Source organism: Papio anubis, chromosome 5 (genome assembly GCF_008728515.1).
Source record: "Papio anubis isolate 15944 chromosome 5, Panubis1.0, whole genome shotgun sequence".
NCBI lineage: Eukaryota > Metazoa > Chordata > Mammalia > Primates > Cercopithecidae > Papio > Papio anubis.
This window is the reverse complement of record NC_044980.1, coordinates 56,865,687-57,393,874: the sequence shown is the minus strand read 5'-3', so window position 1 is coordinate 57,393,874 and position 528,188 is coordinate 56,865,687. Positions and strand designations below refer to the sequence as shown.

General features: G+C 39.5%; 4 protein-coding genes and 2 pseudogenes across 12 annotated transcripts; 1 reads left to right on the top strand and 5 right to left on the bottom strand.

Annotated features, from left to right (window-relative positions):
• Window positions 1-66,977: 66,977 nt before the first annotated feature.
• IPO11 (importin 11) lies at window positions 66,978-295,052 on the bottom strand. 5 transcript variants are annotated; one of them, XM_021939382.2, is made up of 30 exons: window positions 294,870-295,052; window positions 267,144-267,287; window positions 263,814-263,914; window positions 256,349-256,421; window positions 254,083-254,286; window positions 238,980-239,112; window positions 235,942-236,000; window positions 231,815-231,863; window positions 229,537-229,607; window positions 223,359-223,551; window positions 222,490-222,642; window positions 221,190-221,233; window positions 219,091-219,181; window positions 217,626-217,673; window positions 216,781-216,886; window positions 213,134-213,260; window positions 203,904-203,937; window positions 203,708-203,748; window positions 202,264-202,380; window positions 196,001-196,114; window positions 178,938-179,053; window positions 174,374-174,450; window positions 169,178-169,257; window positions 168,660-168,740; window positions 158,846-158,941; window positions 157,969-158,082; window positions 146,288-146,409; window positions 111,633-111,728; window positions 100,800-100,884; window positions 66,978-69,766 (listed from the first exon to the last, which is right to left on the bottom strand). In XM_021939382.2, exons 2-30 carry the CDS (start codon window positions 267,279-267,281, stop codon window positions 69,602-69,604), a joined length of 2,928 nt encoding a protein of 975 aa, XP_021795074.1. In that variant the 5' UTR covers window positions 267,282-267,287; window positions 294,870-295,052; the 3' UTR covers window positions 66,978-69,601. The 5 variants fall into 5 exon arrangements, with proteins under 5 accessions (XP_021795074.1, XP_021795075.1, XP_021795076.1 ...); XM_021939383.2 differs by lacking the exon at window positions 158,846-158,941 and having other exon boundaries at window positions 69,209-69,766; window positions 294,870-295,047; XM_021939384.2 differs by lacking the exons at window positions 157,969-158,082; window positions 158,846-158,941 and having other exon boundaries at window positions 69,209-69,766; window positions 294,870-295,047.
• Window positions 125,028-133,351, bottom strand: LRRC70 (leucine rich repeat containing 70). Its single transcript, XM_003899716.5, has 2 exons — window positions 127,538-133,351; window positions 125,028-127,073 (listed from the first exon to the last, which is right to left on the bottom strand). Exon 2 carries the CDS (start codon window positions 127,033-127,035, stop codon window positions 125,167-125,169), a length of 1,869 nt encoding a protein of 622 aa, XP_003899765.2. The 5' UTR covers window positions 127,036-127,073; window positions 127,538-133,351; the 3' UTR covers window positions 125,028-125,166.
• On the bottom strand, window positions 263,627-263,725 carry LOC116275104 (annotated as a pseudogene).
• An 8,463-nt stretch (window positions 295,053-303,515) lies between the features above and the next one.
• DIMT1 (DIMT1 rRNA methyltransferase and ribosome maturation factor) lies at window positions 303,516-318,993 on the top strand. 2 transcript variants are annotated; one of them, XM_003899715.2, is made up of 12 exons: window positions 303,516-303,777; window positions 304,119-304,192; window positions 305,341-305,427; window positions 308,628-308,689; window positions 308,769-308,862; window positions 308,948-308,997; window positions 312,928-313,051; window positions 313,495-313,587; window positions 314,561-314,625; window positions 315,319-315,382; window positions 316,541-316,647; window positions 318,461-318,993. In XM_003899715.2, exons 1-12 carry the CDS (start codon window positions 303,699-303,701, stop codon window positions 318,501-318,503), a joined length of 942 nt encoding a protein of 313 aa, XP_003899764.1. In that variant the 5' UTR covers window positions 303,516-303,698; the 3' UTR covers window positions 318,504-318,993. The 2 variants fall into 2 exon arrangements, with proteins under 2 accessions (XP_003899764.1, XP_021795073.1); XM_021939381.2 differs by having other exon boundaries at window positions 303,537-303,777; window positions 308,948-309,079.
• KIF2A (kinesin family member 2A) lies at window positions 316,498-401,938 on the bottom strand. Of its 4 annotated transcripts, none has more exons than XM_031666188.1 (21): window positions 401,564-401,933; window positions 359,906-360,000; window positions 358,986-359,105; window positions 356,780-356,834; window positions 354,206-354,271; window positions 353,479-353,579; window positions 351,665-351,760; window positions 349,173-349,227; window positions 348,620-348,782; window positions 345,589-345,679; window positions 345,392-345,455; window positions 344,379-344,470; window positions 343,605-343,747; window positions 343,030-343,234; window positions 341,569-341,679; window positions 340,453-340,520; window positions 334,760-334,873; window positions 333,475-333,625; window positions 329,348-329,449; window positions 325,902-326,037; window positions 316,498-322,045 (listed from the first exon to the last, which is right to left on the bottom strand). In XM_031666188.1, exons 1-21 carry the CDS (start codon window positions 401,625-401,627, stop codon window positions 321,960-321,962), a joined length of 2,178 nt encoding a protein of 725 aa, XP_031522048.1. In that variant the 5' UTR covers window positions 401,628-401,933; the 3' UTR covers window positions 316,498-321,959. The 4 variants fall into 4 exon arrangements, with proteins under 4 accessions (XP_031522048.1, XP_031522047.1, XP_031522049.1 ...); XM_031666187.1 differs by having other exon boundaries at window positions 354,149-354,271; window positions 401,564-401,894; XM_031666189.1 differs by lacking the exon at window positions 334,760-334,873 and having other exon boundaries at window positions 320,345-322,045; window positions 354,149-354,271; window positions 401,564-401,938.
• LOC110743468 lies at window positions 369,690-375,404 on the bottom strand (annotated as a pseudogene).
• Window positions 401,939-528,188: the final 126,250 nt, after the last annotated feature.

Genomic DNA, 528,188 nt, shown 5'->3' with positions numbered 1-528,188 from the left:
AAGTGAACACAAAGGATCCTGGCCTTCACATACAACCAAAAGTGTCTTTAACGATAACAATAGAAAATATCTGAGTTGACAAAGACAAATGATAGGTCTCACCTCAATCCTGAGCTCACAGCCTCAACCAGATAATGACAGAGAATCCTGAAATTCGCAAGATGAAGCTCCCGGTTCTTAATTCTCCAAAATCCTGCTCCTTAGGGGCCGCTGATTCTTATATTATCCTATTTTCCACCTCAGTTTTCAGTGTAAAGTCAAATGACAGCTAACCCTATTGCATTTTAAGGTCAGAATGATGTCACCTTTCAACAGCCTTTGGGATTTTGATGAAGACTTCAGGCAGAAGACAAGTGCCGCTTAGCATTTTAGACCAACTTTGCTCACAAATGGCAAAGAGGATTCAATCTGCTTGCTAACACCCAGTGAAGTGACTGCTTATAGATCATTGCTGGGAAGGATTCTGAGTCTGCAAACTGACTCAATAGGAAAGAATACCATGACCAGCCATCAAGGGCCTGTGGCGCCCAGGGCCTTACATGTGTTTGCAAATCCCATTCAATATGAAGCCATCTTAAAGTCAACATCACCTGCTCAAGTGTATTTTGGGCAGGCGTGCAGAGCTCCAGATACCTGTCTGTAGATGACCTCTTGTGATTTTAGACAGCATATCTTTGCTTTACATCCTCCTGCAGAAAACAGTCTGTTGACAGTAATCCCTCTCAGGGGTGCTTGAAGATGAATGGGCTGCTTTGAAAGCACATAGGGCTCTTGGAAGAAAAAGCACACCATAAATCCCAGGCAATAGTAGTTATTGTCCGGATTACCTATCTAAAGAAACAAGTCTCTTAGGTCATTTGATTTCTTTGACTGGATTTCAGTTTCTATGAGGTATATAAATAAACTGCTATCACAGGAGGCTAAGGCAAATTGACCAGTAAGAGTACTTTATAGGCTTAATCTATAATTGAAGAGTTTGACATCCTGTATTTACATCACCTGGTCAAATCTCTGGCATGCAGAGAGCACAGTACTGGTAGATATGATCTCCTCAAGCACAGACCAGAGATGACCTCTTAATTTCATGTTGTGAGGGTGGTGGGTCCAGAGCTCCACTGCACACCTCACTGGACCATCGTTCCTGTGGTCCTGTGTTCTTAGTCATCTGAGCCAGCCCTGCACCCAAGGAGCACAGCCAGGGGCTCACAAAAAGAAATCCCACAGCTCAGCATGAGCCTCAAAGCAGCAGATATGGGGACCTCTGTAACTGACACCCTGCACTAGAAGCAAATATCTGCAATTGCCTAGAACATATATGAGCGTGTGTGTGTGTGTGTGTGTGTGTGTGTGTGTGTATCAAGAACACCCTTTGCAGAGAATAGGAACAAAACTGTCTTGGAAAAAACGCCATGTCATTAACACAGAGGTAAGAATGGAAAGCAGGCCAGGTGCAGTGGCTCACACCTGTAATCCCAACACTTTGGGAGGCTGAGGCATTTGAGGCCAGCCTGGGCACCACAGCGAAACTCCATCTCTACAAACAATATAAAAAAATACATGATGGTGTGCACCTGTAGTCCCAGTTACTCGGAAGACTGAGATGGGAGGACGCTTAAGCCTGGGAGGCAGAGGTTGCAGTGAGCCAAGATCATGCCGCTATATTCCATCCAGCCTGAGAGATAGAGCCAGACCTCGTCTCAAAAAAAAAAAAAAAAAAAAAAGAATGGAAAGCAAACATATGCAATGCAACCTCAACTAGCAAGATGAAACCCCAGGTTCTTGTCTTAACTCTGCTGGCTGGCTGGACAGCCCAGGATGGCTCACTTTCACTCTCCATCTCCACACTGGTATGGGAAGAAATTGGGCTGTGAGATAGATCACTCAGGTTCTTCTAGTTCTAACTCTCTGTGACTCCTTGATTCTAGTCTGCACTACCAGGCAAGGTTATATGTAAAAAGTCAAGTAGAGGTTCCTCTTCAAAGACTTTCCTCCCCATTTAATTAGGAATAAATAATAACTTCTCTTAGAAGCAAAATTTATTCAAAAACCTGTGCTAACATTCTTAAATATCTGCTAACTGTAATTAAAAAAATCAATGTACTTTATGTTCTTAACTCCCACAATTTAGCCTAAATATTTGGCTTGGCACGCTTATACTGGTCCAAGCAAGCATTAGGTCGTAGCCTGTTCCTCTTCCTTATTTAAAGGTGTTTTTACCTTTCTCAGCACTCCACAAGTTACTTCCCCGTTCCTTTGTTCTCCTCTAGCTTTGCCTCTTTTAAAAAGTTCTAAGTTGCAAGCCAATTGGGACAAATACAGAATGTGGGGTCCCGTTCCAGCCAATGGAAGCCAGACACAGGAGTAGGGTGGATGCGTCAGGTTATATATGACCCTGTCTCCTTTGTTCAGGGTACTCTCCTGGCAAAACTGCTGCCAAGTGTACCCTTTCTGCAGAAAATAAAAATGGCCTTGCTGAATAAATTTAAGTTCAAGTACTATTTCTTTACAGCACCGAGGAACAAACATTTCAAACACTTACATGTCCACTGGCATGACCTCTGAAATGACCTTGAATTTCGGCCTTCTAAAATCAGTAGATCACCTTTTTACTTCAGAGAGTATTTAGTCATAGTAGCTGGGCATTTCTAGGTGTCAGGGCCACCTGGCAAAAATTCCAATGCTTTCTCTTTCAGGGGCAGGGGTCTGCTGTGTCCTGTCTCCCAGCACTGGACTCAGAAAGGCAGGAGTGCAAGACCCATCCAGATGCTGTCCAGGATGAGGGTGAACAAAGGGGTCAACCTTTGTACCTTCCAATGACCACAAACCAAAGGGACTCACAGTACCACAAATTTTACTAACATAAATAGGAAACTTGGCACTGAGCACACCAGAGCCACTTGGAGGTGAGAGGGCCACTCTGCATACACTGTTAGTCAAATGAAGTTAAACAGCAGGAGCTCCCCGGCACTCCCCACCATGACCTGTCCACTCAAAAGTCCTGGAGTTTCATGGAGGAGGGCGGCCTTTAGAATGGGCAGAGGCTCTCTCACCCTCTGCTGGGGGAAGAGTGGGGCAGGCAAACCCGGCATAATCGATTATTAGAGAGGTCAGGAGAGATTTCTTTCTAAGGCCAAGATCTCCTGTGGCCACTTCAGGAGTCAGGACCCAGGGGCAGGAAAACGGCAGTGGTTTGACTTACATACATTAGGCTCCTGCTAACTGGCAGTTTAAATAAAGTGAAATAGGACTTTAGCTTTTGCTTAGCACTTCTGCCTGAGTTTCTAATAAAAGCCCTGAGTCATCTGGTCTACTTCAAACTTCAGAGAAGAGTTAGTGGCTTTTACAGTTTTTTCCAGTTTGAGGAACACTCCTGAACTTTGTTTTTAATCAAGAACTGAAACCCTTTCTAATCACTTCAGCATTTAGATACTTTAAATCTTGCTTTAAGTAGTTTCACATTTGATTTTTTTCAGTTATGTTTACTGAGTTATGATAAAGGATACAACTCAGGAATAGTTGAATGGAAGAGATGTGTAGGGCACGGAAGAGGGGGTGGGCCACGGAGCCCCCATGCCCTCCCAGGGCCCCCTGCCAGCACCTCCATGTGTTCACCAACCCAGAAGTTGCAATTGTGAAAAAATATTTCCCCGTGATTTTCCAGTGAGCTTTCACCTAATAACGCAACAGATGTAGTGTTTCATGATTCAAAACCCACTTTCCAAGGAGCTATCTCACCAGATACTGATGGAGCAGGCCCACTACCATCGCTAAAATGCAGACTCTGCCTCTGGGAGTGTTGATGGCCACACCCAGCTGACTTGCGTTTATTTTGCCCTAAAGATACATTTTTAGGACTTCAAGTGTTTTCCTGTCTCCTGAGGAAATCCTGGGATGGTTTTGCCAAAAAGTCCCACACACCAGCATTTGTTTATACCTATTTCCGGGAGTTATAGCCGGAAAAGGAAGAGATATGATCATGATCAATTTCCCTTTTTCAAAAAAATTTCTTTTTTTTTGAGGCAGGGTCTTGCTCTGTCACCCAGACTGGAGTGCAGTGGTGCAATCACGGCTCACTGCAGCCTCAAGTGATCCTCCCGCCTCAACCTCCCAAATAGTTGGGAATACCAGAACACACCACCATGCTCAGCTAATTATTTTTCGTAAAGATAGGGTCTCACTATGTTGCTCAGGCTGCTGTCAAACTCCTGGGCTTATGCAATCCTCCTGTCTCAACCTCCCAAAGTGCTGGGATTACAGGTGCTGGAATTACAGCTTCCCACAAGTGCTATGATTACCATGCCCAGCCTGTTTCCCTTTAACATACTCAGATAAATCTGATGCAAACTCATTAAAATGGCATGGACTTGACTGGCCAAACATATAACTATGATTGTTTTCTTAAGAAGGATTTTTAAAAAGCACAAGTCAACAGAACTTCTTGAAACTTCTGTATTGTAGATTGGTTAGGCCAGCTCCCAACCAGACTACCAAGCATCAATACCCCTCTTCAATCTTCTATCTTTCAACCCTCATCTCTTCAAATAGTGGTGGTCCCTCCTGACTACCGAGCCCTTTAAACAGGCATTCCTATATTTCATCAAAACCTAAAAAAGAAGTGCAATAATCTGTCGTTGGCTTGAAGTAATCTGTCTTGGTGTGAACATGTCACTTACATTCTTAACTCCCCCAAGTATATTTTATATTTTAAGCTTATTTCTTATATTGAATGAAAGGAAGGCTTTTCTGTTGTTAATAAAATGTTAGGCATTGGAAGCAGATGGAGTATTTGGAGGGGACAGGAGAAGGGGCAAAAAGCTTCCCCGGGTCCAGGCATGGTGGCTCACACTTGAAATCCCAGCACTTTGGGAAGCCAAGGTGAGAGGATCACTTGAGCCCAGGAGTTTGAGACCAACCTGGGCAACATAGCAAGATGTCTCTACAAAAATTAAAAATTAAAAAATTAGTTGGGCAAGGTGGCAGGCACGTGTAATCCCAGCTACTCAGGAGGCTGAGGCAGGAGGATCACTTGAGCCCAGGAGTTTGAGGTTAGAGTGAGCTATGATCGCACCACTGCATTCCAGCCCTCAGCCTGGGTGACAGAGCAGGACCCTGTCTCTAAAAGAAAAAAAAAAAAAAAAAAAAGAAAGCTTCCCAGGAACCCATGAAGTGTTACTTGTCCAAGATAATACCTTAGTGTATACATTCTGACCCAAAGTTTTAAATGAAACTTAAAAAGTGCAATGTGAAGTTATGTCAGTTAAGATTACTGACTTTAGTTTTCCGTTTTTCAAATGTTGCCTTTGTCTGAATGATTCTGCAGGAAGTCTTGTTGCATAGATGCATATACATAAGTATGTAGATTACATATGTGTCTCTGCATATGTATATACATATGTGCATACATATGTGCATGAAGATTCAGCATTTTACAACATATAAAACTTAAGCTAAATTATTATTGGAAGTAATAATTACTTACAGGTGAGGAACCTGAGAGGTAAGGAAAGTATAGTGGTATGTCCAAGACTTGAGAATAAGTCCCTGTGAAATCAAAGGCAGGTCACCAATTCACAGCCCCCCAAGGCTTGTTTGCCTCCACCCACTCCTGGTGCCTACCCTTTAAGTTTCGTGTTTCAGAGTCTCACCAACATCCTTTAGTCTTTTTCCCATGGGTCACAATTGGGGTATGTTACTATTGTATTTGACAATTATTATTACGTTAGAAAATTATTAGTTTACTGAACGAGCTAGTCTTCAGCAGTCCCTAAGGAAGCACCAAGGAATACATCCAGAACTTTGAGTACATGCTCAAGTCTCTTTTCTACCCTATCTTTCTTTAATCCAGGCCCATTGTGATGTTTTTTTTTAATGTCAACTTAGTTGGGCTATAGTGTCCAGTTATCCAAATACTAATGTAGGTACCGCTAGATATTCTGCAGACATAATTGAATTTTCAGATGAACTGAATTTGAATAAGGGAAATTATCTTAAATAATCTGGATGGGCCTAATCAATCAGATAAAATACCTCCAAAGCACAGCTAAGACTTCCCTGAAGAGAGAAGAAATGCTTCCTGTGTATAGTAGTCTCAACCTGTGCCTGTGAGTTCCAGCCTGCCTGTGATCTGTCAATGTTGAGGATCTGTCCTATGAATTTCAGATTTGTTTAGTGAGTCCCAGTTTCATAGGCCAATTCCTTATAATAAATTGATGGATGGGGCCAGGCACAGTGGCTCATGTCTGTATTCCTAGCACTTTGGGAGCTGAGGTGGACAGATCACCTGAGGTCAGGAGTTTGAGACCAGCCTGGCCAACATGGTGAAACCCTATCTCTACTAAAAATACAAAAATTAGCCAGGCATGATGGTGGGTGCCTGTAATCCCAGCTACTTGGGAGGCTGAGGCAGGAGAATCACTTGAACCCAGGAGATGAAGGTTGCAGTGAGCCAAGATCATGCCACTGCATTCCAGCCTGGGCAAGAGAGCAAGGCTATCTCAAAAAAATAGATAGATACATAGACAGTCATAAGATATGGATATGGATATAGATATAGATATATGGATACATAAATGTACAAACATATATAGGTATAGATCTCCTACTGGTTCTGCTTTTCTGGTTGAACTCTGACTAATAGAGATTTTGGTACCAAGAGTGGGGTTCAAACAGACATGTTTGAACTAATATACCTAGTTTTCCCTAAATGTCACAACTGCTCAACTTGAAACAATTAAGTGAGAATAAAAGTCAAAGAGATCAAAGTAGCTCACCACAGATTTGCAATGTGAAAAATTTCAGAATAATAGCCTGAAACCCTTCCCCTCCTTCAAGGGGTAGAGTCAATTTCTCCACCCTTGAATTCACCTTAACTTGTTTTTGTTATAGGACTTTAGCAAATGTGGGGGAAAAAAAAAAAAAAAAAAAACAAGTATATGGGAACTTGCAGTCCTGCTGCTCCCAAGAACCCCTTGACTGTCATTATGTGAAGATGCCTGGGCCAGCCTGCAGGGTAACAAGACACACTTGGCCAGTTGTTTCTATTGTCTGAACTCACAGTCTAACAACAACAGAACCATCAGCTGATGCAGGCATGAGCTCAAATGACATCAGCTGAGCCCGCCAGGACCAGAAGGACCACCCAACCAACCCACAGAATCCTGAGCCAAATAAGTGGTTGTTGTTTTGACCTACTAAGTTGTGGGGTGGTCTATTAGATAGCAAATGCTCGCTAATACATGAGCAAACTGTGTACTCACCTGTCACATTTGAGATGGGGTCTGGGGAATTTTATAAAGTTCACCATCTCCCTCAGATTTCAACTTTATCCACACTTTTATTAACATTCCATGTGATTGCTGTTTTACAATTCTTTATGCATGGCTGGCATTTCTGTGTATCTTATAAGCAGAGGCACTGATTGTCCTTGTTCCAGAGTATCTTCTCAAATATTTTTGTTTAGAGAACAGCCTTGGAAGATAGAGACAGCGTTGTTCTCCAGAGAATAGGACAGGCATGCTTTGCCCACTGTAAAAGATTCTGGTTTCATAAGGTCAGAGGTTGTCTCCTATAACACAACCCACCACCTATGCAGGTGTCACTTGGTACTGTTTGCATCACTGAGGTACAAGAAATAGCTGATATTCTGGCCCCTGCTAATGCTGTGAATAGTAAAGCCCTTTGTCTCTCACCCAAGAGTCTCCAGTCTTGTGCCAGCTTCCATGAAACACTGACAGGCTAATTTGTTAGCTTGCAAGGGGGTAAAATCTCAGACCTTCCACAGTTCTTGACACCAATTAACCAAAACTGCTGTATATAAAACTAACAGCCAAACTCATGTAGGGGATATTGCTTAGTGTTTGTAAAGGCCAATTTCTCTGCAAATTACCCTGGAAAAGCACATTTTGTGCCTGTACCCAGAAACTCCAAGGCAGTGACAGCTGTACACAACCTTCGTTTTTCTTTAAAAGACACAGGATAAAGGCGTGCAGCCAAATCCATTTTTTAAAATCATTAAAGGAAAAGGAAATGGCAAGCTAGATAGAGATATGCTAACGACACACAGAGGGTTTAACAGCAAAAGAAAAATATTGTTGATCTCCCCACTTTCTGCTTTTTCCCCCCAGCATTCAGCAAAAATGAAGCAGACCTGAGTAGTCTTATGCACAGACTCCATCACAGGGGCACATAGATTGAAAAAATCAGTGAAGTCATAAAACTTTCTAAGCCATTATTATAATAGCTTAGGAAAACCAACCCTGGTCGTTGTTCCATGGACTGCACACACAGAACTTTTCAGGCATATCCTAGCATTTCAACACAGTTCAAAACTCTATCCTCAGGGCAGGAGAGACTTACACATTTGTTCCTAACCCTAGCATATTCAATTCAGCTATTTCTGCCAGGAAGCTGTGTCTGCACATTTAAATCCTTCTCAGGGCTGTCAAGCCATTGTTCTTAAACTAGAACACCGGGAGGAGAGAGATGATGTGGCAAAGATGCCAAACCTCTCTTACGACGACAGTGAAACACCTGCTCCGACGTCCCACAGATGAGCAGTTATTGAAGAGGAGCACCTGAGCCAAGACCTAGTGGGGCTTCCAGGAAATGTCCTTGTCTTCTTTGAGTAAATGTTTCAGGGTATCTTCTTCCCACGAGGCTCAGATTCTGCAGGATGAAGCTCCTCTCCATGCTACATCAGCCATAAGATACTAGTTGCTCCAGGTACACATAGAACAGTGGTTTTCAACCCTCATTGCTCAATAGAAACACCTAAGAAGTTTTTGTTGTTGTTGTTGTTGTTGTTTTTAATATTAACTTTGGCCAGACACGGCGGCTCACACCTGGAATCCCAGCACTTTGGAAGGCCGAGGCGGGTGGATCACCTGCGGTCAGGAGTTTGAAATCAGCCTGGCCAACATGGTAAAACCCTGTCTCTACTAAAAATACAAAAATTAGCTGGACGTAGTGGCGGCATGTAGTCCCAGCTACTCAGGATGCTGAGGCAGAAGAATCACTTGAACCTGGAGGTGGAGGTTGCCGAGAGCCAAGATTGCACCCCTGCACTCCAGCCTGGGCAACAGAGACCCTGTCTCAAGGAAAAAAAAATTATATATGTATATAAATTTCCAGTGGCCCCATGCTAGGCCAATTAAATTAGAATCTCAGGAGAAGGAAGATAGAGTGCTGACTCTATTATTTAAAAAATAAAAACTACTCAGATGATTGCAATGTGCAGTCAGGTGTGAAAACCTTGTTAGGCCAAAACATTCAAGTATGGCTCTCAGCATGTAAGTATCAAATCAAATGGCCTTCTCCTCTAATCTCTTCCATTCTAAGCGTGGGGATTAGGATGAGTTTCAGCACTTTATTATTTTTTTTTTCACTTGAAGATCAGAGCTCTTATTCATTGATGTGTTAATCTAGTAAATACGTGTTGTCACCTGGTAAATATCAGGCACTACCCTCAAGGAGTCACAGTTCAGAAGACACAACAGAAAAACGAACCAGCCATGTTAGTGCCCTGGAGGGGGAAGTGCAGAATGCTATAAGAGCACAGTGAAGGGGCACCCTTCATTTGCTGAGCTCACATCTTTCTTCTCCTGCCTGCCTCAGTCCTCAGCCTCCTCCTCCTCATTCCCATACCTCCAATCAGTATGCACTTGTGACTGTGAAGTCCAGGTTCTAATGGAGACTTCATTATTCACAATCATTTACCAAAACCAGATGGTACTTTTAATAAATCTTATGAGCATCTGAATAGTTTATTCCTCTCTGATTTAAAACAGAGATTTCTAGAAAGAACAGGGAAAAAAAACCAAAAAACCTTACATTCCTAAACCCCAAAGCTATGTGGAAATTCAGAAGTGACACATTCTGAGTGGGTTTCAAGCTAGGGATTAGGCTGATGAAGTGGGCGCCTGGCATAGTCTCCATGGAGGAAGTGCTGTAACAGAACCTCCTATGGGAACATACCTGACCAGAGCACAGCTGCCAAGGAGCGCAGGCACAATCAGAGAGGGGAAGACAAGACCGTGCTCAGGCCTTGACACTACAAAACATGGAGGACTATTCGTCTGACTGTGGCTCTAGGGAGACCAGGAGTAACTGTCTCAGCTGCATTATCAGAAAGTATAGCTTTCCTTTTTCTTCATGTGTTTTCAAGCATCCTTCACAAAAAGAGCAATATAGACAGACCTCTTTTCCAGGAATGCTGAACTCTGACGTGCACTTTTTTTGATTTTTCTGGAATCAGCACTGCTCCTGTGTGCCCTTGATTCCTGTATTGTGACTAAGAAAGGAAAACTGGATTTGAATATCAGCTCCATGATTTGATAGATGGATGATGTTAGGAAAGCCAATTAACCTCCCCATATACTTAATTCCCTGGTCTGTAAAGGAAGACAATGATCACAGGAGTGTTGCAGAGACTGACTGAAATGATTTAAAGCTTTTAGTTCAGTGCCTGGCACATAGTAGGTATTCAAACAGAAGAACTATCAGGATCCTCACAATCCAAGCCTACATGGAGAATGTAGCAGCTTTGAATTTCTGACTTCTTGTAGCACAGTCCTGTTTCTCTTTATTTAATAAATAATAAAAAGAAAAAATTCTACATTTAGTAAACAGTATCTCCCAAGTCAGTCCTAAGCAGACATGATATCAGGAAGCTCAGACACCAAAACCCAGCTCTCTTACACTTTGCCAAATTGTCAAATGCTATGTGCCGTTGCTGCATGTCTGTTTGGTCTCTTCAACATTAACACTTTCAGGCCAACTTTTCAGAAAACTCTGTTAGACAAATGGAGAAAATAGGACTTCCTCTCAAGCTTGACAATACTCTTTTCTTTCAAATTCCTTTGCCAGCGTCAGGCCCACTTATATAAACTGAGGGAGATGTGCAAGGTTGGGGGGCGGGAGGTGGTGAGATGTTAATGATTCTTCTCTTTTTTGAGATGAAGTCTCACTGTCACCCAGGCTGGAGTGCAGTGGCGCCATCTTGGCTCACTGCAACCTCTTCCTCCTGGGTTCAAGCAATCCTCCTGCCCCAGCCTCCCTAGTAGCTGTGACTACAGGCACCCACCATCATGCCCAGCTAATTTTTGTATTTTTAGTAGAGACAAGGTTTCACCACGCTGGCCAGGCTGGTCTCAAACTCCTAACCTCAGGTGATCCACTGGCCTCGGCCTCCCAAAGTGCTGGGATTACAGGTGTGAGCCACCACGCCCAGCTGAGGCTAATGATTCTTTAAAAAGCACCTGAGATTAAGGAGTGGAGGCATCCTGAATGGGGACACATCAGACACTGGAGTCTTCTGGGCTCAGGGACAAGCTGAGAAGAGCTGGCCTCAAACTGTGAGACTTTAAAATGTCACATGCTTAAATCACAGGTCAGCATCCATTTCTTCAAATCTTCTGAATGGCTCTTCTTGGTGCAGAAGTATAAACTCAGAGGATTTACTGACAGCAGCTCTGACAGGGATTTCCATTGTTGCCAGACATCAAGCCATCCTGTCCTCAGCTCCCAAAATAATGGAGCTATTTTAACCTGTTTCTCAGGCCTGGTGTGGTAGCAATATTGGTTAGAAAGCACCTTCTCTTCATCTTTAGTTTTAACCTTTTCTTCTTTTGGCACTGACTAGGGAATAGATTCATTTAGACATTAGTTTTCTTCCTGACTTATCTCAGTGAGTTGGCCACGTCTCAAGCACTGAGCTAACACTACATTTTCTTGTAAAAACAGGAGGCTACTTCAGAAACGTATATGTCATTTCAAAATAACATGTAGGCGCTCGATGTCTGCCATATTCTTGATTCCCCAAGAGTGAAAACAAACGGGAAAATATTATAGAGATATATTGAAGAGCCAAGAGAAAGAATAAAAAGTCCCCATGTCTACCATAAGCAAGATCATTATAACTGGTCAATGAACGGTAAGAAATCAAGGCTACAAGTCATAAAAACAGATATTTCCCATCATAAATGTGTTATTTTAATTTAAAACATAGAAATGCATATCTATTCACCAAGGCTTTTCCACTGGGCATGGGTCCATTCATTCAAACTCCCTGTTACCTGGAGACTCAACAAGCTCCCCATTGTTGGAGGCTGCTGGCTCTTTACCTAAATACATTCTCTCCCTCTCTATAATAAAAGGATGATAGCTCAGCACATTCCTGTCCCAATACTGTATACTTCCAGGTCCTCCTCACAGTAGGTATGGTCATGTGACTGAGTTTTTGTCAATAGAATGCTTGCAAAAGTGATGTGTACCACTTCTAGACTGACGCCTTAAGGCAAGAGTTCTGGCTCCTCCATATTCTCTTTACCCTTTGATTCCAGAATCCATGAAAACATGTTTTTGATGATGTAGATATCAACAAGACCCTATGGGTCTGAAGATCAAAATGATTAAAAAAAAAAAAAAAAAAAAGCCCTGTATTCCTGAATGATTACAGGAAACAGACTTCCCTCTGACCCAGAATACTCACCCTGGACTCCTAAGTAGAAAAACAAACAAGTAAATAGAATTCAGTCTTCTTTAAGCCATCAAATTATTGTTAGGCTTCTTTATACAGTAGCCTCAGTCTTACTCTCATAATCCATGCCCAGTTTCAATTTGTCAATATGTACCAAAAACTTAAAGAGATGTAGGAAATAATCTGAGGACAGGATCCTATATTTTTATAACTTTCTCTTTGTTTATTACAGGTGTCTCACCTACATCATATTTGACATTTTTTAATGGTCCTATTTTTATCAAGCCTTTACAAGGCATTCCGTTTAGTTTTCAAATGAATAATTTTTCATTCTTAGACTCTCATGTCATCATTTTAAAGTAACATTAAAGTAAATGACATAATTACTAAACAATACAGCTGCTGTAAATCTCCTGGGAACATACTAGCCCTTGGTGTATCAGCCATGGCTTCATTACAAACCATCCTCAAAACTCAGTGATTTAAAAGACCTATCTACCCCATGTCTTCAACTCACAATTCTGCATTCGGGGATCTAGACTGGGCTGCACTGAGCTCCTTCATGTGTCAGCTGCAAGTCAGCTGGGCGCTGTGCTTCCAGGGTTGGCTGAATGTTGGCTGAGGTGAAGATGGCAACTGGGCTATCATCCAGCAGGCTACTTGGGTTTGTTCAGTGAGTTACAGTGTGCAAGGCCCCTTGAGGCCTAGATTCGGATCCGGTACCATGTCACTTTCATCACAGTCCATAAGCAAGTCACCGGCTAGCCAAGATTCAAGGAAGGGGATTCATTGTGAACATTTTTTATAAATAGTCTTCTACACCTGATCAACAGACAACTCAAGGGGTGAGAACAGAAGTTGAAACCATCCCCAGTAAAATTGTATAAAATCAATTAAGGAGGAAAAAAATAAAATTCAACTAGGTTTGAAGCACAACAGCAGTAATCATCAAGCCAGCCTGCCCTTTGGCCCACTTCCACAGAGCTGGTTGCTGCTTACTACCCCAGGATAACATAGCCTTGCCACAGACTCTTTCTTTTCTGTTCTATAGATAAAATCTAAGACATTGTGAAACAATAAGATTTCTGTTTAAATTTCTCCTTTAGGTTCTGCATGCTGATAAAATGATCAATACCTGCTGGTGTGAAGGGCTCAGCAAGAAGCTGACTCATGAAAGAATGCACTTTCCATATTCTAATGACTTCATCCCCCTTACCCTGACCAAACAATAACCCCAATTTTCTAACCCCTTGCCCTCCATGATCCCCTAAAAGATCCTTGCCCAGAACCCCTCAATGAAATGAATTTGAGTCTCGAGAATTCCTCCTGTTTCCTCATTCAGTTGTCTTGCAATTATTAAACTCCTTCTTTGCTGCAAACCCTGCTATCTCAGTGTATTGGTCTGTTGCTGCACAGTGGGCATATAAACTTGGCAGTCCTGTAACAAAGTGAATGAGGATGCCTAGGGACTAACCTACTAGCTGAGAGTGTGCCAGCAGGTCCCAAGCATATCAGTTAGTATGATTTCCAGAAGTAGAAATCAGTTGTTCTAGGAAACATGTGAAATAGAAGCCATTAAAGAGAACTCCTGCTATTTTTAAAACTTGAGGCACTTTTAGAGCAAGATGAATTACTTTTACCTTCAAAGTTAAAATCTTTTTTCTTGAGGCAGGGTCTCACTCTGTCACTCAGGCTGGGCTGCAGTGGCACAATCATGGCTCCCTGCAGCCTCAAATTCCTTGGCTCAAGGAATCTTCCTGTCTCAGCATCCTGAGTAGCTGGGACTACAGGCATGCACCACCATGTCTAGTTTTGTTTTGTTTTTAAACAGAGATGGGGTCTCATGATGTTTCCCAGGCTGGTCTCCAACTCCTGGCCTCAAGTGATCCTCCCACCTCAACCTCCAGAAGTATTGTGATTACAGGCATGAGCCACCATACCAGGTTGTTGCAACCATGTTGAGGTAAGAATAATGTGGCAGAGACAGTGGGTTGGTACTCACTAAAGGCTCCCATACCTCCTTTCTTCTTGTTGGGACCGTGTGACCAATTCAGGCTGATGGACTATGCTACTTCTGGGCTGAAGCAGCTAAAAACCAGTGTGTCTCCCCCTTCCCTCTTTTCCCTTTTAGCAGTGACCTTGAAATCTCCATGTATCAGATAGTGTAGCTCCAAGATTAAGGAGGGCCACCCAACCTAGATCAACTTTACATGAGTGAGTAATAAAACTGCTATGTTGAGCCACTGAGATTTCAGGATGTACCTTATACCCTGGCATATGCAAATCTACGCTGACTTATTCAAACAGTAATGCTGTTGAAAATGCATAAGGTCTCTAGGGAGAGCAGAATGATCTATGAAGTGCGTCCACACTCAAGAATCAGAATTTAATAATTCTCTAGTTCACGTAGTTCTTAAAAGACATTCCAAGGAACACAGAATTGCTATAGTGTCAGGTTAGTTATATCCCCAAAGAGGAACTAGTTTTTAAAACAGACAAAAAACTGGGCGCAGTGGCTCACGCCTGTAATCCCAGCACTTTGGGAGGCTGAGGCGGATGGATCACAATGTCAGGAGATTGAGACCATCCTGGCTAACACGGTGAAACACTGTCTCTACTAAAAGTACAAAAAAAACTAACCCAGCGTGGTGGTGGGCACCTGTAGTCCCAGCTACTCAGGAAGCTGAGGCTGGAGAATGGTGTGAACCCAGGAGGCGGAGCCGGCAGTGAACCGAGATTGCACCACTGCACTCCAGCCTGGGAGACAGAGTGAGAATCCGTCTCGAAAAGAAAGAAAGAAAAAGAAGAAGAAGAAAAAGTTATTTGACAACATCCACATATTCCAAGCCCCAGGAAAATAATGACTTGAAAAATTATTCTGTCTATGCCCAAAGTCACTCCTGACTCCAGAGCCTTTTGGGCAAGGGATCAGGTCCTATGGTAGTCGGAAGGGGCATATTATATCTGTTTTAATTTTATTCTGAATAAATCTCACTACTCAGAACCACTGGGCATAAACTCAACTTAGAGACCATCTACGATTTTCCTAAATGGCAGAATGGGAAGGGGGACTCGTTTCAGATCAATAGACTGAGAATAACAAAAACTCAAGATGCATCACAGATGCTCTGAATAGGAGCCTGACCTCACTCTAAGCCCATCCCCTGAAAAGTGCACAGCTCTCATAACCAGAGCTCCTTGATTGTTATGGGAAACCCAACAGACCAATGGCTTGTGTGGTTAAACCCTAGACATGAAAGTTCTAGGCATGGTGTTCTGAGGACAGTTAGGTAAGAACCAGTCTGGCCTCAGATGCAATCCTTGCATCCCTCACAAGGCTGAGGATTGCACCGTACACCTTAATTGAAGATTTCATTTGGGTGTGAGTGGGATCTACTCCCTGGATGCCCTTTTGTCTCTTTAGGGGTGGGGAGGATACACAACAACTTCATGACCATGATTATTAAAACTTGGAAAAGTGGAAGATAAATAGGTCTATGTCTTAACAGTTTAGCAATTACAATATGTATTCTGAAATTAAACATGCATTTAGAAACATTTAGAAGTCTTCCGGGGTTTGAGCTTCTCCCTCCAACACTGCATCACTTGGAATGACATCTCTCTAATTCTATAACATTCAGCCAGCCTGGTAAATGTGGTGAATATTGTGAAAGGATCCACTATGATACACTTGGACTAACAGAGCTCTGCAATTACAGAAAGAGAAATAGTTGACGAGGCTTGGGTTGGCACAGAAGAGAACTAAGCAAAGACAATAGTAACTAAAGAGATAATAACTAAAGAGAAAAGAGCAAATAATCCAATTCTCACACATTCAACAAGTACATTCTTTTCTGATGAGGCATCACGATTGACTCCAGGGCCCTGGTCACCTAACATCATAGGCTGACCACCTAGTGACTTGCATTCTCCTTCCATCACAAGAAATGCCAATGTTCCTTCTCCCAGGAATATTAATTGAAATCTCGAACAACTGGTCCAGCACAGAGGGTGGCCAGTAAAGCACAGAGATCGATAAGGTACAGGCATGGACTAGTCCAATCAGCTGCCTTCTCTCACACACCTGGGCACTACACTGGCACCCCTTGTACTGCCTCATGCAGTTTAAGCACACTCACTTTTTAAAAGATATGTTTCACTTCACTAAAAAAAGAACATCAGAAAGAAAAAAAAAATAGAAAACATTAAAACCATCTTGCAATTTGAGAGGGAAATAATGTCTGGTAAGTTTTTGAACGTTCTGCATGCCCCCTGGCATATTCAGCTTTGGGGGGACCCAGCTTGGTGACCGAGGCAGTAGGGATCTGGAGAGCCTGGAAGATCCTGGCAACCTGGGAGACAGTGTCAGATCCAATGTCCAAATTCTTTCAGACCCTCCCAGTCCAGTCTCAATGCCACTTCTGGGAAGACGTTATCCAGAAGAAAGCTCCCATAGCACCCCATCTGTAACCTTCTTATGGCATTATTCACATTCTGCTGTTTATTCATGTCTTCTTTCTCCTATCAGACTTCGAACTCCAGAAAGGCAGGGCCCACATGGTTAATCCTTGCATCCCTCACAAGGCTGAGGATTGTACCATACACCTTAAGGAATAAGCTAGCACAGGTGATAGGGCAAGTCCAACCAGGGGAAAAGGAAAGAAGGGGAAGCTCAGTCGTTAGGGATGTTGGGGGTGGGGGAAGGGAAAGAGTGGGAAGAGTCAAGTTCTGGGGTCAGGAATAGATGTGGACAGAGTTGGTTATGCTCGGAGCACTAGGGGATAGGGTTATGACCCTGTCCCTGGAGGAGATGCTCCTGGTTTTCCCTTTGGTGTAATCTGATGACATTTTCCCTCCTGATCTCCCCTTTTATATCCCTCTTTTCCACTTCCCTTTTCCACTGTAGCGTACCATGATTAGTATCTTACAGGATATACAATTAAATCAATCAGTTAATACAGAATACCTATTATGCAAAGCACTATTACGTAAATTAAAGCTATGGTGCTTAAAGGTTTTACTAATTGAGTATAAAATGAAACAGGGAAATTTTCCAGTTTGGGAAATTCTAATTCTACATTACACTCAGAGATGATCTGTCATTACTTTAACAACACTTTCTTGGTACAAGCACACTTGTTTGTGAGTAAAAGCTGTTAGATGCTCAGTGTTAGTAAGAGGAGGGTAAAAATAATACACTCATACACTGCTGGTGGCACTATTGATGAAAAAATATTCAGGCAATATATCTTTTTGGCTATGAAAATATTCATACATCTGACCATGTAATTCCAGTTCTGAGTCTATGTAAAACAGCATATATTACAGCACCACATTCAACAACCCAAAACAGAGGCAATTCAAATGTCAGCAATAAGAAAATGACTTAATAGCTTTATGGTTAGTTTGATTATAATGAATGATGCACTCACTAAAAATGAATGTTTATGGGATATTTGTGGACATATAAAATGTTTATAAATAAAACCAGATGAGAAAAGCAGACTTCAAAGTTTTGTAAGTACTGTGAAAACAACTATGTAGGGGGCGGAGCAAGATGGCTGAATAGGAACAGCTCCAGTCTCCAGCTCCCAGTGCCAGCAGAACAGAGGAGGGGTGATTTCTGCATTTTCAACTGAGGTACCAGGTTCATCTCACTAGGGAGTGCCCGACAATCGGTGCTGGTGAGCTGCTGCAGCCTGACCAGCGAGAGCTGAAGCAGGGCGAGGCATCACCTCACCTGGGAAGCGCAAGGGGAAAGGGAATCCCTTTTCCTAGTAAGGGGAATTGAGACATACAACACCTGGAAAATCGGGTAACTCCCACCCCAATACTGTGCTTTACCAAGTGTCTTAGCAAACGGCACACCAGGAGATTATATCCCACACCTGGCCCAGAGGGTCCAACGCCCACAGAGCCTCCCTCATTGCTAGCACAGCAGTCTGTGATGGAACCACAAGACAGCAGCGAGGCTGGGGGAGGGGCAAACGCTATTGCTGAGGCTTAGGTAGGTAAACAAAGCCACTGGGAAGCTCAAACTGGGTGGAGCCCACAGCAGCTCAAGGAGGCCTGCCTGTCTCTGTAGACTCCACCTCTGGGGACAGGGCACAGCTTAACAAACAAACAAAAAAAAGCAGCAGAAACCTCTGCAAATGCAAACGACCCTATCTGACAGCTTTGAAGAGAGCAGTGGATCTCCCAACACGGAAGTTGACAACTGAGAAAAGACAGACTGCCTGCTCAAGTAGGTCCCTGACCCCTCAGTAGCCTAACTGGGAGACATCCTCCACTAGGGGCAGACCGACATCCCACACCTCACACAGTGGGGTACACCCCTGAGACGAAGTTTCCAAAGCAAGAATCAGACAGGTATACTCGCTGTTCAGCAATATTCCATCTTCTGCAGCCTCTGCTGCTGATACCCAGTCAAACAGGATCTGAAGTGGACCTCAAGCAATCTCCAACAGACCTACAGCTGAGAGTCCTGACTGTTAGAAGGAAAACTAACAAACAGGAAGGACACCCACACCAACACCCCATCAGTATGTCACCATCATCAAAGATCAGAGGCAGATAAAACCACAAAGATGGAGAAAAAGCAGTGCAGAAGCTGGAAATTCAAAAAATAAGAGTGCATCTCCCCCTCCAAAGGAATGCAGCTCATCGCCAGCACTGGATCAAAGCTGGACGGAGAATGACTTTGACAAGATGAGAGAAGAAGGCTTCAGTTCATCAAACTTCTCAGAGCTAAAGGAGGAATTACATACCCAGCACAAAGAAACTAAAAATCTTGAAAAAAGAATGGAAGAATGCATAACTAGAATAATCAATGCAGAAAAGGCCATAAACGAACTGACAGAGATAAAAACCATGACATGAGAAATATGTGACAAATGCACAAGCTTCAGTAACCAACTCGATCAACTGGAAGAAAGAGTATCAGCAATTAAGGATCAAATGAATGAAATGAAGTGAGAAGAGAAGTCTAAAGAAAAAAGAGGAAAAAGAAATGAACAAAGCCTTCAAGAAATATGAGATTATGAAAAGACCAAATTCCATGTCTGATTGGGGTGCCTGAAAGTGAGGGGGAAAATGGAACTAAGTTGGAGAACACTCTGCAGGATATCATCCAGGAGAACTTCCCCAATCTAGTAAGGCAGGCCAACTTTCAAATTCAGGAAATACAGAGAACACCACAAAGATACTCCTCGAGAAGAGCAACTCCAAGACACATAATTGTCAGATTCAATTACAAAGTTGGAAATCAAGGAAAACTGTTAAGGGCAGCCAGAGAGAAAGGTCGGGCTACCCACAAAGGAAAGCCTCCATCAGACTAACAGCAGATCTCTCAGCAGAAACTCTACAAGCCAGAAGAGAGTGGGGCCAATATTCAAGATTCTTAAAGAAAAGAATTTTAAACCCAGAATTTCATATCCAGGCAAACTAAGTTTCATATGAAGGAGAAATAAACTTTACAGATAAGCAAATGCTTAGAGATTTTGTCACCACTACAGGGCCTGCCTTTGCTAAGACCTGAAGGAAGCACTAAACATGGAAAGGAACAACCGGGTACCTCACTTACTGCCAAACATGTCAAATGTAAAGACCATCAATGCTAGGGAAGAAACTGCATCAACTAGTGAGCAAAATAACCAGCTAATATCATAATGACAGGATCAAGTTCACACATAACAATATTAACCTTAAATGTAAAGGGACTAATTTAAATGGTCCAATTAAAAGATACAAACTGGCAAACTGATAAAGAGTCAAGACTCAACAGTTTGCTGTACTCAGGAGACCCATCTCACAGGCAGAGAGACACACATAGGCTCAAAATAAAGGGATGCAGGAAGATCTACCAAGCAAATGGAGAACAAAAAAAGCAGGGTTGCAACTCTAGTCTCTGATAAAACAGACTTTAAAACCATCAAAGATCAAAAGAGACAAAGAAGGCCATTAAGCATAATGGTCAAGGGATCAATTCAACAGGAAGAGCTAACTATCCTTAAATATATATGCACCCAATACAGGAGCACCTAGATTCATAAAGCCTTAAAATCCTTAGAGACTTACAAAGAGATCTTAGACTCCCATACAATAATAACAGGAGACTTCAACACCCCACTGTCAACATTAGACAGATCAACGACAGAAAGCTAACAAGGATATACAGGAATTGAAGCCATCTCTGCACCAAGGACCTAATAGACATCTACAGAACTCCACTTCAAATCAACAGAATATACATTCTTCTCAGCATCATGTCACACCTATTCCAAAATTGACCACATAATTGGAAATAAAGCACTCCTCAGCAAAGGTACAAGAACAGAAATTATAACAAACTGTCTCTCAGACCACAGTACAATTAAACTAGAACTCAGGACTAAGAAACTCAATCAAAATCAGCCAACTACATGGAAACTGAACAATCTGCTCCTTGAATGACTACTGGGTACATAAATCTAAATGAAGGCAGAAATAAAGATGTTCTTTTGAAACCACAATGAGAACAAAGATACAACATACTGTGAATCTCTGGGACATACTTAAAGCAGTGTGTAGAGCTTTTAAATTTATAGCAATCTTCAAATGCCCACAAGAGAAAGCAGAAAAGATCTAAAATTGACATTCTAACATCACAATTAAAAAGAACTAGAGAAGCAAGAGCAAACACATCTCGCTAAAAGCTAGCAGAAAGCAAGAAATAACTAAGATCAGAGCAGATCTGAAGGAGATAGAGACACAAAACACTCTCCAAAATCAAATAAATCCAGGAGCTGGTTTTTGAAAAGATCAACAAAATTGATAGACTGCCAGCAAGACTAATAAAGAAGAAAAGAGAGAAGAATCAAATAGATGCAATAAAAATGATAAAGGGATATCACCACCTAATCTCCACAGAAATACAAACCACCATCAGAGAATACTATAAAAACCTCTATACAAATAAACTAGTTAGGAAAATCTAGAAGAAATGGATAAATTCCTGGACACTTACACTCTTCCAAGATCAAACCAGGAAGAAGTTGAACTTGAATAGACCAATAGCAGGCTCTGAAATTCAGGCAATAATTAATAGCCTACCAACCAAAAAAAAGTCCAGGACTAGATGGATTCACAGCTGAATTCCTACCAGAGGTACAAGGAGGAGCTGGTAACATTCCTTCTGGAAACTATTCCAATCAATAGAAAAAGAGGGAATCCTCCCTACCATTTTACGAGGCCAACATCATCCTGATACCAAAGCCTGGCAGAGACAACAAAAAAGAGAATTTTAGACCACATCCCTGATGAACATCAATGCAAAAATCCTCAATAAAATACTGGCAAACCAAATCCAGCAGCATATCAAAAGCTATGCACCATGATCGCTGGTTTATCCCTTGGGATGCAAGGCTGGCTCAACATAATGCTAAATCAATAAACGAATCCAGCATATAAACAGAACCAAAGACAAACCACATGATTATTATCTCAATAGATGCAGAAAAGGTCTTTGACAACATTCAACAGCCCTTCATGCTAAAAAACTCAAAAATTCGCATTGATGAAACGTATCTCAAAATAATGAGAGCTATTTATGACAAACCCACAGCCAATATCATACTGAATGGACAAAAACTGGAAGCATTCCCTTTGAAAACTGGCATGAAGATAGGATGCTCTCTCACCAATTCTATTCAAATATAGTGTTGGAAGTTCTGGCTAGCAACTGTAAGCAGGAGAAAGAAATAAAGGGTATTCAATTAGAAAGAGGAAGTCAAATTCTTCTGTTTGCAGATGATGCATTGTATGTCTAGAAAACCCCAATCATCTCAGTCCAAACATCCTTAAGCTGATAAGCAACTTCAGCAAAGTCTCAGGATACAAAATCAATGTGCAAAAATCACAAGCATTCTTATACACCAATAACAGACAAACAGAGAGCCAAATCATGAGTGAACTCCCATTCACAATAGCTTCGAAGAGACTAAAATACCTAGGAATCCAACTTACAAGGGACATGAAGGACCTCTTCAAGGAGAACTAAAAATCACTGCTCAACAAAATAAAAAAGGATACAAACAAATGGAAGAAGATTCCATGCTCATGGATAGGAAGAATCCATATCGTGAAAATGGCCATACTGCCCAAGGTTATCTATAGATTCAATGCCATCCCCAAAGCTACCAATGAGTTTCTTCACAGAATTGGAAAAAACTGCTTTAATGTTCATATGGAACCAAAAAGGAGCCCACATTGCCAAGACAATCCTAAGTCAAAAGAACAAAGCTGGAGGCATCACGCTACCTGACTTCAAACTATACTATAAGGCTACAGTAACCAAAACAGCATGGTACTGGTACCAAAACAGAGATATAGACCAATGGAACAGAACAGAGTCCTCAGAAATAATACCACACATCTACAGCCATCTGATCTTTGACAAACCTGACAAAAACAAGAAATGGGGAAAAGATTCCCTATTTAATAAATGGTGCTGGGAAAACTGGCTAGCCATAAGTAGAAAGCTGAAACTGGATCCTTTCCTTACTCCTTATATGAAAATTAATTCAAGATGGATTAGAGACTTAAATGTTAGACCTAATACCATAAAAACCCTAGAAGAAAACCTAGGTAATACCATTCAGGACATAGGCATGGGCAAGGACTTCATGTCTAAAACACCAAAAGCAACGGTAACAAAAGCCAAAATTGACAAATGGGATCTAGTTAAACTAAAGAGCTTCTCCACAGAAAAAGAAACTACCATCAGAGTGAACAGGCAACATACAGAATGGGAGAAAATTTTTGCAATGTGCTCATCTGACAAAGGGCTAATATCCAGAACCTACAAAGAACTCAAACAAATTTACAAGAAAAAAGCATACAACCCCATCAAAAAGCAGGCAAGGGATATGAACAGACATTTCTCAAAAGAAGACATGCATACAGCCAACAGACACATGAAAAAATGCTCATCATCACTGGCCTTCAGAGAAATGCAAATCAAAACCACAATGAGATACCATCTCATACCAGTTAGAATGGTAATCATTAAAAAAATCAGAAACAACAGGTGCTGGAGAGGTCGAAAAAAATAGGAACACTTTTACACTGTTATGGATTGAAAACTAGTTCAACCATTGTGGAAAACAGTATACATTCCTCAAGGATCTAGAACTAGAAGTACCATATGACCCAGCCATCCTATTACTGGGTATATACCCAAAGGATTATAAATCATGCTGCTATAAAGACACATGCACACGTATGTTCACTGCAGCACTATTCACAATAGCAAACACTTGGAATCAACCCAAACGTCCATCAATGACAGACTGATTAAGACAATGTACACATATACACCATGGAATAATTACAGCCAAAAAGGATGAGTTTGTGTCCTTTGTAGGACATGGATGAAGCTGGAACCATCATTCTCAGCAAACTATCACAAGAACAGAAACCAAACACAGCATGTTCTCACTCATAGGTGGGAACTGAACAATGAGATCACTTGACTCGGAAGGGGAACATCACACACTGGGGCCTATTATGGGGAGGGGGGAGGAGGATTAAGGCTCTGAGTTTTACCTGATGTAAATGACGAAGTTGATGGGTGCTGACGAAGTTGATGGGTGCAGCACACCCTAACATGGCACAAGTATACATATAACAAACCTGCATGTTGGTGCACATGTACCCTAGAACTTAAAGTATAATAATAATAATAATAATAATAAAAGAAAACAACTATGTAAAAATCTATATGCATATGGAGAAGAACAAAAGGATAACACTCAGAAAACTTGACATGTTAAAGTAGTGGATTATTGAAACTTAATATTATTAAAAATAGAAGCACTATTTGGCAACATTCCACAGAAATAGAAGAAGAGAAGTGAGAACGTAAATAAAAGACTAAAGGAGGGAAAGACTTTAGCCCAGGACAAAGTTCACCAGCAATATTTTCAGAGCTACAATTCACGTTTGACATGGAGTATTTTCAATGAGGATAATGATTAGATCATTTGTAATCTGAAAGCATGCTAATAAATGTAATCTATTCAGAAAGAGACTTACTCATGAATTATTTCCTCTTACCAAATTACATGCATGTTTGGCTATATTAGATATTTATGGAGGCGGAAAAAGTAATTTCAACTTAACACAAGAAAACTGTGTTTGGAGTCAGGAATCGTGGCTGTGGCCCTGCCATAAACCAGCTGTGTGCAGCTGAGCAAGTGACTCAGGCCTCCTGGGTCTCAGTTTCTCCAAGTACAAAATAAAGGCACTGAACTGCAACTCTGAGGGTCCCCTCAGCTTAATATTTCATGACATTGGTCAGTTTCACCCAGGAACTTGATGCAATGCCTGGGGACAGCACGGTATTCTGTTTAGCAATGGCCGGACACTATTAAGAGAATTAGACAGAGAACCTGTCTTTGGCGTCCTGACCTTATTGAGATAGAGGTTATCACTACCCATAGTTATTTGTTTATCAAATTACACTTATAGGCTGGGTGCGGTGGCTCACGCCAGTAATCCCAGCACTTTGGGAGGCCGAAGCAGGCAGATCACCTGAGGTCAGGAGATCAAGACCAGCCTGGCCAACATGGTGAAACCCCGTCTCTACTAAAAATACAAAAATAAAATTAGCCGGACGTGGTGGTGGGCACCTAATCCCAGCTACTTGGGAGGCCAAGGCAGAAGAATTCCTTGAACCTGGGAGGCAGAGGTTGCAGTGAGCCAAGATCACGCCAGTGAATTCCAGCCTGGATGACAGAGCGGGACTCCATCTCAAAAACAAACAAACAAACAAAAACAAATTACACTTATATAGAGCTTATACCCTATTTAGTGCTACTGATGAGTTTCACTCATTTAATCCTTAGGACATAGGAAAAATTATACCCTTACTTTACAGATGAAGAAACTGAGGCACTGAGGCTAATAATTTACCTACGGTCACTCAAGGGGTAACGATGGAGCCAGGACTTAATTCCAAGCAGTGCAGCTCCAAACTTCATGCTCTTAACCATGACGGGATTGGTCAGGATGCATCTTCCTAGTTTGGAAACAGGCCCCACTTTCAAACTCTCCAGTCAGGAGATTAAAATTTCACAGGTGGAGATGAAGGCTTAAACGTAAAATTGCCAAGAGCATCCTGCCTCAGGGATGGCTCAGAATACTCCAGTCATTACTGGAAGCCCTTGGTGTCAGATGAGCCCTCTGTGGATTAATGAGATTTACCACTGCCTTCTGTAAATCTAGCGTTGCCTGTGGAGTTTGGAATAAGAGGAAAGTGCACATAAAAATGTGCCCCCCAGGGTAGGCCATCTCAGGACACATGCTCAGACCATTCAATTCTTCCCAGCATTTCACAGCCAGCTCTGGCCCCGCAGGACCTCAAAGATTCTTCTACTATTCCTAGCCCTTTGGGATTAGTCCCTTCTGTAAACCCAGAGGGAGGGATTCAGTAAATGTTTGCAATCAATATGGACCATGGAACAACAGATTTTACTCAGATGCAATTTGATAAAGGTTCTGTGTATGATCATTTTGCTCAATCTAGACAACAGAATCTCTTTTACTAAAGTAATCTTTCCTTTTCTGATTACAAGAGTAATACACGTTCTTGACAGATTTCTTAAATGATACAGAAAATTATACAAGGAAGAAAATATCCATTGCTATGGACTGAATTGTGTCCCATCAAAATTCATATGTCGAATCCCTCACCGCCAATGTGACTGTATTTGGAGATGGGGCCTTTACAGAGCTAATTAAGGTTAAATTAAGTCATAAGAATGGGACCCTAATCCAATAGGACCGGTGTCCCTACAAGCAGAAAGCCCAGACATCTCTCTCTCCATGCGTACACAGAGGAAAGCCCATGTGAGGACACAGCGAGAAGGCAGCTGTCTACAAGCCAGGAAGAAGGGCTTCACCAGAAACCAAACCTGATGGTACCTTGATCTTGTACTTGTAGCCTCTAGAACTGCAAGAAAATAAATTAATAGATTTCCATTGTTTAAGTCACTCAGTCTGTGATATTTCCTTATGGCAGTCTGAGTAGACTAATGCATCTACAATCTAACCATTCACTGTCAACCTTTTGGTAAACATCTTCTAATCTTTTTTCTGTGCTTCTCTGCATTTTTCCTTTTTTTTTTTTGAAACAGAGTCTTGCTCTGTCACCCAGGCTGGAATGCAGTGGCATGATTTCGGCTCACTGCAACCTCTGCCTCCCAGGTTCAAGCCATTCTCCTGCCTCAGCCTCCCAAGTAGCTGGGACTACAGAGTAGCTGGGATTACAGGTGCCTGCCACCACACCCGGCTAAGTTTTGTATTTTCAGTAGAGACGGGGTTTCACCATGTTGGCCAGGCTGGTCTTGAACTCCTGACCCTGTGATCCACCTGCCTCAGCCTCCCAAAGTGTTGGGATTACAGGCGTGAGCCAGCACGCCTGGCCATCTGCATATTTTTTAAAACAAAATTAGGGCCAGTGGCTCACATCTGTAATCCCAACACCATAGGAGGTAGAGGTGGACAGATCCCGAGTTCAGGAGTTTGACACCAGCCTGGGCAACACAGCAAAACCCTGTCTCTACAAAAAATACAAAAATTAGCCAGGTGTGGTGGTCCATGCCTGTCGTCCCAGCTACTTGGGGGGCTGAGGCAGAAGGATCGCTTGAGTCCAAGAGGCAGAAGTTACAGTGAGCTGAGTTTGCACCACTGCACTCCAGACTGGGTGACAAAGTAAAACACTCAAAAAAAAATTTTTTTTAAATTAAGTTCATATTATTTTATATCCTTTTTTTTTTACTTAACAATATAGTATCAACTTTAATAGCTACATGGAATTATATATAAATAGTGTGATGATATAAATAAACTTTACATGAAAATTTACATATTGGCCGGGCACGGTGGCTCAAGCCTGTAATCCCAGCACTTTGGGAGGCCGAGACGGGCGGATCACGAGGTCAGGAGATCGAGACCATCCTGGCTAACACGGTGAAACCCCGTCTCTACTACAAAATACAAAAAAACTAGCCGGGCGAGGTGGCGGGCGCCTGTAATCCCAGCCACTCGGGGCTGAGGCAGGAGAAGGGCGTGAACCCGTGAGGCGGAGCTTGCAGTGAGCTGAGATCTGGCCACTGCACTCCAGCCTGAGCGACAGAGCGAGACTCCGTCTCAAAAAAAAAAAAAAAAAAAAAAAAAAAAAAAAAGAAAATTTACATATTAATAAATAAATGTAGAAAAAAACTGGTAGTAAATACTTCTGTTTTCTGAGCATGGGCGTTACATAATTCCTATCCATGGGGAAAATTTACAGTGTCATTCTATTTGCAGAGACCACCAAAGTCAAATCTCACACTCCTAAACCCTCCCAATCCTCCTAGTTAACTAAAGAGCACGAACTCAGAATAGACACATCCGGCCGGGCGCGGTGGCTCAAGCCTGTAATCCCAGCACTTTGGGAGGCCGAGATGGGCGGATCACGAGGTCAGGAGATCGAGACCATGCTGGCTAACACGGTGAAACCCCGTCTCTACTAAAAAATACAAAAAATTAGCCGGGCGAGTGGCGGGCGCCTGTGGTCCCAGCTACTCGGGAGGCTGAGGCGGGAGAATGGCGTGAACCCGGGAGGCGGAGCTTGCAGTGAGCTGAGATCCGGCCACTGTACTCCAGCCTGGGCGACAGAGCGAGACTCCGTCTCCAAAAAAAAAAAAAAAAGAATAGACACATCCTTTGTGAGTCTTTGGAACTGAAAGCACAGGAACAGGACTAAACCAGGCAGACAGGGAAACAGGTACAGCAATATGGTCGGGGGAGAAATGTTCAGGACTCTACAATGCCACTAACATAACACCAACACCCACCCTCAACCTTTAATAAAGGCTGCAATGAATACAGCTGCCTCACCAGAGTGGTTTGAGGATGCGCCAGACAAAGAGGATGAGTGATGTGTGTGGGATGACTTTCAGCCTGGGGGATGGTGAAACCTAGGGTTGATTAAGAGTCAGAACTCAGCGACTCTCTCGCAAGATGGCTGAATAGGAACAGCTCCAGCCTCCAGCTCCCAGCGTGAGCCATACAGAAGTTGGGTGATTTCTGCATTTTCAACTGAGGTACCAGGTTCATCTCACTGCGGCATGTCGTGTCAGACAGTTGGTGCTGGTCCGTGGGTGCAGCCCGACCAGCCAGAACTGAAGCAGGGCGAGGCATCACCTCACCTGGGAAGCCCAAGGGGGAAGGGAATTCCTCTTCCTAGCCAAAGGAAATTGAGACATACAACATCTGGAAAATTGGGTAACTCCCACCCTAATACTGTACTTTACCTAGGGTCTTAGCAAAAGGCACATCAGGAGATTATATCCCTCACCTGGCCCAGAGGGTCCCACATCCACAGAGGCTCCCTCACTGCTAGCACAGCAGTCTGAGATCTAACTGTAAGGCAGCAGCGAGGCTAGGGGAGGGGTGCTCACCATTGCTGAGGCTTCAGTAGGTAAACAAAGCCCCCAGGAAGCTCGAATTGGGTGGAACTCACTACAGTTCAAGGAGGCTGGCCTGCCTCTGTAGACTCCTCCTCTGGGGACAGGGCATAGCTAAACAGAAAGCAGCAGAAACCTTGACAGAGGTAAATGCCCCTGTCTGACAGCTTTGAAGAGAGCAGTGGATATCCCAGCACAGAGGCTGAGATCTGAGAACAGACAGACTGCCTGCTTAAGTGGGTCCCTGACCCCTGAGTAGCCTAATTGGGAGACATCCCCCATTAGGTGCAGACCAACACCTCACACCTCACATGGCTGGGTACACCCCTGAGACGAAGCTTCCAGAGTGAGAATCAGACAGCAACACTCACTGTTCAGCAATATTCTATCTTCTGCAGCCTCTGCTGCTGATACCCAGGCAAACAGGGTTTGGAGTGGACCTCAAGCAATCTCCAACAGACCTACAGCTGAGGGTCCTGACTGTTAGAAGGAAAACTAACAAACAGAAAGGGCACCCACACCAAAACCCCATCAGTACGTCACCAGCATCAAAGACCAAAGGCAGATAAAACCACAAAGATGGGGAAAAAGCAGTGCAGAAAAGCTGGAAATTCAAAAAATCAGAGCACATCTCCCTCTCCAAAGGAACGCAGCTCATTGCCAGCAACGGAACAAAGCTGGACGGAGAATGACTTTGACAAGTTGAGAGAAGAAGCCTTCAGTCTATCAAACTTCTCAGAGCTAAAGGAGGAACTACATAACCAGTGCAAAGAAACTAAAAACCTTGAAAAAAGATTTGACAAATGGCTAACTAGAATAACCAATGTAGAGATGTCCTTAAAAGAACTGATAGAGATGAAAACCATAACACGAAAACTACGTGACAAATACACAAGCTTCAGTAACTGACTCGATCAACTGGAAGAAAGAGTATCAGCGATTGAAGATGAAATGAATGAAATGAAGCAAGAAGAGAACTGCAGAGAAAAAAAAGTAAAAAGAAATTAACGAAGCCACCAAGAAATATGGGATTATGTGAAAAGACCAAATCTATGTCTGATTAGAGTGCCTGAAAGTGACGGGGAAAATGGAACTAAGTTGGAAAACACTGCAGGATATCATCCAGGAGAACTTCCCCAACCTTGTAAGGCAGGCCAACATTCAAATTCAGGAAATACAGAGAATGCCACAAAGATACTCCTCAAGAAGAGCAACTCCAAGACACATAATTGTCAGATCCACCAAAGTTGAAATGAAGGAAAAAATGTTAAGGGCAGCCAGAGAGAAAGGTCGGGTTACCCACAAAGGGAAGCCCATCAGACTCACAGCAGATCTCTCAGCAGAAACTCTACCAGCCAGAAGAGAGTGGGGGTCGATATTCAACATTCATAAAGAAAAGAATTTTCAACCCAGAATTACATATCCAGCCAAACTAAGTTTCATAAGTGAAGGACAAATAAAATCCTTTACAGACAAGCAAATGCTTAGAGATTTTGTCACCACAAGGCTTGCCCTACAAGAGATCCTGAAGGAAGCACTAAACATGGAAAGGAACAACAGGAACCAGCCATTGCAAAAACATGTCAAAATATAAAGTCCATCGATGCTAGGAAGAAACTGCATCAACTAGCGAGCAAAATAACCAGATAATATAATAATAACAGGATCAAGTTCACACATAACAATATTAACCTTAAATGTAAATGGACTAAATGGTCCAATTAAAAGACACAGACTGGCAAATTAGATAAAGAGTCAAGACCCATCAGTTTGCTGTATTCAGGAGACCCATCTCACAGGCAGAGACACACATAGGCTCAAAATAAAGGGATGCAGGAAGATCTACCAAGCAAATGTAAAACAAAAAAAAGCAGGGGTTGCAATCCTAGTCTCTGATAAAACAGACTTTAAACCATCAAAAATCAAGAGAGACAAAGAAGGCCATTACATAATGGTAAAGGGATCAATTCATCAGGAAGAGCTAACTATCCTAAATATATATGCACCCAATACAAGAGCACCCAGATTCATAAAGCCTTAAAATCCTTAGAGACTTACAAAGAGACTTAGACTCCCATACAATAATAATGGGAGACTTCAACACCCCACTGTCAACATTAGACAGATCAACGAGACAGAAAGTTAACAAGGATATCCAGGAATTCAACTCAACTCTGCACCAAGTAGACCTAATAGACATCTACAGAACTCTCCACCCCAAATCAACAGAATATACATTCTTCTCAGCACCACATCACACTTATTCCAAAATTGACCACATAATTGGAAGTAAAGTACTCCTCAGCAAATGTACAAGAACAGAAATTATAACAAACTATCTCTCAGACCACAGTGCAATCAAACTAGAACTCAGGACTAAGAAACTCAATCAAAACTGCTCAACTACATGGAAACTGAACAACCTGCTCCTGAATGACTACTGGGTATATAATGACATGAAGGGAGAAATAAAGATGTTCTTTGAAACCAATGAGAACAAAGATACAACACACCAAAATCTCTGGGACACATTTAAAGCAGTGTGTAGAGGGAAATTTATAGCACTAAATGCCCACAAGAGAAAGCAGGAAAGATCTAAAATTGACACCCTAACATCACAATTAAAAGAACTAGAGAAGCAAGAGCAAATACATTCAAAAGATACCAGAAAGCAAGAAATAACTAAGATCAGAGCAGAACTGAAGGAGATAGAGACACAAAAAACCCTCCAAAAAAATCAGTGAATTCAGGAGCTGGTTTTTTGAAAAGATCAACAAAATTGATAGACCGCTAGTAAGACTAACAAAGAAGAAAAGAGAGAAGAATCAAATAGACGCAATAAAAAATGATAAATGGGATATCACCACCAACCCCACAGAAATACAAACTACCATCAGAAAATACTATAAACACCTCTATGCAAATAAACTCGAAAACCTAGAAAAAATGGATAATTTCCTGGACACTTACACTCTCCCAAGACTAAAAGAGGAAGAAGTTGAATCCCTGAATAGACAAATAGCAGACTCTGAAATTGAGGCAATAATTAATAGCATACCAACCAAAAAAAAGTCCAGGACCAGACAGATTCACAGTCGAATTCTACCAGAGGTACAAGGAGGAGCTGGTACCATTCCTTCCGAAACTATTCCAATCAATAGAAAAAGAGGGAATCCTCCCTAACTCATTTTACGAGGCCAACATCATCCTGATACCAAAGCCTGGCAGAGACATAACAAAAAAAGAGAATTTTAGAACAATATCCCTGATGTACATCGATGCAAAAATCCTCAATAAAATACTGGCAAACCAAATCCAGCAGCATATCAAAAAGCTTATCCACCATGATCAAGTGGGTATCATCCCTGGGATGCAAGGCTGGTTCAACACACGCAAATCAATAAACGTAATCCAGCATATAAACAGAACCAAAGACAAAAACCACATGATATCTCAATAGATGCAGAAAAGGTCTTTGACAAAATTCAACAGCCCTTCATGCTAAAAACTCTCAAAAAATTCGGTATTGATGAAACGTATCTCAAAATAATGAGAGCTATTTATGACAAACCCACAGCCAATATCATACTGAATGGACAAAAACTGGAAGCATTCCCTTTGAAAACTGGCACAAGACAGGGATGCCCTCTCTCACCACTCCTATTCAACATAGTGTTGGAAGTTCTGGCTAGGGCAATCAGGAAAGAGAGAAATAAAGGGTATTCAATTAGGAAAAGAGGAAGTCAAATTTTCCCTGTTTGCAGATGACGTGATTGTATGTCTAGAAAACCCCATCGTCTCAGCGCAAAATCTCTTTAAGCTGATAAGCAACTTCAGCAAAGTCTCAGGATACAAAATCAATGTGCAAAAATCACAAGCATTCTTATACACCAATAACAGACAAACAGAGAGCCAAATCACGAATGAATTCCATTCACAATAGCTTCAAAGAGAATAAAATACCTAGGAATCCAACTTACAAGGGATGTAAAGAACCTCTTCAAGGAGAACTACAAACCACTGCTCAGTGAAATGAAAGAGTACACAAACAAATGGAAAAACATACCATGCTCAGGGATAGGAAGAATCAATATCATGAAAATGGCCATACTGCCCAAGGTTATTTATAGAGTCAATGCCATCCCCATTAAGCTACCAATGAGTTTCTTCACAGAATTGGAAAAAACTGCTTTAAAGTTCATATGGAACCAAAAAAGACCCCGCATTGCCAAGACAATCCTAAGTCAAAAGAACAAAGCTGGAGGCATCACGCTACCTGACTTCAAACTATACTACAAGGCTACAGTAACCAAAACAGCATGGTACTGGTACCAAAACAGAGATCAATGGAACAGAACAGCGCCATCAGAAATAATACCACACATCTACAGCCATCTGATCTTTGACAAACCTGACAAAAACAAGAAATGGGAAAAGATTCCCTATTTAATAAATGGTGCTGGGAAAACTGGCTAGCCATAAGTAGAAAGCTGAAACTGGATCCTTTCCTTACTCCTTATACGAAAATTAATTCAAGATGGATTAGAGACTTAAATGTTAGACCTAAAACCATAAAAACCCTAGAAGAAAACCTAGGTAATACCATTCAGGACATAGGCATGGACAAGGACTTCATGTCTAAAACACCAAAAGCAATGGCAACAAAAGCCAAAATTGACAAATGGGATCTAGTTAAACTAAAGAGCTTCTGCACAGCAAAAGAAACTACCATCAGAATGAACAGACAACCTACAGAATGGGAGAAAATTTTTGCAATCTACTCATCTGATAAAGGGCTAATATCCAGAACCTGTAAAGAACTCAATCAAATTTACAAGAAAAAAACAAACAACCCCATCGAAAAGTGGGCAAACAATATGAACAGACATTTCTCAAAAGAAGACATTCCTACAGCCAACAGACTAATGAAAAAATGCTCATCATCACTGGCCTTCAGAGAAATGCAAATCAAAACCACAATGAGATACCATCTCACACCAGTTAGAATGGTAATCATTAAAAAATCAGAAAACAACAGGTGCTGGAGAGGATGTGGAGAAATAGGAACACTTTTACACTGTTGGTGGGATTGTAAACTAGTTCAACTATTGTGGAAAACAGTGCGGTGATTCCTCAAGGATCTAGAACTAGAAGTACCATATGACCCAGCCATTCCATTACTGGGTATATACCCAAAGGATTATAAATCATGCTGCTATAAAGACACATGCAGACTTATGTTTATTGTGGAACTATTCACAATAGCAAAGACTTGGAATCAACCCAAATGTCCATCAGTGACAGACTGGATTAAGAAAATGTGGCACATATACACCATGGAATACTATGCAGCCATAAAAAGGATGAGTTTGTGTCCTTTGCAGGGACATGGATGAAGCTGGAAACCATCATTCTCAGCAAACTATCGCAAGAACAGAAAACCAAATACTGCATGTTCTCACTCATAGGTGGGAATTGAACAATAAGATCACTTGGACACAGGAAGGGGGACATCATACACTGGGTCCTATTGTGGGGAGGGGGGATGGGGGAGGGATAGCATTAGGAGATATACCTAATGTAAATGACGAGTTAATGGGTGTGGCACACCAACATGGCACATGTATACATATGTAACAAACCTGCACGTTATGCACATGTACCCTAGAACCTAAAGTATTAAAAAAAAAAAAAAAAAAAAAAAAAAAAGAGCCAGAACTCAGCATTGTAAATGCCCAAAAGTCCTTGGTCCCTGGAAATTCATAAAAATCTTAGAGTATTACTTCTCCCACAGAGACCAGGCACAGTGGCTCACGTCTTTGAAAAGTAATCCCAGCACTTTGGGTGGATCACCTGAGGTTGGGAGTTCGAGACAAGCCTGGGCAACATGGTGAAACCTTGTCTCTACTAAAAATACAAAAATTAGCTGGGCCTGGTGTGACGCACATCTGTAATCCCAGCTACTTACGACACTGGGGCAGGAGAATTGCTTGAACTCGGGAGGTGGAGGTTGCAGTGAGCCGAGATTGTACCACGGTACTCTAGCCTGGGCAACATAGCAAAACTCCATCTCAACAACAACAACAATTTCCCATAGAATATCAGATAGAGAGCTTGAGCCAATTTCACTTAAATATCAATGGATAGGAAGCTCAGATAGCATGTAGGTTATATTGATGTTCCATAGTTTATTGAACTCCCAATTATTGTACATTTTTATGTCCTTTCTTGTCATTTTGAAATAATTTATCTTATTATATCTATCAAATTGTTCTAATTGTGGAAGTTCTCGGATGGCGAATCCCACTATTTATAGTGTCTGCAGGTCCTTAGGCCCTCGTGGAGGGTTGTTTCATTCTGTAGTCTGTATTTTCATTTTTTTATTATTTGAGGCAGGGTCTCATTCCGGTTGCCCAGGCTGGAGTGCAGTGGTACGATTTCAGCTCACTGCAGTCTTGACCTCCTAAGCTCAGGTGATTCTCCTATCTCAGCCTCGAGTAACTGGGACTACAGGAACACCACCATGCATAGCTAATTTTTGTATTTTTTAGCAGAGATGGGGTTTTGCCATGTTGCCCATGCTGGTCTCGAACTCCTGGACTCAAGCAATCCTCCTGCCTCAGCCTCCCAAAGTGCTGGGATTACAAGCATGAGCCACCATGCCAGGCATATAATTTTAAACTGTGACACAATATTCAGTGGACTTTGTGGGAATTCAGGGCCACCTGATTTGATGCTATATACCTCCATAGACTGTTACTTGTCTGAGACAAATTTTTATATGTGAGCAAATCTATGTTTATGAATTCTTAGAGGAGACATTTACCCCATTCAGATCCTATGGCAAGCCTGGTCTTCTATACCAGTGCTACCCAATACAGGTTGAGCACCCCTAATCCTAAAATCTGAAATCTGAAATGATCCAAAATTCAGAAGGTTTTGAGCACCAACATGATGTCACAAATAGAAAATTTCACACATAAATACTTAACACAAACTTTATTTCATGCACAAAATTATTTAAAATATTATATAAAATTAGGCCAGGCATGGTGGTTCACGCCTTTAATCTCAGCACTTGGGGAGGCCGATGTGGATCACTTGAGGTCAGGGAGTTCGAGACCAGCCTGGCCAACATGATGAAACCATGTCTCTACTGAAAATACAAAAATTAACCAGGTGTGGTGGTGGACGCCTATAATCCCAGCTACTTGGGAGGCTGAGGCAGGAGAATTGCTTGAACCCCTGGAAGGTGGAAGTTGCAGTAAGCTGAGATTGCACCACTGCACTCCAGTCTGGGTGACAGAGCAAGACTCTGTCCCCACCCACCCCCCCAAAAAAAAAGAAAAAAAATGAATTTTGTGTTTAGGCTATAATCTCATCCCTAACATATCTCATTAAATATTTGCAAATGTTCCAAAATTCAAAAAAATCTGAAATCTAAAACACTTCTGGTCCCAAACATTTTGGATAAAGGATACTGAACCTGTAGAAATATAATGTAAGCTAAAAATGAGAGCCACATATATAATTTTAAATTTTCTTTTCTTTTCTTTTTTTGAGATGGAGTTTCATTCTTGTTTCCCAGGCTAGAACACAATGCCTCAGTCTCAGCTCACTGCAACCTCCACCTCCTGGGTTCAAGCGATTCTCCTGCCTGAGCCTCCCAAGTAGCTGGGATTACAGGTATGCACCACCACGCCTGGCTAATTTTTTGTATTTAGTAGAGACAGGATTTCACCATATTGGTCAGGCTAGTCTCCAACTCCTGACCTCAGGTAATCCACCCACCTCGGGTTCCCAAAGTGCTGGGATTATAGGCATGAGCCACCACGCCCGGCCAGTTTTAAATTTTCTTGTGGCTACATTTAAAAGATGAAAAGAAATTAGGAAAATTCATTTTAATAACATTTTATTCTAATATATCGAATATATTATTTTGACACGTAATCAATATAAAAATTATTAAGGAGATAATTTACTTTTTTCATATTAAGTTTTTGAAATTCAGTATGTATTTTAAACTTGGAGCACATCTAAATCTGGACTAGCTATATTTCATGGGCATAATAGCCACATGTGGCTACTGGCGATCCTATGGACAGGTCTAGATTTTGCTGGTGAGTGGCTTTTAGGGTGGATGTGTGCTTAATCTACCATTTAACTGTTGATGTATCCCTTTAAGAGTTCTAAATTTATGATGTTTCAGTTTCAACACTACCTTGCATGAGCCCAAGGCATTATCTCCCATTCCTGTGTGAGAATTAAGTCACAATCCCCTCGATTAATGACACTGACAGCTCCTTCTTTATAACTCCCATCCTACCCTAGAGGAAAGGCAGTGTTACTTCCTGTGCTGTAACTATTTTTCTGGTCCCTGGCAACTTCCTTTTTTTTTTTTTTTTTGGAAGGCCTGGCTATGTATTTAAAAGACTATATATTGTAGGATAAATAGCATCTCTATGTATTTGTGATGGGAAAGATTTTCACGTTATCCAGTTCACTACATTGCAAAAACTGAAAGTCCTAAACATGAACATTTAAAGGATTCAGTCCAAGTGGTCATATTAGGAAACTTTCAGAACTTTACATGATTACTATATTAAACATAACAATAATCACTAACCAAAATGTTAGGAAAAATATGAAATCTACCGAGGGCCATACAGAGAGGATATCATACACATTAAAGCAGAAAATAAATGATTCAGACTATACAAACACAGTAGACAATAAATAACTATAAAATTTTGAGTTTTATAAGAATTCATTTTAAAAGACAATGAAAGGCCGGGCATGGTGGCTCACGCCTGTAATCCCAGCACTTTGGGAAGCCAAGGCAGGCGGGTCATTTGAGACCAGCCTGGCAACATGATGAAACCCCATCTCTACTAAAAATACAAAAATTAACTGGGTGTGAGAGGTGCAGCAAAGCACCATGGCACACATATACCTATGTAACATACCTGCACGTTCTGTACACATATCCTAGAACTTAAAGTAAAAATTTAAAAAAAAAAAAAATTAGCTGGGTGTGGCAGTGCATGCCTGTAATCTCAGCTTACTCGGGAGGCCAAGGCATGGGAATCACTTGAACCTAGGAGGTGGAGGTTGCAGTGAGCCAAGATTGAGACTCTGCACTCCAGCCAGGGCAATAGAATGAGACTCTGTCTCAAAAAAAAAAAGAAAAAAGAAAAAGAAAAGACAATGAGAATTTACAAAATATTTTTGGAGCAGTTTTCTAATTATAAAGGAATAAAATAACCATCTTTATCTTAATAAACTACACAGTCTCACTGAAAAAGAGGTTTTCATGAAAAGTATAAATTGCTAAAAAATGTAAAACTACTGAAAAATCTAAATAACTTTATAACTATGGAAGAAAAAGATTTTCGTTATCCAAGAATTACCTTTAAAAAGATTCCAGGCTCCAGTTAGCAATCTATGTTCCTCTGTATTTTCAAGTCATGAACAATTTTTTTTCAACATGTAAATTATTGCCATGGCACTCCAGGTAGCTGTGGATGACAAGTCCTCGTCTCATCATGGCCTGTTCCTGAGTTTGCCCATTGAAACGGGAGTTTCCTGATCCTCCTCGCAGAACGTGCAACACGGGTGTGGCTTGTTTGTTTGGCCGCTGTGCACTCTCAAACCGCTTATGGGAAGGGGAGCACGCAGACAGGCAGGTACATGAGCCGGGGCGAGCACCCCTGGACTCTGGCCCCACAACCACATCCAGGTGTGGGTGCCTGCGGCTCCCAAAGCCCGAGTGGGTGTGTGTTACAGTGCACTCTCTTAGCTTTGCCATCTGCAGACGACTTAAGTATTAAACAGCTCAGTGGACCCTCTGACTTTTTGCAAGGGCAGAGGGCCAGTGTGATTTCCATATCCCTAGTTCTTGTCCGGCATCCAGGAAAAATCAGGTCACACATACACTTGAAGGATAGTGAATGCAGGGGTTTTATTAAGTTGTGAAGGTGGCTCTCAGCAGAATGCATGGGCAGCTAGATCAGGGATGGAGTGGGAAGATGATCTTCCCCTGGAGTTTGGCCGTCCAGCAGCCGATCTCCTCTCCGACCGTCCCCAGCCAAACTCCTCTTGACGTTCAGACACTCCTTCTCTTCTCTCATCTCCCCTTCTGTTCCTCTGTTCATCTGCTTGTGGAGCCTGGCGCCTGGGGTTTCTATGGGTACAGGATGGGGTGGCATGGTGGGCCAAAAGGCAGCCTTTGAGCATGAAAACAGGAATGCCTGTTCCCATTTAGGCCCGCAGGTTTCCAGGTCTGAGGGTGGGGCCTTTGCCAGGGAACTGCCCTTTTCAACCCAGTATTTCCCTGTCTCCTGTCCATATCACCATTAGAATGCAAGGTCCGTGGGGGAAGCAAGTCACATCCGTCACTGGGTCTCCACCTCACAGTACCAGCTTGAGATAAATTTGTCTAAAAACCTATTAGAAATGCTAAAAATATTTAATTATATTAATTAGGTGACCAGCTATGAAATAATTATGTAAATCTCTCTTAAAAATCAGTATTTAGGAAATTGAAAAGAAACTGGAATTAAAATTCCCATTCGCTTTAACAACTACAAAGAAAATTAATAAAAAATTCAGAAATTATAAGAACAGAACTAAAAATGTGTTTGAAGGGCACAAAATATTTGAAAGTAGAAGACTATATCTTGTAAAGGGATCAATGTCCTACAAATTAATCCACATGTTTAATTTCAAGTAAAATATAATACAGAAGAGATAAATTACAAAGCCTTATTACCTTAAAGAATATGATAATGGTATAAGATTGCATAAACTGATAAATGGAAAATAAGATATGTATGTATAAAATGATGGCAATGGAAGCAATAGCAAATAACTTACATAGCACTGAGATGTTGTTCTACATGTTTTATATATCTTATCCTTAAAACAATACTGAAAAGTAAAGTACTATTATTACCTTATCCCCATTTTTACAGATAGAAAAACAGACCAAGCAAGTGGAATGAAGGAAGGGCCAGGGAGCTCATGGTCAGTATATAGACTTTCATATGATCTCTGTTTCTAGACAATATACCCATGTATTCTATCCAGCCTAATATCCTCAAGTCAGCAGCTTCTTTGAGAGTAACCTCCCATCTCCTAGGAAAGGGTGGTCACCTGGGGTGAAGGAGGTCATCAGGAAGTCTGTCTTATTCATACAGAGACTTTCCACCAAACCTGCTGTCAGTCTCTATACCTTTCTCAAGGACATAGTGCTACAATTTCTAAACCTCAGAGAGCTTGTAGAGCATATTGGCTGCCTCCTCTGCAGGCACCTTGGGTTTCAACTTTCTTCCTTCTGATGGATATCTTAAAATGTACCTTAATATTCCATCTTTTAAATTTTTATGCAAGTCTCATCCACTGCTATACCCTCTAGGATTAAGGTGGTAGATTTTGACTGATTCCTTCTGATTTTGTTTTTTTACTGAGTTTTGAGAGATAACCCAGAAAAACATGTATTTTCAATATATCACGTTCAACCAGAAGTCCTCATATTAATTTACCCTAGGAAAATTATCAGAGAAAGCCAGGCATGGTGGTTCATGCCTGTCATCCCAGCACTTTGGAAGGGCAAAGCAGGCAGATTGCTTGAACCCAGAAGTGTGGGACCAGCCTGGGCAGCATAGTGAGACCTGGTCTCTACTAAAAATATAAAAATTTTCCAGGCATGGTGGCACCTGTGATCCCAGCTACCAAGGAGATTGAGGTGGAAGGATCACCTCAGCCCAGGGAAGTCGAGGCTGCAGTGAGCCGAGATCACACCACTACACTCCAGCCTTAGGCAACAGAGCTGGCTCTGTCTAAAAAACAAAAAGAGAGAGAGAGAGAATTATCGGAGAACACCACAAAGATTTGTGTTGAAGAATGTTTATTGCTTCATAATTTATAACAGCAAATAATAAGACTGGTCCAAATGACTAACAATTAAAATTAATTTCCTTTTGGTACATCTGTGGTAGACAGGGAGCTGGGCCGCTCAGATCTCCTTCCACAGAGTCTTCTGTGGGAGCACAGTTGACTGGAAGCCTCCAGCTGCCACTCTGGACCCACCACATTGCTCATGTCAAGGCCATGCTTCCCTCTGCTGCCAGGAGCCACCAGGGCTAGGTCATTCTTGTCTACCACCAGAACTGCCCAAAGGCAGTTGCTACCTTGGCCCACATGTTGTCTCCCCTCCAGCCTGGGCAAGGCCTTCTCAGAACACTCTTCCTGCCCAGTCCTTCCTTCTAAGTTTCCTCTCACAGGAGCCCAAATTGCTTCACCACAGCTGCCTATTCCTGCTCCCTCCACCTTTCTCCTTCCAAGGATTTTTCCCAATGTTTCTTGCACAGTTAATCCTCTCTTGGCATCTGCTTCTTGGAGGACCTGAACCAACTGAACATCTACCCACCAAACATTGAGACAGTTCAAATATTATATTCACCAGAAAGATTTAAGGATAGAAAGATGGTCAGGATATAATGCTACCAAAAATACTAGTATTCTTAAAGTATATTCAGTATCATCCTAGTTAGGCTTTAAAAAATGCAGTAATACATATATGCGTGTGTATGTGTAAAATCCTTCACATATGCATCACAATATTAAGGGTGGCTATTTCTGGGTGATTGGATTATGAATGTTTGTTGATTATAAATACTTCTTTATTTTTCTTTTCTTTTTCCAGTCTCTCAATAATGAACATTACCTTTATAATCAGAAACAAAGGTAAATTTTTGTGCATGCATGCAGATGCACACACACACACACACACAGTCCCCAGGGATTCTTAAGTTACCCTGAGCTGTGGACACTGTCTGAATGAACACACTGGTGGGCCTCATCTTTGGAGGTCAGTGCACAGTCAGCAGGCATAACTAAGCAGCAGGAAATACAGATGATAATGTCAATGCTTCAGAAATGTGCTTGGCTGATTCCAGATGTTCTCAAATTCCAAACCACATTTAGGAATCTTGATGGAGCATCAGAAGGGAACAAAACAGATGGAGTGCTGATCCTACTGAGCATTGCTTGTTTTCATTTCATTATGCTTTAAAAGAAATTTCTACCAAGTCAATGTTTACCCAAAAGACTTTATTCTTCATTTTATCACATATCTGGTAAGCAAGAATAATGTCTTCCCCTTGTCCTTGAAGGACAGGCGACTTTCCTCCCAAGTTTTTTTTTTTTTTTTGAGACGGAGTCTTGCTCTGTCACCCAGGCTGGAGTGCAGTGGCCGGATCTCAGCTCACTGCAAGCTCCTCCTCTCGGGTTCACGCCATTCTCCTGCCTCAGCCTCCCGAGTAGCTGGGACTACAGGCACCCGCCACTTTGCCCGGCTAGTTTTTTGTATTTTTAGTAGAGACGGGGTTTCACCTATGTTAACCAGGATGGTCTCGATCTCCTGACCTCGTGATCCGCCCGTCTCGGCCTCCCAAAGTGCTGGGATTACAGGCTTGAGCCACCGCGCCCGGCCTCCTCCCAAGTTTTTAAAAGGGATGAGTCAGGGAAAACTAAGCTGGCAGGGAACACACACATGGTCCTTCCACCTAGCCACCCTGAAACCGGCTCTCTGTCCCTCCACCATGAAGCTGCCTCTGTGTTTGCTGCTTTTGAAGAACTCTTGTGATCAAAATGGCAGAACCATATAACACTACCAAAAACACAATAGTAAGAACATGTACTGGCTAACTACTATGTGCCAGGAAATGTCCTTAACACTTTCTGTATATTAAACATCTCATTTAATCTTCATGAGAATCCTACAACAGAAATACTAGCACCATCTCCTTTTTACAGAGGAGGACACCGAGGTATAGAGAGAGACAGTAAGTTTGCCAGAACCACATAGCTAGTGTGTGGTGAGGCTGGATTCTGAACACAGGAAGTCACAAAGGAGAAACCAGATTAAGAATAAAAAGCAAGGCCAGGTTTAGTAGCTCACACCTATAATCCTAGCACTTTGGGAGGCGGAAGTGGGAGGATCACTTGAGGACAGGAGTTTGAGACCAGCCTGGCCAACATGGTGAAACCCCATCTATACTAAAAATACAAAAAATTAGCTGGGTATGGCGGTGGGTGCCTGTAATCTCAGCTACTCTGGATGCTGAGGCAGGAGAATCGCTTGAACCTGGGATGCAGAGGTTACGGTGAACCAAGATCATGCCACTGCACTCTAGCCTGAGCAACAGAGCCAGACTCAGTCTCAAAATAAATAAATAAATAAGTAAAATAAAAAATAAAAAAGAACAAAAAGCAAATCTGGAAGCTCAGGTACACAGCTGGCTGCCCTTGATGGAAATGAAAATTGGACTATGCCAGAGAAGCAGCAGGGAAGCAAGACTGCACTGGAAAACAGACCAGTGTAAACAGACAAGGGCATCAGAACTTAAACATAGGAGACAGCTAAGCAAGTGCACTAAGTAAGGACTGGAAGACAAACAAGTGAAGTGATGCGATGTGCATGAAGCAAATGGGGAAGTGGGTGCAGTCAAACGTGTCCAAGAAGCCATTCCACAGGGAAAAGGGCCATAGAGAGGAGGCGAGCATGTGAAGACCGGATACAAAGGACACGAAAAAAAAAACAAAAAAAGCAGCGACAGGGTGATGGAACTGACAGCCAGGAGGAAGCACAGAAATGAAATGCAGGGGGTCAGATATTCCCACTCTGGGAAAGCAAAAAAGCAAAGAGGGAAACAACCGGTTGGAGGGGGAATTGCATCATTTCCTTTTCACTGTTATTTTAACCTCATGTCTTCCTGAGCCACTCTGCCAAACAGATTGGGAGGGATGAACCCCTCCCTCAGGGCTTACCATTCTGTAGAGTGAAATGGCAACGCACTGGCTGCCACTGTCCCACAGAACATGGGGTTAGGTCGGATGGTTGGTTTTCTGTATGTCCTCTGTGTTCTTAGGGATTCCTGCCAAGAATGAGGTGTAATTTCAGGTGAGTAGCTACCATTTAAAAGGGGCTTCTTAGCTGGGTCCAGTGACTCACACCTCTAATTTCAACACTTTGGGAGGCCAAGGCAGGAGGCTCACTTGAGTCCAGGAGGCTGAGACCATCCTGGGCAGTATAGTGAGAACTTCATCTCTACAACTAAAAAAAAAAAAAATTAGCTGGGTGTGGTGGTGCATGCCTGTCATTCCAGTTACCCAGGAGGCCAAGGCAGGAAGATTGCTTTGGCCCAGGAGTTTGAGACTGCAGTGAGCTATCATGGTCACAGGCATGTGACCCAGGCCCACAGTCTTTTGGCCACAGTGATTGGTCCAGAGTCAGGTCTGTGGCCCAATAAGAATCAAGGAGATGCAATAAGACCTTTATTGGTGCCACTGCACTCCAGCCTGGTAGACGTAGTGAGACCCTGTTTCTAGTGGTGGAGAGTGGGAAGAGAGACAGAGAGAGAGAAAAGAAAAAAAAAGGATTCTTCTTTCACAGGACTATTGTGGCTATGAAATAAGATCATATATGTAAAGGATATGTGTATGGGGCTTAACCATTGGTATGTGCTCAAAGAAAGGTGCCATGGGAGAAGGATGTCCCTTTTCTACTCAAAATATTCAATGGCTCCCACCATCAGCAGGACACAAGTGCAGACACCCTGGCCTGGCACTGAAAGCTCTTCCATTGACTAGCCCCAACTTACATTTCTACAACCTTAATCACAGAATTCATCCACTAAACCTACATTTTACCAGCTTTCATCCTACTCAGAAATGTCAAAATACTTATGTAAGAGGATTTAAGCATTAAAGGACATGGGTCCCATTCATCACAGAGCTCAGCCAGGGATCACAGAAGTTTATCTACCAAGTAACTCTTTCAGGTCCGGGAGGGAGAGGGAAGGGAACGTCCTAAGTTGTGTCCTGAAATAAGGATCAAGTTTGGATAAGATGACAGTGCTGGGTCCCTGGAAAGCAGCTTTCGTATGAGGCAGCGGCAGAATAGGAGGGAGACACTGGTGAAGTCAATGTTGAATGAACAACAAACAGGAGCAAAGGTCATATCATTTCATTTAGAAAAATGGAGCTGGAATATTGATGGCCATAAGTAGGCAGGGTTAAAAGAGGGCAAACAGTGAACTGAGATTGTGCCACTGCCCTCCAGCCTGGATGACAAAATGAAACCCTGTCTCCAAAAAAAAAAAAAAAAAACAAAGAAAGAAAAAGAAAAAGAAAAAAATAAATAATAAGCCAACAGCTGTGTGCACAGGGCCCACATGGCAAAGCCGGAGGAATCCTAGATCAAGTAACAAGAAAACTGCTGAGATGTTGTTCTCCAGGATAACTAAGTTACTTGACCTATATTCCAGACACACAGATCTCATTTTTACTTCTCTTTTGGTTCACTGCAAAGGGGCTGCTTTATTTATTATTGTTGTATCTGCCATGCAGCAGCCACATGTCCTTCTCCTGGCAGTGCACTCCTCTCTGCTCACAAGCTTATGATGCTATTGCTAATTCCAGAGGCAAGCAAGTGACCCAGGCCCACAGTCTTTGGGCCACAGTGATTGGTCCAGAGTCAAATCTGTAGCCCAATAAGGATCGATGAGACGTAGTAAGACTTTTGTTGGGGCAGCAGGTGATAAGGCATTTGCTTTTTTTGCTGGAACTTCCATAAGTCAGATGACACATACCTGGAGCTGCCCAGGAAGCCAACACCATAGAAGACACGGCCAAGAAACAGACAAACTGGGTCCTGCGACACTGTTTGAGCCCTTGGATCAGACTGCACCTGAAGCCAAAATAGCCCAACTATATCAATTAAGTGAGCCAATCAATTCCTGCTTTTCTTAAACCAGTATAAATTGGATTCCAACCTCACAATGGAAAGAGTCACAACTAACAGACAGGTGGAAGCTGAAACTGAAATAAACTATCTCTGCCAGAGAGGCGGGGTGACCCATGCCCTGGGAGACACACTCTACTTCACTGCACTTGCCCAACACACCCTAACACAAAGACCAGGACCCATCAGAGGGCAAGATGGTGCTGACTCCCAAACACCCAATCAGCTCTTAGCCCAGACTTGCTGGGAAAATACCCATCTTCTCCTGGAAGCAGAGACACCTCAGGTAGCCAGGAGGAAAAGCCAGCTGTAGGAGACCCTATGTACGGTTTCTGTCTCATAATCGTCTCCATGGCCAGCTCTTCTTGCCCACTTTCCCCAGCTGAAACTGTCTTTGCCACTAGAGTTGGTCCTACTGCAGTCCCCTGACCACACTGAGTGTCCCTCTGATTCCACACGTGGCTCTTCCCTGCCTAGACTTCATCTCCTTTTCATCACCAACCTTGCCCTTATTCCTAGGCCTGGTTCAAAGCTTTTCCATTTTTCCATTTTCTCTGGATGCAACAACCCACTTTTGAACCCAGTTTCCATATCCATAAAGTGGGATAATAATGTCTTAGGAAGCAGCTATTAAAACATAATAAGTTTGGGACCAGCTTGGGCAACATACTGAAACCCTCGTCTCTACAAAAATATACAAAAATTAGCCAGGCATGGTGGCATGCGCCCGTAGTCCCCTCAGGAGTTGGAGGTGGGAGGATCACTTGAACCCAGGAGGGCAAGGCTGCAGTGAGCTGAGATCATCCCACTGTACTCCAGCCTGGGTGACAAAGTGAGACCCTGTCTCTAAATAAACATAATGATAATATTGTAATAGCCAACATTGATGGAGCACAGTAATATACATCAGGCACTATTCTGAGTGCTTTCTATGTGTTAACTCATTTAGTCTTCATGTACCCCTATCAAGGCATTGTTGTTATATACATTTAGACAATGGAGCACAGGATGGTTAAGTAATTGCCCAATGTCATGCAGCTAGAAGGTGACAGAGCCATATTTGAAACCCAAGCTCTTTGGTGCCAGAGCTTTCATTCTAAACTGCTGCATTCCAACTGCCTTAGTGGTGTTAGGATGAAGTAAGAGATAAGGATGCAGGAATGTCAGAATTCTGCCCAAACCACTTCCATCCCAAACTGTAAATCCACTCACAGAAGTATACTTACACGTGACCATGGAAGGACACTTTTAAAATTACTATTACTTGTCATTAGGTATGAGGTCTAAGAAGGACCCTCCCTTCCCCTAAATCCAAATCTAGGCCTTGTCACCATCCAGCTGCCAAAGCCTGAGGCAATGGTAACTGTGCCCCATGGCACTCACAAGCAAATCTGGAACTAGGGCTGGGTTAGCGTAATCTCTCACCCAAACCAGGAACTAAACTAGGATCACCTACGTTCTGATGTGCTCTGACAAATTCCTGGTTTATGACACAAGGCTTGGTTTGTGTGTTTCCCTGGTACAGATATTAAAAATTTCCTAAGTTGGTTTGGAGCATAAATTAGTTGGTCACCCTAGGCTTGCCTATATCCGAACTAAGGGAGTGAGAACATCACAGACACCTTTCCTTTCCTACCACGATGACCTCTCTGATTCACGTGACTACTCCTGTGTACCTTCCTGAAACCAGTGATGTCATCTCAACTCTCCTGGGGCACCCCCTTGAGGGTTAACTCTGGAAGTTCTAAAATGGACAAGTGTAGATGGTCATTTCATGGCCAGACTACATAACAGATAAAACCAGACAAAAACAAACTACATTAGGCAGATCAGGCTGCTACATCAAAGTACCTACACTGGGTGGCTTCAACAATACACATGTATTTCTCACAGTTCTGGAGCCTGGGAAGTCAGGCACCAGCAGATTCAGTAAGTGCCGTCTTCCTGGCCTGCAGATGGCTGGCTGCCGTCTCACTGTGTCCTCACACAGCTGGGGAGAGAGAGGGGGGAGCTCTGCTATGTCCCCTTCCTCTTCTTATAAAGACACGAATCCCACCACAGGGGCCCACCTTCATGACCTCATCTGAACCTAATCGCTTCCCAAAGGCCCCACCTGTAAATTCATCATATTGGGGGTTACGACGTCAACATATGAATTGTGGGGAGATACAAACATTCAGTTCATAACACAAACAAATAACCTGCCCCACTCCCATTACCCATTTCAACCAGTATTTAGCTCTATTCCCACTCAGGTCTCTGCTTAAATATCACTTTGAGAGAGAGCTTTCTAAGACCACCCTTCTCAAACAGCATCCCCAGCGTCACCTTCTCAATCCCTATACACAGCTCAGATGTTCTTCCTAGCAACACCACGTGTGTGTGTGTGTGTCTACATTTTTAACTGATTGTCTCCCCTGGTGAAAATGTGAGCTCTATAGGAGTAATCCCAAACAGAAACCCTCTATGTGAAATTTCAAGCAGGAAGCTGCCACTCGTTCCCCTTTCCAGCCCTTCCTCCCTGGGCTTTGTCAAGATAAATGTGTTCATGCATGTGTAGACCATATAAACCAACATTCTCAAATCATCTATGCACAGACAGGAAGCTTGTTTTATTTTTACAACTGTGTGCTGTTTCCTTTAATAGGGGAGTCTCTATTCCCACTCAGTCAGAAAATGAAATTTGTCCCAATCCAGTAAATTCAAACCACAGTGGCATTTTAAAAAATTGGTTCTATTTGAAACTGTAGTCCCTCTTGGGTAAATATTCAAATTTGGGTACGTTGGTTAGGCTTGACTGTGCAGTTTAAGTGCTCCCTCTGGTTAAACTCCACGTTACTGCCCACCTCCTCTGATCTGACCCAAATCTCCAGAAAGCCTCACCCTTGCCTATCACTGTGCAACAGCCTCTTGGGGAAGGTGAGAGTTCACTTCCCACGACTGGCTAGTTCTGCTCTTGCTTCACACAATCTCAGCTGAGAGGCAGCTGCCAGCCTTGCTTCCAGAATCCTCTGAGCCTCACAGGAGACTTCTCTTCAGGTCCTGACCTTGGAGAGGGCCGGAGGGGGTTGGGAATGGGTCAAATTCCCCTCCCAGCACCTGACCTCTGCTCTCTGCAGGAAGCCAGAAGAGGCTGTGGCAGGAAGGGGGCTGGTGGGCCAGCCGGGCCACAGCTGGGACAGCCTCCCTGGTCTGCTCCATGGTTCCATCCCCTCCCGGCCAGGATGCACTGTGCCTCACCTTGTGATCGGGAGTTTTTTTCCTTGGCTGAGAGGCTGGTCATGAAGGTAGAAGAACTCTCCATACTCTGTCTCAAGTACTGCCACAAGAAATAGGCTTTCTCTTCCACCGATTCCCCACACATAAGTGCTCCAAAAAGTGCAAAGCCCCACACCCTTATGAGGTGGTGTTGGAGCCCAGCTCCAATCATTCTAGATGTCCTCATGCCTTGCTGGATAACACTTTTATCCTGGGGCATTTGCCTTCTGCAGAGAACGGCTCAGGAGGGAGCTCTGGAATCCTGATTTATCCTTCCCTGCATAGCTCAGGAGCCAAGAGCATGGCGCTGGAGTTGGAAGCCTGGCTTCAAAACTCTGCTCTGCCATGTGCATGCTGTATGACCTTGGGCAAATCACTTAACCTCTGGCACCTCAATTTCTTCTCTGTAGAGGGAGGTGATACCAGGAAAAGTGAGTAAGTTAATACACGTAACGCATTTCAGAGCTGTTCCTGATACATGGGAAGTGCTGGCCCATAGCTGCTGAACGAGGCTAGTCTCTGGAGGTCAGGGCTGCTATTGTGTCTGCAGTGGGTTCAAATGATTCAACCAATAAGTTCTTCACCTTCTATTACATCTTCTTTGCAGGCTATACCTGCAAATACAAAAGGGATGACATCTATGGCCACCTTAGCAGGACAGAGGGCTTGGCGATCTCAGAAGACCCCATCTGACTTACGTTGCTTTTCAGAAACTTGGCTTTACAATTTTTACTTTCTCCATTCTGGTTTCTCTGGCTTAAAGAACAGAACTTCCTGCCCTGAGACCCCTTCAAAGAGCATTGCTCTGCCTTGACAAGGGCAGCCGCTGCTCAACAGGGTTTTCTTTATATGTGAGCATCTGCTTCCAACAACCATAGGCAAAGAGTTATCTACATAAATCACACAGATCTGGCAACTACAAAGCAGCAGCAGGATTGCCCTAACTGGACTCTTTATCTGTTTGAAGGAAGTACAGTTTTGATACAGTACCCTTTTGGGTTTTGCCTAAACAGCAAAAGAGATCCTGGAGCATCTTGGTGAGCAGAGGCAGGCTAAGCAGCGGGAGTTGGGCCATCTTCCAGAGCCTGGCCCTGATTACCACGGGTATGCATGTGGACCACGCACTATGGACATGTTCATTGCCAAGGATGGCCCTCAGCAGCTGGGAGAAGCAGCACCTCTTCCTTTGCCAGGAGTTTTTGGCTTGCAGACCAATGAAGCCAGTATAGGCTCTGGCAGACCTTCTTTGTTTTCAGACAACCCACAAGCAAGCACATCCCTGAAGAGAGGGACTTTTATATGAGTAGGGCCCAGGGGCTTCATGGGACCGGGCAGTGCATGCATGGAAGGCTGGGTGTAGGACAAGGACAGAGCCTGAAAAGGCTGTGTGGCAGAGGGAAGAAGGAGGGGTGGTGGCCTGGCAGGTATGAGGAGGCAGGGAAGGGAGATGGCAGAATGATGGCAAGGGGGTGTGGTGACATGGTGAGGAGCATGGTGACTGGTGCTCCAACACCACCAGCTGACCAGGTATATGATCCAGGGGTGATCACCTGGCCTTCTAAGCCTATTTTCATATCCGGAAAATCGAGACAGTAAGCTACCTATGATCTAGTTTGGACATTGTTCCCTCTAAATCTCATGGTGAACTGCAATCCCCAATGTCAGAAGTGGTGCCTGGCAGAGGTGATTGGATCATGGGGTGAATTTCTCGTGGATGGTTTAGCACCATCCCCATGGTGCGTCCTCACAATGGTGAGTTATCGCGAGATCTGGCTGTTTAAAAATATGTGGCATCTCCCCACCTTGCTCTGTCTTGCTCCTGCTTCCACCATGTGACATGCCTGCTCTTGCTTTGTCTTCCACCATAAGTAAAAGCTCCCTGAGAAGCCAAGCAGATGCCAGTGCCATGCTTGTACAGCCTGCAGAACCATGAGCCAAATAAACCTCTTCTTATAAATTCTCCAGTCTCAGATATTCCGTTATAGCAATGCAAGAACAGACTAATACAACCTATTTCACAGAGATATTGTGACAAACAAATTAATATTACCACTATAATTGTTTTTGTCATTGTTATTTGCTGGGTTGTGATCCAAGGTACAGAACGGAGAAGAAAGGGCCCTATGTATTCTTTGAGAAATGGGACCACCTAATGAGTGGCTTTCAAACTTAAGAGTCTGACTTTTATATAGTTTTTTATGAAAGTAGTAGGAAGCCAAATGTTAGTCTATAATGAGGAGTGCCACTTCAGAGGAAAGCAGACCCTGTACTCCACCAATGCAGTTTCTCTAAACATGGCTCTAAGGTAGACGTAGACTCCAAGAGAAGTTACTTGAATGGTTAATGCTTACTACCATCAGGCCATGACCATCCAGTTGAGTTGGCCCAAAGCTCGTTCTCTCCTGGGCTTTCTTGCACTGACTGTCCCTATCACTGGGAAAGTCTGATGTTGTAGTTTGACAGGTCAGAATCATGTTGGAAATTATATAGGGCCGTGATGTATAATTTGATATGATTTAATGGCATTAGACAATAGTGTTTTTAGACTCAACCTGTGAGAATCAGAAGATAGGCGAATAAGAGGAGGGGAGGAACAAAGAGGAGGAAAGAGAAAAGTAAGAGAAATATTTTTTTAAAAACCTGCATCACCGGTCACAGGCCTAGTTCAGTAGGTCATGCCTATAATCCCTGCACTTTGGGAGGCCAAGGTGGGAGGACCACTTGAGGCCAAGAGTTTGAGAACAGCTTGGACAATGCAGTGAGACCCTGTCTCTAAAAAAAAAAAAGTTTAAAAATTAGCTGGCATGGTGGTGGTGTATGCCTGCAGTCCCAGCTACCCGGGAGGATCACTTGAGCCCAGGAGTTCGTTACAGTGAGTTATGATCACACCACTGCACTCCAGCTTGGGTGACAGAACAAGAGCCTGTCTCTAAGCACGCACACGCACACACACACACAAACCTGACTCACAGGAGTGTTTGACTGCACTGGCTTTAAGCCACAAGTAGCCAGTAGCTGAGAATAAAATTCAATCAAGTTTTCAATTGGCCCCTGGAATCTCTGGCAAAATCAGGGATCTCTGTTTTCTACCACATGGAGGTTTACCTAAATATCATTTTAAGTGGTTTATTCTGGGAGAAGGCAACCCTAATGAAACAGGAGGTATTATATACATATTTTAGGACTGTGAAAGAAGTGTAGAAAAAAATATCTTTTTATTTTTTTCTAACAGGAAATTGTAATTGTGTGTTCACTGAAGTGGAGAATCCAGAATAGTACAGCAGTTTCTGCTTGCAGACTGTTGTGCTGAACCCCTATGACTCCAATGGAGGATGACACCAGGTTCAAGAGAACAAAGAAGAGACCTAGAGCCAGCAAATGAGACAGGTTTTACTGGGGACTTACATACAAGTGAGAGTCCAGTGGTTGCTGGCTGGACAGAAGAACCACAACCACTTACAAAAAGCATGCAGTTTCTATAGCACTTAACACCCTCTCCCTAAGCACCTCCACCTGGCAACCTTCTTTCAACCTAAAACAAAGGCCGCGAGCCCCTGCATGGCCTGCATGTTACGGGACAGGGCCAGGGCTCAGATGTTCCTCATTGACATGGAATGAATCTCCAGGTTGGCTACTCTGGGTTCCTCAGCTTGGAACTCAAGACCACATTCAGGTGCGTCTGCCATACAAAGTCATTCTCAGGGTATGCTTAAGTTATTGCTATCAGGTATGTTTACCGTGTACAGACCTGCATGGCCAAACCCTAAAGAAGACGCTCCTCTGTGGGCACAACCTTTGATACTCTGGGCCAGTAAGTCAGGCCTGGTGAGACCTCAGGAGGCTATTTCTAGAGGTCTGAACACTGGTAAAGTACGGTCCTCACAGTGCAAAGGTTCTCTGCCATGTGCATGAGTTTGGTGAGACAGAACACTCTCACACGTCAGGCAAAGCAGCTGTATTACTCACCGATAGGTGGCAAGGATATCAGAAGCCTAGGATCCATGCCAAGCTGGTGCCCCAAGATTCGGAGAGCTGTGTGGGGCAGGTGGAGTCTCGTCCGTGTCCACCGCACACTGCGCCACAGCTGAGGGACCCTGAAAGTGCTCTGCTTTGGGTTTTCCACCCCTGGTACCACTTAGCTCACTGGGCAGAAGTGCGGAAGAACATTCTGTTTTGGGAGGCTCAAGGACACAGCCGGGTTCTTTGCCGCTTCCTCCTTATCAGGATGTTGCATCCTCCATATATTCCAAGTACTGAAGCCGGAGGAAGCAGAGTCGGGTCAGCCAAGGCCATCCGGGGCCCTGTTCTCCTCCATATCAGCCCTTGCAGTTAGTATGCAGGGCTGCCAAGCCCTCAATGGCTACAACGACAAGTTTTCTCTAGGCCTCCTCTTGGCTAGCTCTAAGTCTCTGCTTTTTATGGTGGAAGTAATGAGGGTATGGGGCTCATCTCCACATTGCAGCTAAAAGGCAGCCCAACGCACCTGCACCACACCCTTGCTGCCTAAGAAACAAGAGCCACAAGTGCCTCACAGCTGTCCATGGCAACTGTCCAGGAACACCACACTGCCTTCCTCATCTGCTGCCCTTCTGGCCTTGTGGGCACTCAGCCCTGTCTTCTCAATTTTAGCTCCTGTCCCTAGCCCTTACCCTCTGTTGGAGCTCCAGGGTGAGAGGCTGAATCCGAGCCCTCTGTCCAGACTCAGCCTGGAGCTCTCATCTCTGCATCTTCTGGCCTGGGCGTTCTGGAGAGAAATCAGTCTAGTTTTGGTTCGTGGAATGTATCTGTGCTCTGGATCTCGGCCCCCTGGAAGCACGGCTGAGCTGCCTCAATGAAAGCTGCTCAACTCGCTCCTTATGCTGCTGTCTGTGGAGGAAGGGATGCAGGTACTCCTAGAACAGAGAGAGCTTTGTCTTCTGATCATTGTAATCAGCAGTTAACAAGGTCTCTTCTTAAAAACAGCTGAAAGCTTTTAATGCCAAAGTTCCACAGGTTTGTCTAATTGCTTCTGCATTAAGCACACGGGATGAGTCTTCTGAAAGAAGAGTCTATGATATGATAAAGCCAGAACTGGAATCATAACAGTTAAGAACTAGCAAGAACGTGTCTCTGCTGTTCTTTGATGTTTATTCCTTTATGTATCTTTTTAAAATATAGTACTCAGTAATACACACTTATGTAGCACAGCTGTTTTCCTTAGAGAAAAAAGTATTAATTTAAAATTTTGCAATTCTGATTTGAATCTCATACATTAAAGTACATTTCTAAGCATTTATTTGGATGGTTAGCCACACTCTGTGCATTAGAAATAACCGGAAAGCATATTAAAAATACACACGTTGAAAGCCCACGTCCATAAATTCTGGGCCCAGGCATCTGTTCTGTTAGCATATGTGATGTTGGAAAACTACTAGTCCAGTGTGTCTCACACTCTAAAACGCCTGGGAATCACCTGGGGATCTTGTCTAAAAATCCAGATTCTGAGTCAGTCTGAGGTGAGTGCCTGACATTCGGCAATCCCAATCCTAATGAGCTCCCAAGGCGAGGCAGCTGCTGCTGGTGCACACATCCCACCAACAGCAAGGCCTGGACAACACACCCAGATGCAGCCACTCACCAGCTGGCAGCCGGGCCCACTCTGGAGGTCAGGGAAAATAATCAGACTCTTTAGGACTGGACTTCCAATACTAATATACGAAATTATTAACAATGGACTTTACGTACATAATCTCAGTTCATCCACACATATACACTCCATAAGACAATTACCATTTTTTATGGTTGAGGAAGCCAAGACTCAGAAAGTCATACAGCTAGAAAGCATATTGGTTGTCTATTGCAGCTTTAACAAAGGACCACAAACTTAGTGGCTTAAAATGAGACAACTTTATGACCTTATGTTTTTGCAGACAAGAAATTCTAAAATCAAGGCATTGGCAAGGCTGTGTCTCTTCTGGGAGCTCTAGGAGAGAATCTGCTTTCTTACCTTTCCAGCTTCTAGAGGCCACCTGCATTTCTTGGTTCGTGGTCCCTTTATCCATCTTCAATGCCAGCAACACCACATTCTCTCTGACACTTTTTCCTTCATCATGTCTCTCTCTAACCACAGCTGGGACAGGTTCTTTGCTGTTAAGGATTAAGTAATTAGATTGGGCCCACCTGGATAATACAAGCTACTCTTCTCTCTAGAGTCTGTACCTGAATCAAATCTGCTAAGTCCTTTTTGCCATGTAAATGAACACATTCACAGTTGATGAGGATTAAGGAATAGACATCTTTGGGGGAACATTATTCTGCTTTCCACAGTGGGAAAAAACAGGATTTAGAGCCTGAAAGCAAATTCAAATCTGTGATTCCAAAGGCCATGCTCCTAGCATACAACTCAAAACAGTACCTAAATTGGATGTTGTTGTAGTCTAGAGGCCAAATGATGAATGGTGTTAAAGTTTAGTGCTGCTGTATGCAGCCTGAATGCCATTATCATTTTAAATTGAACAGAATGATGCTGAAGTGGATTTTGTTTATTGCAATGTGTTTTGCATTCTCCTTAGGCTCCGCAAAATCCAGTTCTCCTGTGCAACTGCAACGCCTTGTTATAATGCATGAACATCTAATCGTGGTTCTTGGTCATTATTTAATATAACTAAAAAATAAAATGGAAACCAAGGCATATCTTCAAGATTTCACAATAAATTGTTTATACTTTTGAGCAACTGCACTGAAGCAAGATTAGTAACTGAATCTTGAACATTCGACTCTCTTGCAGGAAGCTTGATAATGATTGAGTTGCTGCCTCATCGAATCCCTCAAAGTCCTGCCACCACAGCAGCCAGGTGTTCCCAAGAGATTTAGCCCCTAAACTGAGGTAAAACTCACCTCACTTCCTAGGGGATTCAGAGCTAGGTTTTATTTAGATCAGCAATTCCAACCTACAGCAGTGGGGCTCCCAGTTACCAGACATATTACCACCAGGAAAATGTGAACAGAGAAATATTTAGTTGGGTTCTTTTAAACCCATCTGTTATGGGTTGAATTGTGTCTCTATCTCCCCACCCCTTAAAAAAAAAAAAAAAGACAAAAAAAGATAGTTGAAGTTCTATTTCCTACTTCCTCAGAATATGATCGCATTTGGAAATCAGGTCCTTGCAGATGTAGTTAGTTCAGATGAGGTCATACTGGAGTAGGGTGGGCCCTGAATCAAGTATGACTGGTGTCCTTATAAGAGGAGAGAAGGACCAGGCGTGGTGACTCACGCCTGTAATCCCAGTACTTTGGGAGGCCAAGGCAGGTGGATCACTCAAGATTAGGAGTTCAAGACCAGCCTGGGCAACATGGTGAAACCCTGTCTCTACTAAAAATACAAAAATTAGCTGGGCGTGGTGGTACATTCCTGTAATCCCAGCTACTTGGGAGGCTGAGGCAGGAGAATCTCTTGAACCCAGGAGGCAGAGGTTGCAGTGAGCCCGGATCACTCCACGGCACTCCAGCCTGGGTGACAGACCAAGACTCTGTCTCAAAAGAAAAAAAAAAAGAAAGAAAGAAAAAGAAAAAAAAGAGGAGAGAAGAACAGAGCGGGAAGATGACCATGTAACAACAGAGGCAGAGACTGGAATGATGCATATAGAAGCCAAGGAACACCAAAGAGTACTGGCAAACACCAGAAGGTAGAAGAGGCAAGGAAGGATTCTCTCTTACGAGTTTCAGAAGGAACCAAGCCTGATGATACCTCAACTTTGGACTTAGCCTGCAGAATTACGAGATCATTAATATCTGTTGTTCTAAGCCACGCCGTTTGTGGTGCTTTGTTACGGCAGCCTTAGCAAACCAATACAACATCCTTCCAGCTGTTGTTACAATCTACATTTCTCATCTTACAGAATGGATATATTCCTGGAGAGGTAAATGAATACAGGTCAAATAATGATCAGAATGTGGCTTAAACACTGGGGATACAGTCTCAGGGAATGAATGGTTTTTGACTATAAGATGTTATTTACACCACATCACAGAAACTTTGCCATATACTATTCAGTATAAAGTTGAGTTCAGCAAAATAGACACGTCCTAGCCCCTAAAGAGCTCTGGTTTCAGGAAGCAGTTCTAAAATGAGTGTACAGAGCATAGGCCCAGGAGACAGCTTAGCACTGGCAGCAGCAGTCCAATGCTACCTCGAGGAATCTCGCACACTTACAGCACCTGCTCTGAGCCAGGCACTGTGCTAGACTATTATGCCTCCCACTTGTACAACAAAAACCTTTTTCCTTTGGGCAGTGACCTCCTGCAGAGGCTAGGAGGAGAGGGATGGTTAACATCAAGTAGAAATCTCTTCCACCATCACACCCTGAACCTTGTTATCACCCAAACCATTCCATCTTCTGAAGCAGTAATCTTAGTTATCTCCATTTCCCACTACCATTGCCTACCAGTCCTTCCAGGATGTTCAGCTACTACTCCTACTACCAATGTTCTAACCTCATTAGGATGTTTGAACCCTCTATTCTCCCCAGTGTTGCTTTCTCCAACCTGTACTTCCTTTGTATCCAGCTTAGAATCCATTGTCCATTATTGTGCCCCATCATGTCTTCTGGCTTTTGGTAGCATTATCTGCCAAACATAACCTCTGTGGCTGTGCTGAGCCATGATGCTGCCGGGCAAGGCCACAAACCAGAGATTTGTCTCACTAACTTCATCAATTCCTACTGAGATTACTTGTTAAATTCATTTATTTCCATTCTGACCATTACCACCTGGATTTATAATAGCTTCTAAACTGACCAGCCTGTGGTCATTCCCCATCTCCTCCCACACCACCATCCCCACCTGTTGCAGTCAAGAGTCTGGCTTTAAATTGCAAATCCATTTTTGTTGCCTTTGCATACTTCCTCTTCTTTCTGTGGTTCTTAGAGTCCTTTCTGTATGTTGTTCCCTCTGACTAGAAGACTCAGTGTCTTAGCCCCATACCCAGTCACCTCCTCATCCTTCACATCTCCCCACCCCATCATCACCTCCACAGAGCTGCCTACCCTTCTCTAACTCCCTAAGGTCAGATCTGCCTAGCAGGCGCTCCTAGTGCTCCAGGTCACCATTCCACTTTTACACTTATTTGCAGGCTTATTTGATGGATGTCTCCTGTGGTGGACAGAAAGCGCAAAACAAAATAGTCTTCTCTGCTTTTGTTTATCATTGTATCCTCAGCACTCAGCATAATGCCTGTTATATGTAAGCACTCAATAACATTTATTCAATGAAAGTTGAATGAATGACTTAATTTTCACAACTACCCCTGGAAAGAAAGCTATTATCCTCATTTCACAAATGAGAAGATTGAAGCAACTCAAGAAAATTAAGTTACTTAAGTTGTAGATAATTAAAGACTCGCCCCAGTATCTTAGTCTTTTCAGGCTACTATATAACAAAATACCATAAACTGGATGATTTTTATAAAAAAACAACAGAAATTTATGTCTCACAGTTCTGGAGGCTGGGAAGTCCAAGGTCAAGGCACCTGCAGGTTCAGTGTCTGGTGAGGGCTCACACATCCTCACAGATGGCCCCTTCTTGTTGTGTTCTCACATGGTGGGAGGGGTGGGGGGTCTCCCTAAGGCCTCTTTTAGAATGACACTAATCCCATTCATGAGGGCTCCACCCCCATGACCTAACCACCTCCCACCCTCATCACCTTGGAAGTAAGGATTTCAATATATGAGTTTTCAGGGGGATACAAACATTCTGACCACAGCACCCAGGTTGCTGATTATAAAGCTCACATTATTTCCTCTGTACTATTTCTCATAATATGATACTCAAATGTCACAAAATATGCTGTGCTCAACAAAAGGTGTGGTCAGAGGAAGCATCCCACTGGTGTCAAATGCAGGTGAGAGGAAGATGAGTCCTATGTGATGCTGGACTCTTAAAGCACCTCTTAGGAGGCCGGGCACGGTGGCTCACGCCTGTAATCCCAGCACTTTGGGAGGCCAAGGCGGGCAGATCACAAGGTCAGGAGATCGAGACCATCCTGGCTAACACAGTGAAACCCCATCTCTACTAAAAATATGAAAAAAAAAAAAAAAGAAAAAAAAAATTAGCCGGGCGTGGTGGTGGCAGGTGCCTGTAGTCCCAGCTACTCAGGAGGCTGAGACAGGCGAATGGCATGAACTCGGGAGGCGGAGGCTGCAGTGAGCCGAGATCGTGCCACTGCACTCCAGCCTGAGCAACATAGCGAGACTTCATCTCAAAAATAAAAAAACACCTCTTAGGGCACCTCTCTCAAGAAGACCTTTACCACCCCAAACACAGTTGGCCTATATCAAAAGCCCTGGAATATTAATATGTTCTTAATATTGATAACTCTTTACCTAGCAATTGTTTCCAGTAGTTTTAAGAAAAATTTAAGAGCGGTACACAAGAATTGATGCACAAGTATGGTCGTTGTGGTATTATTGTCAAACAGATAATAGTTAAATAATGACACACCCTTATAACACATTTTTATGCAGATGCTACAAACATATTTCTAAAGAATATTTAACTGACATGGGAAAATGGTTAAATATTACATTCAGGTAAGAAAAAGACAACAGGCTAATAAAAGGACACTAGTAATGGTTCCAATTTTAAAGTACGTGTTTCTAGCTATACATAGTCAAGAAAAATAAAATACGGCAAAATGTTAACTGGTTATCTCTTAGTAAGATTGCAGGCAATTTACATTTCCTTCAACACACCTCACTGTATTTTCAACTGTTTACCATCAGCATGTGTTGCTTTTATAATGAGAAAAAAATGTTATTAAAAAGCAACTGACCATGTAATTTGCTCAGAAAGTTTTTCTTGCTTATGTTTTTCGACTGCTCTTTGTAAATTATTTCCGAAACAGAAAGTCTTTGGAGGAATTTTCCCTCTACCGATGCTCAGGTTAGGTTATTTATATAATGGAAGGCCACATGGAGAGGTTGGACTTCCTGTTTGAGTTTGAACATATAAAAAGCTTGGAAGTTGTCACTCCTGTTTTTACAAGAAAAAGCTGGACAAACTGCAAACCAATGACTCGGACTCATGGGAGAACTGATTTATAGGGCAAACTGTCTCCAGGGTTTGCAAACTGTCTCCAGCAAATCCAGAGACAAAGCTGAGATCAACTTACCTGGAGCAGAAGTGCTGGATCTCTAAACTGGTAGGCTCACTTCCGGGAACACAGTCTTGGGGAAAGCCTCTTGGTTTTGTGAACATGACCTCTAGGAATCCCACCAGTTTCTCATTGTGAAGATCAGAGAAAGATGCCAGCATAGTTCTTGCAGGAGGGGAAGAGCAATTCTTATGAAATATGTCCAGAGCTTTCTTCATAATGAAATAAAAATGATAAAAGAAAATAAACTCCTCGGGGGAAACACTTAACCAGGCTTTAGGCTTGTCCTAGAGCCATGGGGGAAAAGTACTCCTCTCACTCTAGCCATTTCTCCTCTTCCTGTCTCACCTGAGAGGGACAGGAAAGCTTTCCAAAAAGAAGCATAAGTGAAGGTCCCAGGCCAGAGACTCAGGCCCACTAAGAGACTTAAGATTTAATCGCTAAGATTGAGAACACTTCTCTCCCTCGTGCCTTACCACCACACCAACAGAGCTAAACAAAGCCCAACTCCTAGCCAAATGAACACGAATCCTCATACTAGATGCCTATTTATCTCAGTGCCTATTACCCAATACATGTCCAACTTTCAACAAAAATTACAAGGCATGCTAAAAAGCAAATAAGAACATAGATCAAGGGCTGGGCACGGTGGATCATGCCTGTAATCCCAGCACTTTGGGAGGCCAAGGTGGGAGGATCACGAGGTCAGGAGTTTGAGACCAGTCTGGCCAACACGGTGAAACCCCGTCTCTACTAAAAATACAAAAATTAGCCAGGCGTGGTGGCGGGCACCTGTAATCCCAGCTGCTCGGGAGGCTGACGCAGGAGAAACTCTTGAACCCGGGAGGCAGAGGTTACAGTGAGCTGAGATCCGGCCACTGCACTCCAGCCTGGGCAACAGGGCGAGACTCCGTCTCAAAAAAAAAAAAAAGAAAAAAGAAAAAAGAACACAGATCAAGCAAGCAACAGGGAATTCAAAAATCATTGTTAAGGGCTCAAATAGGAAAAGTAGGCAACATGCAAGAAACAGATGGGTAATGTAAGCAGAGAGATGGAAATTCTGGTAAAGAATCTAATGCTAGAAACCAAAAAACAGTGTAATAAGAAACAAAATAAAACAAACAAACAAACAAACTACACCTAGGCATATCAGATTTATACTGTAGAACTGCAGTCCCCAACGTTTTTGGCACGAGGGACCAGTTTCGTGGAAGACAGTACTTCCATGGTGGCGGGGAGATGGTTTTGGGATGAAACTGTTCCACCTCAGATAATCGGTTAGATTCTCATAAGGAGCATACAGCCTAGATCCCTCACATGCACACTTCACAATAGGGTTCAAGCTCCTGTGAAAATCAAACGCTGCTGCTGATCTGACAGGAGGCGGAACTCAGGCAGTAATGATCGCTGTTTACCTCCTGCTATGTGGCCTGGTTCCTAATGGGCCACTGACTGGTACAGGTCTGCAGCCTGGGGGTTGGGGGACCCCTGCTGTAGGAAACCAAAAATTAAGAGAGATAAAGAAGGCAGAGGCAGATTTTTAATCTTTTTTTTTTTAGCCTATAGAAGAACATGGATAAGAATTATGGTGGACGTCTCATCAGAAACCATGCAAGCAAGAAATGTGTGAAGTGAAATAAAGGTCCGAAAGAAGAAAAATCTGGAATCTTATATCTACTAAAAGTACCCTTCAAAAGTTAAGGAAAAGGACTTTCTCAGACAAAGACAGGGAATTCATTGCCATCAGACCTGCCATGCAAAAAATATTAGAAGGAAAATGATATAGGTCAGACTTGGATCTCTATAAAGGATGACTGTCAGAGAAGAAATAAAGGCAAAACCAAATCTTTCATTTTGAAAATTCTTACTTGAACTGAAGGATAACTGCTTAACAACAGGAATAATGTACTGGATGATTATAACCCGTGAATAAGTGAAATGAGAGACAGCAGCTTCATAGGGGTTGGGAGAGATGAATTGGGACTACCCTGTTATAAGGTATCTGCACTACACATGAAGTGTTATTTGAAGACAGATGTAGATTAAAATGTGTATTGTAAATTTAGGGAACCATTAATATTTATTAAAAGGAAGTATAATTTAAAGTATCTTGAAGTAGGCTGGGTGCAGTGGCCTGTAATCCCAGCACTTTGAGAGGCTGAGGCAGGCGGAACTCCCAAACTAGCCAAATGAACTAGCCAGCATGGTCAACATGGTGAAACCCCATCTCTACTAAAAATACAAAAAATTAGCCAGACCTGTTGGTGCACACCTGTAGTCCCATCTACTCAGGAAGCTGAGGCAGGAGAATCCCTTGAATCTGGGTGGCGGAGGTTGCAGTGAGCTGAGATCGCACCACTGACCTCCAGCCTGGGAGACAGAGTAAGACTCTGTCTCAGTAATAATAATAATAATATTAATAATAAATAAAGCGGCCGGCCACAGTGGCTCACGCCTGTAATCCCAGCACTTTGGGAGGCCAAGGCTGGCAGATCACCCGAGGTCAGGAGTTCGAGACCAGCCTGGCCAACACTGCAAAACCCTGTCTCTATTAAAAATACAAAATTAGCCAGGCTTGATGGTGCATGCCTGTAATCCCAGCTACTTCCGGGGCTGAGGCAGGAGAATCGCTTGAACCCAGGAGGTGGAGGCTGCAGTGAGCTGAGATTGTGGCATTGCACTCCAGCCTAGGTGACAGAGCAAAAACTCCATCTTGGAAAATAAAATAATAAAATAAATAAAGTATATTGAAGGAGACACCAAGGACCCAGGGCTGTTGGCCTTATCTTTCTGGTCCATTTCCTCATCTATGAAATGACTAGTTAAGAATAGATCATCTCCCTGATTCCATTCCTGCTCTGCAATATTATTATTAGAGAAAAAAAAAAGGTTAACTAAAAGTCTACTTTGTTCCTTTAGTCCAAATGGTAACTGTAACAAAGAACCTTTTGAAAGAAGAGCTTTCTAAAATAGCCAAGTCCCTAATTTATTATTTCAGTAAATTTGGGTTTCCATACTTCCAAATTGTGAGTGGCCGTTAGTTGGTTAAAACGATGAACTTCCTCACCTGGCTCAGCATTCCTCCATGCATTGTGCTTTAAGTAAAGAACAGACAAGGCTGAAAGGAAAAGGCCATTTCATGGTATTGATTTCACTGCCAGAGATAGTCCAGGCCATGTGCCTTTCAATTCAAAAAAGAAATAATCAAACTGCCTCCCTTACCTAAATAGAGCACTTCTTTAATTTGTGATTACCTCCAGATCTGTCAGTAGACTTTCCTCCCCTGGCTGTCAATACATTTCTGAGCTCAGTGAGCACTTTTATGAGCTACAACTTTCCGTCAATCAAAAAGTTTTGTTCTTCTAGACTCCTGCTCAAATTGCAGTGTTCATTGCAAAAAGGAGAAAAAGTCACTTTGGGGCTGCCCTAGAAAGCACTGTGGAAATGACCTGCCCCTTTTGAAATGAGATGCTGATCTCACTTCAGGTTAAAGCAATTGAGAGAAACTGAAAGCTCACTTGCAGGTCTGCTCAGTCTCATATCCAGATTTTCTGCTGTAACCCTTACAATAAAAATCCCCAGGCTGGGAGTGGTGGCTCACGCCTGTAATCCCAGCACTTTGGGAGGCCGAGGCAGGCGGATCATGAGGTCAGGAGATCAAGATCATCCTGGCTAACACAGTGAAACCCCGTCTCTACTAAAAAAAAAACAAAAAAAATTAGCTGGGCATGGTGGTGGGCGCCTGTAGTCCCAGCTACCTGGAAGGCTGAGGCAGGAGAATGGTGTGAACCCGGGAGGTGGAGCTTGCAGTGAGCCGAGATCGCACCACTTCACTCTAGCCTGGGCGACAAAGCAAGGCTCCATCTGAAAAAAAAAAAAAAAAAAAAATCCCCAACAAGCAGAATTCTAGCCAAAAGACCTACTTCCCACTTTTAAGCCACCTGCCTAGTTGCAGACAGATAGAAATGCTTTAAGCCTCCCTAGACTCTTCCCTGTTCTAGCAGTTGCTTGCATACTATTTTTGAACTACTGGCAAATTAAAGTGGCATGAAAATCAATGTTTTACATTGAAGGGAAAAGGGCAGGATCACCAGATACCAATATATTCCTTCCTGGATTAGACAGTTCTTCAAAGTACACTTAATAAATTCCAACAGGCCCAGATGAGTTGGATACAGGCATTTGCTGGAACAAAGAGCAAAACCTTCTTGCTTGTTAAACATCGTTGGCCAATCAGGGACTTTCCACTTGTTATGGCAAGAAAGAATTCAAGAGAAAATGTAGTCAACAACTCTCAGTTTTGAATTTTATCCCAGAGCTTCAGACCATAAGGAGTCCCTCAGGCCAGGAGTCCAATTGCCCAGAAGTAAAAACAGACTCTCAGATCAATAGCTGGAACCCTTTCCAGGACATTGAGGTATTCACCCCCAAGAGCTCTAAAGCTCCACTTCAACAAACAGCATGAAGCTGTGTAAAAAGTTTCAGCTCTACAATCAGATGAATTGGTTTTTACCACTTCACGGGACACCAAGTTCTGTACAGTTAAGGTATGTTTGGGACAGAATGTAGTTTATTAAGTGGTAAAAAGGTGACTTTAAACTGCTTTTCCAGCAGATGTCACAGTCCTACCAAGATACCAAGACCAAAGCTTCTTCACATTTAAGGAAATTATTTTTTTCTCCTCATTTTGCCAGCTGATATGTACTGCTTCTTATCCTTAACCACACTCAAAGGCAATGCTCTCAAGTCTAGCATGTTTCTAAGCTCAGCCCAAATTCGAGTCTCACTAAAAAGATAAAGTATTGCTGCATATCTGCCTCTTTGCCAAGTTTCCAAATCCAAAAAGGATATTTTGGTAATGGAAAAGGCAGTGTTTACCTTCCATTTTAGTGGTGTGTGAGTTAAAATAATATTGGAAGTCACAAAGAACTACATAACCTAAAAACGAGAGAAATAGAACTCTTAAGAGAGATGACTTTTTTTTTTCTTTTTTGACATGGCATTTCGCTCTCTTCGCCCAGGCTGGAGTGCAATGGCGCGATCTTCGCTCACTGCTACCTCTGCCTCCAGGGTTCAAGCGATTCTCCTGCCTCAGCCTCCCGAGGAGCTGGGATTACAGGTGCAAGCCACCGCATCCGGCCGAGAGATGACTCTTGACTAAACGGTTTGCAGTAACATAAAGGAGTTTCAGAGACTTAAGGCTGATGAAACTTGAACCAAGTTTAATATACTTCTTCTCCAGTTCAGCCATGCTACTTTTCTAGGTTAAAAGAAAGTTGCAGAACTTTTGTAAATGAACAGGCAAGCTGGTGGTGATAAGAGCTCTGATTCAGGTTAAAACAAACAATCAACCAACAAAATAACCACTGGACATTTCTAGAGCTGTTAAGAACTCTTTAAAAATTTATCTGGCCAGGCGCAGTGGCTCACGCCTGTTTTAATCCCAGCACTCTGGGAGGCTGAGGAAGGTGGATCACGAGATCAGGAGTTCAAGATCAGCCTGGCCAATATGGTGAAACCTTGTCTCCACTAAAAATACAAAAAATAAGCAGGGCATGGTGGTGGGTGCCTGTAGTCCCAGCTAATCGGGAGGCTGAGGCAGGAGAATCACTTGAACCCCAGGAGGCGGAGGTTGCAGTGAGCGATCACACCACTGCACTGCAGCCTGGGCAACAGTGCGAGATTCCGTCTCAAAAAAAAATTATCCGTATAATAGAGAGGCCTGGTGCTTAGTATCATCAGTAGAACCACCGAACTTTATGTGCCTCCTGATGTGATGTCACAGAAACTGTACATTACCAGATTAGTGTTGTTGCCAAAAATGCTTACCTGAATAAAATTGTGAGGAAACAATTAGAAAATTCCACAATAAGGAACATTCTACAGGGCAATTACCTTGGATTCTTCTAAAAAGCCAAAGACATGAAAAGACAATTCTAGATTGAAAAATTAAGCAGCCAAATGCAATGTATAAATATTAAATGGAGCTGGGTCTGGTGGCTGAGGCCTGTAATCCCAGCACTTTGGGAGGCCAAGGCGGGCCACTTGAGCCCAGGAGTTCGAGACCAGTCTGGGCAATATGGTGAAACTCCGTCTCTACAAAAAAATACAAAAATTAGCCCCACGTGGTGGCAAGTGCCTGTAGTCCCAGCTGCCTGGGAGACTGAGGTGGGAGGATCACCTGAGCCAGGGAGGTGGAGGCTGCAGCAAGCCGAGATCAAGTCACTGCATTCCAGCCTGGGTGACAGGGTGATACCCTGTCTAAAATAAGTGAGAGGATTCTGGATGAAAAAACACATGGTTTTTGTATGTCTTTTATTACATGCCACATAAAGGACATCTGTGTGGCAGTAGGGAAAATTGGAATATGAACTATTTATTAGATGTTATTGCATTACTGAGAATTTTCTTAGGTGTATAATGGCATTAGTGGATATGTAGAGGAATGGCATCCTCAGATGTCTGCTAAAGTATTTAGAGATAAAGGTTGATAATAATAAACTTCTGTAGTGTTTACTTTCAAATGGTTAGTGAAAGTACATGTGTGTATATGTAAGTATATTTATATACAGACACACATATATAAAGAGAGTAAATATGGCAAAATGTCAAGTTTGGTAAATCTAGATGATGGGTATACTGGGGTTCATTACACTATTTTCTTCATGCTTCTGCAGATTTTTTTCTTTTCTAAAGTTAGGAGAAGAAAGTATTTTGGTTTTCATGACATGCATGTTATCTTCATTAGCTCTTCAACTTTTAAATTTCTATGCACTTCAGGTTTATGACTTGGAGAAGTAGAAAAGACAACAACCCTTAGTAGGTGAGCCTTGTATTTTAATTCATGGAATTATAAATTAGTCGTGAGGCTACAAAGATCCAACATTTTCAAAACCTGATGATTTTGTATGTTAGAGTGACTCCAAATTGATGCGAGTCTGGAGTCAGGGAGTTGCCCAGTTCCAGTATAGAGCCATTGACGCTTAAGTAGCCTCACCAAACCATGCCATTATAGAGCAGTTTTTAAATAACTATCAAATTATACAGTGACAGCATCATTTTATTTCATACACAATCTCCTTCACCTGCAGGCCAACTGCTTTAGAATGTGCCCTTCCATCAGAACCCCTATTTTCTTATAGCATGTCGGCAAGTCTGTGTTCCTAATCAACTGTGAAATTTCACAAAGGTGGATACTCTGTTCTCATCTCAGAATGCAGCATAGCATTATGGCATGAAACAGTAACTCAATAAATACTAACTGAATAAAGAAATGGGTAAAATAAAGATTAAAGTGAGGATTTTTCAAGAAAAACTGTATCTTTTTAAAAATTGTATGCAATAATGTGGATTCTCTAAAATGACTAGTAGGAGAGAGAGGAGGGACCAACTCATAAGGAAGTTTTAAAATGTCATTGTTAGTCACATGGGCCTTTGTGAGAGGGTTGGGAGAAGTCTTTGGAATAGAAAATAAATAGAAAAGGAATGTTTTTGGAGTATAAATGATCATTACCTTGTTTCAGGAGCCACAGTTCAACCAGAGGCCAGAGGCCTGGTTGAGTTGTTTGTCTTAAACTTAATATATTTGTTATATAGTTCTGTTAATGAATAGAATTCTGTAAACCAATAATTACATTTTATGTCTTAATTGAGCACTTAAAAATTCAAGATACATGAATTATTTTTCTGAGCTATTTATCAAGCCTATTTAAACTTACGAGTTTAAAAAATGAAGCAAACTCTTTCCCTGAGATAAGCTTTTTACTTCTTTTGCAAGGTAGCTATTTCAGTAATATTTGCGATGGCACTATAATGAAATCTATCAGGAATTAGAAGGATGAGTACTTTAACTAAAAAATAAGCATGTTTGAGAATTTCTGATAACACTAATGGGTTAGTGTTTCAAATGAAAATAATTAAGTCAACAAAAAGAAATTCTTGGATCAGTCTTGAGGACTCAGTAATACTGATAAAGAAATATCACTTGAAAGGAGCTTTTTGTCTTTAAATGAAGATAAATTAAAAGGGTAACTAGGATTTGCTACCTGCAGTACTGATACCTACTAGCACAGAATCCAAGCTAGAGTATAAAAGAAAACTCCCTTTCTAAGTCATTGGGCAATTTTTAAGAACTCATTTTTTGGGGGGAGCAAGAAAAGTAGTCAGACAAATCAGTCCAAGGTGAGGTATCTTTGGAAAATTTAATTTGGACCATATTTTCCTCCTCTTTCTGAAAACATCAAATATCCCCATACATTTTGGGTTCCACAGCTTACAAAGGGGCAGTGGGTTTCCCGCAGTTACATACTGTACCCAACTTTCTATAGAAAGATAAAACATTTTCCAACCTTGCTTTTGAGTATTTCCTAAAAAATGCTTTAAAGTTTCCTTACAATCAATGGCAAGTAAAACAGAGTAAGGCTTTTTTTTTTTCTCCTTTTCCCCTTTTTATGTACTGCATGTTGGAGGAATAAGGAAGGAAGACTAGTTCCATCAGAATACTAGTAATCCTAGTACCCTGGGGATTACTGCTGGATCCTCCCAGGTATACCCCTATTATTGAGGCCCTGATGCACCCCTGCACTGAGGAACCTGAGAAGGGTAAGTACCGAACAGTCTGTCATAGCCACGTGGGACTGTCACAGCACAGGTGGGACTGGGAGTCACCCAGTTCTTCTTGGTGCTCACAGAAGTAACAAAGGAACTAGGACCAAACCATAACTAGAGGTCTCCCAGTCTCACACGTTCACTTTTACAGGCCTTACAAATGTACATTTGTAGACTCAACGTATTTACTGGGGAAAAAAAAAAAAAGAAAAAAATGCCTTTACTAATTTCTGTATCAAATTATTAGAATGAAAATAAAAGCATTTGTCTGATGAAACACACTTTCTATGTTAGATGAAAATAACTCCCTTGCAAGATAAGCTTGGTAATGTGTATTTGTCACTATTATACATTTTTGCTTAGTACACACATTTCTTTAATAGCATCATCTGAATAGCTTTGTCAGTTTTCAAACCTGTAGTTTCATTAGCTTAAAAAAAGGATAAGGCAGCCAAATTTAATGAATTTTGGTTGCAGAAAAACATCTCGGGCATTAACTCTTATCTTCAAATGTTAAGAGCACATAATTAAAAGATAAAGTTTCTTCTCTTAACAGGAAACTAAGCAGCTATTGTCATCAAACGTACTTTTACATGTACTTTTTAGTAAAGGGCCCCCTCATAAATATAAAATTAAATTCTTTTGAGGAATAGGTTTGTGATTTTAGTTATGCAGGATTTACATTTATCCTTTACATTTTGTAGTAAAAAAAATGTGTGGTCTTTGCTTATTTTCATGAAGTGATTTCTTCATCTCAGCAGGCTCTCACATACAAACGGCAGGCTAGGTTACTCAGCTTGTTTCTGAAAGGCGAGGCAGCCACATGTCATGTGCTCTTAGAATCCTTGCAAAAATTCCTGTAGCTGGGTGACGATCTCCGTGTCCACTGTTTCCATGAGGGACTGGAAACCTTGTTCTCCTAGCATCTCCTGCTGTGCCTTGAGCTTCTCGTAGATGAACTGCTGCAGTGACACCATATGAACAGGGTCCTTCAGGGCCAGCTGTGGGATACAGAGAGGAGCAAGACTGTGTCAAAAAAGCAAAACAAGTCTCTCCTACCTGCACTTTACAAGTTCTTTGTAATCTCATCCACAGTAACAAAATTGCTTCTGCCTCTCTTCTTACACAGATTCTGTAATAGTCTCACAGTGGAAAAATCTGTCAAAGAAAATTTCATTCAATTAGTCTAACTTCAGTTCCCTAGGGCCCCCTGAACATGTTTTCTGATTAGCCATTTCTGAAGAGCTGAGGGACTCACTCATTTAAAGCATCAAAGCCTAGTAGAAAGCATTCTAAAAGAAACAGAACATGCTGAAGAACATTAAATACAATTGTCCAGCATTCTCCTTAGGAAGACAGGGTAGGCCACTGTGGCAACCCAGTGATGCCCTCAGGATCCAGAGAGGAGATAGGGTTTGCCCTACCCTGGATTGCAATACTATTTAAATTCCTGTATATGCTTCTGGCTGAAAAAAAAAAGGGACTCCTCGTCTCCCACTGGGATATTTGGAAAACAAAAGAAGTATAATTTCATGAAAAATAACCCATAAGTCTACTCCCTAAAGATAACAATGACAAAGGAAAATATTTCGGCTTCTTCTATCCCTGTGGCATGAACATACATACATATACATAAAACACACCTGGACCCAGGCTAAGTGCAATGTGTGATATACCGGATTGAATCCTGGAACTAAGAGTGTTACCAGAAAAACTGGTAAAATCTAAATAAAAGTCTGGAGTTTAGTTAATAATAATGCACCGATGTTGGTTTCTTAGTTTCGATAAATGTACCATGTATATTTGAAAAATGCAGGGCTGGGCCCGGTGGCTCATGCCTGTAATCCCAGCACTTTAGGAGGCAGATCATAAGGTCAGGAGTTTGAGAACAGCCTGCCAATATGGTGAAACCCCGTCTCTACCAAAAATACAAAAATTAGCCTGGCGTGGTGGTGCATGCCTGTAGTCCCAGCTACCTGGGAGGCTGAAGCAGAAGAATCGCCTAAATCCGGGATGTGGAGGTTGCAGTGAGCTGAGATCGCGCCATTGCACTCCAGCCTGGGCGACAGAGTGACAGAGCAAGATTCCGTCTCAAAAAAAAAAAAAAAAAAAAAAAAAAAGAAGAAGAAAAATATAACATACAATGTTAACATTAGGAGACACTGGGTGAGAGGCACATGAGAACCCTTTGTACTATTTTTGTTACTTTTCTGTAAACCTAAAATTATTCCAAATTAAGAAGATTATTCTAAAAAATGGACTCAGCAGTTAGAAAAGCATACACCTCTGTGGCCATTTGGTATAAGGACAAACCGCTCTACAACTGACATCTCATCTTATGTCTTAGCTTATACAAGTGTCTAATCATACAATTTCTAAACAGCTAGGCCTGTGTTCAATTTTGAGATAAAAGCTGACGTCTCCAAGCTCTGAATGACATTCAAGGTTAGTTATTCTCAAGTTAATGACTTCATCAGAACTAGAATACAGATTGGAAAATTCCTGGTTTTGTTCTCTTTCCATTACTTCCACATGCTCTTGCCTTCTAAGAAAGTATGTGATCATTCAAGAAATATTTCCATTGAAATGGGTAAGATAAAATTAGGAATCTTCAGAGGCTTCAGTTATTAGCAAGAGATAATTACCCAGAATTCCTGACTCTGGGGTAACACCAGATAAATGAAGTGTTAATAGCCAGATTCACTTCAAAAGTCCACACATCGGATTTTAATGAGCAAGTGGCTCAGTATTGCTTAATTTTAAAATTATTACTCTAAGACAGAATGGTTCCAGTTGAAGTGCGTATCAGTTCCCTCTGTTGGTAATGATAGCCTTTTGACATATGCTTCAACCCATGAAGTAGTATTCTAAAGTGGTTCAAGATTTTAGTTTCTGTGGGGCTACTTACAAATTTCTTGTTCTTTGAGATTTCTATCTCTTGAAACAAAGTTTTCCATTATATTTCACTACATTAATAAGATATTTCACCCAGCAAGAATTTAGTGAAGCAAAATCTTTCATTTTCCTTAAGTTATGTGGCATGTCATTATTCACTTTTTAAGCCTATATGTCCAATTATAATTTTTCAAAAACTACTTACCATAAAGTTATTTTGTCAGAGGCCTTTGAACCAGTGCAACTCCATCTTTTTTTTTTTTTTTTTTTTCTTTGAGATGGAGTCTCTCTCTCTCTCTGTTGCCCAGGCTGGAGTGCAGTGGCACAATCTCGGCTCACCTCAAGCTCTGCCTCCCAGGTTCACGCCATTCTCCTGCCTCAGGAGTAGCTGGGACTACAGGTGCCCACCACCATAGATGACTAATTTGTTTTTATTTTTATTAGAGATGGGGTTTCACCGTGTTAGCCACGATGGTCTCGATCTCCTGACCTCATGATCCGCCCGCCTTGGCCTCCCAAAGTGCTGGGATTACAGGCGTGAGCCACAGCGCCTGGCCTGCAACTCCATCTTGAATAGGGGCTGGAGAAAATAAGGCGGAGACCTACTGGGCTGCATTCCCAGGATGTTAGACATTCTAAGCCACAGGATGAGATAGGAGTTCAGCACAAGATATGAGACATAAAGACCTAGCTGATAAGACAGGTTGTGGTAAAGAAGCTGACTAAAACTTCCCAAAACCAAGATGGCCACAAAAGTGACCTGTGGTCATCTTCACTCCTCATTACATGCTAATTATAATGCATTAGCATGCTAAAAGACAATCCCACCAGCACCATGACGATTTACAAATGCCATGGCAATGTCCAGAAGTTACCCTATATAGTCTAAAAAGGGGAGGTACTGGCTGGGTGCCATGGCTCACGCCTGTAATCCCAGCACTTTGGGAGGCTGAAGAGGGCAGATCAACTGAGGTCAGGAGTTCAAGACCAGCCTGACCAACACGGAGAAACCCCATCTCTACTAAAAATACAAAATTAGCTGGGTGTGGTGGAGCATGCCTGTAATCCCAGCTACTTGGGAGACTGAAGCAGGAGAATCGCTTGAACCCAGGAGGCGGAGGTTGCGGTGAGCCTAGATCATGTCATTGCACTCCAGCCTGGGTAACATGAGCAAAACTCCGTTTTTTCAAAACAAAAAAAAAAAGGGGGGGGAGAGGGGGAGGAACCCACAGTTCCAAGAATTGACTACCCCTTCCCCAAAAATCTCATGAACAATCCATCCTTTGTTTAGCATATAATCAAGAAATACCCATAAAAGGCCAGGCATGGTGGCTCACGCCTATAATCCCTGCACTTTGGGAAGCCAAGGCAGGTGGATCACCTGAGGTTAGGAGTTTGAGACCGGCCTGGCCCACATGATACAATGAAACCCTGTCTCTACCAAAAAAATACAAAAAATTAGGGGGCCATAGGTGGCGCATGCCTGTAATCCCAGCTACTCGGGAGGTGGAGGCTGCAGTGAGCCGAGATTGTGCCACTGCACTCTAGCCTGGGCAACAACAGCAAAACTCCGTCTAAAAAAAAGAAAAAAGAAAGAGAGAGAGAAAGAAAGAGAGAAAGAGAGAAAGAGAGAAAAGAGAGAAAGAGAGGAAGGAAGGAAGGAAGGGAGGGAGGGAGGGAGGGAGGGAGGGAGGGAGGGAGGAAGGAAGGAAGGAAGGGAAAGCAAGCAAGCAAGCAGCCTTTGGGGCTGCTCTGCCTACGGAGTAGCCATTCTTTATTCCTTTACTTTCTTAATAAGCTTGCTTTCATTTCACTTCACTCTGTGGACTCAACCCGAATTCTTTCTTGCGTGAGATCCAAGAGCCCTCTCATGGGATCTGGATCAGGACCCCTTTCTGGTAACAATTTCCTACTGAATTTTGCTAAAGTGTTTTCCATCCTAGGAAAATACTAAATAATTGCTAACTTGAATTTAATTTTTCTCACTTAGAAACAGAACACTTTTTAATAATAATAATATATTCAGGCTTCCTTTCCATGAAACTTGGTAGATGACACACAAATACACTAGGTATATAACAGAACAAAAAAATCTTAAAGGAAAATTTATCTACAACAATGTATTTAACCATGTGGTCTTCAAAAATTCCTTAGTTTAATTAAAATATCTTTGGTTTCAAAATTCCCTTCTTTTCTGACTTCTAATTGTTTTGCTGCAGGTAACTGTCAATTTCTGAAATATATCTAAAATAACTAAGTTTCTAAGATCTGTTGCATGTAAACTCTCCTAACTTTGTGGCTTAATGAAGAGTATGAGTCCGGCAGATGCCAACCAGAACAAACTTAATCAATAGGGCGCAGCAATACAAACTCAATCATCAAATTATACCCACTGTGAAATCCAATCTGTCCTTTGAGAAGCTTGGAATACAATTTCTAAATGATCAGCTTATAAGTAAAGGAACATTTTACATTGCTATGTCTAGAAACACTGGGACCTAGACTTCATGAGATAAAAATGGCAGTACATACATACATATATATATACATGTCTCAGTAAACAAATTAAAATTCTAATTTAGCAATTACCTTATAATCTAGGTTTCCTGACATAATTATTTTTCTTTCTATTAGTCCTTGACCACTATTACTTGGGCATTCTTACTCTAGTATGCCTTTATTGCAATGTGCTTTAAATCTCTGAGAGTAAACTTGAGAGCAATGCACAACTTAAGGAATCAGACAAAGTAATTATTTCAAGCCTAGATCTGAGCAACAGAACATCTGCTTATTTCTTCACGTTTCGGAATGCAATGATCTTCAGAGCAATTAAATGGAAATCAAAATACAACATCCACATTTACTAAACTCCAATCACAAGCAAGGCTTCTGCTAGGTACAGGGTAGGCCGTTCACATATATAATTTCATTTAAAATTAATAATAAGAATAAAGGAGGAAAGGGAAGCCTCAGCAATGTCACAACAAATCTTTATACAATAGTTCTTCACTTGGCAGCATAAGGGAATCATTTGGGGAACTTTAAAAAATGCTGATGTCTAAGTCCTACCCCTAGTGATTCTGATTTTAAGTAGTTTCAGGTTCTAGAATATTTAAAAGCTCCACAAGTGATTGTGATATACATCCAAAAATAAGAAACATTGCTACAGAAAATTGTGGGCCAAGAGTTTTGAGGCCTAACCTCTGAAGTAAACACAATAAAACATCTACAGGTATTTCTATATGCATTAACATAAAAGAATACAGACAACACGCTAAATAAAACACCTAACACTTTAAAAAAAACAAAACAAAAACCCTTCAGCTAGTAATTATAAGCTCTTTAAACTCAAACCCATTTACCATTACTTACTTGCCAGAAACCTTTCAGGTTTCCTTTCTCTTTTAGTCTCACTGAGGCAATTTTGAGGGAGTTTTACTTTACTGTGTGCGTACTAGGAAATGCTGATGATTTTTTTTTTTTTTTTTTTTTGAGACGGAGTCTTGCTCTGTTGCCCAGGCTGGAGTGCAGTGGCCGGATCTCAGCTCACTGCAAGCTCCGCCTCCCGGGTTCACGCCATTCTCCTGCCTCAGCCTCCCGAGTAGCTGGGACTACAGGCGTCCGCCACATCGCCCGGCTAGTTTTTTGTTATTTTTTAGTAGAGACGGGGTTTCACCATGTTAGCCAGGATGGTCTCGATCTCCTGACCTCGTGATCCACCCGTCTCGGCCTCCCAAAGTGCTGGGATTACAGGCTTGAGCCACCGCGCCCGGCCGATTTTTTTTTTTTTTTAATCATTGTTTGACTCCTCCACTGTCCAAAAGTTTAGTGTGCTTCTGAGTTTCGTTTTTATTTCCTGAATTCCAAAGGATTCCTCAAATCACAGGGTAAATAAGATTCAAATTTGTAAAGGACGTTCATTTAGCCTACTTTTCCTAACTAGTTATTGCTAGCATATAACAGCAACATACATTTACATATAATTATCACTTATTAAATTCTCTTCATAGTTGATCTGTTGATATTCTTGGACTTTTCTGGCTTAAATTACTGACAGAGACAGGGGGCAGCCAAGGCCCCACTCTCCTTCCTGCTGAAACCTCGCCTTCAAGCCTAAAACAGCCTGAAGGCTGAAAAACAGGACTGCAGGCCTGGGAGAATCTCTAACCGGCCTGCCCCCTGGGAGGACTGGGTGGAGTCTTGGGAAATTCATGCCCCGTTTGCAGGGGGAGGAGCCTGGCCTGTCCTGTTCCTGTGTGGTAGGTATCCTGGGATTCAATCTGTGAGATGGGGGCCTGTTAACAGGTACCCCGTCACTTTGCTGAGTTTTTTTCCATTTTGCCCAATAAATTCTGTTCCCCCTCGCCCTTCAAAGTGTCTGCGAGCCTAATCCTTCCTGGTCATGTGACAAGAACTTGGTTTTTACTACAATATTATCATACAATGACTTCTGAATTTCGTCTCTTCTTTGCCAAAACTTAAAACTTACATCCACTCTCTTCTCATTACATCGGATAGAAACTCTGTATAACAGACTATTGTATCATCATCATCAAACTCTTTATTCTTCTTCCTAGGCCACACAGACCACATTTCCCAGCCAATGGAATGTGAGCAGAAATGATAAGTGCCATTATTCAACCTAACTCTTAAACCACTCCTACTCATTCTTTTTCACAGTTTTCCAGCTAGACAGAGCCATGTGTTAAAGCCACGCATTTCAATAAGTCTGGATTGCAAACCAAAAATAAAATTATAAGCCCCCACCCCCCCGCCACCCACCATCCATTTGAAGGGACTTCCTCTTTGGCCAGGACACTCTTAAAATTTAACCTGAAAGACTACTTCAGGCCATGATGGTAAGCAGATGTGCCTCATTACACCTCTCCAGTATTAGAATCAACACAGACATTAAGTCTGACAATAGACATTTATAATTTACTCTCTTTGAAGCCTACTACCTGGAGGCTTCACCTGCATGAGAAAACTTTGGTATCCACAACCCAGACATTTCCTTTCTATTGACCCCAGGTCTTCAGAAAAACTCAACCAGAAAAAAATCTACCAATAATCTGGAAGCCTCCTGCCTCCACATTTTGTCTCACCTTTCTGGACCAAACCAATCTATTTCTTTTTTTTTTTTTTTTTGACAGAGTCTTGCTCTGTCATCCAGGCTGAAGTGCAGTGGCGCAATCTCGGCTCACTGCAAGCTCCGCCTCCCAGGTTCACACCATTCTCCTGCCTCAACCTCCCAAGTAGCTGGGACTACAGGCGCCCACCACCTCACCCAGCTAATTTTTTATATTTTTAAGAGAGACAGGGTTTCACCGTGTTAGCCAGGATGGTCTTGATCTCCTGACCTCATGACCCGCCCTCCTCTGCCTCCCAAAGTGCTGAGATTACAGGCGTGAGCCACCTTGCCCAGCCCTGTATTTCTTAAATGTATTTGATTGAAGTCTCATGTCTGCCTAAAATGTATAAAACCAAGATGTACCCCAACCACCTTGGGCACATGTTCTCAGATCTCCTGAGGGCTGTGTCACAGGCCATGGTAACTCATATTTGGCTCAGAATAAATCTCTTTAAATATTTTACAGAGTATGACTCTTTGTTGACAGGATCATCCCTCAAAGACTTCCGATTTCAAGACCCACTCCTGCTCCTCCCTCTCTTATGTTTTTCCTGGGCAATAAACTATTACTTTGAGATTCCAGAGGTCTGTTATAGAAGACAGCATTTCCTGGCATTTAGAATATTCACTATCCAGTGGTATGTTTGTGCACAGTTTCAAATAGATATTTTAGCATGGTAAAGACATAATATTCTATTCCTATTTCAATAAGAAATTTTACCAGGAATAAATGCTAAATTTAATGTTAGATTAAATTTGCTGATAGTAATTTACATTTCTGTATCTATTTTTATTTTAAAAAGCCACCTACACTTTTGTTTTATTCTTTTTTCTAGGTTCTAGAATAGCTGAACTAGCATAGAATGATGTATTCCTTAAAACTGGATACAAAGAAAGGAAGGGAGGGAGGGAGGGAAGAACAAAAGAAGAAAAAGGGTGGAAAGACAAGCTGTTGCTAAAAGAATGTCATTAGTACTTTTTCATTTTACAAACAGGGTCTCATTCTGTCCCCCAGGCTGGAGTGCAGTGGTGCGATCTCGGCTCACTACAGCCTCTGCCTCCTGGGTTCAAGCAATTCTTCTGCCTCAGCCATTCAAGAGGCTGGGATTACAGGCATGCAATACCATGCCTGGCTAATTTTTGCATTTTCTGTAGAACCAGGGTTTTACCATGTTGGCCAGGCTGGTCTGAACTCCTGACCTCAAGTGATCCACCTGTCTGTCTTGGCCTCCCAAAATGCTGCCATTACAGGCATGAGCCACCCAGCCTGGCCTGTCATTAGTAATATTAAATGAATTAAACTACATTAAAAAAAAGACTGATAGTACATTCTGTTAAAACCACTTGCAACGAGCAAGCAAGAAACATTTGAGAGGAGGGACTTTTGCGGGCAAGAAGGCAATTAAAAACACTTCTTCCATGGTTATAAATCTATTTCTATCTGGTCCTAAGTGATTTTTCTTTTTGCAAAATTAATATGGGGGAAAACTCTTCTGAAAAGATTTTTCCATTGATTAGCCTAGACTCGCATGTATAAAACCTGAAGCCATACTATATGCCTTCTTATCCCTAATATTTTATGTTTATTCTTCTACCCCTTGATTAAATTGGCCAGGTTTATCTACTTTGTGGGCATTTTAAAAAGAAAAACAGGCAAACAATACTTTTTCATCATTTTTAGTACTTCTCTGCTTTCTAATTTTTAAAATTATTGTCTTCTATTTTTCAAAGGCTGATTTTTTATAATGTCTTCTATTTTTCCTTTTTTTCACATCTTGACATCAGTAGAGTTCATTTATTTTCATTTTTTCTTGTATAATAATAAAATTACTTAAGGCTAGGAATAATCGTGTTCACACGTTTTTATGTGTAACAATCTCAAAGCTGTATATCATCTACTTCAAAATTTCAAGCTTCCCCTTTAAAATACTGTTTAAAAAACTTTATGAAACCAATATTTCTCTCAACCTTTGTGTAATATCTGGTTTTACTTTAATGTGGTCAGATAATTTAACCTGTACTATTTCTACTCTGAGAAATTAGGGATTTTCTTTGTTAGCCTAGAATATGCTCAGTTTTTGTAAATGTTTCACGAATATTTATATATACAGATATTAAGTTTCCTGATATTATTCAGATCTGTCACTATACACATACTAGATCATCTTAAGTTCAACTAAACATAGGCTCACAAGACTACCATACGCTATGCTTAGCATCAGTTTATACAGAAGGCTGTGGGGAAGACTTGCTATCACAAAAAAAGAAAATGTGTAGGAAAATAAGATAAATTTTGTACCAATAAAAATGTTATAATCTTACATGTATTTTCAGAATCCTATAAAGAAGTATGTTGCTTTTTGAGATAATTTCTTGTATGTTTTATAAAAGCATTTCTACTTGTAAGTCAATTTTGGCAGTGCAATTTAGGACTATCTCTATTCAATTTCTAGCGATGGGGTGATCTCTTTACATTAAAAAAAATCAACTTTAATATATAACTAAATTAAATAATAGGGAATTGTTTTCTTTCCATTCATCTTATTGTCATTAAAGTAAATGACTACATAATAAAGCGTAACAGAATATTTAGGGGTGTGCTATGCACATCAATGTTACAAAATTAGAAAATAACAGACTGCTAGAGATCTAAAAGTGCCACTATCCAGCAATGCCTTTAGTTCTATTACTTCCCTCTCAGAAATATAATTAATATTCCTGTTTGTCCACTATGGGAGAGAATATACTACAAAACCAAATAGGTGAATTAATACATTGTTCCTATTATATGTCGACACCAGGTGATTCAGAGAACGGAAAGAAGGTAAACTGTGGAGGAAAAATCAGACGAGATTTCTATTTGAAATCTAAATGTCATGGATATGCTGAGTTTTCTGAATATCATTTATTTCCATCTACACTTTTATTACAGGGACTGAGAAATCTGAACAAGTATGAACATCTATAGGACACAGCTGCTCCCTTATAGCTCCTTATTGCTCCAATTGCCTTTGTGGTTCCAAGAAGCAAGATCACTGAGCAAATCTTAGGAGAATCTCAAGTCTCTTGGTAAAAATGCTCAACAAGGTCAAGCTATCAGGTGAAGGACTGAAAAGTGCAGGTGCTATAAAGAGGAAATGTTGAATGAGAACCTTTAAAGGCAAGAAAGTTTAATAATGAGTCAGTCAGTGTCCTCAATCTCTTTCAAAAATTTGATTTCATCAAATGGTATATCAATAATTTATAAAAATGATAAAATGTGCCAGGCGCGGTGGCTCACGCCTGTAATCCCAGCACTTTGGGAGGCCCGAGGCGAGGCGGATCCACGAGGAGTCAGGGAGATCAAGACCATCCTGCAACATGGTGAAACCCGTCTCTACTAAAAGCCACAAAAACTAGCGAGGCGTGGTGGCAGCGCCTGTAGTCCCAGCTACTCGGGAGGCTACTTGAGGCAGAGGGAATGAAGTGAACCGGGGCTGGAGCTTACAATGTGAGCTGAGATGGCGCCACTGCACTCAGCCCTAGAGGCGACAGGCTGAGACTCCGTCTCAAAAAAAAAAAAAGATAAAATGTGATGGAGATGAATAAGGGGCTAAAAACTTTCCATCTTGACCATCTGGTGACAGAGCAAAATTGTTTAATAAACCAAGTTTGACTATGAAGCTAATTTTTCTAAAGCAGATCCTGTTCTGTCACTGATTTTTTTTTTTGTCAGAGAGAGTCTCACTCTGTGGCCCAGGCTGGAGTGCAGTGGTGCAACCTTGGCTCACTGCAACCTCTGCCTCCCAGGTTCAAGCGATTCTCATGCCTCAGCCTCCTGAGTAGCAGGGACTACAGGGGCATGGCACACGCCTAGCTGATTTTTGTGTTTTTAGTATAGATGGGGTCACGCCATGTTAGCCAGGCTGGTCTCAAGTGATCCACCCGCCTCGGCCTCCCAAAGTGCTGAGATTACAGGTGTGAGCCACTGTACCCAGCCATCTCACTGGTTTTTATTATCACAGATCAGATGTATACATATTTCTAAAAGTTATTTGTTTATATTTTGATTTACTGAGGAATTTTCAGAAACAGTAGAAAACTTTTGGCAAGAAAATATTTGAGATTGTGCTTAGCCACATCTAAGAAAACTTCCTGGCATTTTCCTACTACAGGATCTCAACTTTCTCCTCCTGCCCACCCCGCCCATCAGCATTTGGCTACCTACAGATTAACTGCTTCCACTCAGTGAATGATGATGCCATTAAATAGATACATCCACATAGCCAGTTAGCTGTCCTTGGGCCTCAGTAACAGAAATATGTTCTCTCTGTTTTCTGTTCTGGCTCCTCCTCCTCTCTGTTCTGCACCACTGCCACCCCCTTCCCCTTCCACCCATCTTCCACTTTTAATGACCTGTCATGACACATGTACCTATCAAGATAATCCAAATGTACCTATCTTTGATCAGCAAATTCCATTTTGTCATGTGTTAAATAACCAGAATGGAGTCACTTGTGCTAGATGCCATGTAATCAAACTAAATTTCAAAACAGACCAGTTTTCTAAAAATGGGATTCACAGTAACCAATCGAAAGGGGCCCAGTAAACCTGAGATAGCATGATAATGAAGCACCCTTTCCCTTAGCCCATCCAAGGAAAGCAACCAAATGTTAACCAATCCACTGTTTGTACTATGCTGTTTACTTGTCCCTGCTCAAGTTCCCTTACAAAAACCAACTCTTCCACCACCTCCTCAGAGCGCCTATCTATTTTGCAGACTGGATGCTGCCTGATTCATGAATCACTAATAAAAACTAATTAAATCTTTGAAACTCACTTTGTTGAAATTTTGTTCTTTGATACATGAAACATATTCACAGGTTCCAGGGATTAGGACATGCACATCCTTGGGGGATGAGAGAGATTATTCTGCCTGCTACACTTATGGCATACAAGGCCCTCTATAAGCCATTTGCTATTTTGGCACGTGGTATGCACCTAATAAATACTTCTTGAATGGTACTCCTACAACTACCCGCTGCTCAGTGAAACAAGATAATTATACTTGCAAAATCTAAACTCAAACAAAACTACACCAACAAAACATGAGTGGCTTAAATTCAGGGTTTCTCAAACGTGGCACCATCAAACATTGGGTAGATAATTCTTTTTAAGGGGGGGTTGTTCTGATACAGACAGGAAACAGGGAAATACTGGGTAGAAGAGGGCGGTTTCCCAGCAAAGGCCCCCACCCTCAAGCCTGGAAACTGGACACCCTAAATGGGAACAGGCACTCCTGATTTCATGCCCAAAAGTTTCCGCATGGCCCACTACACCCCGCTATCCTGTACCTATATAAACCCCAATCCACCTGGCCTGCACAGGGCGGAAAACCGCTTAAAGGCATTGTTAAGCCACAAACAATTAGCATAAGCGATCTGTGTCTTAAGGGTGTGTTCCTACTGCAGTGAACCAAGTCCCTCCCTTCGTTTCCTATAAGGGATACTATTAGTTAATTTAATATCTACAGAAACAATGCTAATGACTGGTTTGCTGTTAATAAATATGTGGGTAAATCTCTGTTCGAGGCTCTCAGCTCTGAAGGCTGTGAGACCCCTGATTACCCACTTCACACCTCTGTATTTCTGTGTGTGTGTCTTTAATTCCTCTAGCGCCACTGGGTTAGGGTCTCCCTGACCGAGCTGGTCTCAGCAAGTGGTGTCCATTCGTGGGGGCTCGAATCCAGGTGGAAGGATCGCCAAGTGATGGCTGGAATGGAAAACTAGCTGGAGGACACCCGAGTACTCTCAAAGCAATCCCCGTGGTGAGTAAGAAGGGGAGCTTGGAAGCATCAGGGTAACAATGGGACAGGTTTGGGGTCTGGTTCATTCCAGCCTTGGAACTTTTTCACACTGATAACAACGAGGAACAAGAGTATAGTAAAGTAACAGAAGAGGTTACAGAGCATGTTTATTTGCCAACTAAAGCTAAAGCGGCAAGGGAAGGAGAGGTTCATCCCCACACTTCTGCACCCCCTCCTCATTATTTTGAAGAAGATGACCCCCCAAATCTTTCTTTTCTGGAGGACACTTGGCGAAAAGTAGTTGTCCCAGTGACTGCTTGAGCAGCGCCTTGAGTGACCGCTCTTAGTTCTATTCAGGTAGGAATTCAGCAAGCTAGACAAGAAAGTGATTTAGAGGCTTGGCAGTTCCCTGTTAGAATACACACCCCAGATCAAGAGGGAAATATTATAGCTACATTTGAGCCTTTTCCTTTTAAATTACTCAAAGAATTAAAACAAGCAATAAATCAGTACAGACCAGGTTCTCCTTTTGTAATGGGACTGTTAAAAGAATGTTATTGTTTCCAGTCGGATGATTCCTACTGACTGGGATGTTCTTACTCTGCTTGGTTCTTACAATTTAAAACTTGGTGGGCAGACGAAGCTTCCATTCAGGCTGCTCGCAATGCCCAGGCCCAACCTCAAATTAATATAACTGCACACCAACTTTTGGGGGTTGGCGGCTGGACTGGTTTAGATGCACAACTGGTCATGGAGGATGATGCCATAGAACAGCTTAGAGGAGTGTGCATTAGGGTTTGGGGAAAAAATCACTTCAGGTGGAGAACAATACCCTTCCTTCAGTGCTATAAAACAGGGACCCAGAGAACCACATGTTGATTTTACAGCTCAGTTACAGGAGTTTCTTAAGATTATTGCAGATTCCGCTGCTCAGGATATAGTGTTGCAGTTATTAGCTTTCGACAATGTTAATCCCGACTGCCAGGCTGCTCTGCAACCTATTAGAGGGAAAACACATTTAGTTGATTATATCAAGGTCTGTGATGGTATCGGAGGTAATCTGCATAAAGCTACCTTGTTGGCACAGGCAATGGCAGGACTGAGAGTGGATAAAGGAAATACTCAATTTCCTGGAGCTTGTTTTAACTGTGGGAAGCATGGTCATACTAAAAAAGAAGGTAGAAAAAATCAGTGAGTCAGGCTGCCAGATAGGGGAAAAAAGAAAACTGTTGAGCCTGAAATATGTCCAAAATGTAAAAAAGGAAAACACTAGGCTAGTCAACGTCACTCTAAGTTTGATAAAGAAGGGAACCCGATTTCAGGAAATGCCATGAGGGGTCCGTCCCGGGCCCTGTTCTAAACCGGGGCATTTCTAGCTCAGGCCATTCCCTCACCCCTGTATAATGTCTGTCCCCCGCCACAGCCAGTAGTGCCGCGGTAGATTTATGCTGCACAAAAGCTGTGGGCCTTCTGCCTGGGGAACCCCCGCAAAACGTACCAACAGGAATCTGTGGACCCTTGCCAGCAGGGACAACAGGATTACTTTTAGGAAAGTCTAGTTTAAGTTTAAAAGGCGTACAAATACATTCAGGAGTCATTGATTCAGCTTATAATGGGGAAATTCAAATTGTTGTATCTACTTCTGTTCCTTGAATAGTAGAGCCACGAGAGCGCATAGCACAGCTACTGATTCTGCCATATGTGCGAATGGGAAAAAGTGAAATTAAATGAACAGGAGGATTTAGAAGCACAAATAAACATGGCAAAACAGCTTACTGGGTAAATCAAATTACCGATAAGCATCCTACCTGTGAAATAACTATTCAAAGAAAGAAATTTAAAGGTTTGGCAGATACACAGGCAGACATTTCAATCATTTCTCTACAGTACTGGCCGTCCACGTGGCCAATTCAACCTGCTCAATATAACATGGTTGGAGTTGGTAAAGCCAATGAAGTATATCAAAGTAGTTACATTCTGCATTGTGAAGGGCCTGATGGACAATCTGGGACTATTCAACCAATTATAACTTCTGTACCTATAAATTTATGGGCAAGAGATTTATTACAACAATGGGGAGCACAAGTTCTAATTCCAGAACAATTATATAGCCCTCAAAGTCAATATATGATATATGAAATGGGTATGTCCCTGGTATGGGACTAGAAAAAAAATTTGCAAGGTTTGAAAGAACCACTTCAAGTGGAAAAACAAAGTTCCCGCCAAAGATTAGGAAAAAATTTTTGATGGCGGCCATTGTTAAGCCTCCAGAACCTATACCTTTAAAATGGTTAACAGATAAGCCAATTTGGATAGAACAACGGCCACTAAGTAAAGAAAAACTGGAGGCTTTAGAGAAATTAGTTGCTGAACAATTAGAAAATGGGCACGTAGCTCCAACATTTTCTCCTTGGAATTCTCCAGCTTTCATAATTAAGAAAAAATCAGGTAAACGGAGAATGTTAACTGACTTAAGAGCCATCAATTCAGTTATACAACCTATGGGAGCATTACAGCCAGGATTGCCTTCTCCTGCTACAATTCCAAAAAAATGGCCTTTAATAGTCATAGATTTAAAAGACTGTTTCTTTACTATCCCTTTAGCTGAGCAAGACTATGAACAGTTTGCATTTACAATTCCTGCAGTAAACAACCTACAGCCTGCTAAGCGTTATCATTGGAAAGTGTTGCTACAGGGCATGTTAAATAGACCTACCATTTGCCAGACATATGTGGGGCAAGCAATTGAACCTACTCGTAAAAAATTTTCACAGTGTTACATTATTCACTATATGGATGATATGCTTTGTGCTGCCCCCACTCGAGAAATATTATTCCAATGTTATGATCACTTGTAAAATTCAATTTCTTGTGCTGGTTTAATGATAGCCCCTGACAAAATTTAGATTACTTCTCCTTACTCCTACTTGGGGAGCTTAGCAAATGACACTATTGCGCCACAGAAAGTAAACACATGTAGGGATAAATTAAAAATATTAAATTATTTTCAAAAATTACTAGGGGATATTCACTGGATATGACCTGCTCTAGGCATTTCTACCTATGCCATAAGTAATCTGTTTTCTATCCTTAAAAGAAATCCTAGTCTCACTAGCCCTAGGCAATTAACAAAACAGGCTGAGGCAGAGTTACAACTGATTGAAAAGCAAGTCCATAAAGCTCAGATAAATAGATCCAGAGAAGACTCTAGATTTGCTAATTTTTTCAACTCAGCATTCACCTAGTGGTGTTACTGTCCAAGAACAGGACTTAGTAGAGTGGCTTTTTCTTCCACATACTAATTCACAGACTCTAACTCCTTATTTAGATCAAATCGCTACTATGATAGGGATTGGGAGAACTCGCATTGTTAAATTACATGGATATGATCCTGGAAAAATTATTGTCCCTCTTATGAAGGCACAAATACAGCAAGCCTCTATAAACAGTCTTACTTGGCAAACTCATTTAGCTGACTTTGTGGGTATTCTCAATAATCATTTTCCTAAAACGAAGCTGTTTCAGTTTTTGAAATTAACTAACTGGATTCTCCCTAAAATAACTAAATTTAAACCAACTGAAGGTGTTGAGAATGTTTTTACAGACGGGTCTAGTAATGGTAAAGCTTCTTATTTAGGCTCAAAAAGTAAAGTTTTCCAGACGCCCTATACTTCAGCTCAAAAAACGGAGCTTGTAGCTGTAATTGAGGTATTGACTGCTTTTGATATGCCTATTAATGTGATTTCTGATTCTTCATACGTGGTTCACTCCACAGTTAATTGAAAATGCTCAGTTATGATTTCATACACAAGATCAATTGATGACAAAAACAAAAAAAGGAGGAGAAATAGGGATTACAGGGCAGCCCATACACAATTGAATCTAGCATTATTTGGTGAAAAGGTCCAATAACAAAAAGTTAATAAATAGGTAAAATAATAACTTGGGATAGAGGTTATGCTTGTATTTCTCCAGGCCACAATCAACAGCCAATTTGGATACCATCAAGACACCTGAAACCTTATCATGAGCCAGATGTCGAGGAGGAGATTCCGGGAGCATTCCGAGGACCCCCCGGTTGCAGCCATGTTGAGGCTGATGCTGAGGAGGACCCCAACTGTCACGAACAACACCTGTCGAATACAGCCACCCACCTGGGGACAGATCAAGAAGCTGTCACAGATGGCAGAAGAAAACCTGAGGAAAGCAGGACAACCAGTCACAATGAATAATTTAATGGTAGCTATGATAGCGGTTATCACCACTGCTGTGAGTATTCCTTCAATAAGGGCTGACACAGAGAACAATTATACTTATTGGGTATATTTATCAATCTTGGCTGGCAATAATGCCTGGATGCAATCACTCTGACACAGTTATACAGGCTTTCTGATCTCAGTATTTACCATAATAAATCTGCTCCTATAATTGAGACGTACCGCCCTCAAAAACCTATTTGTAAACAGGATTGGACCCAGTTAGAAAAAATAAACGTACTTGTTTAGGAAGATTGCATTGCAGAACAGGCAAAGGTGCTGTACAACGATTCCTATGGAATCATTATTAATTGGTCCCCTAAGGGGATGTTTAGCTTGAATTGCACCTCTCAGTCTGCGTGCCAGGGCCACACTACGTTCAGCTGACCTGAACAAAATGGTCAGATGGAAGAAATGATAAGAAGTATGGCAAAAATTCCTGTTATCTGGAACCGTGACGGTATAGTGGCACCTCAACCTCAAATGATATGGACCGCTCTAGAAGCTTAACATAAGGATTTGTGGAAACTATTAAATGCTCTTAATAAGATCAAAATTTGGGAAAGAATAAAAAAGCATCTAGAAGGACACTCTACAAACTTGGTTTTGAATACAGCAAAATTAAAACAAACAAATATTTAAAGCATCCCAGGCACACCTGACCCTAATGCCAGGAACTGGAGTGCTTAAAGGAGCTGCAGACAAATTAGCAGCTAGTAACTCATTAAAAATGGATAAAAACACCTGGAAGCTCTGTGATTTCAACGACGATCATGCTTTTAATCTATGTTGTTAGTCTTTGTATAGTCTGCAGATGTGGATCCCGACTCCCGCAAGAAGTAGCTCACGTGTGACAAAGCTGCCCTTTTATCTCTTTGCAAATCAAAGAAGGGAGACATGTTGGGAGCAAGCCCCCCAAAGTCTGGCCATAAACTGGCCCCAAGACTGGCCATAAATAAAATCTCTGCAGCACTGTAACATGTCCATAATGGCCCTAACGCCCAAGCTGGAAGGTTGGGGGTTTACAGGATTGAGGGCAAGGAACACCTGGCCCTCCCAGGGTGCAAAACTGCTTAAAGGCATTGTTAAGTCACAATTAGCATGATGGATCTGTGTCTTAAGGGCATGTTCCTGCTGCAGTGAACCAGGCCCAATCTATTCCTTTAATTCGGCCCATCCTTTCGTTTCCCATAAGGGATACTTTTAGTTAATATCTACAGAAACAATGCTAATGACTGGTTTGCTGTTAATAAATATGCAGGTAAATCTCTGTTGGGGCTCTCAGCTCTGAAGGCTGTGAGACCCCTGATTTCCCACTTCACACCTCTATATTTCTGTGTGTGTCTTTAATTCCTCTAGCGCCGCTGGGTTAGGGTCTCCCAGACTAAGCTGGTCTCGGTACATACCCCATACATCTGAGAGCCACCTGCACCACTCAATAAAACCCCCACATTCACCATCTTCAAGTCTGTGTGTGAGCTGATTCTTCCTGGATGCCAGACAAGGTCCTGGGTACTAAGAGGGCACTGAGCAGGTTAACGCTCAAGCTGCCTGCAGACAGCAAAGCTAAAAGTGGACTGTAACACACACACACTTGGGTTTTGGGAGTTGCAGGTTAATTTTTTGTATTTTTAGTAGAGATGGGGTTTCACTGTGTTAGCCAGGATGATCTGATCTCCTGACCTCATGATCTGCCCGCCTTGGCCTCCTAAAGTGCTGAGATTACAGGTGTAAGCCACCATGCCCAGCCTGGAATTATCTTAAGGGTCACTGATTCATGAGTTCAGTAGTTAATGCCAGCTGTCAACTGGGACCTCAGCTGGGGAAAATGGGCCTACTTCTTATGGATTTATGGGCTTCTTTATAGTATGGTGGCTGGTTTCCAAGTACAAGTGTCCCTAGAGAACCAGGTGGAAGCTATATCTTATAATCGAGACTTGGGGAGTCATAAACTATCAGCAAATGTGCCCAATTTCACAGGGAAGGAATATAGACCCAACCTGCCAATGAGGAAGAATGTCAAAATCACATTTTACAGAAGAGCATGTGTGCCAGGCATTGTGGCTCATACCTGTAATCCCAGTGTACTGGAGCTCAGGAGTTCAAGACCAGCCTGGGCAACACGGCAAAAGCTCTTCTCTACAAAAAATATGAAAATTAGCCAGGCACGGTGGTGTGCACTTGGAGTCCCTGCTACTTGGAGGGCTGAGGTGGGAGGATGGCTTGGGACCATTAGATAGAGGTTGTAGTGAACCAGATCACACCACTGCACTCCAGACTGGGTGAGAAAATGAGATCCTGCCTCAAAAAAAAAAAACAAAAACAAAAACAAAAAAAACAAAAAAGGAGCATGTGGAATAGGAGATATTATTATGGCTATTCTTGGGAAATAAAATCTACCATGGGACTCTTATTCAGAAGCAGATAATCAAACAAAATGTCCAGTAAAAAACTGTGTGTGAGAGGGAGATATGAACAAGCCATTCATCAAACAAAAAAAATCAATCAGCTATAAACATCTAAAAAATTCTTAGTCTCACTCATAATTAAGAAAAAGTACATTAAACAACAATACACTGCTTTCTACTTATCCCATTGATCAGAATGTAGGATGACTCATGAACCACTGCTGGGCACATAAATTGGCAATTTGGTATAATCTATCACTATTTCAAAAACACATATCCTTCGGCCCAGCATATCTACTTCTAAGAATTTTTCCTACAAACTTTTAGAAGTGCACAAAGACAGGCACATGATGTTGTTTACTGAAGCACTGCTTATAATAACTGAAAAATGGAAACAGTCTCAATGTCTTTCAAGAGTAGAGTTTCTCATTTTGGCCTCAAGGCCCTTAATATTTTTACATTTAAAAGTTATTGGTGATCTCAAGAAGTGTTTGCTTATATGGGTTAAATCAATCAATATTTACTGGATCAGAAATCAGAAAATTCAAAAATATTTATCAACTCACTTAAAAATATCAATAAATCCATTACATGTCAATATAATTTTTATAAATAACTATTTTTCAAAATAAAAATATCTCTTTAGTGAGAAAAATGGCACTGCTTTACACACTTGGAAATCTAATGTGTGGCTTAAATGAACGCTGGATTCTCCTATCTGTTTCTGCATTCAATCTGTTGCATTATGTGTTTTGGTTAAAGTAAAGAAAATCCAGTCTTTCTCAGATATGCAGCCGGAAAATGTAGTAGTATTTAACAGCCTTTGCTGACCGTTGTGGATATTCTTCTTTGAAACTACACTGAAACTCACAAATAGTAGTTTCTTAAAAGGAATCTGAAACCATATCAATAGACCCCCATTCTCTGTCACATTATAATGCATTGGCCTTACTCTCTGAATAAATCTTTACCTTTGAATGATTTTTTAACATGTACTCACTGATCATTTGGAAAATACTGGTTCACTGAATTATGCAGTTCTTCATTTAAGAAAAATTAAGCAGCAGAACAGAATGTAACATAATTTTAACATTTAAAATACACACATCATATATTTTATGTATGTAAATAAAATATTTGGAAGAACTTATCAAATAATGTTAGTAAAGGTTACCCAGGGGAATGTTATTTCACACCATAACATTCATTTTGTGGTTTTAAAATTAGTACAGGTTACTTTTATAATGAAAAAACAATTTCTTCAAAATGGCAACTTCCACATGCAGAACAATTCTTCAAAAAGTTAAATTTTTCTACCCTTGAAAGACAAGTCCCTTACATTAAAAGACCATAAGTATTACTCAATAATTATTGAGAAAAAGAAGCAGAAGAGAAAAACAGGAAATAGGAAAAACTGCCATGAAGACAGTCTAATGTACCCTGGCATGTTACCTAAGTTACTAAAATAACTTCTCCCAAATGAGACCACATTCTTCATTTACAAACCTGAACATTTTATTTACCTTGAGCCAATACCACGTTGCCAATGTTTCCAAGTGAACACGGGCAAAGTTACTGAACTCATGATGATTAAGGTTTTTAGTAACAATTCAAGTAAATAAGGGAGATACAGTGAGGATGTCTGCTATGCAATACTCAAGAACAATACTGACGTCAGCAGGCAATTAATTTGAAATCTCAGCTAAAAAAATAACCAACACAATCATCACTTTATTTAGTTCCAAAGGCATTTTCAAGGGAATTTTCTTTTCCAGTGTTTTTGATTACCATTATGTAGCCTTCTATGAAGGATCTTAACCTCTATAATCTGAAACTATTTTTTGATTAACATTTTAGCTCTATTACAGGAAGAACTGCTACCTTAGGGGGATGCCTGGCTATCAATTTGTATCTTTACTGAATCGCAGTTGGATTATTTCAATTTATTATTTCCTATCTTCTTGGATTGTTTTAATGTCACTTTCAACTCTGCAGTTTTTAGGACCTGAATTACCCATGGCCACAGTGTACTTCTAAGACTTGAGACAAGTTTACCATTGAGCTTGTGGGCCTCACTTATAAGGAAAGCTATGTTTGATTGACAATTTTGAAATATTTATAGGTAAAGTTATATGTCCTAGAATGGCTTTTTGTATGTTTCAGTATCATCTAGAAATGAAAATAAGGATGTATCAACAGCAGTACAATAGTCAGTTAATCAAACTTAGAGAAGCAGGTAGAATGTGAGCAAAGGATAGATAAAAACAAGTACATCTTTCCATTTTAAGAAACTGGCCTGGTAATAAGCTAATGATATCTAACACTTTAAAAATACTATGTATGTACTATTGATCAAAATACCCTAGAAGATAGGTTCTTAGAGGAAGTACTGATTATAAAGATCAATGGTTTTCACATATTAAGCATTCAAAAATGTATGTGGAATGAATACAAAAGAAAAAAAAAAGATTCATTTTGAAGATGCTAGTTCTATTGCCATTATGTATTTAGTTGTGCTATGGTAGCAGGTAGGATTATTTGATTACTTGATCATTTGATTATTATCACTTAATTATTTGATTATTTAACTAACAGTAAACAGAGAAACACTTTTAATATTGTTAATTTTGTTAAGTCTTAAAAGAATGGAATGTGAGGATTTGTACACATTTTTATAAACTGGGCCTTATGGTAACCAGATTTGGTGCAAATATATGTGATAAGTGATAACCAACATATAAGTGACAACAAATCAGTGACAACCAAAAGACAGACATGGATAAAAATTCATAGTAAAATTGCTTTCTCATTGCAAAGTGAGAAGCAATAATTTGTATTCACTATTCTTCAAACTGTTATTCAATATATAGTTGGCTTTTTCCCATTATCTATCTACAAACTTTGTAAAGATCATCATGTGCCAAAGGATAAAGAAAAAAACAAAATTATTTCAGTAATTTTTGAAGGAAAAAAAAGAATCAGACGGCAAGCAATAAAGTCACATGAGTCTAACACTAACATATGAGTACCTCCATGTTAATGACTATAAAGCATTCAAGCCTATGCTTTTATTCACTCAAACAGTACCATAAAAAGTATCCAGTAATATTACAAGTACCTAATCTATTGCGGCCACTGTGGCTTGGTGGGCCAGGGGCAGCCAGTGGATGCCAACAACTGGTGTTGCCTCACCCATGACTGCTGTTATTCCCTCCTGAGAGCTAGGCAGTGCTTCCCTAAATGGAACTGCTACAATTACAGTATCACCAATGGCCACATCCAATGTGGTCCCAGGAGCAGGTGCCACAGCAGACCCACACATGTAACTATGAGTTGACTTCATATTTGCTGCAGCAGCTGGACACACAACAGTTAGAATCTCATTTTCAGGAGCAAGCTTTGCAGTCACCTACTGGACATTAGGACACTGAATTGTGTGCTCCCAGATCCCTGGTGACACCAACTAACATGGCAGTCTAATGAAGTGCCCATCACCTCACCCAGCATAAACCCAAACCAGGGAGACACTGGTGACAGGTAGGCCTAGGGGCAGGCCCAGCTCTTCTCCAGACTGCTCCACTAGAGATGTCAAAATGACACAATTGTGTTGTCGGCCCTACATCTCAGTTCTGTCTCCACACTGGTCTAGGATTCCTTGAGGGCAGGGACTGTGTCTCTCATTCATTCATCGGTTCATCCAGTCACTTATCCATTCAGTAAACACTGCTGAGCACCTGAGATACATCGCACAAGCTGTTGCGATGGGAACATCTGGGAAGCTTCTATCAATCATATACATGGGCTTTATTATAGGGATTTGATCTTCCATGATTGTGAGAGCCAGTAAAACGTCTAGTCCATGGAAAGCTGTTTCTTTCTGTGCTGGTGATGCTACAGCCTGAAGTCATATGGCCCAAGGGACAGGGCAAAGTGAAACTGCAAGAAATAGTAGAACCTATATGAACAGATGGGAACACCCTTCAGCCTCTCATCACTTACAAGTCTTCAACTTTGCTGATGAGATATCTTCTAAGAGAAGCCAATGTCTTCATTATGAAACTAGGCATGTGCCTGGCTCTGAAGTAAGAGAAACTAGAGAGGATGTGGCAGGATGTGGAGTTGCTGCACTTCCAGCTGCTTCCCCACACCAACATGGTGAGCCAGTAGACTAGTGGCAACATGTATTAGCTGCAACATCACACTCTGCTGACTTTCTGACTAAAAATCATATGAGGCTACATAGTGTTTGAGTCCTACTAAATAACATTCCAGAAAAGACAAAACGATGGAGACAGTAAAAACACCAGGGGTTCAGGGGAGGGAGGGATGAATAGGCAGAACACAGAGGATTTTGAAGGCAGTGAAACTCTTACATATGATACTACAATGGTGGATATACACCGTTATACTTTTATTAAGACCCATAGAATGTACAATACGAGAGTGAACCCTAACATAAACTACGCATTTTCGGTGATGTGTCAATGTAGGTTCATCAGCTGTAACAAATGTAACACTGTGGCACAGGACGTGGACAGTGGGGGAGGTTGTGTCTATGTGGTGGACACGGCATATATGGGAATTAAAAAGGCAAATGCAAAAGCTCAGTGGAGAGAAAAGGGACAAAAGGGCTATTCCAGATGGAGGACTAGCATGTAATAGAGGCAGAAACCACATAACGTGTGGAGACAAGTCATTTGGTTTAACGAGTGAAGGAGACAGAATGAGAATACAGGACAAGGTTTAAAAGGAGGCAGACTGCAGAGGTCTTTCTTAAAAGAGTGTCAAGGGGTTTAATTCTTACTCTAATGGTTTTCAACCCTGGTTGTACACCAAAAGAACATGTGAAGCTTTTAGAAAATATGTATGCCTGGTTCCCAGGCCCCCAGATCCCGTAAGTCTGAAATAGAGAGGGTGAGGGATATAGCTTGTACAAAGGTAAAAACAGTAAAGAATGCGGGATTCTAGGATTTAAGAGGACAAAGTAAGGAAAAATTGTAGGGCTCCAGAAAAAGTTCAAAATAGATCTACCAAAAGAAAAGGAATGCTTAGTAAGGAAGAAGAGACCATGAGGAGAGAGAAATGTTGGAGTTCAAGGTTTGGGGTCAAGATGTGGCAAGAGAGGCCAGGAGTGGTGGCTCATGCCTGTATAATCCCAGCACTTTGGGAGGCCAAGGCGGGTGGATCACTTGAGGCCAGGAGTTCAGGAGCAGCCTGGCCAACATGGTGAAACCCCATCTCTAACCTAAAAATACAAAAATTAGCTGGCAGTGGTGGTGCACACCTTTAATCCCAGCTACTTGGGAGGCTGAGGCAGAGGTTGCAGTGAGCTGAGATAGCACCACTGCACACCAGCCTGGGTGACAGAATAAGACTCTCCAAAAACAAAAAACAAAAAAAGAGATGTGGCATGACAATAGAAGCGACAGATGTTAACTGTGCAAGTTGAGAAAAAAAAAAAGCTCTCAACTCATAACCTCAGTGGCAGTGCATGTAAGCTGAATACAAAAGTATTTTCAACAATGCTATAATTTATCTTGATTACTGAATGCTATAAGGTAAGGATTCTCAAAGGGTAGTTCTGAAGCCACCAATATGATGATGAATTATTCTATTATTATTTGCAAAAGGAAAATGTATTTTATGCATACATTTAAAAATTACTGATATTTAATTAAGAACATCACAGTACCTTATCAGTACTAATACAATTCTATCTTTATAGTAATTCTGTTGAGGTTTTCTAGAAGCAAATGGAAGAAGGCAAAAGAATCAATCTACTGGTTTTCAGTGGTCAGGTTTTTAAACTTGACCCCAAGCCACCCCAAGCCACTCCCACCCCAAGCCACTACCACAGGGTGCCCTGTTGACATTATATTTGGAATAAAGATTTGCAGAAAACCTCATGAAATGTTTTCAATTCGTAACAGTGTCACTTTCCTTCTGACGGCGTATTCTAAATTCTAATAAGTGCAAGTCTAAAGAAACCTTCTAGATCAAAAAGTTCGATAAAATAAAAGTTTTCAGAGAGTTGATGAGTAAAGGAGGGGAAAGCAGGGAGGGGGAAATGAGGGCTATGTCTCTGTGCTCTAAGAGAAAAATGTTAGCTATGTGTAGGCTCTGATAGCAGGACAATTTCATCCTCACAGTGCAGCACTCCTGTCCATCCTTGATCTGGTGTGATATTTGCCAAGAGCAGTAGAGAAACCGTAATCACTAAGACAGTACAAAAGCCATGCTCAGGATTTGTTTTATTTGGCATGAAACTTAGGATGTACTTATAAATTTATGAAATAAAATGCAACTCAACCTAACGTATAGTTTACTTACATATGCCAGAGCCTAGGCAGAAGACTACGATGCCAAAGCTTGCCAGAGCCGCAGTCTACATATACATGGTTGCATTAAAAAGCTAAGTAAAACTGCATATTATGTTTGCCATATATATGGTCCAATTTAAAACACATTCAAATGATAATGTACACAGTATTTTTTTTTTTTTTGAGACTGAGTCTTGCTCTGTTACCCAGGCTGGAGTGCAGTGGCACGACCTCGGCTCACTGCAAGCTCCACCTCCCAGGTTCACGTGATTCTCCTGCCTCAGCCTCCCCAGCAGCTGGGACTACAGGAGCATGCCACCACGCCCAGCTAATTTTTTTGTATTTTTAGTAGAGACAGGGTTTCACCATGTTAGCCAGGGTGGTCTCGATCCCCTGACCTATTGATCTGCCTGCCTCGGCCTCCCAAAGTGCTGGGATTACAGATGTGAGCCACCGTGCTCGGCCCTGCACAACATTTCAACTTCAGTGGTTTGTAATGAGACACAAGGGTTTTCCTTTCCTTTTTTTCTTTTTTGAGACAGGGTCTTGTTCTGTTGCCCAGGCTGGAGTAGCAGTGGCATGATTTTGGCTCACTGCAACCTCCGTCTCCCAGGTTCAAGCAATCCTCCCACCTCAGCCTCCCAAGTAGCTGGGACTACAGGTGCATGCCACCATGCCCAGCTATTGTTTTTTTTTTTTTTTTTTTTTTTTTTGTAGAGGTGGGATTCAGCTATGTTGCCCAGGCTGGTCTTGAACTCCTAGGTTCAAGAGATCTGCCCACCTCGGCCTCCCAAAGTGCTGGGATTACCGGCATAAGCTACCACGCCTGGCCCAACTCTTCTCGTTCTGAATGAGCTCAACTGGTAACAGATTTGCTCATTAGCTTGATTCAGCCATTCTGCAATATACACATATTTTAAAACACCATGTTGTATACCACAGATCCATACAGTTTTCATTTGCCCATTTAAAAAAAAAAGAGAACAAGTAATAATAAATATGAAAAAATAGGGAGGGTGGAGTGGTTCATACCTGTAATTCCAGCACTTTGGGAGGCTGACAAGGGAGGATCTCTTGAGCCTAAGAGTTTGAGACCAACCTAAGCAACAAAGTGGTACCCTGTCTCTATAAAACATGTAAAAATTAGTGTAGTGGCATGCACATGTGGTCTCAGCTACACAGGAAGCTGAGACAGGAGGGTTCTTTGAACCCAGGAAGTCGAGGCTAAGGAAACTATGTTTGCACCCACTGCACTCCAGCGTGGACAACAGAGCAAGACTATCTTAAAAAATAAATAAATACATACATACATAATAATAATAATACTTTGTTAGCTGGTATCATAGAGTTGCGAGAAAGCATTAAAGTGCTCAAAACTAGAATTTTGAAATTACAACTTATAAGTGACTATAAGTCAGGTTTCAAAAAATTACAAAAAACTTAAGATATTAATATATTAGCTCAAGTCTTTATAGTAAAGGTCATGAATTATTCTACTATAATAATATACTGGACAGAAAGGAAACATATATTAAATGAAATGCTTGAGCTGCATTTGCTACTGTAAGTATTATTTCACTGCAATGAAAGGTAGAGAGAGAGGCTGAATGAAAAGGGAGATCAAAAGTCTGGACAGCTTAATAGCTTTCCTGAGTGTAAATTTCATCCTTATTTGAAATAAAACATAGAGAATTCTCAGAAACCTATGGAAAATTATTTGGCACATTTCATATAATACTAATCATCTGCCTTTCTGAACTACAATCACTACTGTTATTCTCTACCAAAGCAGCTGCTGAAACACAGACACCACATTTTAGGGACTACTTTAAGACAACAATGACAGTAAGCGAATCAAATTTTCATTTATGTGACCTTGGAACTAAGCAGCTATATTTTTCTTCCTAGTAAATAATTTCATTTTAAAATGAGAAAAACCTTTGTTGTTAATTTTTTTTTTTGTAAAGAATAATTCATAACCATTTACCAGCAAATACTCTTTCCCTTTGAAGAAACAACCAAGATATCACTGGATAGTTCTCAAAAAATGTCTAACGTTATAGACAACACAGTTCAAGAATGACATAATTACTGAAAAAATACATTAACTTATAATTCTAAGAGACAAGGGAAACAAATTTTATTTGTTTAAAGTTGTTGGAAAATTAGCATGAATTCATAATTAGATTTATTAAATGTTACAATACACAATCCCAGCTTCAGTCAAAAACTGCTGTGGTATCCTCAGCATATCCAAGAACAGTGGGTATCCAAGAGCAAGACCAAGGTACTAGAAATCTTACTAGAGATGACAATATAAATCTATATTAAATACCTACTGCAGTAAATAACTTCAAATAAAATCAGTCACTTAAAGAAATAATGGTTGTTCTATAAACCAATACTACATATAATTAGAATGACAAAGTGGGGGTGTAAGTGGCAGAAAGACAAATGTTAGCCTATACTTAAAGGTTATTATTACTGTAGGTGAAAAAAAAAATACTTTCCATGTATTTAAGATCCCACATAGGTGAGGGATGGTGGCTCACACCTGGAATCCCAGCACTTTGGGAGGCAAGGTGGGCAGATCACCTGAGGTCAGGAGTTCGAGACCAGCTTGGCCAACATGGCAAAACCCCGTGCCTACTAAAAAAACAAAAAAATTAGCCGAACATGGTGGCACGCACCTGTAGTCTATTCTACGGGTCTTAATAAATGTAACGGTGTGTATCCACCACCTGTAGTCCCAGCTACTCGGGAGGCTGAGGCACGAGAATTGCTTGAACCTGGGAGGCGGAGGTTGCAGTGAGCCGAGATCATACCACTGCACTCCAGCCTGGGTGACAGAGCGAGACTCCATTGCAAAACAAAAAACAAAACAAAACAAAAAACCACACAACAGTTTAATTTCAAAGGAATATAGTCATACATTGCTTAAAGATGAGGATATGTTCTGAGAAACACATGGTTAGGCAAGTTCCCTGTGTAAACATCATGGAGTGTGCTTACAGGAATCTAGATGGTACAGCCTACTACACACCTAGGCTATATGGTATAACCTAGTGCTCCTAGGCAACAAATCTGTACGGCACGTTACTGTAGCGAATACCGTAGGCAACTATAACAAAGTGGTATCTATGTATCTAAACACATCAAAACACATAAAAGGTACAGTAAAAATATGGTATCATAATCTTATCGGACCACTACAGTATGCAGTCTGCTGTTGACCAAAATGTTGTGTTGTTGAGCAGTGCATGACTGTGCAGCAGGTCCTTGCTAACATCATTTCATTATAACTTTGATAAGAAAAACAAATAGATTCGGGCTGGGGCCACTGTCTGTGTGGAGTCTGCATGTTCTCTCCATGTCTGTGTGGCTTTTCTCTAGGTACTCCAGTTTCCTCCCACATCCCAAAGATGTGCACATTAGGTAAACTGGCGTGTTTAAATTGTTCCCATCTGAGTGAGTGTGAGTGTGTGCAAGTGCACCCTGTCAGGAAATGGTGTCCTATCCAGGACTGGTTCCCGTCTTGCACCCTTAGCTGCTAGGATAGGCTCCAGCTACCCACTACCCTAAAGCAGAATAAGTGGGTTGGAAAAATGAAGGAATGAATGAATACAAATTATGGTCATACAAATGCATATAAATGCTGCTGTATGAAAGCTTTCAGCAAGCTCGCCAGATTTGTTCTTTTTGTTTTTGAACTGCAAGGTAGTAGGAGGTGCTCCTTACAATTTTCACTTTGCAAACATTTATTCCTTGATTTAACTTACCACCACAACCATCATCACTCACTGATTCCCCAAAAAAGGGGGAAAATAATTTAACTTGTTTTTATTAATATTTCTTAAATGTATGTACAGCTCACACTTACTTCAATGTTAAATATTAGAAGTGTTTTGGATCTTTATTTAGAAGTTTGGTGATGTTTTTTGTGACCAGAAATATGCTGTAGGAGCTTCTTGTTTAGATTAGCCCATGGTACAACTGGTTTCATTACATGTTGTTCTGTTTAAAGTTACAGTTTCCAAGAAACCATCAGTGATGTTAAATGAGGACTTATTACATGTATAAACATTGTTTTGGGGGAAGAAAAGGAATGACATTAAGAGTTTTAACAGTAATTTTTCAGTTCACAGGCCCTGGAAATTTGCTAATCCAATTTCTGCCGCTTTTCACAGATGAGGCAAAACGGATCTACAAAGACAAGGTGACTTGCTCAAGGTTACAAGTAATAGTACAACAAGGACTAGAATTCAGGTCTTAAGAATCCCTGGATGTTGTCCTGTCCTCTATACTATGTGCTAGGGAGATGATACCTAGCGTAAAGCAAAGTAAAATGAGTTAAATTCAAACAGTTTAAAAGAAGAGCATTGCACATGCTCTAAGAGCAGTGTGATGTTAGCTATAAGCTAAGGATGAAGCCATTGAAGGCTAACGTGCTGTAATGCAAGGTGTAAATACAATGATCAGATTAAAATGATAGCTAACACAGAGTAATTACTAGGTTCCATAACCATTTTAAATATTTATTTATTCTATCTATGAGGCAGATACAATTGTTTTCATTTTGCAAATGAGGAAAGAAGGTATAATAAAGTTAGTTAAATGATGAGGCCAGAAGACAAGAAAAGATTCCAAAAGAAAAGGGGAAAAAGTTTCCTATGTACCTATTTTATATTCACGGTCAAAATAAATATTTAAACATTCAAGATTATATATAATTTTAAAAGGCAAGATATTTTAGGTATTTCCTATTTTTTTGTTCTTTTCCCCTTATCAGATTGCTCTGGTGAGAATTAGTGGTTTTTACTAGTTGTGGTTAATTTAAGGGCATTTTTATAAAAGCCTATGATGCAGGTCAGCAAAAGTTCATGTGAAGATCTATAAAACAATAGGCAATGCAAGGAAATTTCAGCACATCTCCTCAAAACAGAAGAACACACATTTCCACTTAAATAAGGTTTGCAGGTCACACACTTTCCACAAGTAAAACACTAAATCATCTGCTCTGCAGTAAGACAAGCAACAGTTATTTCAGATGAAAAGTTATCCTTAACTTTCTGTACTAGGAATAAAACGTATGTTTTAGGGTACACTTTACATTAATTTTGTAACATGGGATAGACGGATAGATATATAGCTGGATGGACAAACAGACGAGATATTTCTGAACCTACAGAAAATGATAATATATGGTTCTTCATTTTTAGAAGCTACTTTTGTAACTTACCATCTTTTTCCTCTTATCTTGTTCTGTGGGTGGTTCTTCATCTTCTGTTACTTTTGGTTCCTCAAGATGAGACATCAACATACAGCTATAATAATTTTTTAAAAAACATGTTTTAAATAAAAAATATCTATAATACACTTAAACACAAGCCCTTAAAATCACTAAGAACATGAATAATTCTATGTTCTTAGTTTCTCACACCAAAATGTGAGAAAAAGACTAGACAATTTAGATTTAAAATTTAACAAAATTTTTGAATTATGAAAAGATATGTCACTATAAAAAGGGCCACACTAAAACATTTTACAGCATTTTACTTGGGCATTTCAGATAGTAATTTATTTACACGCAACTTCTGAAACAATGAAACATCAGCTGACAAAGTAATGCAGGCATACCCTTTATATGTTATTTAAAAATGACATAAACTCTTAAAAAATACTTCTTCTTCCCCAAAATTTTCACATCTACAGAATTTTAAACATGCAATAATTTAGATATCACAAACATATTAATTATGTAACAATCTACCTTGTGTTCCAAATGACATTACTGTGCTATGAGGAATCTGTCCCTGATAGCACTTGTACTTTCTGGGTAGTTACACATCATTTATTTTGAATATCTGCACCGTGCTCTTTACTATTAGCAGAGATAACAGAAACAGTTTCCTGTTCAGTCAACAATGGTTCTAGGGAGACCAGAAATCAACAGTCTAGTGAATCAAACTGATGGAACAAACCCCACTGTTTCCTAACTTGTAACAGGAGAATTCAGTAATTTATCAACATGATCATAAGTTCTTTTTTTTTTTTTTCCCCCGAGATGGAGTCTCGCTCTTAACCAGGCTGGAGAGCAGTGGCATGATCTCGGCTCACTGCAAGCTCCGCCTCCTGGGTTCACGCCATTCTCCTGCCACAGGCGCCCGCCACCACGCCCGGCTAATTTTCTGTATTTTTAGTAGAGACGGGGTTTCACCGTGTTAGCCAGGATGGTCTCGATCTCCTGTCCTCGTGATCCGCCCACCTCGGCCTCCCAAAGTGCTGGGATTACAGGCATGAGCCACCGCGCCCAGCATGATCATAAGTTCTTAACGAATAAACAGTGGCAAAGAAAGTTTGGGTTCTGTTGCTTTGTAGCAAGTGCAGGTGAAGGACAATTCCTGACTCAGCTGTGTAAATAGCTTTTCATAGAGAACTAACACAGGTGCTGATACCAGAAAACTTGATCAGGCTCATTCTTGCAGTGGAAACAAGTGTCTTTTGTTTCTATTTCCTATCATTAAAAAAGCAATGTTTGGAGTGACTGCCTCTGATTCAGTTAGTGCCCACTGGTGGGATCAAAAAGAACCTCAGGCTAGAAATCAGAAGTCCTGAAAAATGGCAGGAACTCAATTCCTAACTCACTGCATGCCCTTGACCTGGGGCTGCAATGCTTTTGTCTGCCATGATATAATACAGTGTAGCACAAGTAGTTGGTCAATGGACTCCGACACAAAGTGAGAAAATTACACTATTCTATCAACCCAAAAGCTATTTAATAAAGTGAAATGTCTTAAAAAGGTCTACATCCCACTTTGTATTTTAGAACTGAATAATATGGGGTTCCTTTACACTAGTCAATTTATGTCTGTTGCAAACTTGAATTCTAACTGCAATGACTATGGATCTGCACGAAAGCATGCTTTATTTTGCATCAAATTCTTCCACTGCTTTCCAAAATCTGTTAACTTACTCATATAGTGAATGTTTTCTGTTCTGCCTTCCCTAAATTAAAAGATTTATCACCCTAAGACAGAGAACAGCGGTGCACACCTGTAATCTTAGTACTTTGGGAGGCTGAAAAGCCCAAAGTTAAAATTGTCTTTCAGAAAAATTTCCAATTAAAAGTCAAATCTCATTTTGTTGACAAAGATTAAAGATAGACAATCATGCTTCACATAAAAGACATGTAAGAATTAATAGATGTCTAATAAACTAAAGTGTGTAGACTGTGCATGCAGTAACATACTAATAAAAATAGTAAACCCAACAGTTTAAAATAGGAATGACTAACGTGAATATAAGTGGCCACTCCTCCATTCTAAACTCAAGGCAGAAATCACCGAATAGATCCAGGCACTCCAGCCTGCTAAGTAAGAATCTTTCTCAAGAAGAAACTTCAACCAGCTAAACAGAACCAACAGGTGTTAGCATGAAAAAAGTGAAACCTTTTAAGTCATTTCTGGGTTTAAAGGTACTTGTAGTAATAATACCTTTCATTTAATTTATACAAACTCTGCCCTAAGTAATTCAGCCACTTTACAGATGAGAAAAAGCTGAATTTACAAACATTCATTGAGCACTGATAAACAGTATTTTTCCTCAAAATTTTTGTTGTCTAAATGAATTTTTCACTACTTCAGGGTATCAAATTTGGGTGCTTTAAAATTGCCTTTATTCTGGCACCTGAACAGAATAAGTGCAACTGTCTAAAAAAAGCTTAGTTCTACTCTACCTGGAGCCCATCTGTGTGCACAGGAGGGATAGTTGGGACAAAGGCCAAGTATTCAAGTCATTTTCTTAATGTCCAATATCAGCGATTCTCAAACTTGAGCTTTCAGCTCAACCAGCTGAAGGGCCTTGTTAAAAGCACAGTTGGGCCCCACTCCCATAGTGTCTAATTCAGTAGATTTTGATGGAGCCTGAGAATCTGCATTTCTCACAAGTTCCTCTGTGATGCTTTCTCATCATTTCCTCCATAATGTTGATGCTAACATTGCTGAGGAAGTTGTGAGGGGCACACACTCTGTTAACCCCAGTCCTATGTTAGGCCAAACCACCAATATGCTTCCTATTTATACATATTTTTTTTACCTCTGGCCTCCAATAAATTGTTTAATAATGATTTTTTTTTTTTTAACTGCTATGTAACTGACTTTCAGCTAGGTTTATATAAGAAATGATTTACAGGCCGGGTGCAGTGGCTCACGCCTCTAATCCCAGCACTTTGGGAGGCCGTGGCGAGCAAATCACTTGAGGTCAGGAGTTTAAGGCCAGCCTGGCCAACATGGTGAAACCCCATTTCTACTAAAAATACAAAAATTAGCTAGGCGTGGTGGCACGTGCCTGTAATCCCAGCTACTAGGGAGGCTGAGATGAGAGAATTGCTGGAACCTGGTAGGCAGAGGTTGCAGTGAACCGAGATCACTCCAGGCTGGGCAACGGAGCGAGATTCCATATAAAAAAAAAAAAAAGAGAAGAAACAATTTATGGGTTGTCTCACATAAGACAAAATTGACACTATTCAGTTGGGCTCTGTAGTGGACACTCTTGCTTGTCTATATAATCAGCCTCTTTCCTAACTGAACCCTGAATCTGTCCAGTTTTCCTCTTCTTCCATGCTACCACTATTTCAGAAAAAGTTGATCCCAGACCCCCAATGCCAGCAGTTCAATAATCAGTAATGGAGATCCCATCCCCCTGGTCAATGACTACTTTCAGCAAGGGCATGTTTAAGAAATTCTGGCCAATTAGACATAAGAAGACATCTACTGCAATGATTTCCAGATAAGGATTGCCTCGATCTTAAAAAAGACATAAGGAAGAAGATTACTTATGTGTCAGTGCCATTGTCATGAACTGTAATGCCTAGAACTACTTTTTATTGATGAGGGATGGTAGCCTGCAGATGAGGTTAATGCGCTGAGGGGACGGAGTAGCAAAAACCTGGGGCTTTGATGATGTTGCTAAGGCCACAGTCAGCTAATCCCGGAGTCACTTACCTACAGTTGTTAGGGTATCAGAAACAACTAATTCTTTATTGTTAAAACAAGCAGTCCTTTTATAGTCACTTATATAAATACTAATTAAAAATGCATTTCAGCCAGGTGCGGTGGCTCATGCCTATAATCCCAGCACTTTGGGAGGCCAAGGCGGGTGGATCAAGAGGTCAGGAGATCGAGATCATCTTGGCTAACACAGTGAATCCCCAAACCCCATCTCTACTAAAAAAATTAGCCATTAGCCGGGCGTGGTGGCACGTGCTTGTAGTCCCAGCTACTTGGGAGGCTGAGGCAGGAGAATCACTTGAATCCGGGAGGTGGAGGCTGCAGCCACCGTACTCCAGCCTGGGTGACAGAGACTCCGTCTCAAAAATAAATAAATAAATAAATAAATAAATAAATAAATAAATAAATAAATAAATAAAAATGCATTTCTGGGCTCAGGGCATGACACCCCAATGAGAAGAAATATGAATCTCCCTCTCCTGTGTTAAATTACATTTAGCCTAAAGCTTCTTCCTCACATATTTTAAGTTCAGCCTGAAAGTCTCTTTGTACATAGTAAAGTGTAACCTAACTGGAAATGTAAAGAGATTGTAACCTATTTTTGTACCAATCAGAGTTTTAGCCAATCATAGGTGGCCAACTGTTGAACCCATGTTCAAATAAGGCAAACGTTGAGCTGTAACCAATCCAGCTGTTTCTGTACCCCATTTCCCTTTTCTGTACCTCACTTTCCCTTTTCTGCTCATAAATATTGTCTGACCAGGTACAGTGCTGAAGACACTGTGAACCAATTCTGGTTCTGGGGGCTGCCCAATTTGCGAAGAATTCTTTGCTCAATCAAACTCTGTTAAATTGATTTGTCTTAAGTTTAACACCTGATAAACCTACTTCCTTTTACTTGAAAATAAGAGCCATGTAATTCCTAATGTTTCTTTTTTTATCCTGGTAATTAGAAAGCATATGGCTAAGTTTTATATCCTGATGCCACAGGTTTCCCCAATCAAGGTTTTTAATTTAAATCCCTTCAATCTATGTTAATAGTTTTCTGTTATGATGAGCATGCACTTTCTTATGCGCTGTCTCAAATCCTCTTACGGTCACTAGACTGAATATAAGCAACTAAATATTGTATATTAGCAATAAAGACAAAGTGCCATGAAGAAACAGAGAAAGATGGAATGAATTCTTTCTATAAGTCTGGAATGCAATTTTAGAGGTAGATTTTTGCTAAAGAGGATAAGGGCTTGACACACCAAGAAGCAGAAATATTAGTCAAGCCATGAGTGTAAAAGTGTATGGCATGTTTGCAGAATGATGAAGAACCCAGGGAGGCAAGAGAAAAAGCTGGCGACTGAGTCAGCACAGAATAGAGCCCCATTAACTTGATCCTGTAAGAAATTTGGCTTTTAAGTGGGGCAGAATGGATCAGAGGGTGGAAACTGAAGCGAGAGAGACTTCCTAAGGAGGTCACTAGGATCTACACAAGTTAAGGTAACATACAGATGTCAGAATTCCAGAACCAATGTTTCTTCTAGTATTCTCCATTCCATTCTGAAGAGCGGTCCAGTGGGTCAATGTATTGAGTGAAGGAGAAAAAAGTCCTTTTAAAAGCCTAATTTTAACTTTTAGAATCCCAGGTTGTTCTACTGGTCTGAGACCACTCACCAACATCTACACTGCCAGTCTTCCTCCACAATGGACCAAAGTGACCTTTCTAAGTATAAATCTGATTATGTCCCTCCAGTGTGGAAATCACCAGGGGAGTTCCACTGACTACAGAATATAGAATAGTTTCAAACAAGATTATTAGCTATAAAAACCACAATTTATGAGTCATTTTCTAATCAGATTTTAGTGCCTCTAGGCTTCTTATATTTATTTATTTATTTATTTATTTATTTATTTAGAGACAGGGTCTTGCTCTGCCACCCAAACTGGAGTGTAGTGGTGCAATCACAGCTCACTGCAGCCTCAACGTCTCAGGCTCAAGCAATCTTCCCACCTCAGCCTGCCAAGCAGCTGCTGGGACTAAAGGCGTGTGCCTGGCTGATTTTTAGTTTTTTTTTTTTTTTTTTGAGACGGAGTCTGGCTCTGTCGCCCAGGCTGGAGTGCAGTGGCCGGATCTCAGCTCACTGCAAGCTCCGCCTCCCGGGTTTACGCCATTCTCCTGCCTCAGCCTCCCGAGTAGCTGGGACTACAGGCGCCCGCGACGTCGCCCGGCTAGTTTTTTGTATTTTTTTTTTTAGTAGAGATGGGGTTTCACTGTGTTAGCCAGGATGGTCTCGATCTCCTGATCTCGTGATCCGCCCATCTCGGCCTCCCAAAGTTTTTTTTTCTTTTTAAAGAGACAGGGTCTCACTATGTTGCCAGGGCTGGTCTCCAACTCCTGCGCTCAAGCGATCCTACTGTCTCAGCCTCCTAAAGTGCTAGGAATACAGGTGTGAGCCACCACGTGGGGCCGCTAAATTCTTTCTTCCTTTTTACTTCCCAAATCTTGGCAACGGATTGTCAATTTCATTTCCCAATATTCCTTTCAACAAAAATATTATTTAAGGAAATAAAAGAGAAACACTCGGCTGGGCGCGGTGGCTCAAGCCTGTAATCCCAGCACTTTGGGAGGCCGAGACGGGCGGATCACGAGGTCAAGAGATCGAGACCATCCTGGCTAACACAGTGAAACCCCGTCTCTACTAAAAAAAATACAAAAAACTAGCCGGGCGAGGTGGTGGGCGCCTGTAGTTCCAGCTACTCGGGACGCTGAGGCAGGAGAATGGCGTAAACCCGGGAGGCGGAGCTTGTAGTGAGCCGAGATAGCGCCACTGCACTCCAAGACTCCGTCTCAAAAAAAAACAACAACAAAAAAAGAGAAACACTCTAACCATACAAGCAGAAAGCAAACAAGTCAAATCTCTAGCCTCATTAGCATATTTTCTTGGCTTAATAAAAACTCTAGCCAAAAAAATAATACAAACAAAAAACCAACCAAACCACAAACCCACCAACACCACCTCAACAAATAAACAGATTCATCAACTCTCAAAATGGAATTCTTCTTTCTTCCAAAAGAATGTATTTTCTGTACAACCTTGAAGAAATACCAGTATCAGCATTAACAGGCAACTGTTGACTATCTATTTATCTTGGAAGATAAACTTTTCTAACTTTAAAAAAAGAGGGATCATTAGAAGGGAAAATAAAAGCCCATTTCCATTTTTTCCGCACAAAATGTTTTTTAAATTTTAAAATGCCTGTTCAATATGTTATGAGGACGAATCAAGGTATAAAAATAAGCACAGGCTACAGGTATAAGCACAACTATTTTTAAAAATTGTACATGCATGTGTACGTCACATCACCCAAACTGTAAACACCTTTCAACACTCTCTAGCCATACCTACTTGTCCCCATTTCCTGCTAATCCTTCCTCCAAAATCTATCTCAAATTCACGTCATCACTGCTCACCAACATAAGACTTTAACAGCTACCTAAATGGTTTTCCCACTTTCACAGCAGTAGGTTCTCAATTTTTACAGTGTATATGAATCATCACAGTTCCTGTTTGCAATGCAGATTCTACTGTGTGACCCCCAAAAGATTCTGATATAATGAGTCTGTACCAAGGAAGGAGAATCTGCATTTCTAACATGCATCCCAGGTTGTTCCACTGGTCTGAGACCACTCACCAGCATTTACCCCCTCTGTCGTCCTCCACAATGCATTAAGGTGACCTTTCTAAGTATAAATCTGATCACGTCCCTCCAGGGTGAAAATTACCAGTAGACCTCCATTGACTACAGAATACAGACCACAATTCTTTGTATTTCACAAAGGTTACTTAACTAGTTGGCTCCAATCCACTACATATCGTTAGGAATGATTCTCAGTTTCCCTGGACTCCTTTCTCTCTTACACCTGGTATTGCTCCATTTGTCCCTGTCTCCCCTTCTAGGTTGTGGGCTCTTTCACGTCAGAGACTCAGTTGCTTCCTCACACTGCACAGTGCCTGGTGTAAACAGTTTGAATACAAAGATGATCTGTCAACAAGGCTTTCTTAGTGTGATGGCTAATTTTGCATCAACTTGACTGAGATACTGAGTGCCCAGCAATCTGGTTAAACATTACTCTGGGTGTATCAGTGAGGCTGTTTCTGGATGAAATTAGCATTTGAATCTATAAACTGAGTAAAGCAGTTTGCCCTCCCCATGTGGGCGGACCTCAGCCAATCCACTGAAAGCCTGAATAAAACTCTGACTAGATGAGGAAGATTTCATCCTCTGGCTGCTTCAAGCTGGGACACTACTTCTTCCACCTTCAGAGCCCAACTAGTTAAGTAATCTTTATGAAAAACAAACAATTGTGGACTGTATTCTGTACACAATGGAGGTCCACTGGTGATTTCCACACTGGAGGGACATGATCAGATTTATACTTCAGACTTATACCATGGGCTCTTGTGGGTCTCAAGCTTGCCGACTGTAGATTTTGGACTCCTCAGCCTCCATAATCATGAGAGCCAATTCCTTACAATCAATTTCTTTATATATATACATATTTTGTCTCCTCTTGGTTCTGTTTCTCTGGAGAACCCTAATACACTACTGATGGAGGTGAAGGAAATAGAGTTTTCTTCCTTTTTTTTTCCAATTCACTCAGTTGAGAGACTATAATAAGAATTCAACAGAACCAGAAAGATTAACTTTTTTGAATAAACTGTTTAAATAAATAGGAAGGGGAAGCTGAAATCTAAGTTAGCTACGTAAGTATGTACTTTATGTTTCTCACGCAGGCATTTCTGAAAGTTTATTTATGCCTTAGAGTCTCATGGACTGTAATTTATAGAACTCTATGTAATTCACAGAATTACAAAGTAGGAAGATTATTTTAACAGAGATCTAGTCTAACCACTCGTAGAAACAGAGACAGAAAAGTGTATCTCTTGGTAATTTATTTCTCAACTGTGTTTCTATATGCAAAGTACCACCCAGAGTAAAAAGAAATCACCAAACAATTCTGCGGATAAAAGAAACCAGTGGTCAGATATGTTCCAGCTACTCATCAATACTAACGTTTGATCAAGTCTAGGCCTTTTAGCTGGGATCCTAAAACTGGTTTGTTTTCCTTACTTCCAACATATTCCCTCTTCCAAACCAAAACTTTCTCTTCATGGCTGAGCTTGGCACATGGACACCTTGACTCATCTTGACTCTTCCACAAATCTGCTGTGTCACTCCACTTCTTTCGTTGTTGTTATTTTTAGTAGAGATAACGGTTTCCCCATGTTGGCCAGGCTGATCTCGAACTCCAGACCTCAAACAATCTGCCTGCCTCAGCTCCCAAAGTGCTGGGATTACAGGCAGGAGCCACTGTGACCGGCCAACTTTTCAGAGCCTTGATATCCTGATTTTTAATGCCATGAGACTGCACAAAATAATTTCTAAATTTTCTAGTAACTTTCAGACTCTCACCTCTTCCAGTTAAAACATGTTATAATTTTGTTCTACTTCCTTCCCTGAAGACTATAATACACAGTGCCTTTTTTCTTTCCCTGACTTACTATTAAAGCAAAATCCAGAATTGTACTGTTTGGTGTTCCCTGCACAAAACAAGATATAACTGTCTGTATTCATTACTAGTGTTTTAACTGTGCTATCAGCCATGTTCTCCCTTCAACTAAACCACATACTCCAAAGAGGACAAGGAACATCTGATCATATCCTAAACGTTTCACATATAGTTGTAAACTTTGTTACATATTATGTACACAATTTACAGTCATGTGCAGTCATATCAATGGATATCGTTTGGCTGTGTCCTACCCAAATCTCATCTTGAACTGTAGTTCCCGTCATCCCCACATGTCATGGGAGGGACCCAGCTGGAGGTAATTGAATCATGGGGGCGGTTACCCTCATGCTGTTCTCGTGCTTGTGAGTAAGCTCTCATGAGATCAGATGGTTTTATAAGGTGCCTTTCCCCTTTTGCTCAGCACTTGTCCTTCCGGCCACCATGTGAAAAAGGACATGTTTGCTTCCCCTTCTGCCATGACTGTAGGTTTCCTGAGGCCTCCCCAGTCCTGCAAAACTTGAGTTAAATTAAAACTCTTTCCTCTATAAATTACCCAGTCTCAGGCAGTTCTTTATAGCAGCGTGAGAATGGACTAATACAACCACAAACCCTTACATTAACTTAAAAAGAAAAAAACCTGCCTACATTGAATGCTTTCTTGTTTTTGGTTTGTAGTCTCAAAAAATTTGATATTTCCACTTCATACAAACACCAGTGTTCTCAAAAGCTAAGTGACGTATCAGAAACATTTTGTTAATATGTTTAATAAGATTCAACAACATATATCTGCTATCCATATTTTTCAACAAAATATGATTCAAGTGACAATCTTTCCCATTTGCTAGAGATGGCTTTATAAACAGCAAAGTTGAAAAAAAGAGCATGCTCAGAACATACCAGGAAAAAAAACTTATATGCTAAAATATATTTGAAATTTTAAAAACTTAATCATCAAACGACGATTAAATCAAAGCAGCTCAATTCAGGTTGTCGCTGTAACATAATAAAGCTGATACCAGCTGGGCATGGTGGCTCATGTCTATAATCCCAGCACTTTGGGAGGCCGAGGCAGGCAGATCACCTGAGGTTGGGAGTTCAAGACCACCCTGACCAACAAGGAGAAACCCAGTCTCTACCAAAAATAGAAAAATTAGCCAGGTGTGGTGATGCATGCCTGTAATCCCAGCTACTCAGGAAGCTAAGGCAGGAGAATCACTTGAACCTGGGAGGCAGAGGTTGCAGTGAGCTGAGATCATGCCATTGCACTCCAGGCTGGGCCACAAGAGCGAAACTCCATCTCAATAAATAAATAAATAAGCTGATACTAAGATCAAACAATAAATACTATAAGCAAAATAACAAATAAAAACGTTTCTGTATAAAAGACAAATTATAAAACTTTCATACTGTGCTTAAAGAGTGATGGTGAAAAAAATCATGCAGCATGTATTTAATTATCCTCCAAATCCAATTATGATTAATTAAATAATGCACCTACTCTTTATAAGTTCCTGTTTCAGGATCTTCTGTCATGACATCATGCAGGCCTTCCACTGAAATGTTTATAATCCCACAGAATTTATCTTGGATAACACTAGAATAAAAGAAAAGCAAAACAGGTTAACTGGAGTACTAGAACAGGTTTTTTTTCCCCTGAAATATCCTCTTGAACATGAAGAGAAATTCCAGTTCTGAAATACAAAAGAAACTTTCAAAATCTATTTTCTTATAACAAAAAGTTTATCTTTGCCTATAACATTACAAAATTCTTTTTCACTAATTAGTATGTTTAAATACTAGATGGAGAGATTCGATAGTAAAGGAATACTTTAATATTCTTGGATTTATAAGTCTTATTTTACTTTTATAACTACAAAGATAAAGACATTGAGTATTGACAAGTAAAAATTTCTGCTCTTCTAATGACACTGTGAAGAAGAAAGACATGCCATATCTGGAAGAAATATTTGTAAAACAAATATCTGGTAATGGACTTGAACCTAGGATGTGAAAAGAACTCTGAAAACACATTAAGATGAAAAACAATTTCAATTTAAAATAGGCATCAGGTGCTGTGGTGCAAGCCTGTAGTCCTAGCTACTTGGGAGGCTGAGGCAGGAGAATCTCTTGAGGCCAGGAGTTCAAGACTGCAGTGCACTATGATCACACTTGGGAACAGCCACTGCTTTCCAGCCTGGACAACAACAGAGAGACTTGTCTCTTAAAAGAAACAGAACAAAAACATTTTTTTAAAAAAGGCAAAAATGTGAACAGACATTTCACCAAAGAAGATATACAGATGGCATGTGAGCATCCTAAAAGGATGTTCAAAATCATTAGGCATTAGGCAAATTCAAATTAAATCGCAATGAAATCTTAAAAAAAATTGTAGTATGTGTTTTTTAATTTTTATAGATTTAGGGGGTAAATCTATAAACGTTCAGATTTTATAGACTTTTATAAAGTCCAAGCAGGCAGTAACACAGACGAAATTTTCAATTAACTTTTCAAAATAGTTATATAAGCTAAAATTGATGATGTAACACTTTTTCATAATAGCAATCACAAGACAGAAATGAATCACAACCTTAATCACCTTAGAATTTTCTCAGATCCAACCAGACCATAATTATGCTATTTATACATGGTACCTAATTAATAATTAAAGTCACTCTTGCATTACTATATTTTAAATACAGGAAGTTTAAGTCAAGTTAGGGTAATTTAAGAGACTAAACAAGTTTTTAGGCACTAAAACCCAGAACCAGATAAAATATCCCCTTAACTGTATTTATCTGCTTAGGTCATTCAACAGGGTTAAGCAAAGAACAACAATTTATCGAAATAGTCGAAGGAAGAAACAAGCCCTGATTTATTAGTCTTACTCCAGAATTTCTACAACAGTAGAGACTACAACAGTGGTAACATTAAAAGAATAGTTTTCCACTTTCCCTACCAGAGGAGGAAGAGCTGACAACTGGAACAGCCCCTGAGCAAGGAATAAACTTAGCTGAAAGCAGCTACAATTGGCAAGCAATAAAGACTGAGATGGTGGAGTGTCTCCACAGCTGCTAATAGCTAGAGCCAAGACTGAGATCCAGAACCTTATACTGACCAAACCCAGAGGGCAGTGCTGCAGGCTTGACTGGAGACGACTTCAACCTTACTGTGCTGAGAAACTGCTTCTATAGAGCCCAAAGCTCATCTTTTGGAAGAAGTCATCTCTAGCTACTCTCAGTTTCTAGGCTTCCCAGGACTCCCGTCGGCCTACCGCAATGCAGCTTTCGACCCTACTACTCTACGGGCAGATGACATTCATTTTTGCAATCTAGGGGCCACACTTCAGTATATCTCATGAGATATCTCTGCTGGGTGGACACCACTGGTCTCCCTTCCTGAAGACTCTGCTTCTTTAGCTTCTGTGAGCTTAGCTTCTTCTGGTCACTCTTGTTTTCTGGTATAGACTTCTTCTCTGGGGGGCCCTTCAGCATCATTACTGCCCAAGGCAGTAAAAAGAACCACATAAAGGAGTATGATGGTTGGTGAGGAGCCAAGATCACTCCACATCAGAAGAGATGGTAGCAGCCTGAAATGGTTTGGTGGCCACGGGAATAAAGAGAAAGGGGTAGGTTTGACAGATGTTTAATGGGTAAACATCACAGGATTTGGCAACTAATTGGCTATGGAAGATAAATGGGAGGAAAGAGTCTAGGATGACTGTTGGGTTTCATCTTGGGTGAGTGACTTGACTAGGTTGGTGACTTTGCTCAATCCAACAGGGATACAAAAAGAGCAAAGACATGAGAAAGAAGATGATGAAAGTGGTATCCCTGAAGAAGAGAGGGTGACCAACAGCACCAAAAGTCAAGTAATCAGATAAACCAGGTTCTAGCTGAGGAAGGGGAGTGACCATTCTTTCAAGAACCTTGTCCAGGGACGGAAACAATAGGGTAATAACCAGAGGGAGCGCAGGGTTGAAGGAGTGTTTTTGGCTGACGGAAATGGACCAGTAGAGGCTGAGCAGCTGAAAGTGCAGGTGCCAAAGGGGTGGGTGAAGGAGCAGGATCCCAGTGATGGGATGAAGTGAGATCCTAACAGAGGCAGGGCTGAACACAAAGGGTATCTTCGTACATGAGGCAGCAGGACACAGATGTACAGACTCCCTTGGAGGCTCACAGTGGGAAGCGGAAGTTCCTGCATTTTCAATTATCCTCCTTCTGTGAATTAGAAGGTGAGGTTATGTATTAGGCATGTGGGTAAGCAGTTGGAGCCAAGTGGTCAATGTTTATAATAGAGGGTCTTGACCAAAGACAAAAACATTGCTCAATGGCACTGAGGTCCAACTGCAGTTAAATGCCCTAGATTTGTAACAGCCTCAATCTGTACACTTCTATCATTTTTAGTTGCTATATTTTACACCCCAAGCAGATACACATAGGGAGAAACTGAGTCAGGCAATTCAGGCTTGGAAGCTTGAAAAGCTAGTAGAGTTTGAGGATGAGGGGTTTAAAGAGCTGAGGGTATTAATGAGAAGTCTGAGTTGACCACAGGGCACCTGTTGGGTCAGGTAGAAAATAGGGTTAAAAGTGGAAAAAACAAACAAAAGAAAAACCCGTAACATCAAGTGCAAACATCAAGGTTTACGCCAGGCATGGCGGCTCACGACTGTAATTCCAGCACTTTGGGAGGCTGAGGTGGAAGAGTCAGTTAAAGCCAGGAGTTCAAGACTAGTCTAGGCAACAAAGTGAGACCCTTCTCTTCAAAAAAAGAAGAAAATTAGCTGGGGGCAGTAGTGCACGCCTGTAGTCCCAGCTACTCAGTACCAGCTGAGATATGAAGATGATCACTTGAGGCCAAGAGTTCAAGATTGCAGTGAACCATGATGGCACCACTACACTCCAGCATGGGTGACAAAGCAAGACACTGTACCTTAAAAAGAAAAAAAAAAGTTTAGTGGTAGAGAGTAAGAAAACTGGAAAATGTGAAGTTACAATAAGACAGGATATTAGAGTTTTGAGCATGATCACAAGGGAGGAATGTGTGGTTGAAGTGGAAGTGCACACAGATTTGAAAAACATCAAGGCCTTGTAAGGCCAACTGTAAGGCCATGCTTGAAAACATTCAGGGTGGCAGAATCTGGGATGAAGACTGCAAAGCAGATTCGAGGCCTCAGTGACTCCTGCATAGTGACTGTGAAATTGCTAGAGAACACAGAGAGCTGGTGAAGTAACCAGATGGCAGGGGCCTTCTGACCCCTTCCAGACCTCATGAAAGTGGCAGAAAACTGTGGTCACCATCAGAGCCTCGAATTGTGGCTCCACCAGTGACTAGCTACATGGTCTTGGGCAAGTCAATTTAACCTCTCTGTACTTCACTTGCCTTATCAGTAACATGAAGGCATAATAGTACCCACAAGTAAAGTGCTTATAACAAGGCCTGCCACATGTGCCAGAGCACTACTTAAATGTCAGCATCATCACCGTTTCTCATTTGAACAATGAGGGGGTTAACAGTCTCTAAATCTCTTACACTTTTTCATCTCAGTATCCTTTTACACTCTTAAAAATTGTTGAAGATGCCAAAGAACCTTTTAAAAAATGTATTATATCTCAATATTTTTATATTAGAAAACTGACAAAATACTTTAAAAATATTTATTCACTTAAAAAATATAAAAATATAATAAACCCATTACCTAGTTAAAAAAAAAAAAAAAAGTTTTCCCCTGTAGATATTTCCCAGGATGTAGCCTGCAAATACTTTTGTCATTTAAATGGAAATATACATCCTTTCTACACAGTAATTCTCTGCATGGTCATGGAAAAGTATATTAATAAATCTAGCTCCCCTGAAAAATACTGGCAAGAAAATAAGCTAAAAAACCACAGTTGAAATTCACTATCTTAAAGTGAAAGTTGACTTTTTTTTGCATTCCATAATGATCCTTACAAAGGCTTTTATATACTAAACCACTCCCCTGATTACCTGTTTTTTCATTTTTTGAGTGCACACACACACACACAGCAGCACCACCCTCCTCCAACAAAACCATTATCTTTAAGACTACAAGAAATAACTAAAATGATCTATATTTAATGGCATGAGAAGAAAGTGCCATCCTGTGTGACTTTGCTATAAAAAGCAATGCCCAATGAAGACATACTAAGCTTCCACGGAAAGGAGATGATCAAGGACTGGTACGGAACTGTCTGGAAAAAAATTTTTTAAAAATCAGCTGAATAAAAGATTGAGTAGTTACTTAAAAAGTCACTTGACAGAATTGTTTTTTTTTTAAGTGATATAAAGAAATTTATCAGAGAATTGGTAATTATGGAGCTAGCACCATTGTAGATATTGGAAACTGATGAAAATAAAGCTATACAACACATAATTACAAGGTAATCATGAAGATACTTTTTTTTTTTTTTGAGACTGATTCCCTCTTGTTGCCCAGGCTGGAGTGCAATGGTGTGATCTCAGCTCACCACAATCTCCACCTCCCGGGTTCAAATGATTCTCTTGCCTCAGCCTCCTGAGTAGCTGGGATTACAGGCATGTGCCACTACGCTCAGCTAATTTTGTATTTTTAGCAGAGACGGAGTTTCCTCATGTTGGTCAGGCTGGTCTCGAACTCCTGACCTCAGGTGATGAAGATATATTTTAAGAACAAATCAAAAAGGCCAACTCTGTTCATGTTACTGAAGTTATCTGAAAAGGTAATTGTAGCTTGGGATTAAATTCCTGGAAAAGTCTTGTATGCCACACAGCTCAGAACAAAATGAAGATAACATGCTCTGGAAAACAGTGTTACATGATCAAAGGGGAATTTTGACTGATAACGATGAAGACACAATGTCAAAGTTTGCAAGAAGCATTTGAATAAAATTGTATCAAGAATAAAAGAAAAAAATAGTTCTGAAGCAAAATTTCACATTTAAAAATACATATGTGTGCCCGGGCGTGGCAGCTCACGCCTGTAGTCCCAACACTTTGGGAGGCCGAGGCGGTTGGATCACGAGGTCAAGAGATCGAGACCATCCTGGCTAACACGGTGAAACCCTGTCTCTACTAAAAATACAAAAAATTAGCCAGGTGTGGTGGCGGGCGCCTGTAGTCCCAGCTACTCGGGAGGCTGAGGCAGGAGAATGGCATGAACCTGGGAGGCAGAACTTGCAGTGAGCTGAGATCGAGCCACTGCACCCCACAAAGAGCAAGATTCCGTCTCAAAACAAAAACAAAAACAAAACAAAAATGTGTAATTAAACTAACAACTTCATATAAACACATAGTTACTATTTTGTTACAGTTTTATAATAAGGTATTACAGTTGACCAAAAAACTTTATGCTCAGTGACCTTTCTCTAAGCTCTGGATCCCTAAGTACATCGGCATCTTTCTCATCCACTCTTGGCACTCTCACAATCATCTCAAAATTAAGAGATCCAATACCAAACTTATGAGTGCCTCCCCAACAAAAACAAGGAAACCAAAAACAAAACGGAAAATCAAAACCAGGCTCTCTTCCTGTTTTCCTTATCTGAGTAAAAAGCATCTCTATCAATCCAGTGACTCATGCTAGAAACCAGTGATTCAGTTTTGACCTTTCTTCTCATTTACCCTTCCAATTTACCCTTCCATTTACTCAATTTATCAACAAATTCTGTCAAATTTATCTCTGAAATTTTTCCTTGTTTCTACTCCTCTATATTCCTACTATTAACACTGTGCAACAAGCCAATCTGTCTCGAGTTTAGAGTTTAAACTACTGCCTACCTTCCCAAACGAGGAAACTTCCACTCTTGACTTCCTCTAATCCATTCTCTATACAGCACACTAGAATGCTTTTACAAAACCTACTATCTTTTTCTTGCTTTAAAGCAAAAGTTAATACCTTTCAACAACTTTCCATTACACTTAAAAATCCAAACCCTTAATCCTAGTTTACTCAGCCCTATATATGACCTGGTTCCTGCTCAGCTCTCTGACCTTATTTAGCCTCACATTGTTCTCCACCTTCATGGGCTCTCTTTGATTAACACTTTCTAGTTTCCAGGCTTTCACAGGGGCTTTCCATCTGCTAGGAATTGTATAGCCTGGATTTACCTGGTCAGTAGCATTATAATAAGACTATAACTACAACAACAACACTGCAGGTATAGTCCTAATTCTAGACGATGGTGTTTAAGGATGCTTTCATAGATGAGAAGCAGGTACCTGAGGATAAGGGAGTTTTGAAAGCCAAAGCTTGAGGAAACTGCAGTACAACATAAAAACTTTTGCTCCTCAGAGCCTCAGACAAAAATATAAATGATGTATTAACTTGTGTATCATAGAAAACATATGGAAAAAAGCAATAAGGTTGCCCAAAGTCAAAGATACAAACTAACAACAGGCTAGGGTTTATGTGCATGTAGTGAAAACTCCACAGACATGGGAAGAAATGGAGACAAAAGGAAGACAACATATATATATATATGGTCTCCACATTATTCAGGATAAGAAAACTACTTTCTACTAAATTAAAATGTCATCTATCACAAGATGTCTCGGAATTGAGTCAGAAGCAATGAAACAAGGCACATCTGGGCCAGCAGCAGGTATACTATACATTCTTCTCTCTCATACTGCTTTCTCCAACATTTCTCTTTTAACCTACCAGGCTTCCCACATTAAAAGTGTGCGGCCACACAAGCTTACCAGCTTCAGCAAAGTGATGACCAGTGGTAGAGGGCACTTAAAAAGAAGAACAAAAAACTATGCTTCAGACAGTACAGCACTAGTATAGAAAAAAAAAATGTCTATTACCTTGTTACTATTGCTTCCATAACCGTGAAATCATTAAGAAGGAGATAACAATTTGAGAAAATTGATTCATATCTCTCTCCACTAGCTTAAAAGGGTTCATAGGTAAGTCCAGCAAGAGAAAAGTCAAATATAAATTTTAATGAAAAATGAGAAGGTCTAGATAAAGTCTAATGGTAAACACAACAGCCTGTTTTGCTTCACATACCCCACTCTCCTTCCTCTTAAAGGAGTACATCATACTTTAAGTCCAAACATATATTTTTCTAGTTCAGAGATCAATAACAGGACCAGTAAAGGAGTTTGACTTGTATAACAAAAAAGAATAGGTCTCAACAGGAAAAGTTCATGTGGGATCAACTTGGCAGGAAGGCCTAGCATTAAAACTGTTTGTCAAAAGCTTGGAAAAGGTTCCCTAGGCTTTCTTCTCCTACTTTTTCTTTTTTTTAAAACACCGCCTAAGAACAAATATTGGAGATTTAACTGTTATTTGTTGCTGTGCAGGTAAGCTAATTGAGTAAAAATATCCTAATTACATGCTGGTCCTCCTTCACCTCAAAGCTTAAAACTTAAATATTTATATAATGCCTAGAGGTTCAAGAAATGTCCACGTATGTGTTACATCTGAACGTTCTATTTGTTGACTTCAGTGGTAGTTATACAGGTGTGTCTACTTCTGTATGTGATTTATTTATCAATAACAGTTTTAAAAAGTGTTTACAGGGAAAATATTTGACATGCATTAACACTGGTATGGGGGGATCTGGATAAATTCTACTACTACTTGGAGAATTCCTAAAAACAAAATACACAAAGCAATAGAAAAGATAACAAAAATCTGTCCAATGGTTACTCAAAAGACCCAGAAAGCCATGAGGCAGAGTAGATCAACAAAGTAACCCTGGAACTCCATGTATGAGAAAGTACAGGACGCCACTAACAGTAAAAGGTTTAGGGACAACAAAGAGGTATCCACAGATCCTCTTTCCCCACTACTTAAGTTCTACGTAATGTCCTCACTCTCCCATAATGTCCACCCTTACTCTCCTGACCACTTAGCTTCTAGCTATCAAACACTGGCATCTCTCACTTCCAGAGGACCATGGAACATGTTAGTCTTCTTTACCAGCCTTCCCCTTCTTCCCCTGTGATCTGCTATTCCCTTTTTTGTTTTGAGTTTTGCTCTGTCACCCAGGCTGGAGTGCAGTGGCATAATCACGGCTCACTGCAACCTCCTCCCGCTGGGCTCAAGCAATCCTCACACCTCAGCCTCCTAAGTAGCTAGGACTATGGGCACAGGCCACCACACCCAGATTTATTTTTTATTTTTATTTTTGGTATTTTTGGTAGAGATGAAGTTTCACCATATTGCCCAGACTGGTCTCGAATTCCTGAGCTCAAGTGATCCACCCACCTCAGCCTTCCAAAAGTGCTGGGATCACTGGTATGAACTGCCGTGCCCAGCCTCTCCTATCTCCTGATCACTACTATTGAAGTCTCTGTCCCAACACCACTGAAGCCCTCATCAATAGCTTGACACCAAATATATCTATTTCACTGACAGGAAGAGGTTGAGAGTAAGTTCTCAGTTTTACATCCCAGAAATGAGAGATATGTTTTTAAAATTCCACATTGGAATTATAAATTTAAAAGTCATACACTTTTATAGTTTATAAATAAATACTATTGATTTCTAATATTTGCCATTTGTTATGAGGGGAAAACAAATTACTTTTGTTATGCCCTGAAACTTTAATCACAATTTGTAATACTCAATGGAAAAAATGGATTCTGTTCTTCCTCAAACACAGTCACACTAAATTAGAGTGCTTTAATCAAGAACTTTTAATAAATGGTAGAGATAAGAACCTATAGTAAATGGTAGAGAAATACAGAAATCTTAAGAAAGGTGAGCTTCCTTAGCTATATTAATTTAGAATACCATTTGGTTTTCACTTAGGGCTGCTCAAAATGTGAAACAATGAAATACAGAAATTGTACCCAAGAAAACTATTATGCCTGTAACACTTCAATTATATCTTAAATAAGTTTTTTTACTGCACAACTATCAAACAACAGTGAAATATGAGCTGGCTAATATTTTAAAAGGGAGTAGCTATTTACTCCAGCTCTCTTTTGATTAGTAAAAAAAAGAATTTTTTTTAAAAGGAAATAGCTGACAAAGACCGAAATGAACATTTAATGAATACCACTGTGTAGAACTACAGCTCCATATATAAATCGGTATTAATATAATCGGATTTCCAGTTGAGTCTAAATTAATTAGAAGCTATATTTTCAAAAAGCAAAAATTTGGAGAGATCTTCTGAATTGTCTTCTTTGAATTTAGGAATTTTAAGATAAAAATACTTTGTTATATAAATTTTTCTGAACTTCACATAGCCAGCTGTGTTGCTTGTGAATATCTTTAAGAGGGTATGGTTTAGTACTGTGGTACGGAACTGGGCCATGGAGAAATTTTCAGCTTACCTTATGTATTTCTGCACTGTTTAAATTTTTTCCCAATGAACAAGTACTTTCAGTAATTAAAGAAAAAACATAATTGGATTTGTAGGAGTTGGGAGGATACAACAAAGAAAAAAATTCATTATTAAAAATGTCTCTCGAGGTGAACAAAAATAGCGCTCTTCCATAACAAAACAAATTACTTAGGAAAAATAACATTTATTTAAACATATTCGCATTTACTGCTGAAATTACAATCCCTGAAAAAGCATTCAGCTAAGCAGGGAAAAGCAAACCATTGTTGGAAAACTCTTTGGGGTTGGTGGGGCTTTATTTATGCAATTGCTAATAAATCTTAAAACTACTCTTCAGCTCCTCTCTGATTTTCTCTCAAATATATTAATGCAGTGGTTCTCAATGTATGGTCCCAGACCAACAGCATCAGCACACTTGTTAAACTGAAAACTCACAGGCTCTATTCCAGACCCGCTGAATCAAGAACTCTGGCTTGGATATCCATATGCAGAAGAATGAAACTGGACTCCTATTTCTCACTGTATACAAAAATCAAGTCAAGATGGATTAAAGACTTAAAAATAATATATAAAACTATAAAGCTACTACAACAAAACACAAGGAAAACACTTCTGGACAGTGGTCTAGGCAAAGATTTTATAGCCAAGACCTCAAAAGCACAGGCAATAAAAACAAAAATAGACAACTAGAACTATATTAAGTGAAAAGGCTTCTGGATGGCAAAGGAAACAAGAGTGAACAGAAAATACACTGAATGGGAGAAAACATTTGCAAAATATTCATCTAACAAGACCCTAATATCCAGAATATACAAGGAGGTCAAATAACTCAACAGCAAACAAATAAACAAAAAATCCACAAAATAATCCCATTAAAAAGTGGGCAAAGGAACAGACATTTCTCAAAGGAAGACATACAAATGGCCCAGGGGTATATGAAAAATCTTCAACATCACTAATCACTAATTGCATTTGAAATGAAAATGAAAACCACAATGAGATATCATCTTAGCACGATTAGAATGGCCAGTAATAAAAAGACAAAAAATAACAGATGCTGGTGAAGATGCAGAGAAATGGGATCTCTTATATACTATTGGTGGGAATGTAAATTAGTACAGCCACTATGTAAAATAGCATGGGAATTTCTCAAAAAACTAAAATTGTAACTACCATCTGACCCAGCAATCCCACTACTGGGCATTTATCCAAAGAAAAAGAAATCAGTATGGAGACCTGCACTCCCATGTTTATTACAGCACTATTCACAATAGCAAAGATCAGCAACCAACCTAAGTGCTCATCAATTGACAAATGGATAAAGAAAACTGTGGTACATGTACACAGTGGAATACTATCAGGCCATAAAAAAGAATGAAATATTGTCATTTGCAGCAGCAAAGATAGAACTAGAGGTCATTATGTTAAGTGAAATAAGCCAGGTACAAAAGACAACTGTAACATATTCTTACTCCTATGTGGGAGCTAAAAAAAGCTGATCTCATGGAGGTAGTGAACAGAATGACAGACAGACACCAGAGGCTGGGAAGGTTGTGTGTGTGGGGGGGTGGGGGGGCAGCGAAGAAGATGAAAAGAAGTTGGCTAATGGGTACAAAAATACAGTCAGATAGAAGGAATAAGTTCTAATGTTCAACAGCAAAGTAGAATAGCTATGGTTAACAACAATATATTATATATTTCAAAATAGCTAGAAGAGAGGCCTTGTAATGTTCCCAACACATACAAAAGTTAAACAGTTGAGGTGATAGATACCCCCAACACCCTGAGACTTGATCATTACATATTCTATACATGTAACAACATACCACACATACCACACAAATATGTACAAATATTATCAGTAACAATTTTTTAAAAAAGAAAAAACTCTGGGAGGGGTACAGGAAGGAGTTGGGGTAGCAAACTGTGTTTTTATAAGGCTACCGGGCAATTCTGAGTTTGAGAACCACTGTATTTTGGTAGAATAAACAGTATTGCATTTTATTATAATTATTTTCATTTTACAATATGAACTTGATAATTATCATTTGGTTTAAATACTCCCAGATAACATGTTCCAGGTTAATTTCATAAGGATTGTATTTTTTAGTAATTTAAAAAAACAAATTTTGGGGAAAAGGAAGAAGAGACACAAACATGAAAGATACAATGCTTAAGAAAAAATTTTAAATACATATTTGTGGTTCAGGTCACTATTAATGAACCAATGGGCATGGGCGCTTACTACAATCTCTAATATTCTGCAAAGGGCTACGCAAGTACAAATTCATGCTAATAAAGAAAAACACTACATTACTTCTATGACTTCAATTACCATCTATATTAAAGACTCTTAATCAAGGGCACTAATATCTCCTAGGGACTCTCTCAACTTCTCCAAGGTCTTGTTCTTCCCCACTTACCTATCGCCCAAATGGTTATTGTTACTGTAAAGGGTGTATCATACACTTCCAGTGTACTGGATAGATGAAAGTTTAAGAATTATTGGCCTTTACTGTAAGACCTCACTTCTGAATTTCTGCATGCTATATATTTCCACTTGGAGATCTAATAAGAACCTCAGATTCAATCTGTCTAAAACTGAACTCATTATTTTGCCCCACTCCTTTTCATTCCTTAGCTTAGTGAATACAGCACAAAACTGCCTAAGCCAAAAACCTAACACCTTTGACTCCTCCCTCCCCTGCCACCCCTCAACCAATCACCAAGGCAGTTCATTTTACTTTCAAAGTACCTCCTTTTTGCCAGTATCCTGGCCCAGGCCTCTAGCATCTTTCCCCTGGATTAGTAATTCAGATTCCTACTCAACTAATTCTGGCTCCAGTTTTACTGTTACTTCCAGAAAAAGGCAAATTTCTAAAGGGTAAATCTAATCATTTCACTCTACTGCTTAAAAATCCTTCAATGGCTCTCTGTTGCCCTCAAGATAAAGCATACAACTACAGAGCTTTCATCACCTGATCTTTCAGGCTTTAAATCGCACACCATCATTCACGACACCAGCTGTACTGAATTTTAGTTCCTGAAAAGCAGCATTTTTTCTTCTGTTAACCCCTCTGACACGGTGTTACTCAGCTCTCTTCACTGGGCTAATTTCTAGTTATTCTTCATGATCCAGTTTTGATGTCACTTCCTCCATAAAGCCATCTCTCACCTCCACAAATGTTATACTCAACAGCATCTCTAAGTACAGTACTTATCATCGTATTGTGCAGTAACCACGTATCTCCTCCTCTAAATTTCAAGCTCCACCTAGAATAAGAACCATGTCTTTTTTTTCGTATTACAATCCTAGAACCACAGCAGCAATATAGCATAAAACTGAAAGCATGAGCTCATCAGAGAGGCCCAAACAGTGTTACAAGCTGTGAGGATTTGGGAAAGTTACTTAAACTCTAAGTTTCCTCACCTGTAAAGTATAAATAGTACCACCTTTCAAGACTATTCACAGATTAAATGTGAAATGTGAAATATTTGGCACAGTGCTTGATACACAGAAATGGTAGCTATTATTACTTAATACAGTACATATCAAACAAAATATGTGCTAAATGAATACACTGTTCACAAATTATTAAAAACATTTTAATAATGCTAACCTCATATAATTCATTATATTTCCATGTAAAGTATATAATTCTAAAAGGAGGTTTCAGTTTAAATCATGTCCACGGCACTGAAGTTTCTTATAGACAATATTTAGTCGAGTTATAAAGCAGAATGTTCAAAAAGAATGACCTGTGCCTCATTTTCAGGAACAATTTGTTTATGAATTCTAATCTGCTCCAAGCCAGGACTTTCTAGAGAATTTGGGGAAGTGTTACAAATTGAGGCAGTGACATTATACCTTGCTGACTGATAAAAGCTGTAGTATTCAAGTCTATTTTCCCTTGAGTTTTCTGATGCCTTTAGTTTTTGTTTAAACTGAACAACTTTGTAGATCAAAAAAATGATTAAAACACAAGCTAAGATGAAAAAAGCTAGCAAAATGTCAAAAGCCTCATTCAACTTCTCAACTTCTTGTGTACAAATTAGAGATGTTTTCCCTGACATTGAAGCAGCATCAATCGGTAGAGCACTGTTTTTTTCCAAGTTCAAGGTAACAGAAGTAGTCAGTTGTATTTGTACAGGTAACACTGCTGTAGTCTCTAATGGATTACCAAAGGCATTCTCTTGAAAAAATCTACCAGCAGGTGAAGTAGGAATTTGTTCCCAGAAAGTAATGTTCTCAGTCTCAGTATTTTCCAGAGGATTGCCATTTGTGGTAACTTTATGCCAGGCCATCATTAGCGCAGTAGTCTTGTGACGAATATGAGGAGATTTTACAACAGCCCAAGTTCTGGATACATTTATTGAAGACGTAAAACAATTTGTAATGTTAATATAACGTAATGCTCTGCCACGCATGGATGGGGGATTCTGACAATAGATGTTTAGAGTAATAGCTGAAGATGCTAGCCAGTCTCGAAGGCCCAAAAGTTTGCAGTTACATTCCCAAGGATTAGAATTTGCCTGAAGATGAATCAGTGAAGACAATGGCTTAAGGACCCTTGGATGCAAGTCTGTAAGATTATTAAATGACAGATTAAGGATCTTCAAAGATGCTCCCATATTTTCAAACGTATCATTATCAATGCTAATTATTCTGTTTCTATCTAACTTAAGGTAAACTAAATTCTTTAACAAACTAAATGTGTCAGAATTTAAATTCTCTAAATCATTATGACTTAAGATCAAATGTTTAAGATTATTAATTCCACTAAACCCATCCCTAGTAACATTTCTAATTCTTGAATTTTTCAGGAGGAGGTATTCCAAATTGACAAGTCCTTTAAATGCAAAGGGCTGTATTGCTTCAATAGGATTATGAGACAAAGAAAGTCTTCTAAGACTTTTAAGCACTTCAAAGGCATTAGATGGTACTTTTGTTAAATTATTACTTTCTAAATACAAACAAGCAAGGTTTTCAAGATGCTGAAAGGCTGATTCTGATATCCTCAAAATGTTATTGTTTGATAAGTCAAGTATCCGAAGAGCAACCATACCAACAAAGGTACCACTTCCAAGGACAGTGAGGCGATTCCTTTGTAGATTTAAGTACTGAACTGAAACTAGATCATTAAATACTCCTCTTGGAACAAAAGATACCTGATTAGACTGTAAATATAAATTACGAAGATTTAAAAGTCCCTTAAATATTCCAGGATCTAAGCGTTTTATGAAATTATTATTTAGAAATAGAAAATATAGATGCCTCAATTGAACAAAGGCTTTTGGATATACATACAGAATGTTAGAATTATCCAAATACAATGCTACAAGAGAATGAAGTCCTGTTAATTCACTTTCATTTATATAAGATATATTATTCCCAGTCAGATACAGAAAAACTGTACTTTCAGGAAAATTCTTAGGAATACTCGAAAGGCCTAAGTTACGGCAGTTAATTTGTCTCCCAGTGCAGAGCTGACAAACAGACGAACATCCAAGTATTTCCTTGTGGAGTAATAATAAAAGATAACAGGTAACAACCAGAAACAGTCGTAGGCAAGGCAGAGAAAACTGTAATCCACACATATCCCTGTTCTTGGTTTTTCTGTTCAGATCAGAATTGGCTATAAAAAGAGAAGGTAAAGCTTTAAATCATCAAAACTTCATCACACGAATTTTTTTTTATAATACTATAACTTCTGTATTCTATTTTAATTAGGATCAGCCAATAATACTATCATAAATCATACCATGCTAATAGCATAAAATAATGAGTATGGAATACTTTCTAGAATTATTAACATGATCAGGCCATTAACCCATTACTTGACAAAATAGTTCAGATTAATGAAACATTTGCTAAGTTAACTTAAAAATTACAATTGATTACAACATAGGTGACAAATGATGTAGGAATGAGAATCTTTGAATTTAATATGTCCCTTTAACAACATAAAGTCTAGTATCAAATAACATTATAATTTATGAAAATACAAATTCACTACAGAACAATTAAACTCTAAATTAGTTTCTTACAAAACTATTTTTCATGTCAGCTAAAAGTTCATATTTAAGTAAATAATCTTACCAAGAAAAGGAAATTCGCATTATTAACACTCAGCTGATTCAGTAAAGGTTTTCTTTTTAAATCTGAAGAACGACATTTCTAAACTCCATTTTGTTCTGTGGCATTGCTGACCTCCACCCCACCACTTTTTTTTTTTTTTTTTTTTTTTTAAGTCACCGTTTGCTCAGGAAACACCACTCTTCACATTGGTTCCTTTACAGTCAATGTGTAAAACAGAGGTTGCCATGGATTCAGGAAGCTAAGAGACAGGAAGTAATTTTATCTGTGTTTCAAAAGTATTGCTGAACGGAAATCTCAGGAACTTATTTTTTCAGAATGCAGTTAGAGTTTTCCTAATATACACATCAAAATATCTCCTGTAATGTAAAATAATAGTTTTTAAAGGATACTTGAAAACGTTAGTTATTCAGAACCCAAATATCTATCAACAGACTCTAGCTATCAACAACATAGCTACTGAATGGAAAAGGCTAGTTGAAATAAGATGTATATAGAGTAATAAAATTTTTTGTAAACTTTTTAATGAACAAAATATTTATGTTGTTTTAAATACACATTGAAGACTTCAACTTTATGCTTTATTCCTTTAATAAAAATAGGGGAAAAATTTAGAATGAACATAAATGTTGTTATATTATCCTCCAGTGCTCTTTTCAAAATTTTCAAAATATTTTTGGTTGCAAAAAATACTGAGTACTATTTAATATGTTAAGGTACTAATTGGTAGTAAGGTACTAATTACTAATAAGGCACTAATTGGTAGAGTTGGATTATAAGATGGTAAGAAGCTGCATACCAAATTACTGACATAGGTTATCTTTGCAAGAAAAGTTGGGGAGAGTAAAAGAGGTGATGTTTTGCCCTATATATATCTGTATTAGTTTGAATCTTTTAGAATGAAAATTGAGAATTTTAAAATCTAGTTTTTCAAGAATTTAAAGAATCAGATATAAATTGTTTATATTATATATTGTTCAGTCATTAACTTTCTTTCATTAACTAACTTTAAGTTAGTTGCTTAAGCTTTCTAATTCTGACTTTTATTAATATTACTAACACCCTGATAATATTCCTAAAATATCAAGTTATATAATTGTATACAACTCTCCTTTGTTATTAAAGCAGTTTCATTTCACATCAAGACAACAATTACTTTAGATAATAATATGAATTATGTCCATATTAGATACCTGAAATAATACCTAGCATTATCTTTCTATGACTAAAAATTCAACAATGCATACTGGATAGCAGATCTTTATCAAAATGATTTATGATTCTTATACTTATCCTTTATGGCTGGCTATTGTAATTGCGATCTTATGCATTAAAAATGGAAAACAAAACAACTGACAGAAATGACATGAACCTGAGGTAGGAGCTAGGTTTCTCAGGTCCATTTTGTTTAGTACTTCCAATAACACACAAGTGATATGAGGCTTGTCCCATGGATTTTTCAATTGCATCATACAACTTAAAGAGTTAGGAAAAATTGAGAGAAAGTGTCCTTTGAAATCAAAATAAAATTAAAGAGAAAAAACCCACAAAGTAATATAACCAGAGTATGAATTAATTTTGTTCTCTATGCCAAAAAATACCCAAAGCAGCTACAATACTTATTAGGATGCAAAGGTAAAATTTTTAGGAAACTGTATTAAGGAAAAATGACAAAATAAAATCTCACTTCTCACATTCTAAAAACTGAAGGAAACTAAACTGACTGAAACAAAACGATTAAATATAAATAGTACACTGTAACTCTCAGGTTGAATGCTTAAAAAAAAAAATTCAATCTCCAGCAAAAGAAAGTTTAGTCTTTCTGTTCATTTAGGAGTTGCTGTTCTTAGAGACAACTGATTAACAACGATTCCTCATTATCCTTTTCTGATTACTAATGTTCACTACAACTATTACTGAACACTACGCTCAGCCTCTTAAATTAGCCTTCTATTTCTTTCCAGGAAATTGACTCATTGAGCTGTTTTCCTCTCATTCTTGTTGCTGAAACCTTCTTTTACACTTCCTTTGTCTTCAGATCATCTCATGCTTCTGGTATCAATACACAACTATTCTCTTTTCCATTCAGATTCTGCCCATACTAAAACAAGAATGTATAAATAACAGAGCAATTGTTCCATTAGCATCTTTTAAACAGACATCATCTGTATGTATGCATGTATTCTTTTGAGACACAGTCTTGCCCTGTCGGCTAGGCTAGAGTGCAACAATGTGAACACAACTCACCACAGCATCGACCTCCCAGTCTCAAGTGACCCTCTTCCCTCAGCCTCCTGAGAAGGTAGGATTGCAGGTGCTTGCCACCATGCCTGGCATTTTTCTTATTTTTGTAGAGACGGGGTCTTGCCATTTTGCTCAGGCTGGTCTTGAATTAATAGGCTCAAGTAATCCTCCCACCTTGGCCTCCCAAATTGCTGGGATTATAGGTGTGAGCCACTGTGCCCAGCCTATATGTATTTAGATATATAGCATCTATATATAAACCAATCAAGATTGGTTTACAGATAAAGAATGGCTTATAATAACAGCAGTTACTGATTTTATGGACTTTAAAAGTTACTGATGGACCTAAAATCAAGAGAATGTAAATGTGAAATGGGATTTGCAATTAAAAAATAATCCAGCTCTTTCTGCTATCATGAAGCCTGTCGAGGCCTGCTTGGAACATGACTTCCAAAAGGCAAATATTTCTGGAAGGCTGTCATCCAAAGTCATTTTTGCTGCTATAAGCAGGGTCTCTGAAACCAAAGGGAGCACACAGATCTTCTTAAAACTGAAGGTGTTTATGCCCGAGATGAAACTGAATTCTATTTGGGCAATAAATGTGCTTACGTATACAAAGCAGAGAACACAGTGACTCCTGGCAGCAAACCAAACAAAACCAGAGTATTCTAGAGAAAGGTAACTTGGGCCCAAGGAAACACTGGCATGGTTTTTGCCAAATTCCAAACTGATCCTTCTCCTAAGGCCATTGGACATAGATTTAAACTAATGAAAAGTAAATAAAGTGGACTTGTGGACTTGTGCTCTTAGAAAAAAAAAATTAGCAAACAATTTGAAAATTATTTTGCTCAATGTAGGAGATAAATTTTAATGAGGGGCAGTATATCTCAATATAGACCTCTTATCAGTTGCAGGAAAAAAAAAACATAGTAACTATACACAATGGAGAAATCAGATAACACCTTGATCAGCATTAACATCATCAGTGAGAGACAGATGAGCACCATGTGACTTTGCCTGTGATAGTCCAAGAGGGACACATCATTTATGCAATATTCTAATGGGAGATGCATACATAAATCGAACCATAAGAAAATATCAAACCACAAATGAGGAACATTCTATTCTGTTGGGGGAGTTGGGGAGAGGATGGATGGAAGACAAAAACAGAGAGGCAATTGGAAAGATGGAGAGAGATTATAATGAGTGGATTATTTAAAAATTTTATAAGAGAAAAATAAAAGACTGAGGAAATTACATGACAGAGTAAAAGAGACTACAAAAACACAAGAGCTAAAGCAATAATTGGTCCTAGACTGTAAGTACTGAGAAGTAAAAGACCATGACAAATGCAACTTACACAGAAACGGTTCAGAATATAAAACACCTATCTAGTTATCTGACAGAAAATGTGTATCACACAACAAATTGGGACAAAAGTTAACAATAGGTGATTCTGGGTAAAGGTCATATGGGTGTTCTTTACTGTTCTTGCAGTGTTTTTCTAAGTTTGAAATAATATCCAAATGAAAATATCATGACATTAGCTATGATATTCATGTAAAATTTGTCCATGCACATTACTGCCAAGATATGTCATCATTTCTAAGTTTCTAATGTATGCTTTATAATAAAAACAGAAACAAATATTGTGCTCCTATAACATGGCAAAACTATGAATATCTCTATTTGCTCAATTGTCAACAAGAAATTTTTAACTGCAAATCTATGAGAATAAAAAATAAACTTTATGTACTTTATGCATGAGAAGCATAAAATTTCAACTATGCCTGTGACTACAGGGGTTTAAAAGCAAACTGATGCTTCCTAAGGATGTACTGTCACTGGGACACTTTCAAGGAACATTATTAATCATCCCCTCAGCATGACTTTAGAAGAACATTTTTAACTTCTTGATATCTGTTCTGTTACCCAGTCATTTTGAGAAGCAATATTCTATTTCTATGGACAATGTTAGGTACCATTCTCATTGCCACTATATGATGATCAATTTGTTTGTTGTATATTGGCATAGTTTTACACTGCAAAGCACAGAAAGCAGAACTATTAAACAGAAGGGCTGTTCCAACTTAGAAAAAGCTAGCAGAGATGGATTAGAATTCAAAATATCTCCTCTTTTCCCTGGCTCCACCTGAAACCTTTGGAACACTAATCTCTCCTCTGACCTTATCTACCACCTTCTCGGTTTTGCTGAGAGACTAATCTCAGCAGATTATACTTCAGATCTGAGCTATATTAGAATTTCTCTTTTCTGCAAATTCCTTCCATTTTGATGGTTCTTATTTTATATTTATATTACAATTTCTAGTTTATCATAATACCTAAAATCCCTATAGTTTTAAACACACATACACACACACACACACACACACACACACACACCCCAGAATAAGAGAGGAGGGAGTAATTAGCCTAACAGATTATTTAATAAGGCCATGAGAGAGCTAAGTCTCTTCCAATAACTATATAATAACCTTTGTGAAATTATTTTCTTGCCTCAACAGACAATATTATAAAATGGATGAAGTTACATGAATGAAGACTGTATTGAATATAGAAACTAGCATATGGAGTTAAAAGCACAGATTTGGGAGTCACAGTTTGTATTCTGAGGATAATACTTACATGACAAACAGCTATAGTTAGAAAGAAGTTCTACAATAAAATGGGCTGCCTTAAGGAGCAGGGACTTTTTATTAGCCAAGTATCCAAACAGAAGCTGAATGAACATCCCCATCAGAGATGCTGTAGAAGGAAAGTTTATTACCAGATAAAGATTAACCTAAATAACCCCTAAGGGAACTCTCAATGTTAAGCCACCAGTGCTGAAGACCACCCAATACGGCTGTGAGATATATATATAACTACTGCAGGGGCATCAAGGCTCCACACAATACTATCTATGTCAGGCATGAGACTAGTCAAATTGACAACCGTGTGAAAAATAATTCCAGAATCACGCCTGTTTTGGTAATTGGAATATGGTTAACTGCTTCTTGGCATCCAAACTGCTATCCTTTTCACAGCTGGCCTTTCAAGCATCTTATAGCTTGGATTTGACAGACCCTCTACCATTTAATCTCCATTATTTTGACCTGCTAAAGAAGCATCAGCAGCTCTTTCTCACTCCAATAACCAATGCTCATAATTCATTGATCTGCTCACAGATCAAACATATTTCTACTATGTAGTATAATACAGCTACTCAGTAATTCAGAAAAATTCCCTATAGAAAATCTAACTCACAACTTTAAAAAGGAGTACACAGAAAGGTTAATGAAGCAGAGAAATTAGGATAAACAGAATATAGGATTAACTCCTTTTGCTACTGCTGGATCAGATCTATTTATTGATAGAGTGCTTCTATGACCCAGAGTGTGTTCTCAACATTTTTCAAGTATTATCTCTTTTTAATTCTCACAGGAGCCCTATAAGGTAGGGTACTCTGATTACCCTCATACAATGGATAAAAAAAAATGAGACACAGAGAAATTAAGAGTAAAGCTTTAAAGTAGCCAGGCGTGGTGGCAGGCACCTGTAGTCCCAGCTACTCGGGAGGCTGAGGCAGGAGAATGGCGTGAACCATGAGGTGGGAGTTTGTAATGAGCGAGAGATGGGTGCCACTGCACACACTCAGCCTGAAAGCGACAGTGCGAGACTCAGTCTCAATAAATAAATAATGAAGATAGATAGATAGATAGATAAATAAATAGATAGATAGGTAGATAGATAGATAGATAGATAGATAGATAGATAGATAGATAGATAGATGGATAGATAGTAAAGCTTTATACCCCCAGAAGATCCTACCACATTTCCATATATAAAATTTTGTTCTTATGTAATGTACGATAGGAGTTTTTCTTAACAAATGGAACTTGAGAAAATGAAACTTAAAAAATGAACAATGTGCAGTGATCAAACTTCATAACTATGAAAGAACATGAAAGGCCTGACACAGTGGCTCACACCTGCAATCCCAGCATATTGGGAGGCCCAGGCAGGCGGACTGCTTGAGTGCAGGCGTTCAAGACCAGCCTGAGCAACATGGCGAAACCCCATCTCTACTAAAAACACAAAAAACTAGCCGGTGTGGTAGTGCAATCCTGTAGTCCCAGCTACTTGGGAGGCTGAGGTGGAAGAATCACTTAAGCTCAGGAGGTCAAGGCTGAAGTGAGCCGAGATCATGCCATTGCACTCCAGCCTGGGCAACCAGAGTAAGACCCTGCCTCAAAGCCTAAAAAAAATAAACAAATAAACAAAAATATATATACATAATTACTGTGTACTATAAAATCAAGATATTATAGTTTAAAGATACTGTGTCCTGTGAATAAGCTAGAATTTTAGAGTTGTAAACACCAAATAATACTTCCAATGTATTTTCTATGTCATCTCTTCCGGATAAGTATCTATAACGCAGTGGAGAATCTCAATACATAGTTTCTTAATAAATGCACTGGATTTCTAGATAGAGGACAGAAAGAATGATTTGTTGTCCCTTTTATGAACAACTTAAATAAAAACGAGATATGTGGTTTTAAGTGGTTGGAAGAAGTACCTTACTTTAATAATGAAATATCTAGGAATATGATCTCATTTTCTAATCAGTCTAACAAAAATGACTCAGAAATAGTAAAACCAGATTGTGGAATAGAAAAATTAGACAAAACAGTACTTGAGTACTCAATAGCCTGAGGTACTCAATACCTCAAACAGTACTTGAGATACTCAACAGTCTGGCAGAGTCTGGCACAGTAGACATTAAGAGTAAGATAGACTGGATTTGAATTTCAGTTTGGTACTTGACTTTGGGTGGGTAATTAGCCTTTATTAGTCTTGATTACATATTTAAAAGGTTTAATAAGGCTGGGCGCAGTGGCTCATATCTATAATCCCAGCACTTTGGGAGGCTGAGGTGGGTGGATCACCTGAGGTCAGGAGTTGAAGACCAGCCTGGCCAACATGGTGAAACCCTATCTCTACTAAAAATACAAAAATGAGCTGGGAGTGGTGGTGTGTGCCTGTGATCCCAGCTACTGGGGAGACCGGGGCAGGAGAATAACTTGAACCTGTGAGGTGGAGGTTGCACTGAGCTGAGATTGTGCCACTGTACGCCCGCCCGCCTGGGCGACAGAGCGAGACTGTATCCAAAAAAAAATTAAATAAATAAATAAATAAATAAGGCCGGGCACGGTGGCTCACGCCTGTAATTCCAGCACTTTGGAGGCTGAGGCGGGTGGAACACAAGGTCAGGAGATCGAGACCATACTGGCTAACATGGTGAAATCCCATCTCTACTAAAAATACAAAAAATTAGCTGGGCGTGGTGGCACATGCCTGTAGTCCCAGCTACTCGGGAGGCTGAGGCAGAAGAATGATGTGAACCCAGGAGGCCGAGCTTACAGTGAGCCAAGATTACGCCACTGCACTCCAGCCTGGGTGACAGAGCAAGACTCCATCTCAAAAAAAAAAAAAAAAAGTTTAATAATGTCCATACCCATAGGGCTATAGGAAGAATCAACTGAAATGTGTGTAAAAAATGTATTGTATAAAGGCTATCATAAATGATGTGTTCTATTAGTTATTATTTACTTCTTGTTATCAGTTTCTTCACACATAAACTAGATGAACATGGGAAAGTTTCAAAAGAAAGAAATCTACCTACTGGATAAACTAGTACCATCACACAGTTGCTCAAATTAACAGTAGACACAATGATTTACTGAGTGGTCATATTCATTAAGCATTTTAGTAGGCATTATATACACATTCTCCAATTTATCATAATAAGCCCTAGGCGCTAGCTGTTATCACTGCTTCCATTTGAAATATGAGAAAACTGAAAATGATAGAAAACTGGTCCAACGTCACACAAACAGTATGCACAACAGGCATCTGAAGTTAATCTAGCTTCCCTTCCCATTATAATGCATATTTTTCTCTCTGGTACTCTGGATAGAATAAAAACAGAAGCTCAAGGAAAAGAATCTCCAAATAAAATAAAACAAAATAAAAAAGATGTTCCTCAGGCTACGAAGGAACCACTTGTGACGTACACATGCATCATCTACATGGGTAAAACTAGAAAGCACACGAGACTCATCATTTTACTCCTCTGAATACTTTTTCTAGTGTTATCCTTTTGGAGCTTGTTATTCTGTGTACAATTATTTTTCTGTATCACGTCAACTACTTTGAGCTCTGGACCCAATACCTCACTCTCACTGCGAAACATCTCTTATTCTCATTGTAAAGCAGTTTGAGGTCCTGAAACATCAAAATAATCCCATTTGATAACAGTTTAGTTTTTCTCTGGTGGTATGTTTAGAAGAAGCTTCTCATAGAATGGTCAGTGATTAGCTAACGGCACCCAGTGTCTGTCTATAATATGACTGTTACATATGAAAACAGTTTGCCAGAAGCCTTTATCTAATTTGCAGACAGGGCACGGTTCCTAGATATGAGGAAAGCATTGAGAACGCAGTCCCAAATTCACAAGCATTCAGAAACTTTCCTAAGTAGTCAGGACAGGAGATAGAAGACACAAATTGTTGTTCTAAGATACCAGAGTGCAATGAACAATCATCTATCCTAAAGGTGAAGTACAATGGGTCCTCAGTGCACAGTATGGTGACTTACTACATAATAGCATCTTTAAAACACTGCTATTGTATTAGTGTCATAAGGTTGATATCAGAAGAGGAACAGGTGACTTTTAGTTCTAATGTATGTTTCAAGGGTAAAGTAAATTTGTATTAAAAATGAAAACCAAAATAGACTATTTCCATTCATATCCTAATGTAAGAAGATAGAAACACCTCAAAATACTTCAAAAAGTGTGGCACTTTTTTGGGGGGAGTGGAGAGGGGAATATCTGGTTTTCAAAGAACTTTCAGAAGCTAAAAAAAAAAGTTTTATAAATGATTATACCCTTCAATGAAAAATCAGCAAGCCAAGGAATTAATCATTTACTTTCTTTTTCAATGAAATTGCTTTGTAGACAGATGAAAGGAGTGAGCATCCAACTGTAGTATCAACTGTTCTGACACCTGTCTACATCCTCCAGCTTCTGCTAGATTAAAGCTAACAAAATCCAGCTTATAATTATTAGCCAATTCAAAAATAGGTATCTTACTTAAATTATGCTGGAAAACCAGTCCCCAAACTCACAAGAGCCAAAAGATACATATGCATAGCTTATACAAAAAATAAAAACATTAAAAGCTGCATCAAAGGGGTTTTTTTTTTTCCTAGTTGAACTGAAATAATCAGAACCAATAATTACTACAAATTGCATTAGATTATATACAAAGAAGGCCGGGCGCGGTGGCTCAAGCCTGTAATCCCAGCACTTTGGGAGGCCGAGGCAGGTGGATCACGAGGTCAGGAGATCGAGACCATCCTGGCTAACATGGTGAAACCCCGTCTCTACTAAAAATACAAAAAAAAAACTAGCCGGGCGTGGTGGCGGGCGCCTGTAGTCCCAGCTACTCGGAGGCTGAGGCGGGAGAATGGCGTGAACCCGGGAGGTGGAGCTTGCAGTGAGCCGAGATCGCGCCACTGCACTCCAGCCTGGGCGACAGAGCGAGACTCCGTCTCAAAAAAAAAAAAAAAAAAAAAAAAAAAAAACAAAGAAGGAAAACATACATAATGTAAAGATTCTTTTGATCTTCAAAGGATCAGCCCCTTTGTAAACCATATATTCAAAGAGTGGTAAGGGAGCAGAATTTAACATCTGAGGTCCTGAAACTTATATAAGTAATCTTATTCATGTCTCTATTTTCCTTGCATAAAAAGCAAGAAAGGGAATTAGTCATCATTCAATACACTCCATGAAGACTGTTTCTTTTACGACCAACCCTGGCAAAATAAAAATTGTAAAGAACCCTTCCCTTGTTACTTCACTGCCCCTTTCCACAAATTACTGTATAATCAGATAATAGAAACTAAGTTAGAAATCAGCTCCGGTTGTATTTTGAGTAAAAACATCAACAATAAGAGCAAGTACTCAGAGAAGAGGCAGAGCAATATGGCAAAACAGAACCCTCCAATGACCAATTCCTTGCATTCCTCCACTGGAACACCAATTTGCAGAATAATCTGCAGAACTATCCAAACGAGAAAATACCTTCACAAGAGCTAAAGAAACCAGGTGAGAGATCATAGTACCTGGTTTTAGCATAAAACAAGAAAGGGCAAATTGAAAGGGGAAGAAAGAACAGTCTTTCACTGCCTACACCACTCCTACCACAACTCCAGGCAGTACACGGCAGAGAGAGAAGCTGTGTGCTTGGGTGAGACAAGGAAGTATGCCGACAGCTTCGCCTTGAAAGCTACTACCAGAACCCCTCTCCCCTCCCCACTACCCACAATAAATCACAGTACTGGGTCCAACTCCAAACAGTACAGCACAAAGAGAAACTCCTCGCAAATGAGGGGAGAGAAAAGTAAGCAAAGACCTTTGCCTGGGAACCCTAGGAATTCTCAAGTCCCTCAGGCTGGTGAACCGCACACCTGGCCTTAGGGCATTCTCTAGTGCTGAAATGGCTGCAGTGTCCACAGGCTTAGGGAAGTGAACAGTCAGTCCCTTTTGAATTCCTGAAGACCCTCTGAAGAAGGACAGGTACAAACAAGGCGAGGCTGTGAAGATGGAAAAATACCTAATTCTTTAAGGCTCAGATACTGACATACCTCTACAAGTCATCAAGAACATTCAGCTAAATATGACCTCATTTCATATTTATCAGACTATCTATCCTGAAAAGATGAAAGATCCATCCTGAAAAGATGGAGATGTGCAATCCTTCAAAGAATTCAAAAGGAAGCTCAACAAATTTCAAGAAAACACAGAAAATCAGTTCAGAAACTTACCAAAAAATTTAACAAATATATTGATTTTTTTTTTTTTTTTGGGAGACAGAGTCTCACCCTGTCGCTCAGGTTGGAGTGCAGTAGCACGATCTTGGATCACTGCAACCTCTGCCTCCTGGGTTCAAGTGAGTCTCCTGCCTCAGCCTCCCAAGTAGCTGGGATTACACATGTGCAACACCACACCCTGCTAATTTTTTGCATTTTTATTTTTTAAAAAATCAAACGGAAATACTGGAGGTGAAAAAACAATGGACAAACTGAAAAATACATTAGAAGATCTCAACAGCAAAACTGATCAAGCAGAAGAAAAAAATCAGTAAGGTAGAAGACAGAATATTTGAAAATACAGTCAGCCTGGGTGTGGTGGCTCACATCTATAATCCCAGCACTTTGGGAGGCTGAGGTGGGTGGATAGCTTGAGCTCATGGGTCTGACCAGACTGGGCAACATGGCAAAACCCCATCTCTACAAAAAATACAAAAATTAGCCAGGTGTGGTGGTATGCACCTGTACTCCCAGCTAAATGGGAGACTGAGGAAGGAGGATCGCTTGACCCCAGGAGGTTGAGGGTGCAATGAGCCATGATCGTGCCACTGCACTTCAGCCTGGGCAACAGAGTAAGACCCTGTCTCAATCAATCAATCAGTCAAAAGAGAAAAAGAAAGAAAACGCAATCAAAGGAGGAGAAAAACTGAAAAGAAATGAATAAGGCTTATGAGATCTATAGGACAGCATCAAAAGACCAAATGTAGCCAGGTGCAGTAGCTAACACCTATAATTCCAGCACTTTGGGAGGCTGAGGTGGGTGGATCACCTTAGGTCAGGAGTTCGAGACCAGCCTGACCAACATGGCAAAACTCCATCTCTACTAAAAATACAAAATTAGCTGGGTGTGGTGGTACATCACTGTAATCCTAGCTACCCGGGAGGCTGAGGCAGAATAATTGCTCGAACCCAGGTGGCAGAGGTTGCAGTGGGCTGAGATCGTGCCATTGCACTACAGCCTGGGCAACAAGAGTGAAACTCCACCTTAAAAAAAAAAAAAAAAGCAAATGTAAGAGTCACTGACCTTCAAGAGGGAGAGAGCAAGGGGCAGAAATAGTAAAAAAATAATAATAATACAAAATTTTCCAAATCCAGAGGAAGATATAAATATTCAGGGACAAGAGGGTCAAAGACCACCAAGGAGATTCAACCCACATAAGATGATTCCAAGACATATATATAATAATCTAATTCTCAAAGGTCACAAAGAGTGGATCCTAAAAGCAGCAATAAAACCAGTAACATATAAAGGGGCTCCAACACATCTGGCAGCAGACTTTTCAGTGAAAATCTTCCAGGTCAGGAGGGATGACATATTCAAAGTACTGAGGGAAAGAAAGGGGCAACCAAGAATACTGTAACCAGCAGAAATATACTCCAAACATGAAGGACAGATAGAGACTTTCTTAGACAGATAAAAGCTGAGGGAATTCATCACCACAGGCCTGTCTTACAAAAACTGCTAACAGTGGTAAAATGTAACAAGAAAACATCTGGATGGATAAAATTCTCTGGTAAAGGTTAACTACACAGCTATGGTGGTCCATGCCTGCAGTCCCAGCTACTCAGGAGGCTGAGTTGGAAGGATCACTCACGCCCAGGAGATCAAGGCCTGCCTGAACAATAGAAGCTAGACCCTGCCACTAAAAAAAAAAAAAAAATTCTTTTTAAACTACACAGACAAAAATTCAAAATAATACTCTAATTGTGGCAAGTATATCACTCACATCTTTATGAATTATAAAGACAAAGACAAAACTCTTTTTTTCTTTTTGAGACAAGAGTCTCGCTCTGTCACCCAGGCTGGAGCGCAGGGGTACGATTTCGGCTTACTGTAACCTCTATCTCCCGGATTCAAGTGATTCTTGCGCCTCAACCTCCGGAGTAGCTGGGATTATAGGCATGCACCAACATATCCAGTTAATTTTCTGAATTGTTTTTCAGTAGAGATGGTGTTTTGCCATGTTGCCCAGGCTGGTCTCGAACTCCTGGCTTTAAGTGATCTGCCTGCCTCGGCCTCCCAAAGTGCTGAGATTACAGGCATGAGCCACTGTGCCTAGCCAAAACAAAACTATTAATGAGAAAAATAACATTTATGCACCCAATAAACATATTTAAAAAAGCTCATCATCACTGATCATTAGAGAAATGCAAATCAGAACCACAATGAGATACCATCTCATGCCAGTCAGAACGGCAATTAAAGTCAAGAAACTATAGATGCTGGAGAGGCTGAGGAGAAATAGGAACGCTTTTACACTGTTGGTGGGAATGTAAATTAGTTCAATGATTGTGGAAGACAGTGTGGCAATTCCTCAAGGATTTAGAACCAGAAATACCATTTGACCCAGCAATCCCGTTACTGGGTATATACCAAAAGCAATACAAATCATTCTACTATAAAGACACATGCATATGTTTGTTTCTTGCAGCACTATTTACAATAGCAAAAACATGGGAGCCAACCCAAATGCCCATCAATGACAGACTGGATAAAGAAAATGTGGTACATATACACCATGGAATACTATGCAGCCATAAAAAGGAATGAGATCATGTCTTTGGAGGGACATGGATGAAGCTGGGAGCCATCGTCCTCAGCAATTAACGCAGGAACAGAAAACCAAGCACTGCGTGCTCTCACTCATAAGTGGGAGTTGAACAATGAGAACACATGGACACAAGGAGGGGAACACCACACACCGAGGCCAGTTTGTGGGAGTGGGGGGCGAGGGGAGATTGAGCATTAGGACAAATAGCTAATGTATGCAGAGTTTAAAACCTAGATGATGGGCTGAAACCTACACGTTCTGTACTTGTATCCAGGAAATTAAAGTAAGAAAAAAGAAAAATCAATAATTTGTTAAGAAATGGCGGCCGGGTGCGGTGGCTCAAGCCTGTAATCCCAGCACTTTGGGAGGCTGAGACGGGCGGATCACGAGATCAGGAGATCGAGACCATCCTGGCTAACACGGTGAAACCCCGTCTCTACTAAAAAAAATACAAAAAACTAGCTGGGCGAGGTGGCGGGTGCCTGTAGTCCCAGCTACTCGGCAGGCTCAGGCAGGAGAATGGCATAAACCCGGAAGGCGGAGCTTGCAGTGAGCTGAGATCTGGCCACTGCACTCCAGCCTGGGCCACAGAGTGAGACTCCGTCTCAAAAAAAAAAAAAAAAGAAATGGCAATATAAAAAAGATGTAAACTGAGACATCAAAATATCAAAATGTGGGGGAATGATGTGAAGAGTGTTTGGTGTTAGTTTCTTTTCTTCATAATCAAAATTAAAGTTGTCATCAGTTTTATTGTGTTTTCCTTGAGAAAGTCTCACTCTGTTGCCCAGGCTGGAGTGTAGTGGTGCATACTGGCTCACTGCAACCTCTGCCTCCCGGGTTCAAGCAATTCTCCTGCCTCAGCCTCCTGAGTAGCTAGAATTACAAGCATGTGACACCACACCTAGCTAATCTTTGTATTTTTAGTAAATATAGGGTTTCACTATGTTGGCCCAGGCTGGTCTCAAAGTCCTGACCTCAAATGATCTGCCTGCCTCGGCCTCCAAAAGTGCTGGGATTACAGGCACAAGCCCACTGAGCCTGGCTTGAATTTGGTTATTTCTTTAGGTCCATTTTCTTAATACAAAACTTACTATGTATTTCAGATGCAAAAACCTATCTTTCCCATTCAAATCATCTTTTAGAATTAGGTACTGCATTACATGGATGAGAAAAAGAAGAGGATGAAATAAGGACAGCTAATTCCATCTATGTAGACAGTTTGACCTTACATATATAAACTCAATCTTAATCCTTACAACAACCTCATTAGAAAGATACTATTAGTACCCCCATTTTAAGAACAAGGAAACAGACACAGGGAGTTGAGGAACTTGACCATGGTCATTAGCAAGTGACTGATGGCCCTGGGATTTAAGTGTGGTCCTAAAGTCTGTAGTCTTCACCAAATTTCTAAGCCAAAAGTAGTGGATTAGAGTAAAAGAGTTTAACCATTTCCCAAATGGTCATTCTTTAGGGTCGTGGTTCTAAACTGGGGGCAATTTGTCCCCAGGAATATCTAATGGCAATGTCTGATGATATTTTCAATTGTCGTGACTTGAGTGGGGGAGGAAGGGGAGAGTGCTACTGGCATCTGGTAGGTAGTGGCCACGGATGATGCTAAACATCCTACAATGCACAGGACACTCTCCCACAAAAAATAATCATCTGGACCCAAATGCCATCATAATAAAAGGAGGAAAAAATGACATTTCCCAATTTAGCCTGACTTTTAAAATCATCAACATCATACTTTAGACATGCCTTATTTTGGGAAAAGGAAATGGTATGCTGCAAAATTGAAAAGAAACACAAGAATAGGAAATTACTATTAGGTAGAAAAAGAAGAAATCATCATTGGGGATGCAAAAGAGGAAAAATCTCCCCAAACTCCAACAACTATGTAGTTAACTAGAAGAAAGGTTACAAATAGGAAACAATAATACTGCTGACTTGAATATCAGCACGTTGCACTAGAGCATGTGACTAAATCTTCCTAAGTCACAAGCCAATTACTATGTGCCAAATTTCTAGTGCAATAAAGGTGTTTTCTTTTTTTTTTTTCCAGATTGTTACAGGTTGATACAGATTTTCTGTATCAATGTTTCATCACTAGTCTATTAAGGATATTATGAAGTTAAATCATTATTCTTTAAAATTCTAGTACCACATTATTCAAGACTTTCTCAGTACCCTTAAAAATGACGTGAGTTTGCTAGTGCCCATCAGATTTGTATTTCATTTTAAAAACAAAAATTGTATCTGATCTTCCATCATAAGGCACCTCACAACTTTTAAATTTAAAATTCCAGTGTTTAAGAGAAATTCAAGTCTTAATAAAGTCCTATCCCTCAATTTATATAAGTTTGACTTAAGTCCCAGTCTAAGTATTAATTTTTCTTACAGATGCCCAACTATAGATTGAGCATCCCTAATCCAAAAATCTGAAATGGCCCAAATCTGAGATTTTTTTGAGTGCCAGAATACTGCTACAAGTGGAAAATTTCATACAAGTACTTTGTTTCATATACAAAATTATTTAAAATAGTGTATAAAATTATCTTCAGACTATATGAGGTGTATATGGAATATAAATAAATTTCACATTTAGACTTGAGTTTCATCCCCAAAATATCTTGTTGCATATATGCAAATATCTCAAAATCCCAAAAATCCAAAATCTGAAACATTTTGGATTAAGGATACTCAACCTATATTAAATTTCCACAACTTACATATGAAAAATAGTTCTGAACAACCACACACTTACATAATATTATATGTTGAAGCAAACAGTATTCTCATTAAAAATATAAAACAAATTTTTCTGATACAATTAGATATCTTTCTAAACTTAACCTCCACCGTTTCTAGCTTTCTTTCAATAATCTCAGTACTTTATCTTGGAGAAAACTCTAACATGTCTTATTAACTCATTTTTTTTCATTCATTAATGTATCTAACAAACATTTAGAGTGCTGACTACTACCAAAGACTATGTTCTTTAACATTTCAATATTAAAAACTTCAATAATTTTCATGCCACTTTTTTTCCACTGAGAGAAACACTAATGAGTTAAAATGTAGGTAGCTTAAATTTGCTTATTTATCAAAAATAAGTAAGATGCCACACCATTTCATAGCGAGGAAATCTGTTCACCTTGTGTGTGTCCAGCTGGGGAGCAATATCATCTGGTGGTTAAAAGAGGCATTCCTGGTGTGAAGTAGTCCAGATTCAAACTGGCTTATACCATGCCAAATGCTAGATCTCTTACCTTAGAAATGTTACTTAACATTTTTAAGTAATTATTTGCTCTGTGAGAAGGGATAATCATGTCTATACCTCATCAGGCTGTTTTAAGAATTAAATTATCAACATAAAGCACTTAGGAAAGTATATGGCATTTGTTAAGTATTATCTATTGTTATGATGTTGAGACAAAATAATTATATACATCCTTAATACAAATTACCATAGTAGAAGTAAATAATACATAAAGAACAAATAAGGATTTCTAAAACTGGACTTTTTAATCTAATTTATCACTAATTTAACACTAATTTATCACTAGGATGTGTATGCTCTAAAAATTCCCTAAGACAGGGTTCCGCAACCCCTGGACCATGGAGTGGTATCAGTCCATGGTCTGTTAGGAGCCAAGCTGCATAGGAGGAAGTGAGCAGAGAAAAAGAAAGCATTACCGTCGGAGCTCCACCTCCTGTCTGATCAGTGGCAGCATTAGATTCTCATAGGAGTGGTAACCCTATTGTGAACAGTGCATGTGAGGGATGTAGGATGTAGGTTGCACACTGCTTATGAGAATCTAATGCCTGATGATTTGAGGTGGAATAGCTTCATCCCGAAAACATTCCCTTCCCCTCCCCCAGATCATGGAAAAATTTTCTTCCACAAAACAGGTCCCTGGTGCCAAAAAGGCTGGGGATTGCTGCCCTAAGACATAAAGATCTAATGTAGTACCATTATTCTTTTAACACAACATCAAGCCCTGAGACCTGCTTTTAAGCCTTTAGAATTAAAAGTACAAAAAAATAGGGGCCCAGCATAATGGCTTTGATACAGAAGGGCAGCAAAAAGGGCTGTCATGCCATTAAGAAGGTGGTGACCTGAGAATATACCACCAACATTCATAAGTGCATCCATGAAGTTGGTTTCAAGAAATGTGCTGACCATGCACTAAAATTTCAAAAATTTGCTATGAAAAAGGGGACTCCAGGTGTGTACAATGATATGAAACTCAATCAAGCTGACTAAGCCAAAAGTATAAACAATGTCCCATACCACATCCATGTGCAGTTGTCCAGAAAAATGTAATGAGGAAGATTCACCAATCAAGCTCTATGTTATTTATATACCTGCCATCACTTTAAAAAATCTACACAGTGTGAATGAGAACTAAGTACTGACTGTCAAAGTATTCTTAAAAGTATTTCATGCCAAACTCCACAAAATAGGAATTGAAACGAAGAAATATATTCTTCTTTAAATGACCAAACCAAAGCATTTTGTATTTGCTTTATGGGAGTGAGAATTTTTAGAAGAAAAAAACAACTTGCAAACTTCCTTATAAATAATCCAAAATAAAAAGAAAACAAACCTAATAATACTCTTCAATTAACATACTTTATAACACACTTTATGAAGTGCTATTGACTTTGAAATGTTAGATATTTAATATATCTATGTAAAAAGAGGACTGAAGATTAGTCTAATAAAACATAGTTATTATAAAAAATGGAAATTCAGACAAGAACGAAATAAATTTGTAAAATGAATATAACCAAAATAAACTAGAGCACCCACAGTCCCAAGAGTACCTATCCCACTAAGTGCTTTCTGGATCTGGACCAACACTTACCACGTCATCATCAGCTAACAAAATTCACATCCATATAGAAAAAAGTACCACTGCCTAGCAACACACAGCCATACTGATGGCCAAAAATAGTGTTTACATTTTGATGCTTGAAAGAAACAAATTTTAAGAAAACATTTCCTCACCTATTATCAGATGGCAGAAGAGAGAGCAAAGCCAAAGCTGAAAGTTTCCTTCTTTCAGGCTGGGTAATGTTGTCCATTCGATCGACCCACATTTCAATCATATTTCCCAAAAGCTGGTCCATCTGAAACAAGAGGAGGAGGCATCTCAAAATACCTAAAATATGTTTTACTTGTGGGAAAATACTTTTAAAGGCTAAAGCCTCATAAGTCATGGTTAAAATTCAATTATAGTAAACCACAGAACTGGAATACCTGAACTGGGGGTAAGTCATGAGCTGGAAACTGATAATTTGAGCATAACCAGAAACTGACTCTAATTAATCCTGAGAGCTAAGTAGACTTATTCAAAACATGTAAGTAGCCCATGAGTGATTTTAGTAATATCATTTAATAAATCACTGCCAATCAGGTACAACGAAAAAATAAACGCATTTTTCAAAATTGTCAACTTGTACTTATAGTTTATTCAACTGGATGATTATTGTTGAATGTTCTCTAATTTGCTAGACTAATTTGCTGCTACTCTCAGAGGAGAGGACAAGTTGCAACCTCAAACTGCAGAGTTTCAAAGGAAAACAAATCAATTATTTCCTAAGACATTTGCATGCTACACTAAAAATGATGCTAAAACAAATCAACAAAATACAGAACGTGATGGCTAATTTTATGTATAAACTCTGCTGGGCTAAGGTGCTCAGTAGTTTGGTCAAACACTAGGCTAGATGTTGCTGTGACAGTATTACATAGATGTGATTAACATTTACAATGAGTTGATGCTAAATAAAGGAGAATGCCCTAGATAATGTGAGTGGGCTTCAACCAATTCACTGAAAATCCTAAGAGCAAAAACAGTATGCCCAGGAAAGAAGAAATTTTGCCTCAAGACTGTAACAGAAATCCTGCCTGAGTTTCCAGCCTGCTATATAAAATTCAGACTTACCAGCCCCACAATTATGTACGTCAATTCTTTAATCTAACTGTGGAGACAAAAATGACTCCATCTTGAATGCTAATCCAATATGATGGCTTCTGATTAGCCCTAGTCCTGGGAAGGCCTCCTGATTTCTGCTTTATTTACTGTCCCTAGTGTAAGGACAAAGCAATCTTGACTTTACTACACTCATTATAGGCTATGCTGCACATGGCATTCTTGCATATTCTGGAGCACATATACCAATTCCCTATAAAATATAATAAACCTGAGGGTCTGGAAATAGCAGTGCGAATATCTACCTATCTTGCTGCCGCCTTCTGCTCTCAGTTCTCCCAGTAAAACATCCTTTACTGACAAACTGCACTAGTCTACCTTGTTCTCTGCTTTCTAGGGCCCTTCAGCATTTAAGAGCCATTTTGAATACATGGCCCTTTTGCAAACACACACTCTACTGGTTCTATCTCTATAGGATCTATGAGGTAAAATGCCATCAAGCGTACTGATCACATAGATTGAAACTACATCAGCCAGGCGTGGTGGCTCACGCCTGTAATCCCAGCACTTTGGGGGAATGAGGTGGGCAGATCATGACATCAAGAGATCGAGATCATCCTGGCCAACATGGTGAAACCCCGTCTCTACTAAAAATACAAAAATTAGCTGGGCGTGGTGGCATGCACCTGTAGTCCCAGCTACTTGGGAGGCTAAGGCAGGAGAATCACTTGAACCTGGAAGGCGGAGGTTGCAGTGAGCCGAGATCGCAACACTGCACTCCATCCAGCCTGGGTGACACAATGAGACTCCATCCACCCCCTGCAAAAAAAATTAGGCCAATTAATAATCCTACCATGTCCTCTAAGTGTTCAAGTTAAAGGTAGTCACACATCTCTCACTTTAAACCAAAAGCTAGAAATGATTCAGCTTGGTGAGAAAGACATGTCAAAAGCTGAGATAGGCTGAAAGGCCTCTTGATGCAAACAGGCTGTTAATCCAAAGGAAAAGTTCTTGAAGAAAATTAGAAGTGCTACATCAGTGCACATATAAATGATAAAAAAGCAAAACAGCCTTACTGCTGACATGGAGAAAGTTTCATTAGTCTGCATAGAGGATCAAATCAGTCACAACATTCTCATAAGCCAAAGCCTAATCCAAAACAAGGCTCTAATTCTCTTTAATACTATGAAGGTTGAATGAGGGGAGAAAGCTGCAGAAAAAAAGTGTGAAGACAGCAGAGGATGGTTCATGAGGTTTAATAAAAGAAGCCGGCTGGGTGCAGTGGCTCACGCCTGAAATCCCAGCACTTTGGGAAGCCAAGGCAGGTGGATCACAAGGTCAGGAGTTCAAGACCAGCCTAGCCAAGATGGTAAAACCCCGTCTCTACTAAAAATACAAAAATTAGCCAGGCGTGGTGGTGGGCGCCTGTAATCCCCGCTACTTGAGAGGCTGAGGCAGAGAATTGCTTGAACCCGGGAGGCAGAGGCTGCAGTGAGCCGAGACCGCGTGACTGCACTCCAGCCTGGGTGACAGAGCCAGACTCCGTCTCAACAACAACAACAACAACAACAACAACAACAACAACAAAAGCCACCTCCATAAGATAAAAGTGGAAGGCGAAGCAACAAGTGTTGATGTGGAAACTGCAGCAAGTTATTCAGATCTTGCTAAGATCTCTGAGGAAAGTGGTTACACTAAACAACAAGTTTTCCATGTAAATGAAACAGCCTTCTACTGGAAGAAGATGCAATCCAGGACTTTCACACCTAGGGAGGAGAAGTCAGGGACTGGGTTCAAAGCATCAACGTGTCCACAGACTGACTTTCTTATTAGGAGATAATGTAGCTGGTGACTTTCAGTTCAAGCCAATGTTTATTTACCATTCTAAAAATCTTAAATCCCTTAAGAATTACTCTGTACCTACTCTGCCCGAGCTCTCTAAATGGAACAACAAATCCTAGATGACAGCATATCTGCTTACAGCATGGTTTGCTGCTATTTTAAGCCCACTTTTTAGACCTATGGCTCAAAAAAAAAAGATTTCTTTCAAAATATTACTGTTCACTGACAATGAACCTGGTCACCCAAGAGCTCTGATGGAGATGTACAGGAGATTAATGTTGTTGTTTGTATGCCTGCTGACACAACATCTATTCTGCAACTCACAGATCAGGAAGTCATTTCAAACTTCAGTCTTATTATTTCAGAAATACATTTCATAACGCTATAGCTACCATAGGGAGTGATTTCTCAGATGGATCTACGCAAAGTCAATTGAAAACCTTCTGGAAAGAATTCACCATTCCAAGTGCTATTAAGAACATTTGTGACCCATGGGAGGAGGTCAAAACATCAACATTAACAGGAGTTTGGAATAACTTGATTCCAACTCTGATGGATGATTTTGAGGAGTTCAAAACTTTGTTGGAGAAATAATTGCAGATATGGGGGAAATAGTGAAAACTACAGTTAGAAGTGAAACCTCAAGATGTTACTAAAGTTTTACAATTTCATGATAAAGGTTGAACAGATTAAGAGTGGTTTTTCTCTCTCTCTCTCTCTTTTTTTTTTTTTTTTTTGAGACAGAGTTTCAGTCTTGTTGCCCAGGCTGAAGTGCAATGGCGGGATCTCAGCTCATTGCAACCTCCGCCTCCCGGATTCAAGCAATTCTCCTGCCTGAGCCTCCCAAGTAGCTAGGATTACAGGCATGTGCTACTATGCCTGGCTAATTTTGTATTTTTAGTAGAGACAGGGTTTCACCATATTGGCCAGGCTGGTCTCAAGCTCCGGACCTCAGGTGATCCACCACCTCGGCCTCCCAAAATGCTGGGATTACAGGTGTGAGCCACCGCGCCCAGCCATGAGGAATTGTTTCTTATGGATGAGCAAAAAACAAAAACAAAGAGTGGTTTCTTAAGATGGAATCTACTCCTGGTGAAGATGCTGTGAACACTGCTAAAATAACAATGAATGATTTAGAATATTACAAAAACTTAATAAAGTAGCAGCAGAATCTGGGAGGATTGACTCCAATTGTGACAGAATTTCTACTGAGGACCAAATAGTCCATCGTCATCATTAAAAAAAATGAAGTTTCAGTGATTCTGTTATCACTACCAAAACAACCTACTGTTCTTTATCCTTTGCCTGCAAATTCCTTCCATCCTCTTTTATTTTTCCTTTTCTTGCTCTCTGAGGACCATTTAGTCTTCAGTAGAATTTTTGTCAAAACTGGAGTCAATCCTCTCATTCGTGAAGGGAAGAGTCAATTGATGCAGCAAACTTCATTTGTCTTATTTTAAGAAACTGTGACAGCAACCCACACCTACAGCAACCACCACCCTGATCAGCCAGCAGTCATCACTATCAAGGCAAGACCATCTACCAGCAAAAACATTATTCACTGAAGGCTGAGATCACTAGAATTTTCTAGCAATAAATTATTTTTAATTAAGGTACATACATTGTTACTTTAGACATAATACCACTGCACACTATTAATATACTACAGTATAGTGTAATTATAACTATATGCATTGGAAAACCAAAAAATTTGTATGACTTATGTTATGAGGATACTCATTTTATTGTGGTAGTCTGTAACCAAACTCAATATCAAGTATGCCTATACAAGTTTTCTAAGATGTCAGAAACAAATCTAGAATGTAATAATAGTCTCATATTAATAATTTTCTGGTGTTTTTATTAAATATTTTAGTCCTTCAAATATTCTATTAAAACTACATAGTAAATGGTATTGAAAAAATGCTGATAGTATTTAAATGCTTTTTGTTCATTTTGACAGTTAACAAATGTGTTTTTATTTCAAACACAACTGTCTATTGTCAATTCATTATGGTCCTTTACTTTTTTCCCTGATTGTTGCAAAAATTCTTTACTTTTGCCAGTGGAATTTTAATAGGAAATAACTGACATTCTGATAAAATATAATTTAGACCCTTCAACTCTTAATAATTCTTAAGCATCTTTGCTCCCAAACTTTATATTACTAGCAATAGTAAGCCACTATATTTTTGTTGAAATAGTAAAAGTTTCTTTATTCCAGGAATAAATACTAATTTTAGTTTGCACTGAATCCTATATTTACAGCAGTTATTGAAGGCTTTTAAAATTGTTAAATATACCAGAAGATGTCCTAAACTGCAGATTATTGATAGTTTATTATTGATAAAAATTTCTTCACTGTACTCCTGCAGATTCAAAACATGTGTTTACAATATTTAAAAGGAATGCTCAATTTTTATAGTAAAATTTATACCATTAATTGTAACACTTATCAAAGCCACTTTTTACCCTGTTTGCTAATTTGCAGGATTTATGTCAATATTTTAACAACTGGTATGACCACATTGACACCTATCAGCTGAATATCAGTTCTGGGCTGCAGAATTTATAATTAGTTTAACAGAGATTCAGAACAGATTTCTAAAACCACAGTATGTTGAGCCCTGGTATAAAGTTCTAGGTGACTTACAATAATTCTAGCCCAACAAATGAAAAAACAAACAAACAAAAAAATAGAAGGCAGAGAAGAGAGGGCTAAGAGTTCTTTTCAGCCACAGTTTGAGTATGGACAATGCAGGAAACATACGAACCAGTCAAACCTCATCAGTGTAACATGACAAATATCAAACCAGCTGTCCAATCCAGAAGACCAAATGTCTAATCCAGAATAAGAACACAGCATTCTGGAAAGGAATGTGTTCTAGGTACCAGCACAATGAAGTGTGGATATAAAAACAACATAGAATTGGGAAGAAAAAGAGGGACAAATAGGCATTGTAAGATCTGGATTAGCCCACTAGCCTATAGATGGAGGCATAACAGTATTTCCCTTACATTTCTATTACTGATTTACTGTAAAAACAAATGATATGTCAATGGGAAGTGAGAGACCATGGGTATATTTTAAGTTCCTAAGCAAGAAAGAGCTCATGCCAGGCAAGGTGGCCCACCCCTGTAATCCCAGCACTTTGGGAGGCTGAGGTGGATGGATCACCTGAAGTCGGGAGTTCAAGACCAGCCTGACCAACATGGAGAAACCTTGTCTCTACTAAAAATACAAAATTAGGCGGGCATGGTGGCGTGCACCTGTAATCCCAGCTACTTGGGAGGCTGAGGCAGGAGAATCGCTTGAACCTGGGAAGCGGAGGTTGCAGTGAGCCAAGATGGTGCCATTGTACTCCAGCCTGGGCAACAAGACTGAAACTCCGTCTCAAAGAACAAACAAACAAACAAACAGACAAAAACAGGGCTCATGACCATCTCAGAGTTGTCATCAAGGATATAGAGACACTGACAATAATGTTTAGGTAACACATTGAGGGGCACCCACAAGTGAGGCCAAGAATTCAAATGGGATCTAGGTGACTGAGGCGAAAACCCAAGATATTCAAGGGGACAGGATCCTCATGCACCAAGGGATTTTAGAAAGGGCTGGATATGTGAATAAATCTAACAAGAATACTGAGCCCTCATCAAGTAGAAGTTTTGTAAAATAATCACAAGCTACAAAAAAGCCACAAAACAAACAATCAAAACCAATTACAGTAGGAATCTGGGGGTGGGGGAGTGGAAGGAGTACCCAAGACTAGGAGAGCAAGGAAAGGAAAGATAAAGGAGGATGGAAAGAAGATGAAAGGAAATTGCAGGAAAGGACAATGAAAAGTAATACAAAGTAGGTTGTTTTGGTAATGATACCAAAATCGCTGAAACTTCATTTTTTAAAAAAATTCTCATTTTAATTTTTTTTGTTTTAAAAAACTAAACTTTTTTTTAGAGACAGAATCCTGTTCTGCTGCCCAGTCTGGAGTGCAGTGATCATAGCTAAACGCAGCCTCAAATTCCGGGGCTCTAATTTGTTTTAATTTTTGTAGAGATGGAGTCTCGCTTTGTTACCCAGCCTGGTCTTAAGCTCCTGGCTTAATCCTCTCACCTAGACTTCTCAAGGCAGTGTGATTACAACGCATGAGCCACCACACCTGGCCACTGAAACCTTAAAATGTGTTTGCTTTCAAAGTTACCAAGCAGTAACTGGAGTAGTCCTCACATGATACTTTAATTACATGATAAGCAAAGCTAAGCCATTTTATTTATTTTTATTTATTTACTTATTTTTGAGACAGAGTCTTGCTCTGTCTCCCAAACTCGAGAGCAGTGGTGCGATCTCAGCTCACTGCAACTTCTGCCTCCCAGGTTCAAGCGATTCTCCTGCCTCAGTCCCCCAAGGAGCTGGGATTACAGGTGCCTGCCATCATGCCTGTCAAAAGCTAAGCCATTTTATTACTCAATAAGATGTAATTTTTTTTTTTGCATTAATGATGTAGTATTTTAAAACTAACAGCACCCCAAAGAAATATATTAATGTTAAATTACATTTAACTGACTTAATATCTCACTGGATTGCATTTGTATTTAATCAGATCAAATGTTGATATAGACTCATATGACATTTTTTTTTCCTTAATTAAAAACTAGATAGAAGAAAACTGAAGGTGGCTGGACACAGTGGCTTATGCCAGTAATCCCAGTGCTTTGTGAGGCAGGGGCAGGAGTATCTCTTGAGACCAGGAGTTCAAGTCTAGCCTAGGCAACATGCAAGGCTGTATGTCTACAAAAAATTTTAAATATTAGCCAGGTGTAGGGCCGGTTGCAGTGGCTCATGCCTGTAATCCCAGCATTTTGGGAGGCCAAGGCGGGCAGATCACAAGGTCAGGAGATCAAGACCATCCTGGCTAACACGGTGAAACGCCATCTCTACTAAAAATACAAAAAATTAGCCGGACGGGGTGGCTGGCGCCTGTAGTCCCAGCTACTAGGGAGGCTGAGGCAGGAAAATGATGTGAACCTGGGAGGCGGGGCTTGCAGTGAGCCGAGACTACACCACTGCACTCCAGCCTGGGCGACAGAGCAAGACTCCGTCTCAAAAAAAAAAAAAAAAAAAGGCCAGGTGTGGTGGCACGCATTTGTAGTCACATTTACTTGGGAAGCTAAGGTGAAAAGATCACCTGAGTCTAAGAGTTTGAGGTTGCAGTGAGCTATGATTGTGCCATGCATTCTAGCCTGGATGATAGAGTAAGACTCAGTCTCTAAAAATTTTTAAATAACACAGCAAATTTTTAAAATTTAAAAACATAAAAAAATTTAAAAAAAAAAAAAAAAGACATACCATGTTCATGAACTGGTGAAATGAATACTGTTAAAATGACCATACCACCAAAAGTAATCTGCAGATTCAATGCAATCGCTATCAAAATACCAATTATATCCTTCAAAGAAATAGAAAAAAAAAAATTCATATGGGACCATAAAAAATCCCAAATAGCCAAAGCAATGCTGAGCAAAAAGAACAAAACTAGAGGCATCACATCACCATATTTCAAAATATACTACATAAGCCAGGTGCAGTGGCTCAGTCCTGTAATCCCAGCACTTTGGGAGTCCAGAGCGGGTGGATCACTTGAGGTCAGGGGTTCGAGACCAGTCTGGCCAAAATGGTGAAACCTCGTCTCTACTAAAATACAAAAAGTAGCCAGACATGGTGGCATGTGCCTATAAGCCCAGTTACTGGGGAGGCTGAGTCAGGAAAATTGCTTGAGCCTGGGAAGCGGTGGTTGCAGTGAGCCAAGATTCTGCTACTGCATTCCAGCCTGGGCCACAGAGCTAGACTCCATCTCCCAAAAAAAAAAAAGTGTGTGTGCGTGTGTGTATAACAAATACAATATATATACTACAAATACAGTAACCAAAATAGCATGGTACCAGCATAAAAACACACACAGACCAACAGAACAGAGAACCCAGAAGTAAATCCATACATTCACAGCCAACTGATTTTAGAAAAAGGTAGCATGAATATTCATGGAGAAAGAACAGTTACTTCAGCCACAGTGCTAGAAAAACTGGATATCCATATGCAGAAGAATGAAACTAGACCCCTATCTCTGGTGATATACATAAGTCAACTTTAAATGAACTAAAGACTTAAAATGTGAGACCCACAAATATAAAATTACTAGAAGAAAACAGGGAAAACACATCAGGACACTGGTCAGAGAAAAGATTTTATGAATAAAACCTCAAAAAAATAGGCAACAAAAAGAAAAACAGACAAACGGGATTCTATCAAACTAAAAAGCTTCCATACGGCAAAAGCAACAAACAACAGAGTAAAAGGACATCTCACAGAATAGGAGAAAATAGTTGCAAATTATACATCCAACAAAGGATTACTTTCCGAAATATACAAGGAACTCAACCAACAGCTAAATAAAAATAATAATCCATTTTAAAAGTAGAACAATTATCTGAATAAAGAGCTCTCAAACAAAGAAATACAGATGGTCAACAGGTACATGAAAAAATGGTCAACATCGGCCAGGCGCAGTGACTCATGCCGGTAATCCCAGCACTTTGGGCAGCCGAGGCGGGCAGATCCCCTGAGGTCAGGAGTTCGATACCAGTCCGGCCAACATGGTGAAACCCCATAGCCAGGCAGGGTGGTGGGTGTCTGTAAGCTCACCTACTTGGGAGGCTGAGGCAAGAGAATCGCTTGAACCCGGGAGGCAGAGGTTGCAGTGAGCCGAGATCGTGCCACTGCACTCTAGCCTAGGTGACAGAGTGAGACCTTGTCTCAAAAACAAAACAAAAAAAGGATCAACATCAATAGTCATCAGGGAAGTGCAAATCACAACCACAATGAGATATCATCTCACTCTAGTTAGAATGGCTATTATGAAAAAGGCAAAAAATAACAAACGCTAGAAAGGATGTAGAGCAAAGGGAACTCAGGCACTACTGGTGGGAATGTAAACTAGTATAGCCATTATGGAGAACATCATGAGTTTCCTCAAAAAACTACAAATTGAACTCTTGTATGATCCAGCAATCTCACTACTGGATATATATCTCTCCAAAAGAATTGTATTGAAAAGACACCTGTTCTCTCATCTTTATTACAGCACTGTTCAGAATAGCCAAGATATGGAATTAACCTAGGCACCCATCTACAGATGAATGGATACGGAAAATATCACACACACACACACACACGAATACTATTTGATCTCAAAAAAGAATGAATTCCTGTCATTTGTGGCAACATGGGTGAGGCTAGAGAGCATTATGTTAAGTGAAATAAGCCAGGAACAGAAAGATAAATACTGCATGTTCTCACTTCTCAGGTAGAAGCTAAAAAAGATGACCTCAAAGAAGTAGACAGTAGAACAGTGGTTACTAGAGACTGGGAAAGGTAAGGGGAAAGTGGGGAGAGAGAGAGAGATTGGTTAAAAGATAAAAAAAATCACAGGTAGATAGGAGGAATAAGTTCTAGTGTTCTATATAGCACTGCAAGATGACTACAGTTAACAGTAATATATAGTTTCAAATAGTGAGGAGGAGGCTGTTGTATGTTCCCAATACAGAGAAATAGCAAGTGTTTGGGGTAATAGATATGTCAATTACCCTGATTTGATCACTATACACTGTATGTATAGAAATATCACTATGTACTCCATAAATGTCTACAACTATTATGTGTCAATTAAAAAAATTTAAGAGATTAATCTGTAACTTTGGTGATTAAATATTTACTCATTGTGACCTCAGATTGAATCTTCATGAACTAATGCAAGGAAAGAAGGACACATATTTCAAGAAATGTTGGAAACATGACCAGGCCCCTCATGGAAACAAGAAAATGAATACATAGTAATGGCATTCTGATGTTTCCTCTGGATCATTTTAATTTTCTCTCTTATGTTCTTAAATATTTTTAGTTATCCGGTAATCTCAGCACTTTGGGTGACCAAGGTGGGAAGATCACTTGAGCTCAGAAATTTGAGAACAGCTTGCACGACACAGCAAGACTTCATCTCTACTAAAAATTAAAAAAAAAAAAAAAAAAAAGAACTAAAAAATATGTATTATCCCATTTCAATTAAAATTAATAAGCTAATAAAAAATATACCCTATTTATTTATCAAAACAAAGGTGGGGATCTCTGATTAGTCTAATTCTAGAAAAGCTACATATATTTAAAAATTTGTACTTCCTTATTCTGGATTTCCTTATATTAGAAATAGTTGTATTTGTTTTCAGCCATAAACCAAAAGATTTTAAAAATTGTCTCCAATGTAGATATACTGGTTAAGTATACCCTATCTTCTATATCATATAAATCTTAATAAACGGATTAATGACTTACAGCATAATCTTATTTGAATTATCATATATATAGTCTTAAATCACCTCACTGAAAAACCCATTCCAAACTTACTCTGGTAATAGATATCAGCCACAATTTTTAAAAGTAAACCTTTGCTAAAAAGGTCATTTCCACAATAATCAGAACAGAAATTCTCTCAATCTGTGATATTAAAAATAAGTTAACTAAAGAAATAATACAAAGATGTTACATCACCCCATGCAAAATACCCGTTTTCAGATTCTGTATCAGTGAAGAAAAACAGCAGCTATAAACAAACCAACATTATATTCTATGGCTAAGCAGAATAAAATCACCTATTTTGAGCGAGGACAAAAATTTGTAAGTTTCAACTGCCACTTACAGATTCCTTTTTCTATCCCAAATTATTGATATAGCATAAAGATTTAAAATGTAAAGGTCTAAATATTATAAAGCGACTTTTACAAAGACTCATTATTTCATCAAACTATTTCTAATTTATATTTAGATAAAGACTTCCTTAAATTTAAGTACATTGATTCTTACCTCCTGATTAAATTTATGGGCCATCTCATTAAGCAGTGAAGAAAAAAAACTAGTGTTTTGTAGTAGAACTCGACCCATAACTCCAAGATACGTGGACATCACTACAGGATACCTCTGTACAATTAAAATACAACACTTGTAAAATTGTGTTATAGTACAAGTATAACCAATCACTGACACAGTAACAAGCAACACGGATATAAAATAACATTCTCCTCCATATTACTTCTCTTTAGAATGAACTGTCAATATTGCCTGAGTTCTAACTTACTAAATACATGTATGAATTATACGCATCATCTATCTATACATATATATATATGTCCAATAAAGAGAAAGAAACAATATTTACCAATTTCATATATTACTTTTTTTTTTTTTTTTGAGATGGAGTTCACTCTGTCACCCAGGCAGGAGTGCAGTGGTATGATCTCGGCTCATTGCAACCTCCGCCTCCCAACACTGTATTACTTTAAATACTCATAACACACACAGGTCTATGGATCTATTTAAGAGAGCTGTTCTTAGAAAATAACCAGTGGTTTAACATATTCAGTCTATACCAGCATTAACACTATCCTGCCCCCCTCATATTCTTAGTAGTCAAGCATTGGAATTAAGCCATTCACCATTCCTGTACTTCAAATGACTTTTGTGTGAACATACATGCATATGTTTGAAAGAGACATGTCAAAGAAAATCTATGCTTCCCTGTGTGGAACAGGAAAAGACAAAGGCGTCTAACTGCCCTGAAAATTTAACGTAATTTAATATGATCCAAATGACAAGAAAAGTTTTCCTTCTGCATCTAATAGAGTAATTAAAATTAGAATCCTATAGTCTAATACTACCTTTGGAACTTAAAGAAAAATCTTACCTCCCCTTCTATAATACCCTTGAAAACATAGGGTAAAATCGGTTGAAACATTTGCGGACCTAATATTGGGTTCACTTTAAGGGCATTTTCTACAACCTAAAACCCAGAAAGAAACATTGGTGATAATACTGAAAGTCATTCCTTTATGAAAAACACATGTAAGGAAACAATACACTAAAATAAATATCACAGACCAAATTAAGAATGCAGAGTATGCAATATTCCGACACCAGACACACTTTTACAAGGTAATCCATTTTAAAATTGCAGTTTGATATGAAGTATATATTTACACACAGCTATATATCTTGCATACAACTGTATTTAATCACATTGTAATAACATAGGTATCACATGCAGTTAATGTAATTCTTACCCTTGCAATTTAAACAAATAACCCTTAAAAATGATGCACTAATAGAGGCAGCAAAAGGCATTTTTAAAATATTGGCTTTTTGATAGCTAAACAGGAAGTTAGTAACACCTATACTCACTGCCCAGAAATAAATCCACATTTAAGTCAATCAATAAATTGGAGGAAAAAGGCATGTGGCATATATACTGCATATTTATTAAATTAGAAATCATATTTCATTAATAATTACACTGTTAGTCATGAGTATTGATTGTTACATGTGAAAACGACATAGAAATTATTTTGATATGAGTGAGATGTTTCTTCTATAACAAAAATGGGTAAGCATGAAATTCAAAGCAGGGTGGAGGCTTTTTGTTTATTGTTGTTTTAAGTTTTAGGAGGAGAAGAATGCAGTGGTCAGGAAACAGCAAAAAGGACCAAAAAGGACATTTACCCCACACTTCCAGCCCAAGTGCTTGAGAGGTGGGGAAGGAAACAGATACCATCTGAGAGAGTTGTGGGCAAGGAACAGTCTCAGGGTAGAGCCAAGTTTCCCTTATGACTTCTATCAATGATTCTCAAGATTGACTACTGACATTTTGAATGAAGAGAACCATTTACTGTGCATAGTCATCCCATGCATTGAGGGAGATTTAGCATCTTCCAGTGTCTGCTTACTGTGTGCCAACAGTGTACTCCAAAAATTATGACCATCAAGAATACTTCCAAGCATTTCAAAACAGTCCCAAGGTAAGCAAGTAGCAACCATGGTTGATAACAACATTTGCTGCTGCTCTAATTTTGAGCAAGAAGTGAAGGTAATGTCCAAATAAAAGATTAAAAATATAAAGACTTTACTGTGGGGCAAGCACTATATATGCTACTACTAAGAGATACAGGTTCACAAGATATCAATTCCTGATTAAAAGCAAGAGAAGATAAAATTTGAAACAATAAAATTTTATCTCAATAAAGTTTATTTTTTTGGGAAAAAAACACCAAAACTAGATCTGGGAAAAAAAGATTAACATGGAAAATATACAGATAAGCTAGTAGATTGAGAGAGTCATAGAGGCAGATATCACCAGACAGTATTTATCTGTGAGTAGAAAGTAAGGCCACCTGCCCATTATTAAATACATGTATAATTTCACTCCCATCTCAAACCCTACTAAAATTGCAGAAAAAAAATTTTAAGAGGGGGAACACAATTTTAAAAGGACAAGAGGAATGAGAAACATACACTGAAAGCAAGAAAGAAGAAATTCAAGAGGAAACTGACTCATTAAGTCAGAGAAAGCTGAATCCCAAGGTGTCAAAGGAGAAAGCTGAGAAGCAACCAGATTTACTTCATGTAACTTCCCCCACTTTCTCTACTCCAAAAACACAGAAAGTAGCAGAACCTTACACTTTTCAGAAGGAGAAAGGGGAAGCTAAAAATAAAAAGAAAGAAAATAAGACTGGTTGAAAGTCTGTCTAAGAAACAGAGTGCTACATATTTTCAACTCTGTAGTATCTGGACAACTGATGCCCAATCCAGGAGAACAAAGACAGTGTATTTTCTATAAAGACTCTAAAAGAGATTGCTTCCAGACTAAAAGAGCTCATCAGTGCCCAACAGAATGCATTTAAATAAACTTACATCACGGCACCTCATTCTAAAATTTCAGAATAGGAACAAGCAGCAGCTACAAACTTGGAAAAGAAGGAGCCCCAAGGTGGGAGTCAGCATGGCTCTGAAGAGACTTCCCCAAGAAAATTAAAGTAACAGAATCCTTGATGTGTCTGAACATATTGGACATCTGTCAGACAGTTCAGTGAACATAAAAAAAATTATACCAAAAAAAAAAAGGGTAAGTATTACTTCCAGGGAATACAAAAGATTGTACAGAAAAGGAGAAGTAAACACAGCTGACTACATGTCTCAGCTTTGAATAGGAAATATAGGAATCATGATGTAAACACTGAATTTTGATTACTTGGAGGACGAAGGCACAGAGGAAGTACAAAGGCGGTATCAATACATACTGCCTACAATTAACAACTCATGAAGGAATAACACAGGGGTGTTATTTCCAGATCTGATCATAGATACAAAAGAATCAATCGGCTCCAAACAATAAAAGTGGTTGTCTCTAAGCAAGGAAAAATGGCAGAAAGACAGCTGACTACAGTGTTTTTCTTTAAGAAACATTATACATCTGTCTAGTTGACTCTAAACTATGTCATATAAAATTCTGATTAAAATTTTAAAAACAAAACGGTTTGAAGAGAATTTATAGTAATAATACAGAGCTGTGGCTGGCCCCAATCCACAGGAATCCTTATAGTTTTATTTGGCACCGGGGAGCAGGGGGTTGTGGCAAGGGGGTATTTAGAATTAATGTAAGGATTAAATAATCCCCACATAAAGCAGTATCTGATTGAGTAAATAAATAACATAGTCGTATACACAAATATTTCAGGGATAAAATAGAGTTTTTGTGGTCTAAAAGGTCAGGAACCATAGCTAGAGAAGTTTCTGAAAGAAAAATATCATTATCAGACTTGGGTGCAGAGGGTATGGGACAGAATCAAGAGAAAATTCAGAATTAGAACTGGCAACATACAGAAAAGCTGAACAGTGGACCAAAGGTGAAAAAGTCTTTCACTGCTCCTAGTTTTCCTGTTTGGTCAAATGGATACAATTGTGGTATCAATAATAATAATGACATTCCATTCTGATATATTGAATTTGAGGTGCCTGTGGGAAATCCATATGAAATGGTCCTATATTTTTTCTCTTACACTGAAAAATGCCAGGTCCTATAACCTTATTTCTTTCTACTATTCATATACGAGTTTCAAAATAACAATACCAATATTACTGATGACGATAACACTATTGAATGCAATTACAAACATTTTTTTGTTGTAACATTACATCCCACCAGGGATATACATGTGAAATACTATGTATTAAAATGACTTGAAATATTCTTCTCAAATAACTATGCCACCAACATCATAACAGTTAGATTCAAATGTTTCAGTCTGTTTTGTATCTTCAGTAATTTTTTCCCCCCAAATCATACTTTACCTCTACATGGTTCCAAACTCTAAAATATAAAACAGATATACATCTTGACAGATCTAGTTTCACCCTCTCCTCCTCTTTTTGCTAGATAGCTACTTTAATTACCTGGTTTATTCTTCCACTGCCTTCTTCCACTTTTTAAACAGAAGAAAACTAGAGACACCGCTCCTTGTTTATATTCTCAAACTCATATAGAGATTTTCTTCATTTCTTTTTAATGGAATGCACAGTACTCCACTGTATACCTAACAAGATGTGGTACTTCAATCATCCAATTACCCATTACTAATTGTTTTTTGACAACATTTTGTTATTACAAAAAGAACTTTTGCACTTTAAACCCATTCCCTTTCAAAATATACCTGCAACAGATTGTGTTCTTAAAACTTTAGTGAAAAATGCAGGATTTAACAATTTACTTGACTTACGCTTACACTGTATACAAAGTGATTAAACGCATAGATCCTAAAGTCAAAACGCCTATGTTATATTATGGTTCCAATGCTAACTAACTGTCAGCCTTGAAAAAATTATTCACCACTTTGTGATTTAATTTCTCATCTGTAAGACTGGGGAAAAGAGCAGTACTATCATCATATGTTTATGTAAGGATTAAATAAAATCTATGTTTTGTATGCTTAGAATGTGTAGCACGTGTTAAATGCTAGTATGAGCTACTATTATTACAGAATAAGTTATACCTTAAAAATATTTGTGTCATCTTATGTCTAATCACAGTGAAAAAAAGAAACTTGGCTTGACATTGCTTAATACGACCACGACCAGAATGAGAATTCAAAGTCATAGTAGTATGGCTATAATATTGACAAATTTCAAATTAAAGAAATGTTAACAATTTAGAGTATTTTATCATATAATTGTATTTCTCTAGATAACATGTTGAGTCACAAAATAAAGTAAATTCTATTCTTTGCTCTATACCATTTGCTCCAAAAGCAGGCATACTATACTGGGCTCTCTATCCAATTTTCCTAACATTGTAATTTTCTGCTTCAAAGAACAAAGAAGTTACTTGCAGATACTGTCAGAAATTAGTATAACTGGCATTTAGTAAAAAATATATTTAAAATGTTATATAGCATACTCTATTAAGAAATGGTATCTGAGAGATACTAAAAATGAAAATGAGCTAATATTAAAAACTATTGTTATTGTTATACTAGAATTCTAAGAACAGGAAAATGCCAAAAATTCTGAGAGTTTGCCCAGTCTTCAAATATAGCAGTAAAATGAAAGCACTATTGTCCTAAAATAGTCCTTAACATAAAAATACAATTTATTCATGATAATGAATATATTTTTAGTATTTAACATCCATTTATTAAATAATAAAATCTAGTTTCTAAGATTTTTAAACCAAACATACAGACTGAGCTATAGCAATATTTGTACAAAAATACCATCTTAAACACATATTATCAGATTCTCAGTTTTTCATTCTTTTTCTTTTTTTGAGGTTGCGGTGAGCTGAGATCACACCATTGCACTCCAGCCTGGGCAGCAAGAGCGAAACTCCGCCTTAAAAAAAAAAGAAAGAAAGAAAGAAAGGAAAAAAGAGAGATGCTGTCTTGTCATGTTGCACGGAAGGCTGGAATCGAACTCCTCAGCTTAAGTGATCTTATAACCTCAGCCTCTGAAGTAGATAGGATTAAAGGCACACACCACCATCTCTGACTCCAAATTTCTTAATTCAAGTATTTGTATCCTAATAATAATCTACTGTTGGCATACTTACAGAGAAATTGCCTTAATTTGTAATTTGTATTAAATGTTACAAAAATAATGACTATGTATTTGACTACAGATTTTTGATATGTAGTAAGTTAGTTTGGAATTTTCAATAATGAAAAAGTTTACAAAGATTGTGTTATTCTGAGCAGCCAAAATAAATAAATAAAATACAATTAATTTTCTTCTTCTTTTTATTTTTTTAAATGGGGTCTCACTCTATTGTCCAGGCTGGAGTATAGTGGCACAGTCTCGGCTCACTGCAGCCTCCAACCCCTGGGCTCAAGAGATCCTCCCACTTCAGCCTCCTGAGTAGCTAGGATTACAGGCACACACCACCATGCTCAGCTAATTTTTGTATTTTTTGTAAAGACAGGCCTCACCGTGTTGCTCAGGCTAGTCTCAAACTCCTGAGATCAACTGCCTACCTCAGCCTCCCAAAGTGTTGGGATTACAGGCGTGAGCCACCGCACCCGGTCAAAATAATTTTTTTTTTTCTTTTTTGAGATGGAGTTTTGCTTTTGTTGCCCAAGCTGAAGTGCAATGGCACCACCTTGGCTCACCGCAACTTCTGCCTCCTAGGTTCAAGTGATTCTCCTGCCTCAGCCTCCCAAGTAGCTGGGATTACAGGCATGCGCCACCGTGCCCGGCTAATTTTGTATTTTTAGTAAAGACAGGGTTTGTCTATGTTGGTCGGGATGGTCTCAAACTTCCAACGTCAGGTAATCCACTCACGTCAGCCTCCCAAAGTGCTGGGATTACAGGCATGAGCCACCGCACCCAGCAACCAAACTATAATTACTAATTATTTTAAAAAGTCAGCGGAAATATGCAGTTCTTGCTGATAATACACATCATTGTATAAACCACGTGCTTAGTTTTAAAAGTAAATTTAATAAATGTATTAAGCATTTATTTCCAATAAATGGTCAAAGGATAAAGTAAAACAACTTGGTTTCTCTACAGCCAAAGATCTTAGCAAACAAATTATTTTCCCTAAAATTGTAGTAGTCTATTTCCCCCCATAGAAAGACTAAATAATGAGACAGCTATATATTACATAAAAACAGCCAACTCTTATATTCACTTATTATATGCTAGGCATTGTTGTAACTGTTTATAAATATAAGCTCAAATATTCCTCACATCTATCCTAGGAAGTAGGTAAAGTTATCATCCCCATGTTACAGATAGAAAATGACGAACAAAGAGTAATCTGTCCACATCACATAGCTGTGAAGTAGCAAAGCCAATGTTCTAACCCTGGGAGTCTCCCTTCAGTGGGTAGTCTTATCTGCTATGCTACGCTTCCTCTAATAATTTGGTAAGAGTATAATAAAAACAAGTAGAATCACAATGGCCATTCCAAATAGTTCACAAGTTGTCTTTCAACAATTACGTTAATAACATTGTTGCAGAAAAGCCAAAAGTGGGGGATGGGGGTGAAGTCAATTCAAATTTAGTCTGGCAGGTGCTTAAATGTGAGAAATCACCTTTTCTTAATCACTTAGAATACATATATTATAATTTAACATGGAAAACTTCAGGTACTGCATACTTACAAAATAAAAATCATTTAGTATCATTCCTCATCTAATAAATGAGGAAAATGAAGGCCAAAGTATACTCAAGAGCCATAAAAGTAGCAGGGCAGCATATGCAAATCAAGGGGCTGGTCAAGGAGAGAATTCCAAATGGATCCTCAGTATAGGCAAGATGGCATTTATACTGGATGCACATCTTCAACATAAAAATTATGGATTCCTCGTCTTTCAAGTCACTTACTATATATGTATTCAGAGCAAACAGAGCACACATTTACTGAACTTTGGATAATGGAGAAGCTCAGTATAATAGAGGAGAAAGGTTAAAACAGGAATACATACAGAAAAATATCTGTAAAGACAATATTAAAATGACATGGCAATTTTCACTTGTTTTAATCACTCCCACACCACCAATCACTTTTTCCTCAAATAGTCAGTAAGTCCAACGTGTTAATTCCTTATTTCCTCTTACCTCCAGAGAAGAATTTATCGCCAAAGCAAAAGCTAAAGCTGAGATTGTGTAAGACTGAGTTCCTTAATCTATTGCCACTCTGTCAGTTTAGTAAAGGCATAAATGCAATAAAAATTCACAAAAGCATTTTAGTAAGCAACATGTTTGATGTTACTTGTAAGCTTTGGAGCTAGGAGAATACTTTGAAATTAATAATAAATGTGGATTAATAGACTAGTGCAATAAACCAGGCCTCAAGTATCCACAGTCTCAACAAGCCACATGCAGATTACTGTTATTACAAATCCTTTAGAGCCCACATGATTCTTGGTAACAGTGGTTTATATTCTCACCCTGGTTTATATTCTAAACCCCTGGCTCTAAAAAAGAAACTAATAAACTACAAAATTAAAGTCAAAGAGTTTTGCCATATTCCAGATGTAATCAAGGTAAGATGAAGATATTAGGGAATGCCCTTAATCAATTATGACTTTTGTCCCTGCAACAACAAAAACAAAACAGAGACGTAGACAGATACCAGGAGAACATCATGTGACAGCGGAAGCACAGATGGCTGGATTACATATTCACAAACTAAGGAATGCAAAAGACTGACTGCAATCACCAGAAGGTAAGAGAAAGGCTTGGAACAGATTCTCCCCCTGGACCCTTCAGAAAGAGCATGGCCCCACAAACACTGATTTTTTAATTATATAATTAATATAAATATTATAAAGAAACTCTTGTTTTAAGCCACCAAGGTTGTGATATTTTGTTACAGCATCCCTAGGAAACTAATACAGTCCTTACTAACCTCCTTAAGCTCCTTCTTTTTCTCATCAATCTATAATTTAATACTTCAGTAATCTGGCAGATGACCCTTCCAATTTACAGACGCAAAAATACGTTTATAAATTTTGGTTTTAAAATGTAAACCCCATGCTCAATAGACAATCCTAATGGCATCTTCTTTCTCTTTATTCTTGTTCACTTCTCTGCAGTACTTAACACTATATTAGCCTGATTCATGTTAGCAGAGTTGTGACAGTGAATAAAAACACAGTCATGCGCCACTTATCAACAGGGATATGCTCTGAGAAATGTGTCATCAGGCGATTTCACTGTTGTGCAAACGTCATAGACTGTGCTTATGCAAATCTAGATGGTATCTTATTGGTTAATGTATGAGTCAATTTTCATACTGCTATAAAGAACTGCCTGAGACTGGGTAATTTATAAAGGAAAGAGGTTTAACTGAGTCACAGTTCAGCATAGCTGGGGAGGCCTTAGGAAACTTACAATCAAGGCAGAAGGTGAAAGGGAAGTGAGGCAGCTTCTTCAGGGGATGGCAGGAAGAAGTGCTGAGCGAAGCGGGAGGAGGCCCTTATAAAACAATCAGATCTCGTGAGGACTCGCTATCATGAGAACAGCATGGGGGAAACCATCCCCAGGATTCCCTTGACTTGGGAGACCAGGTAGAGATAACTAATCAGGGGGTGGTAATGCCTACAATCCCCTTGATCATAGGGTGATTTGGGTGTGGACACAAAGCCTAACCATATCAGTTATTATGAAGTAAGACTTCATTATCTGCGCAAACTTTTACCCAATTAGATCCTAAAGTACACTTTGGATCCTTGCTTACAGTTATTGTGATTACTTAAGTGTACTTTTTACAGCAAACCTCTTTGGATAACCTCTTTCATTTCACTGGGAGGAAGTGAAATCATTTTTAGGCTCTAATGCAATGCCACGATTTTCACACCATAATGCTACTTTGTTGTGATAGAAATTCAGTTCTCGTATCTTAGAACATAGCTGAGAAACTCAACACTAAAAATAGGGGTACTTTTCTTTTTATTTTGAATCAATTTTATATTTATTTATTTATTTCATTATAGTTTAGGTTCTAGGATACATGTGTACAATGTGCAGGTTTGACACGTATGTATACATATGCTGTGTTGGTTTGCTGCACCCAAATAGGGGTACTTTTAACAGCTATACCTTCTCTCAAAGTCCATACATAAAGATATTTTAATATATTTCTACATACATTTGTTTATATGTAAATACATACATTGAATACTATTTATATCTTTAAGGCAGGTATAATATATAAAGATAATATATAACTTAGAGACTGTTGGTTCATAGTTACACAATCTCAACAAACATGGTACTCTAATTTTGATAGCTAACTCAAATTAAAGCCACCAAATTATAAAGTGAAAACTTTGTCCCAACAGCAGACTAACAAAATGAAAGAATGAGAAGTATCAGATATTACATCACTGCATAATTTGCAAGAGTTTTTAAATCCTTACTACCCAAAGTGAGGTCTCAAGATAGGCAACATCCCAATCAGTTCAGACCTTGTTAGAAATCCAGAATTGAATTTTCGTAAGATGTCCAGTTGATCTGTTGCCTGTTGAAAGTGTATGAACCTTCAGATTTGAGACCTCTGGTCCACAGGTATTAAACCAACTGAAAACTGCTAAAATAGCCCGTCTAGAACTATATCAACTCTTGTCCTTCTTGTGAACCATCCACACCCAAATGGAAGTCCACACCCAATCATAAAATATAAATGAAAAATTCACAAATATATTCATTTAAAATGATTACAATACCTTGAGCACCTGAACTTGACCTTCTGTAGTAATTTCCTTTAAAAGTTCACAAAACGACTGGCATAGACCTACTGCATATGTCTGAAATTCAATTAAAAGTCAATATATGTAAGAACATATCTGTAATATCAAAAAGGCATAAAATTTCATTTGGGATTCATTATAATGCACTTCAGAATTATACACTAATAATGGTCTAAGCATATCAAATTTCAATTGGAACTCCTAGGAAAAGTTAAAGAAAAAAGACTATGCCAAATAAAAATACAGATTATCGATACATTGATTTTTATAGGAATATAAAAATTTGTTAACATAGCACATTTTCTGCATTAAGTAAGAAAGGAATTGCATGCAGCACATCTGCCCTGCAATGGGAAATGCTCACAGTCAATGTTTCTCTGCCTTAAAATAAGACCAATCTTAAAAGTTTGAAAAGGCACCCCCTGATTTCAAATAAGAAATAATCAAAATAATAATTATATAATTTCATATAATGAAAAACTACTCCAACATACCTGTAAAAATTCCGTTGATGATAAAAAGATATAACCATTGATGATCTTAAAGCAAGTTCTAAGATTTTCTGAACTTAGTTCTGCCAAAACAATAAATGTCAAACAAACAAAAAACAAATTAATTCACTGCTCAAAATTAGTTTAAATGAAGTGATTCATGGTTATTTAAAACTAATTCACATATTCTAGAAACCTCTTCTGAGCACTATTCAGACTACTAGTATCTACAGATATCTAAAAAGTGACATCACTAGGACTTAAAGGGTACAGTTAGCAATGATCATGTCACTGAACTCTAGGGTGGGCAAAAGGGTGAGACCCCGTCTCAATGAATGAATGAATGAATGAATGAATGAATACTGGTATCAACGCAAAGCTTAATGCTATCTTATTTGCTTTTCACTAGGTGAAACATTCATAAAAAAGCCAAGCTCCCCATATTTTTTCCTTTCAGGAAAAAACTACCTAACCATTTGACCCAACCTTTCATTTCGAAATAAATTTTTACTGCTAGCATGGCAAACTACATGAAACTGAATCATTTTACCATCATATTTTGACATCTGCTTAAATGGGTTCACTCAGTGAACATTTACTGAGTGTTACTGCACTTGCACTAAATATGCGATATGACTTCTCAACAGAGTCCTGATCACTCTCCAAAAAAATTATATTAAGTTTAGATATTTTCAATCTTTCAGCTTTTATCAGAAAAGGATACTCTTTTTAGCTATTCCTTTGCAAGTGCAGAGTAGAAACTATTTGCTAAAACTGAATATGATCAAAGGTTGACACTGTGCTATTTTACGTTTCACTACTTAATAATATAAAAGAGAATACAGGCTGTATGTGTAAAATTATACAGATTAAAATATGACCCCAAAATACCATCGATGCCTAAAACCTGCCATTCTTTGCTGCAAGTATTTTAGAAATTATATTCACTCACAATAAGACAACTTGTTTTTTCTCAATTTCTGGCAAAAGATAAGCCCCTGTGTTCTTATCTATCATATCCTAATGAAAGAAGACATTCTATTCAGATGTGAATTTTCCATTTATTTTCACAAAACAATGACAATCCTACCCTGTCTCAAAATGTCTTTGAAGGCATTAGTTCCTAAACTTTAGGATTTGACAGTTTTAAAAAATGAGGATAAGAAGGGGACAGGAAATGATAAACTTATTACTAGTTACTAATCTAAAAGACATAAAAAAAAACACAAAAGCTGTCATCTAAGTATCCTTTTACAACAGAAGATAAAAATCTCAGGATAAAGGGGTCCTTTATATTAGATAAAGCTATCATTATGAAAAATTCACATTATCCTTTTCTCCTCAAGGAGAGAAAGCCTGCAATTGTGCATACTTGTTTTCTAGACCAACAATGAATAGCAGACTGTCTGGCCATTGCCATGAAAAGTAGGGCCAAGGGTCTATATTTAAGAGAAAACTGAGAATGGCTTCATTCCAGGCATATCAGGGAATATAATTTTGAAATCATTGCCAAGTATAATTTTATCAAAATCAATGTTAAAAAAACCCCAACATTTAAGAAGACTTGATATAAAAAGAAAAGAGCCCATATCTTCCTACAGATAATTAAAAACTATTGCTGGACCATTCTAGACAAATTAGGTCACTTCACACCGCCTTCCATGCCTCTGCCATGCCCAGGATGGCACTGACAAACTTTTCTTGGACATGTTACCATCATCAAATAAATAAATACTGATATTACAGATAGCCCTAAAATTAACAAATTTATCTGTTTTAAGGTACTGGACACTGTTCATTACATCCACAAGTCCCTAGTGAGACTCTGAAGAAAAGTTGTCTAGTCCTAATACCAAGAAGTTACACTTCAATCATGCAATAGATATGTATTTACTTCCAGATACTGAGTAATTTATGTCTATGGTTCGCAGCCAGGGGCAATTTTGTCCCCTACAGGACATTTGGTAATGTCTAGAAACATTTTTGTCATCGCTATCATCAAGCAGGTAGAAGCTGAGGATACTATTCAGCATCCTTCAATACACAGGAAAGTTCCCCACAACAAAGAAATTACCTGACCCAAATGTCAACAGAGCCAAGACTGAAAATCCCTGATTTAAGTGACTAGTTTTTCTTTTCACAGACCGCTACAGAGCTCTAAGGTAAACCTGTATATAACCTATCTAAGTATTTAGTTATGCACTGGGCATATATGATTCATATCGTTCGTGTGATTTTATTTTATAATCTACTCCTATTTGCTTTTATTTATAATTCTGCTCCTACACTTAATTTTTATTTTACATTTTATATATTCCTTTAAATTTCTGTAAGGAGGACACGGAGTGAATTATTAAATTATGTTATACAGAATCTAGAGAAATCTACTTCATCCTTTCCAAATTTGACAGAAAGTTACCAGCTGAAAAAGTTTACACTTAAAGGAACATCAGTGTTGCATTCATAATAAGTAGGACAAGAGCCAATCACATGCTGATCTTTTAAGTAATGAGAATACTAAGTAAATTAACACCATAACATAGATTTAAAGAAAAAAAGCCATCAGAACTAAATTAATAGAATTACTTCTAGTTACAGCCTCTGGTTCTGCTTAAAATTTATCAGATTCTATTTACATGTAGGGAAAAGGACATAAAATGAATCTTAGCCTTGAATATATTCATACTTAACACATCCTAAAAAAACCATTAACTTAAACATCTTAAAGTGTTCTATAATGTTGGCTTTATATGTTTTAAAGTAGGAAACTTTCTGCCAGTGCCTTTCTTTCTTTCTTCCTTTCTTTTTTTAAGAGAAAGCGTCTTGCTCTGTTGCCCAAGCTGGAATCCAAGAGCAGAATAACAGCTCATTGCAGCTACTGCAGCCTTGATCCTCTCGCTTCAGCCTCCTGAGCAGCTAGAACCACAAGCATGGGCCACCAAGGCCGGCTAACTTTTATTTCCTGTAGACATGAGGTCTTGCTATGTCACCCAGACTGGTCTCAAACACCTGCCCTCAAGCAATCTATCTGATTACAGGCATGAGCCACTGCAACTAGCCCAGTGGCTTAATTTCTTGATTCAGTAAAGTAACAAATCCTGAAGAGCCAGTCAATGGTAGGATAATTTTAAAATAGGAGTAATATTAATAGTGATAGTGATAGTACTAAACATACTAGCAAAACATTTAGATAATGCTTACTCTGTGCCAGGTATTATTCCAAACACATAAAACTCCTTATTGATTTGGTAAGAAACATGCATCAACTACAAAGATTTCTATCGTTAAAACTACACTAGAGGTGGCTCAAGCCTGTAATCCCAGCACACTGGGATGCCAAGGCAGGCGGATCACATTAGGCCAGGAGTTTGAGAGCAGCCTGGGCAACATGGTGAAATACAAAAATTAGCTGGGCATGGAGGCGCATGCCTGTAGTCCCAGCAACTCGGGAAGGCTGAGGCAGGAGAACTGCTTGAACCTGGGAGGCGGAGGTTGCACTGAGCTGAGATTGAGCCACTACACTCCAGCCTGGGTGACAGAGCAAGCCTCTGTCTCAAAAACAAAAACACACACACACATAAAGCAAACAAACCAAAAACAAACAAACAAAAAAAAACCCACCACTACCACCACCAACAACAAAAAACCACTACACTAGAGAACTTAACTAAAGCTACACTAAAAATAGTGTCATACAGTTATAGTAAAGTAAGTCATATGCTTTCTATTTAAATCTCTTATTCTTGATTACCAATGCCTCTCCCACCACTCTTAGGGAACTGAGCATTGTGGAGACTAAGCATGCTGAATTTGAAGTGGAAAACAGTGAAAAGATACCAATGTGTGAAATCACACATATGTGGAAGCAGCTGAATGTTGTTCATGACAAAGCTGGTAAACGGTCTGGCTGAGGTGTCTAATCCTAGGTCAAATATAAAGAAACCTGTGGATTGCCTAAAGCAGGATAGTATGTAGTCTCAAAGTTAGGTAGAACAGAACTAAAAAGGCCTTCACCAAAGATCCCTATTCTTTCTCTACGATGACTGAAAGAAAAAATTTTTCCTAGTAGATCAACACCTATTGCCACTGACTTCATCTTTGGTAAGTTTTTCCTTTTATGGGGACTCTAGATAACAAACAGCAAATGGCTCTTTATTGGAAAATAAATGGTTACCTTGATTGTTATTTGAAAAGAGTAACAAAAAATTTAGGAGAAAATGTGAAGAACTAATCACATTATCTAACCACCATGTTCATGCCACAAATAAGGCAAGAAAATGATTTTTTAATCAGTTACAATTGTTTTTAGTCCACATTTGCTGGTATTTTCAAAGAGTGAGTCTATTTTTCCAGTGTGTCATTCATTATACCTCAGGGACATTTTTTGCCTCTGACAATCCCAGCACTTTGGGAGGCCAAGGCAGGCAGATCACCAGGTCACGAGTTCAAGGCCAGCCTGGCCAATATGGTGAAACCCCATCTCTACTAAAATACAAAAATTAGCTGGGTGTGGTGATGTATGCCTGTAATCATACCTACTCAGGAGGCTGAGGCAGGAGAATAGTTTGAACCCGGGAGGTGGAGGCTGCCATGAGGCGAGATCACGCCATTACACTCCAGCCGGCGCAACAAGAGCAAAACTCCATCTCCAAAAAAAATAGCCAGATGTGGTGGTGTGTGCCTGTAGCTCTAGCTACTCAGGAAGCTACAGGAGTTGCTTCAGTCCAGGAGTTTGAAGCTGCAGTAGATGCCATGCCACTGCACTCCAGCCTGGGCAACAGAGCAAGACCTTGTCTCAAAACAAAACAAACACCACCAATTGACTTATTTGTCAATATCAGGGATTAAATAAAAATGGAAAGTATGTATATTCTCATTTATAAATGGAAGCTAAACACTGAATACTCATGGACATGATCATGGCAAAAATAGATACTGTGAACTACTAGAAGGCAGAGGGAGGAACTCAAAGGTTGAAAAACTATTAGGTACTATGTTCACTAACTGGATGACAGAATCAACTGGACCCCAAACCTCAACATCATGCAATATATCCATGTAACACACCTGTACATATATCCCCTGAATCTAAACTAAAAGTTGAACTTATATATATTTTTTAAAAAAAAAATTTGTTTCAATGCCTTCAAATTATGGTTGCATTAAAAAACATTAGTAAGTTTATGCTTTAACACATACCAAGAAGTGGTGACATATTCTGAAATATACGCAGCAACTCTGGTGTGATACATGGGCTGTTTTCCAAAGTTACTAACCTAGAAAGGAAAAGCAGATGATTAAACACTTTCCACGCCCATTAAAGCCATTAACATATGACTTAAATATTTTAAAAGGTCTCATTTCAATGAAGAAAGGTAAGTGTATAATCAGTAAGTTATAAAAATTATCTTTCTAAGAAAGAATTAACCAAATGTCTCAAAATAAAAACCTGTCTACAAATTATGTAGTATTTCTACATACACAGCAAAAGTAGTAAGGAAAATAACTACAGTTGACCCTTGCACAACACAGCTTTACACTGAGTGGGTCCACTTATATCCAGACTTTTTCGACCAAATGCAAGGTTAAAAATACAGTATTCACAGGATGAAAAACCAAAGTACATGGAGGGCTGACTTTTCACATACACATATACACAGGTTCCGCAGGGCTGACTGCGGGACTGGAGTATGCATGATTTTTTGTATATGTGGTAGTCCTGGAACCAATCTCCTGTTGATAGAAAGACACAACTGTATATACTAAAGTATCCATAATAATGAAATTATAACAATAAACCAAAAGCATAACTATTACAAATTGGTCAAACAGGTAAAAAAGTTAATTTGTTGTTCTGATTTTCTTGATATGTCCCTCTGCCACATGTAATTGATATGTTCTTCGATGGGAAACTAGGCTAATAAATTAGTAAAACTTATGCTTAATGCTTAACAAATATGAACTTAGTACAATAAAGGCAATTACAAGCCAATCTGACCGCATTAGCAGTTATGAAACAATCCGTAATATAATACATATACATGGAAGGTTTAGTGTAACAAAGGCCAATTACAAACTAATCTGATCACAATCCATGACATAATATATATCTATGATGGGTTATCCCTGAAGTGTGTGGTTGGTCCATCTGTTCACATCCCCCAACCCTTAAAACAAGGATTGTTTTGATTGTCAAAACAGCAGCGACGAAAGGAGGGGAAAGCCTATTCAAAATCTAATATTGGCTATAAAAACTAAAAACTAAGGAATAACCTGATGATGCTATCATAACTATAAAGAACCCGTGGCCCCCAACATTGGTCTATTTCCAGTCCCTTTTATTAATTAATTGTTCAAACGTATAAAGAATAGATTGGTACATATCACAAAAATCATTCCAGTGCAATGAAAACCATTTTTAAATTGTTAAACATAGCACTGATATAAAATCAAGAAGAATCACAAAATGTAGATCACAGATCCAGCTCATTAATAGAGGAAAAAATAAAATTAGATAAAGTATTAGAAAAATGTTTATAATATGCATTAATAGTAGAATTCCCCACCAAGTCAAGTTTATCCTAGGAAGTCAAAGTTCTTTTAAAAGAAAGGCTTTTTTCTTAAGAGAAAGATATGATCTTTTGAGTAAATGACAAAAAGCAATCAAATTTGTTTCGTTTTTAAAAATGATCATATTACATTTAACAAGATATAGCTGATACTGCTGACTGCTTACCAGTATTCATTACTACCTCATCCAATTATCTTAAAAATAAAAATAAAAAAAAACTATTCAAGGTCTTTTGTTCAAATTCTGTATAAAAATAATTTATTGTATTAAATGTTTATATTATGATAGAAGAAAGGCTAAGAGTTGATAAGCTGATTTTCTTAGAAAGGAGATCAGATGACAACAAGCCCATAAACCTAAAGCAAGCAGAATAAGATAATAAACATAAGAACAGATATTAATAAATAGGAAACAGATATACAACAAAGAGAACCAAGGCCAAAGGTTGTTTTTGAAAAGACTAGTAACTGACAAATCTCTAGTGAGATGGAGCAAGAGGAAAATAAAAAGCCATAGTGGGAGATAAATCACATAATCAGTCTGAGAGTTTCACTTTATATTCGTGACCCCAAGCATCGAGTGGTACTGGTTTCATCCCTAATAAATTCAAATTCCCATTCTCTAAGATAACTACTTCATACTTTCTCTCACCTACAGACCTCTCATATCTTGTACAAACTCCTAATTCAGCCCATTACTCCCCACTAATGACAATGCTTCATATTTTGTTGAGAAAATAGAAGCTATTGGATGGAACACCTTCCTATCTCATTACACTACAAAATTTGGAAAACCACCTTCTGCCTCCAGTTAAAATGGATGAAGTATCCCAGCTGCTACTAAAATTCAACCCCTGCACTTGAGCTCTGAATCCCACCACTTTTTGCTTCCTTTACTTATCCCACTCTCTCAATCCAGCCTCACCCATTCCTCTAGATCTTAACATTTCCCACACTACCCAGCTGTTGCCCCATTTCTATGCTCCTCTTAATAGTAAAAGCTCTCAAACAAGTTATCAGTGTGTATAGTCTGTACGGACTTACCTTCAATTCATTCTTCAGTCTATTCCAATTCTAATTTATGTTCTTACCACTCCGGTGAAAACCCTCCTAACATCTTCATGTGGCCAAATCCACATCTCTATACCAATCTTAGTAGGAAAATCAGCAACATTTGACAAAGTTGACCACTCTCCCCTCTTCTAGGAAATGTTATCCTCTCTTGGCTTGGTTTTCCTACTATATAAGTACATAGCTCTTCTCTGTCTTTGTAGATGGCTCCTCGTGTCCTCAAAATGTTACAAGTTCGTTAGAATTCTGCCCTGGGCAGAATGTTCTCTATCTGTCCTTTCCTTCCTAGGCAATCTTGAATTATTTTCAAGCATTGAATGCCATATCCAAAGTGCCAACCACTTCAGCAAACATTATCTGATATTCACGACAATCATGTAAGGGTAGGAATTACTCTTCATTTTACAGACAAGGAAACTGTGGTTCACCAATGATGATTAACTTATTCAAATTACATATATAATGCAGTAATATCACTGGGAATGGTGCCTATGTTTGCCTGATTTCAAATATAAACTCTAACCCATCAAGAAACTCCTTCTTCATGAATTTTTTCTCTTTAAAGAAACTCAACTATTAACAAATTAGGTAATTAAAAATTTTTTCTCCTAATATTTTATTTTCATTAGCAAGTAACTAAAGGCTAGGAAAAAACATTTCCATTAACAAAGCAGTGCATTTTTACTACTACTTTTTAATGTAATCCCTTGAAAATATCTACACCTTTAATAAACACATTAATATATTGTCAGCAATACTGATAACTCTGAGTCTAATCTCTTTAGTATTGGATTTTTTTCTAACATTCAACATCATATAATATCTACATGTTTACAAAAATTATTTATCTGCCAGGAATTAATATTTTATCTTACAATCTAGGGCAGAGGTTGGCAAACTACAGTTCATGGGCTAAATCCACCCACGTACTTATTTCTATAAATGATGTTTAACTGGTGCACAGCCATACCTACTTGTTTATGTATTGTCTATGACGGTTTTGACACTGACAGTAGAGTCGAATAGTTGCAACAAAGACTGTGTCACTTAGAAAGCCTAAAATACTTAATATCTGGTCCTGTCCAGTACAAGTTTGCCAACCTCTGATCTAAAGTAATCCATCCTTATACAAAATGTTTGAATATAAAATATTTCAACAACAGGCTAATTTACAACCAAACCATATAGATGCCATTTCAGTTTGAACAATACCTTTCTGAGGAACGCAAACCACAAATTAATAAGTATCTACTCAGCAAAGTTTTAAAGTCATTCATCTCATATCCTGATATAGATCATTATTTATAATTTGCATCAAAGGTAATTTCTAAGAACCAAAACTGTTAAATTCTAGACATCTAAGAAAAACAATAGAAGGAAGGAAGCAAGTTCCAAAGGGAGGGAGGCAGGGATGAAGAGAAACAAATGTTCATTTCTTTTATGGTTGATCTCTATGATTTGCTTTCTTTAACTGCACTATCAATTTACATAACGGGATTTTGAAACTTTTCATGTATTACTGAAAGACTGTCTCTGGAAAAAACTGTTGCCAACAGTACAGTGAGTTTAATAAAGCAAAAGGATTTTCTAGCACAGCTGCTTACACACCATGGGCAGTCAATAAGCCTTTGTAGCACTGAGCTGCCACAGAAGCAGGGCATTTTTTTTAACCTCTTAATAATGCATACTACTAATTTACTCAGTAAAACAATAAGTTAAGACTGTAAGTAGCATTAGCATTTGGAGCTGAGGTATAATATCTCGATGCTTGGTTAAGTAGTAAGAGGACCTTAATATCCCCCAAACATCTCATTTAACAGACTGGAAATTATAAGTCAAAAACTTTTTGGAAAAGTTACCATGACCCCATTTTACATGACAAATTCCAAAAGATGAAATGCAGTTGAGTTCCTACTGAAATGTCCACCTTTAACTTTGTCTACTGTAATCCTACACTGAGTGACAGCTGTCAAAAAAAAGGAGATATATGGCCCAGTTTGAAGAAACAGAGTTTACACTTTTTGTTTTCAAAACCCTATTACATGACCTTAACTTCATTGGCATGAGAGTAGGAAAGGTCACGAATAAAATAAGATCCATGGTATTAAGTTTTTCCTCTTACCATAATTCTAAACCATCTTCCAGAAGATAAACATGTGGAGGCTGGGAAACATCTGTACTCAGTTGAATAACTGGGAGCAGGAAAGGGTACAGGTTCTTGCTGTCTGCTCCTAATCCCTATGGGAAGTATAAATAAAACTTACAATAAGACACTCTAATGTCCCATCCCCCACCAAAAAATTACCTATCATATAAAAAGCCCTAAAACCAATTAAAAAAAATGAATCATATTTTTAGGAAGGTCAAGCAATAGTAAAACAAAGTTAGTTCTGTTTATAATTGGAAAGGAAAAATTAAAAAATACTATTCAATTGCCTATTGGCAGTTAAAAAAATGTATATGCCAAGGCTACATACATCTGTTCATTTTAAGAGATTGCACATATCAGAAATATCTATTTTCCTCTCCCTGTCACTACAGATGACATATTAACCTTGGAATTTTAAATTCTATAGATGCTTTCACCTAAATAATCTAAAACGAACCTACCCTAAATGTTTGTCGGTCAAGTAATTAAATTATGGAACTTCAGATTCAAGAATATTGAAAAGCCATTAAAAAAGATTGTAGGGGCTGAACGCCATGGCTCACACCTGTCATCCCAACTCACTGGGAGGCCAAGGCGGGAGGACTGCTTGAGGCCAGGAGTTGGAGACCAGCCTGGGCAACATGGCAAGACTCTGTTCTTGAAAAATATTTAAAAGTTAGCCAAGCATGGTGTTGCCTGCTTGTAGTCCCAGCTACTCAGGAGACTGAGGCAGGAGGATCGCTTGAGCCCTAGAGTTCAAGGCTGCAGTCAGTGAGCTATGATCCCATCACTGCACTCCAAACTACATGACAGAGCGAGAATCTGTCCATCCCCTCACCTCACACACACACACACACAAACACACACACACACACACACAAAAGGATGGGAGGATTTGACACAGAATTTTAAATTTTCAAACAAATTTAAAAGGTGCAGAAGTGTGTATAACAATTCCACATGTCAAAGAATTTTTAAAAATATCTAGATATCTGTATATGGTATACACAAAAATGTTTCTGGACGCAAACAGAAAAAAACTTACTGCTTCTTAGATACAGGAAAGGAAAAAGGATGATGTTGGGATGACGGCAAAGGAGTTTTCTGTTATCTTTTCAATGTATTAAAGAATTTTTGATAATATTTTTAAAGAATCAAGAACACAAAGATGGAAGAAGAAGGTAAGTTTTGATATAAAATTCTAGTTTGCTGAATTACTGTCTTAGGGAGGCTGATTCAATGTATTACACAGTAAGTATTTTGGAAGAAAACAAAGGGGTAAAACATCAATCTGTAAAACATAATATCTATAATTTGATGAACACAAACAGGAAACCAAATAAATTACCAAATACCTCCTCACCTAAGAAGTAATTCAAATGTCAATATAATTCAAAGCAAATTATAACGCCACATAGCATACATGTATTCCCCTTTTGATGACATATACTACTAAGTTCAATTGTTGGGATTTTACCTGCAAATCTCCAATGTACAATACATTATTTTTTAACTATAGTCACTGCACTGTATATTAAATCTCCAGAACTTATGTTAAATACAATTTTGGCCCTTTTTATCATGAAAAACCACTTGGAAGACTTTATTAAAGAGTTTTCCAAAGGAAGAGAATTATGAAAATACCATTATTTAACAGAGTAGTACACAGTGGGTCTTAAAACTCACTTCAACGTCACTCTACATAGCTCAATCTTTCATGAAACAAAAAAGAAAGAATATTAAGGAAAAAAAAAACAGTCAAGTTCATTTTGATTATCAAGTTGACTTAAAATTTCCTTGGAAAATTTATCTACTTACTTAAGTCTGTATTCCAATATTCAAAATATGCTATCATTAGCAAAACTAAAGTAAGCAACTGCTAAACACACACACTGTCTTAATCAACACCTGAAGAGATTCAGTACCTTACAATTCTAGTGGCTAAAGAATGTGTCCAATCCCTGATATGCAGCTTTAAGTAAATGTAAGCACCCTTTGGGTCCACAGTAAATACAAGACATTGCCTACAATACTCTGAAAGTTCAAAAATAAATTCATCAGTTATTAAAATAAGAGAACTACCAGGAATAATTAAGGAGAGGAGAATTAATATTCTACTATAATTACATGAGATGTAAGGAGAAATTGGGTGAAGGATACATGGGATTTCTCTATACAATCCTTGAAACGTCCCGTGAATCTATAATTACTTCCACAAAAGAAACATTAAAAAAAAAAACAAAACAAAAAAAAAAAACAGCACCCTCAAATACTGACCATTCTCAGGGTAGTATCCTTGGCTCTCTTCTCATGTCCCATGAACACACTGATGATACACAAATCCATCATCTCTGAAACAACTCTCTGAACTCCAGATAATCAACTAACTACAGCACATTATCAGCTAGAACGTCATCTCAACCTCTAATACTGAACCAACTCATTGTCTTCCTAAAATACAGTTCTTCTTCACGTATTTCCTAACTCAAGTGACATGAATCACTAATTACCTAGTGATAAATTATATCATAACTACCTCCTGGTTCTTCTTCTTCTTCAAAGAAGAAATATCTCCTAAATATTTTTCAAATCTTTCCCCTTCTCTCCATAATTCAGGTTCTTATCATCTTTTTTCTGATTAACAGTCTCCTAATTAGTCTATTTGACCTTAGTTTTACCCTCTTCCGAACTAGTGACCTCAGTGGTGCCCTGACTACTTTTCTAAAATAAAAATAACATTTCTTCCTCTGACCTTCAAGAGATGTTCACTTAGCCTTCCTGACCAGTTCCCCCTACGCAAGCTCTATACTCTACGTTCCTGCTATACCAAATAAAGCAGTGTTAGAAATCACTATGTTAACAGCTAATGGATGAACAGTTTCAACACATGCATTTACTACTGTTCTTTCCCAAAGCCAACTAAAAGGATACAGAAGGATTTTTCCCTTTTTTTAAAGAACTAAAAACAGAAATACAAAGACAGCATAAGAAAAGATAAAAGTAATTCACTTTGGAAGCTGGGAAGAAAGACAAGTGCTAACTGATTTAGCTAACGAAGAAACCAAAACTAAAAACCAGCAGGGGCGGCAGGAAAAGACAAACTACCTGATTTACACTACAGAAAAAAGACTGAGGAACTAATGGCACCAGGTATTTTGAGGGGTGTGTGTGCACAAGTGCGTGTGCACATGCATGCATGCATCTGGGGGACAGAGGATTGGAGGACAGTGAAAAGGAACTATTGAGAATAAGAGGACTTCTAGAAAATGTTTAGAAAGCAGTTTGATGCCAAGATCTCATCCAGATACATAAGCAGAAAACTGACTGACCCTCCTCTGAACCAGCATAAAATCAGCTATTTATTTTCTGCTTAGATAAAACAGATGGTTTCAAAACAAGGAGATACCACGTAATCAAGAACAGGGATATGACATAAAACAGGAAGATTATATCAGCATGTAACAGGCAGGAGACTGAGGGGTCTTTCACTGAGGAAAGACCTTAAAAAATTAACCCAAAAACATTCTCCTACAAAACCTAACCAGATCATTCTAAAAGAAAAACACAAAATTATGGCCGGTAGCAGTGGCTCATGCCTGTGATCCCAGCACTTTGGGAGGTCAGGCGGGCAGATCAGCTGAGGTCAGGTGTTTGAGACTAGACAGGCCAACAGTATGAAACACTGTCTCCACTAAATATACAAAAATTAGCCAGGCATGGTGGTGCACGCCTATAGCCCCAGCTACTAGGGAGGCTGAGGCAGGAGGATCACTTGAACTCTGGAGGCAGAGATTGTGGTGAGCAGAGATCACACCACTGCACTCCAGCCTGGGCAACAGAGTGAGATCCGGTCTCAAGAAAAAAAACCACCATCATCAGCAAGCCTCCCCAGCACACCACACACACAATCCTTCTACTCAGCTTTTTAGTGTCCATTCCTAAATTCATACAGACAAAATGCTGATCTAGAAGTTGGGTGATGCTTCAGGATTCATTACACTTTTCTTCCTTTTTTGTATATGCTTCAAACTTCTCATAATAGAAAGTAAGTAAATAAGAGAAGGCAACCAAGGATCAAGAGATATGATTAAAATGTTTCATATGAAAAAGGGAAAACAAAAAAACTAACTGAATACAAAAACAGCGCCTTAAAAGAAACAGAGACCAGGCAGAGATGAAAGCTTAGAAAAATGTATCATTAATATCTTTGGTAATTAAAACACTGCATTAAAGAAAACACTGTGATGGGGCGGAGCAAGATGGCCGAATAGGAACAGCTCCAGTCTCCAGCTCCCAGCGCCAGCGACACAGAAGACGGGTGATTTCCGCATTTTCAACTGAGGTACAGGGTTCATCTCAGTAGGGAGTGCTGGACAATTGGTGATGGTCAGCTGCTGCAGCCCGACCAGCAAGAGCTGAAGCAGGGCGAGGCATCGCCTCACCTGGGAAGCGCAAGGGGGAAGGGAATCCCTTTTCCTAGCCAGGGGAACTGAGACATACAACACCTGGAAAATCGGGTAACTCCCACCCCAATACTGCGCTTTACCAAGGGTCTTAGTAAATGGCACACCAGGAGATTATATAACACACCTGGCCGGGAGGGTCCCACGCCCCCAGAGCCTCCCTCATTGCTAGCACAGCAGTCTGCCATCTAAGGGCAAGGCAGCAGCCAGGCTGGGGAAGGGGCACCCGCGATTGCTGAGGCTTAAGTAGGTAAACAAAGCCACTGGGGAGCTCAAACTGGGTGGAGCCCACAGCAGCTCAAGGAGGCCTGCCTGTCTCTGTAGACTCCAGCTCTGGGGACAGGGCACAGCTAAACAAACAAACAAAAAAGCAGCAGAAACCTCTGCAGATGCAAACGACCCTGTCTGACAGCTTTGAAGAGAGCAGTGGATCTCCCAACACGGAGGCTGAGATCTGAGAATGAACAGACTGCCTGCTCAAGTGGGTCCCTGACCCCTCAGTAGCTTAACTGGGAGACATCCCCCACTAGGGGCAGACCGACACCCCACACCTCACACAGCGGGGTATACCCCTGAGACGAAGCTTCCAAAGCAAGAATCAGACAGGTACACTCGCTGTTCAGCAATATTCTATCTTCTGCAGCCTCTGCTGCTGATACACAGGCAAACAGGGTCTGGAGTGGACCTCAAGCAATCTCCAACAGATCTACAGCTGAGAGTCCTGACTCTTAGAAGGAATACTAACAAACAGGAAGGACACCCACACCAAAACCCCATCAGTACGTCACCATTATCAAAGACCAAAGGCAGATAAAACCACAAAGATGGGGAAAAAGCAGGGAAGAAAAGCTGGAAATTCAAAAAATGAGAGCACATCTCCCCCTCCAAAGCAACGCAGCTCATCGCCAGCAACGGATCAAAGCTGGACGGAGAATGACTTTGACAAGTTGAGAGAAGAAGGCTTCAGTCCATCAAACTTCTCAGAGCTAAAGGAGGAATTACGTACTCAATGCAAAGAAACTAAAAATCTTGAAAAAAGAATGGAAGAATGGATAACTAGAATAATCAATGCAGAGAAGGCCATAAACAAACTGACAGAGATAAAAACCATGACATGAGAAATACGTGACAAACGCAAAGCTTCAGTAACCGACTCGATCAACTGGAAGAAAGAGTATCAGCGACTGAGGATCAAATGAATGAAACGAAGTGAGAAGAGAAGTCTAAAAAAAAAAAAGAGGAAAAAGAAATGAACGAAGCCTTCAAGAAGTATGGGATTATGTGAAAAGACCAAATCTACGTCTGATTGGGGTGCCTGAAAGTGAGGGGGAAAATGGAACCAAGTTGGAAAACACTCTTCAGGATATCATCCAGGAGAACTTCCCCAACCCTGTAAGGCAGGCCAACATTCAAATTCAGGAAATACAGAAAATGCCACAAAGATACTCCTTGAGAAGAGCAACTCCAAGACACATAACTGTCAGATTCACCAAAGTTGAAATGAAGGAAAAACTGTTAAGGGCAGCCAGAGAGAAAGGTTGGGTTAACCAAAAAGGGAAGCCCATCAGACTAACAACAGATCCCTCGGCAGAAACTCTACAAGCCAGAAGAGAGTGAGGGTCAATATTCAACATTCTTAAAGAATTTTCAACCCAGAATTTCATATCCAGCCAAAATAAATTTCATAAGTGAAGAAGAAATAAAATCCTTTACAGATAAGCAAATGCTTAGACATTTTGTCACCACCAGGCCTGCCTTACAAGAGACCCTGAAGGAAGCACTAAACATGGAAGGAACAACCGGTACCAGCCATTGCAAAAACATGCCAAAATGTAAAGACCATCGATGCTAGGAAGAAATTTCATCAACGAACGAGCAAAATAACCAGTTAACATCATAATAACAGGATCAAGTTCACACATAACAATATTAACCTTAAATGTAAATGGACTAAATGGCCCAATTAAAAGACACAGACTGGCAAACTGGATAAAGAGTCAAGACCCATTAGTTTGCTGTATTCAGGAGACCCACCTCACAGCAGAGACACACACAGGCTCAAAATAAAGGGATGTAGGAAGATCTACCAAGCAAATGGAGAACATAAAAAAGCAGGGGTTGCAATCCTAGTCTCTGATAAAACAGACTTTAAACCATCATCAAAAGAGACAAAGAAGGCCATTACATAATGGTAAAGGGATCAATTCAACAGGAAGAGCTAACTATCCTAAATATATATGCACCCAATACAGGAGCACCCAGATTCATAAAGCCTTAAAATCCTTAGAGACTTACAAAGAGACTTAGACTCCCATACAATAATAATGGGAGACTTCAACACCCCACTGTCAACATTAGACAGATCAACGAGACAGAAAGTTAACAAGGATATCCAGGAATTCAACTCAACTCTGCACCAAGTGGACCTAATAGACATCGACAGAATTCTCCACCCCAAATCAACAGAATATACATTCTTCTCAGTACCACATCACACTTATTCAAAAATTGACCACATAATTGGAAGTAAAGCACTCCTCAGCAAATGTAAAAGCACAGAAATTATAACAAATTGTCTCTCAGACCACAGTGCAATCAAACTAGAACTCAGGACGAAGAAACTCAATGAAAACCGCTCAACTACATGGAAACTGAACAACCTGCTCCTGAATGACTACTGGGTACATAACGAAATGAAGGCAGAAATAAAGATGTTCTTTGAAACCAATGAGAACAAAGATACAACATACCAGAATCTCTGGGACACATTTAAAGCAGTGTGTAGACGGAAATTTATAGCACTAAATGCCCACAAGAGAAAGCTGGAAAGATCTAAAATTGACACTTTAACATCACAATTAAAAGAACTAGAGAAGCAAGAGCAAACACATTCAAAAGCTAGCAGAAGGCAAGAAATAACTAAGATCAGAGCAGAACTGAAGGAGATAGAGACAAAAAATCCTCCAAAAAAATCAATGAATCCAGGAGCTGGTTTTTTGAAAGGACCAACAAAATTGATAGATCGCTAGCAAGACTAATAAAGAAGAAAAGATAGGAGAATCAAATAGACTCAATAAAAAATGATAAAGGGGATATCACCACCGACCCCACAGAAATACAAACTACCATCAGAGAATACTATAAACACCTCTACGCAAATAAACTAGAAAATCTAGAAGAAATTGATAATTTCCTGGACACTTACTCCCTCCCAAGACTAAACCAGGAAGAAGTTGAATCCCTGAATAGACCAATAGCAGGCTCTGAAATTGAGGTAATAATTAATAGCCTACCAACCAAAAACAGTCCAGGACCAGATGGATTCACAGCTGAATTCTACCAGAGGTACAAGGAGGAGCTGGTACCATTCCTTCTGAAACTATTCCAATCAATAGAAAAAGAGGGAATCCTCCCTAACTCTTTTTATGATGCCAACATCATGCTGATACCAAAGCCTAGCAGAGACACAACAAAAAAAAGAGAATTTTAGACCAATATCCCTGATGAACATCGATGGAAAAATCCTCAATAAAATACTGGCAAACCAAATCCAGCAGCATATCAAAAAGCTTATCCACCATGATCAAGTGGGCTTCATCCCTGGGATGCAAGGCTGGTTCAACACACGGAAATCAATAAACATAATCCAGCATATAAACAGAACCAAAGACAAAAATCACATGATTATCTCAATAGATGCAGAAAAGGTCTTTGACAAAATTCAACAGCCCTTCATGCTAAAAATTCTCAATAAATTCGGTATTGATGGAATGTATCTCAAAATAATGAGCTATTTATGACAAACCCACAGCCAATATCATACTGAATGGACAAAAACTGGAAGCATTCCCTTTGAAAACTGGCACAAGACAGGGATGCCCTCTCTCACCACTCCTATTCAACATAGTGTTGGAAGTTCTGGCTAGGGCAATCAGGAAAGAGAAAGAAATCAAGGGTATTCAGTTAGGAAAAGAAGAAGTCAAATTGTCCCTGTTTGCAGATGACATGATTGTATACATATAGAAAACCCCACTGTCTCAGCCCCAAATCTCCTTAAGCTGATAAGCAACTTCAGCAAAGTCTCAGGATACAAAATCAACATGCAAAAATCACAAGCATTCTTATACACCAGTAACAGACAAACAGAGAGCCAAATCATGAATGAACTTCCATTCACAATTGCTTCAAAGAGAATAAAATACCAAGAAATCCAACTTACAAGGGATGTAAAGCACCTCTTCAAGGAGAACTACAAACCACTGCTCAGTGAAATAAAAGAGGACACAAACAAATGGAAGAACATACCATGCTCATGGATAGGAAGAATCAATATTGTGAAAATGGACACACTGCCCCAGGTAATTTATAGATTCAATGCCATCCCCATTAAGCTGCCAATGACTGTCTTCACAGAATTGGGAAAAACTGCTTTAAAGTTTATATGGAACCAAAAAAAGAGCCCGTACTGCCAAGACAATCCTAAGTCAAAAGAACAAAGCTGGAGGCATCACGCTACCTGACTTCAAACTATACTACAAGGCTACAGTAACCAAAACAGCATGGTACTGGTACCAAAACAGAGATGTAGACCAATGGAACAGAACAGAGTCCTCAGAAATAATACCACACATCTACAGCCATCTGATCTTTGACAAACCTGAGAAAAACAAGAAATGGGAAAAGATTCCCTATTTAATAAATGGTACTGGGAAAATTGGCTGGCCATAAGTAGAAAGCTGAAACTGGATCCTTTCCTTACTCCTTATACGAAAATTAATTCAAGATGGATTAGAGACTTAAATGTTAGACCTAATACCATAAAAACCCTAGAATAAAACCTAGGTAATACCATTCAGGACACAGGCATGGGCAAGGACTTCATGTCTAAAACACCAAAAGCAATGGCAACAAAAGCCAAAATTGACAAATGGGATCTCATTAAACTAAAGAGCTTTTGCACAGCAAAAGAAACTACCACTAGAGTGAACAGGCAACCTACAGCATGGGAGAAAATTTTTGCAATCTACTCATCTGACAAAGGGCTAATATCCAGAACCTACAAAGAACTCAAACAAATTTACAAGAAAAAAACAAACAACCCCATCAAAAAGTGGGCAAGGAATATGAACAGACATTTCTCAAAAGAAGACATGCATACAGCTAACAGACACATGAAAAAATGCTCATCATCACTGGCCATCAGAGAAATGCAAATCAAAACCACAATGAGATACCATCTCACACCAGTTAGAATGACGATCATTCAAAAGTCAGGAAACAACAGGTGCTGGAGAGGATGTGGAGAAATAGGAATGCTTTTACACTGTTGGTGGGATTGCAAACGAGTTCAACCATTATGGAAAACAGTATGGCAATTCCTCAAGGATCTAGAACTAGAAGTACCATATGGCCCAGCCATCCCATTACTGGGGATATACCCAAAGGATTATAAATCATGCTGCTATAAAGACACATGCACATGTATGTTCATTGTGGCACTATTCACAATAGCAAAGACTTGGAATCAACCCAAATGTCCATCAGTGACAGACTGGATTAAGAAAATGTGGCACATATACACCATAGATTTGCAGCCAAAAAAAAGGATGAGTTTGTGTCCTTTGTAGGGACATGGATGCAGCAAACTATCGCAAGAACAGAAAACCAAACACCGCATGTTCTCACTCATAAGTGGGAACTGAACAATGAGATCACCTGGACTCAGGAAGGAGAACATCACACACCGGGGCCTATTATGGGGAGGGGGGAAGGGGGAGGTATTGCATTGGGAGTTATACCTGATGTAAAGGATGAGTTGATGGGTGCAGCACACCAACATGACACAAGTATACATATGTAACAAACCTGTACGTTATGCACATGTATCCTAGAATTTAAAGTATAATTTTAAAAAAAAAAAGAAAAAGAAACAAAATACATATGGATTTTTATTTAAAGAATAATTTGTTGCTTTATATTAGTACTGATACAAAAATTGTCCTATGGTTGTTATTTTTTGGTCTTTCTCTTACCCTTTAGGGGTTAAAATTCCTGTGGTTTTACAAACGGGTTTGAAACTTGTAGAGAAAATGCAATCTAATGATCTTTGTCTTTTACAGTTGAAATTAAAACATTTTTATCTCTTTAAAAAAACAAAAGAAAACACTGCATTCATAAAACAAAAACAAAATGTTGTACAAAAGAATTATTCAGCAAAACACAAAAGAACCCACAGGCATTAAAACATGTCAGCAGAAAAGAAAAACTCAATAAAAAGGCTGAAAGATAAAATTGAGAAAATTCCCTAGAAAGTAGAACAGAAGGACAAAGAGAAGAAAAAGCAGGAAAAAAAGAAAATCAGATGACTTGTTCAGAATATCGATCATGTAAGTAACAAAAAGTTCAGAAAGTAAGAGAAGAAAAACACGAAGAGGAAGAAATAAGATACAATGGAGTCATCTATAATTCAAGAACATGAGTTTCCAGCTTGAAATGTACACCAAGTATCCAGAACAATGAGATGAAAAGACACTCACATGATGAAACTGAAAACAGGAACACAGAGATGATCATACAAGTTGCCAGAAAAGTGAAGGAGGGGTGATACATTCAAGAATCAAGAATTAGAATGGCTCCAGGGTCCCCAGAGCAATTTTGGAAGTCTTTAAGACAAAGAAAAAAAAAACTCCCCAAAATTTTGAGGAGGAAACCTGGACTTTTATATCAGCCAAACTACGAATCAGTTTGAAAGTAGAATGAAGATATTTTCACACATGCAGTATCTCAAAAAACAAATTTACCTTCTATGTATTTTTGTGAAATGCCACTGCCATTCACGGCTGCCATCAGAAAAAGAACGTAAAACAAGAAAAGATATGGTGCACAGAAAACAGACATCCCACAGAAAGGATAGGCGGTAAAAGAAAATCCAGTTACAACAGCTGTGCAAAAGCCTAAGAAAAACCAGTCCAAACTAGAGCATAGAAGAATCTGTCATATCTCCCATCTCACACCAGTTAGAATGGAGATCATTAAAAAGTCAGGAAACAACAGGTGCTGGAGAGGATGTGGAGAAATAGGAACACTTTTACACTGTTGGTGGAGTATAAACTAGTTCAACCATTGTGGAAGACAGTGTGGCAATTCCTCAAGGATCTAGAATTAGAAATACCATTTGATCCAGCAATCCCATTACTGGGTATGTACCCAAAGGATTATAAAGCATGCTACTATAAAGACACATGCACATGTATGTTTATGACGGCACTATTCACAATAGCAAAGACTTGGAACCAACCCAAATGTCCATCAATGATAGACTGGATTAAGAAAATGTGGCACATATACACCATGGAATACTATGCGGCCATTAAAAAGGATGAGTTCATGTCCTTTTGTAGGGACAAGGATGAAACTGGAAACCATTATTCTGAGCAAACTATCACAAGGACAGAAAACAAAACACCGCATGTTCTCACTCATAGGTGGGAACTGAACAATGAGAAAACTTGGACACAGGGTGGGGAACATCACATACTGGGGCCTGTCATGGGGTGGGGGAAGCGGGGAGGGATAACATTAGGAGAAATACCTCATGTAAATGATGAGTTAATGGGTGCAGCACAACAACATGGCACACGTATACATATGTAACAATCCTGCACGTTGTGCACATGTACCCTAGAATTTAAAGTGTAAAAAAAAAATATATATGTCATGTCTCTTCAAGATGATGAAAGTAACAAAACATCACTGAGGAAATGTGCAGATAACAAGTGAAAAGAATAGGTTCACTGCATAGACAACTAAGTGTACTAAGCAGAAATCTAAGATGATCACTTAGGTTCTTGGCCACTACTGTACACACATCATTTCCTAGTTATTCAAATACTAATCTAGGTACTACTGTGAAGAAATAATTTACAGTTGTAATTAAAGTCCCAAATCAACTGACCTTAGATAGGAAAATCATCCAGGTGTGCCTGACCTACTCACAAGAGCCCTTTAAAAGAGAGTATTCTCTAGCTAGTGGCATAAAGGGAGGTCACAGATTAAAACCCTCAGGGGATTTGACATTTGAGAATGTCTCCACTGACTTTGAACATGAAAGTGGCTATGTGTCAAAGAATGTGGCTGGACTTGGGAACGAGAGGGGACTCTAGATGACAGCTAGCAAGTAAACTGGGACCTTAGTCCTACAAATCAACAAACTAAATTCTGCCAACAAGCTGAATGAGTATGGAAACAGATTCTTCCCCAAAGCCTCCAGCTAAGAACTTATTCTGGCAGTCACCTCAATTTCAGTCCACTAAACTCTAATCAGAGAATTCAGACACGGCATGCCCAGGTTTCTAACTTACAGAACTATGAGCTAATAAATACATATTGTTTTAAGCCACCAAATTTATGGTACTTTCTCAGAACCCTAAGCAAACAAAATTATTAATACAAGGGTGGAGGTTGGAAACACTATGTATAAGAAATAAAATTAATCATGACATAATGATATATGCCTTCAACAGTCTTTATACCATCAAGTATACTGGGAGGATGGTAGAATAGGAAGGACACAGGGGTACAAAAGAATTACATTTTCATCTTCTATGCAGGGAAGTCAAGAAATAATGGCTACAATGCTTAAATCAGTAATAAACAATATGTTACAGTGAGAAAGACTGAGAAACCTATGATCTGGCTTTAAGAGTTGACAGTGGATTCTTCCACCAAAAAGGAAATGAGGAGGCAGAGCAGGGTACTGATAGTTTTCATTTGAAAAATCTTTAAGAACTAACTCCTTTATCTATCAACATTAAAACTGATCAGTATATGAACCTTAAAAAAATAAATTGTACTACATTCTCTAATGCTAACGGAGTTTTACACATGCCGGTTCATATGTCTAAAATACCTTTACCACTCTCATTGCTAAACCACCATCTAAATAACACTTCTTGTTTAACACTATTTAACAACACCACAATTTGAGTAACACCTCTGTCAGGAGGCCTTCCCTAATGTGCCCCACCTCACCCTCCGTGTGACACAGGGAATTCGTCATGTACCCCCAATAGCAAAATGTTCTTAATTGCTAAAAGGGCAATTAACACACTTATTCAGTATTTCCCTAGACAGTCACCCACACAGAGATCCCATTCTATTCATTTCTGTTCTGTAGCCCAGTGCCTATTACCCTGTATTGCACATTGCAGGTTCTCAACACATGTTTAGTGTATGAATGAATACCTACTTCCTCTAAGTTCAACTATGCAGACTAGAAAGTTTATTTTCACCCAGTGACCACTCTGTTCAAAGACTACCAGAATCTGGATTTCTAGGTTTAAAAAAACGAAAACAAAAACATACAGAAACTCACACTAATGTCGGTTATGTGTCAAAAGCCAAAAGATAGCAGTATTTTGCAAGAAAGGAAATTTACCAGTAAATTTTTTTTTATTTTTGAGACAGGGTCTCACTCTGTCACCCAGGCTAGAGTGCAGTGGCACAATCTCGGCTCACTGCAACCTCCACCTCCCGGGTTCAAGCAATTCTCCCACCTAGCTCTCCCAAACAGCTGGGACTACAAGTGTGTGCCACCACACCCAGTTAATTTTTGGGTTTTTTTGGGGGGAGGGATGGAGTCTTGCTCCGTCACCCAGGCTGGAGTACAGTGGCGCGATCTCAGCTCACTGCAGCCTCCGCCTCTCGGGTTCAAGCGATTCTCCTGCCTCAACCTCCCGAGTAGCTGGGACTACAGGCATGTGCCAGCACACCTGGCTAAGTTTTATATTTTTGGTAGAGACGGGGTTTCACCACGTTGGCCAGGATTGTCTCAATCTCCTGACCTCATGATCCACTCGCCTTGGCCTCCTAAAATGCTGGGATTACAGGCGTGAGCCACTGTGCCCAGCCTAATTTTTGTATTTTTAGTAGGCACAGGGTTTAACTATGTTGGCCAGGCTGGTCTTGAACTCCTGACCTCAGCTAATTGCCCACTTCGGCCTCCCAAAAATGTTGGGATTACAGGCGTAAGCCACAGTGCCTGGCTAACCAATAAACTTTAGTATAATCTTCCCAAATGGCTGAAAAATATATTTTAAGCTACAGTCTCAATTTTGGTATTAAATGTTATATGCTTTCTCCAAGAAGGATAGAATACTACTTGGTTGAACCTTGCACTCTTGGCCTCTATAAATATACAGGGTACTTAAATGTTATGATTAATGAAAATAGGCCTAACATTCCACAAGAGTTACTGACTTCCTGAGACAACTTGAAGTAACACTGCCTGAGGAGACATAAAATCTGGTGTTTTGTCACATGTCCCTCACAAAACTCCCAAGTTGAGCTTAAAAATACATTTTGGAGGCCGGGCGCGGTGGCTCAAGCCTGTAATCCCAGCACTTTGGGAGGCCAAGATGGGCGGATCACGAGGTCAGGAGATCGAGACCATCCTGGCTAACACGGTGAAACCCCGTCTCTACTAAAAAATACAAAAAAACTAGCCGGGCGTGGTGGCGGGTGCCTGTGGTCCCAGCTACTCGGGAGGCTGAGGCAGGAGAATGGCGTAAACCTGGGAAGTGGAGCTTGCAGTGAGCTGAGATCCGGCCACTGCACTACAGCCTGGGCGACAGAGCGAGACTCCGTCTCAAAAAAAAAAAAAAAACATTTTGGAGGCCAGGAGAGGTGGCTCACGCCTGTAATCCCAGCACCTTGGGAGGCCAAGGCAGGCAGATCACCTGAGGTCATTAGTTCGAGACCACCCTGACCAACATGGAGAAACCCCATTTCTACTAAAAATACAAAAATTAGCCAGGCGTGGTGGCGCATGCCTGTAATCTCAGCTACTCAGGAGGTTGAGGCAGGAGAATTGCCTGAACCCAGGAGGTAGAGGTTGCGGTGAGCCAAGATCATGCCATTGCACGCCAGCCTGGGCAACAAGAGCGAAACTCTGTCTCAAAAAAAAACAAAAACAAAAACAAAAAAATGGCAGAGATGGCTGTTATAATACAAAATGTCTGGGGTCACTCATTTTTCTATTACTTATAAATGCATTCACAAGCTAGTCAGTAACCTTCTCTTACTCTGTATCCTCTTCTATAAAATGGACATAATCTTTATAAGGTAATCATAAGCATTAAAGGGTAGACAGGAAGATTCTGGAACACTTATTTTTTTAAAGTGCTTTAGTGATGGAGCTGTGGAGTTATTGTTTAATGGCACAGCTTCAGTTTCACAACATAAAAAGAGTTACAGAGATGGATGGTAGTGACAATTGAACATTATGAATGTATTTAACACCACTTCACCGTACACTTAAAAGTGGTTAAAACGGTAAATTTTATGTTATGTGTATTTTACCACAGAAAAAAAAAATAAGGAAATGTGCATTAAAAATATTTTGCATTACTATTTATCTGAAACTGCCTTAGACAGGAATCTGTAACTAAAAGTCATCCATAAACATTTATGGAGGGGTCAGGCATGGTGGCTCACGACTATAATCCTAGCACTTTGGGAGCCTGAGGTGGGCGGATCACTTGAGGTCAGGAGTTTGAGATCAGCCTGGCCAACATGGTGAAACACCATCTCTACTAAAAATACAAAAATTAACCAGGCACGGTGGCGTGCGCCTGTAATCCCAGCTACTTGGGAGGCTGAGACAGGAGACTTGCTTGAACCCAGGAGGCGGAGGTTGCAGTGAGCCAAGATCACGCCACTGTGCTCCAGCCTGGGAGACAGCGCGAGACTCCGTCTCAAAAAGAAAAAGAAAATAAAAAAGAAAGCATTTATGGAAAGAATGAGCTCAAATTCAAAAAAGTATCAAAGCTTCTGAGAAAAGTTTGTTTTTTTCTAAACTAATTTTAGAAAGCTTTAGAGTAGCACTTCTGAATTTAGGGGTACTTCTGATTTCTCCCCCACTGGAAAATTTCTCAAACTTGTGGGTGAAGTCAGTAAAATCACTTGAGCATCCCCACACATATATTCTAATTCATGGCCTTGAGCTCTTCCCTCTCCATACTCTCACGAGACTACGATTCACTGTAACAGTTCAAATGAGAACTATAGTCCAGCTCTAAGTTTCAGGTTCCTCTCTATCTGCTACCACATCCCAACACCTCAAAAGTCAAAATCTCTGAAATCCAATTCACTTGTCTCCCCTCAAAAGCAACTCACCTGGTTTCCTGCCTTCCCAAGTTATAATAGGGAAATTTTTTATTTTAAATCAAGGAAAAAGAGTGAAAACATAAAGTATGTTTAAGCAGAAAAGCCCTGACCACCAAGGAAACTGCATGCATGGTGCCATGGACTGCATGAACCATGAGTCTATCATTACTGGAGACGACATCTTCTTTAAAAGTGAATAATATTTTTCACATCCTCAAAAAAAAAGTCCAAAATAAGCATGCAAAAGTTGTTTTTAAATCTGTTTAGATCACACATGGAAAAAGTAAATGATATGTGAGGTTTTTCACTACCATTAACATAAATCACATAAAAACAATTTTTAAATGTTTAAAAGAATTTTTTTAAAAAACCACTAAACTAAAAAAACTCTGTGGAGAAGTGACTTACCTGAACAAGATGAATAAGTGTTGTCAAAATAGCACATCTCAACATATTGTGTTCTTCACTCTGCTTCCAAAGGAGGGGCAAATATTGTACCAAACATCCCACATATGGTCGTATCTATTACAATATAAGTAGAGGAAACAACAAAATTTTATTAGTAAAGAAGGCAATTTACTTTGAAAAACACTGAGAGCACTATTAAGTCCCAGGCAACACGTATTTAATATTTATTAGATGTAATGTATTAAGCTTACATCCTTAAGAAATAAAATTAGACATTACATAAAGGCCCAGGGCTCTATAGTAAATATTTTAAAATAATTTTAAACAACTATCAAGTGTACTGAATGAAACAACGCTTATGAATATAAAAAAAATTATTTAGAGGTTAACAGAAAATGCCGTTATATCCTGCTTCTTTTTAATAAAACAGCTTACCAAATTAGAAATTACACTATTTTTTTTAAAAAGTCAGCATTTATTCATTCATTCTATAAATATCTTCCAAGTTTCAGGCCCTGAACACAAGGCTCTGGAAAGAAAAGGATACAAAGAGAGCCAGACAAACCCTTAAAATGAAAAAGGAGAAGTGTAATGATGAAGGTGTATACAAGGTACAGTGGAAACACAAGAGGAAAAAAACATTTTCAAAGGATAAAACTGATAAGCTCGCCATGGATTAAGTTAATCAGATTTTAAATTTTACCCTGAAGCACAGCTCAGTCTAACAGTAGTTTCTTGAAAAATAAAATGGATCTACAATGATGCTGGACAGCGTTTCAGCCCCAGTATTTGAAATTGCTATAAGAGTATCCTTGGGGATGAAATAAAAACACTAGACCTTCATAGCTTCACTACTATCTACTTGAATATCATGCATTAAAATTTAAAATGTTCCCAGAAAGCATGAGTTTCTTTATTATGCTAGTAATATACTCTAAAAGGGTAGCCAAACAACTACAGAATTTGCTGGTGGTGGAAGCGTTGGTGGGGAATGCAGAAAAACAAGAAGTTAAATATTTGCCCAAACATCTCAGTAAGATATAAGTGAATAAATATTAAGATAGGTATTACCTTATTGGAACATATTTATCATGTAATAGCTTATTTTCAAAATTTGACTATAATAATATTTCTGGAACATATACTCAACATTGCTAAGTGTTCTATCTCAAAGATCACTTCAATGAGCTCATAAAAGCAGGCCAATTAATGAGTAAAAACAGATTTCAAAGTATCTAACTCATTCATACTCAACTAAAAATAAGCATATGACAACACAATCAAATGGTAAGGAAAATGAGGCAGTGTTGGTTTTAAATAGGGAGTATACTTACCCAGAAATTGCAGAAAAGAAATACATACTATAAATTACAAATGGGATAATAAAACCGAAGTACCCAGTTACATTTAAAAGCCATAAAATATTTATATTCCAATCTTGGCTGTCATCAGAATATACAATGTTCTAAATTAAAATTAATGCTACAAAAATAGAATTTCAAATATCAATCATAGAGGCTGGGCAGAGAGGTTCATGCTCAGCATTTTGGGAGGCCAAGGAGGACAGATCGCTTGAGGTCAGGAGTTCAAGATCAGCCTGGCCAACATGGTGAAACCTCGTCTCAAGTAAAAATACAAAAATTAGCCGGGCACAGTGGTGTGCACCTGTAATCCCAGCTACTCCTGCTGAGGCAGGAGAATCACTTGAATCTGGGAGGCGGAGGCTGCAGTGAGCCAAGAGAGCCCCACTGCACTCTAGCTTGGGTGACAAAGCAAGACTCCATCTCAGAAAACAAAAACAAACAAAAAAAATCAATCACAGAGTGCTGTGAAAGATACAAAAGGAAAGAGAAAAAGACTGGGCATTAAAAATAACAGAGCAAGGACATGAGAGCCAAACATATTCCAGTGGGGTGGTAGGCTAGCTATATGGGGCAACTAAGGAAATTTGAATACTGATATTCATTTATATAAATTTGATATTAGATAATATTATTGCATCAGTGTTAAGTTTCCTGAGTCTAATCACGGTTATGATAATGTAGGAAATGGAGCATACATCTCTTAAGAAGGAGAGGTCTAATATTCTGGAGAGTACCATGATGTCTGCAACTAAAACTGAAACAGTTTTACAACAATCTGTACATGTGGATAGATAAAAAGAAAGCAAATGTGGTAAAATATTAGTAAGTGATGAAACTTACTAATGAAGTGAAGGATATATGAGTGTTGATCTATTTTTATAACTTTTTTGTAGGTTTGAGATTTTTCAATGAAAAGAGGTGAAAGAAAAAATACTGTCCATATAAAATTCTGAATAAGATTATAATACAAGGATTTTAAGGGAAGGACAATTTCAATTATTTGCATAACATTTTAAAAATCACATAGAACTACGAAAGTTTTTGCAGTCATTAGGGAAATGCAAGTCAAAACCACAATGAGATATCACTTCATGCCTGTCAGGGTGGCTACTATAAAACAAAAATAAAAGATAACACAAGTGTTGACAACGGTGTGGAGAAACTGGTACCTTTGTACACTGGTGCTAGGAATGCAAAATGTTACAGCCACTGTGGAAAGTAGCATGGAGCTTCATAAAAAAATGAAAACTAGAACTACCATTTTATCCAGCAATCCCATTTCTGGGCATTTATTCAAAAGAACTGAAATCAGGATCCCAAAGAAATTATTAGCACTACCATGTTTATTGTAGCACTATGCACAGTAGCTAACATGTGGAAGGAGCCTAAACATCCACCAACAGATGAATGGATAAAGAATATATCATATTATATATGCAATTGCATATACAAACTATGCAGACTTAAAAGGAAATTCTGCAATATGGGACAATAAACCTTGCAAACAATATGCTAAATCCAACAAACTACAGAATGACAAACACTGCCAGTCTACTTGTATGAGGTATCTAAAATAGTCGAATTAATAGAATCAAAGAGTGGAATGGTGATCTCCAGGGACTAAGGGGAAGGGGAAATGAGTTACTAATCAATAGGCATAAAGTTTCAGGTAAAAAAGATGAATAAGCTTTAGGGTTCTGTTATAGAATGTTGTACCAAAAGTCAACAATAATATATTCTACACTTATAATTTTGTTAAGAGGATGGATCTCATGTTAAGTGTTCTTACCAAAGAATTCGGGGTGTGGGGGAAGCACTTTGAGTATTATAGCCTTATGAGTTAATTCATATATAGGTAAAGCTCCACTTAAATTCATATCACTGAAAACATGAAAATCAAATAGGTGACAATCTAATAAATGCTTTAATGAGGGCTCTATCATTGGGGTTAAAAAAATTACCCTAAGTTCCTAAAGACACCTCATCTTTTAGATAAAATTTTCAACAGAGTATTTTATATTTCACAGAGTTCCTTTAATTTTGTTCTTTCACTTCAGAAATGCACAGGCCCAAAGACCACCTTATACCACCCCTGATGATTACATATTTATTTTGACTACATATTTATAAGATCTCTGCACTAGAAAAGTGAATTGTAAGTTTTCAACTACTTTATCAAAAAGTAAAGACAACATTCAACTAATTGTACATTATGGTACAAAGACGGTGACTTTACTGAAACTTCAAAATTAAACTGTATGCGTCACAAAGCACTATTGTATCCAGCTTCATCCATGTCCCTGCAAAGGACATGAGCTCAACCTTTTCTATGGCTGCATAGTGTTCCATGGTGTATATATGCCATGTTTTCTTAACCCAGTCTATCATTACCATCATTCTCAGCAAACTATCACAAGGACAGAAAACCAAACACCACATGTTCTCACTCATAGGTGGGAGTAGAACAATGAGAATACACGGACACAGGGTGGGGAACATCACACGCTAGGGCCTGTGGGGGTGGGGGGGTGGGAGCCTGAGGGAGGGATAGCATTAGGAGAAATACCTATGTAACTGTCGACAAGATGGGTGCAGCAAACCAACATGGCACATGTATACTTATGTAACAAACCTGCACTTTATGCATATGTACCCTGGAACTTAAAGTATAATTAAAAAAAAAAAAAAGAAGAAGAAGAAGTAGGAAGAAGAAAGAAAGAAGAAGGAAGAAAGAAGAAAGCAGGAAGAAGGAAGAAGAAGAAGAAAGCACTATTGTAAGATGGCTCAAAATGTTTGCTGCCTAATATCAAAAACGTAATTCTGGCTGGCTGCAGTGGCTCTCATCTGTAATCTCAGGACTTTGGAAGGCCAAGGCAGTGCATCCCTTGAGCCCAGGAGTTTGAGACCAGCCCAAATTGGCAAAACCCCATCTCTACTAAAAATAGAAAAAAAAATTAGCCAGGCATCATGGCACGCCTGTAATCCAAGCTACTACTCAGGAGGCTGAGGACAACAATCACTTGAACCCAGAGGATCAGGGCAGAGGGTGCAGTCAGCTGAGATGCGCCATTGCACTCCAGCCTGACATGACAGAGCGAGACTTCATCTCAAAACAGATAAAATTTGTTAACATTTTTAAAAAATTTGCTGCCTCATGGACAAACATCAAATTTGGCATATGAAAGAGAGTTAAGGGATATATGTAACAAAGATAAAAATGATAGGGTTGATCAAAGGTTAAGGTAGAAAAAAAGTTAAAGAATCAGACAACTGAAAATATTTTTTAATCATTTCCTATTTAGTATGAATGAGTTTTGAAAAACAAAAACTCTATTGAATAACTATATCTTATTGTTACTTTCTCATGATATAGGCACGTAAGCTGCTTAGGCTATTTGTGTTCCGAAAGATGAGTATAGACAGAAACACAAAAGCATTAATTTATAAGCCAAAAGAATAACAAACTTTTGGAGAAAAAGTTTTAATTCGAAGTTTGGGGAGACAAAGGAAAGAAGATTCATTTCTATTTAAAAAAAAAGTTTTATTTAAGAAATTTCCATCCGCCATATATTTCTAAATAAAATTACAGGAAATGGCCAAATCTTGTTTTTATAATCAACTTTTTAAATAATTTATTGCAACTTATAGTACTCTGAAGCATATTGGAGATGTATAATAATTTCATGCTCATGAAATCCTAAGTTAAGTGAGTTCAGAATTATCTTTACCATTTTATACATGAGGACACAAGGTTAAAGACTTTGCCCAAACTAAATAGCAGAGGCAAGGACTTAAAATGAGTTCTTAAAACAATTGCAAGAAACTTTGTGTGATCAACTCTCTCAATGTTGTTTAAAAAACACTATCAAATGAATTAATGTGATTAATGTATTAAGAACACCAAGTACTAAGAATCATGCAAGATATTACTACTTTTAGACGCCAGTACCCAGATCTGTTTCAAATGATTAACAGCGACTCAACCCTACCACAGGAGTCGCATTATGCTTCAAGTACTGGCAGTGCCATTAAAATATGTGAACTTTGAGAAGTTCCTTCAAGTCTCATATTGTTTGAGACAATAAATTCTAACGCCTACCTCAATTTTTTTGTGAGAACTAAATGAGAAATATATGCAAAGCATGTAGCACATATGTCAGTATGTTGTCATTACTCAATAATTAATAGCTATTCTCATCAATTGCTTTAGAATTAATAAATCTGCTCATGGTGTCACAATTCACTAACAGCAGATCAAAGAATAAACTCTAAGTCTGTGAAATCCAAATCAATTATCTTTCCTAATACAATGCAAATCACAGATTTGCTTCAGTGCTTTCCAAACAAGGATATGCAATGGTGAACTAGAATATAGGAAGTCACAAGGATAATTATAGTGTGGTTATCCGGATTAACAATTTCCACAAAGATTCAGAGTGACAGGGGAAGCTGAATAACTAAACCATTAAGAGCGTTACACCTCATTTTTACATTAAGCCAAATGTAAATATAATGCAGACCAGACTACAAAAAATACTTAATTTTTAAGGTAAAAATAACAGACTTCCCAGAACTCTTGCTGATGGACACTTGAGGCTATGCCCTCAAACACGGAATTTTACACTGGCTGGATCTTCTAAAATATGTAAAATTCTGCTTTATGAACACCTCTACACTGCTGATCCAATTTTTTTTCGTATTTTAATTTTCTTAGGTATTTTTTTAAAAATTGAATATAAATGTCAATTTTGAATAATACATAACTGAAACCACAGTCTATAAGTTAGAAGCATTTCAATTAATGTTTTAACTCTTAAACAATGTAGTCAAGGATATTAATGAATTCTACATATATTCTACCCACCTCTCATTTATTTTCATGTTTTACAATATAATTACCTGCATGTTGACTCTTTCGATCACACAAGAAAGGACATGCAAAACGTGCATCTTTGTGTCACATTCTGTAACTTGTTGCAGTAACTGAAAAAGTAGTGTGAACATGGTTTCCAAATACTGCAGGCAAAAAGAAATAAAATTAAAAAGGTTTAGAACAGAAATGAAAGACATTCATATGAACAGAAGAAAGAAATAAATCATAATATCAAAGCAGTAAGTCAAATAAACAGAAAGCCAAAAGCTTGGCATTACCTAAACAACCTGAAATTGTTTAAGCTGCCAGTATTTTACATATTGTTTTACAAAGTGTTTTCTTTCTTCCTTGCTGCTGAATGTGTCCATTTCAGAATTTAACTCATCCACAAACCAAATAATGTTTAGAGGAATATTGTCTAAGCTATGTCTGTTTAAATTTTATACTGTTAACTAAACTATTAATAGTGCCTTGTCACTGTTCTTCCATATATGCCCGCTGCCAATCACAGAATGTTTTGTTTTGCAAGACCTACTCATTACAGCAAAAAGACATTATTGCACTCACATGCCAGCTATCTGATGAGGCCCTTAACATATATTGTATGAAGATATATATTTTATAGATATAACTTGTTATTCTAAAAATGGCAGAATAGTTCTTATTGGGAAATCAAAAACAAATACCCTATGTCTGGTTGTGAACTCCTATATTATGAAAATTATGTTATAAACTAACAAACCACACTTACATAAAACAAGAATTTGTTCTTTCAGATATATGGCTCACTTCTGCAACACATTTCTTTCATCCAAAAATGTCTATAGTGATTACTTTATTAAAGCAAGATCACTGCTTTACAAGCTTCCCTATCTATCCCCCTCACCAAAAGTAGTACATTTTATCACGTAACTTTCTTCTCAGCCAGTCCTCTTAAGAACAAACACTAACACCCCAATGTTACTGATATGTTTAACAAGTGCTTACTGAGTACCAGTTACGGGAAAACACCATGCTAGGTCCTGGGGGTTGAGTAAAGAGTAAAAAGATGAATAGAACTTGGTATTCTGCTCATCAAGTAATTTACAGTCTAGTGTGTAGGATAGGATACAGATATACACACGCAAATAACACAGAGAAATAACCTAAGGAGTAAAATTAACAGACACACATAAAATGAAGATACTAAATGATTTTCCATTTTGAAAAAAAAAAGTCTGGCAATCAACTTCAACATAGATGATAAAATTGCTGAACAAAAGTAAGCAGAATATAAGTGAACTATTACCAATAAAAGTTACCAAAACAGTTTACAAATAAAAATTATGTCCTCTAAAATAATCCAACATAGCATACTTTTAAATTCAACTTTAGTAAGTAACACACAGATAATTTCATGTATAAAATAGTATTCAAAGACATAAGCAGAAATGGTTTTTTAAAAAAATACCTAGAAATGTATGTTCTTACCGGTAGAAACTGATCTGTTCTAAATTCAAAATCATCAACAGGTGAAGCGCAGTTAAGGAATACTGAGAATACATAAGTTTTATCAAAATAAATCTGTATCTAAAACAAGGATACATAAATTAATTTCACAAAATAAATAACTAAAAAGTGTTAAAGTTCTTTGCAATCAAGTATTTTTACATTTTCAGAAGGATATTTAACTTCAAAGTTGTAGCTGTTTCAATACGGACCTAAAAGAAAGTATATCATGAGTTTTTAATTATTATAGAATGACTAAACATCATTAATATCAAATAAAAAATTTTATTCCAAATCACTTTCTGTACTCTTCTTATTATTAGAGACACAGACCATGTAAATATTCAGAAATACAAGGATACTCTCCTTATCCAAAGAAAGGAATAAAAAGAAAAGGTAAAGTAATATTTATTCCTATTCTTCTCAGTTTCTCATAATTTACTTAACAAGCCTTTAACCCAGTGGGTCCTTCCAGGAAGGAAAATAATTTGCCGTAAAGTATGTGGAGGGCATGGGATCGAGGAAGAAGGAAGCAGGAAACCAGGGTGGGGTTGGGCAAACTGGAGGATGTGTAAGTGAAAGGTGCAAAAGGAGACAAGGAAGGAAGGAGTCGGGGAGGAGAAAGAACACAAGCAAATTTCCACCTGTAACCTCAACTACAGTAAATCTTTGAAATACCCCCAAAATATTCTGAGATTTTCTGTTGTTGTTCTTTGTTGTTGTTGTTGTTGTTGTTGTTTTGAGACGGAGTCTCGCTCTGTCGCCCAGGCTGGAGTGCAGTGGCGCGATCTCGGCTCACTGCAAGCTCCGCCTCCCGGGTTCACACCATTCTCCTGCCTCAGCCTCCGAAGTAGCTGGGACTACAGGCGCCCGCCACCATGCCCGGCTAATTTTTTTGTATTTTCAGTAGAGACGGGGTTTCACCATGTTAGCCAGGATGGTCTAGATCTCCTGACCTTGTGATCTGCCCATCTTGGCCTCCCAAAGTGCTGGGATTACAGGCATGAGCCACTGCGCCCGGCTTATTCTGAGATTTTCTAAATCCCACAGTTCACAAATATAGAAAGGTTTACAATATGCTCCCGACCTCACAAATTTTCCATGTGTACCAGCATGTTACCTGGGCAAATCATATTACAACATAATCTCGTTCTCTTTCAAGTGTTATCTTGGACTTAAATCAGCTAAAATTGGCATGGGCTAAGATATTCCTAGTTTCCACATAAAGTAACATGAGCTCAAGACAAGACTAAATTCTGTATGTTAATCTGTGAGATAATATATCTAAAACTTTTATTTCCCAGCTGAGAACCATTACTTTCTTAGATGTTACACTTTCCTTACTTGTTAATAGCAACTGTTTTTTTCTTTCCAGTCATTTTTCAGAAAGTAATCATTTAAAACATTTTACAGGAGCTTCTGAGGTCTTGAGATGCAATTAGGCACCTTCACCAAATGTTAAACACTGCCAAATTCGCAGATTCCAAGAGCCTACAGTGCAGATGTTTTTCACCTGCTTTTTCCTTTTATTCACTGTCTCCAAAGGCAATGTGAACATTTCCAGATTTTTAACAGATTTAACAAATTTGCTGCCACTTGATCTATCACAAAATGACCTCATGAAAAGACAGGTCAGGTATTGCATCAGAAACTATTTAACGAGGAACTATCATCAGGCACTGTGTTAGGTGCTGTAGAAAAAGCTGAGTAAGCCATGCCCATATAGATCTTACAATGTGGGGAGGAGGAGACTAGATATTAAACAATTACTGATACAAATGGCTAACTTGAAAACATTAAGCACAGGACAATCCTCTTGAGGACATGGACTATGTGTGAACATCTTTAGTATTTAGTATTGAGTGAATACACAATATTAACAATTCACAGAGACCAAAACATGAAAGTCCCTCAAAAAAGAAACAAGAAATCAAGGCTAAGCATGGTGGCTCACGCCTATAATCCCTCACTTGAGGTGAGGAGTTCGAGACCAGACTGGTAGACATGGTGAAACCCCATCTCCACTAAAAAAATACAAAAATCAGCTGGGCATAGTGGCATGCACCTATAATCTCAGCTACTCAGGAGGCTGAGGCACAAGGATCGCTTGAACCTGGGAGGCAAGGGTTGCGGTAAGCTGATTGTGCCACTGCACTCCAGCCTGGGCAACAGAGCAAGACTCCAATTCGGAAAAAGGAAAAAAGGAAAAGGAAAGGAAAGGAAATCAAACTGCCAGCACACTAACCCTTAATTCTCTCGACTTTCCTCCACAAAAGGACCATTTATTCTAGAGATGCACTCCCCGAGCCATAACATTAATGCAAATAAGTATATGAAACAAGACACCTGAATAAAACAATGTGTTTTTCTTCCTAACGAAGGGCAGTCAGTGTAGTATTATGTGCAGAGAAAAAGGTGAAATGAATTAAGAAGACCTGCCTGCATTCCAGTTTGATTGCAAGAACAGAAAGCCAGATCACAAGGGAAAATAAAAAAACACAGACTTTTAAGGAAAGTTAAGAGCATTTTAAATGATGACAAATAAACATAAGAAAAAAAGTCAGCTCTTCCTGAGCTTTAAAAGAAATAAGAGGTGCTTACCACAAAGAAATGGAATGAATTTGGCAGCAACTCAAGCAATGGGGGGACAAAATCAAAGAATTTACAGAATGAAGACTTGGGGAGTGTGCTAGAAGACTGGTAGAAAAGTCTAACACATTTCTACTGTGAGCCTACCCTACCCCAGCTGAAACCTTAGAAAATTCACGAAAAGATAACAGGCAATTCCAAATTGGGAGAGCAAGTGCCGTCAAGACATAAGAAACATTGGAAAGATCCCCCAAAGCATGAGAGAAACAGGGAAATGAATGAGAAGAAAATGCAGTCAACAGTACTTCCAAATACTGCTACAAAGGTAAACAGAGCCAGAAACTTCTGTGCATTTGGCAGCAACTCTCAAGCAATGGGTAGAACAAAATCAAACCATGATCATGGCTCACAGCAGCCTTGACCTCTTAGGCTCAAGCAATCCTCCCACCTCAGCCTCCCAAGTAGCTGGGACTACAGGCACATGCCACCATCTCTGGCTAATTTTTGTATTTTTTGTAGAGACAGGGTTTCACCATGTTGCCCAAACTGGTCTTGAATTCCTGGGCTCAAGCAATTTGCCTGCCTTGGCCTTCCAAAGTGCTTGGATTATAGGCGTGAGCTACCATATCCAGCTCAGAAGAAGGTATTGTTATCACAGGATATGACAGCTGCATGTATGTTAATGCCCCAGAAGACCTTCTAGTGGGACAAGATATGGACGTGGAAGACAATGAAATTGATGATCCTAGCCCTGCGTAGGCCTAGGCTAATGTGTTTGTGTCTTTGATTTAGATTTTAAGAAAAATCATTAGAAGTGGAAAAAATTGTAAAATAAAAAAAGCTTACAGAATGAGGATGTAACAAAAGAAAATATTTTTGCACAGATATACAATGTATGTGTATTTTAAGCTAAGTGCTATTACAAAGGAGTCAAGACCTTTAAAAATTTTTTAAAGTAAAGAAGTTACAGGAGGCAGAGCTTGCAGTGAGCCGAGATCGCGCCTCTGCACTCCAGCCGGGACGACAGAGTGAGACTCGTCTCAAAAAAACAAACAAACAAAAGTTAGAGTAAGATGTGGTTAGTTTATTGATGAAGAAAGAATATTTTCCAATATATTTAGTGTAGCCTAACTGTACAATGTTTATGAAGTCTACAGTGGTATGCAGTGATTTTCTAGGCTTTCACATTCACTAATCACTCATTCACTGCCTCGCCCAGAGCAACTTCCAAGCCTGCAAGCTCTATTCAAGTTAAGCGCCCTATAGAGGTGTAGCATTTTTTAATCTTTTATACTATGTTCTTACTGTACCTTTTCTGTTTAGACACACCAATACTTACCATCATGTTACAACTGCCTGAAGTATTTAGTACAGTAACATGCTACACTGGTTTGTACCCACAGCCTAGATAGCCTCTACTATCTCAGACTGTGTAAAAGCACACTTCGTGATGTCCCCACAACGAGGAAATCGTCTAAGGACGCATTTCTCGGAATAGACCCCTGTCATGTAACAGCACATGACCATATGTCTATGCTGGTTGGTGGTCAACGTGCCCATGAAGATGGCCATTTCTTTGCTTCACAAGCAACCACACCACACCCTCAAACCACAGGCTTTCTGATTATACCACAGTTTATATCTTATATAGGCTTTCACAAAAGTGAAAGATTATCCTAATGCTGATTTTCTAGTAATTTACTGCTTATTTTACTGAAGGTAAAGTAAAACTTTCTAAAAAAAATTTTTTTTTTTTTTTCCTTTTGAGATGAAATCTTGCTCTGTTGCTCAGGCTGGAGTGTGGTGGTTTGATCTCGGCTCACTGCAACCTCCCCCTGCCAGATTCAAGCAATTCTCCTGCCTCAGCCTCCTGAGTAGCTGGGACTACAATCACCTACCATCATGCCCAGCTAATTTTTGTACCTTTAATGGAGATGGGGTTTCTCCATGTTGGCCAGGCTCAGGTGATCCGCCCACTTTGACCTCCCAAAGTGTTGGGATTACAGGCGTGAGCCACTGTGACCAGCCAAAATGTCCTAAAAACTTCTTTTGAATTTCTGAAACTTAAAAATATAATTAATTCAGAAACCCTACAGCCTAAAGAAGCCCAGTTTAAAGAATCATCTGTAGTCCTGGGAAAAGAAGGTTCCTCTAACCTAAAATTTAGTAATGCTAGTTTATAGTGTGGAAATAATGTTCTAAAACCTAAAGGTTGTCATAAGCACTCCATCTACTAACTAATATGTTATAAAGGGGAAAGGAAGGGAGAGTGTAAAAGATATTTTTTTAGAAGGTGTTTTGGTCTATTGTATAGAATCCAGGTCAGTAGTTCTCAAATTATGGCACTGGGAACTACTGATATGCTCCAAAAGAGATAGTCTATTAACAATAAGTATAAAACTGTGGTCAATTAACAGTAAGTACAAACACTGGATCACATGCAAAAAAACGTGGCTAATGAAAACAGTATTTAATCTTTCATAAACTATGAAAAATGTGTGGGTATTGAAAGCTACAAGAATGCATTTCCTACCAGGTGTGAAGCCTTACTACAAAAGCTGTTGTTTGAAAAAAAACAACAACAAAAAACAATATTCAAATAGACTTACACAAGTAGGCCAATGAAACGGAACAAATTCCAGAAACAGGTCCACATGTAAACATGGAATATGACAGAGACAGCCCTATGGACCACTAAGAAAACTATGTATTATTCAAGGAATTACTGTAGTGTTGCTATTCTTATTTTTTAAAAAAGAAAGATGGAAACTTCCTTACATCACACTCAAAAATAAATTTGAGGCAGAATAAAAAACCAAGAGTGAAGAAAAAGGATTTATTTCCAGGCCCAGCGGCTAATGCCTGTAATCTCACCTGTAATCTCAACACATTGGGAGGCCAAGGTGGGAAGATAACTTGAGCCCAGAATTCTAGACCAGCCTAGACAACACAGTGAGACCTTGTCTCTACAAAAAATCAAAACATTAGCCAGGCGTGGTGGTACACTCCTATAGTCCTAGCAACTTGAGAGGCTGACGTGGGACAAATGCTTGAGCCATGGGGTGTCGAGGCTGCACTGAGTCGTGATCTCGCCACTGCAGTCTAGCTTGGGCAACAGAGTGAGACCTTGTCTCAAGAAAGAAAAAAAGCAATCAATAAATCTATTAACATGTAAAACCTCTGCTTAACAAAGACAATAGAAAGAGACTGGAAAGAGACAGAGGAATTCGATTACATTTGTAATATTTTATTTCTTAAAAAAGATATTTGAAATATATGTGGGAAATATTACAAATGAAAATATGGGTAACTGAGTGATGAGCACCCAAGTGCTTCTTCTGTTAGTTGCTGAATTTTTTATTGACAAAATTCTTGCCTATGGGGTAGCCCTGCTCTTTCCATGGAGCAGCCAAAAAAAGAAAAGAAAATTAACAGCTACTTCTACTCTGTCAGTCTCCTTCTAATAACAAAAGAATAGCACATGGACAACAGTAGTTAATCAGCATCAAATGTATCCCGACTCCTTAACAGCAGCCCTTAGGAAAAAGAATGCAGATTCTGAAAACCAGAGAGGAATTCGATTCATCAGGATCTACCTACTTGTAACACAGCAGAAGCAGTGCAGCAACTGGAGGAAGCAACTTTTCCAGTTAGCATAGGACTTCACAAATTTTATAACATCAGAGGCCACTGGGCAGAGAACGTCTCTTACCTCTGATAGCTGTGTGACAATATAAAATTACTGTCTGATCTAGGAAAATATAATGCAAATAGAGTGACATATTTTTTCGTTTATAACTTTTCCTCAGTGTAGCAATTTGACTTAATCGTGTGACACATATGTATACACATACACAATGTTTGTGTATACATTTATATATATAAATGTGTGTTTGCATATATATACACATACATATCTCTATATGGTTGTACACTATTGTGTATATGTATGCATGTATAAGGTATCTCCCCACATTATATTAGCTAGCATTTCTCAAAGGCTGAAAATTAAAGCAGTATGACTTACACATTTTTTAAATGTACTTTAAAAAAAGGCCAAGGTTTACTACATTAACTTGGTGCCTTACTAAACAATCTTCTTAACAATTCCTTGCAAAATAATAGTGACAGTATAAAGCAAATGCAAAACATGTAAACATGAGATGTAGCCACCAGAAGATATAAAGGGCAAAGGCTGAATCTAAAGCAACATTTCCTCAAAGTATATTCTGTGAATACTAATGTATTAGTCATGTGGGCTAGTCATAATGCAAAGGTACTTTTTTTTTTTTTTTTTTTTTGAGACGCAGTCTTTCTCTGTCACTCAGGCTGGAGTGTAGTGGGGCGATCTCAGCTCACTGCGACCTTTGCCTCCCAGATTCAAGCGATTCTCCTGCCTCAGCCTCCCAAGTAACTGGGACTACAGGCGCGTGCCACCAGGTCCAGCTAATTTTTGTATTTTTAGTAGAGACAGGGTTTCACCATGCTGGCCAGGCTGGTCTTGAACTCCTGACCTCGTGATTGGCCCGCCTCGGCCTCCCAAAGTCCTGGGATTACAGGCGTGAGCCACTACGCACACCGCAAATGTGCATTTTTAAAGGCTTTGACCAGTTGTGTTACTAAGAGGCCCATTTGAATATTTATCTCAAAGTTTTCCAAACTTATCTGGCCATGAATCCCTTTCTCTCCAGTTACACTTGTTGGTATCTGGTAGAATTAATGTTCTGTTTTTAAGGCGCTGGCTGAAATAATTCATTTTTCTCTTTCCTTTTTTAATAGACTCATTATAAAACAAGTCTAAGACCCAAGCAATTTTTGGGCCCAGTGCAGTGGCTCATGCCTATAATCCTAACACTTTGGGAGGCTGAGGTGGGTGGATTGTTTCAGTCCAGGTGTTCAAGACCAGCCTGGGCAATGTGGCGAAACACCATCTCTACAAAAAAATAGAAAAATCAGCCAGGCGTTGTTGCACATATAGTCCCAGATACCTGGGAGGCTGAGGTGGGAGGATCAGCTGAGCCCAGGACATTGAGGCTATAATGAGCCGTGATCGTACCACTGCACTGCAACCTAGGCAACAGAGAGAGACTCAGTCTCCTAAAACAAAACAAAACAAAACAAAGAAAAAAGAAAAACTCCCAGCAATTTCTCTATTTCCCAAAGAAAACTAATTGAAATTTAACCCTTTTGTAACACATCTATAAATCATTTAATATCTTCTCTCTGACAGAAGAGCAAATAATATTTCCAACTAGGAAAGCAAAAATTTAAATCTTATGGTTTATTCTAAAGCTATTACAAAAGAAAATTAATTTTAGCAAATAGAAATTTTAGAAGCAGCTAAGTTATACTAATACATTTCTAAGAATGTAAACCCAGTAAACCACCACAAGGCTCTCTTGTAACTTCCCATACTTAATTAGTATTTAATAATTACAGAATGGTACTTAAATTCTCAAATCATTTACACAAAGCAGATAATACTTAGGTAGAAAATCCAAAGATCAGTTCTATTTGCCTTTGGAATGTATTGTGTTTCTGTAACAAATTCACCTATTTATGTTTTCCTTTAGTGAACACTACATGTAGTTTTCTTTATGTCAGCATATGTAAAAAAAAAAAAAAAAAAAAAAAAAAAAGAAGTATAGTCCAAGCCTGTGCTGAAAGGCAAAAACTAGGTGGGTTCAAACTAAAAATAAGATTCGGCAGGGTAAAGGGAGGGAGACTAAGAAATGATTTAAAAAGATCTTAGCACAACTCAGGGGAGGAAAAAAAAATCACTTGATTTTACCTAAAACAAATTGAAAATCAGGAAAAGACAATGAACACATATATTAAGTCACTAATATAGTAACCCAGGCATATAGTAAAGCACCAGTAGGAAAAAAGAAAGAAAACTATTCTTTACAATTTAAACTTCTTAAAATCATAGGCCTGTAAAATTACTACTACTATTTCAGTAATTTTATAATAAAGCAGCAAGCCTACTGCTTTGAAGGGGAAAAAAAGCAACAAAGAGCTTACTATAAAGTTTTCAGTAACACAAAATCAACAATAATATATGAATACCATAAAGAAAGAAAAATCCCTTAAAAGAGCCCAATAATTCCAAAGGCTTAAAAAAAATTCTCACAAATGAGGGACAAAGAATCAAGTAAAGATAAAATAAATTATGATGCTATTTCAATGCCAACATCTATCCTGAATTTTAAAAAGAATATATAGGCTATAAAGGGATTTTTTTAACTGCCTTTTTTTTTCTTACTAAGAAATTATAAATTATAGGGGGCCGGGCGCGGTGGCTCAAGCCTGTAATCCCAGCACTTTGGGAGGCCGAGACGGGTGGATCATGAGGTCGGGAGATCGAGACCATCCTGGCTAATACGGTGAAACCCCGTCTCTACTAAAAAATACAAAAAACTAGCCGGGCGATGAGGCGGGCGCCTGTAGTCCCAGCTACTTGGGAGGCTGAGGCAGGAGAATGGCGTAAACCCGGGAGGCGGAGCTTGCAGTGAGCTGAGATCCGGCCACTGCACTCCAGCCTGGGCGACAGAGCCAGATTCCATCTCAAAAAAAAAAAAAAAGAAATTATAAATTATAACAGTAGAGCTTAATTTTTTTTTTCAATGACTAGTAATGGGAAGGGCAAACAATAATCAAAGGATTTTCTACCCTCAAATCAAACTGCTCACCAACGAATAGCTAGTCCAGTAAAAGGTCATAAACATTATAAAGAAAGACATAAACCGTTGTGAACTTGATGATTTGCACAGGTGAAACTTTAAAAACTAACTCTTTTAAGGCACTTAAGAAACATACCACTAAATCTTGATCTTGAAGCAAGTTACAGATTGCTTCATAAAGCATGGGTCTTAAGTCAGACTTGAATTTCACAGAAATCCACTGACCGATGAGCCAAATCACCCTGCGCCGCAATGGCTTATACCTAAACAGGAAAAAATCATCAAATTAAAATGTTAAATATTTTAAGAGGTCTATTTCATTTAGTATAATTTATCATTTAAATCTAAAATGTAGTAAGAATGCAATCTGCATTTTTAACATAAAAGCTTAAAAGCGGGTGTGCTGGCTCACGCTTATAATCCCAGCACTTTGGTATGCCACCCAGGAGGACAAATCACTTGAGGCCAGGAGCTGAAGACCAGTCTGGGCAACATGGTGAAACCCCATTTCTACTAAAAATACAAAAATTAGCAGGGCATGGTGGCATGCTCCTGTGGTCCCAGCTTCTTGGGAGGCTGAGGTACAAGAATCCCTTGAAACCCAGGAGACAGAGGTTGGCAATAAGCCAAGATTCTGCCACTGCACTCCAGCCTAGGCGACAGATCAAGGCTCTGTCAAAAAAAATAAAGCTTAAAGGCTACTTCTAAATGTACCACAGTACAAAATATTAACAATGAAGTCCTGATCTAAATAAATTAATATTATTAAAATTTTTAGTACTTAAAAATTTTTTCCTAGGCATATATGTTGCAATCCTGATTCTTTTATCTTAAAGAATCGCAAAGTAGATATGTTTCATAAAAACCAAATCCATTTGTTTTTAGCTCAAGTAACCAAAAATAGTGGCAATGCCCCAAACTCTAAAACTGGAAAGCTTCCCAAAAATAATAATAAAGAAGCTCCTGTATTTAATTTTCTACTCCAATTCTGTTAATACTATGAAGATTATTTTCAGAACAATGTAAGAAACTTCTAGGCTTATATAAAACATTCATATAAATTTTGTGGTTTCAACTAAGCTAATTTTGTAAGAGGTACACAATAACAGAATGTGACTCAGATTACCAAAATAACATATATTAACATTTGCAAAACATTCGCAGTAGCATGCATATACACTTCTTTCTCTCATCATCTTTGCTAAAAGAAATGAAAGCTCGGGTAAGGAGAAAAATCATGCAGTTCAAAACATTTGTGTCCAAGAATTTCACTCATGAAGTACCTTATTATGTAAATTTTAGTGGCAAGATGATAAATATTTCTGGGTATAAATGAAACACTTTTTTCCCCCCCAAAAAAACCACAATTCTAAAAGATGATCAAACATATAGGGAAAAAAATGCTCATTAAAGTTGCAAAAACTGGGCCGGGCACAGTGGCTTACACCTGTAATCCCAGCTTTTGGGAGGCTGAGGCGGGAAGATCGCTTGAGCTCAGGCAGGAGTTTGAGACCAGCCTGGCCAATATGATAAAACCCTGTCTCTACCAAAACTACAAAAAAACAGCTGGGCATGGTGGCACACGCCATGGTCCCAGCTGCTCAGGAGGCAGAGGTGGGAGGACCACTTGAGCCCGGGAAGTAGAGATTGCAGTGGGTGAACATCATGCCACTGCACTCTAGCCTGGGTGACAAAGTGAGATCCCATCTCAAAAACTAAATACATAAATAAATAAAAGTCACAAAAATATGTATGTAAGTATTCCCGACCCCAAGAAGTTTGTAACATACCTAAAGGAATTAAAAAACACAAAGTAGTGTACTAGGACTTTAGAAAAGGAAGAGAAGAAATGGGCAGAGACAGACGGAATCTGGGCAGGTCTTTGAGATAAACAGTATTGGAGCTGAAGGGTAAAAAAATGTCATTTCAAGGGACAGAAACTGTTTGAACCAAGTGACACAGGCAGAAGTAACAACTTGTGTAGAGTGAAGTAAAAGCACCAAAGAACCATCGATTTTGGGAGTAAGACCATATTAGACTCTCTGTTCCAGATAAACAGAATGAAACTCAGAAAGGTAAAATTCCAAAGTCACAGACACATCCAAACAGAGGTAAAATTATAGATCACTTTGCTATTCAATGTGTGCATTGCCTGATCTGTCCCAGACCAGCTAAGTCAAAACCTAAACTTTAACAAGATTAACAGGTGACTCCTATGTACATTAAAGTTTGAGAAACACTGGTCTACATCAGCTTTGTCCATTAGAAATACAATGCAGGCCATGTATGTTATTTTAATTTTTTAGTATCCACATTATAAGAGGAAAAAAATGAATAAAACTTTATTAATATTTTTACATATCCCAATATATCCAAAATATTATCATTTCAACATGTAATCAATAAATATTTTACATGGCTTTAATCTTTAAATTTAAATTAATTAAAATTGGAAAGTTGTTTCCTCAGTTGTACTAAGCACATTTCAAGTGTTCAATAGCCACACGTAGGGAGCTTCTGTACTGGACAGTGAAGATCTTATACTAAATAGCCTCTAGGGTTCAAGGACAACTAAACTGCACATTTGTCTCGCCAAAAGTTCTCTCTCCATCAAAGGCTCACTAGCTCCCTGAGACTAAGTCAGAGTCTATTTTATTCAACACTGCCTATGGGACATGGCAAATTCCAAGTGTTAAAAATATATGTTAACTGAATAAATGATTGAATAACTGAAGAGATAAACAGCTACTTACTGGCAAGAATGGGAGTATCTCCAACTCTACAAATTTTGTGGCTCTAAATGTGACCTTCTGTACGTTCGTTAGTTTACAAATATTAACTGTCTGTCTATGACTACATTCTAGGTATTCTGATAGGCCGCAGGTATACTGAAGTGAATCAGTAGAAGTGTACCTTCAAACTAAGAAAAATGCCCCTTAGAATTTTTTTAAATTATGCAATTTTAAACTAAGAAATAATTTTATAAACTATGAACGAGGTTTTTCCTTTCATTTTATGTATTCTACACCTAAAATTTAAGTAAGTAGGCAAGTGCTTAAATGTATCTAAAACCTAAGAATTGGGCTGGCCAGGTGTGGTGGCATGCACCTGTAATCCCCGCTACTCAGGAGACTGAGGCATAAGAATCTCGTGGACCAGGGAGGTAGAAGTTGCAGTAAGCTGAGACTGCACCACTGCACTCTAGGCTGGGCAACAGAATGAGACTCTGTTTCAAAAAAAAAGCATTGGGCAAATGTGCTATTAAATGTACTAAATTCATTTATTTTGTCATTCATAGTACTAAATGTAATATGAATCTGTACTATTTAATTAGGTACCTCAACTAGACCTTAAAGTGTACTTGAATACTTTTGCCATGATGTCTCTACATTCTACTCTACTGTCTTCCCAGAGACTTGCAGTATGCATTATGTGATCCCAAGACACACCTTTCACAGATGTTACTTTGATTAGGCTACTTCTGACACTAGGCATACCTCTTGCTAAGTTTCCAATTGTCTTTTTCTTAGGTATAGTTTCTTGAATTCAGAGACCTCCATCCTCCCTCATCTTTGCATAAAGTCCTCCTTTTCTCTCACAAACTACCTGATACGTCAAATACTTCCTAGATGTCAAAATTCTTATTCCTTTCCACATAAGACATTACTTAACTCATACGATTGCATTTTTTAAATTGTAAGCCATTTTAATACCTTCCTGTCTTCATTAATAGAATAAATAAGGAAAAGTAAGTGGATAATTAATACAAAATTTTATACTTGCCTATTGTGAATGACTTGTAATTCTGGAAGAAGCTGGTTTTTAAACCACTGATCAAAATCAACACTGTCAAAGAGCTCATAAGCAGCTAATCCAACAGCATTATACACTGAGAAGAAAATTTAAGAAAAAAATTAAAGGTTTCAGATATCAGATCTGCAAATGAGTGTATGAAACATACGTTAATTAAGGGAAACACACAGTATGTTAATTAGGGTAATTATTTAAGTAGACATTTTAGAAACATTATTTTACTTCATGTTTTTCCTAAATACTCCTTACTACTTTCAAACAGAAAATTCAATTCATTCTAAAATATTTAAGTCCAACTATAAAAATGATAAAATAATGGCTGCTTCTAAAATGGATGTAATATTTTATGACCTGGTCCCTACTTAACTCTCTCCAGTCTCAACTCAACCCTTAACCCCAATGCTTCAGTTAAACCAAAATAGTCACAATTCAAATTCTAACTGTGCTTCCTCCTCTTTCCCTCAAGTCTTTGTGTCTTTTGCTCCATCTCCCTGGAATGCACCACCCTCTTTCCACCACCACCTCCATGCACATGTAACTCCTATTTATCCTTGTGTTCTCCCATTACACTTCTTTGGGAGTCTTTCCTTAGACACACCAAACTACCTGGTGATCATCACCTACTTTAGCATTAACTATCCTGTATAGCATTATTATAATGCATTATCTTTTTACTTGATTATCTCCCCAATCAGATTGTTCCCATATTTCAGTTACTCTTATATCTCAACACCATCAGCATAAAATCTACCACAAAACAGACTCTCCATCTACTGAATAAATAAATGCTTCTAAATCACTTAAGTTTAACATACCAGCATCTTTGATTAACAGTGCATTCATATCTTCCACATTTGTGGGTCCTTAAAAAAAAAATAGGTATCAGTAGAAGCAAATAAAACTGGATTTTTAAAAATTTATATTTAAACACAATTTGTTAGTTTCCCAATTCAATTAAGTACAGCACATTTCATGGTATCAAACATGGACACAGGTACAAAGGGAAAGTCTAAGTTTTATGATTATCATTAGAGAACACAGGATTAAAAACCAAATGTTATAACAAACAACATTCTAGAAAATATACACTACAAAATGCTAATGTGCTATATACCACAAAATTATTTTTTTTTTTGGAGACAAGGTCTTGCTTTGTCACCCAGGCTGGAGTACAGTGGAGTGATCTCAGCTCACTGCAGCCTCAGCCTCCTGGGCTCAAATGATCCTCTCACCTCAGCCTCCTGAATAGCTGGGACTACAGGTACTCACCACCAGGCCCAGCTAATTTTCCTAATTTTGTAAAGACAGGTATTTGCCACGTTGTCCAGGCTGGTCTGGAACTCCTGGGCTCAAGTGATCTGCCCACCTCAGCCTCCCAAAGTGCTGGAATTACAGGCGTGAATCACCATGCCTGGCCAACACTCACTTCTGACAACATGCTCTTCTCTAGGATACACCACCACACCTGGCATTTTTACAAGGCTTTTACTTCCTCATATCCCTATAGGTGAAAATCTCAGGTTCTGTCCTTAAGATCCTCTTTTGTTTTCCCAAGGTTCCTTATATACATGCACTTCAAAAGTACATCTCTATCTCCTACCACTTCTAATGAGGTAACTGTTTCCTTGTCATGAAGGCTCAAAAGTTTAGGATCATCTTTGATCACTTTTCCTTCCCTAGCGCATTCAATCAGTTGCCAAAAGTCAATCAAGTAACAATAGTTACTGAATATGCCCAGCACTGGGAATAAAGTATAAACAAAACAGACGTGATCAATGCCCCTAGGACTTAACAGTCTAGCAGAAAAGACAGAAATCATAAATCGATGTTAGTTAATAGGCAGATAATTCATTACTTGTGTATAAAGTGTAATGATCAAGTGTCAAAAATTTACATCAATATTTTCTCTCAAATCCATCATCAATTCTTTCCATTCCCATTGCTACCATTCTGAGAGGCTAACACTTACTATTTTAACCTTTTCTCACTATTTCTCAACAACATGCTCCAGATAGACTTTCTGCAAGCAATACGACTACTGTTTTGCTTTTGCTTCTACTGCATTTATTACAGGAAAATTTATCATCTTCCAAACTATAATTCAAGGTCTATCTCAAATGCCACCCCTTGGAAGATAGTAAGTTTCAAAATTGTTTTTCTCAAATTCATATTCATTATATGACACAGGAAACAGTACCATATGCATTGTAGGCACTCAGACTATTTCTTAACTAAATGTTAAATAGATTAACTCAAAGTTACTCACAAAATATGCCTTACCTTGAAGTGTTTGCATCATTTCTAGAAGTACAGGAGTAAGAGTCTGATTATATTCATGGAATATATCTATAAATAATACTTCAGTGCATGGCTGCAGAGGGAAAAAGACAAATTTCCCATCAAAACAGTTGCATACTATATTGACTAATTCTATAATAAAGCAAATACTCAATCTTAAAATCCTAAAACTCTGAAAATGTTTCCAACTTTTGATTTGTTAAAAAAAAAAGTAAGATTACCATTTTTTGTAACCAACACAAAGGAAAACAAAATCGAATTATAATCAATAAGAGAAACTTGATTTCCTTATTTCAATTATTTGTCATTACGCATTCAAAAACTTAAAACTATGGCAAGCAAAGTGTACATTTTAAATTAATCATATCTTAAATTTAAAAAGCATTCTGTAGCCACTCGTTTATAGTTTAGTACTATAAATGGCTGACTATCCAAGAATTTTTTTTTTTTTTTTTTGAAGACAGAGTTTCACTCTGTCACCAGGCTGGAGTGCAGCGGCACGATCTCAGCTCACTGCAGCCTACACCTCCTGAGTTCAAGCAATTCCCCTGCTTCAGCCTCCCAAGCAGCTATTACGTATTTTCTTAGCAATGATATAATAAGCAAAAACAGGAACTCCAATTTGCCAAATAGAGTAGTATTTCTCTTAACAAACACAAGCAGTAACAGAAATTAGTGTTAGCTACATTTAAAAACAAAGATTCATTTGGTTCTAAAAAGTACTGAATCACTTCACATTGCATGCTGGTATCAAAACATCTCATGTACCCCATATATATATACACCTACTATGTTCCTACAAAAAAATTTTTTAACAATTATTTTATTTAAATTAAAAAAAAGGAATCACTAGATGGTTCACAATATTTACATTTTTTAATTAAATTTTTAAGGTTTAGTGTGGTGTTTCAAAAGGAACATTATAGACATACACACCGAAATAGGGTCAGAGGATGTGTCATCTCAGATATCTACTTCAAAACCATTAACATTGGAAGATGTTTACAGGAAGCTAAAGTAGCCATGAGTTGATAACTAATAAACTAGGTTATCATGAAGGGCTCATTATATTATTCTATTTTTTAGTATGTTTAAACTTCTCCGTAAGAGAAACTTTTAAAAATTAAAGGAATGAAATTGTTTAAAGTTTTAAAATCACCAGTAATCTCTCTGGTTAACAAACTGTAAGTTTACGAGTCTAAAAACATTAAAGATAATATTTTTAGAAAACAAATAGCAAATTCTGTAAATTATGTAAGCACAAATCTTAAAAAGAACAGCTCAAACATCACATCTGTAATGGTAAAACATTTGTCATATTAATAAATGTGCTGTAAAAGTATCCTCTAACTGAAAGCAATGGGTTGGTCTCTGAGAATCACACTAAGTGGTAAGAGAAACAACATACCAAAGGAAACTTTACTAATGAAATACATAGAAGGAAAAAATTCTAGCTTAAGAGTGGCAGCTTTTACTTTGACAAACATTTTCTGTTTGTGCAATGACAATTATTTCCCAAGCAATGGGAAAGATGAAGAAAAAATTCATTTTCAAACTCCAAGTTAACAAAAAGAAAAAAATTCAGATTAAGTGTCATAATTTAATATTAATATAGTTCTTAGTTTCTTATAAACAGTTTCTCATCTGTCTGACTTAATGTTGGGAATCTTTAATTTCTTTTTTTTTAAAAGAGACAGGGTTTTGCTCTGTAATCCAGGCTGGAATGCAGTGGCATCATCATGGCACACTGCAGCCTCAACCTCCTGGGCTCAAACAATCCTCCTGCCTCAGACTCCTGAATAGTTGGGACTAGAGGTGTGCGCCACCACTCTGGTCTAATTTTTTTTTTTTTTTCTTTTTTACTTTTCGCAGAGACAGGGTCTCACTATGTTTACCAGGCTGGTCTTGAACTTCGGGGCTCAAGCAATCCTCCCACCTTGACTTCCCAAACTGCTAGGATTAAAGTGTGAGCCACCATGCCCAGCAAGTGTTTGGAATCTTTAATAGAGTGTCATTCTCTACTAAGAGCTTTAGAAGGATTAAGCTTTCCCCCATCAATTTTTCTTGCAATTAATACTTACCCTCAAACTATATTTCCAAGAATCTCCTCCTGTTTCTTCCACTGCTGCAATTAAAAATATGTAATAATGACATTTTCAACATCTTGGTTTGGAAAACGAAGATCTGAATAACATCAGTATAATATTTCTGTGAACTGTTCTAAACATAACTTTAAGAGCAAATCCTTGGGAACACAGGCCTTACACAGGTTTTGTTACTATATGCTACAGATCACAGCTGTGTATCTCACAGTCGTCTATTAAGTGCTTACTATATCCATAAGCATTCTCATTTTCGACAACAATGCTTTATGGAAAAAAGCTCAAAGTACTTGTCATTTCCAGGGCATCTGCTATCACCCGATCCAATACCATTACAATTCTGAGAATCATTTCATTTCAATACAGTAATCATGTTTCACTAGGTACAATGATTACTCACATTCTCCATAAATGTCTTGTATTTATATTTAAATTTAAAGTAAAATACTTCAGGGTTCTTAAAAATTTAGGGACTTAATGCTTCATGTTACAATATTGTATGTACTATATAAAGAAAGCAAATCGAAACAAGATGTTTCAGAAAAAAGCAAAAAAAATTAAAAAAAACAAGAAAAGACATGTTGTACAGTACAATCCTGTATTAAAATTATTTTTAAAAACCAAAAGGATGGCGAAAATAAGTATTACAAAAAATTTTGGGCACTCTTAAAATATTAGGAAACATCTGTAACTACGCAAGGGCATCCAACCAAAGAGAAAAGGGAGGCTAAAATCTAGCCTATGTCCCACCATAGCATAAGTAATTCACACACAAGTGCTTTATTAGACACATGATTCCTTGATTTTCTACAGCAAGGGTCCCAGTAGACTTATTCCACTTATCTATCCAGTGCTAAAATTCAAACAGATACAAAGATGTCCTGTCCAAAAAAAAAAAAAAACTATTCAAAAACCTCCAAATTTCTTTGCAAGAATTTCTACAAATAAAAAATATGGAATTAATCACAAAACAGAAACTGACTTGATATGAGAGAGTTAATTTTATATTTTTGTTTGAAACTACATATTTGTAAAGGAATCTAAAAACTAAAAACGTCTTTTCCTGGACAAAATCCTACATCATATTTGTGTAAGTCATTCATTTTCTGCTTCTCAATTTGTTCTAAAGGATAACAAAGAAAGAGTAAGTTAATTTTAAAAAACCAAGATTTCCAGATCAAAAGTGCTGTATGAAAATACAATATTATAACTATCACTCAAACAGATATTTATAGAAAGGGGAGAAAAGTCATGCTAACACTAAGAAATTAATTCTTACTAAAGCCTTCTGGGTCTTCTTCCCACATTGTCAGTTCTTCTTCAGTTAACAGAAAATAATGAGAGACTAATCTTCTACATATCTCTGTCAAAGTAGGATATGTGAAGAATGCCATCTTAATCTTATGGGCTTCAAGAGTTTCAGGGCTGCTATCTGGAAAAATGAAATTTCCAAGTTAATTGTATAGCCAAACATTGTAGCCACACTGGATTATGTAATTTAAATAAACAAAAAATACACTCAGGGAAAAAGTTATACTTGTGCATAAATTTTCATTTTTATTATAAACAAATCTCAAAGATACTCTTTCCTTACAACATACCCACATCAATCCTGCTTCTGTCTTACCATTACAGCTTGTATATTACCATGCAATACTATCACGCCACATTGAAATGACTTCCTCATATATAGAGGATATGGGGGGTGTGCGTGTGTTTCTCTCTCCCCCTACCAACAAGACTTCTTCATTCACTTTGGTACACACACATATGAATGAATTTCAAATAATACAACAATTTAACATGTCTAGAAACAACCACCCTTTATATAAAGTCAGAGAAAGCTCTTATTTGTTCAAATGAATACACCCAGCAATATGAGCAGCAGTGATGACTATAGTACCTAATTCTTAAAAGTCCCTAAGCTTCAACCAACTTGTGCTACAAAAAATGGCTTATTAAATGTACTACATTGTTTTTAAAAGCTAGTATAAACATATTAAAATCTATAATCCTCACCTCTATTTCATGTCCTAGCAACAATTTATTTTTCACACTAAAATAAAAATTTTTTAATTATATAAATATAGCAATTATATCACACTTAAGATTAAAATAATTCTTTTAAACTGTCAGTAAAGCAATTACCTTCAAAATTTTTGGATGGCTTATAAGCATAATTTTTGACAATCATCTTAATAAGATTCATACATTGGACAATGAATCGTTCAAATGTAACGCCTTCACCAACTTCTGTAAAAACATAGCTTACAGAAAATTCCAGTGATCTCTGAATTAGAGGAGTAAATGAAAAGGGATGCTGATCCAAGAAGTCTAAAAGCTGTAAAAAAAATAAAAATAAAATAAATAAAAACTAAAATGTATTTTCCCCAAATTCATATTGAAATATAATCACTTCAATTATAACTTTACTAACAATCATGTAGCAGTCTGAACCTTAATGTGGAGTCCAAGTTCACTCAGTTTTCACATGTATCATAACCCTTCTTGAGGCACATCATATAATGTGGATTATGTTAGATTATATCTCATAATAAGAACTTTCTATTATTTTCAGTACAAAAACCAAAACAGACCCAATTCATACTTAATTTTATAACAATGGGTAAATATGATACAAAATGCTTAAATATGCAACAGATAGACCTTTAAAAGTAATAGACTAAGACAAAGAATTTAAATATTATCTTCCCTTTCCCATATGAACTATATTTTAATGTATCATACAGCTGATGAGGGAGACGTCTTCCTTATAGAATTTCAGCTAATAAATGCAAAAGGAGTAACAGACTTAGAATGCCATCATTTTGTAACTCCTGATCAAATAATGAATCTAGGCAAATGATGATCAACGCTGTTAAAATAGGAGAAAAGCTGCTAAGGAAAGTTGATAGATCGCTCATCAATCTTAGCCACAGAAAAAGAAACCAATGAAAACAAAGACACAACATACCAGAATCTCTGGGACACATTTAAAGCAGTGTGTCGAGGGAAATTTACAGCACTAAATGAACACAAGAGAAAGCAGGAAAGATCTAAAATCGACACCCTAACATCACAATTAAAAGAACTAGAGAAGCAAGAGCAAACAAATTCAAAAGCTAGAAGAAGGCAAGAAATAACTAAGATCAGAGCAGAACTGAAGGAGATAGGGACACAAAAAACCTTTCAAAAAAATCAACGAATACAGGAGCTGGTTTTTTTGAAAAGATCAACAAAAGTGATAGACCACTAGCAAGACTAACAAAAAGAGAATAATCAAATAGATGAAATAAAAAATGATAAAGGGGATATCACCACCAATCCCACAGAAATACAAACATCAGGGAACACTGTAAACACCTCTACGCATATAAACTAGAAAATCTAGAAGAAATGCATAAATTCCTGGACACATACACCCTCCCAAGACTAAACCAGTAAGAAGCTGAATCACTGAATAGACCAGTAACAGGCTCCGAAATTGAGGTGCTAATCAATAGCCTACCAACCAAAAAAAATCCCGAACCTGACAGATTCACAGTCGAATTCTATCATAGGTACAAAGAGGAGCTAGTACCATTCCTTCTGAAACTATTCCAATCAATAGAAAAAGAGGGAATCCTCCCTAACTCTTTTTATGAAGCCAGCATCATCCTGTTACCAAAGCCTCACAGAGATACAACAAAAAAAAAGAATTTTAGACCAATATCCCTGATGAATATCGATGTGAAAATCCTCAATAAAATACTAGCAAACCGAATCCAGCAGCACATCAAAAAGCTTATCCACCATGATCAAGTGGGCTTCATCCCTGGGATGCAAGGCTGGTTCAACATACGCAAATCAATAAACATGTGCATCACATAAACTGAACCAAAGATGAAAACCACATGGTTATCTCAAAAGATGCAGAAAAGGCCTTCGACAAAATTCAACAGCCTCTCATGCTAAAAACTCTCAATAAACTAGGTATTGATGGAACATATCTCAAAATAATAAAATCTATTTATGACAAACCCACAGCCAATATCATACTGAACGGACAAAAACTGGAAGCATTCCCTTTGAAAACTGGCACAAGACAGGGATGTCCTCTCTCACCACTCCTATTCAACACAATGTTGGAAGTTCTGGCCATGGCAATCAGGCAGGAGAAAGAAAAAAATGGTATTCAACTAGGAAAAGAGGAAGTCAAATTGTTCCTGTTTGCAGATGACATGATCGTATATTTAGAAAACCCCATCATCTCAGCCCAAAATCTCCTTAAGCTGATTAGCAACTTCAACAACATCTCAGGATACAAAAATAAGTGCAAAAATCACAGGCATTCCTATATATCAATAACTGACAAACAGAGAGCCAAATCATAAGTGAACTCTCATTCACAATTGCTTCAAAGAGAATAAAATACCTAGGAATCCAACTTACAAGGGATGTGAAGGACCTCTTCAAGGAGAACTACAAACCACTGCTCAATGAAATAAAAGAGGACACAAACAAATGGAAGAATATTCCATGCTCATGGATAGGAAGAATTAATATCATGAAAATGGCCATATTGCCCAAAGTAATTTATAGATTCAATGCCATCCCCATCAAGCTACCAAGGACTTTATCACAGAATTGGGAAAAACTACTTCAATGTTCATAAGGAACCCAAAAAGAGCTCGCATTGCCAAGACAGTCCTAAGCAAAAAGAACAAAGTTGGAGGCATCACGCTACCTGACTTCAAACTATACTACAAGGCTACGGTAACCAAAACAGCATGGTACTGGTACCAAAACAGAGATATAGACCAATGGAACAGAACACAGTCCTCAGAAATAACACCACACATCTACAACCATCTGATCTTTGACAAACCTGACAAAAACAAGAAATGGGGAAAGGATTCCTATTGAACAAATGGGAAAACTGGCTAGCCATATGTAGAAAGCTGAAATTGGATCCCTTCCTTACACCTTACACAAAAATTAATTCAAGATGGATTAAAGACTTAAATGTTAGACCTAAAACCATAAAAACCCTAGAAGAAAACCTAGGCAATACCATTCAGGACATAGGCATGGGCAAAGACTTCATGACTAAAACACCAAAAGCAATGGCAACAAAAGCCAAAATTGACAAATGGGATCTAATTAAACTAAAGAGCTTCTGCACAGCAAAAGAAACTACCATCAGAGTGAACAGGCAACCTACAGAATGGGAGAAAATGTTCACAATCTATGCATCTGACAAAAGGCTAATATCCAGAATCTACAAAGAACCTAAAGAAATTCACAAGAAAAAATCAACCAACCCTATCAAAAAGTGGGCAAAGGATATGAACAGACACTTATCAAAAGAAGACATTTATGCAGCCAACAGACACATAAAAAATGCTCATCATCACTCACCATCAGAGAAATGCAAATCAAAACCACAATGAGATACCATCTCACACCAGTTAGAATGGCAATCATTAAAAAGTCAGGAAACAACAGGTGCTGGAGAGGATGTGGAGAAATAGGAACACTTTTACACTGTTGGTGGGATTGCAAACTAGTTCAACCATTGTGGAAGACAGTGTGGCAACTCCTCAAGGATCTAGAACTAGAAATACCATTTGACCCAGCCATCCCATTACTGGGGATATACCCAAAGGATTATAAAATCATGCTACTATAAAGACACAGGCATACGTATGTTTATTGTGGCACTATTCACAATAGCAAAGACTTGGAATCAACCCAAACGTCCATCAGTGATAGACTGGATTAAGAAAATGTGGCACATATACACCATGGAATACTATGCAACCACAAAAAAGGATGAGTTCATGTCCTTTTGTAGGGACATGGATGAAGCTGGAAACCATCATTCTGAGCAAACTATTGCAAGGACAGAAAACCAAACACCGCATATTCTCACTCATAGGTGGGAATCGAACAATGAGAAAACTTGGACACAGGGTGGCGAACATCACACACCTGGGCCTGTCGTGGGGTGGGGGAATGGGGGAGGGATAGCATTAGGAGAAACACCTAATGTAAATGATGAGTTAATGGGTACAGCCAATCAACATGGCACAATTATACATATGTAATAAACCTGCACATTGTGCACATGTACCCTAGAATTTAAAGTACAATTAAAAAAGAAAAAAGAAAAAAGAGACAACCAGACATTGTGTGCCATATTGCATGTGTGCATGTCATACAATACACAGCAATACTTATAACATATTCTTGCCATCCCTGCCCTATCCCCACAAAAAAAGCCTGCAAGTGACTAAGCCTCTACATCTAACTACCAACTTACAAGAAATATGGGAGGAGAACTGTGGAGACTAAAGAACATGTTTAAAAAAGCATATGGAGATAGAAACAATCAAATTCAAAACATGAAAAAGTACAGAAAATTACCTGTTACCTCAAGAAATAATAGCAAGGAAATAACTTTGGAACAGATGGAAAGGGAGCTAATGCAACTTGAATACTGATTCAAACAAACTATAAAGAATTCATGAGACAATCAGAGATATCTAAAATCTGACTAGAGATTTAAATGACATTAAGAAGCTATCACTATTTTTTAAATATAAGAATTGTGTTAAGATCCTATTTAAAAAAAATAAAACAGGCCAGGTGTAGTGCTCACGCCTGTAATCCCAGCACTTTGGGAGGTGGAGGTGGGTGGATCACTTGGGCCCAGAAGTTCGAAATCAGCCTGGGCAACATGGCAAAACCCTATCTTTACCAAAAATACAAAAATTTAGCTGGGCGTGGTGGCAGGTGCCTCTAGTCCCAGCTACTTAGGAGGCTGAAGTGGAAGGATCACTTAAGCCCACAAGGCAGAGGTTGCAGTGAGACAAGGTCACACCACTGCACTCCAGCCTGGGTGACAGAATAAGACCCTATCTCAAAACACACCCATGCACAAAACAAAACAAAACAAAACCCTACCACTTAAAGACACACACTCAAATATTTACAGATAATGCTAGATAACATCTGGGATTTGATTTAAAATAACCAGCAAGGGTGGGAGGGGAAAGAAGCACACAGACAAAGTAAGACTGACTGTGGCCATATGTTGGTAATAGTTGCTGAGTGATGATGTTATGAAGACTCAAAGTTACTCAATTCTATTTATAGTAACTTCATCCTATTTTGAAATATTCTAATTTAAAAAGCTTTAATAAATTCTTAGAGATCATAAATATGAATCTCATAAATGAAATTGCTTCCAACATGTTATGTAAAGTAGAATTACAGATACCGTCTATCCATGTCATTACCTTAAGAAAGAGCTGAAAGAACTGAAAAATCCCACAGCTAAATAAATGTGTTTTCTAAAAGAGATCATCCAAATAATGCTCTTTAACTTTTACTTATGTAATTGATATACTGAGTAGGGACTGTGAGGTAGCAGAGCTGCAGGCAAGTGTCAGTGATACATATTGTATAGTCCTCTTTGACTAAGCACATCATCCTGTTTTACTTTGCTTTGTGTTTTTTTAACAGAGAATCTGAGTCAATTTGATACTGTATCTTGGAAGATTAGGTGAACTTCTGTTGTTGAGGCTACTTGGAACAAGAAAAACGAAGACAACTGAAACTAAAGGTAATTACTACCTAAAACACAAAGATAAAAAATAGCTCATTTCTGCTCCTTTTCTCCCCTCCCAGGGAATAAGCAACCCCTCCCCTATTATCGAATCTTTAATTAAAAAGGGAAACAGATTACAGATTTAGGTATTCCCACCTATCTTCAAGTACCTATTTTACTGCAAGTAGTCCCCAAGCTAGATCTTTCTAACTGCTGTAACCCAATTTTTGCACTTCTCCCAATCCTTCAAGCCCAAAATTTCATAAAAATTAATGTTTTAAAAAATGTAATTATACACACTGCCTACCACAGTGCACCCCCTATAATTCCACTCAAAAGATACTTAGTATGGACAAAGATAGTCTGATGGTCATTCTGAACATACTGACTTCCTGTCTGCTACATTTGATCTGCTTCTAGCTGAACTGCACTGCTATCTTCATCTCCACTTTCTCCGGTGGGTCAAAGAATAACGAGCTTTGGAAGAATCAAATACTCTAATATTAGAATTGATTTTTTATGTATCAAGGTGACTTACACTATGACATGTTATATAAATTTAATTATTATATGTATTCTAAAGTACATATAAAAGCAATTTTTAGCTTTCCTATAAGGAGTCAGAACATAGGTTTCCTTACACTAAAGGGAAAATAGTTATAAAAATATCATTTTCCATTCTAAATTTGAATGTGCATTATATTTGAGAAAACAAGTTTTTTAAAAACTTACCACTTTAGTAAAAAGAATGATGGTCTTTTCCAGTCTATCTCTACACACATTATCTGTACCTATACTTCTACCTGTTAAAAATACATTTCAAATATTAGTAGAAGTTAATAATATTCTGTAAGTTCACAATCAAAACAACATCAAAACTTTTACAAAAATAATATTGCTGGTTTTATTTTTGCATATTATGCATTATGAATTAATTATTTAAAAAGCAATACCAAGATTTACACCGAATGACACAGTAGCCCTCTGTGCCACATTATACAAAATTAATCCTAATATATGAACTGAACTCACTTTTATAGTAAAAGAATAGTCGTTTTAGCAACGAATCATGGATAACATTTAAAAACTAAATGTCACAGCTGAAGTACAACACACATGTGTAAAATAAAGCACTCAAGGAGTAACATACTCATTATCATTTTTCCTGTATCTTCTGACAAATTGATTCTGATAATTTCCCTGGCGTGATTTTTTTTTTGTACATTCAGAACAATGTCCACCAGCTCATCAGCTACTCTGCTCTCTAATAATACTCCTCATATTCTGTTTGTTCATTTGTCTTATTCTCTCCTGGAAGGGTTTGTATTCTTCCTTCTGCCACGCCCACAAGGATGGCCAGAGAAAAATGACTATTTTTAGAAAACGTAACTTACACAATATGAACATTCCTATTCATCTTTGCATGCATAGTACCCAGAACAGTGTCTGCCAAAAGGCTCAACAATGTTTTACTAAATTGAAACTAACATAAAACAATCAGTAGCTCCTTAAAAGAGAGTAGACTAAGATATCTTCTCAGGATAGCAAATCCCCATACACACACATACACACAATTTGTGCGTGCACACATGTGTATGTCCAAATAAAGGTGCTTACAATCACATGGAAGAAGAAGATAACAAACAGACCACCAGTAAAATACAACACAAATATAAATGCTATAGTCTCTCACATGGGATAGTAAATAATAAAGGATGCTAAAGATAAGCCAGTGGAAGTTAATGAACAAGGGATTTACAAAATGAAACTGTCAGTTAAGGAAATTTATATCACAGTGATATGCAGCAAATACTAAAAGTGAAAGAGTCTACAAGAAGTCTAAACAGGATTTGGCATATAGTCTATAGGTCATATTTGTTATACATATGACTGTTGTGAACATCTGCCTGGAAAGGGGTAGCCACAGAAGAAATATAGAAAAGGGAACAAACACAAAATAGATTTTTTTTTTTTCTTGAGACGGCATTTGTTCTGTCACCCAGGTTGAAGTGTAGTGGTGAGATCACTGCTCACTACAGTCTCGACCTCCCAGGCTCAATCAATCCTTCTTGAGTAGCTGGGACTTCAGGCACACACCACCATGCCTGATTAACTTTTTAATGTTTTTTGTAGAGACAGGGTTTTGTCATGCTGCCCAGGCTGGTCTCCAACTCCTGGGCTCAAGCGATCCATTCGCCTCAGCATCCCAAAGTGCTGGTGTTACAGGCGTGAGTCACCATGCCTGGCCTCAGAGAAATCTTTTTTTAAAAATCTGTTTTGGTCAGGCAAGGTGGCTCACACCTGTAATTCCAACACTCTGGGAGATGAAGGTGGGCGAATCGCTTTAGCCCAGGAGTTTGAGATCAGCCTGGCAACAAGGCAAATTCCTCTACACTCATTACCAGTGCAGTAGTCTCCTCTTAGTTTTGCCTTCCCCAGTATCAGGTGCCTGCAGTCAATCACAATCCAAAAATATTAAATAGAAAATTCCAGAAATAAACCATTCTTAAGTTTTCAATTGTGCAGTATTCTGAGTATGGTGATAAATCTCAAGTTGGCCCACTCTGTCCTGCCCCAGACGAGAATCCTCCCTTTGTCCAGCAAACCCCAGCTATATACACTAACCGCCTGTTAATCACTTAGTAGTCACTTTGGATATTAGCTCGAAAAAGCATAGTACACATAGGGTTTGGTACTATCTGTGGTTTCAAGCATCCGCTGTAGGTCTTGGTTTGTAGTCCAAGGAGGGACTTCTGCATATGAGACAAAGGCTAATCTTCTAACTTAACTTCAGAAAGTTGATACAAAATACTCATTTTAGCTACATATAGGATCTCTGCAGCTATCAAGTGCTCACTCAGGGGGGCAATTTGACAAGAGACACTTTCTCCAGATTTACAAGTGCGCAACAGAAGCTATTAACAAATAAGTATCTATTAATCCCTCATTAATCCTAGCTATTAATGAATAAAAATTCTACAGTAAAAAGGACTGCAATGAAAGTACTTACTGCATTCCAGAAACTGTTTTAGACGTTCAAATATTCCATGTAAAAAACCCTAGAAAAGAATATTATTCGAAATATCTCAATTTACTGTTATAAAAATTTACCTTGTACCTTTTTCAGGGATACTAAAACAAATCTATTACATCACTTTAAAAAGTTAGCTGAAGAAAAATAAGTTAAAATTAGCTAAGCAAAAAACAATTCACTATTATAAACAAGGAAACAACTATAGTATTTCATCTCTTCAATACCTCATTTAGTTACATACATCACTTTGCAATAAATAAAAAATTACTTTCTAAGCATCCTGTTTCACTAAACACTCTCTATTCTCCTTACTTTGCTTTAATTTTTCTTCACAGGCTTTAAATCCCTTGAAATACTGCATTTGTCCATTTATTATGTGGCTCCTTACATTAGAATATAAGCTCCCTGAGAGCCAGAACTGTGCTCTGTTTACTGCAGAATCCTGGAACTTTGTTTGGCAATAATTAAGTATTCAAAAAATGAATGCATCGTACCAAATATTTACACCACAGTTCCTAACTCCAAGTATATGACACATTGGTCCTCAGATACTAGTATTAGATAGGCATCAACATATACCAGCTAGGTCTAATGGACCGTTATTTTTGAAAACATATTCTAAGATATGTTTTGAATAATTAACAGGAATAAATAAAAATAGTGAAAAAAATTAAAATTTTTAATAAGAATTTAAACATAGAAGACATCTTTGTATCAATAAATGTTGGCATACAAACATCATAAAAGATGTCATACACTCTATTAGCAAATGAGGTGGTCTCATTTTGTCATGAAATACTGGATGATGGTGGCTTTCCTAGAAAATAATTAACTCTAGAATGCCACAATTCCTCTCTATCCTCAGAAATATATTGTTCATTCATCAATTCTTGAGTTTGAGAAAATTCAACTAGGATACTATTATCTGAAGACTTAGTGTCTGAGATTTTACTTAGACAATCAATTTCATTGTTAACATTAGAGTCAAGAGTACTGCTCTCAGACTCTAAATACCCGTCCACTGACTCATCAAAAAACTAGTAAACCTTTTCCTCTGTCAATTTCCTTCCCGCTCTGTCATTTCAGGTAGAAAATGTAAAATTCTGAATTCTCAACTATGTTAAATAAAAGCTAAAAGCAGAGGAAAATGAATGTTTCCAGTCTTCCTTTATACTTTCCAGAAACGGGACGCAATACAATTAATACAATTTAATTGTGTTAAATTAATTTAATTGGCAACACAATTAAAAAAAGAAGAAAACTTCAGGATGACAACTTCACTACTGCATCATCTTCCATTTTCATACGATTTCTGTCTTTTTAAAGCATAGTTGACAATAATTTATAATGAAAAAGTAACAACAGAACAATGAAACAGCAAAAGGTTTCAATTTAAAAGAATAAGATCACTAAGAGATCCCATGTCTCTTAAATTTATAAAAGGGTCCAATAGTCCTATTCTCCAAAGAAAGTAAAAAATTATAAATGCCACCGATTTTAAAAGCCATCATATCAAGGTGCCTGCCTTCAGAGCCCAGAATCTCACCACTGTCATGTATCGTTTCTTTAGCATCTTTTAAGCTCTCTGTTGTTTTTAAGATTTTTAGGCCAGGTGCGGTGGCTCACGCCTTTAATCCCAGCACTTTGGGAGGCCGAGGCGGGTGGATCACCTGAGGTCAGGAGTTCGAGGCCAGCCTGGCCAACAGGGAGAAACCCTGTCTGTACTAAAAATACAAAAACTTAGCTGGGCGTGGTGACAGGTGCCTGTAATCCCAGCTACTCAGGAGGCTGAGGCAGGAGAATCGCTTGACCTTGGGAGGCAGAGGTTGCAGTGAGCCAAGATCACGCCATTGCACTCCAGCCTGGGCGACATAAAAAAGATTTTTATATTATTTGAAACGTTGTCCTTAATTTGTTAAGATTTTATCCTCTGATTGATATACCTTAATTGCTAAAATAAGGCATTTATAACTAAGTAAAGGTTGACATATGATTTATGCAAACAGAAGACTCTCAAGGCAAAGCTAACGCTCACAAAATATCAATGATAGCCCAAGTAAACCACTATTTCACCTCATAGGAATATAAATCAAATCAACTCATTTTCACTTAAAAAAAGATAAACATAATATTCTAGTTAATATAATGAGAGTAATATTGCATATAATTCCTGAGGCTTTTGACATATTGCTTCTAACATAAAGGATTTATTCATTAAACAAATAACTATTGAGAATTTACTATATAAAAAAGACTGTTCCAAGCTCCGAATCACAGTGAATAAAACAAAGCCCCTGCCTTCATGGAATTTATACATTCTAGTGAGGGAACTGAAAGGGAGTTGTCAAGTTGGTTTCTTGATCATCTTTTTTGGCAGTATGGCAATTAAAGTATATCTGGATTTAAATTGAGGCTTGTATCTTTCAGCAATTTGGTAATACGTATCAATACTGTGGAGGTGCATATGCTTAACCCAACATTTTCAATTCTAGGAATTTATCCTAAAGAGATTAGAAAACCACATAACAGTTACCTAAATGTTCACTCCGTATCTTTTATCAAAAATGAGAAACTGAGAACCTGTATGTCCATCAACAGATAATTGTGTAAGTACATTATAAGAATCCTATATTAATATCTCTTTTGTAAAAAATTAGTCTACTGACACTAATCATATGAACGTACCATACAATCATTTTAAAAATAACATGTAACAATACAACTGACAAGGGAAAAATATCTATAATATGCTTAGTTTGTTTTTAAAATGCAAGTAAGGAAACACCAAGTAAATATTATCCCATTTGTATCAAATTGAGTGAGAAGGTCTATCCAGAATAATATGCATAAAATGTCTTCAAGGATATTTATAAACTTCAGCAGTATCTCTGAAGAGTAAGATTATAAGCGATTTTTTAGTTTCTTTTTCTGAAATTTTTAACTTAAATAAAAAGTATGTCAGTTTTCATAAAATGAAATAACCATCATATGACGATGATGTATATTAATCGGTTTTAAACTCTTTTAACAATAGAACAATTACTTCAATCAAATCTCATCAATATACAAAAAATTCTATTTTTTTAATGGCTCTGGTCAAATCTAGTAGGGGAGACCTAAAGACCTAATTAGATTTGTTTTTTCCTTAACTCCTGAGCAACCGCCAAAGCAACTTACAAAAAGCAATGTTTTACCTGAGCTAAACTTACTGTGAATACTAACACAGATCTAAGTATAATAAAAGGCCACTTCATCTATTTAAAAAAAAAAAAAAAAAAGGCAACTAGGCCAAGCACAGCCACGCCTGTAATCCTAGCACTTTGGGAGGCCAAAGAGGGCGGATCACTTGAGGCTAGGATATCGAGACCAGCCTGGCAGAAATGGTGAAACCCTGTCTCTACTAAAAATACAAAAATTAGCTGGGCGTGGTGGCGCATGCCTGTAATCCCAGCGACTTGGGAGGCTGAGGCAGGAGAACTGCTTAAACCCAGGCAGAGGCTGCAGAGACCCAAGACTGCACCGCCACACTCCAGCCTAGGTGACAGAGCGAAATTCTGTCTCAAAAAATAAAAAAAGGTAACTATATTTTTGCATAGAAAAAAGAAGATGGATCTACAGACAATGAATATACATCACAACTTATGATCAATTTATTGACAAGGTTTTTCTCTCATATATTTTTTAATTGACTGCAAAGAGCATGTATTAATGTTATGATCAGGCAGAAAAAAACAAATTTATTTTAAATACACAAAAACAAAGGAAAATATTAAGTATATAAACAACTATCTACAATGTGCCTGGTAATGTTATAATGGCATTCAAATTCACAGGAGTTCATTTTAATTTAAATTCAAATTAACACTCTCAATGTACCATGGTATCCTTGAGAAATATCCTGGGCCTATTTCCTCTCCTTCACACAACAGCCACTTTGATGTAGTGAAAACAGACCAGAAGTCTAAAAGTCAGAATGGTAAAAAACTAGATGGTCACTTAATAAAAACTCTTCTAATTGAATGCCAAATAAAAAGAGCACTCTTCCAAACATTCAGAAAAATACCACTTTCCCAAAGTCACGGCAAATTTCTTTGATCACTTACCATCACCTCCATATTCTTATGAGGTTCCACAAATCCATTAACAGTTAACTTACGCAGCACTGAAAAGCAAAAGCAAGCTTTACTTGAATCGTATTTTATCCTACGAAAAGTACAATCACAACAAAGATTCAGAATCACAAAATGTAATCAAGCTTAGAGGTTAATCTGAGTTAGAAAGTTAACTCCTGGTCATCTGGCTGGGAAATTAGTGGGAAAAATAGAACTAAAGTCTAGTTCTTCTGACTCACAAATGCAGTGTTCTTCTGACTTATTGTTACTACTCATGTTTCTAAAACTGGATTCCAAAATTTAGTGTAATTTATATAATTGTTAGTACTTCTTACCTGCAATAACTGAAATTGGAAAAGTTATTTCTGTTTCACAAACTTTAAGCTATGACTCAATGGTAACCAAAAAACTTCATTCAGTTTTAGACTATATTAATGGAAATACAGTTATCTCCTTAAAAGGATATAAAAATTAAACCCTATTTCCAAATTTGGAATCAACTACACTGCTCAACTGTGATATTTCATGAGTAACACTGACAAACTAATGTACACAGAGAGATAAGCAGGATAATAGATTTGAAGGCAGAGCTAGATTTAAATCCTTGCTCCATTGTCTATAGCTATAATACTACTTTGGGCAACATTTCTAGATCTCAGTTTCCTCATCTGTAAAATGTGGTTAACAAATCCTACTTCATAGGGTTATTGATGGATTCCATGGTATATGTAAAATATAGCAATTATTTAGCAACAATAAGGATGGTGACAGTGTAAGAGACAAAATTAAAAGTTCAGTAAATAACCACTGCTATTACAATACTAAAAAATTACACCTTAAATAGTGTTTATGAGGTCTATAAGCAATGGATTAAATTTAGGTTTAGAATGTAGCTGTCTACTAGACCTTCAGTTTGTAAGTCGAAAGCAATGTATTAAAATTAGGTTTAGAATGTAGCTGTTTATAATACCTTCAGTTTGAAATCATCAATTATATCCAACTCAGTAATGATGCAGTAACTTTTCCTCGTTTTCATAAGGAGAAAACAGAATTCAAATTGAGTCCCTTATTCTGGATATGCTTTCTCACCATAAGACCTTGAGCCATAATACCTAAGAGGATCCTTTCCTTCTCCCTTCATCACCTAGTTAACTTCCACTGATCCTTTAAGATTACGGCTCAAAGATCACTTTCTCAGGGAAATTTTTTCTGATCATATTATCAGTTATCATAATATCATAAGGCCTCTGTCACAGGTGTCACTTTAAATATATTTGTGGGATCATTTTATTAAGTCTATCTCCCCAGTGCCAAGCACCTACAGATTTGTCGAATGAAATAATGAATGCATCCATGTCTAAAAGATACTAAATGCACTAAGTGTAAATTCAGATAGAGATTACACAAAACAAAAATTCTAGTCTGGAGTATTTCTTCATTTCAGGACAGAAACATATAGTTACAGAACAAAATTTTCCAGGGCAGGACGTCTCTAAAAATAATGTGAATCTAAGACCTTTAGATGGTGAGGTATTAAAAAGCTTAAGGCAGGCAAAGATATAGTAAAGCTACATATTTTTCGTCAGGAGTTAGGCTTTGAAATCAGTAAGGCAAGAAAACCCTATAATCAAAAGAAATCTTGAAAATTTCTTAATCATTAAATATACTACTATACACACAGTTTTGTATACACAGCCTTATATCAGTTTCTCTAATTCTTTCTGAGTAAACATTTCTCTCCAATGTATGTAATTTCTTCCTCAAGGATGTTGACAAAACCATCTCCACTCACTTTTATAACTACTTCTACAATGGATTTTATTTTTCAACAGTCCTTTAAAATTATTCAAACATTTCTTCACAGGTTTCACAAAATGTGCTGACAGTTTGGGATTTGTGCATCCATTGTCTGGTGAAAGTAAGTGATGCATTAAGGCAATGCCAAGACCGATGGGATTCCAAGGTACCAGAAGGAGTATGATAAAAGAACTTATAAGTAAAACTAAAAAGAATGCAAACTGAGTTAGAGTAAGAGAGAAACTGATGCTGTCTGAGATCAAACTAAGAAAAACAAACTAGGTCAGGCACAGTGCTCATCCCTGTAATCCCATCACTTTGGGAGGTCAAGGCAGGAGGATCACTTGAAGCTAGGAGTTCAAGACCAGAAAGATGTAAAAATCAGCCTGGTGCAGTGGCATGTGCCTGTAGTCCCAGTTACTCAGGAAGCTGCAGTGGGAGGATCACTTGAGCCCAGGAGTTCAAGGTTGCAGTGAGCTATGATTATGCCACTGCACTTCAACCTGGGAGCAAGACCCTGTCTGTCCAAAAAAAAAAAGAACTAACAGAGTCTTAGCAACTAGCAACCAGAACAGAAAGAAGAAAGAGAGGAGGGACTAGAACAGTAACAGAATGAGACAAACGAGTATGTTTCAGAAGAAAAGGAACCTGGGAATACATTCATCAAGATAAACAGCTCAAGGAAAGTGAGATGGAGATTTATGGTAAGGGAATGCCTGCAAGCAACATAGACCAAGATGCAGGTCAAGATGGCATCCCATCAAGCACCTTCTGAAATCCAAGTGAACGTGAGGCACTAAGATGAAAGATGGAGCCTTGCCTTGCCAGGGAAAGGAGGGATGAAAGACGGTGCTCATTCCAGCCTGGAGAAAAAATTTTAGGAAAGTTGGCATGACAATGATAAGTGTAGGGGTCTAGAATGAGAAAAATAAAGTAGGAACAAAAACTAGAAGCATTTGAAAAAAATATATTCAGAGCCATGAGGCCACAATAATGTGAATAATGTGAATCTAACTATCCACTTCAACTTACTATATGTGCTTTCAAAAATTAGAAGGCGTAGAAGAAGAGCTACTGTCACAAAACTATAAATAAGCCCTTATCTTTCAGGGAGAAATTAATCTATTATTTTTCCAGTGAAACTGGGGACAGAAAACCCATATAAAGAAACTATTTGGTGACTGTTCTGAGGTATCTCATTTCAAAAATGAACATATCAAGTTTAATAGTACCTTTCAATGATAGCAGAGTTCGTTCTAGTGAACTCAGAATTACAGCTTCATTGCCAGAAGAAACTTGTTGCAGGAATGTGTCTGTGTGGTGATTCCACAGAGAGCAGGCAAAATTATAAATTCCAGAAGCTAACTGCAAAAAAAGGCAACAAATTTATTCATAGTGTATTATATATTTCAGTAATACATTAGAACTACAAAGTAATATACTTTAGTTTTACAACTAAGCACACATTTTCTGAGAGATCTGAAATAGTCAAAGAGTATTTGTGGCAATGTTTCATACTTTTTTAGCCACAAAGCACAGTAACACATACAGCTTACACTGGCTGCTAAACACACACAGACACACCCCTAAAAGACTAGTTTCTTAAAACAATATTAACACCTCATCAAATCCTGCATTGCAGCCTTATATATTCTATTTTTATTCTTTGTATCCCCACTAATAGGTTGTAACCTCAGTTTAAAACAATGATTTATGGACTGTCACTGAGTATGTCAGATAAATCAATATATGAAGATATACAAAGGAGAAAGCCTTCCGTGTTCTGCCAGTTCTACCTATATGGCTTTTGCACATTTAATGCCAGGAACATACCAACCACATGGTTTCTCCGTTGCTTTACTAAAGTGTACTGATATTTAAAAATCTGACCCTCACATTAAGAATGTAGTTAATCTCTGCCTCACACTTTGAGGCAGAACATCTTCCAGTGATATCTTCAATTTTTTCCAGGCGTTCTCAGAGCAATCCAGCTGAGCCTACATGGCTATTTACTTTAAATTAAAATTAGATAAAGGTATTTATGAGTAGTTATCATCAGCATACTTCGGAATACTTTTTCTTACTCAAGATATAAGCATCTCCTGTTGACTAATTAAATGCTATTTATAGAACAGGCATCAGAAACCAGAGCTGCAATCCTGTTAAAATCATGTTTTGACAAAAAAATCGAATTCCATTTATGTTAGTTTAATTAAGTATTTTTAATGGACTGGGCCATTAAAACAGCTTCCCAATATCCCCCAGGGCAACTGTGCATATATCCACACAGAACACACAAGCTTAGCAAAGGCTTGAACCTCAGCTAATCTGAGTCTTAGCAAAACATCCTGTGATCCTCCCAGAACACAAGAGGATAGAAGGCTTGTAAGAAACTTACAAGACCATCTACTACTCGCCTCTTTATCTCGTCCTTTAGGCTATCATGAGACAGTTTCTCATCACCTCTCAGGTTCTGAAGAGGTATAAGGCTTTCTGTCCTACTCCCCTTAAAATATACTGCAGAATATAAAACTACCGAGCTATATAGTCTAGAATTGGCTTCTCAGCAATTAGGCATCCCACAAGTCACATTAGAGTCATCCATCTCCTATTGTTTCTGTGTCATTCTTTCTGGTGTATGAGACAAGGCCCACAGGAAGCTTGCACCTGTAGGTGCTTCCCTTCTCTATCCAAATTAAACAATGAACTGCCTGAATCTAAAAGTGGTTCACTGTATCTTTACAAACTATATCAGTCAGGGATGCCTTAGCCCTTCCTTGTCTTGTGTGTATACTTCACAACAGGTACAATGACTACTTATTAAGCTACTTTAGCATATTCTCAAGTATGTATGCAGTATTCCAAAGAGTAAAATCAAACTGCTGAATCCTAATGTTTCATCATAGCCAAAATACTTTAGTGATCATTCTCTCAATAGTGTTACAACACAAACTGCTGTATCATAAAAAGAGTTTGAAAGTGACATTTTCCCATGAAGTAATAATGTAGCAGAGAAGCAAACATTCACTCTGATAGAAGGGAAATAATATTTAAAAACTGGGAAAAAAGCTTTATTTCAACAAACTTGCATGCTTTACTTATAACTTCAGTAAACCATAAAACGAATTCGTATTTTTCTTAGTAAGTCCTTTCAGAAAATAAAAAACTGAAATATATATCCAGAATTGAAAAAACATCTATCGTCCTAAATTTTATTATACTTACTGTGTAATATACAACATCCTAAACTTTCCCAACACATACATCATTAAAATATTTTGTCAGCCAGAAGAAAGTGAAAGAATACAAACAGAAGGATTTAGAGGCAGAAAGGGTAAGAATTCTACAAAACATCTAAAATTAAATTTTAAACTAATGTAAAATTTCTTACTGTAGCAAATATTTCAACTCCCCAAAAATGAAATCTATAGCCTTGGCTATAATTTGTAGATCTGTTTTGTACTGTGTCTTTTTGTAACAAATAAAACAAAAACTCAAAGGGTGCCATACCCAAATTTCAAGTAAGACCAAAAAACTATTATGCTTTAAACCGATATCTTGCTTACTACAAAATGACATTTTGAATAATTTTATAGCCTTTCTTTGCATCTCCTTAAAACTATCTGTTAACATTAACTTCTGTAGATTATATTAAAATTGTTTAAAAGGACTTTATATTGAAATTTTTTGTGTCAGTATTATCTGAAGTCACTTGAACTCATTTAAAAGGTATGCTCAAAGCAGGCGCGACGGCTCACGCCTGTAATCTCAGTGCTTTGGGAGGCTGAGGCAGGTGATCACTTGGTGTCAGAAGACCAGCCTGTGCAACACGGCGAAACACAGTCTCTACAAAAAATACAAAAAAATTAACCTGGCGTGGTGGGGTGCACCTGTACTTCCAGCTACTTGAGGGGCTGTGGTGGGAGGATGCCAGGATGCCTTGAGTCCAGGAAGGGAGGCTGCAGTGAGCCGAGACCGCACCACTGCACTCCAATCTGGGTGACAAAGTGAGACCCTGTCTCAAAAAAAACAACAAAAAATAACCAGCTGGGCACGGTGGCTCATACCTGTAATCCCAGCACTTTAGGAGGCCAAGGCAGGTGGATCACGAGGTCAAAAGATTGAGACCACCCTGGCCAACATGGTGAAACCCGTCTCTACTAAGAATACAAAAATTAGTTGGGCGTGGTGGTGCACACCTGTAGTCCCAGCTACTTGGGAGGCTGAGGCAGGAGAATCCGGAAGGCAGAAGTTGCAGTGAGCAGAGATATCGCCACTGCACTCCAGCCTGGCAACAGGGCAAGACTCCATTTCAAAAAAAAAAAAAAAAACCCATATAGGCCAGGTGCAGTGGCTCATGCCTGAAATTCCAGCACTTTGGGGAGCTGAGGTGGGTGGATCACCGGAGGTCAGGAGTTTGAGACCAGCCTGGCCAACATAGCGAAACCCCATCTCTATTACAAATACAAAAATTAGCTGGGCATGGTGGCACCTGCCTGTAATCCCAGCTACTCAGGAAGCTGAGGCAGGAGAAATGCTTGAACCCAGGAGTTGGAGGCTGCAGCGAGCTGAGATCACACTACTCAGTCTGCGTAACAGACTCCATCATAAAATAAATAAATAAATAAATAAATAAAACCACATACACAAATAAAAGGTATGTTCAGGATATCAGTTTATCAGTATACAAGTAATTATGTAGATAATGATGACATAAATGGTAAATAACATTTACAGCATTTACAGAATAAGACATTTATTAAACCTTACTATGCACGCACGCACTAGGCAGTACTCTCAGCACTTTACCTGTGTTAACTTATTTAATCACCACAATCTAAAAGTAGATATTATTTACTCTCCTTTTACAATAAGAAAAATAAGTGAGGCATAGAAAAGTTAAGTAACTTGCCCAAGAATAAAGAACACAGTAAGAGGAAGAGACAGGACTTGAATCCAAGGAAGGTGCTCAAAACCTGCATTATTATCTTCTATGCTCTAATGTCTCCTAATACAATAACTAACAATTAACTGCATTGTATAAAAGAGATAAGCATTTTTGGTATAATTAAGTTCTGTTTAAACTTTTTTTTTTTTTGAGACAAAGAGTCTCACTCTGTTGCCCAGGCTAGAGTGCAGTGGCGTGAGCACGGCTCGCTGCAGCCTCAATCTCCTGGGCTCAAGCAATCCCCTCACCTCAGCCTCCCGAGTAGCTGGGACTACAGGGGTGCACCACACCAGGTTAATTTATATATTTATTTTTATTTTTTGTAGAGATGGGGTCTCACTATATTGCCCCACCTGGTCTCAAACTCCTGGGCTCAAACGATCCTCCTGCCTCAGCCTCCCAAAGTGTTGGGATTACAGGCATAAGCCACCATGCTTGGCCCTGTTTAAACCTTTTGATATCAAAATATAAAGTACACCCTGGGCATGGTATCTGACAACTGTAATCCCAGCACTTTGGGAGGCAAAGGCAAAAGGATCACTTGAGGTCAGGAGTTGAAGAACCACCTAGGCAACAAAGTGAGACCCTGTTTCTACAAAATGTTTCTTAACAAATTAGCTAGACATGGTGGCGCATGACTGTAATCTCAGCTACTTGCAAGGCTGAGGTGGGAGGATCATTTGGACTCAGGAGTTCGGGGCTGCAGTGAGCCATGATCACACCACAGCACTCCAGTCAGGACAAAAGTGAGGCACTGTCTCTAAAAATAAATTGAATGTTTTTCTTGTATATACACATATATTCATATACATATAAGTAACATACGTGTGTAAATTAGAACTAGTCCCATTCACTAGTCATAACAGCCATAGACCTTTTATCTAATTCTCAATACCCTCCACTACCACTACATGCCAGACTCGTTGGAAAAAAAAAAAAAAAAAAAAGATGGTGACAGTAATTATTCCCTAGTTCCTCAATTAAAAGTAAGATTAAACTTGGGGGGAAAAAAAAAAAAGTCAGTCAAATAAACATGGCACAGACTCAAGAAGGAAAACATTAAGGGAGAATTTGCCACCCTACATAACCAGCATATTTTGAAATTGTGTCAGATTTTTTAAAAGTATTTTGTATTGGCCGGGCACAGTGGCTCATGCCTGTAATCCCAGCTACTCAGGAGGCCGAGACAGGAGGATTGCTTGAGCCCAGGAGTTCAAGGTTGCAGTGAGCTATGGGTGTACCAATGAACTCTAGCTTGGGAGACAAAACCCTGTCTGTAAAAAATAAAAACAGTATTTTTTAATAATGGTAGCAAAGGAGCAAAACTGTTTTATTTTTTTCAGGCATTACTTCTGTTACCAGAAGAAATCTCTTTGCAGAATTCTACCACTTGCATACAGACAATGCAAATCACAGTAGACATATTACACATAAAATCTTCCCCACTCACCCACAAAACAAAGAACAAAAAATACCAAAGAACATCTCTGAATACTATACTACAGGTTCTTACTGTCACAAGATTGAATAAAAGAAAGCATTTAATCATGGTGGAATCAAAGTCATTAAAATAAAATTCTATTCTGTTCCATCAAATCATCTCCTTTTCTATTTATCATTCGACTCTAAAAATATGTGTTAGAAAGTTCAGTAATTCAGGTAGTCAAAGATTCCACTCTATTTCACCTTACGCAACTTTCAATGTTGAAATTTTCATTCCTACTTCTCACAAAAATAAATAAGATTTATAGATATTAGTGGCAAAGTTAGATCTTGAGCTATTAATTCTTCCCTCTTTCTGTCCCTAGAAAGTAATACTTAATATGAGAGAACTACAGGCTAAAACATCTCGAATCTGAAAACCTGAAGTATTTGCCTGAAAATCCTTAACTCTGAGTGTCAGCACGATGCTCAAGGGAAATGATCACTGAAGTATTTCAATTTTCAGATTTTCACATTTGAGATGTTCAACGTAAGTATAATGCAAATATTACAAAATCTGAAAAAAATCTGAAACATTTCTGTTCCCAAGCATTGCAGATAAGAAATACTTAACCTGTACTTTAAGGACTACAGATATGAAAAGCACATAAGATGCCTGGCACACAGCAGGTATTGCTAAATGAAGGCATGTAGTATTTGAGACAGAAATTTAAAAAAAAAAAAACAAAACAAAAAAAAACAATAGTATGGAAATTTAAAAACAAAAACCTGATAGTTAAGGACATTAGGCATCTCTTAAAGTTCCAATTCAAGACTTTCTAGGTAGCCTACTAAAGGTCTATACACAAATGGCTGGAATGAAGAAGCAATAGCACTATCTGTCGACAAAGAGCCTCCCCTTGACCAAACTTTAGTCAGGCTTTTCTGAACCTTTGTCCTAACTAGGCTTCTACTTTCGGACTTCCAAAACGTCTGTTCTTTGCGTCACCCAATTTTAGCAAGAAATCTTGCTATGTTGGTTTAGCCAAAATCCTCTATCCTTGACATCTGATATTATCAATATCTAATCAGGTTGCTTTCAGCAAGAATCCTATTAGGTCAGTTTGGCCAAGAACCCCCTCTCATCCCTGATGATTCTTTTTAGTAATTTTCCATCCTCTCGACCCCCACAACCCCCCTGCAATCGCCCACCCTTTCCACCCCTGCTCCTTGGCAATAAATTCCCACTTTTCCTTGTATTCAGAGTTGAGCACAATTTCTCTCCCCTACCGCAAAACCCCACTACAGTAGCACCATCTGAATAAAGTCTGTTTTATCATCCTTTACAAGTGTTTGAAACAAGTTTTTCTTTAACACTTTTCAGCCCTTTACCTTCAGTAAAAGCAGGGAGAGATAAAGAAAGAAGAAACATCAGGAATAAAGAAGAAACCACAGGAAGTAACCATTGCCAACTAATATATTCACAAGCCCTGTATAACCTCCTATCTGCTCCAGAAAACACCAACTGATACATGCTTACAGAAGGCTCAGCTAGAAAAGAGTAAGTAATAAAGCAAACAAGTAGGAGAAATAAAAATTTTTTTTCTACATGCGATTCTAAAAACTGTGGAGGGGGAAAGGAATATTCAGTGAGACAATATGCAAATAAACTATTTAATGAAACATGTTAGGTACTAGTTCATGAAATACTTAACATTTTCTATTTCTAAACCAGACGAAACAGTGCCACCTACTGACTGCTTAGTGGCTGTAACTGAGAAGCCCAAAGCCTTGACTCCAAAGTATCAAAAGCTAACCATCACACACTAAGTATTTCAGCATTTCAAATATTCTTAAACTTTTTTAGCCTCCGAATTGTCTTCATAATTTTCCCTTAAGAAATATTAGCAGCAAAAAAGTTTTACATCAAAGTTCATGTATTAAATAATTCATCACTAATACTGGGACAAAAAATATTACCCATGAGCTACAGATGCCAAACTCTGCTTAGCCTGAACCTAATCAGCAACGTATATAATCAATAAATGTAGAAGGTGGGACATCCTACAAGACAACTGATCTAGTTTTTTTTTTTAACAAGTCAGTGGCATTTTTTAAGGGGGAGAGGGAGGAAATCAATAGTATTCAAAATTAAAAGATTTGTAAAAGACGTGTCAAATGCACCTCATTCATTTTTCTGGCTCAAGCCACTTGTAAAAATGTGTTTGAGAACAATCTAGAAAACCGGATAAAAGTATTAAATGATATTAAATCACTTTTTACTTCCTCAGGATGATAAAAGTTAAATACTTAAAAAATAAATCTATCTTTTCACAGATAAATATTAAAGAATTTAGTAGAAAAAATGAAATATTTAAATTCCTTTAAAACAGCTCAAAAAAAGTGAGAAAGCAAAAACAGGAAAACATTGACTAGGTAATAGTTACATGGCAGTTAATATTTTTCTTTACTTTTCCATGTTTTTAAAATTTATTTTCAATTTTAAAAACACACCTGTATTCTTAATAACTAAAAAGGTTATTTTAGTAATAATTGTTTTTTTTGTTAATAAGGCTTAAGTAGGCCAGGCACAGTGGTTCACGCCTGTAATCCCAGCACTTTGGGAGGCCAAGGACGGCAGATCACAGGTCAGGAGTTCGTGACCAGCCTGGCTAATATGGTGAAAACCCCGTCTCTACTAAAAATACAAAAATCAGCTGGGCATGGTGGTGCGCGCCTAGTAGTCCCAGCTACTTGGGAGGCTGAGGCAGAAGAATTGCCTGAACCCGAGAGGCAGAGGTTACAGTGAGCCGAGATTGCACCACTGCACTCCAGCCTGGGCAACAGAGCAAGACTCAGTCTCAAAAAAAAAAAAAAAAAAAAAGAAGCTTAAGTATAAATTTGCTTCCACTTAACTATGACATAAATGTATATTATATTACCAAAATGTATCAAGCCAGAAGCTTTGGTAGGTACAAGATCTATCTCAAAAACAATTTCCAGCCAAACTGCTGATGTCTCTCAACTAATATTTATTTATTTAGACGGATTTATTTATTGAGACGAATGGCACAATCTCGGCTCACTGCAACCTCCGCTTCCCAGGTTCAAACAATTCTCCTGCCTCAACCTCCCAAGTAGCTGGGCTTACAGGCACCCGTCACCACACCCAGCTGTTTTTTGTACTTTTAGTAGAGATGGGGTTTCACCATGTTGGCCAGGCTGGTCTCGAACTCCTGACCTTGTGATCCGCCTGCCTCGGCCTCCCAAAGTGCTGGGATTACAGGCGTGAGTCACCGCACCCAGCCTCAACTAATATTTATTTATTCACTGTCAATGAAGGACATTCCTAAAGACCTATAGTATTTGTTACTTACATGCTTTTTAAAGTAAAATCTACTTTTCATTTTGTTTTCAAACCTTCCAGTGATATAGCTCAGGCCCAGGAGGGATGCTGTGGCCCATCTTTCAGTTCCCTAAGTCTCTTATCCTGGCAACAGCCTTAAGCCTCTCTTCAGCCACTTAATGCCTACACACTGTTCTCATGTATCCAAAATATCAACTCAGTTAGCAGGAGGAACAAAAAAAAGTAAAACTACTCTCCTCTCTGGGTGGGCCCCTATCTTTCCACAGCTGTATCTCAGGCATCCCATAAAGTGATTGCATACAGTAAGAATCCAAATATTTGTCAGATAAATAGACGGATGGGTAAGGTATAAATCAGTACTGTTTCAAAAGCAACTTATAGATATTTGGGGGATAGTTTTGGAATTTTCATTCTTATTCCAGGCCCTTAACTAGGGCTCAGACAAGAGGCTTTATGAATCAACACAGGAAGAATACGCACCATGCTATATTCAAAATCTCTTCTGTTCAGTGCACAGCTGTTCTTTTGAACCAAATCTGTCACCTTGAGTCTCTCCTCCACTAAAGTAACTTTCCACCAAAAAGTTCTTTTTAACCTTGGTATTAACGTAAGCCGAGACACACACATGCACAGGCTCAAATCCCCACACAGGTTCACAGCACAAATGACCCTTTAAGAGAGTCACTTTTTAAATAATGTACTTAAGCCAAAATAGGCCGGGCGCAGGGGCTCACGCCTATAATCCCAACACTTCAGGAAGTCAAGGTGGGCAGATCATTTGAGGTCAGAAGTTTGATACCAGCCTGGCCAACACGGCAAAACCCTGTCTCTACTAAAAGTACAAAAATTAGCCAGGCATGGCAGCATGCGCCTGTAATCCCAGCTATTCAGGAGGCTGAGGCAGGATAATCATTTAAACATGGGGGGCAGAAGTTGCAGTGAGCTGAGATCGCACCACTGCACTCCAACCTGGGCAAAAGAGCAAGACTCAATCCTCAGGGGGAAAACAAAGCCACTATAAAATTACACGGAGCAAGAGATAAGAAACAGAATCAACATGGCAATTAATGTACAATTAAAATCAACAAAAGTGAAAATAAGATCTATTAAACCTATTTGATGACTTGCTCACAAAGGCATTTATCTTTTAAATAAATTTTACTGCACTGTAAATATCTTAAAGGCTGGAGCTACATCATGTAAGTGGCGCCTTGGCATTCTCAAATTTAGCATTCATAATTTCAATTATTTGGAAATTTCCCCTAAGAACCACATCACGAAGTCTTAAGTTTACAAGGAGTAAGTCTGCAAGTCTCTGCTATGAGGGTGAGTGATCTATCTTACACTAACCAACCCATGTCAAACCAGCTATGCAGTTCTCCTTTGTTTAGAAAATATAATAATTCATCATGATGACCTTCTGAAGTATTGTAACTTGACTTCGCCTTGCCACACAGCATTCTTTTACCCTTATCATCCAAATACTTCATGTGTTGTTGAGCAGGAACACTGTTATTATTATGTTTTAGACACGTGGTCCAACTCTGTCTTATAGGCTAGTACAATCATATTTCACTACAGCCTCAAACTCCTAGGCTTAAGTAATCCTCCCGCCTCAGCCTCCCAAGCAACCAGGATGACGTACATACACCACCATGCCTAATTTTTTATTTTTTTTAGAGGTAGGATCTCACTATGTTGCCTAGACTGGTCTCAAACTCCTGGCCCCAAGGATCCTCCCACCTCAGCTTTCCAAAGTGCTGGGATTAGTCACCATGCACAGCCTAATGAGAACATTATTCATCATAAACCTTTCAGTTTTTAAAATTCGGCTAAGTTTTAGACATGACCATAATAACAATGCAATATAGTTTTGTTTTCTTCCACGCAGGTTTTTTTTTCCTGAGACAGAGTCTTGCTCTGTTGCCCAGGCTAGAGAGCAGTGGCGTGATCTCGGCTTACTGCAACCTCCACCTCCTAGGTTGAAGCGATTCTCCTGCCTTAGGCTCCCGAGTAGCTGGAATTACAGGCACCTGGCTAATTTTTGTATTTTTAGTACAGACGGGGTTTCACCATGTTGGTCAGGCTGGTCTTGAACTCCTGACCTCGTGATCCGCCCGCCTCAGCCTCCTAAAGTTCCAGGATTACAGGCATGAGCCACTGCACCTGGCCCCATGTGAAATTTTAATAGCTTACTAAATGGGGGGTTGTGTTCTTCCACATGAACTGTCAAGAGACTACTAATTCTGTCTTCTGTCTCCCACAATATTGTACATATCTCTTGTACACAGTAGGCATTCAATAACTGTTAAGTGACTGTTAGACAGAAGCAAAAACTTAAGATTAACCCCTAATATCCAGGCCGAGCATGGTCATATGCACCTGTGGTCCCAGCTAGTTCAGAGGCTGAGGTGGGAGGATTGCTTGAGCCTAGGAGGTCAAGGTTGTAGACACCTATGTTTGTGCCACTCGCTATGCAGCATATACTTTTGTGGGTTACACATCGTGATTTGGGGACATTATTAACATACTCACAACTGAATTATAATTGCTACCTGTACCTTAAATTTCCTTATTTTTAGAGACTTTGGATTTTAACTGCGGTTAATGTCCATTTTACTATATTTAGGTTTATACGTAAAGGCATACTGTTTTATAGAAAATGAATTCCTGGCCAGGCATAGTGGCTCATGCCTGTAATCCCAGCATTTTGGGAGGCGGAGGCGAGTGGATCATCTGAGGTCAGGAGTTGGAGACCTGGCCAACATGGCAAAACCCCATCTCTACTAAAAATACAAAAATTAGCTGGGCATGGTGGCACGTACCTGTAAACCCAGCTACTAGCGGGGCTGAACCTGGGAGGTGGAGGTTGCAGTGAGCCAAGATCGTGCCACTGCACTCCAGTCTGGGCAACAGAGCGAGACACTGTCTCAAAAAAACAGAAAACGAATTCCTGGCTGGGCACAGTGGCTCATGCCTGTAATCCCAGCACTTTGGGAGGCTGAGACAGATGGATCGCTTGACGCTAGGAGTTTGAGGCCAACCTGGGCAACATGACAAAACCCTGTCTCTACTAAAAATACAAAAATTAGCTGGACATGGTGGTGTATGTCTGTAATCCTAGCTACTCAGGAGACTAAGGAACAAGAACTGCTTGAAGCTAGGAGGCAAAGGTTGTAGTGAGCCAAGACAGAGACCCTCTCTCTCAAAAAAAAAAAAGGATTCCTTTTTGTGTCAAATCAAGCTCAATTTTGTTACTGCAAAACAATTTGCTCTCAACTGCTGATTTTGTAATTTGTCACCCCTCAAAAGAGCTTATTTTAACAAAGAGGAGGAAAGGGTATAACAATTGTTGAGACACACTGAGCTGCAGGTAGCCATTTTAAGTGTACCCTGTGCACTACACTTTGCTATAGCAACCAGCTCAACCATGAGCTTACTATTTTTTTTTTCCCTTTTGAGACAGTCTCTCTCTGTCGTCTAGGCTGGAGTGTAGTGGTGCAATCTCGGCTCACTGCAGCTTCCACCACCTGGGTTCAAGTGATTCTCCTGCCTCAGCCTCCTGAGTAGCTGGGATTACAGGCGTGCACCACCATGCCCGGCTAAGTTTTTTTATTTTTAGTAGAGATGGGGTTTCACCATGTTGCTGGTCTCAAACTCCCAATCTCAGGTGATGTGCCCGCCACAGCCTCCCAAAGTGCTGGGATTACAGGCATGAGCCTGACCCTTACATTTTTTTATGTAGGAAACTAATTTGGTACTTGAGGACCATCTTGGCATCTTCCTTTATTAATAAAAGGAAGATTTTCCATGCTTCGGATTACCAAAATAATAGGCACAGCTATATTAACTAGCAAAATTGCTTTTTATAGTAATGTCTTCCCATATATGCTACCTTCAATTAACTACACATCTTGTACCTCAACTGCGTTAGACAAGTCCCTACTATAGTCTCTATCTCCAGGTTCAGCTGCTCCATTCCAAAATAAAAAGTGCTAATCTGAATTTTTTCCAGGTATTTTTAGCTTTGACTAATCTCTCAAAAACCCTGCTTTTTGAAGTTTGGCACTATATCACTCCGAAATCCAGTAGGCATCTAAGAAGTCTCCCATTCTATTGTTCATTCACTTAACAGTTATTGAGCATCAATCATTATGTGTACTCTTTCAGACCATGCAGTAGGATGACAGGAATAAAAGCTACAATGTAGTGAATCTGAGAAAAATAAGTCAACAATTACAATTCAGTACAATGTGATAACTACTATATTGAAAGCAACTACAAGATGCTAATTAAGCATATACTTCTTTCTATATGGAGAAGAACTAGCCTCATACTACAAAAAAAAAAAAAAAAAACAAGCAAGAAGCTAACTCACACAAGCTCTCCAGCTTAAGGCCCTGGTTATCTCTACAATTACAATCTGTGGAGATTGCCTCAACTAAATATAAACTGTACCTGTAAGGCAACGTATTAGGAAAGTAAAATTTGATAAAGTTGAAATAGGAATTAAAACTTCTATAGACTGGTAGCCTTTAATAACAGGTAACTGTAACCAAGAATCTTCTAGACAATTGATTTTGAGACTCTCCCCAGCAAAAAAAGTAAGTCCTAGAAGTGCAGGGTTTGAGGTGAGGATAGAACAGAGGAAAAGGAAAAACAATTTCATAGACAGACTTGAGTAAGTAAACTGTCCATTTACTTAGTCCTCGTTAGAAATCAAGCAAAAGTGAAAAGGATTTGAAAACCAACCTTAAACTATCAAAAATAATTTCTCTTACACACAATATCCTCGGACGAACATAAGACTGGCTATTTAATTAAACCCAATGAGTTAAAAATGAAAAGGACACCATGTGGTCTGACGTAAACTTTGGTGTATATAAAAATCCTATGGGGAGCTTGTTAAAAATGCAAATCGCCAAGCCGTATCCTCAAAGTGAGGATTCCAAAGGTGTGGTTCAGAAACCTCTCAGTCTGTGTGTAACAGACTGAAAACGAATATTTTTGGCATGGAAGACAGCTCAAGGTTATACACTGCTCTTCCCACCCTCTTCCCTAGTCCATTCTCAAAGAAGAGGCTCTACACGGTGAGTCCAAGACAAAATAAGAGTCCTCAGGAACAAAAAGTTGGCCAATTTTTTGTGAAGGAATAAAGGCAACATAAAAAGACTAGGACAAGTATTTTCTTCTAGAACTCTCCCTTTACTTGGCTCCTTCCATTAGATCCCTTCCCTTCTACATGCTGCATACTCTTCATTGATTCCTTTCCACATAATAGGACTAGGCTATCTCCTTTTTTAAGAATGAAGCATCTCTAATCATGGACGGTGAAATAGAGACCAGCGCAGAAGTCAGCAGGAGGTCTGGGAAAAGCTGCTTAAGACCACATGCTAAATTCAGAAGTAAAAGGAACTCTGGAAGCTCCCAAGGAAAAGCCTGCTAATTTAGGGAAAAGCATGAGCAATATTTAAAGTACATTTAGAGGAGAAAAAGAAAGACAAAAGAAAAATCTTTCTACAAAACACTATGTCACCCTCTTCTTTTTTGGAGGGCAGCATGATTCAGAACCCACCTGAAATAGTTTCTTGAGCCCTATCATGTGACCATATAATAAGACTTAAAATTATATACCTTTAATTTCTCTACAATTACAAAAGGTAACAAAGAACACTGTTAAAAATATTTCAAAGCATGGGTAACACAGTGAGACTTCATCTCTACAAAAAATAAAAAAACCATCTGGCGTGTACCTGCAGTCCTAGCTACTCATGAGGCTGAGGTAGGAGGATGGTTTGAGCCAAGGAGGTCAAGCCTGTAATGAGCCATGATCATGCCACTGTGCTACACACTGGGTGACAGAACAAAACCCTGTCTCAAAACACACACACACACACACAAAACCAAAAACAGAACAAAACCCTGTCTCAAAACACACACACATACGAACCCAAAACCAAAAACAAAAGGTGCAAAAAACCTGATAAATGGCTGTCACCCCCTACTTACGTCAAACTCCTTCCTATATCTGCCCTACATCCTTCAATTACCCAGACGTAACAATTCTATTCCTAAATGTCAACTCTATGACCACCTAATTGTTCTCTTTACCACAGCTTCATTTAAGAGATGTATCATCTCATCTGAAGTACTTCCTTTACCTCAAACTGATCTCCTTACCTAAGACTGTATCCAAAAACCAATCCTCCTCACTGGCAACTAAGTGATCTTTTTATTCATATCACTGCCCAGCAGTGATACGAGAAATGAGTGAAATGAGAAGTCTTGCCCTGTCGCCCAGGCTGGAGTGCAGTGACACAGTCGCAGCTCATTGCAATGTCCACCTCCCGGGTTCAAGCGATCCTTCTGCCTCAGCCTCCTGAGTAGCCGGAACCACAGGCGCGTGCCACCACGCCTGGCTAATCTTTGTAGTTTTTAGTAGAGACAGGGTTTCACCATGTTGGCCAGGCTGATCTTGAACTCCTGACCTTGTGATCCACCTGCCTTGGCCTCCCAAAGTGCTGGGATTACAGGCGTGATTCACCACACCCGGCCGCATAATTTTCATAATCAAATTTAACTATGTGAAATCACTTACATCATAAAATAGTTTTCTATCAGCAGCAAGTCGTTTAGATGCCAGTGTCTTGGTAACATGATAGAAGGTAAGTAATGCTCTGTGCTGTCGAAGATCATCCTGGACTTTAACAGACTCTATAAGAGTGGGAATTAGTTCAGGCCACTGTCTGGGACAATCCAATCTAGCAACTTTTGCAATCAGCACTGCAATCTGAGTTGCAATCTAAAAGGAAAAAATGAGAAATAAACAAATGGAATAAAGGCAATAGATAAGGAATGCATTCTCGGTGAAAAATCACCTTGTTAATTATACATTTGACAAAAATGAATACAATTTCACTGAATGACTGCTTAAACAGTGGTTCTCAAAGTGTGGCCCATGGACCCCTGGTAGAGCTAGGACACTTTCTGGGACCTATGAGGTCCTCCTTTACCCAATTACCTGTCAGTGTGAAACAAAGTTTTCTTCATATAACGTCTACCATGTATCACAACAGAGTAAATGAAGAAGCAGATATGAAAACCTAGATGTCTTCCTTCAAATAGCCAGACCCTAAAAATGCATGCCAATGTCACCTTTCTCACTAAATTTTTATTGTTTAGGAAACAGCTACTATTGCTCATTTCCAAAACTGCTATGTTGACAAGTATGATATAATTTTTTACACTAATATTTTTAAGTTTCTCAGTTTTAATTTATAACACAGTAAATATCAACAGATATAACTCCTTTATGTCTTCCATTTTAGCAGTATATATGAGATCCTGTGACCACAAAGTTTAAGAATCCTGACCTAAAAGTAGAAAGAAACATCAAATATTGGGCATTTAAATAATGATATTTCTACACACCATTGTTTCCCAAATGCTAGCTGAAAGAACAATTAGGCAGTTGTTCATCGCTCAGTAACACAAACCCCTCCCTAATCACCTCCTGCCCCATTAAAGGTAACTCTGTTTTTCTCCATTATCCTTTAGCTCCTTTGTAAAGAAAGAGCAAAGAACTGAGATCATTTAAACAGGTCAAAATAAAATTGTATTGGAAATATTGCCAAATACAATTGTGCTTTAATAGCTCAATTTAAAATAGCAAGCATAACCAAGTATTATCTGGAAAAAACTTAAGAATTATTGTATCTATAGGCAAAATTTATTTTATTCTCAGAAGAAAAACCTCAATATATAAAAAAAAGATAAAACTGTACATAATTTACTATCTAGCTGCCACAGAAGAGTAGGAATTGAAAATGTGATGGATGCAACCAATAGGAAAAAACCTAAAGCCATTCTGTAGTTTTTTTTAAAAAAAGTGGTGGGGGCCGGCCAGGCACAGTGGTTCACGCCTATATTCCCAGCACTTTGGGTGGTCGAGGCAGATGGATCACGAGGTCAGATCGAGACCATCCTGGCTAACACGATGAAACCCCATCTCCACTAAAAATACAAAAAATTAGCCAGGCATGGTGGTAAGCGCCTGTAGTCCCAGCTACTCCGGAGGCTCAGGCAGGACAAATGCGTGAACCCGGGAGGTGGAGCTTGCAGTGACCTGAGATTGCGCCACTGCACTCCAGCCTGGGCAACAGAACAAGACTCTGTCTAAAAAAATAAAAAAATAAGCGGGGGAAGATAATCTAAAAATTACAATCATTAAAATTAATTCTTGTGCAGTAAGACTACAAATATAGTCATGTATCACTTAACAACAGAGATATATTCTGAGAAATGTGTCATTAGGCAATGCTGTGGTTGTGTGAATATCACAGAATGTATAATAATCGTATGTGCTATACTTTTGTAAGACTAGCAGCAGCGCAATAGGTTTGTTTACACCAACATCACCACCAATTAATGAGTAATACATTGCACTACAGTATTAGGACAGCTATGATGTCAATGGGTGAGAAGAACTTTTCAGTTCCATTATAATCCTATGGGACCACGATTATATATGCAGTCCACTGTTGCCCAAAACAACAGTAGGCATCACATGACTATATAGAGAGATTTGCTTTAAATACAGGCTCATAAAATGAGAAAGTTGGAAAGTATACAAATATACCTTAAAATGACTTCTGGGCTTTAAATAATTGATAACCAAATCTAATCAAAACTACTCAAAGCTACAAATAGATCTCAAAATGTAAAAAAAAGTAAAAACATCACAAATGAAAATAGTGTAATAGTGATATTTTTATTTATTTTTCATTTTAATGCCAGAATATAAAATTAGTTTGGAAAAGCAGAAGAAATTAAAAGAAAAATTAGCATTCATTTTTCTCACTAACCTGGTTTATTGGTTCATTGAAGTTGGTGATGAGCCCTGCACGCAGAGTAGTTTTCTCCTCCTCTGACAGAGCACTGTAAAAAAAAAAATATTGATTATGCAAAAGAATGCCACCTAATAAAAAAATGTAGGTAAGCACTACTGTAAATTTTAATAATAAAAAGTCTTTCAAACATGTGTCTCTGATTGGTTTTTGTAAATAAAAAGGATTATTTCCATTACTTGTACATCAGCACTACTATGAACTTTAACAATAAAAAGTCTTCTAAACAACTGTCCCTGATTGGTTCTGGGAAATGAACAAGATTATTTCTATTACTCGTACAATGACACATCAGGTAAGTCGGAAGCATAAAATTCCTTCACGACTGAATAAATGGGAAGCACCACACAGTAAGCAAGAGTAAATAAGACAAATCCAGGTAATTAATATATTTGATGTTCACTTTTATTGATGTAAAAACAGTAGCCTACAAAAAAAAATAGATGGCTAAAAAAAATCTATACAAGTAAATATTGCCATTTCATTGGCTTCTTTCATAAAATCTGTGTGAGATTATTCTATGGGGCAAGAGATTCAGAATCAGAGAATATTTGGGACGGGCGACTTATGAGAAATCAACTAGCTTAAACCTTTCATTTTAAACATCTCCAAAAAGAATAAACACAATACTAATAATTTTGACTGCATATGAGAAAGGAAAACAGAAAGGTACTGGACAGGAAAAGGAGAACACTACTATGTAAGACTGAATACATATGTATGAATGTGTTGTTAATTTTAAAATGAAGGCCAGGCACAGTGGCTCAGGCCTGTAATACCAGCACTTTGGGGAGGCCAATGCAGAAGGATGGCTCGAGCCCAAGAGGTCAAGGCTGCAGTGAGAGATGATTGCACCACTGCACTCCAGCCTGGGCAACAGAACAAGACCTTGTCTCTTAAATATTTTTTTGAATAGTAAATGTACATTAGATTTTAATGCCTCATTTTAAGATTTTCCATTCTGGGTATCAGAATTAAATTAATTAAATTAAATTAAATTAAAGCACACAACAACAATAGCATTAAAAACAGGAGGGATTAGACAGAATTAACATATTACTACAAGGTTCTGGCATTAACTAGAAAAAGTGAAGCGCCAGCCATGGTGGCTCATGCCTGTAATCCCAATCCTATGGGAAGCTGCGATAGAAGAATTGCTTGGGGCCAGGAGTTCAAGATAAGCCTGGGCAACATAGCAAGATCTCATTTCTACAAAAAATTAAAACTAAAAAAAAATTAGCAGAACATGGCGGTATACACCTGTAGTCTGAGGTACTCAGGAGGCTGAGATAGGAGGCTTTCTTGAGCCCAGGAGGAGGAGGCTGCAGTGAGTTATGATTGTGCCACTGCATTCCAGCCTGGGCAACAAAGTAAGACCCTGTCTCAAAAAAAAAAAAAGTAAGGTACTAATACAAGGATATCAAGGGTCCATGTTACAATCACTTAAATAATGAAAACATACTAAACGTTTTAGAGTAAAACTGAGTAATAAAAACTGTCTTGAATACAGTTGTCCTCCTTTATTCATAGTTTCACTTTCCATGGTTTCAGTAATCTACCATCAATGAAGTAGATTCAATGAATGGAATGGAAAATTCATAGGTTTTGAATAGCATAGCATCCTGAATAGCATGATGAAATCTCATGCTGTCCTGCCCTGTCTGGCCTGGGACATAAATTATTCCTTTGTCAAGCACACCCATGCTGTACATGCTACTTGCCCACTAGACATTTAGTAGCTACTTTGTTATCAGACTGAAAAAAAAAAAAACATACTAAATACAGGACTTAGGACTATCTGCAGTTTCAGGCATCCAGTGGGAGTCTTGGAACCTATCACCTACAGATAAGGAGGAACTACTGTAATCCAAAGGAAAGCAAGAAACAAAAAAAGGGAACAGATATCAAGACATACAGAAAACAAAGTGTGAGGCTGGACACAGTAGCTTACGCCTGTAAGCCCTGCACTCTGGAAGGCCGAGGCAGGAAGATCACTTGAGGCCAGGAGTTCAAGACCAGCCTGGACAACACAGTGAAACCCTGTCTCTACTAAAAACACAAAATTTAGCTGGGCATGGTGGCGCATGCTTGTAATCCCAGCTACTCGGGAAGCTGAGGCATGAGAACTGCTTGAACCTGGGAGGCAGAGGCTGCAGTGAGCTGAGATGGTGTCGCTGTATTCCAGCCTGGACAACAGAACAAGACTCTGTCTCAAAAAAAGAAAAGAAAAAGAAAAAGAACAAAGTGTGGGCAGATTTAATCCCAATATATTAGTAATTACATTAAGTATAAATGGGCATAATACTAAAATTAAAAGACATTTATGATAAAATTGTATGAAAAAACAAATCCAAAGCCGAGCATGGTGGCTCATGCCTATAATCCCAGCACTTTGGGAGGCCAAGAGACTGGGACTGCTTGAGCTCAGGAGTTTGAGACCAGCCTGATCAATCTGGTGAAACCCTGTCTCTACCAAAAATACAAAAATTAGCCAGGCATGGTGGCATGCACCTGTGGTCCCAGCTACTCCAGAGGCTAAAGTGGGAGGATCACCGGAGCCTGTGAAGTCAAGGTTGCAGTGAGCCATGATGGCACCACTGCACTCCAGTCTAGGTGACAGAGCAAGACCCTGTCTCAAAAAAAAAAAAAAGAGAGAGAGAAAAAAGAAAGGGTACAATCACGATGCAATGGAGAAAGAACACATGTCCCTACTTCACATGAGCACCTTGTACAAAAATAAACTCCAGATAGATCATACAACTAAAATAGAAAAGGAAAACAAAGCTTTCAGTAGAAAACAGTATTTTCATGACCACCGGCTGAGCAAAAAATTCATAAATAGGCTGGGAGCACTGGCTCACACCTGTAAATTCCAGCATTTCGGAAGGCCAAGGTGGGAGGGTCACTTCAGTCAGGAGTTCAAGACTAGCCTGGGCAACCCGGCAAGACCCCATCTCTACAAAAAATGTTTTAAAATTAGGCACCGGTGGCACACACCTGTAGTCACAGCTACTCAGGAGGCTGAGGCAGGAGGACTGCTTGAGCCCAGGAGTTAGAGGTTACACTGAGCTATGATTGCATCACTGCACTCTGGCCTGGGCAACAGAATAAGACCCTGTCTTCTTAAAAAAAAAAATTACAAAAAAAACTACAACCCAAAAGGAATAATCATAGAAAGGTAATTAAAGTAAACTTCATTAAAATTAAGGGCTTCTGAAGTCACAAAGTTGATTTTTTTTTTTTTTTTTTTTTTTTGCAGACAGAGTCTCACTCTGTTGACCAGGCTGGAAAACAGTGGCATGATCTCAGCTCACTGCAACCTCCACCTCCCAGGTTGGAGAGATTCTGCTGCCTCAGCCTGTTCAGTAGCTGGGACCACAGATGTGCGCCACTATGTCCAGCTAGTTTTTGTATTTTTAGTAGACATGGAGTTTCATCATGTCGGCCAGGTTGGTCTCGAACTCCTGACCTCAGGTGACCTGCCCGCCTAGGCCTCCCAAAGTGCTGGGATTACAGGCGTGAGCCGCTGCACCTAGCCTAGGAGAAGATATTTGTAATACATACATTTGACAAAGGACTTGTATCCAAAATAAAACTCCCATAAATCAATAAGATAATCCAATTTTTTAAACATTCAAATAACAGACCCTTCACAATAGAGGATATCCCAATGACCAACAAGTACATTTAAAAAGTAGTGATCATTAAAGACAATGCAAACTAAAATTACCAAGCCCACCAGAAAGACTAAAATGAAAGATCAGACCAAGTGCGGATAAGAATGCAGAGCAAATACTAACACTCGTATGTTGCTGTGGCAGTGCAATCTGATAACAACCAGCCTAGAAAATTAACAGTATCTACTAAAGTTGAACACACAACTGACTATAAATGGTAATAAAATGCACATGTCTGTAAAAGTTTCTAGAATGCTATAAGTGTTCTATCTAGTTCCAAGTGGCAGTTACACAGGTGTCTTTGCATTATAAACATTCAAACTACACCCTTTACTTGTGCACTGTTTAAAGTATGTTATATATTACACTTCAAAGAAAGTATTTTAAAATCTTAATGACTTACTCAAAGTTAATAAATGAGAAAACAAGATTAACATAAACATTCAGGTCATTAAAAATATCTCTCTAATCCTTTTATGATTGTGCTATACTTTCCAACTTTAATAGTTTCCTTCTACTATCAAACCCGACATAATGTGTTCTCCTACAATATTTTGCTTTACACTTGTAATTGAACTTTTCTTCTATGCCAAGGAGCCAGGTTCATCAGTTTGCATAACTCTAACTACAATAAAAGTGTATAATGGGCCAGGCGTGGTGGCTCACGCCTGTAATCCCAGCACTTTCGGAGGCTGAGGCGGGTGGATCACGAGGTCAGGAGATCGAGATCATCCTGGCTAACACAGTGAAACTCCGTCTCTACTAAAAATACAAAAAATTAGCCAGGTGTGGTGGCGGGCGCCTGTAGTCCCAGCTACTCAGGAGGCTGAGGCAGGAGAATGGCGTGAACCCAGGAGGCGAAGCTTGCAGTGAGCCGAGATTGTGCCACTGCACTCCAACCTGGGCGACAGAGTGAGACTCCATCTCAACAACAACAACAAAAAAAAGTGTATAATGACTAGCTATCAAAATAGATCATGCAAAAATATACACAGATGCTCCTGACTTACGATGGGGTTACCTCCTGATAAACCCACAGTAAATAAAAAATATTGTAAGTCAAAGATTTATTTTATATCTAACCTACTGAACATCATATCTTAGCCTAACCTACCTCAAACATGCTCAGAACACTTACATTAGCCTACGGCCGGGCAAAAGCATCCAACACAAAGCCTATTTTATAATAAAGTAGTAAATATCTCATGTTAATTTATTAACACTATACTGAAAATGAAAAATACTGTACTGAAAGTGAAAAACAGAATGGTTGTATGGGCACTTGAAGTACAGTTTCTACTGAATACATACATACTGCTTTTGCATCATAGTGAAGTAAAAAAAAAAAAAAATCATTAAATCAAACCACCGTAAGTCAGGGATTGTATATATATTAAAGAAATAAGCCATTAACCTGAAGAAAATTCACATCTTTAACAATTCTCTAATAATAATTTACATTCCACCTTTAATTTTATGCATGTTATCATTAGATGAATTCAAAGTATGTTCCAAGCAGAAATTGGATAGTATTTAATTAATTAGGACCCAGATAAATTGCAATGTATATGGTAACGGTAACAAGCTTGTTAGTTAATTCTCATTCTGTGAAAACAGTTAAGAGTAGGATCTATACAAAATGAAACAGGTAAGTACAGAAACAAGCATATTTTTAAAAAGTCTCAAGTTTATAAGTTCAATTACTAATCTGCCACCCATGCTCCCCCTTTCTAAATACATTCATCTTCTTTTCAGCTTTTATCTCAATATATACTAAAAGAGACAGCTTGGGATTTAACTATCAAATACTGCATAAATTCTCTCATAACTTTTTAAATTTAAGCAAAAGTCCAGGTTCTAATTCATTATGTAAAAGTGAAGCCTGAAATATTTAATAATTTACTTTACCTTCAAAATAATCATTTTTATATATATATATTTCTAAGTATGTTCATATATATATACACACACACACCTCTCTCTCTCTCTCTCTCTCTCTCTCCATCTGTCTGTCTTTTGAGATATAGTCTCACTCTGTCGCCCAGGCTGGAGTGCAGTGGCACGTTCTTGGCTCACTGCAACCTCTACCTCCTGGGTTCCAGTGATTCTCCTGTGTCACCCCCCCGAGCAACTGGGATTACAGGCATCCACCACCACACCTGGCTAATTTTTGTATTTTTAGTAGGGGTGGGGTTTCACCATGTTGGCCAGGCTAGTCTCAAACTCGTGACCTCAAGTGATCTGCCCACCTCGACCTCCTAAAGTGGTGGGATTACAGGAGTGAGCCACTGTGACCAGCCAAGACAATCATTTATAACTATATCCTTTATATAACCAGTAAAACAAAATGAATCTTAAGAGACATGCAAAATTTAATTGGACAAAGCAGTAGAAAAGTGCTGCTGGGCCACTGCCTATAAACCAATAATGCACACTTTCTCATCACCTCCTACCAAATTTCTCCCCGAAATTATGAATTAATCCTATCTAAAGAAATAATCCGGCCGGGCACAGTGGCACACGCCTGTAATCCCAGCACTTTGGGAGGTCGAGGCAGGCGGATCACAAGGTCAGGAGATCGAGACCATCCTGGCTAACATGGGGAAACTTCGGTGCTACTAAAAATATAAAAAATTAGCCAGGTGCTGTGGCAGGCACCTATAGCCCCAGCTACTCGGAAGGCTGAGGCAGGAGAATGGTGTGAACCCGGGAGGCGGACCTTGCAGTGAGCCGAGATCGCACCATTGCACTCTAACCTGGGTGACAGAGCAAGACTCTGTCTCAAAAAAAAAAAAAGAAGACATGTTTGCTTTAAATCTTAATATAGTATCCTAAGCGCAGCCTGAAAATATTCTTCTTGTTCCCAATATTATTCAAGGACATGTTTTATATGCATTTTGAAGTATTCAGACTGAGAAAAGCCTTATGGCTTTAAGAATTTACAGAGCTATAGTGCCATCTACTGGAAAACACAGATTATGATGCTTCTTAGGCAAAATTCAGTACCGTATTTTATATCAAACAAATCCCAGAGTCATGTCTACAATGATTTTCCACTGATTATATAACATGTAAAATTAACTACTAAGAGAAATCTGTTAACAAGGTACATAAAACAGTTATAACTGAATACTAATGTGATTACAAATGTATACTAATCCATTCCCACCACAGAGAAAGAATGCATAAGACCCAGAAATTACACCCAGCTGGTTCAGAGTTGACCCGGGATTTCCTTCTGAATGGCTTTTTTCCCCAAATCCTAACCTTACATTTCTGTTTCTTTTTTCTTGAGATGGGATCTCTCCATGTTGCCCAGGCTGGTCTCAAACTCCTGGGCTCAAGCAATCCTCCTGCCTCAGCCTTTTAACATGCGTAGGACTAAAAATAAGGGCTTTTGTTCAACATGACTCACTCAGCATGATCCTTGCAAGCAGAGGGCCAACATGACACACTCACACACACACACCCAAAACCATGAAGAAAACAATAATATAGCTGTTGATTTGTCATTAACTAAATAGAACATTTATTCAGTAAACACTTTTTTGGCATTTTTTAAAATATCAAACACTTCACAAATCATCCTTGCACAGAGACCATGCTAATCTCTATATTGCTCCAATTTTAGTTATATGTGCTGCAGAAGTGCTAACACATTTTTTTACATAAACAAGTACATTCTTACACCTTCCTGAATTTGGGAAGGATTACACCCAAGGAATAGAGGAAGTGATCGAACTTACTGAGGTGCTACACGTCTCCAGTAGCGATCAATTCCATGTTTAAAATACAGTACAGCAAGCCACCTTACATTTATATCCAAAGTGTGGTTTGTGAAAATATTCTATAAATAAAAAACATAATATTAGAATTAACATGGAATAAGTAAAAAGTATAATTAATGTACCCACAATAAAGTATGAACAGGTCTTTTTTTTTGAGACAGAGTTTGGCTCTTGTCTCCCAGGCTGGAGTGCAATGACACGATCTTGGCTCACTGCAACCTCCGCCTCCCAGTTTCAAGCAATTCTCCTGCCTCCGCCTCCCAAGTAGCTGGGGTTACAGGTGCCTGCCACCAAGCCCAGCTGATACTTTGTATTTTTTTTTTTTTTTGTAAAGACAGGGTTTCACCATGTTGGCCAGGATAGTCTCAACCTCCTGACCTCAGGTGATCCACTCGCCTGGGCCTCCCAAAGTGCTGGGATTATAGGCATGAACCACCACGCCTGGCCTGGACAGATCTTTTAATTAAATTTGTTTACATTCTATCACTACATATATCATATCCACATTTATGAAGTACATACAGTTCTACAATTAATGTAAGAAAGTATACCTGCTCAGTTGTATGTTAACTGTTTAAGCTGAGTAACAGACATGCAGAGAGTAATTGTACTATTGTGCTTTTAGGTGTGTTTGAAAATTCCGCTAGTAAAAAAATTAAATTCAGAAAAAGCAAACCTAACTATTTTTCAAATGAAAACCATAGCCCCACACATATTCAATAAAATATATAACTTCCAAATTAGAAAAAGTAGGCCCACTACAGCACAGATTCAAAGATTCTAAGCAATCAAGGCCCCAGGGTTGTTAATACATGCTATGAAATAAAACTATTTCATAGTATCCTCCTTATCAAAACAATTATGCTTGTAAATAAGCTTGATAAAGCTGTGCATGGTGGCTCACACCTGTAATTCCAGCACTTTGGGAGGTTGAGGCAGGCGAATCACAAGGTCACGAGATCGAGACCATCCTGGCCAACATGGTGAAACCCCAATTCTACTAAAAATACAAAAATTAGCTGGGCATGGTGGTGCATGCCTGTAATCCCAGCTACTCAGGAGGCCAAGGCAGGAGAATCACTTGACCCAGGGAAGTGGATGTTGCAGTGAGCTGAGATCACACCACTGCGCAACATCCTGGTGACAGCTAGACTCTGTCTCAAAAAAAAAAAAAAAGTTTGATAGCAGAACACTTTTAAGAGACACAAAGCAGCCGGGCGTGGTGGTTCACACTTGTAATCCATACACTTTGGGAGGCTGCGACAGGTGAATCACCTTGAGGTCAGGAGTTCGAGACCAGCCTGGCCAACATGATGAAACCCCGTCTCTACTAAAAATACAAAAAATTAGCTGGGCGTGGTGGTGCACACCTGTAATCCCAGCTACTCAGTAGACTGAGGCAGGAGAGTTGTTTGAATCCAGGAGGCGGAGGTTGCAGTGAGCTGAGATCACGCCACTGCATTCCAGCCTGGGCAACAAGAGCAAAACTCTGTCTCAAAAAAAAAAAAAAAAAAGGAGCCGGGTACAGTGGCTCACGCCTGTAATAGCAACACTTTGGGAGGCCGAGGAGGGCAGATCACCTGAGGTCAAGAGTTTGAGACCAGCCTGACCAACATGGAGAAACCCTGTTTCTATAAAAATATAAAAATTAGCCAGGCATGGTGGCACATGCCTGTAATCCCAGCTACTTGGGAGGCTGAGGCAGGAGAATTGCTTGAACCCGGGAGGGAGAGGATGCAGCGAGCTGAGATCACACCATTGCACTCCATCCTGGGCAACAAGAGTGAAACTCTGTCTCAAAAAAAAAAAAAAAGACAGATAAAACTACATGTGATGTGAATAATCTCAACTCAAAATTAACCATTACTCCAAAAAAGTATTCATTATGTTAATCCAAATAATAATAATGTTATAATTATACTATGTCTCAGACCAAAAATAACTCAAATTCCCAGAGGTGACCTCTCAAACCTTGTACAGGAAAATCTCAAAGCCAAAAATGACGTGGAAGTATGTCCTTTGCTATAGAAAAACATTTATAAGTTTTTGTGTTTTTTTTGAGATGGAGTCTCGCTCCCGTTGCACAGACTGGAGTGCAGTGGCGCAATCTTGGCTCACTGCTACCTCCACCTCCCAGGTTCAATCAATTCTCCTTCCTCAACCTCCCAAATAGCTGGGATTACAGGGATGCGCCACCACGTCCGGCTAATTTTTGTATTTTTAGCCAAGACGGGTTTTGCCATGTTGGCCAGGCTGATCTTGAACGCCTGATCTCAGGTGATCCACCCGCCTTGGCCTCCCAAAGTGCTAGGATTACATAAAGAATAAGATGTTTTCTTTACTATCTTTTAAAATCAGTATTTTTTTTTTTTTTACCATTCTGTTACTGAGCCAAACAGCCAAATTTTTGTTATATTCAGAATAACAAGTCTGACTTTAAACAATTTCCCTTACTTCAATTTAACAAACAACTCAAACTTTTTTAGCCAACAAGTTAAAATATATATGACAACTACTACCACTTATATTATTTTGCAAGATATAATAAACAATTTTGCTCTGATTCTATGACCCGGTCACAAATAATGAGTCAATTTTTAACCCAAGTGGGAGCTTTTGTTGCCCTGACCAGAAGCTAAGCCTCAAACACTAATCAGAATTCTCAATTTCTTAGAAGAAAAGTATAAGGAAGGTCTTCAACACAAAAATACTTCTTTCATTCTGGCATTGAGAAAATAATTTTGATTAATTAGTCAAAAACTTTAAACTCCAACAAAGGTTTGTTTAAAGCGCATATTGTTAATTAATTATACTACTTCCTATTACACCCAAGAAAGCATCAGATGTGTCAAGAGAAGGAAATTTTTAGATGAGAAAAGAAAACATTTTAAAGTGAAATACACAGTACACCTGACACTGATGCTGCAATGTGGAGACCTAAACAACTATGACAACATAAATTACCTGGGGTAGGGATAAAGACAAAACATGAAAGAGTGCCACCTCCAGTCCTGATGGTAGATACTTTCAGCATACTAAAACTGAAAATCATCACGGTTTTGCCTTCTGAGCAGATGCTACACATACCTTTCTTATTTTTATATTTATCAATAAATATTTCTTTAACACCCTTAAGAAGCCATAAAGTAATAAAATAATGGCAAAGGCATCAGCAGCCAAACATTTGAATCTATTTCACTAAACTACCAATAAAACTAGGTTTTTAAAACAAATTAATGTTGTCTCATTTTATTAAAAAGAAAAGCAAACAATTTTAGAACAACTTACCAGCAACACTGAATAGAAACCTGGCTGTGTCTCCCACTGCTTCAGCTGCTCCTCGGCTGGTTTTAACACAGCAGTATCCTGACTGGTGGCCTGTGTTAAGACCTGAAGAACAACAGTGCTGGCACTATTGAGATCCATGGAAACCTGGCAATGATAAGTTAATATACTTGAATGTGTGTATTACAATAAAAAATTAACAGTAAAATAAATGGAGACAAAAAGCTTTCATGTACTGAATTACTCCTATTCATCTACTCCTTCATGTTCTGCCTTTCTATCTTTTCTAAGTATATCCACACTCTTCCTTAAAATTCATAATCAAATTATTTTTGCTTAAATCAATTTATTCTTAAAGGAAACTCTCTTTCATTGTTCTATAAATGGAAGATAATAAATTGAGGGAGGGGAGACACACACACAAACTTCAAAGTTTCTAAATTCTAAGTAAGTATCATTATGTGCCCAAGACTAAGCATAATGCCTTCTGTCTTCGTTTTAAAAAGGAGACTAATAAGTGTTATAAAAGTATTAAACCATGTAGCAAGTAGCACCTAACTTTATCCTTGACAAAATCAGAAGGAACAAAAGAAAACCGAAAAAGAGTTGCTTTGACTCATTTGTAAAGTACTCTCCAACATCATCTTACATGCCACCAGTGGTACACGTCCAAATCATTTTAAGAAACACGCAAAATGAAATGCTATGGAGAAAAAAGCCAAACTGACCTATTAAACAAAAATCTAAAACCTAAGTCAGAAAGGATCTTAAGGGCTGGGTCATCTAATCCTATACCACGTAGCTGAAGCCATTCAACAAACACACAATTTCTTGAATTTGTTGAATTCTCCAGGCTTCTGTTTCTAATCACCCCCAAAATTGTATACACAATTCTACACTTAGCAAGTATGTATAGTTATTCACAATATACACGTACAAAACATAAGGATTAAAACTGAAAGCTGAAAATGCTGACAGAAAATAAATCGTTCTCAGTGCAGGGGTGACAGGGAATAGCTTTGTACTGTATTGATATAGCTTAGTGATAATGGCTAACTCTATGACTGAAGAATGCTCCAGACAGTAAAAGTCTGAAAGTTATTAGCCTATAAAGAATATAGCCAAAGCAAATGGATTTCTTTGTTAAAATAATTATAATTAAATTGCAGTGAAATGGCAAGATCCCAAATGCTGATTCAACAAGAAATCTGACCTAGATTATCTTTTAGGGAAAATTAACCATTTCAAAACCTATGTAAGTAAAGCAGGGCTAATCAAAACCACAAAAATTTCACTGTACCATCTTAAGAAGGGCCCAATAACTAGAATCTGAAAAATACCAACAGTTAGTAATAGAGTTGCATTAAGATTTGATTTGATTTTGATTTCGTTTTTGAGACGGAGTCTCACTCTGTCACCCAAACTGGAGTGCAATAGCACACAACCTCAAACTCACTCCACCTCCCAGGTTCAAGTGATTCTCTGGTCTCAGCCTCCCCGGTATTTGGGATTACAGGTGCACACCAACAAGCCCAGCTAATTTTTATATTTTTAGTAGCGACAGGGTTTCACCATGTTGGCCAGGTTGGTCTCAAACTCCTGACCTGAGGTGATCCAACTGCCTCGGCCTCCCAAAGTGCTGGATTACAGGCGTGAGCCACCATGCCTAGCCAGATTAAGATTTTTTTTTTTTTTTTTTTTTTTTTTTGAGATAAGAGTCTTGCTTTGTTGCCCAGGCTGGAGTGCACTGGCACGATCTTGGCTCACTACAACCTCCGCCTGCCAGGTCCTTGGCCTCCCAAAGTGCTGGGATTACAGGAGTGAGCCACCATGCCTAGTCCAGATTAAGATTTTAAATTTCTGTCGCCCAGGCTGTAATACAGTGACGTGATCACTGCTCACAGCAGCCTCGACCTCAAGTGATCCCTCCACCTCAGCCTCCTAAGTAACTGGAACACAGGCATGTACCACCAGGCCCAGCTAATTTTTTTTTATTTTTATATTTTTTGTAGAGACAAGGTCTCACTTTGTTGCTCCGGCTGGTCTCGAACTTCTAGGCTCAAGCAATCCCTCCCAAAGTGTTGTGATTACAGGCATGAGCCATAGCATCTGGCCTAATTTTATATTTTCTAGCAGCCACATTAAGTAGTAAAAAGAAATATGTAAAATTAATCTTAATATATTATATATGTATTTTACTACAGCCACTCTGATTTTTTTATATATATATATATACACACACACACACACATATATATATATATTTTTTTTGAGACAGAGTCTCACTCTGTTGCCTAGGCTAGAGTGCAGTGATGCAATCTCAGCTCACTGCAACCTCTGCCTCCCGGGTTCAAGCAATTATCCTGCCTTAGCCTCCCAAGTAGCTGCAATTACAGGCGCGAGCCACCACGTCCAGCTAATTTTTTTATTTTTAGTAGAAACTGGGTTTCGCCATACTGGCCAGGGTGGTCTCAAACTCCTGACCTCAAATGATCTGCCCATCTCGGCCTCCTGAAGTTCTGGGATTACAGGCGTAAGCCACTGCACCAGGCCTAATAGTGTATTTGACTCAATATATCCAAAATGTTTTCACTGCAACATGTAACCAATATTTTTAAAATATATTGAGATATTTTACTTTTAATACTAAATCTTCAAAATCCTGTGTATCTTTTACACTTAAAGCACATCTCATGGCCAGGTGTGGTGGCTCACACCTGTTAATCCCAGTACTTTGGGAGGCTGAGGCGGACAGATCGCCTGAGCCCAGGATGTCAAGACCCACCTGGGCAACAGAGTAAAATCCCGTCTCTACAGAAAGTACAAAAATTACCCAGGTGTGGTAGTGTACACTTGTAGTCCCAGCTACTAAGGAGGCTAAGGTGGGAGGATCACCTGAGCCCAGGGAGGTCCAGGATACAGTGAGCTGTGATCATGCCACTGCACTTCAGCCTGGGAAACAGTGAAACCCTGTCTCAAAAACACAAACAAAAAAAAGATCGACTGCAACTGAGTGTGTCACTTTAGATTGGGTATTCAGGGAAAGCTTCTGAGAAGTGACACTTATGACAGACATGAACGACAAGAGAAACCCATGCAAAGATTAGAAGGCAGAGTTCAGATAGGGAAAACAACTAGAAAAAAGGCCTTGGGATCAGAAACAAACTTAAGAAGGCCAATATGACTGACACTTAGTGGGAAACAGGGAAAGTGGCAGAAAATGAAGTTGGAGAAAAGGGCAGGAACAAATGGGGCAAAATAAGATGTCTAGACTTTTCATATAGGTATAAAAATAGACACAGGATAGGAACAATATAAATATATTGATGTCAACAGATGAATGGAGAAAAGCTCTACCAGAACTCATACTCATCTCACCCCTCCACCAAAGAAATAAAGATAAAAGTCACGGCCTTGCTTTGGGCTACTACTAAAAAAATCACTGACTACTATCAACCCTCAAAGCAATTTTTCCCTAGAGCAAAGACTGTGTGGAGAACATAAACGCACACAGCAAAGCAATCCTTATCCTCATCATTTTTCCTGTTCTAGTGGAATCTGCTAGAGTTTCCCATCCCTGCCTCCTTCCAGTACCTGCCCCATCCAGGTTATCCCCTTGCTTTGGCGCTTGCTCCTAAGAAGTCCATCCAGTCTCAGGGGGAAGAGCTCAGTTCATATAGTTTTGGGGCATCTATTTTGTGCCAGACACTGCAGTAGTTGTTAGGATAAGAATCAGAACAGTCTCTGTTGTCTACCCAAAATCTATGGGCTACTGGGGAGAGAGGCAGAGGAAGCTATGCTTTTTTTGTTTTTGTTTTTTTTTGTTTTTGTTTTTTTGAGACGGAGTCTCGCTCTGTCGCCCAGGCTGGATGCAGTGGCCGGATCTCAGCTCACTGCAAGCTCCGCCTCCCGGGTTCACACCATTCTCCTGCCTCAGCCTACCGAGTAGCTGGGACTACAGGCGCCTGCCACCACGCCCAGCTAATTTTTTTTATATTTTTAGTAGAGGGGTTTCACCGTGGTAGCCAGGATGGTCTCGATCTCATGACCTCATGATCCACCCACCTCAGCCTCCCAAAGTGCTGGGATTACAGGCGTGAGCCACCGCGCCCCGTCGCAAGTTATTCTTATTGTTAAAACAAATTGTGAAAGGTACGTTTCTGCCATACCAGTTGGCATCCAGAGTATATCTCCCACACAGAACCAATATGAGTGGTTCATCTAAATGGGTAAAAACCCAAAGCCCAAAGGTATACAAATGTGCCTGTAGTTGGAAACATAAAAATGCTCATTAAAAGAAGCAAGCAAACAAAAGAAAACTCAGCACCTTTGCCTGCCACTAACAGATTTCTCAGACCTGCAGTGACTTTAATTTCAGCCATACATAACAATTTTCTTTAGAATATTTGTATTATCTGTGTTTGTCATTAGTTTCAGGGCATTTCACACATACAATAACCTCAGCAAGTCTACTAAATGCCAACACATTAAGTAGACTGACTCTAAAAAAAAAACAAAAAGGTTTCAAAATTAGAGTAAAAACTGAAGAGCGTTTCAAAATAAAAAGGGTTCCCACAGTGAAATAATTTATTCAGGCATGGGTAAATAACCTATGTTAAAACCATTAAATGAAAGAACAGTTGTTGGGGAACAGAATGTGTTCCCAGTGTGTCCAAGTATCACTCCACAGATTACTTGCTAATTGTAATGAAGAAACAAACCTTTAAAATAAAGAAATCCATCATCAGTCACCAGCTTAACCAAGAGAATAAATTCAGTTATCAACAACAGCAACACAACTTGACCTTAAGTGCCTCCTGATATGATGAAATATGCAGCCCACAGCCTCGCCTCTGAAACATCAAAAATGGTCAACATTCATCTAATCAAGATTGGGACTAACTTCCAGTTTAAAAGAATCAGAAGAGAAAGAATATTTTTGGAATGATGGCATGAGTAGCTCCACAGACCCTCTCCTCAGGGATACAACCCTAACTGGTGAAAATTATAAAAGGCTCAAAGTCTCTGGAAAATGTCTTAAGCTCATACAGCAAATACAGAAACATCTATGCGACAAATACTACTAAATCTTGATAGGAACAGTTAAGAATCTGTGGTTTTTTAGCCACAAACCCAGCCCTGCCCCACAATGTGAGGAAGCTCTACTCCAGGGACATACAGCCAAGAACACGGGGCTTTCTCTCACCCTAACTCCCAGCCAAGGGCTATGGTCTCTCCCCTGGATGGGTAGCCAGCTAGCCAGCATTTCTCACACACCCCCAGCTACATGCTGTAGAAGTTCTATACCAGGCAAACACAGCTAGAGGTCCAGGGCTCTCTTCTTCCATCCAGGCACTACTCCTGGGTCAGAAGCTCCACCACAGGGCAGCAGGCAAAGAATAGTGAGCCTCTATCATGCCCACAACAGCTTGCTCAAAGAGCAGAGGTACCACACCAGGATAAATAAAGTACTCAACACAAATTTGGCCGTCAAAGTATGGTGTGGTAAGTCAAAGTATGGTGCGGTAAAAGGAAAGCAGCTTTTACTTAAATGTTAGTAAATGGGAAAAGAGCCCAGCTCAAGCCTCAGAGGAATCATTTTGGTTTTTTTGCACTGAGCGAAGGGGTTTAAGAAGAAAAACTTGGTATAAGAAACACACGGGAGAGGTGCAGGAGGGTACAGGTCCGCATGCCATATGTATGTACGTATGTATGTATGTGAGAAGACTCACATACATGTCACCCTGTCTTGCTCTGTCACCCAGGCTGGAGTGCAGTGGCGCAATCTGAGCTCACTGCAACCTCTGCCTCCTGGGCTCAAGCGATTCTTGTGCCTCAGCCACCCAAGTAGCTGCGATTACACGTGTGCGCCACCAAGCCTGGCTAACTTTTGTATTTTTAATAGAGCTGGGGTTTCACATGATGGCCAGGCTGGTTTCAAACTCCTGGCCTCAAGTAATTCACCTACCTCAGCCTCCCAAAGTGCTGAGAATACAAGTGTGAGCCACTGCGTCTGCTCTGCACACCTTGCTAATGGCTATCTTGAGTAAGCTGGTGGTATAGCTGGCATCATCTTGACTTCAGCCTGGTGGTGGTAGACCATCTGTAACTCTTCCTAAGCAGGAGAATTCCACAGCTGAGTCCCTATGTCTGATTTGTTTTAAAGTTAGCCCCTGGAAAAATCGCTTGAACTCAGGAGGTAGAGACTGCAGTGAGCCGAGATCACACCACTGCACTCCAACCTGGGTGACAGAGCAAGACTTCGTCTCAAAAAAAAAAACTCCTGGAATTTCTAAGCAAGTGCACAGTTAGATGAGTACTGTACACAGGAATGCCTGGTGGGAAAGGAAGGAAAATGAAGAGTTTTAAAATATACTGTAAGGCCCAGATGTGGTAGCTCACACCTGTAATGCCAGCACTTTGGGAGGTCGAGGTGGGAGGATTACTTGGGGCTAGGAGTTCAAGACTAGCCTAGCCAACATAGCAAACCCCATCTCTACTAAAAATGGAAAAAATTAGCCAGGCATACCGCGCCATGTGCCTGTAGTCCCAGCTCCTCAGGAGGTTGAGGCAAAAGAATCACTTGAACCCAGGTGGTGGAAGTTGCAGTGGGGAAAGCGCACCACCGCACTGCAGCCTGGGTGACAGAGGAGACTGTCTCAAAATACAAAATAAGGTCAGGCACAGTGGCTCCCGTGGCTCACACCTGTAATCCCAGCACTTTTGGAGGCTGAGGTGGGAGAATCACCTGAGGTCAGGAGTTCAAGAACAGCCTAGCTAACATAGTGAAACCCCATTTCTACTAAAATTCAAAAAATTAGCTGGACGTGGTGGTACATGCCTGTAATCCCAGCTACTTGGGAGGCTGAGGCAGGGGAATCGCTTGAACCGGGGAGGCAGAGGTTGCAGTGAGCCGAGAATGCACTACTGCACTCCAGCCTGGCGACAAAGCAAGGCTCTCTCTCAAAAATAAAAATAAAAATAAAAATAAATAATTAAATTAAATTAAATTAAATTAAATACATTGCTAGACTACTTTCTGAGATTAAGGGGCCTGGCATGGTGGCTCATACCTGTAATCCCAGCATGTTGGGAGGCTGAGGTGAGCAGTTCGCCTGAGCTCAGGAGTTCAAGACCAGCCTCGGTAATATGGCAAAAACCCACCTCTACTAAAAATACAAAAGATTAGTCAGATGTGGTGGCTGGCACATGCCTGTGGTCCCAGCTACTTGGAAGGCTGAGGTGAGAGGACTGCTTGAGCCCTGGAGGTCAAGGCTGCAGTGATATAAGATTGTGCCACTGCACTCCAGCATGGGTGACAGAGGAGGACTCTGTCTCAAAAATAAAAATAAAAAATAAAATAAAAAGATTAAGAAGGGAAAAAATTTTAAATGCATTTTAAAGCTGGGATTCTGAGTTACAATAACATTTGGAGACTTTAATACTCCATTTCCAATAACAGAACACTAAGAAGAAGATCAACAAGGAAATACAAGCCTAGAACCACATTACTCACAAACAAGACCCAAAAGACATTTACAGAATATTCCACTCAACAAAAGAAAAATACACATATTTTTCTCAAGTACACATGGAACATTCTCCAGGACAGACCATATGCTAGGCCACAAAACAAGCCTCAGTAAATTTAAAAGAACTGAAATCATACAAATATGTTCTCTGATCATAATCAATAACAGAGACATACAAAAACTTCACAAATATGTGGAAATGAAAAAAGTCGCTCCTATATAACCAACAACTCAAATAAATCACAGGGAAATGAGAAAATATTTTGAAATGAATGAAAATGGAGACACAGTATACCAAAACTTCCGAGATGTAGTCAGAATGAGATGTAGATTAGACGGACTTTTATAGCTGTGTGTAAATGCCTATACAGTTCTCCCTCAGTATATGAGGGGGGACTGGTTCCAGGACTACCTGCAGATGCAAAAATCCAAGGATGCCCAGGTCCCCTATATTAAATGACATAGTACTATTTTCATATAATACATGCATATCCTTCCATATACTTTAACTCACCTCTAGATTACTTATAATACCTAATATAAATGCTATGTAAATAGTTGCTATACTGTATTTTGTTGTTGTTCTACTATTTATGTTAATCTTTTTGAATATTTTCAACATGACATTGGTTAAACCTGCATATGCAGAACCTGCAAATTAGAGACTTAAATGTTAGACCTAATACCATAAAAACCCTAGAAGAAAACCTAGGTAATACCATTCAGGATACAGGCATGGGCAAGGACTTCATGTCTAAAACACCAAAAGCAAGGGCAACTAAAGCCAAAATTGACAAATGGGATCTCATTAAACTAAAGAGCTTCTGCACAGCAAAAGAAACTACCATCAGAGAGAACAGGCAACCTACAGAATGGGAGAACATTTTTGCAATCTACTCATCTGACAAAGGGCTAATATCCAGAACCTACAAAGAACTCAAACAAATTTACAAGAAAAAAACAACCCCATCAAAAAGTGGGCAAAGGATATGAACAGACATTTCTCAAAATAAGACATTCATACAGCCAACAGACACATGAAAAAATGCTCATCACTGGCCATCAGAGAAATGCAAATCAAAACCACAATGAGATACCATCTCACACCAGTTAGAATGGCAAGCATTAAAAAGTCAGGAAACAACAGGTGCTGGAGAGGATGTGGAGAAATAGGAACACTTTTACACTGTTGGTGGGATTGTAAACTAGTTCAACCATTATGGAAAACAGTATGGCGATTCCTCAAGGATCTAGAACTAGAAGTACCATATGACCTAGCCATCCCATTACTGGGGATATACCCAAAGGATTATAAATCATGCTGCTATAAAGACACATGCACACGTATGTTTATTGTGGCATTATTCACAATAGCAAAGACTTGGAATCAACCCAAATGTCCATCAGTGACAGACTGGATTAAGAAAATGTGGCACATATACACCATGGAATACTATGCAGCCATCAAAAAGGATGAGTTTGTGTCCTTTGTAGGGACATGGATGCAGCTGGAAACCATCATTCTCAGCAAACTATCGCAAGAACAGAAAACCAAACAACACATGTTCTCACTCATAGGTGGGAACTGAACAATGAGATCACTTGGACTCGGGAAGGGGAACATCATACACAGGGGCCTATCATGGGGAGGGGGGAGGGGGGAAGGATTGCATTGGGAGTTATACCTGATGTAAATGACGAGTTGATGGGTGATGACGAGTTGATGGGTGCAGCACGCCAACATGGCATGAGTATACATATGTAACAAACCTGCATGTTATCCACATGTACCCTAGAACTTAAAGTATTTAAAAAAAAAAAAAAAAGCATGGAGAGCTGGCTGTACTTTTTTTTTTTTTTTTTTGAGACAGGGTCTCACTCTGTTGCCCAGGCTGGAGTACAGTGGCGCAATCTCAGCTCACTTGCAACCTCCGCCACCCGGGTTCAAGTGATTCTCCTGCCTCAGCCTCCTGAGTAGATGGGACTACGGGGTGCACCACCACGCCTAGCTAATTTTTGTATTTTTAATAGAGATGGGGTTTCACTATGTTGGCCAGGCTGGTTTCGAACTCCCCACCTCGTGATCCACCCACCTTGGCCTCCCCAAGTGCTGGAATTACAGGTGTAAGCCACCACGCCCGGCCTATCTTCTTTTTTTAAATAAAAGATTTTGGCCAGATGCAGTGGCTCACACCTGTAATCCCAACACTTTGGGAGGCGAAGAGAGTAGGATCACTTGAGCCCAGGTGTTTATGACCAGTTTAGTGAACACAGCAAGAACCTGTCGCTACAAAAAATTTAAATTAGCCAGGCATGATGGCACATACTTAATGTCCCAGCTACTCAGGAAGCTGAGGCAGGAGGATCACTTGAGCCCAGGAGGTTGAGGCTACAGTGAGCCATGATTGTGTCACTGCACTCCAGCCTGGGTGACAGAGCAAGATCTCAAAAAAATAAAAATTAAAACTTCACCAAATGACGCTATCACGAAAGTGAAGACAACCCACAGAAGGAGAGAAAATACTTGCCAACCATATACCTGATAAGGGAATTGAATCCAGAATACATAAAGAACTTTTATACAACCCAATAATAAAAAGATAAATAACCCAATTTAAAAATAGGCAAAGGATTTTAAAAGGTGGTTAAAGAAGGTGCAAAAATGGTCAGTAAGTATATGAAAAGATGCTCAACATCATTAGCAATTATGGCAACACAAATCAAAACCACAATGAGGCTGGACAAGGTGGCTCACGCCTATAATCCCAGCACTTTTGGAGGCCAAGGCTGATGGACTGCTTGAGCCTCAGGAGTTCAAGACCAACCTGGGCAACATGGCAAAACTCCATCTGTATTAAAACAATTTAAATTTAAATTAAAAAAAAAAAAAACACGGTATCACACGCACTACTACTGCAATAATCAAAAAGATAATGATCCAATCAATGGTGTCCAGCTTTTTAAAAAAAGATAATGAGGCATCAGTAAGGAGAAACTGCAACCCTCAGGCATTGCTGGTGCGAATGTAAAGTGGCCACTTTGGAAGTACGGCAGGTCCTTAAAATGTTAAACACAGACTAACATACAACATAACAATTCTACCTTTGGACATATACTCAAGAGACATGAATATGTCCATACAAAAACTCATACACAGATATTCACTGCAACATTATTCATAGTAGACAAAAACTGACAACTCAAATATCCATCATGTGATGAATGGGTAAATAAAATGCGTATTTCAGCCAGGTGCAGTGACTCACACCTATAATCCCAGCACTTTGGGAGATCAAGGTGGGCAGATCCCCTAAGGTCCAGAGTTCAAGACCAGCTTGGCCAACATGGTGAAACCCCATCTCTACTAAAAATACAAAAATCAGGCCAGGCGCAGTGGCTCATGCCTGTAATCCCAGCACTTCAGGAGGCTGAGGCAGGCAGATCACGAGGTCAGGAGATCGAGACCAGCCTGGCTAACACGGTGAAACCCCAACTCTACTAAAAATACAAAAAATTAGCTGGGCATGATGGCATGTGCCTGTACTCCCAGCTACTCAGGAGGCTGAGGCAGAAGAATCACTTGAACCCGGGAGGCAGAGATTTCAGTGAGCCGAGATCACACCACTGCACTGCAGCCTGGACGACAAAGTGAGACTCTGTCTCAAAAAAAAAAAAAAAAACATACATATATATACACACACACACACACCCACACCCACACACGAAAATCAGCCAGGCGTGGTAATGTGTGCCTGTAATTCCAGCTACTCGGGAGGCCAAGGCATGAGAATCACTGGAACCCAGGAGGCGGAGGTTGCAGTGAGCCAAGATCATGCCACTGTACTCCAGCCTGGGCCACACAGTGAGACTCTGTCTCAAAAACTAAAATTAAATTAAAATAAATAAAATAAAATGTGGTATTTCCATACAATGAAGTATTATTTCAGTTAAAAAGGAATGAAATCCTGTAACATAGTAAAACATGAATGAGCCTTGAAAATATCACCCTAAGTGGAAGAAGCCTGTCACATAAAACCACAAGTTGCATGATTCCCATTTATATGAAATATGAAGAACAGGCAAATTTATAACACAAAAAAAGTAGGTAAGTCGTTCCCTAGGCTAGGGGATTGGGGGAAAATGTGGAGCAACTGCTATTTGGGACGATGAAAATGTTCTAAAACTGACTGTAATGATGGTTGCACAACTCTGTGAATATACTAAAAACCACTGAATTGTACTTTTTTCACTGGGCGAATTACACGGACTGTAAATTACAGCTCAATAAGCTGGTTTTTTTAAGTGCTTTGACTATGTAAACGTCAAAATCCACAAGAGATTGCCATGTGCGGTGGCTCAAGCGTAATCTCGGCACTTTGGGAGTTTAGGTGGGAGGACAGCTTCAGCCCAGGAGTTCAAGGCCAGCCTGGGTAAAATAGTGAGACCTCAACTCTACAAAAAAGAAAAAACAAAAAATTCAGTCAGCAGTAGTGGCACAAACCTGTAGTCCCAGCTAGCTACTCAGGAGGCTGAGTGTGGAGGAGCCCAGAAGTCTGACCTGCAGTGAGCTACGATTGTGCCACTGCACTCTAGCCCAGGCGACAAAGTGAGACTCTGTCTCTAAAAAAAAAATTTTTTTAATTTTTTTAAAATGTGACTTATAGCCAGGTGTGGGGGCTCACGCTTCTAATCCCAGCACTTTGGGAGATTGAGGCGGGTGGATCACGAGGTCATGAGTTCAAGACCAGTCTGACCAACACGGTGAAACTCCGTCTCTACTAACAATACAAAAATTAGCCAGGTGTGGTGGCATGCATCTGTAATCCGAGCTACTCAGGAGGCTGAGACAGTAGAATCCCTTGAACTTGGGAGGTGGAGGTTGCAGTGAGCTGAGATCGCGCCATGGCACTCCAGCCTGGGTGACAGAGTGAGACTCCATCTCGAAAAAATAAATAAATAAAATGTGACTCATATAGGCCAGGAGTGGTGGCTCATGCCTGTAATCTCGCACTTTAGGAGGCCAAGGTGGGAGGATCACTTGAGCTCAGGAGTTCGAGATCAGCCTGGGTAACATAATGAGACCCTGTCTCTTTAAAAAAAAAAAAAAAAAAAGTGTCTATAGTTTCAACAACAATTGATGTTAACTCAGGGCCAAAAAGATCAAGAAATTAAAGCAAGATGAAAGAATGTTAAGACTTTTGGCATAAGACAAGGAGGTTCCAAAGATGCTACTGTGTATTACAACATCTGGATTCAAATGAGTACTGCAACATCTGGATTCATTTCAGTTTCTCAGCAGAAGTCTTTGGCAGTTTGGACAAGAAATTCTTTTCTGTGCATGCATTACAGGTTGTTTAGCCTCTCTGTCCCTGCGCACTATACGTTATTAACACTTCACACAGACTGACTAAAGATGCTTCCATGTATTTCCCAAATACCTTCAGCTAAAAGAACCACCAGGGCTACTGATGCTTTCCCTATGACAACAGTCCCCAACATTTTTGGTACCAGGGACTGGTTTCATGGAAGACAATTTTTCCATAGAAGGGGTGGGGAAGTGGGGGAGGGGTAAAGGGCAGGGGAGGAAGATTTCTTGAGGAAACTGTTCCACCGCAGATCATCAGGCATTAGTGAGATTATCTAAGTAGTATGCAACCTAGATCCTATGCATGTGCAGTTCACAACAGGGTTTGCGCTTTTGTGAGGATCTAATGCTGCTGCTGATCTGACAGGAGGTGGACCTCAGGTAATGCTCACTTGCCACCCACTGCTCACCTCCTCCAGTGTGGCCCGGTTCCTAGCAGGCCATGGACTGACTGATACTGGTCCATGGTCTGAGGGCTGGGAACACCTGCCCAATGACACTTCATGCAGACTGTCAAAAACTGGTTTGTTTGGGAGGAAAAAACGCGCAACAAAATATATGTGACATCAAAGAGAGGAGCTATTTGCTTTCTTTCTCTTCCCTACTCCTAAAATATCAAATCTACTCAAGAGTTTCAAAAGACCTACAAACTTCTGCTTGGAGTTTTCAAAAAACGTGCAAACTCCTGCTTGTTAGAAATGCATCTGGAGGGCGTGGTGGCTCACACCTGTAATCCTAGCACTTTGGCATGCCGAGGCATGTGGATCACCTGAGGCAAGGAGCTCGAGACCTGTCTGATCAATGTGGCGAAACTCTGTCTCTACTGAAAATACAAAAAATGAGCCAGGTGTGGTGGTGGGCACCTGTAATCCCAGCTACTAGGGAGGCTAAGGCAGGAGAATCGCTTGAACCCGAGAGGCAGAAGTTGCAGTGAGCCGAGATCGCGCCATTGCGTTCTAGCCTGGGCAACAAGAGCAAAACTCTGTATCAAAAAAAAAAAAAAAAAAAAAACAGAAAGAAAAAAGAAGTGCATTTGGAACTACAAGTTTAAACCTGCTTAAGCCAATCACAACTTAAAAATACTCTTAATTTAGTCTGTTTTGTAACTAGAGGAATATATACATATATAATAAAAATTACAATATAAAATATATATATTTAACACTACACAAAATACAAACACCTACAAATAGACAAGCAGTAAATACATCAAATCATAAACAATAGTTGTGTTAAGAAAGCTCCAGGGGTTATCATTCTTATAGTCGACACACTTTAATAATGAAAAAATACATTTTTTAAGGCCAAGAGTTTTCATTTTACATCTGCTTAAATTTCCACAGGAATTAGATATTTGCTTTATTTCTCTTCCTTTCTCCAAATTCATCCCAACTTCTGAAGAGCTGCAAATCATTATGTATTTCTCTTGTTAAGCACATATCAAGAAGTAGGTAATATAGTTAATAACTGCACTCTCATGAAAGTTCAGGAGAGAAAGTTTACAAACCTATTCTTCAGTAGCACAAGTAGGTAAGCAATAGTTTTTTTGTTTGCTTGTTTGTTTTGAGACAGAGTCTCGATACTATGGCACGATCTGAGCTCACTGCGAGCTCCACCTCCCGGGGTCAAGCAATTCTCCTGCCTCAGCCTCCCAAGTAGCTGGGATTACAAGTACCCACCACCCAGCTAATTTTTGTGTTTTCAGTAGAGATCGGGTTTCATCATGTTGACCAGGCTGGTCTTGAACTCCTGAACTCTGGTGATCCACCCGCCTTGGCCTCCCAAAGTGCTGAGATTACAGGCATGAGCCACCACGACCAGCCGGTAAGCAATAGTTTTGTCATATTATCTGGATTTGTGAAGGCAGCGTTTACCAAGAGTCAATTTTCCTCACCCAGGGGACTCTGCGTTTTACAATCAAACAGCAGGGGTTTTATGTTTTGTTTATTCTCAAATAGCAGTATAGCTCCAAATAGTCATATATCTATTAGGTACTTAATGTTCTTACTATTTGGTGTTTATAAAAACGATAGTTTAAAATACTTAAACGGTCTTGGAAAAATCTAACTAACCAAAACAGTCTAATGTATTATTTACTTTCCATTAAGCTTCACCTATTATATACACTTCTATATATTGTGTACACTTGCATCACATAAAAGGAAAATACATTTGTATTTGTTAGCAATTTTATCTTTACTTTCACTTCTAAGTCTTCTCCTTACCAGTTCCCACATCAACTTGTTTCTTTACCAGATAATGTACCATTGTTTCTATCATTCCTAAAGCTGTAAAAATAATTTGAACTGGCCAGGCATGGTGGCTCACACCTGTAATCCCACCACTTTAGGAGGCTGGGGCGGGTAGATCACCGAGGTCAGGAGTTCGAGACCAGCCTGACAAACATGGTGAAACCCCGTCTCTACTGAAAATGCAAGAATTAGCTAGGCGTGGTGGCGCTCGCCTGTAATCCCAGCTACTCGAGAGGCTGAGGCAGGAGAATCGCCTGAACCCAGGAGGCGGAGGTTGCAGTGAGCTGAGATCACACCATTGTACTTCAGCCTGGGTAACAACAGTGAAACTCCATATCGAAAAAATAAAATAAAATGAAATACATTGAATAGTGTGCAGTGCCTGCCACCTGATGGTAAGAAGTACCACATTCCAAAGAGTATGTTCCTTTTCCCTCAAGGAGGGTTGGGGGAAGTGAGGAACTTTAGAATTCTCAATGACCATTTGAGCAAGACAACCATCTGGAAATGTAACAGGGATTACAGGGTTCAGGAGGATAGGGCAAAGAATGCTGAGCTCCTGAGGGAAAGAAATGAATAGGAGCCAAGAGAGTAATGCAATGCAACGAAGATGAAATTCAAAACATAAAAATGAAAACCTCACCTTGAGGCAAAATATGACACCTAAGAACTTCCTTACAGCACTGCTTCTACTTCTATAAATATTGCACCACTCTACCAAAAGAAAATTTGAGGTAAAGACATGAATTTGTTTTTGAGTTCTAGTCAAGGTAAATATGAAGCAATTTTTTAAAATATAATAATAAAGGCAATGTCTAGTATAAAGGAGACTGAGAAACCATAGAGCAAGAACAGACAAGAGTGACAGGAAGAGAGGAATAAAATCACCTACTGATTCACTGCATAATTCCACATTTCAGATAAGAACAAATATTCAGATTGGGTGTAGTGGCTCATGTCTGTAATCCCACCACTTTGGGAGGCAGAGGCAGGAGAATTACTTGAGCCTAGGAGTTCAAGACCAGCCTGGCAGTCTGGGCAACATGGCAAGACCCCATCTCTACAAAAAATAAAAAATAAATAAAAATAAATACCTTAGTCAGGTGTGGTGGCATGCACCTATGGTCCCAGCTACTCAAGAAGCTGAGGTGGCAGGAGGCAGAGGTTGCAGTGAGCCAAGATCATGCCATTGCACTCCAGCCTGGGAAACAGAGCGAGACTTCTCAAAAAGAAGCTGAGGTAGGAGGATGACTTGAGCCCAGGAGGTTGAGGCTGCAATGAGCCATGTACACACCACTGCACACCAGTCTGGGCAAACAGAGTGAGACCATGTCTCAAAAAAAGAATCATGATCTATACAGCCCAAGTCTACAAAGAGAAGAATAAGAGGCAGAAAATATATCACTGGGGAATCATGGATAGGAAATACAAGCAAATTGTTAAACTGCCCAGAGTCAAAAGCAAATTAGAGAAAGACAATATGCCAAAGACAAGAAAAAAATTAATTTCTGTGAAGACCAGGGAAGAGTTCTACGATAATCAAAATGGGAAACTAAGCATATTAGAAAACTTAAAGAAATGAACAGTTTATTATTTTGAGAAACCAAAATCTTAAAAGAAAGGCTGCTTGCCAAAAAAAAAAAAAAAAATCTGTATCTGACCAAGCTTCTAGATCTTCTATCAATGTAACTAGAGAAGTATATGGGAGGTAAGATGAAATGAAATTGATCATTGTTAAAGCTGGATGATGGCTAGATGGGGGTTCATCATACAATTCTGTCTACTTTTATGTATGCTTTTTAAAATGGCCGCAAATGGGCACATATCACTAAAGTTGCTGTTCATGGTAGACATCAGCTCCTCTGGAAATCTTTACCTGCTGTAGACAGGAAAGCGCTCCTTCCTCCATGCTACTGTTCTGCATAGTACACACTCCTATTACTGTACTTACTTGCTTGTTTACTTCTGTCTCATCTCCAAATCATGAACTGTTTAAAGGAAAGAATGATGTCTTACTCATCTATAAATGCCATTACCTAGCACAGTGTGAAGGATGTTCAGTAAATGGATGATCAACTAAACAAAGCAGTAACAGAAATTATGATTTCTCAGAAGACAGAAAAGGTGAGAGAAAGAGGTTCAAGAACAACAATATGGAATACAAATTTTATCAGAGTAAAGACAGAAATATCTACAAAAAACACTGCTAGAGTAAATAGTGTGCTGAATGGCTGAAAAAAAAAATGAATGAATGAATGTATGAACAGTCTATTCAGTATATTCCTATACTGAAATGGAGCATATCAAGCCAACAAAATTTAATAATACTTTTCACTGGGAATATCTAACACCCTTTTTTCTAATCCTGTGCTCTCTAATCCCCTTTCTGATATTTACTTGATTTATCATTAGGCTTTTCTATATTTATTCATTCAATAAATACATACTGAACACCTACAAATGCCAGATACTATTCTAGGCACTTGAGATACATCGATTAACCAAAAAGACAAAAAAACCCCAAGCCTTGTGAAGCATATCTTATAGTGGGGAGAGAAATAAATGGGAAACAAATAATAAATGGCTGAAGTACAAAGTATGTAACAAGACAATACACAGGGGAGGCAGACCTGTGAGAGGAAGATCAGTCTAAAAAACTTGAGTATTTTTGTCTTACTGGGAGTTTTTAGTAAAATGGCACTGATAAACTGCAGTAAGTCTCCTGCCTGTTTGGTATATACAAGAGTCCCCCATGACTAATCTCCCACTAATAGGAAAAGTTATACATTATCCTAAACAATATTGACAACCCCTACCTGATCAGTGCCCAGCTATGAGGTACCAACTACTGCCACCATCACCCTCTGACGTCTCCTTAGCTGAAAAACAAAAAAACATGTCTGTACAAAACCCACTAAGGAACAGCATAAATTACGCTTATTGCTTTTAAAGGTCCTTCTCTGGCTGGGCGGTGGCTCACACCTGTAATCCCAGCACTTTTGGAGGCCGAGGCAGGCGGATCACCTGAGGTCAGGAGTTTGAGACCAGTCTGGCCAACATGGTGAAACCCCATTTCTACTAAAAACACAAAAATTAGCTGGGCTTGGTGGCGGGCACCTGTAATCCCAGCTACTAGGGAGGCTGAGGCAGGAGAATTGCTTGAACCCAGGAGGTGGAGGTTGCAATGAGCCAAGATGGTGTCACCGCACTCCAGACTGGGTGACACAGCAAGATTCCATCTCAAAAACAAACAAATAAATAAAGTTCCTTCTTTGATACAAAAAGAAAAAACAGGAAGGAAAAGCTATCAAACTGATTTTGAGCAAGGCACTGAAGTGAGATAACACAGCTTAGATTAAATTTAACAGACTATAATTTATAACGAGCGGTTAGGCAAACTTTTTGCTGAGTTAAGAGATCATCAGTCCTCTCTCCAAATATAGACATCTTTGATTGGTAGTTTCCATTTACTGGTTGAGGACATCATTGTCTATAAAGCTATACCTTAAAACAATCTCATTCTTGCCATAAAGAGCTCAGCGCGTCATTGTATTTATAAAAATCCGTTTGTTCAAATATGCATGTGCTGTATGCCAAGTAATGCTCCCACAGTTAATCACTATTCTACATTTTATCATTAAAATAAGTTTTCTCTCAGTTGTGAGTCCATATAAGTTAACAATAAACATAATTTTCCTATCACCTTGGAGACACTCATATCAATTCTCTATAGTTTAAGTATTTTGTTTTATTGATCAAGACACTGTGAAGATGTTAAGGAGATAAACTGACTTCTCTAAGGTCGCAGGCTCATTAGTGACATTTCTAGAACTTTAAATGCAAGTTTCCTGTCTCCACCCAGTACTCCCTAAAGATTATACACTTTTACTTCTGTTCAGTGCTGTCCATTGATATCTCAACTTAAATTAACTGGGAATTTTTAGCTTTAGACTTAAGAACAAAAATACATCAAGTTCATAACCTATCTGCCTAATAAATTATACATCAGAACTGAAGACTGAAATTGCTGGAGTCATTGAAGATACTCTACACAAGGTTAACAAGGTGAAGATTAAGAGAAGAATTTTATTAATACATAATTCAAACAAAGGTTTATTATACAGAATATACTAGGAACCCTTATGAATCAACAAGACAAATATACAAGAAAAGTGAACAAAGGGTGTAAGCAGAAAATATATAGAAAGGAAGAGCTAAATGTTTAATTAATATCAGAAGAGATGCTATCTCACTGGTTATCAGGGATTTAAAATCCAAACAGTGAAAAACTACTTTATGATCATCAGACTAGCAAAAATTACAAAGTCCAAAAATATTCAATGCTGGCAAGAATGCGTGGAAACAGAAACTCTTACACATTGCTACTGGGAATATCCATTAATACAACTTTGGAGAGCTATCTAGCAGTCTCTAAAAGAAATTAAGTGTGAGTATATATTTTGTGTATTCTATGACCAGGACACACAGAGGATAACACACCACATAAAAAAGGTGGCTCACGCCTGTAATCCAACATTTTGGAAGGCCGAGGCAGGCGGATCACTTAGAGTGCAGGAGTTCGAGACCAGCCTGGGCAACATGGAGAAACCCCACCACTACTAAAAAAACAAAAAGTTAGCTGGGCGTGGTGGGGCACACCTGTAGTCCCAGCTACTCAGGAGGCTGAGATGGGAGAATCACCTAAGCCCAGGAGGTCAAGGCTGCAGTGAGCCAAGATCGTGCCACTGCACTCCAGCCTGGGAGACAGAGTGAGATTCAAAAAAAAAAAAAAATTCAGTCAGATATGGACCATATATATATGACAGTGATCCCATAAGATTTTAACAGAGCTGAAAAGTTCCTATCACATAGTGACATTATAGCCATCCTAAGTCGTAGCAAATCACAATACTCACACATTAGTGGTGATGCTGGTGTAAACTAACCTACTGCACTAGCACATGCAATTAGGTACAGTACATAATACTTGAAAGTGATAATAAACAACTATGTTACTGGTTTATGCATTTACCACAGTACACTTTTTTTTTTTTTTTTGAGATGGAGTTTCACTCTTGTTGCCCATGCTGAAGTGCAGTGGTGCAATCTTGGTTCACTGCAACCTCCGCCGCCCAAGTTCGAGCAATTCTCCTGCCTCAGACTCCCAAGTAGCTGGGATTATAGGTGCATGCTACCACGCCCAGCTAATTTTTGTATTTTTTTAGTAGAAACAGGGTTTCACCATGTTGGCCAGCCTGGTCTCGAACTCCTGACCTCGTGATCCACCCACCTCGGCCTCCCAAAGTGCTAAGATTACAGGTGTGAGCCACCACACCCAGCCAACTTTTTTTTTTTTTTAAGAGTTAGGATCTCTGTCACCCAAGGTAGATAGCAATGCCAGCATCGTAATTCACTACAATCTTGAACTCTTGGGCTCAAGTGGTCGTTCCACCTCAGCCTCCTGAATAGTGGAGACTTGGGACTACAGGCATAAGCCATCATGCCATGCTAATTTTTTTACTTTTTGTAGAGATGGAGTCTGGCTATGTTGCCCAGGCTGGTCTCAAACCCCAGACCTCAAGCAATCTTCCCACCTCAGCTTCCCTAAACCCTGGGATTACAGACATGAGCCACCAAGCCCCGCTACTATACTTCTTATCATAATTTTACAATGTACTACTCCTATTAAAAAAAAAAAAAAAGTTAACTGTAAAACAGCCTCAGATGGGTCCTTCAGGAGATAATTCAGAAGAAGGCATTGCTATCATAGATGACAGCTCCATGAATGTTATTGCCCCTGAAGACCTTCCAGTGAGACAAGATGTGGAGGTGGAAGAGAGAGATATTGATGATCCTGAACTTGTGTGTACCTGCGTTAATGTGTGTGTTTGTGTCTTTGTTTTAAACAATGTAGAGCTACACAACGTGTTTGCGTTTTAAGCTAAGTGTTAACTGCAACAGAGACAAAAAGTTACTTTATAAACTAAGTTACAATAAGCTAAGATTATTGAAGAAAAAAATTTATTAATAAATTTAGTGTAGCCTAAGTGTACCCTAATGCCCTAGGCCTTCACTTCCACTTACCACTTACTCACTGATTCATCCAAAGCAACTTCCAGTCCTCCAAGCTCCATTCAAGGTAAGTGCCCTATACAGATGTACCATTTTTTTTAAAATCTTCTACACTGTATTTTTACAGTACCTTTCTAAGTTTAGATATGTTTAAACACACAAATACCACTTTGCTGCAACTGCTTACAGTATTCAGTGCAGTAACATGCCATACAGGCTTGTAGCCTAGATGCAATAAGCTATATACCACATAGCCCAGGTATATAATAGGCTGTACCATCTAGGTTTGTTCATACGATGTTCATAGAACGAACAACAAAATTGCCTAATGACCCATTTCTCAGGATGTATCCCAGCCTTAAGCAACTCCTGATTGTATCTTCTATGACCCAGCAGTTTCACACCTGGTGCTCTAATCACAGATACTCCTGCATGGGCATACAAGAATAAGGAGACAAAGGACTAGGTTGTCTGCACAACCTAGTTATCTACAGTAACAGAGACTTGGAGACAATATGCAAACATCTTTAGTGAAAGATGTATAAAATGTAGCTTATCCTTCCCTTGTACAATTTGTTCCCTCTGACTGGAAAGCTCTGGTCTCTAGATAAAAGCATGCCTTGCTCTTTGACAGCATTCCATTCTATTCAAGTTGTCCTCTATTTAAAGAGGTGTCCACTAACTGCCAATCTAAAATGGCTCACTCCTAAACCCAGAATCTCTATGTTCCCGACATCCTTCTTCATTTTTCTGCATAATACTATTAACAATATGAATACTGTTTGTAGTACTATATTGTTAATAGTTTACTGTACTGTAAACACTTACATTTTAAACTATACATGTGTTGGTTGGGTACAGTGGCTCATGCCTGTAATCCCAATACTTTAGGAGGCCGAGGCGGGTGGATCACCTGAGGCCAGGAGTTTGAGACCAGCCTGACCAACCTGGAGAAACCCCGTCTCTACTAAAAATACAAAATTAGCCAGGCGTGGTGGCGCATGCCTGTAATCCCAGCTACTCAGGAGGCTGAGGCAGAAGAATCACTTGAACCCGGAAGGTGGAGGTCGCAGTGATCCGAGATCGCACCACTGCACTCCAGCTTGGTCAACAAGAGTGAAACTCCGTCTCAAAAAAAAAAAATAGATAGAGTTGGAAATAAAATAATTAGATAGTTGGAGAGTTGGAGGTGGGGGTTACACATAAGTTAATAAGGGGAAAGAATGAAGATTTGGGGCTTCTCCAACTCATTGGTGCCTGCATGGTTCATAGGAGGAAAATAACTTCAGGAAGGTTGAAATACACTTTTTGACACGAATGTCAAGTATTTTAAGACAACTACATATGTCAGCGTTGAAGAGAGACCTGTGCTAAAAAGCCAGAGATTTGGGAGTCATCAAAATAGAGGCAGTAGTTGAAGCCACCACGGATGAGACCATTCAAGAAGAGTGTGCATTAAGGTCCTTATTTCCTACACTACGTAGTTTGGATTTTAATCTGAAGGTTTTCAGAAGAGAGCAGGGTAGTGTCTCAGAGTGAAACATCTAAAGTGGTCAGAGAAAAAAGAAAAATAACCAAGGAAACACTGGCTAAAACATAAGACGGAAATAAGGAAAATATGGTGTCACAGAAGTATAAGAAGAAAATTTCAAGAATGAACAAGTAGTTAAAATGGCAAATGATTAAACAGATTCCATTAGATTTAGCAACAAAAATATCAATGGTGATCACCACTACATCAAATTCAGTGACTGCTATGGACTGTCAGCCTTCAAAATACTGAAAAAAAATAGAATAAAATAAGTAAGAAGGAGGTGAAGAAAATGAATATAGAGAATTATTTCAAGAAACTTAAAGGAAATAAGCTGGACATGGCGGCACACAAAAGTAGTACCAGCCACTCATGAGATTAAAGTGGCAGGATCACTTGAGCCCTGAAGTTTGAGGCCAGCCTAGGTAACACAGACCTCTTCTCTTAAAAAAGGAAAAAAAAAAAAACTAAGAAAAATAATTACAGACAAAGCTGAAGAGCAATCTAAGGATCTAAGGTAAGGAGAGTATATTGAAGATAAGGCTTGATTTGAGGCCAGGCATTGTGGCTCACCCCTATAATTTCAATATACTTCAGAAGGCCAAGGCCAACAGATCGCTTGAACCCAGGAGTTTGAGACTAGCCTAGGCAATGTGGCAAAACCCTATCGTTACAAAAAAAAATTCAAAAATTAGCCAAACATTGTGGCCTGTGCCTCACCTGTGGTCCCAGTTACCAGGGAGGATAAGGTGAGAGGATTGCTTGAGCCTGGGAGGCAGAAACTGCAGTGAGCCAAGATAGCACCACTGCACTCAAGCCTGAGGAACAGAGTGAGACTCTGTCTCAAAAAAAAAAAAAGGTAAGAGACTTGGTTATGCTTAAATCCTTGTTAAGTTAGTACTAATTGAAAAAGGAAGAACTGAATGTTATGAATTGAACTGTGTTCCTCAAAAATTCATGTTGAAGCCCTAACCCCTGAACCCTCCGTATTTGGAGATAAGGTTTTTAAGGAGATGATTAAGATAAGATGAGGTTGTTAGGGTAAGGCCCTAAACCAATGTAACTGATGCCATTATAAGAAAAAGAGACAGGGGCCGGGCGCGGTGGCTCATGCCTGTAATCCCAGCACTTTGGGAGGCCGAGGCGGGTGGATCACGAGGTCAGGAGATTGAGACCATCCTGGCTAACACAGTGAAACCCTGTCACTACTAAAAATACAAAAAACTAGCCAGGCGAGGTGGCAGGCACCTGTAGTCCCAACTACTCGGTAGGCTGAGGCAGGAGAATGGCATGAACTCAGGAGGCGGAACTTGCAGTGAGCCGAGATCAGCTTGCAGTGAGCCGAGATCGGGCCACTGCACTCTAGCCTGGGCGACAGAGCGAGACTCCGTCTCAAAAAAAAAAGTAAGAAAGAAAAAGACACAACAGGCCAGTGTAGGGGTTCATGTCTGTAATCCCAGCACTTTGGGAGGCTGTGGCGGGCAGATCACCTGAGGTCAGGAGTTTGAGACCAGCCTGGACAACATGGTGAAACCCGTCTCTGCTAAAAACATAAAAATTAGCCAGGTGTGATGGGGGGCGCCTATAATCCCAACTACTCAGGAGGCTGAGGCGGGAGAATCACTTGAACCAGGAAGGCAGATGCTGCAGTGAGCTGAGAGCAGGCCACTGCACTCCAGCCTGGGAGACAAGAGCGAGGCTCCATCTGAAAAACAAAAAAAAAAAAACAGAAAAGAAAAAGAGACAGCAGAGGTGCATGTACACACAAGATGACCATGAGAAAAGGCAGCAAGAAGGTGGCCATCTGCAAGCCAAGGATGGAGGTCTTACAGGAAACCAATCTTATCTGCACCTTGATCTTGGACGTCCACCCTCCAGAACTGTGAGAAAAAAAAACTCTCTTGTTTCAGCTACCCAATATCAGGTATTTTGTTGTGGCCGCCCTAGCAAACACATGAAGGAAATATTGCCCATAAAGAGAAAAAAATTAGAATATAATTAGAGATGGACAGATAGAGGTCTTCACGTTTACAAGTGAAACAGAACAGAGAGCAATGAAGTTTCCACTCAATGTATTTCACTTCCTCTATGAAGCAGAAGGGAACTTTAACCAGTAAAGAGTAAAGAGGGGGCCAGGCGTGTTGGCTCACGCCTGTAATCCCAGCACTTTGGGAGGCCAAGGTGGGCGATCACCTGAGGTCGGGAGTTCAAGACCAGCCTGACCAACATGGAGAAACCCCATCTCTACAAAAAATACAAAATTAGCTGGGCGCGGTAGCGCATGCCAGTAATCCCAGCTACTCGGGAGGCTGAGGCAGGAGAATCACTTGAACCCGGGAGGCAGAGGTTGCGGTGAGTTAAGATCGCACCACTGCACTGCGGCCTAGGCAAAAAGAGCAAAACTCCAACTCAAAAAAAAAAAAAAAAGAGTAAAGAGGGGGCCGGGTTCACTCCTGTAATCCCAGCACTTTGGGAGGCCGAGGTGGGTGGAGTTTAAGGAGGTCAGGAGTTCAAGACCAGTCTGGCCAAAATGGTGAAACCCTGTCTCTACCAAAAATACAAAAATTACCCAGGCTTGGTGGCAAGCATCTGTAATCCCAGCTACTCTGGAGGCTGAAGCAGGAGAACCGTTTGAACCCCAGAGGCAGAAGTTGCAGTGAGCAGAGATCACACCACTGTACTCCAGCCTAGGCAACAGTGAGACCACCATCTCAAAGAAAATAAAGAGGAAAGGTGGTGGGTTATTAGCCACCATGATAAACAGGAGCACGTAGCAGGGACACACAGTATTGTTGGGCTGCCTGTCCAGTACCCAATAAACATTTGTTATTGAATGAACACCTAACTGTCATTCATGAATTTTAGTTCATTTTTAATATAACAAGCTCTGATAGTAATCAGCAAAAGAAAAGCACTGGATGAGTTGGAATCTGGGTTATTAATCTAGGTATGTGTGACCTTTTGCAAGGCATTTACCTTTCTGGGCCTCAGTTTCATCAGACTGGATAATCAGCGTAAGATCACCTCAGATTAAAATAAATGATGCCATAAATTTTTATACAGGTTTGTGTATTACTTCAGTGTTCTTCAACTGTTACCAACCAAAGTAGTGTATCTCAAGATTTATTGAACATTCCTTTAATCTAGAGATCTTGTTAAAATTGCAGATTTTGATTCAGCAGCTCTGGATTGAGCCTGAGATCATGCATTTCTAATAAACTCCCAGGTGATGCTATACACCACAATTTGAGTAGCAAGGGTAAAGAACATTGATGCAACTTAAGCTCTACAAAGCTTATAACTATACTTATCTGTAATCAGCCTGACAGTCGGCAAACCAAAGACACTACAGACTCACACTTGCACTAAATGTGTTTTGCCATTCCTTAAATGCTCTGAAATTAAGTCCCTATTTGAAGCTGATAAAGAAAGGAAAAAATATTACCATCAATAACACTAAATTAGAAGTGAGGTTAAATACATACACACACATAGGTAAAAATATATAACACAAAGGTCAAAATCCAAATTATCAAACATTACTTTATTCAAAATTTGAATATTTTTATTGCTGGGAAAAAAAATTTTGTTTCTGGAAAAATCTTCAGTGTATTTTAATAGCCACATGCCTACAAGGATCATGCTGCATTCTGGTTTGATTCCATATGTAAATATATTCAAACATCACAAAATCTGATGATTTTTCTACTAATGATCAGATAATCTTTACACATCTGTTTAAAACATCTAACATATTACCACAGCCAAATGTGTTTGTGGTGAAAATTCTCTTTGGCCTTAGGAAGTGTGACTAGGGCAGAGACCACCCTCCTACCCTGGGGCTATAACATATGGCCACAAACCATTACTATAATTGTTTCTACTATACCCTGTGCTAGGTTACTGCAGAAACAGAGAAAATGCCAGTCCTATCATAACCAAAAGGGAAAATGAAAATTTTTCTAATTTCACCGAAATTTTTCTCAGTAATGAAAGATGTAAAATGTGTCATGCAATGGATGTCTCCTATAGAAGAGTCACCCTGCCCTTAATCTGATGCTTCTCTACCGAACAGAGAAGTTTGAAATAACGTGAAAATGGAGGAGGAAAATTCCTATCTGAGGAGGGGAAAGCATTATGGCTGCAAACTGCTCTTCCTTACTTCCTTCTGAAGAATAACCGAAATCTGAAGGGCACTACCGCACTATAACTGAGCTCGTTTAAATTATGGAGGGGAGGAGGTATGTCAACTGCAACCTTGGCACTAGTAGTTTATTTACCAGTCCTTGCTATTTAGTCAAATCACTTTCAGATAGGAGTACTTCTCTCATTAACCACTATGTCACAAAATAATAAAGAAAAAATGACACAAGCAATGAGCAAAAGTAGTTTTGCTGAATCACAAATACCCCCAAATACAAATCTGCGGGAGTCGCTGAGCTTGAGAATTGGCGGCCATACCTCTCCATGAAGCTCCTCTCTACAAATGGACAACTACCTTCCCTCTTTCATTAAAAGCATGTAAGGGTCAAATGTTTAAAGCTATCACACTATTGCTATTAGCAACAAGGTCGTGTGCGCAGTAACAATGCACAACGGTCTTATAATCGAGATAACCACTTTATCTCAAATTTTGCACCACCTATCCCCCAAGGGCAAATACATCACCCAGGTCCGCAACCGCGGCCACGATGGGTACACTCGGCTCTGCTTAGCCTAGCATACTGTCCCTCCCAGCTCGCACCCTGATTGCTCCGCTACCATGCTGCCCACTCCCGGGCTTCCTCGGCCAGCCCCCAGTTCCCGGGGTTCCTAAGGTTACGCAAACAGCCAAGTCTGCAGGCCGCCCTTGCCTCGCTACCGTTATCCCTCATCTCCCGGTAGCCCCACTTTCCTCCCTCGCCTCTCGGGTCTCGGGTGCCCAACCCACTCCCTTCCACTCCCGCGCGCTCTGTGGCTCTCGGGCCGGGGCCTCACCGTTTGGTTCGGTCGGGAATTGCCCGGCCCTCCCGCTCCCACTTCCCAACACGAAGTGGCGTCGGTTGGTCCCGCGCCCACGCTGCCAGTCCCCACGCCGCCGCCTACTGATGCCGAAAGCGGCTTCTAGGAACACGCCATGTTTAGCGTCGCGGTTCCAAACGACGCGGACGCGCGAAAACTACGTCACAGGAGCCCAGCGCGCATGCGACCAGCAAAGAGCGAGGGCGATAGGCGAACGGTGGGAAGGGGAAGGAGGGGCTTTCTCTTCGAACCAAAAGGCGCGGGGTAGCCAAATCAGTTGTGAGCGCTTGCGCAGTATAAAGAGCCGGGAGTCCGGACTAGCCGGATCTGTCACCATGGAAACCATAGGTCTGGTTTGCCCCACTCCCAGGGAGCTCAATTGTTTCCCGGGTTGATTGAAGCTTCAATCAGAACCATTTCACGCTTTCTATTCTAGATATCAATTGCGGATCCGTCACAGCAGAGAAGAGTTATTTAAAGAATCTTACTCCCATCAGTCCACCCTCCCTCCCGCAAATGTTTATTTTTTAAGTTACCCAAATTGCTTGCTGTTTACTCCTGAGTAATAGAAAGAGTGGAAAAATATAAAAGGACATAAATCCAGTTTTGCTTGCCTCTGCTAAAAGCTAGCATAGTCACCTAAATGTTCTTATCCTCAAAAAGAGAACTTACTCAGGCGCAGTGGTGCGTGCCTGTAGTCCCAGCTACTCCAGATATTGAGGCAGGAGGATCACTTGAGCCCAGGAGTTCGAAGCCAGCCTGGGACATATAGAGAGTTCACACACACCCATTTCAAAAATAATATGGGGTGGGCGCAGTAGGTCACACCTGTAATCCCAGCCCTTTGGGAGGCCGAGGCGGGCGGATCACGAAGTCAGGAGTTCGAGACCAGTCTGGCCAACATGGTGAAACCTTATCTCTACTAAAAATACAGTAATTAGCCTGGACGCCTGTAATCCCAGCTACTCGGGAGGCTGAGGCAGGGGAATCGCTTGAACCCGGGAGGCAGAGGTTGCAGTGAGCCAAGATTGCTCCACTGCACTCCAGCCTGGGCAACAGAGCAAGACTCTGTCTCAAAATAAATAAATAAGAGACTCCATCTCAAAATAAATTAATTAAAAATACACACCAACTACATATTTCTTAAAAATAATAATAATAAGGCCAAGCGCAGTGGCTCACGCCTGTAATCCCAGCACTTTGGGAGGCCGAGGCAGGCAGATCACCTTAAGTCAGGAGTTCAAGACCAGCCTCACCAACATGGAGAAACCCTGTCTCTACTAAAAATATAAAAAATTAGCTGGGCATGGTGGTGCAGGCCTGTAATCCCAGCTACTCGGGAGGCTGAGGTAGGAGAATCACTTGAATCCTGGGGGCAAAGGCTGCAGTGAGGCGAGGTCACGCCATCGCACTTCAGCCTGGGCAACAGGAGTGAAACTCCGTCTCAAAATAATAATAATAATAAGAGAAGTTGTAAGGAAATAGTAGAGTGTTCATAAAGATTAATAATAGAAAACCTTTATTGCTCATTTAGAATATTCCAGGTACAGTTTTAAGATCTTTATGGGAATTATTTTAATCCTCAGAACGATCCTTACGAGGTAGGTATTTTCTTTATGTTCACTTTACAGATGAAGAAACTGAAGCACAGAGAAATCAAGTAGCCCACCTAACGTTAAACAGCTAGTAAAAGGCCATGTTAGGATTTGAACCAAGCTCCGCATTCCGAGAATGTCAATCACACAAGGGCTGTTTTTTAAAGTAAAAAGATAAAATTACCTAAACAATCACCAATGAGACGAATGATTAAATCACAATACATCCATATATAATAAAATACAAATTGGCCATTTAAAATTATGTTGAGGTCGAGCACAGTGGCTCACACCTGTAATCCCAGCACTTTGGAAGACCAAGACGGATGGGTCACCTAAGGTCAGGAGTTCGAGACCAGCTTGGCCAACATGGTGAAACCCCGTCTCTACTAAAAATACAAAAATTAGCCTGGAGTGGTGGCATGTGCTTGTAATTCCAGCTACTCAGGAGGCTGAGACAGAAGGATCGCTTGAGGCAGGGAAGCGGAGGTTGCAGTGAGCGGAGTTCGCACCACTGCACTCCAGCCTAAGCGACAGAGCGAGACTCCATTTCAAGAATAAATAAACAGGCCGGGTGCAGTGTCTCAAGCCTGTAATTCCAGCACTTTGGGAGGCAGAGGCGTGTGGATTGCTGGAGGTCAGGAGATCCAGACCAGCCTGGCCAACATAATGAAACCCCCTCTCTACTAAAAATACAGAAATTAGCCAGGCTTGGTGGCAGGCACCTGTAATCCCAACTATTAGGGAGGCTGAGGCAGGAGAATTGCTTGAACCCAGGAGACAGAGGTTGCAGTGATCATGCCACTGCACTCCAGCCTGGGCGGCAGAGGGAGACTCTGTCTCAAAAATATATATTAATTAATTAATTAAAATAAAATTATCTTGAAGTGTATTTGTTGACATGTTTACACATTCACAATGCATTGTGAAAAAAGGGGATTGCAAAACATTATGTTCAGAATGTCCCACTTTTGGAAATAAATAAATGCCAAAATGCTAAGAGGGTTTATCACTAGTTGGATGGGTATTGTGACCATGCTTTATTTTCTTTTTGCTTAACTGTATCTTCTGATTTTATTGAAAGATAGTACTTCTCAGGCCTGGAAACGTGGCTCACACCTGTAATTCCAGCACTTTGGAAGGCTGAGGCAGGCGGATCACCTGAGGTCAGGAGTTCAAGGCCAGCCTGATCAACATGGAGAAACCTCATCTCTACCAAAAATACAAAAATTAGCTGGGCGTGGTGGTGCATGCCTGTAATCCCAGCTACTCGGGAGGCTGAGGCAGGAGAATCGTTTGAACCCGGGAGGCGGAGGTTGCAGTGAGCCGAGATTACGCCATTGCACTCTAGCCTGGGGGCGACAGAGCAAAACTCTGTCTCAGAAAAAAAAAAAAAAAAAGATAGTACTTCTCAAATTTTAAGTGTGCATAGAATCACATGGGGATCTTGGTCTGAGATGAGGCTCGAGGTTCTCCATTTCTAAACAAATTTAGATCTCTGTTTTGTGGTAGGTAGAATAAAAGATGTCCACGTCCTAATCCCCAAAACCTGTGAATATGTTACTTTACAGAGCAAAAGGGATTTTGCCAATGTGATTAAATCATCCAGGATAATTTTACTATGGGAAGATTATCCTGGATTATCCTCTAGGTCCAATGTAATCAGATGGGTCTTTATAAGAGGGAGGCTGGAGTGTCCAAGACAAAGAAAATACGCCGGTATAATAGATGTCAGAGGGATGCCAGGGCCAGGAGCCAAGGAATGCAGAAAGCCTATAGAAGCTGGAAAAGTTTTGGAAACTGATTCTCTTCTACAGCCACCAGAAAAAACTCAGACATGCAAACAATTTTAGACTTCTAACCTCCAGAACCCTAAATTTAATAAATGTATCTTGTTGTAAGGCACTAATTGGGTTTGTGGTACTTCGCTGAAGCAGCAATAGAATACATGCTCAAAAGTTATAGGCTCTCTAATTTGCTACCCTTCATTTATTATTTTAACTTGCATAAAATTGAGTCTTGGATAACTCTACATTATAATACAGCTCATTGGATGTTTATAAATTAACAGAATTCCTAGATTCATTTTTGTTTATAGTAAACTTGAAACAATATATCTTTCCATAAGGACTGATTATATAAATTATGGTATGTTTATACAATGGAATATGGTAGCTGGTAAAAATGTTGATGTAGCTTTATATTTATTAACACTAAGGTTTATATTCATTAATGTTTATTAATATTCATTAATGTTTATGTTCATTAACATTAATTCATTAACATTAACACCTGAGGTCAGGAGTTCAAGATGAGTGGGTGGATCACCTGAGGTCAGGAGTTCGAGACCAGCCTAGCCAATATGGGGAAACCCTGCCTCTACTAAAAATACAAAAATTAGCCGGGCATGGTGGCAGTGCCTGTAATCCCAGCTACTAGGGGGGCTGAGGCAGGAGGATTGCTTGAACCTGGGAGGCAGAGGTTGCAGTGAGCAGAGATCGTGCCACTGCACTCCAGCCTGGGCAACAGAGCAAGATTCTATCTCAAAAAATAAAAAAGAAAATAATTTGTTAATTTATATTCAAAGACTAAAATGTTCACGCAGTTTGAGTAAATAATTCCATGCTTGGAAATCTATACTAGAGAACCACTTCAAAGTACTGAAAGTATTTTTCAGGTATAAACCAAAACGTGTATGGCTCTATTTTTATAAGAACAATGGTATAGGAATGATTTAGTAAACGCTTATGCATTCATAAGGTGAAAGTTTCTGCAGCAGTTTTCAATATTAATTATTAAGAGTGTGTAATAACTTGGAAAAGGGCCTTTTTTCTTTTTTTTGCTTTTAGAGACAGGGTCTCTGGCTATGTTGCTCTGCTCTGGCTCGTCTCAAATTCCTGGGCTCAAGTGTTCCTCCCATCTCAGTCTCCTTAATGAAGCTGGGATTATGAGCATGCACCACTTCATAGAATAAAATATTTTTATTTATACTATTGTTTAAAATAAAAAGTACCTAAATATAAATATACAATATGAAAATAGACTCTAGCCAGGTGTGGTGACTCACACCTCTGATCTCAGCACTTTCATAGGCTGAGGTGGGAGGATCACTTAAGCTCAAGAGTTCAAGATCAGCCTAGGCAAACGCCATCTCCACAAAAAATACTAAGATTAGCCGGGCATGGTAGCGCAAACCTGTGGTCTCAGCTACTCTGGAGGCTGAGGTGGGAGGATTGCTTGAGTCCTGGACGGGGAGGTTGCAGTCAGCCATGATTGTGCCACTGCACTCCGGCCTGGGAGACAGAGCAGGACCCTGTCTCAAAAATAAACAAATAGTAAAAATAAAAATAGACTCTAACCCACAAATAGAATTCTATGTACCCTAATAATTTGGTTTTTGTTGTATTTGGAATCCCTCTAAAAGTTTTATTTTGCAACATGATATACATTATTTTATGGTGTTAAAATAATTAATAGGCCATTAGACTGAGGCTGCTCCAGCACCCTGGGTTCCTACAGAAGCAAACCAAAACCCAACTCAGTGTATTTTACTTGCCACACTTCCACATTCACCCTATAAAAGCCTTTCTTTGGTGCCCCTTTAGCAGAGTCCCAAACCGATTCATGAATCACTGCCTGTTCAAATAAACACTTTAAGATTTTACTGTGCCTTAGTTTCTCTTTTAACAATGGTAATGATATGGAAACGCTTATCTGACAAATGTTTTTGAGATTATGTAATATTCACTGACAAGGTTTACACTTATGCTGGTATTAAACAGAGACCATAATCATCTTCTTTAATTAATTTTATTAATCTAACACAGTCTTTATGATGATCTAAAAATATTTAGATCATTCTTTTTTGCTTTTTTTGTTTTTGTTTTTGAGACAGGGTCTCACTATGTTGCCCAGACTGGAGTGCAGTGGCACAACCTCAGCTTATCACAATCTCTGCCTCCCAGGCTCAAGCAATTCTCCTGCCTCAGCCTTCTGAGTAGCTGGCATTACAGGCACACGCCACCATGCCCAGCTAATGTTTGTATTTTTAGTAGAGATGGGGTTTCACCATGTTGGCCAGGCTGGTCTCGAACTCCTGACCTCAAATGATCCACTCACCTTGGCCTCCCAAAGTGCTGAGATTATAGGCTTGAGTTACCGTGCCCGGCCACATATTTAGATCATTCTAAAGAACACATTTATAGAAGAATCTTGTTTATAGTATTCAGGATTCCTTCCTTCCTTCCTTCCTTCCTTCCTTCCTTCCTTCCTTCCTTCCTTCCCTCCCTCCCTCCCTCCTTCTTTCTTTCTTTGTTTTAGATGGAGTCTCATTCTGTTGCCTAGTCTGGAGTGCAGTGGCACGAACTCGGCTCACTGCAACTCTGCCTCACTGAAACCCAGCCTGAACCACCATTTAAAAAAACATAATATTTGAAGCCAGGCATGGTAACTCATGCCTGTAATCCCTGCACTTTGGGAGGGAGAGGTGGGCAGACCACTTGAGGCCAGTTCAAGACCAGCCTGGGCAACATGGTGAAAACCCATCTCTACTAAAAAAAGAAAAAAAAAAATTAGCCTGCATGGTGGTACACACCTGTAATTCCAGCTACTTGAAAGGCTGAGGCATGAGAATAGCTTGAACCTGGGAGGCTGAGGTTACAGTGAGCCAAGATCATGGCACTGCACTGCAGCCTGGGTGACAGAGCGAGGCTCTATCTTAAAAAATATATATATATATATGTTTATATATATATGAGTTGTGTCTTTAAGGGCAAACAAAAGTTATCCAGGGGAAGGTTGAGAATGCAAAGGGAACAGTACTCACAAAGCCGAGGTATAAAGATGTTTAAGAAAGAAAAAGGAACTTGATGACGTTGGGAAGTAAATAAGTAAGGTAAATAGGAACTTAATGTGAGAGGCCTACAATGTTATTTTAGGGAGCAATAGTGGTCATTCATTGATGAATCAAAAGAACCATTTTGTCTTCTCTGCTCTTCTCTCCAGGCTGTGGTTAAACAGCAGTACACATTGGAGATACTGGGCTCCACATTTAGCTGGAAGATATGCCATGTCTTCTTGAATTCCTTCTAATCTTCCTCTCCCATTGCCCATAAAGGATCTTCAAACCTTCTCCGCACTCATGCCCTTTGTCCTACCACCTCCACAGCTCCTTCTCTACAGAAAAACTTGCCTTTTATTTCATAGAAGAAATGCAACCTTTTATTTCACAGAAGAAATGCATCCTTTTATTTCACAGAAGAAATGCAACCTAGAGGCCAAGGTGGGTAGATCACTTGATCTAGGAAGTTTGAGATCAGCCTGGGGAACAAAGTGAGACTCTGCTTCTACAAAAAATACAAAAATTAACTGAGCAAGGTGGTTCATGCCTGTCATCTCAGCTACTTGGGAGGCTGAGGTGGGAGGATCGCTTGAGCCCGGCAGGCGGAGGTTGCAGTGAGCTGAGATCATGCCGCTGCACTCCAGACTGGGTGACAGAGTGAGACTGTCTCAAAAAAACAAAACCAACCCCCACCCCCCAAAAAAACAACAACAATAACAAATCACACACAGTGTTTTGTGTCATGTTCATCCTTTTTTTTTTTTTTTTTTTTTTTTAGACAGGCTATCATGCTGTCATCACCCAGGTTGGTGCAATCTTGGCTCACTACAAATACTTGGGCTCAAGTGATGCTCCCACCTCAGCCTCCTGTGTAGCTGAGACTACAGGCCTGCACCACCACGCCTGGCTAATGATTGTATTTTTTGTAGAGACGGGGTCTCACACTGTTGCTCAGGTTGATCTCAAGTTTCTCAGCTCAAGTGATCCGCCCGCCTTGGCCTCCCAAAGTGCTGGGATTACAGGCATGAGCCACCTCTCCAGGCCATGTCCACCCTATTAACATTTGGAAGTGCCTAGCACAGTGTAGACTCTTTAGACTTGTGGAATAACAATGATTACTGAAATGAAACACATAGCTGAAGGTGCTACTAGGGTATATGAGACTTTTTTTCTGACTTAGAACTACATCAAAGAAAGAAGGGCCTAAGACCAAAGTTTGGGAATGCACACAATGAACTGCTCAAAAGAAAGTTAGCTTTAGTAATGACAGGAAGAAGCTATTTCTTCAGCGAAACAGAATACACACAGAAAAATTTAAGAGAGCCATTACACTGGCTGGCAAGACACATGTGGATATTGTGGCCCTGGTACTCACGGAGTTTATAGTCAGGCACACTGTCCTAGCACAATGACCAATACGTTATCGTATTTACAGCGTTTTGGAGTTTCTGTCCATCTCTCTCAACAGAATAAACTTTGAGGTAAGTTTCTTACGCAGAATCCCCAGCAGTGTTTGCTACACAGTTGGAGCTCAATAAATGTTTACGGAGTGAATGATGAGGCACAAAAGGAATTTGTTCAATTATTTGTTAAATGAATCAAATAATTTTCTAGGATTCACGGGCTGTCTTCTGCACGATAAGCTTCATTCTGTGGGTCTGAGTTTCTCCTGGTTCCCAATTCTGTGTCTTTTTGTGGATTATCTACTTTATAGCTGGACCTTTGTATTTGTTCAAGATAATTATTCTTCTATTCCTAATAGAAGCAACCATAGCCCTAGCGAAACCAGAGTTAATTCCACTCTTGCAGTTCTTTTCCCCAAGGCAAGCAGCAAAAAATGCATTCCCACAAAAGAGCAAGCTCATCCCCAAATTCCGGGTTTCCCACCCCCACAAGCTGCAGGAAAACAGGAGGGAGGCACGTGAATACTTCTTCGGACCTCAACGATCCCAGAACTTGGCCTTCTAAAACATCCATAGGCTTAACCTCATCATATAACTTAAACAGCCTTCGCAACACCGAGAGCACCACACCAACACCTTCTTATCCAGCTCCGGTTGGGACAAGAGCTCCAACTCTAGACTGCACGCCTTTGTAGCGCGGTGTCTTCTGGGATCTGTAGGCTCCCGCAGTTCGGCTTTCCTCTCTCGGTGACTCCAATTCCCGGCAGTCAGTGGGCTCCAAGGTCCGCCCTCTTTCTGGAGGAGGAGCCCAGAGCGTACGGGAGGGGGCGGACCCTTGCCCCTCCCGAACTTGGGCCGGAGTGGTGCGGGCGGCGCGAGGCGGCGATTCCCACGTGTTGGCTTTCTCACGCTAGCCCACTTTGGTCCTCCTTGACGTCCCGGGCCTGTGGGCCCGCTTCCTGCCAAGATGCCGAAGGTCAAGTCGGGGGCCATTGGCCGCCGCCGCGGGCGGCAGGAGCAGCGCCGGGAGCTGAAGAGCGCTGGAGGTGCGGATCCCCGCGAGGAAGCTGGGGTCGGGTCAGGTCTTCCGGCAGGACCTAGCCTGGGGTGCGGACCGAGACCTGATCTGCGGAGGCCGCTCAGGACCCGCTCCCGTGAGCGCGGAAGGCAGGGGTGGGTCCCCGAGTCGGCCGCAGGCCCTGCGCGCAGTCGTTGGCGCCCTTTACAGTTGGAGGATGAACTTAAAGAGTTTGGCAGTCCTGGCGTGACGTTTCATGGCCCTGGTTGGCTCAGAAATCTTCCCCCTACCCATGCAGCTTTCTTCTCTGGGACTGTCTAATATCTAATCTCAGTAGGAAAATTAAGGCTGTTTCGTGTTTTCTTACAGGACTCATGTTCAACACGGGAATTGGGCAGCACATTTTGAAAAATCCTCTCATTATTAACAGCATTATCGATAAGGTGGGTATGGAAGAGGAAAAGGAGAGAGTTGTTGGTTTATTAATTTTATTCCTGTGAATACATAAGGGCAGAAAGTCTGCCTGCCATAAATTAGATGCTCTGTAAATATTTGTTGAATGAATCAAATAATTGTCTAGGATTCACGGGCTGTCTTCTGCATAAATAAGATTCATTCTGTCGGTCTGAGTTTCTCCTGGTTCCCAATTCTGTGTCTTTTTGTGGATTATCTACTTTATAGCTGGACCTTTGTATATGTTCAAGATAATTATTCTTCTATTTCTAATCACTTTTTTAAATCACTTTTAGTTTTTATGTACTCCATCTATTTATGTCTAAACCACACATTAGAAAGTTTGTTCCCCAGAAAAACATATAGTACCACATATAAATTATTTGATGTATTCCAGTACCACATATAAATTGCTTGGAGTATTACTCCTATCTGAGTTAGTGATGTTCTCTTATGGTTATGGATGTTTGGGTGCTAGGAAGTGAAATATACACGGTGCAGATTACACTTATGGTTAAAAGCAAGGAAAGCATCTTGGAGTTGTAGAAAGAGCATTACATAGTTAAAGGATCTTGTTGGGCTTCGTGTCATTTGAAAAATGAGAAAAAAAAAAGGTTGGTGTACTATTTTAACCTTTTTAGCTCATAGTTTCCTTTGAACATCTGATGAAAGCTGTGGCCCTAGAATATTACAGCTGTGTGCACACATTCAATTTTGTTTACAGTTGCTGCTGTTCTGCATCCTTGAAACCATAGGTGGGTTGAGAATTGAAAAAACTTCGTCCAGCAAGTACAGTCCTTTCCCATTTGAACTTGTTGATGTGAACAGAGAAGGTAACAAGAGGCGATTGGAGTATTTCTAGATAGAAATCAGAATGTCAATCCCAGAAATGCTGTTCCTGCTTTTCTGACTCCTAAAGTTGAGCAGTATTCCTCCAAGTTAGGAGAGGTTTTAGATTTTCATTTGCACCAAATGTTATTGAGGTAATTTTGTTAACCACATCGATCATGAAGAATCTAAAAATGGAGTCAGATTAAGAGTTCTTATCAGAGCACATGTGAGTAAAGATGGTCAAGTGTAAATTAACTTCTGTGTTCTGATGTGCCAGAAGAGCTAAAGTGTTCGTGCTTGCTTTTAGGCTGCCTTAAGACCAACTGATGTAGTGCTAGAAGTTGGACCTGGAACTGGCAACATGACTGTAAAGTTGTTAGAAAAGGCAAAAAAGGTAAAAAGGGGATTTAATGTTTGGTATCACAAATGACTATGTTAGCAAGCTCAGTTGGTTTTCAATCTGAATATGTTTTAATTAATTGCTATTATTTTAGTAGTAACTCCTGATCCCTTGTTGGAAATTTTGTCTTGGAAAATATGAGATATTTCGGTCGGGCGCGGTGGCTCACGCCTGTAATCCAGCACTTTGGGAGGCGGAGGCGGTTGGATCACGAGGTCAAGAGATTGAGACCATCCTGGCCAACATGGTGAAACCCCATCTCTTTTTTTTTTTTTTTTTTTTTTTTGAGACGGAGTCTGGCTCTGTCGCCCAGGCTGGAGTGCAGTGGCCGGATCTCAGCTCACTGCAAGCTCCGCCTCCCGGGTTTACGCCATTCTCCTGCCTCAGCCTCCCGAGTAGCTGGGACTACAGGCGCCGCCACCACGCCCGGCTAGTTTTATGTATTTTTTAGTAGAGACGGGGTTTCACCGTGTTAGCCAGGCTGGTCTCGATCTCCTGACCTCATGATCCGCCCATCTCGGCCTCCCAAAGTGCTGGGATTACAGGCTTGAGCCACCGCGCCCGGCCCGTGAAACCCCATCTCTACTAAAAATACAGAAATTAGCTGGGTGTGGTGGCGGGTGCCTGTAGTCCCAACTACTCCGGAGGCTGGGGCAGGAGAACTACTTGAACCCAGGAGTCAGAGGTTGCAGTGAGCCAGGATTGCACCGCTGCACTCCAGCCTGGTGACAGAGTAAGACTCTGCTCAGAAAAAAAGAAAAAAAAAAAAAAGAAAATATGAGATATTTCAGTCAGGAAAACAGAAACCACTTAGGTATTTCAACAGGGAATTTTTTTTTTTTTTTTTTTGAGAGGGAGTTTCACTCTGTTCCCCAGGCTGGAGTGCAGTGATGCAGTCCTGGCTCACAGCAACCTCTGCCTCCTGGGTTCAAGAGATTCTCCTGCCTCAGCCTCCCAAGTAGCTGAGATTACAGGCACCTGCCACGACGCTGGCTAATTTTTGTATTTTTAGTTGAGATGGGGTTTCACTATGTTGGCCAGACTGGTCTCAAACTCCTGACCTCAGGTGATCGCCCACCTCGGCCTCCCAAAGTGCTGGGATTACAGGCATAAACCACCATGCCCAACCTCAACAGGGAGTTTAATTAGGAAGGAAATACCCAACCCCTTCCCTTTGTACCCCATAATGCTGGTGCCTTTCACTGGCCACTTCCAACCAGAAGTTGAAAGGTAAGGGAGCTGGACTTCATTATCTATAGGACGCAGAGAGAAGCAGATAATATATCTGGGAAGGCCTTTCGTGGTGGCTCATACCTGTAATCCCAGCACCTTGGGAGGCTAAGGTGGGTGGATGGCTTGAGCCTAGGAGTTCGAGACCAGTCTGGGCAACATGGTGAAACCCCGTCTCTACAAAAAATTGGCTGGGCGTGGTGGTGCATGACTGTAGCCCCAGCTACCAGGGAGGCTGAGGTGGGAGGATTACCTGAGCCTGGGAGGTTGAGGCTCCAGTGAGCCATGATCCTATCACTTCACTGCAGCCTGGGTGACAGAGCGAGACCCTGTCTCAAAAAATAAAAATAAAGATACATCTGGGAGCCAAACAGAATAAGCAGCACATTGTTTACCCTGTAAAGACGGTCTATATAGAAGTGGGGCCAGGAGCTGTGGCTCACATCTGTAATCCCAGCACTTTGGGAGGCTGAGGCAGGAAGATTGCTTGAAGCCATGGGCTTGAGACTAGCCTGGGCAACAAAGTGAGACCCAATCTCTATAAAAAATAAAGAGGCTGGGCATGGTGGCTCACGCCTGTAATCCCAGCACTTTGGGAGGCCAAGGTGGGGGGATTGTTTGAGTCCAGGAGTTTTGAGACCAGCCCAGGCAACATAGTGAGACCCGTCTCTATAAAAAATAAAGAAAGGAAATTAGCCTGATGTGGTACACACCTGTGGTCCCAGCTGCACAGGAAGGTGAGGTGGGAGGATCCCATGAGCCCAGGACTTCAAGGCAGCAGTGAGCTATGATAGTGCCACTCCACTCCAGCCTGGGCAACAGAGTGAGACCCCATCTCTTTAAAAAAGTTTTTTTAATAAAAATAGAAGAAGTCAGTGAAACCTCAGCTGAAATTGGAATAAAATTGCAATTTCGGCCTTATTTGACATCTATTTCATTTACTTGAGAAGTTATCTATGCCATGTATTGTGTATCTCAGTAGATGTGACATACTTACAGTAAGAGCAATCGCATTGTACGCTCTTTAACAACACTGACTGCACAGACGTGGTATATTTTCTTTCATCATCTGTTCAATTACAAAGCATGGAGACAGATGAAACATGATTCTATTGATTATATGGGTAGAACTCTCACATAATCTGGTTGTCTACTTTTCTGGGTGGGTGGTGGTGTTTGTTCGTTCGTTTGTTTTTGAGACGAGTCTCGCTCTATTGCCAGGCTGGAGTGCTATGGCGCGATCTCGGCTCACTGCAACAGCTAATTTTTGAATTTTTTAGTAGAGATAGAGTTTTACCATGTTGGCCAGGCTGGTCTCGATCTCCTAAACTCGTGATCCACCCACCTCAGCCTCACGCCTGGCTTTTTTATTGTTTTGTTTTGAGACGGAGCCTCACTCTGTCGCCCCGGCTGGAGTGCAGTGGCGCAGTCTTGGCTCATGGCAACCTCTGCCCCCAGGGTTCAAGCAATTCTCCAGCCTCAGCCTCCTAAGTAGCTGGGATTACAGGCACCCACCACTGTGCCCAGCTAATTTTTGCATTTTTAGTAGAGATGGGGTTTCGCCTTGTTAGCCAGGGTGGTTTCGAACTCCTGACCTCAGGTGATCCGCCTGCCTTGGCTTTCCAAAGTGTTGGGATTACAGGCATGAGCCACTGCACCTGGCCTAATATTTTGTATTTTTAGCAGAGATGGGGTTTCACCATGTTGGCCAGGCTGGTCTTTCACTCCTGACTTTGTGATTCACCCACCCCGGCCTCGCAGAGTGCTGGGATTACAGGCATGAGCCACTGTAGCCAGCCCATTTTTGTTTGTTATTTGAAGTAGGCGAGTACAATTGAAGGAATATTGGTGGTAGAAATGAGAAAAGAAGTTTGTCACGTAAATCATGTAAGAGTTCCTGTTGGGATAACAATAAAATATTTATATTCCATAATTAAGCTAAATACTTTTTTTTTTTTAATTAGGTTGTTGCTTGTGAACTTGACCCAAGGCTGGTAGCTGAACTTCACAAAAGAGTTCAGGGCACGTGAGTATACATAATAGAATTAAAGTCATTTCAATCTCATGAAACAATGGTCTTTTTACATTTCTTCTTTTCTCATCAGGCCTGTGGCCAGCAAACTTCAAGTACTAGTGGGTGATGTGTTGAAAACAGATTTGCCATTCTTTGATACTTGTGTGGCAAATTTGCCTTACCAGGTATGTTCTCACATTTTCAGAAACATGATACTAAGTGTTTCTCTGATGTGTGTTTCCTGGAAATAACTAGTTAATTCTGTTACAGATCTCATCGCCTTTTGTCTTCAAGCTGTTGCTACATCGACCTTTTTTCAGGTTTGTGACAAAAGACTAGAGTTACTGCCAAATTTTGAAAGACTTACAATTCAGGTGGTGAACATAGCCAAAAATGAGTCAGGTCAGTTGAAAAACTACTGAAGAATTTTTATAGAAAATGTTGATTTGTATGGAGGTCTTGCTGTCTTTTTAATTGAGAGGTTATTTGGGGACAGTATGCTAGAAGTCCTGCTTCTGAGACCAGACAGCCTTTCCCTATTTTTGAATCTTCCTGCCGTTAAGCCTAGGTTAGAATTTTTATTACCTTATGTCTAGACAATTGCAGTGGTTTGCTAACTGGTCTCTAGTATAAGAGGTCTTCAGAAAGTTCATGGAAAATGTGTATTATGAAAAAACTATGCATGGATTTCAAAATGTTTCTGCACCACAATAAACTCTGTACTAAGTGAACAGGATCTCGTGTGAGGCCCTGAGAAGGATAAGACATCAGTTTGAAAAGAGCCCGTATCAGAGCAACATGAACTCTGCTAAAACTGAAGTAAGAACAAACATCCAATTTATGGTGAAGCCTGGTTGGAAGAATGGTGAAATCATTGATGCTTTACAGAAAGTTTATGCGGACAATATTCCAAAGAAATCAGCAGTTCACAAATGGATAACTCGTTTTAAGAAGGGATGAGACAGTGTTGAAAATGAAGCCTACAGTGGCAGACTGGCCACATCAAATTTGTGGAAAACATTCATCTTGTTTGTTCCCTAAGTGACAAAGAAAAACATTGAACAGCACAAACAATAGCCAACACCACAGACATCTCAGTTGGTTCAACTTACACAATTCTGACTGCAAAATCAAAGTTAAAGTTTCTACTTGATGGATACCCAAACTGTCATACCCTCTTTTCTGAAATATTTTATGAGAAAACAAAACAAAAAACATTGTACTCAAATCAGCTGCAGATAAAAGCAGAGTTTCCAGTGGAAATTTTATATAACTGGGATCAAGATCCTGAAACATGGCTGGGTAGAGTGGCTCACACCTGTAATCTTAGCACTCTGGGAGGCCGAGGCGGGCAGATCACTTGAGGTCAGGAGACCAGCCTGGCTAACATGGTGAAACCCCGTCTCTACTGAAAATACAAAAATTAGCTGGGCATTGTGATGGGCACCTGTAATCCCAGCTACTCGGGAGGCTGAGGCAGGGGAATCACTTGAACTCAGGAGGCGGAGGTTGCAGTATGCCGAGATTGTGCCACTGCACTCCACACTGCAGCCTGGGCAACAGCGAGATTATCAAAAAAGAAAACAAGATCCTGAAGCATTTCTTCGAAGAATTGTAATGGAGATGAAATATGGCTTTACCAGTGTGATCCTAAAGACAAAGCAGAGTCAACATAATGCCTACCAAGAGGCAGAATGGGTCGAGTCAAAGCAAAAGCAGACCAGTCAAGAGCAAAGCCCATAGCAACTTCTTTTTTTTTTTTTTTTTTTCTTTAATGCTCAGGGCATTTTGCTTGCTGACTTTCTTTAGGAACAAAGAATGATAACATCTGCTTATTACAAAAGTGTTTTGAGAAAGTTAGCTAAAGTCGTAGCAGAATAACTCCCAGGAAAGCTTCCCCAGAGATTCCTCCACCATAACACTTCTACTCCTTCCTCTCCTCAGACGAGGGCAATTTTTTGAGAGTTTCAATGGGAAATGGTTAGGCATCCACCTTACAGTCCTGATTTGGCCCCTTCTGACTTACTTTTTATTTTATGAGACAGTCTTGCTCTGGTTCCCAGGCTGGAGAGCAGTGGTGTGATCTGCACTCACTGCAGCCTCCACTTCCTGGGCTCAAGCATTCCTCCCACCTCAGCCTCCCAAGTAGCTGAGATTACAGGCATGTGCCACTATACTCAGCTAATTTTTCTATTTTTTTTAGCGATAGGTCTTGCCATGTCGCCCAGGGTGGTCTCCTACTCCTGAGCTCAAGTGATCTGCCCGCCTCAGCCTCCCCAAATGCTGGGATTATTACAGGCATGAACCATGGTGCCTGGCCCTTCTGATTTATTTTCGTTTCCTGGTCTTAAAAAATCTTGAAAGGGTATGCTTTTTTCTTCAGTTAATAATGTAAAAAAAAAAAAAAAAAAGACTGCAGTGACATGGTTAAATTCCCCAGAGCCTCAGTTTCTTTGCTACAGACTAAAAGGCTGGTATCATCACTTACAAAAGTGTCTTGAACTTGATGGAGCTTATGTTGAATAATAAAGTTCATGTTTTTTCTTTTTTTTCTTTTTTTGAGACAGGCTGGAGTGCAGTGGTGAGATCTCAGCTCACTGCAACCTCAGCCTCTCCTAGGCTGGGCTCAGATGATTCTCCTACCTCAGCCTCTTGAATAGCTGGGACTACAGGGGTGTGCTAGCATGCCTAGCTAATTTTTGTATTTTTTTAGAGACGGGGTCTCACCATGTTCTGCCCAGGCTGGTCTTGGAGTCCTGAGCTCAAGTGATCTGTCTGCCTTGGCCTCATAAAGTGCTGTGATTATAAGTGCCTTATTTTTATCTTTTAACTCAATATTTCCATGAACTTTGAAGTCACTTTCTACATTACATACTAGTGGCTTTCAAACTGCAAGTCAAAAACTATTTAGTGGTTATAAAATTAATGAGTCATGACCATCTTTTTTTTTTTTAATGACATGGAATGGAATATATCAGAGGGCACTGCATGTAGTCCAGGTGATTATAGTTCCGTGAAACTTTTGTTTTGAAATACAATATAAACACATACACATGCAGACATTTGTGGCTTGGCTTCCAATGCCAAATGTATTTTTTAGTGTGACTCATTGTCAAAAGTTTGAATGTCAAAGTGTAGCTTTGAAGATGCTCTTCTGTTCATTAACCCCTACAAAGTCTCCCCATTGCCTGCTGAATAAAAAGTCTACATCTTTTAGCTGGGCATGGTGACTCATGCCTGTAATCCCAGCACTTTGGGAGGCCGAGGTGGGCGGATCACCTGAGGTCAGGAGTTCCAGACCAGCCTGGCCAACATGGTGAAACACTGTCTGTACTAAAAATAGAAAAATCGACCAGGGGTGGTGGCGTGCGCCTGTAATCCCAGCTACTCAGGAGGCTGAGGCACGAGAATCACTCGAACCTAGGAGATGGAGGTTGTAGTGAGTCGAGATTACGCCATTGCACTCCACCCTGGGTGACAAGAGTGAAACTGCGTCTCAAAAAAAAAAAAAAAAGTGTACATTTTTTAACCTGTCAAATCAAGGAGACATTGAACATCACAATCTGCCTTTTCAGCCTCACCTCTTCCTTAAAGGTGTCTGCTACCCCATAAATATATTTCTGCTGCTGAAACAATGTATTTCACTTTGTTTTCATAGAAGAGGTGATGGACTAGTGCTGATTTGAAACACCTTCTCATCCAGTCTTTAAAGGCTTATATTTGCAAGCTATCTTGCAGTGAGGAGTACAGCCATTATAAAAACAAAGCCAGCTCTCTCATTCTGTGGCAATAAAAAAGGCTGAAAGCGTTCTCCTACCTTATAATCAGCTGCCAATGCTTTGCTGTTTCTCTCCCAAGAAAATTCATTGCAGTCAAAATTCATTTACAGTTGACAATGACCATTTTCTTTTTTTTTTTTTTTTTGAGAAGGAGTCTGGCTCTGTCGCCCGGGCTGGAGTGCAGTGGCCAGATCTCAGCTCACTGCAAGCTCTGCCTTCCGGGTTTACGCCATTCTCCTGCCTCAGCCTCCCGAGTAGCTGGGAACACAGACGCCCGCCACCTCGCCCGGCTAGTTTTTTGTATTTTTTTAGTAGAGACGGGGTTTCACCGTGTTAGCCAGGATGGTCTCGATCTCCTGACCTCATGATCCGCCCGTCTCGGCCTCCCAAAGTGCTGGGATTACAGGCTTGAGCCACCGCGCCCGGCCGGACAATGACCATTTTCCTTATTCCTTTCTGCTTTCTTTTCAGATGTGCTATACTTATGTTTCAAAGAGAATTTGCCCTCCGACTGGTTGCAAAACCCGGAGATAAGTTATACTGCAGACTTTCAATTAATACACAGCTGTTGGCACGTGTGGACCATCTAATGAAAGTAAGTGAATTTTGTTTTCTTTCTCTTTTTTTCTGAGACAGAATCTCAGTCTGTCACCTAAGCTGCAGTGCAGTGGCTCGCTGCGATCTCTGCCTCCCATACTCAAGCAGTCCTCTCACCTCAGTCTCCCGAGTAGCTGGGACTAGAGCTGTGTGTCACCATGTCTGGCTAATTTTTTGGTACTTTTTATAGACACAGAGTTTCGCTATGTTCCCCAGGTTGGTCTTGAACTCCTGGGCTCAACGATCCATCTGCCTTGGCCTCCCAAAGTGCTGGGATTACAGGTGTGAGCCAAAGTGCCCAGCCAGTGATTTTTATTATTGAAATAATCTACCTTAACTCATCCTTGAGCATCTAGTTGTGCCTTCTGTGAGGACAGCATCTTTGGTTACTAAATAAAAGTTGCCTTTGAGAGTACTACTTAAATACTTTTTCATTAACAGGTTGGAAAGAATAACTTCAGACCACCGCCCAAGGTGGAATCCAGTGTTGTAAGGATAGAACCTAAGAATCCACCACCACCCATCAATTTTCAGGTGAGGTTAAAATATTGGCTTAATCAATAAAAGGAAAAAAAGTCCAGGCTGGAAGATGTGTGTGTGTCTATAGCGGCAGAAAAATATTGAATCAACCTAAATATTCAAACATAGGAAAATGCTAATTAGGACACATCCCTCTGCTGAAGTAGATGGAATAATTTGATGCAAGGTAGTTATAAAGTGAGACCCAGTCTCAAAAAAAAAAAAAAAAAAAAATTGAATAAAACTTGGAAAACAAGGTAAAATGAAAATAGTTGTTTTAAAGTAATATTATGGGTAACATATTTTAATTGTAATTGCTTTTCAGATTTAAAAACAAGAAAAAAGACCACTTGATGTAAAACTTTACTACAGCCACATTAGAGAAAAACACGATTGTGTGTGTGGTCAGCTGGTGGTAAATGGAGTGGTTTGTCAGTAACTCCTTCAAGGAGGTTTAGGGGTGTTGCACAGGCAGTATCTGAAGTCATGTCTGTTTTGAATCTTATTTTTGAAAATGATACTTAGATTTAAATAAATGCCATGTTCTTTGTTCAGAAGTGGGACCATTTTGTTTTTCCTCCACTTTCTTTTTTTAAGATGGGGTTTCACTATGTTGCCTAGGCTGGACTTGAACTTTTGGTCGCAAGCGATCCTCCCACCTCAGCCTCCCGAGTAGCTGGTACTACAGGCATGCAGCGCTGTGCCTGGCTTTATTTTTTCAAATTAAAAAAAAAATTGTCATGCTTTGACCCTTGTCAAAAAAAATTCTGAGGAAAAGACATATTCAGTGAAATGCACCAAAGTACAAAAATCAAATGTATGTCTTACTTTTGCGTCTGTGTGCCAGCCAGATCAAGATACAGAACATTTTCTTCACTTTAGAAAGTTCCCTTCAATTTTATATATTAAAAGACAAGGTAATACCTAGCAGGCATAGACAAGAACAAGAAGTTTGTAATTTGAAGAAAATGTCTATCTTCTATTTCAGGAATGGGATGGTCTAGTAAGGATAACCTTTGTTAGGAAAAACAAGACACTCTCTGCTGCATTTAAGTAAGTATTAACACTAATTTCTAATGTGTAAAGGACCAGTGCTCCAGATACTATGCTAGAATTTGGTCCTTTTCCTGAGCAGCTACCCTAAAGCATAAAGATATGGGTCCAGACAAACTTCATCTTTTTAACTATCTTTAGAGCTTGGGAGGCAGGAGAACTTAATGAAGAAAATTTGCTGGAGTTGAGAGTCAGATCAGGTTTTTTTTGGCAAAACAGGAAAACACTCCCAAACTCTGACCATACATCTGCTCTAGTTTTTTGTTGGAAAAATGAGGCGATGATGGACCCCTTCGACACTTGTGAAGGTTATGTGTCATCTTATTAACTTGGGAAAATGCAACTCATCAATTTGGGGTTCAAGGGTAAAAGAGAGGTGAGACACAGTTTTACAGGGCTTGGAGATTTTTTTTTAGGGGATGTTTTGTGGAGGGTCTAGAACTTCTCTAAGAATTTAAGAGGTATTTATCAGGATTTTGCACTTTAAATATAATTAGTGTTTGCTGCATAAGTTTAAATATTCAACAACTTTTAAAATTCCTTAATTGTACCATACAGAACATAGATTTAATTTCATCTAAAATGAAATTATTGCTTAAATGGCTTATATATTAGTAAAAAAAAAAAAAAAAGGTTTAAGAAATTACTCTGACTTTGGAATAACAACAGTGGCATCACTTCTTTATGCTACAGATCAAGTGCAGTGCAACAACTCTTGGAAAAAAACTACAGAATTCACTGTTCAGTCCATAATATTGTAAGTAGAAAATGTTCCTGCAATTTCATTGATTTGTTTTCTTTTAAAATGTCCATTTTTATTCTTGTTGATCTAGCATGAGATTATTTTGTACATTCCATAGGATCCTTAAAAGACAATATAGAATGCATAACTAGCAAAATTTTGACTTGAATTCTGACAGGTCAGTGCTGCTGTATATCCTGTGGAACAGATAAGAGCAACTTTGATTACTCCACCCTGTCCTCTAACTACTGACAGTTGTTTTTAGCCATAACAAGAATCAGATTCAGCAGTTACAGGTTCCTCAAAGCTGTAGATATGTGTAGCTTGCAAAACTTAAAATAACTGTGTACAATTTACTGTCCTCTGAATTGTGACCATGTCTTGTTTTTTGCTCACACAGCAGTTACAAATATAGTTATTAATTTCTAAGTTTAATACCCAGAAATTGAAATAAAGTTCATATGGCTCAATAGCAGATTTCTGGTTGTGAGCCTCATGCTTATCATTTGTGTAACAGTGTGTGTAATGTGATGTTTGCTAACTTTTTAGCTTCCAGTTTAATTAAACAGGACAGAGATAAACGCCAATTTTCTTCTTATTTTTTATGACTCAGAACCTATATGGTTTAATGTATCATAATACTATCTGCATTTTCTCTTTTATGGGGAAAAAGTCATTAGATAATCTGCCTAAGTATAATAGAAAAATATTAAGCTAGATTAAGAAAAATATTTGGATAAAATATGTGCATTAAGTGTAAAATCCTTAATATTCCCAAGGCTTGGGCAGGTCACCTCTTTGAGAAAAACGAGGTGGTTAAGGTGAAATCTGTAGCAAGAAAATGCATTATTTTGAAAGGAGTAACAGTTGCTTTAAAATTTAATTTACAGTTTTAATTATTTGTGAAGTCTGAAACTAATAACTATTACAGAATTTTAAAGAAGAAAATGGCTAATATAGACAGGATTACTAATTCAAGGTATTCCAAGTTTTTGTTAATAAAGATCAGCCACTTAGAGATCCACGTCTTATGTAAACAATCAGGCCTTCCAAAGTCTTATTAACAGATATATTAAAGGTGACTATTTTATGACTTAACTGAACTAAAAAAAAGAGTCAAGGTGACCTCATTAAAGATATGTCGTTCATTTATTCTGAATCTTATATTGATAGATAATACCAGAAGATTTCAGCATAGCAGATAAAATACAGCAAATCCTAACCAGCACAGGTTTTAGTGACAAACGGGCCCGTTCCATGGACATAGATGACTTCATCAGGTAATTACATTTTTGTTTTCCTAAGTGTTTACATTTCTTTACTGTGACACCTTCAGATTAGAGATTTTAAAGGCTTTTAAGCGGTATAAGGTGCTACCTGGGAGAGTTATTGCATAGCACTTCCATAGCATGGAATAGTATTTGGTGTAGAAGATGGAGGCTAGTTAGCTGCAGCAGAATGAACGTTTTCTTTAAGAACAGTAGTAAAGAACAGTCCAAGCCAGAAGATTGCCTTTGTGTTAATGTGGTGTGCATGTTCCTCCCTTCCTGCTCCCTCCCCAACTCTCATTCATAGTCTTAGTCTTAATAGCTTATCCCTCCAAAATAGTCCATAAGGTAGAAAAATCGTAATACATGTAACTAGATTGGATTTTTAAAATTTCCTTACTGGGAATAGCTGTTGTTTAATCAATCTTAAGCATACAATAATGCCAGTTAGAATCTTACCTGGTTATCCATTTAGTAATAATATAGTTAGTTTTGTAGCCTGAGGCAAGTTCTATACTTCTCAAGTAAAAAGCTGTCATAATTATCTAGGTAATTTAGACCAAAATTTGTTTTGCTTGAATTAAGCAAGTAAGTCAGTCTTATGAAAATAGAATAAGGCTTCAATTAATTACCCAGGTAATTACTAACCTGTACTTACTGTTTTTAATCATTAAGATGTTAACTTTCAGAAGTTCTTGCCTATTTAGCCAATTCACTTTTAAAGCTTCCATGTTCTAGAGGCTGAATACAAAATGAGGGTAGTTTGTTCTAAAAGTCATTGGTTTGACTTTTTCTAAGCTGGAAACACAGTTCTATATAACTAAGACAAATGGAGTTTATATTTTATTGGCTGGCTAGCAGTACTACTGAGTCTTTTTAGATGTTAATCCTAGGCATTGAATACTATTCATAAGTATCTACTTTGCTTTTTTAGAAATTTATCTGAACCTGTTTCTATGGGCCAGCCTAAAAATAACCTCAGGTCTAAAGAGAAATATTTTATCTTTTCCTTCATTTTCACTAAATTTCCTCAAAGATATTGGGCATGTGCAGTTTACTAACTAGAATCTATTAAGTACACAGGTATCTACAGGGAGAAATAATGTGTATTTAATTTGATATAAATAACAGCTCAAGAGAGGAAGAAGGGGCATGTAAGATTGGTTATTCATCTGACTTCTGCCAATTCCAAACAGCTTCTTGTTCAGTTACCTTGAAACAAGTGCCAGTGAGTTCTTAGGCCTGGGATAATGAGTCTAAGATAATTTTAGTCAAATTCATTACGACATAAAAGCTATAATGAAAGAGGCACCAACATGGCATGGTTTAACCAATACGCATCTTATAAATTTAGTCAGACAGTAACATTTCTTTTTTTTTTTTTTTTTTTTTTTGAGACAGAGTTTTGCTCTGACACCCAGGCTGGAGTGCAAAGGCACAATCTCAGCTCACTGCAACCTCTGCCTCCCAGGTTCAGGCAGGTCTCCTGCCTCAGCCACCCGAGTAGCGAGGATTACAGGCATGTGCCACCATGCCTCTCTAATTTTTGTATTTTTAGTAGAGACAGGGTTTCACCATGTTGGCCAGGCTGTTCTTGAACTCCTGACCTCAGGTAATCCACCTGCCTCAGCCTCCCAAAGTGCTGGGATTACAGGTGTGAGCCACTGCGCCCAGCCAGTATCGTTTCTTTAATAACTAGTATGAGGAGTGGGTGGGCTCTGTCAGCATGCTGTATTCATGTTTTAGAATTAATGGTATTTCTATATACCATTATGTGCTACAAATTAGCATTTCAGTACCATTCCATTTTGATTTCTTTTTTCAGATTGCTACATGGATTCAACGCAGAAGGTATTCATTTTTCCTAGGTGTTTGGAACACAGAATTTTTCAAGGTCAAGAAAAGAAATGAAGTTTGTATTTTTTGTATTTGAGAAGATAATGCTTTTGCTTTAGAGACATAATTTACTTGACTGTTTTTGGTTCGATACTACTACTGTTGTCACCATTTATGATTCTGAATTTTTAAGTTGGAAAGTTCTAAGTATCCAAGTTTTTAATATATAGAGCTGGTCCAATCTATTCACAATAATCTTCAAGTTCAGGAGCCGCAGAGACGCACAACTTTACACTTAAACTTATCATTTCTAACAGTTTATTGTATAAAGATGTTACTCTTCTATTTACTGTTATATACTGTGAGGCCTTCTTTAGGCCTTTAGCTCTGTTCCTCCAGTAGTAAAACAGTTAAAATATGCTTCACTAGTCACACATTCCCCATACCATTTCATGTTATTCACATTCCCTGTACCATTTCTTGTTATTCACATGTACAGTAAAATAATTGTTTCTTAAAGTATTTTTATTTTGGTTCTCTCATTCTCTTCCCTATTTATCCTGTACACTGTCTGTTATGATTGCCTACCTCTTTCGCTATCCTATAGCATCAGAGACTTAGGGTTCTGGGTAAGCCCAAGTCTGCTACTGCCACCGAGCAGTGCCAGGCATACTAAAGGGCATGACTCCCTACATGTAAAATGAGGAAGCTAAACTGGAATGAAGTTAACAATAAAATTATATTTTTTTATGGTTCTTAGGTAGATAACTATAGGCATAGCAAAATTTCAAAGGGTTTTGTAATTGAAACTGGTTTTATAGTTTTATATTTGCTTTCAACTTCAGAAAAACAGCCATTTCCCATAACTACAGATTCCCAGTATTCCTGTGATTTCTGGACAATTAAAATTTCCAGTACTTTTTTCATATACCTGGTGCTTAGTTTTAAGCTATTTTAAAACTGTCAGATTGAGAATTTCAATAGATGTCATAAACAAGTTTTATTAGCTACTATGTTTAAATCAATATAATACTAAGTGCTGTTAATATACTATAATAGTTTTAGTAGCTATTTTGTTTATATAAAAAATTAATAAAAATATCTTTATTGATATTTGGCTTTTTTTAAATACCTAAATTAATAGAAGGAGTGTTTCTAATTAATTTAACAAAGCCAGATTTGAAATCTGGCTTCAAAGTCATATAGTAAATGTTACTACATAATTAAAATAATGCTTGTTCTTGATGTGTAATCCAGAACAAAAGCGTCAAGCTGCTTTTGTTAAACAAATATGAAATATACATAAGGGTAGATTTTTTGTTTAATTTCACAAAACTCTTTTGCGAAGTTCACTTGTATCATCTCTATCCTTATAGTCAAAATTTTAAGATTTAACTTGGCTTTCTCGGGTTATTTCCCTCTACCCCTATGAACTTCTGAGTTTTAGTTCCTTTTCTGGCCTTCAGTTTTCACTATCTGTAAAGCTGAAGGACTGTATTATACTACCTCCAGTATCTTTTCTGGTACTAATTTTTAAAATACCTGATCAGAATGAAGCCATCATAGTATAAGGCAGCATATTTGTCTATAAGGAGACTTTCCAAAGACAGTACCCATCCAATGCAAATAAAAAATTTGAAGCTAATCTGTTGTGCTTTAAATGAGCAAATTCACGTCTTTATTGCCCTTTGAAAGTTGGTTAATCTCAAAAACTACCTTTTTTAAAATATCCTCTGCAAGGTCAATTGTAACAGTTCTCCATCCTTCCTCTTCCCTTTGAAATAAACACAAATAGAATATATCTTACAGCTGCAAGAAAACCTGAGTCCCTTCCAAAACAAAGGTGATTGAAGTAAATTCTCTCTAAAACTTATTCCATAGACTTCATTTATTAATAAGCATATTGTGAAAATCTACATTTGTTTTAGATTTCATGTTTACAGAGCTTTTCACACTTGTATTAGGATCTTTCACAACTACTCTCTGGGTTTTATGAACAGTAAAGTAAAGAATCTGGCTCATGTGACTCTCTATTCATAGCTCCCCTTTGGCTCCTACGAAGGAGCTGGTAGTTCCCTGGAGTAAATAAATCAAAACAAGATATCCTTGGGAGATTTTTAGCTGTTAATCTACTCCTGGACCCCATCCTGGGAACTGAGGGGAAAACTCCTAGAGAGATATACAAATCTTTGAACAAAATATTTACATGAAAAGTGGCCAGTTTTCCTCCTTGGAGTAGCAATCTGTAAAAATAAGTGCTGCTGTTTAAAAAGTAGCATGCCCTACACCAATGTATTAGTGAGAATTTGATGATTCTCACCAAATAACAACGAAGTTTCACATTTGGTACTGGATGGAGCTTGGGTTAGATCTGCCTTTTAAGGCAAAGTCAACTCTTTCAGCTTAATTCTTTTTCAAGGGAGTAATGTACTGTCTACACTTGGCTTAAACTAACTTCTATTATGGACTACTTTCAATGTACATGTAAATGTTCATGCATCAGAAGCCAATTTCCTTTAACAGTACATAGAAAAGGTGTATTTTGGGGTGGTAATGAACACTTCAAATTAAGTAATGATACTGGTAAGGATCAAATTGCACTATTTTAGTCTTGTTAATACCACACTGGCACACACACTGCATATATATGTATTTTCCTAAGATAAAACTCTTCTCAGAATTTCATTACTTTTTATTATACACCAACTAGTTTATATTTTAGGTCTTTACAAAGAAAATGCTGAGAAAAATTATAATCACGTTATATGGTTTTAAAATCATAATTCCAGATTTCTTTACATATAAGATGGAATGGTCCAGCAGCTATATCCACTGTCACAGACTTTAGTTCCGTTCAATGATATGGCACATCCTGCAAAATTAACTAGTCACACACAAAAAATGTCTCAAATACAGTAAAAATGTACACACAAAGGTAATTTACAATGACAAATAAGGAATGTAATTTTTCTTGGCTGTGCTTCAGAAATTTAGGGTCAGTAGCCTTAATCAAGGCACAAAGCAGGAAAAGGTGAGCACAGCTGTCTCTAGGAGTGGGCAAGGTATGTACAATCACTGATGAGGTATGCATGCACGCAAAGGATTTAAAACTGCTCAGTCTCACTACAAAAATTGAACTGAGTTAAAAGGAAATGCTGTGGCTTCCCCCTACTATCTGGCTCTGGATCGAGTCCACAGTCTTACTTCATCAAATAGAAAATAAAACTGACAAGGATCTCCAAAAGTAAATCACTATTTGCGTAAATGAAACAAAATGCTTCATTAATCCCAATTCTTGGTTGTGCCTCCTGGACTAGAAGCATTTTGTAGACAAGAGTGTTTCACAAAATTGAAATGTAATTCAGGTGAAGGACAAAACATTTTCCACAGACACTTAAAATTCCAAACTTTCAAATGGCCCTTACAGCTGAACCGTTGTATGTTACAGTAGTGAGGGTTCTGGGAATCCTTTAGCAGCAAATGCCGGTTTAAAGGGCACGGGGTCTCTTAGGGTTGATTTGCTTGCTGGCTTGTTCCTCTTCTTGTAGAGCTGCACGGAAAGATTTCACTTTATCTTGGAAAAAGAAAAGAAAGAGGGAATAAGTATTATATTGCATGCAGTAAGAGTTTACAACTTTATGGGTTCGATCAAGTCAGCTGTGTTATTTCCTAACAGTTACTCAGTATTTTTCCTTTTGTTTTTGTTGTCTAGAAACTCAGAACTAAATACAGTGCTGAACTATTACAAAGTTTTTTGTTACAGATTTCCAGAAATACCTATTTTTCTGTATCTTTCAACAGCTTTCTGTTCTGTTTGGCACATTTACAGTTCTTTGTTTTAGTTTATTAGAACTCCTTCTGGAGCACAGGCAGGTTTTACATGTGTAAAATACATAGTCTACCTTTTTTTTTTTGAGATGGAGTCTCACTCTGTTGCCCAGGCTCGAGTACAGTGGCGCAATCTAGGCTCACTGCAACCTCCACCTCATGGGTTCAAGCAATTCTTCTGCCTCAGCTTCCCAAATAGCTGGGATTACAGGTGTGCACCACCACGTCCAACTAATTTTTGTATTTTTAGTAGAGACGGGGTTTTACCATGTTGGCCAGGCTGGTCTCGAACTCCCAACCTCAGGTGATCCGCCCGCCTTGGCCTCTCAAAGTGCTGGGATTATAGACATGAGCCACCGTGCCTGGCCCCCCATTTTACCTTTTTTAAGTTATGAAAATTTAAAATATATTTGAATTTTTAGAAATTTACATTTTGTCCTCATTGTGACGAAGGGGGATTGTGAAGGGGTGATGACAAAACGATACATTTCTTGCTTTTACACATTCTTTCCGGTCATCTACTGATCTAGAGTCATGTAAGAACTAGAAATAGGTTAGTAAATTGCCAGATAAATTACATGCAGCTAAGATGAGACATCTTTCAATAACAGTGGCTCTCAACTGGATGTGATTTTTGGCCCCCAGCAGGCATTTCGTAATGTCGAGAGACATTTACAGTTATCCCAACTGGTGTGGTGCTACTGCCATGTGGTGGACAGAGACCAACGACGCTAGTAAATATTGTACAAGGCACAGGATAACACTCCTCAACAAAGAACTGCCTAGCCCCAAATGTTAGTAGTGCCAAGGTTACAAAACCCTACTCTGTAGACTTCAGAAGAAAATAAAGTTGGAATCTCAATTTTCCTCCCCTTTTTGGAAGTACAGTGATGTTTTGAAAAGTTAACTTTTCTGAAATTTTGAAATGAATTTAAGGACTTCTGGATTTGGTGCTCTCAAACTGTTACTGTTCTTTTTTTTTTTCTGAGATGGAGTCTCGCTCTGTCACCCAGGCTGGAGTGCAGTGGCGCGATCCTGGCTCACTGCAACCTCTGCCCCCCGGGTTCAAGCAATTCTCCTGCCTCAGCCTCCTGAGTAGCTGGGACTACAGGCGTGTACCACTATGCCTGGCTAATTTTTGTATTTTCAGTAGAGACGGGATTTCACCAGTTCACCAGGCTAGTCATGAACTCCTGACCTCAGGTGATCTACCTGCCTCGGCCTCCCAAAGTGCTGGGATTACAGGTGCCCAGCCCAAATTGTTCTTACGAATCTCAAATTTATCTCTGGATGGTTAAAAAAAAAATTCTAAGGACTGAATAATGTAATATATCTATATAGTAATTTCTTAAAAGTTATGGATATGCTTGATATACATGAAATTTGAGAAAAGGAAAGGAAGTCAATTAAGTTGAATGCTACAAAGAAAAAATACCAGAGTGCATTATGATCTGTCTTCTGAATAAAATGGATACAGAAGCTGATTGTGAATTATTGCAGATTAGAAAAATGATCAAAACAATTTAAATAAAGGGTTAAATATGAACAATATGAGAAACAAATGAAAATTTTAGTTCAGCAGTCACTGCTGACTTTACAGAATATGATTTCAAATAACCAACTTCATAACCAGTCAGCAACATATATGTGTTGAACATCTCAAATCCAAAAATCTGGCTGGGCATGGTGGCTCACGCCTGTAATCTCAGCACTTTGAGAGGCTGAGGTGGGTGCATCACGTGAGGTCAGGGGTTCGAGACCAGTCTGGCCAACATGGTGAAACCCTGTCTCTACTAAAAATACAAAAATTAGCCGGGTACAGTGGCACACGCCTGTAATCCCAGCTACTCAGGAGCCTGAGGCAGAAGAATTGTTTGAACCCAAGAGGCGGAGGTCGCAGTGAGCTGAGATTACCACTGCACTCCACTGGGCGACAAAGCGAGACGCCACCTCAAAAAAAAAAAAAAAAAAAAAGCCAGGCTCATGCCTGTAATCCCAGCACTTTGGGAGGCCAAGACAGGTGGATCACCTGAGGTGAGAAGTTCCAGACCAGCCTGGCTGACATGGTGAAACCTCATCTAGATACAGAAGTTAGCTGGGCGTGGTGGTGCGTGCCTGTAATCCCAGCTACCCGGGAGGCTGAATTGCTTCAACGTGGGAGGTGGAGGTTGCAGTGAGCCGAGATCGTGCCATTTTACTCCAGCCTTAGGAGACAAGAGCAAAACTCCATCTCAAAAAAAAAAAAAAATCTGAAACCTAAAGTGTTCCAAAATCCCAAACTTTTGGTATAATGCAAATACTCAAAAATCTGAAATCCAAAACACTTTTTTTTCCAAGCTTTTCACATAAGGGATACTCAACCTGTATATACTTCAAAACATCATGTTGTACCTAATACATACATTTTTATCTGTCAACTCTTTAAATTTTTTGAGACAGGATCTCTCTATGTTGCCCAAACTAGAGTGCAGAGGCACGATCCTAGCTCACTGTAGCCTCAAACTCCTGGGATCAAGTGATCCTGCCACTTCAGCCTCCCAAGTAGCTGGGCCTACAGGCAGGCACCACCATGCCTGGCTAATTTTAAAATTATTTTTTAGAGACAGGATCTCTATGTTGCCCAGGCTGGGATGCAAATTTAAATAAACGAATTAATTTGAAAGAAAAATAACCCTTCAACACAACCAATCAACTTCACAGAGGGCCTCCTTAAAAAAATAAGCAGCTTATGTACTGCCCCAAACTAGGAATTTCATTCTGGTATATGTTGGATTGCATGTACACACATATACAGATGCTCACTCACACATAAACAGCCAATGGTGTACAGATGCCTAAGAAATTAACAAATAAAGAAATGCATAGCTGAAGCTACACAGATAAGCTAACTAAAAAACCAAAAAGATACGGCTTAGTAGGTAAGGCACATGCTTCCCTTCACGAGTAAGGTACAGAGGGTAGTCATCTTTACACCTCCTTCGTTAAAAAAAAAATGGCAGAGGCCAAGTGTGGTGGCTCATGCCTGTAATCCCAGCATTTTGGGAGGCCAAGGCAGGAGGACTGCTTGAGCCCAGGAGTTTGAGGCCAGCCTGGCCAACAAAGCAAGACCCTACCTCTACAAAAAATTAGAAATTAGCTGGGTGTGGTGGCTCGCACCTGTAGTCCCAGCTACTCAGGAGACTGAGGTGGCAGGACTGCTTGAGCACAGAAGGTTGAGGGTGCAGTAAGCCATGATCACGCCACTGTGCTCCAGCCTGGGCAACAGAATGAGACCCGAAAAAAAGCACAGAAAGAAGATAATTCTCATAAGCATCAGCCTACCAAACTAAAGATCTGAATAGGTACAAAAAATTATAAATTTGTTAAAAACACATTTTCTCTCTTTGACTGTCTTCTTAAAATATGAAAGAAAACTTGAAATGTATACCATGACTTTTAGAAAAACCACAATGGTTAGTTGTCTTTATTACCTCTCGGAAAATAGGTGCTAAACAGTGCCCACAATTTTTACTTCGTACGTCCTCTTGCAATATGAAACCCTCTCACTAATATACATACCAATACCAATCAGATTTCAAACATTAAAATGGAAAAAGAATTACCCCGCAGCTCAGTTAAAATGTCTATTTTTTGCTCAAGAATAGCTTCTAGTTGTGTGGCATATGAATCGACATCATAGTCTACTTCTTCAGTCATCTCTAAGAGAGCCTTTTCATCTTCTAACCACCGAATAGATTCCTACAAGGACAAAAATTCGATAATCCAATAAGCCTCTTTGTAAAACAGAAACCAAATTACAATTCTGTTAAATATAATCAAACATACTTAAGATAGTATTCTCTAAAATGTCAATAGACATAAAACATCTTTATTCACAGACAGTATAATTAAGAAATACAGTTCCAGAGTACATGGAACAACATGGGTTTCAACTGTGTGGGTCCACTTATGTGGACTTTTTTCAATGTAAGTTACACTGAGTGTGCCTGCCTCTCCTGCTATCCCTTCCACTTCCTCCACTTTTGCCACCCCTGAGACACCAGGTCCAGCCCACCTCTTCCTCCTCAGCCTACTCAATATGAAGATGATGAGGATGAAGACCTTTATGATAATTCTCCTTCCTTACGATTTTCTTAATACTATTTTCTCTAGCTTACTTTGTGGTAAGAATACCTTATATAACATATGTAACATAAAATATGTACTCATAGACTTTTATGTTATTGGTAAGGCTTCTGGTCAATAGGCTATTAATAGTTTTTAGGGGAGCTCAAAAGATATATATATATTTCCAACTGTGCTGGGGGTCAGTGTCTTTAACCCCCTGCAGTTTTCAAGGGTCAACTGTGTGTCCTCAAAATCTAACACAAACACATGAAAGATGGGCTGAACAAGATCATTTCACTTCTCTACTTTTACTCTGGATGGGAATTTTGGGGAGAGAATGCATCAAATACATCAATATTAAAGAGGAGAATAAGTCTCAATACCTCAACAGCTGTCCCTAAAACAGGGGAAGAATGTGCATAATAAAGCTACTGAGCACTTTGATGGGGGCTATGGTAGCCTATAACCTGACAAATTAACATATCCAATTACAGACTTACAGTGGTTGCACCAAGAGGTAATAACAAATTCCAGCTGTGCATGGTGGCTCATGCCTGTAATCCCAGCACTTTAGGAGGCTGAGGCAGGTGGATCACTTTGAGGTCAGGAGTTCAAGATCAGCCTGGCCAACATGGTGAAACCCTGTCTCTTCTAAAAATACAAAAAATTAGCCAGGTAAAAATACAAAAAATTACAGGCATGATGGTACATGTCTGTAATCCCAGTTACCTGGGAGGCTGAGGCAGGAAAATAGCTTGAACCCAGGAGGCAGAGGTTACAGTGAGCCGAGATTGCGCAATTGCACTCTAGCCTGGGCAACAGAGCGAGACTGTCTCAAAACAAAGAACAAAACAAGACCAGATCATTCTGAATTAAAGAGCTATTTGCACATAAAAGCTCTTATAGTGGATTTGCTTTTAGGATGCATACAATCTCAATTTTCTAAACATCAATTGACTTTTAGAAAACACAAATATACTCCAATTTTCCTTTTTTCTTTTTTTTCTTTGAGTTTCACTTTTGTTGCTCAGGCTGGAGTGCAATGGCGCAATCTCGGCTCACTGCAACCTCCGCCTCCTGGGTTCAAGCAATTATCCTGCCTCAGCCTCCTGAGTAGCTGGGATTACAGGCATGTGCCACCATGCCTGGCTAATTCTGTATTTTTAGTAGAGACAGGGTTTCTGCATGTTGGTCAGGCTGGTCTCGAACTTGCAACCTCAGGTGATCTGCCAGCCTTGGCCTCCCAAAGTGCTGGGATTACAGGCATGAGGCACCGTGCCCAGTCATACACTCTAATTTTTCTTTCCTTTTCCTTCAGCTATACACTTAATTTTGGTTTAACAAAACTTTTTTTTTGGCGAAATGGCAGATCATAATACAGAGGAATGATATAGAGAATTTTTTTTTTAATTATACGATATAGAGAATTGTAAAAATACAGGGTTGAAAGTCAGAACACCCAATTTTACCAATAAACAGCTGTGAGACTTTATTTTAAAAATGGCAGAGTGGGAAATGATGGTCTTTACATGATACCTTGTTCCAAAACGGCACAGATGACAATTTTCTTTTCTTTTTGTTTTTAAATAGAGATGGGGTTTTGCCATGTTGCCTAGGCTCGTCTCTAACTCCTGGGCTCAAGCAATCCACCCACCCTGGCCTCCCAAAGTGCTGGGATTACGGGTGTGCAATTTTCTTAAATTATTAGCGTCCGTTCTCTTCTTAAACACCTGGGCTTGTAAAAAGAGTCTCATAATAAGAGTTTGACTAAAACTCCAGAGTTTTTGGTTTTTTTTCTCACTCTGTTACCCAGGCTGGAGTGCAGTGGTGTGATCTCAGCTCACTGCAACCTCTACCTCCCATGCTCAAGGAATTCTACCTCAGCCTCCCGAGTAGCTGGGACTACAGGCACGCTATACCACACCCAGCTAATTTTTGTATTTTTTGTAGAGACAGGGTTTCACCATGTTGCTGCCCAGGCTAGTCTTGAATTCCTGGGCTCAAGTGATCCACCCTCCTCAGTCTCCCACAGTGCTGGTATTACAGGCATGAGCCACTGTGCCTGGCCAAACTCTAATAGTTTTAATGAACATGTATCCTAATCTGACATAAAGTATTCTCTGTCATTTTGAGCCCTTTTTCCAGGTTCTTGAATGGCCTACAGCTGAAGTTCCTTTGTTTAATGACAAAGATTTCTTCAACATCAAAGAAGGAATACAGGTCAATAAGGGAGACAGTTGCTGGTATTTTTTCTCAAGAAGTGTTCATAGTATTATAGGAAGGTGGGGGCGGCAGTGTAAGGCAAGTCAATTGTATAGTCTTCATCAAGATGTCCAAATGATATGTTCACTCCCTCAAATATCACCATGATAGGACATTTTCTTGTTTAAAAAAAGGGGAGTAGAGTATCACATAGTAAATACTTTTAACAGGTTGAATGCATAATGGGATGAATGCCTAAGGAGTTACTGCTACAGGTGGTGACATAACATCCTTCCCTCAACTTGCCACTGACAGCTCAGAGCGGTAACTCTCCATCTCCTGAAGTAGTCTACCTTTTCTGCAACAACTGATACTTCCTCAACTGCTCCAAAACCCTTTAAAAAAGTTTTTCTTAACTGCTATCAAATACATTGGCCTAATATTTAGAAGGAAGTACTGGTGGGCAGAAGTGACACTCTTCCCTAAAAATGGACAAACGACAAAAACCAGTAAGAGGGATGGGAGGTAAATAAAGCAGAACGTTTCAGAATGGTGCAAAGAAATGTTATTTGTAGCCATCATTCACTGTATTAAAAATTTGCCATGTCATATGCCCTACAAATATACATATACATATAAACAAGTATTTTTGAAAGAATAGTGTGACATTTATGGAACTATGAAAAATTCTTAATTTATCTCAATAAAGATTTTCATGGAAGGCCCTGTCTTATTTTACCTGGAACACTGCCCTGTGATCTTCTACAACTTGTTCTTCCATTTCTACCATTTGTGAGACAGCTTCGTGGAAAGTAAACAGTTGTGGAGAAACTTCTTCTTCCTTAAAATAAACATAGTTAAGAAACTATGATATAGTGTGTATTTTAAATGTTATAAAAGTAGTTTTTTTATTTATGAAAATGTCATTTAGAAATTGAAGAGGCTTAAATGGTAAAGGCTAGCAAAATATATATAAAAGGCAAAGCCACAATTTCTTTCTTTAGGTAAAAATATGCAACTCTCAATAAGACAACTCAAACTTAGATGAGTAGGGAATATTTTTCACTTAGCCCAAGCTTTATTGCCAAACTACCCTGAAAGAGTACTCTTTTGGAATAGCCCAACTTTTCAAAAATACAGTTATTGTAGGCTGTAAATGTATGAAATATTTCCTCAGTATTGTTTACTTTTCACTAACAATTTAATTTACATGTTTATCTTGTTTCTTTTCTTAAAAGAGATATGAAGATAGTATCTTTAGATGATGAAAATAAAATGTCTTTCAGGACTATTAAATTAGTGTTGTAAAGGACTCAACTCTTTTTTTTTTTTTTTTGAGACGAAGTCTCACTTTGTCGCCCAGGCTGGAGTGCAGTGGCGCAATCTCGGCTCACTGCAAGCTCCGCCTCCCGGGTTCACGCCATTCTCCTGCCTCAGCCTCCTGAGTAGCTGGAACTACAGGCGCCCGCCACCGCACCCAGCTAATTTTTTGTATTTTTAGTAGAGACAGGGTTTCACCGTGTTAGCCAGGATGGTCTCGATCTCCTGACCTCGTGATCAGCCCGTCTAGGCCTCCCAAAGTGCTGGGATTACAGGCGTGAGCCACCGCACCCGGCAGAGGACTTAACTCTTAACTAACATTAATTTCTTAAATATACTATAGAATATATTTACCAGTTTTTATAGAAATTTCGATGGACAATTCACAATTTTACTTCATCAACAACAAAAAACATATACAGTTGACTTTAAAACAATACATATTGGAACAGTACTCATCCACTTATATCTGGTTTTCAACCAACGCAGACTGAAAATACAGTATTTGAGAGATGTGAATCCTTCATATTCAGAGGCCCAAGTTTTCACGTTTGCAAGTTCCATGGGGCCAACTGTGGGACTTGAGTATGCGCAATTTGGGTATATTCAGGCAGTCCTGGAACCAATCCTCCATGTATAACTGGGGTACAACCAAATACAATATATTCATATTTTTGTCCTACAGCAAGTCAGAGCTTCTCTGATCCCAGGTCAGGTTCAGATGATAATTAAAAAAAAAAACAACTTTAGCTGGGCATGGTGGCTCACTCCTGTAATCCTAGCACTTTGGAAGGCTGAGGCAGGTGGATCACTTGAGGTCAGGAGTTCAAAACCAGCTTGACCATCATGGTGAAACCCCGTCTCTACTAAAAATATAAAATATTAGCTGGGCATGTTGATGTGCGCCTGTAATCCCAGCTACTTGGGAGGCTGAGGCAGGAGAATCACTTGAACCCAGGAGGCGGAGGTTGCAGTGAGCTGAGATCGTGCCACCACACTCTAGTCTGGGCGACAGAGGAAGATTCCATCTCAAAAACAAAACAAAACAAAACAAAAAAACAACTTCTCCGATCTCTAGAGCATGTCTTAGATGCTGTTCCATTTTAATCTACTTTGTTAAGACAATATAGCAATAATAATATATACACACGCACCAATACTTAACTAAGGCTAATGCTGAGTCATTGGAAGATAATTCCCTGGGAGTGGCACAGGTGACAGAAATGCACACTCTCTCAAACATGGAGGCTGTAAAAACTCATGATGTCATACTCCCCTGGATTAGTCTGGTCACCTAACTAACCTCTCCAAATTCAGGCTCTACAGAGGCCCAATAGATGCAAGAATAAAATGGAAAGATATGCTATGGGGAGTACTTATCTTGCTCTGGTTTTCCACATCTTTGGGAGGTAACATATTTAGATGCAGTGCAGGGTTTGCTTTAAAGAGTCTAAAAGCAATTACAGTCTCTCTTAAAAATTCTGGACACAAATGATGGACTGAGGCCAGGATCTCATTTTTAGTTTCTAGGTTCAAAGTTTAAAACTCTTACTTTGAACCAGGTTTTCCCAGGCTTGGAACTACTGACATTGTGTGGGGATAAGGTGAGGGGGACACTCCGGTGCACTGTATCATGTTCAGCAGCATTCCTGGCTCTACCCATTACATGCTAGTGGCATCACCTCAGTTGTGACAACCAAAATGTCCATACATTTTGCTTTGGGGGCCAAACTGCTCCTAGTTAAGAACCACTGCTTTAAGCCCTGCTTTAGTAATCGTGATTTGGAACATGGTAACAAAAAGTAGTGCATGTATTTGTTACTCTATAATATTTTGGGCTAAGTATCTGCTACAAAGTATTAGAACTAACTAATGTTGTTTTCAAAGAACACTGTATTGCAGGTAGCAATCAGTTTAATTGGTACAAGGTTTGGCATTGGAATAAGAAAGATCTAAATTTCAATCCTGGCTTCTGTACTTACTACTTGTAAAATCTTGGTCAAATTATTTAAACCTTAGAATATCAGTTATAAAGTAGGGATAATTATAGTACCTACTACACTGAGTTATGATAATGAGATCAGATAAAATGCTTAGCAATATATATCATGTAGTAAAAGCTACTAATCAATGCTAACTTTTAACATGATGAGAAAATGCCGTAAGACTTAGTGGGAATAGAATGACACAAAACTATACAGAATACGCATTTTAAAAACACACCTTTACATCTCACACACAGAAAAGAACCCTCTCAATACATTAAAAGCAATTATGTGAAAGTGTATTATATATGTCTTCTTATTTCTTTATCTCTTTCTATCCTTATACAATGGGCATGTATTGTTTTTTGTAATTGGGAAATTACAAAAAAAATTTAAATTACAAAATATCATTAAAAATTTTAATCGTATAGAAAAGCAACCAGATTTGACAAATGTTACTATTTTGCTGTTTGATTTTAATATAGTGCATGCATCCTTTCAATGTAGACGCATATGTCTACAGTTCTTTTGTTTTTAGGCTTTTTTCAATTTTTTTTGAGATGGAGTCTCACTCTTGACGCCCAGACTGGAGTGCAATGGTGGGATCTCAGCTCACTGCAGCCTCTGCCTCCCAGTTTCCAGCGATTCTCATCCCTCAACGTCCTGAGTAGCTGGGACTACTACAGGCATGAGCCACCACACTTGGCTAATTTTTTTATTGTTAGCTAATTTTTGTATTGTTAGTAGAGACAGGTTTTACCATGTTGGCCAGGCTGGTCTTGAACTCCTGACCTTAAGTGATCTGCCCACCTCAGCCTCCCAAAGTGCTGGGATTACAGGTGTGAGACACCGCGCCCAGCCTGTTTTCGAGCTTTTTAATATTTATTATATGTATAATTTTTAAAGTTGTTTTTCCCTATATTACTTTAATTTTTTCCCAAATTATAATATCAGACAACAATCTGAGGGAAAAAAATGAATAGTTTAGATTGGGGGTTGGATACTTCCTTAAAGGGCCAGATAATACATGTTGGGTTTATGAACCACACAGTCTCTGTTACTGCTGTTACAGTAAGAACGCAGCCAGACAACCCTAAAGAGAATGTTCCAATAAAACTTTATTTGTAAAAACAGATGACTGGCCCACAGGCTGTAGTTTGCTGACCCCTGACTTATTTATTCATTTATTTTAAGAGACAAGGTCTCGCTCTGTCACCTAGGCTAGAGTGCAGTGATGCTACAACAGCCCACTGCAGCCCAGAATTCCTGTACTTAAGCAATCCTCCTGCCTCAGCCTGCCTAGTAGCTAGACCTACAGGTGGATACCACCACACCTGGATGATTTTTAAATTTTTTATAGCAAAAGGTCTCATTAAATTGTCTAGGCTGGTCTTGCACTCCTGGCCTAAAGCAGTCCTCCCACTCAGCCTCCTAAATTGGTGGGATTACAGGCTTGAGCAACCACACCCACAGCCTGACCCCCCTAAATGATAGTTTTCAGTTAAGTTCTGCTACTGATGAACTAAGATTATATCACTTACAACTATAGTAAGTCACTCACATTTTGTTCACAAAGAAGTTTTAGATCGTCTCTCTGAGGGGAACTCCCCACACCCCACTGTGTCTCTAAGTCATCAATCTGGTTTGGTGGATGGTGCATTATTGGACGAACATCACCAGCAGCAGTTGGATCTACAGTCAATTCTTTGACCCTATAAATATATAAGAGGTATCTAAAGTTAAAAACACTCATGCAGAGGAACAAGAAAATACCAACCTATTCAATATACAAGCAATTCAGTTAACATACTAAGATTGATGATGTCACCTTTATAGGTAAAATTTATCTGAAATCTATAGAAACACATAAATGGTTGTTTAATTTTAGGAAATCTACTTAGATAACTTTATATAATTCATATTATATTAATTATATCAAATATAATTATTGTGCAAACTAAATGAGAATTAACAAAGTATGTAGATTCAGTATTCAAAGAAAAAAGTTGCAATTTAAAAACTTTTTTTTAATTTTCAATTTTTTTTACTACTGGTTCATCAGAGTGAATGTTATTGCAATTAAATTATATGAACCGAAAAATGTAAACAATAACAGTTAGACCAATAACTGGATCACTGCTGAAACAAAACAAAAAAAACCCTGCAGATTTCTGGTAGTTATCATGCTCAATTAAAATAGCTACATGTAAAATAATTTTATTTATAATGTATAAAGATTATAAGGTTTTAAGTTTTATCATTTGAAAAGAGTTTACTCATTATATTTAAACTTACACATTTGGGAGAGGGTAAGCTTTCTTTACTTTAAAAAAAAAAAACACTTTTTGTTTTTCACCACAGTGGCCAGGTTGGTCTAGAATTCTCAACCTCAGGTGATCCACCAACCTCTGCCTCCCAAAGTGCTGGGAGTACAGGTGTAACCCACCACGCCCAGCCAAAAGAGGGTAAACTTCCTATGTCAAGAGGCTCCTTGCAGACAAGGAAACTCATAAGATCATAGAGCATAAAGGCAATCTCTTCATTTTAAGCAAGATAATTTATCTTTTAACAATTTATCTTTTAATGGTAAGTATGCAAAAGTGACATCATCCTTAAAAATATGAGGGGGAAATAGGAAGCCTGAATTCTAAATCAACATTTTAAAGCAAACAAATTAATAAAAGACATAAGAATGCAGATCATGCAGTACAACCACCACCTGCCAAATGAAATGAAAATGAAAACTAAAATGGCTCAGGACAAACATAGCAAATGAAATGTTTATACAAAGCACAATTCAAAAGAAACTATAAAAATAAACATCTTATGTATAGAATGAAGTAGACCTGGTAACTGAAGGAGAAAAGTCGTCATATTCATAAGAAGGAGAGAGATCAGGGCGACTGCCACTACCCTGTGAGAAGGGAATGTCTGATGGACTAATTCCAAACTCCTTTACTCTGCAGCACCAAAACAGCAACAAATTAAAAGAAAATGCTCTTGAAAGACAGCAATGCACATTGCACATTTTCATTTAGTATTCACTTTTGTTTAGAAAAGGATATTGATAGTTGTGACAATGTATTTAGAATATTATTTTACAAATAACAAATTTTAAGAGGTTTTTGAACATCTTTGTTCTATCGATCCCCTGCTCTATAGTCCTAGGTCTTTCCTTTCTGGTGTATTTTCCTCTTTTCTCATAATCCTTCCTAGAAGTTTAACTAAATCACTTAAATCTGAAATGCCCTTCTAACTACATGACCACTCAATCTAATTTCTTCATGTAGTCAGTACCATGACTATTTGTTTATTAGCATTCATGGCTCTTCAACGTTTTTGCCATCTTTTTCAAACTGGACACAAGGGAATTAAGTACTAATGCCTTAAGGCATCCATTGTTTGTAATGAATTAACTTCTTTCCTATGCATCCAGAATGGTATTAGCTGTGAAATGTCCTTAGTATAACTGAGAAAATATTCACTCTATTTTCAGTGGTTGGTGATTCAGATGAAGAACTCTGGTTGAGAACAGCCTTTTAGCAATGAAATTTAAATTGCTTTTGTTAACATCTTCAAGTTACATTTAACCAAATTATGATTTTTCTCACCCCATCTATGTAATTCCTTATGTCTCCTTTGGGCCAACTCTATTTCATATCAATATAAAATATTTAAGTACCTCCTACATGTCAGGTATTAGGATTAGTCATTGTTAGGCATTATATTATTTAGTCCTTCAACCATCTTTGATTTTATAGATGAGAAAAATGACTCAGAAATAAAGTATCTTCTCTAAGTCACTCACTGAGAATGTGGCATAACTGAGGTTATAAAACCTAGCCCTGAGTACAAAGCCTATGTTATTTAAACACTTCAATATAATAATCATATTCTCTGATTTTCTTGTCATTTCTCTTAGGTTGAACTAAATGAAATTCCCTTCTTTATAGGTCAAAAACAAGTATCAATATCTTCATATAAATCAAACTAACATATTTCCTCTACTAACAGTCTTTCTTTGACCTATTGGTAATATCTACTGTCAAAGGTTCAATATTGGATTCATCTGCCCTTTATCCTTGAAAGTTTATTTACCACACATGCTGAAAAATGTAAATATCTTTTTTTTTTTCTTTTTGAGATAAGGTCTCACCATATCACCCAGGCTGTACTGCAGTGGCTCAATCATGGCTCACTGCAGCCTTGACTCAAGTGATCCTCCCATCTCAGCTGGGACTACCAGTGGCGTGCCACCACCCCCAGCTAATTTTTTATTTTTTTGTAGAGATGTGGTCTCATTAGGTTGCTCAGGCTGGTCTCAAACTCCTGGACTCAAGTGATCCTCCTGCCTTGGCCTCCCAAAGTACTAGGATTAAAAGCATGAGCTACGGCATCTGGCCTGAAAAATCTAAATTTCTAATACTAACAATTATTTTCACTCCCACCCCATTTCTTATCTAAATCTTTTAATTTAGACACACTATTAGCTTCATCCACACATTTTTTCCTCTATCCAAAGCTCTCTTGCCCAAGCCAAACTACACTACCTACAAGAATCATATTCTTCAATGTTACTAAAAACTCCTAATCATTCTAATCACTCTAACCTCTTCCATTACGCAAAGATTAAGTATCTCTGCTTCAGGATAGAGGCCACTGTCTGTTTTTCACATATCCTATAATTTTTTTTCCCTTGGTACAACCATTCCTTCCACTCTGAAAGTTTTCCCCTGTACTCCCCTCTAAAATATCTCTAATTGTCTCGCTGGGTGCAGTGGCTTATGCTGTAATCCCAGCACTTGCAGAGGCTGAGGTGGGCAGATCACTTATGGTCAGGAGTTCGAGACCAGCCTGGCCAACATGGTGAAACTCCATCTCTACTAAAAAATACAAAAAAATTAGCTGGGCGTTGGTGACGGGCACCTGTAATCCCAGCAACTTGGAAGGCTGAGGCAGGAGAATCGCTTGAACCCAGGAGTCAGAGGCTGCAGTGAGCTGAGATTGTGCCACTGTACTCCAGCCTGGGTGACATAGCAAGACTCCATCTTAAATAAATAAATAAAGTATCTCTAATTGTCATCTGATGAACTGGACTTGTCAACTTAATCACTTAGCAGCAATGTGTACTGTTACAAACTATCCCACAATTCCCACATAAAATTTTCAAAGTATATGATTCTAATATAAGGATATGAAAAAACATTGCTTTCACATCTGTCTAACTGAATTTTTAAGACAGAACTGCTCACTAAAGTAGCAACAGGAATAACTATTCCTATTATTTCAGGTACTGTGCTAAACACAGATCACTTCTTTTACTCCTCAAAAACAATCCTTTAAGATGGACACGGTCATTAACTGTCCATTCTAAAGATGAGGCAATAAGCGCAGAGAGAGGTTAAGTAACTTTCCTGAGGCTTTGGTACCATTAAGTAGTAAGGAAGTTATTAAACCTATTTTGTCCTGAGAAGTAACACTTCGATCACTAAGCTATGTCTTAAATACAAAAAAGTTTAAACAGTTAAGAGAGAAATAGTTTCCTAAAAATATGAAAATTTTAATGTAATGCCATCTACCCACCACCTCAAAGTATTGGCCTAAATAAAATAAGGCAGATTTAGCATAAAGGAGGAATTAATTATTTTTGGCTGTTAAAAAAAATATTGACTCTTAAGGTCATAAAACATTGGTATGAGTATCAAGGAAGGTTGAAAATCTTTATTCCTAGAGATTTGGAAATAAAATTGAAAAAATTATGTGTCTGATATGGTTAGGCCCTGTGTCCCCACTCAAATCTCATCTTGAATTATTATTTCCAAGTGTCAAGGGAGAGACCAGGTGGAGGTAATTGAATCATGGGGGCAACTTCCTCCATGCTGTTCTCGTGATAGTGAGTTCTCATAAGATCTAATGGTTTTATAGGAGGCTCTTCCCAAGTTTGCTTGGCGCTTCTCCTTCCTGCTACCTTGTGAAGGTGCCTTGCTTCCCCTTCCCCTTCCACCATGACTGTAAGTTTCCTGAGGCCTCTGTGGCCATGCTGAACTGTGAGTCAAATAAACCTTCGTAAATTCCCCAGTCTCAGGTATTCCTTTGTAGCAGTGTGAGAACGGATTAATATAGTGTCCCAAATGGTTAGTCATGTTGCAAGTGAGTTACATGATATAACAGTAGGTTAAAACATTTTACTTTGACCTAAGCGAACTAGAGGAACAGCTAGATATAGCATTTTCACAATATTAGGGAGCAATCTTTTGTCGTCTCAAATCTTAAGAAACAGAGGGGTTTTGTTTGTTTTAATTCTATAACATGGCAAGAATCTACTACACTAGGCTGTTCCTCATCTTTCTCAAGAATTATTCTGAAATAAGAAACATTTTAAATTAATGATAAAAATCCCACATATCAAAAATGTTAATTACAAAGATCAATTAAAACTAACACAATAAGCTACGAGCTCATAATTCAAACTTTAAAAGGGATTAAATTTAGAAAATACAATAGTTCATACTTAGAAATGTAGTTCTATTACTTTTTTCTTTTTTAAGACAAGGTCTTGCTCTGTTGCCCAGGCTAGAGTACAGTGGTGTGATCACAACTCACTGTAGATTCAACATTCCAGGTTCAAGCAATCCTCTCACCTCAGCCCCCCAAGTGCCTGGGACTACAGATGCAAGCCACTACACCAGGCTAATTTTTGTATTTTTTATAGAGATGGGGTTTTGCTATGTTGCCCAGGCTGGTCTTGAATTTCTGGGCTCAAGCAATCCACCCGCCTGGGCCACCAAAAGCACTGGGATTAAAGGTATAAGCCACAGCACCTGGCCCTATTACATTTTTAAAGAAGTGATTATATTTTAATACCTTTTTACAAAAGCTCAATAGGTTTATACTGTCCAACAGTGTTTACTACCATTAAAAAAATCTCTTTAGAAACAAGATGCAAAAAAATCTGGGGGGTTATAATACCATTTGTGTAATGTTCAAATACAGCTACCTATGTTACCGAGAGATAACATTCATAGGTAGTAAAATTATTTTTATAAAGAGGACAAAAAAAACAAGTAAAGTATTCCACAGAAGTTAATACATGGGTTACATCGGGGTAGAGATAAATGAATAAGGCATGTTATTCAGGATTTGTGAACAGGAAGGAGCACATGGGGAACCTTCTGGGGGGCCAATAATGCTCTATTTCCCAAACCAATGACAGGAGTTTTCACTTTATAAATATCCATTATCCATTTAATTATTCACTTATACTTTAGGTACTTTTCTATATGCATAAGTATTTTACATTTTAATAAAAAATTTTAAAATAACATTTCCATAGTGATTAAAACAAAGAAATAGGACAGATACTTCTGTCCAGCAAAATTAAGAGAACTGTTATACTAGAATTAAGAGAACTGCTACACTAGAAATGGATTACAAAGAGGAATTTTATCTCTAGGTTAAAATCACAAATTTAACATGTGAGAAGAGAAATTTAACATTAAACAGTCATTCAAAATAAGATCAGTGGTAAATAAAGTCACTCAAGAGAAGTGGGGAAAAAATCTATGGATCATATATAAATATGCCCGTTATAATTCAAAGTTCCAAAGGCATTTCATGACTATATAGAATAAACTGCTTTAGTAGTCTATAATGCATTCTGTCCTTCTATCTGTAATAACCCAGTTATAATATTTATAACGTTTTTAAGACTATTAATATGAATAACAAAAATGTAACCCACATAGAACACCAGAAAGGGCCAGGCGGGGTGGCTCACGGCTGTAATCCTAGCACTTTGGGTGGCCGAAGTGGGTGGATCACCTGAGGTCAGGAGTTCAAGACCAGCCTAGCCAACATAGTGAAACGCAGCCTCTACTAAAAATATAAAAATTAGCCGGGTATGGTGGCACACGCCTGTGGTCCCAGATACCCAGGAGACTGAGGCAGGAAAATCGCTTGAACCCAGGAAGTGGAGGTTGCAGTGAGCTGAGATCACACCACTGCACTCCAGCCTGAGTGACAGAACGAGACTCTGTCTCAAAAAAATAAATTAAATAAAAAAAAAAAAAGGAACACCAGAAAGAACTGTGCTATCACTTCTTCCTCAAATCCTAGATTCCCCATATATAGCATTTAATATTATCAGGAATAATCTGGACCATATACCAAAACAATTTAAGAAATACAAACTAGTCCCTGACATTGATTTACTTCAGAGTCTTAATGTAATAAGAAGAATTTGCATGATTTAAATGCAGTAAAATATTAGGAAATAAAACAGTGAAATGGAAACCTTGTTCTAGGATAAAAACACAAATTTTACTAAAGTGATTAATCCCTTCCCAAATTACCCATTTCCACTGATTTTTAGAATTTGACAAAATGATTCTACATATCATCTTAAGGAATAATATGCAAAACATTTTTTTTTTGAAAATTGAAAGAATAATGTAGTAAGATTTACCCTATCAGATATTAAATTATACTGCATACTGCTCTACTCCCCTCAAATTTCAAAATGGAGAACTATCTCTCATACCTATTTGCATATCTTAACGTATTAAGAGTATTTTCACAGGATGCCATTCCTGGAGAGATTGTGGCAATCTACAGGAAAAAAAAAATGCAGAGGTAAAGAAAATGTCATAAATGATCAAGACAATAATACCGACATGCAGCTCATTTAGGTCTAATCTTACCATGATTATTTAAAAATAAAGACTTATTAATGTTATCTCAACTCCAAGATTATATTATCATATCTATAATCAGATAAAGTCTAGTTAAATACAAACTATGAAGGCACCAGAAAACAATCAAAATCCAGCAGAAATGGAGGAGGTTAACACCTGGAAGGAATAGTACTGACTGATCCCCACTCCACCCGACTTTTTTTTTTTAAACAGCTTTTTAACAGAGGGCAAGCTCTGCCGCTGTCACACAGGGCAACTAAAACTTAACTGAAAACTTGCAGTCTCTCTGGTTAAGAAATTAAAGGATATAGTTTGGGAGTGCACTTCATAGCAGCTGGAAAAGTAAACTTTGTCCCAGAAGGGAAAGTGCTACAGAGAGTGTGGTACTCTCCCTTCTGGGACAAACTTTTATATATAAACTGCCCAAATCCCTAGCTGATTCCTGACCTAGACATACACAAGGCAAACTATAGGCAACACAGCTAAATCTGAAAGGACTAAACAAAGCTTTCAATTACAGTTGTTGCCCAGGGGAGATAAGAGTTTGGAGTAAGTTTAAATTTCTGCTAAACAAAAAACCAATAACCTTCAGAAGAACATAACAGAATCCAGTCTCTACGTTCATTCATAATACACATGATATAACCCCAAATTACCAGACATATGACCATAAAGAAAAGTGTGACCTATACTCAAAATGAAAGAGAGAGAGAGAAAGAGAAAGAGAAAAAGAAAAAGGAAAAAAATCAAGAAAGACCAGCCCTCGAGAACACCTAGATGCTGAAATTATATAACTGCAATATAATCCTCTCTATCAGAGTGGGAGGGATCACATCTTAAATATCACCATATCACTCATAATAGAAGGTTTCAAATGATTGTCACTAACTAATACATTTTCCATAAATACTGTGTAGTTATTCCTTCAGGATTAAAATAAAACAAACAAAAAATAAACTTACCATGCAGGTACGAGAGTTTTCACCTATGAAAGAATCTCTTAACACCTGAGTGAGTTTACTTGCACGGAAAGGAGTATGAGGTTTATTTCTACCTAAGGCTCTGATGCACTCCTGAAAATTAAGAAAACAAGTCTCACAGATTAGTCTTTCTTATAAAGGGTAATCTTAATTAACATATGTTAAAAGGTCTCTTACTACAACTTCAACATTTAAGGTCTGATCAGCTGTGAAAATTCTACTAACAGTTTTATTTATTCATTTTTTTTGAGACAAAGTCTCACTCTGTCACCCAGGCTGGAGTGTGGTGGCGCAATCTTGGCTCACTACAACCTTCGCCTCCGGGCTTCAGGCAATTCTCCTACCCCAGGCTCCCAAGTAGCTGGGATTACAGGTGCCCGCCACCACGCCTGGCTAAGCTTTGTATTTTTAGTAGAGATGGGGTTTCACCATGTTGGCCAGGCTGGTATCGAACTCCTAACCTCAGGGGATCCACCCGCCTCAGCCTCCCAAAGTCCTGGGATTACAGGTGTGAGCCACTGCGCCTGGCCAACAGTTTTAAAGCATAGTGTAGATGTTTCCACAAATGCTAATTCAAGAAAATAAAAAATGACAACAAAAAAACCTACTTTATTCTTCCAAGAGATATTTCTGGAAACTATGACTACTGTTTGAAAGTGACAGGCAGTAGGATAACTGTAAAAAGTTAATTTCTTAACATGGCACTCCAAAAGAAAAAAACACAGTCTTATTATAGCCTTCCCAGCTTTGCTTTTCTACTCAAGGAAAATATGTAATAACCTGGCCTAACATTTTGAAAGCCATTCCACATTTTTCTGAGAAACTATTTCTTAGCTCAATTCAGTGGTTCATTGCCCTCCTCCTAGAAAATATGGCTGATTAAGACCCTCTGGGCTGGGCACAGTGGCTCGTGCCTGTAATTCAAGCACTTTGGAAGGTAGATCACGACGTCAGAAGTTCGAGACCAGCCTAGCCAACATGGTGAAACCCCTATCTACTAAAAATACAAACATTAGCTGGGCGTGGTGGTACGTGCCTGTAATCCCAGCCGCTGGGGAGGTTGAAGTAGGAGAATGGCTTGAACCCAGGAGGTAGAAGTTGCAGTGAGCTGAGATTGCACCTGAGACTATACTGAGAGTACTCCAGTCTGGGCGACAGAGCAAGACTCAGTCTCAAGAAAAATAAAGACCCTCTGGAGTCTACCTATGTAGCCCCAGAACTGACCTACCCTCTCACATATCCTTTATCCCATCTAAAAAGAATAAAGAATGTGTGCAAGGAAAAATTCTGGGTATAATAAAATCACATTATAAATTATAAGCATCTGAATTTCAGAAACCTCTCTTTTTATTAGGTAAAACAAGTACTATTATTTTGCAACTGAGTAAAGAAAATTAAAGTTAAAAGCAAAAGACCTTTCATGATAAAATATATTTTATTTACCTTGAGTGCTAAAAGGCTTTTATTAATTTCAGCACCTTCAAGCCTAGTTTGCCTGTCCGCACTGGAAGTATCAGCTCCTCTTTCATTTCCAGCCAAATCAATGAGAGAAAATTTGCCATGTAGTTTTCCTTTCCTTCTAAGAATAATCTGAAACACTGCATGGCTCCGAGATGAATGTGCATTTGCAGATGTTTGACCGGATGTTCTGCAATATGATTAGGGACATCTTGATACATAAAAACTTCAATTAACATGTTCAAACCACATTATTTTCATTAAAAACAACAGCAGCAACAAACACCGATTTAGCTAGTTTTCATCTTTTAAATACAGATAAGACACTGAGTTGTAACACACAGAACCAGATTCATACAATTTAATCTGGCATATTTCTAATATATTTGTAATATAGTATCAATATAATAATTGTCACTCACACTTACATGTAACGCAAGTTTTTATGAACAATGATTTTTACTTCCAAGATGTATTGACAGTTAACATCCTCGTTTTGTTATGCTATACCCAAAGTTTCTAAAACTGAAGTTTCCTTTATTAATCAAAATGAAATTTACCTGCAACTGTTGCCTATGTCAATGAGTTTCAGTACATCTTCAACACATTTGACCTCCCGTTCCTGTAATCCCACCACTTGAACCTGCTGTTTTCCATCTTCTAGAACTCTTAATTTTGTTTTCCTATTTAGCAAGTCAAACACCTATGAAAAACCATATTCAAATTAGAAAACTAGCTTTAAGGTAAAAAAGAGGCTAGGCACAGTGGCTCACGCCTGCAATCCCAGCATTTTGGGAGGCTCAGGCAGGAGGATGGCTTGAGCTCAGGAGTTCAAAACCAGCCTGGGCAACATAGTGAGACGCTGTCTCTGCTAAAAACAAAAAAAATTAGCTGGGCATGGTGGTGCATGCCTATAGTCACAGCTACTAGGAAAGCTGAGGCAGGAAGCTCACGAGATTGAAGCTACAATGAGCTGTGATCATGCCACTGCACTCCAGCATGGGTGACAGAGCGAGATCCTGTGGCAATTAAAATATCAGTTCTATAAAAATAAGTCACCCAGAGTTTAAGAATTATTTCAGAGATTAAAATAATAATTAGAATAAGAATTCTCAACATTGAAGTTGAAAAGTTTCAAAGGACATTTTTTAAAAAACTCATAAATTCTAACATAAAAGTTCTAAATACACATAAATTATGGTGGTCAAGGCTGCACAACAATGTGAATATATTTAATGCCGCTGAACTTAAAAATGGTTAAAATGGCAAATGTTATGTTATATATATATATATATATATATTTAAAAATTAAAATTAAAAAAGTTCCCACTTACCTTTCCACTATAAATTTCAAAGAAGGTTGCATATACTTGAAGTTCTAGCTTCTTATAGTTTGGCTTCTTTAGCATTAAAAAGACATCTCGAGCTGTCAAGAATTTCATATACAGAAAATTGAGATGCAATAAATATTTTTAAAAAGCAACTCAAATTGTCTATTTCTAGAGAAATCAGTTAATCTTTACCTAGGATAATAGTATCAATAATAAAAATGAGAAATAAAGTGAATATTGATTTTACAAAAAATAGTATTAATAGAAGCTATTCTCTTTCATATTGCATAAAAGGGTGCTACTTTTATTTATATATATTAGTATTTATATTTACAAATAGCATAAAATTACAAGTGGTCATAATGAAGTTATTCTCATACCATAGCTAGCTTTTTACAGTTCAGAAATTCAACAATTGAGACTAATCTCCAACAATGTGCTAGAATACACTGACAAATATAATCAAGATTTCTGCCCCCTCAAAGTCAATCTTACAGTTTTTTTTGTTTGTTTGTTTTTGAGATGGGGTCTTGCTCTGTTGCCCAGGCTGGAATGCAGTGGCGTGGTCTTGGCTCACTGCAACCTCTGCTTCCTAGGTTCAAACGATTCTTCTGTCTCAGCCTCCCGAGTAGCTGGGATTACAGGTGCCTGCCACCACACCTGGCTAAGTTTTTTTTTCGTATTTTTAGTAGAGATGGGGTTTCATCATGTTGGCCAGGCTGGTCTCAAACTCCTGACCTCAAGTGATCCACCCACCTTGGCCTCCCAAAGTGCAGGGATTATAGGCGTGAACCACCACGCCCAGCCTACAGTTCTTTTCTTCTTAAAAAAAAAAAAAATCTTGTGAATATATAATCTTACAGCTCTTTTCAAGCAATCTAATAACCTATAATTGACATAATAGACAGTCAATATAGCATTATAGTTGCTGAACAATATTTTAAAGCCTTATTTCAAAGTTACCTGAATAATACCTAAGAAGAATATTCCAAATTATATGGAAAAAGGACAGTTACCTGCTAATGCATAAATTCCTTTAGAACAATCTTGGTTCTTTCCTGAAAAGTCACCACCCATAGTCTGTATTTTAAAAAGAAAATAAAGAACAGACATTACTCAGGAATAACTCTTAAGAATTTAGGTCTCGGAATTAAGCTATAAGGAAAAGAAACTGTAGCTTCATACCAGAATGTAACTTTAATAAATCACTTACATGAGTTTTTCCACTTCCAGTCTGCCCATAAGCAAAGCATGTAGCCATTCCTCTTTCAAATATAGTTTCCACTAGTGGTCTAGCAGTAAACCTTAAAAATAAAATGCATCAGTCAGAATGTGTCACCAATATTTTGATGAATAAAAGTAATGCTGAGTAATACAAAGTATTTTATTAATAAACAAAACTTAACAGCAAGATTCTAAACAAATCTTTGTTAAAAATTTTAAATAATAATATCAAAGAATTGATTTAAGAATTTTAAATATCATATGCTAAAATTACTTAAAGCTACGTAAAGCATAATTTCAAGCAATATTTCCATAATAAACAATGGTCACAATAAGGCATATACAATAAAAACAAAAAGTATTATAATTTCAACAAAAACAGAATAAACAAGAGTGGCAATCTCAATTTTAAAAAGTTAACAGAGGAAAAAAACTGCAAAAATATTATCTTTAGACCATCTAAATAAATAGAAAAATGATGACTACCTTGAATTTAGACAAGTAATTTATACTTAAGGAAAAAGAATATAAATTGTGCTTATAGGACATTGAATTCTATTAATAAGTTGACAGCCTCAATTTTGGAAAATGATACCTAAATATTATGGTTTGAATTATATTTCTTTTTTTCTTTTTTTGAGATGAAGTCTCTGTCTTGTCCCCCAGGCTGGAGTGCAAATGGCGCAATCTCAACTCACTGGAACCTCCGCCTCCCGAGTTCAAGCAATTCTCCTGCTTCAGTCTCTGAGTAGCTGGGATTACAGGCACCTGCCACCATGCCCAGCTAACTTTTGTATTTTTAGTAGAGATGGGGTTTCACCATGTTGGCCAGGCTGGTTTCAAACTCCTGACCTCAGGCGATCCACCTGCCTTGGCCTCCCAAAGTGCTGGGATTACAGGCGTGAGCCACCATGCCTGGCCTTGAATTATATTTCAAACGTATTGGTATAACCCACTGCTAGAGTTAAAATTAAAAGGTGGGAAGGTATAAGAAGTACTTTTTTCCTGAACAGTAAACTAAAAAGTATGATGGAGGCCAGGCGTAGTGGCTCATGCCTCTAATCCCAACACTTTGGGAGGCTGAGGTGGGTGGATCACTTGAAGTCAAGAGTTTGAGACCGGCCTGACCAATACGGTAAAACCCTGTCCCTACTAAAAATACAAAATCAGCCGAGCATGGTGGCACACGTCTGTAATCCCAGCTACTCATGAGGCTGAGGCAGGAGAATCGCTTGAACCGGGGAGGCGGAGCTTACAATGAGCCGAGATCGCGCCACTGCACTCCAGCCTGGGCAACAAGAGCGAAACTCCGTCTCAAAAAGAAAAAAAAAAAAAGATGGAAAACAGATCTACAAGTAGAACATTTTATATAACTGCTGTCTTTGTTTTGTAAAAGGCAAAACTGAAGAAAGTACAGAACAAAAAGAGCAGGAAAAAGTTCTGATCAAAAAGAACTAGGGATGAGCCTGCTAAGTAGTTAGATCAACCCCGCCCTCCCAAACCTCCCCACAAAAAAAACATGTAACTCCTCAATCCGTAATAGTTAAGTATAAGAGATAGAGGAGAAGGATAAATATTGATAAAGTTAAGAAACATAAATACAGGGTAAAAACAAAATCATAAAAACTAAATCATACACCCAGAAACATGCCTGTATTTGTAATAATTTTTTAAAAACTATTATAAAAGTCAAACTTATATTTTATGAGGCAGGAGCAGAAAGAGGGAATGAAAAGGAAGAGTGGACTCTTCAGAAAGCTAAAAAAAATTCTACAATTAACAATTATGATTCCCCTTTAAATACATTCTCCACAAATATTTCTATGTAGTATTCATATGTTCTTTAATTTGATCCTTTTTTTTTTTTAACAACTGACTACCCAGTACACTTGGTGAAGACGAAAGGAGTTGGTCTCAAAACTATTTCCTTTGTAACACCTTCAATTCTTAGTCTCATTAACTCTAATTTTCTCCTTTCTAGGCATTTTTATGAAAAAGGGCAACCAGGTATAGCATTCAAGCAATTACAAAGACAGTTATATTCCTAGATAAACCAAAATAACAATACTGCTAAAACTGATGTTGTAATTATTAGAAATGTTTGCAAACTTATGTATGAAAACCTAAATCTGGCATAAAAATTTGAGATACCAATGTATAATACAGGTAAATTTGAATTATTTATAAGTTGAATACAGAAAACATATAAGAATCTCATGTACTAAAACTATCTCCAAGCTTAAAGATGACAAATTTAAATGCAAGTACGGAACTTTTTCGCCTTAAGTGACGATACATAATAAATACAGATTTAGATAAATTAATAATTTATTGATAACAGGTATTTTGGCCAGGCATAACAGTGGCTCACGCCTGTAATCCCAGCACTTTGGGAGGCGAAGGCGGGCAGATCACTTGAGCTCAGAAGTCTGAGGTTAGCCTGGGCAACATATGAAACCTCAACTCCACAAAAAGTACAAAAATTAGCTGGGTGTGGTGGTGCATGCCTGTGGTCCTAGCTACTCAGGAGGCTGAGATGGGAAGATCACCTGAGCCTGGGAGGTCGAGGCTGCAGTGAGCTGTGATCGTGCCACTGCACTCCAGTCTGGGCAACAGAGCAAAACCATGCCTCAAACAAACATTTCAAGTTTCTTTATTACTACAGAGATTAAAAGGTAAAAATTAAAAGTTCTCCTCATCATATCCTATTACTAGAGGTTATGTTAACATTTTCCAGAAATTTCTTATCCATATACACGGTTTGTTTGATATGTATATATGTATATATATGTGTAATAAGCTATTTAGCAAGTAGCAATGGAAACTGTGATTTCAGGGAGCATTACAGAGAACAAGTGTTAATATTCATTACAGCATTTATTACATTCTCTTTGTTTAAACTCAGAATAAAACAGCATATTGCACCTCTTAAGAAATATCCCACAATTAATGTAAATTTCAAGGTGTTGATGACCACATGGCGTAAGAACAAAATTCTGATTTAAAATGAATTTACCTACCTGTAAACCATTTCATTAGGAGCTGAGTCATCAAAGGCATAATCAAAACGAAATGTTTGGTTTTCTAGGTATCTTGTTAAATCTACTTTTTGTTTTGGTTCATGTACCATCACAACATCTTTACTCGGAATTGTGATTACATCAAGATCTTTCATTTGTGTTTCTAAAAGAATAAATGAAAATCAATGCCCAATAATTTTCACAGCATTTGAGTTCATATACAAAAATTATTTAAGTAGTAAGAATTAAGATACATGTAGGAAGTTCTGTACATATAAAGATAATATCCCATAAATATGCAATTCATTAAGACAAAATATTTCAACAGCAAAGTAAAAACAAAATCAAGATTTCTGTGAAGCAAGACTCGAAATGGCAATGATTCAGAGCAATAACAAACTGACAAGTTTAGCCATAGAAATCTGCATAATGGTTACATACAAATCAAAGGAAATGATTTACATTTTTCCAAACCAATTTGATTTGCTATTATAAAAATACATTACAAATAAGATAAAATCAATCTTTTATTAGAGCTCATTAAGTGCCATACCTTTTTTATTGAGTGGTCGTTTTCTTACACACACACATATCCTATGTTCATCAATCTAGAAATAAAAAGTATTTTATTTCAGTGATTATCACTGTCATGTAAAACACTGAAACGTCAATTATGTAGTATTTCCTCCCGGGGTTTTAGAAATGTATACATAGCATAAATGATAGGTAAGCTTAAAAAACAAATTAGCTTTGCACAAATTTTAATGGTTGCCAGATATAATTACTTCTAGAATTCTGAGTGTAATGGAAACTTACTTATTTTGTTATTTGGAAAGCCATCACCTTAGGAAACAATTTTGTAGAGGGTACTACTGTTGTTAGTAGCATTAAGTTCACATTAAGAAGCTATGAGGAGGCCATGTGGTGGCTCATTCCTATAATCCCAGCACTTTGGGAGGCTGAGGTGGGCAGATCACCTGAGGTCAGGAGTTTGAGACCAGCCTGGCCAACACGGAGAAATCCCGTCTCTACTAAAAATACAAAAATTAGCCGGGAGTGGTGGTGCATGCCTGTAGTCCCAGCTACTCGGGAGGCTGAGGTGGGAGAATCACTTGAACCTGGGAGGCAGAGGTTGTAGTGGGCCGAGATTATGCTGCTGCCCACCAGCCTGGGCGACAGTGAGACTCCATCTCAGGACCAAAAAAAAAAAAGCTGTGATGCCAGGCGCAGTGGGTAATCCCAGCACTTTGGGAGGCCGAGGCAGGTGAGGTCAGGAGTTCAAGACCAGCCTGGCCAACATGGTAAAACTCTGTCTCTACTAAAAATACAAAAACTAGCTGGGCATGGTGGTGCACGCCTGTAATTCCAGCTACTCGGGTGGCTGAGGCATGAGGCATGAGGGATGAGGCATGAGGTATGAGAACTGCCTGAACTTGGGAAGTGGAGATTGCAGTGAGCCAAGATCCTGCCATTATACTCCAGCCTGGGCAACAGAGAAGACTCTGTCTCCAAAAAAAAAAAAAAAAAAAAAAGCTGTATTATCCACTTCAAGATGTGCTATACACAACAAAAGTAAACATTTATATTCTACTAAGTGACATATAGGTTGATCATAGGGAAAGTTGCTAGCAAAGATAATTACTGGCAAGAAACAGGATTCTCAGATGATTACTGAGCCAAATCATTTGAACTATTTTATAAATATGCCAGTTCTTATGCCTAAGTATTTTTTTATAAAATTTTTGTTCCCAATACATGCCTCATTTTAATAATAATTAACATAAATCAAGGATTGGCACAGTATGGCCTGTGGGCCTAATTTAGCTACTACCTACTTCTTCTGCAAAGTTTTACTGACACACATTGATTGAAACAAATGTCATACCCATCATTTATGTATTGTGTATGGTTGCTTTTACAATACAATGGCAGAATTCAGTAATTGTGACAAAGACCATATAGTTCCAAAGCCAAAGACCCTTGCAGAAAACATTTGCCAATTCCTGTCCTAAAGGGTGAGCTCCCATGTAGTAAGTGAAATACATGAAGGAATAGCAAGGCCTAAAATATGTGGGATACAAGTACTATCAACAATTCTATATAATACATCTATCTAACACAAATGTCTTTTTTGTAACTAACACATTCTGTATATGCTATGTCAGATAGATTATTTTTTATAAGTACCAATTAGTTATAAAAGCATTCCTGGCTGGGAGCGGTGGCTCACGCCTGTAATCCCAGCACTTTGGGAGGCGAGGGCGGGTGGATCATCTGAGGTCAGGAGTTTGAGACCAGCCTGACCAAAAGGGTGAAACCCCGTTTTTACTAAAAATACAAAAATTAGCTGGGTGTGGTGGCAGATGCCTGTAGTCCCAGCGACTCGGGAGGGTGAGACAGGAGAATCGCTTGAACCGGGAGGCAGAGATCACACCATTGCATTCCAGCCTGGGCAACAGAGCAAGACTCTGTCTCAAAAAAAAAAAAAAAAAAAAAAAAAAAAAAAGCATTCCCTGTCCATTGAATTCTCATTCATCAACAGCAAGGGAGTGGAGTAATAAGAGCAGAGGATTTTTTCCAGTTCTAGATTTCTGGTCCACTGCAGCCCTCAACAACCATCACTTATCGTTAAAAGCCAGAGTAACATTTACAACTAACAAATTACCAACAGTAAATTAGAAATGATGGTGGGATCTATAGCCCAAGACAAAGATAAACTTGGAACTGAGATCAAAGTATAATTCATAGCCAGAAAGGAAAGTGAGTCTTCTGCTATCACTCCTTTAAGTGTTGCTCTGCCCTTCCAAAGACAGGGAGGTTTTGCTTTGAGAAGGACATCGCTATAGGCAGCATATCTCATATACTAAATTATGGAAAACAAGCATTAATGTGGATAATTACTTTTCTTAAAATATGGTGAATGAGCACCCATAAGGAAAGGAAAAACTACATAGCTGAATACAGTATGAATTTAGCAAGTGTCAAATACATGTTTTTATTTGAAGCATAAAAAGTTCCAGAATAATGGTTTGCAAAGAATCTTACAGGATCTGCTGTTGTTAATGGTCTATAATCCAAACTTCCTCTAAAGTCTCTGATCATACACATAATTTCATAATTTGGGTTTGTAGCATCAACGTCCTATTAGAAGACAGAGAGAATTCACCATTATAAATATAATAATGTATTTTTTGCATTTATATTTGGCTTGAAAATTAAATTGTGCCATTTGTCATAACCAAGCCTAAACTCAAACTGATGATATGGTATAGTTTCACAGTTGTGGTTTCATAATCAGCTCTGAACCACTTTCATATTACAAACACAGTTCTCTTAGTCTGTATGCATTCTGTTAACTCCAAATTAAAGACTCTTCATTGAAGTTACCATTTACCTATTTCAAAAATCCACCTGTTATACATATACCTTAATTATCCTATAAAATGGAGCAACAGAGAAATAATGCTCATGTTAACCACTGGCAAATAACTCTAGAAAAGCTGAAATTCTAGGAAAATTCATTTAAGTAGATATATCTTCTAATTTAATCCAGTGTTTCAGCAAAGTATAAATACAGATTCATTTGTCTTCATTTTCTATATTTGCTGACCCTCTAAAAAATACTAAGTAATAACAAAACTGCCCCAAATCGACAGAACATAGAACTAAAGGAATCAGAAGCCAAGATCATTTTTTAAAAATCTTTAAAATTCAAATTTTTGAATGCCAACTACAATTTATTTGGCTTCAAAACAGAAAATTCAGATTAAGATACAAATAGCAATAGTCAACAGCCTCTCCTAGCCTTAAACAATAAATTATTAATCATTCTAAGAAGTCACATTTTTTATACATCATATTCAGATTTTTTTTTGAATGCAACTAAATTACAAACTGTTACTGAAACTTACTTTAAATTAACCTTCTTCTAGGAAATAATACCACCTATGTCAACTGAGAAGCAGACTGTGAAGTGAGAATTAAGAGATCACAGAGAGATGTGTAAGTATTATGAAGTACCCACAGGAAACACCAGGTGGCATCTATGCTAAGTATTAGTAGATAATCTGTTTTATTATTTATTTCAAAACCCAGTTGGTCATTCTCAGGTCACTTTCAGATAAAAGCTGATCCATTCAGGTTGGATATAATACTAGGTCCACAATTCTACAACACAACATCTGAACTGGTAGTTTCACATGATTAAGGGCATTTGAACATACTAGTAAATAAATAATCCTGATGTTTTATTAGAGAAGAGTAGTTCTGAGAATGTAATAGATGCCATACAAGCACAATGGTGGAGTTATACGTATAATAACAAAATGTCTAACATGTAAAGACCTGTAGAAGGGTAAAAGACCAGTTCTCTGTGCAATTTTCCCACTGCTATTAAGCAGTCTTGCCACCATCTGAAGGGACCCCGAGGGGGACATAATAGAGATCCACTCTTCATATGTGGCATAAATCAAAACACAAGGAATTTCCCCTGTTTCACTAAGACATGTGAACTTATTAACCATACAAAAACAATAATAAAATTTATAGTTTAATCATGCACTTTAACTAGATATTTTTCCCAATGTATTTTTAGGTCTTTTTAAAATAAAAATTCTTAAATGTTATACTATACACATTAGAATTCTGTAACACAATGGCTTTTTCTTAAAGAACAATACAGTAAAAACGTGTTATGGTAACTTATTTTCACATGAGTTTATATTATTCCTCAATATCAATTTAAGGAATTCTTAAAATTCTCCAAAAAAATGCCTTATTTTTGTCACATCAATTACCTTCACTGATACAATCTAATCGCTGGTTAGTATATAAACAAAATATATGTTTATATTACGAACCTGGGCTCTTTTTTCTCTAAGTTCTTGCTGTTGCAATCTCCTTTTTTCTCGTTTTTCTTGCAGTTTTTCTACTTCTTTCACACAATTAGATTTTCTACGTGCTGAAAAGACAACATGAGCTGTAGAAGTATAGTTTTCTTTTTTAGAGTACTAATATTATATTTTTTTATGTATAACTTCACCACACACACACAAAAGGTACACAGTGACAAAGCATGCCTATAACAACTATGTGAGCTTTACTTAATGAACTGCTTTACCAAAACTAAAATAGGACAATGTACAGATGAGAGTCCAGAAAAATGACTCAAACATATTGATACATGTCATCTCTTGGTTTAGAAACAAACATTTTTGAATTCAAAGAATCAAGGAGCACAAGACTTTCTTCTGTAACATCTGACAAATTATCATCTGACCAGAATTTTAAACTCAAACTGAAACATTGCTATAATTTCACAAAAAAATTTTTGCTCCAAAATATACTTTAAAAAACCCAATTAACAGACTAAACTAATAAAAAGAAGTTAAATTTTCCACAGTGGTAAAATGAAATCTGCAATCAAGCTTGTATTTAGACTGTTTACTCTTTGAGGATTTAAAAAGGATGACCAAGAGAGAATACATGTATGCCTAAAATGACTAAATCCTTGATACATAATTTACATACAAGGGGGTCCAAATTCCTTTTTTGCAGCTTGAACTGGAGATATATCTGAAACACTACCATTCTGTTGTGCAGAGGAAGACTGTTCAGGAAACTGACTGGGCCGTGCACGTGCTGAACCAACCACTGTAAGAAAAAAAAAATTTAATTCAGGATAGAAAATTAGTAAAGATAACTTTAGTAAAAGGAAGAGATGTCCCCAAAAACCTGATCCTTAAAAGTTATATTAGTAAGTTGCCAAGTTTTCTATTTATATATGTAAAATATAATATAGTTTATAATTCTGTTCAATAAACTGACATAAGCTAAGAGGCTTTCAAAGTAATATGTGCAGACCTAGCTTTCACCAATGTAATTTTAGCTACAAAATTCAATCTAAATAATTTACATAAAAACCAAAGCCAAGCTTGATTTTTAATAATCCTTTAAAATATATATGTGAAGAAAACAAAATATACATATATATGTATATATAAACCGCTCCATGTCTTAAAACTTTAAACTGCAAAGAAATCCTCCTAAAATATGTGTGCAAAATATAAATTTTTTTTTGAGATGGAGTCTCGCTCTGTCACCCTGGTTGGAGTACAGTGGTGCAATCTCGGTTCACTGCAACCTCCACCTCCCGGGTTCAAGTGATTCTCCTGCCTCAGCCTCCCAAGTAGCTGGAACTACAGGCGCACACCACTAGGCCCGGTTCATTTTTGTAATTTTAGTAGAGACGGGGTTTCACCATATTCGTCAGGCTGGCCTCAAACTCTTGACCTCAGGTGATCTACCCACGTCGGCCTCCCAATGTGATGGGATTAAAGCCGTGAACCACCACACCCAGCAAAATATAAATTTTACATGTATTCTCATTTTTTAAAATTTACACTAATCAAATATATACAGAGAGTAAAAACTTAGAATTCTTCAACCCTCCCTATATTCCAAATCCCACTCTTTGCTCCTCAAATATGCAAATCTTCAGCAGAGAATTTCTCAATGTGGATATTATACAAGTAGAAAAAAGAATATAAAATTAAATATAAATATCAAATTTTACAAGAAATATAAATTTACATAAGACTCAAAAGACAGTGTTTAAATGAAGGACTGTCCCTCTACTTTCAGCCTCTCATTTTAATACTTCTGTCCATCCTGGTCTACCATCCACACACACAGAGAAAGAATACTGCCAGAAAAGACAATTCTGAATCACTAAACAGCAGAAAATAAATTCACTATGCTTTTCATGTCCTGGCTGAAAATATATGGGAGACTTCAGTTAACCACACAATTTTTATGTGTGTTCAACTTTTCTTCAGCTAGTGAAATCAGCCAACTAATTGACTCTTTCCCCATTCCTTTCTTTCTCATGATATTCTTCTCAAATTTGCAAAATTATTTAGTAAATAAGATGAATTAAAAATTGCATTTCATAGTTTCATATTCATCCCATCCATTTTATTTTTACTTATTTATTTATTTATCTATCTATCTATTTATTTATTTATTTATTGAGACAGGGTCTCACTCTACTGCCCAGGCTGGAGTGCAGTGATACAATCTTGGCTCATTGCAACCTCCACCTCCTGGGTTCAAGTGATCCTCCTGCCTCAGCCTCCTGAGTAGCTGAGATTACAGGTATATGCCACCACACTTGGCTACCGTTTTTGTATTTTATTATAGACGGAGTTTCACCATGTTGGCCAGGCTGGTCTTGAGCTCCTGACCTCAGGTTATCCACCTGCCTCGGCCTCTCAAAGTGTTGGGATTTCAGGGAGGAGCCACCGTGCCCAGCCATCATCCCATACATTTTAAAAATCATTTTTCTTTTTTTGGAGACGGAATCTTACTCTGTCGCCCAGGCTGGAGTGCAGTTGCGTGATCTCGGCTTACTGCAACCTCTGCCACTCGGGTTCAAGCAATTCTCCTGTCTCAGCCTCACGAGTAGCTAGGATTACAGGCACCGCCACCACGCCTGGCTAATTTTTTTGTATTTTCAGTAGAGACGGGGTTTCACCATGTTGGCCCAGGGGGATCTCGAACTACTGACCTCAGGTGATCCACCCGCTTCAGCCTCCCAAAGTGTGGGAATTACAGGCCTGAGCCATCACACCCGGACAAAATCATTTTTTAGTATTATTGGTATATTGTGTTAGGAAATCAAGGAGACACCAGGCTGGGCACGGTGGCTCACGCCTGTAATTCCAACACTTTGGGAGGCCAAGTCAGGAGGATCACTTGAGCCCAGGAGTTCAAGACCAGCCTAGGCAACATGGAAAGGCTATCTCTACAAAAAAATCAAAAAAATTAGTTGGGCATGGTGGCACATGCTTGTGGTCCCAGCTACATGTGAGGCTGAGGTAAGAGGATCATTTGACCCTGGAAGGTCAAGGCTATAGTGAGCTGTGTTCATGCCACTGTACTCCAGACTGGGTGAGAGAGCAAGACCCTGCTCAAAAAACAAAACAAAACAAACAAACACCCCCCTGCCAAAAAAAAAAAAAAAAAAAAACCCTCTTAAAATTAACCAGGTAAAATTTACATAAATACCAACATCAAGGGTAATGTTTACTTTTGATTTACCTCGTCAGGAACATACTAAGAAGCCAAAAGCCAAAATTAAGAGATAAAATTTTACTTTACCTCTATTATCTCTTGGAGGAGGGTCATTCTTAATGGAAGCCACAGTCCGTCGATTCTATGAAAGGAAAAAATGCTCATTATATTTTCCTCATATGTATCATGATCTGAGTTGCTTTCAATTAAACGAAAGTAGGCAGATATGTAAGAATATAAAACAAAATGAAGAAAAACTATAATCTTAATGAATTACTATTAATGCTATCAATATTCAAGTTCCTTTATATATTTTCCCCTACCCTCCAGAAATATTCAGGAATTAATATGAGCCAGGCACTGATCTAAGGACTTTCTTCACAACAACCTATGAGGTCATTACTACTGCTAGTCCCATTTCATCGATGGGGAAACTGAAACAAAGAAAGGTTAAGTACAATAATATGTGTTTTAATCATCATACTATGCTGCTAAAACCATGTAATAAATGTCATTTCTGAATAAGAGGGGGTAATTCATAAAATATTAGTTCTAGACAGCTTAGAACCCCTTGTTAAACTGAAATATCAGAATACTATAAAATGTACATTGTCAGTTATCCTAAAAAGGTTTCATAAGAGTTTCTAAGACTTGGACACTGTACGGATTAAGGCAGCAAACTTTTGGTCCTCTAATTTATTCATGAAGGCTTCCTTTTATTCACCTCAAAAAAGATATCAAATAACGTAGTTGTTTTAACCTTGGCTACACATTCAAATCAGATGAGTACTATTAAAAGGACACTGATGCCAGTGCCTCCCTTTAGGTAAAATAAAACTGAATCTCTGGGAGTGGGGCCCATAAATCAGTATTTTAAAAAATATTGATTTAATACTTTAAAAATACTTTTTAATACTTATAAAAATAAATATTTATTTTTTTACCCCCTCTTATTCAGAAATGACATTTATTACATGGTTTTAGCAGCATAGTATGATGATTAAAACACATATTATTGTGAAGCTACTTAACCTTTCTTTGTTTCAGTTTTCTCATCAATGAAACAGGAATAGCAGTAGTAATGACCTCATAGGTCGTTGTGAAGAAAGTCCTTAGATCAGTGCCTGGCTCATATTAATTCCTGAATATTTTTGGAGGATAGAGGAAAATATATAAAGGAACTTGAATATTGATAGCATTAATAGTAAATATTTATTTTTAAAATATACTGATTTATTCTATTCCAGGTAATTCTAATGTACAGTAAAGGTTGTTAATGATATACCAGGAAGAATAAACTATAAAGATCCTCCAGTGAAGATCCTTTATTTTGAAGATGAATATAAAAAACAACCCATTTGTAAGTGGTAGCAAATAACCTCTAAGTGGTGACTCTCAATATGATTAAACTCATGAGTTGAAAATATGCCTTATGTTCATCTGCATAGTTTACAAAACAAGGTTTTATTACTTCTATCATACTATATTTAGATGCTTATCTATGTCCTCCCTGAAAGATATCAAGTTCCTACAGGCTGAAAGCCATGTCATCATTCATCTTTGTATTTTGTCCAGCATAGTATTTGGCACAGTGTAAAAAAACAAAAAAACAAAACCACAAATGCTTATTGAAATGAATACAAAGAACTGCAGATTCAACAACTTTGCAATACTACCTGTTTTAAAAAGAGTTGTATTTTGAAACAAAAATTTAATACTGAAAGATCTTGAGAGAAAGGAAGGAGAATTATCTTTAAAAGCCGTAAGAATAATGTGCTTTTAATTTTTATAAAGATAAAACTGCCAGGGAGGATTTAGCACAGTTTTAAGGTATATAATGACAGACAATATAGAAGTGAACTACGGTATCATTTTCCATCTTTCTCTAAGAAACAAATAGCAGAATTATAATTTCAAAAGACTATCAGAGTTGGTAGTTATTATTCCTAAGAAATAGCTATTATGCCTTTGTCAAAGTCATATGAATTCATTTAACAAACACCAAGCAAATGGTTTTGATGTATATCTCCTGAGAAACTTAGTCTCAGGAAAAATCCTAATTAGGTGAGAAATTTCTAAGACCTTATCCAGTGATTGTCATAATTGTGTATTAGACAACCTTAATCCTTGAAAATATGTATGTATGTACATGAATATGGATGGCAGAAAAAGCAAATTAATCAATTCTTAAACTCTTCAAAGCCTACCAATTTCAAATTAGAATACATACACATCTACACCCCCCTACTACCCCCACTCCCAGTGTCCTGCACTCTGAATTTTCATCACTAACCTTTACAATTTTGTTTACTTTGGTTGAAGATGCTGGAGGTGGAGGTGTTTCTGGACTGGGTTCAATTTCTTCATCAGGAACAAGGTCAGGGTTAAGTGAAAAGATGCTCTCCAGGTCAATCTGTTCACAACACACACACATAGTCTTTTGAGAATATATTCTGACAATTAACCTTTTATTTTTCAAATAAATTGACACAGTAAATAACTCTTAAATTACTATAGCCTAATGAATACAGTACCTCAGCTGCGTGCAGTGGCTCATGCCTGTAATCTAGCACTTTGGGAGGTCAAGGTGGGCAGATCACTTGAGCCTAGGAGTCTGAGACCAGCCTGGGCAACATGGGCGAAACCCCATCTCTACAAAAAATACAAAAATTAGCCAGGTGTGGTGGTATACACCTGTAGTCCCAGCTACTCTGGAGACAGGTGGGAGGGTCACTTGAGCCCAGGAGGTCAAGGCTGCAGTAAGCTGTGATCATGCCACTGCACTCCAGCCTGGGTGACAAAGTGAGACCCTGTCTCAAAAACAAACACAAAAAAGAATACAATCCCTTAGCCTTACAAATGATTTAGAATTATAATCCCCAAATTTAAAGAATTTCTCTCAAAATATCATTTTACAGTCTTGACTCTATGAATTGCTAACAACACAGTGACCAACAGAACCACATAATTAAATATAGCACATTTCAAACTGTGTGAGCTAGACTTAAAGAATAGTATATTTTTATCAAATAATTAAGATTGATATGTGCAATCACATAAGAGATACAGCAGGAATCTACCTTTAAGTGAAAATTTTTAATCATTTCAAAGTTTTAAAGGAATAATAAAAATATATGCATTATGTACTTTCTGGTTTTACATTCAGAATCTTGATTGCAGGACTAGGAATAAAATTTAACCCAGTGATCTTACCTCTTTGCCTTTTGTATCTCCATTTTCTATCCATTCAACAGTTACACTTTCATTATCTTCATTTAAAGATGTTACCATTGCTTGATGTATTCGGCCTACGTGGAAATAAAGTATACACCTTTAAAATGCCACAAATTATGGCATTCCTAAACACTGTGAAATAAAATTTTATAACCTGGAAATTTAAAAAAAAAAATGACACTACTTTTCTTTATGAGAGATTTCCACAGACCCTCAGGCGCAGGGAATGAACTTTGTCCATGGGGCTGTAAATCAATTTGCTACTTGTCAAGTCCAATAAATCAGTAAATTAGATAAGACCTAAAGTTTATTTTCAGCATATATGATAAATGGTCACACAGTGACATACAATGCCTGAAATCTTAAACTGTTAAACAGTTCTAAACATTAGAAAGTTTCCTTACTACGAGCCAAAAATGATTCTATACAACAAAGAACAAAAATTTACAAAGCAAAAAAAAATTTTTTTCCTGAGAAAGTCTCGCTCTGTTACCCAAGCTATAGTGCAGATGTAATCTTGGCTCACTGCAACCTCCGCCTCCTGGATTCAAGTGATTCTTGTGCCTCAGCCTCCCAAGTAGCTGAGATTACAGCCATACGCCACCATGCTCAGCTAATTTTTGTATCTTTAGTAGAGACAGGGTTTCACCATATCGCACAGGCTGGTATCGAAATCCTGGCCTCAAGTGATCCACCCACCTCGGGCTTCCAAAGGGATGGGATTACAGGCATGAGCTACTGCGCCTGGCTCAGAAAGCAGTTTTAAGTATTATACTGACATAAAATACTTTTTACTTAAAAACCATTTTACCATGTACAATGCAAATTGATAAAATTTTAAAATTAAGAAATGTGAGTCCAAAAAGGTTGGGAAATGCTCATTTAAAATGTCCTCTTCTACATGTTATCTATCCAAATCTATTCTATTCTTTACTTTCCCTGACTACTGTAGTCTTATAATCTGTAGAGAGAAGATATTATATATAATGTATTAAACTTATTTTCCCTTTTTAGTAGATTGTAGGTTTTATCTGTTAGTAACTATAGATCTAAATTATTTTTAATTATTACATAATATTTCATTATCATAAATTAATACCTATCACTTAGGTTATGTGCAATTTATTATTATTATAAACACTGCAATGAATACTATTGCATATTTGTCATTATGTACTTGTCGGATTATTTGCCTAGGACAAATTCCTAGACGCATATTAACAGAATATATACTTATATAAAATACTTTTTAAAAAATTTATTTCATCTGTTTTCATCTTACTCATCCATTTGGTTATTAGTCAAATAGAGACAGAAACTATGCAATATATCTGCATCTTCAATATTTCCTAACAGAAATCCTTGAGGGCATCTATAATTTACCTTAAGATAATTTATAGCTCTTTAAATATCTAAAAACAGATATATAGTACAGAAAACAAACAATGTTATTATGAGGCATTCAATACTGTTAAAACATGGGCAGTATAATAATTTGATAAGTATTATAAGTATTATAATATTATAATATTATAAGTATTATTGTTTATGACATCACTGCCTTTTCTTTTCTTTTCTATTTTATTTTATCTCATTTTTAACAGAGACAGGGTCTTGCTATGTTGCCCAGGCTGGTCTCAAACTCCTGGGCTCAGGGAATCCACCTGCCTTGGTCTGCCAAAGTGCTGGGATTACAGGCGTGAGTCACTGTGCACAACCTACCTTTTCTTTTTTCTTTTTCTTTTTTTTTTTTTTTTGAGACAGAGTCTCAAGCAATTCTCATGCCTCAGCCTCCCAAATAGCAGCTGGGATTATAGGTGTGCACCATCATGCCTGGTTTTTTTCTTTTTCTTTTTTTTTTTTTTTTTTTGAGACAGAGTCTTGCTCTGTCACCCATGCTGGAGTGCAGTAGAGCAATCTCAGCTCATGACAACCTCCCCGCCTCTGGGGTTCAAGCAATTCTCCTGCCTCAGTCTCCCAAGTAGCTGGGATTACAGGCACATGCCACCACACCAGGCTAATTTTTGTATTTTTAGTAGAGATGGGGTTTTTCATTGAACTCCTGACCTCAAGTAGTCCACCCTCCTCGGCCTCCCAAAGTGCTGGGATTACAGGCGTGAGCCACCACACCTGGCCCTGGCTAAATTTTGTATTTTTAGTAGAGGACAGGGTTTCTCCATGTTGGCCAGGCTGATCTCAAACTCCTGGTCTCAAGTGATCTGCCCACCTTGGCCTCCACAAGTGCTGGGACTACAGGCGTGAGCCACCATGCCTGGCCTTTGGCCTACCTTTTATATGAGCTCATATAAAAATCCATGTAAGTGATAAATGAACATAATCTTACAGATTTCAAATAGTGAGGATGTTAAGTACTCTCAAATGATATACTGGTGTTGCTTTCAAAAAAAAACAAAAAAACAAAAAACTAACATACATACTAGTGATCTTTCCATGACAGTATGTATGGACCTACCTATTATTTTTCATAACCACAAAGCATTCCATAAATGAATACATCCAATTTATTCCTTTATTAGGAGTATTATTTCTAACTATTTGCTATTCTAAGATGCTGCACTGAATGTCTGAACATAGGTGTGAATGTTTCCACAAATAAAATTTCAAAAGGAGAATTAGTGGGTCACGAAAATTGAAATTTTGATAGATATTCCTAAACTGCCCTTTGTATACATTCTCACCAACAGTGGGACCTATTCCTCCACATCCTCAACAACACTGAGCATTATCAATCCTAAAATTTTTATCATTTCATGCGTCAGATTTCTTTAAGCTACTACTTTTTAAGCATGAATATGTCAGATACTAGCTCATTTAATTCACATTCGTTCATTTAATCATAACAAATATACCTACAAAGTAGGTATCTGCATTTAAAGATGAAAAAATAAAGCTCAAAGTTACAGTGAATAAGTAGCACGGATCTAAACCTGGGTCAGATATAAAAATACTTGCTATTAATCACTATGCTTCTCTACCCACTTCAATTAAGCTGATGAAGATGTCTATATGTCTTAAGTCCAGGCATTCCTATAAAAATGTATAAATGGTAGCACAAATTCTCAACCCTCATGTGTACCAGAAACTCCTAGGGAGCTTTTACAAAATAAAATGACATTGCTTGAGTCTTGCCCCCAGATAATGAGCCAATTCTTAACAACTTCACTGTTATCACCTTGGTGCAAGCTACCAATGCCTTGTACTTAGATTACTGTGATACTCTCCCAACTAGTCTTCCTGCTTCCAACTTATCTGCCCTCTGTCTATTCTCCAGAGCAGCCAAAATGTCCCTGGTAAAAAGTAAGTGAGATACTACTCCTTTGCTCAAAACCTTCCAATGACTCCCCATCCCCCATCTCACACAGAGTAGAAGCTAAAGTCCTTTCAATGGCCAATTAATGACATAATGAAGTCCCACATGATCTGACCCGCATTACCTGTGACCTCATTCATGCCTTACTAAAGTCACTCCTTTTAAACTGTCTGATTCCCATCTCTCACAATACCAACTCCATTCCCCCGGCTTCCCCAAAAGATGGGTCACAAACTTAAATGTGAAAGATGTAAATGCAACTAAGTAAACAGTGGTGCCTTTTACTAATATAGATGGGTATTAGAGGAGATGCAGGTGCTGGGGGTGGGTGAAATTGATGACCTAAAAAAATACTGGGAGGAGTCAAAAGGGAGTTAAAAAAGGGAAATTAGATAATCCTTACTTCAGTTTTAGAGATAAATTAGGTAAACCACCAGTGGAAGCGATATGTGTCATTTAGAGTCCTCTGAGAAGCAGATGAGAGAGTTGGAAGTACAAGAGGTTTATTGCTCAAGATAAAAGTGGGGAGGAAAGAGGACTGGGCACAGAAAACTTTCAGACCAGGCCAGGTCCAGGTGGCTCACGCCTGTAATCCCAACACTTTGGAGGTTGAGGTGGGCAGATCACTTGAGGTCGGCAGATCACTTGAGGTCAGGGGTTCGACACCAGCCTAGCCAACATGGTGAAATCCAGTCTCTACTAAAAATACAAAAATTATCTGGGTGTGGTGGTGGGCACCTGTAATCCCAGCTGCCTCAGGCTGAGGCAGGAGAACGGCTTAAACCCAGGAGGTAGAGGTTGCAGTGAACCAAGATCGCTCCACTGCCCTCAGCCTGGGTGACGGAGCAAGACTCTGCTTCAAAAAAAAAAAAAAAGATTAAAATTAAAAAAAAAAAAAATTGAAAACTTTCAGACCATGACACAGATTTGAAACCTAGGAAGGAAGTGGCTATGAAGCAGGACTGAGCAGAGAAAGTCTCAGACCTTGATGCAGATCTAACAAAGTCTTGGTCAACCCTGTAGGGTGCTTCAGAGCAAGACTGCCCATTAGAGGAGTCCTGCACTGAGCCAAAATGGATATGTCCTATTACCCATGCCATGCTCTATCACTGGCTGTGGATTTCCCAGGAAATTCAAGTTCTCAACCCCAAACCCAAAGGCCCTGAAGGTACTAACAACTGCAGGTTGTCAGCTAACTGCATTCCCTGAAACTGGAATTCTTTCTTAGAGAGACATTTAAGCAGTGCACCTGCATGGCTGCCACAGCATATGAAAAAGAGGATGAGTTTAATTGGTGGTGGAAATGAAGAGTGAACCCCAGAGAGCCATAAGTAGCCCAGTCACCATCACAACCTGGGAGGAGCCTACCACTGCTGCATCAAGCCCTGCATCAATCACCATCTCTACAACATGAATAGCGAGGCTGAGACCTGGCAGCCATCCTTTCCCCAACCGCCCGTGGCAGCCCCACAACATACTAATACCCACTAGTGGGGACAAGATGATTATAGCAACAAAGGTTTTGGAGAAAGTAAAAGAGTTTAATAAAACATTGATATGGTTTTATCAACAGAAAGGAAGGAAGTATTTCAGCCTGAGGAAGATGCATTTGAGTATCAGACTACTGTGAAGAATATGAAGAGGAAATGAAGGAATTGAAGAGGCTGTGGTTGAGGTTAAAGAAATGACACACCTAGCTATCAAATCTAGTTGGAAAAAAAAAAAAAAGAAATGAGTTACCAGGGTGGATCTCCATGCAATTACCAGTAGAATTACCACAATAATGAGAATGGGGGAAAAATATGTGCATATTCCAAAAGGTAAGACCAACACAACCATTCTTATTGTTGGGCATCTACCAAGATATTCCCACCCTTCTGGGCAAGGAGTGACTTAATGTACCATAACTAGGTGTACAAAAAACAGGTGGGCCAGTGGAGCAAAACACATACCAGGAATACAGGTCACAAATTCACATGGACCTCAATTTCCAAAGACAGCCTAGAGAGATTGGCAATGAGAGGATAAAGAAAGTCAAGGAGGCCAGGCACAGTGGCTCACACCTGTAATCCCAGCACTTTGGGAGGCAGAAGTAGGAGGATGGCTTGAGCCCAGGAGTTTGAGACCAGGTTGGCAACATAGCGAGACCTCAACTCTATGAAAAAAATGTAAAAATCAACAGGGCGTGGTGGTGTCCACCTATAGCCACAGCTACCTGGGAGGCTGAGGTAGGAGGACTGCTTCAGCCCAGGAGATCAAGGTTGCAGTGAGCCATGATTGTGCCACTGCACTCCAGCTTGGGCAAGAGTGAGATCCTGTCTCCAAAAAAAAAGAAAAAAAAAAAAAAGGAAAAAAAAAAATCAAGGAGATAACATCCAGTATCAGCAGTCTTCTCAATATTGGAAACTCTACGACCTCAACCAGCAGTGCACAAATCCAGAAAGCCTTAAATCACAAGTTTGCAGAGTGAAAAGCATCTGATCTAAGACTAAACTCTAGAAGTTGAGCAGGGCAGAACTGAGAATTATGTTGCCTTATCTCTACCATAATCCAGTTTACTCATCCAACAAGAAGTGAATATTAAATTCCAGCAATAAGAAATGAATAAACAGTCTTAAGCATTTGCTTTTTGCCAATTAATCAGATAACTAGAACCATCTACACTACCTACAATACCAATGCAGCATGGGGCTTTTATTTGCACCAAAAGACGTCTCTAAAAAATGTTATTTTCCTTTTAAAAACCAACTTTGCCCAATATGCCTTTAAATATTTTTTTAATTGTCTTATATATGGCTTTTCATTGAACTACTCAAGTACTTCTTTTTAAATTGAAATACAAATTTATAATTTGTTTTCTTTTAAAATTTTTATTTTTTTCTTTCTTTTAACAAAGACATCCAATGATTTATTTCAAAAGTCAAATAGTAAACACCTGTTAACAAAGGTGTTAAGTAATAAGAGAAACAATAATAAGATACATGAAAAAATTTTCAAAGGAAAAAATCATGATATGGTGACAACATATAGGCATAACAAAGTTTCAAGCCTGGATGACTGGGAGAATGATGGCACTAGGGGGAGAACAATGAGATGCTCAAGTCTCAGTTGTTAATAGGGATCATGCATAGATGTTAATAAGACTAATCAGGACTTGAAATATCTTTCCTTAGAAAATGCAACAATCTTTCCATGTGGCCTTCCAAATACCATCCCATTTCTCTGATCCACCTGAGAAAACTCCTGTACTCCATCTTCACTAACTCATTGCCCTTTGACTCTCTTTGATTCACCATTTGCTTTACTGTGAATTATATCACATACACTTCTACATTAACAAAAAATAATAGAGCAAACACCTGTGTAACTACCACCAGCTAGGTTAAAAAACACTTTTGAAACCCCATACCTTCCCCTCTGAAAGATAACAACTGCTAGGCGCGGTGGCTCACGCCTGCAATCCCAGCACTTTGGAAGGCTGAGGTAGGTGGGTCACCAGAGATCAGGAGTTTGAGACCAGCCTGGCCAACATGGTGAAACCCCGTCTCTACTAAAAGTACAAAAAATTAGCTGGGCATGGTGGTGCGTGCCTGTAATCCCAGCTACTCAGTAGGCTGACGCAGAATTGCTTGAACCCGGGATGCAGAAGTTGCAGTAAGTCAAGATCGCACCATTGCACTCCAGCCCAGACAATAAGAGCAAAACTACGTCTCAAAAAAAAAAAAAAAAAAAAAAGTACTAAAAGTAACTACCCTGGCATTTGCGATAATCATACTTTGTCTTTTCTTTATAGTTTTATCACCTTTAAATGTAACACACTCACATTTGAGATAATTATACTTTGGCTTTTCTTTATAGTTTTATTACCTTTAAATATAACACACACTCACAAATCTAAAGTTTACTTCTCTTTAAATTGCATATGCATGGATTAACACTACTTTAAGATTTGTGGGTTTTTTTTTTTTGCTCAAGACTATTTTTTGTGATTCATTTATGTCATATATATAAAATGTATATAACTTATTTTCACTACAATATAGTATTTAATTGCATGAATATACATTTTATCTATTCTACTATCGGACATTTGAGTTGTTTTTATGCTTCTGCATTTAGGAACAATGATGCTATGGACATTCTTACATATGTGTACTGGTACAAATGTGCAATAATTTCTCTAGAATATATAAGAGAAGAAATACAGAATAATTGAGTCCACATATATAAAACCTTTCTCTTCAGTGCCATGATGTTTCCTATCTATAGTAGCTGTGTGATAGTTTGTATATTCATCCCTGCCTAAATCTCATGTGGAACTGTAATCCCTATATTGGAGGTGTGGCCCCGTGGAGATGATTGGATGGTGGAGGTGACTAGATCACTGGGGTGGATTTCTCATGAAGGTTTAGTACCATCCCCTTGGTGATGAGTGCTGTCCTCACGACAGTGAGTTCTGTTCTCTGGCTGTTCAAAAGTGTGTGGCATCTCCCTCTCTTGCTTCTGCTCCCCCTTAGCCTTCATGAGGCCTTCCCAGAGGCTGAGCAGATGCCAGCATCATGCTTCCTGCAAAGCCTGCAGACCCACAAGCCAATTAAACCTCTTTTCTTTATAAATTACCTACTCTCAAGTATTTCTTTATAGCAATGAAATATGGACCTAACACACAGTATCTAAAATGATTTGTAATCCCCCTAGCAATTACTTGACATTCATGAAAACACTTAATATTAGTCAGATTTAATGTATCAAATATGGTTCTAATTTCTCTGATTTAATGAGGTTTTGCCTATTTTTGTGCCTGTTAGCCATTCAGGCCTTTTGAGTACTGACTTGAGTGTTGGGGCCTTTCTCTTTTGGCTACTTCTCTACAGGAATTCTATATATATTCTTGGTATTAATCTTTTGTTGTATGTATAACAAATATTTTCTACAAAGTTGTGGCTTATCTTTTCATGTTCTCTATGGTGCCTTTTGATGCATTTAAGTTCTTGATTCTAATGTAGTCAAATATTTGTTTTTCCATTATGGGTTTTTTTTGTTTTTTGTACATTATGAAATTTTTCCTAAGATTGAGATCCGTAAAACAGTCTCTTACCTTTTAAAGTTTTACAAGCCGGGTGTGGTGGCTCAGGCCTGTAATCCTAGCACTTTAGGCGGCTGAGGTGGGCAGATCACTTGAGATCAGGAGTTTGAGATCAGCCTGGCCAACATGGTGAAACCCTAACTCTACTAAAAATACAAAAAATTAGCCAGGTGTGGTGGTGGGTGTCTGTAATTCCAGATACTTGGGAGGCTGAGACAGGAGAATTGCTTGAGCCCAGGAGGCAGAAGTTGAAGTGAGCCAAGATCATGCCTCTACACTCGAGTCTGGGTGACAGAGCGAGACTCTGACTCAAATAAATAAATAAAATTTTACAAAACCTTTCATATTTGAGACCTTAATCCACTGGCATTTTGATATTTTTTGTATAACACAATTTCCTTTCCAGGACCATTTCCTGAAAATCCCCTTTCCCCTCTACTTATCAGCAATAATACCTGTGTCATAGTTCAAGCATACATGCATGAGTTTATTTCTTTATCCCTGAACTAAAATTATACTTAGTATTATAGCTTTGCTTATTATTAAGTCTTGCCATATAAAATAAGTCCTCCTGCCTTATTGTTCTTTAAGAGTCTCTTTGATCTTCTTGGCCTTTTGCATGTCTGTATAAACTTTCGAATCAGCTTGTGAAGTTCCAAAAATCATATAAACCAATAATCACGAAACACTACCTGTTGGGATTCTGATTGGAATTGCATTGTCTGTTTTGTTCGGATTTTTATATCATTAATTAAGACTGATACTGGCCAGCAATTTTCCTTTCTCAAAGCTACTTTTTTTTTTTTTTTTTTTTAAGAGTTCGGAGTCTCACTCTGTGCCCAGACTGAAGTATGGTGGTGTGATCATGGCTCACTACAGCCTGTGATCCTCCTGCTTCAGCCTGCCAAATAGCAAGGATTACAGGCATGCACTACCATGCCTGGCTACTTTTTTTGTAGAGACAGGGTCTCGCTATGTTGACAAGGCTGGTCTTGAACTTCTGGTCTCAAGCAATCCCTCTGCATCAGCCTCCCAAAGTGCTGGGACTACAGGTGTGAGCCACTGCTGCCAGCCTCTCATAACAATCTTACACGATTTTGGTATCATGGTTATACCTTTTTTTTTTTTTTTGAGACAGTCTTGTTCTGTCGCCCAGGCTGGAGCGTGACGGTGTAATCTCGGCTCACTGCAATCTCTGCCTCCCGGGTTCAAGTGATTCTCCTGCCTCAGCCTCTTGAATAGCTGGGAGTACAGGCACGTGCCACCACACCTTGCTAATTTTTGTATTTTTAGTATAGACGGGGTTTCACCACGTTGGCCAGACTGGTCTGGAACTCCTGACCTCAGGTGATCCGCCCACCTCAGCCTCCCAATGTGCTGGGATTGCAGGCATGAGCCACCGCGCCCGGCTGGTTATGCTAATCTTATAAAATGATTTTCTATAGCAGAGTTTTCCCTTTCCATACTCTAGAATAGTTGTATTTGGTAGGCACTTGTTAAACCATCTTGCTTTGCGTTATTATAAGATCCAATTTCCTTAATAATTATAGAATTATTAGTTTTTTGTTTTCATAATTATGTTTTTCTAGGAGTTTTAGATAAAGTTTCCGTATTTTTGGCATCAAGCTCATAGTATCTGTTTATTGCCTCTGGCATCTGATATGATGTCAACATTTTCATTCCTAATATTTTGGTAAACTTTTTTCTCTTAATCTCACCTGGGATTTGTTCATTTGTCTTTTCCAAGAATAATCCTGGCTTTGTTGAGCCTTTTTTATTAGGTTATTATGTACTTAATTTCTGCTATTATTACTTCTTTCTTTCAACTTACTTTGGGCATATTTTACTGTTTCTTCCCCTTAAATTCTTAAGATGAATGCTTAAGTCATTCACCATCCTTATTCTTTCTTTTTTCTTTATAAGCAGCTAAAGCTACACATTTCTTTCCCAGAACTGCTTTAGCGGCATCTTACAAGTTTTTACATGTAGTATTTTTGTTATTGTTCAGTTCCACCTATTTTTCTAATTTTCATGATTTTTTGTCTCATGAGTTATTTAGAAATATTCTCAAATTCCACACATGGGAGTTTTCTAGGTATCCTGTTAACGATTTCTAAAGGTGAGATAACTGACCAATCAGGACAGACAGAGCCACAATAATTGGCATGACTTTCCCAGTGCCCAGTGGCTGAATACCCCTGTATTTCTACCATAACTGTACTGGGCTGCCTTCCTTGACGGAAAATTTCTTATAAATCTAGCTCTAGGAGCAAATCAGCCCCATTTAAAAATCAGCATTTTTAGGAGGAGCCACACAAGTCCTTGTCTTCAAACAATGGAACTGACTCTGACTCTCCTTTTTTAAAGTCTCTTTCTGCCGCATCATCCTACAGGAATCACTTTTGACATCCATGCCTGCTTCAGCCTCACCCATCTCTTAGAATTCCTGTTCCATTACTAATCCACGATCTTGTTTTTGAGCTCAGCTATGCCTTTTTGGTTTCTTATGTGTTTGGGACAGAAGGATGCCAATACGTGAACTTTAGTGTACTATTTTGACCAGAAGTCTCAATCCATCTTCAAGTCATAAGTCATATTCATAGAAAATGAGGTCAGATTTGAAAATTCTAAGTTTTCATTGTTACATAAAATCAGTACTACCATATAAAAGATAACTTATAGTTTCAAAAACTCTATGGCTTTTTAAAACTTAAAATCCAGAGACATATTTAAAAGTTTTCCATTTTAATTCAATCTAGTTGTAAAGATAAATTAGTATAGAAAATGTCATGTTAGAAGTAAAACAAAACACTTGCAAAGAATTTTTTTGATTTTTTATTAAAATACATTTAATTAAAAATAATACCCACTATGGCACTCTCCTCCATTGAGAGGGAAAGGGTGATGAGGAGGGGCTGGCAATGCTCACCCCTAGGAATCCGGACAAGCCCTGCCTCCCAGGTTCCCCTCTATATCCCCAGCTTTCCAACAGGCTTTGACCTCCAGGCAATTGGTTCACAGTTGCAAGTGCTTGTGGCCCTCCTTTGAGCTCCTCCAGGCCCACCCGTGTATAGAATTCAAGGGCCACCTGGACAAACTCTGTGCTTTTTCTCATTCTTGGGATCCTTCGTTTATGCTACAGAGAGGATCTGGGGGGCAGAGTGGAGTCTCCACTAGCTGGGGTAAGAGAGGAAACGGACAGTAATGGGGGACAGGGCCAAGAAGAGGGATGGTGATGAATACTCCAGAGCAGGATCAGGTAGCAGGGCACTGGGTCACTCAGCATGTCTGGGTCACTCCAGGCCCAGTAGCTCCATGCACGGCTCATCTTCTAGCCCTAGCCCCAACTCCAACCTGCTACTGACACCTCAAAGCCAGACATAGCAGCCAGGGTTGCTGCAATCTCCTTAGAGAAACCTGGGGAGGAGTCTCCTATGAGGATGATGTTAAGACTTGAGCCACAGCAGCAGCAGTGGGGGGTCAAGTTCTGGTGGTTGAGGGTGTGGGGATCCTGAGGGCCGGCCACGGGCCCCTCACCTTCTAAAAATCCAGGCCCTTTGGAAAAGCCAGGGGGATCCATCACCAGGCTGGTTTATGGGCTCTCCATGCTGAACTGCTCCAGTTCCCCAGGCTGAAGTCACTCATTGGCCAGTGAAGACTTGCCCAACCCCAGGGGGCCAAGGTGGGTAGTATTCCATAATCCAATTGCCTGCCCAGGGGCTGCCCACCTGCACTGAGCAGGCCTGAGAGGGCAGGTCTGGCTGCTGCAGAGACTTTGGGGTATGTGGCTGGATGTGCAGATTACTGGTCTCCAGGGGGACACCCTGAGTGATGGAAGACAGGGTGGGTGACATTGGCAAAAACTGTTTAGGCCGCTGCTGTTGGGACCTTCTGGCATCAGCTGGACCTGCGGGCAAACTGAGGGAGCTGAGGGGTACAAGGCAGTGGTGGGGGGGAAGCCCAGGAGTAGAGGTTGAGTAAGTTAGGGGCAGATGAAGAGTAAAGTGGAGGACGAGAGGAGGAGGAGGAAGAGGAAGAGGGGGAGGGGGAGGAAAAGGGGGAGGAAGAGGAGGATGAAGAGGGGGAGGAGGAGGGGGAGGGCCAGGGGTACTTAGTGAGAGGTGGCCCAGGAAGGTAGTAGGCAGGGCATGGTGGGCCAAGGAGGAGGGAGGTAGTGATGGGTGGCTGTGGGAGCCCTGAAGATGGATCTGAAGACTGCTTAGGGAAGCCTGGAGATCGGGATTGCTTAGGGAGGACCGCAGGGATGGGTGGCTAAGAGGTCAACAAAGTCCTGGTGCATCATGACCTGGGCCCAAGACCAGGCCCAGGCCCTCACTAATGCCCAGGTGAGTCATGATGTGAGTCAAATTGGAGGTACTGTTGCCCCTATTCAGACTAAGGTAGGCTGTCTCCTCAGGGTCCAGGGGGTGGGCAGTGCTGGCGGAAAGTGCAAACTGGTGAGGTCAGGTAGGGACCTCCTCCTATATCCAGTATTTGTGGCAGGTGGGAGGACAGGCACATTGACAAGCTGGCCAGGAGATGGAAAGATATTAATTCCAGGGACTTCATTAAGACCAGGGTCAGGAGGAAGGTGATGACAGCTTCTAAGTATCCCATGGCTTCAGCAAATGCTTGTCACCTAGGAGAACTTCTCTTCAATAGCAGGTACTCTGGAGTCCATTTTACCACCCAGAAATGTTGGGTGGGCAGGATGCTGGGAGATGTGGGGCCTGAATAAGTATCCTGGGAACTGGGGTTCATCACACTTGTGTGAAGGGCAGAGTCAGAGCTCGTCCTGTTAAATGCAGATGCTGGGCAAAAGAGGTACCCCTTCTCTGCAGGGAAATTGTCCCAGGGGATAGTCCTTAACCAGCTGGACACTTGGGGAGGAGATAAGTAGGCAGGACTATAGGGAGAGCTGTCAGTGTGGTAGGGTACTGGCAGAGAACCACCATACCAGGAGCTCCTTGTTTATGGCAGTTGCAGTTTTTGGGTGTGTAACTGGGTGGAGCCGATGTCCATTATCATCTCCTCGAGGTCCACTGCGTCCTCAGCCTGACACTGCTTCTTGCAGCATGATCTCACTAAACTTGCACAGATTGAAAGCCAAGGCTGTGGCTGAACAAGGCTCATTTGCCCCTGCCCCCAATGTCACCATCTTCCTCCCCTGTTCCTTCCTGACACCCTCACAGTACAAGCCACTGTTCCTCCCTCAACACCTCCCAGCATCCTACTCCAGCCGAAGCCACTGCCGCCTCAGCCTCACGAAGAGTTTTGGAAAGTACAGGCAAACCCTTCAGAATAGCTCCCCAATCATTATTTTCCCAATAGAACACCTCTTGGTTTTTAATACCAAAACCTCCTAAAATGTACTTTTCTCACAATGCAAGATTTTTCTGGCCAATATTTATGTAAGGAAAGATTTATATTTGTATATGACAAAACTCAATTGGCATTTTAAATAAAAGAGTGTGTAAGAAAAGTTTGGAGCTACATTCCAAATATAATCGACAGACTGTTAGAATCACAGTAGACATAAAAAATCATGCCAAGTTATCAAAGTGATACAAAATGTAGGTACAGGATGATGCTTTTATCATATTCAGTACGAGCCATTTACTAACACAGTTTGCTTGTCCTCAATGTTTCTATAGCCTCTCATATATTTGTTTAGCCTTTGTTTTGTTTATTGCTGAGTATCTAAATATTTAAGAAAATGCTGACGAAAACAGTGGGAATGGGCAAAAAGCAATTATAATGGAAGAAAAGATTTTACTATATATAAACCTGATCTGTTAATCTCATTGTTTATTGATCACACATGATGATATTTTACTTATACAAAGGTAATTAATAGTGGTTAGTTACATTTCTGAATGTGGTTAGGGAGTTCATGTTGATAAGACTGCCATTTTTTCCCATTTAGTCTACATTCAACCATTTGACCTAAAAAAATGACAATCTCATATGGTTCAACTTAATATAAAAGTAATGTTCACCCCAAACTTAGATGTCAAAAATTTATAAAAATAAAATCTGCTAAATGAAACATAATATTTTGAAATATAATCTTTAATCAAAGCCATTTTATGTTTAGCTCATTTTAAGAAATATTTTTTACCTCATTTAAGGCTCAACTTTTTGTTAGGGTGAAATTAAAGGAAAAACAGTTCAGATCTCAACTTTTTAATATCTGTTGGTAAATATCAAGACACATGATTTTTAAAAAGAAAAAAGCCACAAATGACTGAACGGAACATACATGCAAATTTAAGCCATCTTTGCTTCAGTGAATAAAAATAAACACATGGAATTCATATTTCAAGACTTGCTAATCTTTAAGATAGTTACTTAAGATCTGGTATTAGTGCTATTTGTCATAAAAGCTCATATATTCATTGAGCTGTCAAAAACAAGTTTTACATGTTGACAATTGCCTTTTGGTCTCTGAATACAGGATCCTATTATATGTTTTCTAGTTCACAGCTGAGTTCACAGCAGCTGTGAGGCTAAGAAATGCCAGCAACCAATTAGGCTGGCATAAACCTTGTCTAGCATATAAAGTATAATTTGGTTGCAAATGGAGGAGACAAGAGCCAAAATAAGTCAGCCAAGAATACTAATAAAATTTCATTACAAGTATTTTTAAAAGTCAGAATATTAAAAATCTAACAAAAATATGTATTTTATTAAGAGGATATAGTAGTAGAACGTTAGGAAAAATACAAAAAAGCAACAATCAATTCTTTTCAGATCCAAGCAGTTTTTTAAAAGGTTGCAGTTGTTTCTGACATACTTAGGATTACAAACTCTATTTTTTTTTTCTATTTCTAACTACCCTAATCATAGGATTGTGATATATGACTATACATATGCCAAGTCTTCCCCCAAAGTGAATATTATTTTTATCAGTTCCCCTTTAGATGTTTCTATGAAAATTTCTCTTCATACTTTTAAGATATTAAGACCTTTACAATTTTGTTTTTTTTTCTTGAGACGGAGTCTCACTCTGTCACCTAGGCTGGTGTACAGTGGACGATCTCAACTCACCAGAACCTCTGCCTCCCAAGTTCAACAAGCAATTATCCTGCCTCAGCCTCCCAAGTAGCTGGGATTACAGGCATATGCCACCATGCCTGCAATCCCATAAAAAGAATTTTTTTTTTTTTAGACAGTCTTGCTCTTGCTGCCCAGGCTGGAGTGCAATGGCGTGATCTCAGCTCACCACAGCCTCTGCCTCCCCGGTTCAAGCGATTCTCCTGCTTCAGTCTCCCAAGGAGCTGGGATTACAGGCATGCGCCACCACGCATAGCTACTTTTGTAATTTTAGTAGAGATGTGGTTTCTCCATGTTGGTCAGGCTGGTCTCAAACTCCCGACCCCAGGTGATCTGCCTGCCTTGGCCTCCCAAAGTGCTGGGATTACAGGCATGAGCCACCACGCCCTGCCTGGACCTTTATAAAAATTTCAAAACCTAAATATGTATAAGAACAACAACTTAAATTATTAGCAAAAATAAAACTTCAGTTATAAGATTGTTTATAATGGCTATTTCCAAACCCTTTGAAGTTGTTTAAATCTGTTTTGTTTAAAGTATGATAAATTTAAAATATAACAAATCAATGCTTTATAAAATATTACTACAAAAAATATAATTTAAAAATTTTTACACATATTTTTAAAAAGTAGTCACTGGTGAGTCACATGAATACAGCCATGTAAAGAAAATTAATAGGAAAATCTAGTTTACATGCCAATAAATTAAAATATATAGTGTATCTATTCTTGATAAAACCTCTAGCAACCCCTTCCATTTTCAATCAGAATATCACCAAATAATTTAAAAGCATTTTTAATAGACTTTTAAAAATATGCTAATAAAACTAATTATCTCCTGTACCTCTCAAGCAGCAACTAAGAGGAAAACATGCATAAATATCCATTCTCAGAAGAACAAAGAAATATTACTCTGAATTGTAAAATCACACATTCAGACCAAGTGTCTGGCAGAACAATGTTGTTTCCAGAAGAAGAGTACAATAAATAAGCTTATTCAAAGTGGTTGGTAAACAGACACTTGAAGGAAATACTTTCTTCCAAGTCATTCCGCACCAGATAAATTATCTTAGAACACACTGACGGTAAAACCTTTGCCACTTCATATCAGGTGATTGATTAAAACCTTTCTTAAATAACAGGTTTTCCATCTTTCTTTCTTTTTTGAGACAGGGTCTCACTCTTGCCTAGGCTAGAATTCAATGGTGCAACCTTAGTTCACTGAAACCTCTGCCTCCCGGGCTCAAGTGATCCTCCCCACTCAGCCTTCCGAGTAGCTGGAACCAGAGGTGCCTGCCACCACACCCGGCTAATTTTTATGCTTTTTGTACCAGCCGGTTTTTGCCATGTTGCCCAGGCTAGTCTCAAACTCCTGGGCTCAAGTGATCTGCTCACCTCGGCCTCCCAAAGTGCTGGGTCTACAGGCATGAGCCACTGCACTGTGCCCGGCCCCATTTTTCTTAAATGATAATTAGGTACATAAAATAGTGGTTCCAATCAATTGTATATTTAGTTATTAAAACAATTACCACTGTAGAATGCAAATTCAAAAATTGTACTGCCATCTTTCCAAGTTAAATCATAGAAAAACATGTTAATAAGCTTTCATTGTCTAAAGAGGTTTAATATTGGTCTTTTAAAACAGATACAATTCCTTTCTTCAGCTTATTAAAAGAATTCTAAAAGGATGCTCCTTTAAGAACATGAAAATAATTCCCCTCTTTAATACATTTATATTATAATCTTATCATAACCGCAAAATGGAGAAAAGTTGGGAAAACAAAGATTGTCAAATGTTGCTTTAAAATAGACTAAAATGACAAGGATGCTACAAAAAAGCATTATTTAGAAAGTGGAAGTTAACTACACAGTAATATTCATAGTAATGTTAACTACACTAATAGTCACACATTATATCTTGGTTTCGTCAACTACCTCAAAGCGGTTATTATTTATAATCTAACAGTAAATGTCAATTTATTCCTAGGTGCCACTGACCAATAAATGAGGACAGAAAGAAATTTGATTTGTTGGAGGTCACACAGCAGATCAGCAGCAGATCCAGCAGAAGTCAAAGTCTCAAACTCTGATATTCAGGTTGTGTTAGCTAATCTAAGCAGTGAGGAAAAGAATCCTTCATGAGGACTATGTAGCATTACACCTTCTTCAATAGCTTTAGTGGAACAAGAAGCCATTAGAGAAGGACATAAATAATGTCTCAGCTGACACTGGTAACAGTGCTGTTGCTGTTTAGTAAATCTCTGGGGAATGTGACTTCTCCAAACATAGAGACTTTTTTGTTTGGTTTATCACTCTTAAGATGTTAGTTTTTTAACTAAACCGAAAGTTTTAGTATTTCTTTTCTTAGACATTAAACACAAACCTGAAAGTCTGACACAAGGAGAGGAAAAAGGAAATGATATAGCTCAGATTTTCATTAAGAAAATACAACTTAAAAATGGGACAAATTTTATTCATATTGAAAACAAACTATGAATTTTCAAATTCTTACCTCAACTATTGTTTTGAAAAGGTATATAAAAACTCAATAGTGCTCAGTTCCTATGGGGTGATGGGGAAACTTCGGATCTGTTGAGCTGCACACTAACAATTAAGGTAGCATTATTATTTAGAAGGGCCCATTGTGCAGCTTTTTAGAAAAGTTTCATTCAGAATTTGCATAAGAATAATAAGAAAAATGTCATAAAAGAGCTATGATAGCATCAAAAAGTATTAAATCAGGCCGGGCACGGTGTCTCACACCTGTAATCACAGCACTTTAGGAGGCTGAGGTGGGCAGATCACCTGAGATCGGGAGTTTGAGATCAGCCTGACCAAAATGGAGAAACCCCGTCTCTACTAAAAATACAAAATTAGACAGGTGTGGTGGTACATGCCTGTAATCCCAGCTACTAGGGAGGCTGAGGCAGGAGAATCGCTTGAACCCCGGAGGCAGAGGTTGCAGTGAGCTGAGATCAGGCCATTGCACTCCAGCCTGGGCAACACGAGCAAAACTCCGTTTCAAAAAAAAAAAAAAAGTATTAAATCACTGTAGTTTCCTGATGTTATTCAGCATATTTGGGGCTGGGGAAAGGCAGGGTTAAAACACCATCCAAAACCACTTGTAAAGAGAACAAAAAAACCAAAATTCTAAAATCACGATGTAATATGATTATGATTCTAGCTGAAATAGTAACAATGTTAAAAAAAAAAGTTAACTAAATCTCAAAATCTGTAAGTCTCAATTAAAAGGTTGTTCTTCATATCTACATTCCTTTCGGTAACAGACTATACTAAATGTATCTTTACTCATGTGTTAAAGAATAAAAGATTTCCTATTTAGAATACCAAAGACTTTTACAGTGGTGGTGTTGAAGCAACATGTTGCCAATAGTTCAAAATTCTGAAGAACTCTTTCCCAGGTGTTCTCCTGAATACACTGAGCGATGCTATCTAATTGTGCCCTGGCTTAAATTTTTATTTACCCAAAAGGGAATTCCATACCAATATAGCTGTGCTATTCTGTGAACTTTTCACAGCTACATATACATATCATCGTCTCTTATGCATACATCCTAACGAGACAGGGATCTTGTGGAATGTTTTTCAACTGTCAGTGCAATGTTACTATTCCCCCACTCTGTCATCTCAACTGCTGCTCCACTCTACTTATGGGAAGCCTATGATGATAGTGGCCCTGAGTCACGGAAATTTCTACTTTCAAAGCCTGGCGAATTTCGGTTAGGAGAATAAATGATCACTCTTCTAAGCCCTTTTACCACTAGGGTAAAATGTATATTTCAAATTCAGTGCTGCCAGAACTAAAGATACATAAAGAAGAATGAGATCATTGAAGCTCCGTGTGGCAAAAAAGGCTAAAGTCAGATTATGAGTTTGGTTTTGTACATGTGAAGTTCAAGATATCTGTCCAGTGGAGATATGAAGTAGGCTGTCTAATAGACTGGAGATGGTCAAAGCTGAAGAAAAAAGCTTGGGGATTGTCAATTCAAATCATGCATTCTCAGTGGGGGTGATATCCCCAAGGTGGTAAAAACTGGCTCTTTGGAAGGGCAGATCTTAGATATTACAATGGTTTATGGCCCTTCGAAGGGCCACAACCCATAAATAGATGTAGAGAAATTTCACTGCGAAGGGGTGATTAGGCAATAAAGTAGTCAAAAGGTTTCTCAGGCAGAGCAATAATGGAAAAAAGGTTTGCAAAACACCAATATAAACAGTATTTTTTAAGACAATCAAAGTGGATGCGACCACTAAGAGAATGAGAGTAGAAGTTATGATCTTTGAAGTTCTGTACAGAGGTCAGGGAAATGAGATACCAGCAAAGGAGATCAAGAAGTTACCAGAGAAAAAGAAGAAAAATCAGAAGAGTAGTCACAGAAGCTAAGTGAAGGTATTTCAAACAAAAGGGAGTGAATTAACTGTGTCAAATGCTGCTAACAGATCAAGTAAAATAGGAGCAATGCCTAAAAGTGAGAGTAGTCAAGAGGTTTTTGTTTTTTCTTTGAGGCAGTGGTTGGATCTCAACTCACTGCAATCTCCGCCTCCCTGGCTCAAGGAATCCTCCTACCTCAGCCTCCTGAGTAGGTAGGATCATGGGCATGTGCTACCATGCCCTGCTTACCTTTGATATTTTTTGTAGAGAAGGAGTTTCGCCATGTTGCCCAGGCTGGTCTCAAACTCCTGGGCTTGAGCGATCTGCCTACCTCAGCCTCCCAAAGTGCTGGGATTATAGGTGTGAGCCACCACACCCAGCCTAAGAGGATTTTTTTTTGATGGGAGAAATAACAGCATTCCCATATTGATAGAAATGATTCAGTGAAGAAAATAACTGTTGATGCAGCACAGAGAGACCACTGAAGTTGTGACTGGGCAGGTGAAAAGAGGTAAGATCCAGCATACGAGTGGAGGAAAGGGGCCTAAAAGAGGAACAGAAAAAATGTGTCCACAGCAAAGTAAGAAAGGCAGTCATAGGCACAGATGCTAGTACTTGGGTAGATGTGGCTGACTTGTAGTTCTTTTCTGGTTGCTTATATTTCTTGGTGGTGAAATGACAAGCAAGGCCATTTTGCTGAGAGTGTGGGTGAGCCAGGAGCAAACATCCTCAAGGAATGAGGAAAGTTGGCAATATCAGTAAGATTTCTATTTGATCCCAGCACTTTGGGAGGCTGAGGTGGGTGGATCACGAGGTCAGGAGATCAAGACCATCCTGGCTAACACAGTGAAACCCTGTCTCTACTAAAAATACAAAAAATTAGCCAGGTGCGGTGGCGGGCACCTGTAGTCCCAGCTACTTGGGAGGCTGAGGCAGGAGAATGGCATGAACCCAGGAGGCAGAGCTTCCAGTGAGCCGAGATAGCGCTACTGCACTCCAGCCTGGGCAACAGAGCGAGACTCCGTCTGAAAAAAAAAAAAAAAGATTTCTATTTGAGAAACCAGATATATGGTGTCTCCACTAACCAACAGACAGAATACAAACACAGAAATATGGGGATAAAGGCAATGGATTCCGTTTTTGGTAAGTTTAAGATAGTGGCAGGAAATACATGTGATAGTATCTAAAAGTAGATTAGAAACCAAGAGAAATATTTGGTCTGTAGAGGCATTTTTTTTTAACTTTTATTTAAGGTTTGGGGTTCATATGCAGGTTTATTACACGGGTTAAACTGCATGTCATCGAGGTTTGGTATACAAATGATCCCATCACCCAGGTAGTGAGCAGAGTACCCAACAGCTAGTTTTTCAACCTTCCCACCCTCCCTCCTCTAGTCATCCCAGGGTCTATTGTTGCCATCTTTGTATCCGGTATTTATCCAATATTTAGCTCCAGCTTAAGTAGTTCACTGTTGATGGACATCCAGGTTGATTACATGTCTTTGCTATTATAAACTGTACTGCAATGAACATACGAGTACAGGTGTATTTTCTGTAGTAACAATTTATTTTCCATTGTGTATATACCCAGTAGTGGGATTGTTGGGTTGAATAGTTTTAAGTTATTTGAGAAATCTCCACACTGCTTTCCACAGTGGCTGAACTAATTTACATTTCCACCAATAGTATGTGAGTGTTCCTTTTTCTCTGCAACCTGGCCAACATCTGTTATTTTTTTGACTTTTTAATAATAGCCATTTTGACTGGTGCGAGATGGCGTCTTGTTGCAGTTTTTACTTACATTTCTCCAATGATTAGTGATGTTGAGTATTTTTTCATATACTTGTTGGCCACGTCTGTCTTCTTTTGAGAAGTATCTGTTCACGTCCTTTACCCATTTTTTTTTTCTTTCAGAGCAGGAATGAAAGTTTATTTAAAAGCTTTACAGTTGGGCATGGTGGTTCATGCCTATAATCCCAGCGCTTTCGGAGGCCAAGGCAGGTGGATCACCTGAGGTCAGGAGTTCGAGACCAGCCTGGCCAACATGGTGAAACTCCGTCTATAATAAAATACAAAAACTAGCCAGGCATAGTGGTGGGTGCCTATAATCCCAGCTACTCGGGAAGCTGAGGCAGGAGAACCACTTGAACCCAGGAGGTGGAGGTTGCAGTGAGCCGAGATCATGCCATTGCCTCAAGCCTGGGTGACAGAGAGAGACTCTGTCTCAAAAAAAAAAAGAAAAGAAAAGAAAAAGGAAAAGAAAAGCTTTACAACAGTAAGGAAAGGAAAGGAAAGAAAGAAAGCACAACTTGGAAGAGGAATAAGCAGGCGACTTAAGAAGGCAAGCGTGTCCTTTTGCCCATTTTTTAATGGGACTGTTTGCTTTTTGCTTGAATTGTTTCTTATAAATTCTGGAAACGAGACCTTTGTCATATGCATAGTATGTGAATATTTTCTCCCATTCTGTAGGCTGTCTGTTTACTCAGTTTCTTTTGTTGTGCAGAAGCTCTTTAATTAGCTCCTATTTGTCATTTTTTTTAATTTTTGTTGTAATTGTTTTGGGGACTTGGTCATACATTTCTTTGATAAGGCCAATGCCCAGAATGGTACTTGCCAGGTTTTCCTCCAGGGGTTTTACAGTTTGAGGTGTTACATTTAAGTCTTTAATCCATTTTGAGTTAATTTTTGTGCATGGTGAAAGGAAGGGGTCCAGTTTCAATCTTCTGCATGTGGTTACCCAGTCTCCCCAGCATCGTTTACTGAATAAGGAGTCCTTTCCCCATTGCTTGTTTTTGCTGAAGATCAGATGGTTGTAGGTGTGTGGCTTTATTTCTGGGTTCCCGATCTTGTTCCACTGGTCTATGTGTCTGTTTTTGTATCAGTACCGCACTGTTTCGGTTACTGCAACTTTGCAGTACAGCTTGAAATGGAGTAGTATGATACCTCTGGCTTTGTTATTTTTGCTTAGGATTGTTTTGGCTATTAGGTTCTTTTTTGGTTCATATGAATTTTAGAATATATTTTTCTAATTCTGTGAAGAATGTCATTGGTAGTTTGATAGAAATAGCACTGAATCTGTAAATTGCTTTGGGCAGTATGGCCATTTTAACAACACTGATTTCCCATCCATGATCATGGAATGTTTTTCTGTTTGTATCATCCCTGATTTATTTCACCAATGTTTTGTGATTCTCATTGTACGGCTCTCTTTATCCTCCTTGCTTAGCTGTATTCCTGGGTATTTTATTCTTTATGTGGCTACTGTAAATGGGATTTTATGCAGAGGCATTCTGAAGAAGAATTTTCATTACAATTTTTTAATTAATTTATTTTATTTTATTGAGACAGGGTCTCCCTCTGTTACCCAGACTGGAGTGCAGTTGCACGAACACAGCTCACTGCAGCCTCAACCTCTGGGCCTCAAGGGATCCTCCCACCTCAGCCATCAGTGGCTGGGACCACAGGTACATACCACCATGCTCGGCTGATTTTTGCAAGGTATTTTTTTGTAGAGACAAGGTTTTGCCATGTTGCCCAGGCTGATCGTAAACTCCTGGGCTCAGGTGATCCACCCATTTTGACCTCCCAAAGTGATGGGATTACAGACATGAGCCACTGTACCCAGCAAAAAAATTTAAAGTATTATGAAAAATTGCAAACTTACACAATAGATGATAACCCCCTACATTCAGCTTCACTAATTTTCAACATATGGTCAATCCTACAGCTATTTCTATACCCACAACTGGGTTATTTTGAAACAAATTCTAGCTATCATATCAACTCATCAGTATTTACTTCAGAATGTATAAAGCTATAATTTTATGTGTTTTTAACATTCTCCCTTTTAAAAACCTTTTCTAATATATTTATTTTTCCATCTGTCTCAGATTTTTTTTTTTTTTTGAGACGGAGTTTCGCTCTTGTTGCCCAGGCTGGAGTGCAATAGCATGATCCTGGCTCACCGCAACCTCCGCCTCCCAGGTTCAAGCGATTCTCCTGCCTCAGCCTGCTGAGTAGCTGGGATTACAGGCATGTGCCACCACGCCTGGCTAATTTTGTATTTTTAGTAGAGATGAGGTTTCTCCATGTTGGTCAGGCTGGTCTTCAACTCCCAACCTCATGTGATCTGCCCGCCTCGGCCTCCCAAAGTGCTGGGATTACAGGTGTGAGCCATCGCGCCCAGCTTTCTAAGATGTTTTAATAAAGCTGATTTGTTGTTGTTGTTTTACTAAACTGAATCACATTCCACTCACCTATTTTAAAGTAACATTAAAAAATGATCATTAAAAAAAAAACCCCAAAACCATAAAACAATCTTTACCATATTTACCATTTAAACTCTATTTCCCATGCATCTCTTAACGCGTGGTTTTGTGCTGTGCTTACTATGGTCTCTGTAAATACTGATAAATTATACCATATATGCACATATGTGTATAGGCACACAGATAAAAGGCAACCTTCTCCCACCCTTCAACTCTGGTAACAAAGAGATGACTTCGAGACTAGAGTTGCAAGGCATTTCAAGGCCTTATTCATCCTTTACCAAACACTTGCAGCGTTATTTGCTGACAAATGCTTAATTAATTTGTTTTCTATGTTAAAAGGTCAAGAACAAGTGTTAAGATGAAGGAAGAACATAAACATTTAAGTTTAAACATTAATATAGCCTATGGAAAGGCCTACATAAGTAGTAGGTCTCATCTTGGATTAGACAATGGTTTCTTAGACGTAACAAAAGAAAAAATAGATAACTGGACTTAATCAAAATTAAAAATTTTTGTGCTTCAAAGGATATTATCAAGAAAGGGAAAAAACCATCAGAATGAGAAAAAATATCTGTAAAGCATATTAGATAAGGCAGTAGTATCCAGAACTTTTATACCTCAACAATAAAAAGATTAATATTGACTGGGTACAGTGGATCATATCTGTCATCCCAGCACTTTTGAGAGGCTGAGACGAGAGGATCACCTGAGCCCACGAGTTTGACCAGCCTGGGTAACATAGTGAGACCTTGTCTCTCCACCACCCCAATCCCCTCTAAAAAAAATTAGCCAGGCAAGGTGGCTTGTGCCTGTGGTCCTAGCTACTCAGGCACTGAAGTGGGAGAATCACTTGGTCTTGGGAGGTAAGGCTGCAATGAGCTATGATCATGCCACTGCATTCCAGCCTGGGTGACAGAGTGAGACACTGTCTCAAAAAAAAGAGAAAACATACCAAATTATAAAGCGAACAAAGGATTTGAACAGATCTTTCTCCAAAAAAGACATACAAATGGCTGGGCATGGTGGCTCAAGTCTGTAATCCCAGAACTTTGAGAGGCCAAGGTGGGCAGATTACTTGAGTCAAGTATGAGACCAGCCTAGGAAACGTGGTGAAACCTGTCTCTACAAAAAATATAAAAATTAGCCAGATGTGGTGTGCACCTGTAGTCCCAGGTACTTGGGAGTCTGAGGTGAGAGGATCAGTTGAGCCCAGTAGGCAGAGGTTGCAGTGAACTGACATCACACCATTGCACTCCAGACTGGGCGACAGAATAAGTCTCTATCCTTTAAAAACAGAAAAACAAAACAAAACAAAAAACAAATGGTAAATGAACACATGGAAAGATGTTCAACATCATTAATCATTAGGGAAATGCAAATGAAAATCACAACAAAATGCCACTTCATACCCACCAGGACAACCCACCAGGATCCACTTCATACCCACCATAAAAAAGATGGAAAATAACAAGTTTTGGCCAGGATGTGGAAAATTGGAACCCTCAAATATTACTAGTGGGAATGCAAAATAATACAGCCACTTTGGAAAATAATATGGCAGTTCCTCAAAAAGTTAAGTATAGAGTTACCATATGATCCAGCAATTCCACTTCTAGGTATAACCTACAAAAACTGAAAACAATTTTCAGTTATTTTATGTCCACACAAAAACTTGTATATGAATGGTATTTATAATGGCCAAAAAATGGGAAACCCAAATGTCTATCGATTAATGGATAAATGAAATGAAATATTATTCAACTATTTAAAAAGTACTGAAAACGAGTTACTATACTGGTAAACTTGAGTATGGATTATGCTAAGTGAAAGATGCTATACACTAAAGGCTATGTATTGTACAGTTTCGTTTATACTCAATGTCCAAAACAAACAAATCTACAAAGATAAAAAGTTGATTAGTGGCAGATACCAAAGGCTGGAATGAGAGGGGAATGCAGAGTGACTGCTAATGGGTATGAGTTTCTTTTAGGGTTTGTCATAAAAATGCTCTGAAATTGGACAGTGATAATAATTGTACAACTTCATGAACATACTAAAAAAAAAATCACTTAATTGTACACCTTAAAGGACTCTTTAGGTTTTAGTTTTAGTAAATAAATTCAGGTTATAGTTTTAGTAAGTAAAACTATAATACTTATTTCTCAAAAAATTTTAACTAAATTACTTTATTCTCATAGACATAATATATGATACATCTTTTATTTTTCCATATTGGCTATGATAGATAAACATCAGAACTTAGATGTTTTCTATTATATGTCTGGACCTCATAAACACTTCATAAATTAAGCATGTTATCCTTTACAGGGTCACTTAAAAAAAAAAATTTTTAGGCACAGCCTGAACTTCACAATCCAAGCCAGCATATTTCAAAAGTGTAATGTACACTGTGTGGACAAGAGTATGAGGAAACAGGCATTTTTGCAGATAGTAAGGTAAATTCATATTTATGGAAGACGAGTCAACAAGATCTATCAAAATCACATACACACAATTATCTGACCCAGAGCTTCTACTTCTAGAATTTTCCCCTACAGATATATTCATGTATGTATAAAATGTCAAAAGTTTAAGACTATTAAATACTACAGTACTGGCTGTGTAGCAGCTACAGATTAGGCACAAATGTAAATGTCATCAGTAAAAGACTGGTTAAATAAATAGTGGTATATTTACTCACTAATGAAATGTAGTCCAAGAAAGAATGAGACTACTATTTATCTACTCAAAGGTTCTCCAATGTATCATTATTATTAAGTGAAAGTAAATTACATTCCAGTACATACAATATAACATCTGTAGGAAAAAGTATATATTTACACATATTTATACTACATGTAGACAGAGATACATAAGCACAGATTTTCCTGAAAAATGAAAAAGAAGTAATTCTCTACAAATATAAGAAGCTAGTAATATTTTTGTCCCTTGGAGAAGAACTGGGTAGCTAGCTGTGGGGTAGGGGTAGGATGGAGACTAATAGATATATACATACATACATATATATATCCTTTTGGAACTTAATTAGCCATAGGACTATACGGCTATTCAAAACAGGTTATTAAAGAGAAAACTACAAGCATACATTAAAAACAGTGACACACACTTTGTCATGTCATATTCTTGATGCCTGAAGGATGAAACCACACAAGTCAATTTTTTAGAATGTCAAAACTTGAATAGACAGAGCAGTGAAAGAGCAGCTGGAAATTCATTTAGTCACTGGTTCAGTACATAGATAATTTATAAAGTGTGCAAAGTACATGTCTTAGGCAATGGGGAATATAAAGGAACTTGATCTGACCAGACGCAAACATATAATATAATACAATGAGTGTTTTGACAGAGTAAAGAGAGGAGACTCTCCACTCATAAAGCAGGGGACCCATCTTAGGCTAGGAATCAAAAGGAGATACAGCAGTTAGCTAGGTTAATTAGAAGTGGAGTGTTCCAAGGAAGTTCAGCGTGTCTGGAGTATAGTGTGCCTCAAATAAGCAGCAAGAATGAGACTGAAGAGGCAGGTTAGTTTGTTCGGGGTCCACCATAATAAGCCATGTTAGACTTGGGCTTCATACAAAGGGCAACAGAAGTAGAGAACACTTTCAAAGTTTTCAGCAGGTGATCAGAGGGTCAAACTTACATGCCTGAAAGGTTACTCTGAAACAGTAATTAACCAAATTATTGTTTTGGGTTTTGTTGTTGTTGTTGTTGTTGTTATTAACCAAATTATTCTCCTAGGTGAAGAGGCCTATTAGGAATTTGTTGCAACAGCACAGGCAAGACATAATGCTAGCATGACCAAAAGTTATAGTGGTAGGTACAGAAAAAATGCAGGAAGAGTTACTTGAGTCATTAAATTAGGAGATCTGATAATAGGCTGTTCTTATTGAAAGAATAAGAACAGGAGTTCTTATAGGAGAATGAGGAGAAAGAATATAGGGGAATAAGGAGAATAAGGAGAAAGAATAAGGAGTCAAGGAAGACAACCAAGTTTCTGATTAGAGCAATAGAGTGAATGAGAAATACTGAAGTAGACTTGAGGAGGGGGCGATGGGTTCAATTTTGGACATGCTGAATCTGAGTGCTTATGAGATATCCAAGTGGAGATATGCAGTAATCCATGACATATACAAACAGTACATGTCTGTAGCCAACATGGGCTAAAAAGATGCATTTGGTTTACCCAGAAAGAGAATACTATGTGAGAAGTACTGCAGGGGTAGGATCAAGCCCTGAAGAACAACACTTAAAGAGAATGGGGAAGAAGCACCTGTAAAGATTAAAAAGGAAAAATCTGAGGAACAGAAGGAAAAGAAGCTCTACTTATTTTTAATTAAGGAATTGTTCTTAATAGAAACCCAAAAGAGCATGTAAAGTTAAAAGCAATGTTATTACTCTTAATAAAACTGCAACCAAAGAGCATATAAAAAAGCAATGTTATCACTCTTAATAAAACTGCAACCAAAGAGCATATAAAAAAAAGCATTTACCATATACTTAGAGCCAAGTTATAGTCAACTCTCAGTATCAGCTATAATTTGAAAAATACACAACCCACATATAATCCCAAAACAATTTCGAACAATGAGCTTATAAAAATAAATTTATGGCTGGACGCAGTGGCTCACACCTGTAATCCCAGCACCTTGGGAGGCTAAGGGAGGCGGATCACGAGGTCAGGAGATCGAGACCATCCCATTCAACATGGTGAAACCCCATCTCTACTAAAAATACAAAAATTAACTGGGCGTGGTGGCACGTGCCTGTAATCCCAGCTACTGAGGAGGCTAAGGCAGGAGAATCGCTTGAACCAGGGAGTTGGAGGTTGCAGTGAGCTGAGATTGCGCCACTGCACTCCAGCCTGGCGACAAAGACTCCATCTCCCCACACACACACACACACACAAATAATAATAGTAATCATTTGGACAGGCCCCCAAATCAATCTATTATGTCAGCACGTTAGCAAGGTGCTATAATCTAATTGTTACCATTTTTCCTAACAATATTGTTGCTCATCTAATTTGAAGCATCCTTACGATGGCATTTGTTCCTGTTTAAATTGTCTAAAGTCTTGTGAGCAAGAGAGTTTAAACACAGGCAGTAGCAAAAGAGACTGCAGAAAACTAGAATGTCTTTGTCAAATTACAGAGCCACAGACCATTTGTATTGAGTGCAGTAGCTACTTATCATTTTGTTGTAGCTGACTAACTTCTTCTAGGGAAAAGTCCTTCAACTAATTATTCAAAGAAATCAGATGAAGGGACACATGATGGCCATACAGCAAATACTAGTTGGATTAATAAAAACTCCTGATTAATAAAAAAGTATACCCTAGAAAGGAAAAGAAAAGCATTATGAAATTAATTATTTGACTTCCAATGCCTGGAACATTAATAGTGCACAAAAATGAATTACGGTCTACAATGAATTAGTATATAGAGGATTTAGGGAGCAGACAATCTATGTTCTAATCTCAGATTTGCTACTTATTTTATGTATGACCTTGGAGAAGTCAACTTCCTCATTATAACAATATAAGCAAGTTTTGACCAACAGTAGTATTTAATCAAAGAGCTTCCTATGGTTAAATTCTAAGACGTACCTCACTAATTAGGGCCTCTAATTTGTTCTCATTTCTTAAAAATCTTATAGGTGGCCGGGCGCTGTGGCTCAAGCCTATAATCCCAGCACTTTGGGAGGCCAAGACAGGTGGATGACCTGAGGTCGGGAGTTCGAAACTAGCATGACCAACATGGAGAAACCCCGTCTCTACTAAAAATACAAAATTAACTGGGCACGGTGGCGCATGCCTATAATCCCAGCTACTCGGGAGGCTGAGGCAGGAGAATTACTTGAACCCGGGAGGCAGAGGTTGCGGTGAGCCGAGATTGCACCATTGCACTCCAGCCTGGGTAACAAGAGTGAAACTACGACTCAAATAAAAAAAAAAAATGGGATGGGTGGCTAAAGTTGCCATACACGTGAATCCTTTTTACTATACTATAGCTCATTAAAAAATTGCTCTTCTTACATTGGCCAATAGACTATGCATGACAAAAATGAATGGCAAAATTTTATCTTAATTGTATACCTATATAACTAATCCTCATTCATAAATTATATATTTTTTGTCATTAATTGGTCCATTATTTCAAGAGTGGTTTAACTTTTAACACCTGAAGTTTGCATCCTCTCCTCCCCAACCTTTTTTAGGTTCACAGCAAAATTGAGTAGAAGGTATAGAGATTTCCCATATAATCCTTAACCCCACATATACACAGCCTCCCCACTATCAATGCCCTACACCAGGTACACTCATTACAATCAATGAACCTATCTTGACACACCATTATCACCCAAAGTCCCTAGTTTACATCAGGGTTGACTCTTGGTATTGTACCTTCTATGAATTTTGGCATATGTATCGCGACATGTATCCACCTTTATAGTATCATACAGACTAATTTTACTGCCTCTGTGCTGTGCTTATTTATCCCTTTGCTTACCTCTTTTTGCAAGTCCTAAATTGCAAACTGCAGTTTAGAGAGTCTGAATACTGAAATGGCACTTAGAATCCTAAGGATGAAAAAGAGAAGGCAAATGCCAGGACAGAAAAAACAGGCCAAAAGTAAGAACAAAGAAAAAGTGAAAAAGAGCAGCTGCATTTCAAGAAACAAAACACTTCAATCCTTAAAGAGCTGATGCCATATTATGTGTGTACTGCTTTTCCTTCTCATTCCGTTCCAAGAATTCTGAGAGGGTCCTGGCTAACACACTATATAGCTCAGTATTAAGAAGGCAAAGTACTCAGTTATAGCTTAAGCAAATTCCCACTGCAGGTAAACATGCAATGGAAGTGATTTATACCTTAAACTCACTTACTTTTAGGATATTAGTGGCAAAAACTATATGCAGCCTGAGTTGGATGCTCTCCTTGATATTACCTTGATCGGCTCTACAGTCCTCTACACCGTATTCTTGAATAGGGTTAGCTTGATGAAATAAAACTGAAGAGATTTAAAACCTATACTCAGACTTTCCAAATGTTAAGTAAGTCCTTTCCTTTCAACTCATCTGCCTTTATTCAGCACAAGTGATATACTGCAAAATAACATCAATTCTTCTTGCAGTGTGTTCTGCATATCATTTGTCCCTTAATCATTGCTCACCTCCTAGAATGATGAAATCTTATCCATGCTACCTCTCATTTTCAGTACTACTCTCCCTTTAATCTATCACTAATCACTAACTCCTATTACTGCTCTTAGGAGATTAAGTCCTATAGTAGTTTCCAAGTGTCCTAGAAATTAATTCCAAGATCCTTACCTTACCTCTGTTTCCAGGTCTTTAATAGGGTGTCCCAGATTATCCCTCCTTCCATATCTTCCTCATCATCCTGCCCTCTGCCTGTTTTAAACGCCCTTCACCGGACAGTTCTGTTTCCAGTCAGGGACTTCCTCCATGCTGTCCTACATGGCTAGAATGCCTCCTTCCCCTCAGGGCAACCTACTGGTCATCTTCCTCTTACCATTTAAACTTCATTCTCCACGAAGTCTTGTCAGACACTCTGTTAGGAGATACCACTTTTACTAAAATAATGGATCACAACACTGGCTATACCCTGGAATCACGACTGTGTGACAAGTTAAGCTTCACCAGTATGTGAAGTGCCTTACAGTAAAATACTGATACCTAGACTACATACCAGAGAGACTCTCTAGGTAAAGGAACCAGATATTGGCTGTGGTGGGTTGCCTTTTTTTTTGGTCTGTTTTTTTCCACAGCCCCACAGGTGATCTACTGAGCAGCCAGAGTTATGAACAGGCTGAGCATTCTTTAATCCAAAATGCTCCAAAATCTGAAACTTTTTGAGCACCAACATGACACCACAGTGGAAAATTCCACACACGACCTCGTGATAGGTTGTGGTCAAAATGCAGGCATCAGGCCAGGTGTACTGGCTCACACCTATAATCCCAGCACTTTGGGAGTCTGAGGCAGGCGGATCACTTGAGGTTAGGAGTTTGAGACCAGCCTGGCCAACATGGTGAAACCCTGTCTCTACTAAAAATACAAAAATTAGCTGGGGATGGTGGCACATGCCTGTAATCTCAGCTACTCGGGAGGCTGAGCCAGGAGAATCACTTGAACCCAGGAGGTAGAGGTTGCAGTGAGCCAAGATCATGCCACTGCACTCCAGCCTGGGTGATAGAGTGAGACTCCATCCTAAAAAAAAAAAAAAAAGTTCATTCTTAGCACAGTATAGACACTCAGGAAATTTTACCACAAGTTTGTTTCCTGCTGATCCTGTCTTTCCTGTAGGTAAAATTTGGTCAAAATTAATGCCAAAACCTACAAAAACCTCGAGAAAAAGTCTTCAAAAGTAAATAAAACATAGCCCAGGCAGGAACCTGATTCTTACAGTTCCTTGGCCATAATACATAAGGAGGTTATATCCAAATTACACATAACCACCAGTAGCTGGATCTACTGCTATTTTCATGCTCTGCTTCCTTGGTCTCTGTTTGTTTGTTTGTTTGTTTGTTTTGAGACAGTGACTTGTTCTGTCACCCAGATTGGAGTGCAGTGGCATGATAACAGCTCACTCATAGCCCCACCTCGTCCTCCTGAGTAGCTGGGACTACAGTCACACGCTACCAGGCCTGGCTAATTTTATTTTTTGTAGAAATAGGGCCTCATCATGTTGCCCAGGCTGGTCTCCAACTCCTGGCTTCAAGCAATCCTCCCGCCTAGGCCTCCCAAAGTGCTGGGATCACAGGCACGAGACACCACACCAAGCCAGTCTCTATTTACAAGTACAACCCAGGATTTCTAGAGAGAAACCTGCTGTCAGGTGCTGGTCTGCCAAAAACTTAAAATTGAATAAGTTTGGCCAGGTATGGTGGCTCACATCTGTAATCCCAGTACTTTGGGAGTCCAAGGAGGGAGCATTGCTTGAGGCCAGGAGTTCAAGACCAGCCTAGTCAACATAGCAAGACCCCGTCTCTACAAACAATACAAAAATTAGCTATGCATGGTTGTGCATACCTGTAGTCCTAGCCACTTGGGAAGTTAAGTGAGAGGACTGTTTGAGTCCAGGAGTTGGAGGCTGCAGTGAGCTATGATCATGCCACGCACTCCAGCCTGGGTGACAGAGCAAAACCCCCTAAAAAAAAATTCCTCTTGATACCAAAACAATTTAAAAGTTATAAACTTATACTCAAATAGGTACTAGAAGATAGAAAATAGGCTAATAATGACAATGTCAATTTCAATTGGCTGACTACGGCTATCAGGGCTGATAATGCTGTATTAAGAACTCTGAGACTGGCTGGGCGCAGTGGTTCAAGCCTGCAATCTCAGCACTTTGGGAGGCTGAGGTGGGTGCATCATGAGGTCAGGAGTTCGAGACTAGCCTAGCCAACGTGGTGAAACCCCCATCTCTACTAAAAATACAAAAAAATTAGCTGGGCATGTTGGTGCACACCTATAATCCCAGCTACTTAGGAGGCTGAGGCAGGAGAATCGCTTGAACCCAGGAGGGAGAGGTTGCAGTGAGCCGAGGTCATGCCACTGCACTCCAGCCTAGGCAACAAGAGCACAACTCCCTCTCAAAAAAACAAAACAGAACAAAACAAAAAACAAAACAACAAAAAAAACTCTGAGGCTAAATTCATCAGGAAAGCATGCTAGGAGGGATCATGGATACTGGTCATAGAGGAGAGATGGCATATATGACATGTATTTTCCATCTAAAAGGTCCATAACTTGAGGAGTCTAACTAAAAAGCCTAATCTTTAAAAGGAAAGTAGTAATAATGTACACACAAAATGGCAAACTTCTATCGATACTAATCACACTATAGATGAATCACTTATTTACTTGTTTGTGAGGGCAGGAACTATTTTTGCTTTATTCTGTTTTTGTATCTCCAACACTTATCAAAATGCCTGATACACAGCACACTGTTAATAGAAGTGTATTCAATGAAATCTGCAAAAAAAAAAAAAAAAAGGAAAAGAAAAGAAATATAAGACCACATTATTTTGATATGCCATAATCACTTAAGGTCTATACTCCAAATATCACACACCCTAGTGAATGATCCACTGAATTTCATGTTTTATCATAGTGGGTAACGAGATCCTCAAACTCATGGGCTCAAGCAATTCTCCTGTTTTGGCCTCCCAAAGTGCTGGGATTACAGGCACAAACTACGATGCTCAACCTAGAAACATGACTTTTAAAAGGAACACTTCCGTCACTCATATTACTCTTGGGGGATAGTTTAATATGGTGAAATTCTAATGTCTATTTTCACTTAGCACTATAATATCATTCATATTACTTTAGCTAAAAGAGCTGGAAGATAACTTAACTTGTATTTGTTCTACAACTGAACCAGAAGAATAAAAATTAGTTTTATCCAAGGTTTAAAAATTGTATCTGTTCTTAAGCTTAAGAATCATAATCTCAAAACAAACAAACACCTTAAAATCATTTTAGGTTACAAAACAGAGGTGTTAAAATTAAAGGAGATGGCTGAATCCAAGAATCAAACTTTGCAAAAGATTAATGTCATATTAATCACAACTATACTTATGACTAGAAAGAATGGAGTCTAGATGATCTCTCAAGGAATCTTGTTCTGGATTTTCCACACTCTTGCCCCTTGTCTCATTTGAGCACACAAGATTTAACTGGCTGTTTGCTATTTTCTCTAGCATTTTAGCAATCATGACACATAAAACAAGTTGACACACAGCCTTTCCTCAGAGTTTCAAATCTTTGTCATAAGAATCAAGTGGCTAGGTGATGAATATAGATTCCTGGCTTTCTGTGGTACTTTTGGAAGCAATAAGTAAGTGACTATTTTAAGTTTTTTGCGCTTTTTTCATAGTAGTGGAAAGAATTTTACTACAGGGGTTTGTATGTCTCAAAAAAATTACTGAAGTATACAACTTCACACCATAATCAGCTAACATTTGTCTGCAGCACTTAAGAGAGCTGGGAGTGAAGGGATTTAGGCTTTGCCCCAGGATATGCCCCTTATCAGCCATGTGATCTTGGCAAATAATCCAACCTCAGATTCTTCACCTATAAACCGATAATCTGCCATCTTCCTATCCTGCTTACCTCATAGAGTTCCTGTGAGGATCCAATCAGTTAACATGTCTTGAAGCACTTGGAAAACTATTAAGCCCTAACAAATACGTATACAGAAACATTATCGTCCTAGTCCTCAGGCAAAAGGGAACTATTAGGTCACAAATTCCCCTATTCCATCTCACCCGCATAATCAATCACATAATTGTACCTAAAGAACAACTGTATTGCTACATGGCTCATCTTTATTACTTAAATTTACACACTCTATTCTCCAGAAGCCTATATAATGACGTGTAAAGATGAACCAGCAGAAGAAAAATGTGGCAAAGCATATAAAGAATTCGGCCATTTAAAATCTTTTCTGAAGATTTTCTTTGCCTGTTCTGAACCCCAAAATTCCTGATGGGTCCTCGGAAATTGTCAATTGCCTCTTGATTTCAGATGTTACAAGGAACTCTTTACACCAACACTTAACTAAGAAACAAGAATATTCTCCTCCCACAATTTTAGGTTTTATGAACTTGTAGTAACATATCACTTCTTACCAGGGATCATTCTAATCAAGCTCTGTAACACTGCTCACTGGTGCCTTTCTCTCAAGTAAGAAGCAATTTCCTACATCTTGACTGGGCTGTAAAAAGCGGTATATGGTTCCAAAATAACAGAGAATTCCTCCTTTACTGTCATAGTTCTTGATAGTCTGATTTCTATGCTGAGCATGTCAGGTTCCTGGCCGTCACTGACAAGCTGTATGAATCTAGATAAGTCACTTATGGTGATCTGGGACTCAAGTTCCACATTTATAAAAATGAAAACTAGTTTATCCCCAAAAACCTTTCTGGTGGAAATATTCTAAGATTCTTTTCAGATCACATGTATCAATACAGTCACAGTATTGTGACTAAGAGACCCCCCCAAAGAACAATCCCATATTAGCTGCAGCTTCCAAATGTTCAACATTTCTCATTTCTCCCCCAGTACCCAAAAGGTAGTCACAGCTACTATAGAACTGTTAACAGTGCAGCTTAAAAAACAAAAAACACACTTTGGGAGGCCGAGACGGGCGGATCACGAGGTCAGGAGATCGAGACCATCCTGGCTAACACGGTGAAACCCCGTCTCTACTGAAAAATACAAAAAAAAAAAAACTAGCCAGGCGAGGTGGCAGGCGCCTGTAGTCCCAGCTACTCGGGAGGCTGAGGCAGGAGAATGGCGTGAACCCGGGAGGCGGAGCTTGCAGTGAGCAGAGATCCGGTCACTGCACTCCAGCCTGGGCGACAGCGCAAGACTCCGTCTCAAAAAAAAAAAAAAAAAAACAAACAACTAGCTACGCGACAGAAAGATTGTAGGTTTTTTTAAGAGTCAGTGGGTTGGCCGGGCGCGGTGGCTCAAGCCCGTAATCCCAGCACTTTGGGAGGCCGAGACGGGCGGATCACGAGGTCAGGAGATCGAGACCATCCTGGCTAACACAGTGAAACCCCGTCTCTACTAAAAAATACAAAAAAAACTTAGCCGGGCGAGGTGGCAGGCGCCTGTAGTCCCAGCTACTCGGGAGGCTGAGGCAGGAGAATGGCGTGAACCCGGGAGGCGGAGCTTGCAGTGAGCTGAGATCCGGCCACTGCACTTCAGCCTGGGTGACAGAGCGAGACTCCGTCTCAAAAAAAAAAAAAAAAAGAGTCAGTGGGTTTTAAAAAGGGAAAGGAATTGAATCAGAAAAATAGGAAGACACATGTAAGAAAATATACCAGTCCAATTTCATACCAGGTTATCTCCTGCAGCAGGGAATAATCTTAGGAGTCCAATCCTAACCCCTGTCACTGATAACCTTAGAATACCAGAAAAGTCAGATTAACCTTAGCAGATCACTCAATTTCAATTAACGATGTAGATCCTGACTAAGAGGCCAGTGGGAAGTAGAGGGCCAGAGTAGGGAGGTAGCAGTACAGAGAAGCATAGATGGAAGGTTTTGCTTCCAGCTAAGACGTCATTCTAATGATTAATTAAAATGTTTGAAAACAAAAAATCCAATAATGTATGATTTATTCAAAAACGATGTGCAAGGAACTTTGCTAGGCATCAAGGGGTGGAGGTGGGGGTGGGAGTGGGGGTAACGACACACAGATGCATTCAGAGAATTTAAGAGTCATTAGAGGCTGGGTGCAGTGGCTCACACCTGTAATCCCAGCAGTACTTTGGGAGGCTGAGGTGGGTGGATCACTTGAGGCCAGGAGTTCGAGACCAGCCTGGCCAATGTGGCAAAAACCTGTCACTACTAAAAATACAAACATTAGCCAGGCATGGTGGCACACACCTGTAGTCCCAGCTACTTGGCAGGCTGAGGTATAAGAATCGCTTGAACCCGGCAGGCAGAGGTGCAGTGAGTGGAGATCGCACCACTGACAGAGCGAGACTCCGCTCAAAAAAAAAAAAAAAAAAAGAAGTATTAGTTATTAGTAAGTCCCATTACCCCATGCAGTTTAAAAACATAATATTAAGAATATGTACCCACAGATATGAGCTGAGAGGAGTTGAAAAAGAAAAAGTTACAGACCCAAACATTAATACTTAAGGAAATACGCTATCTCATGAATAACACAGAATAATCTAGGAATTCAGATGCTGACTGAATTTATCTGGTTTTAGTAATCAGTGAAGACTCATTAGGATAGTTTTCATCACGGTCTTGAAAAATAGGAATAAGCTCATTTTAGTGTACCTGTCTGCCCTTGGAATATGTTTATTAGTATAAGAGCATCACTGATGGGAAAAGCATGGTCTGAAATAGGGACATGGATCACCATCAGCAAGCAAAAAGAAAAACATCAAGTCACCAGGTAATAATGGTCTGAAGCGGGACATGGATGAAGCTGGAAACCATTATTCTGAGCAAACTATCACAAGGACAAAAAAACAAACATCACATGTTCTCACTCATAGGTGGGAACTGAACAAGAGAACACTAGGACACAGGAAGGGAAACATCACACACCCCGGCCTGTCATGGGGTGGGGGGAGGGGAGAGGGGCCGCATTAGGAGATATACTTAATGTAAATGAGCAGTTAATGGGTGCAGCACACCAACATGGCACATGTATAAATATGTAACAAACTTGCACATGTTCCCTAGAACTTAAAGTAAAACTTAAAGTAGAACTTAAAACATGTTGTGCACATGTTCCCTAGAACTTAAAGTATTAAATAAAATGGTCTGAAGCAGCCCTTCTTTACTCATGTCATTTCTACTGTCTCAGATATTAGTGTTTATCCAACTGCAAAGTGTATTTTTGTTATAATAACCACTAGTGTTTTATCCAATATACATCTGTTATGGAAGTGAGAGGAAGCAAACAAGCTTCTTTAAAATGAAAAAGGGAAAGCTTGAGGGGCATTCTACCAGACATGATTTCTACTGTGAAACACTACTGTCCAATGCAAATGATCCTTCCCTTCTTTCCAAGTTCTCTACTAATCTTCTGCCTTCCACCAACTCCATCATGCATCTGAGGCACATAAAAAGATACATGACCATAGGTTAGGATAATAACACACGATAATGACTTCCATAATTTCTTATAGGCAAACCGCTTTTGAAACGTGGTTTTAGGTTAGTAGCACTTATGTAAGAACACAAAGGTCTTGTATGTCTGGGAACTTCTGGTATAGGCTGAAGGTGAAGGCTGAAAAAAACCAAAACCACTTCAAGTTTAATAAATTTAAATAAAATATGCTCCATAAAAGTTAAAATGTATACATCAAATATCAGATGCTTTTTTCTGATAAGATTTCAAAGTTAACATCTATACTAATAAAGACTTAAACGAGTGTAAAGAATTTACACATTTTATTGCACCCTAATTTTAAAAAAAATAAATTTCATTGTGCGTATCTGAGGTTTACAACATGATGCTATGGAATATAGATAGCAAAATGGTGAAGCAGATTAACATAGCTATCATTTCACATAATTACTTCTTTAACAACAGCTGCTAAAATCTACTTATTTAACAAAAATCTCGAATACAATTTTACTAACATTGGTACTCCTGTATCTCTAAACTTGTTCATCCTACATATCTGCTATTTTGTATCCTTGACCTACATCTCCCCATTTCCTCTCCTTTCCCCCACCAGCAGTAGTAACCACTGTTTCATTCTGTGTATTTTAGCTCCTTAAAAAAATATTCTACATGAGTGAGATTATGCAATATTTTCCTTAGTGTCTGGCTTATTTCATTTAACTTAATGTCCTTCCAAGTCCATCTACGTTGTGGTAAATAGTAGGATCTCCTTTTTTAAGGCTGAATAATGTTCCATTGTGCGTTGTCTATACACACACATAAACATATACACACATACAGAACAATTTCTTTAGCCATTCGTCACCCATCGATGGACATTTAGGTTGTTTCCCTATCTTGGCTACTGTGAATAATGCTGCAATGAACACGAGACTGCAGATATCTTCACAAAGTGGTGATTTCCTCTCCCTTGGGGGTATACCCAGGACAGGGGTTGCTGTGCACCCAGAATCTTCAAAACAATATGTAAATCCTACTTTTGCTGGTATACTGTGAACTCGTATTTACCTAAAAAAAATGACATTAACAGCACTCTTTCAAGAAAGTAATTTGAAGAGAAAATACAAAAGAAACCTCAACCGAAGTAAAGAAGGTATCTCTTTCCCATCAGTGTTATTGGTAACTTCTAAAGCCCTAAGCGGTATAATTTATCTTTTCATATACAGGATAATGATGGTTTCAGTTGTTACCACAACTTACCTCAAATATAATGGAGGAAAAAAATCATTAGCTATATAGGGTCTTCCAATATATCATACACACAACATGAAAATCAACCTAGCTTCACATAACTTGGTCAAACCTGGCAGAATCTAAGAGGGGCGGGGACGCGAGAGCCAAGTTACTACTGACTAGGCTAGGCTAAAGGCCAATACATAAGCCACAAATAAAAGGAATCGAGGGCAGGCGCGGGGGCTCACGCCTGTAATCCCAACACGTTGGAAGGCCGAGGCGGGTGGATCACCTGAGGTCAGGAGTTCGAGACCAGCCTGGTCAACATGGTGAAACCCCGTCTCTACTAAAAATACAAAAAATTAGCTGGGCGTGGTGACGGGCGCCTGTAATCCCAGCTACTCGGGAGGCTGAGGCAGAAGAATAGCTTAAACACGGGAGGTGGAGGTTGCAGTGGGCCGAGATCGCACCACTGCACTACAGCCTGGGTGAAACTCCGTCTCAAAAAAAAGAAAAAAGAAAAAAAAGGAGTCGGTATGAGATGAAGTCAGGAACACTGCTCAACTCGAGATTATCACACAGCTCTCATTCTTTCAATATTGGTACCTAAAGAAAATAATTTCACTTATCTCCCTCCGTGCATTTATTCCTTTACAATATGAATTATTTACAATCTGGCTGGCATATCTGACTCCACACCCCAAGCTAGTGACATAAAACATTTTCCCCAAGAGAAACCTACAGAAAGATACATAAGCCTAAGGCTCTTAAAAAAAAAAAAAATGAGGCATGTGTCTTCACCTCGCCTTACACTTTTCTCAGTTACCTCTCCCGAGGGTGTGAAAATATCAACATCCGGTCGCCCACCCCCACACCCTCTCAGCAGTGCCTCGCATTGACTCTGCCCATCCCCTATCCTTCCCTTTACATTCTCATCACCTTGGAGAAGCCCATCGAATATTTCTTCGCATTGCTCCCCCACCCTTATTCATGGCTCAGCGCGATATTCTCCACATCTTTCTCCCAAGGAAGTGGCAAAAAAGAAAGCAGCATGGTCGAGGACGAAAGCCGGGGAGGTCTGACAACCAGACGGCAGTTTAAGGCGACAGGATTGGCTCTTTTCCCCCATCTCGGCCTCCGACCAGCAGTCGGTTCTCTAAACGTGAAATCGCTGGTCTTCCCGCTCCCCCACCCCCATCCCCGTCAGAGGCCAGGCCGGTAAAATGCGAAGACCGCGGGGAAGCGCAAGGCAGGGTCATCCCTAACGAAGCCCGCTCCCTCCCGGGCTGGTGTCCCCGGGGAGGGGGCTGGAGATTGCGGGCGGAGGAGCGAGCGGCCCCCGCCCAGAGACCCCCGGAGACGCGACCCTCGACACCCAGGCCCTTTCCCCACCTGGCTTCCCTCCCCCGCGGCCCGGCCAGGAGAACTGCAGCGGCGCCCGGGCGGACCCCACGCCGGCCTCACTGGCACACACACCACACACAAAAGCGCCGCGGCCGCCGCCTTCCCGCCCCCACAGCCCAGCGAAGCAATCAATGAGGCGGCCGGCGCCCGCGTCCCCTCAGTGCACACCCGAACGCGGGGCCGAGCGGTCCAGCGGGGCTAGCAGCGCGGCTCACCATCGCTGCGCTTGATCTCCACGTAAATCCCGATCTGGATCTTGCCGAAGTTGGCCGTTGCCATCACCTCATCTGGAGCAGCGGCAGCGGGCCGAGGGAGGGGGACCGGAGAACGGAAAAGGCGGGGAGGGGGCGGGGTAGGTGTGGGAGGGGGAGCGGCTGCCCGCGGCCGCGCCGGCCCGGGCGACAGCGTGAACGCGAGCGGGGCCGCGAGGAGCAGTTGTGGGGAAGCAGGCGGAGGCCCCGGGCCTGCAGGCCGGCAGGAGGACGCGCACGCCGGGGAGTCGGGGTGAAGCTAGGGCCGGGGCCGTGAGGCGGCGCGGGGTAGAGTGGGAGGACCCGCGCCGCCTGCCAGGGAGCCGACGCTGGGGAGGCGGGGCGCCGCGCGCCTGCGCAGAGCGCGCCTCGGCGTTTCTTCTTCCTCTTCGGCTTGCCTCTCCCGGCTGCCTCCAGGTGGCCCCGCCCAGCTCTGCAGCGGGGCGGGCGGCGGCCGCGGCTTACCCGGCCGCTGTAGCGGTGCGCTCTCGGCCCGGCCCCCCGCTAGCCGGCGTCGTGTTTGATTTCAGCGCGCGGCCTAGAAGACGCGGGAAGCGTCGCGCTGAGCTTTCTTGCCCTCTCGCTTCTGTGAATTGGCGCTGTTGCCGGAATGGGTTAAAGGCCACGTGGTTTCAGGGCTTTCCAGCGGGCAGAGGGATGTGAATTCAAGGGCCCTCCGTTGACAGTATGGGCTGGGTGTTTTCATAGGAAGGTGGCACCCCCTATTTCCGCTTACAGGTGGCTGACCCAAGCAGTCCTCCCAAGCACACTTGGTTCAGGTTTCCCATTCAGTTACGCTGGAAGGGAAGAAACACCTTTGAGGTGTCACCTACCCTAAATCGAAATGAAGATCCACCCCTTTGTAGTCTTGCCTTGTAGTTCATCACGCTCAAAAGGAAGCTCCGTGGTGGGACGTCCTTAACTGTTCAGGTTATGAGGCATCAGATGCTGGTGTCCTGTTTCTGCTGAGGATTCAAGACTTACTTGCCTTGCCCTGTAAAGCCAACAACTGTGACTCAATGGAATAAGGCAGACACATAAGGTTGACTAGGGAATGTGTCTTTCTGCAGTCATTTAATTAGTCTGACCACATCAGCAATGTGGAAAGCAAGACTCTCCATCCTGGCAGAGCAGGAAGGCCACGTGGACCGGGGCCCGGGAAACTGTATTTATAGCACCGTGTAAAAACCTCCAAACGTCTAACTCCTGCTTGTTGTACTGGCAATTGATATGTAGGAAACGACACTTTTCATGGCCTACTTTTCCCAGTCATTGTTTTTTGTTGTTGTTTTGTTTTGTTTTTGAGAGGGAGTCTTGCTCTGTGGCTCAGGCTGGAGTGCAGTGGCGCGATCGCCTTTCACTGTAATCTCCGCCTCCTGGGTTCAAGTGATTCTCATGCCTCAGCCTTCTGAGTAGCTGGGATTACAGGCCCGCGCCACCAGGCCCGGCTCATTTTTGTATTTTTACTAGAATATTGGCCAGGCTAGTCTCAAACTCTTGACCTCAGGTGATCCACCCGCCTCCGCCTCCCAGAGTGCTGGGATTACAGGCATGAGCCACCGCGCCCGGCCTTCCCTAGTCATTGTTAATCTCCCTGTAACAATAACTACAAGTATACAATTTACAATTTAAAAATTGGAAACTGGATATATACATCAGTGCTTATCTGGATATATGTGTCCTCCTAGAGTTTTCAATCTAAGTCATCAAGTAGGTCCTTTAAAAACTGTTAAAAGACTGGCTTCATCTGTAGCTTGAACATATTGAAGGTATCCTTGTCAAAAGAACAATCCTATTGAATCCATTCTAAAGTGTGTATAATTTCTATTAAAACACACACACACACACACACACACTGGATAGACAATGTGGAAAATAACTTCTTTTACATTCCAGAAATGACATCACTCTTGAGAACCCCTGTTTCAAATGAAATTTGACCAAATCAGGGTTTAGCTTTTATTTTTTCTATAATTTTGGGAGTTTTATCTGAACTCTTTGAGCTCCTGTCTAGAATTCATTTTCTGATGTCTCTGCAACTGAGGTATACAACATCTATTTATATTTTATTTATACTTTATAAAGAATGCAAAGAAATCAAGCTATACAGCTCAAAGTTAACATTGCTTCATGAAATATTATTCTTATTATTAGTATTATTTGAGACAAAGTCTCGGTCTGTCGTCCCCAGGCTGAAGTGCAGTGGCATGATCTCGGCTCACTGCCACCTCCACGTCGTGGGTTCAAGTTATTCTCCTGCCTCAGCCTCCCAAGTAGTTGGGACTACAGGCGTGTGCCACTACGCCCAGCTAATTTTTTGTATTTTTAAAATAGAGACGGGTTTCACCGTGTTAGCCAGGATGGTTTCGATCTCCTGACCTCATGATCCACCCGCCTCGGCCTCCCAAAGCGCTGGGATTACGTGAGCCACCACACCCAGCCCATAAAATATTTTTTGTATCATGGTTGCTGACACATACCTTACACTCTGTAGTTTATATGGTTAGTCTTAACCTTTAATCCATATAAAAGGTATTTTTAAAATACATACATTGTTTTGCTCCATAAAAATGTATGACATAACACTTAACAAACACAAAACTTTTCCTTTATAAGACATACCTGGGGCCGGGCGTGGTAGCTCAAGCCTGTAATCCCAGCACTTTGGGAGGCCGAGACGGGTGGATCACGAGGTCAGGAGATCGAGACCATCCTGGCTAACACGGTGAAACCCCGTCTCTACTAAGAAATACAAAAAACTAGCCGGGCGAGGTGGCAGGCACCTATAGTCCCAGCTACTCAGGAGGCTGAGGCAGGAGAATGGCGTGAAAGGCAACAGAGCGAGACTCCGTCTCAAAAAAAGACATACCCAAAAGGCTTACTTTTTTTGGTACACATCAGCATATGTATTTACCAAGACTTTCATTATGGGCTTTGTATGCTAGTGGCTTCCTGAAGAGTAGCCATAAATACATACAATGTGACTATGTTTCCTTCAACATCCTGGATCAAAGATTCTAACTGTGGCTCAGACATTAACAAGATGTATAATCCTAACTAGAACTACTACTAATAAGACCCTGAAGTGGTAACTACTAATTAATCACTAAGATATATATACCCTACTCAGAACTACTGTTTTTATTAGGATTATATAGTCTGCACTCAGACATTTGTTCAATGAGTTAACTTCTTAAACTGCTCAGTATCTCAGTTACCTCTTTGATCAACCTGGAATAATAACTTACATTCTCTCAATCACAGAAATTTTTTGTGAGGACAAATAAAATGTGATAGTGCCTTGATATTTATAGGTTTTTTTTTTTTTTTTTTTTTTTTTGAGATGGAATCTCACTCTATCGCCCAGACTGGAGTGTAATGGCGTCATCTCAGCTCACTGCAACCTCTGCCTCCCGGGTTCAAGCAATTCTCCTGCCTCAGCCTCCTGAGTAGCTGGGATTACAGGCGCCCGCCACTACGCCCGGCTAATTTCTGTATTTGTAATGGAGATGGGGTTTCACCATGTTGGGTAGGCTGGTCTCAAACTCCCGACCCCGGATGTTCTGCCCGCCTCAGCCCCCCAGAGCGCCGGGATTACAGGCGTGAGCGACCGCACCTGGCCTATAATTTGTTTCATGAAAGTAAACCATCCTATAAAATATAACCCAGGCTGCGTGCTGTGACTCATACCTGTAATCCCAGCACCTTGGGAGGCCTAGACAGGAAGATCCTTTGAGCTCAGGAGTTTCAGACCAGACACTTGTAGTCACATTCTGCTCAGTGAAAATACCAGGGGAAAGGCTATTGAAGTGATCACTTAGATAATGCAAAAGAGATAATATCATTTTTTTCTTAAAACCTATAGCTGGCTTCCCAGAATAAAATCTAAATTATTTACAAAAGTCTACGTGATCTAGCTCTGGCTTCCTCAGCAGCCTCATCTGGCACTGTTCTCCTCTCACTCTGCTCCATTTTCGCAGAAGTGCTTTCTGTCCCCTAAATCAGTCAAGATCTCTGATCAGGATGGCTGCTCTTGCTCAACTTTTCATGTGACTGATTTCATCTTCCAGATCTCAGTCAAAAATCACTCCTGGAAAAAGCCTTTCCTTGTCCCTCACCTTACCCCCACTTTTCTCAATCTGTCTCTCCTCCTCAACACTAAAGCAACATCCTCAAGGGTAGAAATCTTGCCTAAAATTCTTCACTCTATCTTTGGCACATAGAAGGGTACCTGGAACACAGCTGCTCAGCAAATACTTGTTGAATGAATGAAGGAAAAGTTTGATAAGGAAAAGTTTGATAATTTGTTACATGTTGCCAAATTTATAGTCTTAGATAGTCTTTTCCCTTTTTTTTTTTTTTTTTTTTTTTTTGAGATGGACCCTCACTGTCACCCAGGCTGGAGTGCGGTAGCATGATCTCAACTCACTGCAACCTCTGCCTTCTGGGTCTAAGCGATTCACTAGAATCAAGAGATTCTCACGCCTTAGCCACACGAGTACCTGGGATTACAGGCATGTGCCACCACACCGGGCTAAGTTTTATATTTTTTGTAGAGGACAGGGTTTTACCAATTTGGCTAAGCTGGTCTTGAACTCTTGACCTCAAGTGATCCACTCACCTCAGCCTCCCAAAGTGCTGGGATTAGAGGCATGAGCCACTGCACCTGGCCCATCTTTTCTCTTTCTGAATAAGCTCAATTGGTAATAAATTTTCTCATTTATATGACCCAGACAATCAATATTTAATGTTTCAGTCTTCTGAACCTCAAAAATCTCTAGCAGATGTAGTTTAGCGTATATGTAATAAATGTTTATAAAAAGTTTAGGCTGGCACAGTGGCTTGTGCCTGTAATCCTAGTGCTTTGGAGGCTGAGGCGGGAGAGTTTTTTGAACCCAGGAGTTTGAGGCTACAGTGAGCTGTGATCCTACCATTACACACAGCCTGGGTGACAGAGTGAAACCCTGTCTCAAAAAATAAAAAATAAAAAAGTTTTAAAACAAAAAGAGTATAAAGTAAAATGAAAGGGAAAGCCCTTGTTGCCCTCCAAGTCCCATTTTCTGGAAGTGGCCACTGTCAAGTATCATATTAATCCAATAATTCTCCATCTTTATTGGGCATAAGAGTCATATGGGATGATTGTTATGCAGACTCTTGGGTCCTATCATCAGAGATTGTGATTCAGTAGATCTAGTTTGAAGTGTAGGAATATGCACTTTTTTAACATTCACTCCAGGTGATTTTCACTCCAGGTCAGGTGATGATGCTTTGAAAAATGTATTTTACAAAAAATTTTAAGCCTGGGCAACATAGTAAAACCTTGTTTCTACAAAAAAATAAAAAATTAGCTGGGTGAGGTGGTGCGTGCCTCTAGTTCCAGCTACTCTGGAGGCTGAGGCAGGAAGATGGCTCGAACCCAGGAATTCAAGGCCACAGTCAGCTATGATTGCACCACTGCACCACTCGCCTGACACAGTGAGACCATATCTCTAAAAATAAAATAAAATAAAATAAAATAAAATAAAATAAATTTTATTATATAAATGATTTTTCCTGTGTGATTAATATTTTAAAGAAATCATGCTGTATATACTGTTCTGAAACTTTCTTTTTTAAAAAAGTACGTATATATATACATTTTTTTTGAGACAGGATCTCACTCTGTCACCCAGACTGGAGTGCAGTGGCACAATCATGTGTCACTGCAGCCTCCACCTCTGAGGCTCAAGTGATCCTCCCTCCTCTCAGCCTCCCAATTAGCTAGGACTATAGGTATGTACCACCATACCCGGCTAATTTTTGTATTTTTTTGTAGAGATGTGGTTTCGCCATATTGCCCAGGCTAGTTTCAAACTCCTGATCTCAAGTGATCCTCCTGCTTCAACCTCCTAAAGTGTTGGGATTACAGGCGGGAGCCACTGTACCCAGCCTAAAATATATTTAGGACTTCTTTTCATGCCAGTGTTCATAGATCTATCTCTATTTTAATATCTGACTATTATTCTACTGTATGTGTGGATAATAGGGGAATGTGTAAGCAAACAGATGGATATTTGGGTTGTTTCCATTTTATCTTTTGCTTTTATCAACAATGTTAAATGTAAACATTATGTACAGTTGTATGAATATTTCTTTAGGATAATTTCCTAGAAGTGGAATTGCTGAGCCAAAAGATAAATGTGTAAAATTTTGTGAAATTCGGAGATTTTTAAAAATGTGATTCTGATGTTATTTTAATGTTTTTGATGTTACACATCAATTATATTTTACACAGTGTTTGAACTAAGGATACTATATCATCATTATTTTTTATTACTAATCCATGCCCTGCCATACCCTCACTCATTTCTGTAGATTTCTAGATTTTAAGCCAAATTCTCATCTTGGACATACTGATGTGTTCTGACTTCAAACTTGTGTACAAGCCCTGGCTCAGGACTTGCTCCAGACCACTGCTATAAATTCACAACTCAACTTTCTGTAATTTCGCAGGGCTAGCTATTTCCATGCCTGCCTTGTAGAGTACTCATCAACCCTGTAAATCCATTCCCTAGCCTGGTTCCCCATAATCTAATTCCACCCACAACCTTGTTACCTACTCTAACACATATGGAACAAACAATACAAATAATATGTAATTAAATGCTAGTTTTGTGGTACAGACTCTAAGTAGACAGTAGAAGAAAGTCAGTGAGAACTATAGCAGTCAGGAAAGATTTCCTGATGCTAAATTTTTAAGCTTCTCTTGTTTTTGTGTTTTATTTATGAGCAGTGAAGAAGTTCACATTAAAAAGGGAGTATCCTCTGGTGGGTGCTAAGGTTTTGGGAGAAAACAAAGGGGACCAGGGAGTAGGGGTCAAGAGGTGTGACTTCACTGGGCCCTGAAAGATTACTGGGACTTAAACAGGAGGACAGCAAAAAAAGAAAGCAAACAAGGCAAGAAAAACCAGAAACAGAATATTTTTATGTGGCCACTTTGATGTGCCCATTTTGATGCTAGCTAGTTAAAACGTAAAAATTACCATGTCTTTTTTAACTGAAGTAACGTATGCAACCAGACATTTATGACCTCTAGCCCATCCCTGATGTTCACTCCAAATATGGTGGACTTCCATTTTCTACTTTAGTTACTTTTATTGCTTAACCTTTAAGTTAGTATGTATTATTATTATCGAGATTTTTTTCTTCTAAGTATAAGATAATGAATGTGGGCCAGTTTACGCGAGGGAGATGGAAGAGACATATCTGCCAAAAGATGTACACATTGAAAGTAACTAGAAAAATCTTTAGGTGGGATATAATTACGGCAGGCCTTGAAAGCCATGCTGAGATGTTTACCCTTGGGAGGGGCAGCAGTAGGGAACCTCTTTGAGAACAAACATGACATGAAGTCATAGAGCAGCAGTGTGATGTGATGGAAGCAGCACAGGCTTTGACGTGTGACTGACCTGGTTTCCAATACCGGTTTTGCTGCTTATGATGTGTGTAGCCTTGGGCAAATTCTTGACTTTTCTGAGTCTAATTTCCTCAACTATAAAATGGGGATAATACCTTATGTCATAGAAATTTTGTAATAGTTAAATAAAATGAGGTAAGAGCTATAAAGCACTTGGCACAAGTAGGCCCTTGATAACCAGTTGCATTAATATATAAGTATTTTTCCAAATAGATTGGAGGAAGGAGAGTTTTGCATCAGGATGGTCAGCGAGGAGACTCATGAGAAATCCAGGCATGAAATTATTCAAGTTTAAATTAGTGGGATGGCAGGGAACAAGAGTAAGGGCAGCAGACATGAGATGTCAAAAATGGAAATGGATTACATATGAAACATAGAGGATAAAGGAGAATGACATATGGAGTCCTCTGATACTGAAAAATTGAGAACATTGTTATTTTATTTTATAGGAAGTAGTCTATATTGGCATCACTATAAAATGTAGTTTGAGAAGCAAGAGTCAAGCACGATGGGAGTCAAAGAGTATATAGGTAACTGATAATTTAGGGAAAGATACAACTTCGGGTGACAAGATTTTGCTGGAAATTATTATCCTGGTTCACTAATACAAAGTGGTGGTAACATGAACATTTTACAATCACATTGAATACTTGTAAGAAGAAATTACCTACCGGTAACAAAAGTTAAATAAACTATGTTTACCTAAAACCTCTTTCAGGATTCAAATTCATAGAATACAAAGCAAAAATCCAATTATTTGAAGCTGTATTTTGCTTTGTATTTTATCCTGATAGAAAGCCCAAGTCAGCCCACTTTGGATTTAGTATTACAGTGGACATTTGTCGTTATCTTCTCCGTAACCCCTTCCCTCTTCCTAGCAGTACTATGAATTTCTTAATCATATGGTTTGAATAGGACTGATTCTTCCTCAATGTGTAGTCTGATTAGGCGGTCAGGGTAGGTCCTTCTCCCCCATCCTTCCTGCCAATGATTGGTTCATAGATGAAAACATTCCCCACTCTAGACCAATAAGGTGCAAAGAGTCTCAATTCTCAGGTTGATTTGAGTTGGGGAAGCAAACTCCCACTTCTCTGGAAGAAAGTAGCTCCAAAGTTGTTAGCAGCCATCGTGTGACCGTAAGAAGAGGGCCTGGTGAAAGGGAGTTGACCCTGGAGGAATGGAGCCAAAAGAAACTGTACACCTGTCCTAATTCTTGAGCTCTTGGTATGAATGAAAGCTTATCTGGAATCAGATCTATCTTTTAGTTTTTCTGCAGCATAATCCATACATTCACTTCAACGTTTCAGCTAGTTTAGGCCAGATTTTCTGCTACCTGCCACTAAAGATCTCAACTAATACAAGTGCCAAGTCATTTATGGGTGTCAGTACTGCCCTGAGCTCTGCAGGATATTGTCAATGTTATGTGTTGTGCACAATAAATGGATCCTAGGTTGGGATTTTAATTTGTCTGTGCTTTGGCAAAGTTTATGGCAGAAGCTGAAATCACTGAGGTGCAAATATCTGTAGGGCAGTAGAATCCTTAGAAGAATTTAAGATTGTCTTGTTAGTGGATATATTACAAGTCAGGTTCTAGGACTATTTTCTGAAATCTCCTATCAAGCTTCATTTTACTGTCTAAGTGAGTATTAGGAGAGATGGTGCTAAAGATATAAAGCAGCTTAGGTGAATGATTTCAGTTTATTTCTAACCTCTTAATGATAATTATTTCTGCTACATTTAAAGACATAAAAAATGTGGTATTGAAATTTTTGCTTTGAAACAAACACATTGTTTTCTCTAATATCCCAACAACAATCTGAAGATGAGATGCTGTTTGAAACATACGTCATTGAGTAAATATATGACCTTATCATTGAACATAAGAATTTTGGAATTCGTGAAGGAGTCATTTTTCTGAGGGGGTAGAAGCATTTACCTTTAAATCATATTATCCCTGAAGAGAACGTTGCAGGAGTAGCCCCAAGCCTTGAGGCATTTGTGGGAGTTGCCTTTGAAGTGCTAGCCAGTGCTATGGTTAAGAGTAGTAGCTTAGACAATGGATGAAGACTACGTGTAGAAAAGAAAAGAAAACACAGAAAAAACACCAGCTGGTTTCAGCAAACCCATGAAGGTTTAGTTTATGGTTTTGAAGTTGTATGGCTGTAGTTATGACAAATTCAGTCAGGTCAGTTCAAAAAGAGGTAAATGGATCCTGCAGAGGTTTTGGGAAGATGGAACAGTGGCATGGCCAGTTGCTGGAACTATGTATGACATAGTTACCAATAAATGTCTGGAAATTAAAAGAACTACTAAATGAAAATACTTTTGAAGAACAATCAGGGAAATTTGTACACATACTGAGTATTAGATATATTAAGGAATTAATTTTATTATGTATGATACTGATATTGTGGTTCTGTTTTCTTTTTTAACTAATTAATTTTTTTTTCTTGTTTTTGAGATGGGGGTCTCACTATGTTGCCCAGACTGGTCTTGAACTCCTGGGTTCAAGTGGTCTTCCCACCTCAGCCTCCCGAGTGGCTGGGATTACAGGCATGTGCCACTGTACCTGGCATTCTGTTTTTCTTTAAAGCTCCCCCCCCCTACTTTTTTTTTTGAGATGGAGTTTTGCTCTTGTTGCCTAGGCTAGAGTGCAATGGCACAATCTCAGCTCACTGCAACTTCTGCCTCCCAGGCTCAAGCGATTCTCCTGCCTCAGCCTCCTAAGTAGCTGGAATTACAGACTTGCGCCACCATACCCGGCTAATTTTTTGTATTTTTAGTAGAGACGGGGTTTCGCCATGTTGGTCAGGCTGGTCTCAAACTCCTGACCTCAGGTGACTCACCAGCCTCAGCCTCCAAATGTGCTGGGATTACAGGCGTGAGCACCACGCCCAGCCTAAAGCCCTTATTTTTTAAAGACATAAAACTGAATCAAAACAAAACAACAATAACAACAAGTAAAACAAAATGAAAAACCCCAAATCCTACAGAGACTTTTATTAAAGTGGAGCGACCACAACTCTTTTTGAATCTTTAATAAAGATGATTTTTTAGTTCTTACAAATTGAAGAATGGTACTAGAGTGTCACAGGTCATGGATAATGGAAAATTTGAAAATCACAAATACTTTATAAATGTGTTGCAGAGACTGCTAGTGCTTATCAGCTTGATTTAGTGTGGCCAGATGACTAAGTTCTGGCCAATGAAGAATTGATGTGTAGCCTTTTAAGCTATCTAACCTCCCATGCACTTTTCTCCTTTTCTTTCTCCATCTATCAGCTGAAGGACAAGACTCCTAGAAAAGGGTGGAGCCAAAAGCTGGAAAGAGTCTGAATTCCTGAATGACTGTGTGGAGCCAAGCCTTCACCATACTGCTTCTCTCCCCATTGAATTACAGTGTACTATGGAATGAGTAAGAAGTAAAAAAAAAAAAAAAAAAATTCTGGAGTGCAATGGTGTGATCTTGGCTCACTGCAAACTCTTCCTCCTAGGTTCAAGCAATTCTTGTGTCTCAGCCTTCCAAGTAGTGGGGATTACAGACATGGACCTCCATCTTTGGCTAATTTTTGTATTTTTAGTGGAGATGGGGTTTCGCAATGTTGGCCAGGCTGGTCTCAAACTCCTGGTCTCAAGTCATCTGCCTGCCTCAGCCTCGCAAAGTGCTGGGATTACAAGAAATTAAATTTGTATTGGGTTAAAACACTAACACCTTGGGAGTATTTATTACAGAAGCTAGTCTGCCATGGCTGGTATACAAGTCACCATCAAAATGTTAGGTTTTTCAATGATAACTGAAGGTGGTGGTTTGATTATGACCAAAAGAATTCTCGCAGGTCAGGTTTCCTAGGAAGCAGACTCTGAAGTGGAGATCAGTATGCAGGAAAATTACTGGGAAGAGGCTTTGGAATCAACACCTGTGGAAGAGTGAAAGCAGCAGGATTGCGCAGAAGGAGAAGTTGAACTGTGACTCAGTGATAGCAAAGGCCTCCATCTATTCCATGTGTAACTTTAAAACTAGATGTTCTTTCCAAGTTGTTTTAAGTTAGTATGAGTGTGCAATTGTACACCTGCACATGGGCCACTTTTTGGATATGACTAGCTCTGGGAGAGGGAAGTGGATCTTGGATGAGGTGGGCAATTCCTGAAGAGGAACTCAGCTGTGAGTCCTCAGTAGCCAACACTCCTACAAGTAGGGAAATGAGTGCCTTGGTCTTAAAAGTAGATCTAGGCAGCGCAACAGACATCCACTTCAGGAATATTCCAGAAGCTAATTTGTGAGGGGTGATATGCTTTTGGTGAATAGGCCAAAGAGCTATTTATTGTTCATGAAACAAGACTGTCTACTGAGGCCAAGGAATAAGCGAAGTCTGTATTGCATGCCAAGGAGTTTGAGAAAATAGTTACTCTCAAGACACCAGCATATGGTAGATGGAAGAAGCAAGAGACTCTTTCCTGGGGTTTTAACTGTGGGAGAGATCTGGCTAAAGATAAATGCATGAAATAAAATACAGTTTCCAAGTGTTATCTTTCAGTGACATTCTGATTATCCATTTAATGATAATAATCAAGTTTTGTTGAAAATGAGTTGATGTCAATAAAAAGCTACATGATAAAAATTGGTTCCCTAATTCTTCTTCTTAATACATTTTTAAAGGTAATCTTTCTCTTACTAATCTTTTTTTTTTTTTTTTTTTTTTTTTTTGAGACAGAGTCTTGCTGTGTTGCCCAGGCTGGAATGCAGTGGCGCCATCTCGGCTCAGGGCAAGCTCCGCCTCCCGGGTTCAGGCCATTCCCCTGCCTCAGCCTCCCGAGTAGCTGCGACTACAGGTGCCTGCCACCACACCTAGCTAATTTTGTTTGGTTGTTTTTTTTTTGTTTGTTTGTTTTTTTTTTTTTGTATTTTTAGTAGAGACGGGATTCACCGTGTTAGCCAGGATGGTCTCGATCTCCTGACCTCGTGATCCACCCGTCTCGGCTTCCCAAAGCGCTGGGATTACGGGCATGAGCCACCGCACCTGGCCTCTCTTACTAATCTTTATTATTTGTTGCAGAACAAAATTTCGAAAGGACAGAAAAGCTGCCCAAAGACAAATTCCAACTGGAGTTTAAATCTAATGTTTTAAAATTACTTTTTTTTTTGAGACAGAATCTTGCTCTGTCGCTCAGGCTAAAGTGCAGTGGAGTGATCTCGGCTCACTGCAACTTCCGCCTTCCAGGTTAAAGGGATTCTTGTGCCTCAGCCTTTCAAGTAGCTGGGATTACAGGCATGCACCATCACACATGGCTAATTTTTGTATTTTTAGTAGAGATGGGGTTTCCCCACGTTGGCCAGACTGGTGTCCAGCTCCTGGCCTCAAGTGATCCTCGTGCCTCGGTCTCCCAAAGTGCTGGGATTACAGGCATGAGCCACCGTGTCTGGCCTTAAAATTAAATTCTGATCCCTGCATGCCTTTTGGAGCATGAATGAGTGATGGGTAGATTGATTGGAAGCAACATTGCTCTAGGGGTAAGAAAAGAACTTTAGCAATGGTTTATGTACCTTTATTCCTTGAAGTTATTAACATATCAAAAAAGTCAAAAGAATAATACAGTTAGCGTCTGTACTCTCAACACTCCATATTCATAACTAAAAACTAGTTAATAAATAATGATAAAGATTTTATTTCTAGGCAGTCCAATGATCTATTTTATTTATAAATATTTTGGAATTATTTTCTTTGTTTTACATAAAAAGTTTGGTTTTAATCACAGTCAATCATATTATGACTGCCTTTCTAATTCACTTGAATTAGAAGGACATAATGACATTTATGTAACCTTTACTGACTCTTAAGACAAATTGTGAAAAAAAAGAACTTGCGCGGGAGAGGAAAGCCCCCTGAGAATTCAGAGCTACAAAAATAAATCATCAGTCCAACTCAATGGGTGCTCAGTTGATCTAGTTCATGTTTTTATTGGAATGCTGACTTCAAAGGAATCTTTCTGAAACCTCACAAATACTGACTTCTTTCAGAAGCAGGTAATATGAAGCAAAACAAAGTTTCCAACAACTCAGTTGCGATGAATTATACTTGAGAACAGACAGTTCCTGTTAGAAGTAACTGTACCCTATAATGTAAGCCAGCAAGCTGTCCTGGATCACCACATTTGGGAATTTCAGGGTTGCTTTTTCTAAATTTCCTGTTAATATTTTAGGGAAAATCAGTCTTTTCAGTGGACATTTCATGTGAAATAAGGTACCTCTAACATCTAAAGGTATATATATGAAAATGCTAAAAAGCCTAGGTTAGGTGGGGCTCACATCCGTAATCCCAGCACTTTGGGAGGCCGAGGTGAGTGGATCACGAAGTCAGGAGATTGAGACCATCCTGGCTAACACAGTGAAACCCTGTCTCTACTAAAAATACAAAAATTAGCTGAGAGTGGTGGCAGGTGCCTGTAGTCCCAACTACTTGGGAGGCTGAGAAAGGAGAATGGCGTGAAGCCGAGAGGCAGAGTTTGCAGTGAGCCAAGATCGAGCCACTGCACTCCAGCCTGGGTGACAGAGCAAGACTCCATCTCAAAAAATAAAAAATAAAGCCTAGGTTATAAAAGGAGAGATTTATAGCACTCCATAAAAGTACACGATCAATCTTTTGTTATTGGGTGATATAGAATGTATAATACTCAGTGAATCTGCTGCCAAAAATTTCTTTCCAACTGTTTTTGGAATTGAGGGCCCTAATAAGTGGATATTTGCAAAATTATCGTCAGAGAATTATTCACTTATTCATTCATTCAATGAATACTTATTGAGGCCAGATGTGGTGGCTCACGGCTGTGATCCCAGAACTTTGGGAGGGCTAGGCGGATCACCTGAGGTCAGCAGTTCGAGAACAGCCTGGTCAACATGGCGAAACCCTGTCTCTACCTAAAAAATACAAAAATTAGCTCAGTGTGGTGGCATGTGCCTGTAATCCCAGCTACTTGGGAGGCTGAGGCAGGAGAATCGGTTGAACCCGAGAGGTAGAAGTTGCAGTGAGCCAAGATCATGCTACTGCACTCCAGTCTGGGGAACACAGCAAGGCTTCATGAAGAAAAAAAAAACAAAAAACAAAAAACCCACCAACAAATACTTACAGAATGCGTGCTCTGTGCCAGACATCACTATAGATGTATGGGGTGTATCAGGGCACAAAACAAAGATTCCTCTCCTCATGGGCCTTACATGGGGGAGAAAGAAAGTAAATCAAAACACAATAAACAACTAAATATATTATATAGCATATTAGAGGATGGCAGCAGGTTTACGGGAAAAAAAGAAGAAACAACAGAAGAGGATGAAGACGTCAAGAGTGTTGTTAGGAAGACAGTCTGCCTGACTATCTGGACAATGAGCACTGCAACCTGAAACTGCAGCCACACTAAGGCTGTCTGGCTGGTTTGAGGAATAGCTGGGGCAGGCAGAAGAGAGTCAAGCTGTGATGCAGGCCTATGATCGCCATGGCCAATCCCATGGGACGCTGGAGTTAAAAAGGCTTCTCAGAGTTGTCTTGAGTTAGGCCAAAATGGCCAGGACTTTATATCCCAGCATTGATTTGTCCTTAGATATAAGCCACCCAGGAATGAGTATGACCTTGAACAAGGTGGCTCTCGGCAGCTAAAAGGAAAGAAAGCTGTGGGATGTCTACTGACATCACTCCCAACAGCTTTCGTTGAAGAGAGAGCTGGGAGGTACATGTTCAACATGTTCAGCCTCCTCATTTTCAAGTTTACCTGTGGTCTAAGATGGCTACTGTAACTTCAGCATTCACATTCCAGCCAGCTGGAAGAAGGAAAAGGAACTATGCTGGTAGTTGTACGCACTATTTTTGCTCACAGTCTATTGCAAGAGTCTAATCACATTGCCATACCTAACTTCAAGGAAAGCTAGGTTATATAGTCTTTATTCTTGTTGGCTTGGGACCAGTAAATAAATAAAAAGGATATTGAAGTACAACTAGGAGTCTCTGCTATCATACTCCCCCATTTATGTAAGAAAGAGAATGTGGATTCACCACATGGAAGAATAAATGAAATTCAATCTTTTGAATAAAATCTTCATCATCACTGGCCATCAGAGAAATGCAAATCAAAACCACAACGAGATACCATCTCACACTGGTTAGAATGGTGATCATTAAAAAGTCAGGAAACAACAGGTGCTGGAGAGGATGTGGAGAAATAGGAACACTTTTACACTGTTGGTGGGACTGTAAACGAGTTCAACCATTGTGGAAGGCAGTGTGGTGATTCCTCAAGGATCTAGAACTAGAAATACCATTTGACCCAGCCATCCCATTACTGGGGATATACCCAAAGGATTATAAATCATGCTGCTATAAAGACACATGCACACATATGTTTACTGCAGCACTATTCACAATAGCAAAGACTTGGAACCAACCCAAATGTCCATCAATGATAGACTGGATTAAGAAAATGTGGCACATATACACCATGGAATACTATGCAGACATGAAAAAGGATGAATTAATGTCCTTTGTAGGGACATGGATGAAGCTGGAAACCATCATTCTCAGCAAACTATCGCAATGCCAAAAAACCAAACACTGCATGTTCTCACTCATAGGTGGGAATTGAACAATGAGAACACTTGGACACAGGAAGGGAACATCACACCAGGGCCTGTCGTGGGGTGGGGGAGGGGGAAGGGATAGCATTAGGAGATATACTTAATATAAATGACGAGTTAATGGGTGCAGCACACCAACATGGCACATGTATACATATGTAACAAACCTGCACGTTGTGCACATGTACCCTAGAACTTAAAGTATAATAATAATAAAAAAAGAAATGCAGTCTTTTTAGCTCATTCAAGATTTTGTGCTTTGGGACAATGGGGGCAGTAAAAGTCACCAAAGAAAGAATACTATCTTGAAGGGCCTCCAGAAAAGGAGACTTTAAGGGAGAAGGGTGACACAATTGTATAGATGGATGGTTGTGAAATTGGAGATTAATGTGGTCAGATTTGTGTCCACTGGCTGATGGAACTTGGGATCATTGGGTGGCATTTATGCAGCATAACTCACTGTAGAACTGCTTCCTTCTTGAACCCCTCCCTTGGCTTGATTCTTCTGATTTGTTAGTCTTCCTTCCTGGCTCTTCTTCCCACTCTTCACCCTTCAATGTTGATATGCTCCTGGGTTTGGTCCTTATTCCTCATTTCTTCTCACAAGGCATTCTTTACCTTTACTGGATCATATAACTCTTTGAAAATATCATAACCTTCAAACCCAGAAAAATGCCTAGCTGACCATCACCAACTTATTAAACAGAATGAACCTGAGAGGGTGTAAACATTAGGATATTACTTTTCCCCCATCTCTGTCCTCAACTGTTCTATATCAGCTCTTTTTTGCTTGATAGGTCCTCCATGATGTGTCAAGCAGATCCCACAGCTAGCTTACCCTGTAGTTAGCAGAAAAGCCAAAGAGTTCAATTACGACTCTAATCACATCTCTACTTCTCCATCTGAGGATTGACTCATGGTCCAAGCACCTTCAAAGTCAGCTCTTTCACTCTTCCTCCCCTCCCTTTTCTGGTTCACTAGGTTGAAGGTCACTAGAAGGGAAGGCAGGGATTGCCTTATGGGTCTGCTCTCTCTCTTACTCTGTCTGGTCCTGTGCTCTGTGGTTGAATTTGGCCATGACGGTGAGTGAGGTTTCCTGTGAATACTTCTCAGAGTCACCCTGTCCCCACACCTACTTCCTGCTGCTAAGGACCTTGTCCAGCCTCCATTTCTAACACTCTCTCTGGAAGGATATCACTTCTTTTAGATGGCAGCTGCCTGCACAGCCTTATAACTTCTGTTTTGTCCCCTGTCCTCCAGGTTGTTTCAATATCTTATTTTCTGCACATATGTGCCCATGCTCACAAGAGTTGAGTCTACGCGTAGGCAGATCTCAAAGGAAGGAGAAAAAAATGGATTAAGCCACACATGCCTCAATCATTTCCTCCAAATTCACCTATCAGGTGCCTCTCTCCTCTGTGGAAAGTAGTGAATGAGGAGGAAAAAGGAGAACTGAAGTGTTGTTCTAATAGATGTCTCACAGCATGAAAATATCAAATGTAGAGAAAAAAATGTTCCTGAGTAACAATCCATGTATAACGTATGTGTATCTACTATGCATCTCGCCTGAAATATCATACTGGCATATTGAACTTAAAATCCATCATTCTGAACTCACCACTTAAAAAATACATTCCAACCTCAGAATCTGTGTTTCTGTCTACATTTTCTATTTTATAACTTACCTAATTACTCAAATAAAAATTTGGGGATTCATTTGGATTCTCCTCCTCCTTTCACCCTTCCTAAATATTACTTCTCCCCATAATCTTCTTGTTATTTCTACTGCCTTAATTGAGGCTGCCATTACTTCTCATTTGGATTATTATACCAGTCTCCTAATAAATCTCTCTATATCCAGATTTATCTCCCTCAAATCAATTTTGTTAAACTGCATCTAAAGTTGTCTTTTGGAAATTCAGATCTTATCAGGTGACACTCCTGCGTAAAACTCTCCAGGGGCTCCCCATTGTTCTATGATGTTTATCAAAGTGTGATCTTAGATTGCCTTTGAACAGAATCATTTGGATGACATATTAAAAATACAATTTTCTAGACCATATCACAGATTTAATGAATCAGAATCTCTGGAGATGGGACCATGGAGCCTGCATTTTTAACTTTTATTTCTAGAAAGGAATTTTCATGCACGAAAAATTTTTGTAAATGTTTACTTGTAAGATTAAGTTGAAACTCCTTTTTAGGGTATATAACACATTTCAGTATTTAGTTTATATAACCTCTTTAATTTTTCATCTTACCACTACCTCTGCAATTTGTGTTCTAGGAAAAACATGTTTCCTCATGAATCATTTCACACTTCTTTGTCTTTGAATCTGCTTGTTTCTTAGCTTGATGCATTTTTCTTCCCCAACTCTCTTCTATCTGATGAAAACCTATTAATCTTTCAAAATCTTATTCGAATTTCAAAGGACAAGTGGACAAGGACAGATGGAAACCCATGTTTATTCTTATTGCCTCTGGCCTTTGTGATGAGGATATCCCGTAAAAGTGAGGGCTCTTCAGCACAGCCACCTGGTGGGAGTGGGAGGAGCTGAGGGAAAGTCCAGGGGAAGTCAGAGCAACTGCAGGCCCAGGCCCAGCTACTACTTCACACCAATGAAGTGAGTCAGCAGATCAGCAACAACATAGGTGTGAACTACAAAATGGCCGCTGTTTCCCTACCACTCTCCAAATTTCTCAAGAATCTTCCTTGTGACCCACTCTAACTAGAAGCATCCCAGAAAATGAATTCTAAGAAATGTTCTACCTAGGCAGGTTAACACATTACAAAACTACCACACACTGGATAATCTATTTTAGGCTAGGTGGTCAGATCTCATTGGTGATATGACTTTTTTTTTTTTTTTTTTTTTGAGACAGAGTCTCTGTTGCCCAGGCTGGAGTGCAGTGGCATGGTCACAGCTCATTACAGCCTAGACTTCTAGGGCTCAAGTGATCTTCCTGCCTCAGCCTCTGAACGTGCTGGGATGTGAACCACTGTGCCCAGCCAGTGAGATGACATTTGCACAACAACGATAGCGAAGGTTTGGGCCAAGAGAAAAAAAGGAGAGATGACCAGGACATAAAAAGGCCTTGAGGCAATGGCATCTGGATGGAGGACTCTGAAGAAGGGTAAAATACCCAAAGAAAAAGCAAGATCCAGCAGTCTCAGGAGTAGTTAGAACTAAGGATCCCAACACCCTCATGGCTTTCTCTCTGCCATTCTGTTTCTCCTTCTGTCGACTTCATTCTCTCTAACGTTAGACTGGCTTTCTCCACCTGGTGGAAACATGGTCACAGGAAGCATTTCAGTTTGACATCTTATATGTTTAGCTATCAGAGAAACTATCTTTATGTTCTCTGTGATAACCCATCAAAAAATTTGGGGGAAATTACTCATTACCCTAACTTGGGTTAGTTGCCCATTCTTGGAAAAATTAGTGCCAAAGGGCTGTGGTATTTATTACCTGTTCCTGTGTAATAAATTATGCCCAAACTTAGCAGCTTTAAACAGCAATAAACATTTTTTATATCTCACAGTTTTTGTGCAAAATGAATTTAGGAACAGCTTAACTGAATGGTTCTGTCTTGAAGGGGGTGTCTCGAATGAAGTTGCAGTTCAGATGTCAGCTGGAACTGCAGTCATCTAAAGAATTAACTAGGCTGGAGGATCCATTTCCAACTATGCTTACCATTATGGTAAGTTAATGAAGGTTGTTGCCAAGAGGCCTCAGTTCCATGCCATGTGACACTTCCATATGGTTGCTTGAGGACTCTCGTGACATGGCATCTGGCTTTCCCCAGAGTGAATGACCCAGAGGAGCAAGGTGGAAACTGTAGCATCTTCTATGACTTAGACATTGAAGTTATACTCTGTTTTTCCTTAATATCCTGATAGTTACATAGGGCAGACCCATTCAGTGTAGGAAGGGACTATATAAATGTATGAATAACAGCAGGTGAGAATCTTTGGGGTTAATTTTGGGGGCTAGATATCAAGGCACTGTAATTTGCACACCTTGCATTAATTTCCTCATCTTTGTATCCAGAGCAGAGGCAGAATAGATCACATGACATTCATCTCTCTTGGCTGAAGAAAAGGGATACTGTGGTAAAGATGGGGAAGATAAAGGAGAAATTTCTAGAAAAATTGGAGGATGAGTGTTGGGGAAAAAAATAGGTGTCTATTGCTAGCCAGAATGTTAAAAACTCCCTTGTTAATACCTTGACTGCACCTCTGTGTTACTTCTTGGCACATTACATCTTAATTATTCATTTACAAATATTTTTCTTCCACTAGATTGTGAGATCTCTTCTTTTATCTTTGAGTTTATATCACCACATCATTGTCTGGCACAAAGTAGATGATCAAAAATGTGTGAACTGAACTGAACTAAATAGACTAAGGCTTTGGAGGATATGAGCAAGGTTCTTAAATAATTAAACATATGAGGAACACAAAATTAACATCAAATCTCAGATTAGAAGGCATTTTTTGACACTTGAAAGATATGTTCTTTAGCTGAAATGAGTTAAAAGCTTATGCAACTTGTGTTTTCAAGAGATACAACAGATTAAAATAGAAATAATTCATATGTTAAATATTAAATAAATAAAAATTTATTGAATAAATGAATATTAGTTGGGGCTTTTATTATTTTGATGTGAGGAATCAAAGCCCAACTCAAACTAGCTTACAAATAAAAAGGGTGGATTTATTGGAGAATTACTGAAGTGATTAATAGAATCCAAGAGACACAAGAACTTCAGGAATAGAACCACCCCAACTGGGGCACAAAAGAAAACCCCAAAATTCTTCCCCTTTTGACCCTTCTCTCTGCCCCTCTCCCCACATCTGCTTTACTTTCTCAATGCAGATCACCTTTCTTGTTTGCAGTTCACACGTAGCAGAAACAGTTCTGAAGCTGACATTTATAGACTAGACACCTAGAGAGAGATGATCTGTTTCTCATTCCAGTTTTACATTCCTGAGGAAGGGACCAATAGATTTAATTAAGTTTAGATGCCTACCTTCAGACCAATTAAGCATGACTTGGGGCAGAGTCACATTATGGGAATATTGCAAATCCTGCTGCCACTCTCCAGATTGGGCAATGGGATGAGGCAATTTCTGGAAAATAGTTGCTGGGTAAACAAAACAATAGGTATGTTTTTAATGACGCTGTAGATAAGTTAAGAGATGACATACTCATAATAAAACATGAAGGGTGTTCAGAGTCCAACGAAAGTCTCTGGAGTTTGACACAGCAAATCACATGGTGTTGTCAGTGTCGTTGTAAGAAATTGTTGGTTAGAGCCTTGGTCTGAGTAGCATTTGTTGTGTTCTAATCATTTTAGCACAACATTATTCTGGTGAGGGTGAAAGCACTGTCTTCATTGCTACATCTAACAAAAAGGGTTTAATTAGGATTTTAATTTCCTTTGCTGAGTTGTTGGGGAAGGTTTCAGAAGAGATAAACTATGGGTTATAGCTTCAACTACATTATTTAGCTATAAAGGAGGATTCAGTTTTTTTTTTTTTTTTTTTTTTTTTTTTGTAACACCTACCTCCGTCTAAGATCTTGGTGACAGCAGTAGTAGATTTGCTAATAACCGACTTCAGCATCTGGGAGTTTAATGCCATGTTTAAGTCCAAATACTTTTTTGTTTCATGTATTTTGGTGAAAAAAAAATCTCTCTAAAAGGTAGAAAGACTGCCATTACAAATGTTTTTACGTTAAAATGGAAAACAAAACAAAACCCAACTATTGAGTATAAAAGTGTGGGAAGAACATGTTCCTGACCTAGTTTTAAAAGAAAGAGAAATTATAATCAGAATGAAATTATCTTTGTAAATGTAACTATCAAGTGAATGGCTTCTAATCAGCAGGGATATTGTGTGTGTGTGTGTGTGTATGTGTATGGAGGCGGGGGGTTGAGAAGAATAAAGATTATTGTTAGACTTCCTTTTGAATGCCCCCAAATCCAAACATTGCATTTTATTGTTTCTAACATAGTACTCTAAAGTTTTTAGGTACGGTGGCTGAAGTCAGCATTAGAATCAGGGGAACGTAACCTCAGCAACATCAGTATTTTCTGCCCATTTGTGTCTGCACTGGCTGAAAGAGGAGGAAACATATTCCAACCTCTTCCACTGCCTATTGGGACGACTTGCTCATTTTTCTCCCTGGACTTCCATGTCTCCTGGCTCCAGGCTCCTTCGCATTGCAGGGACTGGTGATTTGTGCCATTACCTCTTTTCCATCAACATCTAGCCCTCATTGGCAGTCTTGTCATTCATTCATTTGGTTTCTACTTTAAGATTCAAATTTTGATGTAATGATCCTTTTTTTTTTTTTTTTTTTTTGAGACGGAGTCTCGCGCTGTCGCCCAGGCTGGAGTGCAGTGGCCGGATCTCAGCTCACTGCAAGCTCCGCCTCCCGGCTTCACGCCATTCTCCGGCCTCAGCCTCCCGAGTAGCTGGGACTACAGGCGCTGCCACCTCGCCCGGCTATTTTTTGTATTTCTTAGTAGAGACGGGGTTTCACCGGGTTAGCCAGGATGGTCTCGATCTCCTGACCTCGTGATCCGCCCATCTCGGCCTCCCAAAGTGCTGGGATTACAGGCTTGAGCCACCGCGCCCGGCCGTAATGATCCTTTTAACCAACCTCATCAATGCCAACGTTTACTGCCCAGTGTAATTATGATTCTATTTCCTTTAAATAATCAATGATCAACTCATAAAAGTGAGTTCTATTAATTTTGGCAGATTTTAAATTTTTTCCTATCTTCTCTTTTTTTTCCAAGTTTTATGTTAGCAAAATGTCAGGCATTTTGTAAAATCTGTGTGTTCTCTCCAGTTGTGAATATAATTTAAAAAAAATGAATGATAGATGAAGTAAACGTGCTCCAAGCTTCTAGGTAATTACTCCATCCAATGTCTGTAGTCTAGATGAGAAAAATTATAAAGCTTTTGTCAGTCATCCAGAAGGGAGACGGCCCAAAGGGAGGTAGGACCATTAAAATTCCATAAGACTCTACACAAAGAAGGGGAGACAGAGTCCCAAACAAAACTCGAATTCACTTGTTTGGGCCTGCCCAGCATTAGTCATTTGTCAGCCTGATTATATAGTAATCAGAAGTTTAACAGTAAGAAATTACATAGTGCTAAGAAATCCTTCAAATGGATTTGTCCCTAAATTTACAGCTTTCGTTGTGTCATTTTTTTCGTAGCATTTCTGTTGTGGTTTATATTAACGCTTTACTATGTTTTATGTTTCTGTTTTAAATCTCTTCCCCTAAATTCCTCCAAAACACTTTCTGAGTTAGAGGTTTATGCACAGAACAAAGTAAGTTCTAATAAGCATTTGTTAAATGAATGGATATAAATAGGACAGAATAATAGATTCTTTTATCTGAGTTCTTAATATTTTTTTCTGTCTGGGCCCCTTTGACAGTCTAATGAATCCTATGGAGTCCTCTCAGAATAATGTTTCTATTTGTTTTATAGAGATGGGGTCTTCCTATGTTGCCTAGGCTGGTCTCAAACTCCTGGGCTCAAGCAAACCTCCTGCCTCAGCTTCCCAAAGTACTGGGATTACAGGCAGGAGCTACTGTGCCTGACCCTCAGAATAATGTTTTTAATGCATACAATAAAATATATAAGATTACAAAGAAAATTAAGTATGTTGAATAAATTGTTATAAAAATGGATGTCTTAATCAAATCATAAATAAAATAATGTAATATCATGTTCAAAAATGACTATAATTTTGAAGTACTGATGAAGACAATAAGTACTGATGAAGACAATAAAATATTTTATTCTGCAGCACTACAATGTGATATGAAAATATCTGAAATTTCTATTGGTGACAAGGTCTGTTGCTAAGGCTGATCTCTTGTTATCACCAACATCTGCTCCCGAGACCTGGGCCCATGTCCTTTCTTCTCTGGGTACTAAGGCAACTCCGCTTGTCCACAAAGTCTATCATGAAAGTTGTAGTCTTTTGCTCTATGCTTTTTATTTCCTGCAAGAAACTTTCAAAAGGTCCCGATTCTCACCCTGTCCAGAGGAACAAATAATACTTTAGACAAGTCAAGGCATGTTCATTCACTACCCACCTCACCTCCAAGTCAACAAAATCTTAAAGATACAACTCTGATTTTGCCTTTCCCTCTGCGTGGTTTCAATTCCTTCAGTCTCACCTTTTTGTTTGGAATTCACTCCAGTCATCTTGGTTTTGGAATTTCTATTGATCCTGTCCCCCTGTGCTTATTGATGTCACAGCTCTGAAGTTGTACTGCTGGATATACATCAGTTATCGGTCACTCAGCTTGTTGAAATTATGATTCCAGCTGTTCCCAGTCCCACTGGACAGCCACCTGCATCTTCATGCCAAGTATAGAGAGATTGTAGGTTGTCAAATATAGAGAGAATGTAGGTTGCAACTACATTTGAGGTTGGAGCTTATGAAAAACCCTTCTCTCTAAGCCCTGACCCCACTTTAAATATTGTAGATATTTCCAGGGCTCAATCCTGAGCAGTCCTCATTTCTCTCCAAAATCTTTGACAATTTCCAGGCTTGGTTTCTCTGTGTCCTTCATTCTACTTCCTTGCTTCCTTCTCTGAAGAGCTGGAGTCTACTCTTTGTACTCTCTTTCTGTTGATAGGAGTCCTGTCATGAATACATGAGTAGACAATGTGATGGTTAATTTTATGTGCCAATCTGGCTAGGCTACAGTACGTAGTTATTTGATCAAACACCAGTTTAGATGTTACTGTGAAGGTGTGTATTATTTAGACATGATTAACATTTAAGTCTGTAGACTTTGAGTAAAGCAGATTACCCTCCATAATATGCATGGGCATCATCTAATCAGTTGAAGGCCTTAAGAGAAAAGACTGAATTCCACTCAGGTAGGAGAAATTCTTTTTTTTTTTTTTTTGAGATGGAGTTTCACTCTTGTTGCCCAGACCAGAGTGCAATGGCACGATCTCAGCACGCTGCAACCTCCGCCTCCCAGGTTCAAGCAATTCTTGTGCCTCAGCCTCCTGAGTAGCTGGGATTACAGGCATGCACCACCGTGCCCAGGTAATTCTTGTATTTTTAGTAGAGATGGGGTTTCTCCATGTTGCTCAGGCTGTCTTGAACTCCTGACCTCAGGTGATCCACCTGCCTTGGCCCCCCCAAAGTGCTGGGATTACAGGGGTGACCCATTGTACGCAGCCAGGTAGAAGAAATTCTGCCTCCAGACTGCTTTGGACTCAAGACTATAACACTGACTTTTCCCTGTGTCTCCAGCCTGGTGGCCTATCCTGCAGATTTCAGATTTGCCAGCTCCCACAATCACATGAGCCAGTTCCTTAAAATCAATCAATGAATCAATCAGTTTCTCTCTCTCTCTCTCTCTCTCTCAGAGAATCCTTACTTGTCTCTTTCAGATTTTGGAGGCTTCCTTGACTTTCTTGGCTGTGGCCCCATCACTTCAATCTTCATCTTCATCTGTGAGTCTGTGCAAGTCTTCCTCTTTGTTTCTCTTATGAGGACTCTTGTGGTAGCATTTAGGTCCCACTTGGATAATCCAGGATAATCTCCTCATCTCAAGGTAAAATTCACAGTTTCTGGAGATTAGGACATGGACATATCTTTGGGTGGCCATTTTTCAACCTACCACAGTACCCTTTTGTAACAGCCAAATTCCTCTTTGACTTCTCTTAATTGCAATAGCATTTTCAAACATAAAGTCCAATCTGAAAAACGGAGTTCTTTGAAGTGGGTCAATATAACACAGAAAACACACCATTCTACAGACTGGGGGTTGAGAAATATCATAAAAAGCCAAAAATGTTACATCTACATTTCTAGCAAGATTCTTTGCAGATTCAACGATATGAGGCAGACATTCTGCAAGAAATTGACCTTGAGAGCACTTGCCATGCAAAATGCATTGAAACAAGGCCCAGGAGCAAAGCATGTTCATTATTTGACTTCTGGTGACCTTAATTATTCACAGGATGATGAAATCCTAATTTATAATTTCAGGTTCAAGATAAGATAGATGCTCAAGTATAACAGATGTTTGCAACACTATTAATATTTTGGCTAGAAGTGCGAGAAAGAAGTTAGATCCAGTTGTGACTTATCAAGAATTGGTGGCTGGGCACAGTGGCTCACACCTGTAATCCCAGCACTTTGGGAGGCCGAGGCAGGCGGATCACCTGAGGTCAGGAGTTTGAGACCAGCCTGGTCAACATGGTGAAAACCTGTCTACTAAAAATACAAAAAATTAGCCAGGTGTGGTGGTGGGCACCTGTAACCCTAGTTACTTGGGAAGCTGAGGCTGGAGAATCGCTTGAACTCTGGAAGCAGAGGTTGCAGTGAGCCAATTGTGCCACTGTACTCCAGCCTGAGCAACAAGAGTGAGGCTTTGTCTCAAAAAAAAAAAAAAAAAAGAATTGGCAAAGATATTTCCACAACATTTTTTCTTAACAATAATCAATAAAGCATCTGTTCAATAAATATATGCTGGATGAATAAATGAATTGCATGGACATCGTGATATTGCTGGGAGCTGTGATGGTACAGTCTGTATTTTCTCTTACTGATACAGGGTGATCAGCCAAATGTATTTTATGAAGACACTTTTTCATTCCACTAGGAATCTATGTGAGGAAATCTAACACCATTCATAGGTTAGATTTCCCAAGGTATTTTCTCCAGAAAGGGTAATCTACAAGGAAGAATCTGCGCCATTCCTTTGTACTCAATCCTTTTATTAGCATCCTTAAAATTGGGAAAGAAAGTTTTTGCTCAGTGGGATTGCTGACGAATTTAAATATTAACATGTCACATTTACCATTGACATTTACCTAGTGAAGCACACCAGTTGTATCAATACATGTAATAGTACTCAATGACAACATAGCCTTGTATTAAAATATTACTTTAAAATGCTTTGAATTTGAAATTTGATTTCTATATCCCATTTTCATTGATTGATGCCTATACTGGTAAATTCTCATATCCTTTGCTGGTATGCATTATCTCCTGCTTTGATTTAGTGGGGAAAGGCATGTTGCTGTACACATTGTTTTCCTAGAAGATTGCTTTGATTGCTAGAGGATGTTGGTTAAGACACTGAAGAAGCAGGTAAAATTCTTTCTGGGAGTAAAACATTAGTTAGGAGGTATGACTAGTGAGTGACTGTTCTGACTAAGCCTTCACAGATGCTTGCTTTCATTGGCTGCTATTTTGGGTTCACACTATCAGCAGGAAACAGAAGCACGATTCTTTCTTGACCCTCTATTTTAGCAGAAAATGTACATTGAAAAAGCATACGAATGAAGGAAATGTGATTAGAAAATAACAGTAGTAGCAATATAATCAACATGTTCTGCTGAAATATTTTCCTGTTTTAAAATATCCTTGAGTCTTCATTTCAATACTTCAATAAAACTGCACTCTCAAACATTTTTGTTGTTGTTTAGAGAGGAAATAAATGATAATCTGTGTTGTACAGGCATTTATGTTGAGTCTCAGGACTCAACATAAAACAATGTGTATAAGAAATTATACTCTCTTTACCTTAAGCCAACTGACTTACCTACTAGTCAAGTTTTTAAAGAATAAGAAGTATATTTCTCTGGCTAACATGGTGAAACCCTGTCTCTACTAAAGATACAAAATATTAGCCAAATGTGGTGGCACATGCCTGTAGTCCCAGCTACTCGGGAGGCTGAGACAGGAGAATCACTTGAGCCCAGGAGGCGAAGGTTGCAGTGAGCCAAGATCGTGCCACTGCACTCCAGCCTGGGTGACAGAGAGAGACTCCATCCAAAAAAAAAAAAGTATATTTCTCCTCCTTGGATTGAAGCAAATTAAGCTTTGCTATTAAACATGATGATTATCTTTATCCAGCACAGGTTTTTCAATTTTATTGTCACCTGAATTTGTATTTAAAATAAGAATATTTTCTTACAGTGCAACTCATTTTTATAAATCTCAAAACATACAAAAAAATCATTGAAATAAGGCCAGGCATGGTGGCTCATGCCTGTAATCCCAGTACTTTGGGAGGCAGAAGTGGGCAGATCACCTGAGGTCAGGAGTTTGAGACTAACCTGGCCAACACAGTGAAACCCTGTCCCTACTAAAAATACAAGAATTAGCCAGGCATGGTGGTGCACACCTGTAGTCCCAGCTAGTCAGGAGCCTGAGGCAGGAGAACCACTTGAACCTCGGAGGTGGAGGTTGCGGTGAGCCAAGATCAGGCCAGTGCACTCCAGCCTAGGCAACAGAGTGAGACCCTGTTTCCAAAAAAAAAAAAATTTAAATAATAAAAGTAAAGAAATGCTTTACTAATTCTCTTTAAGTTTTTTTTAATGCATCAAAACTCCTTTGGATTTACTTTCTTTTTCTTGAGTTTATCTGAAGGTAATATGAAAACTCAAGCACTAAAGGAAGTTGTAAAGATGTCCACATTCGGAGTTCCTATTAAAAGAAACTTCCGAAGAAGGTTATAGTACTCCACATTTCCTTCCCAAGAAGAAAAACTATGTATATTTCAGATTCACATTAATTAGTCATTACAAAAACCTTGTGAAGCTAAATATCTGATCTCTCTCTCTCTCTCTCTCTCTCTCTCTATCTATCTGCACTTGATATACTGAGAAGCTCTTTGCTTAACTGTTACATCAGCAATTCAAATTTGTGCTTATATTTAAGCTACCCAGAGTGCCAACTAAAGGGTTACTACTATCATTTCAGGTTAATGTGTAAGATGGAGTTAAGGGATTCAAGAGAGGGATAGCAGAGTTTCAGGGGAGTTGACATGCTCAGATGATTAACTCTGCAAAAATGGATTCTGGGCAGCTATCACACTACATTAAAATTACATGTTTATAAGATTGTATACCACAATTGTCATGATCTTTCTGGCTGTCTCTCCAACAGAAAAATATACCCATGAATCTATGGTAGAAAGAGCATAAACTTTGGAGTTGGAAAGACTTGGATTTGAAGGCTGGGTGGCTGGGTGCAGTGGCTCACGCCTGGAATCCCAGTACTTTGGGAGGCAGTGGCAGATGGATGGCCTGGGCTCAGGAGTGCGAGACCAGCCTGGGCAACATAGCATAAATCCCATCTCTACAAAAAATACAAAAGTCAGCCGGTTGTGGTTGTGTGCTCCTATAGTCCTAGGTACTTGGAAGGCTGAGGTGGGGGGATCTCTTGAGCCCAGGAGATGGAGGCTGCAGTGAGCCAAGATCATCCCTCTGCACTCAGCCTGGGTGACAGCGTCAGGCCTTGTCTCAAAAACAAAAAACAAAAAACAGCAACAGCAAAAAGAGAAAGACTTGGATTTGAACTCCAGGCCTGCCTCTTTTTTCCTGTCTCTTGGTAAGTTAACTAATGTATGTGAGCCTCAGTTTCTCCATCTTTAAAATAGAGATAGTATCATCTTTTGTAAGTTAAATAAGAAAAGTTATGTAAAATGCTTATTAGTGTATCTGGTACTTCAGGTACACTATAGATATTAACATTTCCCTACCTTTGAAAGACCTGAATTAAACAGGAATAACTTTAGATATATTATAATAAAGCCGAAAGTCCTTAATGCACATGATCACAGTTATTAAAATAACATAGATTCCTAAAAGAAATACAATTGGGTCTATTAGCAATTAAGCTGGTGTCTATAAGTAACTTAAACTTTCTTCTTTAATAATATTATAATATAAATGAAAACAATAATGCCATAATAATGATAATAGATATTTACTGAACACAATATGCCATACATTTTGTTATATGCACTATTTTATTCAACCCTTACAACAATCTTGTGAGGCAAGTACTGTGATGATCCCCATTTTAGGAAGTTTCAGTAACTTGTCCAAGGTCATACAATTAGTGAGTGGCAAGGCTGGGACTTGAACTCAGGTCTATATGACTTCAAGTTGGACACCTGAACTAAGGTGTGACAGTAGAAATAAAGAGGAGGTGATAAATGAAGAGATATTAAGAGTTGAAATGGATTAGACCTGGCTCTTTGAATGGGGTCTAAGGGAGAGAGTGGAGTCAAGGCAAGTAAACATGTCACTAACAGTGCTCTTCTCGGTAGATCAGTTTAATTACAGGTAACAAAAGCCCTGATCAGTTAATTTAACCCCTCCTTCCCCTGGGAAGAATTTACTGTAAAACCCTAGGAGTGACCCATAGAACCCAAAGCCAGGAATGCAGCTGCTGTAGGAACACAGGAAGTATGTTCTCTCACTTTTTTGAACACCCGCTTCACTTGTTTCTGAGAGGGCAGGGTTCCTTAGCTCCCAACCCACATGGAACAATTAATTCATGGCTGACCCACAGCACCCAAATTTGCATAGTTTAGGTTCAGCTGCATAGAGGGACATGCTCTCTTTCTGTCCTAATTTCAAATTCCCAGTGCAGACAATCAAGCTGACCCAGTTGGAGTCAGGTGCCCCTGGTCCAAGCAACTGTTGCCAGGGATGCAAGGTTATATGACACAAACTCGGCTTCTGGGAAACCATCCAAGGCCAGGGAGCAATCCCCAGAGAAGAGGGTCTAGGTCGACAACCCTGTGTGTGGCCACCACAGTGCCATTCACTAAGAGGAAATGTCCAGAGCCCTCGGCAGTCATAGTATCAAGGAGGTTAGGAACTAGGGCCTTCACTCTGGAGATAGATATCCTTTATGGGGAAAATTTGGGGGTATTCATGGCGAGTTGAAAATAATTAGCTGTTTCAAGACTTTCTGTTGTCCTTCAGTGTAGGGCCCAATATCTGTTCCTGGGTATCAACAGTATCAACTTTTCATGTCATCAAAGACAAAGACTATCCATCATGTATTTCAACCTCTTAAATCTCATTTGACTTTAGAAGGTTTTAAGTTCAGGTTACAGCGTGCTGTGGGGTAATGGGGTGCTCTTGTCAAAACCTCAGTGTTTTGGGGAAACCTGGACAGTATGGTAGTTGTAAAAACTTGTCATTTTTTAGTTGTAAGTTGTTTCTGTTTTTGTTTTAAGCGTTGAGACTTAAACTTACCTCTAGGACAGATAGCTCCTTTATTTTGGTGAAACCTCCACTATAAAGCAAATTAAATTCTTTCTCATTGTTCATGGGAAAAAAACGTAATGAAGGGGAGTAACTCAGGAACAGATGCATCCAACAGAGCAGCTCTGTTTAGAAACCCATGTCTCCATCATTGACAATTCCCTTAGAAATGGGACTTAGGCCTGCATTCGGACCTTCTTCCAGCCTGTCTTTCCTGATAGGGTGAGAAGCCTGCAGGGCCATGGGGGCATGCTTACTGGAGCCTGTTTTCCAATTTCTTGACCATGTTTGGGGTGTCAAGGACCCTTTAATTTCCTGCCCAAACATTCCTGAACCTGCTCCAAGGATCTCTGCAGGCCTCTTTACCGAGTCTGGTTTCTTGATAACTTCCCTAGGCCTAGGGATATATGGACAGAGCCTAAATGAGCAACTTGGGGGGTGACCAGAGGTGAGGCCCCTTGAGGTATGGGATGGAGCTGGATGGAAGAAGAGGGGTGGGCCAGGGCCCTCTTGCCCAGACACTACAAATGTTATAGATGGGGCTGCCCTCAGAGTAGTAGTTCTCAAACCTTAGTGTACGGAAGAGTTAATGGATGGGCTTGTTTAAAATATTGATTGCCTGGACCCGGCCACCAGAGATTCTCATACAATCAGGTTTTGCATGGTGTCCAAAAATCAGTATTTTAATAAGTCCTACAGAGACTACATGTTAGAAGATACTTCTTTGGAAATTTTATTTCCTTCAATTTGAATTTAGAAGCATAGTGCTTATTTATTTTTTCTTGTTCTTGTAGAGGTATTGTGTATGTATGTGTGTGTGTCCTTATCAAAGAATTTTCCTTCAGGTACTTTCAGTGGAGTCCTCCAAAACTGCAGAAAATATACTTAGGGCTGACATTTTAACTTTTTGCTGGGGGAGTCCCTCTGGGGGAGCCTTAGTGTAGCACAGCTTAGTGTAGGTAGAACTGACAAGGTGATGTTAAGAGTGGAGTGTGTGGATCGTGGGAAGCGTGCTGATGGCGGACAGTGATGGCCCTGATGTCTTTTGGAGGCTACGGTGTAAAAGCAGTGATGCCTTGAAGAGAGTGCATCATCCAGCAAAGAGTCAGTTTCATGGCAGAATATGAGGACTTGGGAGGTGGGCTTAAGGCTGGGGAGAAAGGGAAATCCCTGCTTTAGCTTTTGAACTTGACTTTTTGTCTGGGAATCTAAGCCGTGGAAATATTTGGATTATTCTTGAGGGGAGAAGTGAGCTGACTTTTGCTAGGGAAACAGGCTGCATTCCTGAGATTAGACCTCTGTGATCTCTAGTTGCCACTTCTAATGGAAGATATCAAAATGTGCTGTGTTTTTCCTCCCTCTCATTGTGCCTAAACTTGAGGAATTAGGTAGAAGTGAAGAGGAAATGGGTCTCCTCTTCTGAGGCCAGAGTGGTGGTAGGGGAGACTCATTGGTGCGCAGAGGCGTGTCAATGTTGAGGCCCTTATCACTAAGGCCACAGCGCGGTAGGAAAACTAAGAAACCAAATACCACGATGTGCCCCTGAGCACATTTAAGAGACAATATTTGGGAAACACAGAGCTAGCTAGCTGGTGGATACTTTGAAGAGAGCTAGTTTCTAGTAATGAAGCTGAAGTGGCTTGTTCCTTTGTAAGTTGGCTTGACCTTGTGTATTAGTTACAGGCTGGGGCCAGGGACTTTTGAGTCATATTCATGATCTTTGTGAAATGTCTCTTAGCATGTTTTTGCTCTGACCATAATGGGAAAGATACTTTGTGCTGGTTCTATGTGGAACTCTGAACAGGACAATTTAGTTCCACCCTTCGTGCAAGGACAGCCTGATCCAACTGTGACACATTTAGTAATGAAAAAGAAGCGTTCCAATGATGTATTTTGCTATGGAATAAAGTATGGGTAGAAATTCATTCTCAGAGGTAGAGACGCTATAGAATGCATAGGAAGATTCTTAGGACTATGAGAAAAAGGGGAAATGTAACCATACAATGATGGTTGATGAGAAAGATACAAATAAAAGAGGAGATTAAAGTCTGACTACTAGGTTCAAAGTTTTCATTATTACCCAGGCCTTAATGAAAAAGTTTCTTGTTAATCCAAAGAGAATTAAAACCTGAGGCCTGGAAAGCCCCCAATATTTTAAGGGATGGGGTATTTTGGGAAAGTCAGAGGATTATGAGAAGTGGAAATGTATGTGGTTATTTAAGTCAGAAGGGCATAGGTTTAAGAAGCCTAGGAGATGTGAGATACAATCTGACCATAAACAGGCTCATCACAACATTTACTGGCTTATTCTTGAAAGAGAATAAGGGGCGCTCTGGCCAGGCATGGTGGCTCACGCCTGCAATCTCAGCACTTTGGGAGGCTGAGGCAGGTGGATCACCTGAGGTCAGGAGTTCAAGACCAACCAGGCCAACATGGCAAAACCCCATCTCTACTAAAAATACAAAAATTACCTGGGTATGGTGGTACATGATTGTAATCCCAGCTACTTGGGAGGCTGAGGCATGAGAATTGCTTGAACCTGGGAGGCGGAGGTTGCAGTGAGCCGAGATTGTGCCACTGCAGTCCAGCCTAGGTGACAGAGCAAGACTCCATCTCAAAAATAATAATAAAATAAAATAAAAAATTAAAAAGGGGGCACTCTATGCCCCTATGACAAGTAATTTGGGTCATGATCTTTAAGGGCTAACTTTGTTCCCTTTGCTTAGGTAAATAACTTTGCAACACCAGGAAGGTACAGAACAATGAACTCATAAGCCCAGAACCTATAGTTCAATATTCTTATGTTATATCTAAGAACCAGGCTTGCAGTGAAACCGCTTTTGTATATTCTGTTTGCATTTTAGGGTTAGGAGGATTTGATCTTCTAAATTTGAAGATCTGGTTTATCACATTTATACAATTGCTTAGAAGAAATGTTTTGTTTATTTTCTTATACTGACTTGTAAGGTGATTGAAGTGTTTGTCACTGTAATTTAGGAGCCTAAGAAAATCTGATTAATCAAATGTTTACATAGCTAAATATTTACAGGAGTTTGAGTTTTCAAATGTAAGAGATGTTTGAGCATTAATCAACAAAGTAAAAATGATTGTTCTTATTTGATATAAAAAGTATTAAGAAAAACGTTTTTAAAGTTACATCTAAAATAAACTACATGCTAATCAAAATACTAGTAATTATAAATATGCTTTTCTGTACACCGAAGCCCTATCCGATAATAAAAGCTTGAACCTTGGTTGTTAGAATCTCAGTGCCTCAGTGCAAATTCTGGCTCCACTATTTTCTCCCTTGAGCAAGTTACTCAATTTCTCTGCTCCTTTTTCTCATTGTAATATGGAGATAACAGGAATATTATCTTCTAGGGTTATTATGCGGCTTAAATGAGATAAAACAAGTATTTAGAAAGTATTTAGAATAGTGTTTGGCATATACTAGATGCTCAATAAATGAATATTATACTACTATGAATTTTAAAATTGAAAAACCTTAGTGTCCAATAAATAAATATAGCCACACATCTCTGTTGGGGCATTGATAGGAATTCAAGTGAAGAGAACCAGAGATGGAGGGGCCACAGGTGACTATGGTTGCAGTACTTGATTCTTCTCAGTGGTTACTTGGCTTTTGAAGCTCAACATATTATTTTAAAAAATTTTCAAAAACTCATCTGTTAACAACATCCAGCACTTTAAATAACAAACTTCCTGAAAGCAAAGCGCACATGTATGGCTCTGCATGGGAATTTGCACATAGTACTGATGGGATTAACACAAGCCAACCTACAAAACATATGAATTTAAAACATGTTTGATCTCATAGGTAAAGATGAGGATTATTGCTATTTTCATTGGATGGCAACAATTTAGTAAAAGCATGTGATTGCCACAATCAGTTGTGTGGAGAAGTCAAGTATGGAAACTGATTGCATTTGTGCCAAAGCTGAACTTTGTTTTGATTTAATAAGAGACTTGGACAAGATATATTCATGGCTCATCCTTTTCCTATATAAGAAAAATAGAGGGAGTGTGCAGAGGGGAACTTGAGCAATAAAGAACCACATCCTACGTTCTACCCACATCAGACCATTTTTGTGTTCTGCCAAAGAGTAGAACTACATGGGAGGAGGGAGATAGTTTATTATCAGATATTAAATAGCAAGTTCAACTTGCTATTTGTGTAATGGTAAATACAGCACTGCAACTCAGGCTGAAATCTTACTAAGCCTGAAGAAGGTGGGAGTGTAGTTAGCATAAATCTATGGCTAAAAGACCCATGGAATTTGGGAATCACCAACTCTGTTAATTGCTTTTTGCTTCTTATTTTAAATTAGTAGCCCATCTGTTACTACAAAATCATTGAATTATATGACACTTTACCCCTTTCAAGTCTCCTACCTACTTCTAATTCTTATTCTCAACAAGACCCATGTGATTTTGCTTTTCATAAAGACTCCCCGGGAAGAGATTTTACAACTTCTCTTGTTAGTGCTTCTACAGCTGTCAGCCCATATCACCAGGAAATCTTTCCTCGTGTCTCTTAGGAAACCCCCTTAAAAGTAATGAGTAACTAAATCTTGCTCCTGAGTGGGAGGGAAAGAGAATAGAATATGAGTTTGCCAAACCAAAGGTAAATGGAGCCTCAGTTCGTTGTTTGACATCTGAGCTTCCAGAAGTAGTGGGGCAACTTCAGCAGGTGAATCACAGACTGAAGGAGATGTGATTGGTTCCTGGCCCATCCCCTTTGTTTTAAGGAGAGTGAGATGGAACCATGCCAGAGAGTAGTACTGTAAAACACAGTAGAACCTCAGCTGGCTTCTGAAAACTTTAGGAATTTGGAGACAGCCGGATATAGAGTATTTATCATTTTTAAAAAGTTCATTGTAAGTAAACAGATCTTAATGTATATTCCCTTATTTTTAAAAATATATACATATATAATATTCATATATTTGACTTTCAAAACCACTTTAAAATTTTAGCATGTGGTTCAAAATAGAATAATTTATTAAAAAGTCAGGTTGCTGAATCAGGATAGGGATCGATGGAACTGTTTTAGAAATGGCTGAGGTGATTTAGTGACATATGTCATGACCATTAAAGGCAAGGAAAATCTAATGTCTTTCCAGATGGAAGCTGATAAAAAAAAAATCTCTGAATTGAAATATATAAATAGAGATTGAAAATCAAGTTAAATTCAGATTAGATGACTCCTAGTAACTTGGGTAGTGGCAAAGAAGTTACTTAAACATTGGCGAGAAGGCCTAAGAGAATTATTGCAGTTTCTAAGCCTGAGACTTGGAAACAATGAAATGGGCCAGATCAGAACAATTTGGGACCAGAAATCTGTGCTAATAAAGAACCCTAGAATAGGGCTGAGAAATTGGAGATTTGAGCGACAAAGTGTGGGGTGGAAAAAAGATAGGCAAGTCCAAGTATCATTAGGATAGCTCCAATTCAAGCCCCAAATTCAGTTTTCTGCCCTGATAGAAGTAGCAAAGGCAATAGCCATTCCAACTGGCAGAAAATTCCAAATTCTAAGTGACAGAAAATTAGCATAGAACCAGGCAAGCAAGAGAAGGACTGCCACTGGTCTTAAGGTGCTTTGGGGCTCTATGACAGTTCTCAAGTTTATGACAGGGTTGGCAAGTACATTGTAGGCTGGATGTTGGCTCCCATCAACTGGGACCAACATGCAGGACACAACCTACACAAATGCACACAGGTGCTGCAGAGCAAGTGCAAATTCAGGGTTGTTACGGGTAGGGTCCTGGAATCTGTATTTCATTCCTTAATTTTTTTTTTTCAGAAGTAGTACCTGCTTACTGAAATCAAAAATCAAATAATATACACATAAAGAAAAGAGTGAAAACTCATCACTCCTTTTTACCCAATCACCAACTCTCTAGGATTAAATACTCCTTACAGATTTTCTTTGTGCACATGAAAATGTATCCATACTATCTGTATTAACGTCTCCTGTAGGATAAAAAACTATGATGTAATATTCACAAAAATATCTTTGCCTGCTTGGAATTCAGGCTTTTGGTTATGGTGATGAAGAAAATAAGTTAAAGGAGTTGTATAATTTAAAGGTGCCTGAGTTATTTGTATCAGTAAAGTCCTAACAGGAAATAGCATATTTGAGCAGGGGTCACTGAGAAGAGCATAATTAAGGGACAAAGGGGTGGACAGGATTTAAAGAAGCCAACAGAGATGCGGAAGTGCCCCAGGGCCAATAAAAATCGGGGGCTGTTACCTCTGCTAGACCTCATGGGGCAAGGGGTGGAGCCTGCTATCAGAAATCAGTCAGGGTCCCCCTAATAGGAGTTGTGCTGACAACTCAGCATAGAGGGATCCAGGGGAGCAAAGCCAACCTGACTCCATTCTCCTCCTGTCCACCTTCCTCTGCCAAGGCTCCCCACTGGCCCAACTCAATTCGAAGCCAGAAGGCAAAGGGTCTGTCAAGACAGGCCATCTAGGTCAGCCATGCAGGCCACAGAGCAGGATAGAGAGTGGGACTACAAGGGTAACTGGAGGATATCCAACATAACATTTCCTAAAAGAATATATTTTAGGAGGCAGGAGGAGGGATGGAAAAAGACAGCAGAGACCTGTCTACAAAGGAGAGGTCGGGGCATTTAGAGAAAGCAGAAGAGTATTGAGTTCTGTCACTGTTGTTGCTGCTTCTGCTGCTGGTCTCTCTCTCTCTGTGTGTGTGTGTGTGTGTGTGTGTGTGTGTGTGTGTGTGAGAGAGAGAGAGAGAGAGAGAAAGAGAGATAAAAACGGGCGGATCACAAGGTCAGGAGATCGAGACCATCCTGGCGAACCCGGTGAAACCCCGTCTCTACTAAAAAATACAAAACACTAGCCGGGCGAGGTGGCGGGCGCCTGTAGTCCCAGCTACTCGGGAGGCTGAGGCAGGAGAATGGCGTGAACCCGGGAGGCAGAGCTTGCAGTGAGCTGAGATCCGGCCACTGCACTCCAGCCTGGGTGACAGAGCAAGACCCTGTCTCAAAAAAAAAAAAAAAAAAAAAAAGAGATGGACAAAAGAGATTTTTAAAGACATGTGCTACAGATTATAAATGGAATGCTCTTTAATGATCCATAAGCCTACTGTAAAAATTGTATTTCATTTTCAAGTACTCTGGGTAGTTAAAATGCTGTTTTTTCTTTTTCTTTAAAAACACACAGATTTTCATATAAGGAGGTACTTAATGACATATTCTTAGATGCAGAGAAAGGGACTAGAAGGGAATGTACCAAAATGTTAACAGATGTAATCTCTAGGGAGTGGGATTAGAGATGATTTTTATTTATTTAGTGCTTTTAGTAATATTTTCCAAGCTTTTGGTCATGGGCCTGCATTATCTTGCAGGACCAGGCTTGGCCCTAGGCCCTTTTTCTTTATTTACACTCTCCCTAGGTGATCTCACCCATTCTTATTAGTTTAAATACTATCTAAACCCTGAAAACTCCTATGTTTCTATTCCTAGCCCAGACTTCTCTCCTGAGATCTCCACTACTGTGGCCAACTGCACCCCTTGGCTGGCTAACGGATATCTGAAAGGCACATGGCTAAAATAGAGGTCTTGCTTCACCACCTCTCCCTCTAATTGCCTGGCCTCTTCTTACCAAGGACTGGTGTTTTAAAATATATTTTGTCTAGTTAATTCACACGGCAAAATTTTAAAAGGTACAAAAGGTTACCTATTATAAAATATGTGCCTGTTCTACTCCAAATTTTGTTTTCCTGTTCCTGTACTCAGTTCTCCTCTGCCAAAACATTTCCTGTGTTTCTTATCTTCTTTGTGCATGTAAATATATGTAAATATACACCTTTTTCATTTTACATAAAAGTTAGCATCTTTTATCCACTGCTCAGCATCTTGTGCTTTTAATGATCTACCTTGGAGATATTTCTATATTAGTACAGCATATATAGAGCTGTTTATTTTCATAATATTTGCATAGCATTCCATTGTGTGGATAAGACTAATTTTTTAAAAACAAGACCCTATCTTGAGGCTAGATTGTTTACATTCCAATTATATGTAATAACAAATTATAATAAAAGTTGTACCATACCAGACCCACTATTATACAACCTTTCTTTTTTTGACCTATGTATATAGTACAGGCATTCTTCCACATTAGTGTGTGCAGAGCTACCACTTTCTTTTTAATCACGGCTTTCATATTCCATAATATTGATGTGCTGTAACTCACTCAACCATTACTTGTTTATGAACCCATAGGTTTTCTCCAGTGTTTTGCTTTCATAAACACTGCTGTGATTAACATCTTCCTTCAAGTCCCTCTGGCAGTGTTCACCACACTTTGATTTTCTCCAGGACACATAGCTGGTCGACATTTCCCAGGCTTCCTTACAGGTAGCCTTGTGATCAAGTTCTGTAAAGGAATGTGAGTGGGAGTGATGTTTGTCACTTCTGGACCTGGTCCATAGAAAGAAATCTCTGGTACCATCCTCCATCTGTTCTCTCCCCATTTTCAACTTAATAGAGGTGACTCCAAGGATCTAGAGAAAGGTAGAGTCACAGGACAAATCTTCAAATGATTTTGTGAGCAGAGCACCCCTGCTGACTTGCATTGGTGATATGAGCACAAAACACACATTTATTATAATGAGCCACTGAGGTTTTGAGATTTAAAAAATTTTTGTTAGACTGCCCTAAATACTACAACACCCATACACACTTCTACCGGGAGTTTTCTAGGGTTGATTCTGAGAATTTAAATTACTGGGCCTCAATGGCCTAAGCATTTTAAATTTGACACTTCTCGTCAATTCATTCTCCAAAAAGTATACTTCAGTTTATACGTATACACATAAAAATATAGTACATAAAAATGGTCAAGAAGAATGAAATATAATGCACATTTATTTTTATGTATTTACTTTTATTTTATTTATTTATTTATTTATTTGAGACCGAGTCTCACTCTAGTCGCCCAGGCTGGAGTGCAATGGCATGTTCTTGGTGCACTGCAACATCCACCTCCCAGATTCAAGCAATTATCCTGCCTCAGCTTCCCGAGTAGCTGGGATTACAGGGGCCCGCTACCACACCCAGCTAATTTTTGTGTTTTTAGTAGAGATGGGATTTCACCACATTGACCAGGCTGGTCTTGAACTCCTGAAAGGTGATCTACCTGCCTTGGCCTCCCAAAGTGCTGGGATTACAGGCGTGAGCCACCACGCCCGGCCATGTGCATTTATCTTATAAAATCTATTTATAATTCTTATAATTTATAAAATCTACTTATATTCTAATAATTTATAAAATCCATTCATAAAATAGATTTTTTTAATTAAAATGGTGATTAAAGTGAAAACTGAAAAATTAAAGCTGTTTAATTACAGTAACATTAAAACTTTAAATAGTAAACATAAAAACGGATATTATCCAAAAGATTGTTGGTTTCCAGTCTTGGTGGGGATAAGAGGGTGTCTGTGTTTAGTTAAATTCTCTCTAGGAGATTCTTAGGCCAGATTTGGAAACTGCTAGCCTGATGTGTTGTTGGTTCCAAGTGGTTAAATGGGATAAGTTTAATGGTACCCTTCAGAAAGTATCATAAAATCCATACATACCAATGGGAGAATCTTATTCAGCTTGGGCTCAGTCTGAAAGTTGTACTTCTACTCTTCTTGCCTCTAGCAGGCCTTAGAATTCATCTAATCATCCAGCACAAACAGGACAGCAAGGCAGTAGCAGAGTCCTTGAGCACCAAGAGCTGTAGGGTTGAGCAAATACAGATACAGCTCCAAGGTAAACAGCTCACTGGTAGCAGACATTTCTGCAGAAATTTCCTGGTGAAAAGCAAAATTTCCCTAGAAATCAATTGGTGGGGACTTTGTCTGAATTTGCTCAACATTTTGATTCAAAAATAAAAAACAACCAAAACCAGTCATTGAATAGTCTCTACAATTGACATTGGCCACTGTAATTCAAGAAAGTAATCATTCCTGCAGAGATGAAATGAATCAGCAGCAACTCTCCGATAAATAAAGGAAAAGATAACTAGACCAGAACAGACACCATTCCCTAACTAATATCTGCTGAAAGGATTTGTTAAATCCTGAGGAGAAAAAACTGGAAGTTAAAATGGGAATCCTAATAGCTATTTTTTTTGTTAAAATTGACTATATTATAAACTGTATGTGGGTCTTATTTCTTAGTGTGGGCTAAATTCTCAAATAGTCCTATAGTTATTTTTAATAAAATTTCAATTTTTATAGATATGATCATAGGGAGCAGGATCACATATAATCTGAACTGACAACTCTGAGTATGATTTTGGTGTTCAGAGTGAACATTCTAGATCAACCATACACCTTCCAGAAGGGTGTCTTTATAAGACATGTCTGAGGGAATTGCATTTTCCATATGCCACTACCTCTGGGGAGGTCTGATGGCAGTGTTAACTTCCTGTGATAGGCAGGTTGAATTTCAATATCATGAATTTAATTTATTAATGGTAGGTTCTGGGATATCCAGAAAGAGCTATATTGTAAAGGAAAAAGCCAAGTCATTATGATAATTGCAGAGCAATCAGAAAGGCTTATTTGACATTAAGCAACTGACCTGGTGTTCCTTAATCTCCTGGACTAACAACAGTATTGAAATCAGAGGCTGTGGAAGGAGGTCATTAGACAGCCCTAGTTGTAAATTTTAGGGAACTGTAGGGACAGGAGTCCTGCTGCAGTATGTCTAGTGTCTTATTTATTTTTGTATCATTTTATTCATTCATTTATTCAACAAACATTTACCGAATACCTCCTGTGTGCTGTTTATGATGCTATGGAGAATACAATGGGGAGCAAGGCAAACCTGGTCCTTGTTCTCGTGGAAACTTCCTGCATACTGCTGTGTGCTTCATGAAGTCAGTCATGGCAGTTCCATTTCCATTGCTACTATTTGGTTCATGAATGGATATATGATTCAGTTCTGGCCACTGAGACTTGAGAACGCACAAGCCAGGAGGCGTCTGAGATAGGTTTCCTTCTTTTTAAAAAGAGACATGGAAAGACCAGCTGTAACTGTTTATATATGGCAGCCATTTTGTGACCATGAGGGAGCTAGCCTGAAGATGAAGTCTGCATGTGGAGGACAGCAGAGCACAAAGCTGGGAAGCACCTGCATCCGTGGTCAACTACAGAGTCACTGACCACAGCAGCCCTGGAGCTGCCTGTTGTGGACTTATTTTGTGAGATAAGAAATGTCTATTGTTTGAGGCAGTCTAGCCAAGATGTTACTTGTAGTTAAAGGCCAACTATCTGATAAGTTCTCCAGAAGATTCACTGCAATTCACCTGATAGTGACTTGATAGTAAATACGTGGTTCTAAGAAGGAGGTAAAGTTTTAAAGTCTGTCACACAATGGTAAACAGTAGTGAAAAGGACACCCAGTGTTTGCTAGGGAAAAGTTTAAGAAGTTTCTGTAACTTGGGAATTCTGAAGACAATTGTGCATGAGAGTGTGCACGTGTGCACGTGTGTGTGTGTGTGTGTGTGTGTGGCATATTTGCCATTTTAAACTGAATAGAGAATTCTTCACACTTTTGCTTTACAGGGAAAGCCACTATAGTTATGACTTTTTAGAAAAGGGCACTAGATGAAGGAAGGAAGATTGCTAACTCTTTTTTTTTTTTTTTTCGAGACAGAGTCTCACTGTCACCAGGCTGGAGTGCAGTGGCATGATCTCGGCTCACTGCAACCTCTGCCTCCTGGGTTCAAGCAATTCTCTTCCTCAGCCTCCTGAGTAGCTGGGATTACAGGTGCCTGCCACCACGCCCTGCTATTCTTTTGTAGTTTTAGTAGAGACGGGGTTTCACCATCTTGGCCAGGCTGGTCTTGAACTCCCGACATTGTGATCCACCTGGCTCAGCCTCCCAAAGTATTGGGATTACAGACATGAGCCACGGCACCCGGCCGAAGATTGCTGACTCTTAATGAGTGCTTCCCAGGAGGCCTGGGCACTTGCTGATGCTTTATGTACATTGTCTTAATTCGTCTTCAAAACAATAAATACTATTATCTTTCTCATTTTACCAAAAAAGATAATATGGCTGAGAAATAACTTTCCCAAAGTCACAAATAAATGGTAAAAACTGAGGCCTGGATCCAGGTCTGTGTGATTCCAAACCCCATGCACTTAAGCCTTATGGGGACAAGCCATACCGGCCACTTTCCAAAGTCTGCCTTTAGTAGTTTTCCCTCGTGAACCCAGCAGCAATGTCTGGAGGTTCCCTTGTTAGTTATGCAAATAGCAAAGCTGGTTACACAATGGAGAGAAGGCCAATTCTGGCACTAATTTTAGGGCAAACCACAGATGTCTTTGATGTTTTCATTGTATATGAGAACAGAGCCAGTGATCCGACAGCTGCTGGCAGCCCTAATAAAATATGCAGAATATTAAGGCAGTTTTATCTCAGTGCCTAATTACAGCTGGCACGGGAAAATTTATTTTGCAAAGGAGGAGATGTCAAATGGTATAAATGCAATGTATAACCAAATTTGATTGCTTCATTCTATTTTCTCAGGGCTGTGCAATTATAGAGCACTTTTTGGAAAAGTGTTATTAATTGGCAGTTCTCTCAAACTATATAACCAAAACTTTGTTTTAGATATTATTGGAACAGCTCAACTGCTTTATTGCCTTATACTTAAATTTATTTTCTTCGCTCGCCTTAGATATAAAATATACCCAGCACTTAATTCCAAAAGTGAATGTAATTACAACATTCGTGTCTAGTCCAGGTTTTTACACCCACATAACCAATGCGATGAGACCATAATTTAATGTTTTCTTGCCATTGAAAATTGTTTCATATATGTAATGACAGAGAAATAGCTTTATAATGCTGATACAGGAGCAAAGAACTAATAGTTGGCTACTTCAGCAAGCAGAAATCATAGCTGGATGAGGCTCTGACATTTCAACTTCATGTGGCTTACACCATATGTGGCCATGGCTGCAAGCCGCATAATGTTGAAACAGGATACACTGGCCAGATCGCTTTCAAGGAAGGACTTACTGCCCAGCTGTGGGTGGCACTCCAGCTGTTTGTTCCTTCAGGGTCTGTCTCAGCTATAGAGTCACCTCCTGATATCATGCCCTTCCATAGTCACAGAGCCCACATCTAGTGACTATGTGAGATGAAGTACAAAGGCCCAGACATTGAAGCATGGTATGGCTCATTCTCATTCTACAGCCCTCCCTGTTTCCCCTTGCCTCCAGTGTTGATCTTTCATAAATATCTTATACCCCAGATTCTACCTCGGCATGTCCCATCATCTGCTTCTAGAAAAACCAACAGGTGACACTGTAAAAAGAGAACCACTTATCAAACAGTTCTACCTTTTTCAGGGAATGACCTTTCAGCCATCATTTGAGAACAGAATATATGTTGAATTAAAGCCCTATGATGACTTTCAGTACTAAATGACCACATTAAAAATTACTAGTTATATTCCAGAAACTTAATTTTTTTTCAACATATCAAAATGCACTGCTAAGTTAGAAGTGTTTATTTTTCCTAAATCTTTCTTGGCTTCAGTGCAGCATCTGATTGTAAGCTCCTCTTTCTTGGAACTCTTTTCTCTGTTTCGTTTCAAAGAAAAATTAAGCTCTATTTTTCTATTTTTCTGGTTGCTCCTTTATAATCTGTGTCTGGTGCCTGCCTTATGATGGTATATCCCAAGATTCTGTCCTTGACTTTGCTCATCTACCTTCACTCATTTTTCACAGATACACTCATCTTCAACTTCTACTAATGTGTTGGTTATGCCCAGTTTTTGAGTTTTCAGTTCAGACCTTGCTGTGGAGCTCCAGGGTCATATAGTTTCTCAAAACAAGAACATCCCCAAATAGAATGTTTTGTTTTCACATCCTTTCCTCCAAAACACTCCAAAATGAAAATTACCAACAATGGCAACCTACCTGTTCATCCTCCAGAGGTCCTGTAGCCTTCAATGGCACCACTACTCATCCTGTGGTCTTAGGCTGAAATCAGGGAGATATCCTAGATTTCTTCCTCTCACTCATGCTTCGTATCTAAGCAGTCCCAAGAGCTTAGATGATTCTCTCTCTTTTTAAAAATTTTATTTTAGAGACAGGGTCTTGCTGTGTTGTCTAGGCTGGAGTGCAGTGATGCAATCACAGTTCACTGCAGCCTCAAACCCCTGGGCTCAAGGGATCCTCCCACCTTAGTCTCCAGAGTAGCTGGGACTAAAGGTGCATGCCACCATGCCCAGCTAATTTTTTTTTTTTTTTTTGAGATGGGATCTCATTGTATTTTCCAGGCTGAGATTCTGCCTTTTAAACAGCTTGAGTCATTCCACCTCTTTCTTTCCACTGTCTCTTATCCCTTCTTCCATTACTGGCTTGAAGTTTTTGATATCGTCCTATTACCTTCCTCCTTAAACACTTCCTTTTCTACCATCTGATCATGCTATGTCACTGCTTAAAATCTTTCCGTGGTTTCCAACTTGGCATACAAAGTCCCTAATGATATGAAGCCTTGTCTATCTAGTCTCATTGTTAATCATTCTTCAGTGTGTACTTTACCAGTGCCTTGGACTTAAATGCATCAGGCAGAGCCATGTTTCAGTGCCTGAGAAAGATTCAGTTCCCTCCGCCCTTAGCATGAAGCTCCTTCCCCTTCCTACTCATCCTCCTTTCAACTAGCTCGTATTCATCCTTCCTTCAAAACTCAGCTCCTGGTGAGACCATCTTTGGAAAAGTCCTCCTAGTTGCCTCCACTACCCTGGCACCTAAGATCATATCAAGACATTTATCCCATTGTGAAGGGACTTCTCTCAAACTGATCTACAAAGTTCCCTGAAAACTCCTGGTTGGAGTTTACACTGCGATAAGCCTACTAAATAGTAGGCTCCATAATGTGTTTGTGAAATTAATGAAAATGAAGCTGTATAAACATATAACTACCTGTCAGTGAACCATTGTGATAGCAGATTACCAAAATGCACACAAACATGGACATATTGCCAGGTAGAACCTTTGCAAAACCTTTTAGAAAAAGCTTTTGGCTGGGCACAGAGGCCCATTCCTGTAATCCCAGCACCTTGGGAGGCTAAGGCAGAAGGATTGCTTGAGCCCAGGAGTTCGCTACCAGCCTGGGCAACACAGTGAGACTGTCTGTACAAAAAGTAAATTTAAAAAAATTGGCTGGGTGCGGTGGCGTGCACTTATAGTCCCAGCTACTCAGGAGGCTGGAGTGGGAGGATCACCTGAACCCAGGAGATCGAGGCTGCAATGAGCCATGTTTGTGCCACTATACTCTGGCTAGGATTACAGAGTGAGACCTTGTCTCAAAAAAAAAAAAAGGAAAAAGATTTCTTTTAATCAATACTATATATTACACACACACACACACACACACACATTGATAACATCTATATTGACTTTTACTTTAAAAAGTTAATATATATAACAAAATTATTTATAAATAAATTATATATAATATAAAAATTTCACATTTTATAATATATAAAATTTTATATTTAGACAAGAAAATGTATATAAAAGATTATATATTATGTTATATAATTTAATATGTATTATGTATTTTAATATAAATCCATGCTATGTAAACTATAGGTATTATAAATTCTCTATATAAATTATAGATATAACACTTTACATGTAACATAAGTTATTTTAATATAACTTTTGAAAGGAAATGCCAATGTAGATGTTGCCAATGAGGACTTTTGAGTAGGTGTAGCATTTTTCATGAAGTAGCTGACATACAATTTTTGCCTCTTTAAACTGATTGTCAACATATGGGTAAATAACAATCTGCTGACTTTGAAAAATTAGTTATAATCCATTTCACACAATGCATGCAAAACACAGCAGGCAATGGCCCATAATTGAAGGATTAGTTTGGGGCCTTAGGGTGGTTTTTAAAATTCACAGGCTGATAGAATGTTACACCCCATATGGACCCAGAATATTCTCATCAGGGAGTTTCCAGTACTCTCTTTCCTCCTACAGAATACCACGTGTTCTGTGTTCAGGAGAGCACTTCCTCCATCCATCAGTACAGCAGCTGGCGATCTTCCCTGGTGATAAAGTAGGCAGGAGGCTGAAAGCGCCTTATAGGAATCTGAATCCTGCCTGAATAGATTTGTTAAACCACTTAGGTCATTTCTAACTTTTTCTGCTGTCCAAGGCACACTGCAGTTTTTTCTTGTCTTGTGCCTGAACCTTACATCCTGCTACAATTGCTCTATGTGCACCATTCCTTTTGGATTTTTGTGGCTTACCAGTGTAGAATTAGAGGCTGCTCTGTTATCTTTTACTTTTGCTCACTGTGGTTTTTACTCTCACTTTACTCCCACCTGTCTGCATTGATTTCTGCTATTTCCTGTGTATGATTTGCATGTCTGCCATTGCTTTTTGTCTCTAGTTACTTTCTTTTCCTGTTTGTCTCGTTGTTGTAGGACCCTTTCTGACTCTCTCAAGAGGGACCTTTTCAACCCCAACGTGCACTGGTCTAACCCTAACCAGCACCAACTGGTTGGGAAGTAGAGCAGGAACTCTGGCTGCCCTAATCTACATGGTGCTCTCTGCTCCTGGGCAGGGGTGTGGGTGTTTTTATATACTATTCTCTTGAGTATGAAATGCCTGAACAAAGCAGTGATTTGGCAAGCCTGAAGTCACACACTGGGGATCATAGTAACTTGCTTCTACTAGCAACGTGAGCATTATAAACATTTCCTGGCCAAGTAGCCTTGAATCAGCTAGGAGTAGGGGTGCAATGAGTCTGGGTTCACTTTGCTCAGGGTGACAAGGCTTTAGAGTATCGATTAATCGTCAAACTCTTTTGTTTAAGAGACAAGGTAAACATACATACATACATACATAGAGAAGCTTTCTGGGGTTACTTAGGCTTTATGTGATTACTAACAGGAATGTTTGTATTTGCAAGCAAAGCTTATAAATCACCTCTTAGTTATCTTTGCGAAATGAAGTTAAAACATGGTTTAAAGAATCAAAAATATAAGACATTTATAATGATTTATAATTGAATCAAGAATGCATTTGGTATTTTTTTAAAAAGAATAATTGGCTAAGATTTAAATTAATTTGCTTTCCTTAAAAACCCAGAGTCTAAACAATGGAAAGAAATACAAAGAATTACACTGGGTGTGTGAGGGGTGGAGTGGGGGGACCCAACTGCGACTGAAATTTCTTAGAGAAAATCTACAAAATCGGCCGAGCACACATGGATTGTGTGACTTCATTTAGTTGGAGAAGAACTGAGCAACCCGCTGATCTCAAATGTCTTTCCCCAGGAGAAATAATCTCTCTTGTCTTGGAATGGCTGTAGCACTGAAAGTTTATTCCACCCTTGGCACTTACCTTAATCTATCCTGTAATATTATCTCTTTTAGAAATGTTTTTATCTCTTCATTATAACAATTATCTTTTTATGTTCCTGACTTACCTAGGATGCTCATTCATTCCACGTGGCCTGGAACAGTTCTGATTTGCGCCCATTGCCATGGTTTAATTAATAGTGCCCCCTTTCACTCTCAGAAGTGTCCTGGTTTGGTTGATAAATTATAAGGTTCCTATAGTCTTATCCCAACTAAATGGAAAGTTCCTGTGTGAGTCAAGATCCCAGTAAGAAACAGAACATTCTGTGGGGATTTTAAAGAGATAAAAGTCCCTTTAATAAAGGGACTATTTACAGAAGTGTGGGCAGAGTTAAGAGCATCAAAAAAGGATGTTGAGGCACCAGACCTGAAAAGGTAAAGGGAGGAAAAGATGCTTTTGAAGCTTACCTGGGGGGCAGAGCCTTTGAAGAGGGGCCGTCCTAGAGAAGCCACAGTCCTGGAAGGACTCAAACACTACAGAATGGGCCAAGCAAGGGAAGACATTCCCTACCACTCTGTCCTCCCACCCATCTATTACCTATCTGTGCCTTCTATTGGTTGAACCCAAATGCAAGCTAGAAGGCAAAGGAGCCCTGGTGATAAAGTTGGAAAGTGTTTGTTTTCTTGGGAAGAAGAGCAGGGAAAGGCAGAGAACAAATTGAGGGGATCAGGGTATCTTGGGTACTAGGGAAGATTAATGGTGTAGGCCCTAGATGTTAAAGGAGTTTGAAAGATGAAAGATCACAATGGGCTGGAGCAATTTGAAAAAAGAATTTATGGAAGAGGAGAGGAGAGGTTTTCAGCAACATTGAAATTAGAGCCAACTTATATGGGCAAGAGGGAGAGGTTGGTCTTCTTTGGGGTAATGGCATCAACAACAGCACAGGTGTTAGCCTGAAACACATCTTCCCATGAGAGGAAGTATAGTGTTGTTTCTGAGATTTTCAAAAATCTTACAAACATTCCAGGCAAATACCTATGGGAGGGGCTAAAGGGCATTAAATGGGCTGTAAGAGGAATAGGTTGTGGGTGGCCATTGATTCATCCCTTCAATAAACATTTATTGAATGCTTGGTATTGGTCAAGCCACTGTTCTGAGAGCTGCTGATGCCAAGTGAAATAAGACATGGTTCTTTCCCTTGAAGAAAGGGAATGGAAAAGGTAGCCAAGGGAGAAAGTAATTATTTTGCCTTGTGTCCAAATAAGGTTTTTCACATTCTCGGCTGGTCTTTTCACTCAATGCTTAAACTCCTTGGAGAGCCTTTACTCCCTTCAGGGGAAAGGCTATATATGAGGCCCTTCTGATATGGCCTTTTCTTGAGTCTCCAGCCCCGTCTCTTACCACTCCTCTCAACACAGAGGTATGACAGATGATATGCAAGCACACAGGAGATCATCTAAGTGAGACTCGAGCAGAGAGTGATTAACTAAGACTTCCTGGAGGAGCTAATGCAATCTGAATTCTGAAGTGTGAGCAGGGGCTTTGTAATGGTGTTTCCATGTGTTTGTGTCTATCCTGATGCATTTTAAAAAAGGAAGTAAGATGGTTGGCTTAAGAAATACACAGAGCAGGATAAAAAGAAAATTAGGTAAAACATAGAGTGAGTTTTATTTGCCTTTTATGTACATTGCTGCATTTGATTTCAGAAAAACTTTATAAACTTGCAGTTTTATTTTCATTTTCCAGATGAGGAAGCCAAGGCCCAGTGGTTGAAGTACCTTGCCCAGAGCACACACTCCTGACAGGCAGTGGAAGCAGAACAGAACCAAGCTGGTTTGGTACCAGTCTGTGAGTTTTCAGCTGTGTGCCCTAGTATAAAATATGTGCTCGTGGCTTCTGTGGCTTACCTCCCCGCATAGAGCTCAAGGCCTGAAGGTGCTGCACAGGGCGGTAAAGGATGGCTGTGCACTTTGAGGACTGAAAAGTGAGGGAAGGGGGTGTTTTAGTCCATTCTCATGCTGCTAATAAAGACATACCCAAGACTGGGAAATTTATAAAGGAAAGAGGTTAATTGACTCACAGTTCAGCATGGCTGGGGAGGCCTCAGGAAACTTACAATCATGGCGGAAGGGGAAGAAAACGTATCCTTCACATGGCGGCAGCAAGGAGAAGTGCTGAGCAAAAGGGAGAGAAGCCCCTTATAAAACCATCAGATCTTGTGAGAACTCACGCTCACTACCGGGTAACCACCCCCATGACTCAATTACCTCCCACCAGGTCCCTCCTACAACATGTGGGGATTATGGGAACTACAATTCAAGATGAGATTTGGTTGGGGACACAGCCAAACCATATCAGAAGGGAACTGGGAAAGGCATTTCAGGCAGAAGAGTCAGTGTGTTCAAAGCAAGAGGGGTGTGAAGGAGCATGGCATGTTGAAAGGATAGTAATTAGCTCATAATGGTTGGGAGTGTTAAGAGCAGTGCTGAGAGATGGGGCTGGAGATGCAAGCAAGGGCCACATCTGAAGGGCTTCATATAGCCCGTCGCCAGAAGGGAGTAAAAACTCTTGCAGGAGTTTAAGCAGTGAATGACAAGACTGAGAATGTTAAAAACCTCACTTGGACAGCAATGTAAACAAGTCTAGGTCTGGAGAAGGCTGGAGGCAGAGAGGCCAGTTACAGGGCTTGCTGTAGTCTTAGAGCAACAAGATGGTAGAAATGATAAGGAGGGTGTTAGAGTTTGGGAGCTATTATGGAGGAATATTAGACAGAGGTGGGCCCCTGGATGGGGGATGGGTAAAAATAACAAATTCTCACTTGGGCAGCCAGTAAGGTGATGCCATTCATGAGGTGGGGATGGTGGGGAAGAACCAGCTTGGTGCTTGAGGGTGATTAGTTCAGATGATAATGGTCAAATAACTAATAAAGAAAATGAGCTTCACATTTTTACCCTTCTATTCTGTCTAGTTGTTTAGTTTATTGAGGTCTTAGAAAAAAATATGACAGCCCCAGAGAAAATATTGTCAATAAAAGTTAAATGTATTTATTTTGACAAGACATTGTTTTATTGCAAAAGTGATATATACACAGATGATTTAGAAATTACAGACAAGCCAAAGAAAATGTTGTTACACAAATGCAGTGTTACAATGACTTGTAACACTTTGGTGTGTATCGTTTTTCTTCTAAGCACATATGTGTAAATATATGCATTTTTAAAGGATTTTAGTAATGTTCTCATGATTAAATATATCATGTACATCTTTCTTTCTTGCCTTTTTTTTTTTTTTTTTTTTTTTTGAGACATGGTCTAGCTCTGTCACCTGGGCTTGAATGTAGTGCAATTCTGGCTCCCTTCAACCCCCATCTCTTGGGTTGAAGTGATCCTCCTGCCTCAGCCTCCCAAGTAGCTAACATTACAGCTGTGTGCCACCAGGCCCAGCTAATTTTTGTATTTTTTGTTGGGACAGGGTTTTGCCATGTTGCCTAGGCTTGTCTCAAACTCCTGGGCTCAAGTGATCCACCCACCTTGGCCTCCCAAAGTGTTGGGATTTCAGGCATGAACCACCATGCCTGACACATGCACATTTTTCAATAACATTGGTAATTCTATAAGATCATTTTGGAGATTGCATGGTATTCCATTTATGAACGCAGAGTCTCCTATTCAACTATGTTTCTGTTGAGACGTTTAGGTTGTTTCCATTTTGTTTTTATGATTACAAACAACACTGCAATAAAGTAATGAAACTTTAAATTTTCCAATTAATCTTCGGTTTATAGTAGTGCAATTTAGATTATGAAATTAAGTTTGGGCATGGTTTTTTTTAAAGTGGTTATAGAAAGAAACAGGTTTTTTTTTTTTTCTTTTTTTTTTTAGATGGAGTCTCGCTCTGTCGCCCAGGCTGGAGTGCAGTGGCATAATCTTGGCTCACTGCAACCTCTGCCTCCCGGGTTCAAGCAATTCTCCTGCCTCAGCCTCCCGAGCAGCTGGGATTACAGGCACCTGCCATTACACCCTAATTTTTGTATTTTTAGTAGAGATGGGGTTTCACCATCTTGGCCACACTGGTCTTGAACTCCTGACCTCGTTATCCACCTGCCTCAGCCTCCCAAAGTGCTGGGATTATAGGCGTGAGCCACCACACTTGGCGAAACAGTTGTTTTTAAATTGCTCTGAAAAAAATATGTGGTCTCTAATTCTCATGTATGAGAGCAAACTGATATAAGGTACGGCTATTAAAAAGGAAGTATGGAAACTATCTGTGAGTTGAGTCATTCTTTAACTTTCAGTGAGGATAGAGACCACATTTGATAATGAGATTCCTTTGCTTTAATGACATTTTCAGTGTCTCCCCAAGGAGCATATAAAATGTTGTCAATTCTTCAAAATGATCTACAAATTGATCAACCTCATGAATAATTGCAATTGTAGTTAAATTCAACTTCCTTTTGATTGTGTACAATACATTTTTTGCCTACATCTTCACAATTTTTTCCCTTAATTTAGAAGCAGGCTTTGAGGATAGGAAACATATTATAGCTGACCTTTTTTGACTGATCATTGCCCTTTTCCTCAGAGTTCCTTCTGACTACAATCTGTGCTAGGTGTCTGCTTTCTCTGCCCTTGCCAAGCCTCTAATAGTCAAACATCTGAAATTCCTTTTTTCCAGTGAAGATGCCGCAGAGTACTTGGAAGAGAAATCGAGATGTTTCTGGCTTGTCTGGACAAGGTTAGACCCCGATAGCAGCAGAAAAGAGATACAAGATGTCAGTGATAAATGGGTGGTCTCTGTTCAGACAATAGAATGCATGCATTCTCCCAAAGTGCTTGGAAAATCCCCAGTAGCTGTGTACTCCAAGCCATCCTGGTTAGATGTAGATACATTTCACCAATCTCAATACGCTTTTTCTTTTGTAAATATTTTCTATTCTAAAAGAAAGTGAATAGAAAATACAAGCTAACCTCACACATAATTTTAAAAGATGGTGGCCTAAGGGTAACATAAAGGAGAAATTTTAAAAATTTAATTTATAGTAAACATACATTATAGCCAGATGCTTGTACTTACACCTAGAATCGTTGTGAGTGTGACACCTACAAATGCAGACCGATACTGCAGTGATATATTGATGACTCAGGTACCACAAGGGGCACCACCATTGGTATTATAACTTTCCAAAATGATGAACTACAGTGGGTTAAGTTATGGGTGAAGCAACATCCAGTTTTCCTTACCTTTATAAGGTGCATTCCTGAAAAATTCATTGAGGCAAAGTCCAATTTTCTTTGCATTTATAAATTGTACTCCTAGAAAATTCAGTACATTTAAAACTACTCAAAAGTATTTTGTGTTTTACATGTAAATTAAAGTTAGGTTTTAGGCTCACATCATTGTAAATAGGTTTTTCATCTACTTGAAAGACATTCAAAGATCACGTCTGACATGAGACAACTTTTCATTTGCATGACTGACCCACATATTATTGGGCGTCTCTAATCCCAGGACCCCAGCCAGTTGTACCCCATTCATTGTTAGAACCAAAATACAAATGAACTAGGCCGGGCGTGGTGGCTTATGCCTGTAATCCCAGCACTTTGGGAGGCCCAGGCAGGCGGACCTGAGGTCAGGAGTTTGAGACCAGCCTGGCCAACATAGTGAAACCCTGTCTCTACTAAAAATACAAAAATCAGCTGGGCGTGGTGGTGCACGCCTGTAATCCTAGCTACTTGGGAGGCTGAGGCATGAGAATTGCTTGAACTTGGGAGGCAGAGGTTGTAGTGAGCCAAGATAGTGCCACTGCACTCGAGCCTGGGTGACAGAGTGAGACTCTGTCTCAACAAAGAAAAAAAAACAGCACAAACCCCCAAAATACTGACAAACTTACAAATTGTCCCTTTAGGAAGGTATCGTTCCCCTGCCTTCACCTCAATCACTGTTAAGCAGCTCCTGACTGTTTTTCTTTTTTGGACCTGGGAGGATTTGCCTCTGAGGTACAGAGAATTAGGTCAACTTGAGTTATTGTCTGATTTTTAAAAATTATTTATGTTAAAAATTGTACAAATATATACACAATTATACATAACACAATATATATTATGTTAAAAATGTACATATAATAAAAGTTACCATTTAAACCATTTTAAGTGTATAGTTCAGTGACATTAAACATTCACATTGTTGTACAACCAATACCACTATCCATCTTCAGAACAGTTTTATCTTCTCCTCCTGGTTTTTTAAAGAAATCACGGACAGTAGTCTGTTTTGTCTCTTGTTTTCTTTTTCCTTTTTTCTCTTCTTTTTTGAGACGGAGTCTCGTTCTGTCACCCAGGCTGGAGTGAAGTGGTGTGATCGCAGCTCACTGCAACCTCCACCTACTGGGTTCAAGCGATTCTTGTGCCTCAGTCTCCCGAGTAGCTGGGATTACAGACACCCGCTACCACACCCAGTAAATTTTTGTATTTTTAGTAGAGGCAGGGTTTCACCATGTTAGCCAGGATGGTCTCAATCTCCTGACCTCGTGATCCACCTGCCTCGGCCTCCCAAAGTGCTGGGATTACAGGCGTGAGCTCTCATTTTGAGAGCCCGGCCTGTCTCTCATTTTCTTAGGTCTTCTCACTGGCACTCATTCTGACAATTGATCTGTTTTTTTTTTTTTTTTTTCTGAGATGGAGTCTAGCTCTGTTGCCCCGGCTGGAGTGCAGTGGCACGATCTCAGCTCATAGCAACCTCTGCCTCCCAGGTTCAAGCGATTTTCCTGCCTCAGCCTCCCGAGTAGCTGGGATTACAGGCACCCGCCACTACCCCCAGCTAATTTTTGTATTTTCAGTAGAGACAGGGTTTCATTATGTTGCCAGGCTGGTCTCGAACTCCTGACCTTGTGATCCACCCGCCTCAGCCCCACAAAGTGCTGGGATTACAAGAGTGAGCTATTGCTCCCGGCCTGGTCTGTTACTCAATTCTGATTAGGCCAGGTTTGTGACTCAACTTTATGTCTCTGGTGAGGCTGTCATGCTCTGACCTCTACCTGTGCTGCTGACCATGCCTCTGCCCCCAGCCATATGGTAACCACACGTGGCACCACTTCTCCGGCAGGCCCAGGCCTCCACAGCTCTGTGACTGTGTCCGGGACTGAGTCGCCCTATGACTCCTCTTCACTCTCCCTTCTGGAAAATTCATCTTTTCCTTGGCACGTTATATCATAATTTCATATTCATTTGATCGTTTTAGACATCCTATATTCAACCGTACAGTCTGCTTTGTCTACACTTGTCTAACTGAAATCCTATGTTGTTAGGCTGCGTATCTGTTAGAAGAGGCAACTTGGCAGTGTGGAAAGAGCATTAGAACTGGAATCAGAGGACAGTGAGTAAAGAGAGGGCTAATCACTAGATAATCTGCAGCTTCAAAGAAAAAGTTAATACATTAATTTCTATAAAATATAATATCTATCTACCTCACAGAACCTTTATAAGCATTGAATGCAAGTGAAAAAACGTAAAAGTATAAGGCATTATTATATAGCCCTTACTGTCATAAAAGATGCATAATACATGCTTTTTAAATGACAAAAGATATAATGAAATACACTCCTAATTGGTATTTCAAAAACATAAGGCTGGATAATAGAATCTGCAAACCCAGGTATGGACTGTTTTATTAGTAGGGATGTAGTCTTCAATAAATATTAAATGAACATACGTGCTCCAGAAAAGTTATTCAAAACCTTGATTTGGGGGTATTTAAAAGATAGTAACTCTCAGATATTTAGTGCTTGACTAAGCTTGGAAGTCCACATAGATGTTCTGGAGCGTCAGCCGATGTGTGAGGCTGATTTACGCCTGTTGTCATGAGAACACAGCTTGTCTTTATTGGCCTTTAGGAACATGACCCTAAAAGTCAGCCTGACAGTGATATTTTTCTACGAAAAGAGAGGCTACTACCCAAAGGAGCTGTGACAGGAGACCTGAAGAGTCAGATATGATCAGATGTTCTGTTTCCATTTACAGAGCCCTGAAAATGTTTGAGGCTGGTTGTCATAAGTCATAGTTCCAGCCAGGGCTGTGCTGAGCCATGTTGCAAAAGGAAGGATGTGTACTACATGCTTTATAACTGGATACATGATTTTACATATTTTTAAAACTAGATATTGGCGGCCAGGTGCGGTGGCTCATGCCTGTAATTCCAGCACTTTGGGAGGCCGAGGTGGGTGGATCACCTGCGGTCAGGAGTTCGTGACCAGCCTGGTTAAAATGATGAAACTCCATCTCTACTAAAAATACAAAAAAATTAGCTGAGTGTGGTGGCGGGCACTTGTAATCCCAACTACTCGGGAGGCTGAGGCTGGAGAATCGCTTGAACCCAGGACGGGGAGGTTGCAGTGAGCCGAGATGGCGCCCTCGCACTCCAGCCTGAGCAATAAGAGTGAAACTCTGTCTCAGAAAAAAGAAAAAGATTATTGACTTAGATAAAAATATCACTTATGAGTTTGCTTCCATTAAAGCCAGCAAAATAAATTTATAATAAATTCTGATTTTGGTATAAATCAAATACTTAAAAAATGTGAGTTTTAATATACCTACTTTCCAATTTTTTCAATATTTTAAAACTAGTGTTCTGCAAAAAATTCATATTTGCTTAAGGTATTATTACATAGCATTTATCATAATTAAACATCAAAAATACATAAAAAACATGTGAATAGGGTTGTTATGTTTTTCTGCCTTAGGCTCCAATAGGGCTTAACATGGCACTATCAGTTCTTGTTTTCATTTAAAATGTGATTTTGCTCTTCATGGATTTTTGCATTAATTTAGATTTTAAAAAATATTATATTAAAATATTATTTATCTTGACGACTGAGTTTTTGTGCCCCTCCTTACATTTTCTGCCTGAGGTTAGTTTTTCACTTAATCCATTCCTGGCCCTGGTCCCAACCCTCTATCCCAACAAACCATAATACAAAAACTGCTACAGGAATGAAAACTGTGCTCACTATGCTAGAGGAGACGTTCAAATCAAACTAATTTCTCCATAGTCCAAGTGAGTCCAGGAAGCAACATGTCGGGGGGAGGGGGCAGAGAATGTGAGCTTTAGGGCTAGACAGATCTAAAATTAAATCCTGCCTTGCCTCCTTAGCAATCTGAATAATTACTTACCCAATCGGAGTCTGTTTTCTTATTTCTAAAAGAGATCGGTCATTTTTTAGTGAGAGTTAAATGAGATCGCTTGTGTAAAGCCTCTGTATTCAATGAGTGTTCATCTGTCTCCTTCCCTATTTTGGAAATAGTAGATTGACTCACAAACACTGAGTTGCCCAGAGACTTGCTCCCAGAAGTGCTGGCATTGAGATTTGAACCCGGGTGTAGAGAAAGTCCTGTGTTCTTCTCACTAAATTGCACTAATTCTAGCTGCTGTAGGGTTGCGTCTTTCTAGGGACATAATTCCCAGTTATACTAACTATATCCCAGAGAACTTGGATAAGCAGCCCTGGAGCAGAGATGGAACATGTAGCCCTTTGACATGACCATATACTACCAAAATATAAACATCAACGCAGAAATTAATTCCATCTCCTCTTTCTGACTCTACAAATATTTATTAGCAAGGGATAAGATTTCCAAAAGATCCGAAGAGAGTCAAGAAACTTTTTTCCCACCCCTTTTCTTTAAAGGCAGGATCTCACCAAGTTTTCTAGGCTAGTCTCGAACTCCTGGCCTTGTTACCAATGGCAAATCCCACGGGTCTGCAGCAACCTCAATTCTTGCTTCCTCAGAAGAAGGAATTCGACTGAGGGGCAGAAGGCAGAAGGAGATACTGAGGCAAGTTTTAGAGCAGAAGTGAACGTTTATTAAAAAGTTTTAGAGCAGGAATGAAAGGGAGGAAAGTATACTTAGAAGAGGGCCAAGTGGGCGACCTGAAAGGTAAGTGTGTGGTTTGACCTTTTGATTTGGGGTTTTATACATCGGCATACTTCCAGGATCTTGGGTTACTTCTCCCCAGTCCTGAGAGCTTAGCCAGAAGTTGATCAGTTTCCAGTGTTTTCTATTTATTTGGAGCCTGCCTTTCCCTAGCACCGGCTAGGACCCATTATCACTTTAGAGAGACAGTTGACAACCGCCTCGCCTGCCCAAGACTCCTGGGTGGGGGATGGGGGAACCTTCTCCTGCCCATTCCTTCCCTCTCCTGCCCACTCCTCTCCTCTCCTGTCTGGTCCTGCTCCACCCTGCTCATGTCTGACTAGCTACTTACTGCTACTTACTGTAACAGCTTCAAGCAATCCTCCCACGTTGGTCTCCCACAGTTCTGGCATTCTAGGTGTGAGCCACTGTGCCTGCCCTCAAGGAACTTGAATAATGTGCTTTTCGATATATGAGACAATTTGTAATTAGGAATTAGATATGTTTGTTAATTGTATGTATGCATTTTGGTATATTTCTTATGATGGTTGATATTTTATCTCATTTTAGAGGCAGATTGTATAGAATAAATTGAAATTTGCTTAGTGATGGCCAAAAGCTTTGCATCTCTTTTAGGGGTGATTAGCTGTGCTTACAATAAAACTGTGCATATATATATTTGGAACATCCTTATAATAAAAAATATAAGCAACCTACATGTCCAACAATAAAATAGTGTTTATATGAATTATGGCATACCGTAGAATATTATGCTGTGATTAAACATGGTATTTCCAAAATATAAAACGAAAAAATGAGGACATAAGACTGTTTAATATGAATCTGACTGGGCGCAGTGGTTCATGCCTGTAATCCCAGCAATTTGGGAGGCTAAGGCAGGAGGATTGCTTGAGCCCAAAAGTTCGAGACCAGCCTGGGCAACATGGCAGAACCTTACCAAAATAATACTAAAATTAGCCGGATGTGGTGGCTTGTGTCTGTGGTCCCAGTTCTTGAGAGGCTGAGGTGGAAGGATCCCTTGAGCCCAGGAGGCAGAAGTGCAGTGAGAGCCATGTTCATGCCACTGCACTCCAGTCTGGGTGACCGAGTGAGACCCTGTCTCAAAAAAACAAAAACAAAAACAAAAAACAAAAACTGTATAATATAAATCTAACTCTGTAAAGTTTTAAAAAATGTACTTATATAAATAGAGAAAACAACTAAGTAAAGATATTGAAATGTTAACGGTAATTAGTGATGGGATTATAGGTTACTTTTATTTTTTAAAGTCTTTCACAGATTTTTCCAAAATGTCTATAAATTAACAAGTATTATTTTTCTATAATTAAAAAATACTTTAAAACACGGTTTCCTTAATGGTGGAGTTTCAATGGCATCCAAAATAGACCTGCCCAGTTTTATTTTGGAGCAAATAAATTTGACAATTAGAACAATTGCAATGTATGTTTTTATCTTTATTTTTATTTTTACTTTTATTTTTTCTAAAGACAAGGTCTTGCTCTGTCACCCAGGCTGCATAATCATAGCTCACTGCAGCCTCAAACTCCTGGGCTCAAGCGAACCTGCTGCCTCAACCTCCCAAGCAGCTAGGACTACAGGTGCATGCCACCAGGCTCAGCTAATTTTAAACTTTTTTGCAGAGACAGGATTTTGCTATGTTGCCCAGGCTGGTCATGAACTTTTGGCCTTAAGCAATCCTCCCTGTCCCACCTCCCAAAATGCTGGGATTACAGACGTGAGCCACCGCACTTGGCTTCAATGTATGTCTAAATAGTCATGCTAACCTTTAAGTAAAGGAAATTTTTTTAACTTTTTTTTTTTTCTTTTAAAGACAGGGTCTTGCTTTGTTGCCCAGGAGGGCAGTGGCTCTTCACAGGTGCAATCACAGTGCACTCTGGCCTAAAACTCCTGGCTTCAAGCCATCCTCTCCTCTTGCCTCAGCCTCCTGAGTAGCTGAGACTACAGGCAGGTGCTACCACACCCAGCTTAAGTTAAGGAAATTTTGAGTCACCTTTGTCCTGGTTTAGCCACAGTTCATAATGTTAAAAAAAGAACTTTATTTCTGGTGCCAAAATGTCGCCACCGTTTTTACTGATTTGTTCTTATATGCTTTCACCTCAGGAATATAAAATAAGTTAGGAGCAAATTATATGTAATGGAATGCTGTATGTAGGGAGAAAATTGGGTTGACCATAACCCCAATAAAGAAAAATAATGCATCTCTCATTTGTAGCAGCAGTAAATTGAACAAATGCTGTGGTTTGTTTCCCACTTACAATATTAAAGAAGACATTTCATATGTCATGACACACACTCCTTTCCTGATCTTTTTCCTAACACTCCTCTCCTTGTGACTGTTTCCCTGTCACTCTGCTGAGTGTCTGTCTCTTTTTTTTACCCTCTAACATTAAGCCATCTCCTTGTCACTAGAAGGGAAGCAGATGTGAGCATAGCTGTTCCATATTACCACTTTCCCCATCTATATGATGACCACAGAAACAATCGTGTTCTGATAGAACTCTGCTGCCCCCATCTCTGTTGTTTGGTCCAGGGGTTGGGGACACCACACAAACCAGGTCAAGGACTTCTAGATTTTTCCTCTGGTAGGAGAGACTTTAGATGCAAATATTGGAAACTGTTATTACTCATTGTTGTAGCTGAATTGTGTCCCCTGCAAAAAGGTATGTTGAAGTCCTAGCTCCCAGTACCTCAGAATGTGACCTTATTTGGAAATAGGGTCTTTATACATGTAATCAGGTTACAATGGGGTCATTAGAGTAGGCCCTAATCAATAAGACTGGTGTCCTTATATAATAAAAAAGGGAAATTTAGACCCAGAGACAGATACACACAAAAGAAAGACCATGTGAAGAGACACAGGGAGGAGATGGTTATGTGACTGGAGTGACGCATCTAAAAGTCACTGGCTGTCAAGGATTGCCCGCAAACATGGGAAGCTGGGAGAGGCTGGAAAGGATTCTTCCAGAGAGTCCTCTGAGTGGGCGTGCCCTGCCAACTCCTTGAGTTTGGACTTCTAACCTCCAGAATTGTGAGACAATAGATTTCTGTGGTTTTAAGCCAACTCATTTTTAGTATGTTGTTATAGCAGCCCTAGAAAATAATACCGTGGTTGCTTTTTTTTTTTTTTTTTTTGCCATCATACGGAATGGAGAGAACTAGTGAGAGTATGCAGGATTTTTTGGGTTTTTTTTGTTTTTGTTTTAAGAGAAGAGTCACAGTGAGTCTGATAGCTTTTGAATCTTGGTTTTGAGTCGTTTCTAAGACCTAGATGCATGACTGTCCTTTCTGTGTATTGGTTATTCAGTCTTTTCTTGGATTACATGAACCGATTATCAGTTTTTTTGGGGGGTGGAGTATCTAAGTTAATTGAGTTGGATTTCTGGTACTTTTCTGGCACTTGCAATGAGAAATAACTAATGAATCCTGAGTATCTAAGCAGCCTAGGAAAGTGACATTTTCTAATACAGATGACATAAAACTTTTTTAGGTGTTGTATTACCTGAAGGGCAAAGTTCTCCTTTTCTAACACTATGACACACTGATATATTTAATTCCTCACATAAAACAGGAAAAAAAATTACTTGAAGAAAATACAACTTTTATTATAAAGATGGAGGCAAGTCTCACACATCTGAGCTTTTTATTTATTTGTTATTGTTCATTCATGTTGTCTTCCTTCAATCGGAACCACCAAAACTTAAGAAAAAATTATGGGATAAATAAATTTTAGTTTAATGATTGAATATCTGCTGTGTGCAGGCACTGAGTTAGGTGTTAGGTTACAACTGTGAACAGGACTAAATCCTTGCCTTGGAGGAGGTTATAACTTAGTAGGGGAAAAAGAGAAGTAAACAGAAGGCCAGGTGTTGTGGTGAGAGCCTGTAGTCCTTGGAGCTGAGGTGGGAGGATGGCTTTAGCCCAGGAATTTGAGGCCGTGGTGCACTATAATCATGACTGAGAATAGCCACTGCACTCCAGCCTGGGTAACATAGCAATACCCTGTCTCTAAAAACAAACAAACAAACAAACAAAAAAACAAAATTAAAACAAAACAGGGAATCAAAATACAGTGACTAGGTTGTAGTATGACTAGATTATGGAGTGCAAGGGATGAGATTATCGACATAAAAGAGATAGATCAAGACATGCCTTTCATGCCGTATAAAAGAGTTTGGTTAAACCAAGGGCGGTGAGAGTAGGTTTTGAGCAGGAGGGTGAGAAAGGTCGGATTGAGCTGTTGAAATTTCTAGTGCTTTAGACGATGCTCAGCGTTTCGGTTAGGAAGCCTGTGATGTAAGATAGGTTTGAGATGGTAGTGGCCTCCTCCCCAGGATGGTGGTGATAGAGATGCAGGGAAGTGGACTGGTTCAGGGGAAATTATTAATAGGAGGTGAAATTGACAGGCTTGGTCATGGATGGTTGTGAGGGAGAGAAAGTCAAGGTGTCTGGCTGAGGAGCTTTGCTGGATGGAAGTGCTGTTTGCTGAGGCAGCAGAGACAGGAAGGGGAGTGGTTTGGGAAAAAGTGGGGGATGATGCAAGCATTGCTGAATGTGATGGGCTGTAGGACCAGCAGTGGGATGTCCACAAGACTTAGCTATATAGCATTGGTGCTCAGTGGAGGGACCAGAGGATTTGAATATAGTTAATAATTGAAAATGTGGATGTGGTTACCAAGGGAGTATATATTATGTAAGAAAATCAAACAATGAGGACATATCTCTGGGAAACTCCAACCATGCTGAAGAACTCCAAAAGACCATTCTTGTAGCTGTGCCAAGTGAATGGACTGGTCTCTGAAACTCTACACTCAGACACAGGTCATCCTGGAGAGTGGTGTCCCTCTGGATTGAAGCACGTGTTACTACAATAATGGAAAATATGCAAATGAGAAAAAAAGTTGCTCAGTACCCCACCACCCTAAATTCTGGCTCCACCCCTATTTATTTTCTCATATTTGTCTGAATTTCTCCAAGGAGCCCATAATCAATGCTGGGTCATTCCTGGAGTGTTGAGGGTCATCAGGATTCACCTTTGGCTTTTGTTTCGTCCAAAAGTAAGAGTTAGCATCATGAATGAGGCAAACACATGTTGAGACTTGTTTGAGGGACCACTGAGATTTCAAGTTGAGGAAAAGCCTTATAGTACATGAGGTCAGTTGTAGAATGGATATGAATATTGAACATTCCTGTCAGCAGTCTGCAGACTTCTGATTTCAGGCCCCTGCAAACTGTTATTTCCTGGGCTTGTTTTTAAAAGCAGAGCCCAAACTTATTTCTGAAAAAGGACAGAATTAAAATTCAGCAGATAGTTGTTCATGTTATATAATAAATTCCTCCTCAGAGAGGGAAGGAATCCTTTTTCTCAGGGACTACAGGAGTGCTTATAATGACTGTCTTCCTCACATCAAGAGCTCAGTCTTTGTGGCACCTTGGAGGGGGCAACCAGTAGCTGTTGTCTAAATGTACGTCATATGCATTAGTTTTTAACCACGAAATCTGAATGTTTTGGGATATACAAGTAAATGTTTCTTGATGTACGATTTACCTAAAGTGAATGTAAAAATGCCCTGATCTTGAATTGAAAAATAGAACATGTGGTTAAACTAGCAAAGACAGAAAACACTATAGTAAATATTGTCATTCGATGATCAGCTAAACTAAAGCTGATTATTGAAGGTTTCTCCTTATTTTCTGCCTCCTTCCTATTTCTCCCCATTTCTTATAGTTCTAGAATTCCAAATTCTCTTATGTGTTATCATGTCAGGGATCTACTTTGATCAAGAATAGCATTTTTTTTTTTTAAATCTACTATTTTTCTGAACCATATAGGCAGCCCCTATTTTGTATTGATCTATTACTCTGACACTGCTTTAAACAGACAAATAAGCAAACTTTCTGATTCCTTTATGGTCCTCTTTTGGATTTTGGTGGGACTCTTTCAACAAATAGCTGATGTAACTCAGTTAGTTTGGACCCTGCTAAACATGTGGAAATATCTCGGAGGCCAGCAGGCTTCTGGCCACCATGTACTTTTAGAAACTAAATTTTAATACTCAGTGACAGTGTTTATTCCCATGGAAAAATGTAGTAATTAAAGATTGAATTCCTTGGACAGGGATATTTGGCCAGATACTTAATGATATCATTAAAGAAAAAACACAGCAGCACAAGTTTCTAAACCAATAAAAAAATAGTACAACTGTTTTCTAGCTTCTTTAAAATGGGCCTACTATATTGTTACTTTGATTTTAGCAGGGACTCTAACGATTGACAAAATGTACTCTCAGTACATGAAAATACAACTCCACTGTGGTGTAAATTTGCTCTCAAACTAATATGCTGGTGATAATAAACATTACGCATTTAACTAACAACAATTTTGCTTTGTTTGCAGAATTTAGAAAAGCTTTTTGGTAGCATTTTGGAAGGTTCAGATTTCTTTAAGACATCTGTCTAGGGAAATTTGAACTAATTTCTCTTTTATTTCCCTCTTGTAAAAATTCCCATTAGCAAGCAAATGCATTCAAAACCATTCCATTGATCTTATAACTGTGTTTTGTAACAATAGCCTTGAGCTTTTCCTTTTTATCCTATGGGCTGAAAGCACTGCAGTGGGGTGTCTGAATGGCACACAGGAACCAGGGGAACTGGGAAGTGAGGGGCAGCCAGCTTTGAGAGGGACCCCGGTCTGTCTTTCTAGCACAGCAACTGTCAGGGGAAAGGGATCTGGCTTCACCCTTTTTGTTTTCTGACCCTGTTTCCAGAAAGACTTTGTAAAAGTTGAAGACTGCCAGGAACGTATTTAAAACTGTAATGGAAGTTTAAAAATGATCATAAAATGCCAGTTTCATGACAGTTTCATGACAAAATCACAGTTTGGCCCTCTTCTCTAAACACCAAAGAATTCCTATAAAGCAAATCATCCACCCCAAATTCAGTTATATCCCATCTTTACATTTCTCCCAGCACCTTCTGGTCCTATCAGTTCAATGTCATGCTAAGGATATAAAGGCCCAGGGACAAATATGGCAGGGGATGGGTTCAATTTATCTGATGCAACCCTGCTGAAATTGTCTTTCTAATGCAGACATTTTATCAAGTCATAGGAGAGTTTAACTTTCTCTCTTTCCTAATTACTTCTATGAACTTGTCTATTTTCCTCGTATTTTCTAACCCAGTCCTGGAAATTTGACCTTTATAATGACTACAATATATCAAGTACTTATGATATGCTGAGTAAAATGCTAAATATTGTATGTATTATTATTGTTACTTGAGACAGGGTCTCACTCCTGTCTCCCAGACTGGAGTGTAGTGGTGCCACCTTGGCTCACTGCAGCCTCAAATTTCAAAGTTCAGGTGATCCTCCCACTTCAGCCCCCCATGTAGTTGAGAATACAGGCATATGCCCCCATGCCTGGCTGGTTTGTGTGTGTGTGTGTGTGTGTGTGTGTGTGTGTGTATTTTTGGTAGAGATGGGGCTTCACTATGTTGCTAGGGTGGTCTTAAACTCCTGGACTCAAGCAATCTACTCACTTCAGCCTCCCAAAGTGCTGGGATTACAGGCATGAGCCACTGTGCCTGGCCTGTGATACATATTATTGCATTGAATCCCCAAGTGAACTAGAGATTCTTAGTCTCTCTACAGTTAAGGAAACCAAGACTCAGCAAGATCATACGGCAAGATTTCCCCAGACTGCATGGCTAGTAAGTGTTGAGGCTGAGATTCTGACTGAGGTCTATCTCATGGAAAACCCATGCTCACAGCCACTGTGCTGTGTGCTCTTCCTGTCTGGATGTGGTCCTTGTCTGGCTACCTCAGTGTTCTCATGAGGCACCTCTGGCTTCTGAGATGTAGACAGAAACAGCTAGGTATTAGGTTGGTGCAAAAGTAATTGCAGTTTTTGTCATTTAAAGTATATTTAAGAACCAACATTCCAAATGAAAGGTACTTGAAGTTTAAGCCACTCTGAGTACTAATAAGATACATAGTGTAATAGTAACGTATGCCTGAGACCCAGCCTAGTATTCTTCTTTGAATTCACACTTAACACTCACTCACACAACCAATTTTACTGAATCCCTCTTTGTGCAAGAAAGTCCACTTTGAAACTAGAATTCTCCAGGGAAACAAAAGCCTCCTTAGAAACAATGTTGGAATCTGGATTGCTGTGGAAGAAACTTAAAAAGCTTGAGTCCCTTCCACTTCTATTCTTGGACAGGTTTTGGCCCCTAGCTGGGTCAGAAATTCTTCATCCTCATTTAGATTCTCTAAGGGAGTGGCTCATTCCAGCCCAGCCCAGCCTCATTCTGCCCATAGCAGGTTTCCACCCGACTCTGCTCCCCGGCAGGGTGAGCACCAGGAGGGGACAGCTGCCGGGCCCACTTTGCATAGGGGCATGTCTGACCCCAGGCAGGGCGGACTCTGCGAAAAAACCTCAGGGCTGCTTTCTAGCTTTAGTCATGTTCGTTAGATGAAACTTGTGGGTGTTACTAAGACATTCTGTGCCCTGAAATTGGGAGTGGTTTTGAAAACTGGTCTCAACTACTAGATTCTAAACAACTAAGCTTCCACATTCACTGACAGTTATATGCAGCAAAGAAGTCTTTTTCATTGCCTGTTTTTCCATCCTTCTATGTGCAAACACTATGTATCTTATTAGTATTTACAGTGGTTTAAACCTCAAGTACCTTTCATTAGGGATGTTGATTCTTAAATATACTTTTAATGGCAAAAACCGCAATTACTTTTGCACCAACTAATACCTAGCTGTTTCTGTCTTCACAGTCAGATAGTGAGTGGAGGCAATGCAAGAGATGTCAGTTTCACAGCTTGCTTTTCTTCAGTTCCTCACATCAGACTCTGTTCTCTGTTCTGATTCTCTTTTCAGACACCTGTTTCTCCTTGTTTTCTCGTTTCCAGTAGTATTACCTCAGAATCTAGAGCTAACACCCGAGTGCTCCTTGGCTGAGAGCACTTTAATACCTAATGGATGATAATAGGATCTAACATGGAGTTGTGGGGAAGTCATGGACACGGGATTTATTTATTTAATAAATCTATTTATTGTCACTACGTGGAGAGTGCACCGTACTTACCTCTGGATGAGTGGGAAAACTGCTGATATGAGGTCATTTCCCCAAAATGACTCTTTTGTTATCATGTCAGGGTGGCTTTACTTCCACCATTAGTTGCTTCCTTTTTTTTTTTTTTTTTTTTGAGATGAAGTCTCACTCTGTTGCCCAGACTGGAGTGCAGTTGTGTGATCTCGGCTCACTGTAACCCCTGCCTCCTGGGTTCAAGTGATTCTCATGCCTCAGCCTCCCAAATAGCCGGGACTACAGGCATGCACCACCACGCCCAGCTAATTTTTGTATTTTTGGTAGAGATAGGGTTTCACCACGTTGGCCAGGCTGGTCTTGAACTCCTGACCTTAAGGGATCTGCCTGCCCCGGCTCCCCAAAGTGCTGGGATTACAGGCGTGAGCCAGTGTGCTCAGCCCACTTCCTTTTTTAAAACCAATTTTTTCCCGTGTTGGTATTCAAGGAAATGTTAATAAGCATACAGTAAAAGGTGCTCAATACGCACATAAGCCTGGGACATGTGGAGTTAAACGAAACTAAATAGTTTTCTTAGCTGCAGGCTGCCCAGAGCCTGCAACGTGCGAATGTGTGTCATAATTGTTCACAAAGGGCTCCATCATGTGCAGCATTTCCTAGTTATTTGACCATAGAACTTCTTTTTTCATAGCAAGTCTATTAATAGCTCCTAGAACAGAGTTCCAACGATCATTGTGTGATGAACACTGTAGGTCTTTTTCAAAAGCTTTGAAGGTTCTTGTCAAAAGTACAAGCATTATCCAGAAGAGGAAATGCAATTGACCACCACTATCCCAGAATAAGTTGGCTGAAATTAGCTAGCTAATCTCACTTGGCAAGGGCTGAGCAACAGCTTCCTCTGTCTTGAGTTTGAATGCCTGTCTGTCATTTCTGTATGACCTATGCTAATTTTTGACCCCACTGGTCCTCTTTCTTGCCCTACAATTTATCCTCCCTACCTGACATGGTTATGGTGGGCATCAGAGATAATGTTTTCCAGGTTCCAGCAATAGCCACCCTTTCAGCCCCCAAGTCCCAACAACAAAACACTGTAAGAAGCTTTGTCTATGTCAGGCATTCTCTGGCTTAAAAGGAGAAAAGATTTTCCTTCCTAACCTAACTGAACTTAATCCTGAACTTAATCCTGAAATCTTCTCATCGCTTTTTCACCTCTGAAAAATGTGACCTTAATCAAACATGACTGCTAAATATTGGACAGGGTAAGAGCCGCAGAGAATCAAAAGGAAACATGCTGAAAGGTAGTGTGTATGTGTAATGTGTATTAAACTTTCCTGAGCAATTTCAGAGGTAGTAGTTGTGTGAAGGGTAGAATATTTGTACCATGACTTGGATTTGCTAGAAATCTTTTCAGTCAGCAGTGAAGGCAAACTGGACATAGAAGTCCTACCCACTCTTCTATCTCAACCAACTTCGAAGGTGTGAAGACAGGTAATTAAGACATCACCTGGGGCTCTACTTGTCAGGTCCCCAAATGAACTTTCACAATTAAGTTCTTTAAGATCATTTGGGTATTATGCCTTATGTTTATTTAGCTCTTTAGAGTTTGTCAAATACTTTCACATATCTTATCCAAACTGATTTTAAAAATTATTTTTATTTTACTTTTTAAATTAAATTAATTAATTCATTTTGGCCTGGTAACGTCACAAAAAAATTATGTTTAGAACAGTTTTAGGTTTACATAAAAATTGGCCTGAAAGTGCAGGGGATTCCCACATGCCTATACTTTCTTCTCCCTGCAGTTTCTCTTACTATTAATATCTGGCATTACTGAGGCACATTTGTTACAATTGATGAATCAGTATGGATACATTATTATTAAATGAAGTCCACAGTTTACGTCAGGGCTCATCTTTGTGCTGTGCAGTCTGTGGGCCTTGACAGATGTAAAATGTCATGTATCCACCATTAGAATATCATAGAGAATAGTTTCACTGCCCTAAATATATGATGTGTTCCACCTGTTCATCCTGGAGTCCCTGGCAATCACTGGTCTATTTCCTGTTTATATAGTTTGCCATTTCCAAAATGTCATGTAGTTGGCCAAATTCACTTTAATCTTCATGACAACTCTGTAGCTAGGCAAGTTTTATTATCTCATCATAGATGAAAGAAGCTCAGTGAGATGAGGTGACTTATCTGAGGACTCACGATCAAGAGTCACCAAGCCAGGACTAAGACCAGCTAAAAGCATGAACATCAGCCAATCTCAGAAAGGGGTTAATTGCTGAAAACATAGACTATTAGCTTACAGGAGCCCTCTCAGCCCAAGCACTTTAATTTCTTAGTAGCTAGAAGGAGGAAGATTGCACATCTTCAAAGGAAACTAGATGCATGATATTGGTTAGATGAGACTCGGAGGTGACTTCACAGATGATGGGTTTAATGCCCCATAATTATGAAGGAAGGCCAGTCTCTGCCAGTCTGACTCAGACGGCTTACTGAGTCATCCTATTTGTCCTCTCTGCTGCTATTTATGGGCTTCCCAGTTGCTGATATCTGTTGGTTAAATGCTCACACAACCAGTCTTGCCTAAAGCGGTATCATTTATAGGGTGTTGAGAATAAACAGGGTGACAGGTGTGGGATAGTCATTTTAAAGAATATTTAGTAGCTGATTCTTTTTTAAAACTCTCCTTGCCTAAAATATAGGTATTCTGAAAGAAAACAAAAGCCAAGACCCTTTTTGTAGAGAGTTGGAGAATGCTAGGACTTTCTGGGAGTGCTGGCTTTTGCCCAGGCATGGGTAAGCATTAGTGAAGCTGTTGCTGAGAACAGCTTGGGATGGGAGGGGAATGAGAAGACAGTGTAGAGACAATGAGAGAAAAAGGACTGAAACGTAGTCACCTGAGCAACTTAAGATCTGTTTGTCATTACAAAGAGACTAGAACAGCAATACCACCCTCGTAAAGTGTAGTCATCTGGGCTGGGCGCTGTGGCTCATGCCGGTAATCCCAGCACTTTGGGAGGCCGAGGAGGGCAGATCATTAGGTCAGGAGTTTGAGATGAGCCTGGCCAACATGGTGAAACCCCGTCTCTACTAAAAATACAAAAATTAGCCGGGTGTGGTAGTACTCACCTGTAATCCCAGCTACTTGGGAGGATGAGGCAGGAGAATCACTTGAACCTAGGAGGCAGAAGCTGCAGTGAGCCAAGATTGCGCCACTGCACTCTATCCTGGGTGACAGAGTGAGACTCTGTCTCAAAAAATAAAAATAAAAATAGTGTATTCATCTGAGTTCATATAGTAGACTAATTGCTTACTCCAAAGGAGTGATTGAAGAAAGAATAATGAAGGGGCTGTTTACAAAGGTGAGAGCAGGATTGGGGGGCATTCTGGAGCCAGTAACTGCAGAGAGCCATGACCATCCTCAGGCTTAAGGAGGCAAGGAAAGGGGGCACTGACTGGACCCTGGAGAGACTTGTAGTTTAGCAGAAGTTATCTGACTTAACTGGGGCTTTTGGTAGAGGAAAGCAGCCACTGCCAATCTACAGGGGATGAACTGGAGAATAAATAACACACACCGTTGTTGCGGGAAGTCAGGGACCCTGAATGGAGGGACTGGCTGAAGCCATGGCGGAAGAACACAAATTGTGAAGATTTCATGGACATTTATTAGCTCCCCAAATTAATACTTTTATAATTTCTTATGCCTGTCTTTACTGTAATCTCTGAACATAAATTATGAAGATTTCATGGACATTTATCACTTCCCCAATCAATGCTCTTGTGATTTCCTATGCCAGTTTTTAGTCTCTTAATCCCATCATCTTCGCAAGCTGAAGATGTATATCGCCTCAGGACCCTGTGATGATTGTGTTAACTGCACAAATTGTTTGTAGAGCATGTGTCTTTGAACAATATGAAATCTGGGCACCTTAAGAACAGCATAACAGTGATTTTCAGGGAACAAGGGAGATAACCTTAAAGTCTGGCTGCCTGTGGGCCAGGCAGGACAGAGCCATATTTCTCTTATTACCAAAATCGGGTAAGAGAAATATTGCTGAATTCTTTCCCCAGTAAGGAATATTAATAATTAACAGCCCTGGGAAAAGAATGCATTCCCAGGGCAGGACCTCTAAAATGGCCACCCTGGAAGTATCTGCCTTATGCAGATGTAGATAGGGATGAAACACGCCCTAGTCTCCTGCAGCGCCCCCAGGCTTGCTAGGATTAGGAAATTCCAGCCTGGCAAATTCCAGTCAGACCGGTTCTCTGCTCTTGAACCCTGTTAAGATGTTTATCAATGACAACACGTGCACAGCGGGACATGGAATTTCATTAGTGATTCTAGTTTTGCCCTGACTTTGTGATCTCACCCTGACCTCCTGCCTTGTGATCTTTCGTTGCCCTTAAAGCATGTGATCTCTGTGACACACACCCTATTCGTACACTCCCTCCCCTTTTGAAAATCACTAATAAAATCTTGCTGGTTTTGCGGCTTGTGGGGCATCACAGAATCTGCCGACATGTGATGTCTCCCCTGGACACCCAGCTTTAAAATTTATCTCTTTTGTACTCTTTCCCTTTATTTCTCAGACTGGCTGATACTTAGGAAAATAGAAAAGAATCTATGTAAATTATTGGGGGCAGGTTTCCCCAATATCTGGCACCCACATGGTCTTTCTTTCTTCCCAAGTGCATGTGGGAACCCAATTCCCTTTGGTAGGTGCAGAGAAACATCATGGGTTCGGTCCACAGAAAGGCATGTTTGACTCCCTGACAACTGGTGAGTGGTCTGTGTATGGTTCGGGTTAACTATGGGTCACATGGAGTCTAAAAATTATACTTATCTCTTCTATATTAAACGCCAGTTAAAACAGAAAAGGGTTCAAGTGCCCATGGAAAATATGGTCACTCTATTCAGGGCAGTGGAAAAATACTGTCCTTGGTCTCCTGAAAAAGGAACCTTAGATGTAGACCTGTTAAAACAGGGAAGAGTCCAAGTAACCATGGAAAATATGGTCACTCTATTCAAGGCGGTGGAAAAATACCATCCTTGGTTTCCTGAAAAAGGAACCATATATGTAAAAGTATGGGATCATATTGGTGCAACATTCTGGAAACTGGTCTTGACAGAGAATTATGTTCCCGTCACTGTTTGGGGTAGTTGGGCCTTGGTGCATGCTGTCTTGGTGGTGTGCCAATCCCGTGACCCCCTGCAGTTGCTGCAGTTTTCTGGGTCTGGCAACCCTCTGCCTTTTCCTCAGCTTTCCTCTCCCACACGGCCTTTGTTATCTGATCAGCCTCTCCCTTCGGCTACTCCTCCCCCACGTTACCCCTTAATGATCTTACTTCTTTTCACGAAGAGCCAGTACTTGAAGCTCCCATGACCCCGACCCACACAGCCCGGGACCATATATATGCTAATTCTTCCCTCTTCAAACCTTTGCAGCATTTGCCTCTGAGCATCACCTAATGGCTCCAGGACCAAACTACAATTTACCTGTAATTCTGCAGTCCCTTCCCATCCACTTCAGCCCCTCAACTTCCCGTCATTTCAGTTCCTCAACCAGTCACTTTGCCATCCACTCAGCCTGCTTCTCTGTACCCTTCTTCACACATGGATGCCCATAATAACCAGTATACTTCTGCTTCTTCTACTCCTTCAATTGCCCCTTCTCATACTCTCATTCTGTTCTGCGTTGATATGTGCTGCTCAGTCTTACCTTTTTAAAAGAATTTAAGGATGCTTGTACTCAGTATGGCCCTACTTCTCCTTATGTTAAAATGGCATTACAAACTTTGTACTGACGTCATTTTGCTTCCTTTAGACTGGGACCTTTTGGTAAATGCTGTTCTAACCCCATCTCAGCCTGGTAGGCAGAGGAGGCCTGTCTGCAGGCTCAGCTATATCGGACTAACAGCATTCTAATTACTCAGGCTCAGCTCACAGGTTCCGATAGTTTCTCTGATACTTATGCCCAATTAAACTTTGATGCTCTTACGGCAGAACAAGTAACAAAGGTGTGTATGAGAGCTTGGGATAAACTACGTGCCCTGGCCAAGCTCTTGTTTCTTTTACTACTGTTAAACAAGCTCAATTGCTTTTACTACCTAATATCGTTTTAAACAAAGGAGATAAGACATGTGGCCGTGGGATGAGCTCCGGCGGTGAAAAGGCCGCTTATTGGATTAATGCAATTTCTAAACAATGGCCCACTTGCACCATACACATTCAAGGAAGAAAGTTTGAGGGCCTAGTAGATACTGGTGCTGACGTTTCTGTTATTTTCTCTAGTTTATGGCCTTCCTCCCGGCTTAAACATTCCGCTAACATGGGGCTAGTAGGTGTTGGAAAAGCCGAGGGAGTTTATAAGAGCACATTTATCTTACCTTGCACTGGCCCTGATGGTCAAAAGGGTAAAATTCAGTCCTATATCATGCCAATTCCCATTAATCTTTGGGATGGAGATTTACTGGCACAATGGGGGGCTGGAATTAATATTCCACATAACTCTTATAGTGCTCCCAGTCAGCATATGATGGAAAAAACATGGGGTTTGTTCCTGGGCTCAGTCTCGGTTCAAAGCATGAAGGGATTACTAAACCCCTCCCAGTTACTATAAAAGAAAACAGGGCAGGTTTAGGTTATCATTTTTAGTGGCGGCCGCTGCCACGCCTCCTGATCCTATCCCTTTACCATGGAAATCTGACACACCCGTTTGGATTCAGCAGTGGCTGCTCTCTAAAGAAAAACTGGAGGCTTTAACTCACTTGGTTTCTGAACAGTTACAACTTGGAAATGTGGAACCTTCTCTTTCCCCCTGGAATTCTCCTGTGTTTCTAGTAAAAAAGAAATCAGGCAAGTGGTGGATGGTAACCAATTTAAGGGCCATTAATGCTGTAATTAAACCTATGGGGGCCATTCAACCCGGCATGCCTGCCCCTGCTTTAATACCTAAAAATTGGCCTCTCATAGTTATTGATCTTAAAGATTGTTTTTTTCATATTGCTTTACATAGATTGGATTGTGAAAATTTTGCTTTTACTGTCCCATCTATTAATAATCAGGAGCCTGCAGCTCGTTATCAATGGAAAGGACTTCCTCAGGGAAAGCTGAATAGCCCGACAATCTGCCAGCTTTATGTTGGGCAAGTGCTTTCACCAGTTCGAGCCCAATTTCCCCAGGCCTATATTCTTCATTATATTGATGCTACTTTAATTGCTGTCCCCACTGATAAAGAATTGACTGTTATCAAATTTTGAGCCGCCATGTTGCAGCGGCTGCATTACACATCGCTCAGGATACAATTCAACAGACCACTCCTGTTCAATATTTAGGAATCGTAGTCAATAAACAAAGTATTCAACCTCAAAAATGTCAAATTAAGAGAGATTCTTTGAAAACTCTAAATGACTTCCAAAAACTTTTGGGTAACATTAATTATTTAAGAACTACTTTAGGTAGTCCAACCTATGCGCTAACTTGTTTTCTACGCTGTGGGGAGATTCCAATCTCCACAGTCCCAGGACTTTGACCCCTGAGGCTTCACTAGAACTAGAATTCGTAGAGGAAAGAATGCAGACCACCCAATTATCTAGAATACAGCAGTCTCAGCCTTTTCAGCTTCTGGTTTTCACTTCATTATACTTCCCTACTGGACTACTAGTTCAACATAATGATTTAGTGGAGTGTTGTTTTCTTCCTTATTCTGTGTCAAAAACTTTGTCTATCTGGACCAAATAGCCATCTTAATTGGACAGGCTCAGGGTAGAATATTTAAAGTTTCCAGATTTGATCCAAATTTAATTATAGTTCGTTTAAATTGGCTCGAAGGTCAAGCCGCCTTTCAACATTCCGTACTGTGGCAAATACACTCGGCTGATTTCATTGGCATTATTCACAATCATTAGCCAAATAACAAATTGTTTGATTTTATAAAAATGACTTCTTAGGTGGTCCCTCGATTATCCAAAGATTGGCCCATTCCTGAGGCCATTACAGTGTTCACTGATGGCTCCAGTAATGACAATGCTGGTTATGTAGGTCCTACAGACAAGCTTATTTCTATCCCTTATACCTCTGCTCAAAAGGCAGAGTAAGTTGCTATAATTACTGCCTTACAGGATTTCCCCAAACCTTTAGATATTGTCTCTGATTCTACTTAATGTGGGAAAGAGGATATGCTTGTGTTTCACCAGGAGATCATCAAATGAAAACTACAGGGAAAAGACATCCGTGTCAGAGACCACCGTCAGACGTGGTGAGATCTGTGCCAACTCCTTAGAAGCTGGCACACCAAATCACAATAGATCTGATTAAATCCTCTCTGATGGTAATGGAGACCCATCTAACTAATCCCGCTTCTCCTGATTACCTTTCTTTTTCTCCTTACAAACCTAAAAGTCTCACCATTTCTATTAGCCTCAAAATAATATCCCTCTGTTCTTCTCTTCCTCCTTCAGCACTCAATCTCGCTTACCATAGGTTTTATTTAATGATTCTCCTCCTTATACTTTCTGTCTCACCAGTTTCCTCTCACACTGATTTACCTGCTACACAAAATTATTCTTATTGGGCTTATGTGCCTTTTCCTCCACTTATTCAACCTCTCACCTGGATGGATGCTCCTGCAGAAATCTACACTAACAATAGTGTGTGGATGCCTGGAGCTACAGATGACTGTTGCCCTGCTCAACCAGGAGAAGAAGGCACTGCATTTAATGTTACCATGGGTTATAAATACCCACCTCTGTGCCTTGGACATGCATCTGGTTGTATCCATCTAAAACCTCAAGTCTGCACTGCTTATCTTCTGGAGAAATCAGCTACAAAGGAATCGGGACATTTGATCTCTGGCCTCTCCCTTTCTCCTTTAAAACAAATGAAAGGGGGAGTAATGGGAGATATCCCGTACTTTCAATATAAACCTGCAGGAAAAACATGCCCTAAAAATTTTGAGGACCCATCTAAAACTTTAATTTGGGAAGATTGTGTTAACTCACATGCAGTAATATTAAAAAATGACTCATATGATTTAGTAATAGTCTGGGCACCAAAGGGCTATTTAAAAAACAATTGCTCCTCTGGTGGAAAGGAATGCCTGGAGGCTACTTATTTTATTTCTTATCAGGAGAACGAGAATCATCATTCTACTTTGCATAGGAGGTTCAGCTCATTCTTTCCCTTAAAATGGGAAGATAAAGGCATTACCCCCCACCCTGCCCTGAGGTCTCGTATGATACTCCCCATTCTGAGCCCAGAACACCCAGACTTTGGAAATTGGCTATTGCCATGTCTGGACTACGTGTATGGGAAGGAGAAACTAGTCTGTCTGTTGTTCCCGCTACTGCCCCTGTCTCTCAGTATCAACGTAGATCCAGACATTCTGCTTTACTTACCTCCAACCTGACTGTTCCCATACAGAGTTGTGTTAAGCCTCCTTAGATGTTGTTAGTGGGAAATATCAAAATTTGATGAACAATCAAACTGTCCAATGCATTAATCATCATTTATACACTTGTATTAAGTCCCATTTTGACTCCAGAAAAAGTGTAATGTTGGGTTGAACTCAAGAAGGAATCTGGATTCCAGTAACTTTGCCCAGACCTTGGGAATCCTCCCCCTCAATACATTTAATTAATGAAGTGTCACTATGAATTCTAAAAAGATCTAAGAGATTTGTTTTCACTTTAATCGCTGTGATCATGGGCCTAATTACAGTCACTGCACTGGCCACCACTGCCAGAATGGCGTTACATCAATTTATTCAAATGGCTCATTTTGTTAATAATTGGCAAGCTAATTCCACCCAAATGTGGAATTATTAACAAGGCATTGATCAAAAATTGGCTAATTAAATTAATGATTTAAGACAGTCTGTTATTTGGCTTGGAGATCGGGTAGTGAGTCTCAAACATTGCATGCAAATGCAGTGCGACTGGAATACCTCTGATTTCTGTATCACCCCATATTCCTATAACAAGACTGATTGTTCATGGGAAATGGTCAAAGGATACCTTCTGGGTAGGGAAGATAATTTATCATTGGACATAACTAAATTAAAGAAACAAATTTTTGAAGCCTCTCAAGCTCGCTTATCCATTGTACCTGGAGCTGAGGTGTTAGATCAGGTGGCAGATCTGGACTAAACCCCATGACTTGGATTAAGTCTATTGGGGGCTCCACTGCAGTAAATTTTGGAATTATGTTTCTCTGGTTAATCGGCTTGTCTTTAGTGTGCCGGACCAAAGAAGCCTGAGTCAAAATCGAGAGAACGTACAAGCCTTCATCACCATGGCACATTTATATAAAAAGAAAGGGAGAGATGCTGTGGGAAGTCAGGAACCCCGAATGGAGGGACTGGCTGAAGCCATGGCAGAAGAACATACGTTGTGAAGATTTCATGGACATTTATTAGTTCCCCAAATTAATACTTTTATAATTTCTTACACCTGTCTTTACTGTAATCTCTAAACATAAATTATGAAGATTTCATGGACATTTATCACTTCCCCAATCAATACTATTGTGATTTCCTATGCCGGTCTTTAATCTCTTAATCCTGTCTTAAGCTGAGGATGTATATCACCTCAGGACCCTGTGATGATTGCGTTAACTACACAAATTGTTTGTAGAGCATGTGATGTGTCTTTGAACAATATGAAATCTGGGCACCTTAAGAACAGGATAACAGTGATTTTCAGGGAACAAGGGAGATAACCTTAAAGTCTGGCTGCCTGTGGGCCAGGCAGGACAGAGCCATATTTCTCTTATTACCAAAATTGGATAAGAGAAATATCGCTGAATTCTTTCCCCAGTAAGGAATATTAATAATTAACAGCCCTGGGAAAAGAATGCATTCCCAGGGTGGGGCCTCTAAAATGGCCACCCTGGAAGTGTCTGCCTTATGCAGATGTAGATAGGGATGAAACACACCCTAGTCTCCTGCAGTGCCCCCAGGCTTGCTAGGATTAGGAAATTCCAGCCTGGTGAATTCTAGTCAGACCAGTTCTCTGCTCTTGAACCGTGTTAAGACGTTTATCAATGACAATGCATGCACAGCGGGACATGGAAGTTCATTAGTGATTCTAGTTTCACCCTGACTTTGTGATCTCACCCTGACCTCTTGCTTTGTGACCTTTTGTTGCCCTTAAAGCATGTGATCTCTGTGACCCACACCCTATTCGTACACTCCCTCCCCTTTTGAAAAACACTAATAAAATCTTACTGGTTTTGCGGCTTGTGGGGCATCACAGAACCTGCTGACATGTGATGTCTCCCCTGGACACCCAGCTTTAAAATTTATCTCTTTTGTACTCTTTCCCTTTATTTCTTAGACTGGCCGACACTTAGGGAAATAGAATTCACCCATGTGAATTATCAGTGGCGGGTTCCCCTGATACTCTCTCTTTTCTCTCATCCTCCTAATTTCTGCTGATACTTTCCATTGGCCAAACCCTAAAATGAAACAGAGACCAAGGGAACTCATATGACGCAATACTCCATGAAGGTCAGCCTCCCAGGGCATGGGGTCAGCAGAGCAGATGAGGGTGGAGAGGGCTCTGGAGGGCCACACACCAAAAACTTTCAGCTCCAAGAAAGAGGATCACGTTAATGCCCTAGGGATAGACAGTACCAGAAGATTTTGTTGAAATCTGCTTTCTTAAGTCTTTATTCATATTAAAGGTATGATTAATTAAGTAATTAAAATATTATAATGACATATATTGAGCATGAAGTTTCAACTTTATATATCCCCTGGACCCTGAAAATTCTGAAGTGCCTGTTTTGGAAGGGTCCATCTCCCCCAAGTCCCTATGGAAAATCACTCCTAAGAGGCAAAACAAGGGTAGCTGTGTTAAAGTTGAATGTGTATGGAAAGCTTATTAAAACACCATTGCATAGTTATAATAATAAAGAGGGGGTCCCAGTTTGCACCTACACATATTAATATTTTCCCACTTTGTACTTAGATTTAGCTTAAGTTTATCTGTTTATTCATTCAACAAATACATACTGTGCTCGTGCTTTGTGACTGTAAAAGGATCTACAAAATCTGTCTCTTTCTAATAACCCTCCCTGAGTCCTGGTCCCTGGCCCCCAGCCACCACTGGCAGGCCTGATGGTAGGTGGTGAGGTAAAGGAAAAGCCTCTCTGAGGTGGTGACATTTGAGCAGATGAGGAAGGAGTCAGTCCTGCAGATCTTGGGGACAGGCTGAGGAAATAGCTTGCTTAAGGATCTGAGCTTTGCATGAAGGTGGAAGGTGCTAGGGGAGGCAATGATACGGCGGTCTGAGGCCTGTTCATGGAGGGCCTTGCAGGCCACAGTAAGACATTTAGAGTTTATTCTGAGAGTTATGTGTAGTAAGTAGAAGGTTCTGAGCAGGCAAGTGAAATGACAGAATTTATGTTTCTGAAAGATCACTCCAGCTACTATCTGGAGATTGATTCCAGGGAAATGGAAGCAAGGGAACTGATTAGGAGGTGATTTCAGTGGCTGTGACAAGGGATGACGGTGGTCAGTAGAGATGCTGAAAAGTGGTTGGGTGTGGATACACTCTATGTGGATATTTGTATTGTCCTTTTAGTTAAAGATGACAATTTTCTAAAGGAAGGTTTCCTTTTGTGGATGGGGTTGAGAGAACTCACACCAGTTAAAATGAGTTGAATTGCTGTTGTCTAACTTAGCCCACCTTAAATTCACTCAGGAGACTTATTATAAAGGAAGATTTCTGGGGAGATTTATTTAAAGGAAAGCAGAACTGGCATTATCCTTTGGACCTAGAGCACCTTGAAAAGCTATTGCCAGGACACGCAAGTGGGATGGTGTCTCTTGTGCAACTGATAAGAGGAAGTGACCCTTGGATCGAAGGATGTAGAAAGATTAAATCAGAAAGAATCAAAGTTCAGAGTTGGCAAAGCCACAAGCCCTCTGTATGGGCCAGCAAGGTCCTGGGCCTGAGAGGCATCAATAATTGTCACCTGAGTTGAATTGAACTGAAATAAAGAAGTATCCTATATCATCTATTGAGCTCTTTAAAAAGGTTGCAAGATATGCATTACTAATCTATATATTATCTTAAGAACAAGCAAGACTTGGCTCTGAAGAGAGCAGCAGATCTCCCAGCACAATGTTTGAGCTCTGCCAAGGGTCAGACTGCCTCCTCAAGTGGGTCCCTGACTCCCATGTCTCCTGACTGGGAGACACCTCCCAGCAGGGGCCAACATACACCTATACAGGAGAGCTCTGGCTGGCATCTTGTGGGTGGCCCTCTGGGACAAAGCTTCCAGAGGAAGGAACAGGCAGCAATGTTTGCTGCTCTGTAGCCTCCACTGGTGATACCCAGGCAAACAGGGTATGGACTGGGCCTCCAGCAAACTCCAGCAGAGCTGCAGAAGAGGGACATGACAGTCAGAAGGAAAACTAACAAACAGAAAGGAATAACATCAACATCAACAAAAAGGATGTCCACTCAGAAACTCCATCTGAAGGTCACCAATATCAAATGCCAAAAGGAGATAAATCCATGAAGATGGGAAGAAACCAGCATAAAAAGACTGAAAATTCCAAAAACAAGAACGCCTCTTCTCCTCCAAAGGATCACAACTCCTCACTAGCAAGGGAACAAAACTGTACAGAGAATGAGTTTGACAAATTGACAGAAGTAGGCTTCAGAAGGTGGGTAATAACAAACTCCTCCGAGCTAAAGGAACATGTTCTAACCCAAGGCAAGGAAGCTAAGAACCATGAAAAAAAGGTTAGAGGAATTGCTAACTAGAATACCCAGTTTAGAGAAGTCCTTAAATGACAAGATGGAGCTGAAAAACACAGCACGAGAACTTTGCGAAGCATACACAAGTATCAATAGCCAAATCGATCAAGCAGAAAAAAGGATATCAGAGATTGAAGATCAAATTAATGAAATAAAGTGTGAAGACAAGATTAGAGAAAGAAGAATGAAAAGGAATGAATGAAGCCTCCAAGAAATATGGGACTATGTGAAAAGACCAAACCTACGTTTGATTGGTGTATCTGAAAGTGATGTGGAAAATGGAACTTGGAAAAGTTGGAAAATACTCTTCAGGATGTTATCCAGGAGAACTTCCCCAACGTAGCAAGGCAGGCCAACATTTGAATTCAGGAAATACAGAGAACACCAAAAATATATTCATTGAGAAGAGCAACCCTAAGACACATAATCATTAGATTCACCAAGGTTGAAATGTAGGAAAAAAGTTAAGGGCAACCAGAGAGAAAGGTCGAGTTACCTACAAAGGGAAGCCCATCAGACGAACAGCAGATCTCTCAGCAGAAACCCTACAAGCCAGAAGAGAGTAGGGGCCAATATTCAACATTCTTAAAGAAAAGAATTTTCAACCCAGAATTTCATATCCAGCCAAACTAAGCTTCGTAAGTGAAGGAGAAATAAAATCCTTTACAGACAAGCAAATTCTGGGAGATTTGCCACCACCAGGCCTGCCTTACAAGAGCTCCTAAAGGAAGCACTGAACATGGAAAGGAATAACTGGTGCCTGTCACTGCAAAAACATGCCAAATTGTAAAGACCATCGACGTTATGAAGAAACTGCATCAACTGACGGGCAAAATAACAAGCTAGCATCATAATGACAGGATCAAATTCACACATAACAATATTAACCTTAAATGTAAATGGGCTAAATGCCCCAATAAGAAGACACAGACTGGCAAATGGGATGAAGAATCAAGACCCATTGGTGTGCCGTATTCAGGAGACCCACCTCATGTGTAAAGATACACATAGGCTCAAAATAAAGGGATGGAGGAATATTTACCAAGCAAATGGAAAGCAAAAAAAGCAGGAGTTGCAATCCTAGTCTCTGAAAAAGCAGACTTTAAACCGACAAAGATCGAAAGAGACACAGAAGGGCATTACATAATGGTAAAGGGATCAATGCAACAAGAAGAGCAAGAACAAGAAGTGCATATATATCCTAAATACATATGCACCCAATACAGGAGCACACAGACTCATAAGCAAGTTCTTGAGACCTACAAAGAGACTTAGACTCCTGCACAATAATATGGGAGACTTTAACACCCCACTGTCAATATTGGACAGATCAATGAGACAGAAAATTAACATAGATATTCAGGACTTGAACTCAGCTCTGGACAAAGCAGACCTAATAGACATCTACAGAACTCTCCACCTAAAATCAGCAGAACATACATTCTTCTAAGTACCATATCACACTTATTCTAAAATACACCACATAATTGGAAGTAAAACACTCCTCAGCAAATGCAAAAGAAAGGAAATCATAACAAACAGTCTCTCAGACCACAGTGCAATCAAATTAGAACTCAGGATTAAGAAACTCACTAAAAACCACACAACTACATGGAAACTGAACAATCTGCTACTAAATGACTACTGGGTAAACAACAAAATGAAGGCAGAAATGAATAAGTTCTTTGAAACCAATGAGAATGAAGACACAATGTACCAGAATCTCTGGGACACAACTGAAACCGTGTTTAGAGAGAAATTTATAGCACTAAATGGCTACAAGAGAAAGGAGGAAAGATCTAAAATTGACACCTTAGCATCACAATGAAAAGAACTAGCAGAACTGAAGGAGACAGAAACATGATAAGCCTTTCAAAAAGCAATGAATCCAGGAGCTGGTTGTTTTGAAAAGATCAACAAAATGGATAGACCACTAACCAGATTAATAAAGAAGAAAAGAGAGAAGAATCAAATAGATGCAATAAAAAATGATAAAGGGGATATTACCAGTGATCCCACAGAAATACAAACTACCATCAGAGAATATACTAAACACCTCTATGCAAATAAACTAGAAAATCTAGAAGAAATGGATAAATTACTGGAGACATACACCCTCCCAAGTCTAAATGAGGAAGAAGTCAAATCCCTGAATAGACCAATAAAAAGTTCTGAAATTGAGGCAGTAATTAATAGCCTACCAACCAAAAAAAGTCCAGGACCAGACAGATTCACAGCCGAATTCTACCAGAGGTACAAAGAGGAGCTGATACCATTCCTTCTGAAACTATTCCAAACAATAGATAAAGAGGGAATCCTCCCTAACTCATTTTACAAGGCCAGCATCATCTTAATACCAAAACCTGGCAGAGACACAACAAAAAAAGAGAATTTCAGACCAATATCCCTGATAAACATTGATGTGAAAATCCTCAATAAAATACTGGCAAACCAAATCCAGCACCACGTCAAAAAGCTTATCCACCACAATCAAGTTGGCTTCATCCCTGGGATGCAAGGCTGGTTCAACATACGCAAATCAATAAGCATAATCCATCACATAAACAGAACCAATGACAAAACCACATGATTATCTCAATAGATGCAGAAAAGTCCTTCGATAAAATTCAGTACCCCTTAAAACTCTTTTTAAACGAGGTATTGCTGGAACGTATCTCAAAACAATAAGAGCTATTTTTGACAAACCCACAGCCAATATCATACTGAATGGGCAAAAACTGGAAGCTTTCACTTTGAAAACTGGCACAAGACAAGGATGCCCTCTCTCACCACTTCTATTCAACGTAGTACTGGAAGTTCTGGTCAGGGTAATCAGGCAAGATAAAGAAATAAAGCATATTCAAATAGGAAGAGAGGAAGTCAAATTGTCCCTGTTTGCAGATGACATGATTGCATATTTAGAAAACCCCATCATCTCAGCCCAAAATCTCCTTAAGCTGATAAGCAACTTCAGCAAAGTCTCAGGTTACAAAATCAATGTGCAAAAATCACAAGCATTCCTATATACCAATAACAGACACACAGAGAGCCAAATCATGAGTGAACTCCCATTCACAACTGCCACAAAGAGAATAAAATACCTAGGAATACAATTCACAAGGGATGTGAAGGACCTCTTCAAGGAGAACTACAAACCACTACTCAAGGAAATAAGAGAGGACACAAATAAATGGAAAAACATTCCATGCTCATGGATAGGAAGAATCAATATCATGAAAATGGCCATACTGCCCAAAGTAATTTACAGATTCAGTGCTATCCCCATCAAGCTACCATTAACTTTCTTCACAGAATTGGAAAAAAAACTACTTTAAAGTTCATATGGAACCGAAAAAGAGCCCATATAGCCAAGACAATCCTAAGCAAAAAGAACAAAGCTGGAGGCATCATGTTACCTGACTTCAAACTATACTACAAGGCTATGGTAACCAAATCAGCATGTTACTGGTACCAAAACAGAGACATAGACCAATGGAACAGAACAGAGGCCTCAGAAATAATACCACACATCTACAACCATCTGATCTTTGATAAACCTGACAAAAACAAGCAATGGGGAAAGGATTCCCTATTTAATAAATGGTGTTGAGAAAACTGGCTAGCCATATGCATAAAACTAAAACTGGACCCCTTCCTTACATCTTATACAAAAATTAACTCAAGATGGATTAAAGACTTAAATGTAAGACCTAAAACCATAAAAACCTTGGAAGAAAACCTAGGCAATACCATTCAGGCCATAGGCATGGGCAAAGACTTCATGACTAAAACACCAAAAGCAATGGCAACAAAAACCAAAATTGACAAATGGGATCTAATTAAACTAAAGAGCTCCTGCAAAGCCAAAGAAACTGTCATCAGACTGAACAAGCAACCTACAGAATGGGAGAAAACTTTTGCAATCTGTCCTTGTGACAAAGGGCTAAGATCCAGAATCTACAACAAACTTAAACAAATTTACAAGAAAAAAACAACCCCATCAAAAAGTGGGCCAAGGATATGAACAGACACTTCTCAAAAGAAGACATTCATGCAGCCAACGAATGTATTTAAAAAAGCTCATCATCACTGGTCATTAGAGAAATGCAAATCAATACCACAATGAGATACCATCTCATGCCATTTCCATAGAATGGAAATCATTAAAAAGTCAGGAAACAACAGATGCTGGAGAGGATGTAGAGAAATAGGAATGCTTTTACATTGTCGTGGGAGTGTAAATTAGTTCAACCATTGTGGAAGACAGTGTGGTGATTCCTCAAGGATCTAGAACCAGAAATACCATTTGACCCAGCAATCCAATTCTGGGTGTATACCCAAAGGATTATAAATCATTCTACTATAAAGACTCACCCACACATATGTTTATTGCAGCACTGTTCACAATAGCAAAGACTTGGAACCAACCCAAATGCCCATCAGTGATAGACTGGATAAAGAAAATGTGGCACATATGCACTATGGAATACTATACAGCTATGAAAAAGGATGAGTTCATGTGCTTTGCAGGGACATGGATAAAGCTGGCAACCATCATTCTCAGCAAACTAACACGAGAACAGAAAATCAAACACCACATGTTCTCACTCATAAGTGGGAGTTGAACAATGAGAACACATGGACATAGGGAGGGGAACATCATGCACTGAGGCCTGTTGTGGGGTGGGTGCCTAGGGGAGGGATAGCATTAGGAGAAATACCTAATGTAGATAATGGTTTGATGGGTGCAACAAACCACCAAGGCATGTGTATACCTGTGTAACAAACCTGCACGTTCTGCACATGTACCCCAGAACTTAAAATACAATAATTAAAAAAGGGGAAGATTTCCTAATCTCTTACTCAAAAGATCCTGATTCTCCAAGACCGAGACATCTGCATTTTTGAACTCAGACTGAGAATTACCATTTAAGTATTTAGCACCACCCCCTAGTGGTGATTTCTTGAAATTGCAGATGTAACAAATTTAAAATACTTTGAATTCTTCCTGCGTATTTGTTGAACGCAAAGTAACAATCTTTCGCCCCTATTTTAGAGCTAAATATAGCTAGTTTTAGGGGAATAGCCACATAGGGGTAAAAATTCCTTATTCCCCAGTGATTATCTAGAGAGAACTCTCAGAAGTATTAAGATAAAAAAATAGTTCATAAGTAGCAATTAATTAGCTACTACTTATTGTCAGAGAGCAGTTAAAGCTTCCAACTTATAGCCAAACTGATTATTAAAGAACTATACGATTAGAGTAATTGAAACCGTGCAGGTGAAATGGAAAGTTAGTGGCCTCCGAAAGTCATGAAAAACCAACACTGAACTTACACCAACTATGGAAGAATAGCGGTACGATCCCCAGGGGTGTGTATTTCTTTGAACCATTGTTTTAACTGGCTAGAGGAAGTTTGTGTTTAGAATTTTATTAGCTTATCATTTTGGGTTGGAAAGTTTTGTTCTATAGCAGCAACGCAGACCAGCCCGCAATGCCACCACCGTCTCTATCCTCGCTTGTCTGCTTTGGTACCTTTTTCCCTTGGACTTTCCAGAGGGTAGAACAGAGAGCAGTCCGGTGGTAGAGCCCTGACAATGGGAGGGAAAATGTTCCAAATATTCTAGATGGGGCAACTGTTTCTACACTTGGGTCAGCTGGAAGACTCTTCCAGCTTCACGGTGTGTTTGTTGGCTTACTTGCTTTCTGTTTGTCATTCTCAGATTCTCCACAAATATTCATCCTGCATTTCTAACCCCCATGTTTTCTCTTGCTCAACACAGGCTCATATTTGAACCAGAAGGTCATCTAGTACAAATTTCTCACATGCTTGATGAGGAGACTGAGGTGTGAGTAGGGTGGCTGCTCTTAGGTTAAAGAAAGGGGTGGCTGTCCAGTGGAGCTGTGTCCCAGCACTGCTCACGGCTGCCCAGTAATAGTTGCAGACCAGTATTCTTTCTGTGACCATCCAGCTCCTCAACATCTGCTTTTCATTTCCTTCCTCCATCCCTGTAAACATCCCCTACAACCACAAACGCGCCCCGCTATGCGTGCGCGCGCGCGCGCACACACACACACACACACACACTCAGTTTTCTTCTTTCTGCAAATCCCCTTCCCTTCCCATCTTGGCAAGCTGCCCAAAGTATGAAAAATTAGGCAAGTTGAACCTTTAAAAAAATCCTTTATTTTAGAATAAACCCAAAGGAAACCTCAGCTGTGCAACTTTCACTAACTAAATTATGCAGTGTTTCCTTCTGTTCCTTCATCTTGATTTATTTTTGTGGGTTAAGCCTTTGATGGGGGAAAAAAAAGGTTTATTTGTTACACGCCAGAGGAGAAAGAACTTGAAGGAGGAAATAGAAAACAAAAGGAAAGGTGAGTCGAAGGATTAAATAACGAATCAAGGGAACACGAAATACAAATCTGGACGTGCCCACATGTACTTTTCCATTTAGAAACACACCCAAGAAACAAGTGGTGCGTTAACTCATTTTTTCGAGACTAAAGCCCTTGCTTAGTAGTCCCCCGAAGTTAGCGTTAGCCTGCCCTCTAGTGGTGACTGAAAACATGTGCTAGACTGTGGTGCCCAATGCAAGAGCTTTGCTTGTCCCGGAGATAGATTCTTGAAAACCTCACGATTAGAAGGAATGCTTCAGCAACTTTCCAGTAAATACAGTAGATGGAGACACATGCTGGAAAACTGCAACCTAGGCAACATTGCTTTCGTTTGACTCTTAGAAGATTGCTAGGCACTCAGAGTTATTGAAACTCGGGTTGACCATAATTTATTTGTCATGCTTCTTATTTCCTGCTTTTAAAAAATTGTTAAAAATGTTAAGATAATGGAGATTTTAAGCACATACAGTTTATAAATCCGTTAGCGCTTCACGCCATTCATTATCTTAAATACCCACCAAATGCAGAAATTTGGGTGGTGGTATGGAGGTGCAAAGGTTAATAAGACACAGATCCTGTCCTTAAAACTTACTCTCTGTTTGGAAGAGAAGACCTATTTGAATATAATTACAGTACATGGCAGTGGTATAACAAAGAGTTTAAATATACATATATATGTTTAAATATATCTATATGTGTACACACACACACACACACACAACTGCTAGATATGCCCACATCTTACTTAATATTTATCACAATTATGTGTCTTTACATAAGAGGAAAGGGAGATTCAGAAAGATTAAGCAACTTATCCTAGTTCAGATAGCAAATAAATAGCAAAATTAGAATTTGAATTCAGGTATTTTGATTTTACTTTCATTGCAATTAACTTCAACAGAGCTCTATTGAGAATCTACCATGTACCAGGCGCTATGCTATATGCTGAACATGCAAATATAGGAAATACCACTGGCCTCAGGGTTATAGTCTTGTAGGGGACTGGGCTATGCAGAAACAATCAAGCTGTATTGTGATATATGCAATAATGCAAGTTTGTGCATATTACTTTCTAAGCAAATCAGCAAAGACTGTTCCTTTTCCATAAGTTGTTGACTTTCTGTCATGTGACCTTGGTAAGTAACCATGATCGAACTGATCAAGAACCTGTAACTTGGCCAAAGCTAACCACAAAATTGTGTGAAACTACAGGATACATAGAGTAAATATTTATGGGGTTTCATTATTGCAGATTACATTGAGGAGAGAAAAGTTTTACATTTTTACAATCTTAGGTTTACCGAAACAAAAGTGGAGGTAACAGCTGAACTGGTGAGAAGCAGAAGCACAGATAGGTGAAGGAGAGAAGTGGAATTGTGAGTGTGACTCTGTCAGGAGTCAGGGGCCGAAGGTCCCTCTTCTCAAGGGGGCGCTACCATAACTGACTCAAGGGGGAGCCCTTACTGACATCCCAGGGCTCTGGGAGGCTGGACTACAACCTGCCTAGTGTCACACCCGTGCTTCCTTATTGCCTTAAATAGCTTTCCAATTACCCACATCACCAGAGGTCACCCAAGACTGCTTGATCTCTGCAACAGAAAATGTAACTCCTGCAGCACCGAAGTGGTGCGGAGGAGAGTGAGGAAGTGTGGCTGGAAGGGTGGACGCAGCAAGCGCTTTACCAGGAGGTGATGCCAAAGCAGAGTTCTGAGCTACAATGAGGGGTCTGCAAGGAAGACAAAAGTTTTTGCAAGGAAGGAGCTGCAACGAGGAGTTTGCAAAGAAGACAGAGGAAGGTACTTCAATAATTCTGTGTTTATTCCAGTACTGGACATAACCCATGGCAAACCTTTATTTCCAGGATCTCCTTTGTGTAATAACACCAGAAATCCTCTCTTCAGGAACCCTGGCTTTGGGAGAGTGGCATGAGAAAGGAGAATTTTCTCTTTTATGGAGACTGTAAGACCTGAAGCTTGATGTGCTGACCCTATTGTGTGGCCTTAAATATTGGCATATTCTTCTCAACCAGGATATGGGGATGCAGCACTGGGCCAGGGGATTGTGCAAAACTAAGGATACATAGAGAAAACTCTTTGTGGGGTGCCATCATTACAGGTGATGTGAGGAGAGAAAAGTTTTAACTTTTTACAATCTTAAAAGGTGTTGTCCTGTATGATCAGTATAAATCTACTTTTTCATGTTGTGTTAATTTTTTTCCCATTCATTTGGATAAAATCCAGGGATCCCTATGATCCCAGCATAAAATCACACTTAAAGAAACACAGTCTTTTGTTTATCCATTCATCTGTTAATGAGCATTTGGGTTGATTTCAGCTCTTGGCTATTGTGAATAGTGCTGCTATGAACACGGATGCACAAACATCTCTTCAAGATACTGCTTTCAATTCTTTTTTGGATATATGCCCTCAAGTGGGATTGCTGGCTGTATTAGTCCATTCTCACATTCCTATAAAGAACTACCTGAGACTGGGTAATTTATGAAGAAAAGTGGTTTAATTGACTCACAGTTTCTGCAGGTTGTATAGGAAACATGACTGGGAGGACTCAGTAAACTTACAATCACAGCAGAAGGTGAAGGGGAAGCAGGCACATCTTCACGTGGTGGCAGGAGAGAGAGTCAGAGTGAAGGAGGAAATGCTACACACTTTTAAAAACCAGATCTCGTGAGAACTCTGTCATGAGACAATACTAGAGGGATGATGCGAAACCATTAGAAACCAACCCCATGATCGAATCACCTCCCACCAGACCCCACCTTCAACATGTGGGGATTACAATTCCACATGAGATTTGGGTGGGGACACAGAGCCAAACCATATCACTAGATTATGTGGTAATCTTAGCTTTAATTTTTTGAGGAACCTCCATACTGTTTTCCGTAATGGCAGGATCATTTCACATTCCACCAACAGTGCCAATGGGCTCTAATTTCTCCACATTGGTGCTAATACTTGTTATTTTCTGTTTTCTTTTTAACTAGTGACCATCATAATGGGTGTGAAGTGATGTGTAAATTGATTTTAAAGTACAAACTCCCTTTAAAGTGGTAAGGGGATCTCTGAACTTCCATGCTTTCTGATAAACTTTGATTTTATCAGCCAGCGGAAATAATTCACTTAAGCACATGTTATTTTGGTCTAGGCAAGTAGTTAGGATCCTGGAAAGAGATCTTAGATTTCTTTAAACTTGGTAAATATAAAACTGGAAGCCCCAAGAGTGGCGGCTACCTGAGAAGTCCCACATGGGGTACTTCTCACTCAGTTGTTTTGACCCTGAGGACATTTTTATTGAATGAAAACAAACATTTTCATCAGAATTATTCCAACATTTCTGGAAATATCGTTAAGAAATTATTTTCTAGAGACAACTGTCTTGAATTAATGTAATTCTTTGATCAAATTTCTTCCTGTGCCATTAAACAATTTTCAGTATTTTTATTTTACTGAAATAGTTTAGATTTTATTCAGTGATCACATTTTGTGTCCATATTAAATCTTTCCAACTTTAGCATCAGCAATTTTGAGGTTTCTTTTGTAGTCATTTTCTACCAAACTTAATTTTCCTGGGCTAGATTTTGCAGGTATAATTTTTGACAAGAAGATTTGATTCTTTTGTCAATTTTTGAAGTCAATAACAAATTTTTCTGTGTAAAGCTTTTGCCTTTGTCAGTTTTATTTTGTGTTATTTCTATAAAGTGCAATTTTAAAAGGGTTCACTGTTGTAGTTTTGAGACTTACCAACACAATGAGATTCTTCAGTCAGTTTTTGTCAATATCAAAGTTAACATGTATAATTTTAGCTATTATCAGTTTGATCCTGTGTAGATTCTTTTTACTACATCTATTTTTTTTCTAGTGACCAGTTGAAAGTGTACTTGATATAAAAATATCAAGGTCATAACATCGTGTTTTCATCCAAAGCTATTTTGGTTTAAAAATATTAAAAAGGTAGAATCCACCTGTCTTTTTAGGGGCATGGATTTCACAGGTAAATCCTTAACCTAGAAGTGGGAAGTTCTGGGTGTTTGTCTTTGTTCTGCACTCATCACCCCTGTATCTACAGTCTGATAGTCCTCATCTAAAAGTGAAGTGATTGAAGTGTGTGATTTCTAAATCCCCTTCCAACTCTGATAGTCTATGACTTAAATTCCTATCTATAGGAATCTCTTCCTATGTACAGATTGAGCTATTTGATCATTGCTTTGCTTCATGTTTGATTCACTCCTCTCCCCTGTCAATCAGTGCCTCCTGACAACCAACCTGTCTGTCTGGGCTCAGACCTGGGCAGGAGCCTTTGATGTTCCCTAGACGGATTTGCATGCTGTTCCTAGAGTCTTGGCTTCTGATCTGCTCCAGAGTGCCAGTGCTCTCAGGCTTTCTGAGCTCAACCCATATCCCTTCTGATTGAGCCCCCTTCCCAGTTGGGCTCAGAGCAGCCTGCCTCCACCCTGCACTTCGTCTGCCTGGAAGCTACAAGGTTACCAGGGACCATGCTGAGCCTTGTCTTTCCCTATCCCCACTCCTCAGCCTAACTCCTATCACCTCTCTTTGTGGGTTAGGCATGAAGGGACAATCTTGGGGTTATGTGGATGTAGTTTACGGTAGACCAATCTTAAAGGCAGCAGAGGTAGGATGGAGCCCAAGGCCATCGTAAGCAGGAAGGGGAGATAGGATAGACCACATTATTTAAGCAATCATTTCAGGATCCCAGGAGGAATGTGTTGGGCCATTTGCATTAGAACAATTGGAGGGAGGTTTAGTGAAGGGACTGTTTACAAAGGATGAGCAGTGTTTATGGAGTCCATAAAGGAGAGTGTAGCACCACTGAGTTCAGTTAGACTCGTCACCAGAAATGATATGAGGAAGGATCAGTTACTGGAACCTGAATGGAGAGAATCACGTAGAGATGACTGCAAGACAGTACTTCAGGGATCTAGCCAGAAGCATAAATACCCCAGCCTCCAGTCCTTCTCCCTCCCTCTTATCTCCTGTTAAGGATCTCTAATTGGCAGAACCCAACTGGAGGTCAAAGGGCAAGGGAGTCCATTGATGAAACTCATACAATTCAGTGTCCCCAGCAAGAGAGTAGGATGAGAAGGGTGGAGAGTGACTTCAGCAGTGGGGAGGAGAGAATAACAGGCACAGGCTGCTCCTCTAGCTTGTTCATGTACATTCTGGTAAACTCAAGTGGAGAAGATCATCCAGAGAAGACTGGGAGAAGAAGGGTTAGCATACTTGCATCACCGTGGGTGAGGAATGAGTTAAATGCAATGACCTTTGTGAGTTTCAGCTGATGTCATTGTATAAGTCATATATTTCCCTGGGAGCTGCTTTCTAAGACATGGCCTTCGTCTTGAATTGGTTCTGGGTCAACAGAAGCCTAGGCTGGATTTATTAGCTCACTTTGCTGTTCCCTGAGAGGCCTCTGAGGAGCTGGCTACAGTGGGAGCTTTGGGAGGGTAGGATCAAAGCCCTTGGATATCTGGGTGGGGTAGAGGGAGTTTTAAGAATAGAGAAAAGGGGAGGGGAGAGAGTGCTGAAAGGGTGCTGATAGCACACCTGGACAAGGGGCAGACCTGGGCCTACTTAAGATGGCATTGCATAGGGCACAGGGTTTATAGAGCATAGAATATGCTTTACATGGAATCATGCCACCCCCACTGCCTGAGATGCACTGCATAGACTGAGATGCTGCTGGAACTGTGGTGGGGGTGGGCAGGAGGGGTGGGTAGGGAGGCAGTGGGCACACTCTCCCTTCAGAGTCCTGTAGCACAGAGTTCTGCCGCGCAACACCACTGTTCTGCTTTAAACACCATTGCAAATGGTCAGCATTTACCTTAGCTGAATTTGTAGAGAGGGAGAGGAAAGAGGGAAAAGAGGAGAATAAGGGAGAATGTGTTTGTCCAACTCAGTGCGTATGGACGAGTTGGTTCTGGTGCTCTCCTCCGATTTAATCAAATGATTCATATTTGTGAATGGGTGGGTGGGATGCCCCTTGGGCAGCAGGAGCAGAGTAGGCTGTGGGCTGAGCAAATACTTAGAAGCATGTCTGTTACAATCATGCTTTGCTTCTTGTCAGTGGCACACTATATATTTAACATATTCTCTTGGGAATATTAAAATCCAATATAATATAAGCCAGTGGCAAGTGGTCTTTCTTTTATTATATCCTTTGGGCAGCGGGTTAGTCAGCAGAGAGAAGAGAGATCAGAAAGCTGGGTGGAGGAATGACCTCATCTCACTAACTCCAAAGTGTTGCATCGACCTGGACCAGAATCCGTGGCTTCTAAAAGAACTCATTGGAAGAAAGAAACAGGGAGGTGAAAAGATAGGAGAGAATGGAGACAAGAGAAATATAACCAAGAAAAGTGAGTTTTTCTAGAAAGAATTTTATTGTCAAATAATTCTGCAAGGGAACAAAGTCTTCTGAGAAGCATGAAGCATAATCTTTCTCCTTTCTGTTTTTTTTTTCTATTCCCTATGAAAAAAACCTGTTAATTTTGTATTAAAAACAAAATACATTTCTTTTTCTTGAGTGCTCTATAATTGTATAGGAATGTGTATCATTTCCTCCCCATAATTTTGAGAATATTTCTGAAGACGGTGACATATTCTGACTCTTTAAGAACAAAACAATTCAATTTTAAAACCACTGAGTGACAGCAATCAAAGTTCTGAAGTGATGCAGTTCGCCTCAGTACTTGTTTGAAATGTCATTAGAAAACCAACATATAGCGGGTTGTTATGGCAACTGGAATACCAGAGTTTATAACATCACTGTAATTAATGTTATCCAAACGTTATTAATCTTTCAACATCACTCACATTCTCTGAAGGAACAGCAGTTCTGGTTCTCTTAGGATTTTTCAATAGTGTAATCCATTGCAGCTTTTCTTCACGTTTTATTTTTAAATAGATCTTACTCTGACGTTGCTTTAGTGAAATTAGTTATTGTTTCCGTCTTTACTTGTTCTATTTCTGCTGCTATTTTTTTTTGATAAAACTTGAAGTAAAATGGAAAAAAGGGATTACAGCTAAAAAACAGAATAAAGTCTAGAGATGGAAAGATTTATATATTTAAGTGTGGAGAACCTCAGAAAAATATTAAAATATTTTGCATACAGCTTTGTAGTATTAGCTCACATTTGCGTAGCACTTTATAATTTAAGAAGCAGTTTTACATATGTTATTAACATAACATTATTTAACATAACAACCCTAAGAAGACAAGTAATAATTTTTGAGTGCCTACTACGTGACAGGTAATATGATCTGCATTCATAAATCTTTTAGTTCTCACCACAATCTGCAAGATAGGTGTTGTGGTTTAAAAATATGTCTCAATGGTTCAACAACAAATCAACAAATTACCTGATTTAAAAACAGGCAAATGACTTGAATAGACATTTTCCCAAAGATGATGTACTGATGGCCAACGAGCATATGAAAAGATGCTAAATATCAGTAACTATTAGATAAATGCAAATTAAAACCACAATGAGATATTACCTGAAATCAATTTAGTGGTTACGATGAAGAAACAGAAAATAATAAATAGTGGCAAGGATGTAGAGAAATTAGAAACTTTGCATACTGTTAGTGAGAATGTAAAATGGTATAGCCGCTATGGACAACAATGGTAGTTGCTCAAAAAATTAAAAATAGAACTACTGTATGATTCAGCAATCCCACTAATGGGTATATACGCAAGAAAGAATCAAAAGCAGTATCTTGAGGAGATATTTGTACACCCATGTTCACAGTAGCACTATTCACAGTAGCCAAGAGGTGAAAGCAACCCAAATGTGTATTGACAGATGAACGGATAAACAAAATGTGGTATATAAGTACAATGGAATATAAATCAGCCTTAAAAAGGAAGGAAATCTTGTCACATTGGTACAATATATCCTATAGGACACTATGCTAAGGGAAATAAGCCAGTCACAAAAAGACAAATACTATACGATTCCACTTACATGAGGCAGGTAAAGTTGGCAAATTCATAGAAACAGAAAGTAGAATGATAGTTACCCGGGACTGGATGGAGGAGGAATGGGGACTTTTAAAATGGGTACAGAATTTCAGTTGTGCAAGATGAAAATGTTCTGGAGATCTGTTGTACAACAGTGTTAATATACTTAGCATGACCGTACACTTGAAAATGGGTAAAGTGATAAATTTTATGTTAAGTGTTTTTATGCCACAATTTAAATAAGTGCCTCCAAATTGGCACTTCTTGCTTTAAAAAGTAGAGCCAGTTCACTTCCCCTTGAAGGTGGGTTGGACTTACTAATTCGCTTTTAATGAGTACTGTGGCAGAAGTGACAACGTATGACTTCCAAGACTGGATCATAAAAGACATTGCTGCTTCTGCTTCATTCTCTTTTGGCTTTTTTTGGAGGAGGGGAGAAGTGGATCCAGCCCCAGTCAAGCCTTCAGATGACTGTAGCCCTGGATGATATCTTGACTACAACCTCATGAGACACCCTGGGCCAGAAACTACCCTGCTAAGTTGACTCACAGAAACTGAGTAAAATAAACATTTATTGTTGTTTTAAGCCACTCACTAAGTTTTGGTATAATTCATCACACAACAATAAATCACGAATGCAATAAATATTTTCCCTTCATCTGAAGCAATGATGGTCTCTGGTGTGTTAGGAGGGCTCCTCCTACCTTTTTGTTGATTTGTGGTTTTGTCGATGTGTCCATTGCCTCTTTTGAACACTGACCCCAGGTCAGAATTAGACAAGTGCCTTCTGTGAATTATCTGCAGTCTCAGCCTTATGAACGACATCTGGGAACTGCTGTCCTGTAACCAGAGGGCTGCTAGATTTCTTTGAGCTCCTTTATCTTCTCTCTTCTTGTGGCATCAAGAAGTATGAACGAACATCCACGGGGTATTCTCATTGAAAGTTCAATCACATATGAACCAGTGAGTTTAGATACCAGAGGTCACATCCCAATATTATGCTATATTCAAAGAAAGTTTTTATTCACCTTTGTGAAAAACGTGAAAGGGCATCACAGTAACACATTGGGGAAGCATCCGAAAGGACAACAAGAAAGAAAACTCAACATCTTCTCCTTTGGAAGATGTGGGGATTCATCCAGGAATGTCATTTGAGAATAGTTTTTCCCCTGTTCTACATAAACTTTATCTTTCCCTCTTACATTTAGAAATTAAGCTATGCATTTTGGAGGGTGAGGCAACTTCATTAGTTCTCTGGCTGCCTGAAGATTGTATCACTCCTTTGAAATTGGAAAATGCCTATGGATATAATCTTTTACTGTTTTAAAATGTTCTCTTTAAATAAATGGACTTGCATCATTGCTTATAGTGGTGAATTCTTTGGGTGGAAAAAGGAGCTTCCCCAGACTTGTAATGAAGGCATTTTAAAAAAGTAAATTTTGTATCTCTTCAAAAAAAAAAAGTAAATCGAAGCTCTCAGAATTTTAGTTTATTTGCTAAGATTACATATCAAGAATGAGGAAACCTAAGGCTTCAAACCTATATTTTTTCTGCTGCTAAAACCCATGCTTACTTTCTTTCTTTTTTTTTTTTTTTTTGGGACAGAGTCTTGCTCTATTGCCCAGGTTGGACTGCAGTGGCGCCATCTTGGCTCACTGCAACCTCTACCTCCTGGGAGATGGGGTTTCGCCATGTTGGTCAGGCTGATTTCGAACTCCAGACCTCAAATGATCTGCCCACCTTGGCCTCCCAAAGTGCTGGGATTACAGGTGTGAGCCACCGCACCTGGCCCCCAAGCTTACTTTCTACAACCATGGGGAATTATGCCTTTCTTTCTAGAGATGAAGAAGCTGAATCTGGGCGAGGGTAAGTAACTCGTCCTTGGCTCTAACTGCTGGTTAGTGCCAGAATCCAGATTATAAGTCTCAGCCCAGTACTCTTTTACATGACACTGTGTTACTTTCCTGTTTAGATAATGAATTTTGTGACGCTCTAGAGATATAAATTTGAATAAGGTAATCATGTGGAAGACATCCTAGCTTTGAGCAAATGTGTCAGGAACATAAAATTAGATTCAGATTTTTGGGTTTTTAGTTGAGGATCTCTTATTTTATTTTATTTTATTTTATTTTAAGATGGAGTCTTGCTCTGTTGCCCAGGCTGGAGTGCAGTGGTGCCATCTCAGTTCACCACAACCTCCACCTCCTGGGTTCTGGCAGTTCTCCCTCCTCAGCCTCCCAAGTAGCTGGGATTACAGACACGTGCCATCATGCCCGGCTAATTTTTGTATTTTTAATAGAGATGAGGTTTTATTATGTTGGCCAGGCTGGTCTCGAACTCCTGACCTGAGGCAATCCACCTGCCTCGGCCTCCCAAAGTGTTGGGATTATAGGGGTGAGCCACCATGTCCGGCCAATGATCTCAAATTTTAAATGAGACAGTGATTCAAAAACTTTTTTTCATTAAATTATTAAACTACTGAGAAAATAACTATTTGTAAGAGCAAAAATATACAATAATGCCTCATTTTTGTTTACTGTGCTACATTTTCTGAGCACTTTCACACAGAGCAGTCCATGTAGCCTCTTTTGTTCTGTAGCCACTCAGTATTTCTGTATTGGTTGTAAATGAAACATGATCTCTTATCTGAAATCAGCATCAACATTCTGCAGCCCACACACCAAAGGTGACTGGAAAGATAACTGAGTGGCAAATAGAGGGGAGGGGGGGTTTCTACTCCAAGCCCATGGCAGGCGATTGCAGAACAGATGACTTATCCCAGTTTCCCTCCAACCTCCAGCATCCCTCTCTCATGGGCCTCCCAGGAACCCGGGCTCTCCTGTCATCCTGGGACATGCCTACCACTCCTAAGCTCTTGTAACAAAATTATTCCCCTTCTTCTCCAATCAAAACTTTCTTTTCTTTATTCTGAAAATGGCTAATAATGCATTTTTCTTCTCTTTTTTGGGAAAAAGTTTAGTTTATTTATAGTTGATGAAGGAAAGCTTCTTTTTACAGAAGAATGCCAGCTAAAAAATATAGAAGAAAAGATTGAATTAAAAAATGTTCATTTTGCACTTCCTAATGACAAATTAGATGCTAAAACCATTAACTGAAAGGTGGTTGGGGAACAGTATATTCTACAAGCATTAAAATAACACCCCACAGATTACTTGCTAATTGCAAAAGGAAGACCATGCCATTACAGTGGAGGTATCTGGCATTCACTACTTTAACCGAGATCAAGTTCCTTGCCTTAATAATGGGAAGCCAATGCTCTCTATGTCCCTGATGTGATACAATGTGAGGTGCACAGTGTCACTTATGAAGTATTCTTCTGAAACACATTTCACCTGGCTGTAGTCAAACCTTTGATTTAACTTCCAGTTTACAAGAAATTCAGGGACAGAAAATTAACACCAGGAACAAACAGACAAATCTAGCATGAGACTCAATCAGTCCATTGATTTCTTCTAAAGATCAATGTCATTAAAATGGAAACGTTGGGAGAGACTGCTCTAAATCAAAAGAAACTAAAAGGACTTGATTGGATCTTGGTTAAAAAACCCCATAAAACTATACAAGATGTGTTTGGCACAACTGGAGAAATTTGAATCTGGACTGAGAATAGCCGTTGTCAGGGAATTATTATTAATTTTATTGTGTGTGTGTGTGTCAACTATCAATTGCCTCAGCTCCAATTCACACTTCAGTACTGCTCTACAATAATGGACTGGACTCTTCGGGTATTTATTATTTATTAGTACGATGTTAGCTTTGTCAATAGAGCACACAGGAGGGATACCACCAGAGGAAGCGGGCTTTGTTTCCTCCTTTTGGAGTGCTATGCTTTGCTTTTTTTGCTCCAGCTGTCCAATTGGTCATTGGTGCATGTGTGTCTGGAGACACCTGGTGGTACACTGCCGCAGCTGCATGCCAGATCCTGACCTTGCAGCCTCAGTCCAGACCAGTCCAGACCAGGTGACTCCTTTGATGTGACTCCCAACAACACTGTGGGCTCCAACCTTGTGCGTGTGGAGCCATTCTGACTTTGCAAACTTGCCCTCCAGCCTTGGCTCTGGGTGTGTGTGTGTTTTTTTATGCGGGGAGGGAGACGGGTTATTTTTTGCTTTCCTGGCGGCTGTGGACTAGATCTGGCCCGGGAAACCCAGCAGACTTCTCCACCATCTATTGGCTGCAACCATGCCTTCTTCAGTGAGGTCTGAACCCAGGCGTGTTTGCATCCCTCTTCCAAGCTGGTCCTTCCCTGGGTACTCTCACTCAACTCTAGTAGATTTAGTAAGAGTTCTCTTGACATTTTTTTTTTTTTTTGAGACGGAGTTTCACTCTATCACACAGGTTGGAGTGCAGTGGCACGATCTCAGCTCACTGCAACCTCCACCCACCAGGTTCAAGCGATTCTCCTGCCTCAGCCTCCCCAGTAGCTGGGACTATAGGCACCCACCACCATGCCCGGCTAATTTTTGTATTCTTTTTTTTTTTTTTTTTTAAGTAGAGACGGAGTTTCACCATGTTGGTCAGGCTAGTCTCGAATGCCTGACCTGGTGATCCACCCGCCTAGGCCTCCCAAAGCGCTGGGATTACAGGTGTGAGCCACTATGCCTGGCCCAACATCTTTATAATCACTTTTCTATTATATATATTTTAAATGAGAAGGTATCACTCTGTTGGCCAGGAGGCTGGAGTGCAGTGGCACAATTGTAGCTCACTTCGGCCTCACGATCCTCCTGTCTCAACCTCCCAAGGTGCTGGGATTACAGCCTTGAGCCATCAAGCCTGGCCCCTTAATAATTCTTTTGTTTGTTTTGAGGCAGGCTCTTCAGCCCAGGATGGAGAGTGCAGTGGGTGATCATGGCTCATTGCAGCCTCAACCTCCCAGGCTCAAGCAATCCTCCTATTCCCAGCCTCCCGAATAGCTGGGACTACAGGCATGTGCCACCATGCCCAGCTAATTAAAACATTTTTTTTGTAGAGATGGGGTTTAACAGTGTTCCCTAGGCTGGTCTCAAACTCCTGGGCTCAAGCAATTCTCCCGCCTTACCCTCCCAAAGTGCTAGGATTACAGATGTGAGCCACCATGCCTAGTCTAATGATTATTTTAAACTTCCTCTTTCAAATAACTGTGTGGTTTCTGTCTCCTGATTTAACTCAGACGGATATACTACGATGCTGATATTGTGGTTATCAAGGAGCAGGTTCTAGTTTTCAGAATACTCACTGAAAATATTCAGCAGTAAAGGATCATGCTATCTGCAACTTATTTCAAATGGCTCAAAAATATGTGTATGTACATATTGATTTATCCATATGCATACATGCACGAACATGTGTATGTATGTATATGAATAAGGCAAATATAGTGACACACAAAATATTAGCAGTTACTGAATCTAGCAGAAGGGCATGTGTGTGTTTATAATACTCATTCTTCCAACATTTTTTTTTGTATAAATAAAAGTTTTCATGACCAGGTGTGGTGGCTCATGTCTGTAATCCCAGCACTTTGGGAGACCAAGGCAGGAGGACCACTTGAGGCCAGGAGTTTGAAACTAGCCTGAGCAACATAGTGACACCTTGTCCTCCCCTGCCATGCACACACACAAAATTAGCTGGGTGTGGTGGTGTTTGCTTATAGCCCCAGCTTCTTGGGAGGCTGAGGCGGGAGGATTGCTCAAGCCCAGGAGATCAAGGCTGCAGTGGCTATGATCACACCACTGCACTCCAGCCTGGGTGACAGAGGGAGACCCCGTCTCAAATTTTTTTTTCATAATTAAAAATTGAGGAGGAAATTCTTACCTTCCTTCAGTGTCTTTGCTTATGTGAAGGTGGAGAGATTCGGATTGTCTGACTGAAATAATGTGCTCCTGGCAGGAGTGATTGGAAGACTAAGCCCAACTTCTTAACCCTGGCTATGTACTCAGAAGAGCCTGGGCAGCTTTTAACGTGACACACACAAAGTTTTTGAATCGGACTTTCTAGGGTCTGGTTATTTCACACACATACTCAGGACTCACACAACAGTTTTTGAATCAGAGTCTCTAGGATCTGGTTATTTCAAGAAGAATTAAAATTCTAAAGGAGAAGCTTATTGATCATTAGGGTAAGCGTAGGGTGCCTAGCTAACTTCTGGGGGGACATTTCACAAATTACATTTGTTTGTTCTTCAATATTCTGATGTTTCTTAAGGGGCAAGGCAGAATTTGAGGAAAAGGTTGTAGTTAGCTCCTCCCCATTCAACTGACTTGTCCTTTTAGTTGAAATCCACAGATCCAAATGGATTTTTAATTGATAATGTATGTGGCTGAGAATTTGAGCAGAGCCTTCTGGCATGCTCTGCTAGTTGTCCCATCGTATGCTGTCCCCAGCAGAAATATCCAGTGGCCTAGTGTTGGTCCAACCTTGTTTTGAAGCAAAGATGCAGAGGGAAGCTTAGCCCAGTGTGGTCCCACTGATTAGGAAAGTACACACTGGCACTTGTGATCAAATTCATGCTTCTCACACCTGCTTTTCATTAGTCCAGCTGTCTCCTCTATCAAACTTACAAGTATTTAAACATATTCCTTCTTCGTTCACTCATTTACACATTCACACATTCATTCAGTATTGTAGTGGACACCTTGAATCCCTTTCACCAGCTTTCATAGTTTTGCTGCTACTGGCTGGTATTTGTTTCCTTCTTTAGAGGCTTTCTCTTGAGCTGTTGGGGCTGAGAGGAGAGCTGAGAGTTTACACCTGCCAGGTGGCCAGTGACTGACTGCTGAGCCAGTATAACGCTCGGCTCCCTTGCCTCTGGGTGACAGGCTACAGCGCCATGCGGGATTGGGCTGTGGCTGGGCCTTCACTGCTTCCTCACTCCCTTCCCAGTTCCATAGTAAATCATTTGCACACTTACCCTTGCCTTGGGGTCTGCTTTAAATAACTCAAACTATGACAAATATTTACTTTCATTTATTACAAATATTTACTGAGTATCTGCTAAGTGCCAAGCCCCATGCTAGGTCCTGAGGATGCATCCCTTGTCCTTGAAGAGCTTCCATTCTAGGAAGGACAGGAGGGACAGACTGACAAACACATGACAAGTGCATGGCTCTGGTGATAATGCTACAGTGAAATGCAAAGCAGGGAGTAGGGGACAGAGTGATGGCAGAGACAGTGAAGCGCTATTTGAAATAGGATACTCAGGGAAGGCCTTTGAGGAAGGATGTTTGAGCAGAGATCCTGAATAGAGTGAGGGAGTGAGGCATTTGGATATGTGGGGCAGGAACATGTTATGAAAGATCCCAAGGCAGGAATGTGTTTGAGGGTTTGAGCAGAGGAGTAGGGTGATTTGATTTTTATTTTAAAAGGAAACAGGGAGATAAATTAGAAAGCTGCAGTGAGAAATAAGCAAACTTAGGACCTGGGTGGTAGTGCCCGGGTGGGGAAGTGGCCAGATTCTGCATATATGTCTTAAAGGCAGATCTGAAGGCTGGAGGTGTGTGGTGAAGGAAACAGATATCAGTTTCCACGCTAGGGTTTTTTTCTTAGCAACTGGAAGAATGGGCCATTTCCTGAAAAATGTAAAATGTGCAAAGTTGAGGGACAAGCTGATTTGTTTCCCTTCTCCCTGTAATTTAAGCCCATAATTTTGTTCAAAAAAAAGTTAGCCTGCAAAAGATAATGCACAAATCTAAAGGTAGACAGCATAAATAAAAATATTTATTTGATTACACAAACATCTTAAACTTCTGTATGTGAGAAAAAACAGCAAGATAAGTGAAAACTTAAAAAAGTATTTCAAACCTACTTGACAAAGGATTTATATTCTTATTATACCAAGAAATTTTACGAACAAGAAAAAGAAACGTACTATCTTTTTTCTTTTTACACATTCTTGCTCTGTCACCCAGGCTGGAGTGCTGTGGTGCTATCATAGCTCACTGCAGCCTGAACTCCTGGGCTCAAGAGATCCTCCTACTTCAGCCTCCCAGGTAGCTAGGACTACAGGTGCACATCCCTGTGTCTGAGTAATTTTTTAATTTGTAGAGATGGGGTCTCACCATGTCGCCCAGGCTGGTCTCAACTGATCTTCCTGCCTTGGCCTCCCAAACTGCTAGGATTACAAATGTGAGCCATTGCACCCAGCCAGAAATGTATTTTCAAAAGGAGAAAGAGGAAAAGACATGACAATTTATATATGTATGTGGTAAAAGTCATAAAGCCTTACTTATGATTAAATAAATACAAAATAAAAATGGGATAATTTTTTATCTATGAAGAGTTAAAAATGTGATTATACATAGTATTAGTGCAATTTTAGAGAAATGAAATATTCAAAACTATATCATGAGAAATGCACAATATTTTTGCAGTGAGGAGACAATATGTGTCAATATTTGTACTCCTTTTTACCTACTTATTTTACCTAAAAATTTAAGGAAAAATATGCGATATGACAAAAATGATGGTGCAGCCAGATAATGGAATGTTAAGTAGTCATAAAAATCATAATTTTGGAAAAAACACAAGGAAAATATTGTGTAGATTAAGACCTATATATTCACAGAAAAATATATAGAAAATAGTTAAAATGGTAACAGCAGTAAGATGAGTTGGCAGATTATGGATCATTTTCATTTGCTTTTTTGAACTTTTTAGCACTTTTATTTATTATGAACATTTATTTTCTTTAATCAGAAAACATTTTTTAAATAAAGGTTAGAAAAAATTCTTCCCTTCTTGTCTCTCTATCTCCATATTCAACTCAACTCCTCACCTATCCTAAGGCTCAGGATCTGACTTTACAGTTCCCTTTCACTCAATCTTACGGGACTCCTCTGCCAGCGGGACTCGTCTGCCAACGTAAACCAATTCTGATACTTTCAACTCTTCCACACACTCTTTTTGACCTCTGGTGTGGATGCTTTTTTTTTTTACCTTTGGCCCACCGTCTACTGTAGAAGCTAAAAATGCTGGATGGTATATTCCCAATGTCCCTTGATTCTAGGGTATGGGCCCATGTTGCAGGTTCCCCCAGCCAGTTGCATCTGCACCAGACTTGGCATCAGAAGCTAGAGCTGCACAGAAGCAGAGCCACCAGGAACCCATTAGGTGGAGCTAGTGCTGGCAGCAGCAAATGTAGTTTTCAGAGGCAGCAGCAGTGGGTTGAAAGGCTGGAGGTGTCCTTGGGGATTGGCCCTCCTGGCATCCAGGATGGTTCAGCAGTGGTGTCTGGTGTGTTTGGTGTTGGCAGTGAGAGCCAGGTAAAATATACAACACTGGGGCACTGGAGTCTTCACAGGACCAATTGTGTGCAGTGAGATTGAGAACATTGTTTCTGGAAGTGTGGCTTCATGTCAGATTCTCCAACTTTGTGGGACACTACGTGAATTACCAATTATCTTTTAATAAATTCTTTTTCTATGCAAATTACCCCAGAGTTGATTAATGTGTATTGAAACTAAAAACTTCGATGGGTATACTTCGTTTTGACTTTTTGATATTACCTCCTCAAAACCGTATCATTTGAGGGCATTTCCTTTCCTCCCCCAGTGACAGAGGAGGCGTTGCCTCTCTGCCACACTAAGACCAGTGTCTCTTCATCACAATTTCTTAGCAACATCTCTTTTGACCTTAAGCTCATCACGGCTGTCAGCTGACTTCCAGAATCACTTTTGTATCCAGCCCCTTTCTTCTATTCTCTAAAACCTCCACTTTCACATTGGTGACCCAGTGTACTTTTCTTACCTTCGATGATGTTTGTTAGGAAATGACTGAATTAAGAAGACAGTGAGACGGGAGGGACAGGTCTGAAACTTGCTCTGAAACTTAATGAGTCTGTATATAAGCCAAATTCTCCCCATTAGTGTTAATGTTGTAACTCAAACCAGAAGGGCTAAGGCTAGAGAAAAGATGGCTTGAGGGCTAAGTTAGAAACTGGACCAACAACAGAAAGATGGATAGGTTGGCTTGTAGCAGCTGAGTTCATCATCAAGGTCTAAGAGAGATGTGTTAATATGAGCAACAGCACTTCCACAAAAGTGGGTCAGGCTCATTCTACTAACAAACAACAGATCAGGAGCATTTGTTATCTTGTTATCCTCTGAAATCTTTAGCAAAAGTCTTTTAGAAACCCTCAAATGAAGCTATATGTTGTTTGGGGGCAGAGGTCAGAGGAACAAATTTCAAGAACATATGGTCTTGCCACAAAGGAGAAACTCAGGTAGAAAAGTTGATAGAAATAGAATGGACTCTGGAGGGGTAAATGGGGAACTAGCCTCATGTTAAAAACAGGCTGTGGTGCACATCTGAGGGAGAACTTTGACATCGCTACTCTGTTTGCTCCACCAAACACAAGCTTGCTCCCTCTTCGGACTTCTTCATTGTTCACAGCTCTTCCAGTTCCAGGGAATCAGGCTCAGAACTTCCTTTCTCCTCTTCCAATACAATTTCCTTGTCTTCCTTGGCTGCAGGATGCCCCAGCCCGACACATCTGCACCAGTCTTGGCATTGGAAGATAGAAATGCATGAAAGCAGAGGTCACTGGTGCAGCTGGCACTGACTACAGCGAATAAAACTTCCAGAGGCAGCAGCAGTGGGTTCAGGGGCCATACATTCATATTACATTTTCTCAAACTTTTCTTTATCTCGATAATGACTTTAAGTCTTGACTCATCTCTTTCCTCCCTCTTTATGACACTTTGGCATTCACTTGCTTCGCCTACCAAAACTTTGGAAGCTCAGTTGTTTTGGAGCTACTTTAAATCTGCAATTTTATGTCCCCTGGTCACCAGTGATGAACCTCAGCCTTGAGTTATTCCTATTGTTTGCTTTTGGTTAATATTGTCACACCAATAATAGTTGTTAGAAAAAGCATGTTAGAAAACATACTGTGTTCGTTTCGTCTGTTTGGCTTCTCTCTTTCAGACTTTTTCTGTGCATGTATATACCAACAACCATGTGTAGCATTTGATTTTTTTGAAATGGAGTCTTGCTCTGTTGCCCAGGCTGGAGTGCAGTGGTGTGATCTTGGCTCAGTGCAACCTCTGCCTACTGAGCTCAAGCAATTCTCCTGCCTCAGCCTCCTGAGTAGCACGGACTACAGGCTCCCACCACCACGCCTGGCTATTTTTTTTTTTTTGTAGTTTTAGTACAGACAGGGTTTCACCATGTTGGTCAGGCTGGTCTCGAACTCCAGACCTCAAATGATCTGCCTGCCTTGGCCTCCCAAAGTGCTGAGATTACAGGCATAAGCCACCATGCCCGGCCAGCATTTTAAAGTTTTAAGAAAAATTGCTCTTTTTTTTTCCCCACTAAGAGTATCTCTGGACATCTTTCCGTGTCATTACATGCATACTGTATTATTCTTTCTTGAACAGCTGCATAGTGTTTCCTTGTATGAATGTACGTACTTTAATTTATTTTTCTAATTTAATATTTAGGTTGCTTCTCATTTTTTGCTACTTCAAACAATGCTGCAATAAATAACCTCTGCATGTATCTTTTTGCACCTGTGTTTTTCTGTAGGATAATTTCCCAGTAATGGGTTTGTTAGTTTAAAGGATCTGTGCTTTGTACTATAATCCCAGTACCTTGGGAGGCCGAGGCAGGTGGATCACACCTTGAGCTCAGGGGTTTGAGAACAGCCTGGGCAAGAGAGCGAGATGTGTCTTTACAAAAAATACAAATATTAGCTGAGCGTGGTTTCACATGCCTGTAGTCCCAGCTACTCGGGAAACTGAGATGGGAAGATTGCCTGAGCCCAGGAGTTGGAGGCAGAGATCACACCACTGCACTCCAGCCTGGGCAAGAGAGAGAGAGACCCTGTCTTTAAAAAAAAAAAAAAAAGGAAAGAAAAAAAACGGGATCTGTGCTTTTAAAATACTGATAGATAATGCTAAATTTCTTTCCAAAAATATTATGGCAACTTATACTGTTACTATATTTGTATGAGAGCGTGGTTCTGCTCTAACTAAGTATTAGCCTCATCTAGGGTCTCCAAACACTTGGGCATACCTAGTATTCATTTTTTATCGGTTATCTATTTCACTGCCTACAGAACACTGACAGGCCCTTCATACTCCTGAGACTTACTAATTTAATCCTGTGCTTCTGGACTCAGAAACTGATCTCACCTTCCCCTCTGTCATCTTCAATGTGATGGCCTTTCATTCTCTTGCTTGTTGCTTCATTATCTCAAGATTTCTGCTGCAGCTTCACACATTACATCTGCATTAAGGAAGAGAGAGGGAAGGATGGTGCTAGCTGCATCTGTCCTTTTTATTAGGAAAGTAAAGCCTTCTTACAAGTTCCCCAGTAAACTTCCCCTTACATCTTTTTGGCCATAACTGGGTCCTTGGTCATTTCTAGCTGCAAATGGAGATTGGGATATTTAGTATCTAGCAAAGTGGAACAAGATGGTCACGAATATGTGTAACAATATTGACTTATTGTTTGAGCCGAGGCGTGTTGCCACCCAGAATAAAATAAACGTTCTGCTAGTATGGAAGAAGGGAAGAACGGATATTGAGTAGGAACTCACAGTATTTACCAACAATATATATTTGCTTAATACATATTATTGAATGCATAGTATAAGAATGGGGTCAGCAACCTGCCACCACACTCTCCAATTAATGTAACTCTGGATTAATGAATTATTCAAAGTCATAATTGGTTTCTAAGTTACAAAAGCTGGATATCTGAATCCAGAATTGTATTGTGTCCTGATGGGGGCCACAGAGTACATATACCATGGTTGAGTGAAAGTTTGTTCTCATTTGGATTCAAATTGATTTTGTCATCTCTGAGGGGCAGATGTTATGCATCAAGCAAGTGACAGATTGCAGCTTTAATTTAAACAGTAAGTAAGATTTAGTTATAATATGCTTATAGTTATTGTAGAAAAAAATCCAATGATGTCACCCAAGTCCTTTCTGGATTTGAAGAAAATTTTTTTTTAATTGATAAAGAAAGCAGAGGACAGTAAGATACTAACAGGCCCCTGAACAAATGGTGAAGACAGTAGTGATAAGTGTCTGCGGACTGAGATTTGGAATGAACGGCACCAGTGACAGTGACAAGATTAAGGTAGTGGAAGCTGCGGAGGATAAAATCAAAAGAAGAAAATAATCATGATGTGTAGGAGGACAAGGCCAAAGGGAGGTGTAAGGTGGTGCAGCTGGGAGCAGCCCGCTTGTCCCCCAGTTGGTTTGTCTCTGCAACCTGGTTAAGCCCTATGTCAGAGGGACAGGTATGTGTGTTTGCATTTGAGAGAGTTATGTCATGAAGCAGGAAAATTCAAGCAGCCATGTCCTTTGATTTCTTCTTTTCCTTCTTTTCGAGGTTAAATCTCATCTAGTAAAGTGCATGAAGTACTTTAATCCTAAATGCACATATGGTGAATTTTTACCTATGTGTACAGTTTTGGGAACTACTTCCTGGATTGAGCTATAGAACACTCCTTCAAGTCCTGGAATCGTGAAGAAGTTCAGCAGGACTAAGGTCTGCTAACCAGTGGGTTTAAAAACAACACGTATATCACCTTTATCACTACCATAGAACTCACAAACTTGAAGGCCTACAGGGGTGGGCAGTTGAAGTAAATGAGTGAAATGGATGAAGTACAAACTGCCATGATTAATTGGAAGTGATGTTTAGCTTCTGATTTTTTGCTATTATAAACACTTTTAATGAACAGCTTTGTAACTCAAGTTATTTCTCCCATTTTAGGGTATTTCCTTAGGATAGATTTCAAGAGATAGAGTTCTAGATTAAAAAAAGTAAAATTATTTTTAAACCTTTTAATATACATTGCTAAATTTGTTTACCAAAAAGTCACCGTAGTGGCCATGGGAATGAGCCTTGAAGTCCTCCAAACACAAGAGTGTAATTGACTAAGGGCCTATCTAAGGCCGCTCTTCCCACGGGCCGCTCCCAGCCAGTGCTCTAGCATGGAAGAGATACTAAGGCAGGCCTGTTCCTGGGACTCTGCTGGTGGCTGCCATTGGCTGAAGGGCTTCCCCATTGCCCTGCCGAGCCTTCCTGAGGTTGCCAGGCAATCGAAGACGCTTACATTCAACCTTCCTCCCTTCCCTTGAAGTCAGACTGCATTGTGGTCTGATGGTTCTCTCAGCCTTCCTTGGCTCCCTCTCCATTTTTTTCTCACATGGACATTTCCTCTGATAAAATTCTTGTGTGAAGCTTAATCTAGTCTTAGCATCTGCTTCTCTAAAAGCCCAGACAAATAATTATATTTGCTTCACCCTATTCCTGCAAGTAATCTGTGACAGTGAGTGTTCTACTTCATCTCTGCTAGCACTTAATAGTTTTGAAGTCTTTAATACTTTGAAAAACAAACAGAAATGTCTTCCTTTAATTTGGATTTTTAATAGTGAAGTTTCACATTTTTGTCTCATACTTTTTACCCATTTGTTCATCCCTATCTGTAAACTGTCCTTGTGGAGTCCATGGAAACACAGACTTACCTGGAAAAAGGTGCTTTCTGGGAGGTGTGGTCTCCATTGTCTTTTCTCCATTGTAGTTGCCGACACTCAGTAGTTGGCAGGTTTCAACTGGGAGATGCAGCCAGCTGCTACACTCCAGAGGAGGGATATATGGTTGCAGTGTTAGCTCTAGGCGGAGGGACACTAACATGACCTAGTCAGTTCCTCTTTGTTAAGTATAAAGAGCCAACCATGTGTTCCAGCATGTAGTCCCATGGTATGTAGAGGAGACCAGCATTTATACAGCATCTACTATGTGCTAGGCACATCCCTCTCTCATTTAATCTTAAGTAATTGGTCTAATTTTCAATATTTTACTGATGAGGAAAATTATGGTCAGAGAATTACCCCAGTGGCACTTAAAGACGAAAATCAGACTAAAGTTTGAAGTTTGAAGTCTTTTGTTAAGTCAAACTTCTGAGGCGCCCCTGACCTCAAGCCTTCTGCATCACTCCTGTGATTTTTCTCCATTCTGCATTGTGTTGTGTAGCTATTTGCTTACCTAGGTTATAAATTTGTGTTCCTCTCAATAAGTAGTCAGTAGTGAGTGATGCTGGTGATGACTTAGCCTGATTTCCTGGAATTTGAGTCAGCCTGAAGAATTGACCGTAGCTTCCTCAGATATTCACGCACTTCTTAAAAGTGGGGATAAGCAGCATTCATTTACCAACCCCATCCAAGGACATCTCTTGAAGTGAGATTTAAAAACAACCCCCTGCCTCCCAAAAACAATAACCAGTGAACAAGAAAGCAAAAATGAATCTTTGAAAATCCTTATACAAAAGATGATCATTTTTAAAAAGTAAAATATTACACTATTCAACTATAAAACCAAAGGATTTTGAGTGTAAGGGAATCAAGTTTTTCTTTGCAGAACCTCAATTATGTTCAGGGTCATGAAAAGACCTAGTTATTTGGCTTTGTGTCTTACCAATTTGGATATCTAAGTGTTCTAAATCTCCATTCCCCACTTTGGTATTGTGTGATGAGTTAATAAGGAGAAAATATGACTGCATTCTCAGTTTTCACATCTCTAATAAAGCCCATATTTTAAAGCAGTTATGAAACTTTGCACGGAATCCAGGTTTAAAGGCAAATTAAATACATAAAAAACTAAGCCAGACAGCAAAGTTTAGTTACCTGAGAAACAACTACTAAATGTATCTCTTCAGTCAGGAACATTAGATAAATACTTCAACAAACTCACTGTGCTTTTGCTTTCAATTTAACTTTAGGCCTTATTAAATAACATACTCGGCAAGAAATGTACATGTATAGATTTAAAGCTATCCTGATCAGAATGTGCTATAATAACTTGGCTATGTAAAAAATTTGTCTTTTTGCTACTGTAATGAAGCTTATCTTTCTGTCAGATTCAGTAGAGTGATTTAGGTTGCAGGGCATTGCTGTTTTACTCTATCTTGAGTACAGGTAATCAAACTTAAGCATGGTAGACACTACAAGCTACGAGCAGCCTTGACTTGTACAGCCTACATAGGTCCTTCCTGTACACAGGGGTTTTCTCTCACCAGCAGCTGCTCAAAGCTAAGTGACAGGTGGCCAGGGGATTGCTTTGCTCCACCATCACCTTTTTTTGAGATTTGTCTCACTTCTCCTTCCTTTCCCCCTCCCTAATGCATCGTTGCTGGGATAGGTCCAGTCTCCTCTATGCTATCTTCAACTTCTATCTCTTCTTTGGAAGTTCCAGACCTCATTGGTTCTCATTGTTTCATTACAGAAACTGTAATGAAACACTAAGGATAAGGATAACAGAAATCTGGTGTCGTTTTGGAACTGGATGGATCTTACTTTCTCTTCCATATAAAAAGTAGTGTATCATTTATGACATTAGTGTGACACTGTGATGGTTTAAGTTAGCAAAGAGTGAAAGGAGATATAAAAAGCTGCGAGTCCTAGAGGTTCCTACCTCTGCTAATGGACCAGGTCCTGTTGTTAGTATTTGACCAAGTTTCTTCTCTCCAAAACAAATGGGTGGCATTTTCCTCTTTGGGGATTTTTCCAAAAGCAAAAGCAATCATCTCAATCACTTGTCATTCAAACAGGATGAGATCTAAGGACGGTTGTTACAAGAGTTACACCAGCTGGGCCAAGCAAATGTAGCTGGCATGCTGCACAAGCGTGATGTGTGATTGTGATCATAACACAACTTATTTTTTTTCCCTCCTACTGCTTCTTTAAACTTTGTTCAGTGGGGAATTATCTTTCCATAATCTTGGTTGAAGCTACCCAACCCATTATTTTTCTATTCACTCTTAAGTAATAGATAATCTTAGAGCTTCTTTAAGTCATAGCTAGAGATTTACTTTAAAGTGGGAATGTCCAGGTTAGTGTTATCAAAACTCTAAGCCTGCCTTATGCTTTTTCCTCCCCCTCTTTTTTCCTAGATAAGCCTGTTTCTTCCTAGAAGCCCTCAGTGGGAAAGGTATGTGGTTGTTCAGCTTTCTACCTTCTCTCTGGTCCCCAATTTGTACTTCAGGCAATGGAAACTCAGGAAAGGCGGGGAGACGCAGGCATAATAAAGTTCTTATCTGGCTGGGTGGCTTTTGGCTCTGGGGCCAGTGGCTATCTGAAGCTGGCATCCCCATTTAGTACTGGTAGATGATCACTGCTAATTCTTTTCTCTCCTTTGTGGGCTTCTCAGAGGTGAGCTACTGGGCGTCTCTCTCCTCCAGTTCTCTTTACCTAGGAAGAAGCATTTTTCTATCAAATGATTTCTAGTGACCCTTTCCTTTGGTGTCTGGACATGAGGTGCTAAATCTCTAGGCTTTTCCTGAGGTCTCTTCACCCCTACAGGTGGCTCTATTGGACAAGAAACAAGTCTATAGTCCACTTTAGCTGTACAAAGTTAGACACTAGGCCAACTCAGAGAACACATTTCAGAGCCTCTGAGAGGTTCCCTTGACACCTCGTTTCTCACTTTACCTGGGATGTAGTGTAGTACTTCTCACCCCTCCCTTAATGGGGGAGCTGGGACTCACAACCAGATAATTTCTCTCTTTAAAGAAAAAAAAATTTTTTTCTCTTCTTGAGACAGTCTCACTCTGTCACCCAGGCTGGAGTGCAGTGGCACAGTCTCGGCTCACTGCAACCTCTGCCTCCCGGGTTCAAGCGATTCTCCTTTCTCAGACTCCAAGAGTAGCTGGGACGACAGGCGTGCACCACCACACCTGGCCAATTTTTGTATTTTTGGTAGAGACGGGGTTTCACCATGTTGGCCAAGCTGGTCTTGAACTCCTGACCTCCAGTGATCCACTTGCCTTGGCTTCCCAAGGTGCTGGGATTATAGGCGTAAGCCACTGCACCTGGCCTCAAAAAAGTCTTTTTGTGAAATTATTTTCTGTTCCCCTCTGTATCTGTGATTTCATTGATGAGTCTTGTATTAGTAAGGGTTTTCCAGAGAAACAGAACACACACACACACACACACACACACACACACACAGAGAGAGAGAGAGAGAGAGAGAGAGAGAGAGAGAGAGACAGAGAGACAGAGAGAGAGAGAATTTAAAGAATTGGCTCACATATTTGTGGAGACTTGGTGAGTTCAAAATCTGATCGGATAGGGATAGGCTGGTAGGCTAGAGGCTGATGGAAAAATTGCAGTTCAAGTCCAAACGTGGTCTGCTGGCAGAATTTTTCTTACTCGGGGGAGGTCAATCTTTTTTATTTTTAGTTTTTTTAATGAAAGCCTTCAACTGATTGGATGAGGCCAACCCACATTATTAAGGATGTGAAAGGAAAATAAATCCTGGGACCCCAAAATCACTAAGCCAAAGGGAAAAACCAAGCTGGGAAGTGCTTAGGGCAAACCTGCCTCCCATTCTATTCCAAAAAAAGAAGCTACTAAGATGGACAAAGGACAGACAGAACTCATAGTCATCCCTCTGCTCACTGAGATAAATGCATATCTGCGTGCCTCCTTTGGAAAGGCTAATCGGAAATGAAAAAGAATGCAACTGTTTGTCTTTTAGCTACCTATAACCTGGAAGCCCTGTTCATGCTTCGAGTTCTCCTGCCTTTCAGGACAGAACCAATGTACATCTTATGTATGTTGATTGATGTCCCATGTCTCCCTAAAATGCACAAAATGAAGCTGGGCCCTGACCACCTTGGGCACATGTTGCCAGGACCTCCTGAGGCTGTGTCATAGGCGCATGTCCTTAACTTTGGCAAAATAAACTTCCTCAATTGACGGAGAACTGTCTCAGATATTTGGGGTTCACAAGGGTAATCTGCTGTCCTCAAAGTCTACTGATTTAAATGTCAATCTCAGCTGGGTGCAGTGACACACACCTTTAATCCCAGCAATTTGGGAGGCTGAGGTGGGAGGATCATTTGAGTCCAGGAGTTCGAGACCAGCCTGAGCAACATGGTGAGACCCCATCTCTGCAAAAATTACAAAAATTAGCTGGGCGTGGTGGCACATGCCTGCAGTCCCAGCTACTCTGGGGGGTTGAGGTAGGAGGATCACTTAAGCCCAAGAGGTCGAGGCTCCAGTGAGCAGTGATTGTGCCGCTGCACTTCAGCCTGTATGACAGAGCGAGATTCTGCCTCAAAAAAAAAAAAAAAAAGTTAATCTCATCTAAAAAATACTTTCACTGAAACATCTAGAGTACTGTTTGACCAACTATCTGGGTACTGTAGCCTGTCCAAGTGGACACAAAATTAACTGCTGCACGTTTAATAAGGTCCTCCTTCATTCTGCATTTGGGGGTGAGGGAACTTGACCACATTTGATATCCTGATATCTGTCATACTGGTGCTTTAGTAGACACAGAGGCAAGGAAAGGCTCATTCTAACACCCTGTTGTGCAAGGGTAACATTCTAGTCACTGTTGGCTCTGCAGACTCAGGGGTTGTCAGCAAGTTCCAGGCTCTTCTTGGCTCTAGTGCAGTTATTGAGGGTTTGGGCTTTGGCATCTGGACTTGGTCTGAATCTGGTCAGTTGGGTCAGTTTCTTCAGAATTGAAAGGTTGTCATTCGGAATGGCCTGACACCAGTTCTTTGTCAGTCAGTCCAAAAGTGTGATATAATTGCTTCTTGAGTCACCAACAAGCAAGAAGGGTGAGAAATCAGCTTTATATGGATTTTTTTCTGGCCTCATGAGGAACCTGAGTCTAGCTACTACCAGTGAAAATACAGGTGGTGGCCTCAAGTGAAGTTGGGAGAGAAGGAATTAAGATTATAAAGTATTAGTCAAAGTACAGGAGGGGCCCAGGGCACTACTGTATCTCTGAGCATGCGCTCTCTCTCTCTAGGTCTCTCTCTCCCTCTCTCTCAGACATTTTCCCAGAATCTCTGAGCCCAGAGAACTAGGAACCAAATAAAGGGCAAATGGATTTTAAGTGGCAAATGCCAAGTTTGTGTGTGTGCATGTGTGTTTATTAATCATCCAAAAGGACCTTGTGGCCTAGTACAGTGTGTGAGGACATAAGTACCCTGCTCGCTTCCTTCGCATTACTGCCTATTATGGGCTGAACTGTGTCCCTCACCACGTTTCTGTGCTAAAGTCCTCACCCTCAGTATCTCAGAATGTGACTGTTTTGGGGGATAAGGCTATTCAAGAGGTGATTAAGTTAAAATGAGGCTTCCAGGGTGGGTTCTTAGCTAATCTGACTGTGTTCTAATAGGAAGAGAACATCTGGATGCATGAGGGACACCAGGGGTGTGCATGCACAGAAGAAAGACCACATGAAGAAGTCACAAGAAGCTGGCCATCTGTCAACCAAGGAGAGAGGCCTCAGAGGAAACCAAAGCTGCAGGTACCTTGATCTTGGACTTCCAGCCTCCATTTCTATTGTTTAACTCACCCATCTGTGGCATTTTATTATGGCAGCCCTAGCCAACTAATATGCTGGTAGTCAAAATCCTTGGAAGGGGAAATGGGTAGGCCCATTTCTAGGGCTGATAGGAAAAAAGAAAAGGAGTTAACGCCATTGTGGGTTAAACTAGAAGAAAGCAAACACATGCATATATGTTCAACTAATCTTTGACAAAGGTGCCAAGAATCCACAATGGGAAAATATAATCTTTTTATGAATGGATACATGAATTATTGATAAATGTGTATTAGGCTATTCTTGCATTGCTATAAAGAAATACCTGAGACTAGGTCATTTATAAGAAAACAGGTTTAACTGGCTCACAGTTCTGTAGACTGTACGGGAAGCATAGTGCCACCGTTTGCTCCTGGGGAGCCCTCAGGAAGCTTACAATCATGGCAGAAGGCAAAGGGTGAACAGGCATATCACGTATCGAAAGCAGGAGCAAGAGAGAGAGAGTGGGTGGGCGGGAGGTGCCACACACTTTTAAATGGCCAGATCTCTGTGAACTTGGAGGAAGAACTCGCTTATCGCCAAGGGGATGGCCAAAGCCATTCATGAGGGGATCCAATCACCTTCCAGCAGTTCCCACCTCCAACATTGAGGATTACATTTCAACATGAGATTTACAGGGGACACATATTCAAACTATATCATTCTGACCTTGGTTCCTCTAATCTCATGTTCTCACATTTCAAAATACAATTATTCCTTCTCAATAGACTCCCAAAAGTCTCAACTTGTTTTAGCATCACTCAAAAGTCAAAGTCCAATGTCCCAAGTCTGTTCTGGAAATGAGTTCCTTCCACCTACAGGCCTGTAAAATCAAACTAAGTTAGTTACTTCCAAGATACAATGGGGGATGTAGGCATTGGGTAAACATGTCCATTTCAAAAAGAGAAATTGGACAGTCCTTAAATCTTAAGGCTCTAAAATAGTCTCCTTTGACTCCATGGTGTGCATCCAGGGCACACTGGTGTGAGGGATGGGCTCTCAAGGCCTTGGGCAGCTCTGCTCCTGTGGCTTTGCAGGGTTCAGCCCCCATGTCTTCTTCTACAGGTTGCTGAGCACTGTGGCTTTTCTAGGCACAGGGTGATAGCTTCCTGTGGCTCTACAGTTCTGGGGTTTAGTGGCTGGTAGTTCCCTTCTCAGAGTTCCACTAGGCAGTGCCCCAGTGAGGACTGTGTGGGAGTACCAACCCCACATTTCCCTCCTGCACTTCCCTAGTTGAGGTTTCTCTGTGGGGGCTCTGCCCTGTGGCAGGCTTCTGTCTGGACACCCAGGTTTTCTTATATAGCCTCTGAAACTAGCAGGAGGCTGACAAGCATTATTAACTCTTATACTCTGTGTGACTACAGGCTTACCTACGCCTGGAAGTCAGCAAGGTTTATGCATTCTCCAAAGGGACAGCCTGAGCTGTACCTGGTCTCCTTTGAGACACAGATGGTGCTGGAACAGCTTGGATTCAGGGAGTAATGTCCTGAGGCTATGCAGAGTAGTAGGGCCCTGGGCCTGACTCATGAAACCATTCTTTCCCCCTAAGCCTCTGGGCCTGTCATGGAAGGGACTGCCACAAAGGTCTCTGAAATGTCTTTGAGGCCTTTTCTCTATTGTCTTGGTGAGGAGCACTTGGTCCGTTTTTAATTATGCAAATATCTCTAGCAAGTAGTTAGTCCACAGCCTGCTTGAGTTCCTCTTCCCGAAAAACGTTTTCTTTCTCTGCCACAAGGCCAGGCTGCAGACTTTCCAAACCTTTACCCTCTGCTTCCCTTTTAAATATAAATTCCAACTTACAGTCATTTCTTTGCTCCTGCATCTGAGCAGAGGTTCTTAAAAGAATGTAGGCCACATCTTGAAGCTTTGCTGTTTAGAAATTTCTTCCCTAAATCATCACCCTTTATTTCAAACTTCCACAGATCCCTAGGGCATGGACACAATACAGCCAAGATTTTTTCTAAGGAATAACAGAGGTGATCTTTGCTTTGCTTCAGTTCCCAATAAGTTCCTCATTTCCATCTGAGACCTCATCAGCCTGGACTTCACTGTCCATATCTCTACCAGCATTTTGGCCACAACCATTTAACCAGTCTCTAAGAAGCTGTAAAACTTCCTTCATCTTCCTGTCTTCTTCTGAGCCCTCCAAACTCTTCCAACCTCTAGCTATTACCCAGTTCCAAAGTTGCTTCCACATTTTTAGGTATCTTTGTAGCAATACCTCACACCTGGTACCTATTTTCTGTATTATACCATTCTTGCTTGCTATAAAGAAATACCTGAGACTGCGTAATTTATAAGAAAAGAGGTTTAATTGGTTCACAGTTCTGCAGACTGTACAGAAAGCATAATGCTGGCACCTGCTTCTGGGGAGGCCTCAGGCAGTTTATAATCATGGCAGAAGGCCAAGGGGGATCAAACACGTCACATGGCAGAAGCAGGTGCAAGAGAGAGAGAATGGGTTGGGGGAGGTGTCACATACTTTTAAACGACCATATCTCATGTGAACTCAGAGCGAGAGCTCACTTATCACCAAGGGGGTGACTCAAGCCATTCATGAAGGATTCACTCCTCCATGATCCAATCACCTCCCAGAAGGTCCTACCTCAAACATTGGGGATTACATTTCAACATGAGATTTAGAGGAGACACTTATCCAAACTATACCATAAATGGTATTGGGAAAACTGGATATCCACATGCAAAAGAATGAAATTGGACACTTATCTTATACCACACACAAAAATAAACTCAAAATAGACTAAAGACTTAAATGTAAGACCTGAAACCATAAGGTTTCTAGAAGACAATATATGGAACAAGACTCCTTGATCTTGGTTTTGGCAATGACTTTTTTTTGTATATGACACTGAAAACACATGCAACAAAAGCAAAATTAAACAAGTGAGACCATTTAAAACTAAAAAGCATCTGTGCAGCAAAAAATAATAATAATAAAATGAAAAAGCAACCTATGGAGTAGGAAAAAATATTTGCAAACTATATATATGAGTCAGGGTTCTCCAGAGAGGCAGAACCAATAGGATATAGATAGATAGATTGCTAGAAAGATAGATAGAGGAGAGGGGAATTATTAGAGGAATTAGCTCCTGTGATTATGGAGGCTAAGTTTCTTGATAAGCTGTCTGCAAGCTGGGGAAACAGAGAGGCTGGTTGTTCAGCTCAGTCCAAGTCTGAAGGCCTCAGAACCATGGAAGCTGAAGGTGTAACTCTCAGATCAAGGCTGAAGGCCTGAGTGGGGGACCACTGGTGCAAGTAATGAAGCTCAAGGCTGAAGAGCCTGGAGTTCTGATGTCCAAGGACAGGAGAAGATGGGTGTCTCAGCTCCAGGAGAGAGAGGGCAAATTAACATCTCCTCTGGTTTTTTTTTTTTTTTTTTTTGATTGTTCTATCCAGGTCTTCAGCTAATTGGGTGGTGTCTGCCCACACTGAGAGTGAACCTTACCCACTCAGTCCACTGGATCACATGTCAATCTCTTCTGGAAACACCCTCACAGACACACCCAGAAATAATGCTTTATCAGCAATCTAGGTATCATTTAATTTAGTCAAGCTGACAACTAAAATTAATCATCACATCATATTTTTGAGAAAGGATAATATCCAAAATATCGGGAACCCGTACAACTCAAGAGCAAAAACCACTAACCCAAATAGGAAATAGTCAAAAGACCTCAATATACACTTTTTCTAAGGAAGACATACAAATGACCAACAGTTACATGGAAAGGTGCTCAACATCAGGGAAATACAAATTAAAACCACAATAAAATATCACCTCATACCTGTTAGGTTAGCTATTATCAAAAGGCCAAGAGATAACAAGTGTTGGTGATGATGTGGGGAAAAGGGAATCTTTTTATTTTTTATTTATTTATTTATTTATTTATTTATTTATTTTTTAAAATTTATTTATTATTATTATACTTTAAGTTGTAGGGTACATGTGCATAACGTGCAGGTTTGTTACATATGTATACTTGTGCCATGTTGGTGTGCTGCACCCATCAACTCGTCATTTACATCAGGTATAACTCCCAATGCAATCCCTCCCCCCTCCCCCTCCCCATGATAGGCCCCTGTGTGTGATGTTCCCCTTCCTGAGTCCAAGTGATCTCATTGTTCAGTTCCCACCTATGAGTGAGAACATGCGGTGTTTGGTTTTCTGTTCTTGTGATAGTTTGCTAAGAATGATGGTTTCCAGCTGCATCCATGTCCCTACAAAGGACACAAACTCATCCTTTTTTATGGCTGCATAGTATTCCATGGTGTATATGTGCCACATTTTCTTAATCCAATCTGTCACTGATGGACATTTGGGTTGATTCCAAGTCTTTGCTATTGTGAATAGTGCTGCAATAAACATATGTATGCATGTGTCTTTATAGCAGCATAATTTATAATCCTTTGGGTATATACCCAGTAATGGGATGGCTGGGTCATATGGTACATCTAGTTCTAGATCCTTGAGGAATCGCCATACTGTTTTCCATAATGGTTGAACTAGTTTACAATCCCACCAACGGTGTAAAAGTGTTCCTATTTCTCCACATCCTCTCCAGCACCTGTTGTTTCCTGACTTTTTAATGATCGCCATTCTAACTGGTGTGAGATGGTATCTCATTGTGGTTTTGATTTGCATTTCTCTGATGGCCAGTGATGATGAGCATTTTTTCATGTGTCTGTTGGCTGTATGAATGTGTTCTTTTGAGAAATGTCTGTTCATATCCTTTGCCCACTTTTTGATGGGGTTGTTTGTTTGTTTCTTGTAAATTTGTTTGAGTTCTTTGTAGGTTCTGGATATTAGCCCTTTGTCAGATGAGTAGATTGCAAAAATGTTCTCCCATTCTGTAGGTTGCCTGTTCACTCTGATGGTAGTTTCTTTTGCTGTGCAGAAGCTCTTTAGTTTAATGAGATCCCATTTGTCAATTTTGGCTTTTGCTGCTGTTGCTTTTGGTGTTTTAGACATGAAGTCTTTGCCCATGCCTATGTCCTGAATGGTACTACCTAGGTGGAAAAGGGAATCTTTGCACACTGTTGGTAGGAATGTAAATTGGCACAGCTACTATGGAAAACAGTATGGAGATTCTTCAAAAAATTAAAAGGAGAATTGCCATATATCTAGGTAATCCCACTTCTGGGTATATATACAAAGGAAATGAAATCAGTATCTTGGGGAGATATCTGTCCTTCCACATTCATTGCAGCATTATTATAGTACCCAAGATATGGAAACAACATAAGTGTCTGTATTAGTCCATTTTCACACTACTATAAAGAACTACCTGAGACTGGATAATTGATGAAGACAAGAGGTTTAATTGACTCATAGTTCCACAGGCCTAACAGGAAGCATGACTGGGAGGCCTCAGGAAACCTACAATCATGGTAGAGGGCAAAGGGGAAGCAAGTACTTCTTATCATGGCAGAGCAGGAGAGAGGGAGTGAGAGAACGGAGAAGTGCCACACACTTTTAAACCATCAGGTCTTGTAAGAACATACCATCATGAGAATAGCACAGGGGAAATCCACCCCCATGATCCAATCACCTCCCCCCAGACTTCTCCTCCAATATATGGGGATTATAATTCACTAGGAGATTTGGGTGGGGAAACTGAGTCAAACCATGTCAGTGTCCATTGAAGGATGAATGGATAAAGAAATTATGATCTCTTGCTGTCTACTCCCCTGTAAGAATGGCATATTATTCAGCTTTAAAAAAGAAGAAAATCCTGCCCTTTGGGATAATGTGGATGAACTTGAAAGACATCATGCTAAGTGAAATAAGTCAGACACAATAGATACAAATATTGTGTAATATCACTTATATGTGGAATCTAAAAAAGTTAAACTTAGAGTAACAGAAAGCAGAATGGTGGTTGCCAGGGGCTAGCAGAATGGTGGGGGAAAAGGTGAGATGTTGGTCAAAGGGTGCAAACTTTCAAGTATAAGATGAATAATTTCTAGAGATCTCACTATAGTTAATAATAATCTATTATATACTTGATATTTGCTAAGAGAGTAGATCTTAGCGCACACACACACAAATTGTTAACTATGTCAAATGATGGATATGTCAATTAGCTTAATTATAGAAATCATTACATAAGCATACGGCTATGTTAAAAGCCCACATTGTACATCTTAAACATATATAATTTTTTGTTTGTCAACATACCTCAATAAAGCTGAAAAAAAAAAACAAAACAAGAAAAGCACCCCCCCTAAAAAAATCCCAAATGAAAAACCTATCAAGGGCCAGGTACAGTGGCTCATGCCTGTAATCTCAGCACTTTGGGAGGCTGAGGTGAGCAAATCACTTGAGCCCAGTAGTTGAAGACCAGCCTGAGCTACAGCAAAACCCCATCTCTAACATAAAACTAAAACTAAAAAATAAAAATTAGCCAGATGTGGTAGAGTGTGCTTGTGGTCCCAGTTACTCAGGAGGCTGAGGTTGGAGGATCACCTGAGCCCAGGGAGATCAAGGCTGCAATGAGCAGTGATTGTGCCACTGCCCTCCAGCTTGGGCAACAGAGTAAGATTCTGTCTCAAAAAAGAAAAAGAAAACTCTTTATTCAACCTTCCTTCATTTATCTTCATTGGGCCCATCCCTGCCCCTCCATAGAGAATAGAAAATGTTAACTTCATTTTTCTACAATGAACACCAGCAGTAGCTCATAAATGGCAAAGACACTCTCTTTCCTTCCCTGGAATGTAGTTATGGTGTGAGGAAGGGGAGTCTTGGATCTTACCGTAAGGAGATAAGATGTGTTTCCTGCATTTCAGATGGGAACAGGAATACATTTTTCTGTTGAAATTTTGTTATAAGTGGTGCCTAGTTTCTAATTTAGTTATTGTTAGCATAGAATCTTATTTCAGGTACATTATGGTTAAGTGGGATTGTATAGGCTGGTCTGAAGTTCTAACTACCTTGATATTATTTTAGGAAAAAGTATTTGAAATTCCAAACATAGCTACATATGTGCACACATTCTAAGCTGGAGTGGGCTGTATTTATATGTAGTCTATAAATGTGGTAGAGTAACTCGACGTCATAAGAAACTATAGAAAAAATGAGCGGCAATTATCGAGACAATTCTTAGTAGCAACTTGATGTGCCAGAAGTAGAGATGGAGGGTGGAGCCTCATGTATGCAGTCCACTCCATCTGCAGAGCAGACACCAGGGAGAGCTCCATGGAAGCTCTGGGTCTATGGGACACAGTTTGAAATTACTGTGATACATCATTCTCTGCCTTGGACTGCTAAGAAACCCATCAATTGTGCTCATACTTCTTCAGGTGCAGGAATACCTGGACGTTATGGGAGCACAGTGGACACTACCCAGAAATAGTAATGTTGACAATGTATCATAATTAATCTGTGAATTCTCCCTAAGTCACGTTCTATAGTTGCAGTCCTTGGTTTCTCTGCTTTCAGATCTATTTATTGCTCCTTCCTGCTCTGTGCTCAGGTGGTGGATTACTGCAGGCTCTTGTTTCCCAGGTTCCCGTTGAGTTCGGCCAGTGGGAGGCCAAGGCAGGAGATGGCAGGCAGAGTGGGAGGGAGAAGGCAGGGTATTTCTCCTCCCTCTCCCCGCACCCCTAGTCCTCCCATAACCCTCACACATATCCGCCCACCCACTCACTCCCTCTCCACCCAGGATGGAGTGCATTTCTGACAGGGACCATATCTCCTGTGTGGCTCCAACTCCCATAGAACAGTCTGCCATGGATCTAGCCTTCACTAACAAGAGTTACCAAAAATCTGAGAAACATTGAGGAGGAAAAAAAGTCTTAAAACTGGGAAAATTCTGTCCATTCACTTATGATTTTTATTCCCCTGTGAATTGGGAAGGGGAGAAATGCCCCTTTTCTGTTTCTTTTTTTCTTTCTTTTTTTTTTTTTTTGAGATGGAGTCTCACTCTGTCACCCAGACTGGAGTGCAACGGTGCGATCTTGGCTCACTGCAACCTCTGCCTCCCGGGTTCAAGCAATTCTCCGCCTCAGCCTCCCAGGTAGCTGGAATTACAGGTGAGTGCCACCACGCATGACTAATTTTTGTATTTTTAGTAGAGACAGGGTTTCACCGTGTTGGCCAGGCTGCTCTTGAACTCCTGACCTCAAGTGATCCACCCGCCTTGGCCTCCCAAAGTGCTGGGATTACAGGCATGAGCCATTGTGCCTGGCCCAATTTTTCTATTTTCAAAGTCACTGCTTGAAATGCCTGTCTTGAAAATCAGGGCATCACTGAAACAAATGTAGTATTTTGAAATTAAGAACCTTTAAATGAAACAGTCTGCATTGATAATAATTTTCACTGGGATTGGGTCTATTTTGAACTCCTGCCTTTAGCAGCAATGCTCTGGAGAGGAGTCCCAAAATGAGTGACCCTTCAGGACTGCTAAGGCTATCCCTGCAGCATCCAGCATTTCCCTACCCAGGACATACGATTTCATACAGACTCTTTGAAGTGCTTGCTTCTAGTCTTAGCATATTCTACCTTTCCTTTTTCCCTGGTTTGTATATGGCATCTATATTTTTCATCTAATTCAAAAAAATTTTTAGTTAATTTGACAAATAGTAATTGTACATATTCATGGGGTAAATAGTGATGCTTTGATACATACCATGTATAGTGAACAGATTAGGATAATTAGCATGTACATCACCACAATTTTTTATCATTTCTTTGTGTTGGGAACATTCAATATCCTCTTTCTAGCTATTTGAATCTGCATATTTCTGTTAACTCTAGTCATCCTACAGTGCTGTAGAACACTAGAACGTATTCTTCCTAGCTAGCTGTAATTTTGTACCCTTTAACAAATCTTTTTGATCTCTTGATTCTGGAAAGGATAGAGACTAAAATGCCAATCCATTTAGCTTGATGTCTCAAGACGCTGAAAATTTTTGGGGGAAAGGTAGGAAGGAGCTGGGCATCCTGGGCAAACATGAATAAGTGAAAGGGAATGATCACAGCCACTAGATGAGGACGGATCATTTTTCTCTTTCTTTTGCCTTTTCTTTCCTTTTTTTCTTTTTTGAGACAGAGTCTTGCTTTGCCACCCAGGCTGGAGTGCGGTGTCACAAATACGGCTCATTGCAGCCTCAAGCTCCTTTGCTCAAGGATCTTGATCCTCCCGCCTCAGCCTCTCCAGTAGCTGGGATCACAGGCATGCACCATCATGTCTGACTAATTTTTGTATTTTTTTTTTTTTTAGAGATGGAGTCTTGCCATGTTGCCTAGTCTGGTCTCAAACTCCCGGTCTCAAGCAATCCTCCTGCCTTGGCCTTCCAAGGTGCTGGGATTCCAGGTGTAAGCCACTGTACCCGGCCGGTTTCCCTCTTTCATATAGAGTCCTTATTCTGAATGTTTTTTGTGAAGCTGATTGGAAAGGCCATATGCCAGTTGCTTTGATTTCCAGATGGATATCAGGGTATCAATAAAATCTTCTAAGATTTAGTAAAACAGACTTCTTTTTGTCTTCTTTTATGTTAACTCAGGACCTCAAAGGCTCACAGCTACTGAACAGGCAATCCTGCCTTCGGTAATCAGATATTACGTAAGTTTTCGGAAAACCTACTTTTGGGACTAGACTTATCTATATTTTAACTGATGAGTATTAGAAGAAACGTTATCTTAATTTTGTGAGAAACATTATCTGAACTGCTGGTATTGATTGTGCCTGGTCAGTGGTGCTCTAATTTAGATGCTAAAAACTTTTAGCTTGTAGCCCAGCCCCTGAACCAATGAGAGCCATTCTGGGGGCTAAAAAAGGCACCCATTTTCTCACCAGTAACAGAACATAGAATTTGGAATGACCCTGTGGGCGTTGGAGTAAGGCGTGCCCACCTAACTGCAGCCTCTTTGTTTCTCCCTGCGCCACTTGTCCCTGTGCCCGGCTAGGATTCTACTGTAGTTCCTGGTTGTTACTCCAATTCTCTGTTAACATCAGATACCTGACCTGAGATCAGCTTTTTGTCCAGGGGTGGTCTTGCTGCCAACCCTTGCCTTCCCTCTCTCCCCAGGTGGCTGAGGTCCTATTTCACCCAGATGAATGCTTCTCCTTTTCATTCCCACAACAAGATGCTCCTATACATCCAGAAACCAGTGTACACTATTGTCCCAAGACTGCTACTGCCAAATTCTAGGCCACAAATAAGACCCTGTGGGTATTGGTTCTCCCTTATCATTGTAATGTGGACTGCTGGTCACCCTCTGGAGATACCTCCTGTAACTAGATTAGTTTTCTTTTAGCCCCGGTCTTAGTTGATTGCTTCTACTTTCCTGAATGAGATTAGGTTCCCAGCATAGATTCCCGGGCTAATGCCAGTTCATTCTTGACAACAGTCACGATATCCTGCCAATCAGAAGGAGATGGAAAATTCAGCTTGATTTGCACTGGTATAAATTTATGTATCTATGTATAGTCTAGATGTATGTGTATATTTCCTAAATGGAAATACTCTTTCTGATAAGACAAGATAATTGCAAAAATACAGAGAAATGAA

Excerpts from the sequence above, each read along its gene's own strand:
- LRRC70 (XM_003899716.5), bottom strand. The coding sequence starts at position 127,035 with ATGTGTGGATTACAGTTTTCTCTGCCTTGCCTACGACTGTTTCTGGTT.
- IPO11 (XM_021939382.2), bottom strand. The coding sequence starts at position 267,281 with ATGGATCTCAATAGTGCCAGCACTGTTGTTCTTCAGGTCTTAACACAG. Across the intron at positions 231,864-235,941 it reads ATAAGAATATGGAGGTGATG|GGTTTTTTACATGGAATATT; the intron begins GTAAGTGATCAA and ends ATTCTTTTCTAG. Across the intron at positions 222,643-223,358 it reads GCCATCCAAAAATTTTGAAG|ATAGCAGCCCTGAAACTCTT; the intron begins GTAATTGCTTTA and ends TCATTTTTCCAG.
- DIMT1 (XM_003899715.2), top strand. The coding sequence starts at position 303,699 with ATGCCGAAGGTCAAGTCGGGGGCCATTGGCCGCCGCCGCGGGCGGCAG. Across the intron at positions 308,863-308,947 it reads TGGCAAATTTGCCTTACCAG|ATCTCATCGCCTTTTGTCTT; the intron begins GTATGTTCTCAC and ends ATTCTGTTACAG. Across the intron at positions 308,998-312,927 it reads CTACATCGACCTTTTTTCAG|ATGTGCTATACTTATGTTTC; the intron begins GTTTGTGACAAA and ends CTTTCTTTTCAG.
- KIF2A (XM_031666187.1), bottom strand. The coding sequence starts at position 401,627 with ATGGCAACGGCCAACTTCGGCAAGATCCAGATCGGGATTTACGTGGAG. Across the intron at positions 360,001-401,563 it reads GGAGATCAAGCGCAGCGATG|GCCGAATACATCAAGCAATG; the intron begins GTGAGCCGCGCT and ends ATTTCCACGTAG. Across the intron at positions 351,761-353,478 it reads TTAGAGAAAAAAGAGCCCAG|GACGTTGATGCTACAAACCC; the intron begins GTTCGTAATATA and ends GTCTTCTAATAG.